Source organism: Tachypleus tridentatus, chromosome 13 (genome assembly GCF_004210375.1).
Source record: "Tachypleus tridentatus isolate NWPU-2018 chromosome 13, ASM421037v1, whole genome shotgun sequence".
NCBI classification, from domain to species: Eukaryota; Metazoa; Arthropoda; class Merostomata; order Xiphosura; family Limulidae; genus Tachypleus; species Tachypleus tridentatus.
Window position 1 is genome coordinate 73,462,641 of NC_134837.1, and position 506,343 is coordinate 73,968,983.

The 506,343-nt window shown below is 32.7% G+C and overlaps 6 protein-coding genes across 33 annotated transcripts; 3 read left to right on the forward strand and 3 right to left on the reverse strand.

Moving 5' to 3' along the window:
* Positions 1-20,864: 20,864 nt before the first annotated feature.
* On the reverse strand, positions 20,865-152,539 carry Upf2 (UPF2 regulator of nonsense mediated mRNA decay). 20 transcript variants are annotated; one of them, XR_013021512.1, is made up of 42 exons: positions 151,841-152,173; positions 151,520-151,627; positions 145,830-145,886; positions 143,414-143,636; positions 139,578-139,651; positions 135,531-135,569; positions 130,396-130,480; positions 129,380-129,456; positions 128,141-128,221; positions 126,168-126,197; positions 125,650-125,769; positions 119,831-119,878; positions 113,776-113,988; positions 111,579-111,710; positions 110,701-110,793; positions 110,495-110,534; positions 110,095-110,159; positions 108,047-108,133; positions 104,549-104,624; positions 104,053-104,193; positions 98,115-98,215; positions 92,634-92,719; positions 86,650-86,758; positions 84,210-84,267; positions 83,076-83,131; positions 82,446-82,562; positions 81,857-81,958; positions 77,343-77,426; positions 73,812-73,955; positions 64,236-64,295; positions 61,922-62,060; positions 58,619-58,755; positions 56,129-56,312; positions 51,449-51,535; positions 50,900-51,003; positions 35,625-35,795; positions 28,281-28,365; positions 25,648-25,736; positions 24,131-24,193; positions 22,883-22,961; positions 22,288-22,505; positions 20,865-21,374 (listed from the first exon to the last, which is right to left on the reverse strand). XR_013021512.1 is itself a non-coding variant. In XM_076481776.1 (42 exons), exons 3-42 carry the CDS (start codon positions 145,872-145,874, stop codon positions 21,365-21,367), a joined length of 3,846 nt encoding a protein of 1,281 aa, XP_076337891.1. In that variant the 5' UTR covers positions 145,875-145,886; positions 151,520-151,627; positions 151,841-152,173; the 3' UTR covers positions 20,865-21,364. The 20 variants fall into 20 exon arrangements, 8 of the variants coding, with proteins under 8 accessions (XP_076337891.1, XP_076337890.1, XP_076337896.1 ...); XR_013021510.1 differs by having other exon boundaries at positions 151,803-151,935; XR_013021511.1 differs by having other exon boundaries at positions 151,806-151,854.
* A 5,046-nt stretch (positions 152,540-157,585) lies between these two features.
* Mcm10 (minichromosome maintenance 10 homolog) lies at positions 157,586-201,096 on the forward strand. Of its 4 annotated transcripts, none has more exons than XM_076484716.1 (18): positions 157,586-157,665; positions 160,399-160,506; positions 163,873-164,535; positions 165,282-165,381; positions 169,751-169,916; positions 170,879-171,040; positions 171,953-172,080; positions 176,837-176,917; positions 178,610-178,711; positions 179,582-179,761; positions 181,077-181,156; positions 182,228-182,448; positions 188,194-188,323; positions 190,912-191,045; positions 191,398-191,511; positions 194,030-194,178; positions 194,361-194,403; positions 197,542-201,096. In XM_076484716.1, the coding sequence occupies exons 2-18, from the start codon at positions 160,488-160,490 to the stop codon at positions 197,620-197,622; spliced, it is 2,553 nt and encodes an 850-aa protein (XP_076340831.1). In that variant the 5' UTR covers positions 157,586-157,665; positions 160,399-160,487; the 3' UTR covers positions 197,623-201,096. The 4 variants fall into 4 exon arrangements, with proteins under 4 accessions (XP_076340831.1, XP_076340830.1, XP_076340832.1 ...); XM_076484715.1 differs by having other exon boundaries at positions 157,593-157,726; XM_076484717.1 differs by lacking the exon at positions 191,398-191,511 and having other exon boundaries at positions 157,593-157,726.
* Positions 201,097-201,250: 154 nt separating this feature from the next.
* Positions 201,251-230,091, reverse strand: LOC143241120 (polynucleotide 5'-hydroxyl-kinase NOL9). 2 transcript variants are annotated; one of them, XM_076484714.1, is made up of 14 exons: positions 229,944-230,091; positions 225,232-226,436; positions 223,605-223,681; positions 220,239-220,792; positions 218,943-219,042; positions 214,877-214,974; positions 212,656-212,689; positions 211,711-211,847; positions 211,259-211,478; positions 210,855-210,965; positions 206,121-206,235; positions 204,879-204,951; positions 204,232-204,365; positions 201,251-203,191 (listed from the first exon to the last, which is right to left on the reverse strand). In XM_076484714.1, exons 2-14 carry the CDS (start codon positions 226,432-226,434, stop codon positions 203,060-203,062), a joined length of 2,988 nt encoding a protein of 995 aa, XP_076340829.1. In that variant the 5' UTR covers positions 226,435-226,436; positions 229,944-230,091; the 3' UTR covers positions 201,251-203,059. The 2 variants fall into 2 exon arrangements, with proteins under 2 accessions (XP_076340829.1, XP_076340828.1); XM_076484713.1 differs by having other exon boundaries at positions 229,929-230,091.
* Positions 230,092-236,390: 6,299 nt separating this feature from the next.
* On the forward strand, positions 236,391-357,745 carry LOC143238644 (uncharacterized). The gene is made up of 31 exons (XM_076479050.1): positions 236,391-236,634; positions 259,220-259,283; positions 263,353-263,441; positions 277,859-278,184; positions 285,299-285,472; positions 288,104-288,394; positions 298,330-298,530; positions 299,973-300,153; positions 305,344-305,469; positions 306,369-306,556; positions 308,068-308,361; positions 310,618-310,785; positions 313,233-313,504; positions 317,308-317,572; positions 321,341-321,632; positions 326,307-326,497; positions 330,411-330,670; positions 332,429-332,525; positions 335,052-335,210; positions 336,323-336,626; positions 336,781-337,024; positions 338,730-338,910; positions 339,766-339,991; positions 340,261-340,383; positions 344,641-344,813; positions 347,164-347,332; positions 349,731-349,772; positions 351,733-351,808; positions 352,613-352,659; positions 354,233-354,472; positions 355,667-357,745. The coding sequence occupies exons 1-31, from the start codon at positions 236,589-236,591 to the stop codon at positions 355,741-355,743; spliced, it is 5,586 nt and encodes a 1,861-aa protein (XP_076335165.1). The 5' UTR covers positions 236,391-236,588; the 3' UTR covers positions 355,744-357,745.
* A 2,034-nt stretch (positions 357,746-359,779) lies between these two features.
* LOC143238645 (filamin-A-like) lies at positions 359,780-428,169 on the reverse strand. Of its 3 annotated transcripts, XM_076479053.1 has the most exons (17): positions 427,875-428,119; positions 402,171-402,285; positions 394,569-394,686; positions 390,944-391,084; positions 389,544-389,672; positions 388,657-388,830; positions 387,209-387,367; positions 386,655-386,858; positions 386,204-386,356; positions 385,047-385,175; positions 382,339-382,605; positions 375,868-376,005; positions 374,387-374,638; positions 371,612-371,782; positions 370,388-370,603; positions 368,046-368,243; positions 359,780-365,855 (listed from the first exon to the last, which is right to left on the reverse strand). In XM_076479053.1, the coding sequence occupies exons 4-17, from the start codon at positions 391,071-391,073 to the stop codon at positions 365,668-365,670; spliced, it is 2,508 nt and encodes an 835-aa protein (XP_076335168.1). In that variant the 5' UTR covers positions 391,074-391,084; positions 394,569-394,686; positions 402,171-402,285; positions 427,875-428,119; the 3' UTR covers positions 359,780-365,667. The 3 variants fall into 3 exon arrangements, with proteins under 3 accessions (XP_076335168.1, XP_076335167.1, XP_076335166.1); XM_076479052.1 differs by lacking the exon at positions 402,171-402,285 and having other exon boundaries at positions 427,875-428,169; XM_076479051.1 differs by lacking the exons at positions 402,171-402,285; positions 427,875-428,119 and adding an exon at positions 408,602-408,934.
* A 28,074-nt stretch (positions 428,170-456,243) lies between these two features.
* LOC143238646 (ceramide kinase-like) lies at positions 456,244-487,628 on the forward strand. 3 transcript variants are annotated; one of them, XM_076479054.1, is made up of 11 exons: positions 456,244-456,398; positions 461,407-461,682; positions 466,449-466,577; positions 468,055-468,118; positions 469,693-469,913; positions 474,281-474,433; positions 477,126-477,228; positions 478,282-478,364; positions 479,170-479,366; positions 480,450-480,622; positions 481,943-487,628. In XM_076479054.1, exons 1-11 carry the CDS (start codon positions 456,287-456,289, stop codon positions 482,040-482,042), a joined length of 1,611 nt encoding a protein of 536 aa, XP_076335169.1. In that variant the 5' UTR covers positions 456,244-456,286; the 3' UTR covers positions 482,043-487,628. The 3 variants fall into 3 exon arrangements, with proteins under 3 accessions (XP_076335169.1, XP_076335170.1, XP_076335171.1); XM_076479055.1 differs by lacking the exon at positions 481,943-487,628 and having other exon boundaries at positions 479,170-479,370; positions 480,450-480,585; XM_076479056.1 differs by lacking the exon at positions 461,407-461,682 and having other exon boundaries at positions 456,250-456,398.
* The last annotated feature ends 18,715 nt before the right edge of the window (positions 487,629-506,343 follow it).

The window sequence follows — 506,343 nt, forward strand, 5'->3', positions numbered from 1 at the left end:
CTGGGTGATTTTGTTACAGACCTATGTGGTCCGGCATATCTGGTGGCTAGGGCGCTCGATTTAATATGATGGTCGCCGGTTCGAATTCCCGTCACACCAAACGTGCTCGTCCTTTCAGCCGTGAGGGTGTTGTAATTTGACGATCAATCCCACTATATGCTGGTAAAGAGCAGCCCAAGAGTTGGCTGTGGGTAGTGATGACTAGCTGCTTTTCCTCTAGTGTTACACTGCTAAATTAGGGATGGCAAGTGGAGATAGCCTTCGTGTAGCTTTGCGCGAAATTAAAAAACAAACAAACCTATGTAGATAAACATTATATTCTGGACTAAGAAAGTATAACATTATACAAACGATTCTGCAATGTTATCTCTCTCGGTGCTTACTATGTCAGTGATGTTCAGTCCCATTATAAACTCAGGGTATATAAGTTGACATGCTAGTTGTGAAAAGATCATATTTGCCTTCGCACGATATATACTGCTGGCCAAAGTCTTAAGGCCAATGAACATAGAGAAAAAATATGCATTTTGCGTTGTTAGACTCAACCATTTATTTGAGAAGAGCTTCGAAAAATGAAAATAAGAAAAGGGAAAATAAAAATAAAAAATTTTTTAGCATTTAATAGGAAAAATGTGAACACTATGAAATTAGCCTAAATATTATCTGGTCAAAAGTTTAAGACCATTCCAAAAATAAGTCCTAAACAGGGTAGGTAATGCCCAACAAGAGGTCTCAGTAGTGAGTTGCACGACCGTCACTGCGAATAACTGCAAACATTCGCTTTGGAATGGACGATATAAGCGTTTGCAAAAGGCTGGCTGGAATGTTATTCCAAGTGATGAAGATGGTTTCACCAAGATCATGCACTGTTTGGAATTGACGTCCATTTCTATAGACTTCCCTTACCATCCACCCCCAAACATTTTTAATGGGGTTCAGTTCGGCCGAACACGCTGGATGGTCCAAAGGAATCACGTTATTCGCCATGAAAAAATCCTTTGTCCTGCGGGCATTTTGGATTGCAGCATTGTCCTGCTGAAAGATTCAGTCATTTCCACACAAGCGAGGGCCTTCAGTCAATAAGAATGCTCTCTCCAATATGCCAATGTAGCCAGCTGCTGTTTGACGCCCCTGTATAACCTGAAGCTCCATTGTTCCATGGAAGGAGAAACCACTCATCATGATGGAACCTCCTCCACTGTGCCGTGTAGAAAATGTCTCCAGTGGGATATCCATATCGTGCCAGTAACGTTGGAAGCTATCTGGACCATATATACCTCTAAATCTACAGGTAAAAAGTGATAACGCTTGATTAATATTTTGTTTTAATATATGTAGGTGATTGACGTAAAGTTTTGGAGAAAACTACATGATTTATGTTAAATCTCTTTACACGTTGTGCTATATTATCGATACTTAAATGCAACTTATTTTACTCGAAATTAACAAACAGTTCACTGTCAATTGGCATATACACTGCTGGCCAAAATATTAAGGCCAATGAACATAAAGAAAAAATATGCATTTTGCGTTGTTAAACTCAACCACTTATTTGAGTAAAGCTTCGAAAGATGAAAATAACAAAAAGGAAAATAAAAAACTTTTTTAGCATTTAATAGGGAAAATGTGAACACTGTGAAATTAGCCTAAATACTAGCTGGTCAAAAGTTTAAGACCATACTGAAACGATAGGTTAAATGATTTCTCATCAGAGAACAAAACCTTCTTCCATTTTTCTACGTCCCGTGTTTGGTGCTTCTCAGCAAAGTTAAACCAAGCTGTTTCGTGGTGTGGAAGAAGGTATGGCCTTTGAAGACGTTTACGGTTTTTAAAGCCTTTCTCTCGTAGATGCCGTCTTATTGCTCTTGAGCTGCATTCTGCGTCCATAAGGGCCTTAATCTGATACCACGATCGGCTGGTGTCTTGCCGGACAGCCCGTCGAATCCTCCTACTTAACGCCGGCGAAATTTTCTTGGGCCGACCACTTGAAATTCTCGTTCCGTATCTCTCAGGGTCTTTTAAGAAATTTGCAACAGCAGTTTTACTACGGCCAATCTCACCAGCGATGGCACGTTGAAAGAGAACTTGCTTTTGCAGCTCGACATTTCTGCCACGTTCAAACTCTGTCAACATTTTAGCCTTTGTTATGTTTTTACCCACTGTAACACAGGAGATGTCAGTGGGAGATGTTGACAACGCTAATGCTTGAATACAAATGACTAAATTTGGTTACGTGTTTACTTATTAACGCTTCGTTTCAGTATGGTCTTAAACTTTTGACCAGCTAGTATTTAGGCTAATTTCACAGTGTTCACATTTTCCTTATTAAATGCTAAAAAAGTTTTTTTATTTTCCTTTTTCTTATTTTCTTCTTTCGAAGCTTTACTCAAATAAGTGGTTGAGTTTAACAACGTAAAATGCATATTTTTCCTTTTTGTTCATTAGCCTCAATATTTTGGCCAGCAGTGTATATGCCAATTGACAGTGAACTGTTTGTTAATTTCGAGTAAAATAAATTGCATTTAAGTATCGATAATATAGCACAACGTGTAAAGAGATTTAACATAAATCATGTAGTTTTCTCCAAAACTTTACGTCAATCACCTACATATATTAAAACAAAATATTAATCAAGCGTTATCACTTTTTACTTGTAGATTTAGAGGTTTATAAATATCAACTTAAGTACGGAAAAGTGCTGATGTTAATTAAGGGTATAAATTTGAACACTATGCAAAATGAATTATTGCTTCCCACAAGAACAAGCAGCACAGTTTTTCTTTCATGTTCACAAATCTTTTAAAGAGCATACAAGAAATTTTAGCACTCGAATTATTACTTACTGATCAAACTTTTTTTTTACTGTTAAAAAATAAATGATTTGAAAAGTTTGACTCAAGGTGTGTTAATCCCTATAAGAAAAATAACTAAAATAAGACAATTACTTTCCTTTAAATGATAAATAGGCATTTGTGTTCTCCAGTAAGTTTACTGTAAGCTTTGCAGTGCTAAAATATAGGGTTCAACACTTCATTGTGAACAGAGTGCAGATGGAAAAGAATATTGTGTAGCCTTGCGCTAAAAAAATACAAGTGTATTTCTGTTTTCATTTGTGATCACTAGTTAACGATTTTAGACAGTGCAGGTGATATCAGTGAACTGTTTATCAACTAAAGCCATGCACGGAATGTACTTTGATCACGACGTCTTATAATGCTAAAAATCGAGTTTCGATACCCCAGAAGTCAAAACACAAGTAGCCCATTTTGTGGCAACAAACTAGTGGACGGCTTTTGGCATTGATCTTTGCATCCTTAAATATTCACCTGTTACAAGACTCAGAGCTATGCCTACCGTAACTGAGGTAGAAATGTACCAAGTACCTTTTTGGATAGTTCTGGATTCTCAAGTGGATAAATATTCCTTTGTTTCCTATGCCGTTAAAAATAAAGTATTCTCATCAAAAAAAGAAACGCAAAAGGCAAAATTTGAGACATATTGGTAACAAGTTTATTCCGGGTAGTTCTGTATGACATGTGTGAAACTTTGCACATTCACTGCTGAACGTCCAAAGTCTGCAAAGGCGAAATCCACGCTCACTAGTTGAAGTTTAACGTCACTCAACGTCAATAACGAGTATGCCCCCCGTGAGCATCAATAACTGCTTGGCATCTCCTGCCCATGGAAGCGATGAGATGACGAATCACATCCTGTGGAATGGCTGTGCTCAGCCTGCAAAGCTGCTGCAAGCTGAGGTAGAGTCTGCAGTTGAAGTTGTCGCCGTCGCAGACGTCGGTCCAACTCGTCCCAAAGATGTTCAATGGGGTTTAAATCTGGTGATCTAGAGGGCCAGGGAAGAACGTTGATGTTGTGGTGTCTCAAGAAGACAGTGGTGAGTCGGGCTGTGTGAGGACGGGCGTTGTCATGTTGAAAAACGTCGTTGACGTTCACCATGATGGGTTGCACATGGGGCCTAAGAATCTCGTCGACGGTTGCGTACGGTCTGATCGGAAATCCTACGCAGCCGTGATATGGTTGAGACAGTAGACGTTGCAGTGGTGGTCCTATCCCAAAGGTGACGTAACCGAATGTAGCGATCTTGTGCGGGCGTGGTCACACGAGGTCTGCCAGATCGTGGACGGTCACAAGTTGATCCATGTTGTTGGTGACGATTTCATAGCCTTGTGATAGTGCTTGGGTGAACATTCACAGCTCTAGCAACATCTGATCGCGATTCGCCTGCTTCCAAGCGACCAATAGCGTTGTTGCGTTGTGCTTCAGTCAGTCTTGGCGTAACTGTATTGCGTGTCGGTGGCTTAACACTGAGCTATGGAAACCGAGAACCCGTCATTTTTATAGGGATTTTGCACATGTTGCACTTGCAGAACATGCAGATCTCTCAAACAAATTTATTGGACACGAATGCGTTTTGGCGAAAAATCCGATGTTTTCCTCCGTTTTCAAAGTGCACAACTTTTATTGTCATTTTGGTCTGACATTCAGTGCCTTAACACGTGTAACATCACATACTCTGAGCTTGTAACGTTATTACATATATTTCTCTTTAAAATAACAAAAATATCTCTTTTGCGTTTCTTTTTTTGAAGACTATATATCAGAATGACGGAAATACTAAATTCTCAATCTGAACACACCCTTATGATCAGTGTATGGATATTCTATACTAGAAAGAACTGTTACATATCCTTCCCAAAAGCAATGGGTGTTCGGAGGTATCTTCAGGTAAACTCGATTTCCTGTCAAGTATCAGATAGGTAAAACCTCAAATAAAAGCAAATTTGGTTAAGAAATGCCAGGAGTGTTTCGTGTTTGATGAATTGACTGAGTTCTTTAAGCATAAAATAACGAGACTAAACAGATGAGCAACTCTTTATTATGACAAATGAGCATAGAATACCAGAAAGCACAGTGTATTCTTCTTTTGAACTGACGGAATCATAGTCGATCCTACCGGCGTGTTTAATTTTTCAGTTTTTTTTTCTCAGAATAAATCTTCTTAGACTAAAATACGAAGCTCTTCCCTCAATGACCTTCTAGAAGAACTGGCTCAAGAAAACACCTCTAAAGTACGCAGGTTTTCAGGCGAACATGTTTTGTGTGACAGGGATTCAAACCCGCGACCCTCGGATTACGACTCGAGTGCCTTAACCACCTGGCCAAGTTTGTTTTGAAAACAGCGTCACTCGCTTCTTCTTTGTGGGTATTTGGGTATGTTTAATTTTTGAATACCCAGGAGGGTCAGGTGCACAAGACCTCTTCCTCCATCCCTAACTTTCATGTCGGCTACTAGTAAGAATTTGTTGTTGTTGTAAATTTTGGGCCAGTGTATCCCACAGTACTCCGGCACTTTTCAGAGCAATGTCCATGTATTGTCTTGATTGGTCCTTTTTCTTTTCATTATTCATTTTTTTTTACTTCTATTCTTTTTTTTAAATATTTTCTATTCGTTTTATGTACATATACTTATGACCAAACGCGTAAGGCGTGCGACTCGTAATTCGCGGGTTCGCGCCCGCTAAACATGCTCGCCCTCCCAGCCGTGGGGGCGTATAATGTGACGGTTAATCCCACTATTCGTTGGTAAAAGAGTAGCCCAAGAGTTGGCGGTGGATGGTGATGACTAGCTGCCTTCCCTGTAGTCGTACACTGCTAAATTAAGGACGGCTAGCACAGATAGCCCTCGAGTAGCTTTGTGCGAAATTTCAAAACAAACAAACAATGTATATATTTTCTCTTTTTCCATATATATTCATCGGAAAAAATTAAAAATAATAAATAAAAAGCATAAAAATAAAAAAAATAAAACTCGTTTTAAGCATCTAGTGCGTGGTGACCAGCTTGTTTTATATTTCTTAAATATATATTTATAAGAGAGATGTACTTAGGACTATGTCCATCATGTACGTAGTATCTGTTGAGATCACACATTAAGTCATTTTTATGCCAATTCTTATTAAAATAGTTTAGTGTATTATGCAAGAGTCTTTCACATATTGTCTCTATGTTTGTATACTCGTGGATGAAGTATTATGTGGTACTTTGTAGGCTGAAGTTAAGATTGAATTTTGTATTTTTTGTAGTTTCTGTAATTGTTTTTGTGTTATGTTTATCCAGTCAGGAGATGCGTATTTTATTATTGGTCTAATGTATGTTTTGTAGATTTTTATTATATTATTAGGTGATGTTCCTTGATTTTTACCTGAAAGACTTCTTGCATAATTTGCTCTTTTCCAGGTCTTAATCAGGATATTGTTTGTATGCTGTATCCACGTTAATTTGGTATCATAAGTTAATCCTAAAAATATAGCAGAAGTAGCAGTCTGTAAAAGTGGTCCATTCATATATAACTTAGGTGGATCTTTTTTTCATTTTATTTAATCTGCTGAATAATATTACTTGGGTTTTCGGAATATTTATTTTTATTCTATATTTCTGGCAGTATTCTTCTATATTATTCAGGACTGGTTGGAGGTTTGTTGCTGCTATTGAAGGAGTGGGGGTACTTTTCCAGACCGTTTCATCGTCAGCAAATTGTGATGCAAAACCTAAATTTAGATCGGACAGTGGCATATTACTCACATACATGATAAATAATATAGGGCTAACTACCACTCCCTGCGGGACTCCTGCCTCAGGTGAAAAGGACCCTGAGTGGACCCCATTCACATCTACTTTACACGTTCTATTGATCAGGAAGATAGATAGCCAGTGAATAATTCCCTGAGGTAAATCCATTTCCGTTAACCGATGGCATAATCCGTTATGCCACACCGTATCAAATGCTTTCTCAACATCGAGAAAGCAAGCTACAGTGCATTCGTTTTTGTTAAAGCTGTCTGTAATTGTTTCAGTTAATCTGATTAGGTGGTCTGTATTTTCTAAATCCGTTTTGAATTTCGGGTAATTTTGATTTTGTTATTAAGTATATAGATAGTCGGTTACTAATTATTTTTTCTAAAATTTTGCCGATGCAGCTGATCAAACTAATTGGGCGGAAGTTGTTTGGTGTATTTGCTGGCTTTCCTTCTTTCTGGTACATTAATATTACTGCTTCCTTCCAAGAAACAGGGATATATCCAGCTAATAATGATAAGTTAAATAAGGCTGTTAGGTGTTCATATAATTTCCGAGTACCATGTTTTAGCTTGTATACCATCTTCTCCAGGTGCTTTGTTTTTTGTGTTTGTGATAACTGTTAGTACTTCCGTTACTGTGATATCCTTTATCAGTTGATGAGTGCTACAGTCTATTGTTTTCTCCGATTTTATTAATGTTTTTACTGGGAATTTTGGCAAGTATATAGTTTTGTTCTGTTCCATGAAGTTGTCGACTTTGTTATAGCAATATCTGTTCATGTCTGGTTCATGATATGTTTTGAACGTGTTTTCTAGGTGGTCTTTAAATATCTCTGCTTTTTCTATGCTAGTGTAAGCTGTTTTGCCATGGGGTTCGAGTGGTGGGTACTATTTGTTTGTTTTTCCTGTGTTAGTATATCTTTTCAAGTGTGTCCAGAATTGTTTTGGATCTGTTTTGTGATTTAATTGTGAGCAGAAGGTGTCTCAACTGTCTTGTCTTTGTTGTCGGATTTGATGTCTTATTTTATTTCTTATAGTGTTTATTTGTGTTTGGTTTCTATTTTGTATGTACGCAGTTTTTTTCCATTCTTTTATTAGGTGTATTATTTCTTGATGTGGTTGCCATATGTGTGTTGTTGTGAAGTGTTTTTGTTTCGGTATTGAGCTGTTGGCTGCATGTTTTAGGCACTCGGAGATTTTATGACTATATGCATTTATATCTGATGCGTCCGCGGCAAAGTTTAGTACTTCAGTTAGTAAAATTTGGTCTGTGACTGATTGAAATAGTGGCCAATTAGCTTTTTTATAATTTAGTTTATCTTTTACTTTCATTTTGTTTAAGTGGGGAATGAGATACACCAGAACTGGAAGGTGGTCACTATCTAAAATCGTAACCAAGAGAGAAGTTAACGAATTTGCGACACATATTACACGAACACAGGCGTAAATCCAGTATTTCACTGGTGCCATGTACGTACGAGATATGTGTCGGTGTTGCATCTTTCAACAAAATCATATTAGTTTCAGCCAGAAATTTATAAAGTATTTTACCATTTGGGTTTGTACAACTACAGTTGATTGCGATATGTTTACTATTTAAATCTCCTATAATTACTATATTGGGATTGTGATTATATATGGAATGTAATATATTAGCATCTAATACTTTGCTAAGCGAGCAATAAATGCCTGCCACTGTTACTTCAGTGTTATTTTGAGTTTTACGTTTATTATTACTGATTCATTGGAGGAAGGTATTCTTAGTTCCTGAACTATAAGTTCAGTTTTATACAGTAGTAATATTCCTCTGTTTGGATCTCTCTTAACCTTCCTTTCCTGTCTGATGATTGAGTATTCTTTTATTTTGAATCTATGGTAGTTATAGAGGGCAGTTTCACTAATTACAAAGACAACTGGTTTTATGGAGTTGGTTATACCTTCTTTCTCATGTTTCTTGGAAGCAATAGCACCCCAGATACTGATGTGTAGAACTGTGAATTTATCCATGGTTAACTGAGTTCATGATATATGTAAAGAATTGTGGTAGGTATTTTTGGATGTTTTCCATAATTATTTTAATGATTATGTCTATTAAACTGTTTTCATTATTTGGGTTTGTGTATTCGACCATTATTTCAGAGAAAGTGGAAATAATGGCATTGGTCAATGTGTTTCCAACATTCATAGGTGTGGTTTGGTGTGCGACTTCAGTTGTTTTAGCTAAATCTTCACTAATTGTTGGTGGTTTTTTCCTACCTGTGTGATGTTTTCTTGACCACTACAGCATATGAGTTTGCTTTGTTTGTATTTTCTGGTTTCTGAGTGGTAGTTGATTTTGATTGTCTGTGGCTTGTGCGTGTTTGGATTTTTAAGTTCGTATGAGAGTCTTAATTGATTTATATTTTTGACATCCTTTATAAGTTTGCCGTGTGTTCTTCCCCACAGTTACAGCATTTAGGTTTGGGGGTTTTATTTAGTACATTGCGATATGTGATGATTATCTCCACAGCCTACACAACGCGCAGTTGCTTGGCATGCTGCTGCTACATGTTCAAACCTTTGGCATTGGTAACACTGCGTTACTACCACTGACGGTGTTTTAGTTTGTTCTACAGTGTATCTTTGATACTACACTGTGATACCATTACTTATTAGTTGTGTTATGTCTTGGGTGTTGTCTGTAACTACTTTAATTAAGTTTATTGGTTTTTTATGTTTGAAGTTATGAGTTCAACTGAAATGTATTTTATGTTTTGTTAAGTAAGTGCTTCTTTAATGTCTTCTATGTCGATGGAGCGTTGCAACCCCCGGATTACGAAAGATCTGGGTGTTGGCTTACCTCCAGGCAAGTTTATGGTTATGTGTTCTGTTTTAAAAGCGTCTGAAAGCCCTTCTTTTAATAATCTTTTTTGGTCAGCGTGTTAGACGCTTAATGTCAATGTTTGTCTCAGGTTTACACCTGTATATTTCCCTTGCTACTTGAGGCTGGTTATAAGTTCCTGGAATACCTTGTATGATAATAATGGTGTATTTCGGTAATTTAGTTTCACTTTTTTAATGTGTTTCTGTATTTGTTAGTGCTTGTTTTTCTTACTTCTAGTCTTCACAAGTGTGAATCCTTTGTCGTCAGAACTAGCTTTCTCACGTTCTGAGTTAGTGTTTGTTTCAATATCCAGGGTGGGTTTTTGATTACTTATGCTACTAATCGTTAGGTTTATATTTTCTATAGCATTGTTTTTCTCTCTTCTTCTGTATGTCCCGCAACAGAATGAAATTACTTTACAGTTATTTTTTTCTTTCTCTCGCCTTTCAAAACACTGTCTGAGACTTAACGAAACCGTCTAATATCGATCACAACTCACTATACGTTCACACTTCTAAAGAGCCTAAAAAATCGCTGCTTATCTCTTCTCTCGCCAATAACCGAATCTCCCCAGCGCAACTCAAAAGCATCTTAAGGTTTGTTTGTTTTTTAATTTCACACAAAGCTACTCGAGGGCTATCTGTGCTAGCCGTCCTTAATTTAGCAGTGTAGGACTAGAAGGAAGGCAGCTAGTCATCACCACCCACCGCCAACTCTTGGACTACTCTTTTATCAACGAATAGTGGGATTGACCGTCACATTATAACGCCCCCATGGCTGAAAGGGCGAGCATGTTTGGCGCGACGGGAATGCGAACCCGCGACCCTCGAATTACGAGTCGCACGCCTTAACGTGCTTGGTCATGCCGGACCTGGCATCTTAAGGAAAGTTTCAGATTTTAAACATGAAACAGAATATTTACCTAAATCTCAAGCGAGTTGCATATAAGGCCAAATTAGGTAAGTATTACCTACCTCTACAAAGTTGTCAATATTAATTTCTACATGAATGTCTTTAATTGTATTTGGAAGTACTGGCAATAACTATTCTGAATATTAAAAGAAATATATAGTGGTTTTACATTCATTAAAAAAGTAAAAATTATTTACACTACTATTTGTGCTGTAGCTAAATATATTAACTTATTACTTGTACTAATGCAACTAGTATAACAGTAAATCCTTCACATTTACTTTAATATCTGCGTTTGTTAGCTTGTGCTGTATACTGTTAGGTGTGTATTGCGAAACTCCCATCAGTTTTCTAATTTTTTTAGAATATTCTCGAGAGCAAGAATCAACAATATATGTATTACCAAAACACCAGCCTATCTTCAAATATTGTTGAACTTTCGACAATCTCGCCTTAAAGTATATGAACCGACGCGCCGAGGGTCAGTAATAGAATATCGTTTGCTCGCTACAGTCAGTACACATTAGCCCCGGAAGCTATAATTGTGGTTAACGCTTATTAATCAGAAAACTACACAATTTAACCAAAAAAGTTTATAGATTTCGAACATTACAAACCGTTCAATTTTAGTGAATTAACTTCGGTCGTTAGTATTTTTATGAGGACAATAAATAACTTTGTCAGTAAAAAGTCGGCACGTAATTGGCATAAAACCAATCAAGCTAGATTAGTTGGGAGTAAAGTATAACAATGTAAACTCGAAAGTTCCTCAAAGTGGACTTCGACCGTTGATAAAATATTCAGTTACAGACCAGATAAGACTCAGCATTGTTTGTAACACTCTTGAAAATAAACATTTGTAATAACCGTTATTATTGTTTTTATATCAAAATATGTTTGTGTCAAGAAAGAAAATTGTGTGTCTGTGTGGTTTCTTAGAGCAAAGCCACATCGGACTATCTGCTGAGCCCACCGAGGCGTATCGAACCCCTGATTTTAGCGTTGTAAATCCTGAGACTTACCGCTGTACTAGCGGAGGGCTTGTGTGTATAAATCTTGTTGACAAATATCATTATTCAATACATATCAACATTTAATTAGTTCATTTTACTGTTTTGCCAATTCGGCGTTTTACGTCACAACATTGAATATCATACACCGTTACTGGAAAAAGCTGAGACTGAAAACGATTTGGACCACGATGAAAATAAACTGGATGTTTCATTCTGCTACCTTTTACGCGACCGGGTGGTTAGGGCACACAATTAGTAATCTGTGGGTCCCATGTTCGAATCTCCTACTTGAACATACATTTCAGCTGTGGAAACATTATATGACGGTAAATCTCATTATTCAATTAGAGTAACTCAATAGTTGGCGGTAGATGGTGTTGACAAGCTGTCTTCTCTCTTGTATCACTTCTAAGCTACGCAGGGCCAGTACAGATAATTACCATCCGAACGGATTTGGGCAAAATTTAAAAAAAATTAAGTGAAAAATTTCAGTTTTCCGCACGACAAGAATTGTTTACATAAAAAACACTCAGTTCTTAACGGGTACCTTTGTTCCACTCTCTATTCGTAACGTTAACTGAGTCAGAATGTTAACGTTAACATTCTCGAGCAGAGCTCTCGCGTTCAAATCCCAGTAAAAAATAATTTTGTATGACGTTTTAAAATCCAACTCCACGTGTTCAGAGCAAGATCATAAAATATTATACAAAACCAGAATAATATGGTAATTAAAAATTAGTTGTTTGAATTGTTGAAGATATGGTTAAAAAAAGACTTGGTCACTATATTTATAACACTCTACTATCACGTAAAGGCCTGGAGATCAAATCCCAATATAGAAGGGATTTTACGTTCATTTTAACAAGTCTCTCAGAAGCCAATGATGTCTTGACACTACAGTTTATTGAATATTAAAAAATAAGTTCAATCCGGAATCTACCACAGAGGGTGGTTTTGGACGTATCTTTTCAATACGAATTTTCATTTGTTAATTAATAAATATTTAAGTGAAATACAGCATTTTCAAGTCTCCATACAAACTAGTACTAAAGGTCCACTAACTGGGAGTAAGTTCACCAAATATCAATAAAGCCACATTCTCAGCCTCATTAATTAAATTTGCCCCACAGTTCTACCATTGTTTTTGTGGCAACTAACCTTTGTATTTGATTAGTATTTCAAAGTTTAGTTTTACGTTATTGGACCTCGTGAAATAAAACTATGTTCACAATTTAGTTTTTTTAATATCTGAATGAAACACCGTATCAACAGCATCTGATATAAAAAAACAAATGTCTATACAAGACCAAAGGATGTTGTGCATTACTCTAGATGAGCTTAGAAGTATACATGTAAACTTACATAAGAAAAAATTAACTCTTAATATATTCATTCTTAATGTCTTTAATACTGAATCATTAATTTCATTTTTTATTAGCACTTAGCAAATCCACATTGAAAATCTCAGCACTTTAATATTTAATTATTTAAATACATTTTGAATGTAATTCTGTGATAGGTCATGACATACTTTGACCTACCTGTAGTGAAAGGAGAGAAGCAAATAAATATTTGAGTTCAAAATCTCTCACATGATTCTGTTCTGGACTGAGAAAACATGACATTATATCTAAAAGTTCAATAATATTATGATAAAATTGGATCCCCAAATCAAATGTGAAATGACCAGACTACACCCACGTCTGTCCACCTTTAAGACATCCATCCAGTTTTCCTCATAATGTTCACACCAACAGTATGATTGACAACTGTAGTTAGCAATTTCAAAACAAACTTCACAACTACTTGTAGAGGGAATGTAGTTTTTTACCTTCTTCTTGGGCAGGTTCTTGTTCCAAGGCTCACAGAACATTCTTCTAAAACAAGTTTTTTTACAGTATTTCTAGCATATTGAACAGTTGGAGTAAAAGTCTGCATGTCTTAAGTTCTGTCGAAGTCTGATAATCAGAATTCTTCCCACTCTACTATCGAAGGCCTATTCTTGCAAGACACGTAGCTAATCGATTACACGAGTCTAAAATTTTGTTATTAGAAAGACACTGTTTCTTGATGTGACTAAGTATAGTTTCACATTTTGGGGTTTTTACAGTATCTAAAACCTGTTTAGGTCACAATTATTTATAGAACCAACCCAGTTACTTTTATAATTTTAATTCAAATAATTAAATTAGTATTTTTGTTTCACCATAGTTTGTATTGGAAAACACAAACAGATAAGATAAAGATATATACTTCATTTAATACATGGCAACTGTTTATTTCAGTAGTTTCCTTTAGTACAAATAATTAATAACATCCTGCTTTCTTTGTCTATATGTGAAAATCACATATTTTGCAACTGGATAATTAAGAAAAACATACATATTACCTTACCAAAAAATTTGGAAATTTCTTTATACCTTCTAAAGTGTGGATAAGATTCAAATATTGTGTTTTATGAGAGATATATCAAACAACAAAACAGTTACCATTATCATAAACATTAGCCCTAATGATGGCAACTACATTACCCGAAACTAGTCGACTCTATGTAACACTACATACTTTACCTTTTATTGTGCTAAAAAAGTCAGTGTTTGTGTTCTTTACTCTTAATATCCCTTATAATTGCCATGAAATTTGTGATTGTCTAATATAACACAATGTGGCTATATAATGGTGAAGGAACAGAACTTGAATAAATAATTTCAGTTGTCAAGAGCTCTAAATGGCAGAAAATGTCATAAAAACATTTCTAAGAAAGTTTAAACATGTCACAGAAATGCATTCATTTGTTAGTTGCTATAAGCCAACTTTAGGAAAAAATCTAAAGTGATTGAGGTTTGATTCATGTGAGAACATAAAGTCTTTATAAGTTATGTATTCACATTTGTTTTACAGGCTACAGGACTGGCTTCACAAAAATACATATTGATACTGAACAATCCAAGCTGATATAAACATAAATCTGGTAATAACTGTGAGAAATAAATGGTCTTTCTACAACTAGAAATGACACCAGGAGAATATTATTATTAATTTTCAATCAGAAATTGTGTAGATGTGTAAGATTTTCTTCAAATCATACTCAATAAGTCTAGAAGAACAAGATGGTGAAAAGTTATTAGACTTTGTTCTGTGTGAGTTTGGAATCTAAGTTGACACAATAACTAAGAACTCTGAATTTCTTATACTGAGAGAGTGAGAAACATATATTTGTTTTATAATAATAATAAAGAAGCTCAATAAATAAGGCCTAATGAGCTGATTTTACAGTTGTTGAATTATGTAAAAAAGACGACAACTTACTATAAGAAAGGTTTAACTATGTGACAGGAGTATAATGAAAAGTTTACTCCATACTGAAGAGTATGAATTTTCAACATGAATTAAAGTAACAAATTAAAACTGATGCAATGTAATTTGTTCAATATTTAAGCATATAATTATTTTCCACATATAAATTGCATTTTTTAAGCATTAGAAATGTACAGATGCTAAATAAAGAGAAATTCCATCATCAAATATAAAGCCCTGTAATTCTAACAATTGCAATGGGCTATATAAACAGTTGAGTTTCCCATGCTTGAAAAGCTTACTGAGGTAGTCATATGGTTATACAGGAGGTGCTTTCCTATAATTTTTACCTATTATCTGACAAAAAAATTAAAAATAAGTAACTGATGGCTATAAGCAGTTACTCAGGTTTAAAAGGCACAAAGATCATAAGTTCTTATTCTGAGATTTACTGTAAAGTTTTACTGCAGTTATCCATGTTAAAATATCCCAACTTACTACTACAATGTAAAATGTTAGTGTCATTACATTGGGTTAGGTTAGCGCCTGTTTTACAAAACTAAAAATAGCATGTTTTTGGAAAGAATATACTTGCTTCCACAAGAAAGCTAAGCACATTAATATTAGGGCTTTAGTTAACCATAGTGAGGTTTCAATATGCTATAAATATACCAGAATTTACAACCACACAAGAGTTAATACTAAACCCTAAGTTAGCACAACCATTGTACAAATTCATTATGCTACCAATGTATCAGAAATTTAAAACCACACAAGAGTCAATACTAGGACAATTGTTAACACAACCACAGTGCTCATTCAATGTGCTACCAAAGTATCAGAAGTTATCATTTTCCTATATTGAACATGTATTTCTGATAGGCACTTATGTCCTTTCATAAGATTAGTTATTCTCATTCAGTGATATCCTCTGTATTCAAACTTCATGCATGCCACAAGCCTTCTGCTCCCTCTGTTAGAATTACTAAAATAATTTTTCTATATTCAAAATGTGCTTCTGATAGGTACTTATGTCCTTTCATAAGATTAGTTATTCTCATTCAGTGCTGCACTCATATCCAAACTTTTTTCTTTATGCATGCCACAAGACTTCTAGAAGCTCCCTTTGTTAGAATAACTAAATTCCAACACATCCCCCACGTGAATCCCAAAGTGTCATCTCTTAACCAATAGCAGTAGTATATGCTCACATGACTCCCTCTACAGTCTTCTACCAAACTATCACTTTGAACTTTGACAAAGGGTGTCAGTACTGGTGAGCTGCAGAGTAAGAATGGGAAGTGTCAAACTATCAAAAATACATTTTCAGTATGGGAAAATTATAACTTCTGATATGGTACTTCACTCCTCTCACAGGATGAACTGGAATCATACATTGAGAAGGAGTGATCAGTACAAGGAAATGAAAGAAGAATCCCTGAAAGCATCCAAAGGATATCCCTGAAAATAAGAGATACAGATCTGAAGATCAAAAGAGGGGAAAACACACTGCTTCTGAACAAGAAATATGTGAGACATAAGTTCAGAAATTAAAAGAAGCACACCCAACTGGGACAAAATGTGGTAGGAAAGTGATCTAACCATAGCAAACAAATATAACTCAATCCCACAATATAAAAAAACAAGTGGGGTGTAAAACAAGGCATGTAACTTCTGGGTGAAGAGGATCACACCATCTTTACCTCAAACCCAAGCTGGAGGTACAGATGGTGGTGGACTACATCAGCTATCAAAATGGCAAGTCAACCACAAGTGCCATTCAAAACCTCTTCATGAAATACCAACATCTATGCAAGGATAGCATGAGGATCACACCATCTTTACCTCAAACCCAATAATCGTGGATTAAGACCAGTACAGATTCCTAGGTATTATATGAGGGTTATTTCTGACCTATTGATCTAGGAATTGACATCAGCTATCAAAATGATGTCTATAGCATGGAATCAATTGCCACAAGTGCAGCAAAGGCTGGAGCTATACAAAGACAATAACATCCTTATACACAGAGAACAAGGGATAGTCAACAACAGAACATTAACAATCCCACAAGCCACTGCTATGACCTACAACATAGATGGAGTTATTGGAAAGAAAGACAGACAACTTAAACTCATGTAAGGACTTGTGGTAACTGGTTCACTCAAATCCAAAATCTCTTTACAAAGAGGGATACCGACATCCACACAAGGGTAGAATGAGGACTCCCAATCAAAGGAGTGAACTACAATTTCGATGGCTCAATTTTTATGGTTGTATGAAGGGTATCAGACCACATCATTCCATAAGGTGACTGCTCAATTCCAGTGGTTGTGTAAATGATATCATGAGGTCATGTCATGCAGCAATGTGATAGCTAAATTTTTCTAAAGACCACTTATCATCTACACCAGCAGAATATCACTGCTCTACTTTTGACTGAATGATTACAGCCATCATTTTGTAAAACCCATTCAGGAGGGTGAAATTGGAAAGTGATAAGGACTACACTAGAGGAAAGGAAGGTGAAAATGCTGTGGAGAATCTGAAGAAACATTACCACTAGAGACAATGCAATGGGTCACCATGAAACCTTATTTTGAAAAGGAGACCATACTGAGTTATTCTATTTAGTAATGGCAGGGAGGGGAAGAAATTCCCTTCTGTTTTCCCCATGCAGTCCATAGGTGGTAAAGTCTGGGACAGACATGTTTATGAAGCAAAATATCACAAGATTATTAACCATCAAGTGATCTTATGGAATACCTCATCTCGATGATGATCATGGTAAAGCCATGGATGATAAAGCACAAGTCAACACGACTGTAAAGTGTGGATCTAGAGTTAAGAAATACATGGTCAGGCACCATTTACTACTGAGCATAATTCTTTTAATAAGGAATTAGAGAAATGCCCTTGAAAGAAGAAAAGTATGAATAAAAAATTACCAGTTAGAATCACACCAAAAGTCTGAAGAACAACCAAAGGTGGAAGGCAAAACCCCAATGAAGAGGTAACCATAATATGATCAAGACAGTGGGAGTTGAAAATACTGGGTGTGATCCTCATGTTGAATTGTAAAATCTCCTCCATCAAAGAATAAAGAAGATAAACAAGGGAAAAAGTAAGGTGTCTGATTTAATGGAAGGAAACCCAGAACAAGGTGTGAAAGAAAGAAGATAGGCCAATTGAACCAAAAAGCAGAACTAAATGGTGAGGGTAGAAGGTGAAAAATCATGAGGAAAAACTGCGTGGGATAAAAAAGTTGTGAACACATACTCGAAAGTGTGACAGTATGAACTATTTAACAAAGGAGGGTCCTGATTGGACTCAAAAGCATATTAAGATCTGGCTGAGAGTAAAATGGGATACAGACAGAAGGGAAACTGGTAAATAGGAGGAACAACCCTACCAAGTTGCCCAGATCTTTGGGAGAAAGAAACAATATGAATGATGGAGAAGGCTGGTATGGTAATAAAGGGTATGTGAAACATCAATGACAAATCCAACCAACAATGTTCATAGGCTAGGAGAAGAAGGAAATCTATCTTAAAGGACAGATAAAACAAGGAACACAAGGAAAATGATTCAAACAGAAATAAATTAAAAATTAAAAGAATGTAGGAATAAGGCAAATGTGATGTGCATGGGCCCAGTATAATAGATTCAATGTCTAAAAACATAGGTCTCTAGACTGGGTTCCCCTTGGTAGTTTATATGTGATGCTACAGTAGAATTGTTGAAATGAACTATCACCAAGTGAGAAAGAAGTGATGCAACACTTGATGTACAGTTGGAAGTTTAAAAACACTGTTACACAAGACGTTTTCATTTGCAGACCAACAATCCAATGCTTACTGATGAGTAACCCATAACACCCCATCCCTGAAGGAATGGATCTGTGGAAAGATGTAAACCCCAATGTAAAAGAGGAAGCAGCATGCTTGCTAACATATTGTCTTTGCCAATCTATCATTGCAGATCATCTCACAGGGAAAGAGAAAAGGAAACCAAGGAGAAAAGAGGATCTCCAGCAAGATTCCATTGTTTGTAAAGTGCCCACTGAAGGGATCTCATATGGGTATGATCAAGATGGACCAGTTCAGTCAAGGTGGACCACATCTCCAAAAGCAATAGCACCTTGTGAGCAGGAAGAGACTGGGCCAAGAGCATATGGTGAACCAAAATTTCCATTGAAGAAAGATTTAAAGGAGAAGACAGTGCAAGACTGATAGTCATGTTGAAAAAGACCTCCAAGTGAAACAAATATTCAGTGGTTTCAAGGAATGACTTCTCAAATTTGGTTAATCAACTCATCAATGATGACAAAAAAAGGAGTTGGTTAGTGTGAGTGGCTGAGGAAAAAACAGTGCATGACTGATTGTCATTTTGAAAAAAACCTTCAAACAAACCAGATATTGAGTGGTTTCAAGAAATGACTTCTCCAATTTAGTCAACCACCTTACCTCACCTAAGCCACCAAAAAAAGGAATTGGTGAGTATGGATGAGCCAGGAGTCAGTCATTGATGTAACAATAAAATTGCTGCAGTAAAGCACAGAGATGATGTTCAAAAGCTCAGACCATTTGACATATCACATGAGGTGCTGAGGTATGTCCAAATGGGAGAGTGCAAAGTTGGTAAATCACTCCAGGATGGACTGAAACCAATGTGCTATTGGGATGTTGGAAACATCCATTTTTCTTATCCATAACTCTGGGGAAAACACCTATCTCAGGTTGAGAAAGACTTTATGGTGAATTTGGGTAATATGATGAAGCAGTTGAGGCAAGATATAAATAAATTACCAGCTGCCAATCTTCATTTTAATTATGGACAATGAAACATTAGAAATAAAAACCATTGGAAGGATGGGAAACCAGTTTGATTGCCCACTGGAAAATCAATTCTTGAACTGCTTCTGATGGAAGCTGACAAGTCATAGGATCCCATGTTAGAAGATTAGTTTGGTTTCAATTTCATACAAAGCTACATGAGGGATGTCTGTGCTACCTACACTTAATTTAGCAATCAAAGACTAGAGAGTAGGCAGCTAGTCATCACCACACACTATTAGTTCTTTAGTTACTCTTTTACCAACAAATGATTGGATGGTCTGTCACATTATAATGCTCCCACAGCTGAGAGAGCGAGTGTGTTTTGTGGGACAGGGATTTGAGCCCATGACCCTCAGATTGAAAGTAAAGCACCCTAACCACCTGGCCATGCCAGGATCTGTGGAAAAGGAAAGGAAATGAGGCAAGAAGAAACAGGAATTGGAGGAAGAAACGTGATAACAGTTTTTCTGACAGAACCTGTACCATTCACTGATCATTCATTAGTTGATGATATGGATGCCAAAAAGGAGGAAACTTGAGCAGTTGAGTCCCCACCAGACCCAAACCCACAGGGTAATCACTGCTAGTGATGGGTGGTACATTGTTGAAGAAAGTGACAAGAAGAATAACCCTGATTAGAATAAACATGTAAAGGAAACTAGAAAACAAGAACTGGAGGAATGTGAAGATCTGACTGAGATAACTGGCATAATGGTGGATTGCTGGCAGAATGGAGTAACCTGAGACTTAATAACTATCAGGAACAACATCAAATATATGTAAAGTCACAGAAAAGATACCAGACATAGTTTCCTGAGAAATGTCAAGGGTAAACTGATTGAAGGAAACATTGCACCCTAACCTATAAGGCTCCAAAAATAAAGAAACCACATATCTAACCTCAGAGCTAAAGATAAAATGCTGGCTAAAGAGGAGTACAGAAGGAGTCAAAAGTATCCACAGATAGGGGATGTATAGACTAACATTTAACTGTTGGTTAAGAGGTAATGCATGATGATTTACACGAGATAAATGCTGGAAAATAGTAATTCTAACAAGAGGAAACAGAAGACTTGTGGAATGCGTAATAAAATGTTTGCATACAGAGGGCAGCACTGAAATAGAATAGATAATTTTGTGATTGGAGGTAAGTACTGTATCGGAATTTTAAACCATACACGAGTTAATACTGTGGCAATAGCTAATACAACCATTGTACTCATTCAGTATGCTACCAATATATCAAAAATTTAAAACCATACAAGAGTTAAAACCAGGATATCAGTTAATCACCATGCTCATTCAGTACAGTACAAATGTATCAAAATTTAAAACCACACAAGAGTTGAAGGCAGTATGAAACTATTTATTATTAAACAAATACAAGAATTAAGAGCTTCGACTAGAGAAAGACAAACACAGGGAGGAATAATGTTCCACATTTAAAATAAACCTGCACTGCTGAACCGGCAGTAGTAATTTTTTGAGAGCAAAACAAATCTTTGACACCATTATCCTCACCTAAACAATTTTTTTTTATTTTCTCCTTCAGCACCACTGCTTCAGTTCAGCTAAGAATTTCATTTTTGTTGGGGCCATGTTATGCACTGATCTGTTTTTGTGAAAAAATAGGTGTTCTCATTTCTGTTAGAAACTAAACTTTCTTCACAAAGTTGATTGTTATTTTACCACACTCTCTAAATTTCATAATTTTTGTTTCCATAAACCACAAAAAAAAGGTAATATATGGGTGGAGTGCACTATTTGACCCACAGATGGGTTGACCAGTTATTCCTGGCTTGGACGACAGAGGTTTTCTTCATTACATCACTCAAGTGTTGGTTTTCACCGTTTTCTGTATTCAAAAAAGTCGTCCAGTTTAACTTCTAATAAAACTACCTTAGTATTCATATAAAAATATCATTTAATTACAGATTTTTCTGAAACTCCTAGTACTTAAGACATTATACACCTTTGAAATAGAATAAATCATCCAAAATAAGCTAACAAAATAAGTTTTTACTTACATACAATAAAAAAACAAACAAACAGAGCACTATTCTTACAAATGGCCTGAAAAACCAGGTGACTTTTAACTTGTTGATCACATATTCTTATTCTAAAAGCACTTCAAATGGTGACAGTCTACTATACACTTCACTATACATGCAGTACAGTATTTTTATTTTGTGATTAGATGATTCACAAATACTATTTTAACACCTTTAATACTTAAAACATTAAAAATAATACTGTTATACTATCAACACACATTTCATCATTTTCATATGTATTCTTTGTTTAAACCAATTAATAATTCTACTATTTCTCATTCTAAACAACCTTGAGGTGAAACAATATTGGTTTACGAAGAGTTCCAATACTAAAAGGGATAAAAGTCTTAAACTGACAGAAACTTACCTGATTCTTTTGGTTTAAGACATTTTTTTAACATAGTAAATGAGAACTGGAAAAATTATTCACTGTTATTTTTTTTCTTTCACATATACCATGTTACTGAAGGTAAGAGCAGTCTAATTCCCATTTGTTCAATACCATGTATACAAGATTAAGTTTACCCTACTATCTGATTAACCTAGAACTATGAATATTTCTATAATCACATTTTTTAAAACTGTCCAAGTGTGTGAATGTGGATGGTTTACCAGATGATCAACAAAGCTACCTGGGTGTCCTAGTGCTGAAGGCATTAGTGCCAATCTGTTCAACTGCTTCATTACCAGGAAGATACTTTGGGTTGTACTTACTACTGAGATGTCCCAGTACTGAAGAGATTACAGAGAGCCTGTTTAAAATTCTTCAGTACCAGGGATGGTCTAGTGGATCTTACTTGCTACCTGGATGTCAACATACTTGTTCCCAAATATCAGGTCAGCATCAGGAGCTCCCTTTGGATGTTGATATCTGTGGCGCCTGTCTCGATTAAGATTGAGGACAGCAGGCCTTTGTTGAGCTGCCAACATCTCTGTACAGTTACAATGCAACATACATAAATTCTTAACAACAAGTTAATAGTATTAATATGTCTGGGAGAGCACAGTAACACATCACAAGAATTTCTGACAAACACACATGCAAAAAATATTATTACACTTTCAATAGCTCTATCATGTAAAAATCTTTCCAGAGATCTTTCAAAACACGAATTTTAAGTTACTTGTAATGGAGATTATAAGAGAAATTTTACACTAAGATTGCATCATATTATTTTGTTGTATTTTTCTGAACAACACTGATTACCCAAATACACATTTCTACATTCCAAATAACTTTTGAACAATGTGAACTGAGAAAAGTTTTATAGTATTTATTTTGCAGAATTAGCTCAACATTAATACAAACCTTGGTAATCTTCTTCCTCTTGTCTTTCATTGATGTCTAAAGTAAGTTTTTTAACTTGCTCTTTCTCAGCTCGTTCAGCCTGTATTAATGAGATCAAATGATCAAAATAAAAACCACAAAATGACAAGTTTCTGCAAGTTAATAAGTTTGTTCAGAAAATAGAACAAGGACATAGATTCCAAGTGAGTATCATATAGTTATGTTGGCAGGATGTTCTTCAATTTCATTAAATGATTTCATAATAAACATTCTGCATGAATTATAGCATAACAAGTTCAGGTGACAAGATGATTAAACGATTTCTATGGTATCACAGAATACATTCAAATTCAAGAAGATAACCTGAGGTAACAAGATCTCCAACTCACTTTACTTCCTTTTAAACACTGGTAACAATACTGCTTTTTATAACCATTCTTACAATTCTTTACTATTGAGTCTAACTAATTTCTAAACAGAATACCTAAAACAAACAAATACAGTAAAATATCATCTTTCTTTGTAGTTAAAATAACTTATTTTTTGTTTAACATGTTAATGTGTATAACCCTATTACCCATTCCCCAAAAAAAACAATTTGGCTTGTATCCAAATTGTAAGCAATATACAAATATCAAAATACTATAATTATGTACTTATAAGTAAATTTTGTATCTTTTTCTACAAATAAGTTTGTAATACAAAGAAATCCCTGAGTGACAAGCACGGTAACAATCACTTAATGATAGGGTGAAAGTTTTTAAATTTAATATATTTCCAGTATCATAAACATTAATCTAATTCACCTTTACATATGACTTACAAATAATTACTTAAATATTTTTAAGCATTTTTATAAAAAACAACAACTTACTTTTACACCATTTACTATTCAGTTCATTACATTGAATAATTTTACAAATTTTGCCTATTGTAACACAAAGAATGGAATCACTCATTTTCCACAAAGAGCACACTGGAGGCCTTAGTGGTAATTTACCTTTCTTGAACCTTGGGAGACATCAGTGACATTCTCCAATTTTATTTCCTTCTCACAAAGAAAACTCTTGACAAAATTGTTCCTGTATGGCTCATATGTCTCTCAGGTTTGTGCAGCTAACCAAATCATGATCCACAAACAATTCAACACATGAACAATTTAGAAAAACATGTTTAAAAAACTGAGGATTTTTTTCTTAATATATTTAATGATTTTATAACTGGAATAACTTGAAGTGCAATTGATATATCTAAGTTGTATGTTTTTACCTTTTCTCGGTCCTTCAGATTCTGAGCCAGATCTGACATAAGAGGTACTTCTAAGCTCTTGAACTACAAAATACAAAAGTAAGATCATTGGTCTACCTGAAAAATGCCATTTCAGTACAAAAAACAAAATTAACAAAAACGTGGTAACCTAAACTACACCATTAACCTTTTTTGACAAATTTGGTTTTGCACTACAATATAATTATACATTCCTTGTTTCTACTGAGTATGAAATTATGTTGAATCCACAATGGTTAAGAATGGAAGATGAATTTCTACCAATCCTAATACTTCTTATTCAAACAAGCTGCCTCATAGGAGCATTTAAAGAAAAGATATTCAAAATTATGACAAAGTTCTGCAAGAATAACAGCATAGAAGAAAAACGATCTTATTTTCTAACTGAATCCCATTGTAAAATGTCTTAGCTAATATCTCTAATTCCATTTATCATCACTAATATATTTCATAACGTTTAGTTATTTCATATCCTACTTGATGCTAGTTTGTCACGACATACTAAACAATCTCTAATTACAAATAAAAAAATTTTGAGTTCACATCTCATCAAAACTGCAATCATAAAAGAAGAATTCAGCATGCTATACAATAATAAAGCTATCATGCTATATCTAAAAAAATATATTTTGTTATTATTTATTTATGACTATAACTAGTTCCCAAAAGCTACAATTTTAACATTGTGTTTTATAAAAACTTAATATTTTTTTAAAAATATGATAAGGAAAGCAATGAATTTTTTCAATAGCACATTTTGTAAACTGTTTTTCCCTTAATTATCTTTAAATACCATTTTTTATAAATTGTAAGCTAACAAATTTCACAACCCATTATGACAAAGATACACATTTTAAGAAATGTTGGTATATTAGTCTAATGACCTCTGAACACAATACAGAGACCTAGAGATGAAGTATCCTGAGGATATCTAGGTGAAGTTCTCATGAGCTATATATACCCTGTGTTCATCTACCTAATTTATTTAATTTTTAATATAAAGATAGAAAACACATAAATAGTAGTTTTACAATTGATGTCTTCTATAACTTTGTTCAGAAAATGGGAAAAATTTAGATAGTTTTCATTAATCTTATCTTATATTAAACTGACAAAATTATAAACAAACAGGTTTCTGCATATACAGTAAACACTGTTTGGATTTTTACTAAACTAGAAAGAAACTCGTCCACACTTTTGTATGTTTAGAGAACAGGATTTAAAGACCTTAATAGCCTTTTAAGTTATCTTGTTATTAGAAGCAAAATTTACCAAGTATTTGAAAAGAAATACCAAATTCACAATATAAACATAAATATCCAGTTCATTATTTTAGTTTATAACCAGCACTTGTTTCATACAGTGAAAACAGGGTTGAGCACAAACCTCAGACTTTCTTCTTAATATACATATAAAAAATTTTCTTAATTAATTTTATCTCTCAGGCTAAAATGTAGCCTCATATCATTATAATAATTATGTGAAGCCATAAAAGGTACCTGTTGCTTGTTTCCTTTTCTTGTCATAAGAACAAAGTTAATTGTGTTTTTCTGTTCTTCAACCTTGGGCTCCAGAAATGCAGTAGGAACTAAAAGGAACAAAAAACTAAAGAAATTGCATCATTTTATCTGGCATTTAGCAGGAGTCTGCTAAAATATGCATGCTGTCTATAAATGTATTTTTATTTATAACTTTAATCTCAACAACTTAGGTTAGTTATTTAAAAAAAAAAGATTTAGAAAACAATCACAAGTATTGCTTGTTTATAGTTAAGCATGAAGTTACACAATGGGCTATCTGTATCAAAACATGTTTTTAGCATCACATACGAGTCCACAGACATGCTGCTGAGCCACAAGGGGCAATCATGTGTACACATCATGTTCCTGAAAACTGTTATCACCAGTAACTTATACTCATACAGTTGACAGTTCACTTTTAAAAAAATGTATCATAAAAATTAATTTTCAAAATATCCTGATAAACAATAACATAAACAGTAACTTTCCTCCCATATATAAAAAACAGATCTGACTATTTTTTATTATGTATAATGTCGGTCCTTTCTCAATATCTGAGAGAACTAATGTTAAATAGTTTTAGATAATAAAAAATTCTTAAATTGTTTGGAATAGTTAAAATAATTTGACACTGGTGCTTTAATGTAGTTTACACTTGAAAACCAGCAGGAAAAATGAAATTCACTAGCATAGAGCTTGTTAAAAATTCTATGAAGATGTTTCTCAGTAATGACATCATTCTTAATACTAAAAAGGATAACATTTAACAGGGTTCCTGAAGCAGTAAGATGAAGGAGTGTCCAGAATTTGATTTGATTTGTTTTGAATTTTGCAAAAGCTACACAAGGACAATCTGCACTAGCTGTCCCTAATTTATCAGTGTAAGACTAGAGGGAAGGCAACTAGTCATCACCACCCACTGCCAAATCTTAGGCTACTCTTTTACCAATGAATAGTGGGATTGATTGTCACATAAAAACTCCCTCAAGGCTGAAAGGGTGAGCATGTTGGTGTGACTGGGATTCAAGCCTGCAACCCTCAGATTATGAGTCGAGGGTGTCCAGAAGGAAAGTTTTTTGCGTGTGCACGATCACGTTAGGGGGGGGGACTAAAAAATAAATGTAATAAGTATATATAAATGGGTTTAAGACTCATTAAATATATTATTAGGATTCTGATTAGCAATTAAAGAGAACTGGCTTGCTTATAATTTTCATATGGAAAACATTGTTTTTTTCTTGTACGTCAGAGATTGTAAATGCAGCAAAACTGTTGTTTTTCGAATAAAAACAAAGATTATAGTTACTGTTTTATAACATATAAACTATATTGGAAAGCTTTATGAGAATACAGAAAGACACAAATATCAGTATCTGAAAAATAAAAACAATGGTTAACATTTTTCATTGCTTCTCTTACTATTTCACAGAGAAATACTTTTGAATTTCCAAAGGTCACAGAAATATCACGTATAAAAATAAGATACGTTACGTTACAGAATCTACATAATTTGAAGAAGGTTCATATCAAACTATTTCATTCAAAGTCTTTTTTTTTGCAACACCTGTAGAACTGAAGCACTTAGGTGTTTAAGGAATCAAATGAATGGTTGATTATAGTTAGAAAGACAACTTGAACAAAAAGAGAATGTAGTTTTTATACCAAAGAAGGCAAGGGAACAGATGTAAGTGCTGAAATAGTGGGAGAAGCACTTCCCAATGACATTAGCAATAGACTAAATGTCATTAGGTTGGCAAGTGGGTTGTGTAATTGAAAACAGATGGAATGTATACTTTCCATACATCTTGCATTTATATATATGCACAGGGGAAAAAGAAACAATTCACTGACCTCAGTCCCAACCCATCAATGTGTCCTACAAAGGGACTAAAAAGCTTATTTTTAGTAAGGGTGAAAATTAATTTCACTCTTAAGAATGAAGAGTGTAGATGACTACACTCTGGAAAGTCATCATGATGAGGACAGTTCAGAAACACCATGGTTTTGTGGGCACTGCATGCAAATACTAAAAGCAGACAGTATCCACAACACTCTTCCAGGATCTCAAATAGTGGTAGTCAGTAAACCCTAACCATAACAGACCAGCAATATAACCTTCAGTGGGCCTCCCATCTACAGAAATTCAAAGCAACAGATGTGTTCCTGTCACAAAACACTACTCAGATACCTCTCAAACAACAGAATCCTCTCCTATTCATATGTACTATGCATGGAAAATATCATTGGATGACTGAATCCTAGAGAAAGTAAACTATACAGGCAGAACAGAACCTTTTCTAGGAGGTCCCCTCACCATATACTTCAAGAGAAAAGGCTTATGAATGCATACTGTGTTGCATTAAAGAATACATCTATACACACACATCATATGATATCACAAAAGTACTTTTCATGTAGTAGTTATCTGCACAACATTTTGATTTTAAATGAAATGTGGTAATATACAGACAGCAAAGAAGGTAAAAAGTTAATATCTTTTCTTTTCTTTTTTTACAATTCATGAACAAAGGTAATTCAGTTAAATAAAATTTTGTTCATTTGACTACTTACACCTACACTACAGGAATATGGTAGATGTATCTTTTACTCACTTGTTTGAACCTTTTTGTTTCCACCTCTAATGTTCATTGGAATGACAATGTCAGTCTGAGGTTTTACAGATTCTTGATTACGTTGCTGAAAAACAATTTAAAAAAAACTTAAATTTCATATCAAAAGCCAAGCCTTAATGAAAAAGTTATGACAACTATTAATGCCTATCTTAACCAGATGCTGTAATTTCTTACTAAGTTCTGAAGTTTTGCAAAATACTTGCACAAAACAGCTTGGAAAATATCGTAGGGAATGAACCAAAACATGGGCTGTAAAAATGTTACACCATAACTATGAAAGGTCTGTAACTGGAGTGTTGTAGTGTTTAAATTAAATACAATTTTTGTTTTCCTTTTTCTTTTCCTATCTTCTTAAGCTTTAAACTGTTGTATGATTTAGTTGGGTATTGTGTTTTTAAATAATCTGAATCCAAGCCCTTAAGATATATGTGCATACCAGTGAAATAAATCTGCATAATTAATTGGAAAGAGAACTGTTTTGTGTTACTTTCAAGTTCATCAAAGTCTGGGATCCTTAAAAGAATGTCCTAGTCCAAAACTAGTGATGCACACATTTATAGGCTATAAGCATCTTAGACACAACCAATAATTCAAAAGGTAAAACAGAATAACAAAAACTATTATAATTTACCTATTTTTCTAACTAATATACAAATACACTAAGAAACTTTTATTACTAACCAAAGCACTGAATATGATCTGTGATCAACAAAATTTACTTAAGAAATTGTGCCTTTTACCAATACATATTAATGTCCAGATGACATAATCACAAAATCTACAAAATGGCTTTTCTACTGATTATACAAACTTGTGATTGATAAATAAGCTTAACTAAATAAGTAATTTCAAAAGTATGAAAATTTGGGAGGAACTTCTGTGGTGGGTGCAAAAAATGTATTTTTATGTAGGGAGATAAAGAAGATGGGAGGTCTTATGTTAAATTTTGGCCTGTTCTACAGTTCATGTTTCTAATTGGTGGATAATCTGAAGCACGTATGCAGGAAGAAAAAAAAACTAAAATGCAGAATTTAAAGCAGAGATGCATTATGTTCCACAGAAGTAAAGACTGAAAATTTATTTAAATATTTCCTTTTTAAATCAAGAAAATAAAACTTATAAAATATTAAAACCTGGTCAGTTTGTTGATTTTGTGTTTTATGGCACAAAGCAGCTAGGCTTTCTGTGTCAAACATCCAATAAAAATGTTAAAATTTAAGTAAATTTGGTAAAATTCATGAAAGGAAATTAAGGTAAAACAAAACAATGTTTAAATCATAAATAACATAAAACCAAGGTGTACAACTAGTCCACAATGTTAAGAGAAAAGCTACATTAATACAAGTTGTAAAGGACTTTCTGTTGCATAATTGTAATTATCATAACTCGCAAGGAAGACTAACAGGTAAGTACAAAAACCACCGTCAGTCACCTGAAGTTAGCTTTTCCAGTCCTGGTTCTGAGTTATTTGACATTATGATAAAAAAGTTTTAAAAGACGTGTAGCAAAATTATAATAATAACTCACTAGGATGACTAATGAGTAGTTCAAACAGCAGTGTTAGTCACCTGAAGTTAGCCTTTCCAGTCCTGGTTTCGAGTTACTTAACATTATGGCCATTCTCTAATTTCAAATCAAACTAGATAGACTTTGATTCTTAAAAGGGAATCACATTAATAAAGGTCAAATGTTTAAATTAAAAAACTTAAATGTCATTAAAAAGACTAATGGCCTTTAAAAAACTAAAAACATTACCAAGGTGGACAGTGTCACCATCACCAATAACACTGTCTAACATGATGGACAAACCTTGGGACAGAACATGTTTAAGATGGTGCCATCCTTGAGAGTTATAACGACAGCTAGAAAGTAAAACATGACTTATTGTGATCTGAGTGTTACATAAACTATGCACCAGTGCATCAGTTGCAGATAAAAGAAACCAGTGAGTGAATAAATTGTGACCAATGCATAGTCTAGTTAGAACAACTTCTCTTTGCGATCCTAATGGAAGCAAAACAGCCAAAGTCCAATATAGGGTTTTATTTAGAAATGCTTGTTTTCGCATTGCTAACTCCAAGTCAACTGCGAGCTGGCACAGAGGCGAGCCTTGAATACAGGACTACAAGTTCATGTATGAAACTAGCACAGGAATGATAGTGCCAGAGCAGATAAACTTAGCTGAGGTGTTGGTGAGCTCCTTCCCTCGAATACCAACGTGGCCTGGTATCCAGAAAAACTGGATAGAAGTAGACGTTAAAGAGAAATGGGCCAGTTGGTTTTGGATATCAGCAAGAACAGGGTGTGAACTAATGTGAAAGAATTCCAGGGCCAATAGAGAACTATGCGAGTCAGTATAAATAGTGCAGTTTGAGTACTGCTTAGCTTTTATGTGATCCAGGGCAAGAGAAATGGCCTACAGTACAGCAGTGAACACAGAAGCTATAGAGGGGGGGATTCTGCGTGCAACCACTGAACCACAACAAACCATTGCAGAGCCCACACAGTCCCCTGATTTTGAACAATCTGTATGAATAGGGATGGAAGGATGGTTCAAAAGATGTTCAGCAAATAGCAGACAATATTTCCAATCAGGAGTGTCTACCTTTCCCAGATGACTTAAAGATAGGTCACATTTAGGGACTGTAAGAAGCCATGGAGGGCTGGGCTAACCAGTGGATACAACAATGTTATCCAAGGACAGACCCAATTCATCCAACTGTGCCTGGATGCAAAGGCCAAAAGGAGCAATGGCAGACTTTCTGTTCTGAAAGAGTATGGCCCAACAAGGAAGGAAAATGTAACCCAAGGTGGGATGTTTTGGCAAGGAATGAAGTTTCGAAGCATATAGTAAAGACAGTTGCAAATAACATAGATGCAAAGAAGGTTCATGAGACTCTATGTATCAGCTCTGTACTGGGGAAGTGCAGAAAGTCCCAGTGCAGAGCCAAAGTCCTTGATGACAAATAGGGTCCAGCATCTTTAAGGCTGATGGCGTGGCAGAGTCATAGACCTCTGATCCATAGTCGAGTTTCATTTGAACAAGAGTACAATATATCTTTAGCAGAGAACGTTGATCCACTTCCCAAGTGGTGGAAGAGAGGACATGGAGGATGTTCAGTGCTCTTTCACATCTGACCCATAGCTGCTTCATGTGTGGTATAAAGGTCAGCTTATGATGAAAAATAAGCCCCAAAAACTTCATCTCAGGGACCATAGGCAGCACACTTCACCGATATGGAGTTCAGGATCAGAGTGAATACCCCGTTGGCAGCAAAAGTGCATACAAACGGTTTTAGAGAGAGATAAGTTAAAGCCGTTTGCTGTGGTCCACTTCAGTAAACCATTGAGGGCAGTCTGTAGTTGCCGCTCAATATACCTCATGTTCAATAACTGACATGAGATGTGAAAGTTGTCAATATAGAGCCCGTTTGCAACAATGAGTGGGAGTTGTTCAGTGATGGCATTAATCTTGATACTGAAAAGTGTAACACTCAAAACACAGCTCTGAGAGACTCCAAGTTCCTGATAACTGACATGAGATATGAAAGTCGTCAACAATGAGAGGGAGTTGTTCAGTGATGGCATTAATCTTGATACTGAAAAGTGTGACACTCAAAACACAGCTCTGAGAGACTCCAAGTTCCTGTAGAAAAGAACAGGAAAGTGTTGAAACTACACGAACTTGGAATCTCTTGTCCATTAAAATTTTTTAATAAAAATGGGGAAATGGCCATGTAACTCATATATCTGGAGGTCTCACAAAATGCCATACCTCCATGTTGTATCATAAGCCTTTTCAATGTTAAAGAATATTGATACAAGACATTGTCGTCTGAGAAAGCCTTCTTTGATTGACGTTTCAAGTCGAATCAGGTGGTCCATTGTGGAGCGCTGTCGTTGGAACCCACACTGGATGGGCAAGAGGAGTTTGTTTGATTCGAGGAACCAAACAAGATGACCATTAACCATCCTCTCTAAGGTCTTACAGAGACAGCTTGTCAAAGCAACTGGACAGTAGTTTGAAGGAATCTGGGGTTCCTTCCCAGGCTTAAAGAAAGGTAGGACAATAGCCTGGTGCCAGGTATCAGGAAAAACATCCTCCTGCCAGATCCGGTTAAAAACAATCAGAAGAATAGCAAGAGAAGCAGGAGAGAGAAAGCACAGCATCTTATAGTGTATATCATCAGGTCCAACCGATGTACTGCCAGACTGAGCCAGTTTGAGCTCCACCAGTGTAAAGAGTCGATTATAGTCATAGAGACAATCAGTTTAAAAATAAAGAGGTTATTGTTCTGCCCAAAGTCTTGATGGCCAAAAAAGTGGAAGAAGAAGCAAAAGTGCTAAATACACAGCAAAAGCTTTCACCTAGAGTATCAGTGATGCTCCAGGTATCAGCTACTTCCTGGCCATCAGAGAGCAAGATCGAGAGAGGGACAGAGTTATATTGCCCACTGACCTTTGAAATCTTATCCCATATGACATTGAAAGTGGTGGTAGAAGATATGCTGGATGTGAAATTAATCCAAGATTCCTTCTGGCTTTGATGTCTTACCCACCGAGCATGTGTACGGGCCCACTGGAGGTCAAAAGACTTTTCATTTGGTTTGAGAACAATTCTTTTGAAGGCACAGCAAGATCCATCTGCATTCTCAGTCTAGTAGTGGAATGAAGTGCAGCAGCCTACATCCGAGATGAGGAGGTGGACAGCAATTTTTGAGCCTCAGGATAAGTAATGTTATTGATCGTTTTCAAATTCTGCATCTCTTTTTCTTCCAACTATTATTTAAGGCAAGAACGAAAGTAGGATGGGTGAGAGCCATTGCAACTGATGCAATGAGGGTCCATTTCACACTCGTAGGCATCATGGTCCTTGCCAATGCAACGAGCACAAATCAATGAACCACGACATGACATCTTCGAGTGACTGAACTGCTGACACTGGAAACACTGGAGAGGGTTTGGAATGTATGGTCACACTCTGCAATTAAGATAACCTGCCTTGATGGTGGCAGGCAAACATGGTGATGTAAACGTGACAATGAGGACATTGGTCGACATCATAATTCCATCTTTGCGAGTGGATATACGCCTCACTGCAGAAATTCCTTGGGTGGAGAAACCAGCAAGAATCTCTGACTCTGGAATGTTCTTCAAATCCCTCTCAACAATAACACCTCATGATGAATTCAAAGTAGCATGAGGTATAACCTCAATAGGTATATCCCCAATTGCCTTTGAATAGAAGAAGAGCTCACTGTGTTGAGATATGGATGTTTCCACCAACATTTCACCAGATCAAAGCTTCTTTACTGAATTTGGAAAGCCAGCAAGTCTCTCTAATTCCTTCTGAATGAAAAAAGGATATATTTGCCTTAAATGTTTGTCTAAAAGTGAATGCAATATAAGAAAATGAATTACAACAGGTGGTATTGATTGCTGCTCAGAATCTTCAAGACAACCACGTGGTTGTTTATCAATAGACTGTTTTCTCACTATTTTATTGAAATTTTCAACTAGAGTATCCATAATAAAGAAAGGGAAATTTCGGTGCCCACTGACCCCACCCACCATGAAGCCCTATGTGGGGACGCACTACAATGTCAAACAAGGACACTGCAGCAACGTAAGGGATTTGTGAGCACTATACCCAAACACCAGCATCAAATACAATGTCCACAACACCTATTGATCCAACACTGGTAAATTGGTTGACCCCAGCTGACTAAACCAGGGGGTGCCACCCCAAGGCTACCTGTTTACAGAAATTCAAGGCCAAAGTGGTGTGTTAGGGTTGGACCCCTCAACCACCGGGATCCTTTCCTCCCCTTCACGGGTCGCCACGCACAGCAAGCATGTGGGTGGATGATTAGATCCCAGAGAAGGTAAACTGCAAGAACAGAACCTTCTCTGGGAGGTGCCCTCTTCACTATGTACAGGAATTCACACCAAGGGGAAAACCTGATTAGTTACCATACTTCCCAGCATTGAAAATACTAATTTTTCCCCAAAATAAGTCTAAAAAATTTGCCCTGCACATTCCAGGTTGAATGTATTGTTGCTCATAGGCCTAAACCTAAGCCTAGAGAAAACGTTTTGATACTGGACAATAATTCAAACTGCCCCATACAACCCAGAATAAAATGTTTAAGCTACTTAGCATTAAATAACAAATAAATAAACAACATACATATGGTGCTGTACTACCAGCACTATTCTAAGCCTGAGGAGTTAAAAAGAATGTTATTTTTGATAATAACACAGATATTCTAGTGGTAATATAAGGTACACACTTTCAAAGGAAGGTATGATAAACATATAGCTTACAAAAAAACAAGAAGTGGGCAAAAGGATTTATGTACCGTAAGTCACTTAACAATCCTGAAAACATCTTGGTAACATTGGTGGAAATGCTGTGATCTTATTCTTACATTTACCTTTTTTACAAAATTTAGATAATCAAAATGGAGATGCATCTTTGACACCAGGAAATACTGTTCTACATTTCAATTCTATAATATAGAACAAAAACCAAAATTTCTAAAGTAGAAAATTTCCTTTTTTCAATGTTGGTAATTTCAATTTATTTAATTGGTTGTTTTTGGTAACAATGACACACTTAAACAAAATGTTCCATTGTTACCTAAACAAAACAATTCAATAAATAAATAATAAAATGATTAACTTACTATACTGTGCCACAGAACTATAAGATAGAATTACTTTCTAAATGCAGTCTCTTAACTTTCAATCAATTTTTTTTTCATGATCTTGAGCAATTTAAACAATTTTTATAACTGAGAGATACTTCCTTGACACACATTCACTGAAAAAAATTCCTATAAACTAGGTTCATTCAAGTACAATTGACTCATAAGATATGATGTCAAGAAATGGCTGTAAAATAATGCCACAAAAAACAAGGGGAAAAGCAGAAATATTTCACAAATAAAGATAACATCAAATTATCACAATACTTATAAAATAATGTATCTATTCCAATCATGTTTCAGATTCCACAGGATTATAAAATGTACAAAAGAATCGGACATAATCAAATCTAACTTTAATATTATACCTACCATGGAACACTTTTTTTTTTGATACAAGCAATAAACATAACAAGAAATCCTACCCAACTTTTATCTCATCCAGCTCAAATTATTAATTAAAATTAAATGCAGCAATCATATTGATAATGGTTTAATAACACACTGTACAAAAACAGTTTAAAACTATCAATACAAAGAAAATATTTACTTTAAACACATTTTTTAATATTTACTGTCATATCCAATAATTATACAGTAACCACCACCTTACCAGCATACTTTCAGATAATATTCTATCAAAAGCAGTCATAAAATCATCATCTTCAGGACAAGGAACAACACGTGGAATATCTGTAACTAAAGCATCATCACCTTCCTTAATGCTTTCCTCGCCTTCATCCTCACTCGTCGACATATCATCCACCTCAATAGGTCCACCCTCCTATAAAAGGAAATTACTTCTTAGGTTAGCAGTTCTAAAACTAATTTAGATTATATATCCATGAGAACATAACATAAAACTACCTATACTGTATATCCATCGCTATAAATTTTGTAGTTCAAAGCTCGATTTTAATGGTTGTCCAGCATGACTAAAATTTTCTTGGACGATCAACATAAACCCCTGTGCTTTTTGACAGATGACTAGCACTCTGGAACAGACCCTCACTCAAAAGAGCATCACAATCTACCAAATACTTATCCATGCCCACACCACACATGTAGTGTTGACTCTGATCTTCAACCAAACTCATAGGTAAATTCCCTTAATACAAATTTGAAAACTGAAAATTTGAACCCTAAAATACATCTTTTGGTCCATTTTTCCACTTTTTTAGGTTGTACTTTTTAAAAAATAAACATTGGTACAATTACCATTAGGGGATGAAAATATAAGGGAAAGTTTTCTTTTGTGATTGGCTAATAATACTGTTTAAGTCCCTAAACCTTCAAGCATGGACAAGCTACAAGTAAATTTTCTATGGAATACAACTGAGTATGAGTAGCCATATATGGTAATAAAGTGTACAGCTGTTAGTTATATTATCACAATTTTTGTTGTTCTTTTCTTTCATGTGCATCATCTTTTACACTAAGAAAGATTTTCTTTTAAAAAGGGCATGATGTTTCAATCAGTGATGCAATCACTTTTAAGTACACAATTTTTAACAGTAAAAGAACATTTAATATTCAAATCAACATTCAACCAAAATATATATATGCAATCAGTAAACTATTAAAACACATTGTTTTATGTTATGTTTCTATGCATATATAAGGGTGGAATGGCAGGAATTTACACCAAAAATGAATGCCAATAACACAAATATTTAATGAGATCAATTTATAGTATAGATCCTGATGACAATAAAACTATTATATCTGTCAACTACATACCAATAAACCTTTGTTAGTAACTAAAATAAGCAAGTTTACAAAATCAAACAGAATTTTCTTCATTAATCAGGACAAATGTAACACTGTCCTCATTTTGATTACACACACATAGGCGTAGGTCTAACATTAGACAGACATGTTCAACTGATTCTAGGAAACATGGAAAAATTAGCTAAGAGGATAAAAGTTGGAAAAGTTGGTTTTGTTTGTTTTTAAATTTGTGCAAACCTACATGAGGGCTATCTGCACTAGCTGTCCCTAATTTAGCAGTGTAAGACTGGAGGGAAGGCAGCTAGCCATCAACACCCACTGCTAACTCTTAGGCTACTCTTTTATCGATGAATAGGAGGATTGACCATCACATTGGTGCAATGAGAATTTGAACATGCAATCCTCAAATTATGATCTGAATGCCTTAACCACCTGGTCATGCTGGGCCAAGTGGGAAAAATCAATGAATTAAACAGAACATAAAAATAATAACTGCAAACAAAATGTTTATGAAGGTTTTGCTCACTACAAAACAGAATAACAAAATAAAATAAGGCTAGCCTTGTTTCTTTCCAGGTCAGTACAAACTACAAGTATGAATGAAAATACATATTAGCAGTTTGTGTGTGTGAATGTGTATTACAGCATAGTAGTATGTGTGAAAGTTCCAATGAAAGTCTGGTCTTAATTACAGACTTTACTTTATTGTATTTAGTGAGTAAGCCATGCTGGTTAGAATGAATAAATTGAATGTGATTGGCCATGATCACTGTTTCGTTTAAGTGTTACAGATCATTGACTGTTTGTTTCCTTAATATCTAAAATTAGCATAGTTTGGGCTTATTTTTCCAAATGTAACAAAATTTCCCAGAAAATAAAGCATCAAAAACTAGTTCAATAAGGGATCAAGATTGCCAACCAAATATTAAAGGTACTTCTCGGAAATAAGATATTTTTTTTAGAGTCTATATATACATGAATGTTTTCATAATTGGATCTTCCTTGAGAGTCTATGGTTCTTTTTAAGAAAATGTCTTTAAAACTGAGTCATGTGTCTTGAGAAACCTGTGAGTTTCATATTCTAAGCAGAGGTACTCATGCCAAACAAATCAAAGGGGTAAAGTCAGATGAAAGTAAAATTCCCAATTCTACACACTGAAGATTGGGGGGGGGGAGACCATTAACATTATTAATTAGTCAAAAACAAACATTAATAGTAACAGCAATAAGGAATACACAACCTCTTTAGTGTTCTGGAAATCTATAGCTCCAATTGGTAAAGGAAGACTGATGCTAGTGAAAATAATATGGAAATTGGCATCATGATGGAGAGCATCCTAAACCTAAGATCACTGTGAGTATATGGAATGTCAAAACCATATACTAAGTGACAAAACCAAAGTTCTGAGATATAAAACAGTTAGACTGAGATTCCAGGGGTAAGCAAGTGTAGATGGACTGGTACTGACAGTAAGCATATAGCAACTGGAAGAAAAAAAATCCTCTTATGTTGATGGGACAGCAAACAGCACTAAAAAAAAAAAAGTGATAATTACAGTGAAGAGGTCTGTCTAAGATCTTTGTGAATTAGAAACCAACTGATGCTAGAGTAATGAGAACAAAGTTTAAACAGACCAACCTGACCCTCATCCATTGTTATGCACACACTAATGGGAGACAAATTTCAAACAAAAACTAAAAATACATTAGTGTATGATCTTCTAATCATTATGGGGGGAGATTTCAATACTAAGACAGGATTATACTACTTTGGTTTAAATAAGGAAGCAGTACCAGAAGCAAAGGTGGTGAAAGGTAACTTCAATTGTGCAAACCAGCATAGTAGTGAGAAGGACCTCATTCCCTGAAAAAAAATCACTTGGATATCATTCAACTAGAGAGAACAGAATTAAAAAGACCATTTTTATTATCAATGTGAAATGGCACAACCTGAAATGTAAAATGCAAGACCTGAGGATCAAGCATAGAGCCAATACTAGAAGTGGCCATCTCCTTGCACAAATTATCATGTTGTCATTAGACTCAAGCTCAAGACAATTGTAATTGGAGTACCAATTAACACCACAGGAAGATATATCAGCAAATTCAAAGATCCCAAATTCATAAACATATTCAGGATGGAATTCTATACCAAGTTCCAAGAATTCAATGAAGAAGGAAATCAAATGCTGCAGTAATCTCAGGTCACCCAATCATATGGAATACCTAAGCACAGTCATGTGCAAATTAATTACTGAAAAGAGTAACAGCAAAAGAAACTAACTGAAGCCAAGTCACACATCTTAATGAAGCACTTAGCACCCAGTACACAGAAATGAGTAAGAAAGTAAAAGTGTTTGGTAAGAAAAAAACAAGATGTGGACAACCTAGCCAAAGAAATAGAAACAGCTCTTAGAGACAAGAATAAAGCACAGTCCACCAAATCACAAGGCAGAACTGCAGAGGCTGCGACCAAATAAAAAAAAAGAAACCTGATCACGTCAAAGAAAGAAAAGAAACATTACTGGATAGAGCAGTTCAAAGAACTAATTTTGAATAGTTGATACAGAAAACCTACCAGATATCAGAGAAGTAGATGAAGACAATGTTATCAAGACCTAAAATAAGATCATGGAAGTCATAAAAACAGACTCAGACACAACTACTCAAATAAAATAATTGTGGAAATTGTTGTGTGTATTTATTCTCTTGGCCTGGGTATCTTTTACTGTCAATGACACCAAGGTTTAGTGTCTTACATTCAAATTTTATTAAACTACTTTTTGGTTATGTTATACCAAATAGTTTTACATAAAATCATAGCTAATAAAACAATGTAACAAAATTTTTACTTTTTTCTTGCTCCTGTGCAGAAAGTGTTAGTCCTCAATTGCTTATGCCTAAAGTAAATGGAAAAGACCTATTCTTCTTCAAACTTTGCTTTTGTGACCTGGGTAATGAAATTTTCAAATTTACACATTTTCCAGAACATTCCAGGTAGATTCAGTGCTGAGTAGCTGATAGAGAGTTTTCTTGAACTTACAAGAATTTTCAAGAACCTTTTATAATTTTCATGAGTTTTCCATAGTAATATTTATACAGGTTAGTTCTAGCTGCCTAAGTGAACACACAGATCTATCTGATTTTATAAGAGGTGGCATCAAGAAGATACAAACACTCTACAGACACATTCTGCTACATATGTGGCCACTTTATAAAGCAAGAACGAAAGTACTCTGACAGCATCTGCTAAAATGTGGGAAGCACACAAGGCATAATTCAGCATGCCTGTCAGGGATCAAGACAAATTCTGGGCACCTCATTTTACCTGTGAACACTGCAAAAAATCTCTAGAAGGTAAGACAGACAATTTGTGCTTGTTTGAATAGTAAGATTTTATATTTTACAAATTTTAGACTTTTTAAAATTTAAATTTTTTGTTTTTTAAATTTCTAATAGTATAGAAAAAATATCACATCAAATATTTTTGCATGAACTTCTTTCACATTAGTTGTGGATGAAATAAATTTATTCTTCATAATAATTTTATTTTGCTCTTTTGCAGGATGGTACGTGGGAAAAAGAGACCCATGAAGTTTGTTATTCCAAGAATTTGGCATGAACCCACTGACCACTCAAGCAATTGCTACTTCTGCATAGTGGACCCTTCCAAATGTTGGGCTGGCAAGAATCCATCTGCTATCGTGTATCCAGACCTTCCACCATCTATCACCCCAGTGCCACACTGCCCTGAGCTTCCTGTACCCATTTTGCCAGAGAGAAAGCAGCCATTCTCAGAAGAGAGGAAAATGGGCTGCAGGATGTCCCTGAAAGTCCATCTCCTTGATGCTCATCTTTATAAATTCAAGGAGAACATGGTAGCATTCTCAGAGGAGTAAGGTTATAGAATTCCCAAACAGAAAATCAAACTTCTCCTGTCACATTCTCTCTTTCTGGATTAATTACTAGATCTCTCTTACTGTTAAATATGTATTTCCAATAAGCAATAGACAGTGACAGTTTTCATCTAACAAATTATGTACTGTATAATGTTGTGTTCTAAACACAGAATATTCATTTTCACTTTTAATTCAACTTTAGTCCCCACAGAAATCACAATGACAAGACTGGATGCATTTGCAATGGCTCTTGTTGCAGTTAGAAAGCCAGAAAAACTGTGACTGTTAGAGGAAATTGTCTGCTTTTGTATGTTGTTAGCCTACATTTGTTCTTGCATTATTTAATAATACAAAAAATATTTAAAGCCCTACTATAATCAATCTACTATAATTAGTTTTAAAATGTAAAGTTTATTGTAACCATAATCTAGATCCAGAACAACAATAAAAAAAGAATACTCAGGTAAGTACTCCATTTTTTTTCTTGTTTCATATGTGTATTATTATTTATTCTTACATGTTTTACCAAAAGTAATTAAATTGTAAACTTTTCAGCAAAATAAAATGTCTAACATTTCACTATCTAAAGCATGATGTAAAACATAACACGTTATTTATGTTTGCTGTAGAGGAAACAGCTAATGGACTTCTGTTGTAAACTGTTAATTCTGATGCAAAGATTATTGCTCCAGTGGGTACAAAGGTCAGTTGTGGAACCTTAATATTAAATAAAATTGATTGATTGATTTAGTGTTTTATGGCACAAAATAGCTAGGCTATTTGCACCAAACGTCCAGTAAAAATGTAAAAATAAATTAAATGTAGTAAAATATGTAAAAGGAAATAAAGGTAAAACAAAACATCATTGAAAAACAGAAAAGGCATAAAACCAATGTTGACATCTAGTCAACAATGTTAAGAGAGAAAGCAGAGTAAGAGAAGTTGTAAAGGACTTTCTATAGCAAAATAGTAATGATCATAACCCGCCAGGAAGACTAACAGGTAAGTACAAGAACCACCATCAGTCACCTGAAGTTGGCCTTTCCAGTCCTGGTTCCAGGTTATGTTGTCATAACAGCGATTATCAAAAGGTAAAATAAAAAAAGTGTTAAAAGACATACAGCAAAATTGTAATAAAATTTAGCCAAATGTCCTGTAAAAAGGTAAAAGTGAAGTAAATGTAGTAAATTCGTAAAAGGAAACAAAGGTAAAAAAAACAGCAATTAAAAACAGAAAATGGCATAAAACCAATGTTGACATCCAGTCTACAAAGTTGTAAAGGACTTCCTGTAGCAGAATGATAATGATCATAACCCACCACGAAGACTAACAGGCAAGTACAAGAACCACCGTCAGTCACCTGAAGTTGGTCTTTCCAGTCCTGGTTCCAGGTAATGTGTCATTATGGCCAATACCAAAGGGTAAAGTAATAAAATTTTAAAGACATGCAGCAAAATTGGAATAACAACTCGCCAGGATGACTGATGGATAGTTCAAACAGCAGCGTCAATCACTTGAAGTTGGCCTTTCCAGTCCTGGTGTCGAGTTATTTAATGTTCTGGCCATTTTCCAATGTCAAATTGAACGAGAGAGACTGAGACTCTGAAAAAGGAACCACAATTAAAAAGGTGTAATAAATAAATATCAAACACTTAAATGAGGTTAAAAAGATTAATGGCCATTAAAAATTAAAACTTCATCAAGGTGGACAGTGTCACCATCACCAATTACACTGTCCAATGTTACAGACAAACCCTGGGACAAAACATAATGCCACCGTTGAGAGTTGTAATGATGGCAAGAAAGTAAAATGTGGCTTACAGTGATTTGAGTGTTACACAAACTACACACTGGTGCATCAGTTCCAGATAAAAGAAAACGAGGCCAAAGCCCAATATAGGGTTCAATTTCAAAAAGCTTGTTGTCACGTTGCTCACTCCAATACAGGACCATAGTCCATCTACGAAATAGGCACAGTGGTGATAATGCCAAAGCAGATAGATTTAGCTGCCATGTCTGCAAGCGCATTCCCGCGAATACCAATGTGGCCTGGTATGCAGAAACACTGGATAGAAGTAGATGTTAATGAGAAATGGGCCAGTCAGTTTTGAATATCAGCAAGAACAGGGTGTGAACCAACGTGAAGTGATTCCCAGGCCAGCAGAGAACTAAGGAAGTCAGTATAAATAGTGCAGTTGGAGTACAGCTCAGCTTCAATATGATCCAGGGCAAGAGATATGGCATACAGTTCAGCAGTGAACACAGAAGCTGTAGAGGGGATTCTGCGTGCAACTACCAAACCGCACAAACCATGGCAGAGCCCACAGAATTACCTGATTGGAACCATCCGTATCAATTGGAATGGAATGATTGTTCGAAAGATGTTCAGTAAATAAAAGACAGTACTTCCAGTCGGGAGTATCTGCCTTTTTCAGATGACATAAAGAAAGGCCAAATTTGGGGGCTGTAATAAGGCATGGGGGGATGGGCTGACCAGTGGATTCTGCAATGTTATCCAAGGACAGACACAATTCATCCAATTGCACCTGGATGCAATATACCTCATGTTCGACGACTGAGACGAGATGTGAAAGTCGTCGACATAGAGCCCTTTGCAACAGTGAGAGGGAGTTGTTCAGTGATTGCATTTATCTTTATACTAAAAAATGTGACAGCCCTGAGGGTCCCCAAGTTCCTGTACAAAAGAAAAGGAAAGTGTCAAACCCACACGAACTTGGAATCTCCTGTCCATTAAAAAAATGTTAATAAACATGAGTAAATGGCCACGTAACCCATATATATGGAGGTCACGCAAAATGCCATACCTCCATGTTGTGTCATAAGCCTTCTCAATGTCAAAGAATATTGAAAAAATGTTGGCATAGGAGAAAAGCTTCTCTGATTGATGTTTCAAGTCGAATTAGGTGTTCTGTGGTGGAATGCTGTCATTGGAACCCACACTGTGTGGGCGAGAGGAGGTTGTTTGATTCGAGGAACCAAACAAGACGAGCATTATTCATCCTCTCTGAGGTCTTACAGAGACAGCTCGTCAAAGCAATTGGACAGTAGTTTGAAGGAAATTTGGGATCTTTCCCAGGTTTAGAGAAAGGTAAGATAAGAGCCTTGTGCCAGGCATCAGGAAAAACATTCTCCTGCCAGATCCAGTTAAAAACAATTAGAAGAATATCAAGAGAAGCAGGAGAGAGATAGTGCAGCATGTCACAGTGTACATTATCAGGTCCAACAGATGTACTGCCAGACCAACAAAGGGCCATTTTCGGTTCCACCAGTGTAAAGGGACAATTACAGTCAAAGAGACAGTCAGTTTGAAAGGAAAGAAGTGAATGCTCTGCCCGAGTCTTGATGGCCAAGAAGGTGGAGGAACAAGCAAAAGTGCTAAATACCCAGCAAAAGCTTTCACCTAGAGTATTGGCGATGCTTTGGACATTAGCTACCTCTTGGCCATCAGTGAGTAAGATGGAGAGGGGGACAGAATTGTAGTGCCCACTGATCTTTCCAATCCTGTCCCATATGACCTTGGAACTTATGGTAGAAGATATGCTAGTTGTGAACTTAATCCAAGATTCCTTCTGCCTTTGACGTCTTACCTACCTAGCATGTGCATTGGTCCGTTGAATGGCGATGCGGTTCGAAAGTGTGGGTTATCTACAGAAAATATCCCAGGCTCATTTTTGAGCTTTCCGTGCCAAGTGGTAAGCAGGATTCCACCACACACGAGGATATCGTGGAAAATGTGTCGAGGTTTTAGGAATACACTGAGCAGCTGCTTGAATAATACAGTCAGTTACTGCTGCCACACAGTCGTCTATTGATGGCTGATTCACGATGGCAGGATCAAGTTCTGCGAGAGCAGTGAAAGTGGACCAGTCTGCCTGATCCAGCTTCCACTTGGGTATGCGGGTAGGGTTATATCAACCACAACTAGTGTCTCTCAAAAGTATAGCAAAAATGATCAGAGAGCATACGCTCTACAGAGCGACCCCCTCCTAACAATAACAGTATTCCCCAGAGGGGATGATGTCCATTAAAGTCCCCCAGGATTAGAAAGGGAGACGGCAACTGTTCAACGAGAGCATCAAGATCTGATTGATCACATGTCTCTCAAGGTGACATATAGAGAGAACAAACAGTGATGGTATGACCCAAGGAAACACAGATGGCTACGGCCTCCAAGGGTGTGTTGAGTGACAAAGACAGGGTGGGCACATGCTGATCAACCAATAGTGCCAACCCTCCATGCACTCGTCCATCACACAGCCTGTCATTCCTGTACAGAGAAAACTGCCAAACGGTGACAGTATCAGCAGGTTTTAGAAATGTTTCTTGTAAGGAAAGACACACGGGATGGTAGGAAGCAATCAGTGTTTTGATGTCATCCAGATTAGAATGTAAACCTCAACAGTTCCATTGTATCAGGTTGGCCATTTTTAACGACGGGTAGACGAAGTGGATGGAGTACCCTTCTGTTTACGACCATGTCTTTTTTCCTTACTGTCCTTATTTGGAGGAGGTCTATCGACCTCCATGGATCCTGCCCTGGGTCGATTGGGCAGGTCTTTATTGTTAGAAGGAGATTCCAGTGACTGAGGACGTAAATGAATGATTGTTTTGCATCATGGGGTGGGAGAAAAAGATGTATCAGAAGAAATGCCTGTATGTGAAGCCAAAGGATGTGGATCTTGAGATTTGCTGGAATGTATGGGAGGAACAGAGATGAGTGTAGAAGTTGATTCATCAATCTTTTTAACCATGGAGGTCAAAAAGCTTTTAATTTGTTTTGAGAATGATTCTCTTGGAGACACAGAGAGATCTGTCTGCACTCCCACTATAGATGTTGAACAAAGTGCAGCAGCATATTTTAGAGATGGAGTGGCAGACAGCAATATCTGAGCCTCAGGATAACTAATGTTATGAGTTGTTTTCAAACGCTACACCTCTCTTTCCTCCAACCATTTTGGGCAAGAACGAAAGTAGGAAGGGTGAGAACAATTACAGTTGACACAATGTGGGTCCTTTTCACACTCATAGGCATCATGATCCTTGCCACCATAAGGAGCACATGTCAGGGAACCACGACAGGACGTCTTTGAGTGGCCGAACCTCTGACATTGGAAACATCAAAGAGGGTTTGAAATGTACGGCCGTACCCTGCAAATTAGATAACCTACCTTGATGGTGGCAGGTACACATGGTTATGTAAGTGTCAAAACGAGGATATCTGTCAGCAGTGTAACTCCATCTTTGGGAGTGGAGATGCGCCTCACTGCAAAAACTCCTTGAGTGGAGAGACAAGCGAGCATCTCTGACTCGGGGACGTTCTTCAAATCCCTCTCAACAATAACTCCTCATGATGAATTCATGGTAGTATGAGGGGTAACCTCAATAGGTACATCCCCAATTGCCTATGAATTCAAGAGAAGTTCACTGTGTTGGGATGTGGATGTTTCAACCAATATGTCTCCAGATCTCAGCTTCTTTACTGACTTTGGAGAGCCAGCAAGTCCCTCTAGTCCCTTCTGAATAAAAAAGGGGAACATTTGCCCTAAAGGTTTTTCTGAAACAGAAGGTAATGTAAAAAAATGGGGTACAGGTGTTACAGATGTTGAAGATTGCTGCTCAGAGTCTTCAAGACGTGGTCGTTTACCTATTGACTGTTTTTTCACTATTTTATTTACATTTTTTTGTTGGAGGATTCATAGGAAAAAAGAAAAATTTTGGTACCCACTGTCCCCACCCACCATGGAGCCCTACGAGGGGACGCACTTCAATGTCATGCACAGACATTGCAGCAATGCCAGGATTTCGTGAGCACTATACCCAAACACCAGCATCAGATACAATGTCCACAACACCCTTTGAGAACTTCCAACACTGGTACTTGGTTGACTCCAGCCCAAGTGGACCAACCAACTGACCCAAGGGGGTCCACCCAAAGGTCACCTGTCTGCAGGAATTCAAGGCCAAAGTGGTGTGTTAGGGTTAGACCCCTCAACCACCAGGATCCTCTCCTCCACTTCAAAGGTCTCCACGCACGGCAAACACGTTGGTGGATGTTTAGATCCCAGAGGAGGTAAACTGAAAGAACAGAACCTTCCCTGGGAGGTCCCATCACCACGTACAGGAAACCACACGGAGGGGAATTAAATGAAAACAGATGTGAAGAGGTGAAGAGTTGAAACTGTCAAGGTAAGCTGTAACTTTCTGATCAGGAATGCAGACAGTAAAGATTAAAGAATGGTATTATTTATTTCATACTTTTTTAACATTTCATTGATAATTTATCTACAGTTAGTGTTAATATAGAGAAAATAAGTGATAAAATATAAAGTTTTACCTAAAACAATTCACTTGTTAAGAAGTAAGAATTTTCACTCATGTTAGAGAAGAAATGAAGTACAATGAAAATTATGAATATGATAACATACTCCTTTACACAGGACAAATGGAACAGGGCAAGGTGAGATACATGAAAGAGATAAAAGAGGAATTCTTATATACAGTACAGAAGGAAGAAAGCAGAATAAAGATGATAACAGGGATTCTTAGGTGTAATACAGAAGGAAAGAGACTACATAAACATACACAAAATATCCACGTACTCTACAGAAGGAATAAGGTGAGATAAGAGATATGTTATATGGATAAAATGTGGTCAAGCGCCTACAACAGTCTTACTTAGTTTTCTTTATGCCATGTGGCACTTTGGGCTGTTTTATCTGCAATTTATTGTGTTTTACTGCTGTCTGATATACCTCTGTTATTCTTCTTGAGATGGGTTTTGGTCTTCTTTGTTCCTTTGGACTATATCAGACAGTGTTTTGATATATTTTGGCCTATTTATACACCACATGCCCTAAACGTTCTTTCTTTTTGAGAATAATCCTTATTCTTCCCAGTTTGGTTATTTTATAGTTATTTATTATTGATCTTGAAAGGACATAATTTATACACCCTTGTGCAAATTAATTGAAACAAGACAGAAAATTACGATTTTTTCAATTTTTTGCATTTTATTTCTGAGAGTCCAAAAATTACTCACAAATTAATACATGATATGACCGTCTTTTATTCAGAAGATCATAAATCCACTTTGGCATCGAGTCCACGAATTCACCACAATCTTTACTAATTTTTGGATCGCGGTACCACACCTCAATTATGGCCTCAGTTTATCTTTTGTAGTAAAATCTTTTCCCCGAAGTCTTTCTTTACAAATCACCCAAAGATTTTCAATAAGATTTAAGTCCAGAGAGTTTCCAGGCCAATCCAGCACCTTTATTCACATTGTAGTCATAAATTTCTTCACAAGTTTCGATGTATGGCATGTAGCCAGATCTTGCTGAAAAATGCCAGATCCATCTGGAAATCTCTTCTTCAATTCTGGAATGACTCTTCTCTGGAAAACTTCGATGTACTGTGGTCCTTGCATCATATCTTCTACGATATGCAAGTTTCCGATACTATAGTAGCTGAAAAAGTCCCAAAACATCTTCTTCAAGGGATGTTTTACGAACTGACTGATGTGAGATTCTCGAAGTTTCTCACCTGGAGATCTGTGAACATAAAGACTTCTTTGACCCTGTACAAAGAAATGAGTCTCGTCACTGAATAACACCTTCCTCCATTGTTCTTACGTCCAGTTCTTATATTTCAGACCCCATTGATACCGTTTTTTATTCATTTAGTTGGTAAGAAGTTGTTTTTTGACTGATCTCCTTGCCCTTCTCATGCAATTTCAAATGACACAATATTCCTCAAATTTTCGTCATATATCCCAAAAATAGATCAACAGTACTGCAAAACACAGTTAATGACACTGTCTGTGTGAAAAAATCAGTGGGTCCAGGGAGCCGACACTGGCCGCCATGCTGAAAATATTGTAAAATGACCATTTGTTTCAATTAATTGTACAAGAATTTTCCAAAGACAGGTATTGTGAAAGCTTGATGGTTTTCATCACATAGCCAATAGTCCTGCAGCATTCTGTAGCTTACAGTAAGATGAAAAGGGCACAAATGTGACAGAACTTCAGCTTAACTTCTGTGTTGAAAGTTGTACCCTTCCAGGCAGGCTGCTCAACAGTGGCACAATGTCAAGTCAGTGAACCTACAATGTTAAAAACTGGGTTTTTACACTTGTGGTGGGCACAGCACAGATAAATCACTGTGTAGCTTTGTGTTTGATATTCCAGAAAGGTCCCTATTTTAAAAAAGGTAACTGTGGTTTTGCCAAATCTTTATTTTATAACCTTCATAGTTTTCCTCCATGACTGGCAACTCAACTTTTAAGTATGTGAAACAGTTTGTGCTTCTTGGTGGTATCTTATCTTTGACTTGAAAAGTTCGTTATGATCTTGGTAATTTTGTTAATGATTGTATAGTTCAAGCTATTTTCCACATGCAAACAAGTTGAACAATTTTAAAGCCATAAGCCTTTACATGTAAACTGTTGAAAGGCAAATAAATTTATACAAAGGGTCCACTGACATTCTTTGCCCTTTCCAGTGATATTTTTGAGTATGGAGATGTGATTACTGCTGTTTCTTCCTTTACAAACTTCTGCTTGTTCTTAACTCTTGGTATATAATGGTTGTCATATGTATGCTTTTCATAATAGTGCTGAAAAAGCCTTTGAAGACCTTTCCAGTTTTCACAATTGATTAAGTCGCTTATTTTTAGACTATTTATTCTTCAGTGATTGTCTCCTCATTCTATTGAAATTACTGGCATCAGTGAATATGACTGACCACGTGAACATTTTTGTAGTCATAGAGGGTCTTTGTGCAACTGATACAACAAACTTTTGATATAATGTACAACTTCACAAAATGTGGCAGTGTTTCAATAAACACTATAAGCCTTTCACATACAAAAAGTCATTTTTTAAGTGAAGTACTTTCAATAAACTACGATATGACCTAGAAAGTAATGAGTATCTGTTTTGAATGGCCCACGTCCAAAGTGATTTTCATGTTAAGGTTAAATGCTTTTCTTCATCTAAAAATTCCCAAATTTCATTTTTGTAATCTCTAAAACCTCTTAAACACATTTCAAATATTTTTTTCTCTAACCCATCTGTATATAAAGCAATAATCTTTGCACCAAAATCAACAGTTGACACCAGAAGTGCTTCAGCTGTTTCCTCTACAGTTAACATAAATAACACATTTTATATTGTAATTACTTTTAGTAAAAAAATAAACAAATAAAAACTACACATAAAAAACAAGCATTTGTAGCATAGCATTCACTACATACTCCAGCCATTTGCACTGGTGAAAAAAAAAAAAAAAAAAAGTTATTCCATAAACCTCACTGAATTTGAAACATTAACTATAATTTATCTGGCATTTTATGCTATAAGAAAAGACACATACATCTAGCATTTTAAATAACTTATAAATAGATTAAAACATTCTGTTACTGTTCACAATAGAAAAATATGATCATTACAAATAAATCAATTCTTATGTAGACCATGGTAATCTATATTATACCAAAACGTAACAGACTAGTAAGATGTATGAAAATAATCTGTTCTTTCTAGTGATTACAAACATGCTCATCAATTATGTTGATTAGCAAAGAATTCAAAAGTCATAGAGACTGGAGACGAGCTTTTCTGGAGAGTGCAAGAAATTAATGGTATCTCAGCAAAGAAAGAAATCTGACTTTTTATATTGTTGGTTGTAATTATACAGTTTCTTTTTTTATATAATTTGTTAAAAACTGCAGCAGCCTATTTTTCAAGTTAAAAATTTCTAATGTGCCACATCACACAGAAAAGTGAAGACTGAGAGGTTTGTTGTTGTTTTTTACATTTATCTTTGAATTTAAGAAATTGAAACTTGGGTAATATAAAAATGTAAATTATTACTCATGTCTTTATGACAAAGTTACTTGCATATAATTATAACATAATTGTTTCATTAGATTCTGAATGTAAGGTCATAAAAAAAGCAAACAGCTGGGCTCATGTGGAAAAAAGATAACATCAAGCTGATTAGAAATGCAATTAAAAGACTTTTTTAACTTTCATGCTATTGACATGGCTTCACTCATACTGCACTAGAAAATTTAATATTTTCTATTCATTTTAAATCATTCTGACTACATAACTGGATATACTTAATTTCTGTAAACTGTACTTTCACAAAGTAGTTCCAGTTCCACTTAAGTTTAATTTCATTAAATAGGAATACCACGCCAAACCACTGAAGTACAGGTTACATTCTCACCTCATTAGGTTGGCTCTGGCTACCACTGTATAAGTCAGTATCTCCATCCATGTCTTGCTCTTGGTCACTGCCATCTAAACTTTGACAGTCATCATCTTGGTCCTCTGAATTAAAAAAACACCAGTGTTCAAGAGAGCATCCTTAAAACCTAATCAATATTATTCAAACCCAAATGATCACTACCTTAACTTTCTAGATTAAGAAATGTCAGTATTCAGAAGAGCTTGTTATTGTTGACATTTATCACCTCAACACTGTATATTATATAAAAATTCACTTTAGCATCTTTAATACTGACCTTGACCACCCAAGTTGAACCATTACCTTTATCCTTTATATCAGATAACATAAAACTAGTATCTTTAGCAACTGAACCCTGTTAACTATGTTCTAACAATTATAATTGATTCTTTGTTTAAACCTGATTATATCCAAGATCACTTTAGACCTAGAGGAGTATATTCAACAAATGTTTCCCATTAATAGTGTAACATGAATATTTGACATTTTCAATATTCCTGTGAATTTCTATCAAGTGTACAAACACACCTTCCTCTTCTTCTATAGGTCCAAGTCCACTCTCCTCAGTTTGGTCAACTTCTTCGGTAGTATTTCTCAGAGATGGAAGAATTTCCACTGTGGTTGAAAAAATCAATATTAGAAACTCAAGACCCCAAAATATAGCATGTAATTATATTTTCTGGTACTTGACACTGTTTTGAAAAACTTCCTCATACGTTTCAACAATTAACATGTACATTAACAAGTTCCTTTATACAACAATATTATATTTGCAGTAATATCAATACAGATTTTTTTATATATATATATATATATGTGATTTAATGGAGAAAATTAAGAATGAGTAAGAATATACAACAGTTGAATTACACATTCAACTGGATTAAATATATAAAATTCTGTAGTGAAAATTAATTTCCACAATGAAGTTTTGTAAAGACATGAAAAATTATAGTTTGGGTTGAATATCACACAAAGCTACTCAAGGGTTATCTGCTCTAGCCTTCCCTGATTTAGCAATGTTAGACTAGAGGGAAGGCCGATAGATATCACCACCTACCGCCAACTCTTTGGCTACTCTTTTATGAACGAATAATGGGATTGACCATCACATTATAATGCCCCATGGCTGAAAGGGTATGTTTAGTGTGATGGGAATTCGAACCCATAACCCTCAGATTATGAGTCAAGTGTCTTAACCACCTGGCCATGCTGGATCTAAAAAATTATGGCTAAAAATGATTGAATATCAAACAAATAAAAACATTATATTTTTAGGGTTACTTTAGATTTCATTTACAAAGTATGTAAAAAAAGTTCTTAAAAATAACATTTTCGTTCTTTATAGGTCATAGAGTTGAAAATAAATATCAGAAAAGTCAAATATTTTTTCTCAAACATTTATGTAACTCAAAATAACAGTTTTGGTAACTGACAATACCATTAATAAAACAGATTAGTTGAAAAACTTATTTGACACTAAGAACAATAAAGACATACATGCCTTTATTTGGAAGCAGGTCAGACAATTAAATAACATGCTCTTAACAGTTATTAATAATAACAAAGTAAACTACAATCTGAGTATTTTCAGTTAACAAAATGTTGTACATGGACAGCCTGATACTTCATTATATTTAAAAATATTTGTAATATTAAAGGAATAACATAAATCTAAATTTAGATTTTTTCACCCTTTTAATGCAGGGCTTGACAAATTTCCTTTTCATCTAGGAACCACCCCAAAATTAAGAAGCCAGATGAATTTTTCTGCTTTTAGGATTTGGTGCTTTAACAACTACCAAAAACATTTTATGTTTTGCCACTGAATGGTATAAATCATATTTTACATAAAAACACAGGAAGAAATTCTTCATTGTTCCAAGACAGTTCAAGAGAAAAATGAAGGAAGCATGTGAACAAATTTTAAATTAAGAGTTTACTCAAATACTCTTAGCAACTGATGGTTTCCAGCTGTTCTCCGGCACATTTCCAATCTTCCGCAAGTGCAGAGACAGCAACAACTTTGCCGACCACCCATTTTACAGTGTGTATGTATTGAAATTTCTGTATTTTGAAGACTTCCAGATACTTTGTTCAATTGTCACATATTCTTTGGAGAATACTGATAACATTTGTAGATCTTCTTGAGAACTGAGTCAAGATTGTTACTGTACATTCAAGTTACACTGAACTTCAGAGATTTAAATTTAACCTGTGCACAATACAATGAACATCTGCTTTGTAAGTACATCTAACTCCCATCACACTTGCACATTTAGCATCCTGCAGTCTCCAAATCACTTCATTTCTTATTACTTTTATGATGAGTGAGGAAATTTCCTTGCATTTTTTCTCATTGTTATACTTATTTCTCAGTTCAATCCCCAATTTACCAGTCAACTCTAGTAATCCTTGGAAATTGGAAAATGGCTTGCTCTTCTTGGCATTATAGTAAGCCAAAATAAAAAGCACATTCAAATCAAACTTTTGTTTGTGCATACAACCAAATGGCTAGCTTTTGGAGCCAGTAGTGCTTGTGTGATGTGTGTTTTTCAAACATCTCCTGTTTGAACTGTCTTGCAAAACCTTTCATCATTTTAGAATACTGACCTGCAACACTGTGGAAGGAAACACATAGCCAACAACTTGCTATACCCATGGTCTGATTAAATGTAAGCTATGTAAGTTGCATCACTCTTTCTTGAATTTCCTTCTTTATGCTGCCCAAAAATGACTTCTTGAAGGAGAAACTTCTGACAACAATTTCATCAGTTCCAATTCCCTTGTACTTTCTGATGCTTCTTTAACATTAAATTGTTTCATATCACTTTCTATTGAAGACTGTATCTTTTCTTTCTAATGTAACAATAAAGAAATTTGTCAGTCCCATGGGGGTAGGGAAGAATAGTGATCGAGTGTTTGGCCAAAAACTCACGAGTTCTGAAGTACATATTTCGCAGCAACACGGTGCATCTTCAATTTTTCGGTCAAAATCTTGTAACAAGATCCAACTGATATCCCACACTCTTCAGCAAGCTCCCTGACAGTCAGACGTCGATTTGCCCGCACCAGGGTGTTGACTTTGTCGACGTATGGGTCGTCAGTTGACGTGGAAGGACGTCCAGGACGCTCATCATCTTCAATGGACTGTCCACCATTCTTAAAACGTTCATGTCACTTGAAACATGCCGTACGCTTCATAGCAACATCACCGTAAGCCATGTTAAGCATAGCAAAAGTTTCAGTCGCAGATTTTCCAAGTTTAACACAAAATTTCACAGCAAGTCGTTGCTCCTTCAGATCATTCATTCTGAAATCCGCCAAACAAAAAAATCGTACTTCACTTAAAACCGCGTAGCTAATACACAAATGAAGATATCTGCAATCAGGAAATGGCGTCATAATCAGCTGATCTGTGCAAACCTAGCGACACCAAGTGAATTCCACTGGAACGAACTGGAGCCATGCAATTCAAACAGTCCACGTATTTTCTTAACAGCCCTCGTATATCAGCAGTACCTCATATTAATTTGTAACAGCTATTGTCATTTACTTAGAAAGTCATAAAAACTAATGTAGTCATGGAACATTGCCTGGTTTTTGAATGATATTATTGCATGTTCACTGGTTATATTATTTAATTAACATTACTTTGCGAGTTACTATTATTAGTATAAAAAAGTAGGCGTAAGTGTCATCAAGAGTAATATAAATGTAATTATTTAGGTTAATTAAAGTTAGATTAAGATAAATAATATAATAAAAATAGTTCATAAGGCATGAGCAGCTTGTGGGTAATTTATTTCAATAGTGTAATGTGAACTGCACATTTACCCCATGATTTACAACTAATAATGGTGGAATTAGTAGTTAGACCAATTCAAAGGGTAATAAAAAATAGCATTTATGTATAAATAGATGTATGCTGTTACAGACATAAAGATACTTAGTATAGATAAAGGTGATTTCATATTACAATATGAAGTCATTCTAAGATAAAAAAAAAAGGGTAAAAAAAGTTTGGAATTTATTTATGAGATTTTAGATTTTATACAAATAAAACTTAAGATTTCTGAAATTAGGTATTTTTATTCTTAACATGAAAAATCACTTAACATTTGGAAATAACTATATTTATAAACAAATATTTAGTATAAATACTTCATTTTAAAAATCTGATTGTCTTGCATCTACTTCTTCAAAGTTTACAATGTGATATAGATAAGCACACAAGCCAATCACTGATCAAAAGTAATAGGTTGTTGAGCCCAAACCTTTAGCAAAACAAAAACAAATTACTACCACCAAATATACGAGTACCATGACTACCTAGTGCCCAGGATTTGTCAAGCCCTGCTTTAATGGTATAATCTATTCTTGACCAAACAGTTTCCTTTACAACGAGATGTTATTATTTGAGACTTTTGACTAATAGCTGCAAGCACATACTTTATTTGGATTAGCTGAAATATTGAAGATAATCACTTGTAGTCTTATTACATGTGATCAGAATTGTACAAGACAAAATACCAGCAAATTGAGAAGTTTATTGAAAATTATTTCAAAGCAAGGGTTAAAATCACACGTACGGCATTTCAATTGTTCTTTACTCACAGTATGAAATGTATATTAATATAAACACTGCAAGAATAAATACAGTAAAGCTTTTAAATTTTCAGCAGAGAAGATAACATGAAGCCAAGTATATCACTGAACACATCACTGATAAGTACATTGGATTGATTTTAGAGAATTCTACTCCTTATCACTTACCCTAGACAAGTTAAAAAACAAGACTAGATCTTTTATGGTCACAAACTGAAGACTGTGAATAAGGTGTTTGGATTGTCCTTTACTCACATTAGTAGGTTTAAGTTTGTGATGTGAGAAAAAAACTATTATTACTATAAAAATTAAAACATAACCACCTCAAAATACCTTTCAGAAGGAGCAAATAATAATTCCCTTTATCTGTATGTTGTCACTGATTAGACACAATAAAACCTCAATGCATAAATACATTACAGCAAACTCATCTTGTAAAAGTCGAATGATTTCAGGTGATAACTGTACAGTTTACTGCTCTTCAATGTTATACTACATAAACTGTATTTGTAATCTCATCAATGGAACTACTATAAAACATACCAACACTAGATCTTTTCCTTAAGCTATTTGCATAAAATTAAGATTCAGTTACAGTACCAAGTTTTGGCTTTAGTTCTCTCAGGAGGTCTTCAACAGCTTGTACAGCTTCTTCCTGAGAATCAGCTAGTTTAAACTTTGGTCGCAATACTTGAATTGTATCTTTCACCAAAAACTCAAGAGTCACAGGAAATGGGTGTTCCTCAGAAAATATGTCAGAGGACTTTTTGTGCCAGTAATAACGCTGATAAAGATAAGAATTTACTGAAGTCATATCTTATTTTTAACACATATCCAACAGAGATTAATTTCTTAACCCCTTAACTGCAGATATACCCAGTCATTAAACTCCCACTAAATGAGGAATTATTTTAACCAAATACTGTCATATTTAGTATAGTTAATCAGCTTCCATGTGTTACATTTCCCATGGGGAAAACGAGTTAACTCATCATGATATCATTTGACTGCTTCTGCAATTGGGAAGCTGTTTCATATCATCTGAGCAGTTTCTTCATCTTTTATTGCTATTTAATGTTGTTTATCAGATGTTTTGGTTACATGGCTATGTACTGGTGGTGTAATTCAGCAGTCTTTTGTTGCTAAAATGGTGGCATCAAACATTAAAAGATGAAAATAGTCAAACTTAGACCCAGCATCAATTTCAGAATCTGATAACAAAGAATCATCACTAGCCATGTGCTTACAACTTCTGTTAGATGCAATTATTTCAGTGGTAAAAAAACTGCTAAATTGCATCACTAGTACATAACCAAAACATTTGGTAAACAACACAGAATAGCTTTAATAAAAGAACAAATAATTACTTAGACGAGATAAAACAGCCTCCCAATTCCAGAAATGATCAAACAACATCAGGACAAGTTAATTCGTCTTCACCAGGAAAAATATGCAACATACAGAAGCAGAGATAACTTGTCTCCCCCAGTTAAAGGGTTAACAGAATAATAATATGCAAAGTTATTAAAATATGAAATTCTAATTAGCTAGAATATTATTTAAAAAATAACTCAATTCACACAAATATATCAGTTAATCATCCTAAAATTTCTTAAGAATATTCTGATGATAAAAACAACAGAAAACCAGTAACTGAGAAATTAATATTGTTTTATTCATATTTCTCATGATTGTCTGTAGTGCTTTTGATCATTCTGTTTTTGATTATTAAACAACTGTTCTCTTTTATGTTTTCTTTTATATTCATTATGAAGACTACAAGGTTATTTTCAAAACAGCAACTTTGTTTGCTCCTTTCTATAACTTAAAATACTTTTTTAAGTGTTATGTGCTGTTATTTGTTGCAAGATGGATGAATAACTATTAAATTCAGAAGCTTGTTGTACAAACATAACACTTCCTTTGTTTTAATGCAAATATATACATTTAAACATTTTTCTTTGTATTTCCTCATATGTATATCAGTATGGATTGTTTGTCTTTCAAATTCTGTGCAGAGCTACAAGAGGTCATTTGTCCGTCATTTTGAAATGAGAGAAGACAGCTATTCAACAACCCCCAACACCAACTCTTGGGCTATTTTTATCAGACAGAAGAGTTTGATTTGATGATGTTTCTTGTAATGCACCTAAGATCTCAAACACAGGAGAATAATTTATATCTATGGGATTTTTGAGTCCTTTTAACTAATCACTAAGACACTGTGACTAACTGATCATTCAGTATATTATTCCTCAGGCCATATATTTAATGATTATATTACACTGGGCCATGCTCAACCTTCACTCACATGTATTCATTTCACAATATTCTATGATAGATATTTATTTTACGAAAGTGAGTAAAATGTACAATAAACCTATTCTGAACAAAATTATACATGTTATCCAAATCACAATAAGTTAGGTACATTATATAATATAACCAAAAAGTTGTTGGTTAAAAGTTAAAAAGTAAGAAAAGAAAAAAAAAACTATTTCAAAAATATTTGTGTACGTGTGTGTGTTTTCCTATAGAAAGCCACATCAGGCTATCTCCTGAGTCCACCGAGGGGAATCAAACCCCCGATTTTAGTGTTGTAAATCTGTAGACTTACTGCTGTACTATTGGGGGACAAAAATATTTGTACTGGAAAGAAATTATCAAATTAAATGTACCTATTGAATAAACTTACAGCAACAGTATCCTTTTTTTGTACCACTACTATTATATAAAAAAACTCTTACTAGATTATATTAAACAATGTAGTAAGAAATTATTCCATAACAAATGTTCACAGTTTATTTTCACCTGTAGTTTTTTAGTAATTGAAATTAAAAATTGTTTTGATCCAGCAATACTAAATTCACTAGTATGATGTGCAAAATTTGTTTGTATAATTTTTTTAATAAAATGGATGGTCTAGGAAATAAATAATGGTACATTTATTTGTTACAAGGCTCACACTTAAAAATATTAGTAGTATGACAATAGCTTTTAACTGTGACATAACATAAAGTGCTTACAAATATATCATATCTTAAATATGTAATGGTAAAAGAAGAAATTGTTAATAAACATGAATAATACCTGAAAGAAGACAAGGAAACAATCCAACTTTTTTTTACTTGAGCCACTATTAAAATACTGTCCACAAGTCTCTAAGAGAATACAGACAAGGCGAATTCTGAAAAGGTTATCTGGAGAGTCCAGCTCAGAATAGGTATCTGTAAAGATTTCAAATCAGAAATTTTTCTTTCAACACTGTAATTACGACTTTGAATATTACAAAATGTTAGAGGCAAATAAAATCACTGCAAGTGTTCTTATTAATACATGCTCACTAATACTGCACAACTTCTATGTAGCCCTAGAAGATGGCAGCAGTGACTATATCCAGGTGTAATGCATGTGATTACATCGTATTCCAACTTGTAGTCATTAAATATACTATAAGTACTAAATTCAATTTCAGCATTATAGTTCTGTACAATTTGAGCATAATGAAAGAATAAAATTATTCACCAAAATACAAAGCATGTTAAAAATGTAGAAATAAAATTACAATTATGTGAAAAAAGTGTATGTTTGTTTATGAAAAGCTACTAACTCTATCTGCTGTCACCCCCTAATTTTAAACTACTCACCAGAAAAGCAACTAGCTTACTGCATCCATCAACAAAATAGTAAAACTGACCGGTACATTATAAATTCCCCAAAGCTAAAAAGATGAACACGTTTGATACTGTGTTTCGATCCCAAGTTATCCCAGGCTAAACAAGGAGTAGAATACAATCAAAAATAAAACCTATAGTGTTGACTTTGTAGGTGTTTAAATAACACAATTATAGTATTAAAAAGTAAATTACTGAATTTCATTACTCAGCAGTATGAACACTTGTAAACTTTAACAAAATATATTATAGACATACAAAGTATTGTTACTCAGTGATTAAAAATACAGTAAAACAAATGCAGAGAAATGAACAGAAAAAGTATTTCACTAAACCATTATGGTATTGAGACTTTGGTCATAGTTTCAATTCTTTAACATTAACGATTAAGTACAAATGAAGAAATACAAGAATTAACTTTTAGAAACAATCAGTACTACAGAACATTATTCAGTTTAAAAAATGTCAAGATTGAATTACTTAATAAGTGCACAAGAAATTTTAACAAGTAAATATTAAACCACAGCTTATAACAAGTACAAAAAATAGCTAACTTTGATACACACTTTAAATAATGCAATTTTTTAAATATAAAAATCAAGTTTTTCCAAAAACATCTGAGATAAAAGAAAAAGACAAATCTTAAAATTTTTAATAAATTATTTATTATTATTTTTTAATGCTGAGGAAACGGTATTTGTACAAGGGCTGTTAAAAAAATACACAGACTGTTTGAATTGCGTGGCTCCAGTTGGTTCCAGGGGAATCCGCTTGGTATCGCTAGTTTCACACAGATCAGCTGATTACGACGCCATTATCCGATTGCTGATATCTTCATTTGTGTATTAGCTACGCAGTTTTGAGTGAAGTTCGATTTTTTCGTTTGGCGGATTTCAGAATGAATGATCTTAAGGAGCAACGACTTGCTGTGAAATTTTGTGTTAAACTTGGAAAATCTGCGACTGAAACTTTTGCTATGCTTAACACGGCTTACGGTGATGTTGCTATGAAGCGTACGGCATGTTTCAAGTGACATGAACGTTTTAAGAATGGTCGACAGTCCATTGAAGATGATGAGCGTCCTGGACGTCCTTCCACGTCAACTGACGACCCATACGTCGACAAAATCAACACCCTGGTGCGGGCAAATCGACGTCTGACTGTCAGGGAGCTTGCTGAAGAGTGTGGGATATCAGTTGGATCTTGTTACAAGATTTTGACCGAAAAATTGAAGATGCCCTGTGTTGCTGCGAAATATGTGCTTCAGAACTCGTGAGTTTTTGGCCAAACACTTAATCACTGTTCTTCCCCACCCCCCCTACTCACCTGACCTTGCGATTTTTTCTTGTTCCCCAAACTCAAAAGACCCTTGAAAGGAAGAAGATTTGAGACGATTCCCGAGATTAAGGCAAATGCAACAAAGAAGCTGGAGGACGTTACAAAAGAAGCGTACCAGGACTGTTTCAACAAGTGGAAACACCGTTGCAATAAGTGTGTGCGTTGGGGAGGAGAGTACTTTGAAGGGGTCCCAGACCTGTAACTTCTAAATAAAGTACATTTTGTTTTATGACATCAGTCCGCATATTTTTTTAACAGACCTCGTATTAGGCGTAACATATTAAAATATTACTTTAAGGTTAGCTTTAATGACCATAGATTTCAATGTTTTAGTCAATGCTTTATTTTGCATTCCATGTGGCTGCTTAACAGTTGATTCTTCCACTATATATAACTCTACAGTTTTTGCTTTTTGGAATTGCAAAGCTTTGCTGATGGATTGCTGCTGTCCTATCTTCAGCTGAGAATTTCACTCCTCATCTAGCCATTTACCGCAGAAAGTACACCTTTTAGACATAGCAACTGACTATTGCCAATTAATCTGAATAGAGTTGAAGCAGAAAATGGAAAGTACAGAATGCTTTTCAAATAAATAGGCTATTTCAAAATATTACAGCCTAGTGACTGTTTACAAGTTTTAGCACCATTATGCTTCAAAGCAACATGTAATAGTAATAGACCATAAACAGATTCTGCTCACACATCTCTGTTGAGTTTTCAAGGACGTTCAAGAACCAGATACTATTTTGACAAAATTCAAGGGTTTTTAAAGCCTTGAAATGGTTTACAATATCAAAAAAGTTTCAAGGTAAGTATGCCCCCTGGAAAATGTTTAGTAAGTAAATAAACTACTGCTTAAACAACACATACATCATAGTTTTAGAAAGCAGATGAAGTAGTGTTTATAATATACACCTCATGAACTTTGCATAAAAATAGGCTTATGTGTAGCAAGGAAATGAAACTACAGCATTTAAGCTCTTTTTTGCTTGAAAGTTGAGACAAAGTAACAGAAACATTACATGTAAATTCCTTCCAGAAACTCCTAACTTGGATAACTTAGACATCTTGTAGGACAAAGAAATTATATAATCTACAGAACAAGGTTATATTTATTTTATTCCACATTTTGTTTCCACAACATTTCCCGAAGTGACAGTTAAGTGGTGTACATGGTAAGTTACTTATTAAGAAGTTCTAGAAACAAATCAGTAAGTAAAATAAATATCTTGTTCTGGAATATATGGTAATTTTTTCGTCATGTAAAATAATGGAAATTTTAATTATTTCACTTCTTTGTACACCAGGGAAAAATAATAATTTGATGTCATGAAAAACAACTAATAATTAGAAAAGTAAATGTCTTTCTTTTTCTCTGTACCATCATAAGAGACTCCAAAAGTGATAAATGAATACAGGGTACGAAATATCACAGCAGACTCCACCATTCTGTAGTTGTAGAGTTCTCCTAGATATCTGACCATACTCACTCGTCGCTGATTGTACTTTGGATGATTAATCTGTTACATAAAATACAGATATTTATAAATGATTTAAAATTCACAACTGTACAGCAAATGGACACTTAAAACTACTTAACATTAGGTTTTCCTCCTAAAAAACTTAGTTCATCAAATGATAAATGCACTTTATTAATTAAAGTAAAATAAAGTAAAAGCCTTGTAAATTAGTGCATAAACATTAATCCATTCCAAAGAACATATGTAACTCTTCTAAACTAAATAATAGGTAATTAACACTTTTGCTGTGGTTCCTATTGTATCAGCTGAGTTTGTGACCCCAAACTGACATTTACAATTCCATTAACTTCAAATACATTTTATGTATCTTTGCAAGCATTAAGTTCTATTATATACAAAACCACAATTTTTAATGAAAATTTTTAATTTTCCCTAGAAATTTCTCCATTAACATATGGAGCTAAAGTGTTGAATCCTAGAAGTGAAAAGTGATTTTCATCTTAGGATTAAAAATAGTTTGATTCATCTGAAAATTCTCAAATTTCATTTGCATGACCTTTAAAATCAGAAAACTTTTTTTTTAAGTAAAACTATATATTTGTTATTTTCTCTACATTATCTTTATATGAGGCTGGTCAATTTCACTAATCTCATAACAACCAAAACAAATTTAAAGTAAATCTAAGCTGCTCCTTTTTTTTGCTTTCAAAAATTACTTCATATTGTAACACAAAACTACATTTGCTTGTCCTAAATAGCATTAATCTCATAACATTATACATCTCTTTCTACTCAAATTTTATTGTCTTATTGCCATTTAAACAATATTTAACTAACAATCCCACAAGTTTTAAATCGTTTGGCAAATACATAGTTCACATTATCTCATTGAATTACAGTAACACACTGACTACCCATGAGGTAGGTGCTCACACACTGACCTCATGAAATTTTCTTTCATTTATCTAACTTTATATAATCCAAATGGTTTCCCTTTTTTACTTACCTTTATAATAATAAATGAAAAATATGCATGAGAAACAATAAATTTATACGGGTCTTGTTATCAGTTGTTGATAAAACTATACTACTTTTTTATACTAATTGTACTACTGCATTATATAATTTTTTTATTTAATTAAACAATTCACTAAAATCACAAAATAAAAATATTTTAAAAGCAGACAATGTCCTATAACTATAATTTTATGTCTTTCTAACTATGCCACAAGAGCTGTTAAAATTCAGCTAAGTTGTCAATGTGCTTTTTATGGAAATAAAGTTTGAACTAGAAGCAAAATACACAAATCCCTACACAGAAAACAACCCAATATAATACATCATTTGATGGATTAAAGCTTTGGCTTTCTATTTTTATAAATAAAACAATATTAAACATCAAAGAGAACTACTGGCAATTTCTGAAAGAAAGAATGCAATGAGCGAGTGTAATAAGTTTGATTTTCTAATGAACGACTTCATAAACATACAAGATTGAAGACTATAAAAGTTTTACTTTGCCTCAACCTTAGCAATGACAATATTATAATTTGTAATTTACATTAAATTTTGTGCTTCTTGGAGAAGTGATTAATAAATTAGAGAAAGGGGGTGCCTGGAGAGAAAATGTCACAATTCTTATAATATGGGAAATTGAGGATTTTGTTTTTAAATACTGCCTTATAAAACTAAAAACTATAAAATATAATTTACTTCTAAATTACTGTTTGAATAACAGTAAATTTTAGTTTTACCTGTGATTTGTGAAGATGTTGCAAAATGCCAGGTATTTGTATCGTTTGCTAAGAATTATCCAAATTATTGTACAATAAGTTTGCTGAATAGATTTTTTGTTCCAGATGTTTTAAGTGTAGAAACAAAACTCACTGAAAGACAACTGTAAAGAATAGTTAAATAACATAATTCCCCTTCTCATTATGTTACATAAACACAAATTATACCACAAGTATACAATGTGGCAAGAGGAGCTTAGAATCCTTTTTATTTAAATTACTTAACTTTAACAAATGCACATATATATAAAATTGTTAAGTCAAAATATTAGTAGATATACTTGAAGTACATTTATCAAATCTTTGCAGATAGGACTGTAATTGTTAAAAGTCTGAGTGCCACACTTCTGGTACCCAAGGGGTTAATCTCATTTTTAGTCCACTTAATTTAAACAGTACATAAAAATAAATCTGAATTTACCTCCATTCCTAATCTAATATCTTCAAGCACACCATCAACTACCTGAGGTCCAACATTTTCCTTTAAAAACAAAATGTTACTATTACAGGCAGGAAAACAAATTATCTTACTAGAATCATCCACCTTTCATAACATTTTAATTTAGTAAAGCTGTATATTGTAAATAAAGTATAATCAAACATCAAATTAACTTTAACTGTACCAGCAAATAGTTACTATTTACTTTTTTTCCCCACTGACAAATTTAAGACTGCTACTAACAACAAAATCATTATTCTCTAAAACTAAGTGTAACAATGACATAATTATTTTAGATGTTAAATGCTAATAAATATGAATTATATTTGTTTGTTTAATTCTTCTCTGTTGTGTGTTCTTTTAATTCTATAAACACACGAGAATCAAAGTGCACATGTGAACCTTTTAGAGTTATATTCAAAACTTAATTTAACAATTTTATTAGTAATGGATGTTAATAAACTTGACATCAAAATGTAGTTTAAAATACACAATTAAGAATAACTATTAATTACTTAATTTCACAAATTCAAAATATTATAAGAATAAATTCTCAATTTGTAGCTCTGATCCACATTCTGTAGGAACACTCGACTTCTATATCCTCTATCTTTTATGAAATATATATGTAGTTCTCATTTACAATGTTATTGGACATGCTCATAATCAATAGAAAAAAGTAAATTTTAACTTACATAAAACAAATTATTGTCTTTTCTTTGGTAACAGCTGATATCTCATAATGAGAGCTACATGTGCTTAGACTAAAGGCATTGCTCTGAGCAGTAACAAGATTTTTTAACTAATGTAGAACACCAGATAAATTATAACAACTTTGATAATCTATTTACAGTTTCTGTCGGGTGTTTTGTGTGTGCGTGTTTTGGGCACCTAAAATGCACTTTTTGAATTATTTTTTTGGTGACCAACACAAAAAGAAAATCAGCTTACTAAAGCAAGCATCCAAATAGATAATGCCACAAGGCTAAATTACATGTTAAATGACTTGATTTTTATGTATATGATTATTTATTTCAATACATTTTTTTCACAAAAATGACTAAAATGTAAAAATTAGAAAATTAACCAAGGTTGCTACTGCATGAAAAACTGTTGATGTAATTTGACAGTTTGGTTTAATGCTCTACTAAACCAGTTAAATATGGTATATAGAGCAATAAAACAATAACATTAAATGAAAGTAAATGTGCAATTAAGAACCTCGGGCTCCCTTGGCAAAATAATTGTAATTCCTACAATCTGCACTCATTCATATGTTTTCATACTTTGACTTTCCTTATGGATGGTTTCATACAAGTTAAGTGTTAGGGTAGAAAAGAGACAAAGTTTTACTTTAAAAATTCAATATTCATTTAGGATGTTTTAGAAATTATGCAAATGAAACATAAAATTGCAAAATTGATCGATTATGTGTCCTTATGGCCAGTATCAAAAAGTAAAGTAATAAAAGTGTTCAGAGACATGCAACAAAATAACTCGTCAGGACGACTGACGGGTAGTTCAAACGGATAGTTCAAACAGCAGTGTTAGTCACCTGAAGTTGGCCTTTCCAATCCTGGTGTCGAGTTATTTAATGTTCTGGCAATTTTTCAATGTCAAATTGAACTAGAGAGAATGAAACTGTGAAAAGGGAACCACAATTAAAAAGGTGTAATGAATAAATATCAAACACTTAAAGACATAACAAAGTTTAATGGCCATTAAAAAACTAAAAATTTTATCAGGGTGGACAGTGTCACTGTCACCAATAACGCTGTCTAATGTTATGGACAAACCTTGGGACAGAACATGTTTAAAATAGTGCCTTCCTTGAGAGTCATAATGATGGCAAGAAAGTAAAATGTGCCTCATAGTGATCTGAGTGTTACACAAACTACACACTGGTGCATCAGTTCCAGATAAAAGAAAACGATGAGTTAAAAAACTGTGACCAATACGTAGTCTAGTTAGAACAACTTCCTTCTTCCAAACCTTATGGAAGCTAGACAGCCAAAGTCCAATATAAGGTTTTATTTGAAAAATCTTGTCACGCTGCTCACTCCAAGTTAACTGCCAGCTGGCAGGGAGCTGAGCCTTGAATGCTGGACCATAGTCCATGTATGGAATATGCACAGTGATGATAGTGCCAGAGCAGATAGATTTAGCTGCAGTGTCAGTGAGCTCATTCCCACAAATACCAACATGGCCTGGTATTCAGAAAAACTGGATAGAAGTAGATGTTAATGAGAAATGGGCCAGTCGGTTTTGAATATCAGCGAGAACAGGGTGTGAGCCAACCTGAAGTGATTCCGGGGCCAGTAGAAAACTTAGGGAGTCAGTATAAATGTGCAGTTGGAGTACTGCTTAGCTTCAATATTATCCAGTGCAAGAAAAATGGCGTACAGTTCAGCAGTGAACACAGAAGCTGTAGAGGGGATTCTGCGCGCAACCACCAAACTGCAACAAACCATGGCAGAGCTCACAGAGTCACCTGATTTGAAACCATCCGTATAAATTGGAATGGAAAGATTGTTCGAAAGATGTTCAGTAAATAAAAGACAGTACTTCCAATCGCGAGTATCTGCTTTTCTCATATGACTTAAAGAAAGGTCACATTTGGGGACTGTAATAAGCCATGGTGGGATGAGCAGACCAGTGGATTCTGCAATGTCATCCAAGGACAGACCCATTTCATCCAATTGCGCCTGGACGTGAAGGCCAAAAGGAGCAATGGCAGATTGTCTCTTATGAAAAAGTATGGCCCACCAAGGAAGGAAAACACATCCCCAGGTGGGATGCTTTTGTTAAGAACAAAGTTTCGAAGAACATTGTAAAGACAGTTGCAAACGGCGAAGATGCAGAGAAGGTTCATGAGATTCTACTTACACCCTTGTGCAAATCAATTGAAACAAGATGGAAAAATATGATTTTTTCATTTTTTTGTGTTTTATTTCTGATAATCCAAAAATTACTCACAAATTAATACATGATATGACTGCCTTTATTTTTCAGATCATTAATTTGCTTTGGCATCGAGTGCAGAAGTTCACTGCAATCATTACTAATTTTTGGATCACAGTACCACATCTCAATTATGGCCTGAATTAGCTTATCTTTCGTAGTACAGTCTTTTCCCCAAAGTCTTTCTTTACAAATCGCCCAAAGATTTTCAATAAGATTTATGTCCGGAGAGTTTCCAGGCAAGTTCAGCACCTTTATTCGCATTGTAGTCATAAAATTCTTCACAAGTTTCTATGTGTGGCACACAGCCAGATCTTGCTGAAAAATTCCAAATCCATCTAGAAATCTTGTCTCGTTTTCAATCCTAGAATGGCTCTTCTCTGCAAACTTCGATGTACTGTGGTCCTTGCATCATACGTTCTAGGATATGTAAGCCTCCGACACCATAGTTGCTGAAAAAGCCCCAAAACATCTTCAAGGGATGTTTTATGAACTAACTGATGTGAAATTTTCAAAGTTTCTCACCTGGAGATCTACAAACATGCAGACTTGTTTGATCCTGTACAAAGAAATGAGTCTTGTCACTGAATAACACCTTCCTCTATTGTTCTTGCGTCCAGTTCTTGTATTTCAGACACCATCGATACCATATTTTCTTCATTTAGTTTGTAAGAAGTTGTTTTTTGACTGGTCTCCTTGCCCTTCTAAGGCAATTTTGAATGATGTAATATTCCTCAAAATTTCGTCATATATCCCAAAAATAGATCAACCGTACTGCAAAACACAGATATTGATGCCGCCTGTGTGAAAAAATGACTATTAAAGGAAATCAGCAGGTCCAGCAAGCCTACACTGGCCGCAATACTGAAAATATTGTACAATGACCATTTGTTTCAATTAATTTGCACAAAGGTGTATAAGCTCTGAACTGAGGAGGTGCAAAAAGCACTGGTGCAGAGTCAAAGTCCTTGATGATGAATGGGAACTAGCATCTTTAAGGCCAAGGGTCTGACAGAGCCATAGACCAGTGATACATAGTCAAGTTTTGATCAAATAAGAATAAGATATATCTTTAACATGGAACATTGATCCGCTACCCAACTGGTGGTAGAGAGAACATGGATTTTCAGTGCTCTTGTGCATTTGACCTGTAGCTGCTTTAAGTGTGGTATAAAGGTCAGCTTCCAGTCAAAGATAAGCCCTAAGAACTTGGTCTTAGGGACCACAGGCAGCAAAACTTCACCGATACGAGTTCAGGATCAAAGTTAATACCCCGTTGGCAGCAAAAGTGCATGCAAATGGTTTTAGAGAAAGAGAAATTAAAGCCGTTTGCCCTGGTCCACTTCAGTACACGATTGAGGGCAGCTTGTAATTGCTGTTCAATATATCTCATGTTCGATGACTGACACGAGATGTGAAAGTTGTTGACATAGATCCCGTTTGCAACAGTGAGAGGGAGTTGTTCAGTGATGGCATTAATCTTTACACTGAAAAGTGTTACACTCAAAATACAGCCCTGAGGGACCCCAAGTTCCTGTAGACAAGAATAGGAAAGTGTTGAACCCGCCCGAACTTGGAATCTCCTGTCTGTTAAAAATTTTAAATAAAAATAAGTAAATGGCCACGTAACCCATTTCTATGGAGGTCTCGCAAAATGCCATACCTTCATGTTGTGTCATATGCTTTCTCAATGTCAAAGAATATTGATGCAAGATGTTGTTGTTTGAGAAAGGCTTCTCTGATTGATGTTTCAAGTCTCATTAGGTGGTCCATGGTGGAGTGCTGTCATCGGAACCCAATCTGGGTGGGCGAGAAGAGGTTGTATGACTTGAGGAATCAAACAAGACAATCATTAACTATCCTCTCTAAGGTCTTACAGAGACAGCTTGTCAAAGCAATTGGATGGTAGTTTGAAGGAATCTTGGGATCTTTCCCAGGCTTAGAGAAAGGTAAGATAATAGCCTGGAGCCAAGCATCAGGAAAAACATTTTCCTGCCAGATCCAGTTAAAAGCAATGAAAAGAATATCAAGAGAAGCATGAGATAGATGGTGAAGCATGTCATACTGTACATAATCTGGTCCAATAGATATACTGCCAGAACAATGAAGGGCCAGTTTCAGTCCTACCAGTTTAAAGGGACGATTATAGTCAAAGAGATAGTTCGAAAGAAAGGAGTGAATGCTCTGCCCGAGTCATGATGGCCAAGAAGGTGAAGGAACAAACAGTAGTGCTAGATACCTGGCAAAAGCTTTCACCTGGAGTATCAGTGATACTCTGGACATCAACTACTTATTGGCCATTAGAGAGTAAGATTGAGTGGAGGGAAGAATTGTAGTGCCCACTGACCTTTCAAACCTTGGAACTGGTGGTAGAAGATATGCTAGTTGTGAACTTAATCCAAGAATCCTTCTGGCTTTGACGTTTCACCTACTCAGTATGTGCACAGGCCTGCTGGAAAGCAATGAGGTTTGAAAGTGTGGGATATCTACGAAAAGTATCTCAGGCCCGTTTTTGAGCCTTCCGTGCCATGTGGCAGGCAGGATTACACCACGGACGAGGATACAGTAGTAAATGTGTCGAGATTTTAGGAATACACTGAGAAGCTGCTTGTATAATATAGTCAGTTACTGCTGCCACACAGTCGTCTATTGATGGCTGACAAACAATCTCAGGATCAAGTTCTGTGAGAGCAGTGAAAGTGGACCAGTCTGCTTGATCCAGCTTCTACCAGGGCACATGGGTAGAGTGGCTTCGACCACAGCCAGTCTCTCTCAAAATTATAGGAAAATGATCACTGCCTGGTGGATTACTGTCAACCCTTCATGAAAAAGGGGTGAATAATGAAGGGGAGCAAACCAAGAGATCAATAGCAGTAAAGGACTGACTAAGTGCATGAAAGTAAGTGGAAGAACCAGTACTGATAAGAGAAAGGTTGTAATCAGAAAGCATATGCTCTATAGAGTGACCCCTTCTATCAATAACAACACTTCCCCAGAGGGGATGATGTCCATTAAAGTCCCCCAGGATTAGAAAGGGAGATGGCAACTGTTCAACGAGAGCATCAATGTCTGATTGATCATATGTCTCTCCAAGTGACAGGTAGAGAGAACAAACAGTGATGGTATGACCCAAAGAAACACGGATGACTACGGCCTCCAAGGGTGTGTTGAGTGACAAAGACAAGGTGGGCATATGCTGATCAACCAACAGTGCAACCCTCCATGTACTGGTCCAACACATAGCCTGTCATTTCAGTACAGAGAAAACTGCAAAACGGTGACTGTATCAGCAGATTTTAGAAATGTTTCTTGTAAGGAAAAACATACAGGATGGTAGGAAGTAATCAGTGTTTTGATGTCATCCAAATTAGAACAAAAACCTTGACAGTTCCATTGTATTAAGGTGGCCATTTTTAATGACGCGTAAGTGAAGTGGTTGGAGAACCCTTCTGTTTACGACCACGTCTTTTTTCCTTACTGTCCTTATTCAGAGAAGATCTATCGACCTCCATGGATCCTGTCCTGGGTCGATTAGGCAGGTCTTTGTTGTTGGAAGGGGATTCCAGTGACTGAGAACATGAACGAATGATTATTTTGCATCTTGGGGTGGGAGAAAAAGATGTACCTGAAGAAATGCCTGTATTTGGGACCAAAGGATGTGGATCTTGGGGTTTGTTGGAATGTATGGGAGGAACAGAGATGAGTGTAGAAGTCAATTCATCAACCTTTTTAACCATGGAGGTCAAAAAGCTTTTCATTTGTTTTGAGAACGATTCTCTTGGAGACACAGAGAGATCTGTCTGTACTCTCACTGTAGTTGTGGAATGAAGTGCAGCAGCATATGTCCAAGATGAAGTGGCGGACAGCAATTTCCAAGCCTCAGGATAACTTATGTTATGTGTCGTTTTCAAACGCTGCACCTCTTTTTCCTCCAACCATTTAGGAGAAAAATGAAAGTAGGAAGGGTGAGAACCATTGCAGTTTACACAATGTGGGTCCTTTTCACACTCATAGGCATCGTGGTCCTTTGTCACCACAATGAGCACATGTCAGGGAACCATGACATGACATCTTTGAGTGGCCGAACCTCTGACATTGGATACATCAAAGAGGGTTTGGAATGTATGGCTGTACCCTGCAAGTTAGAGAACCTGCCTTGATGATGGCAATACACGTGGTGATGTAAATGTCAAAACGAGGATATCTGTCAGCAGTGTAACTCCATCTTTGCGCGTGGAGATGCGCCTCACTGCAGAAACTCGAGTGGAGAGACAAGCGAGCATCTCTGACTCTGGGACGTTCTTCAAATCCCTCTCAACAATAACTCCTCGTGTTGAATTCAAGGTAGCATGAGAGGTAATTTCAATAGGTACATCCCCAACTGCCTCTGAATTCAAGAGGAGTTCACTGTGTTGGGATGTGGATGTTTCAACCAATATGTCTTCAGATCGAAGCTTCTTTACTCACTTTGGAGAGCCAGCAAGTCCCTTCTGAATAAAAAAGGGGGACATTTGCCCTAAAGATTTTCTGAAAGAGAATGTAGGATGAGAAAATGAGATACAACTGGTAGTGCAGACATTGAAGATTGCTATTCAGTCTTCAAGGCATGGTAGTTTACCTGTTGACTGTTTTTTCATTATTTTATTTAAATTTTTATTAGGAGGATCCATAAGAAAAAAAAAAGAAAATTTCAGTGCCCACTGACCCCACCCACCATGGAGCCCTATGAGGGGACTCACTACAATGTCAAGCAAGGACACTGCAGCAATGCCAGGGTTTCACGAGCACTATACCCAAACACCAGCATCGAGCACAATGTCTACAACACCCGTTGAGAACTTCTAACACCAGTACTTGGTTGACTTTAGCCCAAGTGGACCAGTCGATTGACCCAAGGGGTCCACCCAAAGGCTGCTCGTCTAAAGGAATTCAAGGCCAAAGTGGTGTGTTTGGGTTGGACTCCTCAACCACCAGGATCCTCTCCTCCCCTTCACGGGTCACCATGCACGGCAAACATGTGGGTGGGTGTTTAGATCCCAGAGGAGGTGACCTGAAAGAACAGAACCTTCCCTGGGAGGTCCTCTCACCATGTATAGGAATCCACACCAAGGGGAAAATTGCAAGACTTTGTAAATTCAAACAAACCTCTGGTAAAACATATGATTTTCTGCATACAACAAACATGCAATGTTTACTAAAATCTTCCAAATTTTGTGAAGATGAACTTAGTTCATTCATTATTACATTATGTATAGTTTCATGGTTATCTGGTCGTTGCAAGGTTAATGAAATTGACCCCACTCTTACACAAAAGATTAAAATAGTTTTTATTACATGTAATAAAACTAACTCATGAAACTCAAAAGATACTCAATTTTGACAAACTGCTAAATAGTACCCACTGTTGACAGCTACTCTATACTGAACTAAATGTTTTTAACTACTGACTGCAATCATGAAAAAATGAAACATCAGTTATGGTGATACCATTCATTACAAAATTTATGTTTCTAATGAAAACATGAAGCTAAAACTCTGAACAAGTTAAAACCTTTGATGAAAGATTCACTGGAGTTTGTTTATTGTTAAGTGCAATGGGCTTTCTGTGCTGTGCCCAGTGTTACAACCCTTCACACCACTGAGCCAATGGAGGGCTTTATGTAATTCTTGGCTGCTTCATTATTAACAATATTTTATTATGTACACAGAAAAATGGTGAAGTGATGAAACATTAGAAGCCAGAAACCAAACATTTTGTTAATCATGGCAATTTGAGAGGTGTGTGAGAAAAAAAAGCATGTGCAGTTTACTTGTTTTATATCTTATTATTACCTCCAATGAGCAACAACTTGCACACAGTACTTCTAATTGCACTGCTGGTAAAACTATATTTCATATACCAGCTGGTGCAAGTCCAGCTGGCCTAAGAAAGCAATCAATCACTATCAATCATTCCTGATACTTAACGTAAGTACATGTAACTCAAATTGGAATCACAAAACTACCATTTCACAAGCAAGTAAAATAATCTTGTTTGGTTTGTTTTGAATTTTGGGAAAGCTACATAAGGGCTATCTGCACTAGCTGTCCCTAATTTAGCAGTGAAAGACTAAAGGAATGACAGATTGTCATCACCACCCACCACCAACTCTTCGACTAGTCTTTTACTTATAAATGGTGAGATTGACCATCATGTTATAATGCCACCACAGGGACAGGGATTCAAACCTCAGACCCTCAGATTGCAAGACAAGTGCCTTAACCATATGGACATGGATACATTTCTTAATCACAATTATAGTAGCTTCTGGACTCAGAATCTTGCAGCATAAATGAAGTAAACATGTGTGTCAGGAATGTTTAATAATCAACAGTGAGATTCTTTACAAGTACGTATTATTAATTTTTTGTAGTGTTTTCCAAGTTTCACTAGCAAAACTCAAACATTAACTACCAATTTGTCAGTTTGTTAGAATTTAATTTTATCACTAATAATAGTAATTACCAATCTGCATAGTTTAATTTAAGGTGTACATGAATACTCTTGGTTTAATTTTCACTTATTACAAAAGTAGTTTTTAATCCAACCATACATACTTGATATGCAACAAGACCAGCAAGTAGGTTAGCCACACATCGAACATTGTAGTACTTAACATTCCATATGGACACTAAACACTTAGTAGCATAGGCACTGATATCGGAATCATCCCAGTTTAACTTCCTCATTTGGCGCAAAATCTACCAAACAGAATAACATTTTAGAATTCAGTCTAAATTTCCTTGCTTTTAAAAACATAAAACTGATTAATTTACAAAAGATTTTTACATGGATAAGAAAAAATTCAGAAAGTAATTCTGAAATTACTGTTAAAAATTGCTTAATTCCTATATAACAAAGAAAATGTTTTATTGTATGTTTAATTTATAAACTGACAAAATTCTACACTACCATTTATTTCATATATACAAATACTAAATTTAAACAAAATTTCTAATTTGAAAACATAAGAAATATATACTGTTGGAAATAATTATGTAGCACTTATACACAAGTCACAAAAAAAATTAATAACTGTAACTAAATCAATTTATCATTAGTACAATATAACATTACAGAAAATATATGAAGGGAAACTTGGAAAAATGACAATGCTCTTTTTCTATTTATTTTAAAAAAAGTAATACATTGTTTTTACACAACTGTGAAACATTATTCATAATGTCTTTGTACTACTACTACTACAGTTTAGCCAATGTTTTGTTGCTGTTTGATTTCATCAGTTTTTATAGAAGTTCATACAGCTTCAGTGAATTCTAAGTCACAGTAGTGACTGGTCCAATTATATTATTTACAATATTTGCTGTATTCTTAGAATCAATCAATATCTTGATGGAAGACGAATCCCTGCCCAACAAGTTTATTTACTGAAAGAAATCTACGTGTACCTGGTCATCAGTCACAGTGTTATTAACTTTGTATAAGTTTCCAAAACCACTGGCTGAAATGGATAAAAACCAGCATGAACCTGTCAGTAGTTAAGGGTGTTATCAATCTGAATAAATCTCAACATTGCTGACTGAGATGTAACCAACACAAGTATTATCCTCCAGCATACATAAAAATAAATTCTGTACATTGACTATGATACTATTCTCTTCCTATCCATCAAATAAAACTAACTATGGCTATCATCAAACAGATATTAACCTATCTGTAAAGATTATCTTCCTTCAATTTTGTTCATCATGAGTTTAATGCTCATTTTAAGCTTTTGGTTTAAAGCTGGTTTTTGAACAGCTACACGTTCACCAAGATCACTGCTTGTTAACCCTTTTGCAATGGTCTCAGTATAACATACATGAGTTCATATACACATTTGTACAAGTTAACTATTTATAACTTTTGATGCAGTATATGTATCTTCAAAAATCTGGTGGACTTTTGGTAAAGATTACAAGTTTTTGTACATAAAAAAATTTGATTTCTTAATGAAGTATTTTTAATAAAGATTTGCTTGTGAAAATATTGAGTCTATTTCATTACCAGTCTAAGTGTGAAGTAATTTTCCTGTCATGATTAAAAAATTATTCTTTGTCCTAAAAATCTAAAATATTATTTGTGTAATCTCTAGAATCTTTTAAGTACATTATAAACGTTTGTTTCCAGTAAGACATCACATTCTATAATTTTCGCTGCCCTAACTATGTGGGATCTATTAATTTGACTGAACCCATAACAATCATAAAATATTAGGATATAAATTATGCTAGTTTTCATTCTATTATGACTACAAGTTATAACACAAAAATTCAAATGTTTAGTCTATGTAGCTTAAGTATTATTATATATTTATATTTATACATTATTATATTGACCTTTCAGTCATGCCTGGCTAACATTACATAGCTTGCACTGTAAAAAAAAAAGAAAAAGAAGTAAAGCAAACAATTATCTCTTCCAATTTCGGCCTTTGAACTCGGTCGCTGCTAGACATATTGCTAAGCCTTCTAAAATTTTGCACATGGAAGATACAAACCAAAATATTCTTTTTAGGTTTTATACATACAATTGAATAACCACAAAATCATAAATTATTATATCAATACCACAGAATTAAACTATAATTTATTAAGCTTAGTAAGTAAGATGTATTTAGGTATAAAAAAACATGAAACTTATAGCAGATTAAAGACACACCCTACTTCCTTGAAAACTTGGTTTGAAAGAATGTTGTAAGCTTTGAACAGATTAAAATGGCTTAGAAAATCACTAGAAAGCATTTTAAGCTGTTGATTGGTTATTCACATGTCATATATTGAAGTAAGTGTATATAAACGGCCATTTCCAAAAATGGAAAGAGGTGAACAGAGTGACTATGTTTGATTCAGTATATAAGCCAAATCTCAACAAAATAAAGATATGAGGTTCTTATTTTGTATTCTAGCTTGTCAATATTGATAATTTCAGTTTATAGTTCATCTAAAACTATAGACTTGGTATACTGATGCCAAAAGTATCTAATTTGAACCAGTGGCTGCATTCAACACACCAAGAGACTCTCAAAAATCAATATTTAAGTGTGTTCTTTTAATATTTACTTTTAAATTAAGAAATTAGCTCATATACAGTAAAAAATATTAAATTATAATCTACAATTTGATATCAAATTTATGTCAATTTTATTGAACTACTATTTTAAATGCAAGTCAAAACGAAATGATGTGGCCTTTGATCAGTGACCTGTCATGAAAGGGTTAACGTGAACGTTGATGATCTGGAAGTAAGATTCACATCTGTACTTACAGCTAGGCTTGATGCAAGGTCTCTACTGAATTATCTTGTCCCGAGTTAGTTAGCATTAGTTTAAAGAACTAGAGCTTCCTAACTCAATCGATTTAATTACCAATAGTATCAATTTCATGTGCTATCTTCCAAATTTCCATGCAGCTCCTACTGAAATAAGAACTTTGATTTAGTCTTCATGTATTTTTTAAAACAGAAATACTTCTTTCTCAGGGACCCTGAGTACATTAATCCACTACTGTTAGAAACAGTAGAACTGCCTATACTTTTATCAACATTATATTGATGTGGCATTATTTGATCGGTTAGATGGCAATGAATGACATTGTAAACTATCAACACATAATTGCCCTCTGGCAAAGTTTATTTTTATAGTGTAAAAATGATGCTATTCCATAATATTTACATTTCATACACTATTTCCAAGATCATTTCCAAGAGAGTATATACATTTAAGTATGTTATATGGGATAGCAAAGATAAAAGAGAGCAAGGAAAAATTTATACATTTATATGTATATTACCATCTTATTACATTTTCCTATTAGTTTGAATATCATAAACATTTGACAAGGTTGAATTACCAGACCTGCAATACTTGTTAATTTTTAATATACTGTAAAACAAAAGAAATACCAAAAAATCACTTTAGGAGAAAAAATATATATATTTGGCAAATGGCTAAAAGACTTTTACTGATAAAAGTCATTTGACTGAAATGTAAAGTCACATACTTTCCCTACCTTTACAGGAATTTAAAACATTTCTTTGCATTTCCATATTTTATTATACTAGCTGCAGTTGTTTGTTATAAATGTTACCTTTTCAGTGTTATTCTTGGAGAGGTCTTTATACAGCAGTTTCCTCAAATACTCTTGAATTGGGAGACGTTCTACTTTAACCGTCTACGGAAAGAAAAAATATATGCATATATACACATATGCACACACATAAATCTTGTTTAAAATGAACAACAAACCAAATATCAAATAATTTTAAAAATAGGAAAATGCTAATATGGGAAAAACAAAGGAACAAAAATCTGAAATGATACAAGTCCAATGCTCTTTTGTACTTTTTTTCACACATTTGACAAGTACAATGCTCTTAAATATTAAAGTAAATCAACCAAATCTGGTTAGTCATTTGACTGTTCTTTGTGTTTTTTAGTAGTTTCATTAGTCAAAAACTATATAGCAGTCCCATGATAAATAGTTATAAATTTATTTTATATTATGCATATTTTATGTGATAAATCAACCATTTTAATGATTTCTCCCAGATTTGCCTTCATCACTTGTGGTTTATATCCAACAAATGCAACTTCTACTTTGAATTCCAACAATTTCACCATAAATTTATTTTTAATAGAATTATCAACTTTTCAAACCATTGTTTCACCATGCCACTCTTTAACCTTTGCCATTTTTGAAACTCATTCCATCTTTAAATTAAATGCAATTTTTTTATGAATATCCCATGAGAAAAGTTCTCACAGCAACTATCTCACATTTGTAAAAGCAATTGTTTATATATTAACTATATATATTGTTTTTGGACAAGAATGTAAATATACATTGGTTCTCATTTTAAAAATATAGGCTCCTAATTAAAAAAAAACACAAAATCATATATGTTACTTTGTATATTTCAGTAATAATAACAATCCTACACAACTATTAAAATTGCTGAAACACTAATGTACTCTCTAAAGACAAACAAAATAAATTTAAGATATATTTAAAAAAAACAGGGTACATGGTCTATTTTCACAAAATAAGTTGCTTTTCAAAATGAAGGTTTTTTACAATTTTTTTCTGTTATTGTCATTGTTGTTGTATTTTTAGTGAGCTTGTATTTCCTATGAAATCTGTAAAGAAAGTGTAATGCAATTTAGAAACAATAAATTAGGGGATATCAGTGGCATGTCTGTATTCTGGAAAAGATTTATCATTTCTAAATTGCATTACAATTTCTTTAGGTTTTCTACACAGCATCTTGTTTCCATTCTCTAAATATTGCTCAGTCAATTCCTCAAAAATTAATAAAATTAAGTACTCCTGTCAAATTAGGATATAACTTATTACTATTACTGATAAGTTACACTTACAGCATGTGTATTCAGTCAGTTACTGAGTGTTTGATATATATTAATAAAGTGCTAAAAAAAACTAAAGGAACAAGTATGTTTTCTTATATAATTTATCTCAGTGTTCCAAATGTTATAATAATTTTAGTTTTTTAGGTAGTTTGCCTCATTTCAGTTCCAACTGTATCCATTTTTTAATGTGTGATGAATGGTAAAATATGGAGAAATAAAAGTGTTAAAAATGACCAATATCACCAAAACTGATATCCCACATGAAACAATACTTTAAACAATTTACATGCATTTATTCAAGAGATGTTTGAAACATTCAACATCTAGTGTGACCTCCACGGGCTGTGACACACTCCTGACAGAGATTTGGCACACTTCGAATCAATCTATCAATGTTATCTTTGGGTATGGCAGCCCACTTGTCTACCAGGGCTTGTCAGAGTTCCTATACATTCTTAGGAGGGTGCTGGCGTTCACTAACTTGCTTCGACAACATATCCCAACAATGTTCAATCGGATTTAAATCTGAAAATTTGGCGAGCCACTCAAATGTTTCTATTCCTTCTTTGTCAAGGAAGTCCATACACAGTCTGGCAACGTTGGCTCGTGCGTTAACCTGCATGAGAATGAACACATCACCGACAGCACTGGCAAAAGGCCTCACAATGGGTTCCAGAATTTCTTCTCTATATCGTCGTGCGTTCAGAGCACCACTCATACATATGAGTATGTCCATGCAGCCATTCAAGCATATGCCTGCCCAGACTATTACAGAACCTTCTCCTTAAGCGTCAATTTGCACAATGTTACAGGCAGAAATTCTCTTTCCTTGGCATCTTCACACTCTTGACCGTCCATCATCATGAGACACAGTGAACCTGCTCTCGTCTGTCCACAATACAGTGGCCCATTGATGAAGTTCTAAGTCCAGGTGCTGATGAGCAAACTCCAACCTAGCTGCATGGTGCTGCAGCTATCAGAATAACATCTCTTGCAGGCCATCTGGCCCTAGGGTGTCCTTCGTGCAGACAACTGTGAACTGTTTGGGTTGAAACACTGGTTCCAGTGGAATGCTGAAGGTGATTTCGTAGTGACCAAGCTGTACCTAACCTGTTCCACAGAGCGGTAGTCACGACGTAGCAGTCCTCTCTGGCTGTTGTGCAGTGATGATGGCCTTAACCTTTTCTCCTGCCATAAGAGTTCGTCTCCTGATAGCATCACCAAAGTCGATTGATGACACCTGGTAACACACGAAGTGCTGTGCCACCTTTCTTTGGGTCTGACCATCCTCCAGCATCTGGACCACCCTGACCACCTCATCTTCTGTCAGATGGGAACTGACTGCTTGGGTACACAAGATGAAGGTACACACTGACAAAACGAGCAGCAAAAGTTCCATGTTGGTGTTTGTTTCAAGAATTAATGAGGAATACATAGTTTCACATAACAGCCTTAATAGGGTACCTTGAGTTGTATTATCCTTGAGTGAGGTGACTTTTGTTTGAGTTGCTTCAAACTTCACTCGCAAGCTTAAAAAATACACTTGTAAATGAATGGATATCTTTTTCATACATAAATTTAGTTATGACAAAACCATACAAAAATATGTAGTTGTTCCTTTTTTTTCTGAGCAGTCTATATTTGTTTGAAAATTTATTTTGCCAAATGAAACAGTAACCATGTCTGGCTATAAACCATACAAAGTTTTATCAGAAACAAATGTTTACACCTTTCAAAATGCTATCATCATTACTTCTTTCAGGCATTGCATTATGGCTTTTCACAACAGCATTCTTGTTGAGATCTACTAATATCTAATAACATAATTTCTTTTCAACAACAAATAACTTCTTTCATATATTCTGAATACAATAAATTCAACAATGCATTCAACAGAAAATGATCTGTGTCATCCAAATTACTTGCCACTGCTTATTGTACCTGCTAAATCTTACTCAACTTATCATACGTCTTTTTTTCAGTGAAGTGTTTCTTGTAGCTTTAAAAAGATATTCAATAAATCATTTTTATAACAAATAAAAACAATGTCAAAAAAGCTATAACAAAGTTCTAAATCTAACTGTTGAAACTCCACAACAAAACCCTTTGTTTATATCTACAAGAATTATGGTAATATATCAACACACTACAAATTACTGGTAAACTACTTTATTTCCTAATTAATGATGTAGGCACATTATAAACTCATATATTCAATCATTTATAGCTGTTGGCTCTTGTTCTTCTAATTGGCTCAGCTTTATTAGTAACAGTTCAGACTACATTCTGTGATATCACACAAAGGAAGAAATGCAAGGCGATTATAATAAAACCACTACCAGAGAATGAAAATAACTTGAGAAACAAAAAATGGTCATTATTTCTAAGACATGTTCATTTCTTAGGAAACATAAGCCTATATTCTTTGATTAGTAGAAGAATTTTTTGAAAAGAAACTGTAAGTATGTTGTTTACAGGAAAGAATGAAAGTTAGAACACTTTTTCTTATCTTTGTAAAATGCACTAGGTAAATGTTATACAAGCTAAAATATCAACTCTAAGTTATTTGGGAATAGCGATTGTTGAAACAAAATTACATTTTTTTTTTAACATGCATATTTAAATTTAGTATGCTGGTGTACAATTACCACCTCACAGGTATGCAACTGTTGTGACTTGTATTTTAAATAAACTGTTATTAGTTCAGCAATAGTTCAATAGTTCAAGAAGGAAAAATCTTCCTAAAAGTTTAGTTAGCATGTTTCTTTAATAGTGATGCATCTATATTTGAAATCTAAGTTTTTTACGTACAATGAATCTCGTTTGATTCTGAAACAGAATAAATGAAACAACTTCAAAAAACCCAATATTTAAGTACAGTGGACATAAAAAAAAAGTATATGTTTCCAAATATTTACACCTTACAGATAATTCTAAAAACTTATAACTCAATGCAAAAACGTTGCAAGACAATGTGAAAGAAGTTTGACATAAACAAACAACAATGTACATCATAACTGACCTGAGAACATAAAATACATTATCTGTGCAAAGAATATCCTTCTTCCTCCTTCATGTGTGTGAGAAACAATGATTTAATAGGATATTATATGTAAAACTAGTAATCAACTTTCTATGTAATAGTAAGAATGGTTTTACAAAATCAAGAATGAGAACTATGGAAAAATTAAAGTCTGAAAAGTGAATAATTTAATTAAAAATCACACTTCTTACTATAGGAGCTTCTGGTGGATTGCAGTAGTAAAAAGCATTTTCTACCATAGTTGCATATCGGCTGTCTATTGCCATCACAGATTTCTTTCTCATCATTTGACTCTAAAAAGAAAAGAATAATAAAAATATGTATTTATATAAGTGTGTTATTTGTGTGTGTTATATGTATCTATTTTTATAAAGCTGGATTTTCAACATCATTCAACTGTCATATAAGGAAATTTTTATCTTACTATTTTAATGATTAACATGAGATTTGTTACAATCATAAATTCTTTTCTCCAGCCCAATTTTATTTAAATATCTATATAACAGATGGTAAAAATTGCAATACATTACAGCATTTCAGTTTCTTTGGAACTTGGTCAAATGCTAGCAGCAAAACTCAATATATTTTTTTTTTCATATGTAACATTATACCCTTGTACAACGAAAGTAGATCTTGGACCAAACCAGAAACAATAATTTTGAAAGTTGACAACATTTGGCATATGTACATCATTTGTTCTCACATGTAATGTAAAAAACAACTTTTAGTAAAATATAACTATAAACAAAGTACTGTTTCTTTCTTCAAAAAACACCTTACCAAGTAAACTTTTGTACGTTGGTGAGAATCTAGTGATCTGAATAAAAAACGTCCACAAGTCTCTAGGAGGTTACAAGCCATCTCTATGTGGTGATGAGTGAAATCAAACAATAACATCTAAACCACATTAAAAAAATTAATGTTTAGTAAGAAATTTAAATCTTAATTAACACAAGGCAATAAATTCAAGTTGATTATTTCATATATTTAATCACTCTAAATTTTTAGGCATCTATTAAAAAATAAACATGACTGCTGAAGTATTTGATTTATATAATCTATCAATGTTATTAGTATAATGTCTCTTTAGCCCTGCACTGAAAAATATGAAAAAATAATATAAAACCTGAACAAAGACAAGTTTCCACCTGATTTATTTTTTTATTATATATAACCAAGAATGCTAGCAGAGAAGACTTGCATTTTCCAGTTATTTTATTTTTCCTTTCATAATGATATTTTATGACAAGACAACTATATTTTATTTCTAATAAATGATCAATGACTACTACAGATTACTTTCAACAAACATACAACATAATCAGTTTAATCAATAAAGTAGTTTTTGTTTTGCATACTTATAATCAACAATAGCCCTTTCAAAAAAATGTTCTATACATCAATACTTACTTTCAAACAATACAGTGATTCTGACTTTGGATAGATGTTAAACTTGGTCAGTTCACCTGAGAAAAAAATATTTAAAAAAGCATATTTGAAAATTCCTAATAATTTAAAGACATAACTGCAAAATCAGAGATCAAGACTGTATTCTAATTAACTAAAGTAATACTTTTACTTCTTTATCCAAGCGTGTGTTTTCTTTCAGCAAAGCCACATTGGGCTATCTGCTGTGTCCACCTAAGGGAATCAAACCCCTGATTTTAACATTGAAAATCCAAAGACTTACCACTGTTCCAACAGTGGACTTCTTTATTCAAATACAGTATTTTTTAATTGTTGAACATAAAGCACTGAAATAACAACTATATGTTCAGTTCAATTTACAATAAAACTACATGTTTTAAAATCTTTAAAATACCTTCCCAACTACATCCAGCAAAAACAGAGATGTTCATCTTCTCCTAATAAACCATTATCAGACACAGTATTATTCTAAAATCAGATTTCTTCACTTCAATTCCTAAAGAATACTTTGTTTAAAGCACTTAATAAAATTACCTGGGAAAAAAAAAAACTTTTCTAGTAGCAAGTTTAACCTATATTGGCAATGTGAATAAACATATAATGCATTATTTCATGATCCCCAGCAGTAGTAAAATTAAATGAAAATATTTTTGATCGTTTTTAGGTAACAATTTAACTTTTTATGGTCATTTGATATAATCTGTTTCTTCATAAAACTAAAGACATTTTGTGAGGTATGTTTTGAAAAATGAATTATAAACTTTAACCTTATATACTGTAATGTGTAGCCTTTAATGCTAATATTTCATTTCCATTTGCTTTTATTTAACATTTTTTCTGTATTCAGGGTCACAAACATAAAATAAAGAGAGTTGATTTTGCAAAGTTGCTCGTTCAATTTTGGAAGCAAGCACTACTCCACTATGACACTGAATGGTGATAAAATCATCTTTGAAACATTTTTCTTGTTATGTGTAATAAGAATTAGTATCAAAATAGCTACTTCTATAAACTGTTACTGTTACAAAAATTTATATAAACAATTCAGTCATGTAAATGAAAATGTTTTAACATATCATTAGTTTAAAAATTAATTCATTTTTTTATTTTACTTACCTATAAACCTCACAGTTTTGACTTTGGATTCTATGTTGATTTGGTCTTTCTTTTTTATCTGTTATAGAAATTACTAAACTAAATATTTATTTCAGTAAAACACTTCTATTTAAAATGTTATTTTCATATCATTTTGACCCCACCCCACACAAAGTGGGCATAAATATCTCTAAAACTTAAATGACTTGTACCTTGCATAATCCCTGTATTCCATTCTTAATTAGTCTCAAAAGTAATAAGTTGTGTTAAGATGCAAAGTCAAATATGTAAGCTTTGTATAACAAGTCATTTTACACATGAACAGAATTATTTATATACTCTTCAAAACAAGAAATGCAAAAGGGATATTTTTTTCTTTTAAAGAGAAATATATGTAATAACGTTACAAGCACAGAGTATGTGATGTTACACGTGTTAAGGCACTGATTGTCAGACCAAAATGACAATAAAAGTTGTGCACTTTGAAAACGTAGGAAAACATTGGATTTTTCGCCAAAACGCATTTGTGTCCAATAAATTTGTTTGAGAGATCTGCATGTTCTGCAAGTGCAACATGTGCAAAATCCCTATAAAAGTGACGGGTTTTCGGTTTCCATAGCTCAGTGTTAAGCCACCGACACGCAATACAGTTACGCCAAGACTGACTGAAGCACAACGCAACAACGCCAATCTCGATCAGATGTTGCCAGAGCTGTGAATGTCCACCCAAGCAACATCACAAGGCTATCACCAACAACATGGATCAACTCGTGACTGTCCACGATCTGGTAGACCTCGTGTGACCACGCCAGCACAAGATCACTACATCCGGTTAACGTCACCTTCGGGATAGGACCACCACTGCGACGTCTACTGCCTCAACCATACCAGGGCTGCGCGGGACTTCCGATCAGACCATACGCAACCGTCTACGAGATGCAGGAATACGACCTCGACATCCAGTCAGAGGCGTCATCGTCACCCAGCAACATTGTCAAGCACGGCTGCAGTGGACTCGGGCACATCGGATATGGCCTCATCGACGATGGAGGCATTTTTGGTTCAGCGATGAAACATGTTTTATGCTTCGTAGGCAGGATGGAAGGACCCGTGTTTACCGTCGCCGAGGTGAACGTTTTGCATCAAACTGTGTGCAGGAAGTTGACAGATTTGGTGGTGGCAGTGTCATGATGTGGGCTGTCATCACCTACAATGCCAGAACATACCTTTTGCACATTTGAGGGAATCTTACGGCTCAACGATACGTCGACGAGATTCTTATGCCCCATGTGCAACCCATCATGGTGAACGTCAACGATGTTTTTCAACATGACAATGCCCGTCCTCACACAGCCCGACTCACCACTGTCTTCTTGAGACACCACAACATCAACGTTCTTCCCTGGCCCTCCAGATCACCAGATTTAAACCCCATTGAACATCTTTGGGACGAGTTGGACTGACGTCTGCAACGGCGACAACCTCAACCGCAGACTCTACCTCAGCTTGCAGCAGCTTTGCAGGCTGAGTGGACAGCCATTCCACAGGATGTGATTCGTCATCTCATTGCTTCCATGGGCAGAAGATGCCAACCAGTTATTGATGCTCACGGGGGGCATACTCATTATTGACGTTGAATGACGTTAAACTTCAACTAGTGAGTGTGGACTTCGCCTTGGCAGACTTTGGATGTTCAGTAGTGAATGTGCAAAGTTTCACACATCATACAGAACTACCTGGATTAAACTTGTTAACAATTTGTCTCAAATTTTGCCTTTTGTGTTTCTTTTTTTGAAGAGTATATTAAAAGCAAAAAATAAGAATAAGGGTTACTTTTCTAAACTTTCTATTGATAAAATTAATGAGCATAGAATTATCAAATAGCATGTAGGAGAATCTGAATAAGTTGTTTTTATTTCTTTTTTGAAAAAGAATAAAAATATTTCAATACTCTAATTTTGATTAATCATTTCAAATGAAGTTATTTAATTTCATAGCTCTTGAATTTTAGAATTCAAAAGAAAATATTTACTGTTAGAAAAAAAATTCAAAATTCAGGTTTGTCCTGAACACGTGTTCATACAAGATGTGGAATACACACTAAAAAAAATGAAAATATGGCAAATAAAAATCACAAAAATAAAGGAAAAAACAAAATTTATTTTATTTTATTTTTTTAAAGTATGGTGCCCATCCTTTGAGGAAAAAAACTGAAAGCTTACTGACATTTTTTTTTTTCAACTAAATTTTTAATCTTTTATTTCATGTGTGTGTAATTATAGTAATTTTTATGCAGTTTTAAAAAATTCCCAAGAATAAATGTTTTACATCTTGCATTTCTACATAAAATAACATTGTTTACTGTAAAATAACTGTAAACAAGTACTGAAACTAGAAATGACTTAAGTTTTTATCACCAAGAATACACAAGAAACAGTGATTTCATCACATACATACATACATGGAACTTAAAGTCTTGCTTGAGCAGTGTAACAAGATCATTTGAAACATCAGGCATACAAGGGTTAAGTGTTGCAACAAATCGGGCATAAAATGGGAGAAGATCCAACCTGAAAGAAACTTATAAGTTATATTAAAGTTTTCTTCACAGTATGTCACCATAAATTTGGTATATCTGCTCTTGTTCTCTCCTTTAAAAAACATGTCAAAAAGTAACTTGCAGCAATTCAGTTTATTCTAATTAATATCAAAATACAAGTGCCAGCATTTACTATTTTAAAAATGTCAAAACATTTTCAATCATCACCAATGGAGCTTTTATTACCTGCACATCTATCTAAACTTTCAAACATTTCCTTCACATTTTACATTAATGTGGAGTTCTCTAAATAATCTAGGTGTGCAGATGATCACCAGCAGGAAATATTCTGTGACCTAGTGAACTTAACAATAGCATGAGGGCTTCCATGTGAACACCCAGTCTGCACTTTAACACACTTTAAAACCTCTTTTTTGTGTTAATGTTTTCCAAGTTACTTTTCTGGCTTGTAAATGATAAATATTATTCACACACACAGAGAAATCAAAAGTTCTTATAAAGCTTATTTCTTCAATTCTTTTTAAAAAATAGGCAAAAATAGAAGTCTTTGCAATAAAGTCATACCTGTATCATGATTGATATAAAATATTGTCAAAATACACAATTTACAGATATTTGTTACCTTTACACATAAAAAGAAATTTTTAAAACATTTGTAAAACAATTTTTTTAGACTATCAAGTATAGAGTACAGAATCTCTTACAGATTTGCTACAAATTTATATTTTTCTGCAGATTTCCCACTGAAAACATAGATACACATACTGTCTGAATGTACAAGACTATAGATTAACACCACCTAAAACAGTTACAAAAACTATGATACACTGTGCTTCCAATATCACTTACAATAATTAAAAATGCTTCCAAATACTGATGTATGATTGTCATGCACAAATACAGGTGAATAACATGTATTAGTCACAAAGAACCAAACCAGCCAACAACCCTTCACCATCCACAGAATTACATATGAACAAGTTGTTTCACTGGTTAGCAATGCATGACCTATGTTGGTGCATGTCATATATAGTTACAAATGCAATTATATGAAATGCTATAGCTTTGTGTTTGCATTTTCCAAGGTTAGTTTTCTATTCATTTTAATAATTTTATCACTGTTTAATAATTATACATGCATGCATGTGTGTGTGCATCATGTACTGGTGAAGAAGATGGAAACAAAACACAAGTTAGCATTTGTGATACTTTGCAGAAAGTGCAGACAAAAAGTCTAGCACGCAGTTTTTTTAATGCACCTTTATGTTTATCTACTGAACTGTTATTTGGTTTTCATATAATAGGCCTTTAAGCAGCACTACATTTACCAAGGTCCTACACTTCTGAAAGCTAGTTGTTTAAACTGTAGTGTTAAAACAGATTCATATTATACTCTGTTAAACACTTTATTTTGTAAATGTAAGTTGATCATTAAAACTTTAAAATGTTTATAAAGAAATACTAAGTTATATAATAGACACTAACACAAAATGTAATTTTATCCTATGAATATTTCACTAAATAACATTAACATTTTAAAAACAATCACTGGTAGGTGAAACTGATACTTGCTGTACAACATGACTTCTCTCTTGATACAGTCCCACATGACATTGACCCCAAAAGTGGACAGGATGCATGCACTTGTGTGTAATTTAACATATGCTCACAGGTTGTTTATAATGTATGTGTGTACATGTATATACTTCACATAAATATTTGGCTCTAACTCTGTCTTTTAATATTCATCAAGCTGTTTCCATGGTTTCTTAGTTCCCTTGTTTATTCAAAGATGGCATACAACCCAACTTTTATCTTGAAATGCTTCTTGAACTCATTTCTTTTGATGATTGTCAATAAAGCCAGCCCATGAAACACAAATGTGTGAAAGATATTAATGAAAATACAAATAGTGAAACTGAGAGGAGTGGGTTTGTTTTGGTTTTGTTTTAAATTTCGTGCAGAGCTACTTCAGGGCTATCTGCACTAGCCATCCCTAATTTAGCAGTGAAAGACTAGAGGGAAGGATTGTAGGATTGACCATAACATTATAATGCCCCCACAGCTGAAAGGGCGAGTATGTTTGATGTGACTGGGATTGGAACCCATGACCCTCATATTACTAGTTAAGTGCCTTAACCACCTGGCCATGCTGGGCAGAGAAGAGTGAGACTTAGAATTTTTTAAAATATTCTCACATTAACTGATTTGGAGATTTCAAGATGATTCCAATATTAAGGTTCAAAATTTTGATGGTGGCTGGACTTACATAAGTAGCAAGAAAAGTTGCATTTTAAGTTTGTTGCCAAAATGGAGTACAGATTTCTGTTCACAATAAAAAATATTTTCTTCAATACTTTGTGTTCTTCTTCGAAAACAACTTATTTGAACTGAGTACCATAGAAACAAATATGCTAGGCAGTTTACCAAGACAAATCTGAAACTTAAAGCCCGATCCAGAATAAAAGACTTGGTTGACACAAGTGATGCAGAGATGAAAACATTCCTAAATGTTGCTCCTGTAATATATTGTGAGTAGGCTTGAAAAACAAAAGTACTTTTGGAAAAACAAAAGAGCATTAAAACACCATTATCTTTTGTAGTTATCTTTGACATTAAGTTTACCTTGCTATTGAAATTTATCCATTTCACAAATAATGAAACATTTAACAAGCAGAAAGCATGTGAAAAAAAGCTTTTCAAAATAAAATCACCAATTCAATACTTCCTACAAAAATTTAGATCTGTCTATATCCTATCCTTGAGAATAAGGGGTGGGGATATTTTATGTTATAGAAAGAAAATGCTTGGGATTAAAACTATACATTTAGTCAAACAAGAGGAGGTCTGGGATGAAGTTGTTTGAGCTACATAACAGCCGAACAACAAGTTAACTGGTACACGAGTACACGAGAAACTGTGTCCAATATGTGTAATAACTGATGGTTACACCAAAGAGATACTTCTCATGTTCTCCAAAACAAAAAGAGAGAAATTGAAAAGACATAAAATTGTTACTGTTTGTTGTTACAGGCTGATGATTCTGAATTACATGGATCAGAGTGAAATCACAGTAAAAAGTACAATACATGATACAGAAATATGCAAGGTTCAAAAATATTGATAAAGTCTACAAACTATTAGTGGTGTTAGTCTACAAAAGAAACATGAAGGGAAGGGGACTTCAGTGATTCTCAACTGCACAATTTCAAAACAATAAAGGAAAAAATGAAGAAATATTACCCAAAGATTTTTTTAGGAATTAGCTTGATATTGCAACGTTAAATGGTTTTTACGTATAAAAGAAAAATGTTGTCAGTTAAAAAGACTTAATTTCAATCAAACTTTTCATAGATACTGGTCTCAAAATGGAGATGTGTAAACAATACTAATGTCAGATGACCATCCACTTCAGTAAAGCCAATTAGGCTACTAGAAATACACTTTCCCAATCTCATACCTGAAAAAACAACAAAAGAAAGGTGAACTGCATATTAGAAGGAAGAAAAGAGACAAATACTGCATTACTTGTATCCAGCTTCATGTGCTAGTGCCCAGCACATTTTCAAATCATATACACGAAGGCAAACTATTAAACAAGTTATGCAACACAAAGCTGTTTTTCATAACATAATGTTTTGGGACAACATGGGACCTATTGGTCTATCTTGGGTCCACATTCTAAACTAACTTAAAAAACAAACAAAAAATAATAATTCATATACTTATCAAGCTTTCTCTTCAATTTGTTTAAGTTCACTACTTCTACAACACCTGAAGGTAACCCATTCCAAATGCCAACCACCTGGTTAGAAAAAGAAACTCTCTTTGCTGGAGATGACTCCTTCCCTGTCAAAATTTATACTTTTATCCCATAAGTTCTACTGTTCTCACTGTTAAATATGAAAAAAAGATGATGTATAAACAATATCAATTCCTTTTACAACCTTAAACACCTCAACTCCCTCCAACTTGTCTTTTTTCAAGAGAAAACAGTTTGAGAGATTTCATCCTCTTAGCCATTTTCAACAATTTGATGTCTTTCCTAAAGTAAAGAGCCCAAAATTGAACACAATATTTCAAATGTGGCCTAACCAGTGACCTATGCACTGAAATTATAACCTCTTTAGCCTTGTATTCAATATTTCAGTAAATACAACCTAGAATCCTATTTACCTAACCACTATCAACAACACAATGCTTGGATGGCTTTAGAGACTGATGAACCATTACACCAAGATCCTTCTCTTTCATGAAACTCCAAATTATACTTATAATTCATATCATGATAACTTACATGTTATATCTTGCATTTATAACAATTAAAACCTATCTGCCCAACTCACTTTATAATTAAAAACCTTTTGTGAAACAGCAGCATCCTCTTCACAGCTAGTAACACTCAAGAACTTAATATCATCTGCAAATGTAAGTAATTTATTGACTATTCTTTCATTTATGTCATTGATGTAAATCAATAAGAGCAATGGTCCTAACACTGAGTCCCAAGATGACCCACTTGTGACATTAGTACAGTTTAACTGAATTCCTTTTGTAACAAACCTCTACTTTCTTCCATCCAGCCACTCTTTTATCCATTTTGCTATCTTATCCCTATATCTATAAAGACAATTTTTATTTTCAAGCCTTTTATGCTGTACCTTGTCAAGTGCTTTCTGAAAATTCACATACACCAAATCTACAGCCATACCTTCATCAACATAAACAATAACCTTTTCAAAGTATATCAAAAAAAATGTGTGAGGCAAGATTTTCCCATAGTGAAACCATGTTGATTATCCAATAAAATTCTGAGCTTTGTTAAATGACTTTCTAAAGAATTTTTTGACAGACTTTCCAAATCTTTTCCCACAACTGATGCAAGAACAATGGGTCGATAATTACAGAGACAATTTTTATCACTTCCCTTAAAAAGAGGAGTTACATTAGCTAACTTCCAATCCTCTGGCACCTACCAACTATTCAAGGACTTACAAAAAATAGTGGCAAGTGGCTCACATATTCAATTTTTAACTTCCTTAAAAATCCTTGAGGATATATTATCTGATTCAGGAGCCATATCATTTTTTTCAAACTTCCCAATTTTTTTTTTAGTGAGTCATCTTGTTTCCATCTCTCAACCGTTTAAGATGTGTAATTCTGCTTAAATGTTCATTAGTTAATTCAAATTAATCAAACTTTCACAGAAGGTTAGTCATAATAACTAAGTAGAAAAAAAAAAAATCTGTCCCAAAAATTACACTATTTTGAATGTTATCATTGAATATGTTTATCCATTTCATAAACCATAATGATACCTCCAGTACACTACAAGAGTTTAACAGTGATGCATTCCATATGAAAAACAAGAACTGCAGGTCATTTAATTCACACATCCAAGTTTATTTATGTTAAAATCACAAATATTATATTTTGCTGGAAAAATATATTTTGAAATATCTGATCTTCATAAAGATATTTTTCACGTTTCTATCATACCTCACCTCACATTAAAAACCTAAAAAAAAAAAACAAATACTTGAAACTACAATAATTATTTCTTCATGTTTTTAAGATTTCTAAGTAATGGTATACGAATAACATTTAAGTCAAAAATAAAAATTAAAAGTCTGCATGTCCTTCAAATATTTACGCACAACCAAAGAATCTATACAGATGATGATTTTAATTTTTTTTTTCTTGCCAATTCTACAAAAACGTTTTCATACACAAAACAAATGGAAAACTATTAACAAAATGATAATTTTGAAATATGTTTTAAAGTGTTTTAGATCTAGAATGACTTTAAATTAGTACAAGTTTGTCTTTGTTTAAAGGACCATCAAAAGATAATATAAGAAATACAAACTTATGCCAGTTCTTACCTAGTACGTGGAACTAAAAACAATGTCCGGACTAACTTTTTCCTGTTGGGCTTTGTGTTTAAATTCATACAAAAGTCTACAGCAGCCTAGAAAAAAAATGTTTGAAATGCAATTTCTTTTTGCTTTCACAATAACTGAAACTACAATACTTTACCCCTACATCAAGTCATTAATTTTTCTACATTGAAGATGTATTTCTAGCTTATACTTACTTCTACTCATACACATAGTAATTCTTGTTCCAGTGCTATCCTTGATTTGCAAAGTGTTTTTGCATGCCACAAGCATTTTCCTCCCACACACCCCTTGATTCACGTTATCATGCAACAAACCTCCACACACCCACATGATTTGTCATTCCCTTTATGCTATTTTACCTAACAACCACTTTGAGATAAGGCAGAAATAAAAGAATCTGTTGACAGTGGGGAGGAAGTGTAAGCAGGTATAAGTACATGTCAGAAATAAATTTTCAGCATAAAAAAATTATAACTTGTGACAAGGTGCCTTACTTCATCTCACCTACATAACTGGAATCCCACATTGAATAGGTGAAGCATCCTTGAAAGCAGCTGAAGGATACTCTAATGAATAGTGGGAGACCATATCACTTCTGTACCAGATACATACTTTGTCCAAATGTGGAAAGGGGGCGACAGATTTGAGCTGCAAATTGCGAGAACATCCAAATGGGAGAGAAAATACTTGTACAGTGATCCTAACCACAATTACAACCTCAATCTCCTGGTGTACAAAATCTGGGTAAAATAAGGGATGTGCCTCAAGCCACAAACTGTACACAGCAATTCAAGAACACCCCAAACTCAACTGCCAACGACTACATCCATGTGAGGATACAAAAAAGAATCATACCACGTTCAACTCAAGTTCAGTCAACTGGAAGGAGAATAATTGATAAGAATATCAATATAAATATTTTTGATAAAAGAAAATATTTTGTCTTTCCAATATATGGTTTACACTCTTTTAATAGTAATGTACCATACCCTTCTGCTATAAGCATAACTTCATAGTTATTCAGATTTTGTAAAACTTTGTAATAAATTACAGTATTTTATTAGTAATGTTGAAATACTGATGCAAAAATTAATATTGAATGGATTTAATAAAGAAACTTTATATAAAACTATTAAAATATTCTGTAATAAATATAAGAATGTATTAAATAAATATAAAGAAATAAAAATTAAATAAATTTTACTAAAATTCGCCAATAAATATTTTCAGTTGTGAATAGTCATTTAACAACCTGGCACTACTTTATGTGGATCTACACCTTACCATGCATAAATGCTTGTTCAGAGTGTGATAGTTACAATAGACTTAAATGGTTGCTGGTTCAGAGTTGTACTAGTAAATTTAGATAACTGGATGGGCCCCTTTATAGTAGTATAATTCATTTAGTAGGCTACCAATTAGTGCATTTTTACTGTTATAGGAATGCTAAATTCAAGAGTTAAATTTATTTAACTTACTTAACCCCAAATGGTAGAACCTTATTTTCACTTATTATTCTTATTCTTCTTTACTTTGAAGAGCAGTCACCTTCCCACAACTGTCTGCAGGCAGTGAAGGGTGATACAGATGTGAGACATTGTAGGCTTGAGCACCTACATCTTGCTCTCCTATTTCTGAATTATATACCTATTGTTTTACTTATTCCTTTAATTTATTTATGTAAGATTTGTGAATAGAGGTTAAGAACGATAGATGGCATTGTGGGCTTGAGCACCTATATCTTGCTCTCCTATTTCTGAATTATATATCTATTGTTTTACTTATTCCTTTAATTTATTTTTGTAAGATTTGTGAATAGAGGTTAAGAATGACAGATGGCATATCCCACCACAATGTGGTTCCCAATTCCACAGTCACCCCCAAAACCTAGAGAACATTCTATTGCCCACATTATAGCCTGTACCCTGGGATCCTTTCAATTTGTGCAGCATGTTTTATTTTTGTTTTAGCTTGTTTTTGGTTATAAAAAAAACAACTAACATCAGTGAGAGGTTTGGATTTGCTGTTTTTAATGCAGTCCTTTCTTGTGATTTTGTTTTATTTTACTTAACTCTTTGTATTAATATTCTCTTTAAATGTATTTATATATGTACATCCCACTCAAACAGACCAGAACTACCTTAAATCAGTAACATCTTTGACATAAAGACATTGAATGGTAATCGAAGAGGAACAGGCCCCTGTAAAATAATATATATGACAAAGAAAAGAAAACTTCTCCAGTTACAGTCTCACTGGAGAGTGAAGAATGGCAATGGCTGGAAGACAGTACCTCAACAAGGAAGAAACAACTACTCAAAGCAGGTAATGGGAGATGAACATATGAAGTGTAGTCCCAGTGTTCAATAGATGAAGTACCCCCAACAGATGACAGGATAGATGTGCAGGTAAAAATGCAAGGTGCCTGAATGGAGTGAAGACACCAGGAATTGATTGCAGGAAGAGATAGACAAGGATTAAAAGGTTAATCAAATCACTAGCTGAATGCAATGGATAAAAGAGGAACATAAATAAATCAACTACAAAAGAGTAGTGCAAGGGTAAGAAATTACAGGAAATGGAGTCAATGGAAAGCAATAAAGCAATCCAGAACATGTGCAAGGTCATTTGAATTCTACAGAGAATAAAGGTGGAAGATGGCAAAAAACAAACATACCACATGAACCCCTTAAGTGTAAGTTAGTAAAATCGATCCAGGACAGAAAAACATATTGAGCTGAAACAGCCAAGAAAACCAGATCTGTGCTAGTCAAGAAGTATCAGTTAGAAAGACCTGATGCAGAGTAGCATGGATGACTACAATTATCTTGGGAAGAAGAATAAGGAAATGAAAAAAAAATAAAGTTTAGAGCTGGAACAAGTTTTGTCTAAACAAACCAATAACCACAGCAAGTGGTTGATGAACCAGCAACCAAAAAAAAAGAAAGAACTTGGAATTGAGTGGAGCCACAGAAAATTTGAGAATCAAGAGGCCACTCCTTTGAAGAAAGTGTGCCAGGGCTGGAAATATGATCTGCAAAGAGGAAAAATAATCACCTAGAACACAACATACCAGTAGACGTATGTCAAGTGTGTGGCTTCAAACAGGGAAATCCACTATCTACCAGAAAAGGAACAAGCACCCCCTTGGCAAGTGATATAAGCCACTACTACTGAATAGTTAGAATTAAACTTTAATTAGTCAAATCCATACACAAGAAAGAATGTGAACTAAACCACACTGAACTGCCAAAAGTGCCAGGAATTTAACAAAATAAGACTTTACATCCACTGGCCATTGTTCTGAAACCTCCTGCTGATCAATCTATGCTTCTCAATTTCAGAAATGAGCATCAGAGAAGACATTCAAATCTGGATGAGGCAGAGGAATCAGCAAATCCAACAACACAGGGGATAATTTCAACTAACAACACATTTCGTTGAACAGGGAAGGAGAAAAGAATCCAAAGGATCCCTACAAAGAGACCATTGTTCATGCAAAATCTCCTGAAAAGATCACAAATGTGTCAGATCCAAATGGAGAAGTGTTTCAATGGGATCCACATTCTCCAAAGGATTAGAACCTAACTAGGTGTAAGATAGCAAATGTACTAATGTAGAAAATATAAAGTTCCACTGAATGCATCTGAGGAGGAATATGGATGGTCTCAGTGAAGATGGGTGATTAAAAAGACACTCCACAAACAGTCAAGACTGGAAGTTAACTTATCCAATTGGAAAATCCCACCACACAAGCTGCTTGTATATCAAAAAAAAAGCAGGTGAGTATGTCATGGATATCTCCCATATGGGATCTAACTGAATCCAGACATCCAAGTAGTGGTGTTAGTAAAATTCCCCAAAATTCAGAAGTGAAACACAGACCACTTAATGAAATATTTATAGAATGGAAAGGGATTTAAAGGGCAAGGCACAAAAGCCAGTACCAAATCACATGGTGAAAAAACAGAGACAGTATCCCAAGGAATGAAAAATAAGAACATGCATCATAGGCATTCTTGGTCCTGTAGAAATTGCCCACCAGTTGTGATCAAAGACAACATATTAAAACAAGGAAAAACCACGTGATTGAGCCAAATCTAGAACTCCAACCAGCATCGTGCATACAGGATAAAAGTAAAAACCCACAGGTAGGACAGGAAGGTGCCAGACATGGAACATGAATAAAGATGGCAATGACTCAGAATGTAACAACAGAGCAACCAAGAAAAAATATAATATAAAATCTAACAAATGCTACTGAAGCCTAATAACTACAGATAATAATATTAACAGTAAAAATATTTAAAACCACAACAGTATACTGTCTTATCTTTTTGGAGTCATCAGATTATACTTAAAAATACGAGGGTCCCCAAACTTGAGTCAAAGCTTGACAAAGTTCAGCTCATTGAATGATCACTCTCCTAATGAACTGAAGCCAGTAATTCTCCAGTCAAGGATTGCCATCTGAATCCTATGTAAATGTGCTGGAAGAATATATAATCTTTGAAGTAGTAACTTTGAATTTGGAATACATAATTGAAAATGAATAACAGAATAGAAATGAATGACAGAAAAAAACAAAAAATAGAGAAATGTGTAATGAATTATACTCTGTAACTGGGTAGAAATATAAAATAATTCCATCTTGGAATAAGTTACAAATATCACCATCCATAATAAATAATAAATTCATTGAGAAAAACTGATACAAAAAAATTTGGAGAAAGCATAAATATCACAACATGTGCACTACCAAATGAGAATCGATAATTTGGTTGAATAGGAAAGGAGGAGTCACAAGATTCATGTGTAAGTGTTGCACATCTTTTGATGGAGGGTTGTCACATGACAACTTGCACGGGTGAATCACTTAAATCGTGTGAACTGACTGGAAGTAATGGGTAGTGACATGTAGAAAAAAGTGTGCTAATAATTGAGGGAAGCACCGAATGAGAATAGCCACATACGTGAGCAGTAGTAAAGTAGCTTTTAGGAACTAAATTTGTACTGCAGACAATACTGATGCATAGATGCTCTCAGCTAAACACATTCTTTCTAAGTATCAAAAATGAACAAAAATAATAATTTAGGAGTTCAAGTCACTTTAGTAGACATTTTCCTTAATTTATTAATCATTTTCCAAATACCTTCTACAAAACATAAAATAAACAAACATTATGAATGAACAACATCTCAGTTCTCAAGTTTTGTCTTAAACTGTTATAAAACTCAATGAATATTACCACTTTTATACACACATTACAGAAACTTTTCACGTGCATGTGAACATGAAACCCATAATTTGTTCTTCAAGTCCATACTATTTAAAAATGCCATATAATTATATTGCAACTGAAATCTGAATAAACATTTTTTTTTAAATATATGTATGTTTTTTATTAACATTACAAATCCTCCATGAAGTAATCTCTATCTGATGGTAAGAGAAAATATTACCTGGTCAATCATTTCTCTGTTAACACAGTTCAGAAGAGAAAATAAAAACCCATCAAGGATCATCTTGTTGGTAGCAACTATGCCAGAATTCTCATCTGATTCTAAAATAAATATAGCATTTTATTAAGCACGGGGTTTCAGTTAACAAGTAATGTTTCTAAAGACACATAAACACAGTATAGACAGGGCAGTATTCAAAACCATAATGCAATAATTTTAAAGAGATCATATACAATTACTGTATTATGTTCAAAGTAGTACGTCACTTTGTGTCATTATTTTCATGAAGGTTTGTTGACGGATGACCCAACTTCAACTTGTGGTTCTTAAAGATTTTGATGCCAATGTGAAACATTGTATGAAGATATTTTTTCTGTCAAAAACTAGTTCAAACACCTAAAAATGTGGATGGTAAAGTAAATTCAAATGTTTTTTGAATTCTTTTAAGTAGTAAATAAAAAGGAATTCAAAGAATCATAATATGTATGAACTTACCTAATAGTTAATGGTCAAACATGCTGTTGGTTTTCTATAATTATCTATTTGCATAAGCAACAATATTTTTGTACACACACTGGGCAAAAACATAAACATCTGCCAGTTTCTGTGTATTTCATTCAGTTACACAGTACCTAAATACTAACTCTGATACTGAGTTAGTTTTAGTCATTGATCTTTCTAGTTATTCTCAATGTGTTGAAATATGTAGACTCACTAGCAGTAAGAAGTACATAAGCAAGTTAGTAGCATGAAAGGTTAAATATTTACAAGTACTCAGAAAAAGTAGAAAAAAAAGAAAAACAGGATTTACAAAAGGTTTGTTATTATGAAACCTAAAATACACATATGCAATGCTCTAATAATTTTTAGAATGTTAATGAAGCAAATTTTAAAAGGATTTCATGGCATAGTAACTAACCTTGATGAAATCACAATGTTCAGAAAAAATTACATGTCACAGTGTTAACCAGCAGAAGGTACTTGTCTGTCTAATAAGTACAACATAAACCTGAGATATGAACCTTTTTCCTGCAGTGCTTTTCATTACAAGTGAGAAGGAGATAGGTTTTCACTGATCCAAGAAAGTCTGAAGACGTACACAATTCACATAAATCAAAGTATTTCTTGCTACTATCATTTCTCAAAGTTATTACTGGAGCCAATTGTCTTCTTTAAAAAAAAACTGTTCTTAGAAAGATATACCTTAACACCAGCTCTCCAGATTGTGTCATTTCCACCACTACCAGCATACCCTCCAATTTACCTTCCAAACTGGTTATTTACAGTTAGTACTTTTTGTTGCAGAAACCATGACTGTGATAAAATCTCCACAAGTACAACTTTATTACAGCACATAATTGAGTAAAAAACCATGGAAATGTTAATTCATTATTAAGTCCAGTTTAAAGCTAAGCTCTTTCTGTATCTTAACAAGGTAGTGATGAATTTAAATGGTCTACTACACAATTTTGAAAACCAGAGAATCTAAGGATTCTTTAATTTCTGATCCACTGATTTTACAAACTAAAGAGGAAAAGCACAACAAATATCTCAGCATACAACAGCTCTATAAAGTACAATAGCCTATTTATTTCTTCTAAGGTTTGAAATTAGCATTTTCTAGAGCTAATGAAAAAAACAAAGGATTGCAAAGAACAATTGCAGTTGATATTTTCAAGATCACTCAAACTCTAAGGTCTTTATTAACTTTTACACAGCTAAATAACCGAGTGCTATGATGACTTCAGAGAGAGCACATGACATGAAAGATATTACAGAACAGAATATCACTAGCTGTATTAATACTGATACTAAACCTCAACCTGTGTCATGTAAAGAATAAATCCCACAAGCAACAGTATCATCAATTACTACATTAGCATATAGGCTGATGCTTCACTGCAAAATGCAAGCCAATGGTGAAAGTACTTGCATCATGGTTGTGGCAACAAACATATGCAATACTAAAATGGAGAAAATGGAACACTGGTGTAAAATTTATTAACCCTATAGGTATGAGAAGGTCACAGTGTGAAGTTCATGAGTTGTTTTTTTCCAGTTGGACCCAAATTTTAAAATACTTTATTATAAATATATGTTTATAAACTTGGCATGATCTTCACAACTATATGTGTATATATAGTTTATAATCACAATTTTTATATTAACTAAGTTTTACCCTATCATTATGACCTACTCAATTACACGTATGTAAGTGTCATGGAAGGTCATTATAAAAGTTTAACTAGTTGATGAAATAGTTTTAAATTTGTCTTGAATGGTCCTAAGTTTATAGAGTTTAAAATAAACATTTAGTTTGATTTCTTCTACTATTTCTAACAAAACAGTCATCATTTTATGTAGTTATTTCCACTCGGACTGTGAATAGTTCACATGCAATGTGATTTTCATTTTGAGTATAAAATTATTATACTCTTATTATCTTACAGTTTTTACACTTATGTAATTTCTAGACCTTCCTAAACAAATATCAAATGTTTTTCAAAGTAAATGTCTTACACTTTATTTCCCATTTTCTCTATTATATAATTAAGTTGTAAATATTATCATTAACTTACAATAAAATGAATATATATATATATATATATTCCTTTTAAATGTTCTAAAATATGTTTTGATCTTCTTTTTCTCATATCTGTAATTTCATGTCTTTTTCTTTTCACTTATAGTTTACATTTAATTTTCTTTTATTCTTAATGCAGGTATGCCAACCTGTTCCCGCCAGTGTGACCTGGTGGTGTTCTATAGTTATTATAGGGCAAAGGTCATCCACAAATTATCTCACTAACACTTGCATGTGCAAATAACTCCATATTGTTTAGACATTTCCACAATTCAAACTACATTGAGTTAAAAGTATACAATCATAAAATTTTCAATTATGCATTCATAAACATAAATAATATATAACTACTTAAAATATAAATGTAAACCCTGAATACAATCTAACTGTTTAGTATATTAATACATATAAGACAAGAAACATACACCAAGCATTAGTTACACCTCAAGAGAACAATGGACTCCTTTTCTATCTTATGCTACAAATCCATACACAGGTAGAGATTTCTTCAGGCTATAATAGAGTAGCGTGAAATCTCCTCTTTTTGTTTGTAAGCATGTCATTCAACTTCAAACTGTCACCTGGCAAAACAGCTTTGACTTTACAAGTTTGCATGACTGACCTCAAGCATGGAAATATTATAATGTAAAAAACCACCATCAAGAAACTGTTGGGGATTTTCTAGATGCAAATTAAAGAAGGTGGAACTTTAATCTGACCTTCTATGCAGAAAGTCGACATTATTTTCATACAGTATTGTATAACAGCTTGTAAAGTTTAAAATTTATAACTACAAGTGGATCATACTACAGTAAAAACCTGCAGTTTTAATTGTTTTAAATTTTTATTTTTAAAATAAAAAATAAAACTTAAGATAATATTTAACTTTAATTTATAACATACTTGATAATAGTAACATCATTAAAATACATTCATATTAAAATGGTTTAATTAAATTTTGAATGTAACTCAGTAACATACACAGAAGGGGTTTTAAAATGGCACTGGTGGCACCTGTGGTGATAGGGTTAATTTTTAATTTCAAGAGGAAATACCAAAATAAATTGTCACTCTGCACTCAAGTCATATTACACAGTGAACTCATGATTTTTTTTATGTAAATAAACTCACAACATATTTCTCTAAAGTGTAACTTTATTAGCTCAATATTTTGCTGTCACAGATTCTGACATAGCTGTAATAGCATAATATTAAGGTAATAAAGTTACATTTCAGAGAAACAGATCATGACTTTATTTACATTCATAGCAATGTTTCATACTAAACTCAATTTGCATTAAACAAAGTTCAAAAGAAACCATGAATTCTCATTTCTGAACTTTTTCTCTCTCTTTATAATGACTTCAGATTGTTCAACCATAAGAAATACACAATACACATATTTACAAGCCACAATATAAAAATTTAATATCTTATCATCTCACATTACTTAGATATCATTATATTTCTTTAATCCACAGGATATGCCTTTCCCATATCCTTCATAATTTAAGAAACGTCCATAATTCTCTATGACAGTGCTACTGGAAATGTGTAACCAAAAGAAAGAACTTGGTGTTCACTGATTAGCCAACCATTCATCTCAGGTTAAACATACATAGAAAATAAAACAAAAGAACAGTAACATATACACTTGCAATGTTTTATTAGGAGGAAGTTAACTGAAACACACAAAACCAGCATTTCTTATTAGTGGTTAAAACTGGAAAAAAACTATCCGACCTACACTATTCAATCCTAGTAATCATAAGTTTGATCAAATGCACAAAATATTCACCATATAAATAAGAAACCAATGACACCACACATGAGTTTTCTTACATAAAGACTAAGTCAGATTATGACAAAACAAAAGGCTCAGCAATTTTTCAGGCTGACAAGTTTGGCTTTAGTGTAGCTATATGAATGAAACTTCACAAGATGTACCTCCAAAACTGAACTGATAATGAAGACTTGTATACAATGATTCAAGGAACTAAAATGTGTGATACTGATTTTCAGAGAGCAAAGACACGTGAAGCCAAAATTGTTTTGAGTAGCAGTAATGATATGGTTGTGAGAAGATATGCTACTTATTATCTGTGGAAGAGCTAAAATAGTGGAAAATCTTTAAAATAGAGAATCAGCAAATAAAGAAGTGTTAAAACCATAACAATCTAAGCTTCAAGTCCTAAAATTGCAACACAAAAGTAAATATATGTGTGTGTGTATATATATATGTATATTAAAATATAAAAGCTACATTTCAGAAAAAGCTATATGCAAAACTGTGAAGAGGACATACAAAAATGGCATTCTTAATCTTAGAAATGTCAAGTATCTCAAAATTATTTATGAGATAAATAAGTTGTGTATATATATCATGCTGCAAATTTTATTTTTAAAACAGTAACATACCCATTAGCAAGAGTGGCAAAGTTGTTTCAAAACCACCAGTGAGGAAATTTATCGAAACCAAAAAACTGAAATGGGCAATGGATCACAAACAGTGGAATTAATACAAGTGAAAACAAGATCTTTAACAGTGGAATGAATACAGCTAGAAATAAGTGATTTTTAACAGTGTGAGAATACAAGTGGAAACAAGTGGTCCAGAGAAAAGCATGGTTTGGGATAAATATAACTTTGAAGGTCCTTCTCAACAATTAGTGTTAGTTATCTATACAAAGTCAATATGCAAGCCTGTTTGGAGATCAGTTCAAATTTGAAGCTCCTTCTCAACTATTAGTGTTAGTTATCTACACAAAACTGATGACCCTGAATGCTGAGAGTAGATGTAATACTGGTCTACCTTGTTATTTCTCCAAAAACAGAAATCAGACAAAAATTCATCTTCCAACAATACATTTATTTCAAGCATGCAGCAAATGTGACAAAACATTCTCTTGAAGGCAATGATTATGATGAAACACTCATAACCACAGTTTGGCCTGTACAAACTCTCCTAATATGTAAAATCTGAAGTCAATAAATGATAAAGTAATTTGGCTGAATTATGGGAAGTAATACAGTACATTTGGAACAACATTTAAGATTGTATATTGATAAAACATATGGCAGCATGACAACAAGGTGTAATACTTTGAGTGAACAAAATGGCCCACATACAAAATACAGCTTATTCACTTTTCTTCTGTATTTTCTGTATCACCTTGTATCATCAGTACATTCACTATTCAGTTGACATAACTGTCTGTTTGTGACTCATGAATGTGTAATGTTTGCGTGTTTCCATAATTATTTCATTTACTGTATATATATTCCTGTCAATTGCCATGTTAATAAAAAAATATATGGTTCATTGAGAAATAAAAAACAAAAAATCTGAGTTACCATCTACATCCTGCAAGATTGTCTCTGTTAAGTCTTTTTCATCTTGTTTACTACTAGTTTCAGACTTTGTGTCAGAATCTTCCAATTTTTCTTCCTCTAGTTCCAAGGCTTCTACTTCATCAAGTTCCAGTTTACTGAGTTCTACGATAAAAATTTACTGCTGTTAAATATCATGTTCACTTTACTTAGTTCCAGGGGTGATGCTATAGCTATTGCTAAATAATATTTCACTAACATATTCATTTTATTCACTCACTTCAAAGTTGCTTGTGGGCTATGAACAAACTACTGTTAAAATACACAAGTGTAATCAATGTTGCAAGGCTTCAAGTTATTTACAATCACATCATATCAAATGTAGTAAGTATTTCAAGATATTCATAATTTCATTTTGTAAACAGCACTCAGTGTAACACTTTAAATAGCATCAAACACAGTTTCCTTAATCTTAAGGCACACAAAAATGGCAAATAATGTTATTATAAGATCTCCTCACCTTCTTCTAGGCCTGCATCCATTGGTTCTAGCTGACTTTTCAGTATTGGAGCCTGAGCACTATCCTTGAAAAGAATCTAATCAAATAAAATTGATAAAACATATGTAGATGTACTGGAAATTTATATAAAAAAATAACTTTTTTAACTACAGAAAAGAGCAAAAGACAAGCAATTAATAGATAATCAATGAAAATACTGTTAAATATTTTAGACTGTGAGTGAATTACACAAGATAGACTTAATTCCAAGTAATTACATTTTATACTTCATTTTAGTTTGGTCTTTTATGAGTTGGGGGGGGGTCCTTTTTACTATGGAAACGTTGGCTAACAAAACTTTCTTATGCAAAAACTGTTAACGATCATGTATTTAGATGTGTCTTGAACCACAAAACTCTCATAATGTTTTTGGTTTTGTTTTTTTTAGAAAAATTGAACAAATATTTTAAGAGTTATGACACTTTGTTCCTAAGTCACTTGGATGTACACTGTAAAGCACAAAGTCAAAGTAATACAATTACTACAGGATGGTAATTGTTTAACTTCTTTTGCTTTTACTGTATTCAAGTAACTAATGATTTCACTTGATTAGCTCCAAACAAATCATCTTTGTGAATGTAATTTTTATGCTGCACCTTGAGATCACAGACTGCATTTTCAAGTGTAATGGTGTGGTTCAATTTATACATAATAAACAACAATTTTTCTGTAATGTTGTTGTATTCTACTGGAAGAAGTAATGTCAGGAGTACCATGTTTGTTGTACTCCCTGTTAGGGCTGTAATACACTGATGAATCTCCATGTCAAATGACACATCGAATTGATTAGGATATATAAATGGCAGTTCTACAATCATTCTTCTGGGACCCATTTTCTTCCAATTATCCTCATGACCTCTCTTTAACCTCATCCTTGAAGTGATCTACATACTTTTGGATATAGATTCTACTGTGTGGTAGATGTAACACCTTTCCCATGCTAAGATAACACAGATCACATGATGGCTGCTATCACATTCCTTAACTTTTCATGATATAAAATAGTCATTTACGTTTTAGTTGATTTCAGCCATTCTCCTCAAAGAAATCTCATTTAAGAGAATTTTGTTCTTAATTATTGAACTAGATGTTAAACATCGTTTCTTTAAACACAATTTTAATTACTAATTCAAAATAAATCTATTTTAAAATTAATGCATTTCTGGACAAAAATGCCAATTCCTTATCAAAAAAATTGCTACTTCTTAATAAAATATATGCAAAACTACAAAGTTATACAGCTGAACAATGAATTGCTTTATTTTGATATGCCACAGTTAAGTTAATCAACATGGGCTTCAAACTATTTTACAATAACTGAAATGTTTCATTCTCTGTCTCTCTCTCTTTATGTATACTGTGATTAGATTACGAACTTTGTAAGTCTACTTATCAATGTCTTTTTTTTTTTATTAATTTGGCACAGTAATTTTTTTATTACACATTTTGTTGCTCATGCATATTACTTGTTCAAAACTCTTCATGTATAAAACTACAAAAAATAAATAAAACAACTGCATAAAAATCATTACTTAGTTACTGTCTAGGCTAAAAATTGTGAGATAAGGATCAATAACCAAAATAATACATAACATCTAATAACAAAAGAGTTGGCTGTGGATACTGGCTAACAGATAGAAACAGTTAGTCAATACTTCCACATCTTAAATTATTTTGTCCCAATAAACTTAACTCTTACTAAACAATTATTTTTGTTTATCTTAGCTTAGAGAAAAATGACTTTATGCACAAAGATATAGCAACTTGGAACTGTAAAATTAAAGGGAAGGTAACTATTCAACAGCAACCACCATCAATATTTGAGCTACTACATTCTGATTGAACAGTGATTTAACTGTAACTTTTTAGCACACCCATGATTCAAAAGTGGAATGAGTTTTTACAAAAATTAACAAGATGAAAAACAACATGAACACAAGGATTGCCAGTCTGAATACATTAACTGCAAGGCTACACCCTATCCTATTTTTAAACAAATATTTCTTGATATCTGTCAGATCATTTCTTTTTATCATAGTAATTTAACTCTTTCATGATGAGCTTGGTATAATATACACAAATTTGTTTACACATTTGCACATGTTAAATATTTGCACTATAGCTTTTGATACAGCATGTGTATCTTCACAAAATTTGGTAGATTTTAGTAAAGATTACAAGTTTTATGTTTACAAAAAAATTAGGTTTTTCAATGAAATATCTTTACTACAGATATTTTTCGAAAACACTGAGTCTGTTTCGTTACTAGTCTGAACTCAAAGTGATTTCATGTTATGATTTGGAAAACTATACTTTGTGCAAAAACTTTCAAATATTATTTATGTAATCTTTATCACCTGCTAAATACATTTCAAACATTTGTTTTCAGTAAAACTTTGTTATTTTCTGTACTCTATGTTGGGTCTATCACTTGTGCAACCTCATAACCATCATAAAAAAATTTGGAAATAAATATAAGTTATGGTTTTTTTTCATTTTTTTATGGAATAACTACATAATGCAAAAATATAAATGTTTTGCCTGAGTAGCTTAAGTCTCATAATGTTATATATTTATTATTATTTATATGTTGACTTTTCAGTCATGCCTAGCTAACATTATATAACTTCCACTGATACAGTGCACATGCATTCATGTTACGTATCCAATAATATAAAACTCATGTTCAGTCTTCCTTGTCTTAGCTTAGTTTTAGTGGACTAGTATCTTGTAATATACAGTCACATTTCAATTATTATACATTTTATATGTATATATATTATTATTTAAAAATAAATTATTAAACTTATTTTTCTTAAAATATAAAGCAATAAATGATGAAGTAAACAATTCTCTTCTTGCTATGACCTTTGAACTCGTTTGTGGCACATTTTAAAATTTCGCACATGGAGGATATAAAAAAAATTACTTTCTAGGTTTTATATATACAGTTGAATAACCAAACAATCATAAATAACTATACTGATACTAGAGAATTATACTATAATTTATTAAGCTCAGTAATTAAGAGGTATTTAGGTTTAAATAAATATGAAACTTCTAGCAGATTAAAGACACAGCATACCTTCTTAAAATATTTGTTTGAAAAAATGTGGTAGACTTTTCATATTTTAAAATGGCCAAGATAAAAAATCATATCAAACTTTGTGTTTGAAACTGACATATGAAGTAACCTTTAATCCAACATCATATACTGTGAACACTAAAATCTATTGAACTGGGTTAAAAAATTAACAGGTTTCTAATACACAAATTGATAATAAGCCATATGTTCCATGATACACAAGAGAGAGAGCTAGTCAGTACATTTTAAAATGATTAATGTTATGGTTTACTTCTTGACTAAGACAAAAACAATCAGATTGTATTCTCTTGTTCTACCTCTCATGTTTTATGCATGTGGAATATTGGTCATGAACAAATTAAATGAAGACTTACACCTGGTATAAAAGCCTTAAGATCTGGTATGTTCTCATAAAAACTTCTTGTATCATCATCTTCCCAAAGAGACGTGGTGCCTTCAAACTAAAACAAAGACAAATCAGCAAAAAGGTTATTTATGTGTCAAATATTTATATGTTGATTGATGCCTCTCAAAAGGTTACATTAAATATCAGAAAGTCATTACCAGACTATATGGGTTCTCACCTATTATTTCAATAACATTATAATTCATAAATGAAAAGTATTTATAAAACTATTATGAAACAAGTAGATTTTAATATAAAATCAGTATATTTGCCTTTGTTTAGAATTACAATTAAATAAAACAACATATTACTTCACCAATTTATCAGCATCTTATATGAAACATTACAAATGTTGAGTATTGTACCTATACCTTAAAACTTCCTTTTAAATATTTACACATGTTCATGTCTGTATTATACCTGTATTATACAACAATTTTTTTTTGTATTGGAACTAGCTTTCAACCCTCTTTAGGAAGACCTCAGGCTTAATTAACATTGAAAGAATACATAAAATATTCAAAGGTTTACAACAACAATACTGGATTTGCCAAGAATAACATGTTTAGAAAAGCATAGTGTTTAAACAATGCTCCTGTGAGAACTAAAATAAATAAAATTAAAAACAATTGTGTATACAGTAGATGAAATTAGAAGAAAAAAAAAGTTAATACATAAATATAAGTAATTTAAACCATACTGTACTGGAATATAATAATCTTTAATAAAACTTTACAATGCAAAACACCAAAATGGCAGCAAACAGCTGGTCTCGTTCAGAATAAGTGTTAGCATAAAGCTAAATCAGAATCATAAATAAAAATATCACACTAATAAATCAACAATACTGAAAAAAAAATTAACAAAGGTCACTGCAAATAGGGTTCACATCAAAAGCCAGGCTCTGAATCCTTTACTCAGATGTCAGTGAGTTTGTTTGATTTTTTTCTTATGTGAAGAACTTTAATTTTGCCTTTCCAGAAGCAATTTTTTTCCCCGAGTTATCTTCACCTTTTCAACTCATAGAAGTTTATCAAGTTTTAGACTCTTTTCTAGTGTTTCAGAAAGTTCATACTGGAGTTGGTCTTAGCATGTTATCTTTAGACTGTACATGTAGTATACCTAATTACACTTACAGGTTGTTTTGTACAAGATGTTATTTTAATATATTGGTAGTATTTGCATTTTGATATTCATGTGAAGAAACAAAAGCACTGTTGATAAAATACATACAATGGACATCGTAAACTTCATTATGATATATCAAAGCCTACTGCTGCATAAGTTAAGATACTAAATATAAAAATGTTAGCATTTTACACGGTTGTATCATTGTTCAAAAGTTAACTTCTTCCATTCTACATATCTCTGAATGAAAGACTCAAGACAGTTGTTAATTTTAAAGATTAAAGTTAAGATCAGTTTCAACACAATTTTGATTACATATACACTTAACTCTTGTTATAAGGAGTTTTAAAATTCTTGAATGAATTGATGATGGTGAAAAACAACTCCACCTACTTATTTGTGTAAGGTAAAACTGTTGTAGTCATCTTCCCACAACTTTCATATTCTACTGTAAACTATAGGTTTTTATTATGTATAGTCAGTTCAAAGAAAAATATAGAAAGTTTTTCTTTGCCACAAAGCTATTTGACAAATGTATCATTCAAATTGCAAAACCAAAGAAATAGAACCACAGTTTAGTGCCTTTGTAAATTCTTCCATACACGGTTGGCAGACAACTGATGACAGTGGTTAATCTTTGAACATTTCTTTAATTATACAGAACTTATATATCCACCTAACCTACTGCTCAGAAACTACAGTGACTCTTGTTAAAAAATAAACACAAAAGATAAAGAGTTCATCAGAGGCAAATTCAAATCTTTTCTAAAACATTCAGAGAATTTTACAAATTATATCATATTTTATTTATCATCACTTGAAACTGTGTGGAAAATGTTACTGCATTATTTTAAAACACAGAAATAAAACAATGAGTAACTAACTTACCTCCCCATCCTTAAATCTGTTATGTACATCTAAATTTGCTACATCTGGGTCTTGACTACTCACATCTGCAACAAAAAATACATCATATACAATTTTCTTTATATCAATATCTACCGACTTACCTCTGTACTTTTGTAATATTAACTAAAACTGTTTCCACATAAAAAACAAACAAAAAACAACTCCTCACCTTCATGTTTCAATTTTGGTTAATAATTACTCGAGGTATATACTCACCAGTGTTATCAACTTGAATGTTCTTTAGAATTACCTTGGCTTACATCTATTGTCCCTATTTGTACCTTGTATTAATTTTATATTTTATCTACAGTATTTTCATTTTTTTAGACCTAGTTATTTATAATTAAGGCAACTAAAACTATCCAAACATTCCTCTTACCTTCTCTTGGAAGCTCAGGAAGATCTTCGTCTATGATATCCTAATTATCATACAAAATAAACAGTATTAGCATTTTATTCTAGGACACCTTCTGTTAGAAACATAATTTCTAAGACATATATGTACACTTAAGATGGTAAACAAAACAAATGATAATAAAATTAAAAAGAAGAAAAATTTGACTTTTTATTTTTATTCATACTTACAGAAAATTGCTGAGTGCTGGACAGGAGTTTTTGAAAAGCTAGTTGTGCTGCTTCAAATTTCTCTTTCCTTTCAGCACTTAATTCTCCTTTGGTCTAGTGGGGTAAGTAAAAAGTAACAACACTGGGAAACATTACAATGTAAATTTAAAAGATTACCTGATATAAAAGTTGTTTATACTATTGTAACAGGCTTATTAGTTGTTTTCTTGAGTATCCATTCCTCCAAGTTCTATACTATACATAACAATTTTAACATACAGTCTCTGCTTTGAAAATTGTGTGTTCCAATTACGATAAACACAAACATATACCAGAGCATTTGATTTTTAATTATAATAAAAAAATCCAGATATACAACTGTATATTCCAGAAACATCTTAACTCATTATTTTTACCACTAATTGTTCAATACAACACAGCAATGTCAACTTTTAACTATAAAGATTTCTGTACTTTTATGAATAAATTTCATTTTACTGTTGATTAAAAATGTCCTCCTGTATGAATGATATAAAAACAACTTCAGATATTTAATAAAATTAATCTGAAATTTCCACTTATTTTTTGGACATTTAAAATAAAGTGATTCACAGATGAAAAGTGAGAAAATAACTGAAAATTACCTCTTAACCTTTGTATATTAAAAGCATTCAGAAAAAATTAAAAATAATTAAAACAGATTGAAAAACAACAAAACTTCTAATCATTATTATGGCAGATATTTTAAAACATGTTTGATGATCAAAGGAAACATTTTTTGTTCTTACCTAAACAGTGCTATTATAGTAAAATACCACACTATTAATGTAACTGGTAAGATGATTCAAACTTACTTTCAAACCAATATCAGAAAAGTTTCTTCTATTCATCTAGCATACCTGTAATATTCTTCGGTTGTGTTGTTCCATATTATGAAGAGTTTTTTGATCTTTCACAACATGACGACAAAGTGACCTATAGTAGTCTTTCAGCAGATTACGAAGACCTTTCTGGCGATCTGGGGGTAGTAACTACAATAATAAAAGTTTAACATAAGTTACACATGCATTTAGTGAACTGTCCAGACATATGACATAAATATGAAATTAAAGGTGTCAGTCAGTCGTCATACCACCTTCTTTATCAGTCAAAATGCATATTATTGAGAACATGCATTTTGTTATGATAAAATTATTTAGGTGTATTGCATTGTCAGAAACAACTGTTAAATGAATTTCAAAGATGCATTCCAAAACATACAGTCTTATCCAATGAACACACACAAAAGTACATCAGTAGTTTCTCTATGCGACTTTAAAAAATAGTTAAAGGATATCTAAATCATTAGAACAGTAAACATTGTTCTGCAAATGCAAAACCTAAGTTATGACAAACCTTCCAATATTAAAAAAAAACAGAGAATTCCCATATTTGGGGAATTACTTCATGTAATTTCTCAATTCTAAAACTGAAACAAAGTTTGCTGTCAAAATAAGGTTTAATCCAATGTTACCAAAAGTATGCTTTTATCATTATTTTGTCTGTAATAAAGACAAGAAAAAAAAACAGCAAAAAAGATATGAAGTAAATCATGCCACAGAAAAATTTATTCATACCACTTCACTGTAGTTATGAAGCCCTTACACTTCTTTGGGGTAGCTGAAATTCATATAGCTACATTTTACCTTTTACCTAATTGATTATAAGTAAATAAGATTTGGTAGTAAACTTATTTTAGTGATTTTGTTTTACCAGTATGTTACATCTTTTTTAAAACCTATCTGAAATATTCAAATATACATAAAGTTCATAATGATAAAAATTCCATTGCTTTATTTATATACTAGCAGTTTTAAATGAAGGCTTAAACTAAACCAAACTTGTATCCATAATAACTGAAGGAATATAAAAATATAAAAAATCAAATCAGAGTTTTAATAAAGGTAAAAAGCAAACCTACACAAGTGCAAAATGTGTTTACGTGACACCCATGTTATACAGTATGTTTAAGTTCCCCTAATTTGATAACACAGTAACTATCCACAAGAAGAGGGCAAATTTTCTACGTACCAGTGACTTTTTGCCTTTGACTTTTAATCTATGACCTTCAAAAGCTAATCACATTTAGAATCCTGTATCCATTACACAAATTTGATTAAAATTCATCCAATCAATCTTGAGATGCTTCCTGTCTATAAGACTGGGACAAATAGAAGAAATTAATGTTCCTCTCTGTGGAACTATGCAGTGGGGGGGGGGGGATAATGAAATCATTGATAAAAGTATCACTGTGTTAAAGAATGCATGTTTTACATAACACACCATCTTTAAAATATAAAGTTATTTTACTGGCACAAGAACATGTCTTAGTATGTTTAAACCAGTTGAGACCAGTTTGTACCAATGAAAAAATAGTCAGTTGTTTCTTCACTGTATATTTTTTGCACATAAGATAAATTAAAATTCTACTAACACTGTAGCCAGAGTTTCACAAAACTGTTAAAGTGCTGGTGAACAGTCAGTCCACCAGTCATTAAAACTTTGGGGGATTGAATAATAAAACTGATATTACAGAATATTTTTTTTGTTTCAGTAGGCAATGACAACATAAGCCTGTAATGGTTTTAATATCTCAAAATGTTCATATTCTACAGTAATTCCTAAACATTGGATCTAAAAAATGGTATCAGTTTTTTTTTCATCATGTACAGACTTTTCACAAAATGTCATACATACTTTTACTTAAGTAAATCATTTTCAGTGAAATCGGATGACATTCTATTATGCTTAAACTGTTGACAACCACAGGCTATAGATTTATCTAGACTAATCACAACATGAGAATCCTTTCAATCATTACAGAACCCAAATATCATGACAATGATAAAAGGCAAAAAAATAAATAAAGTAAATGTGCAAAAATGAAATTCACATCCTACTTTTCTTTTCTAAGTATTAATTCCTGTAAGACATTTTGAATCTACTCACAAAGGTACTTTAGAATAGATAATTTCAATACAATTGTTAACTTGCAATCAAGCCTAATATCTTTGCTATATAAAACATAGGAATTACATATTTTTAAACAGAACATACATCACTTTTAGGTATTTCTAGTCCATGCTTCTCAGCTAGAATTCTCATTTTCTGAGGCACCAAGCCAGCATAGTCTTCCCCACAGTGCTTACAGAAACTCAGAAGAATATTGATATTGTTGTGCTCTTCTTTGTCTGTAGCAGTTAAAATGGTCAGTAGATTACCAAGTAATGGGAGTCCCTCTTTTAATGTAAACACTCCACATGATATCAACTGAATGGGGAAAAAACAAAACATATTTGCCAAAATACCTTAACCATGGAAAACTCAATGTATTATTAATCAAAACTAACATGACAAACAAAATAACAAGTTTTTAGTAGTGTAAGACTGTAGCTAACTATTAACCCTATACATCCAGGTATTATTTACTAAGCATGACACAAAGTTTTAGTTCTTAGATTCAATACTTTATTAAACTAAATTTTATTTACATTATACCATATTTTAATAGTATATAGGTTTAACATTCTTAATTCTACAAAGTACCATTTTACAAAATCCTGAATTTCCCTTAGTATGACACATGACACATTTTCTGGTAACCTATCATTATTCCCACTTTATTCACCAGCCCTGGAAAAAGTATAAAATTAAGCACAAGTTACTATAAAATTGTCACTACTCAGATGAACCACATTTATTATAGTCTTCAAAATCACAACCCTTCTGCTATACCAACTTGTCAAATCCTCTCTTTCATAATTCATTAATAGTTCACTCTTATGATTAATTACCCATAACCAATAGAAACTCAAGGTTTAAATCATTAAATAACATGTTGTGTAACATTATGTTCTGAATGATTAAATATCAATTTGACTCAGAGTACAAACAGCATTCCCATGAGAAAGTTAACAGCAAACTTGGATGAATTTGTAACAACTGTTGTCACAAAGTTATGATGCCAGAAAAGTTTTGAGAAATAATGAAATTTGACTACTTTTTGTATATTATTAGTTTATATTGTTTCGAGCATTATTTAATTGAATAAAAATTAACTGCAATACTATGAGTAGTATACAAAAAAGTAGGGTTAACTCTCATTAACAAATGAGAGCAAGAAAAATGAATATTTGATAAGTATTTTATTTCTTGTTTTTCTTTATATATTATAAAAGCAACTAAAATATAAAAATAAGGATATTTTTTGGCTAGTTAAAATTAGATTAAGTGAAATAAATAATAATAAAGCAAAAAATTTCACGAGGCACACATGCAAACTGCTTATACTAATTGGAGTAGCTCGTGGGTAATGTAATTTGATAGCATAACATGAGCTGCATGTTCCCCAAGTGACTTACAATTTATAAGCATGCAGACAGTAGTTAGTCATGGTTTAAAGGGTAATAAAATATAAAATTTAGTTACAGATAAACGTATACTATTATTAACTAACAGTTAATTTGGATAAACGAACATGGTTTTATATTACAATATTAAATATTTATATAAAGATAAAAAAGAGGTAATTTAGATTTAATTATTTTCAATAATTCTATCAATATAAAATTAGATGAAGGGTCCACTGCCTGCATGTCATCCTATATCATTTTGTAAAGTTTTCAGTTGATTGATCAAGAAATGGAATAGATATAAAAATGACAATATACAACTGTGTATTTTTTCCCCAGAAACACACTTTGCTTTATGTAGTAGCTTGCTCTTTGAACTGTGCATAACTAATAATCCCACCATAGAAGTTATACATCGCTTAAGTGAAGGTGTAACTCGTATTACCACATCAAATTATGTACTGCAAAAGATGCTCATGAATGTACATCTTGAAGAATTGTTATTTTCTATTATCTTACCTAATCTAATCTTATTTAACTTGATAAGTTTCTAATTTTTACATCTTATAGTTATTTATATAACAATTAATAAAGAATAAATAGGAAAACAAGAAATATGGTACTTACCTGGGTCTTTGTTTTTTTTATGCCAACTGTCAATGAAACTTGAATCTACCTACTTTTTTGTGTACTGATGATACTACTACACTAAATTTTTTATTAAATTAAATAATAACTTAAGAACAAGAATAGTAACATGCACAAAGCAAATAATGTCAATAACTGTCAAAATTTTTCTGTCTTTCTAAGCAATAAAAGCCTTTAAAAGATCAGTAAAACTTGTGGATGCAATTCCCATGAAAATAAGGTTTCAAACTGGAGGCAAAACAGAAAATTCTTTGTATATAAAATAACGTCTTTGATAGATGAAAACTTTTGACTTTCTCTCTGTAATGAAAATGATATAAAATGTCAAAGGAAATTATTCGTAATTTGTGAAAGATAGGATGAAATGTGTTGTAACGAAAAGTGGATCTGATTTTCTAGTTGAATGACAGTAATCTAATTAAATTTTGAATGTAACTCTAAAAAGAAGTCAACACGTACACTTTAATCTACAAATGGCAAGTGTTAATTACTATATATTATTATACGTGTAACTGTAATAAAATCAATGTTATACAGGGTGTTCAGAAAGTCAATGTGCACTTATATATTTATTAACAAACATGTTTTAATATAGAATACAGGAGGTAAATATGAATGAAAATTATAAACAATTTTGAAAGTGACCCCCATTGGCATCATTACAGGCCTGGATCCTTCTTATTTTGTTTCTGAACACCGCTATCAGTTGCTGGCTTGAAATAGACTGAATAAAATATTATTACAAAACTGCACAGTGACTTTCCAAACACCCTGCAGAAATAACACTACTATTCTAAAAACAACCTTAACCACAAATTCACTTCCAATTTCAAAGGACTTAAATGTCACACAAAAAAATTTTTAATTTAAAATTCAAAAAATAAAACAAAAAGATTAACCATAACATTATTGGCTGCAGCTTCAAAAATATGTACCACTGTTTTTTTTCAAAGATAAACTAAAATGTTAAATTCACTGAAAAAGCATGATACAGGAATATATTCCAAAAGTATCAAGTAATTTTAATATAAATAGTGAAGTTACAGACTGATTATTATTTTATTTCAATGCTAAACTTCAAAAAAGGAAAACAGTTAAAAGACACAAAAGAAATTGTAAAATAACCTTTTATTCACTTTAGAAGAACTTATGGCAAAACCAAAAACTTCCCTTATTAAGAACCACTGGTTAAAAAATGATTAATATATAACGAGCTTTACATATAAGTCATCCATATCAAAAGTTATAAAAATATACTACATGTTAGACTATTTTAAGAATCCTCAAAAAAGAACTGCTTGTAAATCTCTCTCAAGAAATATGACAAATTACATTAAGTTATTTGTTACTAGTGTATGAAATGGTTATTGTTATGTATAATATCAATGTGGTTACAGATCACATGATGATGCATACTCATGCTAATAACAACATGACTCACCTAAATGAGGTAACTAATCACCAATATAAAAACCAATTCATCTTTTAAGAAATAGCATTAATAACTGAACTTTAAATCATAAACCAAATTCATTAAATAATTTTAAGTGGGGGGGGAAGCAGAATTGCAATGAATTTTCCATTTCTTACTCCTACTGATGTATCTCCTCACAAACCTTCCTGTAATGGATGTATAACACCCTAAAACGGACAATCTACAGGCTATCAGATTTCTTGATATGTTACATAAACAGTATAGTGTGAAAGTTTGAATGAAATCTGATTACTTGAATTGTGAGTAAAAAGTATGATATCATTTGAAATACTAGCCTTCACCATACAGACTATGGTTTCTCTAAGCCAATTCCCTTGGCTACGGCTTCTATAAGTGCACACATCACATTTTATAGTCATATTAAATATTTAAACAACTTTATTAATTGTAAGCATTGATAAAAATAGCACAAAAACAAAGTTTATAAATCAACAATTCAAATTACACATTTGAATTTATTAAATTAAAATGAAATATTAAAAAAGTCTCTCATTCATTATTTTGTGTTACAGGAAAGGTCTGTATCCTCTTTTGTACGAGAAACAATTTATTATACTTGTGATACAATTTCTTTAGTGTGTAACAAATTAAAACCCAAAACTTCAGGTACTGAAAAGCTACAATAAAATACCCTGCTTTTTGTTTTTGCCAATACATCAGCATATTTAGCAAACTCATCAAAGTGCTTTTATTCTTTTAAAGTTGCAGAAATAATACATTTAGAAATACTTGAATCTGACAGCCAACTGTCAATTTTGTGATGCATAAAGTTCCCTATAAAAGTTGAAGCATGCTAAATAAATAATTGCTTCAGACAGAAAGTAGTTTTGTTATGTGGCATTCTGGTGAGTGATAAATTCCTGGTTTTCTATAAATACATATTTGAAATCTACAAATATCCATTTGTCTCACCTTTACTTGAGAAAACTACATGAGTACAGATAATTTTCTTAATATTTTAGGTACTAGAAAAAGAATGTCTTTATCCAGGTTTCTTATCTATTGTTTTTTGTTTTAACAACAGTAAGTTAAATTTAAGCATTTATGAATAAATAGTAATATATATCTAAATAGAAACATACATTACATACAATAACAAAAATGTCATTGTATTTAGCAAATTACTAGTGTGCTACTTAGAAATTTGTACTTTATAGTCAAGTTTTACTATAGTATAATTGAATATGTATATTAAACTTTTATTATTCAAAGCATCTATACTGAAGTAAAATTAAAGCAAATTACATAACCTGAAAGAAATGTTTAGTGATAACATTACATAAATATAAACTATTTGATAAAAGTAAGTCTAGAAAATATTTTTTTTGTGCAAAGACTCAAAGGTGTTTATTAATTGATGTATAAGAAGGGTCAAATAAGATATATGTTAAAAATAGGTATACAAAAATCTTGTACATAGCTACATCATAACCACTTTCAAAATTCAGACTGTATTTTTATGACTGGTGAAATATTGTTAAAAGCACTATAGTACAAACAAGCCACTAAATTCTCCACTATATTTCAGGCAAGTGTTATGATAAATTGTGTAGGACAAATATTTGTTTCATGGTATGCTTATTCCAGGCTCAGAGAAAGACATCAAGTCATGCCAGCTAATTACTTTGTACATTGTTGTTATAGTTTCCAATAAACAGTCTAACAGTACAAACACTGACTGTTTTATGTCAGTAGCTTCCTGCTTCAGTTGCTGACAGTCAAATACACAAATAAGTACAATAGTCTTAGAGTTTCAAGCACTTTGAAATATCATGTTCAATACTGTAAAGGGCAGAATGGTGCTATTATTTTAATTCACATTTTTCAACTTTTCACAGTATTTTGATGAGTTGTCTAGTAACAGATAATCAGGTATAATGTTGGAGTAGAAAAAAATGGAGATAAGATATAAAGTTTTACCAAAACATAATTTTTACATTGATTTCGGAGGTTCTGGAGGGAATTCAAATAACCTTTCAAACTCAGTAAAGATATGATAAATTCACAAACAAATCTGACTTTTGTGTACAAACAATTTACAATGTTCACTAAAATCTTAACAAATTTCACAAAGACACAAAATAATTTATGAGTTATAGTATATAGTTATTCATGGCTTTTGGTGTTTACAAGGTAATGTAATATACATGAGCCCATATCTGTAGGGTTAGAATTGTCCTCTTCACCTGTACCACAATTTCATTTTTGGCTTTATCAATTACTTATATGTTCAAAGTAACTGGTAAAGTCAAACATATGACCATGCTAATAGTTAATATGACACTTCTAACTCTTCAAAAAATGCTGAAATTAAACAATCAGCAAAGCACTACTACTTTTACTCACACTTTAGGATATTTAAATCTATTTGCAACATACAATTTGTTTTATAAACCTCTAAAGTTACTGTGGTTCACCATAACAAGTCACACCCACATGCCCACACAAAAAGTGAATACAAGTTTTATATTTCTGCACATCTGTATAAATATTTCATAAAACACACAATACTGTATTTTTCAAACCTACTTTAAACTCAAACTGCTTATACATATCTTGCATGTTTTTAAGGTTATCTCCAATTTTATTAACATGTATGCACATCTCATTCACTTACCTCTGAATAAAAACGTAGATCGACTCTTATCTTACTGGGATTGGTTATCTAAAATGTGTGAAATGTTTAGTTAAAAGTAAAATATTTTCTTAGCAAAAATTGTTTCTGTATCACACAAAGTCATAACTGGAAAAACTCAAAATCATTACCATAATTCTACCTAATTATTCATAGGTATATATGCCTAATCTGATATACCTGTTATACAAACCATATGCTAATTTTCCTCCTTATGAAGTAAACTTTCCAATAACTAAAGCTTTAATGCACTCTTAAAGAAAATACATAATACTAAAATGAAAATTTTTAAAGTCTGAATTCTATTTAAATACATATTAATTAAAATAAATAAATAAAAATAAAAGTTTAACTGATACTACACTTTCTAATGGTAAAAGTTACCACTATAATAAACTAATATCATATATAATTAAATACAACCAATTGGTATATTACATTAGACCACTGCTTTTAAGACTTATAATTTATAAAAATGTTTTTGAAGCATTAACTTTAGGATTACTTATGGATTCATATCATTTAAACACACTGATTACGTTTATGAAAATGTTAGTTAAAATTAATCCCACTAATCACTGTTGGAGGTCCCATGGGTAGTGCACCCAGATAATGACTGATTTCACCCAATTTTTTTACACTGGATTCTGTAATAAAAATTACAATTTCCCTACAGTGAAAATTTATTTCTGATAAATAAGGAGTACTTACCTCCTCTTGCATAAAAAGCCATTATCATTCAGTGCTGCCCTCTATATGCAAAAAATTAGTGCATGCCACAATTCTTTTATCTTTCCTCAATTAGAACCGACTTATTCCATTGAGTCTCCCATGCAAATCATCATGCAACCAGCCTCCATAAACAAGAGTGCAGCAAACTCTTATAATGCATGTGACTCCCTTTCAATACTACTGAACTCTAGATTCTGAGTGTTGTCAGAAGATGAAAACACTAGTTTTCAGTGAAAAGGAAGGGTGGGAAGTGTGATAAGAGGTAATTACCTATCAGATATATGGTCTCAGTATACAAAAATTATAACTTTCGATATGATACCTTACCTCCTCTCACAAAAATAGCTAAAATCCCACACTGAATCAGTGAAGAGACAAGTGCAAAGGAAAGAAAGAAGTATCATTCAATAGAAATCAAAGGACATGCCCTAAGATAAGACAATCAGATTTTAAGATCTGATGAGGATGACTGCACCACATCTGTACCACACATACTCTTCACCCATTATAGAAAGATGTCTTGTATACGGGTGGAAAAATAGAGGAACACATCCAAGTGGGAGAGAACTAAGGTTGGATAGTGATCTGAACCACACAATATCTATGAAATTCTATCCCAAAAATATGAAAGAGGGTAAAATGAAAAGGATGTGTCCAAGGTGTAAAGTGGATATAGTGTCATGGGACATAAACAGCAAGCCAAATACATCCAAAACTCATGTCACCTGAAACTAACATCCATGCAGGAGTAGGATGAGGATCATACTGTTGATAAGTCAACCACAATACAAATCCCAGTCACAGGGCATCAACATCCCATGTGGTGGTAGGAAAGAGGATCATACCACCAGTAGGTTGACTACAACTCAAAACCCAGTAATATGGCAGAGGTAGGAAAAAGGATCATACTGTCTTCACCTCAAGATCATGAGACTCAATGAAATCAAAAACCTCCTAATCCAAGAAAATGGCATATAAAAATATAAGAAATTGATAAATCACTCCAGGAACCCTACATCTCTTATAAAAAAGATGTCTTTGTAATGTAAACCATCTCCCTTAAAACTGAAATTGACCAGAACTGCCCAAACACAATAACATCCTCAGAATAATAAGCATAAAAGGATAACAGAAGGGAAAGAACCATAATAATCTGCAAGTACCTCCACTGTGACCAACAAAACTGATGGATCAATAAGAGTATAAATGAGGGAGAAATACAGACATCTCTAACATATGTGTGAAGACTTAAGTTAATTGGTTCAACTCTAAATCGAAAACCAACCTACAAGGTACCAACATCCATGTTGAAGTAGGATAAGGAATCCCAATGGAAGGAGCAAACTGCAATAAAGACAGTTCACTCTCATTTATTTTTGTTTCATACTGGAGAATATTATGTCATCTACACCAGCAGAATAACACTGCCCTACTCTCAAATGAATAGTTTTATAATAATTTCCATATTTTGTTTGTAGTTCATTAAGTCATTCAGGAGGATGCCTCCCTTATCCACCACATCAGCAGTTTGGAACTGGAAAGTGGTAATGACTCTCAAATTCCACAAGAAGAAAATTCGGTGAAAATGCAGCAAAGAGTCCAACAGAATGACAACACTCAGCACAGTGCTATGGGTGACCATAAAACCCCATTTTTAAGAGCATACCATACCAAATTATTCAATACAAGGCATGGCAGGAATGGGCAGTTTTCTCTTTCTGCTTTACCCATGTAGTCCATGGGTGAGTACTGTGTGGTATGGGTAAAATTATTAATGCTATCACTATGGATCACGTGTAAAAGCCCACATCATATCGTATTTGTTGACTATCGTTCAAAATTAAACTCACTGAACTACTATACTATGAACGTGCATAGTAAATTTGTATGACACTGTAGATTATAATTCAAATTTTGGTATGATCCATTAGTCTATTTATTAATTTAAAAGTAATTATTAAAAATGAAATACTAAATATCAATTTTTGTGTGTCATGTGGTATGCTGAATGCAGAATTAGTTCAAATTAGATGTTTGTGATGCCCAAATACAAAGTTTTATAGTTTCTTACAAATTAAGAACTCAAATTATCAATATTGACAAGCTAGAATCTAAAATAAAGAATCTCATATCTTTCCAATTTGCTGAATCAAACACAGTGGCCCCAACCACCTCTTTCCATTTCTGGAAATGCTTACATACACCTACTCTTGTTTATGACATGTGAATAACCAATCAAAAGTTCAGAATATTTACTAGTAATCTAAAAAACTTTGAAAAACAAAACCATACATTATCAAAAACCATAGAATAATTACTTTCATGGTTATGAGATGGGTAGATCCCATCCAATCTGTAATGGTATGGTTAAGCAATTCCATCACAAGGAAAAACCCAAAACAATCTTGTGAAACACCTCACCTCTGCAGTGTGCACTGCATTGCCATGGAAATATAATATGTAGGTTAATGTGGCCTTACAGCACACATTTGACTAGCTAAAAAATACCTGGTCAGGAATCACTCATCACAGAGCAGAATCCAAACAATAAGTAATCATAAAAAAGGAAAAAGGTCCCTGAAAAGTAATAAAGAATAATAAAAAATAACATACTTATAGTCAAAGTATCACTGATATCTGAAGAATGGCTACAGGAGGAAGACAAGAGTCCAAAGAGGAAGAAACTATGATCTTATGCAAGCAGTGAGATGTTTTAAGAGTAGTCCACATGCCTGATTGAAGAATTTCCTCTAAAAGATGATGAATATGAGACACAAATGAAAAGGTAAGATGTTGAATCTGGATGAGATGACACCAAGAACAAAGAATGGTAAGAAGATGATAAAGAGGAATAACCCAATTGAATTAAAAACCAAACCAGATTGGTAAAGGAGGAAGGAAAAAGACCATGAAACAGGGGATAGTTGCCAAGGAACAAAGAGGCAAGAAAAAGCACCACAGAAGGAAACCATGTAGGTGATATAACAACAAAAGCACATATACAACAGATCTGTGGTGAAAGATTGCCAAAGGGGGAACAAATTCAACAACTGAGCTCCAACCAGACCATAACCCACTGAGCAGTCATTGGCACATTTGTTGAAGTACTCCTCTACTTCAAATAATAAAATGTGATGGGAAACCTCTGGAAGGAGAAAAAGGTAAAGGCTTAAAAGAACTAGAATGGGAAAAAGGAATATGCCTTGACCACAACTGCAACAAACATGCTCCCAAAAAGAAAGCATCTTGACCAACAAGATCTAGCAACAGAGAAATCATGTGTGTAAACATGACCTAAGTACAACAGTATACCCAACATGGAGGTAAAACAGACTCTAAATGCTGAGAGTCAAGAAACAGACAGTCAGCTTGACAGTAAACCAAAGCAAATTGATCTGCAGACTGTAGAAGGTGAGGCATGCTGACACCCTCAACCAAACGTGAATCAGTTTGCTTAGTACAAACCCTAAACTCCAGAGTGGGTGAAAAACACTAAAGATGAAAAGGAAGAACTATCGTTTGAAACAAAAAAAAAAGAATAGGGATCACAACAAGTCAGGGTAATGGATAAAATATATGCTTAAGAAATTATGTCTCAAAAATGCAGTAATAGACCCAGCTGATTCTTTAGGTGGGGTACAGGAAGATGCAAGAAAATTCAGTGGTAAAAAAAGGTTATCAAACTCTCCATCAGCCTGAAGAGATTTGACTTGCTCAGGAAGAAGTGAAGCAAATTTAGGAGAAGGTTAAATAAATCAAACAACAGCCTGGATAATAGTGCTAATAGAAGATATAAACTTCAGAATTCATTTAGAAATATATATACCAAACAAAAGAGTTCAATGTAAAATGTGGAAATAAGAGGATAAGAAAAACAACAAAGGCTGGAAAATCAAGTCAATGTAAAAATTAGTAAAGAAATAACACTTCAGACATTAAGTGATGAAAATCTCAAATTTTATTCACGTGAAAAGAATGGAAAGCGATATGAAAACAAGTACTATCAAACAAGAAATGACATTTTGGTAAAACTGAATAGATGGAACCATGTGAATCATATGAGTACTTCCATTTTCTGCCAAAAATCAAAGTGACAGTTTGATAGAATTGAATGGAGGGAGTCACGTGCATCACAATTATTGCACCATTATTGGTGGAAGGTTGTTGTATGATGATTTTCTTAAGAGATGTATTGAAATTAGTCAAATTCAATTAAAGGAAGATAAAAGGTTTGTGTTATGCTAACTTTTTTTTAAAATATAGAGGATAGCACTAAACAAGAATAGCTGTTTATGAGAGAGGAGTTAATAGTCCATACTGAAAATGTAAAATTACGCATTATGATACAATATCATTCCAATGGTATTAAATATTACAAACTGTTTATCTTAGATCATCTGCACCAAAAACAACTTGCTGAATAATGACAGACTATTTATTATTCAGATGTTGTCCACTTATTTCAATAAAAACTTACCAGCTTACAAAACCTACTTAACTTTTAAATAATATAAAAACTTAATTAGAATATTTTCAAACACTATTTTCATATGTAATGTCAGTAAAAAGCAGAATACCAGAAAAATGCACAAGTTTTCAAAAACTTGTATTGCGTTCTCAAATAGGTTGTGTCAAATGGCACCATTCTGTATAAAGCAATTATTATTATATCAATTACTAAATAATTTTTTAAAAATTTTCAGGTCTTGCTTAAAGAATTAAACCACAATTTCAGATTCCCAGCTTTTAGTTTATGGAAGATTCAATTCTGGACTTATTTTAAAATTCAGTTGTTAATATTTTGCACAATAACATACAAAATAAATATCCAAGATCATCTGAACATAATCCATTTCAATAAATTATTTTCCATTTCGAGTAGAATTTTGTAAATAAATTGATCAAATCATTTTTTTTAAGATTCTGCTGTTTTCATCTAAAATTATTTTTCTCTCTTAATGATTAATGAAATGTCCTACTTCCAGCAATAAAAACCTGGGATAAATGGCAAAGTATAGCCTTGTAACAAAATAAAGGTATAAAACATATTAATATATATTCAAACTTACTTTCTCATCCTTTTTCATGGGGAGAACTTTTTGCCAGTTTTCTAAAAGTTGAGTGGAAAATTCAGAATAACGTTGGTGGAGCAAGGAGCAAATTTGTACTGCTGTGTTCAGGTCAGACATCTAAGTGTTAGAAAAGGTAGCAGGAAAGTGGTAAAGAGTTCCACTACTGAATTTGTTAACAGAATTAAAAATGTTTTGAATGTAGCTGGCAAACCTTTTTTATACATGGTAAAATTTATTAATAATTATTTTATTAAAACAAGTCATATAATATCAAGAAATATAAAAATAATTGGAAATGTGTTTTTATTTGTTTCACAAATATTCACCAACTCAGTAAAAAAAAAAAAAAAAATTCAATCATCCGTACTTCAGAAACTTAAAATGTCACAATTACATTCCACATAACTCTTAACTGATTTTGCAATTACAGTAGTTTGACCTACTTCATTGTTCAGGTAAAAATATACAAAGGTACTTGTACACGTTACATTACTTTTTCAATACGTACAACTAACCTTGAGTTTTGCTTCTACAATGGCAGCTGCCTACAAAAACAAGAAAGGTTAAACTTATACACCAAGAAAAATATTAAACTACAAATGTAATCATTATAGCTGAACGATCAAAAGCATTTCAGAACACTCAATTACATGTTACATATCCAAAAATCTTAAGTTTGGAAGTACATATTGTTCTAAATAATGTAAAGAACCTAAAAACTGAAACACAAAAACACTAAGTACACAAAGAAAATGCACAACATGACAGAATTTTGTGTTAAATTCATTATAAAAGAAGACTAGAAATCCACATTTCCACTGAACAAATACTTGTTAACCTCCACTATGTTTTCCTGAAATGTAATTATACCTCCATGAATTCTAAATCTTTTATCACATTATAAATGAAACACTTAGTTCTGTTGTTATAACATAAAATTTATCACAGCTGAACAATATGACTATAACATAGTAACATTTCATTTTTATATCCATGAATTCCACTTAAAATTAACAATGTAATCTAAAAAGCAATTAGCATGCCATTATTACAATGGATGATACATTATGTTCTGCTTTGAACCTAAAGATTTGCAGACCACTATATTATAATTAGTATTTCATTTATGATAAGCTTTTACAGTATTTTTAAATGAATGACACAATTTTAATTTACGAAAAAAAAGCAAAAACAGATTGTGTATAAAAAGAAAACTTCTTGGAACTAGTTTATCATCAAAACCCCAGTTAATCTATGCCTAACTTAGTCGATGTTAAAAACTTTGTCTTTTTTAATTCATAAGAACTGTTTAAAAAAAAACTATTATTTTTCAATTGTCTTTAGTTTCTTAGATCCACAGTGTTTTGAGTAATAATCTTTAATCATATATTATCAAACAGAATTTTAGTCATCCTGGTGAAATGTCAGCATCATTACTTTATAACATTCTGACACATGGAGTGAAAATTCTGAAATTAACCATTTTTAAACACATTTAAGATTTAACGAAAATAAATAATCAACTAAATCAAGTACACAAAAATTAAAAATCACTCAAACAGCTTTTGTGTTAAGATACAAGACAACTTTTTACCAAAATTACATGGCAGTTATGTTCATTCAGAAGGAAATTCATATTAATATATGTATAACAAGAACAATCTCATAAATAATTGGTGAAAAAAAAACATTAACCAAACACATATCACAGAACTAAGTGACAATACACTGGGTGAAAATTTCATAAAAAGATAAACATGTCTTATAAACACGAGGTTGTTAAGATAGTGATTGTCATCATTCTTAACTGATTAATTTTGGACTAAATAATTTTTTTAAAAAACCTACATAAGTTGTACATTTTTTTAATCTTTGGCTTTTTATTTCTTTACATAAAAATAGTTATGGTAAAATTTCCAGTAACATTTTTTTAAACATTAAAAATGAAAATTATACATCACAGAAATCAGGAGAGAGGAAAATGTTAATTGTGTTCTTTGTAAAGAAATGATTGATAAAAATAATGTTTTTTATAACAATAACTAACATGCTGTCACATAGCCAGAATAATCCAGGTTAATTTATTTTTGAAAATAATGCAATAAAAAGGATGACTGATTAACAAAAATGTAATATTACACCATAATTACATTCATGGTAATAATAGTTATTTTTAAGGATCAAATTGATCATGTGTGTCAAGTAAGCATGCACACACACACACATATTTACACACAAACTACACAATGATCTATTTAATATGATTTTATATTTACATAAGATTTTGAAAAAAAACAAATACCATACATTATAAGCTATTCTACAGAACTGAATATAATCATAAATTATTAATTTGATTAACATGTTTCTGCAGATAATGTCCTTCATTAGCCTTCTTATTCAGGAACATTACCATTTGTTTGTTAGATTCAGTTTATTCATATAAAACAAGTTACTGATATACGTCTACCAGAAAACAATTACTTACAGCTTCACTGATGTATTTAGTCAGATTCAGTCCATTCATGTCTTTAATTAATGAGTCTCTCTGAGCTTCAGTGAGGTTTTTCTGCATAAATGAAAAATGCATCATACAAATAAGATTTATCTAGTCCATACTTATATACATTAAATTTACAGTGGCTTCTTATGACAATTTAAATACATTTAAAACAAAACCAAAAAAAAAAATTCCACTTTAAAATGAGCATTAAACTTGCAAGTTATTGGGTTTATTACAGTGAACAATCTTTAATCCCCATAATTAAACAATACTGTCCAAAAGCATATTATATTTATACACCATATAATTAGCTTTCTCTCAAGTTCTCTTAAACACACTTGCAAAATAAAATAAATGTCTCAGTTCAATTCTGCAAGAGCAACACACATTGATTTTAATATTGGGATAAAAAGGCAGTGAAAATGATGTTAGTGGTTCAGAATCATGATGACACATACTATAATAGTTAATATTTTGTTGTTATACACAAATCACCAGCTCTCCTTCAACAGGTAATTTCAAACTCAAAATGAAGTTATTCATAAGTTACAAATGATATATAATATCAAAAATAACAGAGACAGAGTGTATAATATGAACTTCTAACAACAAAATGACTCTTTACAGTAATGTAGTATTGTTTACATCCAAAAACAGCAACATAAGATTTACATAAAATTTACAAGTCATAAAAAATATGAAATAGAACCACAAAAAATTATTAAGTTTGTTTTGTTGTTTTTCTTAATTTCACACAAAGCTACTCAAGGGCTATCTGCGCTAGCTGTCCCTAATTTAGCAGTGTAAGACTAGAGGAAAGGTAGCTAGTCATCACCACCCACTGCCAATTCCTGGGCTACTCTTTAACAACGAATAGTGGGTAAACATGCTTGCATTTTCAGCTGTGGGGGCATTATAATGTGACAGGGATGCAAACCCAAGTCCCTCAGATTACGAGTTGCACGCCGTAACCCACCTGGCCACGCCGGGCCAAATTATTAAGATATTGCACATTAATTTATTCTATGCTCTTTATTAGAAATAAAAACATACAATACATCTGGCATAATAGTAATAAACACATACCACATTTTATGTTTTTACATTATATTAAGTTATTGAAGATTGGGACAAATAAGATCCTTCAGTAATTGTTCTGATTTAGTTCATGTCATTCACATAGCTATGTACTGTACCAAGATAAAATACCAAATAGTCACTCACTAATCTTTTCACGAATGCTGTGTTCTTTTTTAGACTGGAGTCCAACTTACTAAAGAAGGAGTCTTCTGGACGGTTTGCTAAAAATTTGTAAACCAAAATAAACAACAAAAATTAAGAAGTTAATAATTACAACATTCAAAATATTCTGGCAACATGTAAAAAAAAACAACATAAATTATACATCTAAACACTCAAGAATATCTTTCAGGTATAAACAAAATACAAGTTTTATTGGTATCATTCAATACGTTTTTATAGAACACATAAAGCACATTTTGTATCCAGTAATTAATACATTATTCTAGATGCTGTCTGTTACATTATAACTGATCATTTTAAAACATTAAATTTACAAAATATTTCTTTTTATCTACTAACATTTAGACATTGGTGAATTTACTACAAGTATTTCTTAATTTTTTAGACAAACTTTAAGCTGTACTTGTCAGTGTCAAATATACAGTAACTATTATCTTTTCTTAGACAATATCAAAGTAGCTTTTAGTACACAGTGAGATTTCTTCTTACAATAGAATGTGTGTGTGTGTGGTTATGGATATACAGTGATTAGATAAGTCTCATTTGTCAAACACCATGTAGGGTTTAGTGGACTTTTGAGTAATTATTACCATTTATCAGACCATGTTTTATCAGATTTATGACTATACAAGTCACTCATGTAGTAATAACAGTTTCTCAATTTACATTTTCGTTTACTTAGGGACTGTAATGACTTTCCTGTAAATATTTATACACTAATTACTTGTAATTTAAAAAATTGCTAGTTTCTTTTTCAATTTTTAATTCTATAATGTTTTGTCAACAGTATTAGACTGCATTTTTAAGTTTTTTCCTTCAGTTTCATTTACTATTGTTTTACACTTAGACAATGACATTTTTTTGAAATCTCCAAGAGAAACATTTTTCTTACAATCAATTTTACATAGTAAATACATGGTTCTTCCCATTAACATAATACAAACCTTCCATTTGGTTAAAAATAATCACTTCCCCACCTGCAATATTACTGTTTGCTGTCCTCAGTTCAGCCTTTCTTCTTAGTCTTTCTGAAGTCTCTACAATAAAGGCTTCTAGGTGCTGCTAAAATTGAAAAAAATATGTAACAATTTCCAACTAGAAGAGTTGTTAAAAACCTTTTTAACCACTCTATTTGTATGCTTTACACATGAAACATTCTTTGGGCAGTGGTATTTTGTACTTGGTGCACAAAGTTTACAACATGTAAAAGCAGTATTGTGTATTCAAGGTAATTAAAACAGTTAAGTGACTTGCCTAGAATACTCATGAGTATGAATCTGATGGTTGTAAGGGTGCCTCAGTGATGCAAAGTTAAACCTATTCCTCAACATGCGATACCCACCAAACACCTTTAGTACAAGAAACTTTTACGCCAAATTGTCTGATCAAAAATGGCAAACCAACTAACTTATCTATAAGGAGACATTAGATTTAGTGATGCTTTCAAAACCTGGGTATCATGGGGCAGTATTGAAACTCAGTAACATTGTTCTTAGGTCTCTAATCAACTATGTGACAGATACTCCCAGTGTCTACAAGCAAATGATGAAATTCACGCATAAAACCTTAACACAAAAACAATTCAGTTCCATGTTGGTTCTGTGAAGGATGATTGATTTCCCAAATATCTTTTCCATTGCAATACACATTAGTATCTATAGCCATCCCCTTGTTATGCACATAACATGATGTCAACCATGCTTCACTACTCCTAATTTCATGTTTGTATAGTTTAATGAAGTTTAAAAACTTCCTATGTACATTACTCTTTTTTATCATAATATTTACACTTTCTATCATAATAGTTATAAAACAAAATTATTCTTTAATAAATAAGAAATTCATAAAAATTATTAGCCAGATTGTAAGCCTACAATACAGTTTTCAAAATGTAAATTCTACATACCACATAGCTTTTAACCAATACGTCCTTGAATTCCACAAAAATCATCTACTGGTCGCTTTTTACTTTATTCATTATTCAACTTATGAGCAATACTGTATCTGTAGTTTTCTTTTAATAATTTAAATTTATATATTTATATTTTATTTCATTGTTCTAAGTAACAATGTTACCATTTAATTTTTAACTTATCTAAATGTTAAAAACAGCCATCTCTTTTTTTTTTTGTGTGTGTGTTTTATAGTTATGTTCTCTTTTGCACAGAAACCAAACATTTTTATTTTTGAATTAGTTACTTTGAATTTTAAACCTCACAATCAATATACTTCTTCCTTAGCCTAAAGTGCAGTAGTCCTATGAAGCTTGATTAAAACCTGATCTTTACATCTCTAGTTATGATACAAAAAATGGAGATCTACAGGTGGATGGATAGATACACATCATCATCACTATATGACTTATATACCCTCACAATCAATGCACTTCTTCCACAGCCTAAAATCAAGTAGTCCCATGAAGCTTGATTAAAACCTGCTATTTAAACCCCCAGTTATGAAGCAAAAAATAGATGTCTACAGATGAATGGAGATATACCCAACATTATCACTACACACCATGAAATCATGGATAAAATACACATTTAACTTTTCTTCAGTTTTAAAGTGACAAATTTGGAATGTAACACTGTATTCCACAGACTACAAATAGTATTTTCAAAGGAAACACAAAATATCACAGAGCCAATCATGTGTTGAGACATTTAACCACAATTTCCCATATTTTTTGTTTTTCTTCTGGAACGTAAGACAAATATTCAATTTTAATAAAGAGAGCACCCACTTAAAATTATTAGGCATAGTCATTTTCAAACAAAGAATCCCATTCCTGGTATGAAAAATTAACCATATCTAATCATTTATTTTCAAGGTATCCATAAAAATATAGAAAAGGGCCTAAACTCTCATTTAAGTACTATCATTGACATAAACCACAAAAAGGTGGTGTATTTTATAACCTATCATTCATAATAAAAAAGTGAATGACTGTGATGATACATAAAACACACTGGTCAAGTTGAACTGGACTGACCATACATACCTGATTGGATTATAATTCCTCTAAATTCCATAACTAGCCATTCAAGTTTCCTTTTACATTACAACAATATATTATAGTAAAACAAGATAAATTCAACACTAAATCACTTTTACAATTGCAATCTTGAACTTCATTCTACTAAGAGTGTCTCAAACAAATCAAAAAAGAAAATGTTGAGTGTAGAAGTTTGAAGCCTGAATGCATCAAATACGTAACTCTCTCACAACAAGGTTAGCCAATTTAAACAACCTTATAACCGTTTCATACATGAAATAGTTTCCATATTATATCTTCCATCACAATATGTGTATTTTCAAAATATTTGGCAGGCTTTTATTAAACATTACAAGTCTTTTTTTTTTCTAAACAAAAATCACATTTCTTGGTGAAGTATTTTTTACTAAAGAATTGTCTATGAATATAGTCTTTTTTTTTACTAGTTTGAATCAAATTTATTTCCATACTAAGATTAAAACACTTTTCATTTCAAAAAGTACAAATTTAATTTGCTTAATATCTAAAATCTGAATAAATTACCATTTTAAGTAAAACTTTATATTTTATCTGTTATATTCTCTACCCTAACTCTATACAAGTATGGTCAAACTGACCATCCTCATAACCACCATATATATATATATATATATAATGAAATTAAACAATTACATTTAAATGAAGTTAAATAAATAAACAAAAAATTTTAAGCCATAAATAAAACATTACAATTAAACAAAATACACTGCATATTTTTAAAAAGACCCTAGGTTAAAAGTTACAATCCTAGGTTTCAGAGGCGACTGAAGAAGTAGGATCCATGTTGTGGTGGGGATACACCGTCTACCAGTCTTAACCTCTAATATGCTAGTCTCACATAAGAAATAGACACAATTATATTAGAAACTAGTAGAGCAAGAAGTGGGTGCTCAAGCCCACAACATTTCACACCTGTATCACCCTTCACTGCCTGCATTGTTTTAAAAATGCAATGTATTTTGTTTAATTTTAATCTGTTCATTATTTTGGTTTAAAACATTATGGTTTATATATGTATAAAACTAAATCTAAATTGCATAGAATGACTTCAAATTGTAATATGAAACTACATTTGTTTATCCAAATGAATTTTAACTCACAACAGTACTGATCTATTTATACTTAAATTGTATTGTTTTATTGCCCTTTGAACAGTGTTAAACCACTAAAAGTTTATATCTAATCACCATAGTCAATATATGTAACTAGATATCAATACTGCAATATATGTATCTAGATACAAAAGTTTTGTCAATGGTGTGTTATAGAGTTTGACAGTTCTGTCTGCAATTTATTACCTATATTACCAATGTTGTCATATTTAAGTACTTCATACTTTACACTGCTTTTTCAAATTCTCATGTTTGATCAATTAAATGGCAGCTGGCAAGAAAAGTATAATAAAAAATTAATAACTGTAAATCTATTTTATTATTGATAATGTTACTTTGCTTGTAATGTTTTTGATAAAAGAGATGAAAACAACATGAGGTACTGAATACTCATTTTTTATTTTACTTAATCTAACTTTAATTAACCTGAAAAGTTTCTTATTTTTACAATTTAGTAACTTTTATAATAATAAATAAGAAATACAAATGAAAAACAAGAAATAAAGTACTTAAAAAGGCCTTTTGTTGTTGTTGTTGTTATTGACTACCTACGACACTTAATCCTATCACTACAGGTTTTCCTATGGCCAGGGGTTAAATACTATGTTATTGCATTCAAAATTTTATGGAACTACTGTTTTATGAATGTATGTCAATAGTGTGTTATCAAATTGTACATTATAATTCACATGTTATTATCACAGGTTATACATTTTTGAACAGAAAGTGAAACTGGTAGTTCTTTGTATAGAAAACAACACATTATGTTATTTCACAGAATAAAACTTTGGCTTTCTTTTGGTTATACATAGCATGATATTGAACATCAGCAAGAACTACCAGCAATTTCTGAAAGAAAGGATGTGATAAATAAGCATGGCAAGAAGGATCTGATTTTTTTATTTGATGATTCTGTAATCAGATACGATTGAAGACTATAGCAATTATGCTTTGCCTGAGTAATGATAACATCATAATAAGTAAGTTACATTAAATTTCATACTTCTTGAGGTGGGTAGGAAACAAATAAAAATAGGAAATACCTAGAGAAAAAATATCAAAATTTTCATTGTTTTTAATCTTGCTTTATAAAATTAAATATTATAAGGTATTGGAATATGAATAATGGGTTATGTTTTTATGCTATATTTATTTGTATACCATGAGAAAAAAGTAGTTTGATTAAATTTTGAATGTAGCTCACTAAAACCTCTTGACAAAAGGATGCTTGTAATGTGAGGGTTAAATCTACCTTGAATGTGGTTATTTTGTTCTTACAACATTCAAATTTACATTTTACTATAATTATACAGAAATATATCTGATCATACTGCTAATAAATAGAACATATTTGAAAAGAACTACTATACAATGCCTGCTTTTAAGTAAATCCATGATATTTACAATAGAAAATGTAAATTTTTTACTGTTACTAATCAAGGGTTTTGCAAAAAAAGATGTTTTATATACTGATAAGTGTAACTATTCAACCAAAACTTTTGTAGTACTGATAAACTTCTCACATTAAATAGTTAAAAATATCTTTATAACACTAAGAATCATACTTAAAATGAGAAAAAAACAAGAACATTACATTTATAAATTACACCACACCTCTTGTACCCTTTAACAAGTCTTTGGTGACAGTTTGACCTTTTCTCAAATCCTATTCGTCTAATCAAATATTACATTGATATCCTCTCATAATGTGCATCTTAGCTCACCACAATGTTAGCAATACTAATGTAAATGTAAAAACAAAAAAATCTACCCATGTGTAATGTTTAGACAGGAGTAAACAAGGTTCACTCAGGAAACAGGCAAAAGCTTAAAATCACTTCTGAGAAAAAAATATAATTGAGCCCCAAAGTGACTTCAAACACCACAACCATCTTCTACATGTTTTTCATGTTTTGTGTTTACATGTTAGTTAGTATATGTTCCACAAACAAACACATTTTCTTACTTTACTTTCCTCTTCTCTTCCTCCATCTGTTTCAGTATCCTGAAAACAAAACAAACAGTAAATATATAAATCTATATTTATATTTTGAAAACAAGTAAAACTAGTAGAAATTGACAAATTAAAGTATTAGCATCATGCAGTGAGACTCAATAATTTAAGCTACTTATACACATGTCAAATTGTAAAGGCTAATTGATATAATTGTTAAAACTTGTGAATGTAAAATACAAAGCTTACACAGAATTTGCAAAAAGTCAGCACCACAGCGAAAAGAAATAGAACTTTCTAGTTTATATTATTTTAGTTTCTAGTTCCCTTAATTTTTTCTTGACAAAGAAAATAAGTTTTGTGTTTGTCATCATTTTGTGTTATCCTGAAGGTTTGTTTTGAATTTTGTGCAAAGCTACATGAGGGCTATCTGTGCTAGCCGTCCCTAATTTAGCAGTATAAGACTAGAGAGGAAGCAGCTAGTCATCACTACATACCACCAATTCTTGGGTTACTCTTTTACCAATGAATAGTGGGATTGACTATCACATTACAATGCATTCACAGCTGAAAGAGCAAGCAAATTTGGTTATCCTAATGGATAAAGTTTAAAAATTTTAATGGAACAATCAAATATAACAACTTTTTTGACAATGAAACTTTTTGTCATGCTGCTACTTGGTGAAATGAAAGTAAAAAAAACATGGAGCAATGTAAGCTTTGATAACAAAAGTTTTGTTTCAATTATATAAAACATATTTTTAATTTTCAGAGCATTATGAATGATTAAATTATATACTCTCCACCTACATCAAAATCGCTCTATCCTGGTATTGCATATAAGCACCTCATTCACTTTTTCAAGTCTGATACTATCCCAGATTTTAACAGAGGTTCTTAGTGGGAAGCCAACGTGAAGAGATTCCAGGTCCAGTAGAGAACTAAGCAAGTCAGTATAAATAGTGCAGTTGGAGTACTGCTCAGCTTCAATATAATCCAGGGCAGGAGATATGGTGTACAGTTCAACAGTGAATACACAAGCTGTAGAGGGGATTCTACGTGCAACCACCAAACCGCAACAAATCATGGCAGAGACCACAGAATTACCTGATTTGGAACCATCTGTATAAATTGGAATGGAATGATTGTTCGAAAGATGTTCAGTAAATAAAAGGCGGTACTTCCAATCAGGAGTATCCACCTTTTTCAGATGACTGAAAGAAAGGTCACATTTGGGGGCTGTAATAAACCATGGTGGGATGGGCTGACCAGTGGATTCTGCAATGTCATCCAAGGACAAACCCAATTGCGCCTGGATGCGAAGGCCAAAAGGAGCAATGGCAGATTGTCTTGTCTGAAAAAGTATGGCTCACTGAGGAAGGAAAACACATCCCCAGGTTGGATGCTTTGGTAAGGAACGAAGTTTCGAAGAATACAGTAAAGACAGTTGCAAACGGCGAAGGTGCAGAGAAGGTTCATGAGATTCTACATATAAGCTTTGAACTGGGGAGATGCAGAAAGCCCCAGTGCAGAGTCAAATTCCTTGATGATGAATGAGGTCCAGCATCTTTAAGGCCAAGGGTCTGGCAAAGCCATAGACCATTGATCCATAGTCGAGTTTTGATAGAATAAAAGCACGATATAACTTTAATATAGAACATCGAACCGCTTACCAACTGGTGGTAGAGAGAACACGGAGGATGTTCAGTGCTCTTGTGCATTTGACCTGTAGCTGCTTTAAGTGTGGTATAAAAATCAGCTTACGATCAAAGATAAGCCTTAAGAACTTGGTCTCATGGACCACTGGCAGTAAAACTTCACCAATACGAAGTTCAGGATCAGGGTGGATACCCCGTTGGTAGCAAAAGTGCATGCAAACGGTTTTAGAGAGAGAAAAATTAAAGCCGTTCACCATAGTCCACTTCAGTACACGACTGAGGGCAGTTTGTAGTTGCCACTCAATATACCTCATGTTCAACCACTGACACGAGATGTGAAAGTCGTCGACATAGAGCCCATTTGCAACAGTTAGAGGGAGTTGTTCAGTGATGGCATTTATCTTTATACTGAAAAGTGTGACATTCAAAACACAGCCCTGAGGGACCTCAAGTTCTTATACAAAAGAACCGAAAAGTGTCGAACCCACACGAACTTGGAATCTCCTGTCCATTAAAAAATGTTAATAAACATGAGTAAATGGCCACGTAACCCATATATATGGAGGTCTCGCAAAATGCCATACCTCCATGCTGTGTCATAAGTCTTCTCAATGTCAAAGAATATTGATACAAGATGTTGGCGTTTGAGAAAAACTTCTCTGATTGATGTTTTAAGTCGAATTAGGTGGTCTGTGGTGAAGTGCTGTCGTCGGAACACACACTGGGTGGGCGAGAAGAGGTTGTTTGATTAGAGGAACAAATCAAGACGAGCATTAACCATCCTCAGTAAGGTCTTACAGAGACAGCTCGTCAAAGCAATTGGACGGTAGTTTGAAGGAATCTTGTAATCTTTTCCAGGCTTAGAGAAAGGTAAGATAATAGCCTGGTGCCAGGCATCAGGAAAAACATTCTCCTGCCAGATCCAGTTAAAAACAATTAGAAGAATATCAAGAGAAGCAGGAGAGAGATAGCACAGGATGTCCTAGTGTACATAATCTGGTCCAACAGATATACTGCCAGAACAATGAAGGGCCATTTTCAGTTCCACCAGTGTAAAGTGACAATTATAGTCAAAGAGACAGTCAGTTCAAAAGGAAAGAGGCGAATGCTCTGCCCGAGTCTTGATGGCCAAGAAGGTGGAGGAACAAGCAAAAGTGCTATATACCCGGCAAAAGCTTTCACCTAGAGTATTGGCGATGCTCTGGACATTAGCTACCTCTTGGCCATCAGAGAGTAAGATGGAGAGGGGGGACAGAATTGTAGTGCCCACTGACCTTTCCAATCCTGTCCCATATGACCTTGGAACTGGTGGTAGAAGATATGCTAGTTGTGAACTTAATCTGAGATTCCTTCTGGCTTTGACGTCTTACTCAACTAGCCTGTGCACGGCCCATTGGAAAACGATGCGGTTCAAAAGTGTGGGATATCTACAGAAAGTATCCCAGGCCCGTTTTTGAGCCTTCCATGCCAAGTAGCAAGCAGGATTCCACTATGGATGAGGATATTGTGGAAAACGTGTCGAGGTTTTAGGAATAAACTGAGCAGCTGCTTGTATAATACAGTCAGTTACTGCTGCCACACAATCTATTGATGGCTGATTCATGATGGCAGGATCAAGTTCTGTGAGAGCAGTGAAAGTGGACCAGTCTGTCTGATCCAGCTTCCACCAGGACAAGTGGATAGGGTGGCATCGACCACGGCCAGTCTCTCTCAAAAGTATAGGAAAATTATCACTGCCTAGTGGATTATTGTCAACCCTCCATGAAAAATGGGAGAATAATGAAGGGGAGCAAACCAAGAGATCAATAGCGGTAAAGGTCTGACTAGGTGCATGAAAATAAGTGAAAGAACCAGTACTGAAAAGAGAAAGATTGTGATCAGACAGTATACGCTCCACAGAGCTACCCCTCCAATCAATCCCAGAGGGGATGACGTCCATTCAAGTCCCCCAGGAAACACTGAATGAAGAATAGCTATTTGTGAAAGAAAAGGTGATGTATATCAGAATTAATAAACACTTTTACCTAACAAAAAAGCTACTGAATAGAATGAATGATTAAGAAAGACTCTTAAAATCACTGTAACACTTTTATAAAAATTAATAAAATAACAAATATGCCTTTATAAAAGTTGCAAGAATTAAATTTAAAAAAGTACTTTAAGTAGAACAAAAGTGCAAAGATGTAATTTACAAAAGTTATTCTGATCCCAAGAACACAGTGCTTAGAATACAACTGTCTTGTCATGGCTTGATTTGGTATTGAACAAAGTATTATAAATGTAAAATTTGTCAAGAAAAGTTTGTAATCCTTGGTTTTAATGTTTATAATACTTCTACCTAAAAAGAAACTGTGTGTTTGATATTTCAACATGTGGTATCTAAAAAAAAATTTAAATTTACCTGCAACATCTGTTGTTCTTTCAACTCATCACCTTCTTCAATGTCTTGACTGGAAGGTTTATGTTGAACTGAGTCTTCAAAAATAAATAGAAGGTAATAAATAAATTTATATTTTGAATGTTGAAAGATAAATTACTTTTCTTAAAACCATTTTGAAATAACTTAAAAGTTTACTTCATCAACTACCTTTGTGCAACTGATCAAACATATAAACATTCATATTTATCACAAACCTCCTTCAATGTAATACTCTAATTAAAACACAAGTTTACCTTATGCTCATGTGAATAACAAGAATACTTTTGTGCATTATACAGTATGCAAGTTACATTTGAATAACATTTACAATCTCCTAAATGTACATATCAAAGTATCCCTGTATATTATATAAGGCATTCTTTCTAATATAAATGGTTGCAAAATCAGCAATGTTGGGTAACATGAAATATTGATAAATGGTACCAAACACACAATACCATGTTTAACAGCACTCTGTACAAGACCAAAACATGCACACACTGACACTCCACCTATACACACATAGTTAATGACCAATAATACACAACGTCAATACACAGGTTATAAGCAGTGCTTGGAGTGGGGTCGGATGAGGCAGGATACCATCCTACTTATTTTCAGAAGAGCCCAAATCTAAACTGCTATCTTTTAGTAGACCTGAAATTGCTCTGGTACTTTTCACACTGCCTGATGCTAAAATAAATATCTGACATAAAGTGGCAATGAAACAAATTACAAGGTACAAAATCAAACAAGTTTGTTCCACTCTTACTTTCCATAAACAGCCTAATTTACAAAATTTGGTAATATCTCAGTAAACATTACAAGTCTTTTGTGAAAAAAAAATTGATTTTTTAATTATTTCCACTCACCATTTGTCCATGAATATGTGGAGTCCAAGTATTGACAGCTCCAAGAGCAAAATAATGTTCATGTTAAGATTAAAAACACTTTTCTTTGACTGAAAGCCATAACATTTCATTTGCACAATCTCTAAACTCACCTGTATAAATATCAAACTTTATTTTTGTTCATCGAGTTGGTTACCATTTTACCTTTTTAATTTTCCTACAATGAAAATGTATTTACAACATGTACCTATCTCACATAAGTAGCTATTCTTCTTCAGTGCTGCTTTCTATATGCAAAAAAAAAACAAAAAACTTTATGCATACCACAAGCCTTCTCATTTTTCTCAAAAATATAACTGACCAGAAAACATGAAGAGACAGTGAAAATGAAAGAACCATAGCAACTTGCAGTTACCTCCACTATAATCCATAACACTGATGGAGTATAAATGAGGGAAGAATATAAACATCTGTAATACTCAAGCAAAGACTTATGTTGATTGATTCTATTTGAAATAAAAAACCCAGCCACTTGGAACTAACAACCATGTGGGAGCAGGATGAAGGATCCCAAATGAAGGGGTAAACTGTAATTCTTGATGTCTCACTCCCATTTGTTTGTTTTTCACATATTGGAAAATATGTCATCTACTTCAGTAGAACATCACTGCCCTACTCTCAACTAAATGATTTTATGATCATTTCTATATTTTGTTTGTATTTCCTTAACCCATTCAGGAGAATACCTTCACAGCTTAGAAGTAGAAAGTGGTAAGGACTCTAAAACTCCACTGAAAAAAAAATGGGGTAAAAATTCAGTGGAGAGTATGTACAAAAAACACCTGAGATAGTGCAATGGGTGATCATGAAACCCTATTTTTAAAAGCAGACAACACCAGTTTATTCAATACAAGACATGGCAGGGATAGGCAAACTTATGAAATAATTTTATTGTAACAATAAATTTACGAGCAATCTTGTAGTATGCAATGCACAGTGATTGAATTATATATACATGCTATGCAAGTCAACACAGCTTGACAATGAGGATTTATACAGTTAAAGAATACCTAGTTAAGCAACAATTACCACAAAGTAGGTTCCACTAATAAAAGCAAAGAGGGCTCTGAAAAGGAGAAATAATAAGAAAAAAAAACCTTATCCAACCAAAGACTGAATTCTGATATTCTAGAATTGTTGTAGATGGTACACAATAACCCAAAGAAGAAAAAAAAAACCTCGATTCAAAACAAATAGTGAGAAACAAATATATGAGTAGCTCACATGCCTGATTGAAGAAGTAAGTCAAAAGGATGACAAAGATGAAAAAACACTCTGAACAAAATATGGACAGAAGACAATAAAGAAGAAATATCCAGTGAAAGGAAAAGCCAAACCTAATTGACAAAGCAAGGACAAAAACATAAACAGAGGAGAGTTCCAATGGAGAAAGAGGCAGAAATATACACCACATAAAGAAGTCATGGGGCAGTACAATGAAGAAGAGCACATACAAAACAAAGAAGTCTATCTGAATCAGGACAAAGATAAAGGTATGAAATCAAAGGAAGGGAAAACGGCTAAGTGGAGGAGTTATCCTCATGATCTGCTAAAGTTAGGAAGGGAAAATGAATTAAAGAAAGAATATATGTAGAAGGGTAAAGAAAATATGAAACATCAATGGCAAATAAATAGACCACCGATGTCCACAGACAAACAGGAGAAGAAAGGAAGACATAAGGGAAGGTAAAACAATTGGTTCAAATGTAGCCAAAGTGAGGCAGTATAGGACTGCATTAATATTCCCATCCAGAAAAGCAGTCCACCGCAGCAGGTGACAAATCCAGAAGTAACACATCCACAGGTAAAGTATAGGAGAGGTAAATACCTGTGGGATTTGGAAAAAATATATGGTGTCAAATAAAACCTCTGAAAAATCTGAGACCAAGGAGATAGAAGAAAATAGAAGAAGAGAATGATAATAAAGAAATCTTACTTCAGAAATTAACTATTAAAATCATGATTCACGTGAAGAGCATCTAAAAAAAAATGTCTAAACTCAAATACTGCCAAACAAGTGATAGATTGATAGATTTGAATAGAGAAAGTTGAATGTATCATGAGTATGTTGCACTCTTATTAGTGGAGAGTTGACACACGGTGATTTGCATGGAAATGCACTTGAATCAGTCAATTCCAACAAAGAGGAGATAGTGTGTTTTTCTTATAGAAAAGCCACATCAAGCTATCTGTTGAGTCCACCAAGGGGAATTGAACCCCTGATTTTGGCATTGTAAATCTGTAGATTCACCACTGCACTAGCAGGGGATAAGAGGAAATAGAAGGCTTATGTATACATGGCAAAACTGAACAAAAGTAGCTATTTGTGTGAGTGGAGATAATGAACCATATCAGAAGATAAAACTTCAGAGTGACTATTTGAAACTGACAGATGTTGGTCTAATCTAAAATTATATATAAAATAATTAAGCTCACATTTCTTTGTCAAATTCAAGAATTTCATAAACTATACTATCAATTTTTTATCTTCAATAATTTCACATACCATCCACTCCTTCTATTCCACACTTCAAGCACTATGTACACTTAACAGTCCAAACATCTTCTGCTAAAATGCAGAATTATTAGAAAAGTAAATTCAGCTGATTACCACTTTATACAATTTCAGTCTCCTCACATTCAGTGTTTAGACTTGACCACAATAACAGTGGTACTGCAGTAGCACAAAATTTTAATTATATCATGTTCCTTACTGCTAATAACAAAAAACTGCTATGTTTCTATGGTGACAAAGTGAAAAATAACTTTTTTGTATAAATAGTATTTAATAACCAAAGTGAAAAATAACTTTTTTATATAAATAGTATTTAATAACCAAAGGTTATTAAGTTATTTAGCTTAATTGATCCAAAAAACATAGAACAATTTATATGGTCCATGGTGTACCTTCTAATTTTTTCCAGCCATCACCCCAACCTCTCTTTTCTTCAACCAAAATAACTGGTTCTTCAAGTGCATGTTTGTCTGATGATTCTATTTCAGTTTCACAGTTTGAGCTATCTTCTTGTTGCTGCTGCTGCTGTTGATTTTGTTGACGCCTTCCCCTTTCTTCACGCTCACGTTTCCAACTCTTTCCCCTTACTTCAGGTTTTTTCTCTGTATCTTCACCCTATGAGGGTCATTAATAACATTAACCAGATATTTTTATGTAAATGCAACTGTTTTCATGCTAGCTTCAAAACTTACCATGTTAAAATGTGATAATTTTTACTGACCTTAGTAACCAGCAAAATTAAGTGTTCAAAGACTAAAAGAATTGAAAACTATAATTGTAACAAAATTACATTTAACATTTTAAAGTCTTTGTTGAAGCTGACAAATAGGCATTAATGTTCATACTATAATTATAATAATGTTTTTCAGTTTTTAAGTAAAAATAGTTTAATCTTCATTTGTGTAAACAACACAAAGAAAAAAAAATTCTTTAAATTCTCACAAAACTATAACAGATTACATAATTATATGTTGTAAGACATTTAACTCTCCATAGATGGAATATATACATCCAAAATTATCAATAGATTATGTCACATACATTTCTATAAACTACGAATGTTAACGTGTGCAAGGTTAGAAGGAAAATGTAGAGTTTACCATATGTTTAAAGCTTATCTATAAAAATAAGTAATATAATGAAAAATAAATAGAATGTAGTGTGACATTCTCTCAGCCAGTAAACTAAATAATCTCATGAGTACAAAATAGATGAACTTGATAAAGGTAGAATTTATAAAATTCACTGCATCTGTGGCCAAGTTTATAAAGGCTAAACATGTAGAAATTTAAAATGCAGGCTCGAGGAATATTAAAGCATTGTAGAAAAATATAAGATGAATGAATCAGTATTAGCAGAACATATGGCACAAACATCAGAAATTATATACTGGAACAATAATATATTAATAAAACAGGTAGAATTTAAAACAGAACTAGATACAAGAAAATTATAGAAATAGAAAAAGCAAAACAAAGATATTAAACAAGAAAGCTATTCCAGATATGGAAATAATAAACTACTGGACAGATAGTTTGAGCCTAGATACCATTTTAATATGCAAATGATTATGTAGTTATATGTTATACAAGTTCCAACCTTACTTCTACTGTTACTCCTGAAAATAGTGTCATACAGGCACTGAATCACAGGTACAGTCTTTTCGGGTAAGTCCCTATTTTTAGTAATTATTTATTCTGTAAGATTTTAACATCGTACTGCTTTTAATTGTAAAAAAATCTTTTACACAAGTTAATTTTTAAATTACTTAAACAAGTTATTATTACTAATTCTCATAGTCCAGATATAATACAATTCTCACACAGAAAGCACTTTTCACATCAACTGATTATCATGTTCCCAAATTTAATAGGAAATAATAATAGCAATACTAAAACTGATACTTTGTGATTTGTTAACCTTTAGTTATTGTAATTCATAAAAAAGACTGAAAAATATTTTCAAACTTTAGATTTATTCATATCCTACTTGTAAACAACATACATACTGATGTTTTCTAATATTTTTCTGCCCATCCTAAAGTAAAGATTTATATTTCCTAACAAACTATAATCCATTGAGAATTATAATTCTTAGTTTTCTTTTTCTTTCTCTGATTTTATGAGTAATGTTTTCCAAGTGTTTTATAACATTAATATTCATGTAAAATATTAAATCATATTATTTTTTAAAGCCAAAACTAGATATTGTTCAGTAAATTTATTCTAAGTATCATGCAAATGGATTCAACATTTTTATCTTTAAGAATTTAAAAAAAAAATCAAGAAATATCAATAATATCCTCTCCAATCCCACAAGAGTTTAGCTAATATCTCTTTAACTTTTGTTATTTATCTACAGAAAAGCCTAAAGTACACTGTTCCAGGATATTACTCAACTACAACTCTGTCAGTTGGTAAATATAAAATTAAAGAAGAATCACAAGTGAAATTTAGTTCCAATATCCTCCAACTTCAACATGCTTTTATAACTGATAATACATTCAAACAGCTTCCACATTGCTTCCGTTGAGCACATAAACCCCATACTATCCTAGTCTCCAAAATAATATGCAGCCATACAAACGGCTAAACTTTTAAACAATCAAAAATTGGAGGTAAAACAATTACAGATTATGTCACATATCAGGCTAAACTTTTGAACAATCACAAACTGGAGGTAAAACAATTACAGATTATTACAATTATATCATTTACAATACAACTGTTTTCACAAGACTGTTTTTCAAATTTATTACTCTGTAAATGTATTTGTAACTTATTCTTTGATCCAGTTATGTAATCTTACCTTTGGTTCACAAGTAAGGTTGATGAATACTTCTTGGTCAGACATTTCTTCTCACATCTATAAAGAAGGAATAATAAATCAATAAATATAAATATCTGCCCATAACTGTAAGTTATAAGAAATAAATACAAGTTTTACAGATCTAGATGTGACTACTGAGAAACTTGATCTCTTCAGCTGAATATTTAATTGTAGTAAAATAAACAAGTTAACTACGAAGAGCTATTTATGGAAATTATCCAAAGAAAATGAAGAGCTTTGCCATTTTCCTAACCTTAAAATGTATTTCATGTAGATGTCTCTCTGTAGAATGAGCAACTATTGTCTCATAGTATTGTCCCATGATAATTTTTATGTATGTCACAAGCCTTGAATGAAACTCCCACTCCTACACATTTTAATGTGTATTGTACCAGTTTTTATGATATAGTCATCATCAAACTGATTTTATTAGTAACATAATAGGAAGGTAACTTCTTCCATGCACAGTAATCTTCACATACACCAGTATCTGAACAAGTACTCATTTTTGATAAGGCAAAAGAGATGCATTGGAATGATGAGTAATTGTACAAACAAGTTCACATCTATCTGAAATGAACTTTCAAACAGAGATGTTAACTTTAAAAATGCTGCACCACTCTCCATAACATTTAACTAGATGTCTGCACTGAAGATAGTGCTGATATAGGAATTACAAAAATATAACATCAGAAAGGTGAAAAAAAATCACTATTTTTTATTACTTTCTTCACACCAGCAATCCAATTATTTCTACCTAAATATGTTATAATTAGAGAGAAAATTAAATTGTGTTCAGGGTTTACCTTTATGTCTTAATTAATTATGCATTATTGGTATTTTAAAATTCATATTTGATAGTTGAATGCTTTTTCTCTAATAACCAAAGATTCCTCTCAGCCTGCAAGGCTCACATCACCACACATGTATAAAAGATTAGGCTGGACACTAAAGTATCTCTGCTATTATAGTGCCTGCAGATACCATTTGATTGTTTGTTTGTTTTGGAATTTCCACAAAGCTACTCAAGGGCTATCTATGCTAGCCGTCCCTACTTTAGCAGTGTAAGACAAGAGGGAAGGCAGCTAGTCATCACCACCCACCGCCAACTGTTGGGTTACTCTTTTACCAACAAATGGTGGGATTGACTGTCACATTATAACGCCCCCACGGCTGAAAGGGCGAGCATGTTTGGCGCGACCGGGATGCGAACCTGCAACCCTCAGATTACGAGTCGCACGCCTTAACCCACCTGGCCATGCCGGGCCAAGTACCATTTGACATGTATTAACTTAAATAATCAGTGTTAAGAATAGAAAAAGAAAAACTATAAGTGAAAATGTAAAGACATGAAATTATATGTATGATCCAAAGAAGATATTTTAAGAATATTCAGTAAAAGTTTAAAGGTATGTATACATTTTATTTTTTAATTTTAAACATTTCATTGCACTGTATGTTGATAACAGCTAGAGATATGATAGTGAAAACAGAAAATAAACATTTATCTTGAAAGAACTTTTGATGGTCATTTAGCAAGTTATAGAGAATATGCATGTGAAATGTGAAAAATGTAACATAATGAACAATTTTTTTTATACTCAAAATGAAAAATTACTTTGCGGGTAAACTATTCAGTCTGAGCACAAATACCTGTTAAATAATGAATTTTTATTTGAAATAGTAAAAAAACAAAATTTAATAGTTTATTTGTTAAACGTGACAAAAATGTTCATAAAAGTATGTAGTTTAACAAATAAACTATTAAATTTTGTTTTTTATTTTCATTTATAAATTTTTATTAGAAATAGTAAAAAAACAAAATTTAATAGTTTATTTGTTAAACTTCATACTTTTATGAACATTTTTGTCACGTTTTAAACAATTCTATCCATTAAATTTATTGGTGTAATCAAATTTAATGAGAGTTACATAATGTGTTTCAGTCCAAAGCATGTTGTTATGTAAATACGTCTTGTAGCAATGTGCAAGATAATAGCTAATTGCTGTGCAAAGTAGCATATCTTGTAAACAATTCTGGTGAGATTGTTTAGGTTCTTTAACTAAATTAACAATCAGAGTTAATGAGTCAATTAATGAGAATTACATAATGTGTTTCAGTCCAAAGCATGTTGTTACGTAAATAAGTCTTATAGCAATGTGCAAGATAAAAGCTAATTGCTGTGCAGAGTAGCATATCTTGTAAACAATTCTGGTGATATTGTTTAGGTTCTTTAACTAAATTAACAATATAAACATGTTTGAAGTTACAGATCAAAACCACAAGAGTAGCTTAAAAAGTCTAGAAATTTGATTTTTTTGTTACTCTGGAACCTGAAATTACAAACAATATTAGAGCTGGGTAATTAGTGGAATTTCCTATTCAGTTAATTGTTCATATTTTAATTTACTGCATTCAAGTAATAAATTATTATCATAAGATAGCAAATAAAACAATAAAACCAAAGCCCAAAATCAAGTTTCAATACCAGAGATAGATAGGGTATACACAGCCCATTATACAGCTTTGCACTTAAACAAAACAGAAATATTTAAGTTGCTTGAATATCCAAAATAAACCAAAGTAATAATAATCAGTTTCAGTATTTTCCTTCATTATATTTAAGAACTTAATCAGAATTTCAATTACTGGGCAGTTGGAATAATCATAAACAACAATAATTAAAAAACACTAGCTAAAAAGTTTTGTGAAATTAATAGGTTTGATCATAACTTTGAAAGACTGTTTTCTGTAGCATTGATCAGTGTAATGGATGCTCACAAGTAATTAGTTAATTAACTATTCATCTCTTATTGTAATATTTAAAAATATTACACATTTAGAGAATTTGTTTATGGGTGTTTTGTTAAGTGGATGAAAGAAAAAACCAGAAATAGAAACTACAATGAAAATTAATTTAAACTTTGGAAGCCAATATGCAATCATTCTTTGGTAGGACAAAGTTAAAGTTTTTAAAGTTATAAGCATTTAAAATTATTTTCCCAATTGCACTTTGCAAGTCACATTAACTTAAACCTTATATACATTTTAAATCTCTAGTTAGTTCTACAGGTGCAGAGATAATCTTGATTGGCTGTATACACTTTTGTCAGATCTTTATGTTATTGAAGATCTGAACTTTTCAATGTCTAAAGCAGTACAGCTTGACCAAGGATGGCACAGAACAGGTCATCTGGAGTTAAAATAAATTTCAATTTTTGAGAAAATGGCTGAAAAAATGTCATGAAACGTATATATATGGTCACACATATATACAAGATTTTTAAGGAATTATAAAAGTATCTTTGTTGTTTACGGTACTTATGGCAAATATTGTGAACATTCTTAAAAAATAATGCAAGTCTAAATGCTCTAGTCTAAATGGAAATGAAAATGGGATAAGATTTCAATTTGGAAATACCCTCTTGACAAAAGTATTTTTATTATGTACTACTATCATAACAAAAGTTTCCTGCTTTCAAGACATTAACAGTACAAGTTAAAGTCTGTATATTAAGTACAATGGGTTTTAGAAGTAGCTCAAGAATCATGATATTTAGTTCAAAAATCACATTCAGATTCTTTTTAGATTGAGTAGATTTACATGAACAATGAATGTTTTTAGCTTGTTACATGCTGGCTTCACTGAATCACAAATTTTTTGCTTAAGTTTTTTTTTTATTCAACTGATAGCCTTAACTACACATTTCTTTCAAATGTATAATTCTTATGTTTAAAATGTTTCTTTTCATGAAGAGGAAGAACAATCATATAATTTTCAGGCCACATTATGTTACATACAGATGTGTTTGTCAATACATTTTCTTAAACTGGAGAAAATGTATTTTTAGATAATTTATACAAGTCAATACAAATATCATACTTTGCAATTTATTATATCTTACTATTTACATTATAGTTTTCCATTTTGTTGCACTTCATTTAAAGTTATGGTTCTATTTTCTTTGAAAAGACAGTTGTTGTAGAAGATTCATAGGAGAGCTATAACAAATGATCCCAAGAATGGGTGGTTTGTCATATGAAGACAGTACACAATTTTTTTTAATTAGTTCTCTCTTGAAAAAAAAAGAGAGAGAGAGAGAGGAACAAGGGGTCAATGGCAACTTAACTGAAATTATTAAAGAAACTGATGTATCAGTTTTTTTCCATGTACTGAATTCTAACAACAGTAGAATCAAATCATAAATTTAAGACCAAAAAATATCAGGCATCTCCAACTGAGACAGTTTTATTCTCAAAAATGTTTCTACATCTGTGCAACAGATTCTCCACTAGCTTACAGTCTGCTAGTTTAAGGGAAAAGGTTAAACAAAAAACTTTGATTTGGGAATTCAGTGTAAGATTTGATTTTCTGTTCGATTAAGAAGTTTGGAAGTCAGGACATTCTTGGTATATCAAAAAGTTTCCAAAAGTATTTGAGTTTGTAGCATTTGATATGAATACTAATAACTTGAAAAGTGTTAAAGTACACCCAAAATGATAAGAATATAATAAGGTCAACAAAACATTAATTACTGAACTTACAAATAGAAACAAACAAAAAAACAGTACAATATCTATAAATGACAAAAAAGTAAACCAGCTGTAGCACTACTTTTTGTTCAATGTGATTTATCAAACTTGTTTTCAGGCTTTTTTTTCCTGTCACGAATACTACAATGTTAGTATTAGTCATTATACTGAGACAGGTTTCATAAATTACAGCAAAAGCCATCAAAATACTTCATGAAAAAGAAACAAGATTATTAGCTTTATAACATTTACATTTACTGGAAAACAAAGTTTCTGACATAGTTTTGATTATGATTCAGAAACTGTAGCAGACCTAAGTCAAATAATTAAATTCTACTTCTATTGAATACAAACACGAATTGACAGTTAATGAAAAAGTGAATAGCTCATAGTTCCAGTAGTCTTTATTATTATCATTATAAATATAAAAACTACTTCATACGCTTTTTTAATGTTCCAACAGCCTGTAAATCTTTCCAAAATTGGGGCATCTTATCAATTTGAAGATAATACATATATGCAATGTAAAGTAAACAAGTGAAGCAAATCATTAAGATTACAAAGGCTATTTCAAACACAGTCAGTAAATTTACAAAATTTCATAATTATGCTCACTTCTCAGCTATCTAGTATTAGTAAATGAAGTTATGTCCCTTGATCAATATGGTAAATCTCTTTGGCTTTCTGCAACACTTAATATTCTTAAATATGTCAAATGCTTCAATGTTTTTCAGTAGATAAGATTGTTTCAAAGCTGCTACTGTTACCCATCTCGTACTTTATACATAGTAAATCAGAGCTTTAATCATACTTGTTGCTAATTCAATAATTCATGAGACCCCACTAAGATTAAACTATGTATCTCAAATTATAATCTAACATTACTTACTACTATTACCAGTTAAAAACGATGCAAAATTATCGTCATAACATTACTCATTAACAACATTAACGTTAGAGTTTTAAGTCTTTTAAAATTTTAAAATTAGTCTTGGAATTTAGAGCTACCAGTCAGCAGAATCATTTAGAAACTGTTTTCTTGACTAACGTGAACACCACAGACCAAATTTAATTTAATGTTTAATCTTTTATTCCTTAGGAATGAAATACGATTTAAAGTTATTTCATAACTTACACGATTTTGCAAACACCCAAGTTTCATGAGTGGCGATTGTTTTAACTTTCTCGTTCATGAATTAGGCTTAACTATATCAGTCACAGCAAAACCTACTTCCAAATCCAACTGTTTCGAGATGAAATAAATTTAGTTAGTTCTGTGTAAATATTATTAAACATTCGCACAAAAACTCATATAGCTTTTATACAAATTTTAAAACACGTTTACGTTTTGTAACGTTATATCAAACTCCAGCCATAATAAATAATAAAACAAAACTGAAATCACATAATCATACTACCACATTTTGTCAAACAATAACTTGCATGAGTACTGTACCCGTTCAAACATTTGGTCACAAGTTTCGCACGTTATGTCGTATCTCTACCATCGCTAAAAACAAAGTTTAAATAATGATATTAGGCAATGAGCAAGTACATTTCCAAGGATCATTTATTATCATAATCTCATAGAAAAAATTATTCAATTACTATCAGTCACGATCTCGTCTGTATAATGTTTCTCGAACAACTTTATGACGTCCAGCACGTGTTTATTGGCTTATCCTGTTTGAAATTATGCGTAAACAAAATACAGGGTGTTCGGAAAGCACTGTGCAGTTTTGTAATCATATCCATATGTAAGTGCACAGTGACTTTCCGAACACCCTGTATATTATAGCGGTCACTATTCATTACAGTGTAATATGTTTTAACCTAACCAAGTTCATAATGCATATAAAAGCTGTGTGTGAAATACTACAAAAGGATTCAAGACTTACATACGTCGGTATTACAGTTCGCATTAATGAACGACATAATATGAAGTTTATGCTTCAAAGCTACAACTCTCTTATTCTCTCATATTCCTGACTTTGAACTAAAAGGTAAAATAAAGCACATTGATCTTGATGGATAGTGGAATTACAACAGAAAAAAGATAAAAACTATTAAAAAATAACACTAGTTGCATATCTTGAAATTTCTCTTTTTCTATCCATCTTATATCTATGTACATACCTACTTAATTCATAATATGGATCAATGAAAGCATTCTTACTAACAAATATTATTATAACTGAAAAAAATCGATAAGTGAAAAGAAACTCTGGGACTGAAACACGATCCTAAAACCTTTGGCTAAAGGAGTAATACCTTCAGGTTAAGGTTAACCTAAAGATGACCTTAAAAGGTAGAAACGTTGTTCTGTACTTTATTTTAATTAAAGTTTTAATACCCATACCAGCCATCTTTCGAATATACTTTTTACTTTAAGTGAGTTTATCGTCATCATGTATTAAACACTACAAGAAATTTGGTCTACCACCGAAATACTAAAATATTACTCACATACTAGTGTATTTTGGAAAGCAAACCATGAAAAAAAAATGTTTGTTTGTGTTTCTTGTTAAATACAAAGCTACATGACAGACTATTTGTGCTGTACCCACTACAAATATCAAAACACAATTTTTAACATTATAAAGTCTTTAATTTATCACTGAGCCATTGAGAAACTTTAATTGGATCTACAAAACTAATGTTATATCACATATTAATTTATACATGCGTGTTGTCTGTGTTTGAGCGCAAAACTGCAAAATAGACTATGTGTGCTCTGTCCATTGTGGTTAATCAAACCCTGGATTTTAGCATCATAAATCTCTAAATTTACCACTTATCGTTTGCGAATGATTTACAATTTATAATGGCGCGAATAGTGGTAACACACGATTCAAATGTCAATAAAACAAAATTTAAGTATAAATAGATTTTTACTGTAACGAGTTTAAAAGTATTTAGAATAAAGAAATGTAGTTTGATGTTACAATTTTAAGTTATTCTAGTTATAGTATTAAAACTATATATATAAATTGTCACATGCTCGGTCCCTGGGACTATATATCTGTTTTCATTTGTTTTTGCCCTCCGCTAGTACAGCGGTATGTCTCCGGATTTTCAATGCTAAAATCAGGGCTTCGATTCCCCTCGGTAGGCTAAGCAGGTAGCCCGATGTGGCTTTGCTATAAGAAAACACACACCTTTAGACCCGGCATGGCCAAGCGTGTTAAGGCGTGCGACTCGTAATCTGAGGGTCGCGGGTTCGCATCCCCGTTACGCCAAACATGCTCGCCCTTTCAGCCGTGAGGGCGTTATAATGTGACAGTCAATTCCACTATTTGTTGTTTAAAAAGTAGCCCAAGAGTTATCGGTGGGTGGTGATGACTAGCTGCCTTCCGTCTAGTCTTACACTGCTAAATTAGGGACAGCTAGTGCAGATAGCCCTCGTGTAGCTTTGCGCGAAATTTAAAAAACAAACAAACATTTGTTTTTACACGTTTTTGGTATAAATTGTGATCTGACCTGAGGTGAGAAATTGCTCTCTTAGGTTACCGAAAATACCAAGTCGACTTTTTACATGAGATATACGAAAAATTAAGATTTTTTTGGGTCAAAAATCATAGATTAAATATTAGATAAGAATATTATGTACTTCAAATAATAAATTCTTAATTGAATTTAAAATGTTATGCACTAGAATCTAGAGCAGTTGAGGCTACCTCTTCATTTTATTAATTGGTTTGCTGTTGTTGACAAAATAGTTTGTTTTTTGTGTTTTTTTTTCCAGCGATAGAATGCTACGACAACCGTTATTCTTCTACAACTGTATCTTTTATTGTTCCTACATCTGTTACAGCTCTGGCTTGTTTACTTTATTTCTTGATAATCCACAGTGCAAAGTGAATATAAATATTATGAAATATCAAATGCGTGTATTTCCCTTGATGTAAGACATGATCTAGGGGTAATAATCTGCTAAACAAATCTTGAGTCTTAGTAATGTTACCAGTTTCGATGGCGAGAAAATGTAAAGTAAAATATAGTTTGCTGATATAAAAAGAAATTAAAAAATGTTTTTTTCAGTTAAAGCCGATAGGCAATGGAAATGTCCATAGCAATGGTAAATATAATGGTGTAAGGTGACAGCCAAGTAGGTTGACACTTTTAATTGGCAATTTGCTGGGAAGTGTAGTTAAAAACTTTTCTTATTGACGAGTGTGTTCACTGTTGCTAGGAGTGGGAGGCTATTGGCATGGAAGATAGTTTATAACTTCCTCCATATAGACACGTGAAGAAATAAAAATACTGTTTGATAAAATTGATAGGTTAGCACTTTCTGTCAGCATCTGATTTTTATGAAGCCTGGCATGGCCAAGCGCGTATGCCGTGCGACTCGTAATCTGAAGGTCGCGGGTTCGTGCCCGCGTCGCGCTAAACATGCTCGCCCTCCCAGCCGTGGGGGCGTATAATGTGACGGTCAATCCCACTATTCGTTGGTAAAAGAGTAGCCCAAGAGTTGGCGGTGGGTGGTGATGACTAGCTGCCTTCCCTTTAGTCTTACACTGCTAAATTAGTGACGGCTAGCATAGATAGCCCTCGAGTAGCTTTGTGCGAAATTCTAAACAAACCAAACTATCAAAACCCGGTTGTTAGTAATATAAGTCCGCAGACATATTACCGTGCCATTGGAGGAGGGGCGATTAAGTGAATTAAAGGTATGATATTGAGATCAAGTGAATCTTTGTTTATCTGTTTTTCTATCTCTACAGATTTTGGAATGATACAGCACCAACCACTTTTTTTTGGCATTGGATTATATCTATATGTTCCACTTATATTGAAATATAGAAAAATATATGTATAGTTAATATCTTCAAAGGAAAAAATTTATTGGATATATTAATTTACAAATACTGATTACAAAATATTGTTATTTTTCATAATTCCCGCAGTGTCGTGCTAATTGGTGCCTCTACTTTATTGGTGCAGGAATGCTGACTTCAAAAGGTAAGTTTCATCTTACTTACTCTCGAATGATAGTATCTTATTTCCTTATTTTTTATTTTTAATCTTTTTATGTTTGTCTTTTTCTTATTCTTATTTTAATTTGGAAGAGCAGTCACCTTCCCACAACTGTTTGCAGGCTGTGAAGAGTAGTATAGATGTGGGACGTTGTGGGCTTGAGCACCCACATCTCGCTCTCCTAATTTATAATATAATTGTGTCTATTTCTTATGTGAGACTAGAGAATTGGAGGCTGAGACTGATAGACGGTGTATCCCCACCGCAATGTGGGTCTTACATCCTGAGTCACCTCAAAGGCCAAGGATACATTTTGTAATCCTACGTTGTAGCTTGTACCTTGGATTTTTTGTTTAAAATGCAGTGTATTTTGTTTAACTTTAATGTGTTTTCTTTTGGCTTAAACACTACATTGGCCGTATTTTTGAAATTTTTATTGGCTAAAATCGTCAATGCTTTTCTATACTTCAAGTCTTCCAAGGATTTCGCTCTCGATGCTCGTAATTGACAGACAAAAAAGCGCCATTTAGCTCTTGACTTCATTCTTTATCTGCCTTCAGTTTTGAGAAGGACTGTTCTATGCTACAGCTTGTCACTATTATTGACAGATATATCAAAAAGAGTTATTTCGACATTAGGAAAGGTATGAGTGAATGCATGTGCATGTTGGCCTTTTATGGCCAGGTGGCTAGGACACTCGACTCATAATATGAGATTCGTGGGTTCGAATCCCCGTTGCACCAAACATGTTCGTCCTTTCAGCAGTGGGATGTTATAATGTGACGGTCAATACAACTATTAATTGATAAAAGGTTAGCTCAAGAATTAGTAGTGGGAGATGACCAGCTGCCTTCCCTCTAGCCTCACACTGCTAAATTAGGGATGGCTATCGCAGATAGTTCTCTTGTAGCTTAACGCGAAATTCAAAGCCATTTAACAGCGTTTAGAATTTTATTGGATAGACAACATGGTTTCATTCAGGGAAATTCTTGTATTACAAATCTTTTGAGATTACTTAAAGAAGTCACTGATTATGTAGATGAGGATAAAGGTATAGATTTGATGTTTCTGTATTTTCTGAAAGCCTTTTAGAAGGTGCCATTTTAAAGGCGTGTTAAAATGATATCTTTAGGTGAAGGGGATAAGATAGCTAATTTGATAGAAAAATGGCTAGATGGAAGAAAGCAGAGGGTTGTTATAAATGGAGTTCAGTCAGGCTGGATTACAGACACAAGTAGGGCACTAAAGGTCTCCTCTTAAGACTTGTGCTCTTTCTGTTTACGTCAGTGATATAGATGACGGAATGGTCAATAAAGTACTTACATTTTCTCATAATATTAAGGGTTTTAGTGTTGTCAAGTATGAAGAGATTGCTGCAACTTCACAAAATAACTTACATCATTTAGTGTGTTGGAAAATAAATGTCAGGTGGGTTTTAATCATAATCAACGCAATATAATGTGTGTGGGTTATCATAATTTTAAGTATAAGTATAATGGGGATTGGAATAACTTTAACAGTGTCAAAAGGGATTTTAGTGTAAAGTTGACAAGTGTGGTATTGCTAATGGTAGGCAATTAAGTTTTAGGTTTTATCTACACAAATATTGATTGCATGTCAAAAGATGTTATAATTTTATTGTATTGGTAACTGGCTAGGCCACATTTTGAAAATTGGTAAAACAAGTATAACGCTAAAATAACTACACAATAAGTAATTCATTAAAACAGAAACCAACCCTGAAATGACTATGCATATTTCGTTGGCATAATAACACAGAAGCATTTTAAGTCATTTTAGATCTGGTTCCTGTTTTATTAAATTATTTATTGTGTAGTTTTAGTGTTGTATTCATTTCAACTGTGTATATGTAGATATCGTATAGGCCCGGCATGGCCAGGTGGGTTAAGGCGTTCGACTCGTAATATAAGGGTCGTGGGTTCGAATCCCGGTCGCACCAAACATGCTTCTCCTTTCATCCGTGGGGGCGTTATAATATTACGGTCAATCCCACTATTCGTTGGTAAAAGAGTAGCCCAAGATTTGGCGGTGGGTAGTGATGACTAGCTGCCTTCCCTTTTGTCTTACATTGCTAAATTAGGGACGGCTAGCACAGATAGCCCTCGAATAGCATGCAAAATTCATAAACAAAACAAACGAAACAAGATATCGTATAAGTGCCGTTTTAAATAGTATAACTATTTATGATTCTCTACAGAGGGCGGAACGTCGTAGTGGCGGGAAAGAAAAATATTGTGTGGTGCTTCACTTTGTAATGTATTGAAATTGAGGTTATCATTTGTAAGTTGTTTGTGTTGTTAAACTTAAAGCTTTGAAATTTGAGTTTTTGAAAAGATAAAGCGTAAGTAAAACTGTGTGTATATATATGTCATTTAGTTTGTTCTCTTGAGCGGTATTTAATTGTTTGGTCTTTCTTCAGTGTAAACTGCTACTAAGTAATATATTTGCATTAGTTATACTTTTACTGATTAAATTACTGATTACCCAAAATTCAGACTTCAAAAATTTAAAATTTAAATTGTAGTTTATTGATTTCACTTATTGGGTTTACCTTATTATAAAACAATTACAAAACTTAAAATTCAAAACAAAAGTAAATCTCGAGCCTCAAGTTTGGGTCATGTTTTATAAAATGTTTTTCATTTATAATTTTAACTTAATGTAAGTTCTTGAAATGAAATTAAAGTTTTAATAAATAAATGATGGTAATTATTCAGGTTTAGTTAACGGTTTATGTTATATATTCACAAAGTTAAGTGTATCATATTTTATTTATTGTACTTTCATTAACAATATTAGTTATGTTTTTTTTTTTAGTATATTGAACATTATCTTTTAACTTTTTTTTATTACTATATTTTTATTTTAGAAATCGTTTTACATTGTGAGTGTTGTGTATGTAGGATGACCTAAGCTGTCTGAACCTTGTAAATGTGAGATATTATTGAAATTATGTCTGAAAATATTATTAACATGAACAGTAAGAACACCCAACTAATGAAACTGTATTTTAATGTTCGTAAGTAGAAATGTAAGAAAGTTATATTTATTGAGCTATACTGATTGGTATGTTGATTTTTCGTATTGTTTTAGTTAGTTTAGGTACATATTATGTACATAGCTTACTATGATTGAAAATTAATATTAATTATGTTTTTAATGTAATATTCAACATAAGCTTAATTGGCCATGATCATAGTTGAGGTACATACAATATCTGTTTTCTTCAACAAAATTTTCTAGCATTTGGTACAATTATAAATATAGTTACTGAATATGAGCAAAAATTTATTATGTGTGTTTATTATGCATTACTGTGATTATTAATTTTAGTTGTTTCTGTTTTAAATAGTAGAAATTAATTTGTCATAACTCTAATGTGAATAATTTCTTTTATAGTTTTTAGTAATGGGCTGATTGTTGTCAATGGTAGATGTGTAGTCCCATTAATTTCCCTCAAAATAAAACTATAAAGTTGTGTTCAGTCATGGTTGTGAGTTGGTTATAGTGGTAATAGTCTGACAAAAGGTTACAGTTGGTACTGTTGAGTAGCTGTTTTTCCTTTAGTCTATTAGTTCAAAATGACTAGTCTTGAGAAAATGTCCAAAAACAGATTAAAAATTGTTATTTAACTTTTCATCTATTGAATTTGAGATTATAGTTTACATTAAGTTTTTTAGAAATAAATTAATTCAGATTTATGTTATTTTGTTCAAGCTGCTATAATAATTAATTACAAAAATATGCCTCATTAAAGTTTACACAAATTAAACTTGAATTTTTTTGTTAAATTTTTTGATATGTTTATTCTGAGGTTATTTTATAACATATTCATAATTTAGCTTCAAGAAAGTTGACTGTATGACAAGCAGCCATTCATGTAATATATTTAAAGGAATGTGTGGTGACATTTTTTGCTTCTTTAGATACTTGGCATAAATATCCACACAAGGTGTTTTTATTATAGCTTAACAACTGAAATTGATTTATTCTGACATATTGTCAAACTTAATTTTTTTTTGTATGAAAAACAATTTATTTTTATTATTACTCTCTTGAACATTAATAGCAGGGCATGTTGTTTTGCTTTATTAGTATTTGTACAATTAGTCTGATTTATTTTAATCACTAGAATATAATTTGTCAAAAGTCACAGGGCAAGTACTACTGCCCCCCCCCCCCAGTATATTATAACCTCACTTTTCATGTTGAAAATAATTTTCTAAAATCAAGCTTGACCAACGAAGAGGCAAAAAAGTGAAGTTGATTCAGCCAGATGTTGGTAAATTTCTTTGTGAGCCATTCAAAGTTAAGATCATTCATGAAATAAATTTGTAGCATATTCCATAATCAGTTAGATTAACAACTTCTAATATGTAGAAAAGCCAGTGTGTTTTGGTGATGTTATGTTCCAACAATGGTTTTTTTATTTCATCTTGCTTACCAATAAAAGTATAGCTTAATATTGTTAGTCTATAGTCAATGAAAGTATAAAATGAAATGTGTAGACAACAAAATTGGAAAATGTTTTTGTTGATTTCTTAACTTAGAGGCTCTATTGATTAAAGAGTTGTGTTTTTCATATTAATGACATTATTGATATAAAAAAATAGCTTAATTCAGAAATTATTTGAGTTTAAAACTGAATTGATCATTTTACTTTCATAATAAATTTTATGGGCTTGGCTTCAGGCTAGATGATCTCACACTGTCTTCTTTAGGCTGATTATACAACACTCTCTACACTTAGAAGGTGTCACAGCATCCTTGCACCCCTGTCATTAAATTTGTAATGGGCAGACAACAGTTGAACTATTATATTTTGATAAATGCATTTTGACATAAGGCTGTGACATGACACATGCTGGCTTTTATGTAGGTTAATGGATTAAAGTAAGTGAAACATCTTTGGGTTTTGTGTTTTACTCAGCACACTGTAGAATCTTCTTCCTTGAAAGCTATAAAATTTTTGTCAATATATTGAAAATTACATTGTAATTTTCTGTATTTCAGCAACAACACTTTTTCTGTCTATAAGAAACTGGTGATTTCCAACCAGTGAACAACAGTAAGGGCTCAGCACACACAAGTATAAGGTGAAAATGGATCTTGCTAATGATGGTAAGCTCATAAGATACACAATAAAGTTGACAGATATGATTTATGAAACCCATTTCAGATCTTTTGAGTCAAACCTAGCTGAATTTAACCTTTTCCAATTATATAGTTATCCAACAAAATCTTAAAATACTCCAAACTATTAACCCTTTACAAATGTGGACATTTAAAAGTTATCTACTTGAGACTTGAGCTCAAACTATTCTAAATCAAAAGTTTGTCACTTAAAGTACCATGTTTATAGTCTTTGAATCCCTCATAGATGGTGGCTCAAATTATGGGTTATATGTTTGGTTTAGTTTTTGAATTTGGGTTATGTATGTATATTAGTATTGCTGCAATAATGTTACTAGGTGGGGTATTTATGTTGTTGACCTGTGGTTTTTAATGTGTTAGAGTTAGCTGCATATGCATGGTTGTACTGTTGGTTACCGTACTCTGAAAGGGGATTTCATTTGGCAGTGAGGAGGAAGAAGAGCTTATTACTTGCAGTTTGAACCTGTTTGATGATCCACTGCTATTGTTCAAGAGGTTTTCTATTTTATCTTTTGCTCACAGTCTAGTGGTTAGAGCATTGTACTGTGGCAGCAGTAACCCAAGTTTGAATTGTGGTCATGCAACCAAATGTTGTAATACATTAACACTGTAGTGTTACTGGCTTAAAGAAATAATATCACACATATTTAAAACTCCCTGTATAACAAGATGTTTGAAGATTTGGCTGGAAAGAATGATAATGTGAGAATTAGTGAAGAAAAGAAAAAAGTTTGATAAACACAAATGAACACTGTTTATTTTACATATAATTCTGTTATGTGGCTTTCAGGATCAGAAGAAAACATTCATGATGATGAGAAATCCACTTGAAGTAAAAATGTATTCTCAAGAAGGCTGGTAAGGGTATTAAAACCTTAATTAAAATAAAGTACAGAACATAATAAAGTTCACAAGATGACCTAAGAAGGTTGAAATGTTTTTTTATACTTTATTTTAGTCAAAATGCTAATATCTATACCAGCCATCTTGAGAATACAGAAGATAAAGTTAAAGAAAAATAAAAATAAGCGTAAAGATTGAAAACCATTAACTGACCAGCAGAAGGCTTGAGTGAAAGACAAACACAAATACAACTTCACTGTCAAATCTTGATTCTCTCAAAATGGAAAATTTTGCTCTTCAAGATCATCATAAATCTCAAAAGCACATAAGATTGCATATTTTGAAAACATTCTGTAACTGACAGATTAGTAAAAGGGAGTATCAAAATACAGAAAATATTTTTGCTTCATCTGACATTCACATGGTATCCTCCAAATAAAATACAAACAGGAAGCAATGCAACTATCATGAAACAACACACAGGTTCCTTGACTACACAAGCTACAAAAAAGTAACACTTCAGACTATAATTTATTACATGACTTCAATTGGACATAGAGTTCCAGGATTAGAACCTTAGGAATATCATGAATTTTGTAAATAATGAAGCTAAACAATTAAAATACACATTAATGTGGTTATTATTACAATTAACAACAAAAGCTTCAAAAAGACTTTTAAAGAACTCTACTAGCCTTGCATAACTAGCTATAAAACTGCCTGTTTCAATAATTACCTTTCACTGCATTTCTCCAACAATTATTGTTTTCAGTTTCTATTCTCTTTTTCCAGAGTTATAAGATTTATTCTTAGTAATTAATTTGTTGTGTCAGATCTTGTATAAATGAATGTCTTTGTACAATAAAGAAGAAACTAGCAAGCAGTGATAGAAGAAAGCCTGTTCATTGAATCTTTGTAGGGTTAATGAATCAAGTTTTTATGTTAATTATCTACATTATTCCTAACAAAAACCTTATCTTAAAGTCAAACTAATTATATGGCTTTGTAGATCAAACTTTTACAGTGTGAGATGTGGTTTAAGAAATGTAGGTTGTGAAAATATTCATGTTGTGGAGCATATACATTGTAAAGTCATGCAGCATTGTATGAAGTTGTTCTGTGAAAAACTAGTTTGAAACTGAATACTGTGTACTTGGTGGTATGGTAAGTGATGAGAAAATTCCAGGATGTTTTTATTTTTTTGGCAGTAGAGTCCATTTTTGTTTTGCTTTTTGAAACACAGTTGTATACACATCAAAATATTCAAATAGAATTATAATCTATATGAAAAGCTCTTACAATTAATAGTCAAAAATGCTAAAATGACTTTATAATTACATTAATTTTTTTTCTACATGACAGTCCCATATCTAAACAAAATGGAAACATCTATTTTATTTCTGTTGATTTCATTTACCTAAAGTTAGTGCCAGTTTGTTTGTTTTTAACCTATGTATTTCACTGCTATGTTGCTTGTAACTTAACCTTGATACTTGGTTTTGGTTAGTATTCTCTCAAGTCCTTTAAAGATTTTGTGATTTGATTTCAGAAGAAGGATTAAAATATTGACTTCAGTCAGTTGTCCAAGTAGGTTTATGTTTGAATGAACATTTTAAAAATGAAAGTTAGGGAATACATGCAACATCTCTGAAAAATAAGAACATTACAAGTTTTATTGTTCATAGACTCATGGTAAAGTTTGTGAATAAATTCTATATTAAAAATATAATAATTTTACTGTTAAACAGGATGTGTAGAATTTGCCTATGAAGTTTGCTACATCTTGTAAATTTGTTAAGTTTTTAAAAATGTGAAAATCTTGCTAATATAAATGTCCCATGTGTTTATGATTTATAGAATACTAAAGAAAAGTTTTAAATGTAATGTTTTTTAATTTCTTTTGATTTTGAGGAAATACCAAATGATTTGAAGATTGATTATCTCATTATTAGTCAATCCAAATGAAGATATGTTTAAGCCAAGAATAATCTATTAATTAAAAGGAAAACAAGTTCAAAAAATTAATGCAACTTGGTAATGCATATAACTTATAAATATGTCTGTTTGAAAAAGAAGTCACATGCTGTGGATCGAATATGCACTTTTATATTATGAAGAAACTTTTTTAGGTGTAAGGTATCTTTCATGGTTATGCAGATATCTTTGATTATAAATATGTTTATTATCATACAGACCTATCATTTAATTTGCTAGTACATGTGTTGGAATTCTCTAAAAAATTGTTATTAGTGAATTAAACACTCCTTTTTATATGTTTATTTCTTCAAAGCAAGGTAATTTGATTTTAAACATTAAACATTTAAATTTGTGCTTGAATTAGTCATTAAAGAATGAATTGAAGTTATTTTCATGTATGCACGTCATGAAAAGTAAAAAGAAGAGAAATACTGAGAGGATACATGACAAATTTCTGTATTTCTCAACATACACATACATTTCCTCATTGTATTGTATTTTTGTGCTGAACAGGTTTAGATTTAGAAGAACTAGTGGAACTCTTGAATGCAGAGTCAGAAGAACAGAGTGAAAAAATGATGAGAAACAGTTCTTCGTGTAAGGAAGATGTCCTTATTTCAGGAGAACAGACTGATAATATCTGTAGTAGGTTGGAAGCAGAACAAGACAATCAAGACAATAAAAATTATAATGAACTTGAAGAGGAATTAAGAAAGATGAAGGAGAAAATGCAACTTCTTGAAGCTGAATTAACCCAAAAGAAGATGAAGGAAGAGGCGACAGTTGGTACCACTTCACAAAGTTCTATTGTTGATACATCACTAACTTCATCAACAAGAAACATTGTGCAGAATAAAAAAACAACTTCCAAACAAAATAACATTCATTCAAATATAATAAAGGACATTTCACAAAACATATTTGATCCTCATCATCATGTGCAATCTTCCTCAACAAATGGTATTACTTCAACAATTGTAAAATCTAATAAAATGTCCATGGCAGAATCTGAAAGAAGTAGTAGTGAAGTTCACACGGGTGATACAGACAGCTCTGATGATGAAAGTAACCGTTATCCTACAGAAGTTAAACAACTAACAGAAATGGGCCAACTGATTAAAAGAAGAATAGCTCATCTGCCAAGACAGAAGAATCAGGCATCACAGAAAACCTCTTGTAAGTTTGATTTAAAGAAAAGAAAAATGGGTTTAAATTAACGTAGTTTTTTATTTTTTTAGGTTTAGTTGGGTTTTGTGTTAACCGTCTTATAAGATGCTTTTCTTTTTGTGTGCTTGACATGTTTTCAAGCATTGGTATTTCACATTCCCTTGTAAAGTGCTCAAATTTTCTCAAGTTTATGTATAGGTAACTTGTTGAAATATTGTTATTCCATGTTTCTTCTAGCCTTAATGTTGGTAATAAATATATTTTATGTCTGCTATAAATTATAACAGTAATTCTTAAAACTAATTTCTTTCTTAATTTTAGTGTTTTGATATTTTGCAAACTCTTTATAAATGTTTACATGTTTTTTAGGCTGCATTTTTGTTTTGCTGCCATTATAAACATCTTATTTCCAAGTCCAACTGTTAAAAAAAACGTAGAAAACAAAACAGGAAGACAGTTGGATATTGTAATTTTTTAGGTTTAATCAGAAGTAAATACAGTCTTTAACGTGCAGAAGGTTATCTGTTATGTTACTTTAGTCCTATATTTTTTTATACTAAAATTTTATATATCTTATTGTGGAAATAAATATAGTAAATAATAAATGTAATTAACTAATTCTATAAAAAGTAAAATAAGTATTTACAGTAAACATTTATGAGAACACAAGGAAACCACCCATGCACATTTTGGAAAACTATGAAGTTAATTTTATTTGTATGAAAAAAAAATTAATTTAAAACTTTGTTTTATAGGGACTAAAATGTCCAGTTTCCATTCTTCAACTTCACCAAAGAGTGGAAAGTCACCAGAAGAAAACATCGAAACTGATCCTTACTCTGGGATTCGAATTATGTAAGTTTAATAATTTTTTATTGCTTTCTTAGTAATAAAAATTTACATTAATAGTATAAAAAATTTGTCAAATTTATGTTTGTAGATATATCAGATTTACTCTACAGGGCTGTTTTGTTCATTACTCACAGTGATTACATTTTTTTCAGCAATGCATAATAGTATGTTATTAAAAATCATTTTAAGTTACTGAGTGGTAATGACTAGCTGCCTTCTCTCTAGTCTTATGATGCTAAAATAGGGACAGCTAGCACAGATAACCCTTGAGTAGCTTTGTGCAAAACTATTTATTCAAAACAAACAAATCATCTGAAAAATTTTCTGTGCCATTTTTATATGTTTAGATCTTAGAGAATGTGAGAGCAATGGTAAGTATATGATCATAATCAGAAGTGGTTAAATGCCTTTGACTTTTGAAAACAGTCAATAAGATTCTAGGAACCAGTTTAGTGTTCACAGATGGGACTAACAAGTATTGGATAAATTATTTTTCTATAATTACAATAATTCACATATTGAATGTTCAAAAGTTTTTGTGAATGAGAAAGCTAGACTGTGATTTTTCTTTAGTGTGTAATAATGCATCTGTAGATGTTTTGAATTAGCAGAACCTATTTTTAAAAAAACATTTAATGGAAGTTGGTGTCTGGGCTCACTGTGGATGTGTAGACAATCCTTTTTCCCTTAGCTGATGTTTAGTCTTGTTGCTTTCTCTCAAAGTAGATTGATTAAACACTAATTTATAGATTTTACTTAAAAGAAGCAAATTTTATCTGTTGTTCAACAAGTGGAGAACTAACCTAAAAAAAATGTACTTAAGATGACCTAGGAAAGTTGAAACGTTGTTCTTTGCTTATCAATGAAAGTGTTAATACCCATACCAGCCATTCTGAGAAACAATGAATTACAAGAAATATTTTCTTGTGTTTAATTCCATACATCAAGAAAATAGCAAGGTGTGATACAGACAATATCCACCTCTGATTTTCACATCTTCCTGCAAATAATATTTCAAATGGAGAGACAAGCTTATAACTATTAGAATTGGAATTTTTAATTAAAAAGTTTCAACTTTTTGAAATGGCACTTGTAGATTTACTACTCATCTTTCTATCTTAAAAAACTACAGACATATATTATCATCCTCTATAATTTATATCAAAAGATCTTCATATTTCACTGCTCTTTCTGTTATCAGTGGTACTTTTTCAAGTGAAGTTTTAACAAAGTTCTATATTTTTTTGGCTTCTTACTCATATAATAACTCATTCCTAAATAATGCTCTAATACTCCTGTACTAATCCTTTGTGAACCTGACAATGACCGAGGAAAGTCAAAATGTTGTTTGCTCCTCTACTTAAAAAATTTTCTTAACCCATACTAGCTGTTTTTATATGTATATTTTTCTCTACATGTGGGTTTTCTCATCATCACGGAATCCTGTACTTTAAAATTATTTTTTGGTTCCTTGAATTTGTATATTATAGATCTCCAGTTTAACCTGAAAGTAACCAGGATACATTCAGATAATTTATCAGGAATGATAAAAGCTAATTTCCTTGTCATTAAATGCTTTAGTATAGTTGTAATGGAACCTTCTTACTGACTAATCATAACATATTTAGTTTAATAATGCCTAAGTGAATGTTACTTTGTAATTTTAGACAAAGACCAGAAGAAGAAAACTTAGAGATTAAATTTAACTTAAATCTCTGAAATCAACAAGTTTCCAATAAAGTACATTACCTATTGCTATTCTTGTGCAGTGCTGCCCTCTGTACTCAAAAATATTTTTGTGCATGCTACAAACATTTAGTCTCCTTCATTGGAATTGACTGATTCCAAAGTATTTCTTATAAATCATCATGTGACAATCCCTACCAATAAGAAAGAGACTCCTTCTTTTCAGTTTTACTTATCCTTGTTTGGCAGTACTTGTGTTCAGAGAATTTTTTACTTTTGGTGCTTTTTGTGTGCTTCATACATTTAAATTTAATAGGTTGAATTCCAAAGTGGGATTTCTTAATTAATTTTTCTTTTTTGTTATGTTGAAGATAGCTTTAACGTAAGTTTCCTTTTTTTTTTCTTCTCACATTTACATTTGTCTATGGAAAATATTTGTGTGATTCATATTTCTGATATGAATTCTGAAGTTCATGTTACCACTTTGAGTATCATACATCCTAAAGTAATTTGTGATGACCTGAAACCTACTTCAAATAACAAAAAAAAACAACTCCTTCAGAAGGTGTTCCTTTATACCTATACTAATTAATAACCTAACATTACTGCAAAGCCCCTTACAATCCTGTACATATTTACTCTTGTCCCTAAGATGTGCCTGGCAACGGTAAGTTGTAAACTCTCTTTGTTTACCTGAAGATGATCTGAGAAAGTTGAAACCTTCTCTACTTTATTTTTAAAAGTTTTAATACCCATACCAGTGGTCTTGAGACACGTTGACACATCCTAAAGCACTATTTCACAGGATGCAGGTGTGGGAGACCTGTCATTGGATTTATCAGTGATTATCTACCAAGAAATTGTGTGTTATAGGGATCAACCACCTTCTTTTAAACGTGCTTCAATTCTTCCTGAACAAGCCAAACCTGTTTGGGCTGTGGATAGCCTTCTTCCATCACCAGATTTTGCCACGTCTTGCAATGCCCAACCTGCAGAATCAGCTAGGCCTAATACAGTACTTTTAAACTTGATTTTTTAGGTGTGTGATATTTTTATCCATTTTCCCAATTTCCTATGATTCCCTGTCTTCTTTGTTGTGTGATAGTTCTTCTTTTACATATTTAGTTTTCCCACCTTCCCTGGATATTTGGGTTCATGCTGAGCAACTTACTTCACAATTGGTTGAGATTTCCAGCATACCTCACCATTTATGGATTACAGATAATTTTGCTTTGTTTACCATGAAACTGACTGTCCGTTTCTTGACTAAGCATTTTGGGTCAATTTTACCCGTGTGTGGGGGAGGTTCTGATTTTTCTGTGCATTTTACCTGTGCCTAGTTTTCCCACCTTTGTACTACTGTTACTTTACTTTTGCATTATTTATCAACCATCAGTCTCCTTTCTGAGGTGATAGACTGAGATCCTGAGAATTTTTTTTAACAGGACTTGCATGTTGATGGGTGTTTTACTTCCTCCTCTTTGCCCAAATTTACACATTTTCACAAATGCATCCCTTCAGGGATGTGGGCATGGGTCATCCAATTACTAGTCATTTACTTTAGTTATCAATCACTCTTCAAACACAGTATAATCATTGGAAAAATATAGTATTTGTGTTTTCTTTAGTATTGTTTCTGTGAAGAACTACATAGGGTTTAATGATCTGAATGATTCATCATCCATTTGTGGTTTGTACCTTTTTTGCAGTATGATATCAACACCTTTACATTTTAATTGTTCTTCCCCAGAACATTCACAGAAGGAAAGATAGATGAAAGAAAAAGAGAAAATTTGAGATGTTCAGTGAAAAGAAAGAAGGGAAAAAAGTGTTTAATTCATGAATCAGTTTAACTGAAACACTACATAGGTTCTAATTTACTTCTAAATGTAGAGAAATACTATAGAGTTTCGAATAATCATACATGTATGATTGTTTATTTTAAGGTACTCTTTCACCCTGTATGATACTGATTCAGCGCTGTATGATTATTAAATTTTGGCCAACAAGGCAGAGAAATTTTCCATTTTTGCTTGCTTGAGAGAAATCATGGCCACCTTGCTTCCCTAGTAACTAATTGCTCACATTAGTCGTTACATGTCAAGCAAGTGTGGGCTGGACCATTTAATGATAGTACTCTGTGACCTGTTGAGAGCTGTGTCATAAAGCAGTGTACTATCCTTGGCCTATTTAAAACTCAAATTAGAAGCATTTCCATTGAATGTAAGGGAAATTGGCAGGTTGGCAGTTTGCTTGGATTGTTGATAAAATTAACATTACAGTGCATTTATTTCATTATCAGTGAAGATTCAATTTTTAAAAAAATGTTCACACACTTTTTTAAATCATGTGAAGATCACAGAAGATCATGTGATATGAAGCACAGAGGATTAAAAACTCCATTTTCCACCCTGTACTATTAGAAATTTGCAGTTTGTCTACCCTCAGTTATTATTGAGGACTGTACTATTTTTTGGAACTGTATAGTAGTGAGATATCAATGAGAGATTCAAACTTTTAATGTTACCACAGTAAAAATAACTGGTATAAAGGTTATTTTATCAGATCTTATATTTTACTTATAACATTTTCCTCAAGTAATGAATTATATAGAATGTTTAACTCTATATAGTTAATTCTCATAATTATTAAACGTTTTCAAGTGAAATTTATTATTATATTTAAGCAAACCTTTAGTATCTTCTGCCATCATGAAGGCTAGAATGGAAGGTCGCAGGATGGTGCGAATGTCTCTTATTCGGAACTGTATGAGAGGAGGAGATATTGAAGGAGACTGGGTAACAGTAGGAGTCATCACACATAAGACAGATAGTAAAACATCATCAAAAACAGTAAGATCAGATAGTGGTTCAGTTTTAAATGCTAAATTTAAAAAGTAAATCTTTAAATAAAATTAAAAATTTAAAAACAGCTCTGCTGTATAATATTAAAGTATAAGGTTCAACTCATATTATAATCCAGAAAGGTGCAATAAAGGAAACATTTTGGCAACTGATAATATGAATGCAATATGACAGAGTGAGAGCTGACTATTAAGAAACATGTTTATACCTACTTGCCATAATCATTTTCATGTCCCAAGTATTAATTCACTTACCTTTTCAAGTCCCATGATTTTACATCATTTGCCCTCATGAGATGACTGTGCTATTGTTGAAGTTAAAATTGTGAGTGATCCAAAACTTAAATTATTTTATCTTTGGGGAAAATGTGATATTTTCAGTCAGTTATATTGTATATCCCCACAAAAGTCTTGACACTTGAGTAAACTTACTTTAATGTGTTTTAACACATATGTCTAAAATAGAGAATTTGATAAGTACATATTGCTTAGGGTTTGAGAGATGAAGATTATAAGATGATGTGACTGTTGAAGATACTTAGACACTTGTAATGTGTTTATTTTGTTATTATTATTATTATTATAGAGATGTAAACAATTCATGTTAAGAAATTTTTCACACATTTTGCTGCATATGTCAATGTGTAGCATGTATATTACCAACTTTGGAGAATGTTGACCTTATTCTTGTGCTAGTTACACAATGTCAAAAATCATTTCCCTCTGGTTGCATCAGCCATGTGAAGGTTCAGAAATACATGAAGACTGTATTCATTATATGTTTTCAATAGGAATTACAAGTTGATATGATTGTATATTTATATTAAGATAATTAGAAATATTATTGCATAATAACTTAATATCTATGGAGTGTTTTTAAAGATGAGTATTTTTGGCAATACAGTGAATTTTTTAAAATAAACATCGTGGTTCTTGTTATTGAAACTACAGGGAAAAACATTTTCAGTTTGGAAAATGAGTGACCTTCGAGACTGCAGTAGTATTATAAGTCTATTTTTGTTTGGAGAAGTTTATCAGCAGCATTGGAAAGCAAGCATCGGCACTGTTGTTGGAATTTTAAATGCTTCAATAATGCCCAAACAAGAAAATTCAGTAAGAGGTCTTGTATAATCCTTTGTTGTTGTTTTTTAGTGTGAGGTTTTTATCTTAATAGTTGCTATCTATAACTGTTACCTTCTGAAAAATTACATTGTCTTCTGGTAGCAAATAGTCATAGTTTGGGGTAAACAAGAACATTTGTAATTTGCCAGAATGAATTGTTATCATAATGTAAATCTGGTGGCTAATTAATTTTTAAACACCAGATTTTTATTATGGAGGAAAATAAATATAATTTTGTTTGCATAGTTAGTAAGAGAAAATACCTAAAACTTTTTCAGTACTGAACTCAATAATATGTGAGAAACTGAAAAGTTACAATAGATGAAAGTATGTGTGTGTGTGTGGAATAAAAATATTTCTTATTTATGATACATTTTAGAAAATATTTTCTACCTCATAAATGCTTTTAAGTTTTTGTTTTTCCTTTGTAGTTTGATATTGCTTCTGGCCAGTGTCAAAATAGTTCTAATAGTTCTGAGTAACCTGTTTTTGTAGAAGAAAAAGATCAGCTAAAGTTCAACTACAGTATAGTAAATGATAGGTTCATTTTATAAATACATTCTCCAAGATAGGAATCATTTCCAAGGTTTTTGGTAAAGATGAAGTTTTGTCATTTGATTCTTTTCAGCTTTTTGTGAACTTGAACTTGCTGCTGTTGTAATGAATTCTAGAGTGAAATGTACTGTTTTAAAACTGTTAGACTCATCTTGAGTCATGATGACTCTTTTGTACTTATATTATACTATTTGAAAAATAAAGAGCTTAGCAGGTGTTTCTAAACTATCAGTAATAGTCTGAGCTTTTTTTTTCACAATTCATGAAAAGTACTTGTTCCCAGGTTTATTTGCAATGCTGTATAACAGAGTTACTCAGATTTTTTGGTTTTGTTTGATTTATTTACAGAAATTTGATAACTTGAGCTTGACAGTGGATCATCCAGGAAAGTTAATGATCATGGGAAGTTCTAAAGATTTTGGTTACTGCAAAGGGAAACGAAAGGATGGGCATGCCTGTTCAGCTTTTGTTAACATGCAAGTATCATGTAATTTTACAATGATTTAATGGTTCAAACAGTTTTGAAAGTTACATGGTTTCCACTTCTATAAAACTGAATAATAGTCATTTTTACAACAGATCCAATTAAAAGATGGCAAGATTGATACATTTTTTTTCATGTAAAAGTGACAACTAAGGTGTTGATGTACTTTGACATAGAGAAGCAGTTACGTTTTATGTAGTAAAATGAGAAATTAAACATTACTTATGAAATGTGATAACAGAACAAAATCCAGTTTTTGTTTGGAGTGTTAAAAAAAAAACGTTTGAACTATGATTCCACTTAGTCTTTTTCATCAGGTCTGTGGTCAGCCATGGACACCATTTCAGACATATTTCTACATACTTTCTTCCTTTCTCTGTCCTGTCCATCCCTTTTTTCCCCTGTTTCCATTCCTTGCTTTTTCGTTTGTTTTGACCCCTCTTGTATTTGTTATTTTCATGTAGGCCTTTACTTGCCATATTCACTGCCTGGCTTGTGTTCTTTTCTTTGACTGTTAAACTATTCTGAGTTTGTTTTTTTTTTAACTTTAATCATTTTATGTTAACTGCTGGTTGGAGGAGGAAGTCTTGTTTTGAGATCTGGGTCCTTTTTCACACCCACTCAGTGTTGGGTATGCTTGGACATTTTCTTCTTTTGTTTTAATCAAGTTCAAGTTATCTTCTTTGCCTGCAAACTATGATTTATTTTCTTGTTCACTCCCTCCATGAGAAGTTCTCTTTTTGAAACTGTGGCTTCTCTAAACCCCTCCTACTTTTGGAGCATGTCCTCATGCATCTCCTACAGACTTTGGGTATTCTTGTCGTGAGCCTTTCTTCTATGTTGTCAGAGTGACTGGGCTATGCCCATCCTACTTTCGACATCTTAAGCCAGGTCTGCTCCCATTTTTAATGCTTTTCTCTCAGTTTGAAGTATTTTTTCTGACATTTCTATGTTGGTCTGGTGTCCACTCTCACCATCAACATACTAATCTTCTCTCTGTTTGTTGGGTGTGCTCCCATTTTGGTTTTTACTGGTTGCTCACTTGATCATGCTTCACTCAATCTTTTCCATGGTCTTTCCTTGCTCTAACCATAATTTTGGTTCCTACTCCATGGGGTTTTTTTTTCATATGTTTACATTTTTTGCAGAGAGCTTCCTTGTAAGCTACTTTTTCAGCCAGTCCTTATTTTGTTAATGAAGAAATTTCTGCACCCCCATATCTTCCATGGGGTTCACTCTTAGTTGGACACTTTGCCACCCTTCTTTACTCCAGGCTTCCTTTCTTACCTACTCCATTATCCATCTCATCCTTCTGGACTTCAGATTTACACACTAAACCTTTTGGGCCATCCAGACCTGGCTTGTTTTCTGTTGAATAGTTCTGTGTGCCTTATCACAGACCTCTAACTTTAAGGGTTCCTATTTTTTCTTCTTTCCATATCCTGGAACTTCTGTTTTTTATGAACATTCTTCTTTTCCTTTTCTAGGATGGGCATATCAACTCATCCTTTGATATGTTTGTCTTGAGGTGTTGGTGCTCAAATTCTATTCATCATCCTTTTTATTCTCTTCCATTTTTTTTTTTTTTTTTTTTTTTTATATATATACTGGCTGTTGGTCAAGCTTTTTTGAAATAGGCATTTGAATCTCTTCACACATTCATCTCCTTCTCTGTATCTTCTGTTGGTTTTCAGCTTATACAGGTCACTGTTATATCCACTAGGGCAAGAACAAGGGGGCCCCATTACTGTGATGACACTGAGATGGAAGTGTGGGACACCCCTCATATGTATCTGTGGCATATTACACACAACAAACTACATATGGACAGTGATACAGTTTATTGTGCCGATCCATTCAATATGTATATTTTTCAAGTCCTCTTCCAGTAGACAGTGTCTGTTCAGTATAGTTGAGATGAGCACTATTATTGCTCCCTACTACATTTCAGACAGCTGTCAAGGAGCCCATAGAGACTAATTGAGTGGAGGTGTATATAAGTATTTGCATTGAAACAAATTCCTACATTGTTCTGCTCCTGTAACTTGTTTGGGGCCCCAAGAGACTGGTAGTAGAGTTGAATTGAACACGCTATACATACCAGTGATGTATCTCTCATATACCCTACTCCCACAGCTGGCAAGGGGCTTGGAGGTTTGTTGGGTATAGGTATATATAAGTATCTGTATTGAAACACATTCATACATTGTCCTCCTTCCATAGCTGGTATGGGGCCCCAAGAGACTGATAGTATATGTTGGTATGGGGCCTCAAGAGACTGATAGAAGATGTGAACATAGATACTCATCACAAGTGCCCTTCTTCCACATCTAGTCTTGACCCATCAAGTCTAATGGTTGAGGTTGTGAGTAAATAACGTACGTTCTGAATAAGCCCCAATCTCACTACTCATACTGACTGTCTGACATCTTTTGTGTAAGTACTTAGACGACCATGTACTAGTTTCACCCATCCAGTCAATACAGATCTGGCTTATTTGCCTCTTTTCTGTGGAGCTCCTGTCATTAGGTATCACACCACATGGGTTTCCTTTAGAAGGGAGCTCATCTCAGTAATCTATGCATTGGTCCCTCTGCCTTCTCAATGTAGAAATCTAGATTTTTTTTGTGTGGAGGCAAGTATTTGTTTCATAATTTAATATATTTATTATATGAAAATGTATTTGTAGTAAATACTCACTTCCACACCCATCCTTCAGATGCACATTTCTTACTTTTTCCATCAAATAAAGATTCTTGATTGAAAGTACAAAGGGTAAGTCAGTGTACATGATACCATCATGCAGTGGTGAAAATTCACATGATATTAAGCGGGAGTTTTCACAAAGCTAGTGGCATGCTGATCTCTGGCAGAACTAGCAGAAGACAACTGTGTGAAGGTGAAACATTGATACTGTAGTTAAAGAACATTCTGTGTATATATTAAACCAGAAAAGGCTTAGATATGGCTTTATTTTGTTATTAATTACCAATAAGAAACTAAGTATTGACTAACATACACATATAAGTTTATAAAGTAATCACTTTATTTTCAAACTAACTGATACTTGGAGTTAACTTTTATAACAATAGCAGGGATGGGAATTTAACATAATGATAACACCTTCATAATTTTATGTTTTTATTGTCTATGTAACTTAAAAGAATGCATGTTCTAAAATGTCTGTCATGATCCATCTGATCCAATGAAATTTAAAGTATAGCTGGCACAAGTAAGTTTAGTCATAGCTAATTATATGACATACAACTACTCCTATCCCGATTTCATATTTAAACACTGGTCTTACGTTTCCTTGTTGTGCAGTATCATCAGTGACTCTTTTGTTACATATAAAAGTAGGATTTTAGTAAAGAACCAGATATTATAAGGTGTCAAATTTCTCTGCTCAGTAACTTTCGTAGTTTGTACACATGTAGTTAAAAATATGTCCAGTAAAAATGGTAATTGTGTGAAGATAGTCATGTTGGAGTAAAGGGTCTTCTGCACTTCTTACCCTTTTTGTATCATAAAATAGGTTAGAGAATATAACCATAATTTTATTCATCATCAAATATTGTGAATTATTACTATAAGTGTGCCATCATGAATAGAACTGATTTATTACTCCTTATGTCAAAATATATTCTAACAAGAAATTGGATTTGGTAAATGATAGCTAAATATAAATCCGTGTGGGTGGTCACTAGGAGCACTGATGGAATTTTTTCAGTTTCTTTTATTACATAGGATAAACATACGATCTAAGTACTTTCATTCATTACTGGTGTATTTAGGACAAAAACAGAAAGATTTTCTTTTTATTAGAGGTAAACATTAATTCTACAATTGCATTTAGTTTTCAAATCCCATCAATCATTTAAGAGGTTTCTGTTTCACACATTACTTGTACAAAATTTAAAGACAGTTACCTATATAAAGTTAGATTTGTTTAAGTCATGTTATTTATTACTTTTTGATTAAAAACAAACAATAAACAGACCTAACTGAAATAGAAAATAAAATGTTATTTAAATCACCAAGGCCAGTAGACATAAGTAACTTTATTCTTAAGTACTTTCAATCTTCATATTCATAATTAAAAAAGGTTTGAACTTTCACTAACCATTTCAGGAATTTAATTTTTATTAATTAACACATCTCACCACAATACCCGTCAACAATGTGTCCTTTATTATAAGACATTATTTTTTTGAATACATTCACATAAAAAAGTATGCAAGATATGCTTATCAAGAACAGTAAAGACAATTGAAAGAAAAAAAAAGGTTTCAGTTGCATGCACAGTCCTAAATACCAGTAAAAGTGTAGCCATTGATAAAGCAAAACCATGATCATTCTCTCTAAAATCTGAAAATGAATTACATAAATTATTTGTTAACTTTAAAAACCTCCTACCTTGCATTTCACATGTGCATCTGCTAGTTTATTGTAATAAAAGAAATGTAAGTAAAGAGAGGTTAAATTTGGAATCAACATGCACCTGGTGAAATTTTAGACAAGAATTTGTTTTTTAATGTTTTTCTTGAAAATGCTCTACTTTTGGCCTTAATGGGTTTTCTTAATATATATTGTTTTCTACCACAGTTTTAGTGGCATAAAACAACAGATAGTTACAACTTGAAATCACTTTTTCCCATCCATTTTATATATTGCACAATAAAAAATTACTTATCAGAGGTACACTTTCATGAAGTTGAGATAACTGATATGTACTTTCTGTTTTTCAGGGCACAATGTGAATTTTGCCAATATCATGTCCACACTGAGTACAAAAAATTGAGTTCAAAAAGGGTTGAACTCCAGAATTCGTAAGTGTTATGTAATTGAAATTTTTGGATTAATCATTCATGCTGATAAACATAATGGAGATTGTGAAGTTTCTGCTTGATTTTAGTATGAAGGTGATGTCATTGTTTTCAACTCTTAATGTCAAAAACTAAAACATTGATTTATTCTAAGAGCTGATATTTAAATGCAGTGGTATAATTGACTTTGTTAGTGAAAAATATAGCAATGTTTGAAATCATGCAGTCACTTTTTGTAAAGTTGCTTTACATGTAATAAAGTTATACTGAGAGTAACATGTTGAATGGCACTCTGCAGAAGATAGAGACATGCACACTTTGACACTTGTCCATGGACGTAGGGTTTATATTTCACTTATTTTACAAATAGTTTCTTGTTCTGAGTTATCAGAGGTAATAATCAGAAATATTCTTTGTTCAAAATTAAATTTTTTTAGAATAGTAAGCTTTTGCCAATTTTATCTTTTCTTGTAGGGATCTTTAGAAAGTACTGCAAATAGTTTAATTTTGCAAAACTAAAAATGTATGAAGTGCAAATTTCTTCTATAAATTTTCTTAAACTGTAATTTACAGTGTAATTAAACATTCAACAGTTTGTTTCTTAAACTCTGCACTGATCTTTTTAATTTCACTGTGTTAGAGTTTCAGACGGATGTTTTAAAATACTGAAATATGCAGTTGTATAAATAACCATTCAGGTTAAAAAAAATATGAAAAATAGCAACAAAGTTTAAACATGAAATTTTATCTCAAAACAAAACTGAATTAGTATGAAAATCACCTTTGGATCAGACTGATTCACTGGACTTTGTAAACTCTCAGACCAATCTGTATTAAAATTAATAAGCAAATTCTTTTAAATACAGCAAACTTGTAATATTTGGAAAAACTTGGCAAATTTTGTGAAAATACTTACAACATTCAGAATTATAATATTTATAAGTTCATGGATAGAAGGAAAGTCAGATCTATTGTATTGAATTTCTTTATTTTTAAATATATCATGATGAATTATAAAACTGTTGTATTGAATTTGTACAAATGAAAATGTGTTTTTGGTGCTTAAATAGACCACTGGAAAGAACTTACATAGTGTCATTACAATATAAATAAAATGAGTTTTTTTTTTGTTCCGTACCAAAATTTGTGAGTGCTGAAATATAAGAAAAAATTGCTTTTGATGTGAAGTGCATATAAAAACGTTTGGAAAAACCAAAGAGGGCATTGCATTGATGTATTGAACTCAGTTTTGAACCTATTTAAGTGTATTATTTTAACTGTATATTATTTTGGAATAAAAGGCAGCAGACAACAACACCTTGAAAATTTTTACTGTAAATGTTGGCAGTGAGAGTGTGTGTGTATGTGTATTTTCTTATAGCAAAATCACCTTGGCCATCTGCTCTGTCCACCAAGGGGAATCAAACCCATGATTATAACATTATGAATTTGAAGACATACTGTTTCCAACCATTCCAACCACGGAACAGGCAGTGAGAGAAGTAAAATCATCAGCTTACAGCAGATTATAATCCTTTAAATTAACATTGAAATATTTGTTTTGTTTATTCTCAGTAATTTTTTGAAAAAGCTATATCTGCTAAAATGTGTTTTCAAATTATTAATGTCACATGTAATTTTTCAAATAATTTTTCCATTTTAAAATGTTTTTGCTTGAATTTTTTTTAATTTCAGGTATTCAGGAGTAGAACCTAAGAAACTGAACAAACGTGTGTTTCAAAATAGTGGAATCATGTATGGAGGTCAATTTTATACAACCCCACCACCTGCAAGGAGGTGAGTTTTTTAATGTGTTGGTTGGGTTATGAATTACAGTCAGATTTAAACCATTTCATCACATCAAAGTTTCAAAAGCAAAGGCGAAGCTGTTTGATTAATTCAGAATGTATCTTGTGAATTCACAAACTTTTTTATTTTTTGTAGAGTCTCTTTGCTGTATCCACTTCCCAAGATGTTGAAGTGTTTAGAAACGATATGTCACAATCCTCTAGACAGTCTCACAGAACACTATATAATCAGCCATCTATTCTTTGCCACTGCCTGGAGGACTGTGACGTAAATGTTCTTTCTAAACACTTCAACATTTTATGAAGTATATAAGCCATTTCGTCGCATAAAGTACAGACAGGTTATGTATTGAGATCATTGATGAGAAATAATAAATAAATTTTATTAATATATAAGTTTTAAGTTTTTAATTCTGTGATGCAATATTTAAAAAAATCCTGAATTTTCTCTAGTAGTAAGTGAAATACTGCCAAATTTTGTGAAGATACACAAACTCTATATTGAAAGTTATAAGTATTAAATCTAGAAATACTTTAAATGAGTACAAAGAGGTCTATATGACCAACCCTGTGTTGAAAGAGTTGAGAGGGAAGTTTACATTTTGTTCCTAAAGGTTCTTAAATTTATTTTAAATAAACATCTTACTTTAAGATCAAGAATTGAATTTCCAGTTATTAGGTCCATATGCTTCACACATTTCTGTGTGTTAATTATTTTTGATTCATGTAAAAATTTTGTAAAATTTCATCTTTACACTTTTGTTGACAGCTGAAACTTATTGAATTATCCAAAATGAACAGCTAAAACCTTTTAAAATTTATGTTCAGTAATCCACATTTATCAACACTTTTATGATAGGTCATCCGCAGCAAGTCAGAAGTGCAACAGTAAGGACAAGTTGACACTCAGTAGTCTCAAGCTAAAGCGCAAAGCAGAAGAAATTGAAAAAGAACCAAAAAGAACTGCAAATCAATTTTCTCACCTCACTTCACATGAAAATCAACTTCTTAATGAAATAGCTGATCAGTCTAAATTTTTGTAAGTAAATTATTTCTTCTCTGTCTTCTCAGTCTTGTGGTGTGATGTGTAACATCTATAACTTCAAGCTCTTAAAATAATAAGTAAGGTTACCATGATAAAAGTATGCTTTTAAAGTCCTTAAAAGATAAAGAACAATTGATATTCATAAATTCCAGTGACTTAAACAACTGTATGTTAAAAGTATAGACAGTATATGCAGAAAAATCAAAATCAATTGAAACACTAAAGTGCAAAAGAAGTTGTATTTATAACAGTATATGGAGATTTGTAATAGATTGTGCTTAACTTAATGCTATTGTGCATCATTTTGACTTGCATTTTGAAAGTTGATGAAACAGTTATTAACACTAGACAAGGACAAGCTTTGGTTGAATGGGAAATTTCTTTTAAAACACTGAAAACTTGAGCACAATGATATTGTAATCTCTCGAGCCAATGTAATTTATTTTAGGATAGTGCTATTTCCTGCTAATCAACTATCACTTAAAGTAGGACACATACTCAAAAATAATAATGAATACAGAAACGTTGACTGCTTTAACTTGAACTATTATATGGCTTCTCTTGTTGGCCAAGTCGTTTTGGATTATTCAGTGAAAAGAGTTACCCCCATGAGACAGCAGTAAGTGTATGGACTTATTATGCTAGAAAGTAGGTTTTGTTACCTGTTGGGGGCACAGCATAAATAACCCACTATGTAGCTTTATGCTTAACTACAATTTAACAAGTCAGTAAAAAATTATAATTGGAAATCCAGTCCATTTTACAATTAGAAATAAATTATGTCTGTTTCGTTAACTGTAAATTTCATGGTTAGTGTAATTGATATCAACTGGTGGTTTAGTTTCACAAATAAACTGTTTACAGAATTTTTATTTCTTGGTAAATCTATCTTTTTCTTGAGCTCAAAACTTGCACCACCAAATTAAATAACTGACTTGTTTAGTCCAGCCTAACTCCTTTTATATATGGTTCATGTAGTGTCCTATACTTTAGTGTAGTTCCATACATTAAGACTGTGCTCAGCATGCTACATTGAACTATCTTTTGGCTAAACAACAATACAAATTTTAAGAAATATTTAGGTTAAAAGCATATTATACCAACTACAGAAAAACAAAAAATACTATGTCTAACATACTGTGCAACACTTCACTAGTGATACAGTTATTTATATCACAAAAACTAAGACTGAGTTAGGAACTCAGTAAAGTATTCAGGTAATGAACTCTGTAAATGGTTGTACATGTACACTTTAAAACAGTAATCAGATTTAAGTTATTAAGAGCTTTACCGTTCTTGTTTTCTTCAGGGGAGAGAGACTTTCTGTTCCATCCACAGGTTCAAGGAATCTTTTGAAACATTATGTAAAAGAAGAAGAAACAGAGAAAGGTAAGCTGTTTATGTGTTTAATAAATATATAAAGGTAAGTTGTTTAAGTGTTTAATAAATATATAAAGGTAAGTTGTTTATGCCTTTAATAAGCATATGAAGGTAAGTTTGTGTGTTTAATAAGCATATAAACATAAGTTTGTGTGTTTAATAAGCATACAAACATAAGTTGTTTTTGTGTTTAATAAAGATATAAATATTTTTCTAATATACTGGTAATAAAAATAGCTAAGTTAAGCATATTTTTATTGTTTTAAATATTAACCTGTTTTTCTAACTGATAGAATCATATAACAATTTAAAAAAACTGGCTTTCTCTAATGCTTTTAATCAAATTTTTATGAAATAAAAAGAGATTAAATATGTTTGAAACTAGTGTTTTTGCTCACTGAAAGATACTCATTTCAAAATACACAATTTTCAGCTGCAATTCATTGACTTTTATTTTTGGAAAGTTTACAAAATTTTTGTTGTGGGTACATTAATTAAAGTTTGACTTTTCTACTTCTTCACAACAACAGATATATTGCTGAACTTATTTCACTGAATTGCAGCTTTAATTTATTAATCAGAGGGTCTTTTGTATATAATATTTTCATTGAAAGACTTAACTAATTGTGTGTTAACATACACTTGTTTGTTAGTTATTGAAGACACCTTTGTTTGTAGGCACCTAGTGGTATATCCAGTATACCTAGAATTGGATCTAGGGCAGTTTAATTTATATGGTACACTATAGGTTTTCAAATACAATATTTTACCCATGGTTCTGAAAAATTCTTTAATCTACATTCAGGTGTAAAGAAAACTGTTAAATCAATGTGTAAATAAGCTTTAAGAAACTCTTAAATGATTTTTTTTTTTACAAGTAATATGCCTGTCATATTGTAATGTTATTGTCAGAAATTCTTAAGATTTTAATAACTGTGTCAACAAGAATATAAAAAGTAAAATAACAGAATGATTGAGTGATAAGATTAAATTTTTGCTTGTGGATGAAATTGCTTCTCATGAGAGGAATGTTTAATTTTTTCTGTGAAATTTGTCAATAGTCTTTCTTCCTATTTTTAGTCAGGAAGGGTGAGATTAAGTCAATCACACCAAAGCAGCTTCTTCAAATGCACACCAAACAACTCCAAACCTACCAACATGAAAAGAGACTTCAAGGTTGTAATGCCAATGTAATTGTGACTCCAAAACTTGGAAAAGGATGTCGTCCTGGTGACGAGGTTTTTCTTGACTTTCCAAGTCCTCTAGAAGTGAAGTCTTTCAACCAAACTGATTTGGCAAAAGTAATGATGTAGCATTTTTCTCCAAGAAATGTTGAAATTGTATAGATATGTGTTTTAAACTTGTATCTGTGTTTGTTTTTGATCTGTTAAGAAGTTGAGTAAGTAATTTTAAATAACACATTAATATTATCACCTCTTTAAATAACTGTCAGTCACAATTAATATACTCTTGAATTATCATGAGGTTTGTTATTCACAGAAAAAATAATGAAAACAGTTATAAACATCTTTACACCAGTGTGGTTAATATTCTATCTTCTGAATATCCTGTTTTGATAAAGATTGTATAGACTGGCGGCTTAAGCATGCATTTTATTGTGTCCAGGTGGATGTAGCTTTGATGGTAACCTTCTTTTTGATATCATCAGGGTGCCCTTTTAGCCATGGGGGCATTATAATGTGACGGACAGTCCCACTATTTATTGGTAAAAGAGCACCCCAAGAGTTGATGGTGGGTAGTGATGACTAGTTGCCTTTACTCTAGTCTTATACTGCAAAATTAGTGATTGCTAGTGCAGATAGTCTTGTGTAGTTTTGGACGAAATTCAAAAACAAACAATCATCAGGGCATTATGATAGTCTATACTGTAACAGAAGCAATATATCAGTCAGGCAGTAACACTACCAATGTAGGGATGGCTTGAATTGTTTATTGTTCATTTTAAATATCTCTTCAATAGGTCATCAAAACTTTACCATACAGTGTTTCATTTTATAACAATATCTATGTAATGACTGAGTCAAGTTCTGGTAATGTCTAAATATCAGAGCAAAAAGTTTGAATCTCTTGTTTTTCTTTCTTCCACTTTTTTATTATTGCATGATGTCTCAAAAACCAAAACAATGATGTCAACCAGTTTTACTGAGGTGACATAGTTTGAAAGGGAGTATCTGCTTTTATAAGAATTATTAAATACTGGTAATTTAAAAAAGTAGCAACATAATTCTAAGTTAAACAATGTTATCAGTATCCTTTTAAATTATTACTTTTACATAAATTTGGCGGTCCTTTAAAAAGTGCAAGTGTAGGGTTAAGCAGGGATTAGAAGTCAATAATAGATAAGCAATAAATATTACATTTGGAACCTCAATGTATTTAGAACTTGGTTATAAGTACAACATTCCTATGTCTATTGAAACACTGTATTAGAAAAAACAAAGAAAGAAAAAACATTTCAAAAAAAGAAATGTAGGGTTGATACAAATTCCATCCCTAATATCTTTCTAGGTATTGTTTTTTGAAAGAATTACATTATAGCAATATACATATAACTGTTCAATCACAACTGTGTTTAATTTAATCTATTTTCATCTGTTAAAATTCTAATACACTGTATAACTGTATTATTATTATGTAAGGATGATGCAAATACTATCCATACTTTTTTGTTTGCATTATTTTTGAAGGATTGTTATTAGACATCCCATGCTTTCACTTTATTTTTTTTATGTATACAATTCTTTATTCATTCAGTTGTATCATGATAAATGTGCTTTTAGGATCTAAGTTGTCCCGCGCTTAGGTTTTGACAATGCTGAGTAGTAAGTATTTAGGAAATCTTTGGTTTTTATAATGTTAAGGTTTTAACCCTTTCACTCTAGGCTTGGTATAATACACACAAGTTCATCTACACCAGGGATGGGTAATATATTTTTCATAGTGGCTACAACTGTGGTTAATGAAAACAATGTTGGCTTAATATTTATGCTCAATGAGCATCTTAGTTCTGTTAGTAAGCCAGGAGCTGTATCTAGACTTGAGAAAATTTAGCATAGAAAATGTTGACTCGCTCACCCATGTAGATCCAAACATGGAAAATAGTTTTGAAATTGCTATGTTTAAATTTGGAAGTCTCTCATTTATCAGAAAAGTGAGCCACATCTCTCTGATAGAACAATTTTGTTTACCATTTATATGTTCTACACTTTGCAGGGTGAGCATCATGTCTTCAAATCCGCATTTATCCAAAGTAAAAAAAGATGTAATTTCCTTACTGAAATTTTCTAAGTCAAATTGAAATGGATCATGCAAAAATTCAAATATCAATTTCAAATTTTTGAATTCGGAGAAACATGATTCACATTTTTGAAATAGATTTTTGATCCGGTTTACATAGAGATCATATTTAGCATCAAGAAATCATAGTCCTTATTATTTTCTAGAAAACTATTCAACTTTGCAAAATGTGTCAAATCTTTCTTTTGTAATTGTTCTGCAAGGAGGTTTAGCTTTAATTGAAATTCATGAATAGACTGTGATTGCTCGCTTATTATTTTACCTTTTCCCTGTAGCTTTGTATTCAAATTATTCAAAAGTGAGCCATCATGTCACACAGAAAGTACAAATCACACTGCCATGACAAAGTTTCAATTTCAGGGAAATTTTCAAATCTTACAATTTTCAACAAGATGCTCTTTTATTTGAGGAAATAAGGAAGTAAATCATTCCAAGACTTTTCCTCTACTTAACCATCTTATATTTGCAAAATCAGTAAGATTATCAAAAGTACAGCCACTGCTTTTCTTTAAAGATTTAACAAACTGTTAATGGATGAGAGAGCTTCCACTTCTAATATAATACATAATTTTTACAATAATGTCCATCAAATTTTTCAATTCATCACTTTTAGACATCTAAGTACATAAATTTTCCTGATGCAAAATGCAATGAAAAGATGGCAGTGTTGACTTTAAATTATTTTCAATTTAATGCTGCTTCAAAAGAGAAATAAATCCTAATTTTGCACCAGTCATGGCAGGAGTGCTTTCTGTTGTGACAGAAACCAGTTTTGTTTTAAATCCAGACTGAATTTTGTTGACATCTCAAAACATTTTTCAAAGATGTTTTTTCTACATGTTTGATCTTGTAATTCACAAAGGCCAAGCATTTCTTGTCTCACTTGAAGATCTGAAGTTACATATCAAACCCAAAATATCAACTATGCAGTGTCACTGACATCTGTTGACTCATCTAGTGCTAAACCAAAATACAAACAGTCTTTTAGTTGTTCAAGCAACTGATGTTCTATGTCTTTCACTAACTCTAACATTCTGTGGACAATTGTTCTTTGACTTAATTGCAAATTATTTACTTTTTGAAGAATATCATCTTTTATCTTTGAATCATAATTCTCCAACAAAGTTTCAATGACCACAATCAGTATTTCTTGTACTAGTTCAGCATTGGAAAATGATTACTTTTTTTGAGCTAGAATCCAAGCTACTTTATAGCTAACTAACATAACTAGTTATATGAATGATAAAAATCGTTTTAGGCCTCCCTTTTGTTTATGAAGTTGTGCTTTCAGATGGCTGATTTCATTCATACGATTTTTGCTGTCAACTGGAAATTTTACATCAAATTTGTTGTGAAAATTGTTAAAGTGTTGCTAAAGGTTCTATACTTTATTATTCCTAAAAACTTTGTTACTCAAAAGACACACTGGTTTATTATTTGCTTCAATCACTGTAAACTTCAACTCCCAACTTTCATTAAGTTCTTGTTTCACGTTTTTCCAGTCATGCACCATTCTCTTTTTGGCAGTAATACGAGAATCAATGAAATTTTCTGAGTGTTCACCATCATCTGGATTGTTTTGTTTTGGAATTATTCACTTATCCATATTATGAGAGTAAAAACAAAATATATTTCAACCCTTGAAAGTAGCACAATAAAAATATGTTTGCAAATGCATGCACAACAATGCACACTCAATAACAAACGTCTAAACCAGACAAAATGGGTGGAGTATGTGGCGGTGATGAAGCTCGCGACTTTAGCGATGATGTGAGGCAGTACAGTTGCTGATTACCAAATTTGTGATACAAAAATATATGATGGAAAAAGTTGATTCCTAAACTTGAGCTGGCCAGAATTTCTCTACCCATGGAGTTGCACACCCCTGGTCTACACATTTGCACTATAATTTTTGATACAGCACGTGCATCTTAAAATTTGGTACACATTTAGAGAAGATTATAAGTATGTTGTGTATAAGAAATCAGGCTTTTTAATGAAATATTTTTTGTAAAGATTTGCTTGTGAAAATAGTCTGTTTTGTTATTAGTTTGAGTGCAAAGTGATTTTGTGTTATGATTAAGAAAACTATTCTTTATTCCAAAAATCTCAAATATTATTTGCTTTATCTCTTAAATGTTCTAAATACATTTTTAATGTTTTTGTTTTCAGTAAGACTATATATTTTATGTTATTTTCTATACTATATGTTGGGTGTCTGTCGCATAACCAACCTTATAACCATCATAAACAAATTGGGAAATAAATATGAATTATGCTTTTTTTAGTGCTAGAATAACTACGTGTTATAACACAAGAATATAAATGTTTATTCCAAGTAACCTAAGACTCATAATGCTATATATGAACATGTACATTTATTATTTTTTCATTATATTGACCTTTCAATCATATCTAAATAACTTTCATTGATGCAGTGTTCGTGCACTTATGTGTTAAGTAATATAAAACTGACTACTAGCCTTCCCTGTCTTGGCTGTGTTTTAGTGAACTAGTATTTTGTAATATACAGTCACTTTTAAATTCTTATTAATTATATATATTTATATAGATTATTACTATTTAGAAATAAATTACTAAAGTTATTTTTCTTAAAATATAGAATATTAAGTCAAGAAGTAAAGCAAACAGTCTCTTCTCACTACAATCTCAGTATCAGTTGCTGCTAGACAGGTTGTTAAGCCTTTTAAAATTTCTCATGTGAAGGATATAAAACAGATGAATGACCAAAAAATCATGGATAATTACACTGATACGATAGAATTCCATTGTAATTTATTAAGCTTAGTGAGATTTATTTAGATCTTAAAAAATGTGAAACATCAGCAGACTAGAGATGCAACCTACCACCTTGGAAACAGGAATTGAAAAAATGTGGTAACTTTTTCAAAAATTAAAATGTCTGAGAAAAACCACTCTGGGGACATTTTAAGCTGTTGATTGGTTATTCACATCATATATTGTAGTAAGAGTATATAAAGGACCATTTAAAAAAAAATGGAGAAACTGTTTCATTCAGTACGTAAGCCATATCTCAACAACATAAAAAATTATGAGGTTCTTATTTTATATTATAGCTTGTCAATATTAGTAATTTGAGTTCCTTATTTATAAGATATTATAGACTTAGTATTTAGACATCACAAACATCTAATTTTAAACAGTGGTGCATTCATCGTACCAAATGGCTTACTAAAATCAATATTTAGGTGTGTTCTTTTAATATTTACTTTTTAAATTAAGAAATTAACTTATAACAGTAATGTTTGAATTATAATCTAAAATTTGATTCCACACTTATTGACATAAATGCATAAAATAGTTAAATAAAATTTTGAACGCGAGTCAACAAATGTAATGATATGGCCTTTGACCTGTGGCCCATCACAAAAGGGTCAACTATCCTGGATATCGAATTAATATCAGTAAAAAAAATAAGTCATTCACATTACCTTCCTCTAGTTTGATATTACAATCTAAGCTGTATTTTTAAATGTATTCAGATAGTAATAGCTCCATCAGATTTGTTTTTATATCTGCTGCTTTGTTTTAAACTAGTATTTTTAAATAAAGAAATATTACTTTTAATCATTTGTTTGTTTTTATGTTATTTAATTTTAAAAGTAAATGCCTTTGTTGTGATACTTTTTGTTTTCATAATCTTCATGTATTAAATATTTGTCTTTATTTTGAACTTATCCTTGTAGTTGAAAGCAGTACAAATTGTAAAGAAAACAGGGAGCTTGGAGAAGAAGGATCCCAATGCAGTTAAAAGGAAATTAAGTCCAACTCTACAAGAAAAAGTGAAAAGTCGAGTTGAAAGAGATCATTCAATAGGTATTTCAAATTACAGTGTAGTGCTTGAAAAAGTACCATAATTTGACTTTTCTCTCTTAGTTTATGGGGTAAGCACAGTCTGGTGTTTTCCATGCCAGAGTTTGTATCCGAGGTTTACATTTCTTTACCACAAAGGGAAAAAAGTTCACCTATTGGGTTGTGGGTGAATAAAAAAAGTGGCAGTTCCTATCCCACTATTCAATTATTGTAGTCTACATGTTGGTGGATAGGGTTGACTAACTGCTTTTCATGTGGTATACCACTTCAAAAATTTGAAGAGCAAATGTGGATATCTGCCAAGTAGGTTTGCCAAAATATTCAAATATTTTTAAACGTGTTTATACAGCATTTAAAGTGCTTCATATAGAGGATATCTGCTTTGTGCAGTACTAACTATTTCATGTACAAGTCATGCATAAGGCATGTGTCCTACTTGGGTATATTTAGGCATTAGTGGAGATTAATATTTGGATCTCCAACTTATATTCGATGGTTTTAAATGTTTTGTTTAAATTTGGAAATGTCTAGAAATTCTTACTACTTTTATGAAGGACATTTAATTAACTTATATCATAGTTTTTCTAGAATAGGGTATTATCAGAGATATGAAAATTGATAGAAATTACAAATCTTTCTTTTTTGTAATATAGAAATGCTAACTGAATTCTCTGCATTAGTTGTGACTCAGTGAGTGAAGATTGATTTACTCTGTCAGGCTTCATTGAGTTAATCTAATGTACCTGTGCATTTCAAACACAAATACTGGTTGAAATAGCTTTAAGCTTCAGAACTTTTTACAGATAATGTAGCTTCGACAAATACATTATTTTTATTTCTCATAATTATGTAAATTTACATCTTTAAAAATTTTTGAAAATATTTCGTTATGTTGTGTTATTTTTAAAAAATAAAAATTCTTAACTTTTGTTATAGGTATTAATTAATGATTATTTCTTTCTACAGTCCTATAAAGATTTTATTTTATAAAACTATTACTTTTTTCTTTGTTTTTGTTTGAGAAACACCACAAACAATATTTACTGTTAATGGCACATGATAAATATAACTTTTTTTTTGGAAAGTTTCATTCAATGTATGTAATAAGTTTGAAACTCTTTCTTTTCAATGATTTTCTTTGATCATTCAAGCAGTTAATTATGCTGTTAAGGCCTAATGTAAACAAGACCAAACACACTAGTTTTGTCAGTGAAAAAGGAACCTGGTATGTTTTGAGAATGCATGACTGACTAAAAATTAATGAATTCAAAAATCTACATTTTATTCAAGTTACAAATTCAAATTACCCCTGTTTTTTCATGGACAGTCATGACTTTCCATGTATGGAGCAACAAGTGTCATATTATGCTTAGAACAAATTAGGGAAATTCACAAATACTAGTGATTTCAACCCTAAATCAGTATTTACAGATTTATTTTTGAATTTCAATGTATGAAATCAAATAAAAAAACTTTTTTTGATTAAATTTCAACTCTTGAAGATATTTTAAAAAATTTAATACGTGGAACAATGACTACAAGATTATTTTCTATTTTTATTTTAATTCACTGATATAGTTTTACCATCAAGACTAAATTCATCTGTCCATTAGTGATGGAGTTAACATTTTTATCCAGTCTTTCTTTTTTTTCATCTCCGTAAAGTCAGATTTTTTGTTAGTTATGGTTACCATTGAAAGCCACAACAGCAAATTTATTTAAATATAAAGTTATTCTAAAATATATGTAATGAATGACCAATTTTTATAACAATAGTCACTGTCATTTGAAACTTAAGTACCTTGTATTTCAGAGTGTTATTTATTTATTTTTATACTTTTAAATATGTACTTAAATTCAGAACTATCAGGGAAATAAATATATACAACTTGATTATCCCAATGTAATCTCATGCTTTTAGTTTGCTTTGTTCCTAATTTTGTGATTTGCCAAAGCTTATAGAACAAATCTTCATGATAAAACCTGCTTATTTTTATTTTTAACCTGTATTATAGGATTATTTGATCAATTTTAGACTGTTTAAAATTTTAAAATAAAATACCAGAAGCTAGAAAGAATGAAAACAGAAATGAATATTCAAAAATCTGTTTTAGATAGCACTGACCCTTAAAACTGGGCACGTTTACTTGCTGAGATAACACTATAAAACACTTTTTTCACCTTCAAGTTGAACACGAAACAAAAGTATGTCTCAGTTTCTGAAAGTACATTTTCATTCATATATGTTATTGCAATTAAATGTCAATAAGCTTTTAGTAAATGCATGCATTTAATGTTTTCTCATTATGTAAATTTATTCAGTTTTAAGGGTCAGTGCTACCATTATAAATTTGCTCATATAAATATGAATTTTAAATAAGAGTTTGACACATTTATTCATTTATTTGCTTTAAATATATACAGAAAAACTGAGTAAAAGATCCATGTGTATTTTATGAACAACTGTATTAATGTTTTCTTGAATATCTCTTATGCAATTGCAACAGTGATATTTGCTCATAGTTAATTTTTGTCTTCATAAAATATTAACATTTAATATCTTTGTGGTTTTACATTTTTTGTTTCTACAGATAAAGAGGGTAGCAAAGACACCACTTCTCCTGAACAAAACCAGGTTGGAAGACTGGGTAACATTGACATCAATTCAGAAGAATTTCAGAAGATACTTAGAAGAAAATCATCGCATGCTTATGAAGTAGAAACTGTAAGATCCTCCTTTATATAATTAGCAGTTGAAACTCTTGTTTTGACTATGTACTTTGTATCTGATGTGTACTGTTGAACTAGATGTATGAAGAAATTACATTGAATAATTTTCACATAACTGAATGGAAGTGGATGCTTAATAATGTTTTCACTCTCATTAACTATGTAACTTGTTTAAATCTTTGTTTTGCATACTATTTGTGTATACACACACACATATGTATATATATATTAAATGTTATCATATGACAATATTGCTTCCATTGTTTGATATGAAAATTTATCTATAGCTCATTTAAAATGTGACCAAATATTAGTTTATGGAAAACATGATTATTGTGGAATTTCAGGAGGAAATGGAGCAACAAGAGAAATATTTTAAAGTTTTAGAGAAAAAGGAAGAAATGGAAAATAGAATGGGATCTTTAACTGAAATAATATGTGATGTGATTTCTTGTAAAAAGGTTTGTACAAACATGTTACAGAAGGATTGTGTGTTCAGTGCTTTTTATACTCTAAAGATCATTGAGAAAAATAAAGGACAAGCTAGAAATGAAATTAATATTACACGACCTACATTAGTTTACCAGACTACTAGCTAAATGTAAAATAGTGAACTGCACCAAAGCGGCCCCTCCCTTGTACAGCAGTATGTCTACGGATTTACAACACCAAAATCAGGAGTTTGATTCCCTTCAGTGGGCTTAGCAGATAGTACGATGTAGCTTTGCTTTAAGAAAACACACGCACACACTAAAGCACTTACACATCAACCTCAGAAAGTAGTTTCTCCCTTTTATGTATCTTTGTTTTTCTCTAATATAGCCTATTTTGGATTAATGTTTGTGTTGAGAGACATTTGTTTGGATTGTTTATAAGTTCATTTCATCTGTCTCCACAATATAATGTTTTTTTTTCTTCATGTTATATTAATATTTTTTTTCCTGTTTTTGGAAGAGTGGCAAACATATATTGTTTTAACTTCATTTTTGATTTTCTTGAGTTATAATATTTGCTTTATATCTGTAGTTTTAAGCAACAAAAGACTAACTGTGTGCATGATTAGAAACTGAAAGGAATCATAAATTAATGGAGGAGCTGAAAATGACGATCAAAACATTAGTATTGGTTGTTTTTCATTACGCTATAACTAAAAGACAGTAAGTTATGATGTGTATTAAATTAATTCAACAGTTATTAAAATAAGCAACAAGAACGTACTAAGCACCATTAACAAATTAAGAGTTATTTATTAAAGAGACCTGGAGGTATCAGTGAGGGTAAGTTGTTTATTTATGAGTAGAGTTTCTTTGATTTGAGAATACTGTGGTACTCAGTCATCTCAACAACTAGTTCTCAAATGTAGAACTTAAGAAACATTTTTAGTTTTTATTTCAAGATCTTTAGCTACTTATTAATTTTTTTTAAATTTTGAAAGATAAGTATGAATTGAGCTTAAAACAACTTGTGTTTTGACTTGAGATCTCTGATTAGTCTTAGTAACAAGAACAAACAGTTATTCAAGTAGGATATTTACTCCAGTGTTAGGTGTTACTCTCTCAACCACAAATAATATAGTGATGTTTACAATAGGTTAATTAATTAATTAAAACAGTTTAATTAAATCTGATCCTTAAAAAATATATTTGTTTTTTTACACAAGTGCACAAGACTAAAAGACTGCTAAATTAATTTCTTTTTCTCTGCAAAATATGAAGATAATATTATTGCTCACTGTTGTTTTTCTTGCATATTTTGAGTCACAATGCTGTATGCACTAAATGTTAACAAGATTTTAAATTTTTTTACCATTTTGTTTTCACAGCTTTTGAGAATGTTTTTATTTCATTTCCTGGATAGACAATCTGTAATTGCTCAAACAGTCATAACTTTTGCATAGCCACATCATAAAATTGCAAAAATACCATTAGTGGACTATGAATTTCACCCTAAAACTGACTTAAATACTTGTGGGGGAAATCCATCATAAATAGCAAGCTAGCCTTCATATCAAGATTAAATCTTAGCTTATACAACTACAGAAACAGTCTTACTTGAGACCTTTTCCAAGAGGGCAGCTGAAAGATATAACTAGTTACTAATTAGTTTCTAGAAATAAAGTAGTTGGTCAGTAACTGGATTTGTGTTGACAGTTAATAAAGCTTAAGAGTAATTTTTATCCCCAATTTTTGCATTAAGGCACTTTCCCTATAAGAAACACTACCAATAACCTTGTATTTGTAGGTATTATATAGATAATTGTGTGGTGTCTATATTGTCCTATCTTCATAACATTGGACAGTTTTTCAATCTTGACATGTAGTTTTGTTTTTACTATTTAATCCTAGTAAAAAAATACTACAGGATTTAATAAAACAAAAATCATGGTGGAGTTTGACAAATGAAAAGGATCAAATCCTTCACTTTATTGTAAGTGCAGTAAAAGCAGGCAGTTGAAAAAAGTTTCAATTTCAGTTTTAAATATCAGATCAAAGAAGCCAAAAATTTTACATGTCTATTGCATTGTTTGCTGCTGTATTTGTTAAAATAAATTTTATTTGATGTGGCTTCTGTTTATTATAAATGTATAAAAACTTATGACAAAAGTTTTTTTGGAATGCCTCTTAATTTATGATTACCTTCATAATTTTCAGAAGGGTAAGACGTTTTTACCTTAAATTTCCAGTTTATGTTCTATATTTATCTGCAGAATCAAGATCAGGCAGATATATACGTGACGTTGGTACTTAATATTAATTTGTCAGTTAAGAAAATGTCTTCTCCAAGATGAATATGATGGACTGAGATTGTCTGCCAGTTTGATTCATACAAAAATAGCCTTTAGCTCTTTTGGAATTTGCTATGTCTTAGAATAAGTGTTCTTTCTTGTGTGTGTGTGTTTTTTAGAAATTTCATGATTATTATGAAGAAGAATAGTTAATTTTATTAGATTTCATATAATTTTATAACTGTTTTATGCAGTGTGGTTACACGGCACAGAATGCTACTGATGTATGCAAAAATGAGAATCATCCTTTGAGTAGACACAAGGGCAAGAAGAGGTTTTTCTGTTGTACCAGTTGCAGTCACAGAACATTCTCATTCAACAAATATCCTGCAGCATCATGCAAGTATGTGTATATCCAAAACAACTGGATATTTCAAAGAGCACTGTTGTTATAGCTTTCTAATCTGAATGTTGTAAATCTTGAAACAGTGTACCTTATAAAACAAAAATACAAAATTTGGTACATTCTATAAGATTAATCATTTGTCAGTGGTTTTATAAATTTTATTTCTTTTTTCCCTTCAGAAATTGTGGAGGATCAAACTTTGAAAGAACAGGCATGATGAAGGTGAGGTCATTTACCTTTATAAACTATGAGTTTATTGTGTAATACTGAATAAACAGTACACACACACACGTTACCTGATACAACATAACTACATTTGAATATTTTTAACAAGACTGAAAATGGAAAATCCAAGTATTTATGATTCTTTACATTACACAACTAAGCTAACAGCCATGTCCAAAAATGAATTTATACATACTTAAATAACACTCCTTTCCTTACAGCTCAGCAGTAAAGTCTGAAGTATTTTAATGCTAAAAATCAGGTTTTGATGCTAACAACAGAGAGAGAACAGATAGCCCATTGTGTAGCTTTGCATTTAACAAAAAATAATGCATGTAAGTGCTCAAATTTACTGCCATGAAAGTTATTACAAAATGACATATGGGTATGAAATGTTCAGCAGTAGTTGCTACTAAACATTTTAAATTCTGCCTGCTGATATTGTTTGGATATATGCATTACATTGATTTAGTTATATTTAAATGTTTTTATATTTTATGGTGCCCAATTTATAAGAAAAAAGTGTTTGATAGAAAAAAAATCACTGCTAGAAATTTTGCAATTAAAAGTGCATCGTAACAAAGAGGTTGTAGTTTAATTAGGTTAAAAAAACAACTCTGAATTGTAGTTAATACTATTTGTTGAGATTTTATTTTGATGTTTAAATTACCTTTTGTAAATGTATCTACTTCTGTTGCCAATAGACAATACATCAAAATTTTAAGTTTTTTTAATAGTTTGAAAAATAATCATATTGAATACAGTGCAGACAGATTCCCAAACCTCCAGAAATCTGATTTTTCGATGTTTTTGATCTATTTGTAAGATAGTTAAATTAAAGTACTTAAATCATATTTCAGGGATATTGTATATTTCAGTTATATTCTCCAACAAGCAAGATTTTCTGTTGAGATTACTTTTCTAAAAAAAGAATACAAAAGTTTATCAGAAATTTTCATGAAAAAAATATTTGATGGAAGTCACCAGAAAACAGTAACTGATAAATATAGTTTGGATATTAGATCAGTATTTCTTATTTGGATTGCCACGACAAATCTGTATGATTGTGGAATGTTATTCAAAAATATAAGTGTCCTGTATTATACCCCATAATTTAGCCATGTTTTAGTTGCCTTTTAAAAAAAATTCAATTTTACAGAAGCCTGTATAGTTTCAGAAGTATTCATATTGGTACTTTGTGTGGGACAAACCAAGGTTGTGAGCATTTCATCTGCCTCCTTAATATCATGATATTTTGCTATTTTTGCTGTACATGTGAGATCATTGCCTTACTGGAAGGATGAATCTTTGCCCAATGAGTCATGTTTTTGAGGGAATGGCATGATGGATCAGAATGTCCCTGTACCTTTCAACACTGAGGTTGCCATCAGTTTTGTGTTGATCGTTGACATTGGTGACTGAAATGCTGTTCCAAACTTGTGCTTATCCCTAATATGGTTCACTGTAGATGGATTGATTATGGTACAATTCTCCTTTCTGCCACTGGACAAATTGTTATTATTTGTTTCTGAACAATTTTAACTTGGATTGACTTGTAATTAGCACAAGTTCCTACCATTCATCATTCTGCTGTTTGTTTTTTTCTGGTTACTTTTTTTTTCGTGAGTAGGCTTTGAGCAAAAATTGGTTTATTTGAAACCATTTCATGATAATGCACATGTTCTGCTCCCAAGGTATATAGATTCATGCCTGTACACCCTTGTGCAAATTAATTGAAACAAATGGTCATTTTACAATATTTTCAGCATGGTGGCCAGTGTGGGCTTGCTGGACCTGCTGATTTCCTTTTATAGTCATTTTTTCACATGGACGATGTCATTAACTGGGTTTTGCAGTACGGTCGATCTATTTTTGGGATATATGACGAAATTTTGAGGAATATTACGTCATTCGAAATTACGTTAGAAGGGTAAGGAGCCCAGTCAAAAAACAACTTACCAACTCAATTAAGAAAAAACGGTATCAGTGGGGTCTGAAATACAAGAACTGGATGCAAGAACAATGGAGGAAGGTGTTATTAATTGATGAGAGTCATTTCTTCATACAGTGTCAAAGAATTCTGCATGTTCGCAGATCTCCAGGTGAGAAACTTTGATAATCTCACATCAATCAGTTTGTAAAACATCCCTTGAAGAAGATGTCTTGAGGCTTTTTCAGCTACTATGGCATGGGAGGCTTACATATCGTAGAAGGTATGATGCGAGGACCACAGTACATCAAAGGTTTGCAGAGAAGAGTCGTTCCAGAATTGAAAAAGAGATTTTCAGATGGATCTAGCATTTTTCAGCAACATCTGGCTCTGTGCCACACATTGAAACTTGTGAAGAATTTTATTACTACAATGCAAATAAATGTGCTGGACCGGCCTGGAAACTATCCAGACTTAAATCCTATTGAAAATCTTTGGGCGATTTGTAAAGAAAGACTTCGTTGAAAAGACTGTATTGCAGAAGATAAGCTAATTGAGGTGTGGTACCGTGATCCAAAAATTAGTAAAGATTGCAGTCAACTCGTGGACTCAATGCCAAAGCAGATTAATGATCTTCTGAAAAATAAAGGCGGTCATATCATGTATTAATTTGTGAGTAATTTTTGGATTCTCAGAAATAAAAACTGAAAAATTTGTAATTTTCCATTTTGTTTCAATTAATTTGCACAAGGGTGTATTTACAGCAATGTCATTAACAAGATCTGTAATGAAACATCATATTTTTCATAAAGAACATATATTTTATAGTTATCATTTCTGGAAATATTTGGTTATCTGTTATGATTACTTTTATTATCAATGTTCCTTCTTTATGGAGTATTTCAGTACAAGGAGCTGTGACTAAATAAACTGCAACTACTGAGTATGATTGCTTGTACTTATAAATGCTTCATACTGATGCAGCACTTTCTGATTGGTTAGGTGACAACTCATTACAGTGTCAGCTATCAACAAATAACTGGTTTGATGCTATTTATTCTTTTCAATACAATAAAAAAAGATAATAATAAACTTGATGTACCAATTTTCTAATATGGAAAAACTAGATTTTACTGCAAAATTTAGGTACCTATCAGTTTTATAATAAATGTTTTGTTCTTTTTTGTTTGTTTTTTTCACTTCAGCCCAGAAAAGGACCTCAGCTGGAAAATGAGAAACTAGTGGTGAGAGGGGAAGAAGTCAAATTTTTAAACAGCTTAAAATAGAATTATAATAAATTAATTCATCTGAAGAAGAATTGCAAGCATTTAAAATGGTTTTGTTATGGAAAGTATAAACTGTTATAAAGAGATTCATTTTAAAACTACAGAAGCCATGTTTAGTAAGAGCTTCAATGGAATATAATCTTAATTTAATATTTAAAATGAAAAAAAAACAAAAAACGTTTATATACAGTCACATTGTCTAACATTTTAAAATCATTTTAAGTGATCACAAATTTACTGCTGAAATATGATGGCCTGGTTTAACACTGTTAAATATTTGAATGATTTTTATTGTTTTTTTTTTATGATGTAAATCTGAGTTATAAATATTTGCTATTTTCCTAAAACTAGTTCTAAATGAGTCTTAATTCTTCTTTCCAGTCCTATAAATTATCACTTTCAATCAGCCTGTCAATTGTACGTAAAAACATTTTTGAGATGAGAAATTTCATTATCTTTAAGGCTTCATTTCATTCAGTGCTTTAACTGGATCAAGATATTTTTACTTATTTTTATCAATTTAGGAAAATTAAAGCTGTGAAAAAAAAAATATGGTGATAAATTTAAAGGGGCTTAAGCAGAGAGAACAAAATATTTTCATGTGCAGAAATGTTTGTCAGTCTTATAAAAGTTATTTGTTTAAGGCTTTTTTATCAGTAATATTCATATTTTAATACAAGTTATTCTCACTTAATACAGTGTTATATTACATTCACATGAACAGGATACAAGTTCAGCAGATCACCATACTACTTAATGTAGAATGATTTCATTTGGTGAAATAATACAAAAATCCATTTAGAAGAGATTAAATATTTTTTGTAAAAGAATAAGTCACAACCTGTGTTGATCAATATTAAGCCTATTAGGTGACTGTTTTGTATGAGTTGTTCATATTTAGTTGACTACTTTCATGACTTTAAATGAAAATGCTTGTCTTTCCATGTGGTGGTAAAATGACACCTGTGAATCTACTTCTTTCATTACTTGTAAAATAATTTGTTAAAGTCGTAATGCCACTTCCTGTTAAGCGTGTTTCATGTGTATACATAATTGGTTTCAGTTAATGTTTGTTTTTTGAAACTTCAGTTAGTAGTTAAAACAACTGATAGAATTTCTATTCAGCTTATATATGTATTTCCAATTTATTAAAAAAACAAACAAACCAAATTGGTGATATAAATTATCAGATAATAGTTAAATGACTATTTTGTATCAGTTCAGTGAAATTTGTCAGCTTCATCATAAAGAGCATTTATATATATATATATATATATCTTTCATTTTATTAGAATACAAAATACCCTGCAGGAAACTTAATTATATTCACCTGAAAAGATCTTTATAAAGTAAAGTAATGTGAGAACTAAATTAGAAGTGTTACTAGCTACAAATTTTGTTTATTTCGTATATTTGAGTAAAATGCATGTAAATATCTTGACCATTTTGATTTTATATAATTTATCTGTATTAATCAACTGATGTTCATACAACATACATTTTAAGCTTTGTGTTACCATTTATAAGCAGTTTACATGTATTGTGACATTGTGCTTGCAGTATGAACCATATGATTGTTAAGATATTTTTGACTTGACATGGTCACTGACTATCAAGGTAAAATTATCAATCTTTGTTGCTGTACCTAATTTATATTATTTTATAAGCAGGAATATTCTCAGTTCTACCTGAATATTGTGTAACTCATGATTTATCACAAACTGTACATTTTTTATCTGGTATATTTTTTATGCTATAGTCAATTCATATAAAAAGGCACCATGTAAATATTTAAGGGAAATATAGTGGATATTATTTGAGTGTACGAATGGTGGGATCATAATGTTTTATTATATATTAATGTTAATCTTAGTTTGCATTGATCCATGTTTTACTAACTGACTATCAGATAGCAGCAACTGTGATTCTTTCATATCTGGTTTAATAGGTTTGTCAGATTGCTCCTGTGATGCGGTTAAACCTACCATTATTTCTCTCTTTTATATATTATAGAAAAACTAGTATTTCAACATTCTAGCAAAAATTAATACCATAAGAAAAGAACATGTAAAAAACAGATCCAAACCTGCGATGAATGACAGTTTAATGAACAAAACTAGCCCAAACAAAAAATGAAATTTACATATAGCACTTGGATTTAGAGAAAATGTATATCTCTAAAAATATACTAGGATGATTTTTGGTTAAATGTTTCAAAAATTATATACATGTCTATTACTTCATTTCTTTATCAGAAATAATGTGATTTTCACTTTAAGATATTTATGTAAGCAATGCAGTTTACATTTAACAGACTGAATTTCTCATAACTACAATGTGTGGTGTGAGTATATAACTGGATAGTGCTGGATAAAATTTTCAAACGTCCTCAGTTTTACTGGTAATGCTAAAGGATTTCAAATCTTCACTAAGTAAATGTTAGTGTTTTTAACAAAACTATATATACACAAGCAACATTTTGATCTCAGACTTACATCAGGCAGTTAAGCGTTATAAGAACAAAACAGAAATAAATATAGTGGCTTCTGAAAGTTTAGGACATTTAACTTTTATATCAGCATTTTGTAATAAAATACTTGTTTTTCAGAAGTGAATTTATCACTAATTAATTCTAAGACTGCAAATACACTAGTAGGAGATTTAAAGTCATATGCATTTACTGTATGATTTATATAAAAATAAATCAACTAATTTTTTGTAGTAACATGTTTAATCTATTACAGTACTTTAGAAAAAGTTGCACAGTTAATTGACCATGCAAATAATTATAGAATAGACAGTCTTTTGTGAATGAACTAAACTCCAATGTTCTTTCATGATTGTAATAATAAAAATAAGGGAATTATTAATTTCTGTTGTACCCTTACATGCTAAAAGTTTACTGTAGGTAACACAATCAGTTTCATCTTTTCACTTTCTAATTCAAAACCCCATAAAAGGCTTGGAACTATTATATCATCCCTGTAGGGATTTTTGTTCATATTAATAAGTTGTTTCTTAACATAAGCCACGCCTTTAAATTGTCTTACACAACTAACACTTTCTTCATAATTCTTGTACTTTTCTGCTAACATGAACTTTAAAAACACAAACAATAAATGAACTTGGCTTCTTACACGTTTCTTTGCAATTGACACCAACAGTAAAACATGCAAATTATTTTATAACTGTTGCTCATCACAATATACTTGCAGACAAATGTTTCACGTGCTTAAGTTTTAAATATATTTTCATGACATTAACATAATTTTTTCCTGAAAGTCAGTTTTCAATGACAATACATGTATTTCAAGCAACACACTTTCTCTCCATTCTACTGCTGATTATTGCTTTACTGCATGTTTATCCAAAAAGTCATAATGTAGAAACAGTGTAAATAGCACACTGTTTTGCATCTTTTATGTTTTAGCTTAACGAAAGGTTGTTTGTTCTGTGAGACTACAGGGAAGGCAGCTAGTGATCACCAACTCTTGAGCTACCTTTTTACCATCACGTTATAATGCCAATCAGCTGAAAGGGCAAGCTTGTTTCGTGTGACTGGGAATTGAACCCTCAGATCATAAGTCGAGCACTCTTACCACCTAGTCATGAGTTTATCGAAGGAATCACAACAAATAGTTTTATTACATATAAATGAAACAATACAAAAAATATGCAACTTGTGTATATGTTAAAGATATAGGTATTAAGTGCATCATATCTAGAGAAAAATACTCCTACAACTGTAATGTCTTAAAACAAAGTACCAGAATATGTCACTGTCCAAGGTTTTTTTTGCAATTCTGTAATAAAAGAATAGAAAAACTGACTCCAGAAAATTACTGTGTGGGTGTCAGAAGAAACTGCTAAATTTACTTTACAAAATCCCTTAAAACCTTCAGTATATATTCATGAATTGAGGTCATCATAGTTCAGTGATGTGTTTTCTTCCTTTTATTACATAAATGCTATTAATACAAGTGTTGCACATATTTTAGATCCAAATGTTGGTTCTTTTTGAAGCCATTTTGTTGATGTTTTAAGAGTTGTCAAGTGCTTCACATATGTAGTCTATAATGCAAAGGCAACCAAGGCTAGGTTTTTGTTGTTCCTAAAGTCAATCATAATGGTACCAAACCCAGCATAGATATGTTGGAATTCCTAGTTCTTTTTAGTGCAATATAACATCTTTATTACAGAAGAAATTAGTTTATCATTTCTTCCCAAATCTATGGTTACTGTAAGATAAAATTATACCAGTAACAAATGAGAGAGAATCTTAACTTTGAATTAGTTTTACAGAGCCCGTAGCCTTGTACAATAAAAATTGACATTTTTGAGAAATGTTTCTTTTGTACAGAAAAAAAGGAAAAACAAATTCTTGAATTATTCACAATGAAATTTTAAAACATCCAAGACATTCCTCAAAGTAGTAATTGTATTCAATCTCACCAAGTTTTCTCTTTTGGAAGAAAATAGGGAATTGTATTCTATTAGCTTAGGATTTATGGAATAAGTTCTAGAATAAATTCTAGTTGTATTTATCAAACTTGATCGAAAATTTTTGCAAGAATAAGTGAATCTTTCTGAAGGTGGATCTGTGTTCATTAGTTCTGATCAGTTCTCTACAAAACAAATTTGACATTTGGCAAAATATAAGGAAAGGCTCTACAAATTATTACTTTCCAGCAGAAGAAAGTGTCATGGAACAGTCAGAGCTCTTGTTTTTTGTGCATCAATTAGAAGGAAATTAGGGCTAAAAAATTAGGAGATTGACATTAAAAACAAGATTTTGTTGAGTCAACAACTATCAAGTATATCGCTGAAATGATACTGAAGTAATGCTAAGTGTACAGTAAAACCTTTAGGCTTAATAAGTATTCATGTTTAGCTTCTAAATTTTAACTTTTGTTACAAAACATGACAGTTTGGGTTTACTAGTTCTGAATAATGATGAATCTTATTCCAAAGCAATTATAAATACAGTAGGAGACTTAAGTTAATTGTCACAGAATTTCATGTTGCTGTTTCATGTGCAGAAAACCCTGAGGAGTGATACAAATGACTTCCCTTATGCAATAGTCACAAACACCAAACTAAGTGTAAAATATAAAACGATTGCTTTACAATTTCTCAGCCTTAAAATATGTCAAGAAATTTAAGACAAAAACATAACTGACTTCATTCTTCCCATACTAACAGAATTACATTTACTATAAGGAAAAATGATAGTTAAACATAAATACACTTCCAATCTGTTGTCTAATAATGTTTTGAAAAACAGTTCATTACAATCACATAATCTATATGAATTTACTTACAAAATTTGTGAATTTCAAAAGCCTTGTTAAGCAGCCACCTTTGGAACTAATACAATTTCAAAAACACATAAATGAAGTTCACTGAAAGTTTTTGAGTGTTAAGGTTCTCTGAAACCTTACTTTTTTATTTTAGAGGACAGATGTTTATCAAGTCTTTCTTTTCTCACTCTTGGTTTGATTGGAAGCCTAGGTAGATGTGGGAGGTGTGGTCGAACTTTACACACGTATGGTAAAGCCACACTACACTCCTAGAAAATTACATATAATATAGTATATAAACATCTATTTTATGTAAAGATTATTACTTTCTAAATAATGAGTTTTTCTAGTGATATGTTAACATTTGTCAAGGATTGTACTTTTTGATTTATCACAACAAACCCTCTATAAAACAAATCCTTGGAACATACATTAAACGGAAAGTGTTCAGGAAATATATTTTTGCATTTCATTCACTTTTAACGTGCATAACACACTATCTATAGTTGTGCTACCAAGGTACAACTTTCCCTAATTATTCATAGACTATATGTATAATTGGCCTGCCCTGAATATTAAAAAAAACAAAAAACAACCTGTTTATCTGGTACACTTAAAGTGATAACTGAACTTTTAAACACTTTCATTATTAAAATGTAAAGATTTCAAATATCTATGAATAAGAACAAATTAGAAATATATCATTACAGTGCTGCTAAAAGTAAAGTGGGAACATTTCTAGCACATTTTGAACCAAACTATCAAGATATGTCAATTTAATTTCTAGCTTTCAGTATTACAACTGATTTAAAATACAGTAGTAACAATGCTAAACAAGTAAACACACACATGAACCATATAAAAGCGTAAGTCCATTCATGACACAATAGTTGAAGCACAAATTTTCCACTTCCAAACTGAAGAAAATGTTTGGTTTAACTTTTTTTTTTCATTCATACAACAAGAACCATTACAATGTTAAAGAGTTCATATCCTGTTGTAAGACAACCAGAGATCACATATGCAGTAGTTTGTGTTTCAGGAAAGTCCTTTAAAAAAATGTTTTTTGTGATAAAAAGGCTGGTGTGCTATTTGCTTGTCAAGGATATCTTTGTAGATAGCAGCAGATTATGAGCCAAAAGTATGGGATATAAAATAGGTAGTAGTAATACAAATTAATAATTAGACTTAGGTAACCATGTAGCTTATTACTCTTGAGCTATTGGTGGTATTTAAAATAGTATTCCTGCTTTATGAATTACCTTTATTATATTTGCACGTCCTTTGAGCATAAAGAACAAAAACTCACCTGTTCTTTTAGTATCTGTTCAGGAAGATTCACACTACCTCGAAGAAGAGCATTAACCTTCTGGAGACGAGATAAAGGCTCCGGTGTAATTATAAAAAATGTCTTGTTTACTGGATCAATTGCCCGTACAACACCTTTAACATAAAACAAACAGCAAAAATCCTATTTTACTAAATAAAGTTTCTAAAATGACATAAAATTGTTAAATCTTTACAAAATATTACCCACATAGACTACTGAAAACTTGCATAATATAAAACTGTTTTTTACTACAACACTACGATTTAGAAAGTTGGTTGCATATATTCCAGGTACAGTATAAAAATAATTTTATAATTTAAAAGCTATTTAAATATAGCAGTATATGTATATTAATTTACTTCTTTTTATATTAGAGCAAATTTACATCAAACTATCTGCTGTGTCCACCACAGAAAATTGAACCCTGGGTTTTAGCTGTAAGTACACAGACTTATTGCTGTCTCACTGGGGGGTATGTATATTAGTAAGAGTCATATAACCTAAAAATATTATATTGTAGTAAAGTAAGAATATTAGTTTGATTTATTCTTTTTTAAAGATCAATACTGAAATAATTTATATACTAGAAAAGGTCCAAGTTAACAGACAAAATAGTTAAATCTTACCAAATCCAAAACACTCATTCACCAAGGTTTTAGGTAACAGTTTGGGAAAGCTTGGATCTTCGGGTTGTTTCATCTAAATATAGAACGTAGGTTATCATTAGATAGTGTTTTATACCAATAAAAGTCTCCAGTAAACCATTCAGGTGTGAAACATATCCTTTTAGGTAAAAGAAGCAACACCTGTAAAAAAATGTTTTAGTTCTACTTAAAATTATTTTATTCTATTAGATATAAAAATCTCCAATAAAATGTTCTGGGGTCAATGTTTTATCACATTACTTCTAGGATAATGCTACAGATATTTCTTCTTTGACATAAAGTTTAATATTTGTAAATATCAGTTCTCTGCAGCTTACAAAACTATTATGGAATTACTTGGTTTATTTCATGAAACTGTTCTCACTACTAAAACACTATATTAAGTACTTCACCTTAATCCTGAATTGTATTTTAATGGCCAATACATTTTTATTCTCACATTTAATTATTCTCTTAATCTGCGTGTGTCCTACCATTTTAAAAGCACTTGCTACTAACTTTATGTGAATTATCAATAAAAAGTAAAATATGTCTTCTAATATGTTAACAAACATAATGCACATCAATACAACTTTCCAAATGAGTTAAAAATAGACTTAACTATACTCCAGTAAATACACAAGTACTGGGTTTTTTATAACTGCAATGAATATAATTTAGAATTGTATGTTTTTCTTATAGCAAAGCCACATTGGGCTATCTGCTGAGTCCACCAAGGGGAATCAAATCCCTGGTTTTAGCATTGTAAATTTGAAGACTTACTGCTGTACCAGTGGGGGATTTGTTAAATATATTTTTAATTTTATGTTGCAATGCTTAAAAACTAAACTTATCACAGGCAGTTGATATATTTGAAAAGCTATTTTTAGATAATTCTTTAATTTGAAATTCACTGGCTCAGACAAATGTACTAAAAATAGATGTAGTCATACTCAAGCACTAGAATAGTTTTTCCACTTTGGTACCATTTACACCCTGAAATTCATTTTCAGAGCTTGTTTTCTTTTGTCAGATAGTCTTTGTCACATCTTGAAACAAAATTCCAATATTAAAACAAAACTTCCAACATAATTAAGACAACCTACCTTTAAGCACACTCACTTAATAAGCACACTGTAGTTATTATGAAATCAGAAACAAGAAGGTTTCCATAATATTTCATTCTTAAGGTTTTGTAAACTCTCAAAGGTCTTGGCCTCATACCTGACTGCTATCAACTTGGCACAAAGCCACAAGGCTTCCATTGAGTGCATACAAAATGTGGTTGACTGGAACGATGTCTTCACAAACGTGGACAGCAACTGTAGCCCATGACACCCTACACAATATGTTCAGAAATTTTACAGACTATAGCACAAAGACGATGTTATACTGCCTCAGTCAACAAGGAATGTTTTACCTGGTTCAGTAAGAACGTCTGGCTTCATTACATGTCACATAAAATACACTGACAAAACTTAGCAAAAAAGTTCTAATGTTTAAAATTATAACACTTTGATAAAAAAATTAAAAAATTATTTGAAACACAAGTGCTTTTATAAAGTGTCCTGAATAATTCATTAAACCCTGAACATTGAGAAACATTTATATGCAAAAACTGCTTGTTTGGTTTGAGAAAATATTTTACATAGAAGAGCGAACAACGTTTCGACCTTCTTCGGTCATCGTCAGGTTCACAAAGAAAGAGGTAACTGACCGGAAGCTGACCACATGTTTGAAAGGGGTTGTGTAACTGAGTGTCGGAATGTAGAGGGCAGTATTAGATGTTTGAATATATAATTTTATTTATTTTATTATATTAATATAGGTATAAAGGCATTCCTTTATATTGGGTTTAAGTTGTTGTATAAGTAAGGCTTCTTTAATTTTGCATTTGTTTATGTTTGTTTCTTTATTTAGTATTTGAGTGTTTTCTATGGTTATGTTGTGTTTATTTGACTTGCAGTGTTCGAAAACGTGTGAAGGTGACTTTTTATGTTCTTTGAATCTGGTTTCCATTTTTCTACTTGTTTCTCCAATATAGAAGTCGTGGCAGTTATCACATTGTATTTTGTAAATAATGTTGGTGTGGTGTTTGTCAGTGTAGTTTTTACATAGTATAGACCTCAGTTTTGTGCCTGGTTTTTTGAATAAATTTGGTATTAACTGGAATGTCATATTTTGTTACTAGTTTTTGCCAAATGTTGGTTATTTGTTTGCTAATGTCAGGAATATATGGCATACAGCAGTATATGGTTTCGTGATTTTTTGATTCGTGAGATATATTTACTTAAGTTGGCTGATTTTGCTTTCTGTCTAGGTGTGTGTGTATAATGTTTTCTACGGTTTGTGGAGGAAACTTATTGATGTTGATGAAGTATTGTTTTATTTTGTCTAATTCATCGTTAATTTTATCTGGTGAGCATAGTTTTATGACTGTGTTTATTTGGTTTCTTAGTATGTTGAGTTTTTGTTTTGTTTCATGTGCTGAGTCCCAAGAAATGTATAGTCCAGTATGGGTGATTTTTCGGTGGATTTCTGTTTTGAATTGTGTGTCGGTTCTTGTAATTTTGAGGTTAAGAAATAATATTTGATTGCTTTCTTCCTGTTCACATGTGAAGTTAATGTTGGGATGTATAGAGTTAATGTGATTGAAAAAATTAAGTATGTGTTCTGTAGATTTGAATCCCGCAACCGTGTCATCTACATATCTGTACCAGTATAGTGGTGGATGTAATGCTGTGTTAATTGCTTGTGTTTCAACTTGTGTCATAAAAAATATTGGCTAGAACTGGTGATACTGGGTTGCCCATGCTTAGGCCATTTGTTTGTATATAGTTTTGGTTGTTGAACATGAAGTTTGTCTTTATCGTGGTGAATTCTATGAGGGTTGCTAACTGGTTACTGGGAATGTCTATAGGTGGGTTAGGGTCTCGGATATAGAGTTCTAAGGCTATCTTGCAGGCTTCAGTGGTTGGAACTTCTGTAAAGAGGGATATAACATCAAAACTGGCCATTAAGGCTTTATGATTAAGTTGATTTAGATTAGACTTTGAAATTAAAAGAGTCTTTGATGAATGAGCTGGCTGATGTTACATATTTGGAGAATGCCCATGCTATGTATTTACCAAGATTGTAATTAAACGATTCATATGTGGACATTATTGGTCGTAATGGACAATCTGGTTTATGAGGTTTGGGGATGCCATATATTTGCGGTGTGCGTCAGTCGGTTTTACGTAGGTAGGAATAAAGTGTTTGTGAAATTGTGTTGGCTTTTTTCATTTGTAGTAGCAATTTGTTCAGTTGCGTCTCGTGTGTCTTTGTTGGATTTGTGTGTATTGGTTTAAATTTGTTCGTGTCTGATAGGATGTTATTCATTTTTTGGATGTATTCATTCGTGTTCATTATGACTATAGCATTACCTTTATCCGCTTTTAGAATTTTTATGTTTTTGTCTTGTTTTAGGTTTTTAAACGAGCCGTTTTTGCATATAAATTTCTCAACAAGTGGGTTTCTCGACATCACTGATTGAGAAACATTTTTCAATAACTTGATATTTTTTAAAATAGTATGGTTAGTTTGATAACTCAAGTGTATAGAACAAATCAATGCTTTTTTTGTAATATATATATAAATTAGTTAACTCATTCAATAGTTATTGTCACACCAAAATTGTTTTAAACTAATAGAAGATATAATTATTATTTATAATGACAGGTGTTAAAAGACAACACGGTGTGAAATATTCAACTCAGTGCAAAAAAACTGATTTACATAGTGAATCAATCACCAAGTCATTTTTTATTTATTTATTTTTTTAAAAAGCATGAAATAGGTACTTTGTTATAAGTTTAGCAACTTGAAACCATGACAAAGGCTAATACATGGGACAGTCATATTTACATTAAAAGTATGACTTATTAATTATACCAGGGGTCACCAAACTACGGCCCGTGGGCTGGATACGGCCCTCGAGGTCATTTTGTCCAGCCCGCCAGAAGCTAGCCGCTTGGAAATAAAAAGTGACACTTTATCAAATGTCCAACTGTCATAACAAAATAAATCACACCAATGGTCACTTTAAGCTGACAAACAAGACATTATGATAAAATGAAAAAGGCTGTCACGCGCATTTTTAATAAAATAGAAAAATTCTCCTTTCGTCCTTGCTGCCCGTCTATTCATATCAAGGCATGTATCTATGAAAGCATTAGGATTTCAAAAACAAGTACAGACTTAACCCTCGTCCTATCGACTCGTCTTGTGAACTTAGCAGCCTAGGGTTACCACTTCAGCAAGCTCATTTCTCTTAGAAGTCAGGTTATGAGCTTTTTGTAACTTGTTCTTAGGTAAGTGTCGTGGCAAACATACATTTCAATACATTTTGTTTGCGCATTTTTGGACCAGTACAATACTTTTCTCACAGCATTCTGTGTTTTTCATTTCCAGATCCTGTTTTTTTTTCACCCATCGTTATGGCTGCTTTTAAAATAAGAAAAGTGGACTCTGAGTGTCGTGCTTTCAATGAAGAATGGGGAGAAAAGTACTTCTTTTTGGAAACAAAAAACCAGAAAGCTACTTGTGTGATATGCAACGAAAGTGTTGCCGTTTTGAAAGAGTACAATCTTCGGCATCACAATGAAACAAAACATCTATCAACATATTTGAAATTTTCAGGAAAGTTCCTTTCTAAGAAATTTGAATCCATGAAACGTGTTTTTGAATCTCAAAAGAATCTCTTCACGCAAAAGTTTGCTGAAAATGAATCTGTCACTCATATAAGTTACAAAATAGTGCATAGGATGGCAGGGCGAGGAAAACCTTTTACTGACGACAACTTTGGTTAACATCACATCCCACATGAAGGAATTGAACTTGAAACTTCAGGGGAAGAATAACCTTGTCTGCAATCTCTATAGAATCATTAAAGGATTTTGGAAAAAGCTGTCATTGTTTGAAGCACATTTGGAAAGAGAAAACTTCTCTCATTTTCAGTGTTTCAATGAGTTTCATGCTGGAATCACAGAAGATGTCACCCTGGAGTTTCAGAAAAAGATTATTGGTGATTTAAATAAACATTTTTTAGAGAGATTTTCGGATCTCAACAGAATCGAAAGTGACATTCTCCTTTTTCAGAATCCTTTTGATTGTGTCATTGATGACGTGCCAGTGGAACTTTAGCTGGAGGTCATCGATTTGCAAGGAAATGACTTGTTGAAAGCAAAACACAGAGAGGGGCAACTTAATGAATTTTACAGCTGCATACCTGAAGATGATTTTCCAAAGCTGAAGCAGTTTGCATCTGGTATGGCATCAGTGTTCAGAACAACTTATGTCTGTGAATAAGCATTTTCATTTTAAAAAATGAAGTATGTGAAGTTGGTACATCGATCAAGGTTGACTGATGAACATTTGAAAGCAATTCTAATGCTTGGATGCAGCAATTCAAAACCGAACATTGAAGATATTTTGAAAGCCAAATGCCAATTTCATAAACCTCACTAACTTTTTTGCGGCTTAGTGAAATTCAAATATGTACTCACTATATGCGATGTGGCAATTGTTTTTACTAATGTCACCTTCTTTGATAATCTTTTGGTAAATAAAAATGTTGGTTGTATTTCTGTTTGTTTTTTATTATATATGTGTTTTGCATGCTACTCCCACATGGCTAATGTGGCATCCTAAACTTAGTGTTAAGTCTTTTACAGAGAGCTTTCGTTCTACCTTATGAGTATTGAACATAATGATCATGTGGCCTGCGCTTCTCATTCCCCAAGTAATCTGGCCCCCTGTGAAAAAAGTTTGGTGACCCTTGAATTATACTAAAACTCTTCACTTAACAACACCAAAAGAAAAAACGACAAAGAAAATTAATTTATTATGTAACTATTTTGTTTAACTTTATTATAGCATTTCCATGAATCTAATTAAAACAGAATACTATAAAAATACCTGAATGGAGTAAAAGAATTCAAGGGAAGAATGTATGGGACAGAGTTCTGAAGTTTTCCAAGGTATGCCATGACTGCCATAGATCTTAAAACAGGTGCTGCAACATTTGGCCTGCAGAAACAAATGAACCATAGTAACAAATACTAATGTTTTATATTAAAGTAAAAGTACATAATACTTTTTAAGAGAGATGATATCTCACTATTATTATTATGGTTTATACACCTTTATGACAACATGTATGATCACTGGCTTCAGTTTTCTACTTCATCTAATTTCAATGTCTTATACATATATGAAAGAGATATGGTTAAGCAAATATTTCTTTAGCATTAATAACTACAATGCTCACATTCTAAAAGTAATATTAAACATATAACTTGTTCAATGCACTATCAAACTACCTAGCTTTTACCACAGGTGGTGACAAAATCACTCGCTGGTACTTGAAATTGAGGGCACTGTTTTCATAAACTTCTCTATTTGACCTCCAGCCACAAGCAGAACGTAAGAACTCTGGAGTTAAGTCAGGAAGGTTATGTGACTTCAATTCAACTTTCATTTGGATCACGATGTTAGGTTGCACAAGTCGCAGAATATCAACCAATAATGATAGTCCAATACCTTTGTAAGTTTTAAAAAGTTTATTTAAAACATTAAGCTATTTCAATATTTCAACTACATTAGATTCTAATGATTATTTTGTATTTATAAGATTTAGCAAACCAAATGATAAAACTTTGATTCTTTACACAACATAGTAGAATAAAAAACAAATTACTTGTCTTAACCTCAAACATGTTAACAAGTGAGATAACACACTATATCAAAACCTCAAATACTACAGAAAACTTACCAACATTCCATCCCATGGTGTTGATAAAAAGAGGAACCCTGTTAAAATTTTCTTTGTACCATTCATGTATCTTTTGAATGCTCTCGGAGTATAAATCAGGGGCATTTTGTAGATCAACACTACCAACGAAGCTCATTCTGGACAGACATTGAATTAAAAAATTGTTTACATAATATTTAAAAAAACATTATGGTTGCACATTGTTTGTTAGTAATGGGACATTAAAATTCACCACAAAGAAATCTTGAGAAACAACACAAAAAGGAAGTACTCAGAACATGTGCTGAATTCTGTATTCTTTGCTTGTTAGATGCATAAAAAGAGAATGACCAAGGTAAAAACAAACAATCTTAAAAAAAAAATAAAGTTTTTCATATGATTAATTCTTTCAGAATTTAAAACTGGACAAGCATGGTGTGTTTTCAAAATGATGCACTGAAAATGTACGTGTTAGATATTTTAAAGATATTTGGAACATGAACTACAAATAATAGTGACCAATGCAATGTCTGACCACATTTAAAAAACCAGGAGAATACTCAACAGAATTAATGTGTAAGTCAATCTTATGTTCCAAGTCATCTCAAAGGAAGTCTTGAAGGCATTTTATTAGCTTTTCAGATGGAGTAGCTATGTTATCTTGCAATGTAAAGTGGCTCTGACCAAATAGTAATTCTCTTTATACATATAAATATATAGAAGAAACTACATCATACATGGCTAAGAAATATTTCACTTTACTGGATCAGTCTCACAACTGAGATTATTTGATTAAAAAAAAAAAAAAAGAATCTTTTTCTTTTCAAAGCCATCTTTCATTAATCCACAAACCCTTCTACTGCAACTTTTTTTTCACATATTAAGTGTTCAAAATGTTGATTTGGAGATGAACCAAATTTTGTTTCTTGAATTTCTCAGTAACCAAAAAAGTAAAATAAACTGTACCTCTCTGGTGTCTTCTGGTGTGTGAATGGTGGACCTGTAAGACATTACATACTTTTAAATACATCCAGCTCTTCAAAGAGCAAACTATGAATGTAAATCAAGTATAATGCCTTGCAATAGTACAATGAAAATATTACATATGAACGAGATCATACAACAACTTTTCTGGTTGTACACATGGTTATTGATTAACATTCAGGTAACCATATTATGCATTATAAATACCTTCACAAATATATTTATAATAGCATTTTATACATCTGTGATGTATAATTTTGTTTTTCATTATGATTCAATAAGTATGAAAATCGTATAAGGTTCATATATATATATATTCACCAAAACAAGGGTTGCATAAATTGCAGAATACATCACTATGTCTTCTTTAATATGCAATATTGTATTATTTATTAACACTTTGAACAAAAAAAAGGTAGAAGATTCTACTTTACATTAGAAAATCACACTAGCACAACCCTGTTGCAGGTCTTTTCTTTATGTTACAACTTTTAAAAAAATCAGAAACACAAAAATGTAATATCAAATATAATGACTTTTTTTATTTATACATTGAATACACTTTACTTATTGTTTTCATCTGTTTAATACCATGATTACATTTTTGTTTCTTCATTATTTTATCACAATTTATTTCAGGCTGGGTGTTTATATTTCAGTTATGATTGATCACAAACAAACCTTTTACAGATAGATTGAAAATTTTTCAATACTGAAAATATTTGATTTTGTAATTCTTTCTGTGTATATATATTTTTTATTATGTAAAAACTGTGTCCTCTGTATCAGCTAGAACAACTCCTTGGAAGATCATTCTGATTTCCCAAAAGTTTATAATGAAGCTTATTCTTCTTAATATTTTATATAGTAGTAGTATTTAGGAAGCAAGTTTAATAATATGGGTTATTGGCCAAAGATTCTTATAAGGTAGGTCTCTGTGACTTTAGAGATAAACTGGTAAAACAAACAGCACTCACTTCACTTGATCTCAAAATAATATGTATTTGGAACTAGTTAAACATAGTTACAACAAATTCTTTATACTGCAAATGATCGCAGGCAAATCATGAACACTACACAAGTCTCTTCTTTTTTGTCAAAAACCTACTTAGGCCTATCCAACTGCTTTAGAATTAGAGATGGCAAGCCAAACTATTTTTCTCTGTTACTCTCACAAAATTATCCAATCATACTTAGTTTTCTTCAAGTTACCATGCTTGTATCCTGTACTTCTAAAATTGTCTAATCCTCTTCTATTTAGGCCTACTTCCAATAAATGTTTACTTTTGCCAAAGTACATGTAGGAAGGTTCAATTACTTTAGAACTCTCTTTGATTAAATAAAATATTCTTATTATCTCTTTCAACACCATTAGTCTCACTATAATATATATCAACCACTAAGCCTATATTAATTGTTATGTCTTCCTTCTCTGTTTGAACATCTCTTTTATGTTACTGTTTCTCGTCTGCTCTTTTCTGTCCGTCCCATACTATTTGTATGTTCATTACTAAATCACCTACTCACTATATATCCTCAAGATTAATATATTTCATGCAATGTTCTATACTCTTAAAATTGATAAATTGTAAACACAATGTACATTTCTTACTGGTTTACTTAACTAAACTGGTAATAACATTTACTTTAAAATAATTGCTTTTAACTCTCTTGTTATGAACAAAACAATCATAAAATTTCACCCACAATATAAATTAATTAATAATATCTACTCTAAACATTCTTTTATATCATGACAGTAATCTTTAACATTTGCCAATAATGTTTAACTCTGACCTAAGTGTAGTTCAGGTTTAGTTAGGGCTTTACAACTGATAGACCACAAAATACTTAGCACGCCAACCTTGTGCAAAGGTTGGTGACCCATCTTAAAGTGATAAAATGTATATTTTATTCACATGTTATCACAACTATGAAAACTAAACTGAAAATCTGATAAATCCCACACTATCACAAATGACTGAAAATAAACTGTTGAAAATATTTATGACACTACTTTGTCATCAACCAAATCCTATCAAGATAAAGATGTTAATCTACTTATTTTTTTACAAGTTTTACTTTAATATTATATATTGAGCAAACTCTGTTCTATACTTTAACATATAAATCAATGGTTCACAAACCTGTGTAGCAACAACACAAACTGGTGGGATAAACTGTATTCTATAATTTAACTTACCAAACAATGGTTCACAAACCCTTGTCACTGCAACACAGGCTGGTGGGGTAAACTCTGTTTGGCCTGGATCTGCCTCTAAATGCATTACCTCACAACACCTGTAGATAAATAGTTTGATAACAATTATAAAAGGAGACTTAGAACTTAAGTACTAGAATTCAGTTAACAGACAGCTTATGTGGCTTGTGGTAGTAAATAATGCAGAAGATTATTTCAAATTTCATCTTGTAAAGAATTCTAATACAAATTACAGTTTGTTACTCCAGCTTATTACCATTTTTAATCTAAATCTTAACCTTTTAGACCAGCATTTCACAATCCTTTTTCATCTACACCTCTCTGTAACAAATATGGTTTCTTAAATCTCTAGCCCTATTTTTCTTTAAATGAGGGAAAGAGTGAGTTAAGTGACAAGATGCAATACACAGACATCCATTAAAATGCTTTATGTTGTGGTAATTACTTATTATTTTTATTAATAAAAAAATAAATCAAAATCCTTAATTTTGCTTTATTACATTACTGAATATTCTATCCTAATTCCTCATGCTCCCCAAGAGATTATTTATACCCCCTGGAGGTGCACCTAACACTTTGAGAAATGCTGGTTTAAACACATACTAGAAAAAAGTATATGTATTAATCTACCTAACAAGTTAGAGACAACTCTAAAACATACTGTGTAAAACATATTTGACCAGAGACATGAAACACTTACTGTGGCATCACAAAATACAACATGGGATGTCATCATTTGAACATGGGGATAATAATACTGGACAAGCTTACTCTATGTTTTCATTTGCAAGTTTTTCAATCCTGTTCCTAGAATTGTTGTTAAGCTGTTGAGCAATTTGCAGAATGAAGATATTCAAATAAGTACTAAAGGTAAGAACGTGTGTATAAATCATGTGAAGTCATCTATTACAACAATATAAATAATTCACCAATGCTAGTCCCAAAACTCAATTTGGCTCTGGGATTCATTCAAAAGCTTGATTCTTTTTCAACAGATCTTATAAGGACTGGTAAAACATGAAGCAAGAAGTAATTGTACATACATTATATATATAATGTATATATATATATATATTTACAGTTACAGAAATGAGAGATTAAAATGACCTGAAACATCTGGAAATCTTTAGGCCAGTGAGGCCAATGTGATCAGTAGAAGTTCCATTGCATAACAGGCTATTTGAGGCATTTTACAGCTATCTGTATTTAGATAAAATGTAAAAAAGAAAACATCAATTAATTAAAATGGCTACACCACTTCAATGCCTGGTGAAAACATGACATTATTTTTGTGACTTATGTTAAAGCACTAGCAGAACATAAATCATTATTTCAAGTCATGACAATTGTACAGATATCACCATTTCTAGGATACAACTAAAGTTAATATTTTTCTAAACTGAAAATGTATTTGAATAATGCTTACCTCCACTGACAATATAACTATTTTTTTATCTCGAGTGTTCCCACTCTTTGCCCATCAAAGCATTCACAATGCTTGCTCCAGTCTTTTATACCACACTCCATTGCCCTAGACAATGCAAATAATGATTTGCAAAATTCTCCACCAACTTCAGTGCACCCTCTATCTAGGTACTGTATATGAGCACCTCATTCAGATAATGTAATCACTTTTTAAAGATATTAATTGGATTTTAGTGGGGAGGTGTCAATGGAAATAAGTAATAATGGAAATGCATTTTCAGTTTAGGAAAATTACCATCTGTTGATACTATAGATAAAATCCAACACTAAAAAACTGGAGAGGCTGGAGCAGGCATGATCTATACAGAAAGTGTCTGTATAGAAAAGGAGCACATCATGATTAAAATTGGTACAAGAGTGGAGAAACTGCATTACATCCAGAACAGATATGCTCTTCAACTAGAACTTAGTTCTTATGTAAAAAGTTAAATAGAGTATAAGTAATCATAGGTATAGGCCAGTCCAAACCAGTTAGCCAAGAATACACAAATTAGGGCTGGAATTAAGAAGTCATGATACCTTTATCTCATGTTGGTGGCTCAGGCTATTGGACTGGAATGTTTGATAGATATCAAGCACATATCCTTTTGATTAGATCCTGATCTGTAGCCATAGAGTGATGTGTTTTGTATCACTGGAATCATGATTAGAAAGTAAGGAACATCTACATGGACAAACTCCTCCACCTGAAGAAGTCCAAAAGGCAGCACCCCTGGCACAGAATGACAGGATCATGTATACTGTACTCAACCAAAGGAAAAAAAAACTCATCTGGTCTCAAATTATGAACATTCATCCTCACTCCCCAACTAAGTGGATAAGAAGTATTCTGGTTGCCCCTGTAATCAAGCAGAGGATGTAAAACCTGTGCTCTACCAAGAACCTATGATGGGTCCACTTGGTGTTCAGAAATATGAGTAGATAGTGGACCTCCTTTCGTGAACAATATATAAAGCTGACATTGATCAAAGAGAAGGGCTACACACTCCCCAACTGGATAGTTTTGTGTCAAATCTGAGCCAGAATTAAGAGTGGGCTCAAGAGGAGGCTGGTGACACTCCTACTACTCTGGGAAAACAAACTCAAAGATCCAAGTAAGAGGGCCCCCAACTTTGCCCTCTTCTCAAAGAGTTGAGGAACACACTTGAACACTGGAAGAAAAGCTACTTTTCACTACTACACCAACTGGAAACTAAGGGTGGTAAGGACTCACGAGTCTGAGGGGTAACATGCATTGGGGAGCCCAAAGAAATTGTGCTCTGAAATCTGTGCAATAGGTGAACCAACCTCCTTAAATTTTTAAAAGGAAATCAATACTGATTTATTCAAGTTGGAGATTGACAGGGGCAGAAAGGAACCCCTTTAGCTTTACTTGTAATAGTCCATGTGTGGTACTTCATAATACAAAGGTAATATCATCTGGTAGGCACCTAGATGGTCTTATACAACCACACTTTGACAGAACCTGTTGCAACAACATTTAAAGTAATAATGTGGATAGCAAATAATCACAACACTCCTGTTGATAGAAACTCATACTGAATACTTTGTTGAAAAAAGTGATTACGTTATCCAAATAATAGTGATAGATAGAGGGTACATTCAAGTTGATGGAGAATTTTGTAAAGTAGAATGGGATATAAAAGATTGGAATAAATTTTCTCAATGCTTAGATAAGTTCAGGGTGGAAACCCTAAAGATCAAGAAATAACTACATTGTCAGCAGAGGTAGGTATGCTTTGGAAACAAAAGTTATTACAGTATTAGAACTTTGTCATGTTAATTTTGTTTGTTGCTTACCAAAAGTATACTAGAAATGTTAAGTACTCTACAATAAAAACACAAAACAGCATATTAAAAACTTAACAGATTATTTTATCCTTCTGTGACTAGTATTTTACTGGATATTTCATTTCACTATATTTACTTTTGTTTTAACTTTCTCATTTTTATCTCTCCTTTAAATGAGCTTCTGAAACAAAACTGTTGTAATAAATGACATTGCCATGATATACACATTTGTTCTTAACTATAACACTTAGGTACAGGATCAAAAGCTTGCAAATTAACATTTCAACATTGCATAAACTTCTTAATAGATGTTCCATTCACAAATACACCACTTGCTTAATAATACTGACTACCAGTAGCACATAGTTAGGTAACATATAATGTTACAATTTTCCTGTACTGAAAACATACTTCCAGTAGGTACATAACTACACTCACATAAACAGCTGTTCTCAATTGGTGATGCTCTCAAAAGAAAACTTTTGCATGCTATAAATCTTGAGCTCCCATGTAACCCCAGATCTATGTGATTTAACTGTATCTAGCATGCAAATCATCACGTGACAACCCTCTATCAATAAGAGTTCAACACCACACCCACCCCGATGCATGATTCTCTCTATTCGATCCTATCAAACTATCACTTCTCTGAGGCAGCACTGAATAAGAACAGTTATTTAGGTGAGTGAAGGTAATACACCATATCAAAATTTATGTTATTTAGTATAAAAGCTATATGATAGGGACTATAAGTAATATATTGAGGCCTTACACATTTAAAGCTGAATTCATCAAGTAACGGATAAGAGAAGATTTGCCAGTGTTTTTCCCTCCACAAACAATGATGCAAGGTCCTCCAAGTCCATCTCTTTCTTGTATTTGAAATAGTAAAACATTACCAATGTACAACTGTGAAACCATAACCACCATAAAAATGCATGATACTAATTGTATATACAATTTGCCACTGGGATTAAACCAAAGTTTGATTTTGAAATATTGAGATAAAATGGTGAAGAAGTTCAGTTAAGCTAATACAATAAACAGATGATGATAATAATCAAAACCTTCCTATAAACCCTAACATTTTAATACATGACAACACATAATGTGACCTTTTAAAGATTTATTGGCAAATTATACATGTTTTCTAGCATATTATTGGTATAAAAATAAACATGTTGCACACAGTTTTTTTTACAAGATATCCCACAAAAAAACTAACTAAAAATATGTTTCACAAAGTTTTCAATTAATGTCCATCAGATGTTAAATTTAAAATATGTTAAGATTATTGTTAATAAAATAAAAAAAATAAATACAATAACAAAATATTTTTCAATATTTCCTGCAGTCCAATATGCATTTCAGTTGTCACAATTTTGATGCAATTAATTTTTCACAGGGAGGCATAATTTCTTTCATGATAAATGCCCAATGTACAATATTGTGGATTTTTGTAGCTACAAGACATGGCTGGTTTCACAACAAACAACAGAAATGTACCAACCTGGATCTATGTAGTTAGAAAGCATGGCTTGTTTTACAATAAATAATAGGTGTGTACTATATTGAATTTTTGTTTTGAATCTAGAAAGGTTATTGTGTGGTTTGTTTTACTGTTTAGTCTGAATGACCAAAATATAAGTATTTATTTTTCTGTCCTAATTGTCGTTTAGAGATCTCAAGATTTGTTGTGGCCTAATCATACCTTAAAATACTTTCTTTAGTTTTTTATTGTTGCACATATTTGTATTTAAGGATTAAATTATAGGTTATATATGTGTTCATTTATTAAATCTTTTTTCCCTTCTGTTTAGAAAAGTTAAAAATGACCACGAGAATTACACCATATATTAAAACTACATCTTTCACATTAGAATGGGTAAAATAATGCTTGCTGAAGAACAACTCTCCCTATTCAACACAAAAGGTGCCACTTTCTAATTATCTTGCTTTCTTTTTTTTTAAATACAGATTACATAACAAGTACAAGACTAAACATCCAGTATTCATGTTTTACACAACATTCTTAAGACCTGTTTTTACAGTTTTATAATATACTCACTTGATTTCAGTATTTCTTGCATTATTTGTCCAGCTAGATTCTCATAAGCTTGTTCAGGAATAAATTTTAATATTTCATTTTTTGTGGTAAGGCTAAATCCATATTTTTTATAATTAGGAAGAACTAGTAGATGTTTCTTGGGGTTATGTACAGCTGCTGGAATAAAAAGTTTTTTTATAAATATTGTCACATACTCAACTTCTTTGAAAGTTGGTAACTTCTTCAAAACTATTAAGACTGAGAAACTGTCAAATACAGTGGATACTTCTGCTGCAAGGGATTCCAAGTCTTCCTGTGCTAACCTCTGTACAAGATGTCGTTTTACAGTCATGCCCACAGGTACAGCTTCAACTGTCTCAGTATTAATTCCTATATAGGAATGACATTTGCTGGAGAACACTGGAAAGTATGAAGAACACTGAGAATTGAGACTATATCCTAGTATGTTTAATGAGCCACTAAGCACTCGTACTACAGCTCTGCCATACATCAATACCTGAGCAGGATGGTGGAGAACAGCAATGACTGTATTCCTTGATGGAACAGGGAAGATACTGACATAAAAGAAGAAAAGAAAGAGTTTAAACTAAAGCTCTTAAAATGTAGCTCCTGAAAATCTACTACATGTATACCCTTCACTGAATGCAATGAAATAAACATTATACTAACTCCAGTAGTATAGTGTTTCAATTTGGTTCTGAAGATCATAAAGATCATAAATAATCTTGTATTAATAATAGTTGGATTAGACAGTATTTGCCATAAATCAAATGAAACATTTTCTTCCACAGCCCTGATGAAAACAAAACAAACATATTAGTGTAAGTAACTCAACCGTGTAATACAAATAAAGGATGATTTTGGACATAGAAAAGCTACAAAATTGCCAGTTGTCATCAAATGATGTAGTGACATGTTTTACAAATATTTATGTCACAGTTGGTGTTATATTTAAGAACAAAAAAAATATTTTTCTAAACAGCTATTTACATAAATTAGGAACATTATTTTCTCAAACAACTGTGTAAATTAAAAATCACAACCTCTGGAATTTTTTTCTTTTTGCAAACTAAAAGGTGAGTTGATTTTTCCATGTACTTAAATACAGTTGATAATAAACTAACTTGTGAAGATTACATGCTTCAAATCTATATTCTGACTGCTTGAATATTATAAAGTACAAAGCTGCACAATAGCATTATAAAACTTCAAACTTACAATTTAGGCATTGGACAACTATATAGTTTGATAGTAAATTTGAAAAAATATATAATAAAAAAGAGAAAATTAACAGTCTGGAAATTACTTTTCAAATTTTTAAAAATAATCTTCAGTAACCAATATGCCAGTCTCTATTTCTTTAATCTTTGCATTTGAAAGCAATAGTTACAAATAGTAGACTTATTATTTACTGAATACACTCAAACAAAGCTTCTTTCAATGCTTTCAACATCAAATGATGTGCAACTATTAGCAAATAAAAGTAACAGATGTTTACATTTCAGCATAAAATGTACCTAATCACAAGAGTTGAACTTTTAACTTTAATGAATTTTCAGACACAAAGTTTTGTCTATCACTTTTATAAAGGCTATAGTTTGTTCTTGAAGCTACAATTATATGTATTGAGCATTAGAAAAGTTAAAGTAGTAGTAGTTTTGCCATCTTTGCATAAATACAATGAAAACAGGAAAACTGAAAGCCTTTAATCAGGTGAAAAAAAAAGCATGTCAAAGATATAATTATAATGAAATCAGACAACAGGAATGGGATTATGCTAGTTTATGAAAGTACAAGATATAATTATAATGAAATCAGACAACAGGAATGGGATTATGCTAGTTTATGAAAGTACAAGATATAATTATAATGAAATCAGACAACAGGAATGGGATTATGCTAGTTTATGAAAGTACAAGATATAATTATAATGAAGTCAGACAACAGGAATGGGATTATGCTAGTTTATGAAAGTACAAGATATTTTAATAAATTAAAATAACTTTGGGAAATTGAAGAAGGACCCAACAAAACAAGAGAAACTGATTAAAAAGAATACTTATTAAATTTAAAGAAATAAAGATTTATGAGTGATATTGACTATAACTTGCTAAAACAGACAAAATCACAAGCAGGTATTTTCTATGCAGTACTGAAAAACCACACAATGTCCATTTAGAGCAATAGTAACTGATACCAGTATTCAAAATCACGAACTAGCAGGCTTTCTTGAAAATATATTAAATCTTTAAGCATTAATAAACTTAGTATTTCAAAATGTTTCTAGTTTGTGACAGAAAAAAATTTGAAAATTGTGTTTATTGTGGTAGCTTTGACATTGAATAATTATTCTCAAACACTGCTAGATAAAACACAGAATATACTTTTTAATCTGGTTTATTGTCAGGATAAACAGGTCATTTAAAGAAGTATTCATAAAATTACTAGGGTTAGCTACAATTACTTTGTGTTTAATAAAGAGATACATGATGAGATATACAGGATTGCTAAGGAATTGAGATTGAAACCAGTGTTGACTAATGTGTTTTTATGTTATTATGGAAAATGTAAGATGGATAGTTATTTTGAAAAAATTAAACCTATCTATTACAAAATATGTGTACATGACAGTTTTATTATTTGAATAAGATTTTAGTATGTATATCATACAAGTTAAATAGTACTTTTATTAGTTTAGCAAAAGAACTTAATAACATTAAAAAGCTCTTGATAGAAAGTTAGTTTTCTCATAAAATTATAAAGTTATTAAGGATTACCTGAACAAATATTTGTTTCAGTAGTACAGACAACAGTTATTAGAGAGAAAATCTGTATTTCTTTACAGTCTATAGTAACACAGTCTTTTGAACTAAAAAAAACAAAAATGGTAACAGAATACACGACAGAAGTTATTTCTTTAATGTGAAAGATAAAATACCAAAATTGTAATTATATTATTTACAGTTTTTCCAAACATTCTGCTAACTACCACATTCTGCTAACTACCTACTTAATTAGAAGCCATTTCTATCATATATCATTATCTTGGAAACTATCCCACAGGTTTAACAAACTTACATATTCTTCTGTACCCTTAAAATAACTCCAAACTTTAGTAATGTTGCAGTAATTCATAAATGATAATGACCCATCTTTAAGTAAATTCATTCAATTTTGATAGGAATAATCATGATTGTATAAAAATATAGTGGTCTGCTCGAAACTATACACCACCTGAAGTATACCATAAAATACAGAAAGAAATCAATTATATATAAATTTGGAAACAAAAAACAAATGTATATACATATATATACACATATTGTTAGTGCTCGAAGTTTTCCTTTTCTTCTGAAAATAACTTACTGAAATGGTGGTTGGTAGCCCCTTTTGACTGAAAGTAGTGGTTTTTGAGATAATTTAACTGAAGGTATTGATGTCACCTGAAATAACAACATTTATCCACTTACAAAGTGACACTAACTAGTAACTAATTTAAATATTAAATGTTTTTTTAAAATAATAATGCATGGGGTGTTTAAGTATTTCCAGAATACCAATCAAAGTAGTTTGTTGTTAACCTTCATCAATACACCTGTGGTCCATATGGACCCTGACAATAAATATTTATTGATATTTTTTTCATTGATGCTTATGAATCGTTGGCAGGAAGTAATTAATAACAATGGAACAAACATTATTCATTAAATAACATTAAAAGCATTTGAAATCCTTTTTCCTTCTTTTGAATCTAAGATTGGACATTACTTAAGGAATGACCTGATACATCATATAAACTGTTTTAAAATCTCATCTTTACTTAAGAGTGATAAAATGTGAAAATTGATACACATGCTCTTTTATGAACATCTTCACAGTTTAATTAAAAACTGCAAACTTTATGCAGTTATATTTTTGTAACTGTGACATAATCATCCTCTGACACAAAAATAATAAAACTTTCAATATTTTGCAGTTGAATACATCTTGTGAATAAAAAGTTGCATAGGATCAGTGCAGACCCCAAGTAATATAAAGATTTTGAGCATTGTGTCTGCATCAAGCATCAAGTTGTAGATTTCAGTAATATGTTACTGAATGTCTGATGGATAATGTCTCTCAGATTATTGAAACAATTTTAATCTTTCCTGATAACCAATTAGGAATTATAACTACTATTTAGTAAAAAGAAAAAACAAAAAATTTTAAACAGTAAGCCATTTTATACTGTAGCTTACAAAATAATACAGTCTGAGCCACAGATATTCAATTAATCACATTTTAGACAAATTTCATCTTTTGTACACAAGTTTTTAAATCGGTTGTGTCCAATATAAAATTCTTCACTCAACAAATACGCCTAATGGAATTATAAACATACGAGATATTGTCCCTAAAAGATCTTTGGGAGCTGAAATTATTTCTGATGAAAGAAATGATAACATTCACTTATCTTTTTGCTATTAATTATCTAAGATAAAATATTTAACATATCAATAATCACATCAATCTAATTTTACATATTAAGTTGATACTCACACTAAGAAAGATCAATAATAATGAATTTAAAATAACAAATACAATCCTTAAACACTTACAGATAAAATAACATTAAAATAAACTCATTTAATATCTGAAAAAAAACCACTAAAAATAAATATGAAAAACATGTTTAGTTTTCCTCTAAAACTTTCCATATGAAAACTATACATAAAGATAGTCCTGAAACAATCACGTTATTAAGTTATTTTAATGTGCTATTTTATCTTTAAATTGCAGCTTAAACTTCTATTATTAAATATTGCAAATAATGCCTGAGGGAAATGCACATCTCATAAGCTACCAGAACTGTGTCTGGAATATGTTATTACATTTCAGTTCCATAGAGTAAAATATAAATATTTGATTTAACTTAAAAATATATAATAAACATTACAATTACATTACTAAACAAAAAATCTGTTACTAAAACAGTTATGTCTTTATATCACACCTGTTTGTGCTTTTCTTGTCGTTGTTGCTGTTCATCCTCGTAATTACCAAATATAACATCAGCATCTACCACATTTCTGTTTTCTTCATTTCCATTCTCAACATTCACAAGTTCACCATTTTCAGTATAAGACATTTCAGAGTTCTGCATGAATGAAGGTAGGTCTTCCCATTCAGATGTTTCACTTTCAGATAGTTCTGATGCTTTGCCATAAGGTGAAAGAAATGTACCTTGATTTTCAGCAACAGATGGTGAATCTACTATTTCTACATCACAGGGACTGTGTGATTTTGTATCATTAACATCCATTATTCTCTCTTCTTCATCACTTTCACTATAACTAATACTGTTGTCTTCATCTTCACTACCTATGTATTTGGTATTTTTGCTAATTAGTAGTCTTTCAGTGCCAAATTTAGGATCTTTCTTAGTACCATCAGTATAATCAACACAAGGGTATAACTGTGTTTCAATGTGATTTGATTTGTCATCCATCTCACTTTTATCATCTTCACTGGATGAAGAAAATGATTTTCCACCATGAGTTATTTGATTATACTCTTTCAAACTTTCAACAGAGCCATAATCTTTTTCAACATTATATATTAAGTTTTTAAGGCCTGAATTAACAAACTCTTTTTTTCCATCAAACCCTGTAACAAATATTTGCCCTTTAGGAGTATTTTTGATGTCATTAATATAGGTCATATTTTCTTCTTCTGAACTAAACGCAAATGGAATCTGGTCAAGAAGTTGATTTTGTTTTACCAAGTGCTTTCTCTTTGATAACTTTGACTTGTACGTTGAGGGATGGGATTCTGAATGCTCAGAATTTATTCTGAAAGAGCCCTGGTATATATTTTCAACACTCCTATTTGAAGATGACAGTCTGACTGTTTCAGATTTTTTCTTCAATAGTTTTTTATTTCTAGAAAGATCTTTAATTTTATTACTCTTTTCAACCTTACATGTTGCACTAAATGGCTGTTCATCTGAAAAGCTACAACTTAGTCTTCTAATATATCCTGTACACTCCTTACTTCCCAGGCTCTGACTGAGATTAGCTTTACCAGAACTAGAACGGGTCATACGACCTATAAAAGATCTTAACCAAGGTTTTTTCTTCATTTCATTTGGAATCTTTTTGAAGAATGTTCCTATTTTATTGCTTTCTGAAGACTTCTGCTTTGGAGTTTTTCCCATACCTTTATGAAATGGAAAAACATTATTCATGAGTACATATATATATATATATATATGCGTGTACGTGTGTGTGTGTGTATGCAAGTACTATCTGTAGGTTGTATGCATAATTTTGTTCCCACAAGTCATCTTCCTCACCCAGATTGACAAACATTACAAACCTTCCAGAGTAACTCCACTAAACATCTGACTGGAATATTAATAAAATGCCATAAATAATGTTTGTATGTATTGTTATGAACTCCATGTAAAGCTACACGAGGGCTATCTTTGCAAGCCATCCATAAGTAACCAGTGAAAGACTAGAGGGAAGGCAACTAGTCATCACCACTCACTGCCACCTCTTTTAACAATGAATAGTAGGATTAACCATCACATTATAAAACAAAACAAACCACCTGGTAGAATCTAATAAAGTGGAAGAAGGCAATGGAAAAAAACAACAAAAAACATTTATTTATCCTTTTTCAAAGATATTATGTAATTGTAAGGAACAAACTAACTGGATATATAAAGGTTTATCCACATCCCAGTCTGAAGGATGTCATTCACGGGTCAAAGAAAATGAAATGCAAAAGAAAGACACTTGAAAAACCTGATCTGGCAAACTGTGAAAAAAAAAGATTCCCTACTGAGCAACTGAAGTGTGGAAAGAAAGATCTGATCTCAATAAAAGAAAATGCAAAAATAGTGAAAAAGGATGCAAGAAGTTTTGATGGCACATACATCCAAACCATAACAGATGGAAAGGAGAAAAAAATATGCTTTCAGAGAAATATGATATAACGAACACAAAATCAACAAGCAGGTAAAGGAGATTCCAAAAATGCAAGGAAGTCAAGAAATGGAAATGAAAAATATCTGTAAGCTAGAACAAAACAGCAAAGTCAACTAGGAGAGCCAAGTATCCAGATAAACAAAAAATGAAACTGCATTGACCCTGATGTTAGATGAAGAAAAAACAAAATGGTCTGTGGTACACATTTTATATGAAAAAACACAGAATGAAGCAGAAGATAAAGGGGAAGAAAAAAAAAAGAGCTTAATTATAAAAAAAAAAAACTTGAAAAGTAATAATTTTCCACTGAAGATAAATAAAGCTGTGCCTAGAGCAAACCTTAGTGGGAGAAATAGCCAGTTAAATCATCACCATCCTGATTATGTTCAATCTGGAGAAAGAATATTGGCCTAACAGATGGTAGGAGGAGGCCCAGTATGCAAGAAGGAATCCACAACATATAGAACAATGGCTAACATCCACCTCAGATAACAAGCCTCCAGTAGCCACAGGTCCCATGCTAGAAACAAAATTACTAACCCCAGACAACGGGAAATAACTCTCACCTGAAAATGTATAATGGGTAAGAAGAAGTAAAGAAACTGTTTTTCTTTTTACATATTTCAACAGGAATAAAAGAAACTAGTCAGATTTGAACAGATATTAAGTGTTGCAAACTACTTCAAATCTCATGTCTAATCAAGTTTACGAATAAATGTATGCTAAACAATTAGAAGAGAAGAATGAAGTTATTTCAAGTGTTTAAGGAGATATACTGTACAAGGAGGTTGTGTCATCCTTTATTTACACATCACTTTTCACTACAGTGAATCAAAGGTTATTTCAAACTCACATGGTTAAGTCTCATAAAAAAGATATATTAGAACTCAAACATCTTAAGAGTGTTTTGCAAGTTGAAACTGATCAGAACAGACATTTTATGCATCTTGAGTGCATGTAAAAAAGGTGTTACTGCAACTGATTGAAAAGATACGTGATCCATTTGGGATGTGGAAATAGAGGGTGATTTGCTTGATCAAGACAGACATGTGATATGCCTTAAACAAATTTAGAATAAACAATCTCATGGTCATTAAACTGCTATGTGTATAGTTTTTTAAATAATGAAACCAGTGTGGTCTTGACATACTTAAATTAAAAAAAAAACTACTAAACTTTTGATAAGATGCCACACAGGAGATTAGCTATAAAAATCTTTCTTTCATTCAATTAACTAGTTATTAATGATGTCTAGTCAATGTACATAGTTGTTGTTAGTGGTGTGTCTCAGGGCTCAGTGCTTAGGCCTTTGGTTTCTCTTATTTATATTAATCACATTCATAGAGACATAAATAGTTTTTGTTTATTAACAGGTTGATTATAATATGAAAAGAAATTTAAAAATAACTGGTTATTTTTAGCAATTTAGAAATAACAAATCTTGAATTACAACTGACAAAACACTAAGTCATAAACATCAAATATTGATGCCAACAGAATACCTAGGCACATTTACCAGTCAAAAAAAAAAATCACTTTCCATTACTTTTTTTGCTTTCTGCAAAGAAGCTAATTTTCAATCCATTTCTTATACTTTTTCACTAATCTCCTAAATATGAAACTTACTAAATAATCTTTTGATAAAGATAAGACCTTGCAATTTCTTACACATTAAATGAATTTTGACTTAAAATTAAGTTTTAGGAAAAGTATTTTATAATGATAAAACTTAATAAATATTTAAAATTTGCTAATGAAATTTCAATTTAAGTCAACTCTAACAAAATGCCATCTCATATACTTGAAACTGATGGCAAAAGTTAACACTTACTATAGTTGTATTTTAGTTCAAGAGAAGGAAATAACATTTAAAGCACAAACATGCATTTCCAATATTGAATAACTAGCACACAAGCTTAGCTTTCTCAAGGCTATGCAAGGATTAACTTTGTTAGCAATCCCAATTTTTGGACTGATTAATTTAAAAAAAAGACATTCAACAGCACTAACTGTCAACTCCTGTCCCAACAAATAGTATGCTTTGACTCACACTTATTGTGCACCCACAACCTAATGTGTGGAGTGGATAATGAATCTTCAGATTCACAATCTAAGCAAGCTGCACACTAAGACCACATACTACCCACAAGTTTAACTAGTCTCATCCTTATAACACTCTAGCTTATACTATCACAATGGTGGACAATCTTCATGTGGTTTAATCTAGTTTTAACTGTCCTAAGATTACCAAGACTATGCAATTTCTCATCCCCAGTCTTACATATTTATATTTACATTGATTATCCACACTGACACTTGATGTAAACACCAACTCTTACTTTTTGAGTATAAATGAGTATTGCCCCTTGCATTTGTTAATATGATTACTTATTTTCTCCTTAATAAATCGGAAATAATGTTTCAGTAAAATAACATTTACAGATATTTGAAGTATGGAGATGAACACTTTGAAACACAGTAAAATTTAACACTACCAAAATGACTGTGATTTTGATTTCAGTAACTCATATTATATGAAAATGAAACCAGAATTTGTTACATATTCATGGTATAACTTAAAACGTTTTGTGTTATGTTACAATGATTTTTTCTCTATAAACACACGACAAGCGTGTAACACTGAGTTTGAAGTGTAACACTACTTATAATCTTAGTCTATACCCACAACACATATCAAAATTCTGATTTTTATTACTTTTTAGTTCCTTACTTCTCACTATTTCACCGCGAACAGGAACCTTATCTTGTTGAGTACTTCTATCCTAAAATAAATTAATTTCTCAGAACAAATAAAATTCACAAAACCACAAAGAATTAAACCGTTTTCCCTCCACACGTGAAGAATTAAATTATAAAGCGCCCTCTCTTTACAAATAAGCGAAATTACATTATATTTACTGTTACAATCATATAAGTACATACTCCACGAGGTACTTGGTGGTTAGAATATAGACGTAGAAAAAGAAATCAGTTTAGTAAAATAAGATTGGTTAATTTCTCGAGGCATTCGTCTTAACTGTTTAAACACCGATCCTCCTACTTAGGTATCGAATAATAAAAAATTATATTGCTCAAGCGTACATTCACTTTACTTTTTGTACAACGCAAAGACTATTTGTTTCTTTGTACAGCAGATTAAAACGCCAAAGTCAGGGGTTCGATTCCCCTTGGTGGGCTCAGCAGACAGCCTGATGTGGCTTTGCTATAAGAAAAAAAACACACACTTGTTTGTTTTGAATTTCGCGCAAAGCTACACGAGGGCTATCTGCGCAAGCCGTATCTAATTTAACAGTATAAGACTGGAGGGAAGGCAGCTAGTTATCACCACCTATCACCAAGTCTTGGGCTGCGCTTTTATCAGCGAATAATGGGATTGACCGTTACATTATAACGCCTCCACTGCTAAAAGGGCGAGCATGTTTGGTGTGACGGGGATTCAAATGAATGTATAATAATATTATGTATATTATTATACATTTGTCAGCTATTTCTGAATATATGTAGTTCTGACATAACATATGATCAAGAATCTCGTTAAGTTGATTTTGTTCTAGCTGTTTTTGTTCCTTTGTCATTCTTTGGAAAAAATGTCTGTTTTGTCATTGAAGTTACAATGCTGCACAATGTACAAAAGTCGAAAGAGTAGTGTTCTTCAATGGTAGACCCAGTATACCACGTGAACACGTGAGTAGTGTTAGTTGCTATGAGTAAATATTATGTTACCTGTAATGTAAGGAATATTAAAATTAAACAATCTGGTATACTGTTTTGTGCAAATCAATTTCGAGAGAAAATATTTACGTGATCCAACAAAAGTGACATTCCTACCTCTGTACACTGTTTTTGGGTAATGTTAAAATAAAATTATTTATGCTTATTATTACACCGTGTCCAGTGTGTTCTGTTTTTTAGAAAATTAGTTACTCAAATATTCAATAGTACTTTGTAATAAGTATCTTTTTGGACTTCCTGTTATTAACCACACCTATCCTATTGCTCTAAAGTGAATTCAGTTTTATCTTAATATTCCACAAAGTAGATAAGAAATAATAAAATGTTTCTTAGAATAATTATGAATATGCCAAATACGCAAAGAAGAATAATGATGTTATTTTACAGAGAGCATGCGCTACTCATGACACTGTTTAGCATTACCACCAATACTAGGGAGGCTATGTCCTAAAAGTATCATTTGAATTTACTTCTATCTTATTTACATAAATACTTTCGTAGACATAAGTGCGTTTAGTTTTAACTATAGAGCATGGTTCAAGGAAGTAACTAAGTTACTGTCACCCAACTTACCAATTGAACTAGGTTATTCACTTGATATATCGTCTGCATCTTTTAATAATAAACAAGTTGTATTCGTGCATAGTACAGGATCAAAATAATTCATATAAGTACTGTCTAACAATGGGACAGCGATAAGTCTAGGGATTTACAAAGCTAAAATAAGTGATTCGATTTCCCTCGGTAAATACAGCAAATATCTCGCTGTGGCTTTGCTATAAAAAAGGCCTAGCATGGCCAGGTAGGTTAAGGCGTTCGATTTGTAATCTGAGGGTCGCGGGTTCGAATCCCCGTCGCACCAAACATGCTCGCCCTTTCAGCCGTTGGAGCGTTATAATGTGACGGTCACTTCCGCTATTCATTGGTAAAAGAGTAGCCCAAGAGTTGGCGGTGAATGGTGATGACTAGCTGCCTTCCCTCTTGTCTTACACTACTAAATTAAGGACGGCTAGTGCAGATAGCCCTCGAGTAGCTTTGCACGAAATTCAAACAAAAACAAGCAAGCTATAAGAAAAAGAATAGCATACACTTATAAATACTAGATGCCACTAGATAAAAATAAAGATTTAATGAAATCCAGTATATTCGTTTATAGCCAAATGTTGCAAGATTTGCTTTAATTCTTTAATTTTCCGAACTTAGGACTACCAATTATGTTGTATTAAGAGCAAAAATAGAAAGATAAGTTTAGATGACTGGCATTTCAGTAAAAACAAAAACAAAGCAAAGCATAGATACCAGTATGTTAGCTTTTAAGTAGTAGCATTACAAATGTAACAGTCAAAATGCATATTTCTAGACTGTACATATATTCAGTCATTATAAGTTGGTATTTTTTTCAAATACGACACCTTGATATCACAATCAATGTTCTTATTAAATATTCTTGAATGATTTCGTTATGTATAATACACTTGTTTTCGTTTGATGGTCACTCGCAGAAGTATATTTTGGACCTTAGCCAATGAATGAGAAAGTCGCGTGATGTGTCAAATGATCAATTACTTATTAAAGAAAAGATGAAATGAATTTGTAATTAACATGTAAAAATGTTGTTTTTTTGCATATTTATCGCTCAAAATTTGACTTTTTATGGTAAATGTGTTTACATCATATATGAATTAGTGACATTTAATTAGTGATAGTTCATAAACATGACACATACTGGAGTAAAATGATGTTAAAATTTAGAAATCCAATCTATTGTACCACATTAAACGCTCGTAATGTAATTTGTAACCAATGAGAATACACAGAACCGGACGTTTCTTAGTTAATGGTTCATTTCTCGAAACGATATATCCTGTTTGTACTGTATGTTCTTATACCACATTATACCTATAGTAAAAGTAGATAAAATAATTCTGAAAATGTATTTGGGAAATTTAATCATTAGTATGTTTGTTTTATAACTATTTATATCTCATCAGAATTCATGCATAAATACGCAAAAATAGCAACAATAGCAGATAAACTCCTACGTAGTACAATAAATTATTTTGACAAAAATTGGAGAAAAGATGAACTAATAAGCGAACTAAACAGATACTGTATACATTATGAGAATAGTCCAAAACACCTTTCCCCAGTAAATATATATATATATTCCAATAAAACAAAAAGGCCACCTATAAACTAGACTTTACATTAGTTTAGGGATTAACTAATAAACATTGAAAGGGATTTATGCGAATGTTTTATGTTTAATGCCTCTCTAGTGATAGTGCAAATTGTCATGAAACTATTTAGAGAAGTGATATATTTCCACCAAGTGTACACGTAGAGAGTGCATGGACATTGCCTTGATAGGGGACTGAGTAGGTGCGGGTTACCCTGGCCCTCGTGTAAAATTTATAAATACACTTGACAGTCGCTAAAACCAATGAAAGGAAAGAGGAAGAGGTAGACGAAACCTGACCCTCCCGGGTATACTAATACAAATACCCAAATAACCATAAGGGAGAGAGAGCCGCTGAGCCACTAGGAGGCTTCTTTGTGAACAAACATGTTTCGGTAAAAACTTTGCTTGATTTAATACCAAGTCAAGGTTGAGATATTGTGCACATACAGTCATGTGAAAAAGTTAGAACACCCTATGAAAGCCTGTGTATTTTTGTAACATTTTTGGATATATAGATATTTAATCTCAATTTTAACAATACTGAGAGATTATAGGAATATAACTAAACAATTAAAACTGAAGACTTTTCAAGGTCTTTTGTAAATCTAATTTTACAAAAATGCATATTCTAACTGAGGAAAAAGTTAGGGCACCCTACCCCCTAACAGCTAATGGTACCCTCTTTGGCTGAAATAACTGCAGTGAGACGCTTCTTGTAGCCATCTACCAGTCTCTTACATCGGTCTGAAGAAAGTTTGCCCCATTCCTCAATGCAGAATTCTTTCAGCTGTGAGATGTTTGAAGAGTTTTTGCATGTACAGGCCGTTTCAAGTCACCCCACAGCATCTCAATGGGATTAAGATCAGGGCTTTGACTCGTCCATTCCAGGACTTTCCATTTCTTAGTTTTGTTTTGAAAGCCCTCCACTTGTTGATTATGTTCCGGACAGTGGAATGGCTGATTTCAAAATCTTTTGGGATCTTTTTAAATCCCTTACCCGATTCATAAGCTGCTACAATTTTCTTTCTGAAGGCCTCAGACAGCTCTTTTGCTCTCACCATGGTGCTCAATCTCACTTCAACAGTCAGGAGCACACCAAACTCAATGTCTGAGGTTTAAATTGGGCAAGCCTCATTCAAAATGCTGAGTAATGATCTTCTAATCACGTGCACCTGGGGTGATACACCTGTGTGTGAGTTAAGCCATTTTAAGTGGAAATAAATTTGGGATGTCCTAACTTTTTCCTCAGTTAGAATATGCATTTTTGTAGAATTACATTTACAAAAGATCTTGAAAAGTGTTTTCTTCAGTTTTAATTGTTTAGTTATATTCCTATAATCTCTCAGTATTCTTAAAATTGAGATTAAATATCTATATATCAAAAAATGTTTCAAAAATACACAGGTTATCCTCGCTTCCCTGGATTTTCCCTGCGTCGTGATGAGTACTTCAACGTCTAGAATACGCCATTCTTTCAGTGAAGCATTTATTTAAACTCAGTATCATCAGGATATCAAACAAAGGTTAGTAAGCACAATATTACTCCAGAAACTCTGCAATGAATATGGCACCAAAATTTCTTATCCCTATCCACTTGCCACATTTTCAGGTAAACTAATTTCTTGACAAGTATCAGATAAATAACAACAGACCCAATCAAAACAAAAAGGGAGTGTTCTAAAATTCATAACTTGATTAATTTTAAGTCGCCTGAAAAATAAACAGATTGGAAATATTTGTGGGACAGTAAAAATAGTGTTTATACTTGAATAGGTAAGCGGACAATATTCTTTATAGTATCAGTGAATATCTTGTTAACTTTCCGTTGTTAAAGATGAGTTCCTGCGATGAAAGCCAAGCAGAAATGAGCTACGAAAGTGCACCTGAAGTCAATAGGTACTCTCGGTTTCTATGCTCAATTGATAGTCTCACCTCGTGACCTTTGTTCTTTCATGGCATTAACCAGTTGTATTATTCAGAAAATGTCAAGCTCGAACAGCAAAGGGTATTAAAGTGTTAATCCTTTCAATCCAGGTCTGTACGCTACTGCAATATCCTTTCGGGCATAATTGTTTGTTTGTTTGTTTTTTGAATTCCGCGCAAAGCTAGCCTTCCCTAATTTAGTAGTGTAAGACTAGAAGAAAAGCAGCTAGTCATCACCACCCACCGCCAACTCTTGGGCCACTCTTTTACCAGTGAATAGTAGGATTGACCGTTACATTATAACGCCCCTACGGCTGAAAGGGCGAGCATGTTTGGTGCGACCAGGATTTGAACGCGCGACCCTCAGATTACGGACATAATAGACATTAGCTGCTGTAGAGAACGAAGAAACAAAGCAACTAGAATATGGCAATCTCAACAGCTTTCTGAACCACGTGCTGCTGGTATTACAACATAGAAACCAAATAATAAATTTTAGGTTTGATTTTTTATGGAAGTACAGTAGGCTGGAAACATATGGCGTGTGTGAAAATTATGTTTCTTTGCAGTTTTCTTCAAATTTTAATTAATATCTTAAAAATAATCAGAAAAATTGGACTAGTTTCAAAAGAAAGAAAATAGTCGCACTTACAGAAATGTTTTAAATAAACTACAATAAATTCAGGGCTTGTTTTAAGAGTACTAGTTAATTTTTGGGATTTATCTACATAGCACAACGATTACAAAAAATCTTAAATGTAAACACGAGACCTACTAACTTAGTAATGATTTTCAAGAACCATCTGCTCTACCTGCTGATTTTACAACCAATAAAAAACGTTCGTTCTTTTACTATTTTGCAATGGTAAGAAAACTTTTGCGTTACAGCATAAGTTTAACTTTCCTCTTCTTTTTTTTTTTTGGAAATGCTTATTGTATGTTTATTGTTAGTATAAAAAGGATATGTATTTTTTCATGTTAAATGCTTCTTTGTAATACATTGTTGAGTACTTGATTTAAATGTATTCATTTTTCATAAACATTCTGTTGATATGTTGCCGCTTTAGTAACAATAAAAAGCTTATCTCATAGAACAAACATAGTAATTTTATTTAATATTACAGACTTGCCCTAAAACTGTATGTTTTTTTTTAGATGGACAGTTTATGTATTATTTTTAACCAATATCTAATAACATTCATAACAACGGCTTGAAGGTAAAAACTCCCATACCGATACACACCTTCACGTCAAACAGCAGTCAAATCCCTAGGTACGTAGCAAGCACGGTTACTATTAGTTTGTTGCTAAGGCAACCAGACCAATCTCCGTGTAAACAAGAAAGATTCGTCCAGAGAATGGGCAACGCAGGAAGAAACAGGTCATGTTTTTACTTAAGTAAGATTGGCATTGTCGACTTCAACTGAGAAAACTAAAGTAAAGAGGAGTTAAGCCTAGCCGAATAATTTTTGCCATCCCATAAGTTAAGAAATATCGTTTGTCACGTGGTCTGTAAATATGTTTCCACTGCGTTATCTAGCATTTTACTTTTACGTTGTTTCTGGTAAGTATGTTTCTTCATATTTTTAATGACTTTTGCTTAAATTTTCTTAATTCTAAATCAAAAACTGGTAATTGTTATTCTTTATGTTCTGAAAGTATAACACCCACTTTATGATAATTACTTAAAAATGAAATATGTTAAAAGTGAGAGCATTTTTACGAAGACCACTCTCGAAATTACGAAAAATTCCAGAAAATAACTTTTTGAAATATTCGCAAACCAGCACCTAGAAAGAGAGGAACATTATACGTTATTTTTTGAAAACTTGTAATCATAGAAGAGAAGACACATTTACAATGTTTTAAGAAAATGCCAACGTTTTCCTAATTTTTTACGCCTAACAAAAAACAATTAAATATTTTTATACTTTTTTATTATTTAGTGTGAAGTAAAAGTTTATTAAAGGCATGTCTCGTAAGGAATCACGTGGGATATGGCACTAGCTACCTTTTATGTTAAGACAAGTAGCATATTGTTAACAAAACCTGTTAAACATGTGATCACATATGATATGAAGGCAGTTATTACTACATTTTGTCAGTGTTCACATCTGATATCACACCAGTTATAATGGTGTTCTTTAATATAATATAGGATCGTACAAGTATCATGATGTTAAAGGCATGTTCAATAAGTATTCACACCTGATATAGAAACAGTTACCACAGAAACGTTTCCAGTAAAACAAATATTGTATTATTAAAGGCAGCATGTTCAACGTAAGTAAGTATCACATATGTTGCTGGAAAAAAATTACAATTTGTACTGTTAGCAACAGTTAGTTAGTTCTGTTGTTTAGATGTGAAGCATATTTTAGTAGAATATTGAAAATGGTGTTGTTAAAGTAGTATAGTTTTCTCGTGAAGTATATTTTAATAGAAAAATGAAAACTGTGTTATTACAGCAATATAGTTTTGTTGTTTAGATGTGAAACACATCTTACCGTCAGAATGAAACTTGTGTTGTTAATAATAGTATCGTTTGTACTGTCTTAGTTTTGAAACTTATTGTATTACGTAAAGATTGGTGATACGTAGTTAACCGTATTATTAGCAGCAATGTAATTTGTGTCGTTAAGTACTATAATAGTGAAGCATGTGTTTTCGTTAGCAGCGAAATGTCTGTTGCAGTAGTAGAATAATTTTATCATTCTTAAACATATAAACAGTAATGAAACTTGTATTGTTAGCAGCTGTGATTTCTGTTATGTTTGTATTGTTAAAAATAGCTGAATTTTTTTCTGTAATTGTGGTGTGGATTTGTGAATTCTGTAATATTAATAATATCGAAAGTCGAGGTGTGAGCAGTAGTGTACTTTGCTGTTGGCATACACGTTGTTTGTAGTTTGTGAATTGTATAACTGACAGTTTTTCGTGTTCACTAGCTTCTACTGATTGCGGTAGTTTCATGACTTCACAGTTCATAAAAATACGTGTTATGAATTGTTGGAGATTTCATGTTTTGAACAGAAATTGATTATTTAAATATTCACTAGTCCAATTGTAAGTAAAGTTTTAACCTTTTTACTTTTTACGGGTGGCGAAACTAAGTCACTGACAATAGAAGTTTGCGAATTTGAACTTCATGAAAGTTGTTTTGGTTTTAAGAACGGATTTTGCAAATTCATTCACCCAAATTTTGAATTTTTCAACAGAATTACAAACGAAGTGAAGAAAACGGAAGAACATTGACGTCAAATAATTGATTGATTGTTTGTTTGTTTTTGAATTTCGCGCAAAGTTACACAAGGGCTATCTGCGGTAGCCGCCCCTAATTTATCAGTGTAAGACTAGAAGGAAAGCAGCTAGTCATCACCACCCACCGCCAACTCTGGGGCTATTGTTTTACCAACGAATAGTAGGATTTCCCGTAACATAATACCGCCCTCACGGCTGAAAGGGCGAGCATGTTGGACGTGACGGGGATTCGAACCCGGTCGAGTGCCTTAACCACCTGGCCATGCCGGGCCTAACGTCAAATCAATATACATCCTCATTCATCCTGATGTGCTTATGAAACCTACATCTTTTGTTTTCAAAACCATATGTTTTAGTTGTGGTCTTTCTTGTACGTATTGGGTCTGGAGCATCTCGTTTCAATGACCAACATTAATCAGCCATTATGCTGATGTTCCATCTTCCCTAATACCTCCTTTCCATTTCGGTAATGTTTTGATGAAATATTTCCTCTTGTTTTTCGCTGACGGCACCAAGATTTTCAGAGAATTAGTTAACATACGAGTGTTAGGAATGAAATAGTAATTTTAAAGGTAATTCAAACTTCTTTTATTTTTCAACTTTCCTCACTGTGCATCCGATTTGTTCATCTGAAGTAAATTTCCTAATATGAAGCTAAATAAAAATCTCTTCTTGAAGTTTCGTTTCTGAAAGAGCTAGAAATTTTCCACATAGTTACTTGAAGCAGTCGCCATCTTTGTCTAAGACCTTAACAAACTGTTTCATCAAGCCCAGTTTCATGTGAAATGGAAGTAATAGGACTTTTTTTGTGTCAATCAAACTTTCATGCTCAGTGTTTTTCGATTCTGATATCAGACTGACTCTGCATAGCCATTGATAATTTATCCAGTGCTAATTTAATACTCTACTGTCCAATTCACACAAAAACATAGACATTTTGTATAACCTGATTGTTGATCCAACAAAGGACTTTTAAATCTCCACAAAGTAACCAACCATGTTGTTTGTATTTGGCCTTATTAAAAAGAAGTTTGAGATTTTTATAAGTTTCCTTCAAGTGAACCGAATGAGCAGTAGGATCATATGCGTATATATATTACCATTGTGAAGGAGAACACCCTTTAGACTTCTTTTGGAGGAATCAATAAGCAATCGCCACTCACTTGGTTCTTAGACTGTAGCTTCTAGCAATATTTTTTGCAATAAACCAGTGAACCTTTTTGCAAAAAGTATGGTATAAATTCTTTCTCACGAGTTCTGTGTCAGTAAAATGATGTACCTGGAGAAAATAAGTTCTTAGCCCGAAGTCTGGTCCTAAGATCCCTGAAGAGTCCTTTGGAAGACCGAAATCTCTCAACAAATCATTAAATTCACCTTGTATGAAAAGTTATGAATCACCAAACGTTTCAGATCGAAAAAAAAATCCCAATCATCATTTGCATTCACATCAGGTTAAGAATAAGAGGAAACCGTACCAAGAGTCTTCAGTGGAGTAGATACAGGCCAGGTCCATGAGCAACAGGTCTTATAACAGATTGAAGGTTGCGATAAAACATTTCCTTTTTATGTCGAGTATTGTAACCTTGCACGTTATTTGAGCAAAAATAGGAGTCATCTTCATAGTTCCTAGGTTTACGCCAGACCGTTAGAATTCCAAAAGATAAATACTTTTCCTTATCCTTAGTCCACTGTCTTCGACACCAATGATGCAAAGTTTTTGCGGAGACCGTGATTTGTCTTGGTCCCAATTTTTTATTACAAAATACTCATAATACCCATTTTAACGAATTCTGTAATATTTTGCTTTAAAGCTACATGATATTCGCAACAATACGTGTTCTTTAGACTTATTTCAATAGAATAAAAACCAGCTTCGCAGAATCAGGATCTGAAAATGTCACATTTAACAACATTTACTGTCATGAATACTTGAGTTCACAATGGGCTGTCCAAAAATTCGTGTACGACTCACGCAATATTCCGCTATAATATCCAGGCCAGACATAGAAGTACTACCTTAGAGACGAAGAAACAAAGTTACTATAAAGGAAAAGGAAACTGTTATAAAAATGAAATGTTAAAGCCTAAAATTTCCTGACATGAAAGGCCTTTTTTTTTGGTAAAAGGTAAAGTTTGAATCAATCTACGTACATATTCATACATTTGTATCGTGCACGATATAAAATAATAGGCTAGCAGCTTAACAAGTTCCATAAAATGACAGTCACGTTTCTCATTATTTTAATGAATCGATTGTGTGTTTTTTTTTTTTGAGGATAGTCTTGTTATGTTAATAAGCAAATGTGATTGGCTTTCATGCGGCATGAATTTCTATATAAATAGATGACTAGTGAATTTATTAACTAGGTGGAAGAGATAAATATGTTAATAAGACAGTACTTTTTAACGTACTTGGTGAATATAAGTTTGTATATACGTACATATATACGTAATTTAAAACAACATCTTTGTTAGACGTCTATTCGTACAATTAAAAGGAGCACAACGTTGAAATCATTACACATTAAATAGTTGCTAAAATACGATGTTGCACTAGAATGATTTTACGTATGTTTCGAAATTCTATGAAGATGGTGTCTCAGAAGGATTTTAATGTTGTATTATTTTTGTTTGTATATTCAGAATGCATATATGTGTGTAGAATATAATGCAAAAATATTTACGTTTTAGTATTTTAAAGTAAGGAATTAAAATAGAATAGTCTATTTAACAGATAACAAACACCAATACAGTAATAACCAGCGCCATTTTACGTATATTTCCTAACAATTATTGAAAAATCAAAGGCATTATTATGAATTTATGGTTCAAATGAAATCATTACGTTGGCAGTCGATACTTCAAACAAACATGTGATTGTAAAATAAACACTACTTTGAAGAGTTATTTAATAACTCTGTATTTCAAACGTGTTTTATACGATTAACTCCAAACAATTCCACACACACACACACATGCACTTCTACTTCTTGAAAATTGATAAAGGAATGGATAAAGAATGTCATATTTAGAAATATAATAGATCTAATATCAATGTTTAATGACAAAGAAACAAATTATAATCATACTATACCAGCTTGAAAAGGCGTTCACACCATAACAACAAAAACATTATGCTTATCATCTTATAGAACTCATGTCTGTTACGTACCTTTATTATTTTCCACGTATTATCCTCATTAGCTCTATAAATGCGGCAGAAATGCATGATCTGAGCTGCGAAGCATATTGTGTCAGAGAATAACACGCATATTGGTTGCTTGAAGATATCAGAGTTTGTCATTGAAAGGCAAAGTTATGGTTGTGAACTCGTTAGCTTCCAGTACTATTTGGTATTATCTGATGGTCTTGCCGATGGAAAATAGGAGTTATCTGACAATTAAACACGATATTTTACGGTTTATATGGGATGGTGGAGTACATAAAGTGCGTTATGAAATTTTGGTATCTTCGAAAGACAAAGGTGGTCTCAATTTAACAGACGTAAAGACGAAAAAGGTGACATTTAGGTTAAAATGGTTCTTCAGATTATTACACATTTTCATCTCTGTTTATCCTCTTTGCCCATCCTTTAGGCAAGTATGATGATTTAAATCTTGGACACGATGTGTGGTGTTGTGACACAACACAAGATGAATGTTCCTACATTTTACTGTGAAGTATCAGAGTCATGTAAAACGCTCGTTAGGTGTCGTCGAATCTTCCCAAATGACACAGAAATTGTTTTCCGACAACTGCTGTTTTTCAATGTTTTTGTTCCCACTATGGGATTAAACACATTCTATAATAAAGATTTTATTAGCGCGGGACTAATTCGCTTGATTATCGAGTTATATCAGGATGTATCTGAAAGTGTGATATCTGTTCAAGTCAGACAGTATTACAAAAAGTTATATGATGTTATTCCAGAAGAATGGAAAGACTTGGTTGAAAGAGAAATTCCCACAATTATAGGTATGACAAAATTTAATTTTGAGATATGTGATTCAGATGGCGAAAATGTTATTCACTTAAATGATCTTCCTGTTAAAAAACTGATTAAGTTAATGTACCAGAACTCCATCCTCACTACTGAAGAAATTACTGCATGGAAAGATATTTTAAGAGATACTAAGTGGAAAAAAATACATATATATACTTATCACCTATTTAAAGGCTTTGTCTTTGCTGATGTGGATTATTTACTTTATCACAATGCTTTAATGATGAACAATAAACTTGTTCATATGCAAAAACATGATACTGGCTTATGTACACTTTGTGGTAAAGAAACTGAAACAGTGAGACATTTATATTGCCTGTGTCCAATGGTTCAACCCTTATGGACATTAGTTTTTGACACTATTTCCTTTATCATTCAAAAATCAGCACCAATGAATCAGAAACAGGGCTTCCTAGAAGGATTAAGAAAAGACGACAGCCTACAGTGTATGTTTTTGATTACATTAGCTAAATACTGTATTATGACTGTTAGGAAAATTTGTTTAGCCAAAAATATCCATTTAAATCTGTTGTCATTTTATAAGGGTCAGTTAATAAAGAAAATAAGTTTTGATTATTCCAGGTATGTTATTCGTAATGATGTCAATTCTTTCAATTGTATTGTTAACTTGTTCATTCTTGTTCACAATGTTACATTATTGTATGTCGTTTAATATGAGCAATTACAGATGGTATTCGGTGCATTTAATTGTATATAACTGTGTATTTTATTGTTGTACTTGTTTTATATGTAATATATGTGATTATGAGGCCTCTTCAAGAGGTTTGTAAATAAATAAAAAAACTAGCCCTCTAGAAATATGAAGCATTACTTTCCCCGCATCCAACAGATTTATAAATACAGTATCTTTAAAAGTTGTTCGTATTTGAAAAGCTAGTTAATTTCATTACTTTTGGAAGTCAATTTTATATTCACGAAGTTTTAGAAAAGCTGTTCAAGAATCTTATCATTGTACGATTTTATATCTTTAGCTGTTGTTGTTTTTTAACATTTCTGCGATATATTATTCGAGAAATCACTGTTATATACGACGATGTATAGCATCGATCATTAGTTGGGCTGATCAAAGCTGAGATAGCTCCAAACTGGTCAGCTGGTCAGCAGACTAAATTTGTTACTCATGATAAGGAAATACGTTCCTCTTTTACAACAGCCATTGTTTCATCAGTGTTGTAGTCAGGACAACTGTTATCTTTCATCACTGTTATAGCTAAGACAACAGTGTTATGAAAACAAATGATCTTGGTTTAATGGTTGATTAGTCTCTTAAGTCATCCAATCAGTGTGTTGTTGCTAGTGGTAGGACAAATAGGATTTTATGTTCTATCTACAGAAATATTGAATACAAGTCTAAATGATTTATAATTTCATTGAATATACCACTGTTTAGACCGCTTTTGGTGTATTGTGTTCATTCTTGGGTTATTTACCTTAAGAAGGGCATTGAGCTGTTGGAAAGAGTTCAGAGGATGGAGAGGGATGGAGAGGTTGTCATGCGAGGAGATGTTAGGATCTCTGAAACTGTTTTTTCTTGGTATAAGAACAGTTAGAAGGAATCTGACTGAAGTGTTTAAGATTGTTAAGAGAAATGATAGTGTTGATGCGACTTTTTATGTGTAACAATGAGAATAATAGGACTAGGATACACAAATATAAATTTTGGCAGCGTAAATAAGAGTCATCTTCAACTAAGATAGTTTGTCCTTTAGAATGGGTTGCCTTCGGATGTTGTGTAGGCAGTAAATTTAAGTGAGTTTAAGAGAAAGCTTGATTACTATATGAATGATAATGGCTGGCTTTGCCTTTTTTTTTTTTACTTAACAATTTTAGTTTAGTTTAGTGGATGGGATACCACTAATGGACCAATAGGTCCCTTGCTATTTCTAAACATTATGTTATGTTATCTCTCATCACTGTTGCATCGAGACAATTGGTATCTCTTGATGCTGTTATTCCTTGGACAACTATTATTTCTTAATGCTGTTGTAGCTAGGATATCGCTGTATGTCCAGAATACTGTTATCTATCATAACCTTTGTAATTATAAGACAATTGTTATATTTCGTTGCTGTTTTATCTATGACTTGTTGTCTACCATATTCATTTATATATTAGGCAACTGTTTTGAAATGTCTTTATTTCTTCAATTTTTAATAAGTATCATAGCAAGTCACGAGTTACGACCACATCCAATATAAAATCTGGACGAAACGGCATGTCTCACAATAAGCTTTTTACATTTTTCTCACTTATACACAACGGGATGTCACCGTCAATTGATTAGAAGGGTATGAAACAGCTCTTTCTGAACAAAATATTTATACTTTCGAGTTCCCCAATATCAAAGCGGTATGTTTGCAGATTTACAATACTAAATCTTGTAAGTCTTTTTAACTACAAAAAAAAAAAAACCAACCGTACTCTCGGACCATAAAAATGCGATCAATAGTGGACTTAAAATTTTCAAGACGAGAAATTAAAGGAATATAGATCAACTTGGGGTACCCGTACCATTCAAAACGAAACTTGTAACAGGTCGTAGTAATTAAAATACGACACTATGCAACAAGTAAGGATCCACAAACACAAAGGTCAGTGGAAAACTTTCCACGTAAGCCACGAAATTGTAAATAACACAATAAAGAAAGATCTCAATCGAGAAAAATCGGCAGAAGCCACTGTTTACAGAAGTTGCTTCTACGGCATATCCATTTCATCTCACATTCCTCAAGCAGCTACAGAGTGAGAATTATATGCATGTTATTGCAAATAAAAACATATCGGTCAAGTCGTGGAACGATGCACTTATGGATTTCTGTGCGATCATACGTTTGAATCAAGCGTTGAGTAACCGTCGTCACTGTAAAATATATTAATTATAGAAACTTGTAGGGTGTTTTTGTGTGCTTTGAACATGAAAGATCCTTTGCAATGGAAACTACACTACAAGAGTACTGTCAGAATACATGATCACCAGTTGAAGATGACAATAAGAGGAAACAGGGGTTGTAACAATATGAGATATCTTAGAATTGTTTCAATGTAACGTACCTAACTTCTGTAGGACAATTGTTATATGCTGTTTTTTTGGGTCCAGCACCACTGATGTCGCTTGATACAGTCGTTGTTTTACTATTATTGTGTTTTACTAATAATTTATCATTACTCTTTCTAAAATAACAAAGTGGAAGAAAAACGCTGAAGATCTATCATTTAATTAACTGAGTTTCACGGATCGCAGATCAAGTCCAGAAAAAATGACGTGTGTGAGCAAATGTAGCACAGTTATCTAATATTAGAAAGGTCGTTAATTGTTAAACGTTGCTGGAAGTCATATTCATTGCCAGACGTAAAAAACTTGATTAATTTAAGAAACCATTAGTGAGCAATACACGTAACGATGTTCTCAGGAAACGTAACTGATTCCGTGTTTCATCAAATAAGTTATATACTTGGTCCAATGAACACGGCGTGCTTGGAATGACATTTTGTCCACTTTGCCTGGGATAACGGATACTTCCGTTCAGTTATAACATTTGTACTTTTTTTCAGAAGTACGTTACAGTGGTTCTTATGTCAACTTTTATCTATCGCTGTAGTATATATATATTATCAATAACTCCTGATCAAAATAAGCTATCTATATAAGCCAGAAATTAATAAAATAATCCATAATAATATTACTGATTTAATGTTCCGATCAATCTAGGAAATTTCAATGTCATAAGACTAATAGTCACAATGGTTAAAAGCATTTATTAATCAGTTGGGAACCCTCTCTGTTATCAGTTGTTTAATTTGTATCCGAATAATACCTCACGATATTCGTCAATTTTGGGAGATTTAGGCTAGTTCTAAATATGTATAATAAGCTATCATTATAAAACGATCATTACAAGAATAATCTTTAACACAAAAATGAAAATAGAATAAAATATCTTATATGTTCAATATGTCAGTCAATCCCATCAATAAAACTAACGTAAAAGAAAAAAAATACAATTTTACTTAAAAACATATAATAACTTGTGGGTTTGTTTGGTATATTGTCAGTGGTTTCCTGTCCTTTAAAAAGCTAAATGTCTTGGTAATATACAAAAGTGTCTTTTCTCTCTCTCTGTATGGATATTTAGGTATTGATGTTTATCTACCCACGAGGGTCAGATTTCGTTAACCTCTTCCTCCTTCCTTGAAATTTTGGTTTTACAACTGTCAAGTGTATTTATATATGGTACACGAGGACCAGAGTAACCCGCACTTACTCACTTACAAAAGATGTGTTGCTTGGTATGGTTCATGTTGAATTTCGCGCAAAGTTATTAGGGGGTTAGTTGCACAAGCCGTCCTTAATTTATCAGTAATATACTAGAGAAAAGGTAGCTAGTTAACACCACCCACAAACAACTCTTGGACCATGGTTTTGCCAACGAATTGTGAAATTGACCATTAATTATAACATCCCATTGGCTGAAAGGACGAGCATGATTGCGAGTTAAACGTTCTTACCACCAGGCCATCTAAGTTGACCTTTGTTGCACCAAATCATATTCTATGATATTTCCAGTAAGAAGCTCAACTTTCGGAGTGTCTTTAGATTTTGCCATATTTGTGCCATAATTTCATATTAATAAATGAATATTTTAACTGGATTAATCTTATATATATTGCAAAACATAGTTGTTTATGTTGCTTTACTTTATTTACTTCTAATGAAAAACGTTTTCTGATATGTATTTGTTTATTAATAAAAATATAATTGTGTACTAAATTGGCTACAGCTCTAAGACAAAATTATTAGGGTCAGATGTGACCTACTGATTAGTGTCTTTGGGTTAGGTGAAATCTCAGATTTATGGTTGTATTTTCACTTTAAAGCCATTTGTGCATTATAAAAGTGTAGGCCAAATTCTACCATAACATCAGACAAAAATAGCCTGAGAGATGGTGGTGGATAATGTTGACTGGTTGCCTTCTCTATAGTGATCTAGCCTATTAGCTCACCATTAGTTACGACTACGCCATCTTGTCGAAAATTCAGAAACAATGAAAATTTTGTTTTGTAGCATCAACTTTCAAGACTTTTCTTGTGCATACAAATATATGTTTATAAGATGTCATTTCCTTCTATACAGTGCTTTTTATTAAGATTATTTTCGTCTATTTGTTTGTTTAATTTGGGGGATATAATTTATTTTATTTCTTGTTTTGTTTTAAGTAAAAAGAGCCATGTACATTTTGCCACCGAAAATATATATCGAATGCCGATACTTTGTGTTATAAGCCATCAAGTTTACTTGTTAAATACTATATGTAAATGGAGGAAACTTCAACGAGGATAGTGAATTTTCCAGTCAAATTTTAAATTTCTTATTTATTTGTAAGTGAACGTCTCAGTTATTTTGTCTTTTCTTGAGTTTGATGCAGGTTTAGAACCAATCGACATAAGTTTTCGTTGGAAAGCGTATATTTCTAGACATTGTTTTCCATGTTTAAAACTCCAAACGTTCATTTCAATGACGATTACTGTTGTGCTATCGTTAAGTATGAAGGGAAGCATAATTTGTTTAGACGTATTACAAAGAATAGATAAGAATAAGCGCAAACAAAAAACCTTCAACCCTTTCACACGGTGTATATTTAATCAGTGTTTCTGAAACCTAAATGCAAAATGAAAATGTGAAGCCATATTTATATATAAAATATACCTCGCTTACGAGGCCTGTGTCCACTAATAGTCAAGTTCTAGGGCGCGGTTGCCCCTGACCCTTATATAATTCACCAGCAGGAATTTTTTTTTTTTCTGTGCGTCACGAACTTATAATTTCCGCAAGCGAATAGGTTAAACGACAGTTAACAAACTAGCATCTTGAACCCATATTGTATGTTTATAATACAGGGAAAGTAAAGTAATATTTTTCCCAAACCCGACGTTAAAAATGAAGCCCAATAAAAAAGGATAATAATGTAGAAAAAGTTACCTCTAAACTTAGGGAGTCGCAGCATATATTACAATAACACTTTTCTTAACTGCTCAATCATTCACAATACACATGCGAAAACAAACTTATGTCGTTCATTTCTAGTAAGCCTTGCATGGCCAGGTGGTGAAGACACTCGACGCGTAATCCGAGGATCGCGGGTTCGAATCCCCGTCACACCAAACATGCTCGCCCTTTCAGCCGTTGAGGCGTTATAATGTGATGGTCAATCCCACTATTCATTGGTAAAAGAGTAGTCCAAGAGTTGGCAGTGGGTAATGATGACTAGCTGCTCTCCCTCTAGTCTTACACTGCAAAATTAGGAACAGCTAGCGCAGATAGCCCTCGTGTAGCTTTGCGCGAAATTCAAAAACAAACAAACAAACAAAGCAGGGGAGATAGTTTTCATAACGTATATATGTTATATATTTCTAGTAATAAAATGCCTTCTGTACGCCAATGTGTACAACAAAAATTAAATCATGTCTGTTTGTTTGTTTATTGCTGAATGCAAACTTATATATTGTTAAACTAAAGTAAAATCGTTTAAACCTTTAATCTAAAATGCTAAAACTAAAATTACCTGCCAGCAACAGAGACACCATTAAGCACTGACACTCGGAACTTGTGCCTAAATTCCCCAGTTGGCGTCTTGAAAAATTAGAATAGAAAATCATAAATCGACATCCTATTGAAATGCGAAAATTTCATTGTCTATTACTCCGAGTTCTGAATGATTTAAACCTCGCGATGCGTTTGTTTACCCAGGAGCATTGAAATAATATTTTTGCGTTATAAGCCCTCAGATGGATTGCTGAGCCCGATTCGAATTTATTACTCATGAGAATCTCTACAAATCCACCCTCAAACTGAAATCAATTTAGGCAGGATGAGAGAAAACTAATCTATGTGGCTTTGGGCGTATTCAAGTACATTAGTCGAAGTGGCTTGAGTTGCTGAGTACAAAACTGTAATTAGATCCCAAATCGGTCAAGAGCTGACGGAGCTATTAACTAAAGGGTTGTTCTTGATAAAACAGACTAAAACTGTGTGTGTTTTCTTATAGCAAAGCCACATTGTGCTATCTGCTGAGTCCACCGAGAGGAATCGAACCCCTGATTTTAGCGTTGTAGATCCGTAGACATACCGCTGTACCAGCGGGGTACAACAACAACAAACGTCAGTCATTCTATGAGCCGTTGTGCCGCGGCTAGAAATATAATTTATTGTGTATACCAGAGTAAAATATTTACATTTTGGGGTTGATAATGAAAGTGCCACATGTATATGTGCGTATAATATTAATTTTCTATGTTATTCCCCCCCATGGCACAGCGACATGTCTGCGGACTCACACCGTTAGAAAAAAGAGTTTCGATACCAATGGTCGGCAGAACACAGATATCCAGCCCATTGTGTAGCCTTGTGTTTCATTCCAAACAAACAAATCTATCTTATTCGTTTACTTTAAGAAACAATATCAGCACAACACCTGCACCATCTTACGTTCAGCCTATTAAATGTAGATATCTAACTTATGAGGACTGTTGTTCAGTTGTGATGGCCGTTGTCATGTGTGGATGACATTATAGAAGACCTTCACCGACGACGATTATTTTACAGCACAGAGAAAACACACTAACTTGTTTAAATCTTTTTCACAAATAGCATCGAAAATTTCGATAGCATACTAAGAAAAGTATGTGTTGAAGTTAAACAGATACGTATTTTATTCGCTTGTCTGTGTGATTATGTGATGATTGGCTGTAATATTTTGAAAATTAAACAATTTTTAAATATTATTGGTTCTTAAAATGAGACAAAACTTTCAATGAAATATTAAACTTTAAAATTACATGTAGACCCGGGGATGTGTGTTTAATATACTGTAAGATAGTGCTAATTAATTAGATGCTAGTAAAACTGAAAACAGAAGGGGGGAAGAAACAATTATTTTTCTGGTGATTTTGGGTAATACGTCAATTGTTACCCTCATAATTAGTCAATAATTATTCATTGTTGACGTTGAGTTATACATTAAATAAAAATCTATTGTTTCTCAGGTATGTGTTCTCAGGTGACTCAGCGTTACATTTGAATGCTTTTAACTCTTAAAATTTGTGATGCAATCAACGCAAATGGGGACAATCTATATATAATGATTTCATTACATTCACGTACATGTTTAATCAAGCTATTTCTACAATGGTGATATTTGAAATGTATTAAAGGAGACAGATATTTTGTACGTGATAGTATATCTAAAGCTGTCGTGTATTGTGCATGTTTTATATTGCAATGATTGCGTTGTGATTCAATAAAACTATCATAATTTTTTAAAAGTAAAAAAGTATTGTACTTCTATTATCGTTCATATTGACTACTCAGTAAAATGAAAAGGCATTTTACGTATGTAATAGTTATCTTAATATATAAAAACTGTAATACAATTTATATAATTACTCTCATTACAAGTAATTTAAAGTAGTCCGTTTCTGTTGAGGAAATTAATGCGCTGAATTATAAACATGAATTAGAATATTCATCATAGTGTTTCGACAGCTAAGATTAACTATTTACTTAGTTACGAAAACGTCATTGATCTACTTTATAATAAGGATATTTCAGACATACTAATTATTTTTCTCTATATGTGATTTGAATTTCGCACAAAACTACATGACGGTTATCTGCGCTAGCCAACCCAAATTTAGCATTGAAAGAATAGAGAGAAAGCAGCTAGTCATCACCACCCACCGCAAACTTTTGGACCACTTTTTAACCAACAAATAGTGGGATTGACCGTAACATTATAATATCCTCACGGCTGAAAGGGCGAGAATGTTTGATGGGACAGGTATTGAAAGTTACGACTCTCAGATTTCAAGACAAATGCAATAACCACCCGGCTATACTAGACTTTTTTGTTTCTCAATGTATCTGAATATATTTACGAATTACAACTCTTCTGCTTATTTCTCAGACAGATAAGGAAGTTTACTTACTTTCTCTGTGTCAGAATTTCCGCGTAAAGCTACATAAGATACTAAATCTGCATATAGTGGTCCCTATAACTTTAAAATGGTAGATCAGAGGCAAAACATCTAGTTAACAGTATTCATCGTCAACTGCGGTAGTACTTTTGTGTGACCGAATTGTGAATTCTAATCGTCACTCTTATACCGCGCCCACGGCTCCAAAGTGGAGGTCCGGCAGGGCCAGGTGGTTAAGGCACTCGACTCGTAATTCGAGAGTCGCGGGTTCGAATCCCCGTCACACCAAACATGCTCACCCTTTCAGCCGTGGGGGCATTATAATGTGACAGCTAATCCCTCTTTTCGTTGTTAAAAGAATAGTCCAAGAGTTGGCGATGGGTGTTGATGACTAGCTGCTTCCCCTCTAGTCTTACACTGCTAAATTAGGGACGGCTAATCAGTGTGGAACGTGGTTTTGCAACAATGAGCTGCGAACTTGGATCTCTCAGTTTCAACCGAACCTGAACACACTCGACCTTTGTCGGTTATTAATCAACAATACCGATCCATAAAGTTTATAAAATAATAATCAACTATATTTTTAACAATTTCACATTAGAAGTCCCAGTATAAAGCATTACTACAGTAACTGAAAGTTAAAAGCATTACATTTTATGAAAGAATAATAGATCAGGAAAAAACTGTGAAATAAACGAAACGCATAACTCTTATCATTGGAAGCTTCAATATTTACAGGTTTATCTAACCTCTTTCTTTACTACCTTGAGATCAATTGGCTTGACGAAAGTTTGACAGCACAGTCCTTGTATTTTATAAAAACGACACGGAATATTGTGATGTACTAAAATCTGCAACAAATTCAACACAAATAAGAAATTCTACAGCATTTGAAAAATCAAACTACTAGTTAATAAGGTTCCAGTGAAGGCCGTCAAAAACAGAGCGATAATCAAAGATAAACGTGAAGTCTAATCTGTAATTCGATTCAACACTTGTCACTGAGTTATACCAGTTTACAGGAATTTCACTACTCATTAATAATCTAGACAAGGTCAAGCTAAAGGAAATAAGAGTGGTTTTGTCCTCTGAATAATTCAGTAGAATACGTTAACAACATCTGTGTTACGTATTCTTAAGATCATTCCGACTCAAACACTATGTGAAGCTTACACCTGTCCTTTTGATTTGCCTTGTCCAGGGATATTAATGAGGGGCGGAAATTTCTATAAATCGCTCTAAATAAGTGAGAAGTAGTTTGTTAGATGGTATAGTGGATTTCATATTTATTTTTAGTGTTTGAAACCACTTGTCTACTGAATAGCAGACAAATAAATCAGTAGTATACTATAACAATACTGAAAATGTGGAAACATACCAGTCTAAATGCGCATGCGCGCACACTTCATTTGAACGGATTAAACAAAAGAAGGGTTTAAGTATACTTGAGTAGATATTTTGTAGAATCACATATTAAAAGCTTATCAATGTTGCTTTTTTAATATGTAATGTTAGATCGTACAGTATAATATTATAAGTTAATTTACTCTTTGTATTAAGTACGATAAAGTTTAGCCTCAACTAACTTAAAGCAAAAAACGTACACTTGTTATTTATGTTTTGTTTGAATAAAGGCCATATTTAATAAAGGGTTTGTTTTTTGAATTTCGCGCAAAGCTACATGAGGGCTATCTGCACTAGCCGTCCCTAATTTAGCAGTGTAAGATTAGAGGGAAGGCAGCTAGTCATCACCACCCACCGCCAACTCTTGGACTACTCTTTTACGAACAGGTAGAGAAATTACTGTCACATTATAACGCCCCCACGGCTCAAAGGGCGATCATGTTTGGTGAAGGGGATTCGAACCCACGACCCTCAGATTATCAGTCGAGTGTGGTAACGACCTGGCCATGCCGGGCTTATTCAATAAAGGAATAAAAGCATTACTAATGTTAGGCCTAAGACAAGTTGGCATAGAGATTTTGTCTTCTGCGATTAGAATTCTTATGTGCTGTTCTTGAAATCGTGTACTGAAATAAGTACTGTTATTCTACTAGTTCAATATACAGTGGAGCGCCATTAAGCCGCGGACCAGTAAACGGCGAAATCGCTTAAGCCGCTGTAGCAAGTCTTGTGAGCGATGTGAGCGAGGATTATCACGGCTCACCGCTAATTTAAAAACGTGTAAAAACGCGGCTTACGAATTTAATCCTGGCTTTATAACTTCAAGGGGATATTTAAAAAGGATTTGCTTTAATTTGGGAAATAAATAAAATATATTACAATATAAATCGACCGTTAATCTACCTTATCCGCTCTCTATGTCAGCTTTATGGAGGCCGCCATTGTTACCGAATCACACCTCTCCATACATTAAAGTTAATCCGCGGTAAATCCGTGAAAAAGTGATCAATAATTAAAGTATTATTTTTAATTCAACAATCCGATATTTTTATGAAATTGTATAAATATTGGCCACAAACCAAATAGAAATCACTTCAGTTTCTGAATTAATAATGAGCATATCATATTGACAAATTCCTACCCCATGAGTACCAAACGTAAACATGCATCGTATGACGTTCAGCTTGTTTGTTTTTGAATTTCGCACAAAGCTACTCGAGGGCTATCTGTGCTAGCCGTCCCTAATTTAGCAGTGTAAAACTAGAGGGAAGGCAGCTAGTCATCACCACCCGCTGCTAACTCTTGGGCTACTCTTTTACCAGCGAATAGTGGGATTGATCGTAACATTATAACGCCCCCACGGCTGGGAGGGCGAGCATGTTTGGCGCGAACCCGCAACCCTCAGATTACGAAGCGCACGCCTTAACGCGCTAGGCCATGCCGGGCCTATATTCGTAAGAATTTCAAATGTAATAACTCAGCATGAAACTAACTTTTTTGTTTATATTTGTTATGTTTTAAAAAATGTGAAATAAAATGGTTTGAAATGTATTTTATTTGTTTTTTGCTTATTGTTTAACTGCCAGTTAATAAATTCGGTATTAAAAATTTAATAATTTATGCAACTGCGCAATATCGCTACGACGAGATTTAAAATGGCGGCCCGCATGTAACACGGGAAGACGAAATTTTACAATAAAAAGGTTTATTTTTATTGTAATCTTTATATTATTAATAAATCTTAATCAAAATTGTATTGTATATTTTATTTATTAAAAAGGGGAAAAGTGAACCATCGCAATGCATTGGTCGTTTGTGTTAAAACGGCACTTTTCAATTGAATCTGAATTTTCTATACATTAATATTATAATGATCACGCAATGGCCCGGATGAGGCTTCTCGGCAGAGCTGTTGGCGACTTCGGCTTTTCAGTCACAAAGGTTTAAGCCGCAAACCACTTAAGCCGCGGTTAAGCAGGTTGACTCCCCAAATACCGCGGCTTAACGGCGCTCCACTGTATTCTTAAAATTTTACATAAATTTACGTAGGAGGGGTTTTGAGGGGTTGTTTTGATGCAAACAAGTTATGTTTATATAGTTATAGTTATATAACTTACATATAGTTATATAGTGGTATTGATCGAACATAATAACGCCTCCACAGCTGAAAAGGCGAGCATGTTTGGTGTGGCAAGGATTTGAACCCGCGACACTCAGATTACAAATCGATAGCCTTGACCACCTGACCATGCCAGGCCACATTTTACTGAGCTCCACTCTCACTTCGATAAGAAAAAGATATAACTGTAATACATATGATTCACTTTTAGCCGCATCATAGTGGCTCACAGAATGGCTCTGAGTTTTGTTTTGTTTTGTTTTCAAATACAAACTTTTAGCTCATAGGTTCATCTCTTGTCCAATTTGAGATCTAATTACAGCCACGGCTGTTGAGGATTCCCTTTTGCTAAATAATAGTTTGTAAACTTGAAAACATTATTATTAAGTCATTTATTTGACAGTTAGGTTTGTGATAACCTATGGCATACATCATATAACCTGAGAAGACTTGAGAACTTGACTCAAACACTGTGCTTGCGAGTTAATTTTAGAATCACGTTACATTAGATATTTTTCTCATGTAACACCTCAATTTCTGCATATCAGAAGTCATGCGCAACACTGGTATATACATCTCCTCGATGTCAACGAGGGCACAAGACCGTATGCTATAATATCTTCAAAATAGCGCAAAAATCCAGAAACCTTGCCCCTTCAACGTCAGAAAGATCTGTTAGGAATAACCTTATTATACCCAAACCTCTATCAACGATTTTAAAAGTTCACACGCTAATTTGAAAATTAGGTCTTGTATTATTGAACTCTTACAAGAACATGCATAGAACTCTTATAAGAACATGCATAGTTACCCTACCTGAATCAGATGTGGGTGAAGGAATACTTGATTCGAGTAAAGATTATTTTTGTGATAAAGAATTAAAACCCATTCTTTCAATTTGGATTATTTCATAATTATTGCTTTAAAGAGTAACTCTCAAATGGATTTAAATGACCATTTGTATGATAAACATCTGACTTTTTATGTGTAGTTCTTTACTCAGACGAGGAGGAAGAGGGAAGTTATTTGTAACTTTCAATTTGAACAGGACCTCATGCGACACCTAGGATAAATAACCAGTCACTTAAGATTCAAGCACGGCAATTTATAATTTAGAACTGCTGACTAGAGTGAAATAAAGTATTAAACAACATCCGCCTATGTGGCTACTCTAAACTGAATAGCACAATTGGCTATCATTATTTTTACGCCTAAAAGTGCACAACGCGGCTCGATTCTTTGACTTTCCAGTCCAGTACGCTCTTCCGTGAATAAACCTAACTAATAAATATCAACAAAAGTTAGAAAAATATCAAACTGGATCTTAATTTAAAATTTGTAATCGATTAAATATTCTTTATGGAAGGTAATTAAATCTGAGTATTTGTTATTGTAATTGAACTTTGACTTTTATTTGTTTTAGTAATGTACACACTTGAAAAAAAAACAATAATTGTTATCCAAAAAACAGATAAAAAGTGGCTAGCGACCCTCTTGGGTCCGGCATGGCCAAGTGTGTTAAGGCGTTTGACTTGTAATCCGAGGGTCGCAGGTTCGAATCCCGGTCGCACCAAACATGCTCGCCCTCCCAGCCGTGGGGGCGTTATAATGTGACGGTCAATCCCGCTATTCGTTGGTAAAAGAGTAGCCTAAGAGTTGGCGGTGGGTGGTGATAACTAGCTGGCTTTCCTCTAGTCTTACACTGCTAAATTAGGGACGGCTAGCGCAGATAGTTCTCGAGTAGCTTTGCGCGGTACTAAAAAAAACAAAGCGACCCTCTTTATTAAATAACACATTTTCAAAAAAGTGAAATAATTTTGTTAACTATATAGAAAGGAGAGTAGTTAGTCACCCAAACTACCCCTCCCCTTAAGTCCGCCACTTGAATTAGCACAGTGGTAGAGAACGAAAGTGACATTCATAAATTTATCATTAATAAAGAAGACATTAAAAGTTTAAAGTAAATCTAAATTATCAAACATTAATAGTGCTACATTTCTTGAGAAGATTTTCAAGAAACATTATAATAACTCAATTAATCTAGACGTTTTATAATGAAATAAATCACCCAAAATCAGGGATCAGATGCACTAACTGTAAGCATGGTTTATTAGTTAGACATTTTTGATATTTAACGATAGAAAGTGATGAATATATATATATAACTTAGGTTACGAGGAGTTTTCTCTGATCGCAGTGTGATAAGTGTGTGACAGTTTAAATTGTTCAGGATGGGAAAGTCCTGAATAGTTACGCCACCTGTAATTTTTTTTAGGTATATTTAGGGTTTGGTTTGTTTTGAATTTCGCGCAAAGCTACAGGAGGGCTGTCTGCACTAGTCGTTCCTAATTTAGCAGTGTAACACTAGAGGGAAGGCAACTAGTCATCACCACCCACCTCCAACTCTTGGGCTACTCTTTTACCAACGAATAATGGGATTGGCCGAACATTATGACGCCCCCATGGCTGAAAGAGCGAGCATGTTTGGTGTGAGGAGGATTCTTCAAATCAGTGAAGAATGATGGAGCTATGAACTGAAGGTTTATGCTTGAAAAAAACGACACACAGCTCAAAGCCATTCTGTGAGCCGCTATTCGGCGGTTAAACTTGGTCCTGCAGGGCTAAGTGATTAGGACGCTATACACGCAATCTGTAGTTCGTAAGTTCGAATCCCCATTCCATCAAACATGCTTGCTCCTTCAACCGTTGGTGCGTTATTATGTAACAGTCAATCCCACTATTCATTGGTAAAAGAGTTTGCGGTGGGTGGTGATGATTAACCGCCTTCTTTCTAGTCTTTTACTGCTAAATTAGGAACAGCTAGAGCAAATAGCGTCCGTATAGTTTTGCGCGAAATCCATAACAAACACACCATGGCTCAAGATGTGTTACTTGGGCATTCACCTTTTGAATCACTTATTAGGGCTTTCACTGGGTATGGAGAGGTACTGCAGACGATAAAGATGATTCATGAAAAACCTATGCCTGAAAGAAAGATAGGTAAATGTAACACCTCCACATGTCATAATAATGTTTGCACTTATACAACTAAACTTGGAGAATATTACAATTAGAAACTGTGTGGATAAACACACAGTTTTTAGTACACTTACGTAATTTAAAATAAACACAAAAACTGAGGACAGAATCTTTTAAATGATCAGGGTTTGAAAATAGTTTTCCTGCGACGTATACATTTATATGTAAGTAATATCCTAAATTCAGCCCCACGTGTTTTGTATTTTTTTCTATATAGTGTTCTTCTATCGAGAAAAATATATACTGTTTCACAAGGTGGTTGTATTGTGCCCTAAATTACCCGCTGCTCTAATAATAATAACATATACAGCAGGGATACTTCCGGATTCTTGTGATCTAGATTTTCAGTTAGTTAACTGTAGAACAGTAAGGCTATAATCACGAATTTGATATTTAAAACAGGTTTATGGGACACAAGCACTAATATGTCAACCTTTATAGTTTGCTTAAAATGCATATTATTATTTATATTATTCAAATACAGTTCATCATCAGCTAAAGTTCATTATAACTCAACCTTTGTTAAATAATTTTCTATAATTTGTTCTTCTCATTTAAATACAATATTTTTTATTCCAGCCCTAAATGAACGTACAATTCTCAGTTTAACTGATTAGCCAATCTTCAGTTTCGTTTGGTAGAAAATAAACCTTTTTCGTTCAATTTCATTTTTACTATACCTGTTATTTTATAAACAGTTTGTGTTAGATTAATCCTTCGAATCTAACGTGTGTATAGTTTTGAGTACTAAAAATAGCTTCGTTGATGATAGAAAAGAAAACAAAGCGTGTGATTTAAAAGGAAGAACCCGCCATTGACATTTGTTTCCAAAGTCTTTTTTTTTATAAACAGTTTATTTGTTTGTAGTTAAGTACAAAGTTATGCAATGGGCTATCTGTGCTTTGCCCACCACGGGTATCAAAACCCTGTTACTAGCTTTGTAAGTCCGCAGACATGCTGCTGTGCCACCGAAGGACTTTTGTTTGTTTCCAGATAAGCTCAAAACAATACAATAAGCTATCTATATTACGTCAACCATAAGTATATAAGATCGGTTTTAAGCATTCTAAGCCTAAAATAAAGAATTACGTTAATGAATTGTTCGCCTAAAACAAATAATTAAGTTAAACTATGCAGTTTGAGTGAACAAAATAACTGGTGGAAAGATCATGGTTTAAGGCCTACTTGTGAATTGTGTGAACTATATTTTTCTTATTATTATAGAGGTATTTCTATCTATTTTCAGTTCGTGTATTTATATATCTCAAGATCTCAATATGCCTTTGTTATGTGGTAATTTTAGTCGTTCATCTTTGTCATGTTTTTCTTAGTGGTCTACACAGCTGAACTGTGCACAAGATACGACGATAAATGCCAATTTGGGAACTGCTTGTCGTAAGTACAGTATTTTTTACTTGTATACCAATTTTTACGGCCTAAACACAATGGTCAGGTGCACTTATGGTTTTCTGAAAGAATAAAAAAGCATCTCAATTATTTCAGTTATTTAATCACAAAAGTGTACAGCTGAAGTCCAGCAAACTCCATTTTGAGGATTTTGCAAATATATCTTTGTAGGAAAAAAAAGTTGAAATTACTGTAGCATTCTAGTTACATTGTCCTAGTGAAAACGTGCATATGTGTACAATTATGTAGATATTTAAGTCACACATTTACGATGTTAAAGTTGCAAAAAAATATATAATCTGAACGTTTCTCAAAGAATAATTTTCTATTAGGGTTATCGAGTTCCTTGAGTCGCAGTAAGTTACATGTTATGTGCATACATGTATGTTCTCAGCGCATTCATTCCTCACTTGCCATTACTTTTAACTGATAATACATGTATAACGTGTATTGGTGTTACTTTTGTAATTTCGCATGGATTTGTTTCACGGAATATGTTCATGTACTTATATTGTAACATTGGTCTTTTCTTCTCGTTTCTCACTGTAATAGTGTATATTACAATTGATCCTTTGGTTGTTAAACGTTAATATTTTTAGGCTCTATTGTTCATTAACATACTATTAATGCAATCTTGCAGTCATCCCAACTCATGTCCGGGTCAATACGAATGAAATACAGAGGTGTTAAACTCAACTCTCATAAAGAGCACTCCATTTTGGAAGATAAAGCTAGTTTGGGCAACGGGGTATGTGAACCATACCAACAGTTGAGTTTCCTTTTAGTTTAGAAATGTTTATGTTTGTTGTTCGGAATAATTTTAAACAACTTTTGTACTTACACGCTTTTTGTACATGTATAGCGTGCAAATAACTGGATTTGGAACGCAGCAGTTTTGTTCTTGTACTTCTAACGTACTGTCAAGGATTATTGCCCTTTGTTATTTCTAGATCTTCCCACTGAAGGTGTCGGTGGATAGTTTTTTAACTTGTGTAATGTATCATCTGGTAACAACGATTGTGCAAAGAAGTTGTTCGTAACTGCCAGACTAAAAGGAGATTTCAGGCAGTTCACAAGACGGTAGAAAAAATATTGTCTTTCAGGATATGAATAACTATAATGTCTTTCAAAGTGATATAAAAAGTTAGTATTGTATTAAAAAGTATAAAATTGTGAAATTGGAGTTAACTTTTCCTGGAAAAAGGTTGAGAATCACTGGTGTAGAAATTTAAAAATAATTCGAAACTGTATTCTCTACGTCCGCGAATGGTTTGACTAGATGACGTGAGGGACAAATGCACTCTGGGAAACTGGATCTTGTTTGTAGAAGATGTAATGGTAATTTTTCTCTGTCATATCCAAAGATACTTTTCACTCGCAAAGTGGTATCTATTGTACTTCGATAAAACAGCTAGTGCCCAGTGTTTTGAGTGACGTTTGTCTTTGTGGTATAGGCAGTAAATGAATTGTTTTTGTGTCGGTGAGGAACTAGTATCCCGTATGTTTCTCTAGTTTTATTTAGATCATAATCCAACTTAATTTTATAATACATTTTTCTGAGAAACCTTTAGTTAGACAGCAGACTATCTTAGAAACACTGCAATACTTGTTAGTAAAAAGAATCGACGATGTTTTATCTTAATAATGTCAGATTGGTCCTAAGTATTGTTAATAAGTTTTTATAACCATTATTGTTACTATCACATTTACTGTGATAATTAACAAGTGTAAGTTGTTATCAGAAAACTACATAATGTGGTATCTCCATTCTACCCACTGCCGGGAACTGAACCCCGAAATTTAGCGTTGTAAATCCGTAAACTTATCGTTGTCCCACCGGGGTACGTTGTTGGGACAGCAGTACGTGTAAAGACTTACAACTGAAGAATCTAGGATTCAATTCCCACCGACGGACACAGCAGATAATCCACTTTGGATTACCACTAAAATAAGAAAATTTCACTAAGGGATACTAATCAACAAATGAACAGTTTTCGGAGGTATGTAAAATCTCCAAACATTTACAATAAGTATTCTCTACTTCTCAAATGGAGAAGTGACACCTGTTAGAATGTTATTGGCCAATTTGTCACCGGAAGTTGTAAATGTTAGTCGTTATTGGACAATTCGTTATCAAGAAGTATAAACAGTGGTACATCTGCAAAATTCTATTAATCAATGTATGGTAAATTACAAATTTAGGTGAGAATAGCTTACAACACGAAGAGTGACATTACATTACCAACTCAGCGAATTCCTTTCCTTATATTCCTGTTTAGGGAAAAAGCGACTGGAAAATAAATAAGATCTTAAACACTAGCTTGGTATGTCCAAATGGTCAGGGCACTCATTTCGCAGTCTGAAAATCACGGGTTCGAATCCCTATCCCATTAAACATTCTTGCCCTTTGAGCTGTGAGAGTATTATAAATTACGGTTAATCCCACTATTCGTTGGTAAATGAGTATTCCAAGAGCCAGTTTCTAATCTTTCATTGCTAAAATAGAAACGGATAGCACATGTAGCCCTCGTGCAGCTTTGCGTTAAATTCCAACTAAAGTTAAACACTATACTTTCACTATTAAGCGGCTCTAAATGTAATTAAACTTTTACAAGTTATAAAGAACGGCCCCTAATGGGTCGCAGGGATAAGCTTACGGATTTACAACGCTAATTTGGGTTTCGATATCCCCCATTGGGTACAGGTAAATATGCCAACGAACGTTCGTGCATGTTTTAGTGACGTAAAAAATGGCGTTTAATAAAACAGAGTTAAACCATCCACATTAAATGCCTTTTTCTATAATAACATAAGTACTGTTTTTGACAATAACGTTTTATAACTACAATACACTTGTGGTTGTAATTTGACCAAATTCGTCAGTTTCTGTCCAATTTTCACATACATACATACATACATACATACTGTAAATATGTTTAAGAATTGAATAGCATAACATGAAGGAATATAGTATGTACTGCTATTACTCAGAAGTTTTGCAAAGGGTTAACTGCACACAGCTATCCCTAATTTTGAATTGATACTGAGACGAGAGGAAAACAACAGCACTCACCACTAACTTTTGAGATACTCTTATCTGACCGAATAGTTGGATTTAACTGTCACTCTTTTGACGCACCCATAGCACTTAATGTGGAGCACATTTTTTATGGCACTGGGACATGAACAAAGAATCCTTGGATTCACAGATTGGACACGTTTATCACTGGGTCACACCAGTCTCTTCAAGTACGACTAAAATTGTATCTCCTCACAGATTCTTTGTTCTAAAGTAACTTTGCACTGGCTTTATTGAATTAAATACTGAGCAAGGGAAGTAGCTATTTTATCACGACATAATGTGTAAGTAATAAACAATTTGTATTAATTAAGAAAATGTTTGTTTGTTTGGAGTTAAGCACATAGCAACTCAATGGGCTATCCGTGCTCTGCCCACCACAGTTATTGAAACCCGGTTTCTAGCAGTGTAAATCCGCAGATATACCGCTGTGCCATTGGAGATCCAATTAAGAAATAAAAAGTCTGCCTAAAACAAGGGTATTTACCGGAGAAGCTAGTCAGAGCAGCAAAATATTTGATATATGAACTTAAAACTTCAAATTATTTTGTTTTTGATGTGGTTTTCAGAAAGCTGTAAAATCAAACAAACGGGAAAAGACATCCATGTTAGATTTGATACAAACTACAAAGTTATATTTAAGTATAACCGTGAGAAATATCATTTAGGAACCTCGAAACATATTTGTGTATAATATATACATATTCAAATCTTTTTTTTTTTTTTGTCAATTAAAACTAGTGGAGTTTTAGTCGCTTATTTCGATAGTTCCAAAATTTGAAGACCAATACTTTAAGAAGTACGCCTTTCTATTGTTATGAAATATAATAAATAACGAAATAAGTCTAGCTGATAAAATATATATATATGTATATTCATATCTATAACGTCCCATTCAACAAACACTGAGATGGGATTCGATAATATAGCTTCAATAGCAACGATTAGGTTGAAAGTCGTGTATGCTTGTTTTTGCAGGTCAGTACCTTGTTACCATGGTGCTTGTGACGACGTTGGCAACTGTATTTGTGATGTATGTTGGGAAGGTGGTAACTGTGACGTCTATGGTAAGTCATATTAAGAAAACATGTTTATTTGGTTTCGCCCAATTGCACTGCCTCTACCAACTGAAAAATATGCATTTTACTAGGAGAAAAAAAAAATTGTATTATCTATTTTGAAATCTTCTGGAATCATTTATTTATTCCCTGATCCTACAGTTTTAGTCAGAAAGTTTCAAAGTCTTGTTACCGATGTATTGTTTTTGCCATAAACTACTATACATACTGAATTTTGTGTTTATATGAATATGTTAGTTACAATTGTATATACATACACCTGCAATTATTTCACTAATGTAAACATAAAACCTTTAAAGTTGGCACGTATTTACATTTTTTTTATTGTTGTTGATTTTCAGGAAACTGGCTTTCGTTTTAGTTTTATAACAAAACAGCTTAAACAAATAATTATTTTCCACCTTGGCAAGATATTTGACTTGCAAACATTCTAATAATTAACATATATTACATAAAACAGACAATAAGATTCAGAAACATCATACATTCTGAGCGTGGTTTCTGTAAGAATCACGAACTTTATCCTGAGTAAAACGATTTAATTGATATGCGTTTATATCGTCTGCAAACCACGCCAGTATAACTGCTAAAATATGCATATAATGCCTAACATAACAAAAACAACGTATCGTTGATATTGTGTGCTTTTATACAGAAAACGAAAATTTGACTAAACGAACGGTGGAATAAAGTCTACTATTTTTAACCATGAATTCCACAAGTCATTTTTTTAGTTATTTCTCATGCTTCCAAATGATTTAAACGATTGAGAAGAACTATTTATTCAATGCCTAGGAGACGGTTGCTAGACGAATGACGCCACTTGTAACAGCACAACAATAGAATTATTTTAAGCTTCTTTCTTTTATTGCATTTCGTGAAAATGTTTGTTTGTGCGTTTTGAATTTCGCTCAAAGCTACACGAGGGTTATCTGCGCTAACCGTCTCTAATTTAGCAGTATAAGATGAGAGGGAAGGCAGCCAGTCATCACCACCCACCGTCAACTCTTAGGCTACTCTTTTACCAACGAATAGTGGGATTGACCGTTACATTATAACGTCCCCACGGCTGAAAGGGCGAGCATGTTTGGTACGACGGGGATCTGAATCCACGACCCTCGGATTGCGAGTCGAGTGCCTTAACGACCTGGCTATGCAAGGCCTCACTTCGTAAAAATCTATTCGATGGCTATCTTCATTAACTGTCTGTAATATTGAAATTACAGATGAGAAAGAAGGGCAAGTAGTCAGTACCACTTAACGCCATCTCTTGAGTCATTTACATTAGACCAAATAATTAGATCTGACTGTCCCACAGCATCGAAGTTTGCGGTGGAAACCAAAAAATCTCAGCTATATTCACAGTGAGACATGCCACTAATGTAATTAAAATAATTTGATTGTAAAACGGCAAAAACGTGCACTAACTGTATATTTTAGATTTAGCGATGTCATAAAATCTTATTAATATTCAAATAGAAATAATCTAAATAATCAACGAAACATAGGCGTCCCCCGCTACTACAGAGCTATATCTACGGATTTACAACGCTAAAATCAGGGGTTCGATTCCCCTCGCTGGATTCAGCAGATATCCTATGTGGCTTTGCTACAAGAAAAACACACTTAAACCATAGGGCTACTTTTTAACAGCTATTTAGGTAATGTAGTGTACTTTGAATAAGAACTGGATAACAATTAGCACCTTGGTTGTAAATAACTATAATCTTAGGTATTTTTTTACAGAAGGTGAATCTGACATGCATATTCGGTTGCCATGTAAATAACGCCACTCGTAAGTAAAGTTTTATAATGAAATGACGGAGATGACTGATATCTAAACGCCACCATAAAAAAACTAATATGTGTAATTTTAAATTTAGTATTGTTATATACAATCTACGCAGCCCCCCAGTGGCTCCGCGGTATGTATATAGACTTGCAACACTAAAAACCGGGTTTCGATACCCGTGGTGGGCAGAGCACACCTAGCCCATTGTGTAGCTTTGTGCTTAATTCAAAACAACAACAACTACAATCTACATAATTCTAAACCAGAAAAAAGTTTCAAATACTCTAGAAAAAAATACTTAAAACATTGAAGAGATTCTTAGCAAAATATATATTGTTAATACTTCTATGGTCCCCCAGTGGGTTTATTTATTTTTTAATTTCACGCAGAGCTACATAAGAGCTAACTACCATAGTTGCTCCTAATTTTGAAATGATGCACTAGATGGAAAGTCATCTCCAGTTTCTGAACTATTCTTTATCAATGTATAGTGGGACTAGCCGTAACACTATGTCAGGATCTTCAGTGGGTCAGAAGTAAATTTACAGATTTTAGCGCTAAAACCTGGGGCTAGATTCCCTATGTTGGAAAGAATTCGTATCGTCTAATGTGTGGCCTAAAGTAAACGAACAAATAAAATACTTTTATGACACTTTTATTTGCGATATAAACAAACAACCCAATAATGAGGTGTCTGTTACTCATTTCCCATAAATAAGATTATAAAAAAAAGGTTTCCCATATTTCTAAATGCAATAAAATGTTGCGACAAAACTTAGCTAAGTGAGTTTACATAGATTATATTTATGTCTAGTTCCAAGTTCCAAGTTTCACTGTGTCGGTATTTGGGTATTGATGTTAAATACCCAGGAGGGTCAGGTACATTTGACCTCTTCCTCCCTCCCGAACGATTATAGCGTCTGTCTTTAGGGTTGTTGTTTTTTTAAAGCTTTGGGCCAGAGTAAAAGTATAACATCATACTCAGGCCCATTTCAGGGCTCAGTCCATGCATGGACGAACAAGAAGTTTTTTTTTGCTTTTTTTTTCTTCATTTATTTTTTTATATATTTTTTTGTATTTTCATATATATATTTTTTTTTGTATTTTTCTCCTTTTTCTCGATTGAGAGAATGCTACTACTACTTGTAGTAACACACACACACACACAAAAAGAAAGTAATAATAATTCAAAAAGAGAAAAAAAAAAAAAAATAATGATTAAAAAAGAAAATAATAATTATAATAATAAAAAGAAACAAGGACTAAGTGTCTAGTGCATAGTGGCCAGCTTGTGTTACATTTCTTAAATATATGTTAAAAGGAGAGGTATTTAGGACCATTTACATCATGTACGTGATATCTGTCGAGATCACACATTAAGTCATTTTTATGCCAATTCTTATTGAAATATTTTAGAGAATTATGCAAGAGTCTTTCAGATATTGTATCTATGTTTGCATACTTGTGCATGAATGTGGTTGAGGTGCTACGTGGTACTTTATATGCTGAAGTTAGTACTGAATTTTGTATACGTTGAAGTTTCTGTACATGTGTGGGTGCTATGTTAATCCAGGCAGGTGATGCATATTCTATTGTTGGTCTAATGTACGTTTTGTAGATTTTAAGTATGTTGTCTGGTGATGTTCCTTGGATTTTACCTGAAAGACTTCTTGCATAGTTTGCTCTTTTCCAGATTCGTATCAGTATATTTTTAATATGTGGTAACCACGTTAATTTTGAATCATAGGTTAGACCTAGAAATTTAGCAGATACAGCAGTCAGTAAAAGTGATCCATTCATATAGAGTTTTGGTGGATCTTTTTTCAGCATATTCAGTCTGCTGAATAATATGACTTTGGTTTTTGGAATATTGATTTTGATTCTGTATTTCTGGCAGTATTATTCGATGTTATTTAGGACTGGTTGTAAGTTCGTTGCTGCTATTGACGGAGTGGGGGCACTTTTCCAGACTGCTACATCGTCAGCGAACTGTGATGCATAACCTGAATTTAGGTCCGACAGAGGCATATTACTCACGTACATGATAAATAATATAGGGGTAACAACCCCTCCCTGCGGGACTCCTGCTTCGGGTGAAAAGGACCCTGAGTGGGCCCCATTTACATTTACTTTACACATTCTGTTTTCCAGGAAGTTGGACAGCCAGCGAATAGTTTCCTGGGGTAATGCCATTTCAAATAATCTATGACGTAATCCATTATGCCATACATTGTCAAAAGCTTTCTCAATGTCGAGAAAGCAAGCTACAGTGCATTCGTTTTTGTTGAAGCTGTCGGTAATTGATTCTGTAAGTCGAATCAGGTGGTCTGTAGTTTGGCGGTTTTTTCGAAATCCGTTTTGAATTTCTGGTAATTTTGAATTTTCTTCTAAGTAAACTGACAGACGATTACTAATTATCCTCTCTAATACTTTGCCAATACAACTTGTTAAGCTAATCGGGCGGTAGTTGTTTGGTTTATTCGCTGGCTTTCCTTCTTTCTGGAACATTAATATTATTGCTTCCTTCCAAGAAACGGGGATATATCCTGCTGATAGTGAGAGATTAAATAACGCTGTTAGGTGTTCATATAATCTCTGAGTGCCTTTTTTTTAGGAGGATAGCTTGAATACCATCTTCTCCAGGGGCTTTGTTTTTTGTGTTGTTAATAGCAGTTACGACTTCTGTTACAGTTATATGTTTTATCAGTTGATGAGTGATCCAGTATTTTGTTTTTTCTTGGTGTGTAATAGTATTGACTGGAAATTTAGGTGTAAAAATGCTTCTGTTTTGATCAATAAAGTTTGTAACTGTATTATAAAAGTATCTGTTCATGTCTGGTTCATGATGTGTCTTGAACGTGTTTTCTTGGTGTTTTTTAAATATCTCGGCTTTTTCTGTGTTAGTGTATGATGTTTCTCCATCCAGTTCCAGTGGTGGATATACTGTGTTTGTTGTTCCTGTATTTGTAAATCTTTTCAAGTGTGTCCAGAATTTTTTAGGATCAGTTTTGTGATTTAGATCGGAACAGAAGGTATCCCAGTTTTCTTGTTTTTGTTGTCTGATTAAGTTTCGTATTTTATTCCTTATTGTGTTTATCTGTGTTTTAAGTGTGGGGTTGCGATTTTGAATGTACTGTCTGCGGAGTATACGTCTGTCTTTAATTAAGTGTATTATGTCTTTATGTGGTTGCCATGAATGAGTTGTTGTGAAGTGTTTTTGTTTCGGTATCGAACTGTTGGCTGCATGTATTTATGTCTAAAATTTGTTGTCATCATAATTTTGAAGTTCCCGGTTGATCAGCAGTAAACTTAGAGACTTAAAACGATTCACCCCCCCCCTCCCAGTGGCACAACGGACTCGCATCGCTATAAACCGGGTTTTGTTGCCCATAGTGGCCATAGAACAGATATCTCATTGTGTAGCTTTCTTCTTAATTTCAAATAAACAAACTTGAAATGACAAAATCTAGTATACAGAACGCAAATAACCCATTGTTCAGCTTTTTGATAACACAAACAATTTTACACTTAGTTTATACGAAGTAAATGCTTAAAGGACTTGACGGAGCTCATTGACGGAAGGTAGTGGTGACTAACTGCCTTCTCTTTAGTCTTTCGTTGCTAAATTAGGGATGCCTAGCGTAGACAGCTCTCATATAGCCATGCTTGTTTGTTGGAATTTCGCGCAAAGGCACACGAAGACTATTTGCGCTAGCTGTTCCTAATTGGCCCGACATGGCCAGGTGGGTTAAGACGTGGAACTCGTAATCTGAGGGTCGCGGGTTCGCATTCCGTTGCACCAAACATTTCTTAACTGATATTTGTTATCGTATTTACAGCAAGGTCTTTGAATTTTCGGAAGAATGGGCTTAATATTATAGATTAAATAAAGGGTAACATCATATTAAATATAAATACCAGTAGTTGCATGTGTGAAAACTAGTATAAATATCCTATGAACATAATTTAGGTAAAGCTATTTTTAAAAATTCAGTTAAAAATTGTAAAAACATTTTTCAGAAAAGGTTTAAATTCGTGCACTTCAGTCCCAAATTCTTTACCAAATTCATCACAATTAATAAAATTTAAGGTCAGACACTTATTTAGTTAATTGCAGGTAAATTTCGTAGAAAATAAGATTTTATGTAAGGTGTTATCAAGAAATAGATTTGAATATAATATACAAAGATAGATAAGTCAAGATTCTTATTAAGAACCACTTGCATAAGATGGCCAAATACAGGTAAAATATATCGATTTTGTGAAATAATAGAAAAAGGATAAACATTCTTTGTACTTTCATTTTTATTATAGTATAGTTGTTTTTTAGAAGACGTGTTCAATAACCATTTATCTAGATTTAATGTTCAGAAGAAAATTTGACCAGTATTTACCGTCATATAACGGTCATTCAGCTACTGAGATATGATTGATATATGATCATTTTGTAACCGGTTTCTCAACGATGAAACTTGATAACTGATATTGTTAATTAATCGAGATTTAAAATAATGTTTGTATCGTTATTGTGTTCAAAGGGCATGTGTAACTTCTACATATTAGAAAATATTGGGGACGGGTGAGAAAAAGCCGTGATAAAGAGGTTAAAGTCAGATGAGTTGTGTATTTCAAAGTAAAAAAACTTATCAGATGTTAGCTATGGATTTAATACATGATGTTTCTTGAGTTCAAATTCCTTTAAAAGAATGAAATTCAGTTTAAGACTGTTAGAAAGACAACATATTAAATGGTATAATTATAAAAAAAACAATTCATTCATAATTGTTGGTCAAGAATTTCCATTTCCATTTGCCAATCTATTTCTTCGCTCGTTATATTTTTTAAAATGTCATCTGTGAGTACCCATGTAGAAGCCTGTTTTAAGATTATTCTCGTTAAACTTTGTACAGGGTTATCCAATAAAGTTGTATCTACAATTCTGACTTTTAAAAATACTTTTACTATAAAGAGAGCAATACACTTAACTAATTCTGGTTTGGTGATCAATTTTGATTCTCTGTACCTTGAATTTGAACATATATGTTCCCAAAATATATATCTACAATAGCTTTCCTTTTTCATAGGACCTTTTGCATTCTAGAGACAAGGTTAATGTAAACAACAATGACAGTTGTATCGATTGCTGAGTACATTCGCTCAGTATTGGTCTTATCTTGATGATGGGCAAAGTACTGATGGAGCAATTAATCATCACCTGTGCTAAAGTGATGTTGAGAATATTCAAACCTATATATAAACATTACAGGAATGTTGTCGATAGACGATTTAAGGAGGATGCATTGCATCTTTACGAATTAGGTGTAAAATTTCAGATGCAATCCTTTCCTTTATACTGAAGAAGGATAACCAGTACCCTATAGAGAAATCCATTCTTGTCATAAAAGTACGTTGAAAGTAGAAATAATAAATTACTATACAAAACAGTGGATAGGATATTGTGTGTGCCAAGGTGCGGATCCCTTTTGAAAGGGATTATATGGAAATAGTCAGTGCTCTTTGCAACTACTATTGGTTTGCTCTTATCCAAAGCGTAGAACAAGAGTAAAAAAAAGTGTTTTGTTAATTTTTATAGGAGGTTTAATAACTTTCGTGAGACACAGTGAACACGATGTTACATAAGAAAGAAAACTGAATAATGGAGAAACTTTGAATTGTGTAGATCCTTTTTCTTCTGTGAATTATCATTCTTAAATAATATATTCCTATACAGTTTGGATGGCCAATAGGAACAGAGCAGTTTCTTTATAAAATGTTGATGACTGCTAAGGAATCTGTTTCTAAGCCATGATAATGTTGCTGTAACATTGTTCCTTCTTTGGTGAGTTCTTATAAAGTATCTGATGAAAATAATTGAATCTCTAATTCCTTTAACAATAATAGTAAGCTGTACATTTAATGTTGGGATTTAAATGTTGACTGGAGAAAGTTGTAGGTCTTAATGATAATTCTCAAATTTTGAACTAAACTGTCAACAGCTGCGTCATCAATGGCACCATGAACAGGAAATAACTTGAACTCATTCAGAAGTAGAACAAAATCAATCCACAAAAATTCTCAAAGAAAGATGGAATAATTAAACCTCGAGAACACCTAGTTTCTGGTTTCGTTAGTTGACAAATGTGACAAGTTTATGCACAGTGTTTAACATCTCTCGATAAACCAGCCCACTAAGCTTTTTGTTTTAATCTCTCACTATTTAGACATTTCCGAATGTCCAGGAAAAGTGTGATCATGACACATGGCCATATAAAATTGTCCTTCATCTGATTTGGAAAACAATCCATTATATATTATTTGGATTGTTTAAGGATGTAAGGTTACAAGTATGAAACACAATGTTTCAGAGTGCACTCTCAATGCTAAATTGCAGAAAGATATTATTCTGCTGAATATTATTCTTTATGTCTATGATTTAGGGACCCACTTACTGGCATTTTACCAGTTCATCATGAATATCATTGTTTATACCAACCATCATCAGAATATTTACAAATTCTTTATTTCATAATTGAGACATGCCACATTTTGGAGGCTTAGGAATATAAATTCTAGATAATGTCTATTAGGTATCACATTATTTCTGGTTCGATAAACCAACGAGTATCAAAGTCCATTTTTCTAATCTCCTTGTGAACCTTTCTTAATAAGTAACCACTTCAATACAGTATAATCTGTAATTAATTTAAAAGTTGTATCCTTGATGTAGCAATGAAATAAATCTACTGACCAAACAATCACCATACATTTTTTCTGTAATTCTGTATTTTTCTCTTGCTTAACTGAACCAACATAGCACCTTATCCTGTATTGATGTACCATAATGAATTTCAAAAGGTTTATTAAAACCTGGTAGCATAATAATTGCAGAAAAGAGCTATGACAATCTTTGGACAAGTTAAGTGTTTGTAACACCTTTATGTGTCAAAGTTACCAAAAGTTCGGTGATATTTGCACAATTGGAAAAAAAGTATTTTATGACACTTATACATTCTAAGAAATTATCATATTCCATTTATGGTTTTGGGAGTAGGAAAATCTTTTGTAGCTTCTACTTTAGTACTATCAATCAGGTTTAACTCCTTCTGGAGCTGTAATAAAACCTAAAAATGGAAATTGAGTATGGAAAAATGATACTTACTTAGTTTTGCAGTGAGATTAATTTGATCTAATCGTTGCAGTACCCGTTTCAAGTCTTCTTTATGTTGTTTAAAAGTTTGAGAAGCTACTACTATATTGACAATATGTGACATTGTTGTTTTATAGAGTAATCCCGAATAACAGTCATTAAATATAGAAAGTAGCTGCAGCATTAGAAAATTTAATTGGTAGAATCTTGACCTGAAAGGATGTACAATTGGTAACAAAGTAGTTTTCGGCTTACCCACTTCATCAACAGACAATTGCCAATAAGCCGAAGACAAATCCAAAGTGCTTATGTACTGATCCTTGTCCAAAAAATAACAACACATTTTTAATTTGATGTAAAGGGTAACTATCAATGATGGTAACTAAGATAAGTTTCTGATAAGCCACACAGACTTTGGTCTTATCTGTACATCTCTTACTAAGCATCACAACTAGTTAGGCCCAAAGACTAGTTGTTGGTTCAGTAATATAATTGATGAGCATTTTCTGCATATGCTTCTATATTTGATTTGTCTTTCTGAAAATATTCTATAGGAAGTTGTGAAGATTGATGAAACTGCTCTAAAGACAAAATGATGTGAAATTAGGCTTGTGCATCCAAGATGATCTTGAAAATTTGATACAAACTCTTTCAATAACTTACTGAACTTCAGCTATTTATGTTTTAACAATTCACTTGATTTGACACCTGGTAACCCTGATGAATGTAGTATATCCAATTTCCTTACATCACTGTGTACATCTTATCACATAATTCATGCTCCAACTCTTCTAGCTTGTCTTTCATGTTCATCCCAACTATTAAGTTATCACATTTCTGTTCTCTTTTTTACTCATTTCATTATTCTGTTTAACCAATAGCTTTTATAATTATAATTTAATATAATATTCTCTTCCTTCATTATGCATGAATGTATTTACTCTAAGTACCTTCACATCTGTAATTCCTACTTCTGAATCATAATTTTGAACCAAATCGTCCTGGTACTACTGACAACTTTTATATAAATTGATATTGTTAAGTTCTTCAATTTTGATTTCAAAAAGTAGCTCTATTCAATTTTACCCCACATGTTTTTTAGAAAATCCATTTCTAATATTACTGTAAACTTGGAAGACTTGATAACATATATACGTTATGAAAAACTATCTCCCTGCTTTGTTTGTTTGTTTGTTTTTGAATTTCGCGCAAAGCTACACGAGGGCTATCTGTGCTAGCCGACCCTAATTTAGCAGTGTAAGACTAGAGAGAAGGCAACTAGTCATCACCACCCATCACCAACTCTTGGGCTACTCTTTTACCAACGAATAGTGGGATTGACCTTTACATTATAACACTTCAACAGCTGGAAGGGCGAGCATGTTTTGGTGTGACGGGGATTCGAACCCGCGACCCTCAGATTACGAGTCGTGCGCCCTAACCACATGACCACGTAGGGCTTATCTACCCTGCAAGATGAAAAATAACGAAATAATGCCATCTGCTGGATATCTTGTGAGTTAACCAATCCCAACTTCATACCTATAGATTTTTATATTGGTTACTGATCATAGAAATAGAGGTTTTAATATTCAAAAGAACTTGAAAGTGTTTTCCATTTATACTTAATGTGGAGTAAACTGTATCATGATCAAAATCATTTATCTTCTGAAATGACAGGGATCTTTTCTTTATATAGATGGAAGAAAACGTTCCCACTGGATATCTTCCATCAATTTGTTTTCTGAAATGTATAATGGACAACATTTCAATACCTAAAATGCCTCGCTTAATGATCCATCCTACTACAACAGAAACATTAATCTCTCATAAAAAAAATATGTGTCTCGCAGATGATTTACTGAACCTCCTTGTCCTACATCATTATTTTCTAGATTTGGCATCAACTCATAGGTCCTGTTTTCTTAAAATTCAGTGTTTTGCAATATTGAGTCAATTACAGTATTAGCATGAACAAAATTATTTGTAGGTTCAGTAGGAAATCATAAAAATTCTCTGGTAGTAGTAATATATATGTATATTTGGCTGATGTATAATGATCATTGGTAAAATATTTATATTTATATTCCCTAGTGTCTATCCTAGTCGTGATATTATTGAATATTTCAAATAAAAAATCCTTTGTAACTAGATTCTTTTACCAATCTTTTACAATCAGTAGAACAATTCTCAAGAATTGCTTAACCATTCTCAACAAATCAGTTAACAGAATTAGATTTCTTCGAATCAAAAACATATACACCATCCCTGTACTTTAGTTCGAAGTATTATCTGTTAAAAGTATTACCAAACCCAGTGTAGTTGAGTCAACCCACCCAACTAGAATCTGAATCATGAGATGAAACACCAAAACTCATGAAATCGAACTCAACACTGGGCACCATTTAGTAAACATTCTGTTGTGTATTCTACAAAAACACTCAGAGAGGCTATAATGTAGGTTAATTCTATTGATACAGATTGTAGTGAGGTAAACATGTTGTAATAGTTGCTATTTGTTACACGCTAAAAATAAAACCGCCAATATCTAGGCAAACAAGCCTTTGATCTTTACAACAGATATTATGTGTGTTTCTTATTGGAAAGTTTAATTAAATTATGTTTAACACAGTCTGGAATGGTAAAAAAAACCAAGAGTCTAAAAAGAAAATTTAATCCTAATGTTCAAACTAGTAAAAATGATAAACTGAAACTAAATCATTTACATACGAAATTAATTGAAGTGTCGTGAGCTGATGATCAGGCACGTGCATGAATCAGAACATCCAGCGCAATCACGGTCAGTGACTACTTTTGACATAATATTTCAAAGTTAGTATTTCTGTTATAGCCCTTTCGTGAAATATTCGAATCTGTGTTTTCTGTCTCACTTATTGAAATATTTTATATGAATAAGTTGATTTGTTTCACGTTAACGAACATAATTTGTAATGTAGGCTTACAAAACGTTAAAGCCCGGCATGGTCAAGTGGGTAAGGCGCTCGACTAATAATCTGAGGTTCGCGGGTTCAAATCCCCGTCGCAACAAAGATGCTCGCCCTTTCAGCTGTGGGGATGTTATAATGTGACAGTCAATCCCACTATTCGTTAGTAAAAGAGCAGCCCAAGAGTTAGCAGCGGGTGGTGATGACTAGCTGCCTTCCCTCTAGTCTTACTCTGCTAAATTAGGGACGGCTAGAGCAGATAGCCTTCGTGTAGCTTTGCGTAAAATTCAAAAACAAACAAACAAACAAAAATGTAAACAGTGTACAAGTGTTCAAGTTTGTGGGAACATTACAGGAGGAAATAAACTATTATAAGCAAATGTAACCTGAACTAGGGAACTTTGAAGCTTATACTTATCCTTCATTCCGGAGATGGATGCTATTTAACACTACGGTTGTTATGGTATGAATGCCTTTATTAAACTATCAACTGAATAAGTGATCAGAAACTAATGTTTTATGACGAGTAATATCGTAGAATTAACAATGGCTTAGGGAGGTAGAGCATTACACTTTACTTGCAAGTTGCGGGCCAGTGGTTCGAGTCCCCATTCAGCTATATTGGAGTTATAATAATAACGAGTAAAGTAAACCATAGCAACTTTTCGTATGTTTTGGTTCTTTAAAATGAATATTGTTGTTTCACGATTAATTGAATTACTTTTCCTATATTCTCCATTGTAATTGGATATAAATTATAATATATATAAGTTATAGGTAACTTTAAATTGTGGAGTCAGTTGAATGTAAACAGTGCTTAATATCCAAATTCAATGGTTAAAACGGAAATCTGAATTTCATAAAAAAAATAAAAAATCAACTGTTCTGTGAGATATTTTATCAAACTTGTATGTTATATCATCACAGATGTCGAGTACAACAAATGTCATCATAGTTTAGACTTGTCTTACAGTGCTTGTGTTGCCGCTATAACTTCACAATACGACCTTTCTCGACGTGGTGTTGGCTTGTGGTGTGCGAGCTGGTTCTGTCTTGAGACAATATGTTCCAAGTGTCGTGAAATGCTACACGTCCTGAGGTTGACTTTTATATTTTACATAGAAATATCTTATAAGAACTATTCCACAGACTAAAGCGAAAATATTTTTGATTTTATAAAGGTCTGTCTGTTTGTTATGCACGAAACTACACAAAGGGCTACCTGTGTTCAGCCCACTTGGGTATCAGAAACCGGTTTCTAGTAATATAAATCTGCAGACATACCACTGTGCAACTGGAAGACTAAGAGGGTCAAATAATAGAAAATGTATCTATGTACTAGGGAACCCTGAACATGGTGACTTTGTCTACACACGTAAACATTATAAGGGATTGTTATGAACAGTATTAGTTCACAGCGAATGACATTTCATGCACTGTTTTAAAAAACGGATATTATATTTTCAAAAATTACTTATAAATTGGGCGCAGCATGACCAGGTAGGTTAAGACACTCGACACGTAATCCTAGGGTAGCGGATTCGAATCCCCGTTGCACCAAAATGCTCTCCCTTTTAGCAGTGGGGACGTTATAAAGTGACGGTCAATCCCACTATTCGTTGGTAAAAGAGTAGCCTAAGAGTTGGCGGTGGGTAGTGATGACTAGCTGCCTTCCCTCTAGACTTACGCTGCTAAACTAGGGACGGCTTACACAAATATCTCTTGTGTAGCTTTACTTTAAATTGAAAATAAACCCTCTTGAAATCTACTTTATTTTGAGGATATTATCGATGAAGGTGGGTGGTGGGTGTGATATTTCATATGCTTGAAAATATTGGTCTTTTGTTGCTCCTGTTTTTGTACAATACATTGGATTGATCATTCTAACACAAGGTTTTCCTAGCGATTATGTAGATATATTAATGTTGTGAGAGATTTTATAAATGAACCAGTCATGTGAGATGCAACCTCGTGATTTAACCACTAAATAAAAACCCTATTTTGAGCTTAAATATGTTAGTTCACAAGATACAACTGAAACAAATTAGTGCTTAATTAATGTACATTAGTAATGAACAATACTATGAACGTTGATATCAAGTTCTGGTCGGGCACATACTTATTAAATTTATTGTGTAAGTGAGACACAATATTCTACCTGTTTTAAATTTTATTTTGAAGATCTGTGGTTGTTTAACTTTATTACATTCTTTTTCGTTTGATCCTGATCGTAGCAGCATTTTGTTTTGGTTCATTACAGCTTAATTTGTTGAGTAAATGTTAAAATGTGTGGTGACTAAGGATATATTTCCTTCAATGGTCATTTGTTTTGTTTTTTAATTCATTAATAATTGTTTTATTTCAATAAACCATGCATTTTAAAATGAAGGGTTGCAAAACTTTTAGTTTCCAGTTTATTATAACTTCCTGTTTTATGTTACTTTACATGTTAAAAATTTGGCCATTTTATTGTAATCTAAATAGAGCGAAAATAATGTTTCTTTTTACATTTTTATCTCAGTGAATAAGCATTTACCAGAATTTCCTACTGCTAGTGAAGTTATTACTATCAGTGATGCTTGGACAGCAGGTCCTGTTTTTACTGCACATGCTTACGACTGGGATGTAGATACAATTTGTCTACCTCAGTCTGCAGGTTGTGACTGTGGCCAGGTGAGCTATTACATCATCAGTGAAACCACGAATGGACCCTTCATTATCAATAATGCCACTGGAGAAGTGTACATTCGGGACCCAGTCGGACTTGCTGTAGGAACATTTTATAAAGTTGTCATTCAGGCAAGGGGCCCTTACAATGAGACATCTGATTACAGTGGAACAATGGAAGTAAGTACAGAGTGTGGTTAAAAGTTATTGTAATTATGAAGTATTATGGAAAGTCTCACTCACACCACGTTTGAGTGAATAATTATTTTAATCAACTTATCAATTTATCTTATTAGAAACAAATTTTATCGTATAATTAATAGTTATTATAACATTGTGGTAATGTTTGATGTCAAATAGGAAGAGTGAGGGATTGTTTATAAAAAACTAACTAGACACACTCCAGCAAAAATCAACTTTAATCAGATCCAATATTTTAGTTTAATTTTTTCTCAGAAAGGCGTAAGCAAAACATGATTCTTTTTCCCAATACAATATATTATTTCCTCTAACATAAATAGCTATTCTCATTCAGTGCTGCCCTCTAGATACAAAACGATATTTTACATGCCATAAGTCTTGAGCTCCCACGTACCTTATTCTCCATGTGGTTCAATTGCGTCTTACATGTAAATCATCATGCGACAGCATTCTACCAGTTGGAGCGTAACAAATCCTCCTAATGCACGTGACTCCTTATATTTAATTCTATCAAACTATCATTTTTCCTTTGGCAGCCCCCCACTAGTACAGCAGTAAGTCTACGGATTTACAACGCTAAAATCAGGGGTTCGATTCCCCTCGGTGGGCTCACCAAATAACCCAATGTGGCATTGTTATAAGAAAACCATACACACACTCGTTTGGCACTGTTCATGTTCTAATTTTTAGTTTGTGCTATATGCAAGTGTTTTTTTCCACATATTTGAATCAATTTTTCTCAGAGTTTGCTATTTATTACACAATAGTCATATTTGCAACTTGTTGAGTTGCCCGGCATGGCCAGGTGATGATGACTAGCTGCATTCCCTCTAGTCTTACACTGCTAAATTGGGGACGGCAGCTGGTCATCACCATCTACCGCCAACTCTTGGGTTACTTTTTGCTAATAAATAGTGTTGTTTGATTGGTCAATACTTATAGTCAAGTCCAGGTTCGGAATTAAGCATAGTTGCATCTTTTGTATTATACCATGCGCTTAGGCTTACCATGATCCTTTGTTATTTTAGGATTATCTGTAATTCACCTTACAGATACATCGATCATTAGATCAACTATATTGTTTTCTTCCCTACATCACGTCTCATCAATGTGCTATTGTTAATACACACTTACGTAATTTTACAAAATAAAATCTATTTAATTTTCTTTATTATATATCTTTTCTACTTCTTCATATTAACTTGTTTTGTGTGGTATCATAGAGCTAGGATACACACAGACCTTTTCTCCCAGTACTGACAAAGTAGGCTTGACAAGTCTCTGTTATTTTCAGAGTGCCTGTAGTTCTACTTACGGATTAATCGATAACTAGGCTAAATATTTTGTTTTCTTTTAACAGCACATGCTTATGTCACTACACGTTTTCTAAACTCTTTTGTAATAGTCGACTATTTTATTTTCGTTATATTTTATACTTCTTACCAATGGTTTCGTTTATTAGGACCTCTGGGGGCCTGGATCCACTCCATCTGTTCCCAATATTGCTCATCTTCCACCTAGAATTGTGAACCTACTTCAGATGTCCTAGATTTTGTCAGTTTTCCTCCATCTGGTCATGGCTTCCTTTCCCAGCCTCTATTGCAGAATTTGCCAGACCTATCTCATTTCTTTTAGGCCCGGCATTGGCAGGTGGTTAGGGCAGTCGACTCTTAATCCGAGGGTCGCGGGTTCGAATCCTCGTCACATCAAACATGCTCGCCGTTTAAGCCATGGGGCGTTATAATGTGACGATAAATCCCACTATTCGTTGGTAAAAGGGTAGCCCAAGCGTTGGCGGTGGGCGGTGATGACTAGTTGCCTTCCCTCTAGTCTTACACTGATAAATTAGGGGCCGCTAGCACAAATAGCCCTCGAGTAGCTTTGCGCGAAATTCAAAATAAACCATTTTTTTAAAACACGTTTCACAGCGTAATATTCCACCTACTTCTTCTGACTCTGTTTCGTGATGAATATTTTTGTCTTATTTTGGGAGTGGATATTTGCAAGCCTCACTCTACACAGTCTTTAATTCTTTTTTGTCTTAGCTTACCATCAGAAAGATTTTTTCTCGATTACATGTTCTTATGGTCTATGTTAATTCACATTATTTCCTGTTTAGGTTGTCAGCTTCATATTACCCTGTCAAATCTCCTACATGTAATATTTACCTTACACATCTTTTCTTAGGTGTTCCACTTATATTTAGAGGTTTATGGGATATCTTCTCCTTCCTTCCTTTCTTGTTTGGGCATCTGCCATCTTCAGTTCTCTCTCTTTATTCATGACTTCTTTACTTTTGAGATCTTCTGGGGATGGACACTACCGTTTGTTTACTATTCACTGCTAATAGGGAATTGTAGTCAGCTTCTTTTCTCCACCATTCCGCCTTTTGGGTCTTCTCCTATACATTTAACATCATATAGGGTATCTGAAATGCCATATTTTAATTTTTTGTCTGCTCTTACTTTTCATTCTGATACATTGTCATATTGATTCATTTTCTTTTCATATCAAGCACCTTCTCGTCATTTACATGTCTTACCTGTGGATTTCTTCTTTTGTCATATATGCTCGATACTTATTGGAGTTTTGGGTCAGTTTTTTCTGCCTCAATCATTTCTTGGGTCTTCTCCAATTTTAATATAGTCTTTCAGCATACTTTAGTTGGCTATAACTACAGGACTGAGAATACCCATAGTACATGTTCTTATTTTTAATTCCTCGGGATGCTATCTCAGGTTTTCAGCACGTGTTTTAGTTCCAATTTCATGCATTGCCCTTTGGACTTTTTTCCGTTCTGTAGGTTTTTGTCGGATGGTCTATGTTTTACCCAATTTCCACATCGTGGGGGATTGTACCAAGAGATTACTTGGATGTATAACTTTGGTCAGCTCCTTCAAAATGGAGGTAATCATAACATATTCATCTGCTCCTCCTGCTTGAGGGGTTGTATTTTCCAGTTGATATATTCCTTGTTACGTTTCTCACATTCTATTTGGAAAGTGTAATTTTAAACGCCACCTACACTGGGATCATATATTCTCCTCCTCTAATGCACTCAAAGGAGTTTTCTGTCATCTAAGCCATTATGACTTACTATCTTAGTGCTAGCAAGGTTCTAATACATTGGGGGAATATGGTTTGTTTGGAATATTAACACTTCCTCCTTTGGGTCTAGAACATTTACAATATTTTCAAGAGATGCTGCATGACCTATGGTCTCTTGCTAGTGTTCCTTTGGATTTTCCCCTGAACTTTCATCCTTCCTTCTTTGAATATGTGCGTTTGTGTGTTGGTGGTTGAACATATCCGCACAATGTTGGATTCATCACTTACTCCCCTCATCTATTTCTCTTCCATAATGCTCATCTCCAAAGATGGGAACCTTATTTGATCAGTAAGAGACTTCAGGAAAATGGTCTAAAAGTGAAGTTTTATCACATTAACACTGTCACTTCCACCAGTCCAATGTGCTTTAGTTCACTTTATTCATCTTATCTGGATTTGACCAATGTTTCATTCTGACTCTTCATTGGTGGTGACTTATATCACTTGCCAAGGGGTCACTCATTATTCTTGTTCCCTTTGTGGCAGACAGTGGATCCCCCTTTTTAAACTCACATGTCTCCTGGAGTGTCGTGTTTCAGGGGCTTTTGTTCTTGTTGCTAATTGCCTTTCCAGTCCCAACACACTTTCTACCCAGGAATGACCTCTTTATCCTCGAATTTTTGGTGGCTCTGCCTCCTGTAGGGTACTCCTTCATGGGAAGGTTTTGACTCCTTTATCAATTACAAGCCAAATTACCACTTGTTTTGGACTTCTGACTCATCATCCATTTGCCATGGCTGTCGATACATTCAGACAGGATTAGATCCAGTTTAAAACTTTATTTTTATAATTTTTCTTCCCAGGATCTTTATTCACCCATGCCAATTTGCGTCAAATATTTCTGACTGAACCTTCTTTCAAGCACAGATCTGATTTTCTCTGCTGTTTCAGCTTGATATATTCTTTTCATTCTAGATTTATTTTACTAACCTACACTTTGGGAGCTCATATGGTATATTCTTGTCGACGTTTTTGTTTTTTGCCATCTTCCACCTTTATTCACTATCCAATACATGCTGTCGGTTGCTACATTGCATAAAATGATTCTTTCTGTTGAATCCATTTTGCACCGATTCATTCCCTTACACAAATCCTTTATCTGTGACTTTTTTTATTTATTCCCCTACCCACTGGGTTGGGATTGTGACTCAATTGATCTTTTATTCCCTGTTTCCTTCTTGACATCATCAATTCTTGGTGTCTTCACTTCAATCAGGTAGTTTTCCTATTCCCTGCATATCAACTTTGTTGTCTGTTGGAGGTAATTTGTCTGTTGAGCAGTGCAACTATGCTTCATATATTCAGATCCCATTCTTTGCTTTTCAGAGCTGTTTCTTCCTTGTTAGGGTACCATCATCTATTTGTTACCATCGTTTATTCTTTATTGAGACTGCAAGTGGGTAAGTTTCTCTCTTTTATTATATATTTTATTTTTCAGGGGCCTGTCCAGTATTTTGACCAGAATTACATTTTGTTGTGAGTGGTGCCTGTCCAGATAATGTTCAGTTACTTAAAATTGTACTAAAACCAAGGTTATAAGGCCATGTTGACTTCATTTTCATAATTTCCATGGCCACAAAATGCACATTGTCCAAAACTATCGCATAATCTAGATATGGGGTGTTCCACAAGATTGATCATAGGTTATTTATTTCAGTATATTGGCTTCATAAATATGCACATTCTGGACTGTACTAACCCATGAAGTTCATGGGTGAAGCAGAAGGGAATAGTTACCCATCCATGTTATTCATTAAATTGAATAAATCAAGTTTGGTCTCCTCTTTCAAATAGGGTTTAATGGTTATCCATTGCAAATAATGATACAACCATCCATTTGAGAGTAGGTTAGTGGTATTCTGCTGGTGTAAATGATGAGATGTCCTCCAGTATGATACTCCATCTTTGTACTAGTTTATCAGTGTGGATTTTGTAGTTTTGGAGTGAGCAGTCACAATTTCAATTCACTCCTTTCATTGGGATAGCTCATCCTATCTCTACATGGATTTCAGTTCCTAATGTTTTAGTTTTGAAATCAGAGCTGAACTAATCAATATTAGTCATCATACATGTATTATAGATGTAACTGCTTCCTCAATCATTTATACTCTTGTTCCCTCCACCCATATTGTGAGTCATGGTAGAACTTGTGGATTAATACAGTTCTTCATTTTATACCATCCCTCTTTTATTCTGCAGATGTTATTGCTTGTTTGTGTGTTTTGGAATTTCACGCAAAGCTACATGAGTGCCATCTGCACTAGCCATCCTTAATTTAGCAGTGTAAGACTAGAGGGAAGGAAACTCATCATCACCACCCACCGCCAACTCTTGGGCTACTCTTTTACCAATGGATACTGGGATTGATCATCACATTATAACGCCCCCACAGCTGAAAGGGCGAACACGTTTGGTACGACAAGGATTCGGACCCACGACCCTCAGATTATGAGTCGAACATCTTAACCCACCTGGCCATGCTGGGCTGATGTTATTGCTCTGGAGCAGTTCCTATTGGATCAATTCTGAGTGTGATAGTTTATATTACAGAGACATTTTTACTATACCAATTGTTCCAGTGTTAGTTCATGGATTGGTCAAACAATTTATCACATTACTATCATGTTTCCCATTCATAGATCAGTGATCAGTAGGTATTAGATTGCTTCCAGTCTTCTGAACTTAAATTGAAAATGGTATGATCCTCTTTCCTGACCCCACCATATGGTTGGGTTTTAGATTGTAGATGACTTACCATCAGTATTATATTCTTTCCTAACCACACATGGATGTGCATTCCCAATTTCTGGATTTTGTATATTGTAGCTGACATACTGATGTTGGTCTCCTGCAGCTGGATTTTGGAAGCATTTGATCTGCCATGTGTGGCCAGCCATGCACTAGTCACTTTACATTTATAGACACAGTCTTTTACTCTCACTCACATTGATATAGGGTATTGGATTGAGATTCCAGTGTTGTGTAGTTCAGATCAGTGTCCAACCATTAGTCTCTCCCTTTTGGATTTGCTTATCTCAACTTTTGCCCATGCCTGCAACACCTTTTTCCACATTGGACAAAGAGTATATCTGATACAGAAATGGTGCAATGTCCCATGTATTATTCTATACTGTGAGGATCTACTCTTTTAGGAGGCCCTTGAAGTGCTTTTTTTTTTCCTTGCACTGGTTTCTCCACCTGTTCAATGAGGGATTCTTACTATTTATGTAAGTAGAGGTAACATACCATATCAAAAGTAACATTCCTATTCTGAAAATGCATCTCTGATTAGTACTTACTTTTACTCACACTTCCCACCATTCCTTACCAGTAAAAACTGGTGCTTCCATTTTCTGTCAGAACTTGAAGTGATAGTTTGGTAAAATCAAATAGAGAGTTACAAACATCAGGAGTTTAGTTGTGCTTCTACTGGTGAAGGGTTGTCGCACAATAATTTCTGTGTGAGACACAGATGAACCATGTCGAACATAAGGTACATGAGAGCTCAATGCTTATGGAATGTAAAAATATTTTTCAAATATAGAAGGAATAACTAAATGTGAACAGAATAGCCATTTATGTGAGAGGAAGTAAGCACCTATCAGAAATACATTTCAGTGTAAGAAATTATAACTTTTGTGGAGTGTGCATAATAGTCTCTTTTCTTTCTTTCTTTTTTTGTAAACAAGGCTTTAGAATACTATTGAATTATAATTAGGTAAGAGAGCTATTAGCTTTTATAATTAATTTTGATAATACCTCTTCTTGAACTGTATGAATTTTGTATCACAGTTTCAGAAAGTATTTTTACTGCATTATGAATACTGTAAGTTCATCACTTATCATAATATGTTTTCATTCTTATGTTTTTGTCAGTGAAGATTTCAATTTTAATTTTGGAAAACAGCTTTTAAATATTGTTAATATTTCAATAAGCTCTGCATATAATTCAAAATTCTTGATGGATTTAGTTTTTTTCCTGTAGGTGTTGTTCTATTTGGATGAAGATTTTCCTGCTGATCAGGAAATTCAACCCATTATGATTCCAACCAAACAAGGTGAAGGAAACATTGAAAATGTTGACACTAAATTTATAGGAACCTGGGACGAAAATGATGATTTAGCCCCTCACATTAGGGAGAAACGACAAGCAGAAGTGGTATAAAATTTGTCCTATGAATATTGTTGCTTTATATAAAGTTAATTAAGATATTAGATGAACTGTAGAGTCCATTGCTTTCTTTTAGTACACAAATTAATCACAACTGCTGTTTCAGAAGTTTAACAACTTGGGTTATGTTAGAGATGTTATACATTGCCAGTTAACTTTCCTCACTCACAAAGATAGGAATAATGGCATTTTTATTTAAAATAAAACCACAAATTCTAGGGTAATATAGTGCTAATATGTTTGAAATTTTACTTTTCTCTTATATATTTAAATATCTTATGCCTACAAATTTTCATAAGTGATACTAAAGCTATGATTGTAATCAATATGTGTTACTACTCCACTTCAAAACTGTTAAACTTTGAAAGTTTTTATTTGACTTTTAAGAAACACCTTCACATAAAACATGTATAGTTGAATCAAAAACTATAATTTCAAAATGAAAGCTTTAATTTTTCGTTCACAAAGTTATTAACTGCTGTTTATTGTATTGGATGCACAACAATAAATTAGGTTTTTTAAAGAAATCTCAAATTTATTGTTACAACTACTTACATTTGAATGGGATGTAACATTCAAATAATATTAAATATTATTTTTTATATTTTCAGGAAAATCACCTATATTTCATTAGTTAATGTGAATTCAGTAATTTAGTACAGTTATGAATTGACGTAATAACAGCCTTACATTACAACAAATTAAAAGCCATTCTTGTATTGAACACACATTATATCGACATAAATTGATAAGTTATGTTAAAATTATTCTCTGAAGTATAGTAAGCAAACCAGAAACCGATGATTGTAGTAATTAGCTGCTATTACTATAAAATCATGAACTGAGCAAAACTGACACCCAATTTCTTGATGATGAGAAATCCACCAGCAACAGTCACATTTAAATTCTCTCTTTCTTAACCTGAAGATGACCTAGGAAGGTCGAAACATTGTTCTTTCTTTATCAATAAAAGTGTTAATACCTATACCAGCTGTTCTGAGATACACTGATACTCAATTTGTTCATGGGGAACATATTTTACTACAAACAGAGATTTACTTCATTTTATATTGCTAAATATAAAAAGTAGGATCACTGCTGGGCCTTTTCCCAGCTGAAGATTACATTCCCTAAAGTTATATAAATAATTTCATCCTTTTTAGCGTTATGTCTTTATCTTGTCAGTTAAAAGAAATATTCAAATTAAAAATTTAGTTTTATGTTGTTTATTTTGGAATCAGTAGACACAATTATTAAAAACTGTTCCAAAATTTGTAAGGTCATATCATTTGAGGAATTTATTTTTGCACTAGTTGATCAGTTATGTTTTTTAATTTTGTTGTCCACAGTGTAGTTATTCACAAACTGAGGTAGATTCAATGTAATTTTTTATTCAATATGCATAAAATTATGAGACTTTGTAAATGCAACTCACAAAGTTGGTCCATTTGTTAGTTATACGTATGGAAAATACTTATCCTATTTCTAGTATTTCACAACAATAACATTTTTTTTATGTATATTTGGTCATCTACTTTAAATATAACTTAACATTTTGACTTCTTGATATTTTTAAGTTATATTCAAATGTTCTTCTTAATAAATCTTTATAGATTGAAACGAGAAAAAAAAAAACTGCTTCTGACAGATGTATTCTATCTTGGTCAACTGAATGACCCTGATGGTAAAGACAGTAAATTTTATTATAATATTGAGATCTTCTCTTTGGACTGCCTTCTTGGTTTTGACTTTTTTAACCTGCTGAGCTGAAGAAGCACACTTTATTTTGGACATTTTTGGAACTTAAATGTGTTGCATGTAAAACTTGTGCTAATTATAGTTATAACTAAGGTTTCTGATTAGACAAAATGTTGGTGATGTCGTCTCATTGTGTCTCCTTGACAACCAAGCAAATTTAATAGGGAATTTCAGCTAATGATTGTGATTTTTGTATCAGCAATACCAAGCATGCAGCATGTGTATATCTGATTGGATTTTATTGCTCATCACAATCTTTACCAATCTACACTTAAACCTAATTATATGCTCAAAGTAGTGGATCATCTGTTTTATAAATATATGACTGGAAGAACTTTAAAAATACAAACCTGTTTATCACAGCAGAAAGCATCATCATTCTGTGGAAGTTCATTAATGCTACATTGGCAGAGATATCAGCATGGCAGTTGTTGTTGTTTGTTATTAAGCACAATGCTACACAAAGAACTATCTGTGCTCTGCCAAACATGAGTATCAAAACTTTGTTTCTAGCAGTATAAGTCCATAGACATACCACATTGCCACTGGGGAGGCTCAAGATGACAGATGAACAAATGGACAGATTTTTCATCTTTATGTAGTAGATGTGAAATATGTAGAACATTCTTCAATAAATGTTATATACAGTGGCACCCCTCCTCCTCTGATAATGAGTAGTAAGTGAAAGAAGTTGAAAAAAATTTTGTACATTGGATTTTTTAACTAGAATATCTTGGCATTAGAAATTTAACTATTTTCATTTTTTTCTTGGAGTCTGTTGCAAAGAATCAGCTAATTTTATTGTTCATAAAATTTTTTCAAATTAAAAAGTGCAATAATACTTCTTCTTTCCTTTTCTAGTCTCTGGATCCAAACAACCACTTGACATCCTTTAATCTCAGTATTTTAAGTGGAGATCCAGCTACAATGGAGATTGGAAAGTTTATTGATTACAAGCTGGAAATTTTAGTACCCCAGACTTCTCAGTTGGACCTTATTGTAGAGATTTTCACCAAGGAAGTGGCTGATCCGTCATATACACCTGGTCTAGCCTTGTACAATGTTGTTGTAGGCCCAAAACCAGATGGCATGGATTACAGTATGGTTTTGCCTGATGTCACCCACAGTGTTAGTGATGATATTCCTAATGTGGTAAGGAAGAAACTTGTGCAGCTATTTGTTCTGAATACTTATAAAAGATAAATTAAAAGAAATATATTTAATATTATACACATTTAATAGAATTTGTATACAAACCTTTTCAATAAAAATGTTTCCAAGAAAAGGTAACAGAATAAAATTCGTTTCTGCTTTTAAAAAATTTTTTTACAAATTAAATATGGTGGATTTTCTAACAGAATATTTATTTTAGAGTAGTAATTACTGATAAGGAATTGAATGTGCGAATATTTTGCTGTTCTCATGATGTCCTAACTTGATGCAAACGTATCACATACCTTTTATAACAATGCCTGTAGTGTGATACGTTCAGATAAATTGATTTTCCAAAGATAAATAAGGTACTTTTCAAAATAATGAAAGATTCAAGCAAGATATTTTTCATAAAGTATTCCTGAGTAAGTGAATTTAAGAGAAGAAAATAGAAACTGGTCACAATTGTACAAAAATGTAATAAACAATTTATATCATTTACAAATCCCCTTCGTGTGGATTCCTGTACGTGGTGAGGGAACCTCCCAGAGAAGGTTCTGTTCTTTCAGTTTACCTCCTCTGGGATCTAAACATCCACCCACGTGTTTGTCTAGTGTGGTGATCCGTGAAGGGGAGGAGATAATCCTGGTGGTTGAGGAGTTTAACCCTAACACACCACTTTGGCCTTCAATTCCTGTAGACGGGCGGCGCACCTAGGGTAAATCAGTTGGTCCACTTGGGCTAGGGTCAACAAAGTACCAGTATTGGATGTTCTTAACAGGTGTTGTGGACATTGTATCTGATGCTGGTGTTTGGGTATAGTGCTCACGAAACTCTGGCGTTGCTGCAGTGTCCTTGTTTTGCACTATAGTGCATCCCCTCATAGGGCTTTATGGTGGGTGAGGTTAGTGGGCACTGAAATGTAGCTTCTTTGTTATAGATAGCCCTCTTTCTAACAAAATAAATAAAAATGAAAGAATTGAAAAAACATATCATTGGAAAACGACCACACATGGACGATTCTGTTATACAATCACCATTACAACCAGATTCTACACCTCGATTTCTGATTCTCTGTTTCTTATCTGTGAAATCCTTGGGGAATATATCTCCATTTTTAATTCAGAAGGGATCAGATGGACTTGTTGGCTCCCCAAAGTCAGTAAAGAAGTTGTGTTCTGGAGACATTTTGGGGGAAACATCTTCACCACAACATACCAAACTCCTCTTGAAATCAAAAGCCATTGGCAATATACCCATTGACGTTACTCCCCATGCGACTTTAATTCTTCCAGAGGAGTTATAGTTGAGGGGAATTTAAAGAACATTCCCGAATCAGAAATCCTCGCTGGTTTCTCCAGCAAAGGCTTTACTACGGTACACCGAATTTTCACCTGTAAAGACAGAAATGTGGACTCTACCAATGTTCTGATACTAACGTTTACATCACTACGTCCTCCTGTCACAGTCAAAGCAGGTTATCTGAACTGCAAGGTAGGTCTTACATTCCTAACCCTCTCAGAAGTTTCCAGTATCAACAATTTGGTCACACAAAAACATCATGTTATGGTTCTTTGGGATGTGCTCATTGTGGTGGTCAAGGCCACGATGCTTACAAGTGCAACCTTGAACCACACTGTATTAACTGTAGTGACCCATACCCCTTTAATTCTATTTCTTGCCCTAAATGGGTAAGAGAGGAAGAGGTGCAACGCTTAAAGACTGTTAATAATATCACCTACTCAGAGGCTCGGAAATTATTGTCCCTAACTCTATCTCGGACATATGCTGCTGCACTCAATTCCAGTACCACAGTGGAAATGCAGACGGATTTTTTTGTGCCTCCAACAGAGTCGTTTGCAAAACATCTTAAGAATCTTGTGCCCTCCATAATTAAAAATGTTGATGCATCTATGTCTTCTTCCATCTCTGTCCCTACCACTCCTTCCAGTAACTGCTCAGTTTCACTTCCTTTAGATTCAAATGTTTCCTTGGGTCCATCCTATTCTGCAGCTCCAAAAAGTAAATCGACCATTCGTTCACGCCCTCAGTCATTATAATCTTTGTCCATGGCAGGATCCATGGAGGTTGATGGATCTTCGTCTAATAAAGAAAAAACGTGGTTGCAAACAGAAGATTTCCCCGCCACATTCTCCTCCACATAAGTAACAATGGCTACTCTGGTCCAGTGGAACCTTCGAGGTTTTTGATCAAATTTAGATGACATTAAGGATTTGATTGATTCTTACTATCCCATGTGCCTGTTGATACAATCACCCTTCGGCAATTTTCCTTCTATAGAAATGACATGTCATATGATGGACGAGTGCATGGTCCATCACATAACCTGTCATTTCTTTCCAAGGAAAATTGCCGAAGGATGAATGCATGGTGGGGTGGCATTGCTGGTTGATCAATGTGTGCCCACTCTGTCCTTGTCATTTGATACACTCTTAGAGGCTGTAGCCATCCGTGTTTCTTTGGGTTGCACCATCACTATTTGTTCTCTCTACCTGCCTCCTGAAGAGATGTGTAATCAGTCAGACCTTGATGCCCTCATTGAGCAGTTACCATTCCCCTTTTTACTACTGGGGGATTTTAATGGACATAATCCCTTTTGGGTAGTATTGATGGGAAGGGTCGTGCATAGAGCATATGATCTTGGACCATAACATGTCTCTCTTCAATACTGGTTCTTATACTTATTTTCATGCATCTAGTCAGTCTTTTACTGATATAGATCTTTCTGTTTGCTCCTCTTCAATTTCACTTACTTTTCTTGGAGAGTCAACAGTAATCCACGGAGCAAAGATCATTTTCCTATCATTTTGAGAGAGACTGGTCGTAGTCAATGCCATCTGACCCGCGTGCCTCGATGGAAGTTGGACCAGACTAACTGGACTTCTTTCATCACTCACTCATAACTTGATCCTGCCATCGTGTGTAAGCCATCGATAAATGACTGTGTGGCAGCAGTAGCTGACTGTATTGTCCAGTGTATTCCTAAAGCCTCGACACGTTTCCCACAGTATCCTCGTCCTTGATAGAATCCTACCTGACACATGACAAGAGAAGCTCAAAAACGGGCTTGGATATCTTTCGTGGAAATTCTACACTTTTAAACCACATTGCATTTTAGCAAACCCTTGCACATGCTTGGCAGGTCAGATGTCAAAGCCAGAAGGAATCTGGGATTAAATATACCTCTAGCATTTTTTCTACCACCAGTTCCAAAATAATATGGGACAAAATTCGAAAGGTTAATGACCAGTATTTTTCTTCCTCTTTCCATCTTGTTCTCTGATGGCCAGAAAGTTGCTAACACCAGAGCATTGCCAATACTCTCGGCAAAAGCTTTTCTCATGCATCTAGCACTTCTGCTTTATCCTCCATCTTCTCAGCCATCAAAACATGGGCAGAACGATCGCCTTTTTCCTTTTAGACAGATCGTCTCTATAACTATAATCACCCCCTTAGACTGGTGGAACTTAAACTACTCTTCATAGGTCTGGCATTATATCAGTTGGACCTGATGATCTCCATTACGAGATGGTGTGCCATCTCTCTCCTGCTTCTCTTGCTATTCTTCTGATTGTTTTTAACTGGATCTGGCAGCAGAATGTTTTTCCCGATGCTTGGCACCATGCTATTGTATTCCCTTTCCTAAACCTAGAAAAGATTCCAAGATTCCTTTAAACTACTGCCTAATTGCTTTGACGAGTTGTCTCTGTAAGATTTCAGAGAGAATGGTTAATGCTCGTCTTGTTTGATTCCTCGAATCAAACAACCTCCTCTTACCTACTCAGTGTGGGTTCTGAAGACATCTCGTGTCAGTCGTCAAACATGAGATATATTGAGCAGCAGCTATAGACTGCCCTCAATCATTTACTGATGTGGAACACAGCAAATGCTTTCAACCTTTCTTTCTCCAAAACTGTTTGCAAACACTTTGCACTCATTGGGTATTTACGCTGATCCTGAACTTTGTATTGGTGAAACTGTGCTTCCCGAGATCCCTTGGGGCTTATATTTGACCAGAAGCTGACCTTTATTCCACACATCAAGCAGATATGTGTCAAGTGTACAAGGGCACTGAATGTCCTCCATGTCTTCTCTTCCACCTCTTGGGGGTTGGATTGATGTTCCGTGCTAAAAATCTATTGTGCCCTTACTCAGTCAAAACTAAGCAATGGGTCTCTGGTCAATAGTTCTGCAAGGACTTCATCCTTGAAAATGTTGGGCACTGTTTATCATCAGGGGCTTCGACTCTGTACAGCAGCCTTCTGCACTTCTCCAGTCCAGAGTTTGTACATGGAGTCCCATGAACCCCTTCTACACCTTCGTTGTTTCCAACTGTCTTGCTTCAAAACTTTGATCTTTACCACAGCATCACACATGGGGTTGTGTTTTCCTTCATCAGTGGGCCACACTTTTTCATAATATATGGTTTGCCAGTATTCCTTTTAGCCTTCATCTCCATGTGTAGTTGGATAAATTAGGTCTATCTGTGGATGACATAGCGGTATCCACAGATCAGCTCATCTCACTATGACTAATTACTATCCCCAAACGTGACCTTTCTTTGAGTCATCTAAAAAAGACAAAAACTCCTAGTTGGAAGTATTGCCTTCTATTTGCCAAACAACTTTTGAACCATCCTTCCATTCTCATTTATACAGATGGTTCAAAATCTGATGACTCTGTGGGCTCTACCATTGTTTGCTATGATTCGGTTGTTGCACACAGAATCTCCTCTACAGTTTCTGTGTTCACTGCCATTTTGTACACCATTTCTCTTGCCCTGTAAACATAGAAGCTATGCAGTATCTTAACTGTACTTGGAAATGAAAGAATGTTAAGAAAATGCTCATAAAACTGTGTGCTTCTGCAGTGTTTCAATCTACATTATTGCAAATATTTTAAACATGATCAAATATAAATGAATATAACAAGTTTACATTTGATATCATATTTACCCTATTGTACATACCTTTTATTTAACGCTCATAGTTTCACCAGTATTTCAATTTAATCCAGTTGAAATATCTTACACTAATTTTTCCTAAAAAACACCAGGTAAAACTGTTTTCTCATAGATGTAGTGTGAGTATCTTTGTAACATTTATAATTCCATGAAAATTCACCATATACCAAATATTTCTTTCGTATGTACTATGAAAATAACAAATGAATTGTATATTCAAATAATATTTTTATGAGATCTTAACATATAAATTAAATCTTTTGTTTCTGTAATTGTTGCTTTTGTAATTGATACATTTCTCTCATACAGCATTGATGAAAGATTTTATGTAATGTTTACAATGTATAAGGTCACACACCTGTTATTTTTACAAGTATATATATGTATTACTAGATACATATATCTACATTACACATCAGTATATACATCAGTAGCATTTAAAAGACTACTTCTAGCTTGAGTGTAAGTTGCTCCAGTAAACGTCCATGGTTATTTCTGAAAATATGATTTAGTAGCTGTGGTAGCATAATATATTGTCATTTATGAGCAATGAAACTTAGCATGTCTTTGTTTTCATGCATCACAAAATAAGTACACTATGGCAGAATTTACCCAAACTAAGAGTTTTTGCTTAAAATCTTATCATCCAGATCAGGTGAATGATTCTTTTGGAATATTGGAAGACATTTCATTTTAAAAAATTAATCAGTAGTACAGTGAGCAAGGGTTTTAAAGTTCTTTCAGCTAAGTTTGTGAACCTTTAGCCATCATCTTTAGTTCAGAAAACTATTGATAGTCCAGTTTGCTTATTTGGAATAAGGCACATAACTAGACAATGAACTATCTGAACTTTGCCTGCCATGGCTATCAAAACCCAGTTTTTAGTGATGTGAGTCACAGATATACTGCTGTGCCACTAGGGGGCTGATAATCTAGATGTTATATCAGCCATCATAACTATGTCAATCGAGAACATGTCATTCAGTGTCCTTTTGATCCCACTTATTTTGAAATTCTGCTCTGTAGCTTGGAAAGTAAGGGTAGTGAAACTCTTTCAACCTAGCTTATCTTACAATTAACAAAGTGTTCCAAGTGTAAATAATCAATTTGTAATAATACAGGATAGTACATACATTGTACCATACAATACTACACAGTAGCTTGGGGAGTGTGTGTGTGTGTGTTTTTTATATAAAGTCACATCAAGCTATCTGCTGAGTCCACTGATGGGAATCAAACCCATGATTTTAGTATTGTAAATCCATAGATTTACCACTGTACTAGTAGGGGACAGTTTGGAGAGCAAGAGCTGTGGTGCCCTTTCAACTTAGTTTTCACATTCTACTGGCATATATGTATAATTCATATATTGTACAATGAACATCACTTGATAGCTTGGGAAGCAAGGAATTCCAATTCCTTTCAGTCATTGACTGTTCAAGCTGCTGGTAAACATTAACAATCAGTTATTGTTAGAGGCTTTGCTGAATTTTGAAGATATCTTTCCCTAGTTGATCCAGCTCATCTTTTTCTTGCTTGTTGTATACAGTCAGACAAGTACTTTTGACTCTTTCTTTCTTTTTTGTTGAAGTAGGATGGTTCAAGGCATGCTGTCATCAATCTCTAACTCATCCTTCTTCTATCCTTACATCTGATTAAGTGAGTTCATAAGAGATTTATCAGTAACATACATATGTGACAGAGTGGCATGCATTATGTACTTTTTTGTATCTTGCAATTGTCCTAACTTGTATGTTAGTGGACTGACACTTTGGAGCATGAGGTAAGGTCCTGTCCAGTCAAACATATGTTCATGCTGTGGTACTGACATGTACCAAAGTCATACTCACTTTCCACTCTGTTACTCTTTTTCCTTTACTGTTTTATCTTAGTACATTTTCGGTCACTTGACAAGCTTTCTTATCTGTTAATGTACAAACTCATGTACATCAATTAATAAATACCTTAATCAATACCCATATTTGTGTGGATATTGTGGATTATATATTCTAGGCAAAGAACCATGTCTTGCATATACAGAAATCAACAGATGATTTAGTTGGTCTATTCCTTTCTGTCTTTTTCTTCCCAAATTCTGTTCCAGGTGCCTTTGCTTAAGGTCAGGCACATTACCTTTTTTCTTGGAGTTTCACCTTCATCATCCATTGGAGGATGCTCTCCAGTCAAGCATGTCACCCTCCCTTCATATCTTCATTTCTTATTACCTTCATTGGGTAGCTGTTCCTTCCTTGTTGGTGTACCACCTTCCTCTTGTTTCCATCCTTCAAACTTCAGAACAGTTTTGACTGGCTAAGTTATTTTTCTATGTATATATTTTTCCAATCAGGGGCATGTTTCATGTAGGATTTGGAATTCACTCAGGGCATATTTCTTCTATGTATCTCAAATTTGCACTGTAGAGCCATGAAGAAATAATAAAACACAATATACCCCTGGCCAATAATGCACACTTTTGAGTTGAAGTGTACCACAAGATCACTAGTAGATTTTTTTTCCACACTATATTTGCTTCATTAATATATCCATACCAGACTTACTAACCCAGGGATTTGCAAGGGTAAGGCAGAAGGGGGATGGCTACCCAGCCCTTCCATTACTTTAATTATCTTCTTTTCAGTATAGGATTTTTGTGGTCACCCACTGCACTGTTTCCAGCGTTGGCATTCTTCTTGGCTCTCCACCATGTTTTATTCCTCCCTTGTTCTTCTAGAGGAGTATGGGAGTCCTTGCCACTGAGGTGGTGAATCATTGAGGTATCATCCTAAATGTTATCACTTTCGTTCAATAGAGAGTAGTAGGTGGTGGTGTTCTACTGGTGTAGACAGCATTCAATCCTCCTATCATGCTCTCCACCTCTGTGTAGTGTGATAAGGTTGGTGTTGCACTCAGCTTCTGTGCAGTTCTATCCAGAGAGTATGTTTGTATATATTTTACAAGAGAACTCAATTTCTATGCAGTGGGGCCCAGAGGTTGATGTCAAGCTTCAACTTTTGTGTGATACTATCTAGAGGATGATGTTGCTTTGGAGTAGATCTGTCACATTGCAGTTCCACCTACAACTGGAACTCCTTGTTATACTATCACCTGGATGTTAGTTCCAAGTGAATGTTTTTATATTAGAGCTGGATCAGTTATCATAAATGCTTATACAAGTGTTCACTGTGATTCTTCATCCTCACTCTGATTTTTTAGTTTTGGCTAAAATTCTCCACCTCAGTGTGGTGAGTCCCAGAGGCTGATGTTGCAAATGCATGCACTCCAACTTCTCAACAGTCCTATCCAGAGGATGATGTTGTTTGGGGCAAATGTTCTCCCTGTATAACTCTACCTCAGAGTTTTTACCCTGAGGTTGCTATTGCACTGAGGGGTTTCTATCAGATTGGATTTCATTTGATGTAAAATGCCATATTGGCACATCCCTTTATTCCATCATTTGAATGTTAGTTTATGAGTGGTTGTGGATTTGTACACATCTTCCAATTAGTAGATTGGTTTAATATCTATGTAATTCTGTTCTACTCAACTTGAGGTGAATACAGTGTGGACCATCCTCCTACCAAGGGCCAGAAGTAGTAATCCCAATACCACTAGATTTTGGACTGGATTTGAGTGGCTGTTTATGGTCCATTGTGCCCTAGCTACTCTATGCCTTGAAACACATCAATTTTAGCTTTCCTCACTTTCCTGTCTGTAGATGGCTTTTCTATAGTCTTTCTTCAGTGAGATTGAGATTCTGTTATAGTGTGGTTGAAATTCAAATTAACCTGTTTTTTTCCTTCCTTTGATTGTACTTCCTTGTGCCTGAGTATGCAAAACCTATTTCTACACTGTTAGAGGATACCTGGTAAAGAAATGGTGTGGTTTCCAACAAGGATCACACTTCATGGGTGTTATACAAATGCTTTCGAAGGATACTTATTTTTATCCCTTGCACCAGTCCCTCCACCTTTTCACTGTGGCATTCTAGCTATACATCTGAGAGAAGGTAATGTAATGTATTAGAATTATTTTCCAATACTGAAAATATATTCAGTAGGTACTTACCTCTCTCAAACTTTCCACTTTTCCTTCCAAGTGAAAACTGGTGCTTTTCTACTTTGCTTAATATTGAAGTGATATCTCAGTAAAATCAAATAGAGGGAGTCAAATGCCTATTGACTGAGGGTTATTACACGTGAGACACAGTTTAACCATTTGATCATGGGGTAGTGGGAGTACAAGGCTTGTGGTATGTGAAAAAAGTTTAGCATATCAAGGACAGCACTTGCACAAGCATAGCCATGAAATATATTTTAAGTACAGAAAAATAATAAATTTAAGATCACCCAAATTCTGTTGTATATTTTATGAAATTAAAGCTTATAATGCATTTAATGTTAACATAATTTCTTTTTAAGTAATAAATTCTTCAAGTGCCAGAAACGTTCTAAACATTTGTGTGAATATCAAAAGATAAGGATACATTTGAATTTTGTGTCATAAAAAGTTATATTTTAATTGAACCACCATTAGGACAGTGTTTTTTCGTTTTCATCGTATTACTTCCTTTCTCACTGTTAGCTTGAGTAAAGTCAGTTAACTATCATTAGGAATAGAAATATTTTCAAGATCAATCTTGTAATGATGTGGTTGAGTAAGATTTATTCAAGTTTTTAAAATAATGTGAAATTTCTTGCAGGAGCTCATGTTTAGTTTTGCAGTTTGATATTTCATATGATTTACATCAAGTTCGGCAAATAAATAGTACCAGGAATAAAGGTATTATTAAAAAAAGAAAGTATTTGTAGAAATTAAGTCTACACCATAAAAAATTGTAATGACATTATATGTCATTATAATGTTTTTATTTACTCATAAACATGGATAGTCATTTGTAAGCTATGACGTGTAAAGTTTTTCTTATTATTATTTATTTTCATTTCTTGAACAGAATGATCGGGCCATAATAGACTTTGGGATGGTTTCAAATCCTGGAGGAGAAAATATAATAGTTATCACGTTTTCTGTGACCATGGTCAGAAACAGCATTGTTGACCAGAAGAAATATTACGTGACTGCTGGTGCTGAATATGACAATGAAAATTACGTGTGGGTTGGACAGTCTGAAGTAATAGCTAATGATATTACATCAGTAAGTTTTAAATATGCAGGTTAAGTAACAAGTATTTTGATTCTCTTAAGGTTAATGCACGACAAGTACCTTAACCAATGTTAGAAAATTCTTTTTATTAATTATTTTATCAAAAGTAAAGTTTATTTTAATAAGTATAAAATTAAAATGCATGCATTACCTGTGTAACTTGGTATTTTACCCAAAGTGGGTGACAAGATATATAAATCTGCATCACATGAGCATCAGGACTTATGAATTTTGATGTTTATAAACTCATATTGGAACAGTGCACATAATGTGGTTTATTTTGTACAATGTCTTTTTATGTTATAACTAGAATTTTTTGAATTCAAGGTACAATTTGTCATGATATCTAAAAAATGTTCTGAGATTGGGGCAATTTTTATAAGAAAACTGTGCTGTTTTGTTTATACAGTAACACTTAAAATATAATTAAACATCACAGAAAAGATTTGGTACATCATTAGAATTTCCAGAAAATAATAAAGCATTATAAAGGAAGTAAATTAAGATTGAAGAATTATGCAAAGATCTTTTGATTTGTAATACTTGGGTGCCAATTGAAAAACACACATATCAACAAGTAGACCTTTAGTTCCTGAAGCATTTATTCTTCAAAGTTTCTCTGAGACCTACATAATTGTACATAAAAAAGAAAAGTTTAGTTTACCTTTAAAGCACTGTTAGTGTTTTTTTTTGTATTTTGTTTATAGCAAAAAATGCACCAACACTCGCATAAAATTTAAAATTGTATCACAATTTTTTCAGGAATAATGAAAGTGACTCCTTTTAATTCCTAACTGGGTTAAGTTATTATCCTGTTTAATGGTGGTTCCTAATTATCAAACTTGGCATGGCCAGGTGGTTAAGGCAGTCAACTTGTAATCCGAGGGTTACGGGTTCAAATCCCCATCACGCCAAGCATGCTCTCCCTTTCAGCTGTGGAGGCATTATAATGTGATGGTCAATCCTACTATTCATTAGTTGTCTTCCCTCTAGTCTTACACTGCTAAATTAAGGACAGCTGGTGCAGATACCCCTCGTGTAGCTATGCGCAAAATTCAGAACAAACCAAACATTATAGCTATCTGAATGATAGGCATTGTATACTTTTGAAACTTTTTGGTTGTAATACTATGTTTTCAGAAATATATTAAAGAATTAACACTCATATTTTTTTCTTATATCAGACTGTAAAAAATGCTATTGATAATTCATCAAGATCCATTTCATAGAATTTATATAAATTATCAAATCAGTTGCTAAGTTGCAAGAGATCTAGTCATTACATGTTCAATCACTTCTGATTCAAAAGTTAATTTCAACAGCATTTAATAATAGCTATCATGGAGTTGTGATTTTTTGGAGAGTAAGTTGAGAAGAGTGTGAGGTGTTAAAAGCTCAGATTAACTCTAATATTCTATTTTGTTGGAATGAAGGGAGAAGACACCCGAGAAGCAGAGGTGGATATCAATGGACCTGAAACTATTGCTCTTGACAGTGCTGGAATTTTCACTGTAGATGCTTATCTGTCATTCCGGTCTGATATTGTTTCATTTGAAGTTCTTGGTCCTACAAATGAACAAGATGTCATATCAATAGGAAACTTGGGAATTATAGGTAAAAACAAAATTGTTTCTGCCGCAAAATATGGTTTGGTTTACTATTATCTATTATTCAGAAAACTGGATAACAAGTTCCTCATTTTGAATGTCTGAGAACTGCATCTTAAAATAGCGTCATTCATCACAAGTCTAGATAGTTGATAAAAGAAAATATATGATAGACTTTTATAAGTTTTAGAGTTAAGTGACTTAAACTGAATTAATGTTCGTTTTCCAAAAATCTTTAGAATTAAAAAAAACAAAGTAAAATAATATTGTTTTTATGTTTTACAAACAAAAAGAATACAAAAATCACTATTAACAACTGCTCAACAATTTCACAATTTTCTAGATAACTGATACCTTTTTGTGTTTTATATCATTTTATGTAGTGCATAATATTTATCTTTAAACTCACAAGTTAAACCTGACCATGTTGACTCATTCACTGGCAAAACAATAGCTCACAGCTTAATATGTTTGGTACTGTTTGTTTGGGTTACAGAAATGAACATTTTGTATCCAAAATATTTATTATAAAATTGATTTGTAAAAACGGTAAATATGGTGAATGTGTTGGTTTATTATGCATATATTATCACACATAACAGTGGTAATATCTGTCTGTAGGGCAATACTAAAAAGTCAGCAATTCACATAACTACGCAATAGATGGCATAATATGTGTGATCTAACTACAGCCAAGATGGAAACAAGATATTTCAACTGCCATAAACACTCATTTTTATCTTTATTTAGAAAGGAGAGGTGTGTCTTATATGAATGTGTATGTACGGGTACACAGATTGTTCTTGTGTGAATTGTTAACTCTTATGACTGTGTATAAATATTAAGAAAACAAATTGTTATGCCTAAACTGTTATCAGTAATAGTATTGCAATGTATTTCATTGCAAGTTTCTGTACTTAATAACAAACATGCATATGTAATTAGATGATAATTATGTGTTAAATACAACATCTGCAACTGTAAATTACAGCTGGACTGTGACAACTGATCATGTTGTTGTGCCAATATCAGTCTTTACAAGTGACACAAGGTTGAAACTCTTGACTATGAATAAATTTCATTGACTATGCTGGTCACCTGTCTGTTATGATATAATTTTGGATGGATGTACCAGTATGGCCTGTATACCCACTGGATATTGATTGACTGATTATTCAAATAAAAATTTATATTTCCTAAGACAATACAGTGATAGTATCAAAATATCAATATAAAATACTAAAATATATATCACTGCAAGGGAACCTATATAATAAATATTTTACAGAATGACATGGAATTTTTACATGAAAAACAAACGTTCTTTGGTGGGCTGCTATGCATTGCTGTTTTTTTTAATAATTATTTCACCAATATAAAGTATTGAAATGTTAGAAGATATTATGCACAGGTACAAAACAAAAAAAACAAAAAAATCATATATATTTAAATATATATGAATACACTACTCACAAAAGTTAAACGATAATGAGGTTTGGATATGTTTTTACAAAATCTGAATAAAAGACACAGATGTTCAATGTTGAGAAAATTTCTTTATAACAAATATCACTGGTAAATACTACAAAACAAATTTAAAAATCATGTACAAATAATTAAATAAAAGCAAAATCAACAAAAAAAGCCAATATTTAACTTTAGAATTATCAAAGAAACAATAACTTATTAAGTCTTATTAAACAAAATGAGTCTTTACTAGCTGGTAAGTCTTTCTCTTTTATAACTTCTCTATACCTGTTTCTCAAACTGCTGGTGACATTTCAGACATGCTGGGGCAGCACTGCTCACTCCTGGATGAATGCAGGTCTGAGCTACTGGACAACAGTTGTAGGAGTTGCTTGTATGTCTCTAGCTGCTCTGTCTAGCTGATACCACTCATGCTAAATTAGGTTTAGGTCTGGTGACCAAAAAAGCCAGGCTAATATCTGTATTTCTTAATCTTAAAAGAAAATTGTTGCATGACACTGTAAGGATAGCTGTTATCCTGCTTATACATGAACTCATTTCTGAAAGCTCTGGCAGAAGGGTTAATAATAGGTATTAGGATGTTATCCACGTAATATCTTTTTGTTAGAGATCCTCCATCTAGTGGCCTGGCATACCAAAGCCTGTTAAGGCGTGCGACTCGCATCCCCGTTGCGCCAAACATGCTCGCCCTTTCAGCCGTGGGGGCATTATAATGTTACGGTGAATCCCACGATTCGTTGGTAAAAGAGTAGCCCAAGAGTTGGCAGTGGGTGGTGATGACTAGCTGCCTTCCCTCTAGTCTTACACTGCTAAATTGGGGACAGCTAGCACAGATAGCCCTCGAGTAGCTTTGTGCAAAATTCAAAAAAACAAACAAACAAACAAATCCTCCATCTACCACAAAAAGGTCTGTAGATGCCATCACAGACCATAATTAATTCATGCCTAATAATATCATGGTGGGCAGTGTTACAGTCTAAATCTTACTCTTTCATATCTCCAGACACTTGCACATGGATCACTTGAAGATACACTGAACCTGCTCTCATCTGTGAACAGTACAGTGTCCCATTGCTGAAGGGACCAGATGACATGCTCCTGAACAAATGTCATCTAAGCTGTTTTGTGCCTTGAGATTAATGCAGTAGCTCTAACTGGACTCTCCTGGACTTGAGCCTGGCCTTATGAAGCCTATTCCTGACTGTTGGGTTTTTACTGGGCTGTAATTCTTTATATTAGGTGTCTGTGATGTGTTGGCAATAAATGAGAACAATAAATACACAGCACACAATCCACTTGTTTTAAGATACTATATTGATTACTAGTCAAATGTATGTACAAACAAATTCTTTACACTGTAAGTTATCACACTTGAGTCTAGAGCTTTAAATAATATACTTTTACATCAAAAGTACATACAACTGGCTCAGTTACTTTCGAACTCAACTGATGACACAAATTATTTCTTTGCTTCTTTTTTTATCATGATACAATAGTCATAAATTCACTTACATTACCCTGTGGATTACTGTAGTTGTCTTCATAGCTTTAAATAATTCTCTTATTTTTGTTAAAGTCCACATAGGTTGATCCATTTACTTTGAAACACCTATTTTACAAGATAAATTATTATTCTTATCTCTGTTGTTACAATACCACTGTTAAACTCTTTTTAGATATCATCTGTTATAACTGAACTAACAATCACACAGTCCAATTTCATTTTCACTAATTTAATTTTTTTCTAAGTTACTTTAACTTCTTGTATTCACTTATATTTATAACACGTGATGAATAGTATAGAACTATCTAGCCTTTGAGTGACAACAGTATTACACATAACTAAACAAATGTGGAAGCTTCAAGTAAAATGGCATCAACAATATTACTAACTAAAGCCAAGTACAACAATTTAACCATATACATAAGGTATGAGTTATGTAATGAAACAAATCATAACTGTCACTTTTAAAATAATTAACTTTTAACACTCTTGTTATAGAAACTAAATAATAATTAAATATGAAATATATAAATACACTAAATAAAAACTCTTAAAGTAAACAGTCTTGTATATCCAAAACTAACTATTAAGAATAATACATGCACTCCAGTGGCTTGCTGAAACTTGTTCCTATAGCTCCTAGCTTATCTAAAGGGCTTAATTCTGCAGCTATCAGTTGTATACTGCACCTGTAACTTTTCTGTGATCCTGGCCTTCTAGTGTATTCACCTGTGGCCTGATATTCTTGTACAATGTACTGGCCACAGATGGTGACACTCCCAATGTTGTGCCACCTCAGTCTGGGTGCAGATCTTCTAAAGCATTATGATGATCCTGCAATCTTCACATTCAGTTAATTGATTTCTAATAGCTTTATTTCAACATTGAATATCTTTTTTAAACTATAGGTAGAGTTAACGAGATTTTTTTACAATAAGCATGCTAAATTTGAATAAAAATTAAACTTATAAATATACAAATTTAAAGGTACGTCATTTTGCAAGTAGCTTTAGCACAGAGGCTTTTTAAAATAATTCTTAATTGAGTTATTAAAGAGAGCATTGGCAATACATGTTAAAGAGAAACTTGAGAGTTGCTAACTATTTTTATTGTAATGTGGAAATTACCTACAGAGAAAATAAATCAAAAAAGAATTCAAATTTATGAATACATTTCATTATTATTGGGTATTTAAGGAACAAGGTAGAAAGAGTAAGTGAATGTAAGAAAGTGAGAATGTGTAGACACAAGAATAACAGTATTGTAGAATCATTTGCAGGTAATTTTGGCTCTAGGATACATGTCAGGATCAGATCACTAACAATCTTGCTTGTTATGAGTGGTGGTATGCATGTTAGCATACAGTAGCTTGTGTTTTGGTGCTTAATCGTTAAATAATTGCTTTTAAAAACAAGTAAATATAAACATGGGTAAAAGACTTATAGTGAAGTAAAATTATATACTTATTGATTTCTTAGAGCATAGGTAAACCAATCTTTTTAATCTTTGTTTCCTCATGGAAAGCTGAGGAAATGACTTCATATTACATCTAAGATTGTCAAAGGTGCATTTCTAGGAATAAGAAATAGTAATTTAGAGTTAAAGATATGAGAGAACCTGATAACTGTAGAACAAAAAACCAATTTTTTTATGTTTGGTTTATTCGATTTGTGAGAGAGATTTTAATTTTTATTGTAAAGATTTCTTCAGATTAAAAAAATGTTAGGCAAATCTTCTTTAAAATAGATTGTAATGGATGAGTTTATAATTTACTTTGGTTCATTTTTGTATTTTACTTTATTGAAATGATGAGCAATTTTCCTTAGCTTTTGTTAAAAGTTGAAGAGTGTCATTACTTCAGTTGTGTGTACTCATACAGTGAAAGAGACATAAAACGAAGGAAATATCAGCCTCTCATTTTAACTCTTTCCAGTGATTTCTCATCACTGGGCCAGAGAGCTTAGTTTTCAAACTCAGAGTAATGATAACAATGTTGTTACAGTAACTAGCATCAGAAAAAAAAAACTCTTATTCTAATTTGTGAAACAGTTACTTAATAAAATATTATAGCACTGACATTATATATATATATATATATATGGCAAAAATGTTTACAAGCAAATTAATCTATGATTTCTGTGTTAAGAAAGTCATTCTTGGAATATTCAGAAGAAAACTTATTTGTGTGTTGTTCTTACTATCCAGGTTTCGGAAGTCGATTTTACTCTATACCACAAAATATATATCATTATAAGATGCAACGCACAGATTCTGAAACTGGAGATTCCTATTTGTCAGCCACCCTTAATATGGGCTTGGTAACAAACAGTGGTAAGTTAACATAATTGTAGATTACCAGTAAAACTACACTTCTGTTGCAAGAACAGCATTTTAATTACTGCATGTAAGAAGGAAACCAAAAATATAACTCATAGCTGTTAACAATAAAATAACAATTTCGTATTTTATAAACACTGTCTGTTAATATATCAATAAATATATTTATTATTTGTAATATTTAGTGTCATTTTAGTCTAAAAATAATAAGTGGTTATATTTAGAATAAAATTTAATGAAAAAATGCATAAGAAGAAGTATTTAAAAATCAAAATATTTTACACTAAAAGTACTAGTTAAATTTGTTTCTACTGTATATATAAACTGAATAATAAGTGTTTTTTCATTTGAGCAAACTGTTGTTTATTCTAAGAAATTACTTGTCATATTTTGTATATTTAGTAATTGACTTACATTATTACAATAGCACAAATTATCTTGATTTTTGCCCTTGCATGGCCAGGTGGTTAAGGCACTTGACTTGTAATCTGAGGGTTGCAGGTTCTAATCCCCATCCCACCAAACATGTTTGCCCTTTCAAGTTATGGGGGCATTATAATGTGATGGTCAATTCCATTATTCATTGGTAAAAGAGTAGCCCAAGAGTTGGCAGTGGATGGTGATGACTAGCTGTCTTCCCTCTAGCTTTACACTGCAAAATTAGGGATGGCTAGTACAGATAGCTCTCGTGTAGCATTGCGCAAAATTAAAAAAAAATCTTGATTTTTTGTTTGCTTTATTTTTATTATTATTAAACACATTTTTTTAACATTTTATTTGTCCTTCCTTCCAAAAATATTTATATATTTTTACTTTTTAAAGCAGTATTGAATAAACAAACTTGTAATCATCAGCTGTTTACAAAAATTCATGGTTAACTTTTTCTTTCACAGATTCATTTGGAAATCCTGTAAGAGATCCAAAGAACTTGATTCAAGCAACTTTTGCCATTTATGCATTAAATAATGCAACATTTGTTGGAAAGGAGTTGACTGTAACGGCTGGTATCAGTATCGGAGATTTAAAAATATGGGTGGCTTTGATAAACATAACACTAACTACTCGAGTAGATGGAGAGGAAGTATGTTAGATCTGTTAAAATAAAGATATAATAGTTTGTAGTACACTTTTTAATTAGAAAGGTTGTAGGTACATATTTTATGATGTTTTGATTCTTTTTCATTGTCAGTTATTTTTGAAATTTAAAGTAGACTTTCTTAGCTCTGGAAATAATTAAAAAAGATGATCAATCAAGTCAAAAAAGGAAAACTGTATTTAGTGTGCCTAATTATTCTTTTAGCTTTCCCATAACAATAAAAATCATACTCTTTTTAATTTATAAAATTCTTACAAGACTGACTGATGTACAGATATGCTGTATTATTCACATTGAAAGTTACATGTAAAGCTACATGTTATTTTGATATATAAAATGTTGTACTGTCTAGATTGTAGTTTTGTAGCTCAAAATATTCTGTGATAGACCTAAATTGATTGTTAAATTCTGAACTCAAATTTGAGAAGGCAAATATCAACCAAAGTGAAGTGTAATTCCTTTGAAATATCTGGTATGAAATTAAGCTTTCAGCATTCAATGAAAATTCTGGTAGGGGGGATTTCTTTTGGGTCAAGGACTTATAGGTTAGGTCAAAAAACGTTTGTATTTTGCTAGTAGTCTTGAATACGTGTGAAAAGTTTACAAAAAAGACTTGTTTTTTAATATCAAATTTCCAGGTTTATTAATATTCAGATAGAACTTATGTAAATGCTTATGCAGAGTTGGGATTATTTTTAAAAAACAATGTTTTATTATACACAACAGTCATTAAAATGAGAATGTTCCCAGTCTAAAAATTAAAATAAAATACTGAATTTAAAACCCAATGAAACTGGAAATATTGTCATACACTCAACATGTTTTGACATCTTACTGCATCAATCATAATTACTGTGCATAATACATTAATGTATTTATAAAGAAGTTTGACTTTGATACAGGTTTATGTTGAAAATAATTATATCTAAAAAATACTTGTCTTGAGGGAACTAAATTTGACTAGAAGCATGCTGAGGATCTATAGTTTAGTTCCAGAATTGAATTTTGGAGATAGGACAGAGTTTTATAAGATGGGTTTGCTGACTTACTTGGGTGATTTAGTGTATAATAATATTTCATTTTTAATTTGTTTATTTAAAGATAAATTAAGTTAGACTCAAGACATGTACATGAAAGTTTGCATGAACATACAACATTTACAAAACTTTCTTTAGTCACAGCTACACCAGTAAATTCTGCAAATTAAATTAATGTTATTTACTACCTTTTCTGACAAGTACGTTTATAACAACTCTTCAATACCTGTATTCTAATTTGAAAGACTGTGACTTAGCATTGAACTACTGAGAAAGAAATTCAAATTTTTTGAAATAGTCTTAATCTTAAACCAGTTGAGCTGATTAACTTACATCTGCAAAGAACTACGGGAGAGGGTGGATTTGTATTGCTTGTTTATGTTTGTTTACATTTTTAAACATTTTCTGATTCTCATTCATGTTAAGTACCTAAAAGGTTTCTTATTCCCATTACACTAGATTGCAGAGTCACTTGGTTCAATAGCCTATGCTGATTCTGAAGAAGCGTCTCCTGGTGGTCTTGTTATGTATAATATTGAAACGAACATGACAAGTGGTTATTTTTCCAACTACAGAGTTTTAGTAGATGTTCCTATTTCTGGTGGTCTTCCTCAGCTAGAGCCATGCAGTGGTAAACTACTAAAGGAGAAAGCAGGATTCAATATTCCTTATGTTAATAGCACTCCTATTGAACCTGTGTTCGATAATACAAAATACATATTTGACTTTGGGCGAATATATGTTTCAAACCAGGTAAGCAAACAGAACCTGTTTTAGTGTTAAGTTTAGGCAGTGCATCCTGTTGCAGTCATAATTGACAATTGAATAAATTTTATTAAGTTGGAGTAACACAATGTTTCAAAAGTAATCCAGTAATATGTAGTGAAAACAACTTAGTGCTAGAAGGAAACATTCAGTAAGGTCAAAACATTTGGCTGGCTTTAAAAGTTTAACTAATATTAGTCAACAAGGAAAATATCCTGTGTTACAAACTCTGAATGATATGTGAGCAACTTTGTGGTAGTCTTTACTGTAGTTGATCTGTCTCACAAGTGAAGAAAAATTTTTTAAAAATGGAAGTATATGTAGGACTATCTAACACCAATCCTTAAAAAAACAATGCAAACAAGATAGGAGGAATGGTATTTTCATTATTCCTACATAATAGCACAGTAACACAGTGTAATAGAATGTTAACAGGCAGAAATAGAGTAAACTGAATTTAATTATGATTAAATAGTTGTGTATATATATATATTGCTATGTATTAATTCTTGTCCAGTTATCTAGAGATGATGATTTTGAAGAACTGATATTAAGCATCCCTAAATTTACTTCCTTTTTTGAATATTCTTTTCTTCATTTGCTTTTCTAACATAGTGTTTCAATAAACATGGGAATGTTGTATTTATAACCACGTTTTAAATGAGGTTTCAACTGTAATATTTATTGCTTATCTATTATTGGCTGGTAATTCCTGCTTAACCCTGTACTTAAGATTTTTAAAGGAACAAGAAATTTTTGTAAGAAAAATAATTTCACAGAGTGATGAAAACATCATTTACATTATAATTCTAACTTTTTTAAAAACATTACTACAAGTTAGTAATACTTATAAAGGTGGATACTCCATTTGAAACTATGTCACCTCAGTGAATTTGGTTGACATCATTGTTTTAGTTTTTGAGTTATCATGTGATAAAAATGAAGAAGAAAGAAAGAACAAGAGAAAATGAAACATTTACAAACGTTCCCAGAACTTATGACTCAGTCATTACATAGATAACTCAAAATTCATTGAACAAAAAGAACAATTTGAGTCATCCCTATGTAGACAGTGCTACTGCCTGCCTGATAAGTAAAGAATTGTTTCTAGTAATTGGTATATTTGGCTTGTCGGTTAAAACTGTAAATCTAAGTTAATTATAATGATTGAACAATTAAGATTTTTTCATTTTCCTTCCCTTTCTCCATTATTTGATGCTTATGCATGTAATGTTGAGTGACCCAATAAGACAAACGAAACTGTGAAGGTGTATTTAAAACTAACATATATATATTAATTAAATGGATATTAGTTTTCTCAGCTATGTTCTTGGCCTTTTAGGTAGAGATATGTATCTGGTAAGTGTTGATATATATTAAGACAGGTGAGTGTGTGTACATTTCTGATAATTCTTGGTACAGTCGATCTATTTGATGAGTAAGGTCAGTAAATGCCATTTATTTATATGGTGAGTATGGGTATCTGTTACATAATTATATATTATTGTTAATACTTTTTATCTATCTATCTTATAAGCGTACGTATATGTCTCATGATTATTCTTCCTTAAACATATTTGCAAGCATAACTATTTCTCTGAAAGAGCTTTAAACAGTCAACTGGTGTTGTAATGGTTTGTAGGTTAAATCTCACTGATAGTTTCATTAAAGTTTAGTTAAGTATTAGTAGGTTAATTGAAAGTACATTTACCTGATGAATGTTGGTTAATTGGTGATAAGTGTTAAGTACAATATGAGATTTGCCAAAGAACAAAACGAAACAATAATAATTGTCTTGTTAAGTAAATTGTGAGAGTATTGTGAAATATCAATTTAGTTAGTCGTATTTGCAAGTAAATTATGCTATCATAGTTGGAAAATGTATCACCTGCAGGGTTTATTTGAGATAGTTTATTAAATTCTGTGAAATGTTTTAAGTAATTATGTACTATAATGTATTTAGAACTGATGGATTAGAACTCTTTGTTCCTTTTAAATTTTTGACCAGTAAGTGATCAATAAACATTCTGCCCAGACTGTCAAAATAAACTTTCAGTACTACCACTTAGTGCTAATTAAAGCTAGTAAAGCTGTTATTAAAAGCTATCATTTGGGGTATTAAATATATATATATATAATTGTCATTATTTTTCTGTGTTTTAACATTCATTACAGTGTTATTATTTAATATACAAACTTGAAAAAAAATTATTTTCATAGTAATTAACTATTTCTATTTTTTAGCGTAATCCTTACAAGTTTCAGGACAACGTAGTTGTTGTGGAAATTGTTTTGAGAGTTGCTTCCCATGATGCCAATACAAATGGTACAGAACTTACCATTGAAATGGAAGTAGATCATACTGGAACACCCTTTGCAATTGTAGTAGCACCATTAACAGTGACGATACCAGTAAGAAAATTCAAACTTTATATATATAAATTATCACTGTTTTAAAACTACAAATATAAGAAATTTGATTGATGACTTGAGAGAAGTGGTAAGAACAGAACAATGAGATTTTGTTTACAACTTTCAAGAAAGCATATTTTGATATAATCTAACAATAATCATTTATCGTGAATTAGTTGAGATACTGATCAAATGTGAAAAATGTTAAAGTAAATTTTAAAATATTCAATATATACATGTTTCTCATAGAAAAAAAAAGTAAGTGAAAAAGTCAGGGTCTAAGGAATAAAATTAAAGAAAAGCATTATAAATTTAAGAAGTTTGGATTGACTACTATGAGATTTAGATAATTATAGAAATTTAAATAGAAAATTAGAAAACTGAAAAGAGTATATGAAAATAATCTGGTTGAAAATATAACTTTTAAAAGTAAAGATTTCTTTAAATATATTAACAGTAAGCAAAATGTTAGGATTGGAGTAGGAAGAAATGATAAAAGAAGGCTTATATTTCATGAATGAGATGGCTGGGTTATAAAATTTTACTTTTTAAACAGTGCACTACTATATTCATGTCTTACTGGCATAACATGAACTTACTCTAAACTCTATTGAAGAACAATAATTTTATAAACAATGTATGTGGAGAGGGCATGAAAATAAATTAACATAACATAACGTTCTGGGACAACATGGGACCTATTTGTCTATCTCAACTGTTTCATCCTCTAAACGAAATTAAAATAAATTAAAAAAAAACCTTAAAGTCAGTCCTTCTCATTCATATACCTATCAAGCTTTTCATTAAACTAACTTAAGTTTATTGCTTCTACAACATCCTATGGCAACCCATTCCAAAAGTCAACCACCCTGTTAGAAAAATGAAACTGTCTTAGCTGAATATGACTTTTATTTTGTCAAGCTTTACATTTGTGTCCCATAGTTCTACTATTCCTACTCCCAAATATGAAAAAGATGATGCATCAACACTATCATTTTACTTTATAATCTTAAACATCTCAATCAGATCCTCGTAACTATTCTTTTTTCAAGAGAAAACAGTTTGAAAAATTTCAGCCTCTCCTCATATGACAACTCCTCTATCCCAAGAACCATTCTAGTCACCCTTCTCGGAACGTTTTCCAACAATTTAATGTCTTTTGTAAAGTAAAAATGCCAAGACTGAACACAATATTCTAAATGTTGCCTAAACCCTTACTTGCCCTTTAACTAGCAAAAGCACACTGATTGGATGGCTTTAGAGACTAATTGGATATTATACCAAGGCCCTTTCCTTCATAACACTGTTAAGGTTATTTCCATCCAAATTATACTTATATTTCAAATTATGATAACCTACATGTAATATCTTGCATTTGTCATAATTAAAACCCATCTAACATTTATTTGCCTGACTCATTAACTGATTTAAATCTTTTGTAAAGCAGCAGCATCCTTTTTACAGCCAACCACACTCAAGACCTTGATATCATCAGCAAATTTAAGTGATTTATTGACTATTCCTTCATTTATATCACTGATGTAAATTAAAAAGAGCAAAGTTTCTAAGAGTTAACAATAATTTACCCTACTTATGACATTAATCCAGTTTGACTGAACTCCATTTTTAACAGCCCTTTGCTTCCTTCCATCCAGCCGCTTTTCTATCCAATTTGCTAACTTATCCCCTGTGCATCAAAAGATAACATTTTACAAGCCTTCTGTGTGGCAGCTTGTCAGATGTTTCTAAAAATTTAGATACACCAAATCCACATACTTACCTTCCTCTATAGGACCTATTCAAAGAGTGTCAAAAGATTTGTAAGGCAAAATTTTCCCTTAGTGAAACTATGCTGACCATCATAAAATTATGAAATTTATTAAATGACTTTGAAAAGCATCTTTTAACAGACTTTCCAAAACTTTTCCCATGAATGTTGTAAGATTAATGGGTCTGTAACTACTGGGACAAATTTAATCACCTCCCTTTAAAAGAGGAGTGACATTAACTAACTTTCAATCCCTTGGCACCTGCCCACTATTCAAGGACTTATAGAAAAATAGTAGTAAGTGGCTCACATACTCAGTATTTAACCTCCTTCAAAACTCTTTTGGAAGTATTATCTGGCCCAAGAGCCTTATCGTTTTCTGAACTTCCTAATTTTTTTTCTGAACCAGCTCAGGATTAATGTAATCATCTTGTTTGATCTCATCTCTATTTATCAACCATTCATTATATGGAATGCTGCTTTAATACTGAAATGTACATACATGTTTATATTGTATTAATAATCTGCAAGAAAACTTTTAGATAATGCATTTATAGTTTTCTTTAATTTACATTTTGTTACTTATAAGCTTTTTAACCTGTATAATTTAACCAGCTGATAAAGGTGTATTATGAAATATGAGAAAGAAACACATAATGTATTTTTAAAATATATATAGTCATACCTTCCTGTACCCAACATCAGCTTGGAAAATGCTGTGGAATGGAGTAATTTTTATGTTGGAGGTGCTATTGCTCTTGACGTGATTATCAACATGCCTCCTGGTGTTGGTTATGGGGATGTTATTTTTGAAGCTGTGGGTGAAAATGATACAAGCCTTCCAAACATACATGTGTGCAGTGCTGAGTTGACTCACATTGGGAGTAGCCTTCCTTGTACATCAGTATACAAGGATCTGATTAATAATAATCAAACCATATATGATATTGTGTAAGTACTTTATTAAACATTTTTGACAGTCTTTATCTAATTTAATTTAGTATGAGATACCTAGGACTTTGTTTGGAATGTACAAAAAATATTTTTTCATAAATCATTCTTGGAATTAAAACAGATAAATATAAATGAGTGAACAGTAAAAATACGTCTCTCTATTAGCAAATATGTTTTATAGCAAAACGTTAATGTTTAAATTGCCACCTGTAAAACCATAGTTTGTTTCAAGAGACTGTGAAAAAGTAAGTTTTAAATAGTGAGCCGTGACTCAAAAGCTTCCCCATCTCTTAGGTTGAGATAAGACTTCCTACCTGTCTATTTCCACCTATAATAATTAAAACACTTTCTAGAGTTGGGTGGTTTTCTTTCTTTCTCTTGATCTCTCCAACTGAAATCATATTAAAGTGATTTATTACTAAACTAGCTTGACATGTGTTAAACCTAAGCTAAAATACATGACATATGAGCTGTTAAGCACATTTGTTTAGTCTGATTGATAACAATTATGATGCCACTCAGCTTTCTACATTGCTGCTTGTTTATCTCGATAAACACACATGCTAGTAGAGGTAAGTAGTATTTTCACTTATGTTGTCGTCTTGTTTCCTGCTTCTTATTATTGTTTTCTGTAAATTGTGCTAATTGCTTGCAGTCAGTATTTATTCAGTCATAATTTGTTTTGCTGACAACATCTCATCTTGTGACAGATGTCTTTCTATGAGAACTCACCAAAATTTCAATTAATAACACAGGTACATTTAGATGGCCAATCAAATTTTTTTTCCATGCTAATAACACTTACACTATTTATTGGTTTAGTCAGTTTTTTAACCTTTACTTAGCCCAGATTTAAAATGCATGCATTCATATGTTGCCTATTTTTATGGAGAAAGTTACGTTTTTATATAAATATTTCTTACTATCTGTTCATATTATGTTATTACCTTTTCAGCTTTAATACTTATTTTATGCTCAACTTCTTTTAACATTTTTTTTTTCATGAAAAATATTTAGGTGTCAATACTGATGTGCTTTATGGAACAATATTGGAGGTAACATTACTAACTCAATGAAATGGTTGGCAACACCTTCTGCCATGCACCTGCTTCTTTACACCTACTTTATGCATACAGGTGTTGCATAGCCATTTCATATCTTTTCCAAAGAGAACTTTTCCACCTTATGGGAAAAGGTATAAATTATAATCACCTTGCACATAGGGTATTATAAGAGTGACAATCAGATGCCACTATTCTCTGTGACAAGAATAGCCCAGGTGTGAAATCCACAAAACAAACACAAAAATATTTCACCTCTTGGGCAGTAGTAAAAATTACTCAGTTATTTGCACCTGCTCTTTTACACCTACTTTGTACTTAAAAACAATGTGTAGTTTTTTGCAGCTCTTCCAAAGAGAAGTTTTCACGTGCTTGGAAGTAATGAAGAATCACATACTTAGTTGTGTAATGGGGTATGGTGGGAGAATTATGGGGTGAAATATTTTTCAAAATATTATTATTTCTCAGATGAAAGTGTTTCTTTTAAACTCATTTTAAATTGAAAGGTTCAAGAGGTGCCTTGTAAAGTTAGAATGCATGAAAATATAGTATAATGAAATCAAATTATGTTTTGGTCTTTATTATACCTTAAAAAGTAAGTAAGATAACAAAAAATAGGGTAATAATAAATATAAAACCCTAAATTTAAACATTTTCAGGAGGTGGATCTTTTTTTTAGAGGAATAACATAGGAGTATAGAATATTTGAAAAAATTCTTGTCAAAGAAACAAAATACTTGAAAAATTTAGATGTCCTTCATAAAAGTCTGTTTGACCCTTCCAACATAAAAAATATAATATAATTTTGAAAATCTTGCTTTTATTTAATAGTGAACATAATCAATATAATGCTTTTGGCTGCTCGGGTTTGTTGGAATGGCTTATACTTTTTTTTGCTTCTAAGCTCTTCATATACATTCATTCATGTATTTTTATGGTGTTTCCCTGGTGGGATGGTGGTCAGTTTGGAGACTTACAACGCTAAAATCCAAGGTTTGATCCCCTGTAATGGATACAACAGATAGCCCAATGTGACTTTGCTCTATAAGAAACAAATTAACAATTACGTGATTTTAACATGTAGTCATCGGTAGTCCACAATGCAGCATGTATAATAACCCCTGTACAGACCAATAAAGATATCATAGTTTACACAAACTAAAATTATTTAATATATACATATATATATATTTGTGTGTGTAAAAGAGTTTCAAGGTTTTTGTAATTTACATCATGTCATATATTCTTCCTAGACCTAGCAGAAGATATGAATCATGCACAGGCAACATGTTTAACATATTTGATTCATATTGAATTTTTGACCAATCAACAGTGCAGTGCATTATTACTACAAGCAAGTTTATTTTAATAAGTAAACCTATCTTTCCATTCCTTAACATTTTGATAAGCAATTTTTAACTCAACAACAGCAGAAACAGTTGAGGGCTTTGTAGGAACCATATTTGGAATTTAATCATTTTACCTTAAAATTTACAGGCATATGCAATATTGTATGAGAAATGCAGGGTTGTATACTGATTTATAATTGGAAAATATCCAAAGAAGTTATGATGGATGATTTTTCACTCCAACTGAGACAATGGTTATGACATGGCATTGTAATAATATATTATCTTTTGAACAATCATTTTTTGTAAAACTTCTGAAGTGCTTCTGAAACAACAAGCCAGAATCTCTGGCTCAAAAAGATAGAAACAAACTAACTTGCAAGTATAAATAGCAAAATGTTCAAGTTGTTACAAATGTAGGTGTGAATGTGATCACAATGGCACAGACCAGTTGTTTAGAACATTAGCCATAACAGAGTTCAGAAAAGTTTCACTAGAGGAAATGCTGTAAAATGCCCAAAGAAAAGTAGGTCTATTTAGATGGATGGTAAACTTATGGATGTATCCAACGATTTACCCTCAGTGGGAAGAGAGCAAATATGATTCAGTAGAATCATTCAAGATCAGATAAGGAATAGAGAATAGGAAGATCTTTTTGTGTGTGAAATATAAAAATATTACAAGGATAACAAGAGAGACAAGTACTAAAATAATAGAAAAATAGAACAGCCATAGCATGCTGATGGTCTGGTATGGAAAGACAGGAAAAAACACTTTAATGACTTTTTTAAAATCAAAGGAAACAACAAAATAAAATGATCCCTGGATCACATCCTACACAACCATGTACCTCACTTTTAGGCTTTGAATCTGGTGGGATGCTTCACTACTTACCAAAATAGTAATATTTTCTGCATTTGAGTCAGATATTGCTTTTTAATGAATCATGTTATTATATAAATAGAGAATAATGTCTAATACAGATACATACATTTGGTAAATTTACCTTTGCAGTTAAAATAGCATATTTGTAGTTTGTTTTTTTTATCCATATGGTTTATCAATATGTTATAAATTTAAGGTTACCAAAGTATTTGCTATTCTTTGAAAGCTGTAATTTCAATATTCTTGTGAGAAACGTGCAGTGTCACATTTGATATATGTTTTGTTTAGTATTTGTAGCATGACACAGGTTATGTTAGTGAAATATTGTAAGTTTTAACATATTTAGATTTCATAAAAATCATCATCTCTATTGGGTGCTTTTTCTACAAACGAACTAACGACAGTTAAATACATTTTATATTTTAGATTATTTTGTAAGTTGATGATTCTTAAAGGATAATCTTTTGTTCATGTGGCTCAGTGTAACTTTTTTTTTAATCATTAGTAATCCAGACAAGAATGCTACAATGCCTGATTTTGTTCAAATGAAGTTAGGAGATGTGAGTGCTCTTTCTACACAAAAGCAAAACATTACAGAATCTCAGCTTTACATTAATTTAGTATTTGATCTTTTGGAGACGGATGGTGTTACAATAACAAGTGGTGACATCTATTCTCTTGGTATGGGCTTGTCATTAGGAAGTACGACTATATGGGCTGGAGAAGCAAATTTTACTATGGAATCTGCACTTCCTCCCACTTTAACAACCGTAAGTAAATAAAACCAATCTGAAATTAACAAAAAATATTTATTGGATCAATTTTTTATTTCTCCTTAAGCTCTAGGAAATTAAAGAGATAAGTATACAATATCTGGATTTATAACTTTTTTTCTAATAAGTATCTAATGGTACAGTATTAGAAGTTCAGATTACCATAATGTGATTTTATAGATTATATCAGCCATCCACTGTTTGCACATGTATTAAAAATATATACAACTTATAGAACGACTTTAGTCACTTGGCTCAGTATATTAAGTTTTACTACAAGTCATAGAACGAAACTTGTGACTATTTTGAATGTTGATACAAAATGTAGTTTTCGGTATATACACAACTATGCCAGGATGTTTTGCTTTTTGTGAACAACTAATAAACTAGTTGATCAGACAAATGTGTGTTGATAATGTTAATGGTGTTTTTGGTTTATCTAGGTAATTCTTACCTTGGTTATCAGTTAAGTTTAATGCTTATTGACAACTTTATTGTGCTGTCTATAATATATAGGCAAGAATATATCATGATGATTCAAGACTTTGGTTTCAACTGTTTTATTTGCTTATTGTATTAAGAGATTTAGAAGTGCACTACAGTTGAGTTGAGCACTAGAGGACAATTTCAGGGCTTGCAGCAATAAGCTCTGACACCTAACAAGGGGGAAGGCTGATTCTCAGGAGGAAGAAGAGAGAGAGAGTTCCTTTCAGGTGTTATTAGTGAGTTTCAGGTTGTATACTGTCCTAGTGAATACCAGTCCTATTAGCTACAACATACAGTACTTTGTTTTCTAGCAGTCTCATTTCCTTGGATATTGATGAATGGTTTCCATGGTTGCCTTTTTCACCTTACTAGTAGAAAAAAGGTTGATAAATTGCCAGTAAAGTTGTGATATGCAAGCTTTATCATTTAGTTTTTTGACCCTGCACGGCCTGCTGAACAACCAGGTGATGGTTTTGTAATGGAGCTGTCTTGCACTATGCCATTCTTCTGGAGACCAGCCATTAAAGATTACATAATACTGCCTGTGATTCGCTCACAAATATTCTATTGATGGCACTGTGTAGTTTCTGCTCATTTGTTTTCAACATTCCAGTTGAGAGATTACTTTATGGCTTCCAACTCCATTTTTTTTACAGAACTTGAATTTTCCACCAGCTTCATACAGAAGTATTGCTGCTTTGTGAGATGATGAATGTTCAACCAGCTCTTGATATCTGTAACATAGGAACTGTCTGTGGCTGTGATGAAAGGTGACATGTGATGTGGTCTTTAAACAGCTGCTTACAGGCTTTTTATGCTTCATCCTCTACTCAGTCTGTATATTTTCTGTCATTGCTACAGACCTCACTGTTCTGTCTAAACTGATTGCTATGGACCTCAGTGTTGCTGGATGTTTATTTCACATGGGAGCATCTGAAATCTGATTTTGGTCTACCTATGACTTTCACCTGGGCCACCTTTTAGGCAGTCCTCTGCATGGTAGTTTTATGCAGGGTCACTGTGGAGCTGTAATGTTAATCGAAAAAGACAGTGGCTTAATGATGGAAGGCATAGTCTTTACACTGCAAGCCTTTATATAATGAAGAATTTTGCTTGTAAAGTCTGTTGAATATTTGTGACACTATTGAGGCTTTTATGGAGGTGACTGAAGTATATTCATTGACCAATCATAAGCAGGTATTTTATATCTTATCTAGCTGCTTAGCATTCATATTAATCTTGGCAGATAAGACTTTTGTAGACCATAACTAGGATGTCATTAGCAAAGGGTAGCACATAGCATCTGATTACATAGAAATACATGCAAGCCTGTTTTTATAACAGGTTGTCCTATATAGTTTATTTATTCTAATCTCGTGGACATACTGGTAAAGTAAGACAAAAAATGTTAATGAATTAAAGACGTTGAATATTAGCATCATTTTAATCTTTCTTTCTGATAATTGATATAAGACTGTTGGATATACAACATTGTTTAGTGTAGGTGTTATTATTTGATTTATTTTGTCAGTTTATATCTAATGATTGTTTAGTTTTTATAACAAGAGAGTTAAAAGTTAATTATTTTAAAGGTAATAATTATAAGGTTGGTTGCACAAGTTGTTTTTTGTGTTTGCAATTACATCGTGTTGTTGAGGCTTTATTTATATTATTGACATCACATTACAAATATCTTCACTATTTTTCTTGTTACCATAAATGAGTATTGTTAAATCAGTACCATTCACATAATTTACAGAAGGTTCAAAGTCTCAGTTATTAAAGTATAAATGCAGGTGACCAAGTGAGCACAAGTTAAGAACTAAACAATAAAAACAGAAAAATTTAGTGAAAGATAACGTGAAGTTAGCCACATGTTAACAATTAGCCATAATGGGCAATATCTTAAAGTGAGTTCCACAGTTTAACAGAGATAAGGGGAATAATTTGTCTTGTCAAAGGGTGTTTTAAAGTAAATGAACCCATCTGTGTGGACTTTGATGAAAAGGAGACAGTTATTTGAAGTTCAGGATACAACTGTGGTAACCCATCCAGTAGCATAAGTGAATTATTTACTGATACTGTAATGATAAGAGTAGAGAAAAATAGTACATCTTGTGAATTGGATTTTGAAGTAATTGAATCAGCCAAAGTGTACTTTGACAAGAAAATAAAATTATTTAGATTTTGATACAACTGTGTTATCCTGCAGTGTGAAGAAGTTTGTACACATGTTTTACTTATTTTGAATATATTATTTTAAAACAAGTGGATTGTATGCTGTCTGTTTATTGTTCGAATTAATTACCAACAAGTCACAGGCACCTACTGTAAAACAATCCAAGCTCATGTACTTAAAACCTTAACAAGAGGCCACATATGTTATTGAAGTGTGATTTAGGTAGAAAGATAAAAACATTTCTATTTAATTTTGGTTTGACTTTATGAAACTAAGCATCATAAGTCATCATATAAATCAGCATTTATTTCAATGGAACAGAATATGTATATATTAAAGGATCTGAACTGGATTTCACTATTATAAAAGCAAATTAATTGATGGTGATCTAGTTTTAAGTTATCTAGTGTCACGTAAAGTCACTGGTGTGTAAGAAATGGCATTTCAGGTGTTTAAACTATAATTCTTAAAGAATTTATTATACACCATAAATAAATTGTATTTCTTTGAATCTCTAGTTTTTCTCTCATCATATAACTGATGAGTTATGGTAATGACTAAAAAGCTTATTGGACAGCTGCTTATAGAACAAAAAATATAAACCTAAAATGATATTTTTATACATCTCTAAATGCAAGTCTCAATTGACAAATTAAAAGAAATGTGTGAAAAAGACATCTGCAGTTAACTTGTTTTTATGACAATTTTTGACCGATTTGCTCTCCAAACTTTAGCTGTTTTTTTTAACTTAAGCAGATATAAAACCTAATTTTGGAAAGGTTGCTCGAGAATCAAAGTGGGCCCTTCTACCTTTCAACGATTCAACATCATGGCCTGCAACAGCTGCTTTACCATGCCGGTTGTTGAAACTGTATCCATTTCAGTATAGCTGTCATTGTTTAGACTGCCAGATATTATTTGAAAATGCTGTTTGATAGGTTTCTTTAGGTTTACACATTTTTATTTATTATTGTTGATTAGCCAAATGTCACTTTACTATATTTATGGATGCTTTCAATTTTGTCCCCTTCAGAATCCCATATTACTGTGTTTAGGTTTTTTTTTTCAGATCTTAATATTGGAATGTATTTGTTTTTCAGGATAAAGAACCCACTATTTATACTAGAAAGACAGATGACACACCTTTAATTCCAGGTTTCATGGGAGAATTTGAAATTATCGTGAAAACAGCACCAAAGTCAATAAGCCCATACACAATTGAATTAACAACAGAGGACACTGAAATTAGTGTTTGTGGCATGTCAATTAAATCATCAGGAAAAAGTATGCCATGTTTCAGCCCTTTCGTTGAACCTGTATTTACAAGTCACCTTAACCCTTTTGATGGAAATAAGAAGGGTGTGTTGGACATCAAAATGATTACAAATGTTGGTAAGTTACTGAGAGTAAATAATTAATTACTGTATTCCAATACAGTACTTATCTTCATTCACAAGGTTAGTGCTTCTTGTTCAGTGCTACCCTCTATATGCAACCTTTTTCTTGATGCATGCCACAAGCCCTCTGCTCCATCTGTTATAATTGGAAGATTTCAACATATTTCTCATGCAAATGATCATGCATCACTTCTTAAACAATAGGTTTAAACAATATGATGCATGTGGCTCCCTCTACTCTCCTCTACCGAGCCTTCATTTCTTGTTTGACAGTGCTCGAGTTCAGACATCTTTTTTTGTTCTAGTTCCAACTCAGAGTAGTTTACTTTTGTTTAACTTACAGTTTATTTTCACTTGCATTTTAAAAGGATTACCCAAGTTTAGCTGCCAAAGCTTTTGCTTGCCTGTATCATTTCAAACATCTATTTCAAAAAGTTCACATTATTACTTTGAGTCATTCTCAAAGCATGTCACATATCAAGTACTTTCAACCTTTTGGTGGATCTCCTTTCTTGATCAGACCTAGTTTACATGATGGGATGATTCCTTCATCCCCTTATTTTTAGTGATTTTGTAGTTAGTGGGACACCTCTCACATCAGTGCATTTGCCACCTTTCTCCATCACCAGTTATCTTTTTTTAGTCCCCTGTCCTCATAGTTTGGCTATAACTACCTTCACCCAGGATTAAACAAGTTCTTTATGTTTATTCTTGTACCTAATTGCTTCATCTGGTAGTATCCCTCTTGCATACTGCTCCATGTATGGTCCTTCTTATTGCTCCTTACAGGCCCTCTTAACTGTGGTTTCTTCTTTTACTTCAGTTTAGGTTGTTCCCTCTTCTCTCTTCCCTTATTTCCTTCATCAACCACAGTTGCTGGTTCTACCTCTCATACATCACATCCTCCATCTTTACACCTGGCTTTTATCCAGTTCCTGGTGAGGAGATCTGGTTCCTCAGGTTGGGTCCCATTTCATTTATCTCATTCCATTTGTCCTTCAGCCATGGCTGTATATCAGTGAATATGAAATGTTATTTGCACTTGGACCCTGGCTCTGAAGTTCTAGCTTCTTGTTTAGCCATTGCTGGTGTTTCTGAGTTTCTTTCATGACCCTTGAAAGGAGGTCTTCAGCTTTCTCAATGTATGGGTTTTGGGCAACCCTATCATATACCTCCCTTTTTTTCTCATTACTCCTCCTCTGTTCTTACCCATTTTATCCATTCTTTTCAGATACATTGGTTGCCTTTGTATCTGATACATCCACATTGGGGCATTTTTGTTGTATTCCATTTCATTACTTTGTTTGAGCCCGTTGATTTGTATTTTTTGTTTCATCTTTTGCTTAAAGTGCATTTCCTTCCCCTCTTGCCATGCTGGTAGCATCAGTCACATGTATTTGCTATAGCCATCTGTTGCACGTTCAACCACATAATATGTCTTCTTTCATACCAAGTATTCCTTCCTTGACACAATCTTGGTGGCTCATGAAGGTAACTCATCCCTTTTTGCCTCTTTCTCTTATTGCTATTTCTCATTTACCCTTGTCCTGATCTGTATAGATTTCTATACCTTGTGCCTGCATGGGTTCCTTCAATATTTCCTATTCCCAGCTATTTGTTTCCTCACAACTCTCTTTTTCTCATGTTCTTTCTCCCATTAGTCTTATCAGATGGTTTTGTTGTTTCATTCAGTTAGCTTTTAGCTTTTCCTCTTTCCACCTTCTCACCTTCAAATTTTTTGTATAACCTCACATCAAATCTGTCATCTCATCTGGCAGTTGCTTGAATGAAGAACTCTGTATGGTTTTCTTTTCAAAATAGGGTATTATAGTCATCCATTGCACTGTCTCTGGTGATGATGGTCCTCCAGACTCTCCAATGCATTTTTACATCCCTTCTCTGACTGGAGTATTGGAAGTCCTCAGCACTTACCAGTTCAAGCTGTTAGGATGTTGGATCATGGAGGCTTCCTTCTGAATAGTTTTCACTAAACGATTAGCCATAACCATTTAGTTGACAGTAGGGCATGTTGTTCTGCTAGTATAGATGCGAAGTGGCCTCCTAAGATTATTTATACTGTCACGGATGATATGGTATTCTTATACTACTTATGTATTTAACAATACTCACGACCACTGGAATTGATCCATCAGTTTACAGTCTGTTGTGGTCTCCTTATCCTATATTTCCTAAGCTCATGTGGAGTTGATCCATTGTCATACTGGTTGATGTTGCCTTTTACTATTCATTTGCACATGCAGTGAGTTGATCCATCACATTAAGGTTGATTTGGCCTCCTATTATACATTCTATACTACCTAGAGTTGATCTGTCACACAAGCAGTTCACCCCTTTTGATTGGGAGCTCTCATCCTACCTTGATGTGGATGTTGATTCTCAGCATTGAGGGGTTGTATTAGAGAACCAGTTAACATAAATCCAAGCATAAGTTTAATTCGTCCTCTTGATGGTGGATGGCCAGTCCAAGATTGCTGTAGAGTGTTGATTCTTGTATTGTACCCAGAAATTGGTGCATATCTTAATCTTAAAATCTTGGGTTGAAGATGAAGATGGTACAATCCTCATCCTCTCGTGTGAATGTTTGTACTCCATAGAGGAGGTTTTGGATGTAGTTGACTTACCACCTGTGATCAGACACACCCTAGCTATTCTACAACTCATGGCTTCTGCCTTTGTATTTGATTAATTTTTACACATGAGTGAAGAGTATACCTGGTTCAAAAATGGTGCAGTTCTCCTACTCTGATCTTTGGATCTTTCTCTTTCAAGGTCAGGAGTATCCATTGGATGCTTCCAAGGTTGCTTCTGTTGTTATCTTGCACCAGTCCCTTCTCATCAATGTGGGATTCCAACTAATCTTTTGAGAGAGGTAAATTATACTTTTTCTAGACTAAATATTTATTTCTGATAGGTACTTCCATCTTCCCACACTTGCCACCCCTCTTTCCACTTTTTGGTTTGTTTTGAATTTTGCACAAAACTACACAAGGGCTATCTGCACTAGCCATTCCTTATTTAGCAGTGTAAGATTAGAGGGAAGGCAGCTAGTCATCACCACCCACTGCAAACTTTTGGGCTACTCTTTTACCAATGTTTGGAATTGACTGTCACATTATAATTCCCCCATGGCTGAAAGGGTGAGCATGTTTGGTGCAACAGGGATTCAAATCCATGACCATCAGATTAAGAGTTAAGTGCCAGGCCACCCACTTTTTGGTGCTTGCTTCTTTTGCCAATTTTCAAAGTGAATGTTCATTTGAGGAAAGTAGAAGGAGCCTCAAATGTAATGTGAGCATGTCATGCTCCTGTTCTTTAAGAAGTGATGCATAATAAGTTGCGTGACAAACATGTTGTAATTTTCCAATTCCAACACTGAGGAGTGGAAGAATTGTGGTATACATAAATAAAAAGTTGTATATAGAGGGAACACTGAACATGAATAGCTAAGGTGAATACCTATCAAAAATACATTTTCAGTGAAGGAAAATTATAACTTTTGTTTTTGTTTGCTGATAGAATAATGCAGATAAAAACAGTTTTGCTCTGAGAAAACAATTTAAATTAACTTTTCTGATATTTTATATTTTCATAAAACGCAAATCAGTGTCATGAATTTTAAAAATAATCTGTAAACTTCTGTACAATTAGACTAAGCCATAAGATAGTGCAAAGAAATGGAAAGGAACAACTGCTATGATGTTTCATGCTATTAACTATAGATTAATATAGATTTGTATCACTATTTAGAAGTTAAAGATTTTGTTAACTTTGTTTGAGACAAAACTTTGCTTGTGTGTAACTTGTATAATTAGTTGTAAATAAGAAAACAACACAATAACATGTTAAATTTATTATATTACTTCTATAGATAAAAACTAGAATGTATCACCTATAATGACGTATATTTTTACAATAATTATTGCATGTCACTATAATTCAAGACAAATTTAATGTTTTTGTGAAATTAATGGGGGTAAAAATTACTTTTATTAAAAGTAATAAAATTAATAAATTATATTTATTTAGATGAATTATTTTTATTCATATTGTACAAAAGAAATAACTTTACACACTTTTTCTCTTAACCAAACAAAATATCAGCTAACTAATATTTGGACAGTGTCAGTAGTACCAGCTATGTATTGTGTCTTTTAAAACATAACAGAAACTTATCATAAGCATATTACGGCTTTAGAAAATTGATACTACTGCAGTTAATATTTTTGTCTAATTTTTTAATATAGTTTTGTCATGAGATCAGAAAATAGGACTTAAAAATTAGTTTAATTGTAAGAGTTTCACACTTTTAGTATATGATATATATATATATGTATGAATGTATATATATATGTGTGTGTGTGTGATCATACACATATATGAGTGTCATCTTTTGAATCAAGAAAAAACGTTATTATATTTGTACTCTAAATGTAACTAATTTTCATGTTTTTGAACCACTGCTATCATTTTACAGTAAACTGTGAAAATACTATTATTTTCGTTGTTAATTGAAGTATTATTTTTTCTGCAGATACGTATTAAAAGTATTACAAATCAACCTTTGTTTGAAAGTTGAAATACTCTATTCAATGAATATTATTTGGCATTCAAGAATGGAATAAAATTCTGTTTTTGTTTTAAATTGCAGGTTCGGTCAATTCAACTGAAACTGCAGAACCGGATGATAATACGATTGTTATAACAGCTTTTGTCCGTATAAGCCCAACAGCTGCTGTAGATAAAAACATGACATGGATTGTGACATATGGAGCTTTATCTCAGTCTGGTACATTAACCATTCCAGTTATGATAGGTGGAGCCCCATCTCCTTATGACAGTGTGAGTTGTTCGTTAGTGTATTTAACCCTCTTTTAGGTGAAGTCACAATAAGGAAATGTATGTAAAAGAAATCATTCTTTGAAGTAACTAGTATTTTGAGAATATTAGGTAAAGGGTTAACAAAATGCAACAATTAATGCTGTAATATTTCTTCTATTTTCCATATACAGTTTATTTAATGCTTAACCAAAATTAGTCTTACATTATAAAATATGTGTAAGATGTCTCTTTATTTCACTGATTGCTGGTGGCTGTTAAGTTATAACACTCAATTTTTGTTCTTTTTATTTCAGAAAAATACTGTAATCCAGTTAAACCTAAACTATTTTTGAACTTACAAAATATTTAATGAGATTTTGTAACAAATACTAAAATCTTTTTCTAATCACTTTAAATAAATAGTTAAAACTTAATGTAACTAAGTATTGTTTAGTTTGATAATAAAATAATGTATTATTCTTACATATTATCTGTATTGTTTTTTTTTACTTATTTGCTAAGGATTGAACATTTACGTGTTAAATAGTCATACATCACAGTGCTACTATCAATATCAATATTATTTCTTAAAAATAGAAGAGAACAAGAAGAGTCTGTAAGATTGTTTTGGAGTTTAGGAAGATTATTTTGTGGAAAATTAAACACATGAATAAATTATTTTGTAAGCTCATCCTTTTGAACTACTAAAATAATTTATTTTCATTGCAACTACTGAATGTTTATGAAATAATGAATTGAAATTTTTGCTCTTGTCCTTCTTGCTAACTTATTACAGCTTCTATTACTGTGATGTTAAGTTTTTGCTCTTTCAGTGGTTCCAGTCTTTTGTTACCAATGGGAGGACACCCTTTGATCATTTAAATGTGTTAACCTTCGATTTAATTTATACAGTAGTTGACATAATACCTGTAGTTTTTAGTAGGCTGCTGGTCAATTTGTAAGAGAAAGAGATATTTCATACAATTTTTTTTAATTATTAGCTTATTCTTATTGTCAGTGTATTTTTCCACATCTATCAGTCAAGGCGGTTGAGTTTTTTATTTGTGCAAGTGACATATTTTCCTTTTTTTTTCTTTTCAAGTAAAAGTTTTATTTTTTTATTTCTATATCTGTTCTCAAGACACACAGATTTTTTATTTGAATATCTTTTCTCAAGGTTCTGTTTTATTTATTTTGAATCCAACATCCACAGTGTGTTTTCATTTTTCAGTTTCTTTCATTATTCTGGTTTTTAAACCTTTTTCTTTGTTTTTATTAAAGTTGTAGGAAGAGTTTATAATGTTTCTGAAAAGAAAGATTCACCTTTTGAAAGTGCTTGGGTCATAGAGTTCTTATTACTTTGTGTAATGCTTTATTTCTTTGTTTCAATCCATTTTTATTAATTTTTCATTATAATTTTTTTTACATTAAAAATAGTGCATATTTTTTATTTCTCCTAGTCCTATAAACTGGTATCCCAAAATTTTGAATTTTTGGTCAAAAGAACTCAAAGTTATTTTATTTATTCAAAAATCAAAGGTGATCATTGAAGTTATAGCTTTATTCAATAACATTTGTTGCTGGTACTTTTGGTGGATGTATCCATTCAATATTTGTTTGTTAAATCATGTGATCTTAGTATGTACAAGGTGTAATGGCTACCAAATATTTCCATGAGAATACTTTAAAACATGTTTATGCTTTCTAAGATTTAGAACGTGAATGTACTGATTGAAAGTCTTAGCCGTATAATACAACTAGTAGATGCCTTTGAAACAATTCAACAGTAATTTTCTTAAAAGTTTTGATTAATTAATATAAAATGTGCAATCAACCCATTCAGAACATACATGCAATATTATTGTTTAGTGAGCTGTTTACAATTGCCTTTTGTTATTCCATCTGTTACTTCAATAAGAAAAATTCAATTGCATTTGTTTTCAAGCAAAGGTAGCAGACTTCAATGCATTGTTTGCAAAAATGTTTAGATTTCAATGCAATTGGTGCATATAGCATATGCACTCAGGTTGGCAAAGTGGCCAATGAAATATTTTTCTGCTGGATGCTATTGTGTTTTGTTGTGTCATTGAATTGAAGAAAAGATCACTACCAAAGTGATCACGTTTTGACATTTGTCACTTCTATAAGAAGTGTCATAGGGGAGATTTCATATCAATTCATTTGGCATGGTACAATAAAATCATGAGTGTGTGCATAAGACTGACATGAGACAAGCATTTTTAAAATGTGAATATAAACTTACATATGTATTCAAATATATTCCTGTCTTTATGTATTTCTTTCTGTTCATGCTTCTATATCCAGAATATTTCTTTCAATCAGTTGATGGAGAAAGTCACTGTTTTTGTGAAATTTGCTCACAAAAAGAAACATTTTAATTCTCAACCATTTTTTTTCCAGGTTGATCTTTTAGCAAATTTGAAGACTGAAAGACTAATTCAAAAGAATGAATAATTTTCATGTAATGCATTCTTAAGAAGAAGCATATATATACATTTTTTTCTATGGTAGATCATTCAAGAAATACAGTGTGTGAAAGATAAAAATTTGCTCATAACATACACACTACATGGCCAAAAGTATGTGGACGTCCCTTCTAATTAGTGGGTTCAGCTATTTCAGTCACACCTATTGTTAACAGGTGAATATAATAAAGCATACAGCCATGCAATCTCCAAAGACAAATATTGGCAGTAGAATGGGTCATACTGAAGAGCTCAGTGACTTTCAACGTGGTATTGTCATTGGATACCACCTTTCCAACAAGTCAGTTCATCAAATTTTTGTCCTGCTAGAGCTGCCCCGATCAACTGTAAATGCTGTTATTGTGGAGTGGAATAGTCTAGGAGAAGCAACAGCTCAGCTGTGAAGCGGTAAGCTACACAAGCTCACAGAACAGGATCACCAAGTGCTGAAGTGTGTAGCACATACAAATTGTCTGTCCACAGTTGCAACACTCACTACCAAGTTTCAAACTGCCTCTAAAAGCAACACCAATACAAAAACTGTTCATCAGGAGCTTTATGAAATGGATTTCCATGGCCAAGCAGCCACACACAAGCCTAAGATCACCATGCACAATGTCAAGCATCAGCTGGAGTTGTGTAAAGTACACTGCCATTGGACTCTGAAACAGTGGAAATGCATTCTCTTGAATGATGAATCATGCTTCACTAACTGACAGTGTGACGGATGAATTTGGATTTGGCGGATGCTAGAAAAATGCTACCTGTCTGAATGCATAGTGCCAACTGTAAAGTTTCGTGGAGGAGGAATAATGGTTTGGGCTAAGCTCCTTAGTTCCAGTGAAGATAACTCTTAATTCTATAGCACACAATGACATTCTAGAGAATTGTGTGCTTCCAACTCTGTGGCAACAGTTTGGGGGAAGGCCCTTTTTTGTTTTGGCATAACAATGCCCCCATGCATAAAGGGAGGTTCATAAAAACATGGTTTGCCAACGTTGGTGTGGAAGAACTTGACTGACCTGCACAGAACCCTGACCTCAATCCTATCGAACACCTTTGGGATGAATTCAAATGCCAACTGTGAGCCAGGCCTTCTCGCTTGACATCAGTATCTGACCTCACTAATGCTCTTGTGGCTGAATAGGAGCAAATCCCTGCAGCCATGTTCCAAAATCTAGTGAAAAGCCTTCCCAAAAGAGTGGAGGCTGTTATAGCAGCAAAGGGGGACCAACTCCATATTAATGCCCATGTTTTTGGAATGATATGTTCAACAAGCACATATTGGTGTAATGGTCAGATGTCCACATACTTTTGGCCATGTAGTGTATATATGTAATGTCCTATTACAAAAGTGATGCTAAACAGTTAAAAGTAAACACATCCACACACAACACATTTCTGTGTGTATATGTGTGTATATATATATGTTTGTTTATTCTTTGTAGTATGTTCTTGCTCCAAAATCCCTTGAGTTCAGCCTCAAAAATCCAAACATGACAGGTGCAGGGATAGGAGCACCTCTTGTCCTCAATGTGGAATTTGAACTTCAGCCAAATGCAGTTGCACCTGTGATTGTGAATGTCATAAACCCTGATGCTGATTCTGGAAAATATCCCTATGACATCTGTGTTGCTGGGATTACTAAGCGTGGCAAGAACTATCCATGCTTTTCACCTTTACAGTTGACCTCTAACATCTCTATTAGGTAAACCTTTGTAAAAAACTTTCAGTGTGGAGTGATAAAATCGTTGCCTTGGATCTGTTTAGTTAGCATCCAATTTCACTCTTGGATATAAATGTAATGTGGGATACATTACTGTGAATTGATGGCTGATTTTCATCACTTTGATAATATTACAGTTTTTTTAGTATAATTTAATTTTGCTGAATGCATGATGTAACAGTTTGTTCACTTTCATTTCAAAGCAACTGTTATTGGTGTGTATAATGAATTAATTGCTTGTTTTTTTTCAGTATTGAGTACGTAGATCCTTTAGTAAGTTTCATGTTCTTTTTTAAATAGTTTTGTATAGCAAAAACTTATAATGTTTCTTTTGGTTGTTTAGCTTCATGATTATAATTAAGTAGTTACGTTATAATAAAGGAGTCTGTAGATAAAAAAGTGCAGTTATTGAGCAGCAACATTGGTAATTTGTTTAAAATTGTTACTTTGGTTGTTGATATCCTATTTTAGGGGGTCTCATTGTGAAAACTATGAAAATACATGTGTTAACATATATTTTAAATGGCCCCTTTATATATATAAATATATATAAGTTCTTTGTTTAATACTATCCAGTCCTGCGAGCCTCCAAAATACTTTGACTTTTATATAGATTTAAATTTGGAATTTTAAAATCTGGATTTAGATTATTGCTTCAAGTCGCTTTTTATGTATTAATATCATTTCTAATGTAAATTGGTTCAGTCAAATTTGAGAGTCCCCAAAACCAACTTAGTCCCACATTTTTTAAAGGACCTCTCATGGTCCTGTTTTTATTTGTTTATATTATGGCCTGTTGGAGGAACATGGAGTGATTTATATTTTACAAGCAAAACTTTGAGTCCTTTTGTCAAACATTATAGTAGTTCAAAAATCAAGTGATTGTAGCTTTATACATATGTACCTAAACTACAAGTAAAACTGAAAATAACGTTATAAATGGCTGTAAAGTGATGTTTTTTGCCTATTACAAAGTTTTCACCTTGGTCACTTGTCAAAATCATCCAAGGATCAAGGTAACAATACACTTTGAACACTCCATTATATTTTATCAATAAAATGTGAATATTTAGCTACATCACCACATATTAATAATATCTTGGTATGCTTGCCTTTAAGATGTCATATTTGGTCATATTAGTTGTTTGGTTGACTTCCATCTGAAAACAAAAAGGTGCTTCTAATATATGTACTAACAGGTGAGAAAAAAGTAATGTATATAATCATTGCTATAGGAAGCAGTTTTTGCGTGCTGAGGGCACTGCTATTTTTAGTGGAGTTTGGGGCATGCCCCCTTAAAAATATGTTGAAATTTAATTCTAAGAAATTGAATCTTGAGTCATTTTAACTTTAAATACTACATACACAAAATGCTTCATATTGAATTAAAATAAGCAAGTTTCAATATACATGTTGAACTTATAAATGCCATGAAAAAGTGGTCAGGCATGTTCCAACTGGCCATACCCTTACCTGTGGACCTGATAACAGATAGCTTAATGTAACATAAAATGATGATGGCAATATTGTTTGCTAGTAACAGTTGTTACTTGCAACTGTGTAAGAAAAGTTGACCATGATGTTCTGAACATGATTATAAAGTCTAGTTTGATGAAATCAAGGGGGATAATGTACTTTTCTTGTAACTGTTTGTGATACTTCTGAAGATCCTAAGGAATATATATATATATACATAGAAAAAGAATGAAAAATATAATTTTTTGTTATGGGACTTTGCAGCAATCCTGGTGCTACAATCCAAGAAGATACTGGGACCTTTGATTTAGGAATAGTGTGCCATACACTTATTGATAAAGAAGATGAAGGAGAAAACAAAGTAAGAATTTTGTTGCCTACATTTTTGTATTTTTCTATTTCAAAGCGACCATAATGCCTTATTTCTGAGTTGATACACGTATGTACAATGAAAAGTGGAAAAAATTATTATAATTCAGATAATAAATAAACACTTATATCAAGTCAAACTTATCTCATTTGTAATAACTTATTAAGAAAGTTTAAACAAGTTATTACTATTTCTTATGTTTTGCATAATAACACAGTATGCAGGAAAATATGCTTCTTTTCATTGAATTTATCTGGTGGACATATAATTTTCATCTTCTGCATCCAAACAGCGCTATTTTCAAATTTACCCTATGGAGTGAAATAGTTTATTATAAAATGTGAATTATCTAAAAGTTAGTTATCTATTTATGTTACAAATCTCTTAGATCAATCACAAATTTAACTTCAAAATTTTATTAAGACTATTATCAAGTTTTATAAGGTTAAGCTTCTTTATAATAGGTGTCTGTGATTTATTGGTAATACATTTCAACAATAAACAGACAATACACAATCCACTTGTTTTAAAATAATATATTTGAAGCAAGTCAAATTTATGTATAAAAAGTTCTTTTCACTGTAAGTTATCACACTCATATCCAGACCCTTAGGTAATTCTCTGTTTAGTATCAAACTCTACATAGGTGGTTTCATTTATTTTAGAACACCCTTTGACAAGTTAAATTATTCTTTTCTACTCTATTTTTACAAGAAAAGGCTGTGACACTCACTTTAAAATCACTACTATAACTGTTAGTTATCACATTTGAATCCAGAGCTTTAAATAATTGCCTCCCTTTCATCATAGTCTGCACAGATATGTTCAGTCACTTTAGAACATCATTTGACAAATAATTTTCCTTTTTCTCAGTTTGTGACCAAAGCTGTAAGTAATTCGCTTTTATGTCAAAGTCCCCACAGGTTGGTTCAGTTACTTTAGAACACAACTGACAAGATGAAGTTTTCTTCTCTATTTATATTATTACAATACTAGCTGTGAAACTCACTTTAGAAATCTCTCATTAAAGCTAATTCACATGCAGTTTAACTTCATTTTTACTTTAACCTATTTCCTTTATACTTCTTGTATCTACACATATTTCTAACACACAATGGAAGTAGCTAGCACTCTAATAACAACAGTATTACACATAATGAGAACTTAGAAGTTTCAGGCAAGATCATGCCAACAATATTACAAAAGCCTTGTAAAACAGAAACATAAACAATGGCTTTTAAAATAATTAACTTTTAATACTCTTATTATTAAAGCTAAATAATCATTTAATATTAAATTACTAAATAAACTAAATAATAACTCCTAAACTGAACAGTCTTGTATATCCAACAGCTAGTGACAAAAAGCATGGTCTATATTTTAAGTTTAACCGATTACACCATCTGCCTCTAATGCTCTATTTGTCAAGGTAAAAGAATGTAATATATAAATGTTCATTTTTATATGTGTGTGACAGTATGGTTTCAAGTGCTGTTTGCCACCAGAATTTTCTGGAATGTTCTTCTATTATAGACCTTGGTTTACAATAGATATGTTATATGTAGTTTGAAAACTTTTCTTTGAGTTGTACCAACTGTACAGGAGCACAGTTAAACCATAATTTAAAAATTTATTTTGCTTTGAGTCTAATTGTTTAGTGCAGGTAATTTTAACCATTTTGGTTTTTAAGTTTCATAGTTTGCATTGTTTATTAAATATTTTTGTCTGTAATGATAAGTTACAAAAAGATAAAAAATATTAAATGCATGAAAACCATGCCACTGAATGCTGGTTGTTGGTATATTCAGATATTCAAATTTTTTACTTCTGATTACATATCTTTCAGCAACAAGTTTTCTGTGACCTCTACCAAGTTTGGTGAATAAAATAATTTTATAGGTTTGAAAAATAATCTGTTATTTTCTAACAACAGTCTTTTTTGTACTAAATTTTCATATTAAATAGTAAACAGTGATGTATTTAGGTAGGGGCTAGATGGGACTCAGTTTCGGGGTCCATGGTCTTAATGGGTACCCATTAATACTTTTATTCTATCTAAAATTATATAGGATGTAGGGACCACAAAAGGTATTAGCACCTGGGTCCACACAATCTTAAATCCCCCACTAGTAGTAAGTAAAAAAATATTCAGTACTTTTTCTACAGTTTTTAAATTCAATCATTTCTATAATACAAAACATCAGTGGTATATTCAATCATTTCTATAATACAAAACATCAGTGGTATATTTAGGTAGGGGCTAGAGAGGGCACGACCTAAGGTCCATGGTCGTAATGGGACCCTATTGATAATTATTTTATGTAAAATTACTAGGGATGTAGGGCACACGAAATTTGTTAGCCCCTTGGTCCATGCAACATTAAATCCACCACTGATAGTAAGTAAAAAGTATTTAGTACTTTTTCTACAGTTTTTAAATTCTGTCATTTCTATAATACAAAACATCAGTTTATGTTTAGTTGAGCTTTCATTTTCTTCTTTTATTTACTTTTTTAGGTCCAGTTAAGTGTAGCTGTTAAACCTGTTGATGATGGCTCACTTTTGGATGGTGAAGTATTCAGCATTTCAGCCGTTGCCAATGTGGGAAATAGAAGTATTTTGGTTTCCATTGTAAATTTAACAGCAGCTGATGTGGTTCAAGAAATATACACTTCGGTGAGTTTTATAAAGTATTTTTTGGTTGAGTTGAAATTTACTTTTTCCAAAAATTACTAATTGAAAGCAGAAGAAAACGTCTCATAGAATCTTTGGAAAGTTATTGATGAATATTTGGAGTCGAGTCTCAGGTTTACAAACATGGTGTGATATATGTGAAAGGTTTAAAATAAAATTGTAAAGATCTATGTACTTTTATTTACATTATGATAATCGTTTCCATTAGAATTCATAAAGTTTTTTTGTGGGTCAATTTGTTTTTGTAAAATTTAATTTATTCTTAAGTACTTTTGGGTTTTTTGCATGTCTCATGACCTGTAATTGGTTTGCCTTTGTGTATAAAACTGATTTTATCCATGCATATAATGATAGTAACTTCACTTTAATGCAGAAGGATGAATGAACTATCAAAAATTAGTGGTTTTGAACAAATTTCACAGTATTTTTTAATTTTAATTTGTAAGATATTTTTATTATTTGGAAATAAAGATTAATTGGTATCAAAGAGGGAATGTATGAAGAATATGCCTTACACGCATATGGTATTTTAACACCTCAGAGGAATAAAGACAGTTAAAAACTTTAACTGCTGAATGCTTATTTTGTCACAAAAGATAGCACTACGTAATTCCTTACGCTATCTCTTTTTTGAATGATGGTGCCAATAAATAGAACAACAACTGGAAATGGATTTAAAAAACAACAAAAAATATGAGGAGCCCTATTGTTCTTGTCCTGTATCATTATTTGTCATAATTATTTTTTTCATGTTCTTTTTAAGAAATAAGTTCAAAATAAGTATATGTTTGCATTAAGTTGTTTTTCAAGGCTTTTTTGTGTAAAATCTTAAAACAAATGGTTAATTAAGAGCTTGATCATCTTCCCATTGTTGAATGTGAGCTGCAATTCGATAGTATGGATTAATGATATCTTTTTATGCCATAACAATATGTTATAATGATTGCATTCTTTATTTAAAATTTTCATTTGCATAAAATCAGAGTGTCCCAAGCACATCTTAGTTATGCATCCAGTTGTTTTGAAACTAATAATTTATTTTACTGATATAAAGTTCACTTATCTTTATAACCTAGAATTCTTACTTCTTGTAGGGAAATGCAACCTTGAAACGAATCAATGATACAGCCATTCCACTTGCTGTGAGAAACAGAACATGGGTACAGTTCAACATCACTATACCACCAGAGTCATTGATTAAAGTGTCAGTGGAAGCCATGGGTGCTATTGCAGATGACAGGGCAATTATAACAGTTCATGGTCTAAGATTAGTATCAGGTGGAGCAAACATTCCATGTCCCTTTTCAAAAGTTGAACCTGATGTCATGATGTCCTCTCGTGTAAACACAACACAGACAGACACAGTTAAAGTTGATCTAGGGTATTTTTCTAATGTTGGTAAGTGTCATTGTAGCTCTTCTTGAAGACTGTGTTTAAATATAAAAATTCTGTCTTTTGATGCACATAATAATCATTAAATAAGGAAGGTGATATAATTTTCAATTTTTATTACTGTATGAATTATCACAGTGAAAATATATTTTATATACAGCTTTCACTCACAACTTGAACATATCTCAAGAAGGAGATGATGATATCACTGTTGAAGTAGAGATTGAAATGTCTGATCATCCATTAGCAGAACATGCATCTCAACACTCACTAACCCTTGGTGTAGAGGCTGGGGCTGCCCTTTTGCTTATTGAACAGCCCATAGAAGTTATTCGAGATGGGACAGAAGTAGCTGACATAGAGACATCAGTAATAGTTGACAATTCTAAAGTTTACCAAAGAAGGTATGGCTTTTTCTTTGTGCAAAATTAATTCTGGCTATAAATTAATTATCAGCAACTTCTGGTCAAAATTAAGCTAATTGTACAGATTTTAACTTGTAAATTAAAGAAGCTAATTCTGTATAAAAAAAACTGTCTAGAAGTATGCATTGCATCAAATCATTTTTGTATGCTTTTTGATTAACAGCGTTGTCAAATGTAAACCCAATAACATCTAACAGAGTTTGGTCGGCTTAAGAAATTTAGGTTAGCCATACATTTGTGTAGTATGTTAACAATGCAAACTAATTTTTATAAGTGTAAAAGAAAAATTAGTAATAATATTCCAATTTACTTCAAACATTACTCTAACCAGTAATATTGCTGAAAGTTTAAACTAGCTGTAGATAATTTTTGGTGCATTAGAAATACTAGAACATTACATTTAACTGACTGCATTAGACCATTTGCTTGGCAAAAGATGAGCATCTGTAGTTTTGTTGGTTTTTCTATTCCTTTTTAGTTTAGATAGACAGAGATTTTCTATTTACTGAGAATTTTCAAAATTCTTTACACACATACATTTTTTGAGTTTGTACAATTTAAGCAGAAGACAGTTTGTTTTTCATTACGTTTAGAGTATAGAACAGTTGGGATGGACAAAATAGGCCTTACATTGTCCGAAAACATTATATTATGTTAAGCTAGATTAAACTATCTTTGCTTTAGTTACCTGTTGCTCCAAGTTATTCTACTTCAATGGCATATGTATTTTCTCATGAGAAGGAGTGCTGTAATAATGTGTTGTTGAATACACTGTGTAACAGACTCACATTTTCGAGTGACAGATCAGAGGATACATTGAAGATATACTTTACTTTATTTTTATAATGGAATGGCTTAAAGAATGTGGGTAGCATTCATATACCAAAATACTTTCTTATTCTGAAATAGTTTTCCAGTAGAGTTTGAAGTTGTGTTACAAGTTTTTAAGATTTAAATAAAAGCTTTAAAGGGGAAGAGATCACCAATATAACTATTGTCTATGTATAATCATATAGTGAGTACTCGTGGCTGAATTGTATTCTTTACTGTTCTCTATGAAGAATTTTCCTCCATCACTGTCAAACTAAGCATAGTCTCCTTAACTCAGCCAGGTAGAAACTTCAGTTTTAACTCATAACATTATTTGCTGAATTGGCTTGCTGTTGAAGCTGCTACTATTGTTTCTAATGTTATCAGCAGACATGAGAATTCCACTCATCTATGTAACTTAACTACTTACAGTTCAAGTGAGCAGAATAAAACATTGCCCAACAAAATTTTTAAATAATTCAAGCCCCCATCAATACTTTAATTATGTTGAAGAATTTATATCAATTATTTTGTTCGATTTTTTTAACCATACTTGCAACTCTCAAGTAGCATGGCAGTTTAATTGTGAACTTACAATGTTAGAAACTGGGTTTTGTTACCAGGCAGAGCATAAATACCCCATTGTGTAGCTTTGTGCTTAACTTCAAAAAATCAAGCAAAACCATGCTTGGATTTGTCTTTTTTCCAGTATATGTTTCTGTCAGTAAATAATATCTTATAATAAAGGTATATTTTGATGATAATAGTTGTGTAATAAAAAGTATAATGAACTGAAAGCTTATTGGATGTGTTCACAATAGTTGTTTAATTCTTCTTTAAACCTTACTAATTATTCCAAGGACCTTTATTGCAGTGAAATCATTCCAATCAGTATGTCAATAGCTCACACCAATCTCTCACGAGCAGAACCATCCTTCGTTACTCTACGCCTGTACTTGCCACCCTATATATCATTTTATGAAATGACCTATGTGAACATTTCCCAAAACCAAATACCAGACTTTAAGAATGACTCTGGAGGCCTAGACATTATTGTAAGTTTCATAATAAAATACTTTAAATTTAAAATGAAGATTTTTTCCATCAAAGAAAGATTGATATTATTTGTTGATTATTCAACATATATTTCATAGACATTCTTCTTAGTTGCTTTTATGAGCATAATAGTCTCTTAACAAATTTCAGTAAGACATGAATAATTTTTTGTTTGGATATCTGATGCTTCCAAGGGGTAATAAACTCTTACTAATAATTTTGCTTGAATCATTTATTTAGTTGAAATTATTAGATTTACAGCTGATATGGAAAATGACAGTATTTGTGAGGCATGCATGGTGCTTTACATAACACCATATTTGTATTTGATATTATCAAGGCTATGAGGCCCACACTTAACATATTCACTAGTATTATGTATGATGCTGTAGATGAAAACTTTGTTTTTCATATAATAAAGTTTGAGAGGTTCATACAGAATTGTTTTTATAGTATTCTTTCAAATTATTTTATTTATGCATGCTTACCAGTCATGCTGTTTAAAAAAGCTGGACTTTTTTATATTATGCTATATATATTTTTATTCATGACTTTTTATCATTTGTATTGTATATTTTTAATGAGATTCTGGCAAAACTAAGAATGCAGTCCTTATAACTAGAATGGTTAAATGTGTTAATTTTTAAATAATGTTATTATATTAGTTACTATATTTGATAATTCTAATTTAACAAAGGTTTATTATTCAATTTTATTTGAGGAAAAAGTTTCCCATTCTTGAAGTTTACTGTGTACCCTTTACTATAATAGTAATCATTTCTGCGTTCTATGCACAGAAGTTTCAAGTAATTAATTGAAATGCTTTATCTGTTATTATCTTCTTTTAAAAACAGTTCCCGTTTCTGGTGTTTTCTGATGAAGTAATACTGAAATTCACACTGATAGCGGATCCTGAAAACAAACGAGGATTTGGAAAAGGAGAAATAAATGCAACTACACCTTATCGTCTTCTGTGCAAACCTACTTACAGAGCCACTCCTGTTGCAAACCCTACCATACCTGATACATTATTGAGTTGTAGTTTAATGAATTACATTGCTTATGAAGTAAACAGTGAAGGTATGGATAACGTTTTTAAAGTAAAAATAAGAAAAGTTATATATTGTGGAATGTTCCTCTGGCAGTAGTTCTTTGTGTTTCATACTTATGCAAGCATAATGTTTTTGTACCTGTTTCAGCAGCATATAAAATTAAATGTTTATTAAGCACAGTAATTTAGAAAACAAAAAGTTACCTGTATGTTAAACTCATAAGTACATGTTTATTTACTTGATGGTCAGTTTGGTAAACTTTGTACTTTAGCTGAGCACCTTTTTTTATTAATTTAGAATGCTATGATCCTCTTGGAATGGAGAGTGGGGAAATAAAGGATTGTCAAATAACAGCATCCTCAGCCAAAGATCCATTATTTGCACCATATAAAGCTAGAAAAGGAGGTGCTGCAGGAGTGGGTAAGTACCAAAAAAAACCAATATAAACAGGGTTTAGAGTTTCTGAAAATTCTGGACAGTCATAGAATTTTACAAACTGTTTTATATTATTATATTTTTATGAGTATCAGGATCTATGATCCAGGACTTCTGACTTCCATGAATGTGGAATATGAATTTCATCATTAACATCACTGACATTTGGCCTTATATTTCTGCTTTGGATGATAAATATACAAAGGCCTATATTATATGCCATAAGCATTTAGCAATAAATCAGCATATGTCTATATACAATATTATGTTCATAAAATATATTGTCCCAAATTTTTGTCAATTGTTGCAAAATTACTTTATGTAAAAAGGGTAGAAAATAATATAATAGTAATTTCTATGTTTTGACAAATAGTTCTTCATTGGATAGAAATCTTATTGATTGTGGTCGCCACACTGGCTCAAAACTTTACAGATCATTCAGGTCCTGGACATTTGCATCCATAGCAATGAGCATAAGTCTTTGTTTTTTGTGTGAGAGATACAATGCTATATCACTTTATAAATTAAGGTTGGAAAATGTTGAAGTATGTCTATAATTATATTACCTCATATATAATGATCACACAAACATTATTTTAAACATTGTTTTAACTTGTATATTACCATACAAGAAAACTTATTGGCTAAATGCCACTTTAAAATACAAAGATTTTATTGACCCACAGTGTTTTGAATTCTTCATTAGGTGTAATTGCTACAATAAAGTGTGAAAATATTTAAAAATGATAGGATTCAACTTAGTAGCAAAAAGATATACAACATTGTTAAGGCACACAACAATACAAGAGTGATCTCAGTAACAAGATGAGTGTGAATCTTTACTTGGTTGGCATTGTGACATATTGTGATGTATATTCAGCAGCTAATAAAGTTCAAGTTGACTTGTCCTATTGGCAGGTGGCCATAATATACTCGGTTAATATTACTTAATTTTAGTTACTCACTACACGAGTTTTTACCTTTGGCTAAAGCATAATATTTAAGAGAAAAGCACATGGGTTTATTACTTTATATTAAACTAAAGTTGGAAAAATGTAAAATAAGTAAACTAAGTCTTTCAAAATAAAAGTTTGGTCCTAGAATTTTGTTTCTCCACTAATGTATGTGAACTATGTATAAAAATAAGAGACAAATATTACAGGAACTTGTAATGTTCATAGGACATTGATATCCCAATGCTTTTATTGACTTTGAACCTCAATCAACACCAAAATACTAAAAGTCTTGATGCTAAATGAATTATTTCCATTACAGTCAAATTACATTTTTCAATAAATGTCCTTCTGACATATGAATTTCATTATGGCTTACCTTGTTCTGAAACAAGAACATGTAGTTCTTTGTATGTTTAATATATCTTTGTGTAAGTAATTGGAGGTTTAATGTAGGATGATGCCTGAAGTTCCAAAACATAATCCATGAATCCATGCCTCCTATTAGCATGGCAGCATGTCTGCAGACTTACAATGCTAGAAACTGGGTTTTGTTACTCGTGGCAAACAGCTCATTGCTTAGCATTGTGCTTAAATGTAAATAAATATTAATATGAGATATGACAACAAAGAAAGACTGGCATATTTAAATCACAATATTTAATTATTTATTTTACCTTAGAATCTTAAAAAACACTATTTCATCATGCAAACAAGATAATTTTTCCTATCGAAACTAATAATTTTTATTGTTTTACTTTTTTAAGTCTATGAAAAGTGGAAATGTAATGCAATACATACGTATATATTTGCAAGTCATAGATATGTTTCTATAACAAATAAATTGTTATTTGTGTTATTGAAAGGAATGTTTCATAACTATATTTTCATGATAATGTATGCATAAAATATGGCCTTATACTCTACATATGAAGTAATTAAAACGTTTTTCTTAAAAAATTACGTTTACAGAGGCTATCTGTCTCTGAAAGAGTACTTTTCCATTCAACTTACTAATGCTACTCTCTTACATTTCAAAAATAATATTTTCCCTATTCCACTAATCATCTTATAATTTTTAAAAGTCATAAAATTTCCATTCTACTAAACTCTGTCGTTTCTCAACTTCTATTTTCATTTTTGCATAGTTTAGAGAAGTTCAAAAACATTCCATATATATGTGGTGATGCCTGTATCTTCCTACTTCTACTTTCATATTTACATAATATAAAGAAGTTTAAAAACTTCGTATGATGTAATTCATATTTTTATTCTCCTTATTTCATTTCAGCATAGCTTACTGAAGTTTAAAAACTTTTCTTTGCATCTGTAGTAACATTATTCTTAATTCTTTAGTTCTAATTTCATTGTTGCATAGTTTGCTAGTTTAAAACCTTTCCACACAAGAACTAATAGAAATTACTTTTTATTTTATTATACAAGTAAAAATACTAGGTGTAGCTAATAGATCCTGTGGAAGGCTGTAGCTAATAGATCCTGTGGAAGGATGTTGGATCTGAGAGATTTTCTAAAATTTTTATACTTGTCATTCAATAATCTTCAGAGTGAGTAAAAGGATTTTATTGAAATTTTATTTTGAAAATGAGCTATCATCACAGCATAGATTTTATTGAAGTATTTATTTATAGCCACAATTATCGATGAAAGTGCTTTGCTTTTTTTGCAACACTCATGACATTTTCATTAAAGAAAAATAAATAATGTTTTATGTTTGTTTTTTATTGTTTTACAATTGAAACTTACCAATTTTTTGTAATTTTTAAAGGTTAACTCTTAAATGTATTATTTTTGCAGAACAACTCAATAATGAGGTGTCAATTACTCATTTCCCATAAATAAGATTATAAATAAAGGTTTCCCATATTCTTAAATGCAATAAAATGTTGAGACAAAATTTAACTAAGTGAGTTTACATAGATTATATTTATGTCTAAAATTTGTTATCATCATAATTTTGGAGTTCCTGGTTGATCAGCAATAAGCTTAGAGACTTAAAATGATGCATCCCCTTCCAGTGGCACAACGGACTTGCATCGCTAGAAACCGGGGTTTTGATACCCGTAGTGGCCATAAAACAGATATCTCATTATGTAGCTTTGTTCTTAATTTCAAATAAACAAACTTGAGATGACAAAATCTAGTGTACAGAATGCAAATAACCCATTGTTCAGCTTTTTGATAAAACAAACAATTTTCAGACAATTTTATACTTAGTTTATATGAAGTAAATGCTCAAAGGACTTAGGGTGCTCATTGACGGAAGGTAGTGGTGACTAACTGCCTTCTCTTCAGTCTTTCGCTGCTAAATTTGGGATGACTAGTGTAGACAGCCCTCATGTAGTCTTGCTTGTTTGTTTGAATTTCGTGCAAAGCTATACAAGGCCTATCTGCGCTATCCATCCCTAATTTAGCAGCATAAGACTAGAGGGAAGGCAGCTAGTTATCACCACCCACCTCCAACTCTTGGGCTACTCTTTTACCAACGAATAGTTGGATTCACCATCATATTATAATGCCTCCACGGCTGAATGGGCAAGCATATTTGGTGTGACAGGGGTTCGAACATACAACCCTCAGATTACAAGTCGAATGCCATATTATCTGGTCATGCTGGGCCTTGTTTGCAGAACTTTCAGTTGTTTTATTTATTGCTATGGAAATACTTCCTAATTATAGAAATATTACCTGATTATGCTTGGTGATCATTGGTGTGGTATTTTTTTAAGATTAGAGTTTTCGTATATACGTCACAAGCTTCTAATGTTTCAAATAATATTAATTTTATTAACTTCTCTCTCTTACCTTTTAATATTTAAAAGAAGTTGAACTTTTAGAACTGATTTTATTTTGAAAATATGTTTTATTTCATTGTATAAACAGAAAGCTTTTTTGCAAAAATGAAGTTACGTTTGAAAACCCTTACTGTGACCACTGATACTAAAAATTTAATATTTTCAGAAAACAGTCAAAATACAAGACTTTAGATTTTTGAGAAATTTAGCTTTATAAAACTTGGTTACACAGTATATATGTTTTTGTCTTCTATAAACTTTTACATTATTACAAATGCTCATTAGACATATTATGGTGTATTTGATGGTGTCTTCAGTTTATCTTTACTACTACTGTAAATCTTACATTTTAGAAAACAATAACAGGTTTTATATAATAACTGAATATTTGTGGTTTTGTTCAAGTGCTTTACACTTATTATTGACATTGGGAGAATAGACATAAATGTTGAAATGTTATATGTGCTTTCAAACAGTGTGGGCACCTTCAATGCAACAAGGATCATACGTACAATATCTTCAAGTTGATTTCCAGCAACTTACACGTGTAACTAGGATTCTAGTGATAAAGGATGCCTCAACTCGCTATGTCACTCAGTTTAGGTTGATGTATGGCAATACTGGCAGTGATTGGCTATATGCAAATGAGGTAAGTTTAGAGCCATCGTTCAAAAATATATGTATTTATATATCATTCCTGTAATTCAAATTTATATTAAGTAAAAATGTTAAATCTTACAGTACAAAGTTTTTAACTCTAAATAAATGGCTTATGTCTACTCTGGTACATGCAAGTTCATATTGTAAATAAAATATTAAACATATATTAAGTAAGAATAGTATTTCTTTAAGCCTTATGTTACATGCAATAGGCTTTTCTTTTTTTTATTACAAAGGTACAAAAGTTTGTTCTCTTTTGGACAGAATGAATTTATTTTTGAAGACAATTTGTCTCATAAAGGACATTGTTAATCAATCATTTTTGTTTTAATACTCGCTACTGGAATAGATCTGACTTATACCTATCTCCATCAGTAACACAGAGCTAGTATAATTTCCAATATAATGTAAAGATTGAAACGTTTGAATAAAATCTGTGTATTTATTACCAGTTGTAAGTGAGTCAGTATCAGGAAAGATGTTGTTTGAAGGTTTCAGAACGTAATAATAACTTGTTTCAATTATAATTTTTATTGCATACATACTTGTATATATATTCTCTTGACTGTGTTTTACTTTAAAATAATAACACAGTAATCACAAATTAAACTGAAAGGGTAACTTTGTAAGATTCTAAGTTAGTAAACTATAGTTTATTCATTAACTATTCTTTTTTAATATTTCACTAATTTTTGTAAACCTGTTGACCTATAAGCTGCAAGAAAGTTTGTGTATAAGCATTTATTATGCTTTTTGTTAGTAACACTCATCTTACAATAGCTGGCTCAAGCTGGCTAATTCACTTGAATCATTTATCTGGCTCAGGCTGGCTGATCCATTTGAACCAGTTATCTGGATATTTTATTTCAAGCCATTTCTATGAATGTAAAGATATAGTAGTTGAAGTTAATGTGTAATTAACAGTTTCCTCAGTAGTTATAGTTATGAGATAGTGTACACATTATTAATTTGTAACCAGAGTGGAAGAAAATTATTTCATCTCTTATAATGGAGTAATATTTAAGATGATTTCTGTGGTTGCCATTCAGTATTTATATTGTGTCTTATTGAGAATTATATAATATAACATTAGAGGATAACAAGGGACCTTCTGTTTCATTTAGACTATCCTATTTACTAAATTAAATGTAACCTTTAATAAAAAATTATCTCAAAGCCAACACATACAACTTAAATATTTATCTTGATAGGTTTCCCTTAAACTTCCTTAAATTAACTGCATATATCTCATTTGAAGCAAACCTTTTCCAAAGACCAATCATCCCATTAGAAAAATAAAACTGTCTTATCTGAAGAAGACATCTACCCTGCCAAAATTTTATATCTGTATCTGTGCCCATTAGTCTTACAATTCTTATCGTTGAATATGAAAAAATATGGTGGATCAACATAGTCAATTTCCTTAACATTCTTAAACACCTCAACCAGATACCCTCTAACTCTGTCCAAGAGAAACAAAGTTCAGACATATTAACCTATACTTATATGATAATATTTTCATTCTGGGTTTCATTCTAGTAGCTGTCTTTTGAACCCTTTCCATCAATTCAATGTTCCTTCTGAAGTAAAGAGCCTAAGTCTGTAAAAAATATTGCAAATGTAGCTAAAATAATTGACCTATATAACTTCTTTAGACTTGTTTTCACTATTTCTATAAATACAACCTAAATTTCTATTTACCCTGCTATCATTAAAAGCACATTGCTTAGATAGTTTAAAATACCAATGAGCCTTATGAGCTAGAACAGTCAATATTTTTTTGTCTTTCATAAAAAAGATTACTCCCACCAAAAAGTATACTCATAATTCAAGTTTTTATATCCAACATGCATAACCTTACATTTATTATAATTAAGAGCCATTTATTTGCCCAATTCACAAAATACTTCAAATCCTTTTGTAAGGTAGTAGCATCCTCCTCACAGCCAGCAACACTCAAACTTCAGTGTTATCAGTAAATTTAAATAATATATGGACCATTCCTTCATCTGTCAGTTATTTAAATCAGGTACTAACACTGAATCCTGAGGTACTCCACTCATGCCATTAATCCAGTTCTACTTAACTCCATTTATAACAACCCTATGTTTTCTTCCATCTAACCAGTTTTCTAAAAATGAACCAACTGTTTAACAAGCTTTTTACGTGGCATTTTTAACAGCTGATGAAATAAACAGCTACGCCTAATTTTAAGCAGTAAGTGCCCCTTACAGATTACTTACAACAAGAAATGTTTAAAATAAATTTCTTTTTGCCTAATTAGTAATTTGTACACAAAAAAAACTTGTTTTTCTTTTCACGTAACAATTCTTCTAAAGAAAACTCCATTAACGTACGTTGGAGATGAGGCCATTAGTGACCTAGTCAAGCCCATCCAGGCTCGATACATTCGTCTTACTGTGGAAGAGGCAAACACAGATGCGTCAGATACATACATTGGATTACGAGTAGAATTTTATGGATGTTCCATAGGACCTCATATAAATAGTAAGTTAAATGTTGCAGATCTTAAAGCAAATAGGCATCAAGTTTAAGTATGTATTAAATTTAATTTTAGTATGTTTATTTTTATAATAGTGCCTTTATACAAACTGAACCTATATATCAAGGCCTTAAATTAAAAATCTTAATTTAAGATATTGTTGAATAAACAAGGCTGTTCAGTTGTAAGAGTTATTATTTAGTTTATATAGTGGTGTAATATTTAATTATTATTTAGTTTATATAGTGGTCTAATATTAGAGTGTTAAATTTAATTAGTTTAAAAGCAATAACTTTCATTACATAACTCTGTTTCAGTTGTACCTGGCTTTTGAGATATTGCTCATGAAATCTTATTCGAAGCTTCAAAGATTTTCTTTATATTTAATATTTTTGTAAGTAGAGAGCGAAATATTTATAGATTTTCTATTGTGTATTATGAATACATGTTGATATACAGAGAAAGTAAGTTAGTGAAAGTAAAAGTGAAAAAAGTGAAGTCAAACTGGGTGATCATGAATTTATCCATAAATTGTTATACTGGTGACTTTTTTAAAATATAATAATTGCAGCTTGTTTTGTAATAACAAGGTAGAGAAGAAGAATTTATCTTACCAGTTGGGTTTTAAAGTAACTGAACCTGCCTGTGTGGACTTTTGATGAAAACGAGAGTTGTTTAGAGCTTTGGATACAACTGTGGTAACCCACAGGTTGTTTGTTTGTTTGTTTTTTTTTTGGAATTTCGCACAAAGCTACTCGAGAGCTATCTCTGCTAGCCGTCCCTAATTTAGCAGTGTAAGACTAGAGGAAAGGCAGCTAGTCATCACCACCCACCGCCAACTCTTGGGCTACTCTTTTACCAACGAAAAGTGGGATTGACCGTAACATTATAACGCCCCCACGGCTGAGAGGGCGAGCATGTTTTGGCGCGACTCGGGCGCGAACCCGCGACCCTCAGATTACGAGTCGCACGCCTTTCGCTTGGCCATAATCCCACTATTCGTTGGTAAAAGAGTAGCCCAAGAGTTGGCGGTGGGTGGTGATGACTAGCTGCCTTCCCTCTAGTCTTACACTGCTAAATTAGGGACGGCTAGCACAGATAGCCTTCGAGTAGCTTTGTGCGAAATTCCAACAACAACAACATTAAGTAATTGTCAATATTAATCATTTAGAATTAGTAATTATAAATGATTATAGTGATTAAACTTTTCCAACAGTTATCCAAGAAATGCAAATAGTCTTAAAATTATAGTTTCATTTAAATTTTAATTATTATTACAAAATCACTAGTCACTTATGACAAAAAATGTATATAAATGGGGTTTGTTTTCACATTTTGGTCGAAAAATGAAAACTGTAAAACATCGTCATGAGATTGTGAATGAAAAATGGCTTATGTTTTTCTCAAAATGACTTGAGGGTTTTAAAAGGTAATTCTGAGAACCTGCAAAGGAGACTAATTAACAAATTTCTGGTTATTACATTTTATATAGTGGATAGTATGTAATGCCGTAAGTTGTTCTGATAATACTTTTTTGTAGACATAAAGAATAACTCTAGTACTACTGGTGAAAATGTTTTTCATAAAAGTAAACATTTTTCGATATTGAAGTTTGAGTAAATAGATGATGTTTTGTTTGAAGTGTGATAGATTTAATAATGCAAGAAAGTAAAGTGAATCAATAAAATACTGAAAAACAAAAGTATTATTTTGTAATTAAATTATCATTTAGCAGTGTAGCTGTTAAATTCTACAAGAATTAGTTTAGTGGTTAAAAATATTTTGTAAACAGTTTCTTTAATTTGTGTAAACATGAAATATATACATTATTAAAAACATCTTGCTTTTGGGAATTCAAAAGGTGCATTTCTGTTTCAAACAATTTATAAATTGGAATGTTTTTATTTTACATGTTAAAATAGTACATCAAAGATTCATATTTATTATTAAAATATTCACTAGCTGTAGAAGTATACCTGCTATATTTTTTACAAAAGCATGATAAACTGTGTGGTGAGATTTATACAAGATAAGGATGAAAGTTTTAAGGTAAAAGTATGGATAAAGTGAGATTCACTCATTTAAATATGTCTACAAGCACCTGGTGATGGCCAAGGAGATTACTTAAAACAAACAAACAAACATTGTGACTGTATACTTGGTTTCAGAGCACAGATATAAATGGTGATTATCACATACTGATAGGGATCATTATGATTGAGGAATAAGAGGAAAATATTTGTGTATATCATACTTCTTTGGTGTTTTTTATCTTGAGTACCATTTGCACACTGTGATTGAATGATTTAGTAAAATTACATCCTATGAAACTATATTAATACTTATAATAATAAAATAATAAGAGAGATGTCAGTACATCAATAAAATCCTTAATCTTTCCAGTGACCTGTCCACCGGACCCAACAGTGTATGCCAGTGATACAAGTGAGTGTAATTTGGATTGTGATAGTTTTTGCTATTATTAGATTAAAGTGTTATAGAAAATGTTTATATTTTGTTATAGGAAAGGATTGAGGAAAATATTGAACATAAACCATTTTATTGGATCATGAAGACAGAATTTTCTTATACAATCCCATTAAAGTCTGTTGTAGAAGCTCTGTTGATAGTCAAGTATGGTCAAGAAGAAAGAAATCCAAATGGTCATAAAATGCTTTACTTTATCAGGAAATAAGTTCCTGTCTTGCAGTAGCTCAACCTGATAACCATGCACTGTATAAATATTGTGTTTGTCTTTTATTCTGCTTAAATATGATTAGTGTCATATATACATTTATAGACAATGCTTTAATAACTATTATGTATTTGAAGATTTTGATCCAAATTCATTACTGTTTAAACCTTCACTGTATTTTTTATTACAAATTACAGGTTTTTACACTAAGGAATAGTATCTTTAAAACAAGTGTGATATTTTGATCACTGTTGCAATCATACTTATTTGCACAAGTTTCAATGGTGAAAGAAAACCTTCTTTATCATTAAAACTAGTATACTTAAGAATTATCACACCAGTGATTGAAATATAATATTTGTTTTTAAAATATTCTTCCATACTACAAAAACTATAACTTGTAATAAAATAGTACTTATAATCAGGAAGGTAAGCTGCAATGAAACTATAAATTTATTGTACTTCTTTTAAAGTCATGGGCTTTATTTAAATTATACTATTTGATTAAAGTTGAAAATACTGATGAAATTTATAAATAGTGAGCGTTTTTGCATATTAATGAATGTGTTAAATGTTCAACGCCTGTATTAATTAAAATAATTTGAAAGAGTAATTTTTAACGACTTTATGACTTATTGCATAATAGCTGACCATTATCGACCTTGTAATATACTAATTGTTCCTAACTGTGATATCACAAAATTTTGAAATACATATTTTTTTATAAACACTAACATTCTCTGAGTAACTAATACACTATTGTACACAATTGCAACATCCTTTATTTGACTTGGAATAACAGGTAACAACCCTATATATTTTGGTATGTGGGTCAAATGCTTCCATCAGTCATGAATAATTTGGGGGACTTGAATGTCTTTGATTTTTTATTTAATTTTCATACTGAAGAAAATAGTATTTTTTATAGTTAGCAAGTTTGAAAGATATTTATGTAATATGGTGAAACACTAGGATGATGCTAAAAGTTTTCTCATTAGATTCCTTAAACATACATGTTTCTGTTTTGTAATATAAGGAAAGTAGAGGTTATTAAGAAGTTTTGTTTGAGTTTCAACTAATTTTCAGTAAAAACAGCATTCAGATGAAAACTTTATAAGTTTTTAAAACTATTTTACTTTCAGAAATCAATTTCCATGCATTTATGGTATGCTGAGACGATTGAATTTCCTTTGTATAAAGTAAGAGTAAAATGTAGAAACCAAAATGTATTATCCATTAACAGATATCCAGAATTTTCTTTAAATTAAGAAGTAAAAGGATATACTTGTATTTAGTTTAGGTTTATCACTTGTTAGGATGTTGGATAAAAGAATACTCCTACATCAACTATCAGGGCTTTAGTCCTATTACACATAAAAGTAGCATGGGTTTATTATGGAGTGTGGAGGTGATAACCTGCATATAATATATGGCACTGTAGGGCTTGCACTCTACCTCCACCCCAATTGAAAAATTAATTATATTAAAATTGAGATTAAATGTTTTTATTTCTCTCATACTAGATTTTTTTCTTTATTATATTTGTTGATTGGCAGAAGTGAAAATATATTGTTCAAAAAGTTCACTTGTTAAATAAAAACAATGTAAAACACCTGTTACATTGCTAAGGACTGACTGCAGTCCTGATTATAATTATGATTATGTGTCAAAAATGCTTCTAATAAAGATTTCCAAATTTGATTTTCAAAGCTCGAGTGGGTCGACATTTTGCTGTAGACACAGTTAATGATATTGTGTACTTCTGTGATGCAGTGAGTAAAATAAGGTAGGCCAACAACTAACTTCTTTTTTATTATATACATATACGGGTTACTCACTCTTGATCGCATTAAGATATGATCAATTTTATCTATTTCTGAGCTTGAATACTTCTAATTCTGATTTAAGGTTGTAGTTTATGCAATACAATAAATAGCAAGCACATGTGCCCAGCCACAAGCTAACCAACTTGTACAACTACTAATTGGCTACTCATGGAGGAACTTACACTTTCCCCTTTATTTTTTAAAATTAAGTCTTAGGTTAGATGTCTCTTATTTTAAGAAATTAACCTACATATTTTGTTGAACCTTTGAAAGAGATAAGAGTAATTTATACGTTTTGTTTGAAAATGTTATCTTTTAACTAACTAGTGTTTGGTACCAGTTAATCAGTTGCATATGTTGCTTATGCTTAAAAGCCATCAATGATAGTAAAAGTTTATTTCCTGATTTATGTTTTGAAGGCTACAAAAACGTACTCCATGTTAATCTGTAAATTACATCACTAGTAAAAAGTAAGAATTATTTCTAACCAATCATTAGTTTAGTCTGGAAGGTTATCAACATATAGAAGCAAGATAAAATTATGCATTTTTAATATTTTGTGCATGATTGTTTCCGTTAACAGTTGGTAGTTGTTCCTTTTTAACTTTCAGTAACATATAAACCAATAAGCTCATAATTTGATAATAAAAACAAACTGATATGTACAGCAAGACATTTTACACCCCAAAAGAAAATAATATGAAAAATGGAAGTTGTTTAAAATATCACCTTTTTAGAGTTTTAGTGACATTTCTATTCTACAGCATACGTCAATGTTTTTCATCAGCTGATGGTGGAACTACATGGAAAGGTAATATAGTTTTGATATTTTTAAGAGTAATACTGTTTAAGTTTTCTGTATTGATATTTAACTTGATAATAATATGAACAAGCATTTCATAAGACCTTTTGCTAGAGTTCTGTGTAATTGCTTCTTAAATACCATGGAATCTAGTTTTAATTTAATTCCAGTTAATAAGCTAGTAGCAGTAATAAGGTGAAAACTTATTTTAACATGTTTATATGTGCCAACTCAATTAACTTTCACCAAGTAAAATTATTTTCTTTTTTATACTTAAAGTTTTGTTATTCACAATAACTAAAATATTACAATATTTGAAATAACATATAGCATTGTTAAAAATACAGATAAAAAAGTCTTTGTTTACATTTATTATTATGTACATTTATATGTAAAGACTAGAATAACATATTTCATGTTTTGAGAGACAGGTTAAAAATTAAATCCAGCAGTTATAAAATGTTTTTTTTTAAATAAATGAAGGTTTTCTGGCTACTAATGAATGAAACTTATTTTGATTGTAGTGAGAGGATTATTTTTTGTTTGATCCTGTTCTTATTCCTGGTTTTGTTTTGAAATTGTTTTTTGTGATGATTGAAGTAAAAACTTGGAAAGAATTTAGCAAGTTTCAAGAGCCTTAAAATGTTATGTGACCAGGTCCACCAATAGGGGGTAACTTTTCAGCGACCTGTACAAATTAAACATGGTTATGCCATAAATCCTACAAAGCATCTCTAAACTATATTTTAGTTTAATCATAAAAAGCATAATTTTGGCTTTTCTTTGCATATAAACACTTGATGCATTTAGAACAATTGAAATAATAATTTGAGTAATATTTGATATATATTTGTTACTTTACGAATTTAATAGATATTTGTTGTTATTTTATTAATATTTTTACACTTATAGTATGAACTGCTATGATTTTGCCTTGTTTATGAGCTTGTTACTCTTGCAACTTAAGATTTTCCTTAATAAGTTCTTGAAAATTCTAAAAAAAACAGAATGAAAGAGAAAGGAGTCCAATGAGAATATTTGCCCCAGGTTCCATGGTGGCTCTCAATGCTCCTGTGCATTACTCTCAATTTATCACAAGAAAGTTTGTTTGTTTGGAGATTTAATCTTTCTTAAGTGTTTACCAACACTGATACTGTTTATATGTTAAAAGTATGAATATGGTTTGGATTATACATTATTATCATATTTGCTTTAGTGTTCTCAAAATGTTTTTTAATAAAATGTGAAGAAACAATTAATTTTTAAAACCTTCCAAAACTTCCTGTGTATAATTAGTAATAAAACATAATATTACTGTGTACAGCATAATTCATTCACCACATTTTCGATTCTTTATTATTATCATCTGTATAATAAAAATACTATAAGGAAAATGGCCATACTTTTACAAAAAAGGCACCTGATATGAAAAACTTGTGTTTCAGTTTAAAATTACAGTAAAAGTTTTATTGTTGTGTGTAAATACCTCTTCAGGATTTTGAGACTATTAACATTTTTCTCTTTTTCCCATATGTGGTGATTTTACAAGAAAAAATCAAAATATATAATTTATTTTTTTCAGCTTTCAGTAGGAATATAGCAGAATTTTTAGGATATGATACTTCCTCAGAGTTAGTGTATGCCACAGATCCAAGTAAGAGAGCTTATGTAGCAACAAAGGATGGAATCAACTGGCAAGCTGTTACTGAAGCAAAATATAATGAAGTAGCAGCAGAAACTACTTACCAAAATCGTGTCACTGTTCCTGCATATACTCGCCCAGATTTGGAGAGTTTTAACCTTCAACAAGGAAATTGGAAAGGTTAGGGATGTTGCACTCTCTTACTTACAGTGAGATTAAGCATGGTCTGATGTATGTGTGTCAAAACTGTTTTAATTGTTTCGTTTCCATACTTTTAACAAATTCACTTCTTTAAACAATAACTGCTTTTTAAAATAATTTTGCACAGAAATTTAAAAGATATCTGTTTTTGATATTAACTTTTGTAATCAAGATTTACAATGAAAGTTTTATCTATTGAGCCCTGAATGAAGTGATTATCAGTAACCAAACCATAAAAATATATGTCATATGCTCAGTTTAAGGTAAAAAAGACCAGCTACTATCCTATAGGTTACCACACTTCTCACTCGAGATCACTATAAGTTATTTAATAATTGATGTTGCACAAATGACTTGTATGAGACTGGGGAACAAGGGATTAACGATGTATTCACTGCAACTTTGTTATATCTAACTGTTCAAACAATATATTGTTATGGTATTAGACCCATTTGTGTGACTTTTTGTTGGTGCAGTTAGACCAAACTTTTACCGTGATGAAAGACAGAGTAAGATATTGTACTACATATTTCTTGAAGAAAACCTTACATGGGCCACAGGTTGACCTATTTTATAAAACCATAGAGTTAAAACTTTAAGTGCAGACTATGTGAGGTAGTAAAAAATTTACCATTTCATTTGGCCTAATGCATGTAGGCTAAATTTAAGTGGCCCAAAAACATCTAATTAGACTTATTTAATATAGTTCGAATGTAGCCTAACTAAGAATATTCACAGCTTACTTACAGGTAAATTAATCTAGGCTGATAGGAATCACTAGAGTAGGTTTAAGCAAGCCTTGCTTATTTACCCTGTAGATTGACCTAACCTTTAGGCTAATTCAGCAATGAAGGGCCTATGTTTTCTTTGCCTATCATAAATCTAAGAAAGATTTTTCTAAAAATTACACTTGTTATGGTTTGAATTATCCACTAAAAATTTAAGTGAATTTGTAAATAATGTTATCATTTAAAAGTAATAAAAATGAGTAAGCTTAGGAGAAAGTAAGAGAAAGTATACGAAGTAATGTTTGTCTTGTAAAAAAATATCTTTTAGGAGGTTACATATTATTCACAGTCCTGAGGCTCCAAGATATCTTAATCCATCACTTTTCATAGGTATTACTATCATACACTAATTTTATAAATGAAATGTGTTAATTTTTCTTTTCAGCAACCTTTGATGGTCTTTTATATAATGGAGATACTACACCTAAAGCTAAATGGAGCAAATGCTGTACTATGACCTAGTGTCTCATGATAACAAGGACAAGCACAAAATGATGTTTTTTCTTGCTGTGTGATTTTTGTTTCCTGAAAAGTTCATCAGTGAGTTAGGTGTGTCAGATATTTCAGTCACAGTTCATTGCAGCACATTTTTAATACTGAATCAGAAGAGGAATAAAAAAAAAGAAAAGAAAAGGTGGTTCAGAAACTAAGTTTCAAGAGGTTTGAGGTAGATACTCTGTAATAATATATAAAAGTTTCTGCGTGAATTAAACTAGTAGAGATTGGGTCAAAAATTTACGTTTTTAAGGCTTGTCAACAAAGTGAATCTTCTCGTTCTTAAATTGTATGGAAATTAACAGTAGGAGGAGAAAATAACAAATGTTAAAGACAACTTATCTGGCACTACCTTCTAAAAACATTTGTTTATGTTTCATTGTTTTGCATAGGGTGTAAATAAGTAGTACTTATGTTAAAATTTGGTCTAAATTAATACTTATTCTTTGTGGATAAACTGCATAAGCAATCTGCCTGTAAAGAATAACACTATTCTTGTTCTAGAAGTGTATCATAAATTCCTTAAATTATTATTTATGATTATCAAACCAGTTATAAGGAATATGTTCTTTTGTTTAGTGATTGTAATTTGGAGCTTCAGAAAATTTTCTTCCTAATGCTTAGTAAATAAAATTTGAATTTATGTAAATAACAGTTGTGTTATCACTTTTTCAAAATACATTATTCTATTTAACACGTAAAATCAAAATTATCAATACATATGAATAATTATTAAAGAATTAACCAAAAAGTTTTGGGAAGTATTTGTTAACATAGAATGGCACAGAAAAAATATCTTGTTTTAATTAAATTAGTCGAAATATTTTTACGTTTTTACTTTATTTTAATATATTTTTGTTCTAAATATTAAAAAATTATTTGTTTACCGGTAAGTCTGTAGGATCCAGTTTTTTTATCATTTTGAACTTTATCTACTGTTTCTTTATATGTACACCTACTTAAAGTTATTTGAAATGACTCCATTGAGAATTTTTGTTTGGTGTGATATGCTTATAAGTATCTACTTTCACTTCAGATTTGATAAGCTACCTTTTAATTAAGTTCTAATATATTTTGTAGAAATCTTTACTTCTTGTGTTTACCAAGCATAAAGATCTATTATTCTAACATATATATACAGTATTTTTGTAGGACATGTCTACTCTAAAATATTTTTAGCATAAGGAAAGTTAGTTTAATTACAGGAGTTTTGTGTAACGAGTAGGTTTTATGTTTGGAGATAAAAAATATTAGTTTTTGTGTAAAAAAATTTCTGGTTTTCAAGATAAAAATAATTTTATACTTAAAGTATGTACAATTGAGTTACTTTTAAGCTTTTGTTTATACTAGAAATTGAAGATGTTGAAGATAAAGGTTGTTTGGTAAGATTTTTAATTAAAGAATAATTAGGAGTATACAGCTTTCCATTATCTGATTCTGATCAGATTTTAAAATAAGGGAAGATGCTAATGGCATCCAGACTTGATTAATGTTTTTCATTCTTTGACTTAGCATACCCCACAATGGGGTATGGTGAGACTGCAGACAGCAGTAAGAAAAAAAAGAGAAATTAAGTTTTTTTTTGCAAAATTAAAATTTTAAAAAAATGTGAAAAGTTTCTTCTTTGAAAGTTGTTTTTTGTCTCCAAACATGTAACCACATATCCATTAAAAAATTAATTTTTGTTACCTGCATACTTGTTAAGAGAAAACAGTTTTCTTTTAAAATTCAAGGAATAATAATAATAAAAAGTTTCACAGGTCTTTCAAACTGTATATTCTATACGAACACACACATATACATATATATATATATCACTTGTGTGTTAGTAAACTGTCTAAAGTCTATCAATGTTGAAATGTCAAAATATTTGTGAATATCACAGTTGTCTGAATACTTTTGTGTATTGGATGCATTGTTTGAATTATTAAATAATTTTGGTTGATGTTGATCACAAATCATTTTAATATCCTTTTATTATATTACATACAAAATCAAAAAGCCAAGTGTGGACACTTTATCATCAGAGTGGGATAATTACCTATAACGTGATGTTTGCTTCACTTGCACTGTTCCATACAATGCTTTATAACAATAACAACTTCACAAGTTTAAATTTAATTTGTTTACTGAATTTGTTAAAATGGCATCACTCTACATTCAAAACTAATTGGAAACATAAATATCATTGATTCAAAGTAAAAAGTTAAGTCAGTGTTTTTAGGGCTTGTTAATGAAAATTAGGGTAAAACTGTGGACTTGTTGAAAAGCATTATTTAATCAAATGATAATTTAAATACTAATTTACTTCACATTGCAGACCAACAGCTAAAACATCTTCAGGCTAATTAAAATGTTAAAAAGTTTTGTCTTAATCTGTTTTATAATAACACTTTTTTATACTTTACAAACAAACACAGTCTAGTCTTGACTTGTCATAAATAATCTGTTTTTATAGTTACTTTGAGAATAAATAGCATGAAATCTATACTATTACTCTAAGAAGAATAAATTAGTAGCAATAATGAAATAATGTTGCTTACTCTTCAAGTATTTGTATAAATATAGATTATTTTGTGGTGAATAAAGGACAATTCAGGCAAGTTTCGTACACATCTTCCTACTACAAAAAACTTGTTTTGTTTTTTATTTCATCCAGAGTTACTCATGAGGAGTAGAATTCTTCAAAAGTAATTTAACTCGCTGTCTTAGCAAAACCAAGAACAGCTTTTGTTCTCCCCAAAGAAATTTAAAATTTTGGTAATTAGAGAAACATTAACAAACAGCCCAACTTAAAACATAAAATTAATACAACATATACCATTTATTTTATTTTCTAAACCAGTATTTAATAGAGTTAACTTGCATAAAATTCAATGTAGTACTAGTAGATGTGGGTCACTATTAAGTGAGACAAGTTTGTTTGTTGAATTTCATACAAGGCTACTTGAAAGCTGTGTGTGCTAACCATCCTTAATCCTGAACCTTTTTTTTTGTTGTTTTTTTAATTTTGTGCAAAGCTACACAAGGGCTATCTGCACTAGCTGTCTGTAACTTAGCAGGGAAGGCAGGTAGTCATCACCATTCATTGCCAACTCTTGGGCTACTCTTTTACCAATGAATAGTGGGATTGACCCTCACATTATAATGCCCCATGGCTGAAAGGATGAGCATATTTGGCATGACAGAGATTCGAATCTGCAACCCTCGTATTTCAAGTGGAGTGCCTTAACTACCTGGCCATGCTGGACCAATTCTGAAGTGATAGACTAGGAAATGTAACTAGTTAACACTACTCACTGCTAACTGTTGGGTTACCTTTTACCAATGAATAGTAAGATTGTCTCTTATATTATAATGCCCCTACAGCTGAGAGGGTAAACATGGTTGGTTATGGAATTTAAACTCATGACCCATAAAATGTGAATTTTTTTGACTAACTGCTTTCCATTTACTCTGTCAGTGCAAAATTATCAGCAGCTATAAACAAATGTTCAGTGTAGCTTTGCATAAAACTTCTAAAACAAACAGATGTATTTTTATTTACTTGTTTTCATACTACAGATCAACAAGAAATATACTATTTTTAACATGGGATTTTTCTAGTGTTGCATTTTAACCTAGACAAAACTTCTAATTGATTAAAATATTAAATACTTTAGTGAGAAGCTTGAACGTTCTACTGTTCAAAACAGTAAACTTACAATATAAATGAACAGTTAGCTATAACTATTGACCAGAGTTAGTTTGCTTAAAGGCTAGGCCTTCTTAAGTGTCCATATTGATGTTTCCAGTGTTCTGGCGCAAATGTCTTTTGAGTATACATACCTTACACAAATATACAATAATTTCTTAATTATTGTTGATGAACAGAGCTCTCCAAACATATATAACGTGCTAAAATTTTCCAGCAAACCAAAGAAATAAATAATTGTGGGGTGTTAAAGGTAGCATGTCATCAGTAGAAAAAATTAATTTCAAATCAATAACACAAACCCAAAAGTTATAAGTATAACTTAAGCCTTTATTGTGATTAATTAGTAAACATTTGTTTTGAAAATTTATTAGCTGCTTGTTTCATTACTTCTTTACATATAAAAATATCCAAAATAGCATACCACTGTAATCATGTGTTCTCCTTTGTGGTTGTTTATTTTCAAGACAATAATTACAAATTTTTGAGTAAATAAAAATATTATTTCAAAATCAATTTGTGAAGTATATAATTTTATCACACCTCAATCACAGGGTACAAACAGATATTTTGGGTATGTTCATTTGGAGCTTGCAATAATATTAGTTTTTTTAAGGATGTGATCTCTTTCACACACATATATCCAGTGTCAATACTCAAATGATGTCATTTTGTTATATCATTATACACAACAGCCAAAACATTTGTGGTTATCAGCAATTGAAAGAGTAAGAGTAAATTACATTCATTAATAAAAATCACTGAACATGAAATGGCATGAACTCCTTCACTTCAATTTTGCTTCAGATGGGAATACATCGAGTGCATAAAGGTTTTCCCACCATATTTAGTTTCCACCCTTTACAGATGATTAGAGTAGGGTGCATTTGAAATGTATTAGTCACAAATCAACTCATTTCCCTGCAAGAAAACACCTTGATAGTGTGATTACATAACAGGTGTGTATCTTTAACTGTTTAACTAACAATAAATTACTATTCGTGGTGGTAGTTTTAGGTTTAAATGACAGATAAATCCCAAAAGTAAATCAGTAGTCAATAACCAAGAGTCTATTTACAAAAAACAGATAATTGGGGACGTGGTAAGATCCATGTAAGGGAGTTCACTATTTGAATTCAACTTCTTATATGTATACTTTTCACTTCTTAGTATATGTCACGTTATAATAAAAGCTTACTTTATCATCTGCAGAAGAAGTTTAATACATAATAATTATTCTTATTAGCTGCTATAGTTGGATTTACTGTAAAAGTATAAAAACATCAAATTAATTTCTTCACTTGTCTTTGCTAATACACAAAGGTGGTATGCATTTTAGTGAAGGATTTCATTCTTGTATTTTTAGAATGGATGGTAAGCAAAGTTGGCAGCTGAAATATATCATAGAAAAAAGTCAGGAACCCTCTTATAATTTGTTTCTTTTTGCTTTTTATTCTAGACACAATATAATCTGGTAGAGGAGAACACGTGAAAAACAGTGGTCATTTTTATCAAGGTATTAAAATATGACAGAATAAATCTCAAGGGCTAGATGTTTGATATAAGTTTTTTTTGGTAGTTATATTTTGAAGAACTGCATAAATCATGCTTACAGAAGATATTTTTTCAACATTCCAGTTAAAAAATGGACACTTAAGGAAATTTGGCTCTTTAAATATAATACAGTACTAGTAAATATGAGTCACTGTTAGACCAGACAAGTTTGTTTGTTTGTTGAATTTCACACAAGTTTATTTGAAAGGTCACACATTCTGTTGAAGATGTTTATTTGGTTGTTACACATACATACCTTAAATTCTTAAGTGACTATTACTGTAAATATGGCAACTCAAGTTAGATTTTTCTTAACTGATATCCAAGTATAACAGTTCATTAATTTCAGCATGAAGTTTATCAGGAAGATTAATGATAAGTATAACACGAGCACTGAATCAAAATCCTCTGATACTGACTGAGTTTGAAAACATTTTATAATCACATAATACAAAGATAATCAAATCAAATATTGTTACAGTAAAAAGAAAAATGGATCACACTATTTTCTTCAAGTGCCAACAAAACTGTTACACTACTTCTACTTAAGATATACATTTGATATAAATGTATTGCACTGTTCCTCAAAGAGATACTGCCTCAGCTGACATAATCTTTGTTTATGCTTTTGAGATAAACCCAGATTTGTTCCAATAGGTAATTAGCACTATATGTTTTTAATAGAATTATTTCATTGCATCTTTCCCATACTTTTGTGTTTGATAAATAGTCTTTGTTGTTAAATGGTAATTTCCAAAGTATTATTCTTTTCAGCCAAACTATAAAACACATCTTTCACACCAAATAACTAAGCTAAAAGGTTAACTCACTAGAACTTGCTAGTGAGGTATTTTTTTAAAAAGTCAGACTACCAAATTCTTCCCCTTTCATAAACAAGCTAGTAGTTGAGCTTCAATTTTTCCATGGTAATTTTTGTTCATTTTTCTTGAGATGTATTTGAACTGTATATTTTTCACAATCCAGATGAGTGCTCTACCAACTTGACTGAAAAATTAAACCTGTGTAATCTCCTCATAAAGCACTTTTCAACAATTTAAACTGTCACAATATTACTGTCATAAGCAAGTAACAAGATTCCACAAAGTATCATATTATTCTCTTTTCTCAAAACAAATCAACACAAAAAAGTAACTTGGCATAACTGAAAATAAATTATATATGTGCCACTTAATACAGTAAGAAACATTCACACTTAACATGGTCTTGAACAACTATATATTAAAATATTATCTCTGGCACTGTATTAGTTACTGGGTTGCACCATAAATATGAAAGATAACAGAGTAAAGTTTATTTTCTTTTTCAGTAACCTTTAGCAGTGGGTAACACAGTTACAAGGGGTAAATAACTATTTATACGAACAATGTTCCCCAACCCATGCATCCAATGAAACCATTTCGATTATTGATCATTCTCAGTAATTATTAAAATCATGGGAGGGACAAAAAAAATCACTCTTAGACCACAAATCTTAATAACTTTTCAATAGACTCTATATTGTAAGTGGACTTAACTTACAAGACAATGTTTAATCAGAATGAATGCACTAAAGTCCATTTGACCTGCACTAGAGGATTTGATGGGTACATAGCTGAATGGGACTACCATGATACTAGTTACTTCAGTTCTCTTCTTTGTAAAAAAAAAAAAAAGGCCAATGATTCTGAAGTTCACCAATTTCAAATTATCATTTATAATCCTTTTAACAGTAACATCTTTCAAAACAAGTTATGAACTCTATTAGAGTCATCATCAGGCAAAGCAACCTTACTTCAACTAACTAAATGTTTTCAGAGAAATAAAAGTTATGAAATTTATAAGAACCTATAAATTTGTATAACTTTTTGTGCAGAGGAAAAGTAACCTTTACCGCTAGATGGCTCTCAACTCATCGAACATTGTACAACACCTCTTTAAGTAAGTTTAACAGTTTTACCACCAATGAAAACTTTATATTGCAAGTGAACCTGAGAAAAAAGAGCAATGACAAATTCAACAGAATTAGACAACTGCCAATCTAAAACATACATGAAGTCAACAGAATTCAGCAATGCCATTACCCCTCAAATTACAAAATTCACATTTATTATATATTAATCCTTCCTTACTTTTGTCAGGAGTTCTACAAAATATGATCAGTTTTACTGTAACAGCTTTTAGGTCCTCTTTCATAACCTTTACAATATATACATATCTATGGATTAGCTTGTTCTTTGGATTTGAGAATGTTAGAACCCTAAATGCTCTACTGAAAATTTTTTTCTGGTTTCATGGAGAATATTTAAGGTTCCTTTCATCAAAATGTTGTTTCCTTTGGCTATTCATCATTTAATAATTTCGCTCTAGAAATGTCTTCCTTCATAAGGATTGTGACAACTTCATTCTGCCAAAAGCATCCTAGGGTGCAACACACTGGTGAATGGTTGAAAAGTCACCATGAACCCAATTTAAAGGAGTTATACTGTTATCTGTAGTATCATGGCTTGTATCTATATTAGCATATACAAGTATACCTATTGAAATGATTAATTTTTTGTGTCATGTTAAGAGTGAAACACTTAAATAATTTACAATGTGCACAGTACAAGACCTATTTTGTTTTCCTAAATAAGTGAAGAAACTTTATAAACACTTTAAACCTCATGACAACAGGAGCATTGATTAACTGTAAAAGCAATTTTATACAGTTGAAAACAAGTAATTAAATTAAAACAATAATATAAACAGATGAGCACTTTAATATCATATTAGAGTAATGAACATATTTAATTCAGTTGTTTACATATTTCATATTGCTATTTGTAAAGACAAACACCAACAACTTACTGTATATTTCCCAAATCAATTTTATGTATTTGGAAAAAGCAATAGAATGTAAAGTTGTGCTCTTGATTAGGATTACCAGAGGTCTTAGGAAAACTGGGATCATCCCAGTTTCTAATCTGTTGTTTTTTTTTGTCCTGATCAGAAACAGTAAATGTATAAGTTGTCCCAGTTTCTATGCCTAAAAGCAAGTTTGATGTGCATGGTTTGTATTATAAAATTATCCTTTAAATTTTACTTTGAGAATCATCTGACAAAGATAGATTATATGATACAGAGTTCCCTACCTCTCTGCCATGTTTTTCTAATTAAATGTTTCACTGGGAAGCTGGAAGAATTGAGATTTTAATACCTACCTAGCCATTAAAAAGAAAACAAAGAAGCAACATTTTTCATTTGAAGAAAATGAAGAAAACTTAGACATGTATTTTATTATCATTATTATTAATTAGATAAGCTTTTTAACAAATGTTGTTTGTCTATGCTTTTATTATTATTGTTTTTAACTTGATAAGCTTTTAACAAATGTTGTTTGTATATCGTTTTATTGGTATTATTTTTAACTAGAAAAGCTTTTAACAAGTTTTGTCTGTGGTTTTCAAATAAGATGCAGTAAATATCAGATTACTTAACAAATGGTGAAAAGTGTGTTAATGTAACCTAAATTGTTTCAGAGCTATTACAGTGCTACTCCATATTGTAAAAAGTCCCAGTTTTTAGCTCTGAGAATCTGGTAACTGTAATCCTGAGATATTCCCACTAGTGTGATTGGACTTCTTAATGTTTAACTCTTAGTCTTGAAATTTGTCCTTAAACCAATTATTTAATTTTATACTTTAGTTATATGAAATATTATGCAACAAGTCTTCTTTTAGCAATGTAACTGTTATTTCAAAATGTAATTCTAACAATGATTATATAGTTTCAAGTTCTGGTACCTTAGACCTCAATCAAAGCAAGCAAACAAACAAAAAATCATTCTGCATCATAAATATTCTTTACATCTGTAATTTAGTTTATTTTCAACACACAGCACATTGAGAGATTGTGTTGACTTCTACATCATCCAATCAATATTTAGCAATACTATCAAAGGAAACACGTGTCACTAAAAGAACATATGTAGAAATACGCATTATTTTAACTTTTTTTTCAAAGTAACAAATAAACTGCCTTATTTTGTTTGATGCACATAGTTTTGATTTAGACATTTGAATTTTCAAATATATTATTTTTAGTTTTACAGTTCAGTAAACAATTATTGCAGAGATACATGAAGACACTAAAGACGAAATGCACCATGTTGGATTAAAGTAGCATGTATGAAAGTGTGTGAGATCATGTACTTCAAAAACAAAGCACTACCAATGTAAAGATCAAATACTCCTAAGGTTTATTTTAACATTCTTTACACAAAAAAATTCATACTGTGAAATAAACTGTTTCTGTAAAATTGTGATGAAGAATATTTTTTGAAGAAAATTTAACTGTCACTGTAAGACTTTAAAACTACAATTCCTAAGTTGTGTGTAGTGGACCATTACAAAGAAAAGCATGATTCTAAGTTAACGTTTAAAGTAGGAGAAAATTAAAAACATGTAAAGGGTTTGGTTTGAAATATCTATAATATTTCAAAAGAATATCTGTCCCTTTTTGAATAAATGATGTGAAATGAGCAAGGAAAAATGAGCATGAAAATGACCCTTGAATGATGCTAACTCATAACATTTTCTCAGTTTAAGAAGTGTAATCCAGTGCTGAATAAAGACGTGAATCAGTCTTTTAAGGGATGGCAACATTCACGAGGCTTCCACTCTGAAAGGACTACCAGGGATGTGTTCATCACCCCACTTCACTATCAAGATGTAATCTCCTTTATCTTTTAAGACGTAATTCACTTGATACAGATTGTAGCCTAGATGCTTGACAAATATCTCTTCACATGGACCTTTTGGACCATACATGGATACATACAAGAGGTTGTTACCTACAACACAAAAAGTAATTGCTTTCAACATTTTATTTTTGAATACTGAGGTAGTCATATTTATCTCCTGAAACTTCATAAGATTACCTAAAGTAAACTAATAACTAACCTTCAACGAAGTTACAATGGGAAAAAACAATCACATCACAAAAATTGCTTGACTTAATGTAAGTTTTCTTAAGCAGATGTACATGCTTAAATGTCATTGTTGAAAAAATTAAATCTGTAAATTAGGTACTTTAATTTAAGAATAAGCAAACAACTAAACAGGTTAAATCAATGGTTCTTAACCTTGTTGGAGGTACTGAACCCCAGAAGTTTCGTACTTGCATTCACTGAGCCCTTCGTAATTGGAAAAATAAAATATGATTTTTTCAAATTCAAAACATAAGTAGATATTTTATTAGTGCACAAAATGAACCATATATTGAAAGAAAAATATGTATCAAAATTGGAACTTGGTTTATAATGCTATTGATGCAAGGTTTTTGTTTAAGCATACGGAACAGCTGAGTTTTTAACCTTTTTTTTTTACAAGATAATATTCAAGCAATATTTCTGACCCTCATTATTCATGTGAAATATTGGAATTAACTGTAATTTTGTATATATTAATTTCTTGGTAAGGAGATAGATTGATGGATTAAAATAGATAAGGTATCAAGACCAGGCAAGATTTTTCCTTAGGTTTTAATGAAGGTCAATTTAGAGATATTTTATCCTCTTGCTTTGATTTTTGCTTGTTTGTTACACAATAGGCAGGTGTCTGAAGACTGAAGAATTTCTAATGTTACTCCTATTTGTATGTAGGATGATAAGAGTTGTCCTGAAAATTATATGCCAGATGTTCTTGTTTCTGTCATGGAGAAACTAGAGAAAAGACAAAGAAGCTTTGCTAAATGACTTAGTGAAAGATATAATACTTTAAAAGAAAGTCAACACGGATTCACTAAGAGGAATCTTACTTAATCTGTTAGTTTTGGAGGATGCTACATGTTATTTAGATGATGAAAAAGATCTGAAATTGGTGTACTCAGATTTTTTAAAAGATCTTAATTAGGAGCCATGCAAATGATTAGCTAATAAAAGCCACACTAGTAGATCAAAGAAAGAAACAGTTAAATGGACCATCAAGTATGGTTGGATGAGTGAAAGCAGAGAAAAGTTGTTATTAATGGAGTACAGTCAAACTAGACCTTTATTACTAATGGAGTGTGTCAGGAATCAAAGTTTGGGCCCTTGCTTTTTCTTATTTACATTAATGATATTAATAGGAGCATAATTAGTTGGTTAGTAAAATTTGCTGATTGCATTAACCTCTTTGATTTTTCTAGGTGTATTAAGAATGGTGACGTATAGAGAATGAGTCGGTGTATGGTAATTCATTTAAGTTATTATAATTTGAATCATACGTCTAATACGGATAAGAACCCATTCAATGGAAGGGCTCTTATAGAGAAAAAAACCTTGGCATAGTGATGAATAAGTCACTTGAGTCACTAAGGCAGTGCTCTACTGCTGATAATGGTGCTGATAAAAAGATAGGATATACTTATAAACAAACTGATTACAAGTTCAAAGAGGTGATTATTTTCCTATAAGGATCAGTAGTTAGGGTTCATCTATAATACTGTGTACAGTTTTGGTCTTATCTAAGAAAGGATATTGACTTACTGAAAAGAGTTTACAGCTACTGCAATAATTATCTTAGAGGAAACTGAAGTAAGATGTGATACTGTATTTCTTAACTTTTATTCAGACATTGATATGGTAAAATCTTTTGCTTACTTTGTGAAAAATGCTGAAAATAATAGTGGAAAAGAACACAAATTTAAGATTTAGAAAAGACAGATTATGCTTCAGTTAAGATAGTTTTATTTTATAACAGGTTATTAATTTTATAAATTGAGTTGTTGTCAACAGTAGGTGGGGATAAACACTTTGCAAGAGTTTAAGAGTGAAATAAATTATTTTCTAAAAAAAATGAAAGTTTGTGTGTGTGTGATTATTTCTTTTTCTCAAGAGCAGGTCCATGTGGACAGCCTAGAAGAACCGAATGGTCTCGTTTTTATCAATGTGTCATGTAAAATGCAAAAGCACATAATTACCAGTGTGATCCAATATACAAAACTCTACACATAGTAGATGTACTAAAGCAAATCGGTAATTTAAGGGTTAAGAACAACATACCAGCATCTCCACAATTAACACTGAATGCATTCTGCTTGTGAAAATAAGCTTTCTTCAATCCCATTCCTTTACTTGTGACTTTACTGGCATTAGAATGGAAACGGGGGATACCATCAATCTTTTGACTTTCTTGTTTTATTGCAGTTTCAACTATAATTGAAGATGTTTCATGTTCACCACAGTCTGCTACAGATTGGCCTATAGTACACAGAAATGTAAAAAAATGTACAACACTGGTAGAAACTCTGTAGTTAGTGTTTACAGATTTGAAACTATTAAACTTGTATCAATTTCCACAAATACATATCTTTATATAAATTCTTAAATAGTGTTATATTCCTAAAGAAATCCTTTGCTCTTCAAGCATACATACATGGGTCCATTTAGAGGGAACAACAAACACTAATCTTGGATATTTATGTCTTCTGGCTTCTACATATAAAGTTAAATAATTTTAAACTATATTCAGAAGTAAACAGTTTGAAATATTTCATACTTTACATTCCAAGAATTATAAATCAAACACTACATTAAAAGACTTATTTCACATGGTTTTTACTGCCTTTTGAAAAAAAAGTTAGATACTTTTTATATTACTGAATCAGATTGTTTAGTATTGTGAAAAAGTGGTTTGCATCCAAACGATAGGGAGTTAACTTAGTAGTAGAGCATTTGCTTGGCATGTGACAAGCCTTGATTAAATTCAACTGTGAGATACTCATATATATATATCATAAAAAATATATTACCACAGTGGTGTTAAATGTGGGAGTGTCCAACTCCTAGAAATCAGATATAAGGATAAGCCTTGTTTGTGAAATGGTAAAAATGTAGTACTTATTACAAATACTTTGCCATTTTTACCACTTTGAGGAATGCATTTATCTCTCTTACAAATGTACAAGAACAGTGGACAGTTAATAAATTAAGTGTAGTTTATTAGCAATGTTTAAATATTGTAAAACATGTAACATGTCTTCATATTATAGTCTGTAAAAGCATAAAGTTAACACATAAGTTTGAAATAAAGGAGAAGTTCTGACTTTCTCAAGAAATAAAATGACAATCACAGTACATGAATGTTTCATAATGCTCCTTATATCTGTGAATATGCATTACTTTTCTCTTTGAATACCTCATAAAACATTCAGTCCGTATCTACAATCCAATAACAAACAGTGATTAAGTTCACATAAACAATATTTCTATATTTTTTGAATTACAAAAAAGAATAAAATATTAATCCATTTGTTACTTTGTTGACTGATCAGAATCAATTTAAAGTATTCCACAATGTTTACACACATTTCTTGGTCAAAGCTTTTCCACCATTTAAAAACTGGTGGAAGTTGTTTGAAATATGCCATCTAAAATGTGAGAGAAAACAACTCAGGTTTCCTCAGTATTGAAACTAACAGAACAACTAGTCTTATATTGTAAAAAGCTCGGACATAACATAAACAACAACAAACTCTTTATTGATTTTTGTAACAATATTTACTGTTCATTTCTCTCCTCCTCCCCACTGATCACCAACCTTTAACAAAGCTCTGAGAATTATCATAAAGCATAGACTAAATCATCTACATGTATTAGTTGTAAAGTTGGAAAACAGTGTATTACCACAAAAACTTCTGTTTTAAAATATGCTATTAGTGCAGTATTAGAGTGACATTGTGGAACTCAAAAGATTTATTATATGAAAATTATGCAGATAAAATTACAGAGTTAACAGCTAGCTTACTTACCGTTTGTATGTGGAATACCCCCAAATCTTGACAAAGTGTATTAAAGATACAATGTGTCAGACCTAGTGTTTTCCATTCTACTTGTAAATTGGAATAAGGAGCCAAAAGAACAAACATTGTTCAAAGAAAAATATATGTTATATTTCATTGTCAATTCAATGAATATATATTGACGAACAAATGAAACAAACGTCGTATTTACCACAGTTGTGGAGAAAGACTCAATACTCTAAAACACTAATAATTTAATACATTTTGAGATTTCTCTATAAAAAATCTCATAAAGTATACAAACAAGTGTTAGAAACATCTTATGTTTTACTCAGTTTAATTCAAATTTTCAATTTATATTCTCAGCAACATCCACAAAATTATTTTTAGCTTGATCAGTTTCTCCCTGAATGTCTACACAAGTACAGTGTTTTCCTGTTTGACTGTCTTCAACATTTCTAATTTACCTTGTCAACTCCTAAAATTTCCATAAATGGTTATCTTTCTAAATACATTACATTGTAAGAGTATAAACCTTTTAAGGGCAAAACCAATGAAAATGCATGCTAATTATTCAACTAAAAAACACAACAAAAAACATACCAGTACATCGAACCCTGAAAGGACTTCCAACTATATGGTACCCATTATACTTGACAGTAATGAAGTAGTCACCAGGTGCCAGTGGTGTATAACGAAACTTATACCCTTCTTCCACCTCAACACAGTCCATAGATACTTTAGATGGACCATCAATAGTTACAGCCAGATTTCCCACACCAGTTTTACATGTGTTTACAGTGAAGTCTGTTTTGGTTCCTGTAAACAATGTATAGGTTATATACAGAAAACACAAACACATCTGGTGAAAAAACGATCAGTTACTAGTGATAAACTTTCATTTGCCTTGACATTTCACCTTACAGGTTTCTCAAGAGGTTAACTCTCTACTGATCACAAACCTACTAATTATTTTTTATACTTTGTAGTGAATACTTAATTTTTGATTTGGAATAAACCTTGAAAAACAGTGCATATATATCAATACCTGAAAGGTTAAAGGTCGAGGTTTTGACCTAATGTAAATGTCAGACAGTTTTAGGACTTCATCAACTCTATCCATTTACCAGTACCTGTTTCTTATTCATCTAACAGTCAGTATAAACAGAAGTGGTAAATGAGCATCAGAGATATTCTCCCATTATCAAATAAACAATATTTTTCTCAACATTGCACAATTTTCTATAATGTTAGCCTTGAAACACTCTTACAATTATTATTAGTACTGAAAACCCTTACTATAAGTCTTCAACATTTTTTTTTTCATTTTAAATATGTTATAAACTGAGTAATATGCTTATAAAATGGATATTTTTATACAATATATCACTTTTTTACTTAAAGTTCTAAATTCACAGCAATTAATATCTATTTACATTCCCTTCGTTCATTTTATGTCAGCTAAGCATAATATGAACTAATATGTAAAAATTCTATGAAAGAACATACTTAACCAAGGGCAGCATAAGAAGGGGCTTACTGGAACTGAACCTCCCTCAAAAATGTGCTTTAGAAAACCCTGTAGCCCAACCACCCAACATGCTTATTTTTGAAATTGGTTCACTTCCTAAATATTACAGTATATATGCCCCAAAAATGTAGTGTTTAGCTCCATCAACTTTCTGAGCATCCAACTTCAATGCCCCCTTCACTGAGAAGAGGTAGGTGCCACCTTTGAAGTTGACATAGTAAACCAGACAGAAAAAAGCTTATCTATTTTACAATTCAACAACTTGTTGCCATAAAAAACACACCATCAAAACCCACCTGTTTTACATTCCTTCAATCCATTACCATAAGATGTCACAGAAGCTGGATCATCATCATCCTTACCGATCCGAATAGAGAATGGGCTCTCTGGTATGTGAGAATCATTGTGATAAATATGAACTTGATGGATTCCCTTCTCTTTGGGAATGAATCGAAGGGCCCATTGCTCTATTTGAAAAAACAAGAACATCTTTTCAGCTTCTTTCTCTTTGTATATGTGCATACTTATAAAGTACTGTAATTGTGATAAAATATCCATCTGTTTAATGCTTTTCAATTATTTTATAAATTCAATCATAAAAAATTATGCAACATATATGTTTATTTTAACACCATTTATTGGTTTACATTATTAAAAAAAAGTCAAGAGACTAAACTAAGACTAAAAGGGTAAGGGTAAAAAATTCATCTTATTAAGTAAAGTATTTGTGGAAGTGGAATCCAAAGAGCAGTGGAGATACATCATCCATCAGTTCATCAGATTAAAACTTTTTTTTAGAAATTACACATGTGGGATAAAATTGGAACTAAAATTTACCCAAAATGGTATTAGGAAAAGATTGAGAAATGGGTGTGTGTTTAACCTCACAATGTCACACATTTAAAACTACCACTCACTGCCTGGAGCATATTGTGGGAGGGAAGTTAATTCCAATGAAGTGCAAGAGCAATGACAAGATACAAAATAATTTGGTTATATATTAATCTTTATCAAACATTCTAACCAGTTTTACTATGCCAAATGTACAGTAAATACACTGCTATCCATAAATTTGAGTATTTTAGAAAGACAAGAATGTGCAAACCAGAGATTACTATAAACATGTTTGGTACCATTTTGGTTGGTTTACGTCTCACCTTGGAATCACAGAACTAACAATAATGGGTATCACTTACTTTTAATACAGTGTAAAAATCTGGAACACATTCATATAAGATGAATGTGTTGCACAGTATAGGACACCATTAATGGGTATCACTAACTTCACAGTGTAAAATCTGGAACACATTCATATAAGATGAATGTGTTGCTACAGCATGACAAATGTTCACTCACTGGAATTCTATAAAATGTATTAACCATAATGCTATTAAAACAGTTCTAACCAACACATCAAGTATGGAACAAATGCACTCTCCATAAATTTGAGGATTCTGGAAATATTGGAATTTGTAAGCCACATGGCACAACAAAGATGTTTGGTATACCATTTTGCTTGGTGTCTTGAGAACTGACAAAAATTATTTTAATAAAGTGATAAAAGAACCCTTGGCAGTCTTCACACTGTATTCCAAACATGAATCTGGAAGTCGTCCTATTTTCCAGTCAGTGTGGTGACCAGTATTACTTGTTACTTTTGGAAGGAACAGTGTTTGTGTAAACTTATATACAGTTGTTACCTCTTTGTTAACTGATACCACTGCTGTCACTTAACCGTCCTCAACAGTCAGTAAAACATAAATTCTAAAGGATTAAAGATATTTGTCAACTTATAGAGTGAAAAGCCAAAGTACAGTTAAGGCAGTTGTGTGTTGTTACATTAGAGTAAAAATATTGTAATAATGAGCATCTTGATAATCAACTTTGTCAGATACTGGAATTTAACCTTCTTGTATAGAAATACCAGAGTTTAGCTTCAGTCCCTTCTCTATAAAGGCTTCAGTAACACTGTAGAAGCATACTTATCAGATATAATTTAGGTAATATAAGGACCAGTTTTTCAAATTACCTCTACCTATACATTAAAAATATTATAATTCCTCTTTTATCTAACAAATTTAAGTTCATTAAATTCATAGAAGAACAGGTTAGATACATCTCATTTCTACAGTTTACTGCTACAACAGAACCACCCAAAATCAGCACTCAACTAAAAAAAAGTAATTCACAAAAATTGTATAATCTACCAAAATGTTTTTGGCAATAAAGCAGAAATGCTTCTCTGTTTGTTTAAATTAATGTGTAATTTTTCTTTCTGTAGAAACGTTCTGAAATTGAAAGTTGTCAGGTCTGACATTCCTTTCAAAATGCCCCCAGTAGCACAGCAGTATGTCTGTGGATGTACAATACTAGAAAACCAGGTCTTGATATTCATTGAGGACAAAGTACATATCGCCCATTATGTAGCTTTGTATTTAATTAAAAACAAACAAACCTTTCAAATAAATGTACCTACATATATCTCTAGAATTAAAAGAAAGTATACATGCTTAGTACTGTTCAATAAACACTTTTAATCATAAGCATAAAACAGCCTAGGATGAAAAGTGAGTTCATGAAGAAGCTCTGATTATGCAGAGATATATTTTTTTAACACTTGCAAATTTATTTGTTAAATTATGGACTGATTAAAAAGCCCCTCAGTGGCACAGCAATATGTCTGTGGGCTTACAATGCCAGAATCTGGGTTATGATACTTGTGATAAGTAGAGCACAGATATCCCACTGTGTGGCTTTGTGTTTAATAAAAAAAACAAACAAACAAACCGATTTTTAAAAATGTTCAGCTTTGTTTTAAAATATCAACAAACATTCTTACAGTTTACACAAATTCAATTAACAGTAAGTGAACTAAAATGTGTAAGAACATTTTCACTTGTTATCCTAGTTCACAAAGAATTAATAATTCAAAATTACAATAATTTATTATAACTTCGATAAAATGCAATTTCTAAAAAAAACCTTTCACTTATTAACAGGCTATGGCTATTACAAATTCCACACAGTTCATAGCTCTTAACTTTATGATATATTTTCACAAAACATCTCACCGTCATCAATTGGAACCACAAAACAATCATCCTCATTTCCAGAGGGTGAAATCACTTTTCCATCTAACACACCCCTGGCACCATTCATATGAACAGTGAAAGCCAAAGGTTTGTTCACTTGTAAGCTTTCTTCAGATAAGGAACCCAACTCAATATTCTTTGCTTCTTCTGAAGCAGGAGGCATGATATGAACATTGTAAGGGCTGTCTGGGATATGCTGGTCATTGAATTTAATGCCAACATGATAATCTCCTGCAAAGAAAAGTAATTACTAGACACCTGTAAATATGCATTTCATGCTTTGCTTTTAGGTCACACCAAATCAAACGAAATGTATTTAAAATACCAAACACTATAAACACATTTTTACCTTCTCTTCTTCATATTGGATACTACCAATATTCAATCAATTTACAAATTTTTTTACTATAAAACGAATTTCGTATTAAAAAACACTGACTTTAACTACATATAATAAATGATAAGGCTATAACTGCACTTTATAAAAACAATGATCTAGGCCAAGTACTGTCTTCAGAACTACTTTCTCCATTGTTAGTTGTACATACTCAGCCTGAAGAACATAATTATTTACTATAGTAACTTTCCATTCTAACAGATTTTTGCAAAACATGTCAAAGTCAACCTTCAATAACATATTGTAATAAGCTTCCCCCGATTACTCCACTAGATGAAAACATCTGCTTCCAAGACTACACTTAAACAATCAAAGACACAAAAATCTGCTAAAGTTGCACTGAAGAACGTAGGTATATTGTCAAATAAGATTACTAGATTTTGTTTTCTCCAGCTATCTCTCTTGTTAAATGGCCCAGCGGTTAGGTGTTTGACCCGTAACCTGAGGGTTGTGGGTTCAAATCCCTGTAACACCAAACATGCTCACCCTTTCATTCGTGGGGAACATTATAATGTTATGGCCAATCTCACTATTCATTGGTAAAAGATTAGCCCAAGAATTGGTGGTGCACAGTGATGACTAGCTGTCTTCCCTCTATCTAGCCTTACACTGCTAAATTAGGGACAGCTAGGGCAGATAGCCCTCATGTAGCTTTGCACAATATTCAAAACAAACAAACTCTCTTGTTAAACAACTTTTGATTTTAAAGTGTGGCTAGAAGCTTGTGAACTCTTGTTTGGTGAACTTTGTTAAAATTAACTCCTTGTTTATTATCCTGTTTACAGCACCAAGAGATATACCCAACTTCATTGGAATGATTTTTAGATCAGAGAGATCTTATTTGTATCCACAGCCTTCGTTTTGCAAAATGTTGCACTTCTCTGGAGCAGGGTTGAGATGGGGCATCAGGGACCACTCCATTGCTATCCTAAGTAGTTTTTAGTGTGTTTTATTTTTCTTAAATAGATAACAAACACTACAAACATTTGATATTAAAAAAATGTTTCATAACAATATCTTTCAAAAGCATAAAAAGAGCAACTGTAGTATAAAATATCCTTACCAGGTTCTTTAACAATGTAGGACACATGGCAAGAACCATCTTTTCTGTCTGTGAAATCCATCTCAGCTTTTGAGGGTCCTTCTATTGAGATTGATAAGTTTCCAGCACCTGCCTCTCTGGTCCAGACATTGAACTCCGCTGTAGTTGGGTAGGGTGGTAAAGGTTCCATTTTACTTAACAAAACCAAAATGATCTATCAATATTCATTTTGAACATACACAAAACCATAAAAAATCTCTGTCTTGTCTACTAAAGCAATTGAAGCATGCTAAGACTGTGTTGTCCTTCAATGTAGTTGGAGATAGATTGCCTTTTAAAACACAGTAAAAATATGGTAGACAAATGCTGATTTCCATGATAACAACAGTTGTATGAAGGTTATTATTTTCATATACTAAAGATTAGATTCCTGATAGGTACTTACCTTATTTCACATATATAGCTGTTCTTGTTCAGTGATGCTATTTATAAGAAAAAATATTTTCACTTGCTACAAGCCTTGAACTACCACGTATGCATGATCAATGTGGTTCAAATGCATATTCCATGTAAGTCATCATATGATAACACTACACTAAAAGGAGTGTGACACACCCACCTGATGTATGGAACTCCCTCTATTTAATTCTACATAACTATCAATTTGAGGTTAGGTAAATATATGGTGGAAATCTATATTCAGTAAAAGAGAATAACTTCCAGTATGATGCATTGCTTCCTCTCACATGTATAGTAATAATCCAGCATTGAATAGGTGAAGGGATCAGTATGAGGAAAAGAAATAAGCATTCTTCAAAAGTGTCTGAAGAAGACCCATGAATTGTGATCCTTACTGGGAAAGGGGCACATGTGGAAGACCACATCACTTCTCTACCATGTACATTCTGTGCCCATTTGAAAAAAAATGTCATACACTGGTGGAAAGTGGAAGGAGCACAACCACTGTATACTAGAATCTCAATCCCATAAAAGAGTGACTAGAATAACCATCTACAAACAGGAATGTGAGAAAAATTAAAGTGGATGTTTTCCAAGAAGCAGATCACAACAAACTATACTTGGCCAGTTAACTTTTGTCCAAACCCAAGCAGCATCAAGAACAGAACTTTCAATCCATGGTAGGAAGGTGGTTTACACAGTATTTACCTCAAATTATGTAGAATGGAAGCCTATACTGTGTAAACCAATGTACAAAATGAGCACATGTGTAAATCCACAACCAAACACATATATGGGAACCCAAAATCTGAATGACAGTAGGATTGTATGTGGCAAACCATATCAAACTCACACTTAATCAGACTGGCATAGTGTAGTGCAACATTGGCCTCAGGCAATGAAAACATCCTGTGGTGGAGTGCAAGAGGAAGACCTGTTGTTTCAATCAAAATTATCCTCCAGATAGGGCCACAAAGAAGCTGAAATGCAATGCTACTCTCCATGTCCCACTGCATGGAAGTGGATCACCTCTTGAATATATAGCAGCTGAATCCTTCAAATAGAACTGCACAGTATGTTGGTGCAGCATCAACTCTGAAACCCACTTCTTGTAGGTGTAGATCTGGAGCAAACTGAGTGATGAAGAGGAAACGTAATTAACACATATGCAAATATTTATGTTGGCTAGTCCAACCACTCACTGGGAACCAAAATCCAGATGACGGTAGGATGAGAGGTACCAAACAAAGGTGAACTGCAAAGTGATGAATCTACTCCAAAGCAACATCATCCTCCAGATAGGAACACACAAAGAGTGGAGTGCAATAGCAACTTCAGGGACCCACCAGGAAGTAATTTCATCTGTAAATCAGAAGCAATCTCACACTCTGGATAGAACCTGAAAGAAACTGCATGCAACATCAACCTCCACAAGAAGCACTGCATGGGGATGGAGCATATTTATTTGTAGATATAACCAATGTCATCCCCCAAATAAAATCCCACAGAAGTTGGAGCTCAACACCATCCTTCAGATCCCACCACATGGAAATGGATTGCATCTAGAAAATATAATCATCCTCACTTTCCAGGTAGAACTTCACAGAAGCTGGGTGCAACATCAATCTCCAGAACCCACTGCAAGGAAGTGGAGTACATAATTGGAGGGTTGCACACCATCAACACCAGCAGAACTCCACCATTTTAGTTTTTACTGAAAAAAAACAAACACATTCAGGAGGATTCCTTCATGATCCACCACCTCAGTGGCTTGGAACTGGAAAGCAGCAAAGGCTCCCATAATCCACTAGAAGAACAAGGGGGATAAAAATACAATTAAAAATCCTCTTCTACTTTACCCATGTAAGTCTATTGGTTAGTACAGCCCAGATCATGCATATTAACTCAATGCTTAGTTGATCATAGTTTGTAACCAAAATAATACACAGTTCAACAACATTTAAAATAAATCTGAGCTTTTTTAAAGTATCTTGATAAAAACTGGTTAGACTTTGTTAGCAATTAAAAACATTTTGTATGCAAAGAATGAGACTGTTTTAATTACTTGTTTTGAATGAAGATTTGTTACTTTTGTATTGTAGTTATTTGTTCTTAGACTCTGAATATTTCAAATATTATCATTAGTGTACTGTGCAATGAAATGTTTTAAATTAAAAACTGAAAAGATGTACATCTTTTAATTTTCATCACATAATTATGAAAATCTTCTTACTTTATATCCTTAATTATAAGTTTTTACTTTTTCATAAAAAGTTCATTTTGATATTTTATCTTATTTTCTCTTCCTTTAGCATTATTGCTTACTGTGACACAACTCAACAGGCATTCCCGGGATTTACTTGGCAAAGACATTTTACACATCATCAGAACATTGGGGTCCTAGTATGGCCAAGTGGTTAAGGTACTCAACTCGTAATATGAGGGTCGTGGGTACGAATTCCCATCACACAAAACATGCTCGCCCTTTCAGTTGTGGGGGTGTATTCATTAGTAAAAGAGTAGCCCAAGAGTTGGCAGTGGGTGGTGATGACTAGCTGCCTTGTCTCTAGCCTTACACTGCTAAATTAGGAATGGCTAGTGCAGATAGCCCTCATGTAGCTTTGCACGAAATTCAAAAACAAAACAAAAAACAAATCAGAACATTGGGACATTTGTCTATTACACTTAGCCTGATAAACTCAGACTGTTTAGTTTATATTTGTAAAAAGTGTTAAGCCTTTCTAAGAAGCATTTTAAAATACAACCAAAACATAATTGCTTAAAATATAAAACTAAAACATAATTTATATATAACAATATATCTATGTAACATATGTAAAAGTAAGAAATAACACTAAAGTACCAGTGAGGTCACATAGTGATTTAAGAATGTTTTAAAAGTTTTCATTGGAATTCTTCATGCCAATTTTAAAATAACTATCAAAATAGTATTTTGAAATGTATTCTTTCTATTGGTTACAAACATCTAGTTCAACTAAGTATAACTGACTGGGAAATCCAAATGTATAGGTAGAAAGCAGGCATTGAATCTGTCAGAGTTCCAAGAAATTTGTTTCTCTTTCCGCTAAACGTGTGCTAAATTACCTGAACAAAGAATTAATCTACAGTATTCTTGTGAATGGAAGATTTAGTAAATTCAAGCCTTTCTCAAATTACAAAGTTCAAGCCTTAAAACTTTGTAAGTGAGAATTTTTCTGTAAGAGCTCTTTTCATATAAATGAATTAAAATTTAAATAATATAAAACTTTGAACTATATTGTAAATGTTAATAACAATTACATTGGTATACATTGATAACAAAACTGCTCAATTTAATTTTGAATGTAACAAAGTAAAATCTCGTGAAATGTGCAGTAGAGGGTAACAATAATCACATGAACCTACCTGTAACTACTGAGTTGATAAAGAAAATATATTGTGAGTAAAAACCTACTAGAAATCTTATGGAATATCCATTCTCAACAGTGTGTATTATATGCTATGGGATACATCTTGGCCATACAGATATGAGATATAGGAAGCACACATGGACAGGCAATACTTGTTGTTTAAGTGAGATCCAAATCCTAAATGGCGCATGCCCTTGGAGAGAAAATTATATAGAGAAAAGATAACTTACCCATTAATGGCTGCACCAAAGTTTTAAAGACGACAACAGTCAGAAGATGGTAACCTAAGGATGAAGAAACAGCTACCAAATGAAGGCAATGGAAAATGAATATATAAATATACAAGGTGGAGGCAACATGCTTAACTGAATAGTTTCCTCCAATGATGATACTCCAGGAAAAAATAATAGATGCAAGATCACAGAGTCCACGTGTGAATGTAAAGGTTCTAAACAAATCTTCAAAAATAAACAAGTGGAGAAAAGGAGCTATTTGAAAGTAACAAATATAATGGGAAAGTAGATGAACCTGTGAAAAAAAAACAGTCCTCTCCATTAAGATCTCAACAGCAATGAAACCATGTGTGAAAGAACAGAGCCAAAAAGGGTAGTATAAGGTAATGAGGAATTAGGAGGAAAAATGTATCCTTCAGAAGATTGGTGGAATGCCTCAGAAAGGAGATGTATAATGGACAAGTACTGCAAGAGAGCTGTGAAGGTAAGTTGAAGGTGGGAGAAAGGAAGTAAGAGAAATAGATAGGTTTATCACAGACAGCTCATACATGAACAAAAGTGATGACTAACTGCTGGGAGTCGAGAAAAAGTTGAGAAGCTTCTAATAAGCCAAAGCATGAAAATCAGAAGTTCAGGAAGAATGAAGCGTGCTATAGCTAGCATCAGGGAAAAGAGGGAAAACAAGGAGTTCTAATGACAAGTATGATGTTAAAGAAAGGAAACAGTATTATATGAAAACTGTGGAAATTAGAAGATGGAACACACCTGAAAAAGCATGTTCAAAAAGGCAAAGTTAGACATGTCAGATTTTATAGGAGATGTATGGGAAGGCACAGTCGGGATAGGAAGAAAGAAAAAATGTTAAAATCCTCCTCATTTGGAAAATCAAAGAGTAACTCAAACATTGTCAAGGAGAACAACAATACCTCATGTGATGATTCATGTTCTGAAAGATGATAGTTGATAAATCTTCAGTTGAATCCATAAATGGAATTTGAAGTAAAAGTAACAAAATCAAAAGTTGCAAAATACAAATTTTAAAATTCATCTAAACCACGAATAAGTCAAAATTGAGAAGAAAAATCAGTAAATAAAAGTAAGTTACCAAAGCAAACCACTACAAACAAAACAAATTGTTGCAAATAAAGAAATCAAGTAATTCACTAATTTGCAGAAAAAAATTAAATGAACATTCAAAAAGTGAAAAAAAATTCTTCACTCGATCATTGTCTGATAAGAAGTGATAGTTTGATCAAATCAAATAGGAGGAGCTACATGTACGAGGAATATATTTCACACTTCTGTTGGTACAGGGTTGTTGCATGACGACTTACCTATGAAAAGCAGTTGAGCCATGTTGATCAAGGGGTATGTGGGAATGCTTGTGGCATGCTAAAAGATGTTTGCATGTAGAGGACAACACTGTATGAAAACAGCTAAGCATGTGAGTGGAGGTAATCTACTTGTCATTTTAAGACTGGCCACTATTGGTGCTCTTCAGAAGTTAAGAAAGAATTTATTTTTAATAAAAAAAAGATATCTTTGGCATTAAAGTTGTAAATGAATTGTCATGTGTTTTGGTAAAAATAGATAAAATGTACTGTGATAGACTGTTCTGAATTTAGTAGCAAGGTATTTTCCCATATACAGTTAATAAATATCTAACAAATTTCAAGCTAAAAACTGTTTGCACTTTTAAAGTATTAATTAAAGTATTTTCTTTGAGTAATTCTTAAAGTCAACCAACATTTGATTGGTGCAGCAGGTAGACACTTAGTGTTCATTAGTGAAACTGACATTTTACATTTTAAATGTAGATACTTCATGCTTATGAATGAAACTGACACTTAATAGATGTAGTAGCAAGACACTTGGTGTTCATGAGCGAAACTTAGGTTGATAGTTTTAAAAGAAAAACACTTAGTATTAATGAGTAAAACTAATATCTCTTAGGTACAGAATGAGAACTCTTAGTGCTCATGTGCAAAATTGATATTTCACAGCTGTACCAGGAAGACACATAGTGCTAATGAGTGTCCTCCCAGTGGCACAGCAGAAAACTTATAACACTTGAAACTGGGTTTCAATACTTGTGGTGGGCAGAGTACATCGTCCATTACATAGCTTTGTGCTTAATTACAAACAAACAAGCAAAGCTAGTTAGTGAAACTGATATTTCTTAGTTATAACAGGTGGTAATGAGGTTTTCCTTTGATTATTTTAAAATAATTTTAAATCTTTATTCATTTTTACATTAAAAACAAACATTTTGATGATATTTGAAAACGTATTCACTTATAAGTAACTAATAGCTCTATAAAACTAATTTATCTACCTCATAAGTGGTTAAAATGATCAAGCAATTGCCCTTACCTACATACCATACTAACCTGGAACATTAACACCACCCCGTACCAACCCTAGTCCACCTGCATGCACTTTGTGATAGCCACAGTCAATGAGTGGGCCCACTGTAAACTGAAATGGTGAACCTAGGATATGAATATTCTTGTGTCGGACACAGATTGTGTGAACACCAAGTTCTTTTGGGTCCAAATGAATTGCATAAAGGCAATCTTCCAAGTCTAAAATTTCAGCATCTTCTGTTTCACCTGATGGAGATGTCACTGTGGCAGCCATGTCAAAAGCATTTGTTCCTGGAAGGAATGTGTCATGAAAACGTTTATTAGTTTAGACATAGCATAAAACAAATCCAATGTTTTTTCTTAAACTAAATAAAATAAAAAGTGCATAAAAACACCAGAAACTTCCACAAACGTAATTTAACACCTGAACATCCATTTAACAAAGTCAGTAACTAATTAATCATGTAGAGTTCAGGAGAAGAAACGTAGTTGTTTCTCTAATTAGACCAACATATTTAATCAAGATTGATGATTCAATGTTTTCTAATATTATGGTACATTTTTTAAACTTATTTAAATAATAAATTACTTCTAAGCTCAAGCAAGTTCAAGAGTGAGGTGAATATAGAGTAAGTCATGACAATTAACTGGAAATATCAGACACAAATTTATACAAGTTTGTGTCTGCATTAATTAATAAGTTAGAAAATGAGAACAACAGTTTAAGAAAGTCTATATTATCCTAATGGTTCACTTCATTCTTCAGTTAATTCCAGCATTAACTACTTTTGTATTGGAAGATACATGCTAAATTGTAAAGTAAAAGTTGGTGATAAGACTAAATGATGTTTATATAATGACATGAATAACATTTTGATAATTTGTCCTTAGCTTTAAAACATTCTCCAGTCCTAACATGTACTGCTGGAGATACTACACCTAATTTGGTATACTTGTTACTAACATGTGGGGAGGCTATGCATAATTTGGCATATCTGTTCCATCAAACCTCATCCATCCCAAACATAAAATGCATAACTTAATTTGTATCTACATGTTTTACTTTATATGCAGTTTCTTCAGCTTTGCTTTTATTTAAAATATAAGTGTAGAAATGCTTTCAGAAAATAATAATTATATTTAAACGTAATTCTTACTAGTTAGGTAGAGTAGGCTTTAATTAACTAGTCTAATTCTCATTGAGATTTATGTTTTCCCCCTGTTTTTCAAGAACAAAATATTATTAATACTTTTTATAATAAACTTTTGTCCTATACATTCATTTCAAGATAACTGATGAAGAACGAAATATGTCAAATATTCTATTGCTAATTGGTCATTCAGCACTTATTTATTACAAAAAAAAACATTACAGTCATGAAATTCTCAGAGGAACTGGTTTCTCTTGGAGTAATACAGTAGTTGACTGGAAATGTTTTGTGGGAGTAAATCTTAATCCTCTGAGTTTGTACTAAGTTAAGTAAATAAGAAGACTCAACACATCAGTATGAAACAATCTTTACTGAACACCACACACAATCAAAACACAACAACTATATCTCTTCACAAAAGGGTTGAGAGCTTTCATTGAAGAAGCAAGTTCTCTAAGACTCTGTAAACAACTATTCCAGACTGAGAAAAATAGCGTTATATACACTTAACATTAATATCATTCTTCTCCATGTCACTTGTGGTCACCCATATTGATGGCCCGGCATGGCCAAGCGTGTTAAGGCGTGCGACTCGTAATTTGAGGGTCGCAGGTTTGCATCCTCGTCGCGCCAAACATGCTCGCCCTTTCAGCCGTGGGGGCGTTATAATGTTATGGTCAATCCCTCTATTCATTGATAAAAAAGTAGCCCAAGAGTTGGCGGTGGGTGGTGATGACTAGCTGCCTTCCTTCTAGTCTTACACTGCTAAATTAGGGACGGCTAGCACAGATAGCCCTCAAGTAGCTTTGTGCAAAATTCAAAAAAACAAACATCATCCATTTTGAAATATAAGGCAGATTGTATCCTGACTGGCCAGTGGTAAAGACTGCCACATTCTTTGCTACTTCCTTGACCAACATACTGTTTAAGAATTTTACACAGTTGTGTGTATGAAAGTTTTGAAAAATAAAATATTTCTGTTGTGTAAGGTGGTAAAAAACATGTAGTATTCCTGCATAGTATGTTGCACAAAAACCATTATAATAACATTTTAAATAAAATGTTTACTTTAAATCTTATAACCTATAGCACATTACAATTCACAAGTGTTATCTATCATGTCCTAAATCACCCACATGCAGGGCAATTGTGAAGTTAAATGCATGTGGATTAAGAAGTACTCTATCTATATTTTTATGTCTAACCATCCATTTTTTCATTATTAATACTGGTAAAAATTCTGAAATGATCATACTGATATTTTCTCTGATAATTTAAACAAAACGTATTAGTTCTGTATAGTAAAAAATTATATTAGTTGATGAGAAACTGAGAAGAAAGCAACATAAATATAAAAAATATAAAGTTTTAGCATGTGTATGTGTCATTATATATGTCAATGTGTATATACACACACAAAAGGAAAAGTTTCATTGGATAACAACACCACCATTAGTTTAATTGGATGGTTAAGTAAGTATCAAATAAAAGTTATGAAAATGTTAAGGTGTTTTCTCAATATTTATATTAGAAATGTTGAAACATATCTTAATATCAATCATCTCAGCATTTACAACTCACCAGGCAGCTTCACAGAAAGCTTACATTCAGAACCTACTTCAGCAATTGGAAGTGCATCTCTCTGTTTAATAATACTTTCTCGCTGAACATTTGAACCTGGCCCAGTTACCTTAATAGTGAAAGGACTTCCTATAAAAGGTACAGTAACATATGTTAGAATAAAAACATAACTTCACAGTGCTGTATTAACTGTATGAGTAAACTTCACTATCTCTCACATTATTAAGTGAGAACTTTTCCTAAGGATTTGCTTCAACTACACAATTGTGTTTTAACTTCATTTTTTAATAGGTGACACCTTATTGTACCTCATTTATAGACAGGCTTAGTAGCAAATGGTTAAAAAACGAAGAATATTTTAGTAAATATATTTATTTATCAACTAAAATATGCTTGTTTTTTTATATTTATCCATTGAACTGACTTATACAGATGAACCTTCAACTGTACAAATATTTTTTACAGGTGCACAATTAGTGATCAACTGAACACTTGGAAACCTCTTTAGTCAGTGATGTTCTAAACATTTGTCACTTATTTGATAAGAAAAAGAGTGAAGACTCTACCTTCAAAATTCAAGCTTGAACTTTTATAGAGAAACTTAAGATACTGTAAGAGCAGAAGAGGCAGTTTTGTTTTAACTATCACTGCATACAAATATATATTACATAATGTATATTTCACCTTCCCTATATAATTAAATATAACACCACTAAAGATGAACTGATATTAAACATTTAGGTTAGATGATGTAAAATCATCTTCATCAACTCTTGTGCTACGTAATAAGAAATTAATAACTTTCACTTAATAAGGTTGAGAGTCTACTTTTTCCCATTTCTTAAAAACGTAGTTCTATTCAATGTAAAGACTAGACATTTCTATTGAAAAAAATTTAAAAGAGTTAACACGATTAAAACAGTCACGAAATGATTAAGTAATTCCTCAAAGGGTGAACTTAATAGAATAAATACTTAGGGATGATTGAGTGGGGTAGCTGATTAAACAACTCACCACTTGGTCACTTGTGTCCCGACTAGTTTGAATATTTCTGTATTACAGAGAAAAAAGACTGATTTAAAATTCAATAAAATAAAAACTAGAGATTTTCTTCAAAATTATCAAGATTTCTTATTTTTTTATTGTAACAAAATTACCTGGAACATGATGGTCTGCAAATTTGAGGTTAATGACATAGTAACCAGGTTCAGTAGGTTTGTATAAAACCTTTAAATTTCCATCCTCATTGTCATTATAGCTAATCTCTGCTTTGCTAGGACCTTCAATAGAAAGACTCAGGCCACCATAACCTAAAATAGATCATTTACTGATATGTGTCATTAAACACAAGAAAAGTATTATATAACAACAAATGTTTAATAAACAGTAAAATATTAATTAAATAGTGTTCACGAACGTGTTTCAACATATATTATGTTAAATGGTTTTATCACAAATAGTTAACTATGAAAAACAAAATCAGAACTAAACCTTGTTAACTGACTCTAAAAAAATTATTCATCTGTACTACTAGAATAACTTATCCAAAACCTATCTTTAACCATCAAAATAACCCATGAACTACAACAATCTGAAATGTACACTAACCAGCATTCCTCATGTCTACTATGATTTCATTGTTTTGATGAGTTTTGCTTTCCCTGATTCCAACACCACTCACTTTCACTTTTGATGCATCACCAACTTCTTTCTCAAGGACATCAATTCTGAATGGACTTCCCTGGATTGGTTTGCCCAGTCTAGTGACATGGACCTCATGTTGACCAGCCTCACGAGGGGTGAAAGATATTCCTGAATGAGAAAAATATTCAATCAAGTAACTTAATTTACTTTATAAAGTGATAGACAAATTCTATTGTGAACATTTTATGATAAAAACAAAGTATTTAACATTACTGTCCATGAGATGTTTTCTTTAATTTTACTAATAGAGCATAATATTTTTACACAATGCTTCAGACAAACACACACATACATAATATATATCACTTAAACTAATGAAACAGCTGTTATAGCTAAAACACACTCTGTACATAACAATTAAGCAATAAAGGTTTTTTTCTTAAAATAAGATGGTGTTAAAAAGAAAATAACTGAAAATCAAATCCCCTCATCTTAAAAAAAATAGTTTAACTTCATACCAAGATGTCCATCATGCAATTTCTTCAAAAAACATGGCTCTTCCATTTTAGAAGGTGCTACAATGCTGGCATTGAGATTTTTTACATCTGTTTCTTGGATTTTGAGGGAAACTTCACTAGAGTGGACAACTGATATCTGGTTTCTCTTCCTTCCTTCACCTACGTTGGTGTGTATCAAACACAAAAAATAAATAAACATGTACACTATTGCACATTCTACACACAAGTAATAAAGAAAGTAACACATAATAACTTGGATCTAATATTGTAAATAACTGTCTGTAAAAAAAAAGGCAGTTTATGCATATAAAAAGAAATAATTCATCTTATTGATAGCAAACCAGTATAAGGATATGAAATTCAGCATAAACTACAAACACATGTATAGTTAACTCCGTAGATAACACAACAGTTACACCAATTTCAACACTTAGAAGAAAAAAATAAACTTCAATATGAGAAGAATTTAATTTACATCAGTAAGAAATGTATATACAGAAGTTGGACATACAAATTAAAGGGATACACCATGTGCCACATTTAACCTCTATTCATAATTCTCACATAAGAATTAAGGATCGTTATAGGTGTTTAAGCAACTAGCTTCTGGTAACTGGCTAAAGAACTCGAGCAACTAGATTCCCAAAACTGGCTCTAAACAACAGTAGTTACAAAATAGTCAAGCAACTATATAGATTCAGTTGATTGAAGACAATGAATAGTATTTAAGATGTTAAAGCAACTACATAGATTCAATTGATTGAAAACAATAGATTTTAAAGCAACTACATAAATTCAGTTGATTGAAGACAAATAGTTTCTGGCCAACAATTTGAAGATACAATAAACAATAGTTAAAGATATTCAAGCAACTAGCTTCTGGCCAACAATTTGCAGAGATAATAAACAGAAGTTAAGGATATTCAAGCAACTAGCTTCTGGCCAATAATTGGAAGAGACAATAAACAGTAGTTAAGGATATTCATGCAAATACCTTGTAATCAACAATTTGAAGAGATAATGAATAAAAGTTAAGGATATTTGAGCAACTAACTAGTTGTCCAAGACTGGCTGGAGACAGTGAATGGTAGCTTTAGATATGGAAACATGTTTGGGATTTAGCACCTCTTCTTAAGGTACCAGCACAAGTCTCAAATGTGAAAAAACAGATGATGTATGATGTATTTCCTACTTCCACAAATCCATTTCTGTATTATGTTTTATCTTCCCCAGATTATAGCCTATACCTTAGTTTTTATTTGTCTCTTATGTTTGACACTTTCTTATTTTAGCCTTATTTTTGTGAAATTATATATATATTTATATATAATTTATTTACAAATTTATTTATAATTTATAATATATAATTTATATATTCTTCCTAAATAAAATTAAAGTATTCTTACTACTAGAACAAAATTTCATCCATACATTAATAAGAACCATACCAGTGATTGTGGCTGTGAAAGGGCTTCCAATAATGTTTACATTAGCAAACTTCACCAGAATTTTGTATTCTCCTGGAGCTGTAGGCACATAAGAAACACTAACAGTTCCATCCTTGTGGTCATGGCAACTGATTTCTGCCTTGGAAGGCCCTTCAACAGCAACGGACAAGCCATCTGAAAAGTAACAAATCAATACAATATCTTACAGAGAAAGAATTCACAAGGTAAACAAAATGAAAGAAATGCTATATACTCCGCACAGAAGCTAACAAAACATCTCTTAGTTAAGACTTCAAAATCGACAATAATGTCCAATCTAGTTGAAATTAAATCGCTTTTTGAAAGTTGTTAAATAATATAAAATCACTGCCCTTCATTATGTCATAAGGAAACGTGATTTACAACTAGAAGATAAAAAAAGCTAACATATTAATCTTTACATAAACAGCATATAATGAGCTGATACTTTAAACATAATTCTTCTAATAAGAACTTTTCGATGCTACTTATATTTATCTAACTGTACACATCTGCTTTCTGAGTAATAATCGCCCATGGGGCCAGAAGTATTTGAATTTATAGTTCGATATGACAAGACATAATAAAAAACATGCAAGTTATATTGCTGTGTAACATAATTATTCATAGATATGTATCATCATTAATATTTTCTCCCATAATCCTCCTAAAATGCATCAAATTTACCAAAAACCATTATTCCTTATCAAAAGACACATAAAATTCACTTTCCCATAATCCAATAAAAAACACCAGATACAAAATTTCCTAACTCTTAAGGCAGCTGTGAGAAGTACTTATACAGATCACTTGAAAAAAGAAATATCTATAGAACACAGTTTCATAGCCAGACATCACTAAAGACAAACCTGCTCCTGCTCCTTTGGTATAGATGGTGAAATTGCAGGGTTCTCCTGCCACACCATATGTAAGACCAGGACCATAAGCTGTCACATTTCCACTTGTAACAGCATCTACATGGAACTTGAAGGGACTGCCTGTAAAATTAGGGTTAGAAATAAAAATTATTTATGTGAACTCAAAATTCTTTACACCAAGATAATCTGACAGTATCCCATTAAATTAAAATAAATGTTTCTAATAAAATATTGTATAATAACTTATATTGTAGATCTTTGATGACGAACAGGGTTAAGACTAAAAATTCACACAGCTGAAACAGCTGACTTGACAACTTTAACTCATAACCTTCTGATCTATTTCATGATTTAGGTATAATTTTGACAAAATGCATATTAAAATATAAACTTTTTGTTTAATTCTATCTCTTTTTAAACAATTTCTATTGACTATTACTATACTTACTGAAAAACCTGAAACACAATGAAAATTGATTAATGTGTTGTTATTATATCTACTTCTAAGTGATCAATATGTGTATTGATAGCTTTCACTTTTTAATACATGAAAAGGAATCATTTCCGTATGGAATTTATGCCATCTCATTTTGTTTGTTATTCATTAATAATAATTTTATTTCCATAGAGGTTTTATATGTGTGTGTGTCATTTAGTTCTTACTCTTCAAAGACAAAAAACTGTTAAGTTGGATTAGATCCATGAAAACACAGTAGTATTACCAATGTCTTTTTTCTTGGATTTAATCTAATTTCTTCTTTGTGAGAGTATTTTTTGAGCGATTTATCCATGGCATGAGAAGCTTTCTTTATCATGTTTTTATTTTCAGCAGTGTGACTGTTTTTGTATATAACTGTTAAACATAATATTAAACTCAAAGGAAATTTGTTGTAACTCTAAATAACCTTGACTAAAACATACCTACATACATCAGAACTAAAAATGAACCCAGTATATATTGTTAGCTTACTATAAAAGCCTAACTGAGAGAATACAATGTCACAAAATACACAAACTTAATAATGATTAGAATTCACTGATTCCTCAGTTGATAACCCCCTCAGCCTCTAATATGTTTCCATATTATGTTGTTATTAAGATTCTGATTTTAATTTTATTAGCAATTCTCGATTACACTGTATCTTATACAACACCTGAAAAAAAAATGAAAATTCACTAGATCTTATCTTAAAAATCACACTAATTGTATTCAACTTATTAAATAACAAGGCTTAAGGTAAATTTTGTTTGGTTTTAGTTAAGCAGAAAGCTAAACAGTGGAATGTCTGCACTGTGTTCACCATGGATACTGAAACCCTGTTTTATCATTGTAAGCCTTCAGACTTATTACTGAGCCAATGGGGATCTTAAAGTAAATAGTTTTTTATTACCTTGTATATATTCGTCATTGTATTTTATATACAATTCATGCATCCCTTCTTCTTTTGGTTCATATTTAAAACAGACAGTACCATCATGATTGTCAATAATGCTTGGTTTATTCAGTTTTCCTGAAGGCATCCTTACTTCAGCTAGAATCAGGAAAGAACTAAATATATTATGTTTCATAACAATATAGCTAAATAACTACAAGTACAGAAATGTTTTTCACATTTTCTATGAAAATAATAGTAATAAAAACCCATATTAACCATCACAGCAAAAATGTTTTTCTAGGGTCAGTCATTACAAGAATTACTTTGTTCGAAAATAAGTTAAAGAGTGTCATATGATGTCATATTACCTTTGATTACAAAATAGAGAAATAAATCTCAGAAAATCTTATCAAAACATCATAGTCCATCAAAAAATGAATTAAATATATTTTTTGGTCAACTGGCTTTTATAAAAACTATTACTCTTCAAAGCAGATAAAAGACTGGTGATAAATATTTTTGCTAATCGCACACAGATAATATGCAGCTGACACCCTATCTTCGAATTATCAAAATGTTAATGAAATTACTTCTGAGCTTCTTTACATCAAAAGCAATATGACATCTCACTTAAAAACCTTCAAAATTAATTACTAAAATCTTCCTTCAAATTCTATGAGAATTCAAAAGTGATATCCATTTCTCAACTCATAATAGAAGCAGTGTGGAAGTTTCTGATAGCAGTGATTTTACCTAATAGTGTTAAAATAGGCCTGCTGAATAATGGAAGGTTAATCAAGGTATTTATTGTTAAATAATTCTGTATTATCAGACTAACTGAGCTTGTGAATAATAGAGACTAAACACAGATGTGCAATTACAATAAATAATATTTACTCACTTGTCTTTACTGAAAAGCTAAGTTTAAATTATTCTAACTTATACAGATGACGTCATAAAAAGAATAAATAACACTGCTGAGATCCTGTTCAAGACTGTGTGAATCTCACATCACTTACCTAACTTGTTAACATCAAACGTACCCAAAACATCTAAAGCTACCCATTTGACTAGAATTTCCAATGAAACATGAGAGAGGTTATTATATTAAGAGATCACACATCTGTTGAGGGGTAAGACAACTGTTTAACTTTTCAAACTATAATATCTTTCTCATAGGAAGACAAAAGGTGTTACTCTAGGTAAATGAAACAGAATTATGGGTAGCTAGTGCTAAATCAACTTAATGACTTTCTTAACCAATGTATTATGTGGAAACTGCACAAACTTGCATGAATAACATATTCTGAAAATTTTCTCTATTAATACAAAGTATCCTTAAATACCATTTCTCCCTGCATTTCAGGCTTCTTATCAAATGATATTAATCTTAATTTTAAAGCCTATTAAAGCTTTAAACTTTTTTATGTTGGATAAGGTGCAGTGAAGCTTTTCCTCACCACTGTAAAACGATTTACCTGCAATACAGACAACACAACCCTTTAACAATAAAACAACAACAATAGTTACACATCTTTTAACAACAACTGACTACAACGAAACATCTTAAGAATATAACATTGGCACATGCTACAAGATAACAAATAAAACTTTAATACCAATTAATTTACAAAATTAGTTACATGAAAGAAATTTAACAACAGTGACATTACAAAATACTATTTAAAACGAATAAATGAATACTGTATATCATCATAAACTCTCTTAAAGAAACTGAGTTTAAATTTCTCAGTGTTAAAGTATAATGCCATATGTATGACTTCAAAAGTTCAGTTTCAATAACAAAGAAATAAATACCCAATGTAAAATCCTTTAACACTTATGTTTCTCAAAGAATATTAAATATAAGTAACACTCATTAAACAATAATCACAGTACAAAGTTGCAAACAAAGAAATGCAAAATTAACCCTGCAATGTTGAAATGGTATACATCAAACGACAATAAAAAGTCATACTCTTCACCAAAAAATAAATTGAACTTTTTAATAGTACAATATATAGCTAAAAAGAACATGAATCATAAAACAGGGGTTTATATGTCAACACTTGTCTGCCAAAAACAAGTCACACAAGAGCATGGTTAAATATACAAAATAATGCTCACATTGACATAGCCAACTAAATAAAAAAAAATTTCACATTTATAATAGAAGTTAATCATCATGCTCTGAACAAAACACCAGCAAAGAGAATTCAAAAAGAGCCCTTTAACATTACATATTGTTAGAACATACAATACAAATAAGTAAACCCTTTAACACGACGTGGTACATAACAACAGCAGTGTAAAACCTTTAAACAATAATGGCAATCACTTTACAGAAACATAAAATGAAAATTGAAATTCAACAGAGACATGTTAGTTAAATACATTTCTGAAACAAACTTGAAGTACAAATAAAACAAATGAATTACAAAAATACTACATTAATAAAAAAAGACTCTACCATCTCAATGAAGTGGAAAAAAAAAGACACTAAAATATTTTGTAATTACAATATACACATGTAAATGAAGAAGACCCTTTAAAAAGAAATTCAGGTGAATCACACAAACATAAGTTAGTAAATCTGAATGACAAATATACCAAAAGAATATGATATTTACACAATCAGGAATAGCATTCACATTATTTACATTATAATCTATACTCAGAACAACCCAAGGCAGAAACTCTCATCTCATTTTAGACCCAACAGTAAATTCTTCTGTGGTGTCATTGATCTTTTGCTGGAAGTACTATTGGTCTATGTATGATCTCTTTGGCCTTTGCCAAATTTGTATATAGTTGTAACACTTCTTTTCCTAACTGGGATGAGGGTTTTGGACATCTCCATATCTTATTTTCATCTTAGTTATAGAGGGTCTGTTGACAGCCTGTCCTTGGTAATGCCCTTTAAGCACAGAAATTTAGTCTAACACTGATAAGCTGCTGATGGTCATAAGTTGAGGAGCTCTTACCATTGGTGGTGATGGTGGTTGTCTGGATCACATGTCTATCAAGGTGTCCAAGTTAACTTGTGAGATTTCATGCATGTTGTTATGGTGGTTACTGATCCCTTAAGAAGTCAAATGTGGTACTCAGTCAGGATTGAAAACATAAAATCAAGTGAATTCTGATTAGTCAGAAGTTCAGTTATGTGTTTAGACTGTAAAATGTTGCTGTCTCACTACAAACATACTTTATTCTAAAACTACTTTTCAGATACAGAGTGATAAAATCACTACCTTGATCACACGACAGCTCTACAGGCATCACTTTTTCTCTAGCCCTTTATCACCTGTAGAACATGTATCCTTAACACACATGTGGGAAACTGAGACAACTAAGCTTCATTGTGTCTCCACTTAATCAATTCATTTAGTTGTGTTATCACTGTTACCATCTGATGACACCAGCTAATACAGCTTAATCTGTGATTGTCACGTTCATTCAGCAAGAAACCTGAATTAAACTATAAGGCAGGTATAATTCATAAGAAACATTCCCTTAAACAACAACCAGATAATATATCAAACTTTTATAAGTTACCCCCCCCCCAAAAAAAAAATCTCAATAAAACATGTATATAAACACACTTATACCATAATAACACAATGAAACCTGCTCAACTCACCAACAAGTTTTCCAGCTCCTACAAGCTCTACAGGGATGTTCCTCAGATGCACAGTTCGAAATGAGGTTGTTTGAATATCCTGGATTATCCTTTTTTTCTTAACTTTTTCAGTGATGGCCTGACATAAAAAGTGAATAGATCCATTAAGTTCCAATCTATAAATTTATTTCACGATTATTTCTTTCTTGGACCCAATTTAAGTCTACGACCTGATTTCTTCTTGCCAATGTTTGCCGATTATATGAAAAGCATACATTATTATCTGCAACTAATAAAATCATTGCCATACAAATAAGTTCAGGAAAACAATAACATAAATATAAGTTGTGTTTTTTTTTTTTACCAATTAGTGCTTAACCTAAAATCCTTACATTCATTTACATCTACTAAGAACTTATAAAAAATATTAAATTTGTCCTTCACCGGGACAGCGGTGGGTCTATGAATGTACAGCGCCAAAATCAAAAGTTTCGATTCAACTCAGTGGGCACAGTTGATATCTCAATGTGGCTTTGTCATAAAAACACAAACATTATTACAACCTCCCAAAGTTTTGTTTGTTTTAAATTTCGTGCAAAGCTACACAAGGGCTATCTGCGCTAGCCGTCCCTAATTTAGTAGTGTAAGACAAGAGGGAAGGCAGCTAGTCATCACCACCCACCATTAACTCTTGGGCTACTCTTTTACCAACGAATAGTGGGATTGACTGTAACATTATAACTCCCCCACGGCCGAAAGGGCGAGCATGTTTGGTGCGACGGGGATTCGAACTCAGATTAGAATCGAACGCCTTAATCCATCTGGCCATGCCGGGCCACCTCCCAAAGTTTGAAAAGGTTAAAAATAACTTCTTATTCTTTCAAACCAACTTAATGCATTCTATACAGTATAATTATAGAAGGTTAAACTACACTAATTAAATTAATAATACTAAAAAAATAAAAGTTTTTACTCTTTGATTTATTTTAAATAACTTACTGAAGAGAATCAAGAAAACAAATGAAAATACGTCAGAATGTATATATATAAATGCTTTAAAATGGAATTACATTAAATATTCAATGATATGTTTAGCCATGGCATAGCAGTTCATAGAATGACTCTGAGTTGTTTGTTTTTTACAAGTAAAACCTTTAACTTATTGTTCCATCTTTTGACCCATTTCACTTATAATTATAGCCGCTGCTATGGAGAATTCCCTCTTGTTTTTAAGTTCATGACCTAATCAGGATTGTCCCTCGTTGTGACAGTAGCAAGTCTTCGGACGTGCAACGCTAAAATTAGGAGTTCGATTCCTCTCGGTGGACACAGCAGATAGCCCGACGCATCTTTGCTATAATAAAAACACACGCACAAAAACACTACTCAGAATTAATAACTTAACAACAAAAATAAAGTTCATAGTAAAAAATAAGCACTTCGAAGATTTGTTTTGATTGTTTTTAAGCACAAAGAAGTTACACGATTGACCACTTGTGCTCTGCCCACCACTGGTATCGGAACCTGATTTTTAGCGTCAAAAACCTATAAACCTTCTACTGAACCACTGAAGGGAGGGGCTAGGAAGGAACATTAACCAACTCAAACCAAATACACAGATGGAAATAATGTAAGGTAAATCAAACAAATCACTAAACAATTCAAAAATATATATATTTTAAAATTAAATCAATAAGAACAAATTTCAGAATATATTATAAAGAGTCTTTGGTATTTTTAAAGATATAGGAAAAACGATATAATTATCGCTATACCAGAAAGCACAGCCGAAAGTGCATTTTAACACTTAGTTTATCACAAGAGTTCCATTAATTACAAACAAGTTGAAAAAGAAAATCTTTAAATGTTAAAAGTATATTTTCATCCACTCTAACAAGTCAATAAATATGACGTATTATAATAGAGAACATTATACAACAAAATGAGTTTAAAAGGTAGACAACAAAGAAGAGTTGCCTGGGACACCACAATATAATGGGTAGCAGCACCAGTGTGGGTATGGATGCAATCTTTATTTCTGCCTCGGGCGCAAGTTAAGCTACGGCGAGCTCTGCTTTAAAGATTAAAAATAACAATAATCAATAAGTCATTTTTAAGACATAAAATCGTGTTTGTATAATAACAATTGCATTGATATCACAGTAAGAACTGTTAGATCTTCTTGAAACAAATGTGTAACTATTCAAAATGGCAGCTATCACTCTGTTGAGGGCCACACATGCGTCAAGATTATCTAACACAATTTGACTGTAAAACAACCAATATCAAGTCTATAATTACAGCTGTGAAGGCTGTGGGGGAATTTATACCTGTATTAGCAAAGCTACTAAGGTTATTTACTTTCGTATTTAGTTTTGAAACACTAAACAGAGGGAAGGCAGCCAGTAGGGATCATCCTACTATTTACCATCTATGATTAGGAATTAACTATAACTCGCATAACTTTCTTGCAGTTTAAAATGCAGAAATATTTTGTGGCATCTCACGGATTCGAATTCTGCTCGCCAGCTCTGAAACTTAGGGCTCTACCATGGAGCGAGTCCACACCCTATCTTAGAGGAAGAATGATGGAATATTTCATACATGAGCAAACATCTGTGGTATATAAAAATACCACGTACTTTCCACTTTATTATTTGCATCCAGTTTTACTCAAATTTATCAGTTATTCTCTATGCGTGTGTTTTTTTCGCGTAACACTTGGTCAAGAAAGTCTTTCAGCTCATTTTGTTCTGGAGATAACACCTGTCCTACTCTTGAGAGTTATGGTGTAATGCTATATATATTGTGAAATGATGTAGACAGTTTTGTCCTCCAAAAGAAAATCGAGTGATATCTCAAGGTTATAGCCTCTTTTATTTTTGAATGAGAATTACCAGGCACGTATGTAGCACTACTCGCTCAGATAAATAATATCTCAGTCGATAAAATTTGGGGAAAAAACAAATCATAGTTCAGTAAAAGTGACAGCCCAGCGTTATAAGTAAGTACAAAAACTGTTTAATAAAGATATTCATTGTTTAAATTTTACACTCTACTCGGTCTCTTTATTTCGTTCTCACAAACTCAGTTATTCAGGGAAATTCAGTGTGTTGCTCCGTAGTAGATATAATATTTGTAGTTAAGCGCAAAGCCACATAACGGTTATCTGTACTGTGCTCACCACGAGTATTGAAGCCAGGTTTGTAACGTTATAAGTCAACAGACTTATCAATATGCCACTGGGTGTTTAGATATACTGTCAAATTTCCTGTTATCCAACGGACTTACACTACCAGAGTGACCTAAATATAATACACTTCTAAGATGTTTAATGCTTTATTTTGACGAAGTGTGTTTTTGAATTTTCCACAGAGCTACTCGAGGGCTATCTGCGCTAGCCGTCCCTAATTTAGTAGTGTAAGGCTAGAGAGAAGACAGCTAGTCATCACCACTTACTGCTAACTCTTGAGTTGCTCTTTTACCAACGAATAGTGGGATTGATCATCATATTATAACGCCTCCACGGCTGAAAAGGCGAGCATGTTTGGTGTGACGGAGATACGAAACCGCAACCCTCAGATTGCTGGGCCTTTAAAAAATGCATATTTTCATCGATGAGCCCCTAAAAATACATTAAACTCAAGATTTCCAGCCTGGATAATGTTTATCACGTACCATCTCGACATCTGGAGACCTCAACATAATTAGTATTGATCTAGCACTTTTAAAATTTACAGATTGAGCATGAATGTATATCACGTGGAGCCCACCTTCGTAAGATAATTACAAACTGCTCGAATGTGGATCATCAACGAGAGAAGAAGGCAGTAAACGAAAAATCCAAAAGGATAAACGCTGAACAAACAGATTTAAGTAAAAAACACAAAAGATATAGACTGAAAAAAAGCAAAATCTACCAACAAACCAAGTTACACCATTAACAATCTGAAAAATTTCAACACAGTACAGAGAACCGCATCATGTTGCAGAGGTAAAAAGATGTAAACCACAGGCAAAAATCTTACAACTAAAAAGACTAGCCAAAGGTAATATTCTTGTACGAGATCAAGAGCCTCATGACCTCATCACACTACTGAAAGAATGACCGCAAGACGTTTTGCAACCCGGAATAACATTTATTCATCCAACAAGAAGAGTCCACAACAAAAAACCTTTGTCACAAGAATGATTCACCCGTCATTATACATCGAACAGGCCCGGCATGGCCAGGTGGTTAAGGCACTCGACTCGTAATCCGAGGGTCGCGAGTTTGAATCCCCGTCATACCAACCATGCTCGCCCTTTCAGTGGTGGGAGCGTTATAATGTGGCGGTTAATCCCACTATTCGTTGCTAAAAGAGTAGCCCAAGAGTTGGCGGTGGGTGGTGATGACTAGCTGTCTTCCCTCTAGTCTTACACTGCTAAATTAGGGACGGATAGTGCAAATAGCCCTCGAGTAGTTTTGCACGAAATAAAAAAAAAAATACATTGAACAAGTCGAAGAAGAAATAAGTCTTAAAACATAGAAAAACAGAAATAATATCTTCTGAAAGAAAACACACACGCACAAACAGTTAACCAAAGTAACTACAGAAAGTACAGAAAATATACAAAAACACATCTAAACGGATTAATAATGTGGTTTTAAAAATACGCATTGGAAGAAGCTAAAACGCTAGCAGTTGTTGTAACGCAGTGTTTTAATTGTCAAAGACATGGACATGTAAATCAGCTGCCTGTAAAACTAACATACAATGTGAAAGATGCGGTGAAAACCATGGATCATCTCAACGTTCCCGAGCTTACGAACAAGCAAAGTGTTGCAACTGTAACGAGGAACATACTGCCAATTACAAAGGATACCAGAAATACAAAACAAAGGATCTATAACATAAGAAAATATATAAGAGCTACAAAAATGACAACGAGAGAAGAAAAACTAAAAACAAATCAAACTACCCAACAAAAGATATCACTACTATCAATACAGAAAACCAACGCAAATACAATACAAAGAAAAACAAATCCGGAGGTAACACAGCAAGAAACATAAAACGAAAAACACAACCACGAACCAGGGAAGAGCACCATCAATCAACAAAAATACCCAGCAGATAAAGTACAAACACTAACAATTAAGATAACAATAACAACAATTACAAAAATAATCACAAACTTCCTTCAAAAATATAGTAAACCAAGTAACAACACGGACATTATAACATGGGATATCAATCTTATCGAAAAACGTCTGCAAACATCCAATAACACACGTCATACATAAAATAACTAAGTAACATCATACCATAATGAATACTAACTATCACTGTATTACATATACATATCCAAGGCGACACAAAATGATATCAAACACATCAGCAGATATCACAGAAACAATATTCTACAACTAACATTCTTTTAAAATAACAAGATACCAAGAAGCAAGAATAAGCAGACGAAAGAAGGAATCTTCAAAAGGGACATACAACATATTCACATACAAGAAACAATTAACTGTTAATTATAACAATATATTTACCGTCAAAAAATGAAAATATTACAATAGATGTACTTCTAAGTAATAACTAAACAGTTACAATAGCAAATATATACAACTCACCACAAAACAAACCAAGCACTGCACTACTAAACAACACTATCTCCCACAGCATATTATTATAGGTGACTTCAATAGCAAAAATACGATTTTCGGTTGCAGAACCACAAATAGAATGTATCTACTTTCATTTCTAGAAGTTTCATATACCAATGTATCAAACGATACAACACCAACACATAACAATGATACAAATCAATCCAATAGTATACTACACCTGTGTGTGTGTTCACCAACAACAATAAGCAACTTTCTAACATTCAGCGTAAAAAGACATTCAGAGAGCGATCATTAACTGGCATGAGGTGCCTTTGATCGATCGCCACACCAAAACACGCTTATAAACTTAAACACGACATATGAAATCGGGAGAAGTTTTAGGAGATATTAATAAATCCTCTCCAACATGAAACCATCATAACAGCCACTAAATACCTGGATAAAAACAGGTACTGTTCAGTGATACATGAATCCATCACAACAGCCTCTAGCTACCTGGATATAGACAGGTACTGTTCAGTGATCTAATAAATCCTCTCCAACATGAATCCATCACAATAGCCACTAAATACCTGGATAAAGACAGGTCTGTTCAGTGATCTAAGAGATCCTCTCCAACATGAGCCCATTACTAGCTACCTGGATATAGACAGGTACTAATAAATCCTCTCCAACATGAATCCATCACAATAGCCACTAAATACCTGGATAAAGACAGGTACTGTTCAGTGATCTAAGAGATCCTCTCCAACATGAGCCCATTACAACAGCCACTAGCTGCCTGGAATCCATCAAAAGATCCTCTACAACATGAATCCACTAAATACCTGGATAAAGATAGGTACTGTTCAGTGACCTAAGAGATCTTCTACAACATGAACCCATCACAACAGGTACAATTCAGTGATATCATAGATCCACACAACAAACAATACCCAAACCTACTAACAACCAAACACTGACATAATCAACCGAACAAAGGAACGCAGGATGTTAAGAAGAGAATATGACAACCGGTGACCCAGAAAAACAAAATACAAATAAATACTCTCAGAAACGAAACTAAGCTGCTAATGTTACACAAAAGAAAAAACGTCTTCTGTACACAAATAAACTAAAAACATATTTCAATGATTTCTGGTCCCATATTAAAAAAAAACAAACTACAAAATCAAAGAAAACAACCATCATCACCTATTCTACTCTTAAACATAATAACAAGGCTCAGCATGGCCAGGTAGTTAAGGTACTCGACTCGTAATCCAAAGATCAAGGATCCGAAACCCCGTCACAACAAATATGCTCGCCCTTTCGGCCGTGAGGGTGTTATAATGTGACGCCCAATCACACTATTCGTTGATAAAAGAGTAGCCCAAGAGTTGGAGGTGGGTGGTGATGACTAGCTGCCTTCCATCTAGTCTTACGTTGCTAATTTAGTAACGGCTGGCGCAGATAGCCCTCATGTAACTTTGCGCGAAATTCAAAACAAACGACACAAAACTATATTTTAACGAAAACATTTAGGTTACCAAGATCAAGGAATTCAGTATTTCTACACAACTATTCAAACATGCCAACACTATCAGACAGACGCCTGGATAACTCTCTTTAATATTATAAGAAAAATATTAATAAAAATGAACTGATGAGAGTTACATAATACATAATAGCCAAGTCCTAAGTACATGTCCCATCTAAACATCATAAATAAGACACTTACAGGTCAAATAATGCCAGACTAACTGAATCCTAGACACAATCTTAGCTCTATTATAAAAGGGTTTCGTATACGAGTATAAACGAAAGATTATGTGTGTGTGTTGTTTTGTGAACAAGGGTTAATAATGCGATAGAACATAAATGAAACTAGTGAAAACATACGAGTTAATATTACCCCATGAATTGCATGTTGCACGAAAAGTGTGTTAATTAAAAACTGCAGACAATGGACAAAATTTAACATACTATGAGTAATGCAACAAGGTAACAAGGGTTATTATTACCTGGGGTCCAATATCAGTGTAAATAAAGTAACAATTGTAGAGAGGGAGACGAGGTTATCTTTGGACGTGACTCTCCCTGGTCCAAAATATGGTCCGAATTTTGGGGAAGAATTATCTATGAGGAGAACAGAGCCAACACTTTATTTTAAATGACAAACTGTAAATCTATAGTTATGTTCGTTTGCACGTCTGGCCTCTCAAAAGCAATTTTCAGCGGAGATAAGCAACTGATGTAAGATCACTATAAAATCATATATTAATTATTCCCCCCAAACAACTTATTAATAAATCTTGTTTTATTATCTTCTGTAGTATCTTTACAATCCTTATAAAAGTCAAATTACTGTTCCTAACGTAAGAGTGACTGAACGTTTGTCAAGGATGTGAAAAAATGATAGAAAAGCAACAACGCACCTTTTGTTATTCCTTTGAACTTCAGAGATGGTGTGTCGTAGTGGCGAGATTATGCATGACGTCATCAGTTTGTGTTATATCTTACGATTTTATGAGTTCTCAAAAATTCCCATTTTGCAAGTAAATGTATTAACCTGTTTGTTTTTCTATCGTTTACGTCGAAAATTACTTTATAAATTGAATACATTCAAGGAACGGACAGACATAGTTGGTACAAGTTATGACATACGTATCATATGTAATTAAGCACAGGTATGCTGTCCAGTTGAGGTTTGGAGCCATCCATATTGTGACATTGAAGCCTATGAATGAAAAAAAAAAGAATTTGGAACCGTTGTTTGAAGTGTCATTCATGGATATTATTTCCTGAAGTAAATTTGTTACTAAACTTGTTTTATTGAAAACGTATATTATTCTAGCCTAGTCAAACACATCATTTTGTATTTGAAAGCAGTGGCGGTTGGATATTCAGGGGGCTGGAAAGATTTGTTACTGTATTTTACTTTGTCGGAATTTATATGAAACTACGCCATTAAACTTTAGCACACAACTTTACGTGTTTTATCATGAATCAAAATTTCAAAACATGCCGTATTACTTCGAATTTAAGACGCACCTTTTTCACTTTTTCCGAACTGAAAATTAGGGTGTGTCTTAAATTCGAGGTATTATTTTTCACTCTTCGAAAGCCTCGAAAATATCATTTTCCTCTAACAACAAAGATTTTCGAAATAATCCGGCATTAACAAACAAATCGGACTATATTTTAAATGAACTTAGCTCAGAAAGACTAAACAAATATATACAAAACGTCAAATTTGCCGATGTCAGCGCCTCTAGCGATGTAGCTGGATATCACCGTCCTCAGTCTTTGTTTGACTTTTCTGTTGTTCAGATGCTATTTTATTGTGTTTTTTATTTTATTATTACGTTTTTATCCATGGAAAAACGTTTTATATACGATGCCAACTTTGAAAGAAAACGTATTTTGTGCGCCGAACAGATTGGGAATGGTGCAGCCGGTAAAAAGTGTGCAGTGAGTGATGCAAATATACATCGTTGGCAAGGCATGAAAACAAAAAAAAAAACATGTTTTTTTTTTGCAAGAAAAGTACAAAGTAATTTTCTGGTCAAGAAAAGGAAGACATCTTGAAATTGATGCTGCCGTTTTAACGTATTTCACAGAGTTACGAAATAAACGTCTGCCTATAACGAGAGAAGTCTTAGTGTTAAAAGCAAACCAAAGTGCAGGAAATAGTGGTATTTCTTTCAAACCTAGTCGTGGCTGGTGTGAGAAATTTATGAAAAGAGAAGATTTATCATTACAGCGAAAGACAACAATAAGTCAAAATTTGTTGTCAGATTTTGAAAATACGGAAGATGGAACACAAGATGACATTCTCTGGGACAATAGTGAATTTAGCGATGCTTCAACTTCAAAATACAACAGTGAGTCAGAAAAAACATCCGAGTAGCATTCTGATTAAATACAGAAAGCAGGAAGGAACATTATTGTAATGAAAAATTTTATTTTCCTGTATATTTTTATTACATTTCATTTTAAATACATTATTAACATTTTTATTCATTATAAAAAACACATTTACTCCTTTCTCATTATCATCCAATTTTTTTCCTGAAAATCCCTTTTTAAAAGTTAGGTGCGTCTTAATTTCGAAGTAACACAATATGTTAGTCCAGCCGCTCAGACTACGTACACGTATGTAGCACATGCTTATACACTGCTGGCCAAAATCTTAAGGCCAATGAACATAGAGAAAAAATATCCATTTTGCGTTGTTAGACTCAACCACTTATTTGAGTAGAGCTTCGAAAATAAGAAAAGGGAAAATAAAAAATCTTTTTAGCATTTAATAGGACAATGTGAACACTATGAAATTAGCCTAACTACTAGCTGGTCAAAAGTTTAAGACCATACCAAAAAGAAGTCCTAAACAGGGTAGGAAATGCCCAACAAGAGGTCTCAGTAGTAGGTGCACGACCGTCATTGCGAATAACTTCAAACATTCGTTTTGGCATGGTCGATTTAAGCGTTTGCAAAAGGCTGGCTGGAATGTTATTCCAAGTGGTGAAGATGGCTTCACGAAGATCATGCACTGTTTGGAATTGACTTCCATTTCTTTAGACTTCTTTTGCTATCCACCTCCAAACATTTTTAATGGGGTTCAGTTCGGGCGAACACGCTGGATGGTCCAAAGGAATCACGTTATTCGCCATGAAAAAGTCCTTTGTCCTGCGGGCATTTTGGATTGCAGCATTGTCCTGCTAAAAGATTCAGTCATTTCCACACAAGCGAGGGCCTTCAGTCAATAAGGATGCTCTCATGCTAATATAGCCAGCTGCTGTTTGACGCCCCTGTATAACCTGAAGCTCCATTGTTCCATGGAAGGAGAAAGCACCCAAAACCATGAGGGAACCTCCTCCACTATGTCGTGTAGAAAATGTCTCCGGTGGGATATCCTTATCGTGCCAGTAACGTTGGAAACCATCTGAACCATCCAGGTTAAATTTTGTCTCATCAGAGAACAAAACCTTCGTTCACTGTTCTACGTCCCATGTTTTGTGCTTGTTAGCAAAGTTTAACCGAGCTGTTTCGTGATGTGGAAGAAGACGTAGCCTTTGAAGACGTTTACGGTTTTAAAGCCTTTCTCTCGTAGATGCCGTCTTATTGTTCTTGAGCTGCATTCTGCGTCCGTAAGGGCCTTAATCTGGTTCGACGATTGGCTGGTGTTTTGCCGGACAGCCCGTCGAATCCTCCTGCTCAACGCCGGCGAAATCTTCTTGGGCCGACCACTTGAAATTCTCGTTCCGTATCTCTCAGGGTCTTTTAAGAAATTTGCAACAGCAGTTTTACTACGGCCAATCTCACCAGCGATGGCACGTTGAAAGAGACCTTGCTTTTGCAGCTCAACAATTGCAACGTATTAGCCTTTGCCATGTTTTTACCCAATGTAACACAGGAGATGTCAGTGGGAGATGTTGACAACGTTAATGCTTGAACACAAATGACTAAATTTCGTCATGTGTTTACCGATTAACGCTTCATTTTAGTGTGGTCTTAAACTTTTGACCAGCTAGTATTTAGGTTAATTTCATAGTGTTCACATTTTCCCTATTAAATGCCAAAAAAAGTTTTATTTCCCTTTTCTTATTTTCATCTTTTGAAGCTCTACTCAAATAAATGGTTGAATATAACAACGCAAAATTGATATATTTTATTTATATTCATTGGCCTTAGGATTTTGGCCAGCAGTGTATTACCAGACAAGTAATACAGGACTCAGTGACTGGGTATCTGTAATTTAAGTTTGTATATTGTTGTTGTTTGAAATTCAACTATTCAATTCCAGGTTGTGAGAAATCCCCGTATCAATGTATCGTTGTATATAAAATTATCATATATTTTACAAATTATTTCCCATGTAAAAGAATTGAAATATTCACAGTCTTTAACCAGCATCATTTTATAATATAATATATATATTATTAAATCGCTGTTTTGGGTCTATAAACGTTAACCTTCATAAACACACGCTTCTCATAGTTTCCGTCCATCTGACTTTTCTCCCTCACCAAATTTTAAAAATTTTGGTCACTGAATGAAAAGTTGACATTTTTTTAAAAGTATGTTATGCGGAACTTAAATAATAAGTAACTGATTATTTAGAACAAACTTATTGTTAGTTGTGCGCATCACTTAGAAATAGGTTTAAAATATTTTACTTCTTTGTGACGGGTATGTGTAAATAATCTATCTGATCAGACTAATACATTCTATGTGTATATTATATTATTAAGCTTTAATGTCACTAGTTTAGGCACTTTTACTGTTACGTTTATGCTAATTATCCTAGTAACTGACACTTGGTATAAAACATGGTTTTGTACAACTGAGTGATAGCAAACTATGGCCTTGCTTGTGAATTTTAATATTCAAGTCTGTAGTATACCACTGAGACTAAAACGAACCGTTACTTGGTGGCATATTTAGGTAGGACTTATGGAGGGCTCAGCCCCAGAGCTCATGGTCTTAATTGGGCCCATCGATAATTTTATTCTATGTAAAATTACATGGGATGTAGAGCCCACTAAAAGTATTAGCCCCTGAGCCCACACAATCTTAAATCCGCCAGTGCCAATATTCAGAATTTTGCTCACGCTGTGAAGCAAGCTACAAACCCGAAATAGAAAAAAAAAACTTTATATGTAATTCTTATCTAGCATGAAAAAATACAACAAAAAAAAACACCAAATTTCATTTTTGAAGAAATGAAGAATGGAAGGTCATATGTCTCCGACGTGGTTCTCAATCATTTAGTCTGGTAAATATATATATATATAATGAACACCAAAGGAATTTTGTGACTTTTTTTTCTATATGTCTTTCCATACCATTAATTCCTAACCAAATACTTGGAACTTCAGCCACGTTCACATAACCTCACTTACACGACATGACAGTCCCCCCTCTTTCCTTTTTGTATATTTGTTCAAGTGTTCTGAGCAGCAATAAAATCGATTTTTTTTCCTCTTTTTATTGCTGAGGAGGTATCATATTTCGGTCGTTAAATCGTCTGCACGAATAACGCAGCACTGTTGCGAACAGCCCCTGTAAGTGAATGTTTTGTAGAGTTCGATCTGACCACCCGATGAAATGCTATCAATTTTATATTTAATTATTAACACTTTTTATTTTCTTTTACATTGGTAGTGCTATAGAAAAATATAATTTCTAAGCCTTTTTTTTTCAGAATAAAGAAGGTATTCAAAAAGGATCTACCAACAAGGCTATATATACTTTGTTTTAACGCTTTCACAAACGAAAACAAACTAACACAAACATGAAGCAACCACAAACCAGATGCAAAATGTTATAAGCTTAAAACAACCGACACTTTCTCAGATTCTGAAAAACATTCTTCTTAGAAGAAGAAAGAGTGACGTAAATAATTGAATGATTCGATTATCAAATCCCATGGTGCTTTCATCATGAGTAATTCAAAAAAAGAAAACAGTTAATAAACATACACACGTACATAGACCACTGAAATCATAGTTTCAAAGACTAGACCAGTTGTTAAATGTTGAACCATGAGACAGCAGTAAGTGAACAACGAAAGAAGAATAACGATCTTTACGTTACAACAGTCACTCTGAGTGTCAACCAGTTTGTTTAACAATAAGCATAGACTACTAACGTGGACCGAGTCAAGAAATAAAACAGTTACTTTAACTTCAATGCCAGACACTAAACTATCTTTACGTTACAAAAGTCACTCCGGGTTGCAATCAGTTTGTTTAACAACAAATATTAACTACTTACAGAATCTAAGCTACTTCTATATACATATATGTATACATATATATGAAAAGCCGAGTCAGGAAAAACAGTTAATTTAACTGAAAGACTAAAGTGTTAACAATAGACACTAATTTATCTTTATATTCAATAAATTGAGAAATAAGCCACGTTAATTGGTTTATCCGTACATTGAGGAGATTAGCAAGAACTAATGAATCAATGCGTTTTAACCATTACAAGCTGTTTTTTGCAATTCTATATTTTTACTGTTCCCAGTTAGACCGAAACATCAGATTAGTTGTGTTGGTTATTGGGTTAATTTTTAGTTTTCATCTGTGTAGGTGGCTTCTTTAGTCAGAGGTTAATTATATATGTGTTTGTGTGTGTGTGTAAACAGAGGTTCCTTGTTATACGTATAATAAATGAGTTTGTCTGTTTCAGTCCAAAGCTAAACAAAGGGCTATTTGCACTAGGCGTCCCTAATCTTTAAACGACAACTAGTCAATATCATCCATCACTAACTCTTGGATTTCGCGACTCGAATAGCAAGGATTGACCGTCACTCCTATAACGCAACTACGTCTCCAAAAGTGAGTAGGCATTTTTGCGGCACTGGGACGCGAACCATTAAAATTCGGATGCACAATCCAGCATGCTACTAACCGCTACGTATTATAAATAAATTTATACTTACATTGTCCAGGGGCCACCTAAATCTAAAACCTGAATGAATGTTGAAAGGGAAAACAGGTCCACTATTTGCAGCCGTAAACGTAATACTGCTTCTAAACTTCATGTTTTCCGAACTTTACTTGTAATATGTACAAGTTACTAACTGTAGACCAAGTTATGGAACAGACAGATAAACATAGAACGCGAAAAACCGTGTTGATCTTAAAAAAAAAAAAAAACACTTTGTGCGAAACAAACCAATTAGCTTCTAGAACGACTGGACAAAACACGTTACTATGAAACATTTTGAATGCCCCCGTGAAAACGGCGGGAGCCGCAACACATCTGCCCCTGCATGGTTGTTAAAAAGAAGTTAATATACGTATGATTGTCACATGAAGTTTGAATAGAGGGCGCTTTAATGGAGGAGGAAGGGCCAGGTTACGATGTCTTGCCCTGTGGTTATAAGAACATGAACAGGATGAGGTAACAAATGAGTACTCAGTTTTTAAAACAGTACATGACGTTTCAGAAAAAGAGTGTGTTTGTGTTTTGTTTATAGCAATTCTACATCGGGCAATCTGCTGTGTCCACTGAGGTTGTTGTTTTTTACTTTTTTAATTTCTGATAAAGCTACACGAGGGCTATCTGCTTTAGCCGTTCCTAACTTAATAATGTAAGACTAGAGGGAAGGCAGCTAGTCATCACCGCCAACTCTTGGACTACTCTTTTACCAACTAATAGTGGGATTGACCATAACATTATATAACGTTCTCACGCCTGAAGGGGCGAGCATGTTTGATGTGACGGGGATTCGAACCCACGACCCTCAGATTACGAGCCCAGTGTCTTAATCACGTGGCTATTTCCACCGAGGGAAAACGTCTTAGAGTAAAACTCAACTTTCAGTCTCGTAATATCTCTAAGTTTCTGCACAGATTTCTCTCAATAAACATTCTTTATTAAAACTGATGAAACTGTGGCAAACTACCCGCTTTCTAAATATAATTTTCTCTGTTAAGCTGGTGAAAGTTTTTGAATATGCCCAAAAGCTGTCGTAGTATTATATAGCAGTAAAAAATACCACGAAATAACCTAGTTGATAAACACAAAATCAACTGAATTAACTAGCAATTATGTTAGGAAAACTGAGTTAGCGACTAAATTACAACAATATATGAGATAGCTCAGCGTTGTTTTACGCTAAAACAAACACGACTAAAGTAGCTAGTCAACAGCACCCACCGCTAACGTTTGAGCTATTCTTGTCCAATCTAATAATGTGATTTAAACTTCACTTTTATCACCACGACCACATAGTGTTTTATTTCTAGAAATCGGACGCAAACCATTAATCCTGGTACTCACTCCGAGTTATCTAACTACACAGCACCGTTTCGATAAAATTCTGCTATAGGTGTATCATACATTTCTTACATTTGTTTAGTCACACTGGCTAAAACACGAATTTTAGAATATCAAATGAAGTTAATGTTAGTAACCAGTGAGCACCTGAAACCTTAACATTTCAACAATATCAGATTTCCAAAGCTGCTCAGCTAATAACATGCAATGATAATTCATAGATTGCCTCTCTGGTATATGAACACACACTTTCTATCTGAGTCGAAGCTATGGTGATACCAAAGAAAATAAACTCCTCAGCGCAGCCTAAAGAAAGAACTGTATCAAAGTAATAGAACTCTAAAACATGTACATGGAAATGTATTTTCTGAAAACAGTTGCTGACCAACTAATATACAGTTACGACAGCAGTATCCATTGTGACCTTTATAACAGTTTTCATTGTAATAATCATCATTACAAGCTATAAAGCATCCAGATACCTCACCTAGAGACTAATGTGTACACAGCATGTCATCCTGATGATTGAAGATTCCTGCCTGACCTATCTGATAATACTTCTACGTATCTAGCAGTTGATGACTTCAATGCCACACACCCACAAAATTTTGGTGAAGTGAAAATATAAAATTCTTAATTGACATCAAGAAAGGTAAAAACTGTAGCAGTTTGGTGTCAAAATAAGTTATTAGGTCTATGTTTTTGTTTTTGTTTCGTTTTTGGAAGTTTCTCTCTTGTCTCTGCGTTACTCTCCTGTTTTGTTAGGAAGAACATGGCTAGGAATAGAAGTTCTGAACAACAGACTGGTGAAGGAATGATCATTATAAACAGCGTTCAAATGGACGTCCAAAGGAGCAATAGGACTCATTTACTCAATAGGGGACCTCGACTGTCCAACAGAAAGAGCTGATAAACGACATGTGCGTAAACAGCGCACCAGATTCTACTAGTATCACGTTATGATACGGATGCATATATTGCCTTAAGAAGCACTCTGAACTTTGTGACATCATTCTCTTTCAAAAGACTGAATTATCAGGCCCTGAGTAGCTCACTCTTGTTACTTTTAACTTCATACCACGTTTTTGACCTTGAGGCTGATATGGTCATTGATATTCGTTATGACAGCAGTATCCATTGTGACCATTATAACAGTTTTCATTGTAATAATCCTCATTACAAGCTATAAAGCATCCAGATACCTCACCTAGAGACTAATGTGTACACAGCATGTCATCCTGATGATTGAAGATTCCTGCCTGACCTATCTGATAATACTTCTACGTATCTAGCAGTTGATGACCTCAATGCCACACACCCACACCTAGGATGCAAGTGCAACCAGTAATGGAAGAGGTTTGCATTCTACTTTCCACACAATAACCACCACCTCATACTAATAAATTCAGATGAAGCATTAAGAATCACTGAGCACCAAATTCACAGAGATATTTGTAAAAATCTTGTTTTGCCAACCTCATCTTGATGTCATCTCTACCTTGTATACTGGAAATAATGTCCATAGTAATACCCTCACGTGTGAGCTATGCAGGAAGACCAGAAGATAAAGTGATATAAACAAATTACAAGCCCATTCGAATATATCAAACTTTCTGGGAGTGTTTGTACCCATAAACATTTCTCCACCAAAGTCAAATTAACAACTTCTGCAAAAGAAACATCTCATACTGGTAGAATAGTGATAATAATAAATCCTGGAAAGCAGGTAGTCCATCAAAGGGTGAGTTTATGCAGATAAAGCATAACCCTATTATGGTATAGGAGAATAGAAGTACCCAGAATAGAACTTGTGCTCTCTACAGATTATCAGCTTCAAAAGCTGATAGCATGAAATGGAATGAACTATGTAACAAGATCACTCTCACAAATGCTTCATTCAGGAAATTTCCAAGCTTATGTCTGACACAGAAACCAAAAACATGATGATGTCAGCCATTGGCAGTAATGATGATACCTTGTTCTGTACATAAGATCAAGGTAAGGTCTTCATGTTCTGATTCATTAACCAGTGTGACCATGATAACATCCATGAGATACTTAAGCAACAGTAATCTTCACCTGAGCTACAATTACATAGAATAGATTAGATAGACAGAGGCATACATATATCTGACGATAGAGCTTCAGCTACTAATGGTTGAAGAATCTTTACTTTCAAAAATATCAGCATAGCTGAGTAACATGTAGCATGAGAATAATATGAACTGATGCCTTTATGAAATCCTAACTCAAACTCAGAAAGGGTCACTCATGTCTTAAATGCAATAAACTAATCATTTTACAATACATCACTGGCAAAATTCCAAAAAAGCAACAGCAAGAAAGCTTGCCTATCAGATTGAACAACTACTTCAAACATTATTAACGGTTATCAAAACGAAAAATAAAACTGGGATAGTGCTGTTGAATTTGAAGTTTAAATACATGGAAAGGTTTTGATGCTGGTCAGAACACCTCGGTAATAGCTTTAGATGTGTAAGATGCCTGCAGTAAAGTCCAGGTGTCCACTGTTGCTCACAAAATCTTCTTATAGGCATCAATGTACCGTACGTAAGATGGACCATAGCTACAATAACTACCACAAGGTACATCATGAAACACAGCAGCTGGCAATCGAAGTGAGTCATGATTAAAGATAGTCTACATAAAATATCACCATTCTCAGCAGTCGTGTTCAATATTTACACCATGGATATAGTCTACCTTGACAGTCTAACCACCTTGTGCTAACATTTCTGATGGCATTATTTAATTGAAGCTATTGATCCTGTAAGCTTAAACTTGGCAATTATGCTTTGAACAGTAGATTTCAGCATATTAAGTTGGGTAGCAATACTGGAAAGAGACACACGAGACTTGTATTTTACAATAATTCGTTTTTTTTTAAATCATTGGACAGTTGTTTCCTGTTCGCCATGATGACCTAGCAGATAATGACGGAGACGGCGCTAAATTGCCAAAAGTACATTTTTTTGCTGGTTATATTCCAATACTTATGAACCCAGTGTCTAGTTCTGCAATGGTATAATGAAGTTTAGTCGCCACACTAAACAAAATTTTTACGTGAATATCAGTTTTTTCATACGTTCTGAACTGTACGAACACCTTCTGGTCCTCCTATTTTTGGTTATTTGTTTATAAACAGTTCATTTGTTGTTCAGTTTACATTAACATTTATGTAGATGTGTGTTAGTATAATATTTATAGCATACTTTACTTTCACTCTCCTAATCGTGACACTTTTTAAGTTATGAGGAAACAACTACTCACGATGCAGGGGTACGAACATTTTTCTGTCGTAACTGTGCTTAAACACGAGTGAAACTGAGAAAACAAGGGAATAGTTACAACACTACCTTTTAACTACCCTCTACATACATTTCTGTCTCATCATGAATACCTGTTTTACATATAGTACACTGAGCTGATGACATTCAATGCAGATGTCATAAAGGGTCAGCTCGAGTTTATCAGACACTTTATATTTCCACATAGTAAACTACCACATATTAAAGCTTAAAGCATTTGCTTATTTGTCACTAAATATAAAATTATCGTTTTGAATCGTAAGTTAACGGACCCACATGCCAACACAATTCTCGCTTTCAGTTTTAACGTGCAAATAGTTAACGTAGAACATCACCAGATTGCGTACTGTGAAATCCCTAAATCATCAATGTCAGCGATTTGGAATGAATTAATAGCACACAGTAAAAACACACACTGATGTTACTGTATAACTTAATTAAGTCTTCTGGTGTGTTATTTTTTGTGTCGTTGTTTTTTCATGTTGAAAGGAAAACATCTTTCGCGTAATTTCCATGGAGATATGCAAAAGACAAAAATCAAATAACGTTTCCTCCTTTTACTACTGAGAAAGGAAGTGAGAAGGCTATAAGATATTTTATATATTACGACACATTACACGCCTAATGATACGTATTACTGTTGCAATTACTTTCACAAAAATCTTTGGTCTAAACTTTAACCAATTCTTTTTCCTGCAACAATTTCAGTCATCTCTGTGTATCATAATTTCCTTCCCAAATATAAATATATTTCGGTATTTCGTCACTTATTAAGTTACCCGATCATAGAAATTGGATTGTTTGTTTGTTTTCTTATAGCAAAGAAACATCGGGCTATATGCTGAGACCACCGAGGGGAATCGAACCCCTGATTTTTAGTGTTGTAAATCCGTAGACTTACCGCTGTACGAGCGGGAGTCCGTAGAAATTGTAGAAAAATATATTAGTCATTTTTTTCATATATATATATATATATTCGTGTGTATGCGTGTTTTAAGTTTTTGTATATTAAAAACGGAGGTCAGTCACGTAAATAGCAATGTAAGTCGACCAAAACTGGTCATCTACACGTTAAATGAATCCATAAGTTCGCTAATGCTGTTTGCATCTGAAAAAGGTGTTTACAAGTAGGTAGCTGTATTATACTTTTCCTCCATCGATCACGAAAGTTTCCATATAACGGGTTCAACATCAAACAAAATATTTCCTCAATTCGTATAATCACGTTCAGTCTGGCTCAGTTTATATCGGGTACAGACATCTGGCGATTTACTTGTGTTGAGATATCTGATCCCACTTGATCGTGGTGAGACATCTGGTGACTTAATGTCACATCGATATGATTCTTCGCAAAATAAAACTAGAAAACAAGGATATAATTATAACGGAGATAATGTTTTTCTTGTACATATTCACGTGTATATCTTGAAATTACCAAATTTATACAAACAAACACACGTGTATATATACGTATATATATGATTGCTTTTATTGGTTGGTTATTCGTAGTTAAGCACAAAGCTACACAAAGAATTGTGTTCTGCTAACCACAAGTATCGAAACTCGATTCTAGCATCGTACGTCCGCAGACACACCGTGATGCCGATGGGGGGTGGGGGGGGCTGAAACGATAAAGATACTCCAAATTACTCCTGAGTCTCTTTTGTTTGTTGAATTTCGACGCACTTACACGAGGGCTATCTGCCCTAACCGTCCTTAATTGCGAAGTTATAAGATTGCAGAGTGGGAGGAGCAGCCAGTCAACATCTCCCACCCACCCCCACTCTTAGGGTAACATTAAATAGTGGTATTTAACTGTCACTCTAAAAAAATAAAAAACTATGGCCTTACCAATTTATTACGAAATGACAATCAGTGCTGTTTTTCCGATTCTATAAATATATATCTGGTTTTCAAACACGTCACCACCATCAGGTCACTCATCATTCTCTGGTGACACATGTCAGGTCACTCATCATTCTCTGGTGACACATGTCAGTTCGCTCAACATTCTCTGATGGCACATGTTAGGTCACTCATCATTCTCTGATGACGTATGTGCAGTAGCAGTTATTACTGCTCTTCTTAACGCTTACAATATGTGCACTAAGTCATTACCCTTTCTGATGGATGACTTTTCAATCTGTTGTATAAACAGACACTCGATACGGGTTACTGATGCACGTGCTAGCAGTAGTAATATACACAAACTCACTCACCATCGTCACAGGGCAGAGGAGTCTCAAACTGTGGAGGAAAGAGACCTTTTTTTTTTAAATATCAATGTTTCGACCTCTACTCCGAAAGGTTACTGACCTTCAAAAGTGGAGGTTTGGATTCATGTAAGAGAAGTGAAATTCGCTGAATAAAAATATCAACTAGATATATGAAAATAATTTAGTTAAATTTTAAATATTCTTATGTAAGTCATTTCTGTTTACAAACCTCAAACAGAATAAAAGTTAGAGATTTAATGTCACAGGCACCGTTTTCTTTAATTTCATCTTTTTGAGGTCGCAACGTAAGTGTCGCATCAAATAAACAGCAATAATAAACAAAGAAATACAAGGGTGGGCCATAGCACAGATAACAAATTATTATAAACTGCTAAACAAAGGTTTTAACCAACTATAGCTGTCCCTGTACTGAAATACTTTCAATGTATTTGGTTTGATACCAGGTAATTATCGACCCATCCAAAACACAATGCTTGGGGCGTTATAACGTGACGATCAATCTCACTATTAGTTGCTAAAAATATCCCAAGAGTTGGCGGTGGGTGATATTCACTAGCTGCCTTCCCTCCAGTTTATCACTGCTATATTAGTGACAGATAGCGCAGATAGTCTGCGTAAGGCTTCGCGCGAAATTATAAACAGACACAAACACAAAGTAAATAATTAACCAAATAAATAAATAAAAAAAATCCATGACTCTCCTCAGTTGAGCTGAATCAACCATGTAGGCTCATTAGAGCTGACATTACATTTTTTAACTGGTTGTGTTACCTAATGCAAGTTGTTTTGTTGTCGTATTTCAGTACATTATTTATCAGAACGTGCATGAACGTCAGTGACGTATGACTGTATGACGTGCAAAAACAAATACGTTCTCACTGTGGAGTTCGATATTTGGCTATTCCTATTGCTAGGGGTATTTGCTTTTATTTGTTTGTTTGTTTTGAGATAAGAACAAAGTTACACAATATGCTATCTATGCTCTGCCTATTACAAGTATGGAAACCTAGTTTCTAGATTTGTAAGTCGGCAGACATTCCGCTGTACCGCTAGCAGGCTTCATTAGCTTTAATGAAATCACCTTTAAAATTTACATATTTTTTTTTACCCACACAAAAAGAAAGAGTTTCTCTGTGTTTTCATCCACTCATTTTTTTTCTTCTTTTACAACCTTAATCCCAACTAGTTAGGGATCATAAGGGTCAGCCAGTAACTTAGTAAGCCAAGGATTTTTACACCTTGGCGGCTGAACTAGTCGATGAACATATAGGAGGAACCTTTCCATTGAAAAAAGATTCGAACTCGCAATTTTAATGTGTCAAGCGTTCTAGCATCAGGCCTAAAGACATTGACTATGGCAGCCACACAAAGACAGTCCTTACGTTATGACTTAACAGCTTTATATATAAGACGCTGCCTCGCGATACCTCCAGTTTTCTTTTCCGAAATCAATTGAAAAGTACCTTTTATATATTTTTTATTCAATGTACTATACAGAAGAAATAAGATCATCTTCAACACCTTTGAGGCTATTCGAGAATATATGTAGTTTTTCAAAACTGCAAGCATGGCTCATTAAATATTGTTGTGTCATGAAGAAACTGAGATTTAAAAGTGTCGTTTTTTTCGATTTTGCACATTACTAATCTAAACACGCTCTTACGGTATACATGGGCTTTGAAACCTCAGATCAGACTTAGCCAGAAGCCTCTAACTCTAACCAGTTTCAATCAATCTGACTGAAAAATTTTGGTGAAGTGAAAATATAAAATTCTTAATTGACATCAAGAAAGGTAAAAACTGTAGCAGTTTGGTGTCAAAATAAGTTATTAGGTCTATGTTTTTGTTTTTGTTTCGTTTTTGGAAGTTTCTCTCTTGTCTCTGCGTTACTCTCCTGTTTTGTTAGGAAGAACATGGCTAGGAATAGAAGTTCTGAACAACAGACTGGTGAAGGAATGATCATTATAAACAGCGTTCAAATGGACGTCCAAAGGAGCAATAGGACTCATTCACTCAGTAGGGGACCTCGATTGTCCAACAGAAAGAGCTGATAAACGACATGTGCGTAAACAGCGCACCAGATTCTACTAGTATCACGTTATGATACGGATGCATATATTGCCTTAAGAAGCACTCTGAACTTTGTGACATCATTCTCTTTCAAGAGACTGAATTATCAGGCCCTGAGTAGCTCACTCTTGTTACTTTTAACTTCATACCACGTTTTTGACCTTGAGGCTGATATGGTCATTGATATTCGTTATGACAGCAGTATCCATTGTGACCATTATAACAGTTTTCATTGTAATAATCCTCATTACAAGCTATAAAGCATCCAGATACCTCACCTAGAGACTAATGTGTACACAGCATGTCATCCTGATGATTGAAGATTCCTGCCTGACCTATCTGATAATACTTCTACGTATCTAGCAGTTGATGACTTCAATGCCACACACCCACACCTAGGATGCAAGTGCAACCAGTAATGGAAGAGGTTTGCATTCTACTTTCCACACAATAACCACCACCTTATACTAATAAATTCAGATGAAGCATTAAGAATCACTGAGCACCAAATTCACAGAGATATTTGTAAAAATCTTGTTTTGCCAACCTCATCTTGATGTCATCTCTACCTTGTATACTGGAAATAATGTCCACAGTAATACCCTCACGTGTGAGCTATGCAGGAAGACCAGAAGATAAAGTGATATAAACAAATTACAAGCCCATTCGAATATATCAAACTTTCTGGGAGTGTTTGTACCCATAAACATTTCTCCACCAAAGTCAAATTAACAACTTCTGCAAAAGAAACATCTCATACTGGTAGAATAGTGATAATAATAAATCCTGGAAAGCAGGTAGTCCATCAAAGGGTGAGTTTATGCAGATAAAGCATAACCCTATTATGGTATAGGAGACAAGAAGTACCCAGAATAGAACTTGTGCTCTCTACAGATTATCAGCTTCAAAAGCTGATAGCATGAAATGGAATGAACTACGTAACAAGATCACTCTCACAAATGCTTCATTCAGGAAATTTCCAAGCTTATGTCTGACACAGAAACCAAAAACATGATGATGTTAGCCATTGGCAGTAATGATGATACCTTGTTCTGTACATAAGATCAAGGTAAGGTCTTCATGTTCTGATTCATTAACCAGTGTGACCATGATAACATCCATGAGATACTTAAGCAACAGTAATCTTCACCTGAGCTACAATTACATAGAATAGATTAGATAGACAGAGGCATACATATATCTGACGATAGAGCTTCAGCTACTAATGGTTGAAGAATCTTCACTTTCAAAAATATCAGCATAGCTGAGTAACATGTAGCATGAGAAGAATATGAACTGATGCCTTTATGAAATCCTTACTCAAACTCAGAAAGGGTCACTCATGTCTTAAATGCAATAAACTAATCATTTTACAATACATCACTGGCAAAATTCCAAAAAAGCAGCAGCAAGAAAGCTTGCCTATCAGATTGAACAACTACTTCAAACATTATTAATGGTTATCAAAACGAAAAATAAAACTGGGATAGTGCTGTTGAATTTGAAGTTTAAATACATGGAAAGGTTTTGATGCTGGTCAGAACACCTCGGTAGTAGCTTTAGATGTGTAAGATGCCTGCAGTAAAGTCCAGGTGTCCACTGTTGCTCACAAAATCTTCTTATAGGCATCAATGTACCGTACGTAAGATGGACCATAGCTACAATAACTACCACAAGGTACATCATGAAAAACAGAAGCTGGCAATCGAAGTGAGTCATGATTAAAGATAGTCTACATAAAATATCACCATTCTCAGCAGTCGTGTTCAATATTTACACCATGGATATAGTCCACCTTGACAGTCTAACCACCTTGTGCTAACATTTGCTGATGGCATTATGGTATAAACAGAAGCTCCAGTAAGGCTGAAATTAAAAGCGAGATGCAACATTGCCTTACCACAGTGAATAAATGGTCTAACAACACAAACATGCTGATGCTTATATTTTTGTGAGTACTGAAGAGACATTAAAGTACCTGGGTTTTGTTAACTTTTGACAGGCAACTCATTTTCACTAGCAAATATAACCAAAGTTATCAACGACACCAATTTACTGAAAGATTCAGAAAAAATAGAGCTGAAAAACATCATCTGATTATGCTCTACCAAAATCCTAACCACTTCATCTTGAATTATACAAAACATCTGTTTAAGTATTGTCATGGAATATACTTCAACCACACTCATTGAGTCCCTATTACACCTCATAAGTCCCAACAGCATTGAAGAACACTAACAGTGCTAACAAGTACAATTCTTCACTGGGGCCTTGTAGTATAAAGACCATGCTGTCCATCTTCGAGACACTGCCCTTTTTAATTTGGATATTCAATCAGCAACATATTATATCATTAATGAATACATTGACTCGTGGACCGATTTATTTAACTATTGCACTTCTTATCTCAATATAAGAACACTGAATATTCATATCCTCAGAATATTGTATGTTTGGTTCATTTTTAATAATTGGTTCATCCCACTCTCAGGTGTAGTATCCATATCTTCCACGCTTGTATCAGTTTTCTTTTCCTATCATTTTTATATGGCTATACATCATTTTAAGTTGCAATTGAAACACTTTCTGCATATTGATTTACTTCTTTCATTCAGAGTACCAGTCGTTTAATTACTCCTCTGGGTTCTAACTTTCTATCAAAGTGAACTCACGTTTCCACATTATTAGATCTAATAATATAATGATTTCTGGAAAAATATTTCAGTAATTCAGTTGAAACTTTAATTGATTCAACGTGCAATTCCAACTAGATATTTTTTCTTTAAGAATGTGTCAATAAATTACTTTAGCCTAATTTGCATATTCTAAACCCCTGTGGCACCTATAGTTGATCACATGCCAATGAATAGATCCATTCACGTGGAATATCTGGATGAAATTATTGGACAAGATGTTTCCACATCTTCAGCACATTCTGTAAATGTTCTGTCCTTCCTTTGATTCTAAATTTTGCTTTGAAACTACCTTCTGGTGTTAGAAACCAAATCTATTACATAAGGCGACTACTAATGCCTAATAGTTATCAAATCTCTCGACTGGAAAGATGTTTAATGTTTTTAAAGTTACACTTCTTAAAACTGTGGTTCAACTGCTCGTATTTAAAATATTGGGCCGATCATGGCCAGGAGGTTTAGAGCATTCAGTTCGTAATCTTAGGGTGGTGGGTTCGAATCCCCGTCATACCGAACATGCTCGCCCTTTCAGCCATGAGGGCGTTATGATGTACGATCAATCCCTCTATTCGAGGGTAAAAGAGTAGACCAAGAGTTGGCGGTGGGTGGTGATGACAAGCTGCCTTCCCTCTGGTCTTATACTGCTAAATTAGGGACGGCTAGCGCAGATAGCCCTCGTATAGCTTCCCGCGAAATTCAAAAGTAAACAATTTAAAATATTTTAATCAGACAAACACCTTTTTAACTAAAGTCACTTTTTACTTTTTAAATTGTAATGGTGTTTAACGTGAAACTCTGTCATACTGTGTACATTTTTATACAACCAAAAGCAGAAATCAAACTATGCTTCCACCTTGTTACCATAAGTTTCCTGGCAGAGAAAACAAACAGATAAACCGGAACTCGTTCACGTTTTTTAAATGCTGTTTCAGCTGTTGACTGAACACTCTTTCATCTGCAAAGCAACAGCTGGTTTAAGTCACATTTTCTCAAAGTTTGTAAAGAAAATGTAAACATTACAAATGATGTTCACGCACGTACATAAACATAGAGGGCATAATAGCTTCAAAAAATCACAAATACAAAATGTTTAACAACAATCGAGATAAACCCATGCCTACAAAAAAGTTCTTTATTACTAATGTTCAATAATTAACTTTTAAAGTTACAGTACTAGAACCAGGTATGTTTAAGACACAAAATATCATTCTAACAATTATAAGCTCAATAGCAAAAAAAAAAAAAAAAGATATGTTTGAGATACGAAATATCTTTCTAACACTTAATTACAAGCCCAATAGCAAAAGAAATAGATGTGTCTAAAATACGAGGATCGCGGGTTCGAATTATTGTCACATTATAACGTCCTTGCGGCTGAAAGGACGAGCGTGTTTGGTGTGAACAATTGCTTCAGTAAAGGAAAACATGCCCTTGTAACAATGTACATTGAGGTGCAACTATTGTCTTCGTGCACGTGTTTTCGATAAGATGACGTAGCTTTTAAAATTAACACCTTCATAGATAATTATTACTATCGAGATGTGTGTGTGTATATATATATATCTTCAGTTACACCTTAAATTTTAAAAACATTTCTCCTTCTAAATTCATGATAATAAGAAACCCATTTAAAGTAAAAATGTATTCTCAAGACGGCTGTTAACGTGAAGATGACCTAAGAAGGTCGAAACGCTGTTCTGTTCTTTATTTTAATTCAAGTTCCAATACCCATACCAGCCGTCTTGAGAATACACTACTCCTTCTAAATGTTTCGCTCGGGCAAAATTTGTCAACAGCAATATTAATTAATTACGATACGATATGTAAATTGTTCACTTTATTACGATGCGTCATGGCCCAGATTGCATGATTACACAAAACCTGCTGTTTTTAACGATTTCCCGCGGAGATAAGATATACTTACAATAAAGATAATATACTCTTCAAAAAAAGAAACGCAAAAGGGATATTTTTGTTATTTTAAAGAGAAATATATGTAATAACGTTACAAGCTCAGAGTATGTGATGTTACACGTGTTAAGGCACTGATTGTCAGACCAAAATGACAATAAAAGTTGTGCACTTTGAAAACGGAGGAAAACATCGGATTTTTCGCCAAACCGCATGCGTGTCCAATAAATTTGTTTGAGAGATCTGCATGTTCTGCAAGTGCAACATGTGCAAAATCCCTATAAAAGTGACGGGTTATCGGTTTCCATAGCTCAGTGTTAAGCCACCGACACGCAATACAGTTACGCCAAGACTGACTGAAGCACAACGCAACAACGCCATTGGTCACTTGGAAACAGGCGAATCTCGATCAAATGTTGCCAGAGCTGTGAATGTCCACCCAAGCACCATCACAAGGCTATGGAATCGTCACCAACAACATGGATCAACTTGTGACCGTCCACGATCTGGCAGACCTCGTGTGACCACGCCCACACAAGATCGCTACATCCGGTTACGTCACCTTCGGGATAGGACCACCACTGCGACGTCTACTGCCTCAACCATACCAGGGCTGCGTGGGACTTCCGATCAGACCGTACGCAACCGTCGACGAGATTCTTAGGCCCCATGTGCAACCCATCATGATGAACGTCAATGACGTTTTTCAACATGACAACGCCCGTCCTCACACAGCCCGACTCACCACTGTCTTCTTGAGACACCACAACATCAACGTTCTTCCCTGGCCCTCCAGATCACCAGATTTAAACCCCATCGAACATCTTTTGGAACGAGTTGGACCGACGTCTGCGACGGCGACAACTTCAACCGCAGACTCTACCTCAGCTTGCAGCAGCTTTGCAGGCTGAGTGGACAGCCATTCCACAGGATGTGATTCGTCATCTCATAGCTTCCATGGGCAGGAGATGCCAAGCAGTTATTGATGCTCACGGGGGACATACTCGTTATTGACGTTGAGTGACGTTAAACTTCAACTAGTGAGCGTGGACTTCGCCTTTGCAGACTTTGGATGTTCAGCAGTGAATGTGCAAAGTTTCACACATGTCATACAGAACTACCCGGAATAAACTTGTTAACAATATGTCTCAAATTTTGCCTTTTGCGTTTCTTTTTTTGAAGAGTATATATGCAAAAGACAATATACATGTCTCACAACCTGAACTCATCCAAGTTTTGGATCTTTATGCAGATCATCCATATTCTTCTCCTCAGCATTTGGAATTCTCAGAATTTCACACATTAATCCTTGCCGATTTCTATTGCATACATTAACATTCAAATACACCTGACTCATAGTGAAAGCTATATTTTTAAATATTTCTTTTTTTTCTCTCCCTCTTCCTCCTATATTCCACCAAAGTTGCTTACACTGTGAAAATACGTATATTTGTTTCGTGACAGTTAGTTCGAATGTCAAAACTGGTTAAAATTGAAGAGCACGAGGATAGTACCTGCATGGTCCAGCTGGACTGTATGTAAAAAATCAAGATGATCCAGCCTAGAGAGCAGCAATAAATATATATAGCAATAAAGCCAACATATATCAAAGTGGGTGAAAGTTAGTTTAGTTTTAAAATGTTGACAAAATACACCTGGTCACCATTATGCTTTTCTGTTGTTGTTGTTTTTTGTTTGCTTGTCTGTGTTTGTTTTCTTATAGCAAAGCCACATCGTGCTATCTGCTGAGCCCACCGAGAGGAATCAAACCTCTGATTGTAGCATTGTAAATCCGTAGACTTGCCGTTGTACTAGCGGGGAGCTGTTTGCTTGTTGTTATTGTTGTTTTATATTTGCGCGAAGATACACCAGAACTATCTGTGTTAGATGCCCTTACTTTTGAGCTGGTTCACTAAAGGGAAGCCAGCTATTCAATAGCACCTTCCGCCAACCCTTGAACTACTCTAATCGATTATTGGGATTTGATAGTGACTCTTATGATAATCCATGTCCCCTGAAATACAAAGCGTGATTTTCTGCGTGAACGGGAGATGCGAAAAACAGACCTCTGGATCAACAGTCCGGCAAGCTAATATCGCGGCCATACTCAGGCCTTTGATTATGCAGAATCGTTCGTAACAGAAGGAAGGCTTGCCAGTTGCAGTCACCGGAAGCTGTTTTTGTTGTAACCTATTTCTTCAGATAAAATTCGATCTGCAGTAAGTGTTTTCTAAACGTTTTGTCCAAATCGATTTGGCTCGGCATGGCCAAGCGTGTTAAGGCGTGCGACTCGTAATCTGAGGGTCGCGGGTTCGCATCCCCGTCGCGTCAAACATGCTCACCATTTCAGCCGTGGGGGCGTTATAATGTTACGGTCAATCACACTATTTGTTGGTAAAAGAGTAACCCAAGAGTTGGCGGTGGGTGGTGATGACTAGCTGCCTTCCCTCTAGTCTTACACTGCTAAATTAGGAACAGCTCGGTGCAGTGGGCTAACAACTTACTCACTTAAATACTTGAAGAATCCGCAAGCGATTGCGGCCCTATGTTCCTAGATGGAATCTAATGATGATAACTAACTATTAAAACATTGACATCTATAGAACTACCCATAATATAATAGTATTCATTATTCATCGGTTGACTTTTATAGAACTATTTAAAAGGTATTAACAATTCTTACTTCATTATTTATAAATTAATTTTTATTTAAATAATTCTTACTCATTACTTATAAATATATAAATTACTCCACAGACAGTATTATGAATCAAGCATTCAGAAATATGAAAAATAAAATAAAGTTTTAACTCAGTGTTTAATTAGGTTATATAAATCTAATAAAAGACAGCTTCGACATGAAGGATAGTTGCGAAATTATAAAAGGATTTAGTGTAAACTTCAAAGGAATAAAATCAAAATTGGCGTCAAAACTTGTAGCTACACTTATAACATTGATAGTAATTTTACTCTAAATATTCATTAGTTAGCCAGGCTGTGTGTGTGTTTTCTTATAGCAAAGTCACATCATGCTATCTGCTGAGTCCACCAAGAGAACTCGAACCCCTGATTTTAGCATTGTATAGCCAGGCTGTGGTTTTTGTTCAACTTGGGGCATGATCATAATGGTCTTTTTGTCTATAAAATCTTTGACAATATGTCTAGCATGACCGGGTGATTACACCAGTCTGAGGATTGCGGGTTCGAATCCCCTACGCATCAAACATGTTCGCCCTTTCAACCGTGGGGGCACTATAATGTGACGATCAATCCAACTATTCTTTAGTAAATGAGTAGCCCAAGAGTTGGCGGTGAGTGGCGATGACTAGCTGCCTTCCCTCTAGTCTTACACTGCAAAATTAGGGACAGCTAGCGCAGATAGCCCTCGTGTAGCTTTGCGCAAAAATTCAAAACCTACAAACAAATGCTCCGATTCAGCTGTCTTTAATCATAATGACAAAAACTAACATCGGTCCACTTTTATTCTTAGGTAAAGCTGTAGTAAAAATGTTAGACCGAAAGCTCACGTGAGGTTTTTGTGTAAGCGTGCGGAAAAAATTTCGTCAAACTTGAGCGAATTTTGTTCAATAACTTATATTTACACCAAGTGAGACTCTTAATTGTAGGTTGAAAAGATCTATTAGTGTACCAAACTTGAAAAAAAATGTATAGAAGTAAGTTTTTATCAAATAAAGTTTCCGTACTTTTGATGCAAAGGAAGAAATTTAATCACAATTGAAGATTCTACATACCATGTGTTACTTACTGGGTTGTCATGAAATTTGGTTTGTGAAGTAAGTGTCCATTAGAGCACATCTACTGAAAATATATCTAAGTTTGAATTACCACAGTCGGTGTACAATCGCTAAACTCTAACTCTTGTTGATACCACACAGTGTGTCCTGCAGCAGAGTGTTTAGGCCTTATGACATAAATACCTTGTGTATTGATATGTTCTATATTATCTGTTTTAATTACCTTGATCATCGAATAGAAACCTTATCTTGTACAAGGTTGAATAATTATATTAAAATGTATTTGAATACACAAATAAGTAAGTCACTTGAAAAACATAACTGATACAAAGTCGCAATGGAATAGCATATATCATATATCATTGTTTGGCGTCCGTAAATAGTGTGATGCCACTGAAAACAGATAGCTTTTGTACATGAATAGTACTTTCCAACTCAAAATAATCATATACTCAGACAATAAACATGTGTTCTGATTCGGAATTTAGAATTTCTAAGGCGAAAATACCTCTTATGTTTAAGACATTGTAAAACAAAGAAATATGGACCAACTTGAGGTACCTGGACTATACAAACCTGCAACAAATGGGTACCATAACCGTAGCAAGCAAACTGTATCAGCTTGTAACAGCTGAGAACCTATAAACACAAATATGAGTGGAAAAAGCTGTTCACGTATCCCAGGCAACAATACACAATATAATCAAGACGAATCTCTGTTTAAAAAACGATGCCAACAAGGTATGGATTTACCAAGACGAAATTTCCAATCACACATCCCGCTCAACCATCAAATACCTCGAGCAGCTGGACAGCGAAACAGATATTTATACAGTTGCAAACAAAGACATAATGGTCAAGTCAACGAATGCAGCGCCTATAGATTTCTGACGTTTGGACTGTTGAAACGGGTGCTAGAAAGCGACCGATCTTGTACACTAGTTGGATTATAGAACGCAATGCAGAGTAAAGATGTGCTTTCTACATAATATCCTTACGACGAAGTTTTATGCAATGGAAAATATGCTGGAGGACTATTGTCAATGTGTCAGAACATGAAGGACGAGGCAACATGGCCTTTAATGATTTGTGAGGCTCCAATACCACTTCAATATGACATATTGTGACATTAAAAAATTTACCTAAATACTGAAATTGCGTTACGTACGAATCAAGCAAAAACCTTTTTTCATCCTTAATCAACATTTTGAGTTGTTGTTTGGTAATTAACAGATATACAAATTCGAATATCGTTCAATAGGAAAACGTTAGCTTCTGAAGCCAGTATGTCTAACATTTGTTAAATATATCTTATATTGACCTCATGTCTTTTACTACAGCTACTATACGTAAGGTATTCTTTTAAACACTGAAAATGAAATGAGCTAAATCCTTTAAGAGACAAATATTAGTTGTTATTCATTTATGGATTACTTTAATAAAACGTTTTCCTGAAAAACTTGATCCTGGCCTAAGATTTTTGGAACCTCTACAAATATCAATTCTTTATATAATGATCGTTAAATGTTTTAAAGTAAACATACATACATTCTGGCAATAAAGTTAGAAAAAAAAGATAACTTTTGCTGTCCAAATAATAATTAAAACCTATTTATTTCAGCTAGCGTTTCGAAACTTTGGCTTAAATAAAACGTTTTATTATTATTATTATGCTTAGAGTAACAGTAGTTTCCCTACCCCCTTATTTTACTGCCAAAATGTCTAAATCCGTTCGGTATGCACTACAAGTTCTGAAGAACAAGTATATGAAATTAATTTAAATATTATAATTTTTGACACGCTCCTTGATTCACCGAGTTTGCTAATCATGGCAAGTTTGTTTTACTAAGAAACATAATTGGTGCAAATGCACTACACCAGACGTAACAGAACAGCTTTAATAATAGTTTTAGACCAAGAGATTAGTGCACATACCTGTGTGTGATGGCAGTAGGTGAGAAGAAACCGTCTTTCGTCAAATTCACAATCTAATGGGAAAACTTCAAATAAAATTCCTGCTATATCTACTTTTCAAAGGTATCCAGGCGCCAAAAGTATCCAATAACAACATCTATTTCTCGCGATTGGCTGATGGTCTGTCAGTCAAGGGTGGCAGATGCGTAGGGTTAGAAGATTAGAAGCAAACTTCCTGCGTGCTCTTACCAACCAGAAGTATTTAAGCTCTGGAATCTCGATAGAAAGCAAGCCTAATATTTTTAGAAACAGGTAGCTACCATATATACTAAATATAAAAGGTATTTATAAGTATATACGTTTCAAATTCAACCTTATTTCTAGGAGGAACATCGAAACATTGAATACAAAAAAAAAGAAGTTAACAGTGTGAACATGATATTTTTCGTTTGGCTTAGGCTTTGGGTGACGAAATGTACTTGCGCCACACACGTAGATTAGATTTTCCCGCAAGAAGATGCATACTTGCAGTGAACTTGAATGTACAGGGGCCACACACTGGTGAGAAAAGTAATAATGAAAAACTACTAAATAAATATTTTAGTTATCTTTGTATTTTTAAAAGCACATGTTTAATTATTTTCCAAGTTTTCAGGTTAGAAGTAAATTTTATTGAGAGCATCTATTTTTCTATTTAATGAGGACCTTTATTTATTTTCAGTAAAATACTTGGTAACTAAAAACATATTTCTGTAACAGGACCATAGCCATTACAGGTAGAAATTTACTGATTTTCAATATTCGAAAAACAACACTATCAAACACACTAAGCCACTGTTTGTTTTAGAGCAAAGCCATATTAGTCTGTCTTCTCTAACCATCGAGGGAAACAGAACCACGGATGTTAACGTTATAAGTCTGTAAACTTACCTTTACCACATCAGAGGGACTGTAAAACTGAATGTTTACTTTTAATCATAGGAGAGCATCTGTGTAAAACACAGAGATAAAATGAATGTTGACCTCGACATTTACTTTTTAATATAGTGTTCTTACTTTTTAATAAAGTGTTCTTACTTTTTAATATAGTGTTCTTACATTTTGACCTTGATTTTTTATTCCTTTTCAATCTTGGGGAAACAGTGACATAAACGTTATAGAAAACAACAACCAAAAACCATGTTTCATTTTAAATACCTTATTTCTTATTCTTCACCTTTTATTTTTTCAACATTAAACAAAAAACATAAAAGTCCAATTGATTCATAAAACCTATGCTCTAACAAGGTCAAACCACTGCTACAAAATAACGCCAGTCACTCCACTAAGTCCATTTTTATGCATATATGACATCTGATTTCCCGTCATGTGATCAGAAATGGAATTATTGATCATTTAGTACATCATCCATAAATAAATATTTGATGAAGATAAATTTACATCTTTAAAATTATTGTCATTTTCCTTTACTGTGGAATATGGTCACTACAAACAGCAAGGATAGATTAGCAGTGATGCTACAAGCTTAATATCAAGAGTTGATGTGGTCCTTAGGTACTATCGATCTTTCCTTCAAAACACCTGTTTTCACGATACGTTGAGTCACTTTATGAGATTAACGCGTCTCCCAAGAACATTTCATTCGTAGTTAGTGAACTCAGGTATGTCTTCATTCGGTCAAAACACCTTCCTTCGAGGAACGTGTCGAACGATTTGACACGGTGCAGCGAGCGTTGTGGTCCATTAGGGTCAGCTGCATTATATTATTCACAGAAAGTCGTTGTGTTTTTTTCCTTGTAATGAAATATAGGTTAACACCATCGGTTGAAAGATCTATTAAACTCGCTCACAGAACGTGAGATTTTCCATCAATGTTCGTTTCTTCCGAAAATTCGAGTAAAACTACATAAGGGCTATCTGCATACAGCCGTCCTTAATTTTTAAATGATAGACTAGAAGAAAGACAGCTAGTCAGCATCACCAACTTTCAACTCTAGGCTACTTTAATATGGAAGGAACTGACCATAACTCTTATTAGACACTAATGACCAAATTGCGGAGAACGTTTTTGCAGCAACGAGACGCTAATCACGAATCCTCACATTGATAATCAGGCACGTTAACTACTAGGCTATTTCCGACCCTTATGATGAATAAAATGTTACAGTTCATTAATCATCTGTCATTTCAAATCAGTTTTTCAATAACCGGTAACAAAAATATCTCCCTGACTCATATATTGGCACTTCTCCGCGTAGTCATTAGTTCCAACTATAATGTAAAAACAGCCTCTAAACAGTTTACGTGCCTGATACATTTTTCACTACGATTTCCTGTTTTATTTACATTTGCCAAGACGGTCTCCATCTCCATCCTCCCCGCACCACATGTGCAGATGGTGAAGTGACATTCTGCACTGGTTGCTAGGGGCGTCTCGCTTATCGCTAGCCTTTTATGGGAGCGCAAATAAAGCTGAAGAAATCTGGAATCTTGGCGTGAAATTAAATTTGTTTCTAACTAGCACTCGATATTTGTTAATAAAAGAGTGTAGTTACTTTAAGTAGGTTTGTGGTTAAATATTAACCACATTATATGTACTTTAAACAAACTTATAGTACTTCATGTCAAGTTATTACAATGTTTATACCTTTGACAGTTCACGAGTGAACAAGAAATGAAAGATTGCAGAATATGCTGTTTCATACGAGGTAGAAAATAAGTATCATTGACGTATACACAATAAAGACTTTGTGTTTCTCGTTTTGCTTTGTGTGCTTTAACGCAAAACTACACAACAGACCATCCGAACTTTGCCTACTGTGTGAATCGACCATCGAACTCCAGCGTTATAGTTCCCAAGCTTAACGCTGAGTCACCAATAAACATTCTAGTTTGGTTGGGTTTGTTTTGAATTTCGCGCAAAGCTACACGAGGGCTATCTGCGATAGCCGTCCCTAATTTAGCAGTGTAAGACTAGGGGGAAAGCAGCTAGTCATCACCACCCACCCCCAACTCTTAGGTTATTCTTTTTCCAACGAGTAGTGAGACTGACCGTACATTATAACGCCCCCACTGTTAAAAGGGCGAGCACGCTTGGTGTGACGGGTATTCGAACTCACGACCCTTAGATTACGAGTCCAGTGCTTTTACCACCTGGCGATGTCGGGCCGAAACATTCTAGTTTCGGCGCCACTGTGTCAGCTTATTCGAAACGAAATACGTTTCTTTCTACGCATGGTTTAACTAGACAGCTGAAAAGATTTCTGTGTTATTCACCAACTAAATTCCTGCCACACGCATATTAAAAATAAACCCATCCATAAAATATTCAAAGGTAATTATATTTTCTGAGCAGTTGATTTTCTTCTATTAAATACAGTTATAACGTTCAAGTTTTCAAGCAATGTTGAATACTTTCGCCGATTGAATAGCAATAAGATTAAATATATTCTACTCTAATCATAGCGCATAACTCGCTCGTCGAAGCACGTGAATCTACTGACACTCGTAATAAATGGCAGTCTTCTCCCTTGGAAGTTCTGGCGTTATTTTTAGAGAAGAGCAGCTGCACTGAGAACAGAAAACTTGTTTTGAAGTAATTGAACCAGACGAAAGTTACTGGCCACACCTAAGTGGAGAAAATGTTCCATTTTACTGTTCGACTTCAGTTTCTTAAATTCATCAGCTAAGGGCCTTTAATCACTGATAATTAAGCTAATAAAAAGTTTTTTCAGTTATATTTCTGTATAAATTTTGTTTGAAGACCATCTATTCGTCAATTCGTCTTGACGGTAGTGACATGTCATGAACTACGTCGTGATATGTAAGCCTAACTCTTTCTGTCTTCTGGAGAAAGGGAATGATTTATATTTTGGACTATAAGAAAGGAAGGAGAAGGAAGAAATAGTTTCTGCATGATGACTTTGAAAATCTAATTTTAGTAAACCATTTCGAAACCTATATTTCCTTTTCTTTTTTCTTTGCTTCTAGCAACATAAATAAAACATACCTGTCAGTTTTAAAATGTGTATTTTACGTTTCTGTAAAATTGAACACAAATTATGAACACTAACTGACAAAAAATCCTCTAGATATTCAATTAAAAAGGAGCCTCAGAAATTAACACAGCTTCTAACTTTGCAAGTCCTCGGACATTCTGCTGTGGGGAAGGGGGTAGTGGAGGAGTAGTTCATTAATAGAAGAAAATTCGTATTAAATTTTCTTAAATACTTTCACGTATTTGTTTTAGACTTATCATTCTTTCTAGACATAGTTTTAAGTCCGAATATATTTTATGTTAAGTTGGAATATTGAAAGAAATAGAGAAGTTCTAAATTAGAAGAAAGTCTTTAGAGATACAGATCAGGATACATTACAGTGTAGGTAGAATCTGGATACATTACTGTGTAGGCAAATATCTGGCAAGTCTCCTCACCAAAGTAGGTAGCGACTTGTGTAGCATTCACCAACTTAATTTATGTTACACATATATTAAGAATAAATCCACCCATAAGAAATTCAAGGGGTTTTTATTTTTCTTAATCAACAAATTTTGCTTTATTTAAACTTTTTATAACATGCAAATTTATTTTCATTCATATACAACTCCTTTAACATGCGCCTGTTTACCAATTAATAAAGTACAATTACGTCCTCGATCCTTGGTCTGTATAGAGGGTCATTTTTCACTTTCATAAATGAATAAAATCCTACGATACAGCTAATTTAACTACAATGATTTTGACCTTTAAAGTTATCATCTCAACTATGACTAATCGAAGCTCGACCAATCTATCCACCCGAAGGAGGGAGCCACTTGTAAAAAGTGGTCGCAAGCTAACAGAGAAACCCTTATGTTTAAAATGAATGGCCTATTTGACTGTATTGATTCGCTCGGTTTTTGTTGCATCAGTTCTATCGTACAAAATATTTATATACTCTTGTTCATATCTCCGTAAAAACAGTAAATATGGGGAATTACGTACATAATGTACCTCATTTCAATTTTTATAATAAATATCGGACGAGGGATGCAATGATTCTAATGAATATTTTTGAGCAAACTTGATTACTACGTGTTTTCAAAAATAAAAAATAAATTATTGCCCAAAGTCTGAATATGAGAAAACTGTGATTAACGAAAGCTCGTTATAACAAGACAATAACAATTCATTACTACAAGATAATAATGTTGTATCCATGTTGCTCTTCGTGTAACAACTGCTTTTAAAAAATTATAACGACCAGCCTTTCCCCATCCTCATAAGTCATATGTGATCTTATACTGCCTGTCGTGTAACAACTGATTTTGATCAATTTTAACAACCAGCCTTTCACCCATCCTCATAAGTCATATGTAGTCTTACATTTCCTGTTGTGTAACAACTGCTTTTAAAAATTTTAACGACCAGCCTTTCCCCATCTTCATAAGTCGTATGTGATCTTATACTGCCTGTCGTGTGACAACTGATTTTGATCAATTTTAACAACCAGCCTTTCGCCCATCCAGGCCTAACGAGAGTGGCGGTCAGGTAGGGTTACAGTACCGGGACCTGGGGCTAATTAGGGGGGCCGGGAAAAAAAAGAACTGTGTCTTACCCAAATATTTTTGTATGGTCTACTTTTTTATTTACTTTTTGAATGCATGTTGAAAGTTTGTTGGCTTTTATTTTGCAATTTTAGGTTTGTTTGTTTCCAAGTGAGAAACATAGTCTTATAGTTATGAATAAATAACTAAATTATAGTTATTCTAAATAATGGCGAGTATGTAGATATACAAAATATTTAAACATTATGCTTTTATATTGAATGAATTTGTAAATAATGTTCTTAAACACAGAATTGTATTCACTATTAAGTATTGAAAAACAAAAGACATAACAATTTCATTCATGTAAAGAAAAGCTGAGAGCAAATGCCCACAATGTAAACGTCGTTCAAAAAAATTATTTAATATTTGTAAAAATTAAAGAAATTTTGGTGATCGACTTCATTTGATTATCACACTCAAGTCTTATAATCATAATTATTCACAAAGTATATACGCGGGTTCGAATCTCCGTCACACCAAACATTCTCGCCCTTTCAGCCGTGAGGGCGTTATAATGTTACGCTCAATCACACTATTCGTTGGTAAAAGAGTAGCCCAAGAGTTGGCGGTGGGTGGTGATGACTAGCTGCCTTCTCTCTAGTCTTACACTGCTAAATTAGGGACGGCTCGCATAGATAGCCCTCGTGTAGCTTTGCGCGAAATTCAAAAACAAGCAAAGAAACAAAGTATGTATCTTATACTTTATTAAAGTAACGCCAGAATTTTGAAACAAAGTACTAAATTTTGCAAAACTCTGTATTTATGAATAGGAATGCAACATCAAAAGTTGGTTTGTTTTAAAGCGAGAGTCAGTGATCATGAAAGTTAGACATTGTCCTGGAACCGGGCCAACTGTAAAAATAAAAATGAAAAACGGGAGTCAAAGTTTGATAAACATAAAAATATTTATATGGCGTTTACGATACAAGTTGAAATAATGACCTACAGGAAGTCTAACTGAGTCGAGCAAAATACTTTAGAGTTTAAAAAACATAATAAAAAAATTAAAACAATCAGCAGAACTCATGTCCAAAAGATGAATGAATTTTTGACAGCGATGACAGTTTGACTTTGACTAGCTATAACACAGGAAGTTAAAGGATTGGAAAGTAAGAATTTTGAATTAGAAATGGTGAATGGTGAATAGAGGGAAGAAATAGAGAAGTAAAACAACAGGTATATTAGGTAGAACTCGTGTATAGGAGAGCCAATGTTGAAGTAATATAAATTATAGTTAGGCAAGATGAAAATATACATGAGCCTACGCAGAAAGTTGATAATCTAAATATACATGAATGAGTGTAAGTGTTTTCGTATAGCAAAACCACATCAGGCTATTTGCTGAGCCCACCGAGGGAAATCGAACCCTCTAACTTTAACGTTGCAAATCCGTAGATTTACCGCTGTGCTAACGGGGGGCAAATGTACGTGAGGCTAAGCAGAAAGTTTGTGATTTAAATATACATGTGGTTACGCAGAAAGTTTCTGATTTAAATGTGCATGAGGTTACGCAGAAAGCTGCTGATCTTATGAACACAAAAATCGAAGAGGAAGATATCCAAAAGATACGTAAAATACAATTAATTAAAAAAACATTAAGTATAAAGTTTAGAAATATATTTGTAAGCGACAAATGGTTGAAAGGATAGAAAACCTAGTTAAGACAGTTTAAGAGCAGAGTCTATTGAAAAAAAACGTTATTGAAAGTTAAATAAATTTAAACGAACATTCAAAACTATTAACAAGGGTAGCTGTTGTGCGAACAAAGGAACTATCTTTAAATATGCTTCGGTAATAAATGGAAAATAAGAAAAGATAAGGGAGAAAACGGTTACTTAAATATAGGAAATGACAAGTATAGTTAATAACAAATGAATAACAACTAGAGAATAAGATCTGGAGAAGAAAGAGAAAAAATACAAGAGAAAGAGTGGTTAATGAAATACATACAATAGCAAGGTAGAAAAATGAATAATAAATAGAAATGGTTACTTACCCATAATGAATTTAGCAAGGTATCGTTAATAAGAAATGAATAAAAATGAGAAAAGTTAAGAGACAGAAGAGTTACTTAAATGTGAAAAAGAGCAAAATATGGATAATAAAAAATGAAGAAAGAGAAGATGTATAGAGATAGAACAGTTATTTAATTTTTTTAGAAATAATATATAACATACTTACATCAAAAATTTAAAATAACAGTTTGAGCTAAAAAGAGTCGTTATATGAAAATGCAGATGTAGCAATAATATTAAAAGAATAAGGGTTGAAAGTATTACAAATGTAGAAAATATAATAAACCCAGTGGTATTACAGATAATGTAGAAAAAAATAAAATAAACGTGAAACATGTAAGTACAGATATAAAAAACACAAACAGAAATGATACATTTGAGTATTTGTGATACAGATATTCTTTCAATACATATTCATAGGCTACATGAATTTAAAGTAGACCTTTTTTTTTGCAGAAGTAACAACAAAATTAACGATAGTTAAAAACAGGAAATATAATGTTACACTAAATGATATGAGTATTTATATTTTGACCTCAGAAAAATTGTTTATAGTTATTTAGCTTCAAACAGATTTGATTCTTAGATAAATGCATCTAAAACAATAACTAGAAGGTGTAAGTCATGTTTATAATATTTTTACTGGAGATCATGTGGGGTACGAAAAATACCTGCTATTGTACATACTGACTTTAATCCAATTGAAATAAAAATAACTGATAATGTATAAGAATAATAAAATACACAAAATAAAAATAATTTATATAAAAAGTTCTGAAGTAATGCAGTAAAAAAAGAAAATGTGCATTGGTAAAATGTGGTGTTAAAAGAAAATACTAACGAGGCTTAGGATTTGTTTGAAAATAATTGTCCAAAATGATTAATAAATATAAAAATATAAATGAAGCAAAAAAAGAAGAAATTTTATATAACTTGGTCTTACACTAGGAATTATGAAATTCATAAAAACCAATACATTAAATTGTGATTAATCTCATTTGTAAAAATAATCAAAATAATAATGATTTATTTTGTGAAACAATTTGGAGAGAAATATTAAATATTGAACAATACAAAACCAATTGAACAAAACCAATACATTATTTTGTGAAACAATTTGAGAGAAAAATTAAATATTGAACAATACAAAACCAATACATTAAATTGTGATTAATCTCATTTGTAAAAATAAGCAAAATAATAATTATTTTAATTGTAATATAATTATAAAAATTAAATATTGAACAAGATTTGTTATATTAAAAAATATAAATTACCAGGTAATAGTATAGAAACTGTTGCCATATTTCTTTGTTTTGCTAAAGCTTTAGATACAACATAAAGGTTAGAAAGAAAACAAAGTAGAGGTTTAGTTTTAATACGGTTTAAAATTATATTGAATATAGAATACAACATTAAATGTTCATGATAAAACATAGAAAGAAAATGATAGCTACAAGTACAGAAACAAATTGGCTCACAAAATGTATACAGATAAAGTTTTAAAAAATTATCACAAATGTAAGAAACATAAGTTGATTGATAAATGGGAAATTTGAAAAAATTATACAAGATTAATAAAATTGGTCAAAGATTAAATTAAGACATTAAAGAGAATGTATGAACAAATATTGGATGAAAAACGCAAAACATTAACAGTAAGGATTTCTTTAAGAACATTGAGGGTAAAAAAATGTTAGAATGGGGAAGGTGTTGGTTAGTTTCCTTCCCACCAGAACCGTTGCTAGACGCTGGCACACGATGCCTGTTACTTAATTCTGTCTGACAGCGTGCCTTGAATACCCAGCTGATGACTTGAAAAGTCAAAATGAAAAACCTTGATCAATATCATACTGAAATGCCGAAAATTCCTGCTCTTAATATTTTAATTACACACCTAGTGGCCTCCCGCTAGTACAGTGGTATGTCTACGGATTTACAACGCTAAAATCATGGGTTTGATTCCCTTCGGTGGGCTCAGCAGATAGCCCGATGTGGCTTTGCTACAAGAAAAAACACAGACACCTAGTGACGTTTCAATTTCCCACTAGTCTATCGCTTTAAAATGAAACACGGCGAAAGGAGATAGCCCCTGAGTAGTTTTGCGCGAAATCTAACAAACGACCTCAAGTGTTTAGCTAAAGTAACTTTCCTGTTCCTCACTAGCGTCTATGCAAGTAAGAAAATTTGTTACAGACACAAGTGTTTATCCAGATACTCCAAAAAAAAAAACAACGTAAAATTTAAAAAATTGAAAATGCCTCGAAATAAATCAACTCTCTTACACAAACGAACAAAAAAAGAAGGAACTTCAACCAAAACCCATATGTAGTTTAACTACTGTTTTATAAGGTTTTTATTTTTAATTAACCTAAATTCTGCGCTACCCTGACAATTTTAGAGCGATCCCAGAGGAAGCTTTAAATATTCACAGAGGTAAAATACTGTAAGAAGGAGAAAAGTTTCCAAAAAAGAAAAATAAGATGGTGACCTCACTGAATGAGTCACTAGTTCTCCCTCTTACGTATATAGAAAAAGCTCATACATAAGTACAAAATATATATTTACCGAACGTGACTAAATAGATTATATTTCAAATATATCCCATAATTAACACCCGAACTGAAAGCGTGTTTTCTCAACTTGCTTACTAAGCAAAAGCTGTAGTTGTATGTAACGTTAGGTTTCGAATATTTATAACGGTTTCGAAAAGTTAAAGCGGTTTCGACAACTGGTTTATGGATTTCAACATTTGCATTGGTCGAGTGACAACGATTACAGAATTTGGTAACGGTTATAAGTATTTATGAGCGTCTAAGTAATTAATCATTTCAGTATAAACATTTCAGTATATTAATAACTGTCTGGAAAACTAATTTATAGCAATTCTAACAGTTGATAGCGGTTTTATACCTTTGTAGCCGTCCAGAAAACTGATTTATAGTAATTCCGACAGTCAATAACAGCTTCGAAAATTTATAATGCTCTGAAAAATTAATATATAGCACTCAAAAAACATCGCTAAGGGCTTTGTACATTTATACAAGTGGGAACACCGATATATAGAAGTTTAGAAGTTGATATATACTCTTCAAAACAAGAAACGCAAAAGGGATATTTTTGTTATTTTAAAGAGAAATATATGTAATAACGTTACAAGCTCAGAGTATGTGATGTTACACGTGTTAAGACACTGATTGTCAGACCAAAATGACAATAAAAGTTGTGCACTTTGAAAACGGAGGAAAACATCGGATTTTTCGCCAAACCGCATGCGTGTCCAATAAATTTGTTTGAGAGATCTGCATGTTCTGCAAGTGCAACATGTGCAAAATCCCTATAAAAGTGACGGGTTATCGGTTTCCATAGCTCAGTGTTAAGCCACCGACACGCAATACAGTTACGCCAAGACTGACTGAAGCACAACGCAACAACGCCATTGGTCACTTGGAAACAGGCGAATCTCGATCAAATGTTGCCAGAGCTGTGAATGTCCACTCAAGCACCATCACAAGGCTATGGAATCGTCACCAACAACAAGGATCAACTCGTGACCGTCCACGATCTGACAGACCTCGTGTGACCACGCCCGCACAAGATCGCAACATCCGGTTACGTCACCTTCGAGATAGGACCACCACTGCAACGTCTACTGCCTCAACCATACCAGGGCTGTGTAGGATTTCCGATCAGACCGTACGCAACCGTCTACGAGATGCAGGAATCCGACCTCGACGTCCAGTCAGAGGCGTCATCCTCACCAAGCAACATTGTCAAACACGGCTGCAGTGGACTCGGGCACATCGGCTATGGCCTCATCGACGATGGAGGCATGTTTGGTTCAGCGATGAATCACGTTTTATGCTTCGTAGGCAGGATGGAAGGGCCCATGTTTACCGTCGCCGAGGTGAACGTTTTGCAGCAAACTGTGTGCAGGATGTTGACAGATTTGGTAGTGGCAGCGTCATGATGTGGGCTGCCATCGCCTACAATGCCAGAACAGACATTTTGCACATTCGAGGGAATCTTACGGCTCAACGATACGTCAACGAGATTCTTAGGCCCCATGTGCAACTCATCATGGTGAACGTCAACGACGTTTTTCAACATGACAACGCCCGTCCTCACACAGCCCGACTCACCACTGTCTTCTTGAGACACCACAACATCAACGTTCTTCCCTGGCCCTCCATATCACCAGATTTAAACCCCATCGAACATCTTTGGGACGAGTTGGACCGACGTCTGCGACGGCGACAACCTCAACTGCAGACTCTACCTCAGCTTGCAGCAGCTTTGCAGGCTGAGTGGACAGCCATTCCACAGGATGTGATTCGTCATCTCATCGCTTCCATGGGCAGGAGATGCCAATCAGTTATTGATGCTCACGGGAGGCATACTCATTATTGACGTTGAGTGACGTTAAACTTCAACTAGTGAGCGTGGACTTCGCCTTTGCAGACTTTGGATGTTCAGCAGTGAATGTGCAAAGTTTCACACGTCATACAGAACTACCCGGAATAAATTTGTTTACAATTTGTCTCATATTTTGCCTTTTGCGTTTCTTTTTTTGAAGAGTGTATATATATTCATGTATAACGGTCTGGTAGCTAAGGTAGAGCTGTTTCAACACTTTATATGTTTCATTTGTTTATAGATAAGCACAAAGCTGTACAATGTGCTATATGTGCTGTTCTAGGTACGGGTATTGAAACGCGGTTTCTACCTTCATAAATCCGCAGAATTGCCGCTTTGCCGCTGGGAACATATTATTTATTTAATTTAGCTTGTTTTAAATTTCACCTAAAGTCATCACTAACTACCGTCAACTCTGGGTCTACTTTTTGTTTACCAACTAATAGTGTGATTGACTGTACATCATTACATCCATGCGGCTGAAGGACTAGCATGTTACGTGAGGGGGATACGAGTGGAACATATATCGGTTTCATATATTTATAACAGTATGGACATACATGATACATAGTATCAAGTATACAAGTAGAGCTCCATAGCCGCCTGGCCACCCCTTCTTTCCGTTTCAGCCTTCTGAAGTTAGCGTCAGGTGTTAGAGTATGGAGAAACAACACTCTTAACAGATACATATATAGGCCCGACATGGCAAATCGTGTTAAGGCGTGCGACTCGTAATCTGAGGGTCGCGGGTTCGCGCCCGAGTCGCGCCAAAACATGCTCGCCCTCTCAGCCGTGGGGGCGTTATAATGTGACGGTCAATCCCACTTTTCGTTGGTAAAAGAGTAGCCCAAGAGTTGGCGGTGGGTGGTGATGACTACCTGCCTTCCCTCTAGTCTTACACTGCTAAATTAGGGACGGCTAGCACAGATAGCCCTCGAGTAGCTTTGTGCGAAATTACAAAACAAACAAACAATTCACTGCAACAACTACAACAACAAAAAAGTTCATTATTTAAACAGCGTTTTAGGCTTAGCTATTTTCAGGAATTACTAATTTAAAAATTTGAAATGGCTAGACCCACGAACATTCCACTTCACCATAGCATACATCTACAAGAAATGTGTCACTGCTGGCATTTGTCACACCTAAACATGCCTGCGTGTTCTTCGAATTCCATGATTCTTCTAACACACGAGCTTTAATCTGACAAGCTCAGAATTTAAAAGTTGCAGTACGAAGAGGTGAAACTGAGTAACAAGGAGAAAGAAGAAGAAAGAAATATTAATGAAACCGGACATAAATTATTGCCAATTAATTAATGTGATCTTCTATTCCCTACAATAACAAAACAAATAAATTTATATTGAATACATGGGTATTAAACATATTTCAAAATATACAAGCTTAAAGCTATTAATGAACAAAAATAATTCAAGTTTCTACTCAGTCATGAGAATATAATACGTTTCTTGTAGCAACGTTCACTGTTTAAACGTATTAATGTATGTATACCCACAAACGAAAAATACGTGCTTAGTATTTAATGTCTAATACATCACCAAAATATATCAATGGCCTTACAATCCACTAAAATTAATGTTATTAAAAGTATCATAAGGAGTATATGATCTACAATGACGATTTTGTATAGTCTTTAATTTCATTCGTTATTTTTGGCCTCTGATTATTAACTTTGAGAACAATTTATACGATTACTTACAATTTATTTTAACCTCAAATACAGTTCAGTTTTAGGAATTAAAAATTCTATAAGCTACAAAAGTGATGCACTGATTATTATCGATATACAAAGAGAAACTGGAAATTAACTTACAAAGTATCAACTCTTTCAAAAATAAATCTGTCCTGACCATGAGTTAAACCTGAGAATCTTGGTTCCTACTAATGCTTTGTGACCAATGCATTTACAACTGAATTAGCACCGAATTCATTGTACTACTAAACAGGGTCGTAGATCCTGGGTGGATGGGGGTATACATCCTCCCTTCATTTTAGGTGGGGGGTATGGTGCATACAATCATTCCCCCTACAGTTTAGTCTGTTGAATTGTTTTATTGCAACACAGGCATACAAATTATGTGTCTGTTCTTGTGATTCTCTAAGCTTTTCGATCTAAGCGATAGTTCGTATCAGTCAGTAGGCCGAAGTATACATGCAAGTATCGTGGCAACAAGATTACTTGTGACTGCATGTTTACAGCTTTCAGGTTCACGTAATCAGAGATTACCAATTTGCAAATTGAACAGTACACATAAGTGGTTGCAAAAATCATCCTCCCCATCGGGTGTAAAAAATCTACGCCCCTGCTACTAAGGCTAACAATCAGATGACATGCGAATATACCCATCAGGTAAGCCGATGATCAAGCTGGAAAATTGTAAAGTAACCCGCATTTGTCTGAACACTCATTTGTAAGCTGCGATCGATATATAAGCAAACTGAAGACGTGTCATAAAGTATGAAAAATTTTATTCACAGAACAAGGCAAAAAAACATTTGCGTTGACAAGGGACAAAACCTCTTCACTACTTAACCAATGAATAGATCGGTAACCTTTTGTTCTTGGGACGAAAATCTGGAGAGCTATCAACATTGATAGTCAAGTAGATGTGAGGGGATTTAAGGGTTTCTGTGGAGAAAGAAAATCTCTGTTCTATTCAGAAATGATGCATGTCTCCATGTGACTGATCGTTCTCTTACTGCATGCAAAGACTATATATAACCTCCAGATATCATCCACGAAACTAATGAAGGACACCATTTTTATTAAACCAAATCTATTCACTATGGTAATGACCAATGTAGATATTATCTATAATAATGAACAACAGAGACACAAAGGCAACTAGAATGATTGATTGTTTGGATTTAAGCACAAAACTACAAAAGGGCTCTTGGGGGGCTGCAACTAGAATGAAATAATTTCAGTGGTTTTTCTGAACTAAAGAAAAACGTTAATTTTCAACTCGTGGTCCAGGAATTTTATTACTTTGTTGAACTGAGTAAAGTATACTTAAATTATGACAGTTTGATAATTTTAATATTGACTTCAATTTTCAACCATCTAACTAACATGCAATTTTAACCCACATCTGACTAATCAGCCTTACTTCTTGTTTTTCAGTTTTAGTCCATACTTTGCATTTCACTTCACCATTCTGACATTAACCTTGAAAATAAAAAACATCCACCTGTTGAAAGTGTTTAGAAATTCTCTATTACCAGGTGTAAGATATTTTTTACACTTTCTCAGCACCTATAATATTACCATGAGAACTGAGATGAGGATAACAAAATTAACAACAAAATCCACCAAGAAGTTAAATTTAAATTTGGAAAAGAAATCGAAATTATCTTTCAAAACAAAAGTTATACATTTTGTTACCTTATTTTCTAATCATAAAATCCATATGAAACTAATAAAGCAACTAAAAACTTAATTTCAAAATCCTAGCATAATTTATAAACACTTTTATGTAACTCCTAAAACTGAGACAATAACTTAAGAATTTGAATGTTGGAAGGATTGTTTTTGAATTTTGCGCAAAGCTACTCTAGGGCTATCTGCACTAGCCGTCCCTAATTTAGCAGTGTAAGACTAGAGGGAAGGCAGCTAGTCATCACCACTCACCGCCAACTCTTGGGCCACTTTTTCACCAATGAATAGTGGAATTGACTGTCCCATTATAACGCCCCCATGGCTGAAAGGGTGAGCACGTTTGTTGTGACAGGGATTCGAACCTGCAACCCTCAGATTACGAGTTGTATGCCTTAACCCATCTGGCCATGCCGTGCCTTGTATTGGAAGGAAATTTGAAGTGTATTACTTTCATAACAACACTGACATTACAACACAATCCTAAGTAGAGAGGTAAATATAAAAATAAATAATATTTTTAAAGTTCTTTGTGTGCAATGTGAAGAAATTCTGCTGATGACTTGTCTTTCTCTCAAACTTAACAATAAATACAAAATATCTAAACATTATGCTTTTATATTGAATGAGTTTGTAAATAATGTTGTTAAACACAGAATTGTATTCACTATTAAGTAACACTAGTAACAATATATGTATATAGAATGACTATCATATTTTTAAAAAGTCATGAAAACATTTTTATGAATATTTTGTCACTTTTTTCATGTTTTAGTCAATTAACATTTTGACTTCTGTATTTGTTTTTAAGTTGTGTTCAAGTATTCTTCTTAATAAATACTTCTAGATTGAAACATGAAAATAAAAAAGGATTATCTAATTCTCAACGATATATTTCAACTTGGTCAACTGTATTACTCTGCAAATTATTAATTGTGATGGTAAAGGCTATGAATTTTATTATGAAATTCAAGGTCTTCACTTTGGACTGTCTTCCTGGTTTTGGTTTTGTTAGCCTGCCAGATTGAAGAAGCTTACTTTAACTGGAGCATTTTTTTAATTGAAATGTGCTATAGATAAAACATGGTTATTATGGTTCTGTTTGGACAAACTTTGGTTATGTTGTGTCAATATATCTCCTTGACATATAAGCAAACATAATGGCAAATTTCAACCAATGATCATGATCTTTGTGTGTCAGCAATACCAACAATGGGGCACACATACACCTGGTTTAATTTTATTACTCATCACAATCTCTACCAACCTATCCTTATTTATCTATCCAAAGTAGTACCTCATCTGTTTTAAATGTATAGATGGCTGGAACAATTTTACAAAATACAATTGTTTCATGTCAATTGCATATCAATCAGTACTGCAACAATTGAGCTATCAATATAACTGACAGACGGCTTTTCATCTTTATATAGTAGATACACATATACTTTATATATCAGATATGCATATACTTAGAGCAAGATTTATTGTGGTCTACGTTATTGTTATTATCTACTGTCGTATCCATTTTATAATAATAATAAACCACTGAAATTTCAAAATGGTGATAAACCTTCATAACAACATAGTAATAAATGATTTATGTGAAATTATCAAAATGAAATGGTGTGGTTTCAGATTATTGTTATTTAGTTACCACAGTGCTATGGTTTTACATGATATGAGCATAATCAGGGATGAAAATCTGTTCTTACTTGGGGTTTATTTTACTGCCAGTTTACAGATGTGGAACATAGTTGATCTACTCTTCATCCATTGTGCATGTCTTCCACAATAATGCCCGAAAGCAGACATGTCATGCCTTATTGAACATAAATAATCATTAAATATTCTTCAAATGAGCTAATAAATGACTTAACAATAATAGTTTTTGTTTACAAAATATCTTGAGAATAATTTATATAGCAGTTTTGATGTCAGTCAGTATTAAAACAATCAGGTAGTCTCAGTGATTAGTATAATTAATCAATAGTGATAAATGTATCCAAATGATATGTTCAAATTGTGTAATTAATCAATAATGATAAATGTATCCGAATGATATGTTCAAATTGTGTACAGACTGTTTATATTTGAATCATTAACTTAGTAAATATATGTATTTAGAATTACTCTAAATCTATTAAGCCAAACAAACCTAGTGAGATATTATTGGGATTATGGCTAACAAATATTTAACAGTTAAGGTACTCAAATGATGAACAATGAACTCTAATCTTTCTAAGTACAAACATAAGAAAGTTATATTTAAGTAGGCTGTACCCATTACCAGATTATTTTTTTAGTTTTGCTCTAATTTGAAGTTAGTATCAATTATTAAGTTTATAAATAAGAATTAATTTTAAAGCATTCAAAATTGTGAAATATTTCTAAATTATCACAAAGTACTGTGTTTAGTTGAAAACATTGCATGCAATTAATCTGAAACACAGCAAAAGTTTCAGTTTCATTATTATTCTGTAGGTTTGTATTATTTCTTCATTGTTCTTTGTTGGATGTTGATGGTTGTGTTTGCCAATTGTCAATTAAAGACTTATACTTCTTATATTATAATTACTGTTGTTGGGCTTAGGATTATTCTGCAGTAGGTGTCCATCTGTGACACGTTGGTGAAAATTCAGAGAAAAACAAACGACACACTCTTCAACTGCATTCAAAATAATATGTATTTTTAAACTAGTTAAATGTATGTACAACAAATTAATTGCACTGTAGTTGGTCAAAGGCATATGAAAAATACCATACAGTTCTCTTCTTTCTATGAAAAGTCCACTTAAACCTGTGCAATTACTTTATAATTTAAGTTGACAAGATGAACTACCATTCCCTATTTTTACTGCACTAGTATTCTGTGTATAATTCACTTACAATTGTGATGTGAGTCACCATAGTCATTACTGTTCTTCCAGTAATTGTTTGGTCTTCTTTCTTCAAAATATCCACTGTTCCTTTTGTCAAAATACACTTAAACCAATTCAATTACTTTACAACCACGCTTTGATAGAAAAAATTATTATTCTTTTTTTCCTTTTCTACTGTTAGTCTTACTCATAACATGTTAAACATTAGGCCTATCACTTTTACCAAAGCTAACTTCATGCCAAACTTTTCCTCAGCTGTAACTTTACTCTCTTCTGCTGTTGAGTTTGTCTGTCTCCTACTTCACACTCATCTCATACTATTTACATATTTATATTTAAACTGCCTGCATGCTATTTTGTCAACATCAATGAGTTACAAACACAACTTCAAATAATCATCTGCTTTTATACTTCTTATAATAAAAACTAAACAACTGTAAAATATTCACTCACAAAAAAATAAATTAATAATATCTATTCTAAAAAGTTGTTTACATCCTGGCACTCTTAGCTTTTTTATTTCCATTGAATAATATAATTAACATTGTCCAACAAATACTAATAATTTGATACTTTTACGATAATTTGAAACATTCATATGATTATAAAAATATTTAAGGATAACCTACTTAGTTAAATATACATGAAAATCTTGAATGGTAATATAACATATTTATTTTAAAAAATGGTTGATGTCAGATATACATAAATCTACATGTAGAAATGTCTGATGATTTTTGAAGCATAATATAAATCATGTTACTGTATTGTTGCTAAAGAAATGTATGTAAGAAACACTAACTGACATCTAATGTTAGAAGACTTCAACCCTGAACCTTGATGTTTTAGCTAACCAACCATTTAAGTTACCTAAAAGTTAAGGTCCCATGATTTATTCATTATATAAGTTAGCTCACAAGTTAATAATAATAATACAAAGGTTAACATAACCCTGTCCTAATTCATATAAATCCATTCATTATTTTAACACTAAAGCATATGTCCTACCTTGGCCCCACATACAATCCTCTTCTATTTTCAGTAGATCAAAAGATATTAGACAAATGGCCAAGGATTTGAGAGTTGCTCATGTTACTCTAATTGTTAAAGAGGGGAATGGTGACAAACTTATCCTGGAAGTTATAAGCCAGTTAATTTTACTTCTGCAGCAGGAAAAATTCTGAAGACTCTGATAATATGTAAAAACATGAAGCAGTAAAATATGATGTAATAAAAGAAAGCCAGCATGGATTTGTCAAAGGAATATCTTAAATAACTAATCTGTTATCTTTATTTTGAGGGTGTTATCTGGCTGGTAGAAATGATATGGACTTGAATTTAGATTTTTCATGAAGTTTTTGATGATGTACCATGCAAACAATTAATCAGTGAAAATAATCATATTGGTGGAAACTAGGGAAAAAATAGTTAATTGAATTGCACTGTGCCAATGGGAGAAGGCAAAAGACTGTTATTAATAGAATCCAATCAAACTGAACTTTTGTTAATAGTTGAGTACCTTAGCACAATGGTTTTGAACCACTGGTCCACAAGGTAGTTGAAGATAATATATGTGTTTTAAAATATAGCTATTGAAACATACTGTTTTACAATGTAACTTATAAGTACTTAAAAATGTTAACATTGTACAAAGTGGTCTGTGAAATTTCAAGATTCAAACTAGCTGATCCCCAGTTAGTAAGAGCTGGGAAAGCCACTGCCTTTATAAGTCAATTATTAGGATATTGATTTTTATTACTTGCATATCCCACTGCTTTTGTCAGTTACTTATATTATCAAAATATACTTCTCGCAGTACAACATAATTTCTTTTTCCCAAAATTTTGGTTGGTTTTTTGTTTTTGAATTTCACGCAAATCTACACAAGGGCTATCTACACTAGCCGTCCCTAATTTTGCAGTGTATGACTAGAAGGAAGGCAGTTAGTCATCACCACCCACTGGTATCTCTTGGGCTACTCTTTCACCAGATTGACCATCACATTATATCACCCCCACGGCTGAAAGGGTGAGCATGTTTTGTGCGTCGGGGATTACAACTCGCAACCCTCAAATTAGAAGTCAAATGCCTTAACCCACCTGGTCATGCATTTGACAGTTTAGATCTGGATAATGAGTGGCTTCATGTGCCACAGAAAAAAAAAGATATATTTTCTTCCCTTCATTACAATTTTTGGAGAATCTAAATGTAAAATATTGAAAATGTATTGTGCAAAGTATCCATCACAGAAGCACTTAAATGTCCTACCTCCACCTATAACTAACTACTAACTATGGGTTAAATGTATCCTCTCAAAATTATAACAAAAGGAATAAAATTTACCTGTTTTTTTCTGTGGCATTTGAAGCCAGTTATTATCCAGATCTAAAGTGTCAAATGCATTTGACAAAGTGTTTATGAGGACGTCTTCTTGGCAATCAAGACACAACCCTAATAAAAGTAGGTGCCTTTTATTATAATGTTACAATTATGTTAACAAAAACTTTTACATTAGCAGCACTAGATGATACAATACTAATATTCTAATATCTTATGTGTTGAATATACTTATCACAAAATGTTTGCTTTAAACGTAACTTCCTGCATAATTTTTTCCACACTTAAATCTAGTATTTCTGAAAAGAAAATCACCACTGATATAAAAACGCCATGAAAAGTTTCAAGCATCTTTATAGTCACTGAAATATCACTCATCTATCAAATAATAAAAACTACAGTAGTGTAAATCAGTACATTACAAACAACAACAAACACATCAAAGAGGAATGCTATTTAATAAAATTGAAAAAAAATGGGGATTTTATTAAATGTAAGTGAGAAGTATAATAAAATTCATGCCCTTAAAACTATTAAAAACAAAGTAAGATTAAATTATTTTTTTAGTGGAACCATTACTGAAAAAAGTTTTAGTTTTATATCCACTATTTCACATAAACTAATACAAAATGTGTTTCAAAAGTTTCTACCAAAATCTTAAATTAAGATATAAAAAAATTGTGCATGTAAATAGTCAAAACTACAAGTGAAAATTTAACAAAGTTAATAATGTTAATACTTTTAACACAAGAGAACTAAATGTCATACCATAAATAATTTTCACACATGGGAATTAGATATCATAATAACAATAACTTTTGCACATGTAACTTATATTTCACACCACTCATAATTTTAATACATGGAAGTTAGATGTCATGCTACAAACACAATTAGATCTCATAGTAAAAACAAAACAAAATCTCATGATTTTATGATTACTGTAATTTGAGGTGAAGCTGTTGAAAGGCAGGTTCTGAATTATACCCTATGCCTTGCTAAGTACCTCTGGATCCACAGCAAATGCCTACATCCTTGCCATTCCAAACCAGCATTAAGATGCAAGAGTGAAAGACTTATCCAAGTCAGTTCAAAAAATTAACTTTTCATATGGAATCCATATCTGCAAAAGCTATTATTAAAAAAAAAGGAATTTAATGGTTACAATGTTCAACACTGATCTACATATTGCATTTTAATTTATTTTCTAAAAAGTAATTTTATATCTTCTGTATTTGTCACCATATTTTGATTCAGATTTTTCATCATACAAAACAAATTATTAACTTGATAAATAAAATTAACATAAATAATAATTCACTAAATACAATTAAAAATATTCAGTTTGTTTGTTTGATATTAAGCACAAGGTTAAACAATGGGTTATCTGTGCTCTGCTCACGTGTATCAAAATCCGATTTCTAGCAATGTGAGTCTGAAGACATGCCACTGTGGATCGAAAAAAGTGTTCAGAGTGAAACAAAAACAGCAGGGTCATTGTAGTAATGTATAAGATAAACATAAGTTAGCTTATTTTTAATAAAATGGAATATTTGTAATAATCCACAAACTACATAAATACTTAATACCAATAGCCTAATACTCATTTTAAATCCATAGGCATAAGTTTACTAAAATGATTGAACAATTACTAAATTTTCAGTGTCCCCTCCATTCACTTGGCACCTGCGTGGTTGCACTGATGGATAATAACTCATGAGAACAACAGAATACTTCAAAATATTTCCAAAATGGGCTCAAATGAACAATATGTTTCTCATCAGGCCTTGCATGTTTCCATTTAAAATAGGTTTCATCACCTGAGCATGCAATACTTCGTTGTTAGTTGTTACAACTACCACTCATATGACACAAAATGATGTGTGTTTCTTGTAATTATCAGAAAAAAAACCTTGAAATTAAATGTCTTTGATATTTGTTAATCGTAAACATAGAAAAAACAACAATTTAATAAATATTGATGGAAGTATCTCGCATTACTGTTACATAGTCTTTAAAATATTCAACTACCAAAACAAATTGAAGTTTGTGTCATCTTTTTTAAAGATGCTTTTTGTGTTATTAACAAAATTCAATTTCAGTTAGTAAGCAGTTATACAAATAACCTCAAGTAAGATTATATGGTAAGTTAGTGTCATTTAAGGAGCCCACTAAAATGGGTGGTTAATCTAAGAACTTTTTAATAACCCCCCATTCTCATATATACCTGCCACTGTAATGACCAATAACTTCAAAATGGCACACAAAACTTCAAGGAAGTATCTCCAAGTATTTCTCATTATGCTTAGGATTTTCACACACCCCAGTTTTACTAGAGCAGTCTTGAGTTGAGTTTGAGAAAATATTTCAGTATCATGGATGGAAAGTGAATGTGTCATACAATCCAACCTGTAGTTAATGCAGAATTTCATGTTAAATAAATTTCTCGAGCTTCAAGTTCTGTGCATCAACTGCCTCTGAATCATTTCACAAAGAATTAGGTCCTTTAGTGGATTAACAGTAAGTTTACAGACTTGCGATGTTAACATTTGGGTTTGATTCCACATGGTGGATAAAATGTGGGAAACTCATTTTGTAGCTTTGCACTAAAACAAATAAGAATCAATAGTTTTCAAGAATAAGATGATTTTTCACATTCAAAGTAAAAAACATTTAATAATATTACCAAAACTTAATGTTTTGTACAAACATTTATGTTCAGAATGCATGAAATACATTTTAGCTAAGGCTCTACTCAAAAACTTCAGAAAGCTTGTGGCACTCCTTTACCACCAAGACTGATACATATTCTGATACTTTTTCACCAAAATCGGACAATCCTAATTATGCCCCAACTCAACAACAATTACCTTACTCCTTCAGCAATTCTAAGTTTGTCAGCTTTTTCTAATATAATATATATAATGTTGATGCTTGTCCAAATTTTTATAACTATTTGAGTGACGAATGTTTTAAAACTATATTAATTTTTACATATGATCCAAACAAGTTACCGAGATAAAACTACATATTTTTTTCTGTCTCAAGTGTCAAAATAAAAACATATTTTGATGTTTCTGAATATGAATTTTATACTCTTAAGAATTAACCAATTAAATCTATGTATCAATCATGCATTGTAAAAGGAAAGAAAGTACAACACTTTTTTCTGTACATAATGTAAAGAAAAGTCAACAAATATGGTACAAATACATAAAATACAAAATGAAATAGCATTTCTATGGCCATCAATCCAACACTTATTTATTTGTTTTTTTAAATCTCACTCTGTATATTGGATACCACTTTATTTTAAATACTAACTTCTTAAAAAATACTATAACTGCGAAGAAATATTTCATGATAAAGGAAAAAGAATTTGAAATTCAGGTAATGATTCTGACAGACCCATATATGACAGTGCTTTGTTTTTTTATTTTTAAAGACATTTTTGTAAAACTCTAACATATAAGAACCTCAAGTTAATACACTGCTTCCTGTGTCACATACTCTGACAACAGGTGATGAAGTAAAATCAGAACTAAACTAGACAAAGATGAATAAATATAAATTCAAAACCACTATTGTAAAACACTGAGTATTTCAATACCATCTCAGTAATAATTTATTACACATAAAAAAAAATTATTGGGTTCCATTGTTAAATAACGTTTATTATACACTTTTTTATTTCTCTCCAATGTTACTCAATCAATACAAACACACACTTTATTTTATAACCTGACATCAACAAGATTCACCTCTGCAGGTGCAGACATGAATTACAAAACTATGAAATATCAGTTTATATTTTATTAATTTCTTCTACAGAAAGAATGATTTGACAAATTCTTAACTTCGTATATCATACAGAAAATTTAAACTAATCCAAACATTAAAAGATTGTGAAATTAATCATCTAATTGTACAATTGTGAATGAATAAAAAACATACATGTGAGCAATTAAAGATCAGGGTTCACAATGAGTTATTTTACTGATACTTAAATTTTTGGCCCGGCATGGCCAAGCGGGTTAAGGCGTGCGACTCGTAATCTGAGGGTCGCGGGTTCGCATCCTTTCGCGCCAAACATGCTCGCCATTTCAGCCGTGGGGCGTTATAATTGTATGGTCAATCCCACTATTCGTTGGTAAAGAGTAGCCCAAGAGTTGGCGGTGGGTGGTCATATAGCTGCCTTCCCTCTAGTCTTACACTGCTAAATTAGGGACGGCTAGCACAGATAGCCCTCGAGTAGCTTTGTGCGAAATTAAAAAAAAAAAAACTTAAATTTTTCGTTTTAACAGTTAAGCGATATAAAAACGATATATATATATACATAACATAAATACACTTAACATTGCATTTCTTGTTTGTTTGTGTTTTGAATTTCGCACAAAGCTACTTGAGGGCTATATGCGCTAGCCGTCCCTAATTTAGTAGTGTAAGACTAGAGGGAAGGCAGAAAGTCATCACCACCCACTGCCAACTCTTGGGCTACTCGTTTACCATCGAATAATGGTATTGACCATCACATTATAACCCACCACAGCTAAAAGGGCAAGCATGTTTGGTATGACGGGGATTCGAGCACGCGACCCTCCGTGTACGAGTCGAACTCCTTAACCCACCTGGCGATACCGGGCCAATTGCATTTCTAATATTTTTATTAATGAATAAAAACAAATGAGGTTTCTTTGCGGCAAAATTTATTTTACTTTATCAGCCTAAGTCACCAAATTATTTCTAAAATATTACAGAAAAGTTATATATATATGTAATTATGAACAAATTAATTAACATGAAGTCAAGCAATACAGCAGAAGTCATACACAAATCATACATTTTATTCTAGGTGTAGTCACCGTAATTCACAAATTGCAAACTCAACAGAAGTAGGACGAGCATCATATCAATAATGTTCAACCTGGCGCTTTATGGGTAAAACTTGCTAAAACTTAAAAGCAGTGCACTGAATACACGTAGTATTGTGTACCTTCCAAGTTTTGTAAATTTAGCACTTTGACACTTCAGGAGACCAAATGTCGTAAAGAGCAAAAAGTTAAAACTTTCCACGAAATAATGTCTCGACATATAACGTTATTTGTAGTTTCTGAAACGGCCTATAACTTCAGCTTATATCAGTGTATATCAGGCAGTACATTATCTGCAACTTGTATTACGCAAGTAACAAATCAGTTTCGTTCTCCACTGAAATATTAAATCATATCATATCATCTTTCATTTGTTTGCTGTGTTAATGCACAACTTTGGAACATGTTACTATTATTACAATCAACTTGGTATGTGCAAAGTAACATTTTGCTATTGTATTAAATTGTAACATATAACACGCTCATGACCTTTTACAGACGTTAGTTAGTCCGTTCAAGGCTCCTATTAACACTCATTCTTTGTTTAAATTTGTATAAACAAAACATATAGTATGATCAACAACTTTGAAAGTTCATATATGTTAATTACTACTTAATGGGACTATTGAAATTATAACTAACAAACCAAAAATGTAACGCTCAAATCTACTTTATATAAACCCTGTAAAAACTGTTAAAACAAATTTTACGTAATTAATGCTGTTTATAAATTCCTTTTTTATATTGTTATGAACAAAGAAATTCATATATTGTTAGTACTTCGAAATATTTTTAAAATGTAGATAATTCTGTCTTTCGGCCAATCATACAACCCTTCAATATTCCTACTACTACTAGGCAATACTTTCAAATAATATTTAGGTATAAACAACATTCGTCACTCGTGTTCACTCAAATTTTAAAACTGACAATAATAAGCTAGAAAATTGAGTAAAACTTCAACAACTCACCATTGGATGACAGACAGCAAATATAAATGACCAAAAATAAAAAAGGGCAAAAATTGTTTATTTAACTACACCTTACAGAATATTTGATTAAAGAACAAAAAGGTTTGATTCACTGTTTGGGATGTTAAAGAAAAAAAAAATATGTTCGAGTTTAAATCCTGTTGTGGAATCATTGCTTTCCAACTAACAAATGAGTTAATAATTATATATTTAGCTCCCAGTTGGTCAGTAGTAAATTATTTCCCTTCAGTTGCTCTTTCCTCATTATACAATTTTAATTCTTATTTTTTCTATCTCTCCATTAAACGATGTAGAACCACAAGCCCATAAAATTGTGTCTAAAAACAAAAACATCATTGTTACTAAACCAGACAAAGGCAATAGTATTGTCATTATAAAAGAATCTGAATATATTGATAAAATAAACCACTAGCTCAGTGACCCTTGTAAATTAAAAAAAAAAAGACTTGTTATCCTTAATCGTTAAGAGAGAGGAGAAGATCTCACGTTTCCTCGATACCCTAAAAAGTTAAAATATTATCTCTGAAATGACTTATATGGCATCAAATCCGATATTCTTTATAGCCTATCCAAAATACACAAAACTAGATAACCTCTCAATTTCATTCTCTCAGCTGTAGACTCTAGCAGTTACAAACTGTCTAAATTTATCATTCCTATCTTTAAACTCCTCACCTTGAACGATTTAAGAATTACTGATTCTATTACCTTTACTTCTGAAATATTTAAACTTCCCTCTTCTGATCAGTATGTTATAGCTAGTTTTGATATTGAATATCTGTATACCAGTATCCCCCTCAATAAAACTTCAAATTTAATCGAAAACTTTCTCTTTCCTACATACACTGAACAATATCTTGGTGTCACCCTTAAAGAATTCCTGGAACTTCTTGTACTTTCCTCAGAGATAAATCATTTCCTCTTTAGTGACATAATTTATCACCAGGTAGATGAAATCTCTATGGACTCCCTGCTGAATCCGACGATAGCCAATAGTTTTCTATGTTATTATGAACGCAAGTTGGCCACTTGCCCACGTGAATTCAAACCTGTTCTTTACAAACAATATAATAATTATGCTTGCTGTTTCAATAATCAAACCATGTTTCCAAGTTCCTTTTCGTACCTTAATTCCCAACATCAAGTTCACACTCGAACTCTAAGAAAATGATTCTTTACCGTTCCTAGACGTCAGGATTACCAAAGAAGATAAACATTTTCTTTCCCTCTTTATCACAAAAGAACTTTTCTGGCCACTACACCAATTTTAGTAGTTTTATCCTCATCTTCCTCAAACAAATATGGTTATATTATTATTAAGCAGAATTTTTAATGTTTGTTCTGATTATTTTATTTTACACGAAGAAATTACCCTCCTACATGAACGCCCTTGATTCGTAATCTGAGGGTTGCGGATTCGAATCCCCGTCAACCAAAAATGCTCGCGCTTTCAGCCGTAGGGACATTATAATGTTTAGTCAATTCCACTATTCGTTGGTAAAAGAATAGCCCAAAAGTTGGCTGTGGGTAGTAATGATTAGCTGTCTTCCCTCTAGTTTTACACTGCTAAATTAGGGACGGTTAGCGCAGATTGTCTTCGTGTAGCTTTGCGCGAAATTTAAAAAAATAAAAACGTTGGTAAAAGAGTAGCCCAAGAATTGGCGGTGACAAGCTGCCTTCTCCCTAGTCTTACAGTGCTAAATTAGGGACGACTAGCGCAGATTGTTCTCGTGTAACTTTGCACAAAATTCTAAAACAAACAAACCTAAACTATTGATGCATTTAAAATGTGATTATTTCATCAGATTCTCTTGTATAAAATTTTAAAAGGCTTCGCGAAAGTCATACTCATCTCCGTAAAATGTAAACTAGATCCCTAAGTTTTAAATTGAGGAAACAGAGGGCACTGCAAATTATCAGCTGGTAACAAAGCATGGCGGAAGGAAATGTTTTGTTCAGGAATCGTTTCGTCGTCAAAAATAAACTTTATCGAGTGAGTTTAACCAGTGATTATATATGCTGGGAACAAGAAGCAAGCACAGATCGTAAGTATAATATTAGAAGAGCTTTTTTTTTGTAATTATAAATTATAATACAGTTTCAGTCACATCAACCTGTTTGTAGTGTTAGTGTTGTTATTCATTACTGGTATTACGCAGCAAAATGTACAGTGATTATGCGAGAAACCTTTAGAATTTGGAGTGTTTCTTTTAGTTTATTGTTGTTTCCAGGATTTCGGAATAAAATAATACAACCTTACGACTATCATGATGACAGCACTCTGTTCTTTATTTTTGGGGAAGAGGGAGACATTATAGCAGGAAATAAATATTTTAAATATTTAAATTACATAAACTAAACAGTTTTTCAAACTCAAAGTAAAGAATCTTAAGCTTTACAGTTGTTTTTTAATAGTATGGCAATACACCAAAAGTTTGGATTACAAATTTTTATATATATTTTGATAATCTGTTGTTGCAAGATAGTGTAATATTAATATGTGTACTTGACATGTTTGTTTTTTAAATTATTACAGAGAACATTTAATAAATTTTGAGAAGTTGGCATATCATTTCAATATGCTTAAGTTTCACAAAACTAACTTAGATTTTATTTTTAACCTCAAATTAATATTGTCCATAGAGATGGAAATTTTATTATTAGTATTATCCTTGTTTTTTGTGACATAATTTTGGCTGTGTTAAAAAAGACATCAGTGTCACATGTTACTTTGTTAACCCAACAAATGTTTTAGAACAGTTTAGAAGAATACATAATATTAAAATAACTGGACAATAAAGAATTTATTAAACTTGGGGGCCAGCCATAAAAAAAGTACCTTATTATTTGTTCTATGGACATAATTTTATAGATAGAACAGAATTTCAAAATATCTACTGTTTTGAAAAACACTGTTTGCTAAGCTGTATTTTATATCCTCAGTTTTCAAAAGAAAATGGCAGATATATTGCATTTTCAGTATCTGTAATTTGCTGCTTTTAGCGAAAAGCAATGGTTGCTGGTAAATACATGGAATAAAAGCTCAGACACAAGTTAACTGGTTGGTCATTCAGTCAATCATTCACCACATCTGAACTCTGGAATATCTTGCCTGATTAATTACAAGTTATGTATGTACACTAAAGTTTCAATTTTACACAGTTCAAGATAGATTATTCAATAGATGCAAAAAATCAAGTTTAATATAATAATAATAATATATCAATAAAATATCCATGTTTGACAACTGTTCCATAACTTATCTCAGTAATGGTTTTATTCTCAAATGAAATGTTTCATGAACAACTCTTTATTTTGTTCAAAGTTTTAATGAATATCAATCAGTTTCAATAGGCAGGTTCCAAAATATTGTTTTCATTCATGAAATTAGTTATGTTTTCACTCATGTTAACTGTGTTAGCGTTACTCATGTATTTGTAGTTGACTCCCTTTCTCATTTTGTCACATATTCTAAACTTTGAAATGAATTATACACTCACTCAGCTGATAAATACATCATTATTGTTATTGAATATCATTCAAACATTTTACCAAAAGTAGTCTACTGTTTGGTTGAATCCAGTCCAAGACAATGTAGGTTTATGCTTTTCAGATTGCCTCATAAGCATGAAAGCAATATCTGTAGTCTATACTTTCAATTCTGATGGGCAGTTTTTGATACAGTTGTTTACCCACTTCACTTGAATAGATTCTTTAACTTGTGTATGAGTTGTGTAAAGTATATTAGCAATTAAAATTCCTAGCTTTTCCTAGCTTAGAATTTAATTTTAGATAGTTGGTCACCCTCTTTTAAAGCTGCTGCTTTGGTAGTGTGGAAACTGTTCTTGCCAGTCGTGGCTGTTTCAATTGTCTGTATTGTCTGTTGTGAAATAAATAAAATGATCTTTGACTCATTTTGAAGAAATAACTCCATTTTCATCCATTGTCTTTTGTGTTTTCAACCAAGGTCATATCAAATTTTGATATGCATCTATAATTGATAATATGCCCAGCATTATGAAACATTTGTTGTAATTGTTTTGAATGTGTCACCTGATGAAGACTACTACCCAGCACCATGTGCTTAAGTGTTAAATATTTATTCCCACTTACTATATAAATATGATCTTGTAATATACTTAGTACTTGATGGTATCTGAAAGATTTTTTTTGTCACTGTGTGTCAGTATCAACATCTCACAGTAGAGGCTTGGCACGAAGTAACAGATTGAGAAACATACACAGATTGTTGGGGACACAGCCTGTAGCACATTGTTCACTAACATCAATATACATTTGTAGAATGAATGGGAACATATGTCATTTCAGATGTTCACTGTGTCTTGAATCATGGAGAGAAAGTTGTCATCTTCCTGTCCTTTTGAATGCAGGTATAGTGAGAGATTTTTCATTTGCAGTTTGTTTCATGTTTGCAGCAGGGACGTGACCATTTCTTTGAGAAACTAGTACAGTGCATTATTATGTTGGTTCCTGATAACAAAGAATCATAATTTTGTATAACTTGTTAAACTTTCTTTTTAATTTGGTCTTGAAGGTAGTTATTTCATTGTTGAACAAATGAGAAGTATCAGCACTGGACCCCTTAGCAACTGCTTGATACCTATTTCACATCTTGTGATTCTAATATATCAATGTTCAGCAGAATGTTTCAGTTAACCATAAAGCCAAATCATTATAATATTTGGATGGTTGCTGTTTAGTGGTTAGTTTTTAGCTTTGGTCATGTTTCTTGTGAATTTCATTTAGCAAGTAAGGTGGTACTGTTCCTTAGGTCCTCTGCTGGTAAAGCAGTAAGTTTACGGATTTACAACGCTAAAATCAAGCAGTTTTTTGTAGTGTGAAAGATTTTATATTTATCTTATTAATAAATTAAATTCATTAAGTGATAAATATTAAAAGATTGTTATTCTTATAAAAGAATGATGTTATTTATTGCTACATATATTGCTTTGGAATCTTTAATTTCTCTTTAAAACTAATGCTACTGAGACCTTACAACTAAAATTTGGGGTTTTATCCCTGTAGTTTTCACAGTACTGGTAGTCCATTTTACAGTTTGTATCTGTACAAATAAAGACATGAACTAAGATTTATACACATAATGCTACAAAAGACAAGTTTATAGTCACAGTTAGCTCTAGAAACAAATGTTTATAAGAATATGATAAAATAGGTAAAGAAAAGAGAATCCCATAACATGATCTTTCAACAAAAGCTAAAGAAAAAATTAAGTGTTGGCATAATTCTTGCACTTGTTAAAGGAAACTGTACAAAAACCTAGTCAAATTAAAAAATCTGTTATAAAAATTATTTAACAGGAATAAAATGGTACTGATTGCTATTGAGTTGTTCTTATTTTGGCACTTTAATTGAGTATCTTATAAATATATCTATAGCTGTAAAAGGGTGAGTTTTTCTGAACACCACCAGTGTTGTTCAACCCTAAATTTTTTCTGACTTTGGAGCAAAATTATTACTGAGGTAAAGTAGAAAACTGTATTTGTTGAACATTAATCAATGTGTGGTAAACCCAGTAAAATTTATAATTGTGACCTTTACTATAGAGCAGTTGATGGAATATAGTAAATGTCTGATTGTCTGGTACATGTGTAATTGTAACATAATTCTTTTATTTAGGGTTGGTGCATTAGGTATCTTTTTCTAGTTCAATCAATTTATGTTAATCAGTCATAACTTTAAATATTTGTTGATGCACAAACTGTCAGTCTCTGTTAGAAAGTGAAGCACAGTAAAGTACAGCACCACTGTACTCTATCTCTATTCATTCTTCTTCAAGTTTGTTAGATTGAAACTGTGAATACAGTCGAGTTGAAATGTGTCCCGAACTACAACGGCAGAGTGCTACGAACCATATATGCCTGATCTTAAGAAAAATCATTATGTCTAAGGATATCCTTACTAATGACAAGATTTCTGTTATTGATCATTTGTAGATTTAGTCATTAATAAATTTTACTTCCTGAACCATATTTGTAAGGCTTTATTGTTAATATTTGTTAATAGGAAATGACACTAGTTATGAACATCCCTTATACTTGGTGAACTCATAAAACGTGGGTGATTCGACTTTGTACCATCATGTTCAGTGACTTAAAATTATTTCTAATGCACAAAAACTGCTACAAAGGGCTGCTTTTATAATAATTAAAGTTGTATACACACACACACACACACACACTTACAGGATGACTACAAATTCTGGGACATATTGTAAATGTTAACCAAAACAGTAACAGTTATGCATTTTACTGTGTGATGGATGAAAGACACGTATCTGCAGTATTTTTTGTCATAAGTGTAATTACACATGGAGCATGCAATGTTGGCAAATGTCATAAATGAACATAGCAACAGAGAAGGCTGTATGCCCTTTGGTTAGTAGAAGTGAAGTTGTACCTTATAGTACATGTTATAGAAGATATCCAAAAGATCCAAGAATTAAAACTGCTATTGAGAAGTGGTACCAACAGTTTTAAGAGTCAGGAAGCATGTTCTACAAGAATGAAGCTGTGATGGATTGATGATCCCTTGATCGGCATAATTGTTAGACGTCATTAATATGAACTTTTTTATTGTTATATTTTTCTTTATTGTGAAGTGCACTGTCTACAACATACATATGATTGATCTAGGAACACTGGGATGCTGTGAGTACTGTGATGTCTGGTGTGCCAACCAACTTGTGCATGGTGATCAAATATCACCCAATATCTAGATGGCTAGCAACAGAGCATGTTTACAGGTGTATTTATGACAAATGGTGTGTGGCAGAAAAATACCCTTTATCCACTCCAAATCATAAGTTTGTAATTGTGTCTTGGTTTGGTTTTGGTTTGGAATGCATAGTATAATTTTTGGAGATTCTGTATATACACTGAAAGTTTTGATTATGTAGAAATAATAAATTTCCTGAAATTATAATACAGTTAACAAACTAGATGTTGTAGTTTTGGTTCAAGTTTCTCAAGAGAGTCACATTTTAAAGATTTTTGTAATTTGTTTTCTCATTAGTCAGGACAGTACTACCATGGGAAGAAGTTATATCCTTGTCTCCTTGTGACTGTGATATTTCTACAAAACATGTGAAATGTCAATATTGTCGATACAACCCTGATCGATGTAGGACTGGACTTGGAGAGCAGGTTCCTCTTCAGGCACGGGCAGTGAAGCTCTACTATGCTGAACGATGTGGCAAATATAAATGGAGATTAACTGCAGTGACTTTCCGTTCACAGAAAGGAGCTGTGGTGAGAGAGTTACTTGGGGCAGCAAAAAAAGTTTTACAAGGTGATCATTTGGTTTCAGCCATGTTGCTGAGAGAGTAAAACAAGCAAGTCTTTTAATGTTTGACTGAACAATTATAGTTATTTCAGGCTTAAGTATGAAGATAATGGAATAAATGCCATAGGTACATTTGTAGCTTATTACACTTGTATTATCTATATTGTATAAACCAACACAGATAAGTAAATACATGTAACTGGTATGTAATGCATGTTCTTACACTGTGAGTATTGGTATCATAAGAATTTGTTTTTTATAGTTTAAGAATGATGAAGGTTTTGTGGTGTACATATTTTCCTTTAAATTATTACAAAACATATTTTATGGTCCTTCTATTTTATTTCTTTCTCTAACATATATTTTTTGTATAATTTGGCCTACTACAGTTTTATAAATTATTACTTTTTATTATTATTCCATTATTACTTTTAAGTTTTTCTTTAACTTTTGGTGGTGTTTTTTTTAATCATACATTTATATTGAGGGCTGATCAGTAAGAATAATGCTTAATTTATTTTCTTGTCTTTAGGAATACTTCTGTCATCATAAGTTGTGCTTAATCTGGCTATGATTACAAATAATGTCCAACATCACAATTTGTGTTATGAAAGATAATGCAGCCATATATAGACCATATGTCTTGACAAACTTTCTACATATTCTCTATCATATTTGAATACCATCTTCTAAAAATAATAGCTCCAAAATCATGCCAATGCTTTTAAGGGTCATATTGAAAGCCAGCTTTTACAACTGAGCCTCATTAAACTTTGTGCGATGAAACATTACACAGATGACACACTTTTCATTTGGTCAGCCAGTTGTGAATCACTTAAATTTCTCATATGCAAACACCTTTCATAAAATTATGAAATCTGCCTTTGATTACTTTCCCATCCAAATTAACCATATTTCTGTGAGTCTTCCAATGTTCACTGGTCAAAGACTATGGCATTGCATTTGTAGACTCATTCTAAGTTTTATTGTACTTCTATTTTATGAATCTATGTTTGTAAGTTTAGTATCAAACTGTACATTATTTTAATTTTACTGTTTTAGTTAATTTTTAAATTCAGAAGTAAATATTAAAAACAACATCCTAAATATAATTTTTTGTCATGTGACATGTTTAATGCAGCATTAGCTTGAAGTAGATGTTTGTGATGTCCAAATACAAAGTGTGTAGTTCCATACGAATTAGAAACTCAAATTACTGATATTAACAAACTAGAATATAAAGTAAGAACATCCTATCTTTTCCATTTGCTGAGATATGGATAAATTTACTGAATCAAACACATTAGTGTCATCCACTTTTTTTCCATTTTTTGGTAACACCTGCTCCTGTCTGTAATGTGTGAATAACCAATTGAAAGTACAGAATGTTTCCCTAGTGACTTTCTTGACCTTTATGAAGTGTTTGGTCACCAAACTTTTCTGGCTAGAATCTAAGTAACAATGTAAGACTTTAGAGATTTCAGTTTTATCTTTTATTAGACCCAAATGCAGCTTAGTTACTGAGCTTGATAAATTATAATGGAATTCTGTGGTATTCACATAGTAATTTATGATTTTAGATTATTTCAAAATGTTTATATAAAACCTAAAAAAAATTTCATTTCACATCCTCCATGTGTGAAATTTGACAAGGCTTAACAGCTTATTGCAAGCAGCAAACAAATACAAAATTCATAACTAGAAGGAATAATTGCTATGTTTCTTTATTTAGTGTTCTTTGTTGTGTGAAAAATAAGTTTAAAAATTTGTTTGTAAATAGCAATAATGTGGGTGTGTGTTATATGTATATATTCATGTATTATAACTGAAATGTGACTATTTTAAAAAATATAAGTTCACTAAAACACATCCAAGATACGTCACTTTGTAAAGACTAGGCCTGTTTTATATTCTTGGATATGGTAACATGAGTGCACAAGTGCTACATTATTGCAACTTTTGTAATGTTAGTCACACATGGCTGAAAGGTCACTATAATAAAGATAAATATATCTTAATATATAATGTTATGCCAGTTAAACTATTCAAGCTAAAGCTAAAAATGTGTTTTAATGTTTTTATTTAGGAACATTCTAGAATGAAAACGTATAATTTATTTTCTACTTTTGTAGGGTAATTGGGAGGGAAGTAGTGAAAATAACAATTTTTTTCTTAAAAATATTTGTTAATTATATGGAGTAATAAAGGTTTCACATGTGAAATTTGAAAACATTCTGATGCATAAAACTATTTTTAATCTTAAAACCAACATTACTTTGCAGATTGGTTGGTCAACATTTGAAAAGAAAGGCACAACAAAAATTTTACCTAAGAAATCTTAAAACTTGGTTTTTTAAAAAGATCTGATATTTTTCGTATAAAAGATTTGTAACGTATACTAATAATCTGCCACAGTTTGTAAAGATTTGTTATTAAAAAAATCACAGTATAATTACTCTCATGGATACTTTTTTTTTTATAAGTTGGGTGGCATGTTGGTAGGGTTAACTTGATAAATGGTGGAATTTTACACCCAAACTTGTACAAAAACTTGCAGATATACCACAGTACATTTATAATAAAAGCTGTTACCCCACTCACACTAAACAGAATAGCCTACAGTTAAGCCTTTAGAATAAAGAAAATGTTCAGATGAAACTGATTACAGAAAATACACATAGGATTTAAAAGAAACTATTTTACAAAAAGGATATAAAGATACCAAAACTGACAGACAGATCAAGAAAGCTAACAAACCTGAGTGGGAAAAAAATATTAAAACAGACAACTACTAAACTTTCAAATAGAATTCCTTTTGTTATTAATACTTATCACTTTTAAACTCAAAAACATTTCAAACATTCAGGAAAAACATTTTTGTCTCCTACAATTGAATGATCATCTTAAATAGATATATTCCCTAAAGTTCCTGTTGTTTACTTCTGCAGGCTTGTAAAAACTACTAAATCATTTTCTGACAAGCATGACCAGAAAAACTTTAAAATCCCTAAATAAAATCACATGTAGAATACAGAATACAATTTACGGTGTACAGTGTTAAAAATAAATAAAAATGCAATTATCAGTATGTCGAACACTTAAATGACTCTTGAAGAACAATCATAAGTCTTCTATTAACATCAAAAACAAAATCTCGCTGCTCGACACTTCAACTAATCTACTAATGTAGTTAATAATGTTACTCTTATCAGCATTGAAAATGACTAAAGCTGATAGAGACATAAAACAAGCTTATGGATTGCTAATCTAAGTACTTTTGAAGCTTGTAGAATAGTTTATTTTCTGTTAGAAAAATACTTTATTTTTTTCATGTAGTGTTAACTCTCAGTATTTGCCCCAAATCTTTCTAATAATTACTGTTTAGTTATGATAATTTTCATGCCCATCTTTATAAATTGATCTTTTTAACATTTGTTTTTAAGTCTGTTACCTTTTATTTTACTTTAACAACATCTATAGTTTTTCTTGACCATTTCTAAAGCCAAACATTTTTATAATTTTTTACATATTACATAATGTTCTTTTCTCTGGCTGTGTTGTATTGAAAATGGTACACACAACAGTACATTGAAGAATACACAAGATAACTTCCTGGAAGCTCAGGTAACTTTCATGATGTTACTTGCTTGGTTGCACCACCATTCCTGACTTGCTTCTGAAGAAGAAGAGTTCCACCTCTTTAAAGCTCTTGAGTTTATAGGCTTTTGTCATTTTATTCTAAGATTGTGTTTAAGCAGACTGAAGACAAAAATCCAATAGGTGTGTTTCCATATGAAAAAAACAACATTGATTTTGAGATGTAAGTTTGGAACTTTGGGCTGGAGAGTCTTCAGCTTCACATTCTATTTTATCTTGTTAATGATGTGGGAAGATATTCCCAGCTTCATTGTATTGGTTTTCTGAGGTTAAAAGATTTTCTTTCGTAACATTAGCTTTCACATTATAGATGAGACATTTCTTTCAAGTCAGCTTAGGAAAGGTTTTCAGAGATCATTGGTTTTGCACATGTGCTTTGCTATGTAAGTTCGTTTTTCTTTGCTTCCATGAATACAGTTGATTTTTTTTTCAAAAGTTGTGTCTTTTGGGTCTGCATCAGTTAATTCTCATTTTGAGATTATTTCTCAGTTGAGAAACTTTACATATAAATATACCTTAACCATACATTTATCATTTGCAACATTACACTGCTTAGTGGTAGGGAATTTGCTGTGAACTAAACATACAAGCATTGAACATGTTGCTCATGACACAGTAACTGGTGAGAATACAAAACTGTTTTAGCAGAGCAAATACTTAAATTGTGATTAACTTCAGAATTACAAAACCTAGTGCTATATATAGACGTTTGCTTCCACAATCACACATTATATTAATTGTCATCAACCAGTTTAGAAACAGTTTTTAAATATTTGGTCATTTATAAAATAGTGAGAGAGAGAGAGAACATTTCTGGAAGGAACAAGGATGGCTGTTAGCATATCCCAGAATTAAATAATTTTAAAATGGTCCAAATTTAGATTTGGGAAAAAAAAAACCTCAAGTATTCTCATCTTATGGTATCAGAACCTTCAGCCCATGTGAAAATGTAACTGAAGGATTCATTTGATTTTCAACAGTTCATAAATAGTTTCTAGTAGTACATTATAAAGAAAAGTGCAAGATGTTTACCTTAGAAAAATATCTACTACAAAATGTATGCACTTGTGAAGAATTGTTGTTGCAAATGAGTAAAGGTTTGTTTCTATCCGTAGGTCTAGATAGACCACACCGTCTTCTAATATTTATCAACCCCTATGGAGGTAAAAAAGCAGCTCTGCAAATATTTGAAAGAAAGGTGGCTCCTCTCCTTCAGCTTGCTGGCATTGATATAGAAGTTATTGGTAAGTACAACTGTAGGTAAAGAAGTTTTATAGAGAACTAAGTTTATTATCATACCAGTATACATTAATCAGGTTTTAATCTTACTGAGCTGCTTTTACTGTATACATTAAAGAAAGCATCTACTTTAGTAATTTCTAGTCACATTCAGGCAAGAAAGGTAAGATTTGTTAGAAATAATAGTAGCAAACTTTATTTTGTGAAACTTAAGTATATTTTATAGACCAGTTCATTTACTGTAAGTGAATTTCTTAGTTTTAGCTTAATAAATGTTATCTGTTTAGCTAGAACTTTCTCATTTTAATCTTCTGAGGTTACCTAGTGTAGAGAAGTGTACATAAATGTTATAAACTCACAATTTTCTTTAAAAACAATGATTATTTTACACACAGTTCTAAAAATGATACAGTTTCTAGCCTCAAAACTACAATAACATAAAAATAACTTAATGTGCAAAATTAAACTTAGGAAAAAAAACAGACTGGAAGATAATCTTGTACACCCTGCACATTTCATTGTATATTACTGTGGTACATGTACATAGAGGTTAAAAACCAAAGAATAATGCAATATGAGGTCAATTGCATATTATGTTAACATGAAGTTTAATTGTAATTTTTTTTATATGTAAAGAAAGAGCCAGTATGTAAGATTTACAATCATTCCTTTCTTTAAAAAGTAAAACATTTAGTTAAGTACAACCCATCTATTAGAGGTTTATAATACCAAAGTTTATGTTCCTACCTGCTTGTTCAAAATGTCAAAATAGTTAAGAACTTTGCTTGAAATATATAGTAGCTTAAATGGTTGTATTCTTTCGTATATAGGAATATTGTCCCACTTTTAATGCTCAACATTAATAGAATTTGTATTAACCCTAAGTTATTGATTTGTTTTCATGTTGTTTCCTTCCATTGGGATCCATATATTACATTTAAATTGAGTAAATTAACATATTTTTGTAGTTTAAAATGCTGAAAAAACCTGATTTCAAACATTGGATGAAACTGCTCATTTTCCATGTATAATACATCACAGAACTCAAAGTTTTTAGACGAATTAATTTCAGTATTAATGGTATCTTTGTTTAACCCATTGACTGCAGCTGCAATAAATGTAATTTTGGCAAAACATACACTGTATACTGCATGCTCACATTCAACTGCTGTAGATGAACTGTACCATGTAAGACAAATCAGTAGTCTATGGGTTAAACCTTGTATGTCTCTTATAGGTATTCAGGACCTTGTAATGAACAAAGTCATGGACCATAAGCAATTTAATAGATAAATAATTTAAAAAAACATGGTCTGAAAACTATTTGGATTCCATTTATAATTCTAGGATTAACACAAAGAAGTTAGATTCTTATCCAATCGATGTGCTTATATATAAATAATTAAAAATAAATTCTGTGTGTTTTGACAGTAAATAGATCACATTTGTTTATATTAAGAAACCTCTTATTTTTGTTTTTAGTTACTCAGTATGCTAACCATGCACGAAATATGATTCAGGAGATTGATATAGAACATTTTGATGGGTAAGTTGAATTAAGGCCAGATGTAACTTGTAAAATTAATTGACCATTTTCCATGGAAGTTAGTGACTGAAGTGTGCAGATATTAATATTTTAAGCTCATTCTATGTGTGTGACCTACATTTCTTATGTAATATTGGTTAAATCTTTAAGTCAGTGAATACTTTTTTACCTCACTGTATGTTTTTACTTGTGATTTCATTTCCCTCTGTTTGCACAATTTTTGTTTGAAGTCTTGCACATTTGTAGTCTCTAATTGTTTTAAATTGTTAGGGTGTATCACTTTGAGTTGATCAAGGAACTAATTTTGTCTAATTCATTAGACTTGAGCCTTTTTATGTTCTTTTGTCTAGCATGTGTAGTCAACTGTGGTTCAGTGACATGAGTATCAAGTGATGTGTTCTTTGAGAAAATTCACTTGATTGTTTGAAATAATTAAGGCCACATGTTATGGTTCTTTACATCCTTTTAACAAGGTTATTCCAGCTACAATTTTGCTTGTACTTTTTCTGACACTATGTCACTGATCTGTTTTTAAAAACACGTACAAAAATACAAAAATTAATGTAATAAGAAACAAAAAAGTATAAGAAATTGAAAAAGGAGGGAAAAACTTGATGTATCAAAATCATCTAATCTAAGTTGTTTGTTTTTACATCATAAGAAACACTCACTGAATGGAAAAACAGGTTCACGTTGTTTAACTTTTTCTATTAAATAAAGTATTTTTGAAAGTATTGGTCTTGAAATTTTTATGTAAAGTGTAAAACATTTTTAGTAATTTCGATATAAAAATTAAATGAAAATATTATTAAAAAGCTTTGAGAAAGGTACTCAAATTTTGAAAAGGGAAATGCTTTATAAATCAAAGAACTTTGAGAGGGGTATTTGAAGTTTAAAAAAAGGAAAATGTTGAATAAATTGTCAGTTCTTAAAAATAGGTTTCTGATGATGTTGGATCTTTTTATGGGAATTTAAATATTTTCTTAATACTCTGTAAAATGATTTTTAAGACTAAGTAAAACTGGAAATTGATGATAAACACAATCCTTGAAAACACAATGGAAGTAATTACATTACCCAATGTAAACAACTTCAGTCATAAAAAGATTAAGCTTTAATTTCTCTCTGTTTAAGTAAGAAATGAGTGTTATTTTATTGTTATAATTTAAACTATATAATTTTAGCCATTGTGGCTTAAAATAAATTAACATTTTTTTACTTAAACACGATTATTGACACAGTTGACATGTGAGTGTTCAGTGCAGAGCTGTATGCTTAGATGCTACTTGTCCCAGTCTCCAAGTATTTGGAATTACTCTTATTGAAATAGATAATCATACATAAGAGAATAATTAATGGAAACTACAGAAGCTTGAAGTTGGTATCTTCAAAACTGTTCCTGCAGTGTTTGACATTTGTTTGGTTTTTTTCTTGAGCTGATGTGTATGATACAGTATGGTGCATATGTATACCCAATTTTTGGTGTTTAAGTGTATGATAATTCTACTGTTGCATGATGTGTACTGGCAGTAGTGATGTTTTTAATGCTAAACTTTTGTTTGCTTCTTTTGCAGTGTAGTTTGTGTTGGTGGTGATGGGATGTTCAGTGAACTTTTGAATGGCCTCCTCGTGAGAACACAGAAAAAGGCTGGAGTTAACTATGATGTGCCAAGCAGCTCTCTTGTTACACCACAGATCTGCTTAGGGGTTATCCCAGCTGGTTCAACAGATGCTGTAACATACTGCACAACTGGCATAAATGATCCTGTTACTTCCACACTTCTTATAATTATGGGTAAATAATTATTCCATTGTTTCTCCCGAGAGGGAATGAGGAGTTATGTAAAGAGAAATGAAGGCTGGATGGAAAGATAATGCATATATTCAAATTGTTCAACAAACCATCATCTGTTTTTATTTTATAGTGAGCATATTTTTAAGGCTTTTTTTTTATAAATTTTAATTTAAAGTGGTTTTGTTTTTATCGGTTTGTGAGAATGATGGTTGTGGTTACCAATCTTTTTCTACTCATAGACAAGTAACTAAAGTGTTACAAGAAAATCAAGTGTAATGTTAAGAAAAGTAATGATCACTGTTCATTAAATTGTGTAAAGATGAGAATTCTATTGCCAAAATTAGCATTAAAGTAAAATGCAATAACCTAAAAATGATGCTGGTGGAACAGGCATTTGACTTGAAAGCAGATAAGTTGAAATAGATAGATACATAAGTATCTTAATATTTCAATGAAATAGTTTGGAGATTAAATGAGGAAATGTGATTCACAGAAACTATGTGTACAATCAACAAAATGTGTTTTTGATTAAAATTAATTTTATATGAAAATTATTAATAGGTATATCATTTATTACAGTATTATAGTGATAACATACACACAAAGTGATAAACAGGAAATAAATTTGTCTCATGTATGTATAAGTCTTAGTATTTATTTTTTTGAAATCAGAAAACATATTTCTCACCACTTGTTGTAATTTGTTAAATGTATTGCAAATCATGATATTGATTAAATTCTTTATAAATATATGCTGCTGGCCAAAATCTTAAGGCCCATGAACAAATATGCATTTTGTGTTGTTAGACTCAACCACTTATTTGAGTAGAGCTTCAAAAGATGAAAATAAGAAAAGGGAAAATAAAAATAAAAAACTTTTGTAGCATTTAATAGGGAAAATGTGAACACTATGGAATTAGCCTGAATACTAGCTGGTCAAAAGTTTAAGAGCATACTGAAACGAAGCATTAATCGGTAAACATGTAACAAAATTTAATCATTTGTATTCAAGCATTAGCATTGTCAACATCTCCCACTGAAATCTCCTGTGTTACATTGGGTAAAAACATGGCAAAGGCTAAAAAGTTGACAGAGTTTGAACGTGGCAGAATTGTCGAGCTGCAAAAGCAAGGTCTCTCTCAACGTGCCATCGCTGGTGAGATTGGGCTTAGTTAAACTGCTGTTGCAAATGTATTAAAAGACTCTGAAGTGGTTGACTGCAGTTGATACCACCTGACTATGATGCCATGGTGAAACAAGAGAAGGAGGGCAACTGCCCCTCCATCATAACTCTCTCACAACTTGATTCTTTTATCTGTTAATGATTGAATACAGTCAGTTATCAATTGTATTATCCAGGCAGATTTCTTTACATTTTTAAAAATTTGACACATTTTCAATGGTATCACCATTTGTGGTGAACATCTGACTGCCAAAAGACATAGAATACTTAAAAGTGAGCTATGGATATCTTCTGCAGGTATCCTTCTTTTACCAACTACATAGCTTTTCAGAAGGCTTGTAACCCTGATTAACAGATTAAATATTGGAGCGAAAAGGAATCATGAATTAAATTCACTTCCAGCATCCCCTCCACCACCAATTTCAGGGTCATTTGGGACAAGATTCCAAATGTGAATAGGTAATATACGTCCCAATTCCTTCTTGATCTTGTAATTCAGTGATAGGCATAATTTTCACAGGAAATGTCGAGGATATGTTCCTAGATATTTTCAAATATGGATTTTTTTTTTTTTTTTGATACAGTACCCTCATGTATATCCCATTAACAAAAACTTTTATATATGTAAAAACTGCTTGTTTGGGTTGAGAAAATTTTTTTACGTAGAGGAGCGAACAACTCTATGAGTGGGTTTTCTCGTCATCACTAAACAAAACCTTTTGCTCACCCCAACTTTTGAAGTCAGAGATATGATACTAAACTCAATAGGCAAGTTGCTGGTTTTCAGGGAATTGCCAACTCTTAGAGAATATTTCTCCTACCACTGTAGCATCCTTGCCTGTTATTCTGACCATTTGGCCATTAAGACACACAGTGATAAACCCCACCTTTTTGATCTACTTGAATTGATGACTAAAAGTGACCATTTTCTTTGGGACTTGAACTTGCTTTACTTTAGCCTGGTAATATATCAGTTACAGCAGATGATTTCTATTATAAAATGCTGCATCATATTTCTTTTGCTTTAATCAGTCTTTTTCTGTTTTAATTGAGTTGGATTGAGCAAGAGGTGCTCTTTAATTATAGACCTCTTGATTTGACTACCTGGTAAAGAAAGCTCTCGAGAGGATGACTAAAGTTTCTCGTGTGTGGTTCCTTAAATCATACTTCCTCCTCTCCAACTTCCAGTGTGTTTTTTGTAGACAACATTCCATCTTGAACCACCTTATATAATTATTAAACTGGAAATGCAAATTAGGGAAATCTTTTTCAAGATGGAGCACCTTATTTGATTTTCCAAAGGCTTACAAGTGCACATGAAAGCTGATTATGTTACAAGACCTCCATTCATATGGATTATATGACAGTATAGCAATTTTTATTATAATTCTTTAGCATAGTAGTCATTCCTGATCCACGTGGGATCAACACTATCCTGATCCTTACCACAGGAGCTTGGGATACCTCAGAGGCTATGACTTGGGTGTTGTAACCATTAAGGTCATAGCCATCATTGAAATGCTATTTCCAGTAATTGTGAATAACTGTCCATCATCGACTGTGAGACACATGGAGCAGCAACTGTAAACTTCTCTTCATAAATTGTGATTGATCACTCCAGACAGTTTCAGATTTTCATCTGTAACCATCTGCATGTATTTCTTTTGCTAAAGGGGATTGCATCCTGGACTCAAGTTCCATCTGGGAGGTGCACAAATTCCTGAGACAAAGTTCTTGGTGCCTCTCTTGAACAAACAAATTGATTCTGTGTTATCTTTTTCACCTCTTAGGAAGTAAGTAGGTTTTCTGTGCTCAAGTTCTATCACATCTTCCAAGGATATTTGGTCTGTGTCTTGACGAAGAACTCTGCATTAAAGATGTTGGACCCTGTGTATAATTAGGTACTTTAGTTCTGCACAAATGCTCTTAACACTTCTCAAGCTTGGCATTTGTACACAGCATCTTCTGAACCTCCACTTCACTTCAGATGCTTACCACTTTCTTTACATTACATTAAAAAGCTCCACTCACTGCCATGACATCCAAACTACCTATGTGTTATCAAGTCTCAATATTATACAAACAGATAATCTGATGTTTTTACTTCAGACCATGGTATCCAGATAAAGACTAATTTTGGTGAATAACATTAGCTCATCTCATGGTTTGTTAATGCTTTGCAAATGAAGATGGTTACTCCTTATTGGAAGTATTAACTAGCTCTAATGAGCACCTTTAAAATTCCATTCTGTTCCTATTTATATAGACAGTATGAAATTAGATAGCTCTTAGTTCTGCCGTTGTTTACTATAGTTCTGTAGCTTCTCAAAGACTCCATACTATAGGTTCTGTGTTTATTTGCTGAGTGGTACTGAAATCTTGCATGTTCTCAGTTATGTAGAAATTAAGATGTACACTAATTGTTCCATCATCTGTTTGAAGGCCATGAAATCACTAAATATCCATCATTACTCAGTCATCTAGGCCATTTAGAAAAGACTGGCCCTTTTCTCCGTGTCTTCTATCTACTTCCAGTTTCTCTCGATCCTAGCCATGCCAGAATATGAGGGTATGAGGTATGAACATGCAGACATTGCAACCAAATTGGCCTTTATTGGTGATGTTATAGCTTTGTATTTTCCATATTTTGATTTCAAGCCAGTTCTCAAGAAGATTTAGGGTTAACTCTATTTTAATAAGGTCATCTAGATAACACATATCAATAATTGGTTTTTAGTTCTCACAGTAATTGCACAAATGAGGTTGTCCTCAAAAGGCTGTGCAGTATCTGTAATTTTATTATTTTCTTTCACAAGGGAGTAAACTGTGAAATGTGGTGACATATACCCACATATTGCTTTTCTTTTGTTCCAACAATGCTGAAATATAACACTTCTTTATACATATATCTTGTAGTATTTCTGTCATCCTAATTTGTCATTGAAAATAATGATACTATCAAAGTTAACCATAATTTCTAGTTTTTCTAGACCATAAGGCCATTTGAATTCTGTTTAATAATTAGCATTATATTAAACTAGCTTTGTGATATGTTTTTATCTTCTGTGGTATTATTTTATCCTTTTCACTTCTTTATTATACTTGTTGTTTAAATCCAGTTATTTGATGCAGGTGACCCATATGGCTTTGTGCTAAAAAAATTCCAATTATCTTTGTCTTTCAGGTGCCAAATTGAGTATTGATATTTGTAGTATTCATCATGATGAATACTTATTACAGTATGCTACATCATTTCTGTCGTATGGTTACTTTGGTGATACTCTTGTTGACAGTGAGAAACATCGGTGGATGGGTCCAAAAAGATATGATTACTCAGGTAACATTAACCATGAATTATGTGGTAGAAGGAATGAAGATTATTAAAATATGTGAAATAAGAACATTTTATTTTTCTTAAATATTTTCAGGAAGCATCAGTTATTCACACAATGGCTAGAGCCACTTGTTGCTCAAAAAATAGCCTAAAGGTGTGTAAAGAAAATGAATTGTACAACTGTATGTTTAACCAAATAGCAGAAGTATTTAATATATATTAAAATTTTAAATAGGACTTATTACAGGAGATTGAAGAGAGCTGTGTGAGTGCTGAGAAGTCTGATTTAGTAAAGAAGTAATATTAGATCAACTTTACCTTGCTTATTGAAACTGTTGCTAAAAATTAGAACAGGCTTATTCAATCCATCCAGACTATTGTTTATCCTGTAGATTTTAGTGAAATGACTTATTGTCAGTATTGTAAAAGTGTACTTGTTAAGGTTTTAAAATATATGAAGGTAGTTCGTTTTTAAATCCTATTAAAAATTGAGAAAATTTTATTAAACATATTTTTGTGATTGTGCATAACATCACTGGACTAATATGCTTATTTCTTTTGTTAATGTTAACAAATGTTATCCATTGCAAGCTTCTCATTTTTGCAGTTGTATGTCTTTTAAAGATGTATGCATCTATGTTAGACATATATTACATTTCATTTTATGTTTTATACAAGAATTATGATTTAAATAGTTGCAACAACTTATATCTTCAAAAAATATTAAATTATCTTAATTTTGTTTACAAACCTCTGAATGTTTCCTGTTGCTGTAAGTGAGCATTTTTATGCCATAATGTCTTGTAGTTTGTAGAGAGTTCTAGTTCAGTCAGACAGTATATAATCAGGGAGTGAAAGATAGGAAAAGATGAAACAATGTGGGTTTAAGCACTCACATCCCATGTTTTTCCATGGTGATCAACTTGTTTAACTTCAGTAGCTTGGATTTTGCTTGATATATACAGGCAACCAAGTTAGTAAAAGTAAAGCAAAGTTAGTGAGATACTTAGATCTACACTGTGTTTGTAAGTTGAGCCATAGAGAAAGTACAGTAGCAGATTTTAAAGTATAATTGCGGGTTGCATTGTAATAACAGAGGAGAGAAGAATTATTCATCTTGTCATTTGAGTTCTAAAGTAGCTGAACCAGCCTGTGTGGATTTTTGACATAGAATTATCTAAATCTCTGGATACAACTGTGATAACCCTCAGGGGTAATGTCAGTGAATTTATCACACAGTGTGTTCCAATAAGAGTAGGAAAGTATAATTCCTTTTGTCAATTGTTTTCAGAAGAAACCAAACCAGCTTGTGTAGACTGATAAACAGATATTTATTTAAAGCTCTAGATACAACTGTGATGGTTAACTGTATAATGAACATTTGTATATACATTTAACTTGTTTTGAATATATTATTTTAAAACAAGTGGAATGTATGCTATCCATTTATTAGTGAAATTTATTACCAACATGTCACTGACATCTACTGTAAATAATTCTGCCTATACTCATACACAAAAACCTAACAATGTAGGTCAGTCAAAAGTAAATCTTACAAAACTTGCAACATTCATTGTTTTGTCTTTTTTATGGGTTAAACCAGATTGGTTTTTTTACAGTTTTCATACTTTCAAGTTTTTGCTCTTTTTTTTTTATAGCTAACAAGGTACTTTCATTAAGATGGTTGTATTTTCTGAACACACACTGTTTGTAACACTTCGAATTTTTAATGGTGTTCAAAACACTCAAATTGTAAAAAAACGAAATAAAAGTAGGCTTGTGTTTAACTTGCAGTACACGATAATAATTGAAATAATATTTTAAACTGAATTGTCCTCATCAGTCCTTGTTTATTTTTCAACATTGGAAAGCCTATTGAAGTTGAAATTGTCAAAGTTGGCATTTGATTTATTAAAATCTTTCTTATGAACTTCATACTGTTTGGGTAAACTGTTTATTAGCAATGTTAGAACAGTGTTCATTAATAATCAAACTTGCACTCGCTACACAACACTGCCAAAATGACACATGAATTAGAGTTTATCTTCTTTGTACATCCACGTAGGATTGCAGGAAAGAGAAGTTTTGGGAATTTTTAATAATTATCATGGTATATTTCTAAGATTCAGGACACTGTAGAATACTCTGAAAAACGTTGTGCCATTAGAAATACTTCTCTGATTATATTGAGAAGTAATGCCAGATGAGTCCTTTATCACTAATTTATTATTTTGTATGTATGAGATAAGACCTCAGGTTATTTTTTTCGCATTGCAGTTCTGGACTTCCGTACCTATTTAGTTGTGCCCGTGGAAGAAATATATATGAATAAAATAGTTGTACCACCAAGCAATTTTATATATTTTTTAAAGCAATTAATATGATCTCAATGGATAATTGTATTATATATTGCATCACTGGTCTTATGTGCCTGTAGAGCCATTGTATAGTCTGAAAACATGCCTAAGCATAATTTTAGAATTAAAAATTTATTTTTGAGTGAACATTTAATATTTTAATTAAAGAAAGATAGCAACTCATCTGTCAGCTATAGTTGAAAAAAAAATCATTTTCATAATACAAATTTTTCTGTCCTGTCTTGAAAAATTATAATTTAAACAAATTTTTATTATATAGTTTAAGTAAATGAAATTGGTTAGCAGTGAAACTTATGATAGTTATTTGGATATATTAGGATTTAAGAAGTTCCTTCAAGGTCAACTTTACGAAGGAGAAATCAAACTAGCAATTACCAATGTTGTTGATTCTGTGAATGACAAGGATAGATGTAGAGCTGGGTAAGAAAAATGTTATTGTCTAGAATTGTTTTTCTCAATTTATGAATAACATTGTGAAAGTGAAAACAAGGTACTTAATATTCAAGAAGTTGTAAAAATGTTTTATCAGTAAAAATGGTAGATATTTGTTTCTGCAAAAATGGAACTGCTGATTTCTTCAGGGATTGAGTTTTTCCTTCTCCTGACGTGATCAGTGAAAAGCTATATCACGTTTTTTTTTCAAGTTGAAGTAAACTAGATGTGGGTTGCTTTTTATTTAACACAGAAATCAATATTTGGTGTCGACTGTTTCCTCCTAAAATAACTGGCATAAACAAAACAACAATTAAAATAATGCCCAGAAACATCTAAGGTTAATAATACGTTTATTTGTTAAAAGATTTGAATCTTTACACTAACAAATAACATTGAAAAAAAAAATGTTGATTTTTATAAAATGGTTCAGTTAATCCACTTTAGGTTTGCCTGTAAGTTTCACAGATGGATCAACCAGTACATAGTGTGTACAAAATTAATCTAGTTTTGTTTATTTTGTGCAGTTTTTTGTTAAATTTCTCAAATTTTTTGATGTCAATAACAGTTCCAATGTTATCATTCTTAATCAAAACTGTGATTTACAACTTAAATAGGAGTTGATGAGAGAGAGTTTTTAGATTACCATCACTTGATCTCAGTTGAGGACTTTAATATTTATCTTACAAGATTCTTTTTGAAATGATAGCACAAGGCTGGAATATAAATGTTTTCACTTTTTTGAAATGGTTAATTAGTATCAGTTTGTATAGGACTGTCTTTCAACTTCTTTAACAAAAAAGGAGTGTTTAACAAAGTATATTATCCTGAAACTTGAAATACAACCTAAAACTTGTGTTTTTAATCAGTGTTCTTAAGTAACAAGAAAATAAATATTTGTAGACATCTGGTTTGTTACAAATAGTTGAAGAGAAATTGGTGTTTATTAATATACAAACTTGTTATTTATTTTTATGCTATCAGATTTGTATAAAGATTCAAAACTGTGTTTGTGTGTTGTTTATATTTTATGTCAACCAGATGCAAAGTATGTACAACAGTAACCAGGACAAGTATAGATTCAGGAGCAAATGGCCTTAAACAGGACAATGGAAAGGATCTAAGTAAGTTTTTTATCATTAGTGAATAAGACATGGGGTAGAAATACCCCTTTTTTATGGAAATAAAACTTTTTGGTTGAAGAATTAAAAAGAACTTTTCAAATAGGTGTTGAAATGTAAAATTGAAATATAAAACAGGGAAACTCATATTTTATTTTGTAAAATAGACGGTTTAAATTACTGTCTTAATAACAACTTTTCTTGTAAGTACCACCAACAAAAGTGGGACAAGTTTTGCGTGGTGACGTGTATATGATATTTGTGTGTCAGTTTTTTGTGGTGTTTTTATTTTTGCTGTATTGTTTTTAATATATCAAATGCATGCAAAGTGTTCAAAAAATACTTGTGTTACAAGAAACTGAAATGCATATAAATTAAAATAACTTAGTACAGAAAGAAGCAGTGAAGTGCAATATGTAAAAGAAACAATGTTAGATTTTTTTAAACTCTTGTGGTTATTCTTATCTTTCCTGGTCACTTTTTCAAAAAGTCCATCTTCTAAGCCATTTTCCAAGTTCCTAAAAAACATAATCTGAAAATGTAAGTTTTTTAAAATTTGTAGGCAGTATAAAATAATTAACTTTTTCATGTGAAATTCTGAAAGTTAACCTTGGTTAACTTCTTTTCGTGTATTCATACTTTTCCATTGTTTGTCATAAGTATTCATCCCAGATGCTATTATTCAGTAAAGATTATCCTAAAGAAACATAAGCTGCCATTTTTTTTTCTCCACTGATGGTAAGTATGATAATCACTGGATAAAACAAGTGAATCATATTAAATGAACAACTTTTCTATTATTATACAGAATATCTGAAGATCAGAGGGACATTTATTGCTATTAATGTGGCTACGATGACTTGTCGTTGTGCCATGACCAAGGATGGAATTTCTCCAACTGCTCATCTAGGAAATGGATGTACTGATGTTATTCTTGTGACAAAGTGCTCTCGATTAAATTTTTTACGTTATCTGTTCCGTACAGCATTCCATAATGCTAACCCAGTAGGTAGCTAACATAAAACAGCTTTTATTTATCAGTTACTCTAAACAGTTTGCATATTCCCAAGAATTCTAAATATAAATGTGAACAGAAGTAATCTAAATTGTTGATTTACTATAATGTGTATAATACCTCAAGAGTCCTGACAGATAGCATATAACACCAAGTGAAATACAATTGTAGAAAATCCTACAGTATTATCTGTTTGTTTCATGAATGCATGGAATATTTTACAGTAATGGTGGTTACACAGAAAATGGTTAACGTTGGCTAAGAAAATTAGGTGACATCGACCTCTGAAAATAATTGTTTTATCCCATTACCTCATTAATTAATCTACCAAATATTGTATGTTTTCAAATTATGGGTGTTACAACTGGTTAACTAACTTTATAATAACCCAACATTTTTTCAAAGAATAATTATTTAATTACATTTTTGTATTCATAAAATATGGTTATATTAATAAAATACCACACAATACAATACCCTATAACTCAAACACTTCAGAAAGTGCACCTTTCAAAAGCACTTGAATTATAGGATAGTGTATGTTTTTGGGTTAAATTGATTTTTGAACCTGTGTTTACTTAACATCATAAATAATAAAGACCTATATTAATTTCTAATTATGCTAAAGTATCATAATTAAACAATTTTTGTGTAAAATATGCATATAATAAAGATTAAAGCTAAGCAGTTATTACTGTGATTGTTTAAACAATTTTATTCAGAGTTATCAGAAATAGCTACACATTTAAAATGATTATTAATTTTAGTCAAAAGTAGCCAACAGAAATCAGTGAATGTTTGTCATGTAAATATTCAAAACAGTATTATGTTATTATTAATACATCACGAAAACTGCACCATTGTTTAGACTTGTAGGAAGATGAATAGCTATGTCAGTTAAAAATTAATGTTGCAGAGATATAGCAAAGTACTATGTATTTTTGTTTAATAATTCTGTGTTGAGAAAATGTTATTCAAAAAAATTCTACATGGATTTTTTTTGTCAGTTATTTAAAGTTGTGAAACTCTCATTCACAATTAAAGGTAAATTCTTTTTCATTTCTTTTCTACAGTTTGATTTTGACTTTGTACAATTTTACCGTGTATCCGAGTTCCAATTTTCACCCGTTGAATATTCCTCACAAACAATATCCTCGGAAGATCAAAGTATTCAAGAAAATGAATCTAAGAAAAGTGTATGGAATTGTGATGGTGAAATTTTGTCTGAACCAGCTATTCAAGTGAAGTGAGTAAATTTAAATACATGCCATATTTCTGAGAACTTTTTGTTCTGAAAAAAAAACAGACTTTAATTCATGACTGATTCCTAGGAATAAGTTCTACTAAAGAAGTAGAATGACAGTGTATTAATCTATGTATGTTTAGTTGAGATAAGCCAAGCTACAAATATTAATAGAAGTTAACAATTATACAAGCTTGTCTAAATTTTGATGTGATTATTATGAAATAATTAAAAATTGAAAGTTGTGGTTATGAAGTTTGCATTTTAAGTTAAAAACAAGAATTGCTTGGATAATAATGAAAACCAATATAATCACAAAACATGTAACTAAAGCAAAAATTAAATAAGAATGTTCCTTTTCTTAGAAACCAAAGTATAATGAAAGTCTGTCAAAACATAAAACAAAACATCTTTACAAAACCTGATTTATTATGTTATTTCATTTGATTCTATAATATGTATGTCAGTTTTAGATTATTTTAAGATACAGAGAATGCATTAAGAAAATTTGAATATTTAACATAGCATTTTATATTTTGAATTCAGAACATGCATACTTGTGCTAATTTAAGAACAAAAATAAATTGTGTTAAGTGCAAAAATATATGGGATGATATTTATTAGTTATTGGAGTGTTGTGATAGAGAAACTGTACTGATAAAATAAATATTTATTAAACCTTCAATAGGATATTTACCACTCGCTCACCTTACGTACACTTCAGAGTAAGGAGACGTGTGATTAAATTTGCTTTTCTGTTGGGAATGGCTTATCAGCATTAGATGGGTATGCTTTCAAACAAATAACAGCCTTAGGTTTCGTTTATAAGTATGTCACTCTAAGCTAAGTGCAATCCTTCGAGATTGATGATTTATAAATAGTCTAGTTTCATTATGTATTATATTACTGGTGAAAAGTTTCCATCCCACTCCACACTATTTGTCAAATGTTCACCTTGCATTGCAATGCTATCCTGATAATTACTCAGAGATATTCACTGCATCTGCTACTCCTTAGCAAAGAGTTGGGTCACAAAGCTGTTTTTCTCAGAAACTGAAGGAAATTTGTATTTGTATGAGGGGTCTTCTATTAATTTCATGAGAATCTGCTATAATTGTTTGGTGGACTTAGTCACGCTATGGTCGAAATACTCTTATTTCTTCTTTATTATGACCAATAGTTTTGAACTGTACTAAGCACAATTTCACCATATATCTCAGTTCTAGTTTTCACCCACTGAAAATTTCTCAGGATACGTTTTCAATTATTAACATTTATGAATTATCTTATTTTATTATAACATCATAAATTCCATCATTTCAGGGTCCATCAACAGTTGATCAACTTGTATGCTTATGGTATTGAAGAGAGAGATCAACAGATGTGTTGTAATATATTTTGTGGGAGCTGCAAGAATATTTGAAGCTATATTGTTGGTTGTTGCAGAAGTGTAAAGAAAACAAAACCTAAACTGTGTGCATAATGACAAAATGTCGAGCTCATATTAATCAAATAACTTTCTTGATCACTTTCATTACTACTTAATTACAGTTGATATTTGTTCTCCTCGCTTATGTGTAAATTAACTTCATAAATTTTGTTTTGAAATGCTTCTGCTTGTTACAAATATTGAGGTTAAATGTCCCTTTTTAGTGGCTCATCTGTAAGGCTACAGATTTTAGACACTTTAAAGGTTTTGATACCCATAATAAATAAAGTATGTCTGTTTTTAATGACTAAACCAAGCTAAGGTTAATTGATAAGTGAAAAAAAACATCATTGGTAACTAATTATACTTTCTTACTGTTTCATAAGCTTGTTTGTTTTTTTTGTGCATTCAGATGTCATGTAATGTAAATTTTGATTTCTGAATGCACATCAAAACTTATTGAAAGAATTGGATAGTATTAATAATTAAGGTTGATTTACTGAAAGGTAGAGGACATTTGGGGGTGAGTAATAAGTTGATTAAAACGTTAATTGCCTGAAAAATAAAACGTTTAAATTGTTTCTAGTAATCAATACTGATGTGTTTAAAATAAGTTTTGGTGTTGTCATCATAACTGTACATGTGTATATATTCAATTTATGTGATAACCAACAATGAGTATTACTTGGTTTCTTTGATGCCTGTAGAGTTATTATTTATCAAGTATTTTCAAACTTTCTACTAACTTGTATCACTTTTTTAAGATTTATACCAATGTTCTTATTGCTATTATTATAATTCTTGTTATCGAAGTTGGTAAAAAATGGACTATAATAGGACTTTTCATTCCAGAATCACTTCTTTAAACTTTTGCTTGATGCAAATGTGGTTCAAAAAGTACTTGTTCGTGTATTGTGTTGTTAAACATAATCAAAACATTTTTGATACAGTTTTATCTAGGCATCATCTAAACAAAAGAAAAAAAGACTTGTGGCCAAAATAGTGAAATAAAATATAAAGAAATTATAAAGTAGTGCTAGTGTAAAAAGCTGTTAGGTTTAATTTACATCAGACTGATTAGCAATATTATCCGTATTCAATGCTTGAATAATAATTTATGTATATTAACTTGTCATCATGTTTAATGAAGACTACATTGAACGATATAGTAATTTTAAAATAATAAGCTATTACTTTGTTAATTTAGTATTAAAACATACATTACTTTAATAAATAGTATTGGTTGTAAACCTTTTTTTTTTTGTACTTGGTAAATGCAGTCTTTCAGGTGATTATTTTAAGAAAGCTGTAATATTTATATTGATTATATGATATTAACCTACATTGGTATATCTAAATGTTTAATGAGGGTTTCTACTTATAATGTTAAATTGAATATATAGTATTTCAAAGTGTTTTATTTCTTTATGTATTATTTTACATACATGAAGAGTTTATTATCTTAACACTTGCAAAACACAAAGTGATGGTACTTGAACGTGATAGATTTTAAGTGTGACACACGTTTAGTAGGTTCGACATTAGACTATTGTTAACTTTTTTCAAAATTGTTGTTGTATTGTTTAGCTAGAATACAACATTATAGTTCATACAGTATTATATCCTATATGGTTACAAGTTGAAATATGTTACTATGTAACCAAGGGTAGTATTGTACATATCTATTGAATTGTATGTCTTTTGTAGTGCAAAATAACTAAAATATATAATTATTGTTTAACTGTATTTACTTTAGAAGGATTTTAAAGATATTTAAGATCAACTTTATATGAGAATATAGTACCTTGCTCATTAAATACAGGTTTTGGAATAGTAGGCATCTTTTGGTATGCGTATGTAGTTGTTTTTTAACAGCAAAATTATATCACTAGATTAAAGAGCTGAAGTATACTAGTTGCAAAGACAAAATTTTGGATTAGTTGACATTAAGATGATGTGATCGAAGTGTTGTAAACAAAGGTGTTTGTTGTTGTTTTTTAATTAATACAACATTATTAAAATATTTATTTAGAGGACGACAGCAGTTCTGGATTTATACTCTGGAACTAAACTTTTATTTTAAATGTTTGTGGTTGTTGAATATTCTCACAAAAGTTTTCTGTTTTTAACCCTAGCCTTAGATTACAATTTACCTTTATTATCTAGCCCAGACTGAGACTGACTTTTTATTTAATACTAGTTTTTTTTTTAATAAATGTTATTTATTTCAGCATATATTTTGCATAATATTTAAATTTTCAACATATCTGACAAAACTTTGCCATATTCTCTTGACTGCATTCCCTTAGTTTCATTAAAACATTCCATTATTTTTCAATTCTTTGGGCATATAAAATGTCAGGTTTATTATTTTAATTATACAGATCACTAGTAAGTATTTTTTTTTATTATATTGGTTTCCTGCTTATAACAAACATCAAGAAATATATTAAACAAAACGTTGGTCTGTTTCTGATGACCTTATAGACATTAATGAACATCTGAACCCAGTAGGTAAAAATGTTGCCCAAACAAATGATGGCAGTTACAGAAAATTCATTTAAACCTTTGATTATTGCAATCTTTCACCTAAACTTTTTATTTTAAATCAGATCATGGATCTTGTGCATGTTAGATATTCCAAACACAACACAAGAACTCTCATTATTTTTCAAATTTTGTGTCATTCCTGCTCTGTTACTTCTAGTAAAGCATTTGTAAGTTTCTACAAATTTATGAAAATACTGAAAGCATAGCAGCATTGGCTTTTTTTATAAAATCTCTTGTGTAATCTATCATTGAAACAAGTAGCATGCTCTGTGAAAATTAGAAATAATATAATCTATAGTTAGAGTTCAACTGGAAACTTCCAACTCAAACAGAAAGACCTACTTTTCTAGATGCACTTCAAAACAGAGTAGAACACTACTAGGTTTAAACAATAAAATGTTTTCATAGCATAATAAGACATAAGAAAAATATTGTCTAAGAAAGTAATACGTACGTTTGAAATTATGAATGATTTTCAACATTATTTCTTAATCTTATTTCAAACAAGACTTCGATGAATTTGAGAACCTTTTACATATATGTTGGTCATGTTATTGTCTACTATACAAAGGTGCATAAAAATTTGTAAAGAAATACTACAGATTTGTCATATTGTCAAAACTTCATTACTTGATAAGAAAAGGTAAATAATATTAGCTTGAATTTCTTACTCTTGCATTATTCAAATCATTAAGACAAGTATTATGAAGTGTGGTAAAGTTGAAATGGAAGAGAAAATAGTTAAGTATTTTTCTTGATTTCCTAAATGTAATACTAATGTTTTGAGATTTCATATCTTCTCATAAATATGTTGAACTGCAGTAACATATCTCGTACTCACCATTTAACAAGCCTTGTTATCAGTAAACACTTATGGTGTTCTATATTAGAACTCTGCTGTGGTGAATTTGAATTTTGAAAGGGAAACTATTTTTAGCACTGTTAAAATAAAATAGTACTAATAATCATACAAAGTCATAAAAGTCCATTGAATAACCAAATTGCTTCATTATTTTCAATAGCTTTTCATTATTTCCTGGTGGGCAAAAAAACAAACTATTCCTCCTACAATGTTTAATATTTTAGGTAATTTATAGAATAAGTAGTGTAATATACTTTCATGTATTTAAACAGAGTTAGAAATAATGCAGGACTGTTAATATTTCTTTAATTAGTGAGTTTTGCTGAGAATGTATTATAATTATTATAAGGAAACATAACAATCAACACCATCTGCTGGGTGTATGAATCATAAAAATGTACATGTTGTGAAAACGCGCAGATAGCCTAGTTGTTTGCGCCATAAAACACCAAACCAATCAGCCATGTAGTAAGAATAGTTAGTGTTATATCTTGGTAAGTGTTAATGTACTTTGTACTAAGAACTTTCACATCAATTTAAATGTGATATAAAAAGATAGAAGTTTGTAACTTATAGGTTTTAATATCTTGTATGTCTCTTAATAACAATGTTAGTTTTAAACTTTATTTGTTGTTCTATGCTAATACTACATGTCAGTGACCGTATTTAAACACGTGTTGTTCATAAGTTTTAAAAATCTTGTTTTTTCTCAAGGTGTTTGTAATAATAAATTAATTTTCACAAAATATTGAAAGGGTTTATTGATGTGATTAGTGATATTTCTCTACTACTAGTCACCTTCCAATGGATCATGTCAACACTAAGTGTTTAGAAAATTCCAAGCGTAAGAGAGACAGACTTGTTAAGAACTACTAGTGTACCATTGGATAATATTTTACATGTTTGCTACTTTCAGTTTTTCTTCTAAATATCCATAGAGTACCAGCTTTGTAACCATTAATATGGACATTCTCACCAGATGGCAGCATTGATACCAACGCTGAAAAAATACTGTGTGAAAATAATTTAAACATCTCTTACTCTATGGTAGTAGGTTGACGTTCATCGTCTACATGATGAAGTCTTAACCAATGTCTTTTAGGGTGCTATTCATAGTTAATACTTTTTAAGTCAGATTATAGTTAAGGTTTTCAACCAAATGGATAATTTGTTGACATTTTGTCCATCTATGTCTGTAATATTCTGAATTACAACTGTATTCGTGTTGTTAGATCCAAGATACCATATAATTAAAAATATTTTTGTAATACCAAAATAACATGAAAGAAACATACTGCATAGAAAGATATTTTTGCATTCACTTATCAACAGCTGTATACACTTGTTTAAGAACTGTACTAATCAAATTTGTTTATTCCTTTGTAAAGTATTGCACGTTTTCATCCATGTTTATCCACTATAAGTGTGCTACATGACACCTACATCTGAGCTTATTGTTTTATGTAGTGTCACACCACACAATAACAAGTATGCCTATCCGCGTATAATGTGTTACACACCATATTATCAAGATCTATGCTAATCCCTAAACTAATATATATATATATATATATATATCTGACTAGACTTATAAATTACTTGGCATGCACAGGTTTGAAGGTTTATTTCTTCTCTACGATAACCACGCGCACTAATATGCAGTAAAACACACATTTATCTTTTAATAGTACTGCGCTGCAATACATGCTACCACAAGCTAAGGGTGTTTTCCTTTTACAATGCTACACATACACAAATAAGTTCAGCTCGGCATGACTTTGGTTAGGGCCGAGCCGTCTCGTAATCTGAGGGTCAAGGGTTCTAATTCCTCCCTATCATACCAAACATGCTCGCTCTTTCAGCTGAGGGGACGTTATTTGATGGTCAATCCCACTATTCGTTCGTAAAATAGTAGCCCAAGAGTTAACGCTGGGTGGTAATAACTATCTGCCTTCCCTCTAGTCTTACGCTGCTAAATCAGGGACGGCTAGTGCAGATAGCCCACGTGTAGCTTTGCGCGAAAATTCAGAAAGAAGTAAGTTCTTCTAGAGTGGAAAATGTGTTTATGTATTTTTAATTGTGGCATGTACTCCTCTAGTGCTACATAAGTGCAAGTACTTCCATGTAATAACAAGTACAGAATCTTATCTTTCCATAGTGCTTCACGAGTGCAAATATTTCTTTGCAGTAACAAATTTCACACAGTTACTTTATAGTGCTACATAATAGTAACATCACGCATTTATATCTTCATAGTGCTACTATAATTTAGTGTCGCATATATACAACAGTATTAAGTAACTAAACGTAATCGTAGTTCTACAAAGTAACAGAGAGAGAGAGAGAGAAAAAAGTTGTTGGTACAAAAAATAAATGCGAAAAACCATTTATGAGATTAGTTTTCTGGTAGAACTTGTCATGTTAAGTACGTTATTGTCAAAAAAAAGTAATGACAAAGTAATTTATGTACTCTGGACAAGTTTCTCAGTTTAGTGGAGGCTTAGCATGGCCAGGTGGGTTAAGGTACTCGACTTGTAATCTGAGAGTCGCGGGTTTGAGTCCCCCTCACACTAAAGAGGCCCTTTAGCCGTGGGCGGTATAATAATGTGACGGTCAATCCCACTATTCGTTGGTAAATGAGTTGGCGGTGGGTGGTGATGACTAGCTGCCTTCCCTCTAGTTTTACACTACTAAGTTAGGGATGGCTAGCGCAGAGAACCCTTGTGTAACTTTGCGTGAAATTCCGAACAAACCAAATTAGTTTAGTGGAAGAGAGTTTGAGGTTTGTGCTATCATTTAAGTTTACTGAGTGCTAGAAAAAATGTATATTATGTAAAGGAACAATAGCCCAAGTTTTATTAGGACCTTTCTTAACCTTGAATGTCACACTTCAAGAATAGAACTGTTAATGCAAAACCATAGCAGTTACAAGATTCAGTTGATTGTTTAACGATTTGACGGATTGTTTATAACCAGTTTACCAGAACCGGGAAACTTTCAAACACTAAAAATGAGAGCGCCCTCTTTTCGTTGATCATTACCTCAGAATGGCACGACAACGTAAACAGTTAGTGTAATCGATAATTAGTTTTCTACCACCATCCCTCCCCAGAGGTGAGTGGTAAGTGTGAAGGCTTGTAACGCCAATCACTTGATTTCGATACCCGTGGTGGACATAGCACAAATATCCCATTGTGTAGTTTTTGCTTAAAAAAGACTATTGTCTTTAATATTTTAGCATTATCCATGGGGTTAAATTACAGAACAACAACTTAATGTCGATTTGATCCATTGTAGCATTGCTCTTCAGAGGTGTTGGACATCTGTGTAACCAGTTTTTTTATTAGCTTAGATTGTATTATTTGTAATCTTTAGAGTTTGTAGCATGTTTAACAAGCATTATATATATATATATATACACACACACACACACACACACAGATTTAAGCTTTTTTTCTATACGAAATGCAAATGGGTTTATTTTGTATCGTACAGTAATATACGTTTTACTACATATGTGTGTATGTGAACATTAATTAAATATACATATATATGAGAAAAATGTAACTAATCCATAATTAATAAATGTCTGGTACATTGTTTATACATTTTGTGTCGATTGTTTTTTCCAGAGAACATAAACTGAATTCTCATTTAATTGGTTTTATTTTCTACCTGTAAATTGTTTTAAATTTGGTGGTTAGAGAAGTTGACTTACAATCTGTGGATCGAGGGTTCAAATCAAAGTCTCCGAACAAGCTCGACCTTCCATTCGTTTGGGCATTGTAATGTCGTGGTAGGTACTGCCATATTCATGGATAAAATGAAAGCCAAAGTGTTAGCGTTAGGTGACTAGATACCTTCTCTGTAGTTTCTCACTGCTGTATTAGGGATAGCTTCCTGAAGAGAGGGGGAGGGATATCACCACGTAACTGGCCGAAAACCGCCAGTGATGCACAGACATCTGAAGTGCCTCAGAGATCGTAAGAGGCCTCGGGACGCCTCACAAACATACACACACACAACAAACTTCGACACAAACTAGTCAGTCTTAAACAAACGTGTTATTAGTTAAAATTAGTAATGTTTTAAAACGTTGTCTTTTTGCAACTTGTGCTTTTATTAGAAAATGTTCCAATTGAACTTTGATATACATTAGGAGAACCAGTACTTTTCCTTTTCACATTAAGTATGTATGGGAAGCAGGGAAGATCCCTTATGTATCTATGTCGAACGTTTGTTTAAGAGGAAATACCGATATGAGTATGGCAAGACAAATAATGTGTGGTTTGCAACGGCGTAATCATTAAATATCAGTTTCTCCCAGTAACACAGCTAAAATTTCTGCGGACTCACACCACTAGAAACCGGGTTTCGATACCAGTGGTGGGCAGAGCACAGATCGCCTATTGTGTAGCTTTGTGCTTGTTTCCAATCAAATGAATGTCAATGTATTACGATAGAGAAAGTTGCTTGCAACACGTAACTACTGAATAGGTAATACCGTTTTGTTTGATTTTATTTTTCTACTTCGCACAACAGTGAATGTTATTAACTAACAAAACAACCACCAATGTCGGTTTTTAAAAGTAATGCTGTAATTGAGGGCTGCTCACGTGAACCATCCGTGCAACAGTATCCGTGATACAAGCAGCATTAAATGTAACTTTCGCTTTGTTACCGACCTGCTCGTTCAGTTTAGTTTTCATTACTGCGAATTGGCTGCCAAATCGAACCCTTCTTCCATCTGATTATCCATTTAAACTAGATCTATAGAAGAGGCCCACCCGAGTTTCACTAGCAAATTGCGTAGAAATCAACTGAGATCTTCCCTAACATCAACAGCTTATTCCGTTCATCAAAACGTTGTACGAACCTAATATAAGACAAGTAAACTGAATTTGCGTTTTGTAAATTTGTCCGACGTATTGATAAAAGAAAAATTCCAATGTGGCACTTAAATATATATATATACACCAGGCGTGACCTGTTGATGAACGTGTTTGTGTTTGGAATATGCATCCGAGGATTCATGGTTCGCAGCAAGCAACCTCATAAATACGCTCTGCACTGTAGCTTTTTGAGGTAATATACAAGTTTGCGATGTGTGTTGTTGACCATCTACCTTTCCTTTAGTCAACCAATTCAAAACCGAAGGCAGCTATGCGCAAAAAGGCACGTGTAGCTTTTTCGCTAAAATTCTGAAATAAACAAACAATATTTTTTCCACTCATTGCAAGCTAGCGTCGTTGGTTTAAAATCAAATTTCACTGTGATAATTGTTTGGAATTATGCACAAAGCTACACAATGGGTTATCTGTGCTCTGCCCACCACGAGTATAGAAACCTGGTTTCTAGCAGTGTGAGTCCGCAGACATGCCACTGGGGGTCAATTTCAGTGTTTTTATATTGATAAAAAAAATCAATCACGTAAAAATCACTAGAATCATCTTAGGTTTGTTTTTCTTATAGCTAATTTTGTCAAACAACATTTTAGGGTTAACTAATCCTACAGTAGTGAGTTTCAATAATGCTTTTGTTAGTCAGTAGGATTACACCTTTCTCATGTACATAAAAACAAATTAGGGATTTCGTAGGTCCATTCAGTAATAGTCGACAGGAAAAATGTTCTACACATGAACCTTATAATCGATAACCATTAATTTAGATTACTGTTAACTGTCCAATCGTCACCTAAGTGAATAATTTATTTTAGTCCCGTATTATGTTTCATTAATTATTGCTGTCTAGCTGGAGTACCTGTTCCCTAGACTGAAGCTATTTAAATTCATGAAAGGTTATCTTATGACATGAAAAATTTCTCCTCTTGTATATATATAACTGTAAAAAAACAAAACAAAAAACTTCTCCCATATAAACTGTTAAATCGCAAATGTGCGCGTATTTCCATTAACAGGGCACGAAGTAATTGTAAAAAACGCAAACACGCCCATAAAACCGCAAAAAGGAAAATATAAAACTGAAAATATTTATGTATCTACCCATGAACCCCCATACCAATTTGGGTGAAGAACCTTCTATAACCTGCGGTTAGTTACATGGCCATACAACAGACAATACTATTGTATTTTGGCCAGGTGGTTAAGGCGTTCGATCTGTAATCTGAGGGTGGCGGGTTCAAATCTCCGTCACACCAAACATACTCGGGGGTGTTATAATGTTACGGTCAATCCCACTGTTTGTTGGTAAAAGAGTAGCCCAAGAGTTGTGGGTAGGTGGTGATGACTAGCTGCCCTTGCCTCTAGTCTTACACTGCTAAATTAGGGACGGCTAGCGTAGATAGCCCTCGTGTTGCTTTGCGCGAAATTTAAAACAAACAAACTATTATATCTTTAAAAGGTATAAATAACAATTGTAGCGATTTTACTTGAAGTTCGATATGCTTTCCATCAACGCTGATGAGAGTGTTAAAGGCATTAGGAGCAAGATAGCGGTAGCTTCCGGGATATTACTACTTAATCTGGCAGATTAGGGTTAACTGTACGTTGGAGAAACATCAAAACAAATGAATCTATACAACGACTAATGCACTTGTGAGATTAAGATATTTCACTGAGAAAAGTTGGTTCAGTTGAATGTTTGTTGCATTGTTTTTTCACTAGTTGGTATCTTTAGCAGAAGTTTAGAAAACTGCAATCACACAACAATCAACACTCTATCAAAGTGTTAAGTGGCTAACTCCATTCTTGTATGTGCATTCAAAACATTCATGAAAAGACGTCAAGGGAGACCGTACATTCTTTACACAGTCCAAAGAATAAGTGAACGAAAATGTGTCAGTCTTTCGGAACTACCTCGGAACGCACGTGTGTGAGAGCTACCGTAGTGCCTTGCCCTGTATTCACCGTCGACCGCAGTTAGTGAGTGGTCAAAGTAGCCGACGATCGTTGGGCTGGGGCGCGGCGCCCTCCTGCCGCTACAGTGTTTCGCCACAATCTCACTCTCTTATCTGTGGGTCTATCTTTCAAGCGAATTTAGCTGATCAGCGCGAGTAAATTTATCCTGTTTTCTCTGGGTTCTAACTCGGTTAACTCGTACAGTGAGGGCGGGTTTTGAATACAGCATACCTTGAGTCTGTATGAAAACTACGATGACATCCCCATTTTTCAGGTTCTCGGATTATGGAAAACATTCTCACGTCGATCCTGTCTCATACGCGCGTAGATAGTTGAACATGACCGCGTGAAAGTGGAGGTGGTATTTACGTGGAGCACGTGAGAAGTGGATCAGAACACATGACGTCATTAGCTACACCAGACAGCGTGGAACCTCTTGTCTGTATTAGTTTCTGTAATTACGCTTTACAAACAAAACGTTATATCTTTCTTAAGTTGTAGCTTAATTTAGTAAAACTAAAACGAAGTATTTTTAAACATAGCTTAAATTCAAGTGCTACGTAATATATAATAACTGGAGTACAGAAACCAGTAAATCAGCGTGATGAACGGGAAGAAACGTCTACTGTACAGGTAAGTCGTGCACGTGGGGTTTATAATGTTAAAAAAAAAATGCAAGTTCAAGAAGTCGTGATAGAAATGAAATAACAAACCCTATAACCCAAGCGCTTTTGAAAAATGAACCTTATTCTTGAGGGTCAAACTGAGGTTTTTGCTACATGTGCAATAGACTCGTTTAATCAGTTCTTGTGACATGAACATAAAAAAAATTGCTTTACTTTACTAAACAACAAAAAATTTGACCTGTATGGGGGAAGATGGGTTGTGTGTGTGTGTGTAATAAATACGTGACGAGACGACTGTATTATTAGGCTTATAACGAATTCAACCTTTAAACGTTCAGCCGTACAATACAATAGAGAAAAAAAATTATCTGAGATAAATAGTGCATCCTGATGGACAGCGTCGCTATAACAACGCCGACATACTTGTGTAACTAACCTTGTCATCATGGTTCCTCTAGCTAGGGCTCGGCATGACCAGGTGGGTTAAGGAGTGCGACTCGTAATCTGAGGGGCGCAGGTTCGAATCCCCGTCACACCAAACATACTCGCTCTTTCAGCCGTGGTGGCGTTATAATGTAATGGTCAAGCCCACTATTCGTTGATAAAAGAATAGCCCAAGAGTTGGCGGTTGGGTGGTGATGACTCTCTGCCCTCCCTCTAGTCTTACACTGCTAAATTAGGGACGGCTAGCGCAGATAGCCTTCGTGTAGCTTTGCGTGAAATTCCAAAACAAACCAATCCTCTAGCTAATTAGCATTTTACGTAGTTAAGTTAAAGTGTTATATCCGTGGCTCTGTTTGTTTATATTAATTTCAGTATTTACTCAATTATTCCAAACTCTTTATTTTTAGTTTATTTATCTATTTATTAACATACCATACCCATTAGAGGAGCTTACTACGGCCAAAAAAAGAAACAGAAGCTCTCCTCCTCGAATTATGGAGTTCCGTCTAAGTACGTTTATCAACACCAACTCAAATAGTGTTGTGCGTCCCAAATTACGAAACGACGACCAAGCTTAAGATTTTCTTTAAATTCCTGCTTTATGTTTAATACATTTGTTAGGAAATGTTCTATCATGAATAATTTCATGTTGTCTGGTTTAGCGAAAAATATTCACGGTCACAATACATTTTAATCTAAACTAATTGTAATATTTATATGATATTAATACCATAGCCAACACACTTTTTACGTGTTTACCTCAAAAATTTAACTTTTTAGTGTACTTATAATTTATATTTAAGTATTAAAATCCAATAAATATAAAATAATATGGAATAAACATATTGTAGATGTAATATGAGAATATATTATCTTATGCAAGGTAGCAAACTTAAAAATAATTTCAGAAGTGTTCTGTTTACGTTGGAATCATTTTTCATAGACGTGTTCTCTAATAATAGCAATTTGTTTTTGAAATAGCTTATGTTACTTTTATTTTCAAACGTTCTAAAAATTATGTGATTTAATTAATTACAAGCAAACTTCAAGAGATCGCTGCATACCGCAGTTGATGATTCTAACAGGAGATCAAGACTCGATTTTATTCAAGCAACACCAGTCACTACTTTTTTGAAGGTCGTCGGAACTAATATGTGACAGGTAGAATGTCTGGCCTATGAATCTTAGGGTTTAAAGTCTGCGACCAGTTGCCGCACAAACACACTCCGTACTTTGAGACCAAATGAAGGTCAAATCGTATAATTCGCAGATAAAAAAGTAGCCCAAGAATTGGCGGTAGGTGCTGTTATTAGCTAGTGCATCGGTATTCTGTCACTTCATTAGGAACGGCTATGTGAAGTTATCAATTCTGTTATCGCTTTTCACGAAATTCTGAAACAAACATTTTGATGTGTAAATTGTAATGAATCCCCCGACGAATATAAGATTTAAGAAAACTTTTAGTAATGCCTTATTCATGTGTTTGAATGTACATATAATTATGTACGTTCTTAAAACTCGGTGTTTTAATCAAAATAGAAATTTTACAAATACTCTAATACGGATATTTTTTTTTACGTTAACATCTCTAAAAATGCTGCTTTCCCTCTAGTCTTACACTGCTAAATTAGGGACTGCTAGCACAGATAGCTCTCGTGTAGCTTTGCGTGAAACTCAAAATAAACCAAAAATGAGAGTGAAACGTAACCCATTCTTACATTATTGCAATATTATTGGTTTTCTTTTTAACACAACCAAACTTCGATCGCTGTACCGTAAAATTATTTTATAAGTGCTGTTTTTCAAGCACTTACCGTTAGATATGTAGTTCTACAATTTGTTTTCAATAAAATCTTAAATTATAGTTTCCATATATGGCGATGAATAACCTAGAGTGAAGTGCTGAATAGATATTTTAATCAAATCTTGTAAATTAAACTTTTTTTCTTAATTATAGAGAGCCTTTATAACGAGCAAATTTCATAACCAGAAGACTGATAATTTCAATAACTGTTTCAGTTACAGAGATCAATGAATAATATATTCACCAGATAGCACTGTATAACCTTAAACTGAGGAACTGAATAAATATCTTAATCAAACCCTATAAATTAAACTTTTACTTTCGTTATTATAAAATATATTAGTCGTGAGTGAATTCCATGTGACTGGTAATTTCAATATTGATTTGAATAACAAAGTTGTAAACAATAGTTTCAAGAAACTTAACCGAAACGTAACGAAGTAATAAAGGCAGACATTTTTCAACTGAGTGATCTAGAGGTTAGTGTACCGAGCTATGGATTTTTATGGGTCGAAACGTTGTTCGCTCCTCTACATAAAATTTTCTCAACCCAAACCAGCTGTTTTTACATATATATTTTTCTCTACAAGTGGGTTTTCTCGTCATCACTGATTAAAAAACAAATCATATAAACGCAAGTGTTACATTGATCGTCAAATGTTTATATATCAAAGTGAAAGGGCGTTTTCCAGAGAAATACAAAAAAAAAAAAAACCTATTGTTGAAATTGTTACACGGCACTTCGCTAGTCGGGAATTGCGATGATAAAGAAAATTCGTTGATATATTAGTAGTTTCTTTTATGGCTGATAGAAGCTAATCAAGATACATAACTGAATTACTTGCTCTACAGAGATATATGATGAAATTATTTTGTAGTTCACACAGATTCAACAGGCTATTAAAATGTTACCATCTTCGCTACTGCAGAGTCATAAGTAATCCCGTAGTAAGGCCCATAATCCTATTCTCCTTCGGTTATGCCCGATTGGTCACTGGAATTAAATGAACTGGAACGTATGGCAGGTAACTATGGGAACGAGTAACATTTGGCCATATAAAACTGAATGGCGGAGACCTGGAAGACTTGCGTTCTTAAAATTTTCCGCGACAAGCTTCTTTTGTCGATCTTTCATAGAAGGACCGATTATGCATACAAACATGTAAATATCTTGCAAGCCACATTGGACTGGAAAAGCAGCCGCCAAACCCGAAGCTTAGTCTCGCACGCACGTGAAACGACCTCGCGATGTGCGCGAGGGATCTCCTGCAGTGTCTCAACAGTGGCTTGTAGGCAGCTAATTGGAGGGGAGGGGGATTTGCTAGGCAGCGGGTCGTTGCGATTTTCTATGGCTGAGAGGCGGGGACAGCCATGGGTATTATAAAAAAATGCGAAGGTGACAAAGATCCAATTCTTGACGGTGCATTAACGTTGTCGCTTTAAAAGTCCACCAGGAGATGGTTTCTGGAGCAGTCTTTCCACGTTTAATTGAACAGTCTTCATTCAGAATGATTCACAAGAAGCTACACTAACTAAGTGACCACTGAACCAAACGAACAGCTACTACATTGATCATTTTTTGAAACATATTCTGTATTTGACGCAGACGATAAATCGTTGTTTTAACAACAGATCTTCCAGTAAGTCCAAAATTTCAAATGCCTAAATAAAAGAGAGAAAACGTAGGCAATAGTGCTTCGTGAAATTTATTATAGTTATTTCTCTCTTTGGTTGCTATGTCAGTTCACTACTGAAATTCATGTTGTAAATTATTGTTTAATTAATACAAAGCTCTCATCTCCTGTGGTCACTTTTTGCGACTCATCTGATGTTTCACAACAAATTTAGTGTATTTAATAACGGAAATGTATTCAGATTTGAACTTTATAAAAAAAAGAATTCAACAGGACGAACGAAATTCACTCCCATTGTTAGGGCTTTTTGAAGTTAAGCACAAATCTACACAATGAACTATCTGCGCTCTGTCCACTACGATTATTCACACACGGTTTCTAACATTGTAAGTCCGCACATATACCGCTAGGGTGCACATTGTTAAAGAAACTATAGGTATTTATTATTGAGAAACAAAACAACCACTTTATTTTGGAAGTATGACACTGACAGACATGACTGAAGCTATTTTACTTGGAATTGTAACAGCTAACACAGTTCGTCGTAATATATTTTACAGTATAAACGGTTTTTTGTGTTTGTTACGAAATAATGACATAGTCTCTAAAGTTATATTTCACGATTCATCATCCCAGGCCCTCCATTAGAACAGCGGGTTTCGATATCCGTGGCGGGCACAGCACAGAGAACTGTAGCTTTGCACTTAATTACAAACAAAAACAGCACTTCAGGTGAGTGTGCAGACGTGACTTTTATAACAAGCGATGTTAGTTTACAAACTACAGGAAAACAGAGTTGTATGGGATAAACTGTAATAGACAAATCCGAAAAGAAGGAATAATCCCATAGAATATGTGGGATGGCTAGACATCTTAGAGTCTGAATTAGTGTTTAGACCGGTAGTAAAAGTTCGAGCAAGGCAGAGTTAAGAAAGAGTTTATTGTTTAAGTAACATCCTGGAGTCAAGACAATTATTTTTTGTTATGTTCAGTAACTGTTCCGGAGCCCTGAAGTCGGGAAAGCTGTTCTCTATCAAACTAGTACAGTTTGGTTTGTTTTGAATTTCGCACAAAGCTACACGAGGGCTATCTGCGCTAGCCGTCCCTAATTTAGCAATGTAAGACTAGAAGGAAGGCAGCTAGTCATCACCACCCACCGTCAACTCTTGGGCTATTCTTTTACATTATAACGTCCCCACCACTGAAAGAGCGAGCATGGTTGGTGTGACGGGGATTCGAATTTGCGACCTTCAAATTATGAGTAGAGTGCCAGGCCCCCTCAAACTGTAAAACTCTCTAAGGATCTCGCAGTTAAGACAGGAGTTGTTCCACGTAAAGTTCACTAACGGTCTTGGAGTCCTAGAGTCTGGATAGTTGTTCTTTGTCAAGTTGAGTGGCTGTCCTTTGACTCCGAGAGTGTAGATGGTTCGTTGTTTTTTTTGTAAAGTTCAGTAAATTCTTGAACCGTAAAGTCGGTAATTGTTGTTGTTCTGAGTCTATATTTTTCAGATATTCGTAAAAAAGCTACTTACATTTTTTGTTGTCTAGCTGTCCCTAACTGAAAACTGGTAGACTCGCTAGAGGGAAGACACTTAGTCATCATTGCTCACCGCTACTCTTGGTCTACTTTTGTGTGGTCGAAAAGTGTGACGTCACCCTTACGCCTCCAAATTCCAGAACACGATTTTTTATTTCCTTCAACAGATAAAAACCATGGGCTTTCGAATCTAAAGTATGTTCCTGAATGTAGTTAAGTAATTGTTACCGAGTTCTGAAGTCAAAATATTTGTTTTCTGCTAGATTGGGCAACTTTTTATTGACTCTAAATTTGAGAAAAATTGCTCTTAGTAGATGGGCAACAGTTTCTAAAAGGCTTAAGCGAGCGTGATATAGAAATAGTTGAGTTTGTGTTAATATTATTGCCGAAGAAATAGTTGAATTCTCTCTGTGGTATCAGTAAGCGCTTTTAAGTCGTGAAAGTGCATGAGCGTGTATATATGCATATATATAATAAATATAATATAATATAAAGCAAATAGCTGTCCATCTGCCGCGCCGATATCTTGGACGTTGGTGTACCCTTCGAGCTGTCGCGACAGGCAAGTTTGCCTTTTTAAAATTCTTTCAGCTATAAATATATATAACAGATGATGAGTAATAAAATCGAATTGGGCATATGTGCACCCACGCTAGATATAGTGTCTCACAAAAATCATAATCATTAGCTTAAGTTTCCATTGTGTTTGCTTGGTTGTCAGGAAAACACACCGACGCAACATAACCAAATGTTGTCCAATTGTAACTCTAACCTACAACTCTATAATAATCATATGTTTACCCGCAGCACATTTCCATTTTAAAAATGCCCAAATCAAAGCAAGCTTCTTTAGTTTAGCAGGATAACAAAGCCAAAACCAGGAATAAAGTCCAAAAAGAAGATCCCGAAATTCATAATCAAATTCATAGCCTTTTACCATCACAATTAATAGTTTGCAGGGTAACACGTTTGACCAAGCTGGAATATGTCTTTGAGAACGTATAGAAATATATATATTGTATGTTTCACTCTTTCGGATTTATTAAGAATAACATCTGAACATAACAGAAATCAAAATTCTAATCAAGAAATACTTAAAAGAGATGACCAAATTTACATAAAAAAGTTTTGTTTTTGTGAAATACTAGAAATATGATAATCATTCTCTCTATATATATATTGTTACTATATTATAATTATTTTTAAGAAAACATGTTCAATATAATTTTGAGAAGAAAAATTAATTATTATTTTCTCGTCATATGACGAGGATGTCTCACGATGGAATAGCGGTAAGTCTTCGGACGTACAACGCTAAAATTAGGAGTTTGATTCCCTTTGGTGGGCGTAGCAGATAGCGTTCTTTAACTTTTCTTTAAGAAAATACGTACAGGACGGCATTCAACTTGTATATATACATATTAAACTTCTAGCAAGGGACAAGTGCTTCAGTAGATCTATAATACCTTCATTCCCTACTTTTGGACGTTTTGATTTGTAAGCTATGGTCATGTATATGTTAGATCACTTGGTAAAGTTGCGCCCAGTTAAAGAATGGAGTCAGTTTCTAGGTGTAACCATTGTCATCGAATTGTTTTCGGAATGTTAGCTTATGATAATAATTAAACAACCACTGTTAAAATAAAATATATAATGTTGTGTTATTAATTCCTACCTATAAACTCTAATTTTAAATTAATGAAATAAAATTTATAATAATTACAATTCGCTTGCTTAGTTTGGTTGACGCCATAACAGTCGTTGTTTATGAAAATTGAGCCCATACATACGGCCTGAACTACTATACCGTCTTTCGTATATCAATCAGCCAGCCTTTCGTATTTGAGCACCTATATGAGGGACCGTTTTTACGTCACTGATGCCATTGTTATGTGTTGTATGATGCGGTTATGTCACTTTTAAAACACTTCCTGCGGTTCTTCACCCACCCAGCCACTCACACACACATACACATATATATATAACTTTTTAAAAACTTCCTACGGTTCTTCATACATATATATGGCTAAATCACAAAGAATCACCACTAACGTTAAGCCTGCTTTGACCAAGGGCTTCTCCGAATTGCTTCACTTCTCAAGTCTCTGGCTTCGTATGTTAGTGTAAGTTTATTACACTAATATGCCATTTGAATTAAGACCATTACAACCAGTGAATTTTGGTTTACATTGAGATCAGGTTGTACAATGCTGTAATTTAAGTCTTAATAAAGAACTTACAAGTATTCGTAAAACTTGCTTTTATTTAACCAGTGCATTACCCTGTTATTTGAATGCACAAGTTCATATGAGATCAGATTAAGCTTGGCACAAAGGTTAGCGTGCTGCAATATGGTTCTAAGATCACTTGGATAGCTTACCGTTATCGACAAAAAATTCGCGCTCGGTACGTGGGGATCTAGGGTGCGTTATAAGAGTAACCGTCAAACCTAACTATTCGGTTAAATGAAAGTAGCCGAAAAGTTGGTGGGAATGGTGCTCACTAGTTCTCTTTTCTCTTATCTTTTGTTTCAAAAGTAGGGACGACTAGCGTAAACGGTTTTCGCGTACTTGGTGTGAAAATCAACACATCCAATAAACAATTTTGTTGTAGTCTTTTCGTTACGCGTTTATATGTCACGTAAGCCCATGCTCTAAATTTAGAAAATAAAACCTAAACAGCAATAACGTGTAATATTTGCAACGTGGGTGTCCACGTTTAACACTAATTTGTGGTTTGAAATTTCTTTAAAGTATTTTTTAAGGCGGTTCATAATTTTCCGACACCATAAGAAACTCTACACTAGAAAGTTTTTTTTAATATAAATGAACAAGTACAACAAAACTTGAGTTTTAATATAGATTTTGGTTGTAACTCCCGTATTTAATCAATATTTTTTTAAATAAATTTCTTCCATTCTTATTTTTTTATGTTTGTTTGTTTGGTTTGAATTTCGCACAAAGCTACACGAGAGCTATCAGCGCTAGCCGTCCATAATTTAGCAGTGTAAGACTAGAGGGAAGGCAGCTAGTCATCACCCCCAGACACCTTTAGATTGAGCTGTCTTTGACAACACGGGAACCGCTTTTAACAACTTCTTGTACTTTCGAGTTCTCATTGTAGAACACCGGTTAAGTTTTATCTTTAACTTAAACTGTATATCCTGTCATTAACCGTGTGTAAACCGTGATGAATAAGAGCTATTCCTTAGGGTTAACAGCAAATTAAAGAAGGATGAATTATGAAACTTAAACTGTTTATGTTCTTAACTTTGTGTTCGATCAAGATTGTTTTGTAAAGTAAATACATGTCAAATAAAAAATTGCAAATAAAATCGTCAACGTATAGTTTATCAGAGACATGAAGGACTTTCTGTATGAAAAATAAAATATATTGAAAGAATGGGCAGACAAGCAGATAGGTAACTTTACATAAGTCTGAAAAATAAACAGAGAAACAGATAGGAAACTTTTCATAAGTCTGAAAAATAAACATAGCAGTAGATAGGTAACTTCACATATGTCTGAAAAATAAGCAGAGAAAATGATAGGTAACTTTTCATTCGTCTGAAATAATAAACAGAAAAACAGATGGGTAACTTTTCATATGTCTGAAAAATAAGCAGCGAAACGGATGGGCAACATTTCGTAAGTTTGAAACAGATAAATTGTTTATTTGTTGTTATTAAGCACAAAGCTTCACAAAGGGCTGTTTGTGCTCTGCCCATCACGGATATCAAAACCGGGTTTCTAGCAGTATAAGTCTGCAGACATACCGCTGTGCCACCGGGGGACAAGATAAATAAAGACAAGGATACGTAACTTTCAATGAGACTGAAGAGATAAGCAGACATACAAAAAGTTATGTTTTCACGGGTCTGTTTCGACATAGGTCTTTTTAACAACTACATAATTAATAATTATTTATGGAGTTCTTTTTGTTATATTTCAGGCGGCAAAGAGATTATATATGTGACCCTCAGAGACACGCACCCTTGTGTTTAACTTCAGTTTCCCGGTTTGCTACCACGAGCGTTAAACTATTCTAGTCTGTTTATCACAGTGGCCCCGCATGGCCTAACGCGTAAGGCGTGCGACTTGTAATCCGAGGGTCGCGGGTTCGCGCCCGCGTCGCGCTAAACATGCTCGCCCTCCCAGCCGTGGGGGCGTTATAATGTGACGGTCAATCCCACTTTTCGTTGGTAAAATAGTAGCCCAAGAGTAGGCGGTGGGTGGTGATGACTAACTGCCTTCCCTCTAGCCTTACACTGCTAAATTAGGGACGGCTAGCACAGATAGCCCTCGAGTAGCTTTGTGCGAAATTCTAAAAAACAAACAAACAAACTGTTTATCACAAGACACAGTTTAGTCGTCATTTTTACCTTACTGGCGGTTAAATACAGTTTATCTGGGTCGCTCCTTGAGTAATCCTTAATAGATCTATACTTTTAACACAGTGTACTTTAGGCTTAATGTGGTTTTGTTTTTTTATGTTGTACATATATGTATTATAATGTACGTATATATATATATATGCTATAAGCATATATACTCGGAAAGTAAGAAATGAATTAAATCATAACACTATTATTTACATTATACTCTTAAAAATATGATGGTCAGTGGTCACCACTGACAACGGTAAATTTCCAGCCATTATTCCAATAATGAATTTGCTAAAAAGAGTGATTTGATGTTGTTAGAATTTATATAGAATAACTTAGAACAGGGATTGTTGCAATAATGAATTATCTTTAAAAAGTTTAAAAAAGAAAACTGTTTGTTTTGATGCTGTTTGGGTTTACAAAGGATTACGGAGATTTCACAAAATGATCGGTAAAATAATGTTAAACCCACAATAAATGTTTGTGTATTTGTTACTAACTCTTGATAATAGTGACAGCTCGTTCCGCTACATCTAGAGCAATGTAACAATACTTGAAATAGTAATATGCAAGAACGCCTTGCTTGTTGCGTGTGAATTATGTATATATTACATTATATAAGTCAGGAACAGGCTTAAGCAGTTTCTTAGTAGGTAAGGGCATAAAACGTTATAGTTTTTGTATTGTTTAGTGGTGTTTTTTTCACGTATTAAGTTCTAGAATTCAGCACAAGAACACTTTATACAATAATATTACGCGCATATTTGATTTGTTAGCAACTGTAAATTATAGTTATATTAATTTTTTGGGGAAGGGCATGTCCCCCTGTCTAGACTGAGCTGCTGTTGTCAGCATGGGAGTTGTGTTTAGTAGCTTCTTATACTTTCAGTTTCTCATTGTATGATCTGTATGTCTAGCCAAGTACACCCCCTTTACAACTCCTGCGAACAGCACTGTATTTAAAGAGTAGTTTGTTTTGAACTTCGCGAAAAGCTACACGAGGAATAATTTAGCCGTCCCTAATTTAGCAGAGTAAGGCTAGAGGGAAGGCAGCTAGTCATCACTACCCACCGCTAACTCTTGGGCTACTCTTTTACCAACGAATAGGGGAATTGACCGTCACATTATCATGCTCCCACCGTTAAAAGGGCGAGCGTGTTTGGTGTAACGAGGATTCGAACCCGCGACTCACAAATTGCGAGTCGAGCGCAGTTAAACGTTATTGAAACTGTAGTTTAGTGGTGTTTTTTATGTAAGAAGAAACATAAAGTTCTAGAATTCAGTGTGAGAACATCTGATACAATAATGTTACTCGCATTGCAGGGTCGAATGAATGAAATAAAAAATATTTTAAAATCTTATCTTTTTTGTTTTTGTTATTTATCAAAATAAACATTATATGTCGAAATATTATAAAATAGTAATAAATAATGTGACTCTCTTTCAGTATATAACTTACTCCATTGTTATTTTGCTGAAACAAAATGTTCTTATTGTTAAACTCGCACGACATTTGCTGACCTAATTTCTGTTACAAAAATAAAGAAACTCAGAGTTGTTTGGTAAACAAGTCTCTATCTATAATTTTCCCTCTCTCTATTTCTAATTTTCTTTTATCTTTTCGGCAGAGCACATACATACAGAACTTATATAATTTATTATACTAATGCATAACAGCATTTATTTAGGGTTACTGAATTTGAAATTGGCATCACACACACATACGTTAATACAAAAAAGCTGTTTAAAAACCATGTCATCGGAACAGTGGCATGCATCTTATACTGAGGGTTGTATCTGAAGAAGAGCACATTTTCAGTCGTAATTTAGCCGTATGTCACACTTTAACCATCGTTCGACGTCCGTGGGAACATAGATGTACCTAACGAAGTAAATATATAGCGGTAAAATAACGCAGGATTATGGAAACCTCTTGAAGCTGATATTTCAGAACTTGAAAGATCACATACCTACCTGAACTGGACACGGCTGGAGATAAGCTGACACTCTGAATTAGTGCCCATGAAAACGTGTCCCGCATTTTGGGAGTGATGGTTAAATATCCATATTCAATTAACAAATGGAGAGAACCCTTAAGTAGAAAATTCGGAAACGAACCTATATTAATAACATAATTAAATATAAAATAGCTGGATAAATCTGGACTAATAAAAAAAGAAAGGCAAATGTTCACGTGTTTGAAGTATATAAAATAGGGAAAATTCTCTAATGCTATTGAAAAATAGAGTCAGCATATCAGCTATGTTCGGTAACCTCTTTCTAAAACTGTAAAACCTCGTGTACGAAAATGATTATATAATTAAAAAAACACCTATTTTTAAAACCACTGATACTAGATATATAACAAACTGGGATATTTGATTCATCTAAATAGCAGTTCAGTTTGTTAAGTTATACACATTGACATATGATGAAACCTACTATCTAATTTTTTTAGTCAAATAAGACTGTAGGGCACTTGACTCGTATCTGTCGATCACGGATTTGAATTCCTTCACCAAACATGCTCGCCTCTTTCAGCCGTTGAGGCGTTATAGTGTGATGATCAAAGCCACTATTCGTTGGTAAAGAGTAGCCCAAGGGTTGGCGGTAGGTGATGTTGAATAGCTAAAGTCGCTCTAGCCTATCGCTTCTAAAATACGTATGGTCAGTGCAGAAATTCAAGAAATTAAATAAATGAAGGTGTGTCAGTGAACGGATGTCTCCACCAATAACGTTTGATTTCACTACACTACTCTGAAGTCAAGCCGGCAAGTCTCTAATAAAACTACAGCGTTAGGTTGGATCAACTTAAGATCATAAAATAACTTCTTGTGTTTGATGCTACTTTACGTATACACATCCAACGAAACACAATATTTTGTGACATTTTAACCACGCAGTTAAACCCTGAATCGTGACAGATGATATTTACAGGTGTTTTATCACACTACTAGTTAATTACAAATCAAAGACACTAATTCTGTACATTTATAAACAGCTTACACAGAATAAGTTTTATACAATAACCTAATTTAAGGACTTACAATAAAACCAAAAATGCGTAGCTACTCATATTAAAAAAGTCTTTTTTCAGTTTTTACTTTATAACTTTATAATATATATCGTTACCGCTAGGGCCGTTTAAAATAGTAAGAAAGCAACAGACTTTTGGTGTTTATGTTTGAGAAACAAAGGATTACTACACCTTTTAACATGCATTTGTTTCAAAAGTTAGTTTATCGTTGAACACAGTTTACTTGGCGATGATGTAATGGATTTATATTTTAAGTAAATATATTTACATTTATATGGAGTAACATACAACTCTTAAAAGTAAGAAGCATTTTTAGGCCTAAAACATAATGATAAAACCTTTTTTTTCTTATCATTATGACGTCTGGTACTGTTCGTTTAACAGACGAAGCAAGAGACGAAAGTTTACTTCCAGATGACTCAGCAAAACAAATATTTTGTTCTTTCGTTGATACAATTTTATCGTAAAATTTGAACAACCAAAGTATATTTAACATTCTGATGGGCGGTTAACGAGGTACAAACACTTTTCTTTACGAGTGGGTGAGGAAAGTGCTCTGT

Bases quoted from the DNA above. Each gene is read 5' to 3' on its own strand.
- Upf2 (XM_076481776.1), bottom strand. From the start codon at position 145,874: ATGTCTGACCAAGAAGTATTCATCAACCTTACTTGTGAACCAAAG. The intron at 113,989-119,830 runs GTAAGTGAATGA...TTCCCCATTCAG, and splicing joins ATCTACGTTTTTATTCAGAG to TTGATATCATGTGGAGTGTT. The intron at 64,296-73,811 runs GTATGTATGGTT...TTGTTTTTAAAG, and splicing joins CTGGTCTTGTTGCATATCAA to GAAAATGTTGGACCTCAGGT.
- Mcm10 (XM_076484716.1), top strand. The intron at 165,382-169,750 runs GTAAGTTTAATA...ATTATATTTAAG, and splicing joins TACTCTGGGATTCGAATTAT to CAAACCTTTAGTATCTTCTG. The intron at 181,157-182,227 runs GTAAGCTGTTTA...TCCTATTTTTAG, and splicing joins AGAAGAAGAAACAGAGAAAG to TCAGGAAGGGTGAGATTAAG.
- LOC143241120 (XM_076484714.1), bottom strand. From the start codon at position 226,434: ATGGGAAAAACTCCAAAGCAGAAGTCTTCAGAAAGCAATAAAATAGGA. The intron at 211,848-212,655 runs GTACAGTTTATT...ATGTCTGTCCAG, and splicing joins CACCAGAAGACACCAGAGAG to AATGAGCTTCGTTGGTAGTG. The intron at 203,192-204,231 runs GTGAGTTTTTGT...GTAATTTTCTAG, and splicing joins AACAGATACTAAAAGAACAG to GAGTGTAGTGTGGCTTTACC.
- LOC143238644 (XM_076479050.1), top strand. From the start codon at position 236,589: ATGTTTCCACTGCGTTATCTAGCATTTTACTTTTACGTTGTTTCTG. The intron at 321,633-326,306 runs GTAAGTTACTGA...TTTAAATTGCAG, and splicing joins CAAAATGATTACAAATGTTG to GTTCGGTCAATTCAACTGAA. The intron at 337,025-338,729 runs GTATGGCTTTTT...CCTTTATTGCAG, and splicing joins TCTAAAGTTTACCAAAGAAG to TGAAATCATTCCAATCAGTA.
- LOC143238645 (XM_076479051.1), bottom strand. From the start codon at position 408,703: ATGAAGTTTAGAAGCAGTATTACGTTTACGGCTGCAAATAGTGGACCT. The intron at 386,357-386,654 runs GTTAGTGTACAT...GATCTATTTTAG, and splicing joins AGTAGACATGAGGAATGCTG to GTTATGGTGGCCTGAGTCTT. The intron at 365,856-368,045 runs GTATGTTGTTCT...TTTGTGTTGTAG, and splicing joins TGTTAATTGTGGAGATGCTG to GTAACAACCTCTTGTATGTA.
- LOC143238646 (XM_076479054.1), top strand. From the start codon at position 456,287: ATGGCGGAAGGAAATGTTTTGTTCAGGAATCGTTTCGTCGTCAAAAAT. The intron at 477,229-478,281 runs GTAAGAAAAATG...TATGTCAACCAG, and splicing joins AAGGATAGATGTAGAGCTGG to ATGCAAAGTATGTACAACAG. The intron at 479,367-480,449 runs GTAGGTAGCTAA...TCTTTTCTACAG, and splicing joins CATTCCATAATGCTAACCCA to TTTGATTTTGACTTTGTACA.